This window comes from Staurois parvus, unplaced genomic scaffold, assembly GCF_062004578.1.
Source record: "Staurois parvus isolate SC_StPar_1 unplaced genomic scaffold, SC_StPar_1.0 ptg000006l, whole genome shotgun sequence".
Classification (NCBI taxonomy): Eukaryota; Metazoa; Chordata; class Amphibia; order Anura; family Ranidae; genus Staurois; species Staurois parvus.
In genome coordinates, this window is record NW_028317802.1 from 14,158,306 (window position 1) to 14,683,762 (window position 525,457).

Genomic DNA, 525,457 nt, shown 5'->3' on the forward strand with positions numbered 1-525,457 from the left:
ATCAGTGCTATAAACATGCAGACAGTGTCACCTCAGTGCTCACAGAACTCTAACCTCCGAGCAATCAAATTGTGCTTTATAATGCGAAATCGACAAGGATTCATTCACTCTCTCAATCATTAACCGTGTAGAAGTAATACAGCATCTTTTAACTTTTAAAACAACATCGATGCAGATATGGGATCTGGCCCGTTTAAGAGGAGGGGGGGTGGGAGTGAATACTTTCTGGATGTACGGTATGCTGACTAGTGGCAACTTTACTGATTTTCATCTCCCTAGGGATCAATGCTCACCAATACTATAAAAAAAAAAAAAAGCTACCTGTGTTCAATGTCTTCCCTGGCTAGCCACTCACTACTTCTCTCACATGGAGGGAAGATGCAGTAGGTCAACAGCTTTCAGTAATCTACCAGGACAGGAGACCCTTTCAACACACAACCCCTGTTCCCTGTAGATCACAAAAACACAACAAATCCTCACTGGCTACAGCAGGGTGCCTACACTAAGCGGAAGAATATAATTAGCTAATCATATATAAATGTTACCCGTTTAATAATAATACCCATCCATTAATGAGAATATATATTTTATATATCACACCTATATTCCTTATAGTGACTGGACATAGCCATAGTTATTGTCCCCATACAAGTTTACTTTTCAGAATGGAAACTGTTGTGTAGTACCAAAAAACTGGGCCCAGCTTCTTCTACACTTACACTCTGTCATCGAACTTTAATCACATGATCACATTTTTCCACAGGGCACATGTGTTGTCACTTTGAGAAGTAGTTCTGCGTGGAGAAGCTTTTTGAGTAATGGCTGCTACTATGTCTAATCACATTAGGAAATACTGGCAATAATTCTACATTTTATGAAAAATTATCACAAAGGTGGTGTTGAAAGCCCAGGTCCAGGGGCAGTTGAGAGGAGATCTGAGGCACCTTGCCTGGAAATAGCAAAGCTTGTGAACTTTGCTAAATGTTTATATTGTTGAAAGATCTATGAGAAAATGTTGCTTTTTATTACAAAGACTAAAATTAAATAGGAGGAAAATAATTTGTCTAATAGCCTCAGTTCAAAATCGTTTTATCAGCTATAACTTTTAATATATTATTCCTAGAGTAAACATAAGAGTTTTTTGCACAATCTAACATTCAACTCCAGGTTTTTGAAAAACAAAATGTCATTGCCTGACAGATGTAAAAAATAAAAAAAAAAAGCTTTTGCTACAATACTTAACTTCTTTCTTGTGTTGCCCCTCGATACTCCACTAAGTCATACAATGCTGGTTGTCTTCTGGGCCATATGATGTATCAGGTTCCACTTTAAAGAACTAGGCACTATCTGCACGTCAGCTAATTAAACAACATCGAAGAAAGTCAACATTTTCTGTGAAAAAAGGAGTGAGCAGTAGCCTCTCTGCAGCACAAAAACAATACATTAATATGATTGTATAATAGAAGATCAACCAGTTTCACATATCGAAACAAAATATTTATTATATTTAGAAAGCTAAACCTTTCTGGCACAGGATTATCGAAGGTTTGTGTTTAGACCAGCATCCTTAAATTAATTTTTCTGTATTTGTTCTTTCTAGCTCTCAGATTATATGATTTTACAATCTGTTTCCTATGGTGTCCAAACAGGTGGTAAAAATATGGAAGTACAGACAAACATTCTGCTGTCTGCAGAGGTGCAGTATGCTTCTGTGAGGTTTTACAAGCAACCAGCAGGTAAATGTACTACACTGAATGTCAACATAAAAAATATGCACCAATAAGATATGTACAGAGAAACATTGTATTTTAGCAATATATGCACCTTCAAACATACGTTAGCAGAAAAAAAAAAACAATTCATATTGAATGATTCAAAAAAGGTTTATATTGCCATCTACCTACTGCATATTCTTTTAAACAATATACAGGTTTATTAATAACTCTACTGTATATAAAATAAAACACTAATGGATAAAGCACACAGGCTAGAAATTTCTGAGATTCCCACACCAAACCTACACAGCTTCTATAACATATATAGTTATATAAAACTGACACATATTTATTATACTAATATCTATAGATACAGTAAATATATGTTATGGGAACTGTGTTAGCTTGGTAAAGGATCTGCATTAATTACTATCCTACCTGTTTTATCCATATATTTTTGTCATATTGTGCTTATTTTATATTAGTAACAAATAAAGCTGTATGATGTTTTAGAGAATATAGCTGGATTACTATATAAAATAACCAAAATAAATCCACCACTACTTTTTGTGTATACTAATCAAGTGAGTCATATACATAAAATTACTATGGTCAAAATAAACATCTCTAAAAGCAAAGAAATTATCAGTCCAAATCAAAAAAAGTGCAGTCCAAAAAGTGACCAAATCAATTTGTGTCACATATCTAGGATGTAATCAAAGATCTAACAGCACATTACTGAGGTCCCAGGCAGCATTTCATCTTCAGATGTGCAAGCATCATAGTACATTGGCACATCAAGGGTAAACAGGAGATATCCTCATGCATCTCCCACGTAAAAGCTTTGAAACCACTCGATCACATGCTTAGGTATGTCTCAGTTCCACTTTAAAATACCAAACTTTTGATCATTGGGTTTAGGGTCTCCACTTATCTCAGGGTGCCAAAAAAGGCTGCAGGGGTGAACTGCATAAGAATGCTCTGTTAAAACTCCTATAACATAAAGAGGTCTGCAGAGGTGTGAGTCTGGGCTGGCACTTGGTGGAAGATTTTGCACATTTGGTTTGGACACACAGTATACATCTTTAATTTGTGACACAGATTTATTTGGGCACTTTTTGGACTGCACTTGTATATATGGCCTGCTAAGACTTGTACTGCCACTCTTAGCAAATAAGGGGAATGTATAGAGTACTGCTGGTAATTAGGAATGGGGTGCTGGCTGAATATATCATATCCAGTAGTGTGTTAGAAAAATCGCTGCTCAACCCAATCCAATCTATGTGGCTAATGTGTAAGATGGCCTCAGCCTTGTATCACTATACAACCCATGCCCTCTGACATGTTTCACCCCACCCACCAGAGCTTAGTCATAGAGGTCTCTCCATAGAGAGTGCTTTATTTTGCTGGCAGCTTTATTTCAGTTGATATCGGAGTTTATTTTTAAGTGCTGTGCACGAGCAGTTTTTTCAAACACTTGCGGAATGTACTGCAGATGTCCGTACAGACACAGCGTCATACAAGTACATTGCTGGCCTCTTCCAGGTACAGGGCACGCCCCCACCCACCAACTCCTGCTGTGATTGTACACATGAAATGATTCATAGCCGAGACCTGCTGATCGGCTGTGTTCAATCACAGTCCAGAGCCTTGTGTTGACAATCAAGGGCTGTGTACAGAAGGAACAATCTCTCTGTTTCTTATTCCTGTAAAGCAGAGAAGAGAAAAAAAATATATTTAGTTAAAAGCAGAACACATTACACAAATTAACACTTGTTAGGCACACATTTAACCTCTTGATTACCTGAGATGTTAACTCCTTCCCAACCAGTGTCATTAGTACCGTGACAATGTATATCCAGTGCTACCCTCTTGAGGGCCGCTGGATTTTGGTTGGGTCTCCCTAAGCTCTGCACAGCCAGGTAAAATGCATTTTCCACACTTTTTCTCAGAGTCAGTAAAACAGTACTTGCGCTTGTTTTTATTGTTTTTATTAAAGGATTAACAACTTGGATGGGGTCTAGGGGTATATGGGATGCCCAAGGAACTGTAAAAAAGGAAAACTTCTTAGCAACGTTGTACAAAATGTTAAAAAAAATTATAACAATTTCATATGGGAACAATGTTGACATGACCGCGCAATTGTCACTCAAAGTGCAACAGCACTGAAAGCTGAAAATTGGCCTCGGCAGGAAGGGGGTATAAGTGCCTGGTAGGCAAGTGGTTAATGGCTGCTCTTAGCCACCATGCCTGCCACCACCTCCTGCTTGGGGATTGGCCAAGTTCCCCTAAACATTCAAATGGAGGCTTCCTCCCCTCCCTCTTCTAGAAAGTTCCCTCCGTTTCTATAAGGGTGGGAGGGCTCTAGAAGCCCTGACCTGTAGAACATTTCAGCCTATTCTGAGGTAACCTCTCTACCTCACTCCCAGGCTGACGCATCCCAGACTTCTAGCAAGCCTCTGTCTAAAAAAACCCAAATCCTATCTAGCAAAACCTAGTGGGCACTACATATAGTATTATCACTGATCACTAGTACAAGTAGTACTAGTACTAGTGTCATTGGTGATGTCAGTGTCAGTCAGTTCCCACCCAGTTTCAGTTAATGTCAAATTGCTAGCCACACTATTACAGTCCCACTATAAGTTGCCGATGACCGCCATTACTAGTATTAACAAAAAAATTCCAGTATACATACCAACTTTGTATATGCTATAACTTGCACACAAACCAATCAATATATTGTACACTTATTGGGATTTTTTCTTCACCAAAGACATGTAGCAGAATACATTTTCGAAATTTATGAAGAAAATAGGTTTTTTATTTAATTGGATATGTTTTATAGCAGAAAGTAAAATATATTGTTTTTGTTTTTTAAATTGATTGGTCTTTTTTTCATTAAGATAATTAAAAAAAACACTGGTGATCAAATACCACCAAAAGAAAGCTCTATTTGTGTGAAAAAATTGTCTAAATTTAGCTTGGGTACAGTGTTGCATGACCAATCAATTGTCAGTTAAAGTAGCACAGTGCTAAATAGAAAAAAATGGCCAGGTCATGAAGGGGATAAAACCCTCAGAAGCTGAAGTGGTTAATGCAATCTTCGGTGACTATATAACTTTACTGAATCATTCCCTATAAAAAAGTATTTACAAAGGTACAGGTCTTCACCACTTTATGTTGAAAAGATCATATATTGGCACATTTATATCCAATCAATGAGGAGTCATATACAGTATACGTTCTTTGACAATAAAGAAATAAATCTATGGAAATCTAATTTAAAAAATGATTACTTTACTAATAAGTCATGAAATAAATATGAGAGGATTGCATCACAATATTCTTTATGGCATCTAAATGCTTTCAGTGAATATAATAAAATCTGTGGGACCATTCACCCCACAATGCCCTGAGCCATGTGCTTTTTCATTAATTGAGGTGCATTTTGATGATCACATCATGCCTTAGGCAGCCCGCTCAAAATGAATGTAAACGTAAAACATAATGAATGTAAAAATAGGACTTGCTGCATTCTTTTGCAGTGCACCACAATGCACATATGTCCATTTCAGCATGGGAGCATTGGAGTGACATCCATATGAATTGGTTTTGTTTTGTTTCGTTTCATTTCGATTCGTTATTTTACTTATTTAGTTTTGTTTGATTCGTTAAATAAGTTTCATACATTGTCAGAATTTGTTTTGATTTTTTTCATTTGAATTTGACCGAATTCGAAATTTTAAACGGATTAGAAAAGAATTCTAAAGGATTGGAAACTTTTTTCACAGATTCAATAATAATTCTAATGTTACAATCCATAATCCACAATCCATATGTGTTTTTGATGGTATATGGGCTATATAAAGAGTTGCTCGACTATATTGGAAATTTTTATTTTTCACTACTCATGTCACCATAACGCAGCTCATAGTTTTTATTTTTTTGTCAAGTATTCAATTATTTTCTATTCTACTCTTTTATTTTCTATCTTATTCTATTATTTTATATTCTATGCTAATGTATTCTATTTGAATTCAAATTCATTCTTTCGAATTTCGAAAGACAGTTAGTTATATTCTATTTTACTCTATTATATTATTTTCTATTCTATTCTTTTCTATTCTATTTTTTCTATTCTATTCTAATCTTTTCTATTCTGTTCTAATTGAGTCTATTCCTTTCTATTCTATTCCTTTATTTTCTATTCTATTTTGTTCTGTTTTACTTTATTCTTTTCTTTCATATTCTCTTCTATTATTTTATTTTATATTCTGTTATTTTTTCCTCTACTCTTTTCTATTCTATTCTAATGTATTCTATTCAAATTCATTCTATTTGAAATTCAAATTTTTTTTTCGAATTATATTTTTACTTTTTCATTTGATTCTATTGTTTTTATATTCTATTTTTTTATATTCCATTCTATTGTTTTTATATTCTTTTCTATTAGTTTATATTCTGTTTTGTTCTGTTTTACTCTATTCTTTTCTATTCTATTCTTTTCTTTTGTATTCTATTCTATTATTTTCTTTTCTATTTTATTCTATCCTTGTTTAGTTCAGATCCAAATTTGTTTTTTAATTACATTTTTTTCCTTATTTTGGATTTGTTTAAATTTGTTACTATTGTAATTTGGATAATTGTACATCCGAATTTCTGGATAATAGAAAATTTGTCCGAATTCTGATTTGGAACAAAACAAACTGCACATGTCTAGTGAGTCATTGCAATGACCTGCTGTGCTTAAAGCGGAGTTCCAGTTGAATAAAAAAAAAATAAAAGTCAGCAGCTACAAAAACTGCTGACTTTTAAAATATTATTATTATACAGTATTTTTATAGCGCCAAAGGGTTTGCTCAGCGCTGTACAATAGCAAGAGGGACAGAACATGAGACAAAACAGTAACAGTACAATACACGAGGTGTTCGAGGGCCCTGCTCTTTCGAGCTCACAATCTAGGAGGGAGGGGAAGTGGTAGAGGAGGAAGTGGCTGTGGGGGATGGAGTAGTGGGAGAAGTGGAGGAGATCGGTTGTTAGGTGAGGGTGGGGTAGGCTTCCCTGAAGAGATGGGTTTTCAGGGTGAGCCTGAAGGTGAGGAGGGTAGGTGACAGTCTGATGGATTGGGGTAGGGAGTTCCAGAGGATGGGGGAAGTCCTGGAGAAGTCCTGCAGTCGGGCGTGCGATGAGGAGACCAGGGAGCTAGAGAGTAGGAGGTCCTGTGAGGAGCGAAGGGCACGGGTAGGGTGGTATTTGGGTATCAGGTTAGTTAGGTAGCTTGGGGCGGCGTTGTGAGTGGCTTTGTAGGTCAGAGTTAGTAATTTGAATTTGATGCGCTGGGCAATTGGGAACCAGTGAAGGGATTGGCAGAGGGGGGTGGCAGATGTGGAGCGGTTGGTGAGGTGGATGAGTCTAGCCGCTGAATTCAGGATAGACTGGAGTGGGGATAGCGTTTGTTTGGGTAGGCCAGTGAGAAAGGAGTTGCAGTAGTCCAGGCATGAGATAATGAGGGAGTGTACGAGTTGTTTAGTAGTGTCTGGGGTGAGGAATGTACGTATCTTGAAGATGTTGCGGAGGTGGAGCCTGCATGACCTTGATAGTGATTGGACATGAAGTTGGAAGGAAAGGTTTGAGTCCAGGGTGGGCGCAGGCTGGGGGGAAAACCAGGAGCTCGGTTTTGGACAGGTTTAACTTGAGGAAATGGAGTGACATCCAGTCTGATATGTCGTTTAGGAGGTGGGCGATGCCGGCGGAGAGTGAGGGGGTGGGGTGGAGAGGTAAATTTGTGTGTCGCCGGCATAGAAGTGATAGTTGAAGCCATGGGAGTGTATCAGTTTGCCAAGGGAGGAGGTGTAGATGGAGAAGAGGAGGGGTCCGAGGACAGAGCCTTGGGGGATTCCAACAGAGAGGGGGAGAGGGGGAGGTGGCAGTGTTATAGGTGACGCTGAAGGAGCGTTGGGATAGGTAGGAGGAGAACCAGGAGAGAGCAGCATCCCTGATGCCAAGGGAGTGCAGTTTTGTAAGGAGGAGGGGGTGGTCGACTGTGTCGAAGGCCGTGGAGAGGTCGAGGAGCAGGAGGACTGAGTAGTGGCCATTAGCTTTGGTGGTTAGCAGGTCATTAGTGATTTTAAGTAGGGTGGTTTCGGTGGAGTGTAGGGGACGGAAGCCAGATTGTAGTGGGTCAAGGAGGTTGTTATCAGTGAGGTGGGCGCTTAGGCGATTGTAGGCCAAGCACTCAAGGAGCTTGGAAGTGAATGGTAGCAGGGAGATGGGTCTAAGGTTGTTTGGGTCAGTGGGGTCAAGGGAGGGTTTTTTGAGTATGGGGGTGATGTCTGCGTGCTTTAGGGGGGAGGGGAATGTGCCAGTGGAGAGGGAGATATTGAAGATGTGGGTGAGGGAGTGAATGATGTAGGAGGGGGGTGAATGGAGGAGCTGTGAGGGGATAGGGTCCAGGGGGCAAGTGGTGAGGCGGGCTTCAGTGAAGACCTTAGTGACCTCCTCAGTGGTAGCTGGGCTAAACGAGAGGAGCGTTGGGGAGGTGATAGTGTGCGGGGTGTTAGGTATGGTGGGGGGCAGTGCGGGTATGAAGTCGGGGGAGGGGAGAGTTGAGGGGGTGATGGGGGGGGCAAGGTGGAGAGGTAGATTGTGAGTTGACAATGTCCTTACGGATTGCGTCAATCTTGTTTTGGAAATGATTGGCGATCTCATGGGCGGTGAGTGAGGTACTGAGTGAAGGTGGGGGGGGAGAGAGCAGGGATTTGAAAGTGGAGAAGAGCCAGCGAGGACAGGTGGAGAGAGTGTTGATGAGGTTAACGAAATAGGCTTGCTTGGCGGCATGGAGGGAGGTGGTGTAGGTGAGGAAGGCGGATTTGTAGAGGGAGAACGCACGAGGGGATCTGGTTTTGCGCCATAATCGCTCCAGCGCGTGACTGCGTCGTTTGAGACATTTTGTGTGGTCGTTCTGCCAGGGTTGAAGCGGTCGGGGTCTGACGTTATGTGTGGTTAGGGGTGCCAGGGAGTCGAGGGCAGCCGACAGTGAGTCTTTGTACGCAGTAGTGGCCAGGTCAGGGCATGACAGAGGAAGGATACTATCGTACAGACAGTCAGCTGTCGGGTGGAGATGGGCTGGGTTCAGGTTGCGGAGGTTACGGCTGGTGATAGTTTGACGCTTTGGGGGGGGGAGTTAGAGGAGGGGGAGATGGAAAATGTGAGGAGGTGGTGGTCAGAGAGGGGGAAGGGGGTGTTAGTGGAGTCGTGGGGGGTGCAGAGGTGGGAGAAAACGAGGTCCAGGGTGTTTCCATTGGTGTGGGTGGAGGACTGTGTGTGCTGTGTGAGCGCGAAGGAGGAGGTTAGGAGAAGGAGTTGGAAAGTAGCCGGGTTGTTGGCGTTGATGGGGATGTTGAAATCCCCGAGGATGATGGTCGGTAGCTCAGAGGAGAGAAGAAGGGAAGCCAGGCGGCAAAGTCATCCAGGAAGAGGGATATGGATCCAGGAGGCTGATAGATTACTGCAATCCTCAGGGGGGGTGGGAGAGAAGAGCCAGATGCAGTGGGCCTCGAAGGAGGAGAAGGTTAGGGCGGGGGGGTTAGGGAGGACCTGGAAGGTACTCAGTGGTGACAGGAGCATGCCGACTCCGCCGCCTCTGCGACCACTCGGTCTGGGTGAGTGGGTCCAGACGAGGCCTCCATAGGTGAGTGCTGCAAGGGAGGTGGAGTCGGTGGGTTGGATCCAGGTTTCGGTGACCGCTAGGAGGTTGGGGGAGTGGGAGACAAAGAGGTCATGGATGGCGGTGAGCTTGTTGCAAACCGAGCGGGCGTTCAGGAGTGCAACCGAGAGAGGAGGGGTGGATGCGGGGAGGAGGGGGACGGGTATGAGGTTGAGGGGGTTGCGGCAGCTGGCGGGAGCAGGAGGGTGCCTAGAGGGGAAGTGGGGAGGTGAGGGGCCAGGGTTCGGGGAGATGTCACTGGTGGTTAGGAGAAGGGTGAGGAAGGTGGCATGGGAACGGGATGTGCAGGAGCGAGTGGATTTGTTAGTGGTGGCGTGAGGGTCGGTGGGAGAGTGGAGTATTAGGAGGAGGTGGTGAGAGCCGTAGTGGGGAGAAGGAAGAAGTGAAGGAGCAATGTAGAGCTGTTTTGGGGGAGTAGGGGGGTAGGGGGAAGCAATTTTGGGAATGGAGGAGAGTAATATGAGGAGGAGGAGTGCAGGTGGCATGTTAGAGTAAGCGGAGTGCTGGTCAGATCGGGGAGGTGAGAGGTTTCATATCAGGGCATGATGATGCGGAGAGTCTGTCACGTCGTGGCGGAGGTCATCTGTGTCCATCTGTAGGAGGAGAGTGAGAGTGGTGGGCGGCTGGGTCAGCAGCTGGCAAGTTGCAGTCCGTGGGTGCTGTAGGCCGGAGGCCCTGAGTGCTGTGGCACGGCGTCTGGGGATGATGCAGGGCACGGCGTCTGGGGATGATGCAGGGCACGGCGTCTGGGGATGATGCAGGGCACGGCGTCTGGGGATGATGCAGGGCACGGCATCTGGGGATGATGCTGGGCACGGCGTCTGGGGATGATGCAGGGTACGGCGTCTGGGGATGATGCAGGGCACGGCGTCTGGAGATGATGCATTGCACGGCGTCTGGAGATGATGCAAGGCTCGGCGTCAGGAGATGATGCAGGGCACAGCGTCTGGAGTTGATGTAGAGCACGGTGTCTGGAGTCGGTGTAGAGCACGGGGTCTGGTGATCCCTGGCGGGATGGTGGCTGGCGATCCCTGGCGGGATGGTGGCTGGCGATCCCTGGCGGGGTGGTGGGCTTGCGATCCCTGGCGGGATGGTGGGCTTGCGATCTCTGGCGGGATGGTGGGCTTGCGGTCCCTGGCGGGATGGTGGGCTTGCGGTCCCTGGCGGGACAGCCACTTACCTGTCCCTCGATCCAGCGGTGTCCTCACCATGGCTGGTTTCACTGGCCATCTTCCCTCCCCGCTGCTGGCATCCTTAGTGTGCGGCATCACAGCCGGGTGCCCACTGCACATGCGTGAGTAGTGCTACGCTTTGTGAATGGTCCTGTAGTCTTCTGGTACCTGCCACATATCCCAGAAGACTACGGGGAGGGAGGGGAGAGGACAAATTCTGCTTCTGTTTGCCACCAGAAGTGGGAGTGGGTACCTGTCAAATTTGGGTACCCGTTCCCCCCTTCTCCCCAAAGCTGCAAGAGGTGGACAAAGCATTAAAGTAGAATGTCCCCATTTGGGTGGAGCTCTGCTTTAAGACCCTAGGGGGAAATATATCTAACTAGTAACTTAGCCATTCCAGGTTATATTAGAAGGTAGTAGATATGAAATATTTATATGCATCATTTGTATTTATCAAATTAAGAACACATGCTGAATGTTTTAATGTAGAAGAAAGTCAGCACTCACAATTAATTATATGCTCTTTGTGTCAAGAGGCAAACATCCAATGTTTAGGGATTTCAGGTCTGCTATTTCAAGGCTATGACCTGCAAGTCTTGAAGACACCAGTTGTCTGCTTTATGAGGTATAATAGCATAAACATACAAGTGGAGTGCTGGCATCCTTCTATATTTGTTTTCTTAAGGCACCACTGCACTTAGGCCCCTGATGTATATGTGCAGTATATACAGTATGGATATATATGGAATATATATTTTTGTAGACACATACACACATGCCCTTTATATATATATATATATATATATATATATATATATATATATACACATATACAGTATATATGGTACATACACACACAAAGTGTATATATATATATATATATATACAGTTGTGTTCAAAATAATAGCAGTGTGTTGAAAATAGTGAATAGAGCTCAAAATCCTTCTAATAGCTTTTATTTCCGTACACAGAAATGCATTGGGAACACTACACATTCTATTCCAAATCATAACATGAAGAAAAATATATCAAATTTGTGTTGTTTCTCTAAAAAAATTTAATAAAAGTGAATATTAGACTGTTGAAAAAAAAATAGCAGTGTTTGTATTCTTCTTTACAAACTCAAACATTCACTATATAAACTGAACAATGTTTGAAGATTTTGCATTCCTTTGAATCACTTAATTAATATGTAGTTGTATAAGCACTGTTTCTGAGAACTGCTGTACATCTGTGTTGCATGGAGTCAACCAATTTCTGGCACCTGTGAACAGGTATTCCAGCCCAGGATGATTGGACTACGATCCACAGTTCTTCTCGATTTCTTGGTTTTGCCTCAGAAACTGCATTTTTGATGTCACCCCACAGGTTTTCTATTAGATTAAGATCCGGGGATTGGGCTGGCCACTCCATAATGTCGATCTTGTTGATCTGGAACCAAGATGTTGCACGTTTACTGGTGTGTTTGGGGTCATTGTCTTGTTGAAACACCCATTTCAAGGGCATTTCCTCTTCAGCAGGGGCGGACTGACAACTCATGGGGCCCCCGGGCAATAGGGGATCATGGGGCCCCTGTGTCCTTGCCCAAACTCATAAAAGCCAATGAAAAAGGTACCAGGGGCATCTCATAGGGCCCCCTACTGACCCCGGGCCCTCAGGCAGTGCCTGAGTTTCCAAATGGTCAGTTCACCCCTGCTCTTCAGCATAAGGCAGCATGACCTCTTCAAGTATTCTGATGTATTCAAACTGATCCATGATCTCTGGTATGCGATAAATAGGCCCAACACCGTAGTATGAGAAACATCCCCATATGATACTAGCGCAACCATGCTTCACTGTCTTCACAGTGTACTGTGGCTTGAATTCAGTGTTTGGGGGTCGTCTGACAAACTGTCTCCTGCCACTAGACCCAAAAAGAACAATCTTACTTTCATCAGTCCACAAAATGTTGCGCCATTTCTCTTTAGGCCAGTCAATGTGCTCTTTGGCAAATTGTAACCTCTTCAGCACATGTCTTTTTTTCAACAGTGGGACTTTGCAGGGGCTTCTTGCAGATAGCTTGGCTTCACATAGGCGTCTTCTAATTGTAACAGTACTCACAGGTAACTTTAGACCTTCTTTGATCTTCCTGGAGCTGATTGTTGGCTGAGTCCTTGCCATTTTGGCTATTCTTCTATCCATTTGAAAGGTAGTTTTTTGCTTTCTTCCACGTCTTTCAGGTTTTGGTTGCCATTTTAAAGCATTTGCGATCATTTTAGCTGAGCAGCCTATCATTTTCTGCACTTCTTTATATGTTTTCCCCTCTCCAATCAACTTTTTAATCAAGGTACACTGTTCTTCTGAACAATGTCTGGAACGACCCATTTTCCTCAGAATTTCAGAGAGAAATGCACTGTAACCAGCATGTACAACATTTGCTGCCTTCCTTCCTTAAATAAGGGCAATAATTGCCACCTGTTTTTCAAAGAATGAATGACCTCACTAATAGAACTCCACGCTGCTATTATTTTGAACATGCCCCTTTCAATTACTGGTTCAATTACACAGAATCAGCAGCATGCATGTCATGGCTGTGGGTCTGTAGGATTTCTATTACTCTACTACACCTGCTAGTAAATTATTTGCCATGTAGAAATATAATTTCTACCAAAAACAGTGATTGATCAGGTTAGCGATGTCTGACTGAACACAACTATATATATATATATATATATATATAGATATATATACACAATGCTCAGCATAAATGAGTACACTCCTTTTGAAAAGTAAGATTTTAATCAATATCTCAATGGACACAAAAACAATTTCCAAAATTTTGACAAAACTCAGTTTTATAGAACATTTGTTTAGCTCATAACATGAAAGTAAAGTTAATAATATAACTTAGGTTACAAAATCTTCAGTTTTAGTTGATGCAAAAATGAATTCACCTCACAACAAAAACCTACTCTAGTATTTTGTATGACCTCCATAATTTGTAAGGACAGCACCAAGTCTTCTTGGCATGGAATGAACACGTTGGTTACATATTACAACATCTATCTTTTTCCATTCTTCAAGAGCGACCTCTTTTAGACCCTGGATGCTGGATGGAGAGTGATGCTCAACTTGTCTCTTCAGAATTCCCCATAGTTGTTCGATTGGGTTCAGATCAGGAGACATACTTAGCCACTCAATCACTTTCACCCTATTTTCTTCCGAAATGCAACAGTGGCTTTAGATGTGTGTTTTGGATCATTGTCATGTTGGAAAAGTGCACGAAAACCAAGGGATCTTTCCATATAGAGCAGTACATCTGTGCATTTATGATACCATCAATGAAATGCAGCTCCCCGACACCATCAGCACTCATGCAGCCCCACAGAAGGATACTGCCACCACCATGTTTCACTGTAGGCACCATGCATTTTTCTTTGTATTCCTCACCTTTGCAACGCCATACAGTTTTGAAGCCATCAGTTTCAAAAACATTTATCTTGGTCTCATGACTCCAGAGTACAGAGTCCCAGTAGTCCTGGAAAATTCTAGGTGGGAATTTTTGTGTATGGACTTTAGGAGAGGCTTCCATTTTGGATGACACCCATGCATGCCATTCCTCTGCAGTCTACGCTGTATTGTGTCATGGGAAACAATCACCCCAGTTTGGCTTTCTACTTCTTTAGCTAACAGCTGCAGTGAACTTAAATGGCAATTTTCTTCAACCTTTCTCATCAGAAGACACTCCTATCACGGTGTTAACTTCCGAGGATGGCCTGGATGCCTCTGTGAGATGGTTGCAGTCCCATCTTTGTTACATTTTTGTATCACTTTTGCTACAGTATTCTGACTGATAAGTAAAGCTTTGATGAACGTCTTTAAGCCTTTACCGTTCTTGTGTAAAGAAATGATTTTCTTTCTCAGGCTTTGTGACATTTCTCTTCTATGTAGTACCATTACTGACAGCACAAAATGGGAAGGGGATTTCTTTGTAATGTAGTTTTATAATCAACTGTCTGCTGGACACCTGTTTAATGAATAATTAGACTCACCTGTAGTTGGATTCTTCTTATTTATGATTTTATTGTCTAAAAATTTAGCTTTGCTCCTACGAGTTTCATTGGGGTGTATGTTTGGTCTTGAATGAATTTGTTAGGAAAAATACTTTTTTGTGTATGCACAATAACAAATCTTGTTTGCAATCAATGGCCTGCATTTGTGGGAGTATTTTGTAGTATAGTGTCCCATATAAAAAGTTGATTCTGAAAGGAAAGTAAAGGTTTTCAGACAAATCTGTTGGGGTATACTCATTTATGTTGACCACTGTATATCCACTATATTGCCAAAATTATTGGACACCCCTACAAATCATTGGATTCAGGTGTTCCAATCACCTCCAATGCCACAGGTGTATAAAATAAAGCACCTAGGCATTTAGACTGCTTCTACAGACATTTGTGATAGAATAGGTCACTCTCAGGTGCTCAGTGAATTCAAGCATAGTACTGTGGTAGGTTGCTACTTGTGCAATAAGTCCATCCCTGAAATTTCCTTGCTACTAAATATTCCATAGTCAAATGTTAGTGATAATATAACAAAGTGGAATCAACCGGGAACAGCAGAAACTCAGCCACAAATTGGTAGGCCGCGTAAAATGACAGAGCGGGTTAGCGCATACTGAAGCACACAGTGAGCAGAAGTCGCCAACTGTCTGCGGAGTCAATAGCTAAAGACCTCCAAACTTCATGTGGCCTTCATATTAGCATGACAACAGTGCGTATAGAGCTTCATGGAATGGGTTTCCATGGCCGAGCAGCTGCATCCAAGCTTTACATCACCAAATGTAATGCAAAGCATCGGATTCAGAGGTGTAAAGCTTGTCGCCACTGGACTCTAGAGCAGTGGAGATGTGTTCTCTGGAGTGACAACGATGCGTCTCTGTCTGGCAATCTGATGGATGTGTCTGGGTTTGGCATTTGCCAGGAGAACAGTACTTGCCAGACTGCATTGTGGCAAGTATAAAGATTGGTAGAGGGGGATTATGGTGTGGGGTTGTTTATCAGGGCTTGGGCTTGGCCCTTTAGTTCCAGTGAAGGGAACACTAAGTTGTCAGCAAAACAAGACATTTTGGACAATTTCATGCTCCCAACTTTGTAGGAAGAGTTTGGGGATGGCCCCTTCCTGTTCCAACATGACTGCACACCAGTGCACAAAGCAAGGTCCATAAAGACATGGATGAGTAAGTTTAGGGTGGAGGAACTTGAATGTCCTGCACCTGTTGAGTCCTGACCTCAACCCGATAGAACACCTGTGGGATGAATTAGAGCGGAGACTGCGAGCCAGGCTTTCTCAGCGGACATCAGTGCCTGACCTCAAAAATGCGCTTCTGGGATAATGGTCAAACATTCCCATAGACACACTCCTAAACCTTGTGGACAGCTTTCCCAGAAGAGTTGAAGCTGTTATAGCTGCAAAGGATGGGCCAACTCAATATTGAACCCTATGGACTAAGGGCTTTTTTCGGTGGGAACGCGGGGGAACGCAGTTCTGGCACCTCCAGTAGTGAATGTATGTAATGGCAAGGGATGCTGGGGTGTGATGAAGGGTCTATTGATGCTGGCTTCTGGGGGAGATATTGTTTCTGGACAGGATCTATTTTTGCATGGCAGTCTATTTTTGCTGATGGGGAAGGGGCTGGGGTAAATTGTTGCTGGAAGGGATCTACTGTTGAGGGATGGATCTATTGTTGCTGGCTGCTGGAGAGTCTGTTAATGCTGGCTGATGGGAGATCTATTGTTGCTGGGTAGCTATTTTGTTGCAAGGTCCACTGATGCTGGAAGGGGGGGGGGATCTCTATTGTTGCTGGGGTGTGTCTATTGCTGCTGGATGTAGGGATCTATTTTACTGCTTTCTTGTTATCAATAACAAATTCCATCCAAATTACCTAGCACCAGAAAATGATACTTGGCTCTATATTCTCTAAAAGTTGCAGTACTGAGAGCTGGACAGGGCATGGAAACAAGGGATGGTGCTCGGAGGTGGGTAAGGAGCGTAGACAAGAAGTGTCTCAGAAGGGAGGAGTTCCTGCACCTATTCTTTGAGAAAAAAAAAGCCCTGTGCGTATGTGTATATATATATATATATATATATATATATATATATATATATATATAGGAAACAGTTAACTTGACAGTTTTGGGAATAGTTGAAGTCCATTCCTTGTAAATGCCTATATTATTATTAATATGATTATTTATATTTATTACTGGTGTATTTTCAGAACTTCAGACAAATGCTACCATAAATCACAATCAGGAATATGTAAGTATACCACAGTATATAAAACTAGTGAAATTAACATGAAATGATAACACAGAATTGATACATTTTATGGAAATTAATTGATCTATGGAAATAATATACCAGAAAAATACGCTGGGTGATTTGTAGAAAACAAAGCATGAAATACTGTATTGTATAAATATAAAAAAACAACTCTGACCGTGTATTAACCAAAGTCTACACCAAAATTAAATTATACTTAAAGGACAAGTTCAGAATTTGCAGCCTTCTGAGCTATCTGAAGCCCAGCCAGTAAAAATACAGTGTCCCATAGACTTGAATAGGGCATAGGTCCTTCAGTAAGGGTATGTCCCATTCAAGAATTAAAAACAAAATAAAAACAGCAGTTTGAAAGATCATGAAGCCCAAATAAACTTTCAGTTTAAATTGGCTAAATCCCTAGCACTAAAATACAAGGTATGTGAAGTCTAAGAGTTTGTTTCCTTTAGAAAGGAGCCACATCCTGATTAGAAAAGCCTGTCTTTTGCCAGTATACTGTAAAGGACCCTTGCTCTCTCTTGATTCAATGGTCTTTCTGCAGAAGCCAGACACACCCCTAGCTCCCAACTGTCCATGATTTTGAGGGACTGTCTCTCATTTGGAAATAAATCCCTCTGTCCTTCTTTCCTCCTAGTTTGTGTCTCATTTTGGTCTGTAATCTATATAGCTGTATATAAAATGCATTATTTATCTATCAAATTTAGTTTTACAGTGATAAAGCTTTCTTCCAATTTCTAAACTTCTGCATTTTTAAACTTCAAAAGCCAAAGTAAAGGAATATAATAAATAAATCACTACCAATACCTAAATATTCAATACTCAATCCCCTTAAAGCATAATCTCCACCTCCACCCTTGGAGATGCAAACAATATTAAAGTAAATATGCTAAATAAATAATCAAATAAATCATCAATCAATAATAAATATACAATCCCCCTACCCTAAATTACAAACATAATAAATTCCAATTAAAGTCCAAAAAGAAAAAAATCCCAAGATGATAATAATATACCACACAAATAAATCAAATGTCCTTTTTGTGAAATAAATTACTGCATCCAACATTAGGTCCAAGTGTATAGAGTCTCCCAACGACTTGCACAGGCTGGATTACCTCAAAATAAAAATAAAAACAATACATAGTGCATTATCCTTTAGCAAATCATAATAACATGTGAGGTCACTCTGTTATTATGTGACAAAAAGTGAAAAAAAAAAAAAAATTAACTTGTCTGATTATCACCAGAGTGACCTCACATGTTATTATGATTTGCTAAAGGATAATGCACTATGTATTGTTTTTATTTTTATTTTGAGGTAATCCAGCCTGTGCAAGTCGTTGGGAGACTCTATACACTTGGACCTAATTTTGGATGCACTAATTTATTTCACAAAAAGGACATTTGATTTACTTGTGTGGTATATTATTATCATCTTGGGATTTTTTTCTTTTTGGACTTTAATTGGAATTTATTATGTTTGTGATTTAGGGTAGGGGGATTGTATATTTATTATTGATTGATGATTTATTTGATTATTTATTTAGCATATTTACTTTAATAAAGTAAAGGAATAGTAGTGCTAAAAAAAATACTTGTGGGTTTAATCAATCATTTTTTTGTATTATTCTACTTTAAGGGAGAGTGGCGGGGGCTGTGTCCTATGCCTGCATTTTTTTGCTAATAGATGTCCCTCATTCCCAGAAAGTTGGGAGGTATGCACACCTTCTGCTGAGGCAGAGATAGGGCTCTCCATTCACAGAAGCTCATGTTTCCTGCACCCAACACTAATACGACAAAGCTGAACTCTGAGGCACATGACTGCATGAAATTTGTTATCCCCAATTGCAGCAACAATTCCTTTGCCAATCCAGATATTACCTTGTGTACATAGCAGTGACATCATCACTTTGCTGAACATAGCCTGTGCAAAGTGTACAGCTGTGTGTGGTCTTTAAGCAGATCCACCCACTACATACTTCTTGCAGGAAACTACAGGGGGGAGATATAAGAACAGCCACCCAGTAATCCATATTTTATTACAGGCAGCTTCTACACAGAGGCAAAGTTCAGGAGTTGTTCATGCTGGGTTACTTCACATATCTGGGAGAAATACACAAAGTTTTTAGTGTCCAATGTCCATCTAGCAGGAGTCCAGCATGCTGTCCTGCTCTCATAGCCTTCGTTTGCAAAATCCTGGACTTAGAGGTAGTGCACCAGCTCTGCATAGACTCCATCTTGATATGAACACTGTGAGCCTATATAAAAGGGTGGACAGTAACTTGTAGACAGCTATGTCAAAAGTTATGTTATCATGCAACCCTGACAGCGCTCTGTAGATGGAGGTCCACATGATAACTGTGCAGCTAACTGTCTGCAAGCAACTCCCCTCGAGTCAGGAGGAACATAGTGACAGGGAATAGAGGTTCAGTTAATACGATCCAACACTCATGGAAGGTAGGATTGCTATTAACTTTGAAAAACACCTAACTATTAAAAGAAAAAAATAGTTAAAAATATTAGTGATACATCTATTTACTATTTTTACACAAGAGCTGTTTTTGTGTTATTAATTTCCCAACATTTCATTTCAGGATTCTGAAGTGGTGTATACTGTTATCCAGCCAAATAAATAATTTCCAAGAGAAGGATCCTTATGCTTGTATATAAGATAATGCAAATGTATATCAATATTGAATCTACAGCAAAGTGTAAAACAATTACCTTTAGATATGCCAAAAGAGCCTATATTATAATGCACAATGTTCAATTTTGTTGTTTGGCAATCATTTCAGACTAATATTTGCTATAATTATGCTTTAACTTTCACCTGCTATATCAAAAGCTCATCAGTGTAATAAAGATTTTTTGCTAAAACATTTACATTGTTTTTATTTATATAATGCATATACATTTTCAGTTTATCAAGCATGTTCACTATTAAGAAAGAGTTGCAGAATTGAGATGAAGGTTAAATCCAGTGGCAGAAATACTGCCTGTGTATATGTAATAGGTCTACCTTAGGTTTGGGGCCCACAGCTTTGGTTAATTCAATGTTACATAAACCATTAATGACGGGCTGCATGTTCGAGTTGAACTTAAGTTCGACTCGAACATGGGCTGTTTGTGCGTTTGGTGAACACACTAATGGTACGGGAATTTGGCAGGCCCTCCGCGGCCCACAATGACAATGTATTGTGATTTGCCAAAGCATTGCACTTGACCACAGGTCAGGTGCAATGCTTTGGCCAATCACAGGGCATGATGATGTCACAAGCCCCCTTGTGACGTCATCAACTTATTTAACCACTTGTCTTCCAGAGGATTTACCCCCCCCCCTCCTGACCAGACCACTTTTTGTGATACGGAGCTGCGTTACTTTAACTGACAAATGCGCGGTAATGCAATGCTGTACATAAATTACATTTATCTCCTTTTTTCACACAAATAGAGCTTTCTTTCGGTGGTATTTGATCTCTGCTGTGCAGAGAAATACAAAGCAGCATGTCTTTGCTGCCAGGAGAAAAATCTATGTTGTTTACACACAAGTCTCTCCTCTGTCTGCTTTACATGGCGATCGCTGGGTGCTGGCAGAGAATTTCAATCCGGGACTTGGTGCATGACTTGGTTACTTCAATAGTTGTGATGATATTTACATGCCCTTAACAAGGCTTGATTGGAACATACTGCAATTATTTGGGGTAACTCCAATTCCCACCAATATACTCAAGAACTGTCTAAGTAGAAACTATACTTAATTATCCAAGTAGAATCTCTCATTTCAGGGGATTTATGTAATAGTAACAAGGGCATGACTACAGATCTTGAGACTCCCATAGGGACATTTTGATGGTGCCCTCATGGTGGTCTCTCTATGTAGCAGCATCTACTTTTATTTATCTTAACATAAAGTATAGCAGGTGCTAAAATAAGTGATTTAGTATTCAGTATTAATATCAATTTAAAGAGTCACAGATGTGGAAAACTTACCTTTAATTGCCATTTTAACCTGTGTATGTCACCTTGTGTGTCTGTACCAAGGCCAAGAATTCCAGGGTATGTAAACTTTTGATCAGAGCCATTTGTGTAATTTCTGCTATCATTATGGTTTAAAAAGGAACAAAACAACTATGTGATATTAAATGGTTTCATGTGATCACTATACTTAAAAAATAATTGTTTTTTGGCATGACCAGTTATATTTTTAATATCAATGCCAAAATGTCACAATTTCTGCCAGGGTATGCAATCTTTTGAGCACAGCTGCAACTAGACTCCTGAGTCATATTTGAAATAATAAATTAGGTCCCATTCACACCTGAGCATTTTGTATCTTGAAACACACCGCTATTAAACTTCTACACTGGTAGCTTGGATATGAGCACTTGGGCATCTGTAGCTCAATGATTGATCCTCGAAAAGCTTTATGCGTTATTTTTGAGGCAAAAATGGGCATTTGTAGACTTGACTAAAAGCTTTGTCAACTTTTTTTTACCCAGGAGGTCTAGCTCCTAAGAAAGACACCAAAAACCAACCAAGTGGAAACACCATACCCCAGGTGGGCCCCCATGTTTTGTAACAATTCAAGTATTTACTGATCCCCCAAAGACCCCCTGACCCACCTAGCTGCAGTGACATTTTTTTTTTAATACCTCCCCATCAGTGGCTTACAATGATCCACAACACTAGGGCAGATGCGAGGACAAACTTCTTCTCCTGAACTTTCTGGAATGAATACCGAGCATTCTTCACATGAACAACCTGTTTTGTGCTTAAAACCCCTAGCAGCAGCGATTACACTACAGCTGTAGACAAAAGGATTTCAAGTTATCATTATTTGCAGACAATATTTTGCTAATCATTACTGATCCCCATACTTACCTGCCAGTTTTACTTAAGCTCCTTCAAACCTTCAGTGTTCCATTGGGCTTTAAAAGTAATACTTCTAAACCTGAAGCTCTTCATCTTAATGTTTCTTCAGAACAGCTTGCTCTTCTCCAGCATATTTACCATTACCACTGATGCTCCAGCTCTACAAAATATTTTGGTACCCACATTACACTAGTATACTCATCTCTATTTGATGCTAATTTTGTACCCTTAGTTAATTATATACAAAACTCATTGAAACAATGGGATACTTATGATATATCCTTTCTAGGCAGAATTATTATATTGAAAATGTCCATAATGCCAAAGTTATTATATTTGTTTGATAGATTACCGATTCAAGTACCTATGGTTCAACTAAACTCCCTACACAAAGCATTCCTCAATTTCATATATGCACAATAAAATACAGATATCTTGCTCTGTCCTTCTTTCACCTTGCTCTAAAGGAGGATTGAAAGCTACAGACATGATAAAACATTACCTGGCCTCTCATTTACGACATATTCTATCTTGGTCAGTTAGACCGCAGTATAATAGATATGCCAGCTTTTCCCTATATATCTGTCTTTGTTGATTTGGTCCACTAATGATGTGTCTAATCCCCTTTCCCACACCCAACTGTTGAACCTTGTTATTTACAGTATAGATCTGGTGCATCTGCAATGAAAAATACAATTTAGCTCCATCATGCTCCTGATTGACTAATGTGCTATATATACTCTACTCTATATACTATAATGTACCCTGCTCTACCTGATAGCCTGACTTATACTCAAATGCTCCCTTAGGCCCAGGCTGGCATATTTCAACTGTGCCACTTAATCCAAGCGGCAACTCGAAAATATTTCTCCTTCAAGGAAATATGGCGAGGAAAAAAATCTATACCTCCTAAGGTTTTTTACATATGTCTACAATTTAGACATTTTTCTCCACCCTATTGCCCTTATTATCCTACTAGATTGTCCTACTGGTTTTGAACATACAGAAGTAACCCATTTGTATATGCAAAAATGGGCCGAGGCCCTTCAAGCCCTACTCCATTAACTTGTTCGCATAAAATATGGGAAATGGCTTCTAAAATACCTTGCTATGTTACACATACAGTAAATAAAACATCTATACATTTTGATGCTCTAGTATAAAACTCCCACTGTCTGACACTTTTAGCATGGCAGTCCCGGACACTTGTTGGACATGTATGGGGGTTGAGGGAACGCTAGCTGACATTTTCTGGTTTTGCTCTCAAATCCAGGGATTTTGTTCTTTGGTCCAGAATGTCCTGGAACTAGTTCTGGAGTTATCTCTACCATTGGATCCCCTTTGCTATCTTTTGAGACTGCCATTTACTGGAATATCTAAAAGCTCTAAAATACTCAGTGCTCACATACTAACAGCAGCCAGGAGATTGATTACTCATTACTGGAGATACACCCACAGAGTTAGCTTTTAATCAGCTATAGCGGAGGTAAGAGTAATCAAATATTGGACAGCTATCTTGAGTAACAGTATCAAACATTTTCAGAAAGTGTTCTATCTTTGGATCACCTACCTGTTGTGCCACTTCTCTTTGCAAACCTTAGTCATCCTCCTTGCCTAGTTGAAAGTGCAGGTCACCCCTCCCCCATACACTGTACAATGTTAGGTATCTTTTCATATACCTAGCTCCTTTCTGTTCTATATGTCAATTATTGTATATGTCAAATTTGGTAGATTAACCCATGATATATCTTGTTATAACATTTCAGGTATTGGATCTACTAGATGCTTTATGACGCAATTTATTTTCAAAAATCTGGTTTACTCAATTTAAGTTTACTGATGTATATAGGTGTTACCTATTAGTTGGTCCATGTAATGTTTATTGAAATGCATACATTTTGTTTCCACCATTGTTATTCTCTTTTCATCCATTGTTTGGCTTTTATTTCTGTAACTGTCAAAACTTTAATCGAACAATAATAATAATAATAATAATAAAAAAATGCATAAAAAAGCAATGCACATTGCAGGATATTAAAAAAGGGAAATAAATTAAAGGAAAATAAAAGTGGGAATAAAAAAATAACAATCAGAAATAGTAATCAAAAACTTATAGTGAAAAAGTATTGATTGCTATGGAAATTAGTTAAAATTCTGAATGGATTGAGGGTGGTGCCTGCTGCTGAAGGAGATGGCAGCATTGTGACTGAGCTCCACGACAGTCGCAATCTTAAGCAACCCACAGCAATCCTGAGTGCACAGAGAGCTACACTGGAGGTGTAGCCCTCCCCCACAACAGGGAAGAGAAAGAACAGAGAGGGACCCCGTAACTGGGAGAATTCATCAGCCCAGCCAGGACCCCAGAGAATCAACATGGAGCTGGCTCCAGCATGTCCTCTCACGCAGGCATGGCTGCAACAGGGAGCAGAGGAGAGGAAAAATATGAGGGCACTCACAGAAATGGAGGTCAGAGCTCTAAAGCTGATTTTCACAGCCCAGTTAAGCAAAGAAGAAGCCTGATGAATGCAGGGGGAGATGTAAGGGATTTTAATGATGACTGTGATTATATATCTGAAAGTACTGAGTATGGAGGGAAACTAGATGCTTTCCCAACTTCAGGGCAGCCTGTTATGGATACTACACTAAAGGAGATGTTAGTATCTCTTCAAGGAGCTTTGCAGCAAGACATAAAGGATTTCATGTGACATACTAAACAAGAAATGGAGCAATAAGGAGACAGAGTTGATTACATTGAGCACAAGATGGGTGACTTTACCAATGCACATAAAGATTTTGTAGATTATCATATTGGTATGGAAGAGGAACTTAAGCAACTTAAAGCCAAACTTGTAGATATGGAGGACAGATCATGTAGAACAATGTGAAATTTAGAGGTATACCTGAAACAGGTAAACCATCTGAGCTTAAGCAATTTATTGCCCGCATGATTACTGAATTGCTCCCTTCAATTACTCCTTAAGAAATTATTGACAGAGCACACAGGCTGCCAAAACCTGCGCACATATCAGTAAAACTACCCAGAGATACCCTGCAAAGAATACACCTTTTCCATGTGAAGGATCAATTAATGGGGTATTCTCACAAACACTCTCCACTTCCTGATCCGTGCACTGGAATAATTTTATTCTCTGACCTCTCCCAAGCAACAATGCTGGCCCACAAAAATCTGAATACAATTATAAATATTCTTTGTAATCACAACATTGTCTCTAAATGAGGCTTTCCTACTAAAATTCTAGTGTACTACAACGTCTTCTATTCTATCACCTCCCTAGAAGAAGGTTTGAAACTACTGAAAAGTAAAAGAGAGGAAGGCGCCTCTAAGTGCAGTATTGACAATTTATTTAGTAAACAATGGATAAATTGCACTTGCAAGATAAATAGTTAAAAAGACTCATCTTGTGGTAATTAGATCCAGGTGGGACATCCAGCCGTCCAGCAGCAAACGCTGTCTATAGGATCAGGAAGTAGAGTTCAGGATGTGCCTGTGCATCAAAATGAAGCTAGGAGAGCAGAGACGAATGTAGGAGGTGAAGGGGGCAGTAATGCATTTCGGAGCATGCTCAATAGGCTCCTTCTTCAGACCTGAGCCCCAGTAGAACCCTGACATTTTTATAGTGTGAAGGGAATGGGAGGGAGGCAAGTAGTTCCTGGGTCCTAAGGACCCCCTTCACCTCCTTCATCCTACTCTGCTCTCCTAGCTTCATTTTGATGCACAGGCACATCCTGGATTCTACCTCTTGATCTTATAAACAGAGTTTGCTGCTGGACGGCTGGATGTCCCACCTGGATCTAATTATCACACAATGAGTCTTTTTAACTATTTATCTTGAAAGTGCAATTTATCCATTGTTTACTAAATAAATTGTCAATACTGCACTTAGAGGCGCCTTCCTCTCTTTTACTTTTCAGTAGTTTCAAACCTTCTTCTAGGGAGGTGATAGAATAGGAGACGTTGTGGGACATCCAGCCGTCCAGCAGCAAACTCTGTTTATAAGATCAAGAGGTAGAATCCAGGATGTGCCTGTGCATCAAAATGAAGCTAGGAGAGCAGAGTAGGATGAAGGAGGTGAAGGGGGTCCTTAGGACCCAGGAACTACTTGCCTCCCTCCCATTCCCTTCACACTATAAAAATGTCAGGGTTCTACTGGGGCTCAGGTCTGAAGAAGGAGCCTATTGAGCATGCTCTGAAATGCATTACTGCCCCCTTCACCTCCTACATTCGTCTCTGCTCTCCTAGCTTCATTTTGATGCACAGGCACATCCTGAACTCTACTTCCTGATCCTATAGACAGCGTTTGCTGCTGGACGGCTGGATGTCCCACCTGGATCTAATTACCACAAGATGAGTCTTTTTAACTATTTATCTTGCAAGTGCAATTTATCCATTGTTTACTAAATAAATTGTCAATACTGCACTTAGAGGCGCCTTCCTCTCTTTTTCTTGTTACTGCATTAGAGCCTTGCTTCCAATTTAAGAAGAGCTGCCTCAGTGTTACTGCTCCCATCCATCCATCCCTAATATCCATCTGGCACCATTATCCTACAGCTACAGATGTTGGGCTCCAACAAGCTTGCCCAATATAATATACATTTTCTTGAAACTACTAAAAACATGGGGAATTCTGCCTAAAAATGAAGGAGACTTTCTTGTAAAGCATGCATCTATAAGAATCTCTCCTCAATGGCAAACAAGTAATGGCAAGAGCACTGTCTACTGGTGCAAATTGTGTTTGCACTTATAGGATGTAATAACAGGAAGATGGTTTTATTTTGGATCTCAAACTCAAGATCTCTTTTAAGCACCCATGAATCTCATATTTACCTGGTTCTTTTGTCCTACTCCTAGAAATTTAGTACAGAATGTTCTGTACACTAGAGTTGGTTCAAGACTCCTTTTTTTAACTTCTAGTTAAGTTCTGATGTTTATTTTTTTTCATGTCTACTATACATGACCTATACTGGCCTGTTTTCCAAGCAGAAATTTGTTATTGTCACATTGTTTTTCTTAATCCTATAGGATATGCAATGCATATATGCAATATATTGCACCAAAACCCATAACAAGTTTTGCTTATACTACATTATGTAATTAAAATATTTTCTTTGAATGCTAAAGGGCTCAATTGTGATTATTGGATTTATTTCAGTTCATTTTAATCTCCCCAATGTCTGTAGTCCTAATTGGTGTCTTCTCATGGTATTTGATGATATTGAACTGACTGCTACAGCTAAACGATTCTTATGAATATTGCATATTACGCTGGGTAGACCATTGCATTATACTGGATACATTCTGACAACCTGCACATTGCTTTGTGGAAATGTTTAATTAACCAGAACCTCCCAGTTTATAAGCTAACGTATGAGGCAAGAGGGTGTCCAGGGAAGTTTACTAGACTCTGGGGACCCTGGCTGGACACATAAGACACCAGTAACTCTCTTCTACATTTGGTTTCTGACCCCATACTTTAGTTACCCTCTGTTTTAAGTTGAACACTTCCCTCTGTTCCTGCTACTACTCTTGTTTGGGATGGAAGTGTTATTATGATTTTTGGGACAACTACTAACATTATGCCCTTCTCTTTCTTTTTCCTTTAGTAACTTTTTATGGTGCTGGGCACCTGGGAGGACACACTCAGCCTAATAACATACATGTGTGCAATATTCTTATGTCCGATTGCTTACCCTGAGCTTTTTTTTTTCTCTCTTTTTTTGTTACTCGTTTAATGTAGGTTTTTTTCTTCTTGTTTGATTCTTCTGATTGTGCATATACATGGATGTACCAATCTGTTGTATGGGAGTAATTTATAGGCTTTGACACTCCAGAGCTGTGACAATTCACTTTGTATTCACTGTTTGCTGGATAGTACTTTGCCACTGCTTTGGCTTAAAAAGTATATTTGTATGTGCATTTTTTTTTCAATAAACTAAGTTAAAAAAAAATATATATATAATTATTATTATTATTATTAATCAGCTGTTCTTATAAAACACTGAAATATCTCTCCTGGTGAGGGAAAAGAATTTTCAGCCAATAAGCCAATAAATTAGAGTGGCTTCTGGTCACAGCACAAAAATCTAGAACTGAAATTGTGTGTGTCAAAGAAACAAATTTCTCACTGGATAAAACTCCAAGGTGTTCACACCCAAAATTTCCTTATATTTTTCTATCAGTGATCAAAAAGAAGAAAAAGGAGTTATGATAGCAATCAAAGATTCTATTAACTTTCAGTTATTAAAATCTCATGAGGACCATTTTGGCAGATATTTTACACTAGTATTTTCTATCAACAATATTTCTTATACACTAGTAAATATATATGCCCCTAACAAATATCCATGAGATTTTTTAAAAATTAAGAAAGGCCAGGAAGGTACAAAAAGGCCATATGCTTGTTTGTGGAGATTTTAATGCTCTTATTGACCCTTCTATGGACACTTCAAGAACATCACAGACTGGAAGACAAGGAACCAACACCATACTCCTTCAAGATGAACTCTACAACATACTCAAGGATTGACTATTTCTTAACGGACAAATATTTACTACAAAAGGTTACAGATACCAGTATACATAACATAACTTGGTCCGACCATGCCCTTATCACCTTAGATATTAAGCTTGAATGGACATGTACTAGAACTAACCTCTAACCACCCAAAAATCAGAATTGCCACCTCTATACCAGATTACCAGGATCTCTAAGCAAAAGAGAACAAAAGTACTTGAAAACACACTATATATAAGGTAACTCCAAGGCTCCACTGCCACTTTCCAAACACATCCAATCAATCCAAGATTCACAAGAATATGTTAGTATAGTAATATACAGTAGGTGTTTGCACACCTTTTGTATTTATTTAATATTTGTAAATCCTTGCATCTGGAGGATTGGGTACAGCATTTTTCTATTGCACCTACTGCATAACAACATTGGGATTAAACTGTATAGCTCACTAGAGAGTAATTATTTAGATTAGGTAGACTGGAGGGGAGGCTCAAATTGCTAAAATGTAACAATCACAAGATACTACTAATTCTATCTATTTAACCCTATATTCTATCCCTTTATTTAGCCCTCTAGGGGCTAATGTGTTTATGGTTTAAATACAAAAAGTTTCCCTTTGGCACAGTTTTTCAAATCTTTCGGCAACCCATCCACATTTTGGAGTGGCCTCAATCGCCCTGACTGTTAAGCCCTATTAAGTGGATGTATTTTGTTTAAGGGCAAAATGTGTGAGTTAGTCTATCCTCCTCAATTATCCTGCGTTGTTCACCAAATCTTCACTGTACGGTTCTGATTGTCCTATCAACATAAAATAGACCACAGGGGCAGGAGAGGCAATATACAGCAAAATCTGAGGCATGGCTGTAATAGGCAGTAACATTATATATCCTTTTTCAGTGTCATTGGTGAATGTTTTTTGTCTGCGTTGTACATATTTGCACATGAGGCATTTTAGCTTTCTACATGATACACACATGGTTGAAAAAGGAAGCAAGTGGACTTTTAGAAGATTTTTACTGTTGTCCAACATTTTATTTTACTAGGAGCTATCTTGTTTATTTTAGGAGCCTTTTAATATACATATTTCATTTTTTTGTGGTAAAACCTCATTTAGGATCCTGCATTAAAGATCTACATATGTCCCAATGTTTCCTGATGATATTTCCATGTATCTGTATCTACAATCAAATTGAGTGATGAACCTGATTTGGAATGGGATTCATCCTTATGAGTATTCATGCTAGGTGGTGATGTAAAAGATCCTAATTGCACCTCCTTTAGGGCCTCCCTCCTGTAATCTTTATCCAAGAACATATCTATAAGAACCTTACTTTGCATAATGTAGTCCTAAACTCTGGTTCAATTCCTCCTGAGGGGCAAATTGGCTTGTTGGTATATTTTTAATCCAGTTTGGATGGCGGCAACTTTTGGAGTGAAGATAGGAATTTCCGGAGGATGGTTTAAAGTATTTTGTGAGATGATTTTGCCATCAAAAGTTCAAGGTCTAAAAAATATGAGTGTGTTAGAATTCCATACATGGATAAAGAAAATGGCCATTAAGTTTCATTACAATACTGTACAAATGGCTCTGTGGATGAAGAATGGTCATCCCAGATGAAAATTATGTTTTCAATACACTTCCATAATAGACGATGTGCAACACAATTTGTTGTTTTGCTAGATACACAGTTGTTTCCATAGGCTCATGGTAAGATTTAGCATAACTCGGTGCAAAACTTGCACTCATGGCTGTGTTGTGAATTTGCAGATAGTATTTATCATTATACACGATATAAATATGCTCTAGACAGAATAGGGTACTGCATGGAACAAACTGAGCCTGTGTATGATGTAATCCTGATTGCTTGGCAAGAAAATGATTAAGGGATCTTTGACCAGTCTTGTGGAGAATGGACGTGTAGTGAGAATTAACATCAAGGGAAAGCCATATGTATGTTGAATGCCAAGTTTGGCTCTGCAGAATCTCTAAAAACTTTGAATATAGGATGGGAGGCACTGAGCTGTTAGAGAAAATATTAAATATAATGAGACAGTCTTTTTGTTATCCTGTAAATTGAGGCCATAATAGGCCTCTCAGGTGGATTATTGGATTTTTATGAATCTTTGGTAAATGGTAAGAATATGTGAATTTAACACATTCTTTTTATAGAAAGGCATATCCCCCTTTGTCTATAACTTTATTAGGCAATGCTTCATTCACAAAAGATTTGAATTCACATGCATGGCCTCCCAAAAATAAGTGGATTTGCTTAAAAGTATACTGCTGGATACCCACATTGCAAAAATGTTTAAAATATTACATGGGCAGGAGCAAGAAATGGGGCTGAAATTCTGTTGTAGAGTACTATTGAATACATCTTGGATACATTCTTGTTCTTTGCAGATTACTTTTTTCAACAGGATAATTGTAGAACAGTTTCCATTATCCATTTATGAAAGATTCTTACTTGCCAATTGATGTTTTTGCTGTGACAAGAAGCCATGCTGGTTTATTGGCGTTTTGGCTGAAAATTCTGTTCCCTCACCTGGAAGGATATTTCAGTGTTTTATAAAGAAAAGCTGAATAATAATAATAATATATATAATAATAAGGAACTTGTAACTGTGAGGTTTATCAGTTTCTTTTTTTCCATAATAATATACTTCTAATTTTGGTTATGTGCAGAAGAAAGATCCAGTTGTTTGTTTTATGTGATGTGTGAATATTATTTGTTGACTTGGTTTTTCTCTGCTGCAGTTAAGTTATGCTTTTTGGCCTTATCCCTTCGCACCCTGTGACTAGACCGTAGCACAATCACATTTAGGTGCTTATATTTCTTTGTATCCATGGAAGCTTGTATGCTCTTCCAAGAAGTGTTCTCAGTATCGGTGTAGCCATCTAAGATCTCCACCATCTCCCTGTGTATTTGGCTACTGAAGTTAAGAGCACTTGCAGCTCCCTTCTCCCAGCATATTGGCATAGAAGTGTTCAGACAGACATGGGAGGAGCACTCTAGCTGCAGGATGAGTTGAAGCTTGGGCCATTCCATCTTGTTGATTGTTACAGGCACGCTGACATTTTGAGCATGTGAGTGCATTCATGTTTTATCTTCATACTTAATAAAGAGATTAATTGCACTATGATATGCCAGCAATGGTGTTTGGTCTTTGGTCATCGTGGTCACATGATGGTGCTGACCAATGAGAATCACTTCTTTATTTCAGAAAGTAATTCTCATTCACTGTACTCTATGAAATACACCCTGTAATACCATAATTAGGGTGTGCCACAAAGAGGGTACATTCATATTGTTTGAGTGATAAGTCCTTGAGGAATATCTCACGTTAAAGATTCTCCATGGCATGTACCCTTGATGGTGTACTTATTCAAAACTGGTTTGCAATACATATGTCTGTACTTAGTTGTACTATTACAGCTTATATGTGGCACTGGAATTTACTAAATAAAGAATTAAAAAAGGAGAGCTACTAAGAAACTATACTAATCTGCATTTTCATAAAATCTATGTATTTCACAATATGAAATGCAGTATAAATATTTTTTTCTTTCAGTGAAGGGAATGCCTAGGCCTTAGAGAATCACTTTGGGAGTATGATGCCATCTGTTTGCTCCAGCCCAGAGGAAAACTTGTTCAGTTTTAGTCTCCTCTAGTGATCATAACTAAGACCATGACCTTTTTGCAAGTCACAAGATGGGAGGCAGCAGTAAAGTGTGTCAATAGATGTGAAATAACATGTACTTACAGCCACAAATAAAAATAAACTATATGCACTGTTGCGTATTGACCAGAACCTCAGTCTAGTAAGCAAGCCTGACTCATTCCTTAACAAAGAAGTATAACATGTATTATGTTTCAAATATAGGTTGCCATAGAAAACTGCACTATATATTTTCAATTAGGTAAGCTCGAAAGACTGTCCCACCACTTTACTATGAAAGTGAAATTAAATGTTTTGGATGGATGTTTTTTAAATGTCGCTTTGTCCTAACATAAATGTTTTAAAATAGCAGCTCACATCTGCGGTAGATAAAAGCACTTTCTAAGTGGTAGTCCTAATTTATTTCTGATTGCAAACTCTAATGAGTGTTTCTCTATCAGCTTCAAGCTATGATCCAGTTATTGATTATGGTGTCACAAACCAAAATAACACTGCCTGATTTTTGGCACTACAACGTGCTTGGTGTCACTGATAATATGTGTAAATTGCAGGAGCTGGCAGGTATCATCCAGTAGTAAGCCAGGTGCTAAGTCATGCAAATAAATAATGGAACAGAAAGAACGAATATGCTGCAGGATCAAAGCCAAAATTTTTTATGTCCTGGGAGTAATTATTATATCAAGACTTACAGCCGTTTCAAACCCATTCAGCCGAAAACAAACATTATGTTATCTTACTGCACTTCTGCTAAAGACCCACATGAATGCCATTTTATATCATTCAAAAAATAGACTTAACGACTAATATAGCAGCAGTGCATTGCAGTTAACAAAATAATATTTTACCAAGTTCAGATACATTAAAAATATAATAAATTTAAATCACTACTACTACCCAATTACTTTCAAGCACACTTCACCTCTACCCTTAGAGGTGCACAGATATTAACATAAATATGCTAAGTGATAAATAAATACAAAAATCCCCCTTCCTTAAATTATAAGCATTATAAATTCCAAATAAAGTAAAAAATAAAAATGTAAAAATATCAAAAATATCCAATGTTTCTTTTGAAAAATAAATAAATGAATACGTGTGTCCAAAATTCAATCCAAGTGAAAAACTCTCAGCCTCTTGCATGAACTTGATTACCTCAAAAGCAAAAACACAAAATATACTGTACATAGTGCATTATCCTTTATAAATCAAATAACATGTGAGATCACTCTAGTGATATTCACCCAGGTGACAAAAAGAAAATATATAAATATATACAGTTGCAAGAAAAAGTATGTGAACCCCTTGGGATTACATGGAGTTTTGCATGAATTGGGCATACAATGTGCTCTGAACGTCATCTAAGTCACAACAATAGAAGAACACAGTCTGCTGAACATAATACTACACAAACATTAGATGTTGCCATGGTTTAATTGCACATAACATGTAAACATTCACAGTGTAGGGAGGAAAAAGTATGTGAACCTTTGGACTTAATAACTGGTTGACCCTCCTTTGGCAGCAATAACCTCAACCAAACGTTTCCTGTAGTTGCAGATCAGACCTGCACAACGATCTGGAGTAATTTTGGACCACTCCTCTTCACAAAACTGTTTCAGTGTAGCAATATTCTTGGGATGTCTGGTGTGAATCGCTCTCTTAAGGTCATGCCACAGCATTTCAATTGGGTTGAGGTCAGGACTCTGACTGGGCCACTCCAGAAGGCGTATTCTGTGCTGTTTCAGCCATTGTTTTGTTGAATTACTTGTATGCTTTGGGTCATTGTCCTGTTGCATCCCCCATCCTCTGCGGAGCTTCAGTTGGCAGACAGATGGCCATACGTTTTCCTGCAAAATGTCTTGATAAACTCTGGAATTCAATTTCCCATCAATGACAACAATCCGTCCAGGCCCTAAGGCAGCAAAGCAGCCCCAAACCATGATGCTCCCTCCGCCATGTTTTACAGTGGGGATGAGGTTTTGATGTTGGTGTGCTGTGCCTTTTTTCTCCACACATAGTGTTGTGTGTTCTTCCCAAACAACTCAATCTTGGTTTCATCTGTCCACAGTATATTTTGCCAGTAGTGCTGTGGAACATCCAGGTGCTCTTTTGCAAACTTCAAACGTGTTGCAATATTCTTTTTGGACAGCAATGGCTTCCTCTGTGGTGTCCTCCCATGTACTCTATTCTTGTTTAATGTTTTCCTCATTGTAGATGTGTCAACAAAAATGTTAGCATGTGCCAGAGATTTCTGTAGGTCTTTAGCTGACACTCTGGGATTCTTCTTTACCTCATGCAGCATTCTGCGCTGTGCTCTTGTAGTCATTTTTACAAGATGACCACGCCTAGGGAGAGTAGCAACAGTGCTAAACTTTCTCCATTTGTAGACATTCTGTCTTACCGTGGACACATGAACATCAAGGCTTTTGGAGATACTTTTGTAACCCTTTCCAGCTTCATGCAAGTCAACAATTCTTGATCGTAGGTCTTCTGAGAGCTCTTTTCTGCGAGGCATGGTTCACATCAGACCGTGCTGCTTGAAACCAGTAAACCCAAAACAGGTGTGTGTTTTTTAAGAGCAGGACAGCTGTCAGCAACACATCCAATATCATCACACTGATTGGAGTCAAGGTTGGCTCACTCCTGGCTCCAATTAGCTCTGGGAGAAGTCATTAAGTTAGGGCCTCACATACTTTTTCCTCCCTGCACTGTGAATGTTTACATGTTATATGCAATTAAACCATTGCCACATCTAATGTTTGTGTAGTATTATGTTCAGCATACTGTGTTCTTCTATTGTTGTGACTTAGATTACGTTCCGTTCAGAGCACATTTTAAGCCCAATTCATGCAAAACTCCACGTAATCCCAAGGGGTTCACATACTTTTTCTTCCAACTGTATCTGTTTGCTAGATAGTGTCCTCCTTCAAGTTTGTTAGTTCTGGGTATCCCAAGGCTTTCCCCAACCCCTACCCTAGTTCTACAAAGCAAAAAAAAACACAAAAATACATTATCTTCCTGATCATTGTGTAGAGAACTAAGTGAAACTTTATGCCCCTGGTTGAACATACCCTGTGACTGGTTGTTTGCACCAAATTGGGATCAGAACCTGGGCTGAAAAGTGGGACCAGTCAGAAGGTCTAAGCTACATATGGACATTTGCTGAATATTCACACTTGTGCGCAGATAATCACATACATAAGTTTTGTTTGTTTCTCAAATAAAGAGAGAGGTGATATTGATTAGCGATTTCCAGTTTGAACAGTTTTTCTTTTAATCCCTTCACACCGGTGCCTCTCGGCCCTTTAAGAGTTTCAGAAGCTGGGAGGCGGGGCGGGACTTAGAGTCATGTGACCGCCGCGATGCGCCGTCACATGATCAGGAAAGGTCTCAATTGAAAGAGGAGAACAGGATCTTTCCATGAGTACCGGACATGTGTGCAGGGAGCGTGCAGGGTGTGCGCTCTCAGCACATATGTTCTTTTTTAATGGAACGCAAATGTGCGGCCGCTCGGCGTCTAGGCCCAGATGCTGGGAGGCCGCGCATTTGCGTTCGGCCGGCGTGAAGAGGTTAAATTTGGAATGAGATTCTGTGTTTTTCTCTCTGTGAAGGGAAGCTTGGTAACTAAAGATGCCACATATGTACTGTAATTTTCAAGAGTAAGGTTTATGCAGAAGAGAGATAGTATCTAGGAAGATTTTTTTTTTCTGGCGACCAACTTTTAAGTGTTCAGAGATGGTTAAATCCAGTTGAATGACATTTAAATTCGAACATACTCAAATCAGAGATAACTCTTACTAGGGGTGTTAGTCAGCACTCTGCTCCATCTGCTTTCTCCCCTTACTGTGATGGTACCTCAAAGGGTTAGGGAATTCTCCTGAACCACGGTTCAGTTCTTTATTTTGGGAACTATAGCCTGTGATCTGCACTCTTTTAACCACTTGCCCCCTTTTACCCCATTCCTGCCCAGGTCAATTTTCAGCTTTCAACACTATTCCACTTTGAATAACAATTGCGTAGCTATGCAACTCTGTACCAATATTACATTTTTATCATTTTTTTTACACAAAGTTTTCTTTTGGTGGTATTTAATCACCATTGGGCTTTTTTTTTATTGTTTGCTAAAACAAACAGAAAAAAGACAGAAACTAAAAATACATATTTTGTTTTACTATTATAAAATTTTGCAAACAGATACCTTTTCTCCTTCACTGATGGGCACTGATAGGCTGCACTGGTGGACACTGATGGGATCTGATTGGCAGCACTGGTGGGCACTGATGAGGAGGCACTGATAGGTGGCAATGACGGGCACTGATTGGCAGCACTAATGGATACTGACTGGCAGCACTGATGGGCTCTGACTGGCAGTACTGATAGGCACTGGCTACAGCACTGATGGACACTGATTGGCAGCACTGTTGGGTCTGCACTGATAATCACAGCACTGATAATCAGTGCCCTGATTGTCAGTATGACACTGTGACAGCGTGAGGAAAGTACTGCCGATAACTGGCAAGTGTATTTACGTTGTGATCAGCTGGGATTTAACACAGTTGACCACATGGTAAAAGGCTGCTGTGAATTGTGATCAGCTGTGTCCAAAGGACACAGAGATCACAGAAAGCGCTGGAGTGTTCCACAGTGGATGCAAGGTTCTGGGAGGACAGCAATAGATGCCCTCCCAGAACTGTAGCTGCCATTTGGCTATAGTGCAGTTGGCAAGTGGTTAAAGTGGAACTATAGTTCATTTGAGCACCACAAACCAAAAATGCTTTTTCATTTATTTTATTATTCGAAGCAAACTCACGCATCCATCCATGTCACCATTCTTTATTTTGTTGAGAAATCACTTTCTTGTTTATAAACTTTTTTATTGAAAAGGCAGAATACAAAGACTGTGCCTCATAAAATCTAGCACAATGAACAATGAGAAAGGAACAAAAAGGTAATTTTCATTGACAGAAAGATAATCACAAAATAAAAATCAAGTACATGAAATAAGCATATAACAATGCTGGCATATCAATGGCACATCTAATAAAAATTGAAGACAGAGCTAGTTTAGATAAGCATTCAATCTAACAGCAAATACCGATGTATCCTCCAACCATCCCATTTATTGTTGAATAAATGAATCCTATCTAATAAAGTGTAATGGATATGTTCCATGAGCATGACCATATCAATTGTCCGTAAAACAGAAGCTAATGGGACTACATGTGATTTCCAATGCAGGGCTATGGCCCATAGGGTGGAAATGCAGTTGGTATGATTCAGCCTCATGCAACTGGCAGGAACCCCTGGAATGGGTGAACCCAATAAACAAATCTGTAGTGATAGAACAACCGGAAAAACCAACAAAGTGGAGGCGACCTCCGATATCCTACGCTATATCAGGGAGATGCCAGGACAGGCCCAAAACATGTGCATGAGAGTTCCAGCGAGGCCGCAACCCCTAAAACAGAGGTGCGAAACTCCTGGAAACATAACATGTAGTCTGGAAGGGATATAGTATCAACATGTAGGAACCTTAAGGGCCGTCTCTCGAACTGAAAGGGATCTAGATCCCCTGCATATGTTATCCGACATGGAGTCCCAGTCATCATCCGAAAATGTGACATTACAGTCAAGCTCCCATTTCAATCCATAAGGAGGGAAAGAGGTATAAGAAGCATCCAGGAAAAAGCAAAATAGGTCTGAAATAAGGCCTTTACCTCTAGGGGAGTCACGGCAGATACGTTCAAAATAGGTAATTGATAGAGTCGGTGTTAGACTGAAACGGGAAGTAAAAAAGTGACGTATTTGTAGGTAACGATAATGTTCCCAAAGTGGGACATCAAAGAGGGTGCGCAACAGGTCAAAAGAGATAAACAACCCTCTTCTTTGGAAGTCCGTCAGTCTAATCGGGGCTCAGTCGTACCACCACTGATATGCCAGTGGACATGAGAAAGCCGTGGTAAAATTTGGATCCCAAAAAAATTATGACCCCAGAGGGGCAGAGGAAACTAGGCCCAATTTAGATTTGTATCAGGACCAAAGTGTCAACGTTTGAAACACTAAGCTGACAAGGAGAGTGTTAGGATATTAGTCCATAACAAACCCGTAAGGTAAAATGGGCATATCGATTGAGATTCAAATCTAACCCAAGGGATTGGGGATTTAATAACAGCCCATTGCGCAACTTGGGAAAAGAGAGCGGATAAATAGTATAGCCAAAAATTAGGGAGGCCCAGGCCCCCTGCCCGTTGCGATTGGTATAAAACTAGGAGAGGTAAAACGAGGACGTCGAATCTGCCAATTAAAATTATTAACCACCCACTGGAAGTGATCAGGAAATGATTTAGAAACCGGTATTGGGAGCGCCCTAAATAAATAGAGGAGTTTAGGCAAAATGTTAATTTTCACCACCATACCCAAAAACAAAAGGGGGTACTTATGCCAAATTTTTAGCAAGGTATGAAGACAGGACACACATGGTGTGTAATTGGCCAAAAACAGTCCAGATTCCCTGGGCGTAATATAAACACCTAAATATGGAATCCGGTCCGTTGCCCAAGGAAATGGAGCAGAGCCACAGAGGGACTCACCGAAGGACTGAGCAATATTGATGGGCATAGCTACTGATTTGGAGAAGTTAACAGTAAGACCTGATATGGATGTAAAATCATTCAGCAAGGAACATAAATTAGGCAATGAAACCAATGGAGAAAAATTAATAATAGCGCCTATGGTCAAAATTGTATAACTTACTAATAGTGTACCAGCTGCAAAAAAAAAACACCATATATAAAGTGTACCAATTAATAAATAATTTGCGCTAGTAAATATATATAAATATATGTAAAGAAATCATCAAATCATAAGTCCAGAAAAATATATATATATACCAATACCACAGAAAAATATAAAAAACTTTTTAGGTGCAAAAAAACTTTTGTGCAAAAGGAGTGTCTCAATATAAAAAAAGTGTCTCAATATAAAAAAATTTTTTAAAAAGTTTTTTGCTTGTGATGGCAAATATATTGGATATATTGTATACTTTTTGTGGACTTCTGTCATCCTTGGGGCGGCTTGCTTTGCTTGATTCCCCATTGATGTCAGCTGTTCGTTTCCTGTGAGTGTATATTTAATGAGGGTGAGACGTCTCACATCTATCCACTCCGTGAGGACGTCGATGACGAAACGCGTAGGGTGGAGCTTGATTAATGTGATGTCATTACGTTTTTGACTGCCAGCTATTGCACATGTGCTGAGTAGTCAGGCTCATTTATGTGATTGCTGTTGATGCTGTTGATGCTGGTGTCGGCTGGGACACCTCTTGAGTAAGTGCAATGAGTATCTAATAAAGGAATTGGTTTTTATAATATTGCACCATGAAGTCTTTCTGTTTCTCTCGAGTGCTTGGCATTTCCCCCCATGGATACGTTTGAAGGTGGTCCTTTTTCTATTGGAGAAGTGGATTTTCGATTAACTACAAAGTTTTTCGTCCTGTTATTTCGATCGATGAGGATCGGTGTGTTGGAGAGCTTCCGTTTCTGAAGATATTTTTATGGATGATCTGCCATTATATTATCAAGGTTTTTTGGTGAAATTTTTTTATATTGAGACACTTTTTTTATATTGAGACACTCCTTTTGCACAAAAGTTTTTTTGCACCTAAAAAGTTTTTTATATTTTTCTGTGGTATTGGTATATATATATATTTTTCTGGACTTATGATTTGATGATTTCTTTACATATATTTATATATATTTACTAGCGCAAATTATTTATTAAATGAAACCAATGGGTTAGTGAGAAAGAGCATAACATCATCAGCATATATACATAATTTTAATTGAGAGACTAAAAGTGGGTATCCCGAAATATCAGGATGTGACCTTATGGCAATGGCCAGAGGCTCCAAAATGAATGCAAATAGTAGGGTTGAAAGTGGGCAAACCTGGTGGGTGCCCCTACCCGGGGTACAAAAATCAGAATTGCAACCAGGCAGTCTAATCCTAGTTTGAGGGAGTTATATAATGCCTGTACACCTGAAATAAACTCATTATAGAATCCCATATGCTGTAGAAACGAAAACAGAAAAGGCCAAAGGACACTGTCAAACACTTTATTAATATCTAGACTAAGTAATAAGACTTCTTTGGACTGCAAATTAGCGTCTTGTATGACATTCAAAGTATGTCATGTATTATCCGTAATGAGCCTATTTGGAATAAACCCGGTCTGGTCAGGCGAAACTAAGGAAGAGATTATAGGGGCCAATCTGCCAAAATACGACTAAAATTCTTTGAATCATTATTTATAACAGAGATAGGTCTATAATTTTGTGGAAAAAGGTGATCTTTTAAGGGCTTGGGCAACAAAAACATGTTAGATAAGAGCATCTCATCAGGGATCCTATCCCCCTGCAAAACCCCATTAAACATTGCAACCAAAAACAGGGCAAGGAGAGGGGCAAAATGTTTATAATAGCTAGCTGAGAACCCGTCAAGGCCTGGGGCTATGGACCGTTTCAAAGTATTAATTACCCTAAGGATGTCCTCCAGTGTACATGTGGCATTAAGAGCTGAGGCCTGAGAAGGAGTGAGAGAGGGGAGCAGTATAGAATCAAACCAGGATTCAGCCGCGGAAGATACAACCTTATGGGGAGGGGCTAATAGGGAGGAATAGAAATCTTTAAAAATATCCAAAACTTCATGGGGCAATGAGGAAATAATACCTTTTTTATTACGTAATTTATATACATGAGGGGGACGAAGTGATTGATTAAGTTTACGCGCAAACATCGTAGAGGCCGAATTATTATGTAATAAGAAGGATGCCTTAGACCAATGCAGTGCCTTCTCAGTTTTCTGGGACAGTAGGGTATTAAGCTCAAGGCGCTTTTGGGCTATCAAGGTGGAAGAACCACCTTGTACGCCCACCATAGTATGGCTGAGGAAGTGTCAGAAGTGTTGTTTAGCTGAAATTACTTCTGAATCAATGTAGGTACTTCCTGATGCAAGTCGGGGTCGGCAAGCATATAATCATTCAGCTGCCAGGAGTAGGAGGTCTCTAGGCCTATAAAAGTGATGGACAATGATACTACACTATGATTAAACCAAGGACACAGATGGATACCAGCATCTGTGGAGTTGGCCATGACAATTGGAGAGCAATAAATATAATCCAGTCTAGCATAGGAATCCTGAAGGTGAGAATAAAAAGTATAGTCCTTGGCCCCAACATTATGCGCCCTCCAGGAATCTGTCAATTGGAACAAATCTAGGCGTTTTGTAAGGGATTTCGGGAAAGCTAGGGAGAGAGATGAAGAGGTACTCCTATCCAGCAACGAATTGGCCACCAGATTAAAGTCACCACCCACCAACAAATGAGAGGACAGATACTTATCAAGAATGTTGATAAAGTATGAAAAAAAAGGTTGCCTTGGCTGAATTCAGGGCATAAACATTAGCTATCGTAAGTTCACGGCCTAAAAGGGTGCCCTTGATAATAATGAACCTACTCTCCAGATCTCGGTAGACCTACGGAACTCCCAAGAGGAAAGAAATGTGGAGGAAGGTTGCCACCCCCTTTCATTTAGAGGAGTGCAATGTGTAGAAAGCCTGTTTGTATGCTTTATGAAAGAAAGTAGCCTGGAATATACCTGTCCTTAGCTCAGGCATACAGGCAGGAGGGTGGGCTTAGCTGAGGACACCCCTCCTGAAGACTTCTGAGGTGTATGACATCATACGTAAAAAAAAAATTTAATGCAAGTAAATATGATATACTTATATCTCTATCTATTTACTAATACTAGCAGCATAAAGATTAAAAATAGATAATGTTGATTGTGAGAGTAAAGTTCCACATTAATCACTTGGCAACCGTGCTATAGCCAAATGATGTCCTCTCAGAATACGCCCTCCTGCGCGCCCCCAGCAGCACGCACCCAGTGATCTCCAGGTAAAAGGTCCGTCACAGCAGCCTTTTACCACGTGATCAGCTGTGTCCAATGACACAGTAGATCACCTGGTAAATACAGTTGCCAGCGTGAGGAAAGTACTGCCGATAACCAGCAATTGTCAGAAAATAGACTGGCACTGATGATCAGTGCCCTGATGATCAGTGTCCAGCAGAGCAACCCACCAGTGTCACCCACCTGTGCCCAGCAGTGTCACCCACAAGTGCCAAGCAGTGCTACCCACCTGTGCCCATCTGTGTCCAGCAATGCCACTCTCCTGTTCCCATCAGTGCCTAGCTGCGCCATCCACCTGTGCCCAGCAGTGCCACCCACCAGTGCCCCCCCATCAGTGCCACCCATAAGTGCTGCCCAGCAATGCTACCCATCAGTGCCCAGCAGTACCGCCAGTCAGTGTCACCCATCAGTTCTGCCCATCAGTGTCCATCAGTGTCACCCATTAGTGCCCATTATTGCTGCACATGAGTGCAGCATCATCAATGCCAGCTCATCAGTGCCGCCTATCAGTGCCCATCAGTGCTGCCTATCCATGCCACCTCATCAGTGCTGCCTAATAGTGCCCATCAGTGCTGCCTAATAGTGCCCATCAGTGCAGCCTCATCAATGCACATCAGTGAAGGAGAAAAATTACCTGTTTGCAAAATGTTATAATAGAAAAAAACAAAAACTTTTTTTCTCCAAATTTGTTGCTCTTTTTTTTGTTTATAGCGCAAAAAATAAAACACTCAGTGGCAATTAAATTTCACCAAAAGAAAATGATTAAAATTCCACCCACCTGTGCCTAGCAGTGTCCCCCATCAGTGCCCTCCATCAGTGTTGCCCAGCAGTGCCGCCCATCAGTGCCCAGAAGTGCTGCCAGTCAGTGCCCAGCAGTGCCCCCAGTCAGTGCCGCCCATCAGTGCCCATCATTGCTGCATATCAGTGCAGCATCATCAGTGCCAGCTCATCAGTGCCACCTGTCAATTCTGCCTACCAGTGCCCATCAGTGCTGACTATCCATGCCACCTCATCAGTGCCCATCAGTGCTGCCTATCAGTGCTCATCAGTGCTACCTATTCGTGCCACCTCATCAGTGCCCATCAGTGCTGCCTATCAGTACTGCCTTGGCCTGGGCAAGAAGGGGTTATAAGTACCCGGTAGGCAAGTGGTTAAATCATAAAGTGTATTTCCACCTTTGCAGCCAAATTGGGATAACAGTTACTTTATATTTGTTACATGTTCCTATTCACATAGCAAAACTTAAAAAAAACGCTGACGCTTACTATTTTACTTGATGAAAAGTCTTATCTACCTTTCCCCCTTCTATCTAATGTTAAGGTGGGGGCTAGGAAGATATGTTTACTATAGTTAACCCTACCACTACGTGCTGACAGATCTTCATTATCAGTTGTACATTAAATGTTCACACTGTTCTTTATAACTTAGAGTTAGAGATAACAGAGATTGGATGGTACATTGTATGCTAATACTGTTTTAAACCAATCTGTCCATAAGGTGCCCCTAATCATCTCTTCCCAGATTTTTATGAACAACACAAGCTGCCTATATATAAATCTGCCCCAAAAAAACAATTAGAATTTTAGGTAATCTCTTTTTAATTATTTTTAGGTATGTTGTGTGAAATGGAATACATAAACATATAGTGCAAATTTCAATTTTGACTGCAAATGTGAAAATACACATTTATTGAAACCCAAAAACAAAGTTGTAATGTAGTGCAGCTTAATAGAACTTAGATATTATGGCAGCAATACATTTCTTTTTTTTCAGTCTTTTTTTCTTTTTTGTTCAACTGGTCATTCTGACCTTGGGTGACAACTCTCTCTATACTGAAGTAGAAACAGGATGGAAACTTTACATTCACTTCTTCTTCATAACATAGAGAAGTCTAGTTCTGTAGTTCTCAGAGGTAACAAGAACAAAGCAACTAAAGAAGCACTTTCAATGGAATATGTAACAGTCCAAACAAGACCAAATAATAGAAGTTCTTTGTTAGGGTTGACATAATGTTTAAGCCTTATTTAACCGAATGGCCCAACTGTAAAGGACAAGTTGCATAAACAGGAATTTTTAAGGGTCTAAACGTTAGGGGGCAATATCAATAAGGTCAAACATTGACTCCTCAAACTTCAGAAAAACTAAACTAAAAAGATGCAACTATCCTTGCAAAGTGAACAGCCTATTTCCCTTTAGTGAATCAACGCCATAGTCTCTCTATACCCAAAGCTGTGCAGGTAGATTGATACAATAATTCAGGTTATCAACATACTCACCTTTAATGTGTGTTTTAGCTAGCCACACATGTTACAAACAGATTATACAATCAAACATTAATTTGAATATTATAGTCAAAATTTACAAAATTTGATTGAAGGAAGACATTGTAAGAGATATTTCCTCTGCTAAAATGGACAAACACATTACAGTCTCTATGCAATCTCATTTAAACTAAAACCACAAATGTATTACGATGACCTACTTAAACAATGCATTAAATGCGTGCTCAGTCATGTAAACTTTCTTAGAACATTGCATAAACAGATTAAAAGATGTATGGGCAGCTTTAAAATCCGCGTAGTCCTAAGAAAAATATTCCATGGTATACTATTAGTGTACCATATAACTTTGTTCAAATTGTATTACAGCATTTTACCTACTGTGAGCCCACATACCCACATACAGTACCCACCCTATATTTTCTATACTTCTAAATAAACTCATTAGATGGCATAATACATTTGTAAGGTTTATTACCAAATATTTTGGACTTTACCAGAAAATTGAAATCCCAATTCAAAATAACTTAATGGCACCATAAATGTCTAATCAGGGAATGCATGCACGCTATTATAATGTATGCACAGAGCTTGTCAGGGACCCCAGTGGTTGCTGCGATCGCGTGCGGGTCTGCACACTCGCGATCGCGGGCGCGAGCCTGGCACCAATCAGGGCGCAGGGCGCCCTATTTAAAACAGGATTAGGCTGCAGTAAATTGGCATATGGGCTCACCTGTTTCCTGAGTTCCTGATTAGCAGATTGTCTTGTTGCCGACCCTGCCTGATCCTGATTTGCTGTCTGTCTCCTGCTCTGATCCCTGGCTTGTCTGACCATTCTTCTGCTTAATCCTGCACGTTCTGATCTCCTGTTAACGAACCCGGCTTGTGACCTGTTTATCCCTCTGTCTGCTGACTTTGTACTACGCCGCCACCACTGTTACCGACCCAGCCTGCCCGACGCTGCTCTTGCTACCTCCTCACATCAGACTCTCACCTGCTAAACACCTCCAACGGTGCTTCTACCACAGCTGGGTGAACCCAGGGGCCGTGACCTGATCTCGGCCTGCTTTAAGTCCATCCCCACCATCAGGGGCCCTGGTGAACAAGCAGGTCGGAGCTTAGATACCGCGCCCTGGGGGAGTCCGGTCTGTGGAGTGCTAAAGGCTACCGCTGTAGGATCCCTGACAGAGCTTATTTATTTGTGCTGTTCTTCCTTGTTAAGACATTCACCACAAAAAGTCCAAACCACATTTTCTCTAAATCTAAAACAAAGAAAATAATAAATAGTACATGCTCACACATATACAAACTGATAAATGCAATTTTTTTACCACAATGCCACAAATGTAATTTGTGGTACAGGTCAATCTAATGGAAAGCAACATAATATTTATGAGGGGACTTCACTATGCATTTATAGAGACAAGTGAAATGAAAGAGGTTGTAAACCTTTGCTTATACCCAGACTGGCCTCAGGTGATACACGTAGTTACAGTATCTCACAGAAGTGAGTACACCCCTCACATGTTTGTAAATATTGTATAATATCTTTTCATGTGACAACACTGAAGAAATGACACTTTGCTACAATGTAAAGTAGTGAGTGTACAGCTTGTATAACAGTGTAAATTTGATGTCTCCTGAAAATAACTCAACACACAGCCATTAATGTCTAAACCGCTGGCAACAAAAGTTAGGTTGAGGCATGCAGTATTTAGGGAATGTGTACAGGTTGTTAAGGAGTAGGTGGCTGCCAGCATCCTTAACAACTAATGAGTCATCAGCTGTCAGCAGGGTTCCTTGCTGACAGCTGAATGTAAAAAAAAAAAAGAATTGCCAAAAATGAAAAATTAGGAAAAAAAATGGTGTGGAGTCCTCAAAATCCATACCAGGATACATGGGCAGCTGCCCAAGAAGCCACACATCAATCACATAACGACCTGAAATTTCATAAATTCAACAACAAGCCGGGCAAGTTGTTAGCAAGACTATGTAAAAAACCATTCACACCTACTCTCTTTACGTCTCTAAGAGATGCACAGGGAACACTAAAAAATGATCCTCTAGACATTATTTCCACTTTAGAAAACTTCTACCAAACTCTCTATGGCTCTGATCCTATAGACACCACTAAAGCCACCTCCTTCCTGGACCATATCTCATTGCCACGGTTAGACCCAACTTCACTTCAAGCCTTAAACACTCCCATTACTCTGGCGGATGTATCTCTAGCCATTAAATCGCTCACGAACGGTAAAGCCCCAGGCCCTGATGGCTATACAGCCAAATTTTCCAAACTCATGGCCGAAACCCTCTCCCCTACATTACAATTGGTGTTCCAAGCAATTCAGGCAGGAGGAGATTACCTTCCCTCCGGATTCCAAGCCCACATTAAATTGATTGCCAAAAAAGATAAAGACCCGACAGAACCTGGTTCGTATCGTCCCATATCCCAGCTGAATCTCGATGCAAAACTCCTGTAAAAAATTATCGCCTCTCGCCTAGCAACTATTTTACCCACTCTTATTCATCCTTCTCAAGCGGGTTTTGTGCAGGGACGCTCAGCAGTTTCGAATATTCGGAAGGTGATATCCGCCTTGAGTCAAGCCTCAAACGGCACACTCCAAGATGCAGCAATAATCTCATTAGACGCCGAAAAGGCTTTTGACAATGTTCATTTTGAATGGCTTTTCTTAGCGCTAAGAAAGTTTGGATTTGAAGGCCCGTTTATGCATCTGATCCAAACCATGTATTCATCTCCAACAGCCCGAGTCATAGCAGCAGGTTAAATAACTAATCCTATTCAACTCCACAAAGGCACTAGACAGGGTTGCCCTTTGTACCCATTAGTTTTTAACTTGGCCCTAGAACCATTAGCACGCTTCCTATTATTTCACTCTGACCTCCATGGCATCACAATCGGGCAACAAGAGCTGAGGCTTGCCTTGTTTGCAGACGACATTTTAATTTTTACCTCGCACCCATCCCTCGACCTCCCCTATATCCAACATATTTTCTCCTCCTTCCGCCTTTGCTCAGGACTTTGCATAAATTTCTCTAAAAGTGAGGTGCTTCCATTATTCCACTCCAACCTCCCGGTATGGACTCAAAACTCGACATTCAAAATTGCTACTAAATATATCAAATATTTAGGCATAAATATACGAAAACTAGCTTCATCTTTATATACGCTAAATTATATGCCCACGATTGCCAAAATTATTGGGAACTGGAAATATGGAAAGACTTACCGCTTTCCCTTCTGGGCAGATCCCACCTTTTTAAGATGGTAAGTTTTCCGAAACTTCTATACCCGTTCCAAACCATACCTCTCCTGCTTAAATACAGCGACATAACGAGGCTAAATCGGGCAATATCAACATTTTTATGGAAAGGCAAATGTCCCCGCATAGCACTTGCTAAATTATTCCTACCAAGATGCGAGGGAGGCTCCGGTCTCCCGAACGTTTGAATTTATAATTTCTCATGCTTGCTCCGTATAGGCCTAGACTGGCTCACCCAATCCTCCAACTATTCCAATTATCACTTGGAATCTGCACTAGCACATCCCTATGATCTCTCAGCCTTATTACACTCCAATGTCAACTCTCTGCCACCCCACCTAAAACATAACCCACTCATCCACAATACCCTTATTACATGGAGGGAAGTCAGGCGTAAACTAGGGGTCTCTCCGTGACTTTCACGCTTTCTTCCTATTCACCATAACCCTTCTTTTCCTCCTCCACAATCTTACTATGCCTATGACACCTGGCAAGTTCAAAACCTAACTTTGGTACAACAATTATACGACACCTCTACGGGTTCCCCAAAACCTCTTAACAGTGTCCTACAAACCTTCCAGCACACCACTTCTTCTATATACTCCAAGTAAGGAACTTTGTCAACACCGTTGCACCCACCAAATCTACTAGTTTTCAGTTGACATTTATTGATGTCTTGGCGAACTCTCGAAAATGCAACATCTCAAACATATATACTGTAGATCGCTGAACCTTCTATATGCCTTTCGAGACATTCAACGCTGCGAAATCCTGGGTCAAAGACTTCAATAACGCAATCACAGCTGACCAGTTATTATCAGGCTTCAATTCCACATGTGCCTTCAATCGCAATGAATTCTGGAGTGAACAACAGCTTAAGATTCTCCACCGCGCCTACATGCCCTGTCTCTATTCCGAAACGGACCCAGTTCTGTCTTCCTGCCCTCTATGCGGAACTCAAAAACCATCAACACAACACAGATTCTGGCTTTGCTCTGCTATTTCTACATTCTGGAAGCAAGTGGTCAATTTCATATCCGTTATCACTACTTTCCAACTACCCATCCACCCGCTCCCATTACTCTTCGGCTTTATGGAACAGACAGTCATAGGTCTCTTCTCCACATAAACGTCATCCTTCAGAAATAATAAATCTTGGATATCAACATGTCTCCTAATAGCAAGACGGGTCATTCTCTGAAAATGGGTCTCCAACTGCCCTCCAACTATGATGGACATCAAACAAGAGCTCAACTCTCTTCTACGTTTGGACAGGCTCCACCTAATCACCTCCCCGACTGCTTCAAACGAATCCCATTATTTCCGAAAGTGGAACTCCTATATTACAGGATCCCTATCCATACAGGAGCAGGCCTTCTTTACCCAGAATTCTAACCTGTTAACTTGTCCAATGAAATCTCCCCATGAAATCGGTGGTTCTGGAACTATCATCTAGCTGACTAGCTTACTATAGTTAGTCGTATGCACTGTTTATCTGTCATTGACCTTCTCTTAGTTTCTCATTTACTCCCTCTCCACCCTCACTGAATCTTGACCCTCTAATTACTTTCTTGACTTAGGTCTATTTACACACTTGACATTGTCATCACACCACAGACCCACATTAGCCAATTAGAGGGTGACACTTCCTCCACACCACTCATGGTGGAACCCGTAATTACTAATTTCTAATTACTAATTACCAATTTCTAATTAGGAATCACTGATTTTCATCTTCTTGTTCTTCTTCCCCCTTAGTCTCTCAGTCTTTCATCTCTCGCCATTCTACCTACGCTCCCGGGTAAAATCCTCCCTACTTCTGTGTGTTCCATGATTCCAGCTGACATACCATCTTATCATCATTCTACAACAATCTCATCTACGCTGATTACTTCATCTAAACACAATTTCCCCCCTCTCCTACTTTCTCTTTTCTTAATTAACCCCGTCTTTATCATTACCACTTACTCCCAACACCCACATTCTCAGATACTTTCTTTCTTTCTCTTTACCGTATTTTGGACAAGCTAATTTCTACTGGCTACTATCTTCCCCCTATCTACACACAAACCTCTTGTCTACCACTTCCTCACATCACTTTCTTTGTTATTCATTCACGCAACCTTTATACCTTAGTATCATATCAACACCCTTTCCTAACTGCTACCATTACGCTAAGGTCATTCTATTTTTATTTGCCGCAACATTATACCTTTGATTAGAAATGATGTAACATGGATGTCATAACTGCCTCACCATTTGACTCTTGCTGTAACCTGTTAAAACCCAATAAATAGTCTTTTAAAAAAAAAATCCATACCAGGCCTCAAGGGCCTAGTATAGTTTTGAGAGGAACACCCCACGCCAATTAAAAAAAAATGGCTGGGGCCTCCCTAAAATCTATACCAGACCCTTATCTGAGCACTCAGGCTGGCAGGTCAGGAAAGTGGGGGGCGAGTGCTCCCCCTGAACCATACCAGGCCACATTCCTTTAACATGGGGGAGTGTGTGGGGCAGGGGGCTCCGCACCCCCAAAGCACCTTTTCCTTATGTGGCTGGGGACAAGAGCCTCTTCCCCACAACCCTGGCCATTTGTTGTTGGGTTCCGGGCAGAAACTTATTGGAATTTGTAAGCCTCTTTAACAAGGGGACCCCAGATCATGGCCTCCCCCCATGTGAATGAGTATGGGGTACATGGTACCCCTACTCATTCACGAATAAAAGGGTAGTATAAAAAAAAATACAGGATGCAGTTTTTAACAAACAGTTAATTTAAAAAAAAGCATCCCCTGATGTAGATCCATTGTCAATCACGATACCCGCCACCACCATCGACCTGATAAAAAAAAAACTCCATTCCAAACAAAGACTCCTGACGTCCTACATCTGACAGCTCTACCTCTCACCTAAATAGGCTAAGGGGCTCTGCCATCCGGTGACTTCACTGACCCAACACTACTTTTTTTTGGTTAATGAGTAGGATTACCATGTACCCCATACTCCTTCTCGAAGGATCCTTCAGATTCCGATAAGCCCCCCACCTGCAGACCCCCACAACCACTGGCCAGGGTTGTAGGGAAGAAGCTCCTTGTCTTCATCAACATGGGGACAAGGTGCTTTGGGGGGAACAGAAAACCCCCAATGTTGAGGGCATGTAGCTTGGTATGGTTTAGGAGGGGGGGGGGCGCTGGCTTATCCGCCCCTTTCCTGACCTGTCATGCTGCATGCTCAAATAAGGGTCTGGTATGGATTTTGGGGGGGAACTCAGCACCATTATCTAAAAAAATTTTGACATGGGGGTTCCCCTTAAAATCTATACCAGATCCGAAGGGCTGATGACAGCTGATGATTCATTGGTTGTTAAGGATGCGGTGGCCGCCTGCTCATTAACAACCATGACAGTTACTGGTTGTTAAGGACACACATGGTCTCCTGCTTCCTAACAATGCAGTATTTACTACTATTAATAAATACACCGGCTACCACCAGGCATTATATTACCGCATGTTTTCACTACTAAAATACTGCATGACTTCATAAAATAACGTGCAGTATTTTAGTAATCTTTTTAAGTGAATGCCAAAAAACTTTTTGAAAACACTGTGCGGTATCCTACCACATACTTGGATGCGGTAAGATATCGCTTAGTGAATGGAGTCCAATACCTTCCTCATAATATTGAAACTTTTTAGATGCTGTAAATAAATAAAGTTGATCTATTAAAATATTACATATCTAATTTTATTTGATACAAAAGGTTAAAAGAGCATATACAATATACACAAAGATTTATGCAGGTATACCTATATGTAAGGGACCGCCCGGCGGTACCACTAGCACTCCACTGAATAGGCGTCCCCAGCACATGGAATCTAAGTCCCAGGGTGCTTGTTCACCAGGGCCCCTGATGGACTTGGAGCCCCCCGAGACCAGGTCGTGACTACTGGGTACGTCCGTCAGTGGTAGTGGTATGCGCCAAGGGCTCCCACGGGAAAGAGTCTGATATGAGGAGGTCCGAAGACCCCTCTGCGAGGGATGGACGGATGGATGAGCAAGGTCAGACAGGCCGGGTCGGTAACAGAGAGGACGGTAAGGTACAAGGTAGCGAGCAGAGAATGGTCGGGTCACACGCCAGGTCAGCAACAGCAGGTCAAATCCAATAGGGGGCATCCAGGAGAGAGGTCAGGCAAAGCAAGGGTCAGGACAGGAGAAATTGGCAAGGTCAGGTACAATCCGGGTCAATAACTTACAGGGCACAGGTTCGCAGAATCACAGGATGCAGGAAAGACCAGAAGGCACTGAATGACAGCTCAGGGCCATTTAAATATCCCGCCCTGCGCTGCCATTGGTGCCCAGCGGGCGGCCGCGGCTTCTACTGCGCATGCGCGAACTCGAACGCCGCGGCCGGCCCGGACCTAGTGCCCGTGTCCCTGCACAGGGCGGTGCACTGCGCCTGCGCCGGGACCATCGCGGCGGGGATCGAGGAGATCCCTGACATTGCCCCCCCCACGGGCAACCTCCGGATGCCCACCCGATCTCTCCACCACGGGTGATCGCGAAAAAACCTCCGGACAAGTCTGGGTGCATGGACATTATGGGCTGGTTCCCAAGAATTGTCCTCAGGGCCATAGCCCTTCCATTTGATAAGGAATTGGGTCTGGCCCCCCCTCCTTCGGCACTTCAGAATTGTTTCTACCTCAAATTCTTCTTCTCCTTCGACCGTTATGGCCTCCGGGGGTCTAGATTCTTGTTCAGGGAAGGCATCTGGGATCACTGGCTTCAGCAGGGACACATGGAAGACTGGGTGCATCTTGAGTGTGTCAGGGAGGACGAGTTCATAGGCCACTTCGTTGACCATCCGCTTAATGCAAAAGGGGCCTATAAATTTGGGTCCCAATTTCTTCGAAGGGCAAAGCATCTTTAAATTGGATGTTGCTAACCAAACCTTCTCCCCAGGCTGCAACACCAGATCTCCCCTCCGTTTCCTGTTGAATGCCTTCTTGTAGTCTTCCTGGGCCCTACTGATGGCCTCTTGAAGTTTCTTGTTGTTCGAGGAGAAAAATGTTACTACAGCTTGCGTTGCTGGAACTGGGCATTCCGGGACCAAATCCGGGAGGAAGACGGGGTGAAACCCATAGTTGGCAAAGAACGGGGACTGCCCCGTTGCTGAATGGCAAGCGTTGTTGTACGCGAATTCCGCCAGGGGTAGAAGTGGCATCCAGTCATCTTGAGTAAAAGATGTGTAGCATCGTAAGTATTGCTCCAGGGTCTGGTTGGTCCTTTCGGTTTGTCCGTTAGTTTGTGGGTGGAACGCAGAAGAGAGGGACAATTTGATGTCCAGGGCTTTGCACAGTGCTCTCCAAAATCTTGACGTAAACTGGACCCCCCGGTCCGAGACAATGTCTTCGGGGACCCCATGCAGCCTTACCACCTCACGGATGAAGAATCGCGCAGTCTCGGCTGCCGAGGGAGTTTTCTTCAACGGAATGAAGTGGGCCATTTTGGATAAACGGTCCACAACCACAAGGATTGCCGTGTGGTCTAGCGATGGCGGAAGCTCGACTATAAAATCTAGCGTGATCTTTTGCCAAGGTCGTTCAGGAATCGGTAAGGGTCGCAGCAGACCCCAAACTTTGTTCCTTGATGGCTTGTTCTTCTGGCAGGTGATACAGGATCTTACATAGCCCTTACAATCTTTAGCCATGTCCGGCCACTAGAAGGAGCGTCGGAGATGTTCCAGGGTCTTTTCTGGGCCAAAGTGCCCCGCCATCGGGTGGTCATGGCAATGCCCTAAGACCAGGGTTTGGGCTTCCTCCGGCACCACAATCCGATCTTCCCTCCATAGGAGTCCCCCCTTGTTCTGGAGAGGCCCTCCGACTGGGGTAGAGACGGTTGTGGACTCTTCCATTATCTTGGAACGAAGGTCCGACTGAAGGGCCAAGAAGTTACCCGAGGACAGGATAGTGTCAGGCACTGGGATCTCCTTGGCGTCCTCGTACATACGGGATAACGCATCTGGCTTTGTGTTCTTTGATCCAGGCCTGTACGTAATGTGGAAGTTAAATCTCGAAAAGAATAATGCCCATCTTGCCTGTCGTGGGCGTAGACGCTTGGCGGTCCTCAGATATTCCAGATTTTTGTGATCAGTAAATATCAAGATGGGGTGCACGGTGCCTTCCAGCAGGTACCTCCATTCCTCTAATGCCGTCTTGATTGCTAGTAGTTCTCGATCACCGATATCATAGTTCTTCTCCGCTGGGGTAAGCTTCCGTGAGAAAAAAGCTACAAGATGGAGCAATTCCTTGGTGCCTTTCCGCTGGGAAAGAATGGAACCTACTGCTTTCTCCGATGCATCCACCTCTAAGATGTAGGGCAGGGCGGCGTCTGGGTGACCCAAAATGGGTGCCGAGGTGAACAGCTTCTTCAAGGCTTCGAAAGCTTCCTGAGCCTCTGGTGTCCATCTGAACCGAGTTCCAAGCTTGGTTAGCTGAGTAATGGGGGAGACCAGACCCGAGAAGTTCTTGATGAACTTCCGGTAAAAGTTTGCAAAACCGATAAATCGTTGGACGCCTTTCCTGTCCGTGGGTTCAGGCCAATCCAGTATTGCAGCGACCTTCTGAGGGTCCTTCGCGACCCCCGCGGTGGAGATAATCAGGCCCAAGAAAGTAATGCTGGATTGTTCGAAGCAACATTTCTCTGTCTTGGCGTACAACCCATGCTGCCGCAATCGCCCCAATACCCTTGCTACATGTATTCTGTGTTCCCCCAAAGAAGGGGAGAAAATCAAAATGTCGTCTAAATAGACTATAACGAAGACGTCCAGGAAGTCCCTAAAAATATCATTCACAAAGTGTTGAAAAGTGGCCGGAGCATTGCACAACCCGAACGGCATGACCAAATATTCAAAGTGGCCGAAGCGGGTGCGGAATGCCGTCTTCCACTCGTCCTCCTCCCTTATGCGAACTAAGTTGTACGCTCCCCTCAAATCCAGCTTTGTAAAAACCACTGCTGCTTTTAAACTTTGGAACAACTCCGGTACCAATGGCAGTGGGTAACGGTTTTTTATTGTGACCCTGTTCAACTCCCGGTAATCGATACCTTTTTTTCAACAAAGAAAATACCCGCCCCTGCCGGAGAAGTGGAGGGGCGGATGAACCCCTTCTGGAGGCTGCCCTCGATGTATTCCTTCAGGACCCCCAATTCGAGCTCCGAAAGGGGGAAGATTCGCCCAAAAGGGATCTCTGAGCCGGGTAACAGGTCAACAGGACAGTCATATGGGCGGTGGGGGGGTAGAGTTTCGGCTCCCCGTTTGCTGAACACATCCAGAAACTCATGGTAGGCTGCAGGGATTACCTGTTTTAAATCGGCATCTCCCTCAGAGCACAGGAGGAACTGGGGGACCTCCGGGCCCGAAGTGCGGCAGTGTACCCGACAGTATGGGGAAGGGAACAAGATTACTCCGGTCTCCCAGTCAATTTGGGGGTTATGGGCCCGTAACCATGGGAGCCCCAAAATGACTGGGAAAAGGGGTGAAGCTATAGCATCCAGGCGGAGGAGTTCCTGGTGCTGGCCGGCAATGACAGTGGCGATGGAGGGGGTTTCCTGGTTAACTACCCCCGATTTTATCCGGGAACCGTCGACCAAAAATATATTGAACCCTTTTTGTTTTAATTGGAGGGGAATACCCTGCTGGTGAGCAAAATTAATGTCCAAGAAGCAGCTGCATGCCCCCGAATCAACTATGGCCGTCACCTCCACGGTCCTTTCTGGAAGCTGAAAGGAAAGGGGCACCACTAAGTACTGGGATGGACTAACATTGCCAATGGACAAGGAAGAAGAAGAGGTGCACTTACTCAGTTTCTGCGGACAGGATCGTACCATATGACCAACTTCACCGCAGTAGAGGCACAGGTTCTGGGATCGTCTGCGCTGGTGTTCCTCTGGAGATAGCTTAGGCCGTGCCAGGCCGAGCTGCATGGGTTCAGGGATATCTCCAGGTGGCCGGTTCTGGATGTTTGGCCTAGTTGCTTGGCTGGGACCTTGAAATGACCCCCAGGGATTTCCATGACCCTGACCGGACCTCTCAAACCTGCGTTCCCGCAGTCTACGGTCAATCGTAATGGTCAGCGCAATTAAGTCCTCTAAAGTCTCAGACACCTCTACCCGGGCGAGCTCATCTTTCAGGGCTTCTGATAGGCCTATACGGAACTGATGCAGAAGTGCAAACTCGTTCCAGCGTGTGTCCCCCATCCAACGCCTAAACTCAGATGCGTACTCCTCCGCCGCTCGACGGCCTTGCCGGAGCGTGTATAAAGTAGCTTCAGCAGAGGCTGCCCGCTGTGGGTCGTCGTATAAGATAGCCATTGCGTCAAAGAAATTGTCAACTGAGCTTAGGTGAGGGTCATTCTTTCCCCGCAGTCGGTGGGCCCAGTCTTGGGGTTCACCCTGCAGGAGGGAGATGACGAACCCCACCTTCACGGATTCAGTCACAAAGGTCCGTGGTTGTAATTCGAAATAGAGAAGGCAGGACTGACGGAACGACCTGAAGCATGTGCGGTCCCCGTGGAAACGTTCTGGTAAGGGTACTCGGGGTTCGGCTGCCGGGAGTGGTGCGGAAGCCCCAGGGGCTCCTACGGCCGGGGGTGCGGGAACCGCGGCCTGTGGGGCAGGGACGGATATAGTGCAGGTCTGGAACTGGTTCTCAATCTGCAGACATCTGTCCTGCAGGGCCGATACGGCCTGTGTCAAATTAGATAGGTGCCTGCAAATCTCCTCAAGCGGAGAGGGCCCTCCACTAGACTCAGTCATGGCCTTCTGGTACTGTAAGGGACCGCCCGGCGGTACCACTAGCACTCCACTGAATAGGCGTCCCCAGCGCACGGAATCTAAGTCCCAGGGTGCTTGTTCACCAGGGCCCCTGATGGTGGGGATGGACTTGGAGCCCCCCGAGACCAGGTCGTGACTACTGGGTATGTCCGTCAGTGGTAGTGGTATGCGCCAAGGGCTCCCACGGGAAAGAGTCTGATATGAGGAGGTCCGAAGACCCCTCTGCGAGGGATGGACGGATGGATGAGCAAGGTCAGACAGGCCGGGTCGGTAACAGAGAGGACGGTAAGGTACAAGGCAGCGGGCAGAGAATGGTCAGGTCACATGCTAGATCAGCAACAGCAGGTCAAATCCAATAGGGGGCATCCAGGAGAGAGGTCAGGCAAAGCAAGGGTCAGGACAGGAGAAATTGGCAAGGTCAGGTACAATCCGGGTCAATAACTTACAGGGCACAGGTTCGCAGAATCACAGGATGCAGGAAAGACCAGAAGGCACTGAATGACAGCTCAGGGCCATTTAAATATCCTGCGCTGCTCTGCCATTGGTGCCCAGCGGGCGGCTTCTACTGCGCATGCGCGAACTCGAACGCCGCGGCCGGCCCGGACCTAGTGCCCGTGTCCCTGCACAGGGCGGTGCACTGCGCCTGCGCCGGGACCATCGCGGCGGGGATCGAGGAGATCCCTGACACTATCATTCAAGGGTACATCACTATAACTCTAAACAAGTGCTTCCATTTCCCCTGAAGATGTTATTTTTAATGAAACATATCAGGCAGGGCACATAATCTGACATCATCATGTTACCGATCTTGATCACGCCTAAATGACCTCTCACTGAAACTTCACATTTATACAGATGATATCACTTGCAATGACTACTGTATTGATCACACATTTCAACCTAGGTGAAAAAAATATTATGATATAATAGGTCAACCCACAATAGCCACCTGAGCATATGGGAAAGGTAGAAAAGCAATTTACTGTGTTGGCATCTTCTAACCATCGTACACCAAAAATATAGAAAATAAAAGCCACACTCTAAAACATAGCTCTTTTTACTTGTCAAAAAAAGACTGCATACAATCATGTCTCCACCCAAAAATAGCCTTGACATGTTTCACCACTGCTGGATTACTCACAAGAATATGGAGCTCCCCTTATGCTTGTGAGCAAGCCATCAGTGATGAAACTCGTCAAGGTTTTTTTTTGGGTGGAGACATGATTGTCAAAAAAGACTACATACAACCATTAAAATGACAATAAACTTTAATTTTTTTTGTTTACTAAAATAACAAACATGCTATTCTTACCTGCTCTGTGCAATGGTGTTACACAGAGCAGTCCAGATCCTCCTTCTGGGGTCCCATGCCGGTGCTCAAGGCTCCTCTTCTTTGGCATGTGCCCTTATGGAATGCTTTGTACCGTGGGGGCTCGCTCCTGAGCTGCCCTGTCTACGTCCATTGACACAGAGTGGGGGGCTCGGCCTCGCCCCCCTCTGGCTCTGAGCAGCATTTGATTCACAGCAGCAAGAGACAGGGAAACAGAGGTGAGAGCCACTGCTCTCATGCACATCACGAGAGCAGTGGCTTTGGCATGTGCCCACATGGAATGCTGTGTACTGTAGGGGCTCACTCCCGGGCTGCCCTGTCTACATCCATTGACACAGAGTGGCCCCACCCCAACCCCCCCCTTGGCTCGGCGCAGCATTTGATTAACAGCAGCAAGAGCCAGGAAAACAGCGGTGAGAGTCACTGCTCTCGTGCACATGGCTGGGTCAGATCGGGCTTAGGTAAGTATAAGGGATGGCTAGGGGTATCCTGCAAGGCAGAAGGTTTTTCAATTTAATGCATAGAATGCATTATGGTGAAAAACCTTAAAGCTTCAAAACCAATTTAAATACAAGTAAGAAGAGATCAGTTTTGAAGTGTGGTTTATATTTTCTATATTTCTGATGAAAAGTGGAGGCGGCCGTGATAGTCAGTACCCAGTTTTTCCATTAACAATGGAGCGAGGGTTGAGCGGAGCATAGGTTTGGGTATGTTCTCATCCTACATCAGCGCTAGTGAAGCCACAGTTACATCCAAGTTGCATCCAAGTTCAACTACAGGACTTGCCTCAGACCACTTCTTAGCCTATCCAATCCATGAAGGGTCCAACAGTCTTAAATCATACAAAAAATCTGCATGCTAGCCTCCCTGCTATAGTTATGCCTAAACAAATGTAGTTTGGTGCATGGTGTTGTAGGAAACATACATGGAATGGGAATAATTTGCAATTAATTTGCCTTTATCAAAATCAAGATAATCTATGGTCTGAAGTAATGTGCAGAAGCTTTGAAACTGAAATTCTACCATCCAGTTTTGTGGTGAAACCTTTGATATTACAGTTGACACAAAAAGGCTAACCACATAGTTTGTCATCCCCCACAAAATTTCCATCTGAAACCTGTTTTTTTCTTCACAGACTATAAGCCAACATTCATTTGAAAACTAAAGAATACTTAAAAATAGGTCATTTTTAAAAACGAAAGTATTAGATGTCCATGTACAATGTAAAATCATTTTATATAAACTTTGTCCCTTTGATGATTAATTTTGTCAGACCATGTAAATAGTATGTAGCCAATATTAATGTAGTTGATTAACTATTTGAGGACTAGTTTTTTTTTTTTTTACCTCTTATGAACCAGACCTTTTTCTACATATCAACTATGAGCAATAACTTTGTTATTACTTCTAAAACTCTAGTGATACTTTCATTGTTTTTAGTGGCTGTCGGTATGACGTTAAGGCACCAGCACAATGCTTGGATTCCAATGTGTTCAAGGGAATTCTGTAGGCATGTGCTTGGGATTTGCTAATGGTGCATTCTGTGTGGACAGATGTATCATTCTTTAAAGGCAACCTGTAAGGATATAAAATATGTGAAGTGCTACTTTTGACTTGTTTGTAAAATGGGTAAGCTCTGGGGTTATTGTTCTTATCATTACAATACTACTTGTAAAAGCTACTCACTCAGACCAACTATTTAGGTCAGAATCCTTAAAGAATATGTAAACCCAACATTTCATATTCCTGATATGTGCCTGCTGTACCATGTACTTGTATGAAAAAGTATCCTGTTCTCTCTGTATTGCTTCTTTGTGTGAAATCCCTGGTGTTCCTGACAGTCCTCCTGCTTTCCTAATAAAAACTCACCACACTAGGCATGAGAGCACAGAATTGTCAGTTCTCTATCTGTCCTGACATGCCTCCCCACGCACAGCCTTTCATTGGGAGGCTCAGTGTGCTTCTGTTTTTCTAACAGTTTTTCTCCCCCAGATCTTATACACCTGAGAACAGAGGGTATGTGATCACTTACAAAAAGGAGAAAAATGTATGTAATACCCCCTAGTTTAGCTAGAATTTTTTTGCTGTGAGTCAGAGGCTTATTAGAAGCCTGCAATGAGTCAGCCTGGGAGTGAGGCAGTGAGGTTATCTTAGTGCAGCCTGGGTGGCTCTACAAGTCAGGGCTTCTGGAGCCCTCCCACCCTTCTAGAAACTGGAGGAACTTTCTAGAAGAGGGATGGAGGCGAGGAGACCTAGATTTACATTTTTAAGGGAACTTGTCCAATCCCGAGGAAAGAGGCCTGGCATGGTGGCTAAGAGCAACCCTTAAATGTAATAGAGCCTGTGCAGCAGGGGGAGTTGTGTTTGGGTGGAAGATGGACTAAGGAGGGTGCTAGAGCATGGAGCCTGGGAGGGGGGCCCAGGGAGGGGGGCCTGCCTACAGGCTGGAGCATACAGAAGGATTTCCACTGCCCTACAGTCTCCTAGGGAGGACAACCTGTCAGCAGGGAAGAAGCCAGCCCAGCGTAAGGCCTGCAAGCAGCTACAACCTATTAAGCTACATGATAGAGTGAGTACTTCTACACCCCTTGGGCCACAGAAGGGAGAGGACGGTCAGGTGCAATACACAATTAGTCCTCATCTGGGACTGCTTTACAGTGGTTTTTGGAATCCCTTGCCCAGGGATACCCTCAGGACAGCTGGGTGGATGAGTAGAGTTTCATCTGGGGTCTGAGGAGGTACTCCAAAGGAGGCTCAGTGCTCCTTAAAGAGACAGTTGCTGATTTCCACATTTTTGTACAGTCCACATTGGTGGTCCACATTTTTGTACAGTTTTGCTGAAAAAATGTCTTCAAGTTTTACAGTTCCTTTGGCATCCCATTAACCCCTAGACCCCATCCAAGTTGTTATCCCTTAATAAAAACAACAAAAATAAGCTCAAGGACTGTTTTACTGACTCTGAAGAAATTATTTATTTATTTCAGGTATTTAAATAGTGCTGTCAATTTACACAGCTCTTTAGATATACAGGTGAAACTCAAAAAATTAGAATATCGTGCAAAAGTTCATTTATTTCAGTAATGCAACTTAAAAGGTCAAACTAATATATGAGATAGACTCATTACATGCAAAGCAAGATAGTTCAAGCCGTGATTTGTCATAATTGTAATGATTATGGCTTACAGCTCATGAAAACCCCAAATCCACAATCTCAGAAAATTAGAATGTTGTGAAAAGGTGCAATATTCTAGACTCAAAGGGGTATATTTACTAAAGCTGGAGAGTCCAAAATCAGACTCCCTTCTGCATAGAAACCAATCAGCTTCTAACCTCAGCTTGTTCAATGAAGCTTTGGCAATGAAACCTGGAAGCTGATTGGTTTCTATGCAGAAGGGAGTCTGATTTTGGACTCTCCAGCTTTAGTAAATAAACCCCAAAGTGTCCCACTCTAATCAGCTAATTAAGCCATAACACCTGCAAAGGGTTCCTGAGCCTTTAAATTGTCTCTCAGTCTGGTTCAGTAGGAATCACAAACATGGTTTTCTGCACAACTGTCAGGTCAGCAGTCTTTCCCATCATTGACACCCTCCATAAGGAGAGAAAGCCTCAAAAGGTAATTGCAAAAGAAGTTGGATGTTCCCAAAGTGCTGTATTAAAGCACATTAATAGAAAGTTATGTGGAAGGGAAAAGTGTGGAAGAAAAAGGTACACAACCAGCAGGGATGACCGCAGCCTTGAGAGGATTGTCAGGAAAAGGCCATTCAAAAGTGTTGGGGACTTTCACAAGGAGTGGACTGAGGCTGGAGTCAGTGCATCAAGAGCCACCACACACATATGGATCCTGGACATGGGCTTCAAATGTCATATTCCTCTTGCCAAGCCGCTCCTGAACAACAAACAACGTCAGAAGCGTCTTACCTGGGCTAAAGAAAAACAGACCTGGTCTGTCGCTCAGTGGTCCAAAGTCCTCTTTTCTGATGAGAGCAACTTTTGCATCTCATTTGGAAACTAAGGACCCAGAGTATGGAGGAAGAATGGGGAGGCACACACTGCAAGATGCTTGAAGTCCAGTGTGAAGTTTCCACAGGCTGTGTTGATTTGGGGAGCCATGTCATCTGCTGGTGTTGGTCCACTGTGCTTCATTAAGTCCAGGGTCAACGCAGCCATCTACCAGGAGATTTTGAAGCACTTCATGCTTCCTTCCACAGATGAGCTTTATGGGGATGCTGACTTCATTTTCCAGCAGGACTTGGCACCTGCCCACACTGCCAAAAGCATCAAAACCTGGTTCAATGACCGTGGGATTACTGTGCTTGATTGGCCAGCAAACTCGCCTGACCTGAACCCCATAGAGAATCTATGGGGCATTGCCAAGAGAAAGATGAGAGACATGAGACCAAACAATGCAGAAGAGCTGAAGGCCGCTATTGAAGCATCCTGGTCTTTCATAACACCTCAGCAGTGCCACAGGCTGATAGCTTCCATGCCACGCCTCATTGAGGCAGTAATTGCTGCAAAAAGGGGCCCAAACCAAGTACTGAGTACATATGCATGCTTATACTTTTCAGAGGTCCGATATTGTTCTATGTACAATCCTTGTTTTTTTGATTGCATGTAATATTCTAATTTTCTGAGATTGTGGATTTGGGGTTTTCATGAGCTATAAGCCATAATCATCACAATTATGACAAATCACGTCTTGAACTATCTTGCTTTGCATGTAATGAGTCTATCTCATATATTAGTTTGACCTTTTAAGTTGCATTACTGAAATAAATGAACTTTTGCACAATATTCTAATTTTCCGAGTTTCACCTGTATATTGTACATTCACATTAGTCCTTAACCCTCATGGAAAAGTGCGTGTTGCCTGGCTGTGACCCAAAAACTCAGCGGCCCTCAATAGGGTAGCTCTACGGGTATTTATAATTTTTTTTTTTTTATCTGTACACAAGTGTTTTGCCTTTCATTTATATTTTAAACTTAGTGGGTTGTTGTAAAAGGTGAGGGTTTACAATTACTTTAACTTTACTGCCTTACTTCTGGTTTGTCTTTAAGACATCTGCGCCATTGACAATTCATCTTTTGCATGCAGCAGAGGATAGAGGGAGAAATTCACCAAAAAAGTAAGCAAAATTATACAGTATAGTTAAATTAACTATAACACAGGTGGAAATAATATTTTAATGGCATTTTATTGTCTCCTGAAAATGAAGAGGTGGAATTAAATTTTAAACTCATTCAGATCTGTAAATAAAGCAACATTATACAGTTATTACCAGATACTGTATTCCATAAAAAAAAATATTCAAAACGACTGAAACTTCCATATGATGAATAGAAACCATCTGATAATTACCTTCAAGAAAAAAGAATGCAATGTTAAGAAGTTCAACTGTTCTCCACATTTACCTCCATAACTTTATAAATGAAAATAAATTCCTCAGCTGCTAATGATGATTTTATATCCTTGGTAAGTGCCGGCTTTATAGTTACTGAAACTGCTGAGGGAGCCATTTCAGCCTATAAAGTTTACTTGCCCTTCTGTTTAAAGAACAAATTGTTCTCCAGTTGCCACTTAACCAGAAACAGTTACATTGCTAGTCAACTAAACATAAAAGATGAAAGAATAAAAAAAAAATTTGTTGCTATGACTTAAGTTAAACTAAATATATGTACAGGGTGGTGTGGATATGTGTAAAAATGACTGGTGGTCATTAACAAAATAAGTCTCTGTTAGCAAATTATTACTGGCAAAACAAAGAGTAATAATAATCATTTTATTACCAGAGTGGTTCAGTTTTATATTATGTGCTGGGAGGAGGGAGTTAAAGCTCAACTGCTGGATACTGCAGCTCAGACTGCAGTACTCAACTTCTTTCAAAAGCTGTCCCTCACATTTATGCAGAAGCCAGAAGACTAAGGACAAGGTGTCATGGACCAACCCCCTTAAGTAGATGCTAACCAAGAAACCTTGCAACTTACAGTGTAATGATGAGCAATTGCCATCTGGAGAAGATCAAAGAGGAAGTAGACTAGGGTTGCCAACTCTCCATTATTTTTTTTTATTGACAAAACATGGGACATTTACTGACAAGTTGCATTTTCTACTGAAAACCTGAAATAGGACAGGAGCTCCTATTAAAAATAAAGACAATTGACATTTAAACCATATGTAAACATTAATGCTTAGCTTTTCAATGGCAAAGAGTTGCTATGACCAGAACCTAAGCCTAGTCGATGTATACTGTGCGTGCCTATGCTCCCTTCATGTCCAAGCCAATTTTCAGCTTTCAACGCTGTCACACTTTGAATGACAATTGCACGGTCATGCAACACTGTACCCAAACAAAATGTTTATCATTTTTTTGAGGCAGATAGAGCTTTCTTTGGTGATATTTAATCACCACTGACCACTGGGGTTTTTATTTTTTGCTAAACAAACTAAAAAATACTGAACATTTTGAAAAAAAAAAAGGTTTCTCTTAGTTTCTATTATAAACTTTTGTAAATAAGAAATTGTTCTCCTTTACTGATGTGCACTAATGAGGCTGCAGTGATGGGCACTGATAAGCAGCACTGATAGGCAGCACTGATAGGCGGCACTGATGAGGAGGCACTGATAGGTGGCGCTGATGGTCATGGACAGGCATCACTTGTGGGCATTGACAGGCACCTTTGACAGGCACTGAAAGGCAGCACTAACTGGCACTAATAGTTGGCACTGATTGGAACTGTTAGGTGGCACTGTTGGAACTGTTAGGCGGCACTGACAGGCACTGATAGGCAGCACTGATAGGCGGCACTGAAAGGCAGCTCTGATGGGCACTGATATGTAGCATTGATGTGCACTGGTAGGCACTGATATGTGACATTGATGTGCAATGATGAGCACTGGTATGTGGCATTGATGGGCACTTACAGGTGGCATTGATGGGCACTGACAGGTGACACTGATGGGGCTACACTAATCATCCAGTTAAAAAATTAATTTCTTCGTAGATTTAGGCCAAAATGTATTCTGCTATTGTACATATCTTTGCTAAAAATAAATCCCAATAAGTATATAATAATTGGTTTACGTAAAGTTAGAGCACCTACACATGGCGGTATATATACTGGAACTTTATTTATTTTTTATACTAGCAATGGCGGTGATTAGTGACTTATATAGGGACTGCGGCAGGCATTTTGACATTGGGTGGGAACTGACTAACTGCCACTGATATCCCCAGTGACACTAATACAGTGATCGGTGCTGATAAAAAGCACTGACACAGTACTAATGACACTGAGCAGGAAGGGGTTAACATCTGGGGCGATCAAAGCGTTAACTGTGTGCTGTGTGTGTTTTACTATGGAGACATGCTGCCTTATATTTCTCTGCTGTGCAGGAAAATAAAAAGCAGCATGTCCTTGCTGACAGGAGAGAGACCTGTGTTGTTCACACACAGGTCTCTCCCCTGTCACCTCTGCCGATGATCACTGATTCCCGGCCAAGAATCGCCGGCTGGGACCTGGTGATTAACATCCTCAGCCACCAATAACGGCCCGGGTAGGGCGGTGAGCGTCCCCTACCCGGAAGTGCATATCACGTACATTTACGTGCCTTTGCACAGCCCTGCCGTCCTGTAGCAGTACCAATAGAACTACACTTGTTTCAGAGATATAGCTTGAATCAGCTCCAGCCATGTTCACATATCTCTATTTCACCCTTTTGTTAGAAGAAATTGAACGAGAAGCATACAGTTTAACATCTGCTGCTAAATTATTGGGCAACTGCTGGAATGGCACTGAACTCTCATAAATAGTGTAAAATGATGTGCAGAGTCATAAGTGATAAACTGAGCTATAAAGCTCGACACGATTAATCAAAAGGCTACTATTTTGTCAAATGCAACCCTGCCAAATGAGCAGATGGAGCTTCAGATTACTTTTAGAATAAAAGATTTATCAGCAAAGATTAAATACATTTTAAATGGATAGACGTGGTTCTCTGCTGTCCAAATACAGATGAAAGCACCTGTATATCCTTAATTAACATTCTCAAGCTTAAAAGGCTTGCAGTTATCAAATTAAGCTGAATTATTGTATAATTTCAATTTAAAAACATATGGTAAATACTGTATATCTGATGTGCAAGAATTCCAAGGTTATGCTTTATTTGAGACAGAGATCTGACATGTACAAATCATTAGTAAGACCTCATACCTCATCAGGAACATGAAGTTCAATTTTGGGCACCAGTTCAAAAGCGGATTTCGGGGAACTGGAGAAAGTGCAGAGAAGGGCAACCAAACGGATTCAAGACGTGGAGGAGCTCAGCCATGAGGTAAGGTTAGCAGAGCTGAACTTATTCTCTCTTGAGAAGAGGCAGTTATTTGGGAAGTGGGAGGAGTACCGTGTAAAATACCTAAGTGGTCCACATTAGTCAGCTGGGTGTTGAGTTATTCCCTTTAAGGCTAAAGGGGAGAAATTATTTACAGCTGGAGGAAAACAGATCTAATCTCCATATATGGAAAGGTTTCTGTACAATGGAATAGACTCTGACTAGTTCAGACCAGCTCAGTAGTTTTAAAAAAAGCTGGATGCAGTCAAAATTGCACAAAATATAACATTAACATCTATAAGTAATGATACTAGAAATTGTTGATCCAGGGACATATCTGATTGCCTCCTAAAGGAATTTTTCCTCCACTGGATCAGGATGGATTACGCCCCCCCAACCTGGAGCAAATTTTACCCTGCTTTATCGGGTTTTTCTTCTTCTTCCTCTGGACCAAATGTGTGTATAGGGCCGTATATATATGAAGGTTTTCTATGTATTTATTTATTCTATTAGTTGTACTAAATGGACTTTTATCTTTTTTTTTTTGACCTATCGATGTAACTATGCACATATGATTTGACTTGATCTCAGGGAACAGAGAAATATTCATGGTTTGCTATTGCTGAAATCTTATTTTGGAAATAAATATTTATTGGCTGTTATGCTGACCCATATGCCTCAATACATTCTGAGCCACTGATCTAGAGCAAGTATGCAGTTTAGCAGTTCTGATTTCACGTAACCTTTTGGTGTCAGCGGCTTTGTGACACTTTTAGGGTTCTAAAAGCAGGAAGGTGGAGGAGGGTATTTGGGTTATGTGACAGCTATGATTGGCTGTCACAGCAGTCACATGATCAGAAAGCTCCCAATCGAAACTATGCATTGAGAATTTACCGATCCCCGCCAGCTACCATGCTGGCAGAATGCAGGGAGCATGCTCTCAGCTCAGTAAATAGTTTTACCTGCAGAGCGGCCGCATATATGTATACTGCCGGCGCCAAGAGGTTAAAAAATGCAAGATACATGCTCATTAGTAGTCCCACATTCTCCTTCTATAAAAACTTTAAAAAAAAGTAAAAAAGAGAAAGACACTAACCTTACATCTTGGCTTTCATCCTGCTCACATAGACACCAAAGATGTGCACTGTTCTGCTAGTTCATTCCTCCCCCGAATAAAATAACACCAACAGTGAGTAAAAATGAAGAAAATTACCTATTAAAAAATACTTATTTAGACCCTGACTGGCCTAATGTCAAGGTCCTACCTTTCCTCAGAGCTTGCTGCTCCATGTGCTGGCATCCATCTTAGGTTTCTGCAAAGCAAGGTGGGAGCCTTTATGCTTTCAGGCCTCTGCGGCTTCTCCTTATCCCTTTACATTCCTTTACATGACCTCCCGTTGCTGAACCCGGCCCGTGACCTGAGTATTCTTGCCTACCGTCTTGTACTGTCTGTTCCACTGTTATCGACCCGGCCTGTCCGACCACGTTATATGTCTTCCCATCTGGCTCCCACTAGCTATACGCCATTGACCGCAGCCGTTACCGCAGCTGGGGTTACTCGGGGGTCGCGACCTGGTCTCAGGCTGCGTCAAGTCCATCCCCACCATCAGGGGCCCTGGTGCAAGGCAGCCTGGGGCTTAGACTCCGCGCCCTGAGGGACTCCGGTCTGTGGGTGGTGGCTGTCGTCAGTCAGTGCGTGACCTTACCATAAAGCCTGCCTGTCTATTCCCCCGCTACGGTCCTGACACCTAAGCACCCAAAGATTTAAACTAATTTTGAGAATATGCTCCTGAGCTATGTTATTTTTTCAATTATTTTACTGTTTATACGTGGGTGGGGAGGTGCTAAAAAAAGCAGGGCTGTATTTTGAGACAGAACTCCACAAAAAAATAATACAACAAATCCTCCTTTTTGCTGCAATAATCAGCTTCAATATAGATGTCCTCAATCTGAGGGACAGCCTCTGTCAATCTACTTCCTCTGAGCCCAAATCTTCCTGGTCCCATCACTAGGCTATGACTGGACAATGAACCGAGATCCAGAACAAGCTCATCTCTCTGTGACTTTGCCAACTCCTATCAGCATGTTTTTTTTGTCAGCATATGAGCTGATTGGCTGTTTGTATTGTTTCTTCCTCTGACACTCCATCTCTGCTGTACAGGGACTGCAAGAGGCTGAAACCAGGTAATGTAGATTCTTAAAATGCTTGTATTTACAAAATACATTTAATGTTATAATAAAGTCAAACTATACTCATCTTGGCTACAGCAATGCGGCATCCCACTCTTCCCTGCCCGTCTGCTGACATCGGTCTTGATTGCAGGGTGCTGTCATTGTACTGTGGTGGACATGTATGGGGATACCATATGTGTGAGACTTTTTCACAGCCTAGTCACATAGAGAGGCTTAACATCCAAGTAGCACCTGAAGGCATTCTATAGAAAAAATTACACCTCTAACTTCCTGACTACCTATCACACTTTTGAAGGCCCTGGAGTAGCAGGACAGTGGAAACACCAACAAAATGACAACATTTTGGAACACAAATACCACAACATATTTTCTAAAAGGCATAATTAGTCTTTTGAACATTTTATTTTTGCCACAAATATGGAAAAATGTGGAAAGAAAGTGAAAATGTATTTTTTTTTAAAACAAAGTCGTCAATCTACAAGATATTTCTAACAAACACAATAGACATTCCAAGAATTAGACCCCAAAATACATTATTCTACTCATCCCGATTATGGGGATACCACAAGTGTAAGACCTTTTCAACGTCTAAACAGATTATGTACCCAACATTGCAACCCGTGTAACACAAAAAAAAACAACAAAAACTATATAGTAAACAAAAGATTTGATTTGATGAGAGCATTGGTCCAGGAAGCAAGCAGAGACATGGTCAAAAAAAAGCCAAAGGAATCATCCAGGCAACAGGTAGGAATATGGTCCATAAACATGTCAGGTTCAGTACAGGCAGCAGGCGTGAAAAAGGTCCATAAAAAGTGTGGGGTCAGTACAGGCAGCAGGCAGAGATATGGTCAGCACATCCAAAGTATTTGTCCAGACAGCAGGTAGGAACATGGCCCATAAAAAGTCCTGGGTCAGTGCAGGCAGCAGGCAGAGATATAGTCAGCACAACCAAAGTAATGGTCCAGACAGGAGGCAGGAATGTGGTCCATAAAACTTCCTGGGTCATTACAGGCAACAGGCAGAGATATGGTCAGCACAGCCAAAGTATTTGTCCAGGCAGCAGGCAGAAACATGTCCCATAAAAAGTCCTGGGTCGGTACAGGTAGTAGGCAGTCAGAGATATGATCAGCACAGCCAAAGTATTTGTCTAGGTAGAAGGCAGGAACATGGCACATAAAAGGTCCTGGGTCAGTACAGGCAATAGGCAGAGATATGGTCAGCACAGTCAAAGTATTGGTCCAGGCAGCAGGCAGGAAAATCAGGCTTAGGGCCATGGTCAGGTAGGACCTAGGCACAGGGGTAGAGGCTTCATCTCACCCAATCTCTTTGAAACCACCAGATTAACAGACCGTGTTCTGGGAATTATAAAACCTGAAGAAAACCAAAGTCTGGTTTTCTCTGCTCGGAACACTACTCTGAAGTCCCTCATATACGTGAGACCCCTGTGTTATCTTGAATCCCACTACTACAGTAGCAGGACATAAGGTCAATCCAAGCGGCAGGCAAAAAAACATGGTTGATTAACAGGCCAAGGTCAGTGCAGGAAGAAGGCAGAAATATGCTTGATAAACAGGCCAGGGTCAATTAAGTTGGAAGGCAGGGGTACGGTTAGTTGAGGCAGCAGGCAAATGATCAGCAGATATCAAAAACGGGCAATTGACAGGCTGTTAGAAATATGGGCTATTATTTTAGTGACGTGTGTAAACATCGGAAACAGTCTCTGATACATATGCCAGGTTGGGAGGGACACGTGTCTTTTCTAATTCCCCCTCTGGTGCATACCCCACATGTTTTTTGGCATCCTCGGGCCTGCTTCTGTTGGTAAAATGCTCTCAGGGAAATGGTGCTCATGAAGTCTGCTCACAGAATTGAATGTTTTCTGGGGGGATCCTTGCTGTTAGATAGGGACATGATGACTTCTTCTATAACTTTTAGGTAGCTGGTGGGTCTCTCCATGAATTTGGTGTAGGCGACATAGGCATTATAAATAGGCAAATTATTAAGTTAAATTGCAACATTTTTATACCAGAAATGGGACCTGTTTGTTGCTAAATAGGGCTGTAGTATCTCATCTTTGAAATCCACCCCCCATGAAGAGATTATAATCTTGGATGCATGCAGCCTTTTGGATGGGGTTGTGTATTTTGGGAATTTCAGCCAAGGTGTCATTGTGGATAGTGGACAGGACATAAACATCTCTCTTATCCTTCGACTTCAAGGCCAGCAATTTGCTGTTCTCATATTTTCTGATTTCCCCTTTGTAACCTTGCATTCACTAAACTTTGTGGGAAGCCCTTCCTGTTTTTTGGGGAGGTACCACAGACCAAGGTTTTCTCATGGTACAGGTAGTGGAAAATAGCAGACTGTATAGAAATTGTCTAGGTAGATGTGATAAGCTTTTTGGAAAAGTGGAAAAGCCAGGTCCCAGACAATGATTTCACTTGTGGTGATGTACTGTAGGTTAGGCATTCAGGGGACTAGAGCTGGGAATCTTTGCCTTCGTTCATGTGTAATGCATACAAATATCCATGGCTCTTTCATAAAGCGTGTTGAGCTTTACTCCGTATCTGGCCCTTTTGCTTGGAATGTATTGCTTGATTCCCAGCCTGCCAGTGAAGTGGACAAGGAAGCACCCTGGGGACGATCTATTGGTTGAAGCTAGTTGAGGGCCTGTGGCGCAAGTTCTGCTGATGTCACTTCTGGGATTTGAGACACATGCTGGAATACGGCAGCCATCTTAATTCCCATTCATAATATACAAAGCTGAATACACCTAGTGCCAAGAAAGGCACTTTTTATGTGAGTGGCAGTTCTATTGTTTGACCCCATTTTATACAGTTTTACACTATGGGATGTCTGGTTTTGTTTTGATTTATGCTGAAAATATGAAATACTGCCTGTAGAGGAAAAGAGTTGCCTAACATTGATGCAGATCTAGTGGAAAGTTATTGGTTACTATCAGCAACCATGGTTATAAGGGTGAAGGAATATCTGCCATCAGGACCGGATTGCAAACTGGGATAGTCCCAAAGAGCAAGTGTGACTTACCTAGAGATAGGTGGTCATGAAATGATGGTGAGTTTACATCTATGTGGGGGACCAGTGTGAAGCACTTGCTATTTCAATATGGAGTATCACCGTTAAAGATACAGCACCATTGCACCAATTATTCACATGTTGGGGCTGAATATTAATATTGTATTTGTATTTTGCTCAGTGCTATCACTTTAAAGATTGCACAGTTTATTTTGTCTATTTTTGACCTTAGCGTGGTCCATTTTTGAAATATATTTACCAGACTTAGTACCCCTTTTCATGTTATTAGATATTAGATGCTGGCCAAGTCCTTTTAAGTCTGACTGAGCAATCTGCATTTTATCACCCTTGCAAGTTTGCAAATTACCTCCTTTGAAATTTAACAAGTTTGCCTCCAAGTGCCAAGGTGATCTTGCATAAAATTAGCATAGCAAAGAGTCCTTGGCTATGCTTTTGTTGTTTAAAATACATCTACTTAAGTCAGCTGCTGGCCTGGTCAGTAACGTGATTTCTGATCGTGAGCTCTGATGAAGAAGGCATGGCCTTCTAAACGCGTCAGCTGTACTGAGTGACTACCCCCATGATGAGATTCGCTCTGGCTTCTTGTCTCTGAAGTCCCGTGGAGGACTTACATGCCTGATTTTATTCGCTGTTTGTGAGTACCATTCCTTTATCAATACATTTTGGTTACTGAGGTAATGCGCAAGGTTGTGCGCTTCTCGTTTTTTGTTTCATTCTGCAGTATTGGTCAGGCTTCCGCAGCCTTGTGTGGAGCTGCACAACCTTTCATGCACTGGTGGTCATTTTTTCTGGTTTTGGTTCCATCCATTTGCCACCGGCCTGAGTCCTGGAGCGCAGAAGAAATTGTATTTTGTACAATATATATATATATCGTTGGTTCAAATCCCAACCAAGGCTCCACCTGCCTGGAGTTTGCATGTTCTCCCTGTGCCTGCGTGGGTTTCTTCCGAGTACTCCGGTTTCTTCCCAAACTCCAAAGACATGCTAGTAGGTTAATTGGCTCCTGTCTAAATTGGACCTAGTATGTGTATGTATGAATGTGAGTTAGGGACTTTAGATCGTACGCCCCTTCAGGGTTAGGGACTGATGTGAATGTACAATATATATATGTAAAGCGCTGCGTAAATTGATGGCAGTGTACAACATTGTTAAGAAGTTTCCAGCCCATGGCCATGTATCTAATCTCCCTGGACATGGCTGAAAAGAGAAAAACTTAATCAAAGATTGCAATGTAGGATTTTTCAAATGGTGGCTAAAGAACCTCGGTCAACTTCCAGACAAATTCAATCTGACTTTGAGGCACAGGGTACAACTGTTTAATTAAAAGTGAAAAAGCGCCAAACCAAAAAACAAAACAAAATATACAATAAACTATTTTGTGAAATAAGCATGAATCTAAGCAGCTGCCCATTTAGGTGCAAATTACACCTACTACATATGTGACATAAATAAAAGTAGTCACTAGCCAAATATAATGTGATATCAATTAAAAAATATTCCCATGTAGAATGACACATATGAAAACAAATTAATAAATATTGTATAGTCCAAAATAGTGAAGTAAAAAAGCCTCAAACACCAAATTGATGTGACAGTAGAACTTATAACCGAATCTTTTTGCAACTTCCACTGTGTTCCATCACCGTATATGGCCAAAATATGCACTCGCCATATTAACTCAGCCAAAAAGTAGCCAGCAAGCAGCAAGTTTTCATTAAAGGTATTTAAAAATTAATGAATCTTAAGCACTCACAAGTTATTGATGCCACACAGAACACCAACCCAAAAAGCTCACCAGGGGGACCCCTCTCCTCACACCACAGCTAATCCCATGACCGGTGTACATTCCAGGAACGGGATATGACATCAGGGGAAACCAAAAGTGATGTGTGTGGCTCAAGCCTCAATGCATTTGGCGCTGAGCATGTCCTCAGGAATCTTCTATGTCAACTTTCACTATACGTCACCATCTGAATGAAAAGGGACATTATGGTAGGAGACCAAGGAGGACCCCACTGCGGACACAGAAACACAAAAAAGCCAGAATGGAGTTTGCCAAAACTTACCTGAAGAAGCCAAAATCCTTATGGGAGAATGTGCTGTAGAGAGATTAATCAAAATTACAGCTTTTTGGTAAAGCCCATCATTCTACTGTTTTCAGAAAAAGCAATGAGGCCTTTAAAGAAAAAATACATTCCCTACAGTCAAACATGGTGGAGGTTCACTGGGTTGCTTTGCTGCTTCAGGCACTGGATGTCTTAACTGTGTGCATGGCATTATGAAATCTGAAGACTATCAAAGAATTCTGGGATGCAATGTAGGGCCCAGTGTCAGAAAGTTGGGTCTTACAGTAGGACAATGACCCAAAGCACACTTCAAAAAGCACTGAACAAGCCAGCTGTCACGTACCTGGATAGCGAGCCTGATGTGGAGAGGCAATCCTCCTGTACAACTCCGGCTCAAGGGCTGCTGATAGTGGAACAGCGGCCACAGGGGCATGGTGGGGTATGAGTGCCTGTGATCAGTCCAGTAGGTAATGTTCCAGCAGTAGCCGGTAGGCAGATGAAGCCGCAGGGCAGGCTAAAGGCAGAGAGCAGGATCTGGGTGCAGCCATGCTGGATGGATGGATCACTGGGGAGCAAGGTTGAGGATGCAGGGTCATACGGACAGGTTGGTAGCAGTCTGGCAGATCAGTCAGGAGGAAGTGTAGTCGGGTCACGGGCCAAGTCAGCAGCAGAGGATCAATCAGACAGGAGCAGGAGACAGAAGGGTAATCCAAGACAAGCCAGAGGTCAGGGCAGGTAGCAGACAAGTGGAGGTTAGGAACAAGCTGGTTCAGTATCAGGAGTCAAGCATGAGGATCAGGAAACACAAGCAGGGATAAAGACCAAACAGCAATGAGACATTACTGCAGCCAGTTTAAATAGTCCTTTTGGTGCCAGCATTAGTGACAGGTGCGCGTCTGGATGCATGAATGCGCAAGTACGCGTGCCCATGCCCAAGTATCTGCACATCTGCACGTCATAGTTCTGCGCATGCGCATATTTGTGCGCCTAGAATCTTCACCTGTACTATGGGCAGGCCTTTCCTGACACCAGCAATGAGTCCACATCTCAATCCCATAGAGGAGATGTGGAGAGATCTCAAAACAGCAGCTGGGAAAAGGAGCCCTTCCAATTTGAGAGACCTTGAGCAATTGGCTAAAGAAGAGTGGTCCAAAATTCCAGTAGAGAGGTGTAAGAAACTCATTGATGGTTATAGGAAGTGGTTGATTTCAGTTATTTTTTCCAAGAGGTGTGCTATCAAATATTAAATTGAGGGTGCCAATAATTTTGTCCATTCCATTTCTGGGGGTTTTGCATGGAATGTGTCAGATTTGGCTTTTTGTTTCAAACAAAATAAATAAACATGAGAATGCCTAAACATTTGTAATTGCAACAATTTTCTGGGCAAAGTGGTGCATTATCTGACAGAAATGTAGGAGTGCTAACATTTTGGGCCATGACTGTACATATTGCACACACAGCCATTAGTTCCACTACCAGAATGCCCTCAGTTTAGACATAATAGGGTTGATTTACTAAAGCAAATAGGCTGTTAACTTTGCAAGGGAATGTTACCCAGAGCTTAGTGAATGTGGTGAAATTTAAATTTGCAAAGAATACCCAATCACAAACAAGGAAAATAAAAAAAAACGCATTTTTGCTTACACATGGTTGGATGCTGGAAGTCAACAGAGCTTCTCCTCATTCTCTAGGCCCTGGGGAAAATTATTTTGCAAAGTGAACAGCCTGTTTGCCTTTAGCAAATTGACCTCAATATAACAGATACATGTACAGTATAACCTTAGTTGCCAGGTATCTATAAAAGTGGAACTGCAATGGCATCTGTGCTTGGTGGTGACTTGCTGCAGCTTACAAAGATATGCATATGCTATATCCACTGAGGGGAACAAAAAACGAAAAACGAAAAAAGGGCGCACTCTCATCGTGCATTACTGTGGTGTACCACGTATTTATTGTATAATCAAATAGATATATACTCACAAACCAAAGCATAATAAAAGCAGTATGAATAGTCAGAGCTTTGAGGAAGGGGGTTTGTCTCCCGAAATGTGTCAGCTTATCCCCAATTGGGGCACAGCATTGCATTGACAACCATTGCGGACTATTCATACTGCTTTTATTATCCTTTGGTTTGTGAGTATATATCTATTTGATTATACAATAAATACGTGGTACACCACGGTAATGCACGATGAGAGTGCGCCCTTTTTTTGTTTTTTGTTCATCAGTACCCGGATTTCCCGATCTTTGAAGGGCTGCACCTCTTTGTTTGCCATTGTGAATTCCTCTTGGTCTGCAAGGATATTTGAGCGCTGGTTTCATTTGTTTGTCTTTGGAATCCACTAAGGGGAATCTGCTCTAATGACGAATAAATACAAACAGGGCTTCATTGGTGTGGGCGTAGGGACAGCTGCTCCCTTGGCCCTATTATTGAGGAGCCCTTGCTGTTGGTCCATACTCATAGTAAATCATAGTATATCACTAATAAAGAATAGAAATGTGACTCATGGTAGTGAGTGGTGAGGGAGTATTAATGGGAGAGATTTGTTTCATTCTGGTACTGAAACTAAGCAGTGCTAAAACAGCGCGTTCTAAATCAATTGACAGATTGCAAAAGATAGCAGGACCAACTCCAAAAAATTCTCCAAATATATTAATAGTAAAAAGGTCCAGTCCGAGCATGTAGGCCCTTTACAAAATAATCTAGAGTGGGTGACTGGGGACAAAGAGAAGACAAATTTATTTAATACTTTATTCAGCTCTGTGTATACCAAGGAGCACGGGGGAGCTCTTGTCCATAATGGGTATGGTATTGACACAGCTCCAGATGATCCACATTGGCTCACAATTGATATGATCCAAAAATATTTAGACAGTATAAAGGTCAATAAAGCACCTGGACCGGATGGCATACACCCACGAGTCCTTCAAGAATTGAGCTCTGTCATTTCAAAGCCATTGTTTCTAATTTTTAGGGATTTTTTAATGATTGGCATATGGTACCATTGGATTGGCGTAAGGCCAACGTGGTGTCAATATTTAAAAAGGGGTCAAAATCTTTACCAAGTAATTATAGACCTGTTATTTTAACTTCTATAGTTGGGAAAATATTGGAGAGTTTAATAAAAGACCACATAGATAAGTTCTTGCTGGAAAAAAATATTTTAAGTAACAGACAGCATGAATTCATGAAAGACAGAAGTTGTCAAACAAATCTGATTTCCTTTTATGAGGGGGTGAGCAAAACCTTGGACAGAGGGGTGGCGGTGGATGTGGTATTCTTGGATTTTGCAAAAGCGTTTGACACAGTTCCCCCCACATGGCTAATGTGTAAGGTAAAGTCTACAGGCTTGGAAAAATCCGTATGTAAATGGATAGAAAACTGGCTAAAATATCGTATTCAGAGAGTAGTGGTTAATGATTCATACTCTGAATGGTCTAGGGTTGCCAGTGGTGTACCCCAAGGTTCAGTGTTGGGACCCTTACTTTTTAATATATTTATAAACAATATAGGGTATGAGAATAAAAATCACATTTCAGTCTTTGCAGATGACACCAAGCTGTGCAGTGGAATAACATCCTTTCAGGATGTCTCCAACTTACAAGCTGTGAGGTCAGTGCAGTGTTTAATTGGGCAACTACGTGGCAAATGAGGTTTAATGTTGATAAATGTAAGGTTATGCACTTGGGGGCTAAGGAAATGCATGCATCATACATACTAGGGGGGGTACAACTGGGGGAATCAATGGTAGAGAAGGATCTGGGAGTTCTGGTAGATCACAAGCTTAATAATGGCATGCAATGCCAAGCTGCAGTTTCTAAAGTGAGCAAAATCCTCTCTTGTATTAAAAGAGGCATAGACTCCAGAGCGATATATCATTTTACCCCGGTACAAATCATTAGTAAGACCTCATCTGGAATATGCAGTTCAGTTTTGGGCACCAATTCACAAAAAGAACATTGGGGAACTTGAGAAAGTACAGAGAAGGGCAACCAAACTGATAAGAGGCATGGAGGAGATCAGCTATGAGGAAAGATTAGAGGAACTGAATTTATTCTCTCTTGAGAAGAGGAGATTAAGGGGGGATATGATCAACATGTATAAATACATCAGTGGTTTATATAGTGAACTCGGTGTAGAGCTATTTACCCTGAGGTCATCACAGAGGACAAAGGGGCACTCTCTACGTCTGGAGGAAAAGAAATGTAATCTCTAAATACGGAAAGGTTTCTTCACAGTGAGAGCTGTAAAAATGTGGAATATTATTATTATTATACAGGATTTATATAGCGCCAACAGTTTGCGCAGCGCTTTACAATATAAGGGAGACAGTACAATTACAATACATTTCAGTACAGAAGGAATAGGAGGGCCCTGCTCGTAGAGCTTACAATCTAAAGGAAGGGGGAGGTGATACAAAATGTGATAGCTGAGGGGGATGATCTGGCGGAGGTGATTCAAGTACTGTTCTTAGGTGGAGGTGGGGTAGGTTTCTCTGAAGAAGTGAGTTTTTAAAGATCGCCTAAAGGCAGACAAGGTGGGGGCTGACTGAACATGCTGTGGTAGGGAGTTCCAGAGGATGGGAGAGGCTCTGGAGAAGTCCTGGAGGCGAGTGTGGGAGAAGGTGATGAGTGAGCTAGAGAGGAGGAGCGGAGTGGGCGATTTGGGCGGTATCTGTGGATGAGGTTGGTGATGTAGCTAGGGGCAGTGTTGTGGATGGCTTTGTAAGTTGTGGTTAGTATTTAGAATTTTATACCTTGGGTTAGTGGAAGCCAGTGAAGGGATTGGCAGAGAGGAGCAGCAGTCGTTGATCGGTTGGTAAGGTGTATGAGTCTAGCAGCAGCATTCATAATAGACTGAAGGGGGCTAGTCTGTGTAACGGTAGACCAGTGAGGAGGGAGTTGCAGTAATCGAGGCTGGATATAACCAAGGCTTGGATAAGTTGTTTTGTGGTGTCATTGATCAGGAAGGGGTGGATTTTGGAAATGTTTTGGAGGTTGAGGCGGCAGGATTTAGCCAGTGAGTGGATGTGGGGCCCAAAGGAGAGGTCAGAGTTTAGGATTACGCCTAGCACCCTGGCATGAGGGGCCATGAGTTCGGGATCAGGGAGGAGGAAATATTACAAGCTCAGTTTTTGAAAGATTGAGTTTAAGGTAGTGATGTGACATCCATGCTGATATGTCACTTAGCAGATTTGTGATACGTGAGGAGATTGAGGGGGTGAGCTGGGGAGTGGAGAGATAGATCTGGGTGTCATCAGCATAGAGGTGGTATTGGAAGCCATGGGAGGTTATCAGTTGGCCCAGGGAGGAGGTATACAGAGAGAAAAGGAGGGGCCCGAGAACAGAACCTTGGGGAACCCCAACAGAAAGAGGAAGTGGAGCGGAGGAGGAGGAGTTGTATGTGACACTGAAAGTGCGCTGAGAAAGGTAAGAGGATAACCAGGAGAGAGCAGAGTCACAGAGGCCAATGGAGTGGAGTTTACTGAATAGACTCCCTCAAGAGTTGGTTCTGGCCAGCTCAGTGGATTGCTTCAAAAAAGGCCTGGATTCTTTGTTAGATACACAGAATATAACTGGATACTAACATTTATAGGTAAAGTTGATCCAGGGAATATCTGATTGCCTCTCGGGGGATCAGGAAGGAATTTTTTTCCCAGCAGGAGCAAATTGGATCATGCTTTGCTGTTTTTTTTGCCTTCCTCTGGATCAACTGTGGGTATAGGATTATAACTTTTTTTTTTTCTATGGTTGAACTGGATGGACTTTTGTCTATTTTCAGCCAGACTAACTATGTAACTATGTAACTATGTAAGCCATGGCGGAACATAACATTAGTTAGCGGTTGCATTGTACCCTAATGCCTTCCCATGATGCCAGCTATGTGTACATTTTCTAAAGAGCACAACATTTGCATATCAGCTTTTGCCTCATATAGGAAAGTGGTGAAAAAGACAATAACCAACACAATCATTAATCAAATATACAGGTATGAACAATGTTGCCCCATGAGAAATTGCTCAACTAAAGCCATGTTTTTACTGAATGACAGTCTGCATCTAATGAGACCTGTGAGCATGTATTGTCTAAAATTACAGCATAGTTTTAGATTTGTTATTGTTCTAGAGAAGTAATTAGGTGGTGAAAATGGCATGTGCGCAAGATGTATGTCAGGATAAAAATAAGAGCTGGTAGGTAGGCCAGGTCCCTGGGGTGCATTTACATCCAAAAATGTCATGTCTGTTAATGTTTTGAAGACACAAGCTTGATGCATGAAAAAACTTACAGTACTCCAAACCTTACACAAACTAAGATTTTATCCTGTGTACCCTGTGCAAGCCAAAGTCACAGGATACATCTACACTGTCGGTTTTTGTGGACAAATCCTATTTATCTTTACTCATTAACCACTTCTTGACCACACTATAGCCGAATGACAGCTCCAGCTCGGTTGTCCAGTTCTGGGAGGGCATCATATGACATCCTTTGGACAAAGCTGATCATATGACACGGCGAAGGGCCAATCACGGCGGCCTTTTACCAAGTGATCAGCTTTATCCAATCACAGCTGATCACCATGAAAATACGCTTGCTGGTTAGCGGCAGTACTTTCCTCACGCTGTGACAGTATGAGGAAAGTACTGCCGATAACTGCCAACTATGAAAGGAGACATCTACACTGATAATCAGAGCACTGATTATCACTGCAGCCCCAAAAGTGCCCATCAGTGCCCAACAGTGCTGCCTTTCAGTGCCCAGCAGTGCTGCAAATCTGTGCCAGTCAGAGCTGCCAGTCAGTGCCCTTCAGTGCTGCCTATTAGTGCTGATCAATACCACCTATCAGTGCCCATAATTGCACCCATCAGTGAAGGATAAAAATTACCTGTTTGCAAATATTATAATAGAAACTATCATCAATGCCCACCAGTGCCACCTCAACAGTGCAGTCTATCAGTGCCAATCAGTACTGCCAATCAGTGCCTATCAGTGCAGCCTCATCAACGCACATCAGTGAAGAAGAAAAACTACCTGTCTGCAAAATTTTATAATAGAAATAAGGAAAAAAATTTTTCCCAAATTTTTCTGAATTTTTTTATTATGGTGGTATTTTTTTTTATTATGATTAAATACCACCAAAAGAAAGCTCTATTTGTGTGAAACAAAAATGATAAAAATGTCATATGGGTACAGTGTTGCGTGACCAAGCAATTGTCACAATTGCGACAGAGTGATCTGAAAGTTGAAAATAGGCTTGGGCAGGAAGGGGGTAAAAGTGCCCAGTAGGCAATGGTTAAATAGGTTCAGTAAAATAAATGGCAATGCGCAAAAACAAATGTATCTGGAAGTTTTGCACAGTTTTAACTCACCTGCATCCATACTTCCCTATTCTGAACGTTTTCCCCTCACTTTCCGTAATTAGTGAACAACAACGTGCCATTTAAAAAACATGGATATCACATTTAGTTGTATGTGCCAAAAACACTCATCAGTGCATATGCATAGGGCCCAGAACACCTGACCTTTTCTAAATAAGAACTGAAATTATGTCTTTTTCATGTATTAAAATGTTGAAAATTGTTGTTCCAAGCCTACCAACTAAGAGTTAACCTATTACAGTGAATAATGGAAACAAGATAACTCAACCAGTGAAATTTTCTAAAAAATAACCCATGAAAACTTCATTTCTCAATCTGAGGCAAGAACAGCTATAGCGGCCCCTTTTTTAAGCACTGTATTTGTAAAGGCAATTTGATTTACAATATGTAATAAAACATCAATCTGTAATCTATCACCAGGGAAAGAGAAGGCAGCTGACTGCTTTATCTGTGAATGTCACACAAATTTAAAAGACTGGATAAACTGTTCTATGTGTCCCTGGCAGTTTTAAAATGATTAAATATAGAGGTATGGAATAGAAACTGGAGAAATACAGCTAAAAACAAAAACAAGCTAGGCAGCATGAGATGTATTTGTCACTGTAGATGGAGTCTTTATTCTTCTGCTAAAGCTATTAAGACTGAGAACTGACCAATGTTTACTTAAAGGGACTCTGCAGCTCTGCAGGAATAATAATGTTATTTAACCACTTCCCGACCGCCCTATAGCAGAACTACTGCTATAGGGTGGCAAGGCTGTACAAAATCACGGCTACAGCTGTTGACCACTGGGTCCCGGCTGGAGATTCTCCGCCGGCACCCGACGATTGCCGCAGAACACTGACAGGGGAGAGCGCTGTATGTAAACAATACAGATACGGATCTCTCCTCTGTCAGCTCCAGCATAGCAGAGCAATACAAAGTAGCACGCCTCCCACAGTGAAACGCACACAGCACACAGTTAACCCTTTGATTGTCCCAGATATTAACCCCTTCCTGCCCAGTTTCATTAGTACAGTATCAGTGTTTTTTATTAGCATTGACCACTGTATTAGTGTCACTGGGGATGTCAGTGACAGTCAGCCCCCCCAGTGTCAGAATGCCTGCCGCAGTCCCGCAGTCTCGCTATAAGTCACTGATCACCGCCATTATTAGTATAACATTTTTTAAAAAATTCAAATATACTGTATATACCGCAATTTGTAGATGCTATAACTTTCACGTAAACCAATTAATTTACACGTATTGGGATTTTTGTTAGCAAAGATATGTAGCAGAATACATTTTGGCCTAAATTTATGACGAAATTAGATTTTTTAAATTTTTTACAGGATATGCTTTATAGCAAAAAGTCAAAAATATTTTTTCAAAATTGTTGGCCTTTTTTTGTTTATAGCGCAAAAAAAAAAAAACGTAGAGATGATCAAATACCACCGAAAGAAAGCTCCATTTGTGGGAGGAAAGAACAAAAATTGAATTTGGGTGCAGCATTGCATGACTGCGCAATTGTCAGTTAAAGTAATGCAGCACGATATCACAAAAAATGGCCTGGTCAGGAATGGGCGTAAATCCTCTGGAGGGCAACTGGTTAAAGGCAAAGTTTAATTAATTTGTGTTAAATAGCACCAAGGATGGTCCTTACATTGAATGAGAAGTGTTCTTTGTTCTGATGGCTGCTCTTTTAGTTGATACCTTCTGCCCCCCCGATGCAGGTGTTTCAGAGGTTAAGACAAGCCACTGGAACTGTCCTAGGCACTCATCAAGAGTGCTGACAAAGCCCACCCTTTCCCTCACCCTCCTTCATTCATAGAAGCTGTACTATAGCTTCCAGCATTGAAAAGTGCTCTAGGACTGGAGGATGGGTGGACAAATGAAGAGTTCACCTCCTCCATTCATAAAGCATGCAAGTCCAGGGTAACTCTGGGAACACAGGCTAACAGCTGGAGGGATTCCAGGCCCATGGACAAGGGGGTAGGTTTCAGTACCCCTCTAGAATGACAGTACTTTGGTAGCAATTGGGGAGATGCTCCCCACAGTAGCTGGGTATTCTGAAGAAACTGTATACTATTAGAGACCTGCCAGACTGTCAGCATGCCAGTCCTGAGAGTGGAGTGCCTCTCGCTTGGCTCCAGATCTCTTTCCCAGCCTCATCAGGTGTGGCCTCTCTTGGCAACCCAGGTAGTTTTGGTAAAAGGAGTTAGGCCTTGAACTTGTATTAGAACAATGTGGACAAAAAGATTTTAAAAAGCATTTGCAGAACTTTCAGCAAACTTTGGGAGTTCTGTCTGTCATTTTAAACATGCTGTTAGCAGGCTTTAGCACTACTTGAAGCTTGGTGAAAGCCTGCTAGCAGCTTGTTTAAAATGACAACCGGAACTCCCATCAGGATACCTAAATAACATTTAGAAATTGAAGCTGAATGGTACTTTAAAAGCTTCAGCAAAGCTTCTTGCATGCACTGAAAATGTTTTGTCAAAGTGTGCTGTTCACACTCCTCTTATACAAGCTGAAGCCTGTGTGAAATAGGCCTTAAAAGGGACCTACATTCAAGCATGGTGAATGAAAAAGCCTGGGACATCACTGGGCCTGTTTGCTGGTTTTTGCTCCATGGCACGATCAAGCTTGGTTGGAGGGGCTGGCAAGTTCCTATAAACAAGGAAAATTACTATATTAGTGGTCTGATCACTATGCCCTTCATAAGAGTTATACATAATAACTTTATTTTTTTCCCTTTATTTTTGCAAAGAGTAGGTAAGGTCTAGAACATCTGTCATTCTGTTTTACTGCTGTCTGTGTCTAAGTTGGAGAGTCTTTTCCTCACTTCCTGTTAGGGTGACAATTTTCTTGGTAAGCAGAAGTGAAGGAAATTTTCTCATTGAGTATTATGGAATAAATATGAAATATTAATTCACATTTTAAGCATAATAAGCAACATTTAAAAAAAATTAAGAATCCAAACTATAGACTGACAGCACATAAATAACTTCAATTTAGAGGAAAATAACTCTACTCAGCAATCCTTACAATTCTGATGCTTAAAAAAAACTAGTGCTATAATATCTACCATTTCTGAAGAAATAGGTTTTATGGGCTCCTGTGGTGGCAGATTCCACACAATTTGCCAAAAAGAAGTTTAGAGACTGACATTTCAGCAGAACCAACCAACTAATCAATGGATCTGTCTTAGCTCTAGGCTCAGGGGATTGGCCTTCAGGAAGAACTAGCAGATCACTGACTCTGTCTTACTGCAAATACTCCTCTTGAACAGAAAGAGGGAGCAGAGAAATTGGTCTAACCAGGGATTTGGGGGAAAATTACGTCCAATCATGGTGAGTAAATGGGCACTCTACCCAACGCTTCACTGGGTCATCACTGGGTCTGTCTGTTAACCTTTGCTCCATAGCAAAATTAAGTTTGGTGGGAGGGCCTGACAGTCTTCTGTAAATATTACAGCTCCTTTCCTCAACGTTATATAAAAGAACACATCCCTGGCACCCTTTGGACATGCAAAGAACTTAAACTTATAGTTTTACATAATGCAGCATCATCCACATATGTAAGACACCCATCATTGGCGGTAATTTATTATTACAAAGCAAATACATATTTTCACACTGGTACTGACTTTCATTCTTTCATGTTCCATTGTTTCTTCTCTCCCTCAGTTTTTCTCCCTCATTCAGATAATATGGCATCCTGTTTGAAAAAGGCTGTTCTAGACTATTCTTAACTGCTGTACTTGAAAAGCCTGCCCCTTAAATAACTCAATCAAGCTCAAATTAACACATGCATCTGTAACTTTGTGACATCTGTAACTTTGTGACTAACTCCCCCACCTGCTCTGTTCTAACAATGGGAGACAGGGAGATAGTTTGAAAGCCAACAATTTCTACTGTGCTCTCTTTTCGAGAAATCCATCATGCTTTTTCATCAATTCTTATCAGTATCTCTTAATAAAGTGAACATCTTGTGTTTATGTAACATTTGTAATTATCTGTGTAAGTAGGGACAGCCCCTTGAATAATTTTGCTCAAATAACTGCTGATTAAGAACAACAGAAATGACTGATACATGTAATCAAGACTACCTATGTTGGGAAATGGGGAATAACAATTTTATTACTGTTCGTGGGGAAACAAACAGTAAAGTAAAATATTATACACAGACAAGGTATAAAATGATGCTAACATAAAAAAAAACCTATAAATAAAAGGAGTAATTACAACTCCTTGATAGGTAATTCACAGATGTAATATGTATAATAATTATAGTCTAAATATTTAGATTGTTTAATATTCCCAATAGTGAATAGTGCTCCCTAAAGCATATCTAAATCCAAGAGCAAAAATGTAATATATTGCAGTTTACGAATCCTTAGAATATAGACCATAAACCCCTTCTTAAGTGTGTGTGTGTAAGATCAATTGGTTTTTATTGTGCTAATTGAACCTACAGTATATAACAAAATGCTTTTAATGGTATATTTAACAGACCTAAATGAAAAAAAAAACTGTTAAGATTTCCAAAAACATTAGTGTGTACCTTACACTCCTTGCATGGTCCATTTATTGACCAAGGACATCTCCCCACTCATACCAAAACAAAAATGCCAAAAAAAGCCCCTGTGAAAGAAAAAAAAGACTAATGTATATTCATAACTTTACCCTCTGGCTTCTGTACTGGGGGGGTCATCACTATCTTCCGACTATATGCAAGGGAACGTTGAGTACCCCAAATCGCACAGGACACTACAGCACCATGCAGTAGTAATTTCTAATAAGATTTGGGCTACTTCAGATTCCATGAGTCCTTGCTGGAAGAATAGTGATGCCCCACCTACTCCTAGTTGCTATGAGTGGAAGTGGGGTTAAGTATAGTATTTAATTTGCTTTCCTCCTCATTTTTTTGTCATTTGTCTTTAGTATTTAGAGATAGTGGAGGGGGCCCTCAGCGAACATGTGGACATTGCTATTATAACGAAAAGTCTGCTTATACTCTTAAAGGGAAAACAGGCGTTAATAACATCTTTCTTGAAGAAATTGATGCTGTGGGCTTCCTGTGGTTGGTCATTCTTTGCATAGGAGGAGTATTTGCACTAAGACAAAGTAAGAGATTAGCTGGTTCTTCCTGGATTCCAGACCCCTGAGCCTAATACTAAGATTGAGCCATTGATTAGTTAGTTGGTTCTACTGAAAGGGTAAAGAGGAACAAGGAGTCCTGAAAGTGATGGGTTGGCCTCCACAAAACCCTGATCTCAACATCATGGAGTCTAGAAGTACATGAAGAGACAGAAGGATTTGAGGCAGCCTACATCCACAGAAGATCTGTGGTTAGTTTTCCAAGATGTTCTTTTAAAAACTTTGCAAGTGTACTTAGAAGAATTGATGCTACTTTGAAGGCAAAGTGTGGTCACACCAAATGTTGATTTGATTTGGATTTCTCTTCTGTTCATGTACTTTCTATTTTGTTAATATAAAAATAAACTATTAACACTTCTATTGCTGAAAGCATTTTTAACCACTTGCCCTCCTGAAGATTTACCCCCCTTCCTGACTAGGCCATTTTTTGCGTTATGGCTCTGTGTTATATTATCTGACAATTGCACGGTCATGCAATGCTGCACCCAAATGAAATTGGTGAAATTTGGTGTTATTTGATCGCTTGTGCGTTTTTAATTGTTTGCGCTATTAAAAAAAGACAGACAATTTTGAGAAAAAAAATTATATTTTTGACTTTTTGCTATTAAACATGTCCAGTAAAAAAATTTAAAAAATCAAATTTCATCATAAATTTAGGCCAAAATGCATTCTGCTAAATGTCTTTGCTAAAAAAATCCCAATACGTGTAAATTAATTGGTTTACGTGAAAGTTATACAAATACAAACTACAAGTGGCGGTATACAGTATATACTGGGATTTCTTTTTTAAACTAGCAATGGCGGCAATCAGCGACTTTTAGCAGGACTGCAGTGGACATTCTGACACTGGGGGGAACTGACATCCCTAGTGACACCAATACAGTGATCAGTGCTAAAAAAAAGCACTGACACTGTACTAATGGCACTGGGCAAGAAGAGGTTCACATGAGGGGCAATCAAAGGGTTAACTGTGTGCAGGGAGTGTGCACAGCCATCCAAAGCAGTGTGCCCGGGCTGACAGGGAGGAGAACTGTCAGTAATCAAAACAGTCCTCCTCCCCATTGGAGATCCTCGGTAATCACCGGGCACCAGAGTGTAAACCCCATCCGAGACCTGGTGATTGACAGCCGTGGTTGCGAATGGCGGCGCGTGCCCCCTACCCGGAAATGAAAAATCACATATATATATGTGATTTTGTGCACCTGTGCCACCCTGTAGCAGTATTTCTATAGGGCAGTCGGAAAACGGTTAATTTACACCTTTTTTTCTGCAGCTCAGAGAAGTGCTCCAGCAGGAGTTTGAGCTGTTTTGAGCTTTTATGTTTCTTTGCCTGTGAACTCCCTTCCATGTTAGCCTATGTGTCCATGCACACTATAGGTATTTTCAGGAGTTTATTGGCAGGGGAGTTTACGGGCAGAAACAAAGCATCACTTGTGCATTCTGGAGAGGAATTTTTAAGCATAAAAAATGTGCGTTAGCGTGGGTTAACGCTAGGCACATTAATGTGCGTTACCACATTGATGTATTCTAATGGCCAGAATTCTGGCAAATAGAATGTATTAATGCCAGATGCTGGAATGTGCATGCAAAAACATGTTTTTTTTACCACATTTTTTATTATGAAAACTCCTGTAGGGGAAAAACGTTTTTGAGCTTCACAGTGTGCATGAGTCCTAAAAGCTTTTGCACAGTACTGTATATGGTGGAGTTGTCCTAAAATACAGATATTTTGGAAAAGAATGGTCGATAAATATTTATAAAATAGCAGGAATGTGCCTGCCCATGGAGCCAAGAACTTGCCTATTCTAAGCACTGACACCTCAGTATCATAATACAAGAGATCATTAATACCTTATTAAATGCAGCTAAAGGGCTTAATCCAAAATATTGGCATTCACAGGATATTCCCACAATGAAATAGTGGATCAGAAAAGTAGATTATTTATGTTTAATGGAAGAATTAATGGACTTGCACAAAGATTCTGTTGATTTATTTTTTCAAACGTGGGGAATTTGGATGACTTTTAAGAGGTCAGAAATTTATGGGGATCTTATAATTGAAAATTAGGAGAATACGTGTAGTATATGAAAAAGGCGGTAGATAGGCTTGTGATGGGGATGAAGATATTTTATGGGGTCTCAATGACTGTGAAGGAATTATAAGGAGGGACAAGATGGTGACTTTTGTTAACCAAACTCCGCTGAGACACTAGAAAGGGAGAGATCTATAGTATTTGGTTGAGGGAGTGGAGTAGATAATGAGCCTAAAATAGTAATATCAATCAATGGTATGGGGTGCAAAGTTAAAGGGTAAAAGTTCTAGGAGTAGTGTCTTAGTGGCGAGGGGGAAGATTAGAGTAAAGTGGACATATTAAAATGCATGTGATTGAGAGAGGGGTTATTATTTATTTTTGGAGATATGTATTGGGATAATGGAGGGGAGTCTGTAAATAATGTTGTATGTTGATAAGTTGAAAATAATAAAGAGCCAACAAAAAAATGAAAAAATAAAATGTTGCTAATTTTATTTAAAATGTGAATTAAATGGGATCCCTGACTAAACCTTTTCTTTAGATGGAGTAGTTAATGTTTAGAATAGATTTCATTTTTTTTCCTTAGTATTCATTGAGAAGATTTTCCTCACATCTGCCTGCCCAGAAAAGGTTTCACCCTAACAGGAAGTGAGGGAAAGTCTCCCCAGATTACACACAGACAGCAGTAAATGTAAATAAATAAATCTTACAGATGTTTTAGCCCTCACCTACTTTATCCAAAAATAAAGTGAAATAAATAATTTTAATTCTGTATAACTCATATGAAGGGCATAGTGACCACCATTTATTTTACATACTACATGCAGAATAACATTTCTTCTGTTTGAGCTCAGTGATCACAAATATAAACAGATTTTAATGTCACTCAAAAAGCTTTACTTCCAAACCTGTTAAGCCTCAAATAAACATTAGGCGGATACAATTTATATGATTAAATATTTACCCAGTTAAATGCAGTCCAAACGTCTGTAATAAATCCAGTCCAAATAAATATACGTTTTCACCATATTTGTCAAGAATAATCAAAACCCACTAATCGTGTGAGTGTTCAAGCAGATATGAAAGCAGACTGAAACATGTGGATTATAGTACCTAATCAGACCAGCCCAGTTGTATGTCTGAATGCTGTCCATAAATTTAGTATAAACCCTGTAATACAGTATATCAAACACACTTGACATTCATGTAATACATTATACTGCTGATAAATTTGCACAAAATTACAATCCCTTATTGCAGTGTATGTCAAGGCAATATAAAATAAATATATAGTACATCAGGGGTGCTCATCCTGTTTGGCCCTCGGAGCCCTTTGATGTGGCCTTTGTCTTCAAACCAGGAAAGCGCACTTGAATGCAGGAGTTTTGGTGCGCTTTCAGAAAGTGCACCACACCCACAAAATATAATAGAAGTCTATGGCAAAGCTCTGCTAACCTGCAGAAAAGCCTCAGGTGCACTGCACCACACTCGCATTGTGGGAAAAACCACAGCACATCAGTGTGAAAGCAGCCTTTTAGGGTGCTCGGAAGAGTAAAGGCTTGGTTACATTTGTGGTTTGGGCGGAGGTAAAACCCCATAGTGGAGACATGTTTTTACCATACCCCCAACCAGTGGTGTATCAAGTGTTGCAACGGTGTCCCCATCCCATGCTCCAGGGGGCCCTGTGTGGCCTCTCTTTCACGTTCTGTTTTATACTTGGACAGGAGGGGCGGCATATATCGGAATGATCATCTCCATTTTCCTCCTGCAACTGCTGAAAGCCGACTTCTTCTCCTCTCCCTCCTACTGGTATTCAGCAGCCGCAAGAGAAAAATGTTTATTATTCTATTCAAAATAAAAAATTCTAAATTCTGAACCATTTCATTTCATTGTGGCCCATGACTGGTTACTAAATCACTTAAGTGGCCCTCGCTCTTCAAAAGGTTGAGCACCCCTGTAGTATATCTTTGCAATACATGCACATTTCCCTATGTTTTTCCCTTTAACCCCTTCCAGTCTGCCCATACTGTAGTCTATAGACGGTGGACAGGAAGCTTTGCTAATTCGGGCTTACTAACTTGTACATTAGTTTGCATCAGCGGCTCCTGTCAGGCTGCATGTACACTCATAGACCGCAGCGCCAGCCACCCCAGTGTCCCTGATCACTGCTCCATTGTAATCCTAAAAAATAATGCAGGAAACCCCTGTCACCTGTCCCAGTACTCCCAATATCATATACCAATGTCCAGTTCACTGTTATATGCCATACCAGCACCCTGATCCTCACCATACACCATACCAGCATCCTGATCACCCCATATGCCATACCAGCATCCTGATCACCACCATACCCCATACCAGCATCTTGATCACCGCCATACTCTATACCAGCATCCTGATCACTCCATATGCCATACCAGCATTCTGATCACTGCAATACCAGTGTCCTGATTACTGCCAAAACTCATACTAACATCCTGATCACCACCATACCCCATATCAGATGTATGATATGCATTTGTAATGGCATTCACAAGAACCCGATAAAAAGTTTTTGTTCAAATGCTACCGGTAGATCATTTGACATTCAGTCTACTATTACGTGCTACAGCTCCTATGTTGTCTACCTTCTGGAATGTAGTTGTGGGAAGCAATATGTCGGTAGAACGACAAGGAGACTGCGAGACAGGCTGAGGGAACACCTGGTCAATATTAAGAAAGGTTACAAGGAGCACTCCTTGTCTATGCATTACCGCCAGCGACACAATAAGAATCCACACTCCCTGCGATTTGTGGGTATAGATATCATCAAAAGTAACTGGAGAGGTACCCACAAAAAACGCGCGGTCTCTATGCTTGAGACCAAGTGGATTTATCTTCTACAGTCCCAAGCTCCACAAGGACTAAATGTAGAATTAGATATCAATTGTTTTATCGATACCAGCTGATCGATCTTTAAGCACTTTTCATGATCTCACTTCTTAATCAGATTACTTTTACTTTGCCTTTATCTGTATTCCCATCTGAGTGTCTAGATCGTTTTTAAAAAAGTCGATGCACCTTTATCTCTTGATCGCTTTAACATATTCGATGCACCATAATCTCAGTACATTTGGTTTTATAATTGTATATTTTATGGGTATTACTTTTAACCAGATGTTTTTTAATCCACATGTTTGTCATATTTGATGTATTTGGTTTTTATTCAGTGCCAGAATCACTTCATATATGAGATCCCACTCATTTATATTTTTATAACCTTGCCTTTCACCAGGCCGTTTTTTGCTACAAGGGGGCACACAGTATGGTCCACGCATTACTATACTTGCCCCGTGCGTTTTTAGGATTGCAGCATCTTATTCCCAGTAAGATCACTGCAGAACCAACACCTGTATGTCCATACATTCATAATGGCCGCCGCGGACGCTACTGCGCATGCGCGAACGGCCGATCGCTACTGCGCATGCGCGAACCGGCAATAACGGTGCCGCCGCATTGCGGTGTTTTTGGCGCCTTTTTAGGTTTAAAACACCACACTTAACACTGGCACAGTCCCCTCTGATGATGTGTACTTACACGATACGCGTTAGGGAAGTGCCAAGCTTTGTTTTATCTTATGCACATGTACCTCCGGTCTGGCCGTTTATAAGCAGCTGTACCTTTGCTAAGTAAGTTCTTTTCTGATTGTTCAATTTTAAATAAACATTATCACACTATTTGAGGCCTTTTTCCACGGGCTCTTTATTTCTGGGGAGCCTGTAAATCCAGTAGGTCCTGGGATTGTGCCTAACAAGAACACATCTGCAGTGACATCCCTGGATCCGTGATACAGCTTCTCCTGGAACCGATGACATCTAGTGGTCACCCTACAGACAACACCCACCTGATCCATCAACACAGTGGCTGGACACAGCTTCCATCCGGACAGATGACATCTAGTGGTCACCCTATAGATGACACCGCCTTGCTCCAGTGATACAGTGGCTGAGTACCAGGGACAGGTCTTAAATGTCCCATGCGCTTTAACTTGCGCTATCTGGTCAGTGCATTACTTGGCTTTTCTTTATCATTGCTGATATCTACTATCCCTGGCTCTTCAAGTGTTGGAGACTGTATACGTATTTAGCACATCTGATGAACTGACGCCGTCTTTTTTGCCGATCCACATTCATATGGGATCTATCTTATGTGTAATCATTGTTTAAGTTAGCGCTGCACTTTCATATTTTACCATTAGTCTGCCCATACTGTAGTCTATAGACGGTGGACAGGAAGCTTTGCTAATTCGGGCTTACTAACTTGTACATTAGTTTGCATCAGCGGCTCCTGTCAGGCTGCATGTACACTCATAGACCGCAGTGCCAGCCACCCCAGTGTCCCTGATCACTGCTCCATTGTAATCCTAAAAAATAATGCAGGAAACCCCTGTCACCTGTCCCAGTACTCCCAATATCATATACCAATGTCCAGTTCACTGTTATATGCCATACCAGCACCCTGATCCTCACCATACACCATACCAGCATCCTGATCACCCCATATGCCATACCAGCATCCTGATCACCACCATACCCCATACCAGCATCTTGATCACCGCCATACTCTATACCAGCATCCTGATCACTCCATATGCCATACCAGCATTCTGATCACTGCAATACCAGTGTCCTGATTACTGCCAAAACTCATACTAACATCCTGATCACCACCATACCCCATACCAGTGTCCTGATCACTGCCATACATCATACCAGCGTCCCGCATTTTAGGGTCTCAGCTGATCAATTTTCAGATATATATCCCATAGTTTGTAGACTCTATAGCTTTCACACAGACTAAATAATACGCACTGTTTTGGGTTATTTCCCCCCCCCAAAAAAAAAAAATATAGCAGAATACATTTTGACCTAAATTTATGAAGAAACAATATTATTTATTTGCACAATTTTAAAACAAAAACTAAACAAAACACATTTTTTTTTTTAAATTCTGTATTTTTTTCATTTATATAGCAAAAATTAAATAACATCAAAATAAAGCTCTATCTGTCTCAAAAAAAGACAAAAGTTTCATGTGGGTACAGTGTTGCATGACTGAGTAATTGTCACTCAAAGTGTGATAGTGCTGAAAGCTGAAAATTGGGCCTGGACTGGAAGGGGGTGAAAGTGTTCATACTGAACTGGTTAAAGCCTGCAGGTACAGAAAAATATCTGTTACTCCAGTTGAAGAAATATTTTCCACTCCTAATTTCCTGTTGCAGGCTGATAACACACTCATTTTCTGGCCTTAAATAGCAAAAATGGTGTAAGACCTATTCAATTGTCTTTTCTTAAATTACCTAAAAAAACCTTCATCTATAACACAACACTTTCAGTTGATTAAAAGAGAGCATTGTTAGGGTTCACATATGTTTTATGTATCAGCTCAAATTGTAGACCTGTCAGTCAGCAATCAGATATAAAGTAGCATTATAATGCATTAATTGGTCCAAAAATGCAAGGATCTACTTTACGTTTTATAAACTTGAAATTAATTGTGCCATATATTGGTGTATAAATCAGTGATTAAACACTCTTTCCACATTCCACAGTGCAGAGTAGAAGAACTTGCCACAGAGATACAGAGGTATTGTGGGAATAACCTCAGTTCCATGGGTATACAGTATAAATCAATATCTGTACCAAAAAAAGGAAAACATTGTGAACTGAATATTAAACAAAAAAAATGTCAAAAAAAATCAAAAATTCCACAAACCTCAAGTTGATTATCAATATATCACAAGTTTAATTGTATAGCATGTAATAGAAAAAAAAAAGCCATGGTCAGTGTTAATCTACCTTGCATCTCTATTATGACCCACCTCCATATAACTCCGTCCAAACAAATACTGCAGTAGGTTAAAGTATAATATATGCCTATAATGTCAACCTCATTGGAAATATAAAGAATGTAACACATAATATTTCGAAAATAAATAGCTTCACAACAGGCATCTTAAATACAGCATAAGGCAGCTAAAGATGAGAAGTTCCAAATAAAGGTGTAAAGTGCCTGAAAATAAGCTAATATGGTGGATACAAACAACATTATGGTTGGCACCTGTCCAGGATTTACCCAGACAGTTTGGACAGTTTGAAGCATGCATTCGGGTTTCAGTGTCCTGGAACACGGACACATCAGTGGCAGCCACATTGCACCAGTCCTCCGTGGCTCCCCTGCTGGCTTCTGCTCCTCTTCACCCCTGTTGGCTTGAAGTGCTGTAGGGGAGTCACAGAGGATTGATCCCCCCGGATGCTCCAACCCCCTTTGTACTGTGCTATCTCCATAATCAATCCCTTTTGCCCTCTGCCTACAGTGTTTTCAGCTGGCTTCCCCTCCCCCCTCTTGCTGGCTGCTGGGGCAGGAGATCAGTATGGGTGCCATGTTCAAGATAGAGACCGATCTCTATCTTGTCATGTCATGTTTATCAGCCCCTTCCTGAAAGAACACAGTAAACAGTTAGTATTGATCGTTCCTGTGTTCATTCGTCACTGAAGCTGTATTTACTATGCTTCAGTTTATGAGTGAATAGAAAGTCTCTGTATAATTCATATGTAGTGCAGCTGAGGCTGCAGAGAAGGGGAAAGAGGACCCTTTCTTTGTCTCTGTTTAGACCCCTGATGTTTCATCAAAGCCCAACCCACCCAAACAAGTAAAAAATATGAAAAAAAAAATTAAATATATAAAACAAAAATAGTAAGGCATCATTCACATGGGGCATATTACAGCTCACACAATTGTGAATCCGTGTTTACCCACAGATGTTCCATGCATTCCCGTGCAGGCAGCCCCATTGATGTCAGTTGGACATCGTGCAGCCGCTGTATCCCAACTGATATTTATAGAACTGCTTGCACAGGGCTGCGTAAACATAGCCCTCATATGGCGCACACTTTAGTATGCCTCTTATGACTAAGGCCTTACTAGGAATTTATTAGGAATTTTTGTAAGTCATGTTGTGTTTTATTTTTTGTGTGATAATAATGATTTTAGTATATTTTTAGTGAAAACGGTGATTTGGTAAACAATTCCGCAAATGATGTGAGGTCTAAAAAAATCAACTATTTTTGGGTTTGTACTGGGGGGTCTATTTCCCATTACAATCCTCCTAGGTCAGTCTGACTGATCTTGGAAAGATTGTACTGGGAGGAAGACTAACGTGGGGGGGGGTTTACTGGGGGACAGATTGACATGGAGGCATATTAGGATTATACTGGGGGATACACTGACCTTGGGGGATTATGCTTGGAGACAGATTGAGCTGGGGGGGGGGTAAGGATTATACTGGGCAACATACTGCCCTGGGGGTTGTACTGTGGGACAGACTGACCTTGGAGGATTACACTGGGAAACGGATTGACCTGGGGAGGGGATGAATTATATTGAGGGAATGACTGATCTAGTGTGGATTATATTGTGGGAACAGACTGACCTGGGTGGGGATATTGTACTGGGGGACAGACTGGCCTTGTTTGATTCAACTATGCCCCTTAATCTCCACCTATCACAATTTGTCCACACCCACTGTTCATGCAGTGCATTACTACTCTCCATGGGGTACCCAAAGGTATACCAGGTCTTTTACAATCTATAGTGCATAATCCAAAAAAACAAAAAACAAAAAAAAACACATTGCTGTGCCACTAAAGTGTTTGCGCTTGGCAACCATAAACAACATGTACCTCCAATTCTTGATAAAGTCCCAAGAAGATAACATGCAAAGGTCACAAGTGGTAGGTATCTGCCAAAACAAGTGTTCCATGGCAACTTCAAATGTGTCATTATGTATATTGGGATTTTGGGATGCAAGGGAAATAAGTGGGGTACATCAACTTGCAGTGCATACTAGTACCTTTGCTTATCCTTTTTGTGTGCCCAGAGAGCAACTGGATCCCAGGTGCAGACTATGCACAGTGCCTTGACTTTTAAGAAAGACATAGCACTAAGTTTTGTCCCCATCATTTAGCGGGTCTATGATGCACCTCTGGTATAGACTCTGGCACCAGATTGTTAAATGATAAGGAGAGTACAGGTACAAGAAGGAGAGGATATACTGTACATTAGCCCTGTTATGCCTTACAAGACACATGTACTCGCTATTCCTAACAAACTGAAACTATTGAAGAAGCATGGTCGGAGTAGATTACATAATCAGTGTTTTGCAAAATATCCTCTATAAGTGTGCTGTTTGCTTGTTTTAATTGAAGAGTCATTATGGACTTTGGAACTATTCCAGACAATTGCTCAATATTGAAACTAGCAGAATGTTTCCTTGTGAAACATTAACTTTCACTTTCACTTCCATTAAATCAACCTTTTCACTGCCACAGTCGTTTCTGCGTGTTTAAAAAATCATTTTAAGCCTGAAGATTACTTAAAACCCTGAAAAACATTATATATTTTCTGAAAGAAAACACCCGAGAAAATATGACTTATACCACAATGGTTTATCCAGGGAAGTTTCTAATACGAGGCAAATGAGGCGTTTGCCTTGGGCGGCATTTTACAAGGGGGGGCAGAGCTCTCCCCATGCAGAAGGGACACTGTGGGTGTCAGTGGCAGGGCCAACCAAGCTAAGCCCACACACAAGCAGGGGTCAAGGCTGGGGCATGCTGTCAGTGTGCGCCGTCCTGTGCAGGCTGGGTGAGGCTAGGAGGTGCCAGCAGAGCACCTGTGGAGGAAGAAGAGGACTAGGTCAGGTGGGAGGAGCCCACCGTTCTTTGTTGCAGTTGCCGCTATAGATTCTGGTGGAGATGGGACACATGCTCGGCTACCGATCCTGTCACCATCTGCATAAGCCTCTGCTGGACAGGTAAGAGCTTGAGCAGGTAGGCAGTGAATGTGAATGAGGAGCCAACAAATTCAACACACCTCCCCACAAATAGTTAATTAGAAGAGCTTCCAAGCTCTATAAGGAGTAGGAATAAAATAACAGGTTCAAGTGAGCTAGGTCAAGGTTACAGGAGGTTTGACTTTACAAGACAAACACTAAGAAGGAACTCAATTACCTCCCAGCAGCCAGTATCAGGTAGAAATTCATTACTGGGCTCTGCTGGCTCCTGGGAGACACTTGCTGGTGGACACCAGGACTATACCCTTAAGTGCCATCAGCAGGTGCTTCAGTTTCTAACAATGCCTTCTTAAGGTTTATCTGAAATCATGAAAAATGAACTAGAACTCCACACACAGCCATGCAAAAGGAAGAACCTTCAAAATGCCTATATGCCTGTTCAGCTTTCCAGTTAAATACATGCGGAGTCTCTAAATCCAGGGGACCCTGGTATACCCATTCTAGCCAATTCCCACCACTCGTCCTTTCTTTCACTGTTGGTTCATCACTGTAAGAAGTGTTTTCACTAGCCACCAGAGGGAGAGGAGAAGGATGCAGAGCTAGTCAGGCTCTTAAAAAGAGAATGCTGTTACAGGATAGACCCCCTTAAAGAAGATCTATTATGATAATTTTTTTGTTGCAGGTCTGTCTCTTTTGGGGCAGAGTACATGGTACATATAGAACTTTGATAACCACCCCCCACCCCCACCCCATCACAGTGTGTAGCAAGAGGAACTTGTAAGAGCACAACACTTGACTCCGTTTTTTTAAATCTTCTTTTGGGGACATCGGGAATATCATTTAGAAATTCCTAAAGTGGCCTTCCTCTTTATTTTACAGGATTTATATAGCGCCAACAGTTTACAATTTAAGGGAGACAGTACAATTACAATACATTGCAGTACAGAAGGAATATGAGGTCCCTGCTCGTTAAGCTTACTCCAGCACTGTCACATGCTGTTCCATACCCAGAAGCACTAGATGTTGTCACCACCTTGTGACAAAGGCAGAAATATTGAGGAAGAAGTGATAAGGTGAGTATTAATGGAGCAGGGGGTCAGGAATGGAAGGAAGCCTTTACAGAGGTACTGTTGCTATGCCCAGAATGGGGTAGGTAACAGTGTCTTGAGTGTAGTGAGGATAGTTATTTTTTTTTAAATGAAACTAGTCTATAATGCCTTTACACACTTAGGTAGATTCAGTAATCTCCCCTTTCTTTCTCCAGCCAGTGGTTATTGGGAAATAACCTGAGGGAGATGTACTGAGTGTTCAGTGGATATTTTGGCTTAAGAAAAAAATAGATTTTGTTTACATACTTACCTTTAAAATCCATTTCTTGCAGTACATCATGTGACACAGAGCAGGCTATTCATGACAATGTGGGTTATATGCAACCTTGATATACTCCAAGAAATGGATTTTACAGGTAAGTATGTAGAAATGTTCTTAGTCATACATCACAGGACACAGAACAGGCTATTCATGAAAATGTGGTATGCTGTATGTGACAAGCTAAGGCCAAAAGTAGAATCTTCTGTGGCTCTACCATCCACCTGGTAAAACCTTTTGGATGTATGAACCAAAAACCATTTAGCGGCCTTGCAAACCTGAGCCATTGACACCTGATGGCGGATAGCCTAAGATGCTCCCACACTCTTCGTAGAGTGCGCACTCACCCGAAAAAGGTGGGACCTTATTGTTCAAAATATAGGCTTGAATGATTAACTGGGCCCTTCTGGCAGCACAAACCAAGATTCCCTACCTATACCACCAAACTCAAGTAAATTCTGACCACCCATTCAGAGTATGCAGCGTTCTTTTCTCTGCCGACTGTGGTCTAGGAAAAAAGAAAGGCAAGACACTGTCCTGATTCAAGTGAAAACTAGAGATCACTCTAGGCAAGAAGATGGATGAGGACGCAACATCACCTTATCATGAAGCAAGACTAAGAACGGCTCCTTACATGAAAGAGCCGCCAGCTCTGACACTCTTCCTGCCAAAGTGATAGTAATCAAAGAAGCCACTTTCTGAGTCAAAGCATTAAGTTTCTTTAATTGGTTCAAAAAGACCAAGTTCAAGTCCCAAGGACACAAGGGTGGCCCGACAGACGAGAATCTCTATGTTACACCCTGCACGAAATACGGATCAAAGAGTGGGAAACAACAATCTCTCGTAAAAAATGGATATAGCCAAAATTTGACCCTTAATGGTACTCAAGGTCAATTTAATTTCTCATTCCAATTGGAAAAGACAAAAACCTTTCAATTACACATTTCTGCGGGTGCCACTTGCTGGCTTCACACCAGACAAATAAAATTTCCAGGTCCCGTAATGGAAGCTCCGTGAAGTCGGCTTCCTGTCTCTCAATAGTGCGGAGAAAACAGGACTCAAGACTCACCGAACTATCTAGACCAGGGCTTCAATAGCCAAGTCTTCAATCCTAGTGATCGTAAAGCAGGATACATTATTGGACCCAAGACAATAGGTCTGGGTGGACTAGAAGTGTCCATAGAGCGTCCCCTACACTATACACTATGTCGGTGTACCAAGCCCTCCTTGGCTAGGCCGGGTTACCATTATTATCAGTGTTACTGCTTCTCAGATCCTGCGCAAAAGACACCACAAAAATTTAATTGGGGGAAAGCATAGAAGAGGGGTAACTGGTCCCTAAGGTGTTACCCCTATTGCCAATGGGACTCTCGTCTTGGACACAACCTGTCTAACCTGTTGTAGAACCTGGAAGACAGTAGATCCAGAGTTCCCCAATGCTCACAGATTGCCGAGAACAACTCTGGATGCAGGGCCTCTCTCCCAGTATCAGTCGTTGACCTCTGGGGGAAAAAAACCTCCTGCCAGTTTTCTATACCTGGAATATGCACTGCTGACAGAGACGGCACATGCTGTTCTACCACAGATAAAATGTGGTTTACCTTTTACTGAACCGCACAACTCCTAGTGCCACCCTTGTTGATATGACCACAAACCTGTGCAACTGGTTTGTCCAATAATCCAGAGCAAGGTGTACTGCCCGAAATTCAAAGAAATTGATGGGCAGTATTCTCTCCCGTGGGGACCAAGTCCTCTGAACTGTAGCCACCTCCAAACCAGTCTTCCAACCAGAGAGACTAGCATCAGTGGTTACTATCTTCCATATCACTAGAAGGAAAATTACCCCTTTTCCAGATTCCAAACAAATAACCACCAATTCGGACTCTGAAATACCCCGAGGACAAAGCCCTCCAGTAATTCAATGCTTGGATATTCATGATCCAGACAGACACAATGTTCCTCTACAAAAGACAGCACCGAACAGCATGTAGAAACCACTGTAGCATAGATACCATTTCCTCATGCAAAGAAATATTGAAGGATACTTTTTTCTTCTTTTATTTATTTTTAAACTTTTTAAACTTGGAACCGACTGCTCACTGAGCAAAGGAACATTAAGGTATTTTGAGATTGACACTCCCTGTCAGGGAAGAACTGCCCGTAGTACAGGTGAAGCTCCACGGCGCAAGCCGAGCAGATGTGTGGGCGCCTATACAGAGGCGCACGCAGTTGCGCTCACGCATGCGCACTCGCACACGTGGGCGCGCACCTGTCAATAATGCTGGCGCCAAGAGAACTATTTAAACTGACTGCTGTGGTTGTCTCATTGCCGTATGGTCTTTTCCCCCTGCTCGTGTTTCCTGACTTCTGTGATTGATTCCTGTTGCCAAACCAGCCTGTTCCTGACTCCTGCTTTTTCGCCTCCTGCCCTGACTTCTGGCCTGTCCTCGGATTATTCTTCTGCCTCCTCCTATCTGATTGACCTCCTGTTACTGAACCCGACCTGTGACCCGACTATTTTCCTGCCTGCCGTTTAAGCCTGATCTGTCTCGCCAATATCGAACCCGGCTCGTCTGACTGCTTCTTCAGCACACGGTGCTCCAGCATCCATCCATCCTGCATGGATACATCTGCACCCTGCTTTGGCCTGCTACTCATCAGCCCAACAGCTGCTACCAGACAGATCTCAGGCCCTCATACCCCACCGAGCTCCTGCGATCGCTGTCCCACTATCAGCAGTCCCTGAGCTGGAGTTGTACGAGAGGTCTGCCTCTTCACGTCAGGCTCACTACCCAGGTACGTGACACCCCCCTGTGTCCTCAGCAAGCCCAGTGCTGGGGCTAGCAGCCCTGTGAACACTTGGGGGGCTGTGGCCATCCCACAGGGCATTGCCCAAAACAAAAAATTGCAATTCTTTACTGCAAATTGCAGAAACCCTAGATGACGCTGCAAAAATTGGCACACAAACATGTGCATCATTGAGGACTATGGGAATCTGAAAACTATCTCTTGCAGAAAGGCCATCACTGATCATGCTGATTCCATCCGAAACAGAAAGACATCTAGACTTATGTTTGGTGCCTTGAGATCTAAGATAGACCTCACGCCTCTGTTTGGTGTTGTTTGGTGTTGGGCCTACGAAGCTGTTGAGTGTCTCGAACCACCGCACAGACAGCCCTAGCATCCTCTGCCTGAGATCTTCTCAAAACACAGCTGTCTCAGACTCCAGAGGGGAAAAGCTAACAACATCTGGTATTCCCAGGCAGTCTTCCCTCCATGTGCTAACCAGGACTGACCCTGCTTAGCTTCCAGATTCAGAAGAGATCAGGCGTGTTCTGGGTAATGCAGTCATAGTCCATTGCAGCTTTGCCACCAGGAATAGCTGCAATGCCTGACAAACACAGTGGCCACCACTGGTCTATTGTGACATGCAAATTATCCCCTCCCCAGTCCACTGGACCTGAGGGTGGTGCACCTGCCTCTCCACTGCCTCCCCTTTTTGGGACCCTTTAAGTCAATAATGTAGCAACTATATTGCCACTTAACTATGCAGTCCCGCAGGGATGAAGATCCATACCCATGAGGGTCCACAGCTATGCAATCATGCAGGCAAGCAAGCATGCAGCTATGCAGATACTCACATATGTAGTTATGTAGGTACATATGTATGCAGTTATGCCAGTATACAAGTATGCATTTATGCAGTTGAGTTTATGCAAGTATACAGGTATTCAGCTACACATTCATACACAAACTAGGGCCAATTTAAACAGGAGCCAATTAACCTACTAATATGTCTTTGGAATCTGGGAGCAAACCGGAGTACCTGGAGGAAACCCACACAGGCACAGGGAGAACATGCAAACTACAGGTAAGTAGTGTTTTGGTTAGGATTCGAATCGATGGCCCTAGAGCTGCTAGGTGGAATTGCACTATGTTCCCCCACATTGAGCCCAAATGTATCTATACACAGGGGCATGGACCATATTTGATTTGTTTTGCATAATATTAAAATTAACATTACCTGCAGCAGCTAATAGCTCAATGTATCAGCATTTGTTTGTTTAATTGGTTCTAAGAATGTCACTGTTTGACAGCTAAACCCGGCAGAGCCTGGAAGCTACACTTGCTAGATGTATTTATGTATTAATAAAATACGCATAGCAAGTCCTTTAACAGATATTTCAAGCAAATAATCTGACTATATGTACAGTCATGGCCGAAATTGTTGGCACCCTTGATATTTTTCCTGAAAATCAAGTATTTCACACAAAAAAGGTATTGCATTAACACATGTTTTGCTATACACATGTTTATTCCCTTTGTATGTATTGGAACAAATATAAAACAGAGGCAGAAAAGCAAATATGACATAATGTCACACAAAACCCCAAAAATGGGCTGGACAAAAGTATTGGCACCCTTAACTTAATATTTGGTTGCACACCCTTTGGAAAACATAACTGAAATCAGTCGCTTCCTATAACCATCAATAAGCTTCTGACACCTCTCACCCGGAATTTTGGACCACTCTTCCTTTGCAAACAGCTCCAGGTCTCTCTTATTGGAAGGACACCTTTTCCCAACAGCATTTTTAAGATCTCTCCACAGGTGTTCAATGGGATTTAGATCTGGGCTCATTGCTGGCCACTTCAGAACTCTCCAGCGCTTCTTTGCCATCCATTTCTGAGTGCTTTTTGACGTATGTTTGGTTTCATTGTCCTGCTGGAAGACCCAGGATCTTGGACGCAAACCCAGCTTTCTGACACTGGGCCCTACAGTGCGACCCAAAATCCTTTGGTAATCCTCAGATTTCATGATGCCTTGCACACAGTCAAGGCACCCAGTGCCAGAGGCAGCAAAACAACCCCAAAACATCATTGAACCTCCACCATATTTTACCGTAGGTACTGTGTTTTGTTCTTTGTAGGCCTCATTCCGTTTTCGGTAAACAGTAGAATGATGTGCTTTACCGAAAAGCTCTATCTTGGTCTCATCTGTCCACAAGACGTTTTCCCAGAAGGCTTTTGGCTTACTCAAGTACATTTTGGCAAACTGTAGTCTTGCTTTTTTATGTCTCTGTGTCAGCAGTGGGGTCCTCCTGGGTCTCCTGCCATAGCGTTTCATTTCATTTAAATGTCGACGGATAGTTCGCGCTGACACTGATGCTCCCTGAGCCTGCAGGACAGCTTGAATGTCTTTGGAACATGTTTGGGGCTGCTTATCCACCATCCGGACTATTCTGCGTTGCAATCTTTCATCAATTTTCCTCATCCGTCCACGACCAGGGAGATTAGCTACAGTGCCATGGGTTGCAAACTTCTTGATAATGTTGCGCACTGTGGACAAAGGCAAATCTAGTTCTCTGGAGATGGACTTGTAACCTTGAGATTGTTGATATTTTGCCACAATTTTGGTTCTCAGGTCCTCAGACAGTTCTCGTCTCCTCTTTCTGTTGTCCATGCTTAGTGTGGCACAGACAGACACACAATGCAAAGGTTAAGTGAACGTCTCTCCTTTTTATCTGCTTTCAGGTGTGATTTCTATATTGCCCACACCTGTTACTTGCCCCAGGTGAGTTTACAGGAGCATCACATGCTTGTAACATTCTTATTTATCCGCAGTTGTGAAAGGGTGCCAATACTTTTGTCCAGCCCATTTTTGGAGGTTTGTGTGACATTATGTCGAATTTGCTTTCTTTCCTCCCTTTTTTTGTTTTGTCCCAATACACACAAAGGGAATAAACATGTGTATAGCAAAACATGTGTTAATGCAATACGTTTCGTGAGAAATACATGATTTCCTGGAGAAATATCAAGGGTGCCAACAATTTCGGCCATGACTGTAAGTACAAAAAAGTTCTATACAGATCAGAGTTTTTTTTTCCCTTCTTGCCTTCTTCCTACAGTGCATCCTGGTGCCATTTCTTATCCAGTTAAGCTATGCAAACATACCCCACCATCCACATAATGGAAATTTAATGTCTATTGCTCTGTGGTCCAGTTCTGATGCTCGTGTGTCCATTGTAGTGTCTTTTGGTTATGGGCAGAGGTCAGCCTGATCACCCTCATAGAACAGTGTAAATATTTGCCAGCACACCAGATATCTTCAGATGAAGTCCAGATGGTATTTTATTGAAAAATAATCACATCACAGCAGAGAAGTGCAACATTTTGTAGCTATGCAAGACCCCCCCGATGTGGTATGGCATTATAGATTTTGCCAAAATGTTCTAGTAAGCATAGACAACATATTAGGTAATACACATGCTGCCATGTTCACAGAGATTTCCAAAAATAGAATACTCTGTATGGACCAGGATGGGCACCCTAACCGGTCTGCAGCTACACGGCCCAATGTACAACAAACTGCAATGCACTGTTTTCTGACACCTTTCTGTTGGAACCAGTGTAGTGGATTGTGATTGACAGTCCACGTTTTATTAGATGATCAGTAAAATGACAATTTTATAGTCTTGCTACATTCTGTTTCTTGCTCTTTAAATTCCTTCCTCTCTTAAGTAAACAATCAGATATAGGTTGACAGAACAATGATGATAATTAAGATGGTGCCTTCATCCGGAGTCTCACCCGAGGCGACTCATTAGGAGAAAAGTATCTTTTAATGTAAACAACCCCCATAAAAGGGAATGAGTCTCTTTGGGGACAATGATTGGAAGATATCAACATGGATGGATGAACACGCAGAAACCCAGTGGACTTTTCACCCAATCAATGTATATGCTTTGCCTGCATCATATGCCCTATAAATGATACTGTTAGTTCCTCAATAAAACAGAATTTTAGGAAGTTGGCAAACTGCGAAGTGTCAGTGTCTTACTTCCACGTGCACGTATTCTCACATTAATTTGGCTCACTGGTAGATCACGGTAAATGGTCTGTAAGTGACCGAGTCCACAACATTTTGGCGCCCAACATGGGGCCCGGGTTCTGAACACGGGATCAGCCAACCCAGAGTGGATGAGGGGGACCGTGGAGCATTCCAGACGCGGAGACTGATCACCTCCGAAAGCGGTAAGTGAATTTTTATGTCTAATAATTCCTTACCTGCGTAGTCTGGAATTGCCCAGCGGGACTACTCACCCGTCTGGCTGTCCGTTGATCAGCAAAGTGACAGGTATACTTGCCCGGGGCTCCTTTGAACCCACCTGTCAGTGTAACGTCATCTACCAGTGTGATATGTCTTGTCTTTTGTGTTGTCTGTGTGTACCAGTGTGATTGGTTGGGTTGTTGTTGATGCGCCTGTGAGGGAGGGGAGAATTACGGCAAAATATTCCTCGTCAGGAGTGGACAGGATACACCCTGATTTGAGAGAGGGTGCCGGGAACTCGCAGTCGTAGTGATGGTGACTGACGAGGGGATCTCGTAGTCGCAGTAATGGCGACACGGGGGAAAAAACCACAGCCAGGGATTGGCTTGTGGGGGAAAAAAGAAAATTAAAAAAAAAAAAAACAAAACATTTTACTCCCGACAGGCGTGTCTGAAATACTATGTCATGATCACACTGTGTATGTGGATTAATGTTTGGTGTACACCACGAAAGAGTGAGGATTGTTGAAAGTAGTACAGTGACAATCGTAGCTTCTGATATATTGGTTTACAGGGTTAATGTACATTATTCTCAGTGTAGCAGGAAAATAGGGAAGTTACTGGAGGAGAAGCAGGGGGGGAAGTGCTGCGTGCTGTCCGTGGGTTCTGTTTACACTGTCTCACGACACAGCACTTTTAGAACAGAGTGACGGCTTTGGGGACCACCTTAGGGTCCCCGGGACGGAAGTAAAACAAAATGGGACAGAAACTTATAAAGCCAGGGAACAGTTCATTTGCTTGTGAACTGGTGGAGGAAACCTGAATCAGGACGGGGGGAGTTGTATATGTATATTACAGGAAAGGAGATGCGCCCGGCAAGGCACCGCCCCCCTATGATGATGGCCCATCCTGGAGGTGCGAGGCATGTGGAAATACAGGAAGGCCCCACCCCGAGAGTCCAGATTTTTGCATACTGTGTAGTCAGAACCTGCGGATATGTAAGGGGTGTTCAGTTAAGAATCCGGGGTGGGAGGAGATTTGCAAGGGATGTGACCGGAAGCTGACTATGCAACATCCGATGCTTCCAATTCAGTCACCTCCATTTCCGCCTCTGGCCCCGCCCCTTCCGCTTCCGCCCTCTTCAAAGATGGCGGCGCCCAGTGAGGCCACTGGAAGCCATGTTGACTCTGGGCTTAGTACACCGATACACCATACACACCTCATACCAGCTGCCCCCCTTTTTGGCTAGTGCTTACTGTCTCTGGCTCCCAACCACCTTCGGCCCTCCACGCACCCCTAATGCCTGTAGTACCACCACCACCAAAACAAACAGAGGCTTCAGACCAAGTTGAACTGAAGACACTCACAGAATGGCCGGGCTGGAATTTTACAGATGTGGTAACCCCTACCTCTCTGCCAGACAGAAGAGGATGGGCTCAAGAAAAGACAGTGGCCGCGGCAGTCCGCCAGGGTACCCGAGAGGATGATGCTGTTTCCATTTGTTCCCAACGGAATGATCCGTTCTTAGAAGGCCATGGTCCAGAAAGCAAACCACTCGTTCAACTTCCCCCAACCACACAACCCCATCGTCAAAAATTATCTATGTATGAGTCTGGAATGGGAGCAGACTCAGCACCTCATCCCTTTTCTTCCACTTACCACAATCCTGTCTATCGCCCCCAAGGATCTGAAGAAGACCATCTCCGCCCGGTGCCCAACCTACCTGATGCTCCTATCATGTATGTGGCCTTCACTCCATCCCAAGCTTCCGCACTAGTCACTACTCTCTCTGACCCGGAGAAACACCCGATGCCTTTCTACCGGCGCATAGCCCAGATCCACAAGACCTATTCCACAGTCTGGAGGGGTTTGGTCAGTCTGTGTGAGAGTAAGACTGGGGATGCATATTGGCCTATAATGGAAAAGGACCTCACCAGAGTAAAGCCAAATGAGGACACCACTTATGTCTCAGGAATTTCTTTCTGTGACCAGTTGCAGCAGTGGGCCAGAGAGAGACTGGCGGACCAGGCCACCACGTTACAGGACATTACCCAAGACAAGACTGGTCGGTGGAAAAGTTCCATACCAGACTAACACAGGTGTTTACAGACCTGGGATTCAGTGTCCATAACAAGGTACATACTCAAATGCTGGCCTCTGCATTTGTATCAGGACTAAAGGAGTCTGTTCGCAAGGGTTTGATCACTGCCCGTCCAGAGTACCGTACCCTCCACCTGGATATACTGCTATTAGTGGCAAAAGGTCTGGAGACCTCCCAGGTGGCCCGGAAGCCGACAACACTCATGTTGTCGGCTGGAGAGCAGGTCTCCAGAAGAAACCCACTTATTTGCTTCAACTGTGGAAAACCAGGACATTTCAGAAGGGAATGCAGAGCTCCCAGACATTCACGATGACTCAATGACTACAACTCAGGGTGGGAAGAGTCTGCAATGCCACCACCTCCACCGCTTCCAGGACCAACACGCACAGGTCCTACCCAAGAACATTTGAACCTTCTCCAATAGGACAGGGGCAAGCCTGTGTCCACTCTCCTTATGACAGTTTCTTCTCATGGATATGGTGCTAGTGGGCCCCTAGCAAAGGTCACTGTTCCCATTGAGGGACATCCTCCGGAAGTTTCAGGCCGCCCCTTGCCAGACCATGTAGAACAGGCCTTACAGGAGCTGCCACTCACTCTTTGGTCCACCGGCCCTGAGGATATTGGCCATCTGAAAGTTGCTCCAGTGTTAGTCCAGCTTAAGCCTGGAGCACCATTGCCACGGAAGCCTCAATACCCTCTGAAGCAAGCCCAGATGGACGCCATCTCCAAACAAGTCAATATACTTCTGGAAAACGGGGCATTAATTCCCTGTGTGTCCCCATGCAATACACCCCTTTTCCCAGTGAAGAAAAGAACTCCAAAGGGTGAGCCCACCAAATATCGCATGGTTCAAGATCTGAGAGCAGTCAATGAGGCAACTATTTTGGAAACCCCCATTGTACCAAACCCCCACACCCTGCTTGCAGGGGTACCTCCCACAGCCCAAGTGTTCACAGTTATTGACTTGGCAAATGCCTTCTTCAGTGTTCCGCTGGACCCCTCTTGTATGTATCTCTTCGCCTTTACCCATGCTGGCCGACAGTATACCTGGAGAGTTATGCCCCAAGGGGCCAAAAATTCGCCAAGCCAATTTACAAAGGCCATGACAACTATCCTCAGCACCTGGCAACAGTCACACCCGGAAGTCATAGTGCTCCAATATGTGGATGACTTGCTCCTATGTGCCACCAACCATTCTGAAGGAAAAATTGCCTCTCTGAGCCTCCTCCACCACCTGGCTGAACAGGCTGCAAGGTTTCTAAGGACAAGTTACAGTGGTGCCAAACGTCTGTCATTTTCTTGGGACATTGCATTTCCCAAGCCACTCGTCACCTCACACCGGATAGAGTACGGGCTATCCAGAATGTCCCAATACCTCAGGGACCAAAAACCCTGCATGCTTTTCTAGGGTTGGTTTCCTATTGTCGTTCCTGGATCCCAGAAGCCTCCATCTTGATGCAATCCCTTTATGATGCCCTGAAATCTGAACCCTTTTCCCTGACAGAAGAAGCTGTACTTGATTTCCATCGCCTGAAAAAAGCCATCTCCACTGCAACTGCATTAGGTCTACCAGATTATGATGAGCCCTTCAAATTTTTTGTGGCTGAGAGACAGAGTCATGCAACAGGAGTTCTGGCACAACGCCATGGGGGTCGCCTCCGGCCTCTGGGTTATTACTCCTGCAGGCTAGACCCGGTTGCACGAGGTGGTCCCTCCTGTCTGAGGGCTGTTTTTGCTGCTCATCTTCTTCTGGATAAAACGGCAGATTTGGTCTTAGGACATCCACTCACACTTCTGGCCCCCCATGACATTACCGCAATACTGAACCAAACCCAACCAAAACATCTATCTGCCGCCAGGCATCTGCGACTGCAAGGCTCCCTTCTTTTACCTGATCATGTCACTCTGGTCAGATGCATCCAGATAAACCCTGCAACTCTTCTCCCTCTTCCAGGGGGGGGGTAGACGAAGAAGAAACAGAAGACACCGAAGACATGGCACCAGAGGATATGGCACATGACTGTTTGGAACTTATGCAGGCAGAAACTACACACCTACCAACAGTCCATGATACGCCCCTATCAAATCCTGACCTAATACTCTTTGTGGATGGATCCCGCTTTGCAGATAATGCTGGCACCTACCACACTGGATATGCTGTGACTACCGACACAATGGTACTGCAAGCTAGACCTCTTCCACCTTTTATGTCTGCACAAGAGGCTGAACTAAGGGCCCTCACCAAAGCCTGTGAATTAACAAAAGGACAGACAGCTAACATTTACACGGACTCCAGATATGCACTGGGGGTTGCACTTGATTTTGGCCTAATCTGGAAAATGAGGGGCTTTCTCACGGCAGCTGGGACTCCTGTAAAGCATGGAAAGGCGATCAACCGCCTTATGGAAGCACTCTTACTACCAGCCCAAGTGGCCATACTGAAGGTGAAGGCCCACGGTAAATTGACCACTATGGAAGCAAAAGGAAATCATCTGGCAGACATGGCTGCTAAGCAAGCTGCGGTCAGGGAGCAGGAAGAGGATGAAGAGATATGCAGTGAGGTGATGCCTGTGCTATTTCATCAGCCCAAGGACAACCAACTCCAGGAAGCCCAAGATAATGCTTCAGAAGAAGAAAGGAAGGAATGGATGCAGAAAGGAGCAGTTGAGGACAAAGGATTGTGGGTGGTGGGGAAGAAGGTTTTGCTTCCCAGATCCTTATATCCGGCAACAGTGCAGTGGGCACATGGAGCGTCACATCTGTCCAAGATGCTAATGAACTCTTTGATCAGTAAATACTATGTGGCACCCGGAATTATGGCTTACACAGACAGATTCTGTAAGTCTTGTGTTGTATGTGCCAAGTGCAATCCTGGAAGACCTGAGAAACCTCCAAGCAAACATCTGGCCAGGGCACTATATCCATTTCAGAGGATCCAGATAGATCATATCCAGATGCCAAAAAGTGGACGATTTGAATATGCCCTAGTGGTGGTGGATATGTTCTCAGGATGGCCAGAGGCGTTCGCAGTAACCAACCAGACGGCAAGAACCACTGCCAAGAAGCTACTCACGGAGATAGTCTGCAGATATGGAGTGCCTGAGGTGGTTGAAAGCGATCAGGGACCGGCTTTTACTGCCAATGTCACAAAAGAGATCTGGAAGGCTCTGGGGGTCACACATGCGTTTCACACACCCTATCATCCCCAGAGTAGTGGGAAGGTAGAGCGCCTAAATGGGGTCCTGAAGTCAAGAATATTAAAAATGGCCCAAGAGGTAGGCATGGGATGGCCGGACAGCTTGCCTATTGCTCTTTTCAGCGGTAGATACACACCAAGGGGAAGTCATGGGTTGTCTCCCTATGAGATTTTGTTTGGGTCCGCCCCTAGACTGGGTACCTACTATCCTCAACAATTACAATTGCAGTCTGACTCATTGACAAAGTATGTGATATCTTTGACACGTGTGTTGACTAATATCCATTTGCAAGTATTCTCCTCCATTCCAGATCCTGAGGCGGACATAGGAACACACACTTTACAACCTGGAGACTGGGTCTTGGTCAAAAAGTTTCTGCGAAAACATACATTGGAACCCAGATATGACGGTCCTTTCCAGGTGCTCCTGGTGACTGCCACATCAGTGAAGTTGGAGGGAAAGTCCACCTGGATACACGCCTCACATTGCAAGAAGGTTCCAGCTCCAGAGGATGAGGCCCTGTCCGTGTCACCCACACCACAATGATTGTGTTGCATATCCTTTTTTGGTGGAAATGGGAGGGGGCCAACAGGTGGCCATGACTCACAAGGGTGACTCCACCCAGGTTTGGTATAATTCACCCAACACACAAGTAGAAACATTTTTCTTCAATCATAGCCTGTGCAAGAACACACCTGTCCCCATTGCCTCCACAATATATATATGTGTTACAGATAATTCTTGGGGAGCAGATTGTGGCTACTGGGGATCAGTGGGATGGAACACGAGACCGGATTGGGGGTATAAGCCACAAAGTGCAGTAGAGCGGAAAGACCGGTATGGAAAATCTCTAATTTCCCGAATGACACTCACTTACCACCCCTAAGGTAGATAGGTGATCCACAAAAATGAACAAGCAATTCACTGTAGCCATCCCCCTTACTCTGACCATAGAGAGTCCGGGAGATCAGGGAACTTACCTTCTAGGGGTGTTATATCCCAGAGGTGGCACAATCCACCATTGTGAGTTCCAACTGAAAGATATATACCTTTCAAAAGAGTGGTTGGCCCCCCTTAATCATTCTCTCCCTTCTCCCAATCCCCACGCCTCCATGCCATAATGCCATTGCACATCCTCTCAGATCCATTACTTAAGGTGCCTCCCAAACCCCCCCATGCAACCAAGCACAAACGAAGTGCCCCGCAAGGGAGTTTTGACCCCCATGTCTATATACATGCGATAGGAGTCCCAAAGGGGGTACCCGATGAATTCAAGGCCAGAGACCAGGTGGCCGCGGGATTTGAATCCCTATTCCTCTTCATCACTGAGAACAAGAATGTAGATTGGATAAACTACATCTACTATAATCAACAACGGTTTGTAAATTACACACGAGATGCCCTAAAGGGGATAGAAGAGCAGTTGGAGGCTACTTCTAACATGGTCTTTCAAAATCGTATGACACCCGATATGTTATTAGCTGAAAAAGGGGGGGTCTGTAAAATGATACCAAAGACCACGACCTGCTGTACGTATATCCCAGATAACACAGGCCCAAATGGGAAGGTGACACTGGCCATCAAGAGGTTGGAGGACCTGTCAAATGAACTTAAGGAAAACTCTGGTATTACACATCCCTGGGATCAGTGGTTTGGATGGCTGAGTAGCTGGCAGAAAGCCCTCGCCCAAGCAGGGGTGGTTATCCTGGGTATTATCATTCTAATGGCAATAGTCGCCTGCTGTGTGATCCCTTGCATTAAGAGGCTAATAGGGAAAGCTGTGAATGAGATCTCCCCTACATTCCTGAACTATAACAATGTTGAACTCCCCCGTGAAGAAAGGGAATCCTATACTCCCTTACAGACTATGGCCCCTGATCATCATATTTCAGACTTATAAAAAAAAAAAAAGGGGAATGCTACAAATTTCCCCCCCCTAACAGACAACTATAAGCAGGGAAAGACAGTGCCTGACTGTGGCCTTCTCAGGGCGTATCGAGACTCTAGGGATGGATTAGCCACTCAGGGGCTCTATATGCGTCTTAAAAGAGTTCCAGAGGGAGGGCCACCAGGCAGTTAGGACATCAGAAGATATAGGGACAGTCAGGAATAAAATAGCCATTTTAAGGGGGGATTGTAGTGGATTGTGATTGACAGTCCACGTTTTATTAGATGATCAGTAAAATGACAATTTTATAGTCTTGCTACATTCTGTTTCTTGGTCTTTAAATTCCTTCCTCTCTTAAGTAAACAATCAGATATAGGTTGACAGAACAATGATGATAATTAAGATGGCGCCTTCATCCGGAGTCTCACCCGAGGTGACTCATTAGGAGAAAAGTATCTTTTAATGTAAACAACCCCCATAAAAGGGAATGAGTCTCTTTGGGGACAATGATTGGAAGATATCAACACGGATGGATGAACACGCAGAAACCCAGTGGACTTTTCACCCAATCAATGTATATGCTTTGCCTGCATCATATGCCCTATAAATGATACTGTTAGTTCCTCAATAAAACAGAATTTTAGGAAGTTGGCAAACTGCGAAGTGTCAGTGTCTTACTTCCACGTGCACGTATTCTCATATTAATTTGGCTCACTGGTAGATCACGGTAAATGGTCTGTAAGTGACCGAGTCCACAACACCAGCATTAACTTTTTCAGCAATTTGGTCTGTAGTAGCTCTCCTATTGGATCATACTACACGTGTCAGCCTACACTCCCCACATATGTCAGTGAGTCTTTGCCACCCATGACCCTGATGCCAAATTTCCTTTCTTGGACCACATTTGGTAGGTTCTGACCACTGCAGATTGAGCTGCACTTTTGGAGTTGCTCTGATCCTGTTGTCCAGCCATTACATTGTGGCCCTTGTCTCACAGCTGGAACCCAGCACTGTATACTGTATGTAGCTGTAGTTACATACTGTATAGTTTATACAGCGCTTAGAGCCAGTGCAGCACTTCGTGAACTAAATAGTTTGTTTGGACCAGCTTGCTCCAAACAAACTATTTATGCATTTGCCCACCATCCTCGAGAACTACTGCCACAGGGCAGCAGGGCTGCGCAAAATCACGTATATATACGTGATTTGCACTTCCAGGTAGGGGGCGCATAAGCCGACCTACCCGAGCTGCCATTGGCGACTATGGATGTCAATCACTGGGTCCCGGCTGGAGATTTCCCACCGGTACCTGGCGATCGCCGAGTAAAACTGAAAATGGGGAGACCTGTGTGTAAACAACACAGGTCTCTCTCCTGCCAGCAAGGACATGCTGCTGTGTATTTCCCTGCATAGCAGAGACATAAAAAGCAGCTTGTTTCCTTAGTAAAATACACACAGCACACAATGTAAAACACACACAGCACACAGTTAACCCTTTGATCGCCCTAGTGTCATATAGTACAGTGTCAGTGCTTTTTATTAGAACTGATCACTGTATTAGTGTCATTGGGATGTCAGTGATAATTAGTCTGTTCCCACCCAGTGTCAGAATGTCCGCCACAGTCCCACTATAATTCGCTGATCACCGCCATTACTAGTATAAAAATAAAAATTCCAGTATATATGCTTTATATATGCATTTGTAGACACTATAACTTTCATGTAAACCAATTATTTATATGTATTGGGATTTTTCTTTAGCAAAGACATGTAGCAGAATACATTTTGGCCTAAATTTATGAAGAAATATGATTTTTAAAATGTTTTTACTGGATATGTTTTATAGCAAAAAGTCAAAAACATTGCTTTTTTTTCAAAATTGTTAGCCTTTTTTTTTTATATAGCGCAAAAAATAAAAAAAGCACAGGTGATCAAATACCACAGAAAAAAAGCTCTATTTGTGGGAAAAAAAGGACATAAATTTAATTTCTGTACATCATTGCATGATCTCACAATTGTCAGTTAAAGTAATGCAGCACCGTATCGCAAAAAATGCCCTGCTCAGGAAAGGAGGGTAAATCCTCTGGAGGGCAAGTTTAAAGTGACAGGAAACCTGGAGATCAGCATTAAAGTTCACCACTCACCAGACAACACAAAGTGCTTGTTGGCAAACTGAATGGAATTTAAACTGGTCTGCTGGTCTCTCTGTAGTGAGAGTATGCCCACCTCACCATCTGCAGAGTAAGTAACCAGACCAGCAATATAACCAGACCTGCTGACCTCTCGTTCTGAACATGCTAATTGCCTGATTATCATGGTATTGCAGCTTACTGGTCTCTACACAAGGTAGTTAAATTCGTTTTTCATACTTTTTCCTTTATTTTTACCTGATAATAACTTACCTAGTGACAGAAAATGTTTTTTCGCTTTCAGCTCCACTCACAGGATGTGACAAGGACACAGCATTTCTGGCAAGATCAGCAGGTATTTCCTGTGGTTGCTAAAAGAATGCTTAACCTGAAAAAGAAGCCTAACGCAGCCACCAGCAGAAATGGTAAGCTACCGCATATTAGATGCTTGTTCTGGGTTTAGTTATACTTAAAAATATGGGAATACAGAACTTTCCCACTTACTGACCCAGAACAAGTATGAAGATAAAGAATTGAATTTGGCTTTACCCTTTCTTTACTCTTACAAAGCATTGATGCCAGAGATAACCATGTAACTAGCATTTTCAAACAAAAGTCAACAAAAAAACTCTTACACTTTAGTCACATCGTTTACCTGTAATGAAGTATGTCCCACATTGTGCAGGCAGCTGCATCGTGGAAAAATCTTTATGCAGGGATACCAGTCCTCTTCCTGCTTCTAAACATCCGGTGCTGCTTTGGAACATGTTATATGTTCACCTTTGGAACATGTTACATGTTCCACCAGTATTTAAGGTGGAACATGTAACATGTTTCATCTCCTTCCCCCTCGTCCCCTGACCCTGTGACAGCAGGCCGGGGGTTCTTCTCCCTGTACCTGCTGTCAGTTTTTAAAAACAGTGAGGTTGTGCAGAGCCCCGACCACACAGCTGTGTCATCATTCACAGATTCCTATGAATACATAAAGTATAAGTACCATCTGTCACTGTAGCAGTCAGACTTTCAATAGTTTAAATCAGGGTGCTGATGAGCACTCTCGTAGTCCACTGATATGTCCTCCGGCTTTCAAACAGAAAGAGGTATGGGTTGAAAGGCATGTCTGCAGGTGCAATGTTTTCCAGGCACTTTTAGGAAAAAATAAATGCACTTTATTTTCTTCAAAAATAATTAGATTTTTTTCTACATACTTACCTGTAAAATCCATTTCTTGGAGTACATCATGCGACACAGAGCAGGCTATTCATGACTATGTTGGTTATAGGCCATCTATAGGTGAATGGACACTGGCCGACTAATCAGAGAGGAGGTCCTCCCCTATATAACCCCTACTATACATGAAGTACCTTTGTTTTTTCGCCACTGTCTGTAAGGTGAATGGTCACTGAAAGTGCTGCTGTGCTCTTGAAGCATACCTGAAAGTCCAGAACGGTTCCATTAGAGAATCAGGGACTTTAATCAGATCCATTCGGAAGGCTATGAGCTAAAATGGATGGTACCCGAGCCTCACTGGATAAGTAGAAGAATCTTTGAGGTTTTTCATGTAATGCAGCCTTACAGCACTGGACCCCAGGCAGATGGAACCCTGTGCAGTTTTAAATCTGATCAAGGCATTTCCAGAGGGGTACTGTACAGTTTTTGTAGCAAGTAATGCCATTCCAGAAAGAGGGGTGGGCCCTCTGTGTACCATGATGTACTCCAAGAAATGCATTTTACAGGTAGAGAACATGTACATGTAGAAAAAAATTCTATTTTCTTATCGTACATCATGGTACACAAAGCAGGCTATTCATGACTATGTGGGATGTCCAAAAGCAAAAAGAAATTCGAGGGGAGGGTGACACCATGATAGCCATCGTCAATAATCTCTCAGGACCTACCAGCCGTCCATAAAACACTGCGGCCAAAAGCAGAATCCTCTGCGGATCTGACATCCACCTGGTAGAACCTTGTGAATGTGTGAACCGAAGAGCATGTAGCGGCCTTACAAACCTGAGCCACTGACGCCTGATGTCACAGGTGCCTGCCTGGAGGCAGAAATACCTTAGCCCAAACCGTGTCTAGGGCCATGCCCAAATACTCCAGGCTCTGCACTAGTTCCAGGGCTGACTTCTTGAGGTTGAGCACCCAGCCCAGCTGTTCCAGGATCTGGAAATGCTGAGCCCCTACCGCAAACTGCAGAAATCTTTGGTGAGGAATGAATATTGGTACATGCAGGTATGCATCCTGGATGTCTATGGACGCTAAAAAATCTCCCTCCTGTAGGAAGGCCACTAATGACTGAACTGATTCCATACAAAAGGATCAGACATTTAGGAACTGATTTAGCCCCTTGAGGTCCAAAATGGGTTTTACATCCCTATTTGGTTTTGGGACTGTAAACAGGTTTGAATAAAACCCCTGAATCCTTTTTCCTGCTGTAACCTCCTTGATTACTCCTTGAGCCAATAGACAATCGAGTGCCTGAAATAAAGCTCTTCTTTTCTCTGGATTTATTTGTATCTTAGAAACTGGGGAGAGGGAAATATCTGAAATTCCAGTCTGTACCCCACAGAAATGGTGGAAATGACCCATTTGTCTTGGGTTAGTGCCCTCCATGCGGCCACAAAATTCAAAAGCCTCCCCCCCACCTGAACAAGTGGGGGCACCCCTTCATAAGGAGGCAGACTTTGGATATGTCTTAGACAATGTTTGCACCCAGGGTCTCCTTGGGTTTTGATTCTGAGATTTACCCCTGGAGGCTGGGACCTGTGTGAGGCGAAACGACTGCCTGGTAGATGAGAGCCCAGCAACTGAAGCCCCTGACACCTTACAAGAAGAGTATTTGGATTTCCTCTTAGAGGGTAGAAGAGTACTTTTACCCCTTGAAATCTTTTCGATATATTTGTCCAAGTCTTCCCCAAATAACCGTTCCCCATGAAAGAGAAAACCTGCCAACAATTTTCTGCATGGCAGTTCTGCTGAGCAACTCTTCAGCCACAAAACACTGTGCATGTGCACTGATAAGAGGGCCAAGCGAGAAATTTGCTGCGCTGAATCCTTAAGAGCATCAACCTTGAAACACAAAGCATGTGGAACATCCTCCAAATCCTTGGTTGAGCATTCCCCCTGCACTGATGGTCTTCCAATCCATTGCTTGACACAGTCAGAAAGACTCTGGCAAATGCCAATAGCTGCCACAGATGGCTGTGCGGTAGAACCTGCCAGGGAGAAGAAGGCCTTAAGGAGAGACTGCAGCTTCTTATCCGCTGGGTCCTTGAAAACCTGTACATTATCAACAGGACAAGTTAAAGAATTATTCTCGGATGAAACAACTGCATCCCCTATAGGCAACCCCCATTTCTTAAACTTTTGTTCCATGGGGTACAATACAGAAAACCTCTTTGGTGGAACAAATACCATATCTGTGTGATCCCAGTCAGCATAGATAATTTGCTCCAAAAGAGGATGTACTAGAAAGGCCTCAGTACTCCGAGAAAGCTTCAAAGAGCCCAGGGAAGAATAAGTAACCTCAGAGATTTCTGTTGGAGGTAGCCTGAATCAAGACTGTACCTTATCAGTGAGGTCTTGGACTACAAATCTCTGAGACTGAGAGACAGAGACCTCCTACTTCTCCTCAGGCTGTGACTCCTCAGACAGAAATTCTACTGCCTGACCTTCCTCCAGCTCTTCCTCATCCTCAGGCTGCACCCATTCCTATTCCAGGATAGGTGGTTCTAGTGACTAGGATCTATCGTGCTTATTAGTCCCCTGAGAAATGGATGCAATCATCCCAGTGATCTTATCTAAACCCACTAAGGCTGAAGCAAGATCATCCTTGCTTACATATGCTGAGGCAGAAGCCCCAGTAATAGCCACAATGCCAGATAGACGCAGCAGCTCAGACTACCCAGTCACATCTGGCCTGTCTGGAGAGGATTTTACAGCGGACCTTCGGATAGGTTCCCCAGGACCTGGTGGTGGTACATTAGTGCCCTTTCCTGCTGCATCTCCCCCACCCCGCTTTCTGGAAAATATTACTTCAGATAGTGCAATCCTGTGCATCTCCACTAGTAACACAGATCACAATGAAACAGCTATGCAAGTAATGTACTGAAGGCAAATGCTGCCTTATGAGCCACCTAGGGTGGCTCCTGACTGACTGATCCAAGCGTCCCCCTCAGGGGAATACTCTCAGACCCCTACTGAATAGTCCGCTCTGTGTCCCGGCCACAAGAGATTTCTCAGAAGCAGTCACATGCATCCTGGCCTCAAGATAAACAAAATATGGCCGACTTCTGTTTCGGGCCGCACTCTCTCTAGTGGCCGAAAACAAAAAGAGCAAGCACATCTCAGGAACAAGATGTGAGCACTCTCCGTGATGGAAACTCACAGTCAACACCTCTCCTTTTCCCTCCAATTTAGAGCTTTGTTTGTTTCTCTTTGCAGAGAAAAAAAAGGAGATATCTTACCAGTCCTGCCGCAGGTCCCTGACTTCCATCAGGCACCAACCTTCACTCGTCACAGAGGACATTGTCATACAGAGCTTCAAGGACTCAGTCCCCATGCTAAGAGGCTACCTCCTTGGACCCGTATAGCACCCCGCTGGAAGCGCCTTGGTCAGATTTAAAACTGCACAGGGTTCCATCTGCGTGAGGTCCAGTGCTGCAAGGCTGCATTGCATGCAAAACCTCAAGGATTCTTCTACTTATCCAGCGAGGCTCGGGTAACATACATTTTAGCTCATAGCTTTCCGAATGGATCCGATTAAAGTCCCTCTCTGATTTGTCGGCCAGTGTCCATTCACCTATAGGTGGCTTATAACCCACATAGCCATGAATAGCCTGTTCTGTATCCCGTGTTGTACGATAAAGAAATGTGTATTTATTATTTTTTCAATAAAGGTGAACTTATCATTTAACAACATCAGGTAGAACAGCAGTATAGTTGGCACAAAGCGGACATGTTCCCTCCTTTCTCCTCCACTGAAAATTGCTTATACTGCTTGTAACATGATCTGTGAATGGAGGAGAGAATCCTATGGCTCAGCAGACTCTCCCCCATTCACAAATTGTGTTACAGGCAGTGTAACCAGGAAAGAATATGAATGAAAGAACTTTTATCAATGGAGGATGAGGAATAAGCAGATGTGTCCCTGTCGGACCATCTTTACTGCTGTTCTGCCTGAAGACCTGAAGGCGGTAACCATTGCAGCACTAGAAATTCAGAGAAAAGAAGAGAACAGGCATTCCTGCAGTGAAGATTTCTCCAGAAACCAACTGCCTGCACAATGTGGGACATACTTCATTACAGGTAAGTGATTTGACAAAAGATGTAAGGTTTTTTTTTTAGCTAATCTTCAGCTTTAAAGGAGAAATATGGCTAAAGCTCTTTTGGTCATACTTCTTCTGTAGGTCACTAGAGTGCACATCGTTCTGCATTTCTGTGACCCATATTCAGCTGACAGTTGGACAAAGTCTAGTGTCTGCTGACATCACTCAGCCGGTCCATGCTATGGAGAGATTCCAACCTTAATGTCGGGATCCACCCAGATGCCTGATCTGCAGCTGGCTCATCCTCTCAGTGTGCTGCTGAGACCTTGAGCTATCCGCTCTCGCCCCCTCCACAGTCAGAGTGGCAGTGCAGAAAGCTGGAGCTAGTCACTAACAATCACCACTCTCTGCTCACTGAAGACCGATAACTGAGCAATCAGCTGTGTTTGATTGCTCAGTTCTCAGTCTTAGAAGTGGCAGGAGACCACCTAGATGAGTATAAATGTTTTTTTTTTGTAATTTTCATACTTCTCTTTCATTGACTAAAAACACAGTGTTCAGCATTTTCCCATTTATGCAGTTTTGTTGGTCCATTTCAGTCTAATTCATTAACATGACAAAGTTATTCACAAGTTAATGGTTATGATCCCAGAGCTTTTTATGTTGCTGAGAGTATTTTGAAATTAATGAAGCCGTTTTCTTCTATTAAACAGTTATATCGCCAGACAGATACAAAATATATTACTCTTTGTCTTTGCTTTAAGTCTTGATTTCTTATTAAATATGACACAGCGAAATGCAGCTTTATCTGAAGCTAAAGTATTTTTTATCTTACTTTTCACTTTGAATTTCAAAACTGTTGAACATCTACTTCTGTACTGCTCATTTATTTAAATTAGGTTCATTTGCAGTAATCACACCATTTGCATTATTAAACTTTGAACAATAAAAATGCTTAATTTAAACCTTGTCAATGTGCTGAACAAAAAAAAAAGAAGAAGAAAAAAAAGATTCTGAAAATGGTTTCCAAGACAACCATGGGTTCATATAATTTCATGTTCCATCTTCACGCATTTTGCTACATTAACAACGTTAGAGAGAGTTGACTATGAGCATCATAAATAATGTGCTGTGTATGTAAATTGTTAACACTAATTTAATGGATGCTATAATCAATTAGAGGCCAGATATAGATTACTGGTAAGGAAGCTTGCAGGAACAAAGAAATTGGCTACATCAGACAGCTGTACATCATTATGAAAGAATTTCATACATTTATATCCCCGGGGGTTTTCTCACCACTCCAAATATTTGTGAGAGCTGTCAATCTCCAGGTTGTGTTTCCATACGTAGGGTTGATTTATGAAACCTTGAGGGAGAGAAGAATGGAAAAATTGGCGAGGACAACAATGCTCGCTATCGTTCGCAAATGTTTACTAGAAAAACTGATAGCTGGAACTTACGTGATGTATCCAGAAAACACTTCTTTTTTTTTCTTTTCCTTTTCCTCGGATTTAAAGAAAACCTGAACTGTCGGATTATGGAAGCAGCCCTTGCTGATCTCTGCTTTTGAAAATGTTAGTTTGCCTATCTGATATCTAATTTTGAAAATACTAGTGTCCTGGCTTCAATTTTTATTGAAGCACTGGCATGGACCAAGTATCTAGACAAGGCTTCAGGACAAAAGCAAAAAAGTCTTGACTTAGATTTGGTTGGGTTAGTTGAAATTTGTAGAAAAAAAAAGGTGAAACTGGCTAGAGCAGCTTTATAGATTAACTGCATTTACAAAACAACCTTTTCTGTGGAAAATAGTAACATTTTTAATACTAATCTGTATAATTAGGCCCCAAGCAGCACACTAATCATCGAATTTGCCTCTGGCCTCGTACTAAAATAGCTCTAATTATGCTGCTGGTTTAGAAACATAAACAGGCAGCAGATATCTGGTGGGTTACTATGGGGAAGCACAGTGGCTTAGTGTTCAGCACCTCTGTCTTTCTGCAGTGGGGTCCTTGGTTTGAGTCCTGGTCAAAACAATATCTTCATGGAGTATTTGTGTGTTTCCTCCAATTTTTTAAAGACATACTGCTAGGTTAATTGGATCCTGTCTAAAAAAAATGTACCTAGTATGATATCCTACTGAGTATGCCTAAGATGGCTTCCCCAACAAAAGATAAATTGTTTTGAGCCCCCAGTGAAAAAAGCACTATAGAAATATAAATGAAAAAAGTCCATTTCAAGTGGCAAATGTAACTTAGGTTGCAATTTTGCCATTCCTTTACAGATTTTGGTTTAGCAAGTGATTCACCACATTTATAAAGCACATTTGCTGGATTAAGCAACATTTGCCAACTTTCATTAGTATTCTTTCAAATGGGCAATTACACTCACTGAACAATTCTCCCTCACCTTGTGCGGTGAAGATCATAGTCTCGGTCTCTGAAAATCTGTACACAGAACAGAAATTACTGTAGTCTATAACAATTGCATGTTTTACGTACCACCAGAAATTGAAGAGTAACTGCTAAAATGAATATATATAAATACAGTATATATCTTTAGACATATGTACACACAGTATATTTATTTTTTTAATAACAAACATGTCATGCTTATCTGTCCTGCATACTTTTTTTTTTACAGAGCGCTCTTGGCTCTTTCATCCTTCTGAGTGGATTGCTATGGAGGCAGTCGTGCATGCTCGATCCAGAGCTTTGCTGCGTGAATCCATTGACAAACCTCTGCTCTCTTCTCACTGGCTGCAATTGATAGCAGCAGGAGCCAATGTCCAGTTAGAAGAGAAAAAGCACAGAGTGAGCCACTGAAACAGTGCTGGATCGAGATTGTGCTCAGGTAAGTATAAGGGTGGGCTTGAGGTGGAGCTGCAAACAGAAAGTTCTTTTACCCTAATGCAGAGAATGCATTAAGGTAAAAAAAAACTTCTACCTTTACAACCATTTTAATTTAATAGGTCACAGCGTCTTTAAGGAGAGCTTTTTCTTGCAGGCCATGTTGTATGTGTTCACAATACAGGTAGCCGGCAACTTGGATAGCTTCCTAACATAAATCTCTATTGATTACATAAATACATGATATGCTATGAGGAAGACTTTGTGAAGCCAAAACACATTAGATTTGTGGATCCTGTATTTATGTAACCAATAAAGATTTACATTAAGAAGCTATCCAAGTTGTCGGCTACCTATACTGTGAACTTATGTTGTGAGGAGTGAACGCCTTAGCCAGTGCACTGGTCTCCTGTCCCGACGTTGTGAATAGAGTAGTTGAGCTTGGGTAAGATTTGTCTTCATGTTGCATGTGTGATCTGTCAAAATGTAAAGGACAGGACAATCAATTTCACCACGAGACACGGTGGGGAACTACCAACTGAGCACAAGTAAATCTGTGTTTGCTCCAAACTCCCAGTCAAGTGTATTAAAAATCCTGTGCATAGGCATAAAGAAAGTAAACCCAGCTTCACTTTACGCAGGCACCATCGGGCAGTATAACAATCCACCACTACATATTGTTTAAGGAACCCCTAACAATCTTTGGAGGAATCCTAGCTGAGAAAGGCTGCTAGTGCAATGAATATTGTAATGAACTGGCTGTTCCATTATTAGGACTAGATTATCAGTATTGTTTTCTAAAGTATTAAAGCATTTTTTATGTATTAAAACTCCAAGGAAACTTAAAGGAAAATTACCCTTATTGTGGGTCTTCCTCCTCACTGATATACATACTTTTCCTTTATTCACTCTCTTCCACTATCCAGCCTGCACCCTCTTCCACTATCACTCTGCAAATGTATGTTGGCCCCTGGCATCCTCCCATGCAATGCAGGACTACTGGTTCTTCATTGTCAAGGATGGCATCAGAGAACTGGGTCTGGCATGAAGATGAGGAAACTTGCAGGAGCAAGAACTAAGGTAAGTATATCACCATATTCATTCTGCAAAATCATAAGTAAACTCCTAGGGCTCACGTACACAGGGCATTTGAAAAACTCTTCTGAACAATGGAAACTGACTGCTGGAAAACATAGGTCAAAAAACATCAGTTTAGCCACCTTTGCATATCGAGACCTTCCCAAATGCCCAGAATGCACTGAAAAATAGTAAAAAATTAACTATTTCAGACATTTTGAGAGCAATAGAGGGAGCAGAAGCAGAGAGAGCAGTATGTGTTGCGATGACCTGTCTTTTCTGGTTGTATTCACTATGGATCCTGATATGAGCATAATGCAACACGTTCTACCATTTTGTCCTTCACATGAAACCTGGAACTGACTGCACTGGTGTACTAGACCCATTTGAATACTTGGAAAATGCTTTGCATTCATTTCTGATAATGAAAAAAGGTTCTGGACAGCATCTGGACATGGAACAGTTAAAAAAACACTTCTAAACGCAAACACTTATAAATGCGGTTAACCGCGTTTACAAGCATTTGGCATTTGAAACGCCAGTAAAATCTACTCCTGAACGCAAATTTGGTGAGTTCAAAAAAAGTCTGTAAACTCAACTGCCTGTAAACGACTGTAAACGACATAGTGTACATGGACACATAGGAAAACATTAGGGAGAGTTCAAGGGCTGCTGAAAAAAACCCGCTGAACAGCTCCTGAACGTCAGTTTAGGAGCTTCAGTGTACATGAACCCTTACAGTGGGAAGGGGGACCCAAGACAAAGGTAAAGATTTTTTGTCCCCAGAGTTCAGCTTTAAAAAAAACAACTTCAGCTGTTTTCCTGCCAATCTTCTGCAAACCCCCCCCCCCCAAAAAAAAAAAAAACCAACAACAACATGTCTTATTAATGCTATTTATGGTAAAAGTTGCATTATAGAATAAAGACAGGCAGGTCCATGACCTAAGGTCCTCGTATATTGAACTGACATAGATCCCATTACCAGAGCAGCATGGTGGGCAGCTATGGATGACTAATGACATAAATCATGTATGCCTAATTGTCAGTTAAATAACCTGGCAGTGGGTATATGAAGGCAATCTGGATGTAAGGTCACTGGTTTGATCTTGTAAAAAATGATTGATGTTCTATTCTTTGGAAATGAGTCCTTGAATTTAGGTAATGTCATTCTGGAATCGTTTGGGAATTGTATGTGATTAAAGGGATAATAAATACAGATCATTCAGTGTAGAAATTTTAAAAACCACATTATTAGCTTTAAGAAAGGTCTGTTAGGTAAGGAACATAATTGGAATAAATACTTTTTAAGTTATTGGTTCACAGACGAAATTGGTATTTTTTAAAAAAATAGCAATCTTCACATTGTCCGGCATCATAGTTCAGCCTTCCCTATTCATTCTACTTCATTTCATTTATACTGATTTACTGTACATTTATGTCTTTACTTTAATTTATGCAACTGGAGAATGGCACAAGTGAGACCCTGTCAAGTCATTGGATTTATCCCCAGTCTAACACAATAGGAATATAATGGCAGAGCCATTATTGGAAATGAATACCAGGCTTGAACTATTGAAAAATCGACTATACAAGTGATACAGAGTTGGAGTAACATTCTTCATGAAAGCAATCAAACACCTTTTCGATTCAGTGCCAAAAGAGAACTAATGAATTATCCCTCACATTTGAAGCTACACCCCTTATTGATTCCCACTTAACAATTTGTTTTAAATTGTTTGAGTGTAATAATTCATAGTACAGGCTATTTATAATGATTACATTCTAATCAATATTTATCAGCCCTGCCATTATTAGTTCTGTCCGTGAACATTTCTGTACTTCAGTAAGGGCTGTGCTCTTCAGGTCTTGTGAATGTCCTCAGTTTAAAAGTAAGTAGCTTAATTTAAGGGAAAAACTGCATGGGTCGCCAAACTTTTCCAATTCTCATTTCATTAATATGTATTTAAACTATTACTCTTCAAGTCCCGTGCATCAAAACTGAGAATTCAGAGTAAGAAAAAAGCCACCAAAAAAGTTAATAAATCAAAATATATCATTCATAGAAAAACCTGGCTCTTCTGGATTTAAATGAAATTATTTCAGCTTTTTAATGACTGTCCACAGATTAGTGATTACCATAATATGAAATATTTTCCTTTGATGTATTACATGCCATTTTACTCTCAGAATTGTATTTTCCTTAATGATGCTATTTACTGGCTCTGCACACTAGGTGGCAGCAGAACACCTTGGAAAGGAAATTATTCCTAAACTTTCAGTCATTTTAATCCTAGAAAAGCAAAGGCAAGAAAATCAAAATGGGATGAAATGTAAGAAGGGTATAACAAGAAGTCCAAGGGCCCCAAAGCATGTGCTGCTAAGCTGCTGTCTCTGAGCCCATCATGCACAGCAGTGCTACAGGACACTAAATTATAGCATGTTTATTAAAAAAAAAAAAGAAAGAAAGAAAAAAAAAAAAAAAAGAATATGGAAAAGTGAAATGCACTCACACAAAAAAAAGCGGTCTCAGACTGCATACAGCTGATCGACAGGGGAACAGGTTAGATAGGAAGTATAGATATATTCAACCTAATAGGCAAAAAGTGAAAAAAAAAACTTTATTCATACAGGATATTTCATGATTTTTCTTTTTTGAACTAGAGACAAATGAAGAGTTCAGCCAAGTACAACTTGGTATAGAAGAAACATGAAGGCTGCTTGTGCTGATCTGTCTCTTGGAAACTTCTAGTTAGCTGTCAACCTCTTCCTTAGGGCCCCATTCACACCAGAGGCATTGAGCTTTGCCTGGCAGCCTTATCAACGCATAGACAAAGGCAAAAAGCCTTGTTCCTTATCATGGCAGTTCAAACACCCGTACTGCTGGGTGTGTGCTTAAAAAAGTATGCTGTATAGGTTTTTTTTTTTCCCCAGCACAGCTTGTTGTGACGCAATCCACTGCATTGCACCTCACTGCAGCCAATAGAGCTGAATGAAAAGTCACTTTGTGGCTTTTCAAGTTCCAACTGTTTTTGTGTTTCTTAAAAGTCAGCAGCTACAAAAACTGTAGCTGCTGACTTTTAAACACTTGCCCTCCTGAGGATTTACCCCTCTTCCTGACCAGGCCATTTTTTGCATTACAGCGCTGCATTATTTTAACTGACAATTGCACAGTCATGAAATGCTGCACCCAAATTAATTTACATCCTTTTCTTTCCCCATGAATTGAGCTTTCTTTTGGTGGTATTTGACTGCCTGTGCGTTTTTAATTTTTTGCAGTATAAAAAAAAAGTCTGACAATTTTGAGAAAAAAAACTATATTTTTGACATTTTGCTATTAGACATGTCCAGTAAAAAAATTTAAAAAAATTAAATTTCATCATAAATTTTGGCCAAAATGTATTCTGCTAAAATAAAATCCCAATACGTGTAAATTAATTGGTTTATGTGAAAGTTAAAGCGTTTACAAATGGCGGTATAGATACTGGAATTTTGTTTTTTAATTTTTACTAGTAATGGCGGTGATCAGCGAGTTATAGCGGGACTGAGGCAGACATTCTGACACTGGAGGGGGGGGGGGCTGACTTGGTGTCATTGACATCCCCAGTGACATCAATACAGTGATCAGTGTTAAAAAAAATCACGAACACTGTACTACTGGCACAGGGCAGGAAGGGGTTAGCATGAGGGGTGATCAAAGGGTTAAATACCAGTATATATTCCAACGTTTATAAACACTATAACTTTCATGTAAACCAATTAATTTACACGTATTGGGATTTTTTTTTAGCAAAGACATCTAGCACAATACATTTTGGCCGAAATTTATGTCAACATTTTATTTGTTAAATTTTTTTACTGGACATGTTTAACCACTTGCTTACCGGGCACTTATATCCCCTTCTTTACCAGGCCAATTTTCAGCTTTCAGCACTGTCGCACTTTGATTGACAATTGCGCAGTTATGCAAGATTGTATCCATATGAAATTTTTATCATTTTTTTTCACAAATAGAGCTTTCTTTTGGTGGTATTTACTCATCGCTGGGTGTTTTACTTTTTGCGCTATAAACAAAAATTGCAAAAAATTTGAAAAAAAAAAAAAGTTTCTTTGTTTCTATTATAAAATTTTGCAAACACGTAATTTTTCTCCTTCACTGATGTGCCTTGATAAGGCAGTACTGATGGTCACTGATAGGCAGCACTGATGGTCACTGATAGGCAGCACTGAAGGGCACTGATAGGCAGCACTAATGAGGTGTCACGGATAGGCGGCACTGATAGGCAGCACTAATGAGGTGGAACGCATAGGCGACACTGATAGGCGGCACTGATGATGGGTACTGATAGACAGCACTGATAGGTGGCACTGACTGGCATCACTGCTGGGCACTGACTGGCGGCACTGCTATGTATTGACTGGCAGCACTGTTAGGCATTGACTGGCACGACTGCTGGGCACTGACTGGCACAACCGCTGGGCACTGACTGGTGGCACTGACTGGCATCACTGCTGGGCTACACTGATGGGCACTGGTGGGCACAGGTGGGTGGCCCTGGTGGGCACAGGTGGGTGGCACTGCTGGGCACAGGTAGGTGGCACTTCTGGGTGGCACTGCTGGGCACAGGTGTGTGGCACTGCTGGGTGGCACTGCTGGGCACAGGTGGGTGCAATGCTGGGCACAAGTGGGCGGAACTGGTGGGTGGCACTGCTGGGCACCGGTCATCAGGGCACTGATCATCAGTGCCCTGATGATCGGTGCCGATCCCTGCTCTCAGCAGTACTTTCCTCACGATCTGACAGCGTGAGGAAAGTGCAGCAAAGAACCGGCAATTTCATTTCCTGGTGATCAGCGTGTCGTTGGACACGGCTGATCACATGGTAAAAAGCCACTGTGATTGGCCTTTTACCACATCACGTGATCAGCTGTGTCCGTAGGACACAACGGTCACGGAGATCGCCGGGGGCGCGCAGGAAAGCGCGTTCTGGGAGGACGTCATATGACGCCTTGCCAGAACTGGCCGGCCGCAGTGTAGCCGTCATTCGGCTATCTGCGGTCGGCAACTGGTTAATAGCAAAAAGTAAAACATAATGTTTTTTTTCCGCAAAATTGTCGGTCTTTTTTTATATCGAAAAAAATAAAAAACTCACAGGCAATCAAATACCACCGAAAGAAAGCTCAATTCATGGGAAAAAAAGGACGTAAATTTAATTTGGGTGCAGCGTTGCATGACCACTCAATTGCCAGTTAAAGTAACACAGTGCCATAACACAAAAAATGGCCTGGTCAGAAAGGGGGGTAAATTCTCTGGAGGGCAAGTGGTTAAAAAAAAATCACTTACCTGCAATGAAATGTGTCCCACTTATCAGGCAGCTGGATCCTGGAGAAATCTTCACTGCAGTGGTATGAACATTCCTGATTCATCACCGGCTCCTAGCAGGCTACCCAGGGACACCTCCTATTTTCTTCATGTGCTGGAATGAGATAGGGTACGCACACACCTGTAATAGGGAGAGACTCAGCTATTTTAGCTCACTCCTGACCTGAGGCCCAATACTGAAAATGAGTAATGTCTACACGTCAGCCTTTTAACAATTTTCTTTTAGTGTTGCACATTACAGTTTCTTATAACAAGACCTACCACTTCCGTCACCACAGGTCCAGCAACAGTGAATTCACTACAGTGTAGAAAACAAAGGATGGCTGTCCGAAGAGTCCTCTTCTTCAACCTACAGACTTATATATTCGTATACGAGGGGTCATCACCCTTTGCCCCAGGCAACTCCTGCTCTAGAATATATAGCACTGAACAACTCCAACTATCATACTTACTCAGGGGATGGACCTTACTACAAGGGGTACTAATCCTTGCTTACAGGGATGCCTGTCCTCTTCCTGTCTCTGGTCTTCCAGCACTGCAAATGGTCTGGCAGGATTTACCCCCCTCCTGCCTTCTCCATTGAAACAAAGTTCTTTAATTGATTACATTGCTTATAACAATGTCTATGAATAGGGGAGAGTCTAATCAGTGACAGGATTCTCTCCAACATTCATAGATTATGGTGCAAGCAGTGTAATCACTGAAAGAACTTAGTGGAGGAGGAGGAAGGCAGGGGCGTGTTGCTGTCAGATAATCTTTACTGCTGTTCTGCCTGGGATCTCAATGCCAAGCCCCAAGTTCTCACTGTGCTAATGGAATACTGGGTTACCAATGATACCATTGATCACTCTGAAGTGGCTTTGCATGCTTCCAAGACCTACTTCTATCCCCCCAAAAATATCAGTGATAAGTAAAGGGTGAAAGGATAACACAGTGGGTGAGCAGGCTTACATCATACATACAGCGGGGAAGTAACTTCCCCATATGTGTGTGTTGCATTGCAGGACCAGCTTCAGATCTGAGCGAATCTCGCTTGCAAAACTCAAACTGATTCTGGAAGGCAGCACACAGGCTGGGAACTTACTTCCCCATTGTGTGTGATGTTAGCCCACCCGTCCACTGTGTCACCTAATCAAGAAACCAACCTGTTGCGTGTGATGTATGCCACAGATGGGGGATTACTCCATTCTGTGGGTAATTAAACCTACCCCTTCTAAACAGACACACTCCCTACTATAGTTAACCACTTGAGCTATGGAGGTTTTTACCACCTTTAAGACCAGCGCATTTTTTGCTATTCGGCACTGCACTAATTGTAGTGCTTGGTTATGCAAGTTTGTACCCAAATTAAATTTATGCCATTTTTTCACACAAATAGAGATTTATTTTGGTAGTATTTGATCACAGTTGGGTTTTGTTTATTTTTTTAGCGATATAAACGAAAAAAGACCGAACATTTTGAAAAAGAAAAAACAATACGTTCTACTTTCTGTTATAAAAAATATCCAACAAATTAAAATTTTGTCTTATATTTAGGCCAAAACGTATTCTACTAGATGTCTTTGGTAAAAAAAAAATCCCAATAAGTGTATATTAACTGGTTTGTGTGATAGTTTTATTGCCTCCAAACTATGGTATATATACTGGAATTTACGCAGATTTTGAGGATACCACGTGTGAGACTTTTTGGCAGCTTAGCCTTGTACAAGCTCCCAAGATTCAATGACCACCTTCAGGCTTTCAAAGGGCATATTTTCCCATGTTGCTTTCACACTACCTATCACAGTTTTGGAGGCCCTGAAATTCCAGGATAATACAAACATCCCCCCCATGACCTCTTTTGGAATGTAGGCACCCAAGGTATTTGCTGAGAGGCATGTTGAGTGCATGGAAGATTATATTTTTTCCACAAGTTTTTGGAAAATGACAAAAACCTTTTTTTTGTTGTTTTTTTTTTCACACAAAGTTGTCAATTTAATTAGATATTTCTCACACATCCCATGGCTATATGTGGAATTACACCTAAAAACACATTCTGATACTTGTCCTTTGGAAAATTACACTTTTTTTTACTTTAATGAGTTATTTCTAACATATGCCATGAGTATATGTGGAATTAATTACCAAAACACATTTTGCTACTTTTACCATGTATGAGGATACCACATGTGATAGACTTTTTGTCAGCCTAGCCACGCACAGGATCCCAAAATCCATTGACCACCTCCAGGTTTTCAAAGGGCGTATTACTTGTTGTCACTACCTTATTACCTTACACAGTTTCGGAGGCCCTGAAATGCCAAGATCAAACAAATAACTCCCTAAATTACCTCTTTTTTGGAAAGCAGACACTCCAAGGCGTTTTATAAGAGGCACGGTGAGTATTTTGCAGATCTAATTTTTTTGGCACAATGCTATGAAAAATTAAAATAAAAAGATACATTTGTTTTCTTTCTTCATTTTCCAAAAACTTGTGGCAATAAATGAGATCTGCAAAATACTCACCATGCCTCTTAGCAAACACCTTGGAGTGTCTACTTTCCAAAAAAGGGGTCATTTTGGGGGTGCTTGTACTATCCTGGCATTCCAGGGTCTCCAAACTGTGATAGGTAGTCAAGAAGTGAAATGAGGAAATTGTGCCCGTTGAAAGCCTGAAGGTGGTCATTGGATTTTGGGCTCCTGTACATGGCTAGGCTGCCAAAAAGTCTCTTGCATGTGGTATCCCCATACTCAGGAGAAGTAGCAGAATGTGTTTTGGGTTGTGATTCCACATATACCCATGGCATGTGTGAGAAATCTTATTAAAGGGACAACTTTGTGTAAAAAAAAAAAAAAAAGTATAATTTTCCAAAAACTTGTCGCAAAAAAAAATCGTTCACGCACTTAACATGCTTCTCAGCAAATACCTTAGGGTGTCTACTTTCCAAAAAGGGGTCATTTGGGGGTGTTTGACCTTTCCTTGGCCTAACATTAGAAGCTTCAGCCACAGATCGCCCACTCTTCTAACCACTTTTAACACTTTTTGTTTATGTAAAAGTCAGTAATTTTTGCTAAAAAAATTACTTTGATCCCCCACGTAGTACATACACTATACTGCCAAAAGTATTGGGACCCCCCTCCAAATCATGGGATTAGGTGTTCCAATCACCTCCATGGCCACAGGTGTAAAAAAATCAAGCATTTAGGCATGCAGACTGCTTCTACAAACAGTTGTGAAAGAATGGGTCAGGAGCTCAGTGAATTCAAGCATGGTACCATGATAGGTTGCCGCCTGTGCAATAAGTCCATCTGTGATATTTCCTTCCTTCTAAATATTCCACGGTCAACTGTTAGTAGTATTATAACATAGTGAAAACAACTGGGAACAACAGCAACTGTAGGGATCTAGGTGGATTACTTTGAGAATGTACGTGGGCACGAAACACGTCAGAAAGAGCCTACATGCTGACGTCACGCCACAGCGTCCATGTGATGGTCTGGTGGCCATATTTGTAAGTGCTTTTTAACAGTTGATTTTATGCTCCATGTGGTTGCTATCTTTTTAATAAAACATACTACACTATATGATACTGTCTCCGGGCTCGGTCTATGAGCTTGTCCTCTAGGAGGAATCCCTTTCCTTGGTTCACTGTGGGCTGGAGATGGAGATTTGGCTACTCTACTCTTGATTGTTCATTTGGTGTATCACTGGCTTCTGGAGAGATCCCACCTTCAATCTGGTCACCAGCAAGAGGAACAAGCAGGAACACCCCTTAGTGTCATTCCGCTCTGGGCTTACTTGCTACCTAAGAGCTAACAAACTCATTGACTATTTATACACTGACACTAATTGCAATTTAAAAAGTCACAGATGTGGGACATTAACCTCTAAATGGCATTTTAACCCGTGTGTGTCACCTTGTGTGTCTGTACCAAGGCCAAACATGCCAGAGTATGTAAACTTTTGATCATGGCCATTTGGGTGATTTATGTTATCATTATGATTTAAAAAGGAGCCAAACAACTATTTGATAATAAATGGCTTCATATGATCATTCAATAAAAGAGCATTTTTTGGCATGATCAGTCATATTTTCAAAATCCATGCCAAAATTTCACAATTTCTGCTAGGGTATGTAAACTTTTGAGCACAACTGTACACACACACATATATATATATATATATATATATATATATATATATATATATACACAGTGAAGGAAATAAGTATTTGATCCCCTGCTGATTTGAATGTTTGCCCACTCACAAAGTAATGATCAGTCTAAAAATCGAATGATAGGTGTATTGTAACTGTTGGGGATACAACAGCATGTACTATATAGTATTCTGTGTTAATATCACTTGACCAGTAGATGGCACTGTACACTAAGGTTACCAGTTGTGCATATCTGAAAACTTGTTGGTTCTTTCTCTCTCTTCTCTCTCTCTTCAACAACCAAGATATCTGCTGTTACAGTCTACTGAAATGTGTTGTATGTTTGCAACTTAAGCCACACAAGTAAACCAAGTTCTGCCTCATCACAAGCAACCAGTGTCTTCTCTAACACATAACCAACAGTAACACTGAGAGACAGAACAGCAACAAAAAATTCAAAAGAAATGCATGTCTAACAAAGCGTGCACTGATTTGCATGTAAATGAGGGAAATAAGTATTTGATCCCCTATCATTCAGCAGGATTTCTGGCTACCAGGTGTCTTTCATACAGGTAACAAGCTGAGATTAGAAGCAGTCTCTTAAAGGGAGTACTGCTAATCTCATTTTGTTACCTGTATAAAAGACACCTGTCCACAGGAGCAATCAAACAATCAGATTCCAAACAAGGGCGCACTCTCATCGTGCATTACCATGGTATAACACGTATTTTATTAAATGAAAAGAGGATATATATTCACAAACCAACGTGATAAAAGGCAGTAAAAGTGGTCCACAAGAACAGTCACAATACATCTGTGTCTAAAGGTGCAGATAGGCTAACGCGTTTTGGGAGCTAAACCCCCTTCCTCTTGAGCTCTGAGGAAGGGGGTTTAGCTCTCGAAACGCGTTAGCCTATCTGCACCATTAGACACAGATGTATTGTGACTGTTTGTGTGGACCACTTTTACTGCCTTTTATCACGTTGGTTTGTGAGTATATATCCTTTTTTCATTTAATAAAATATGTGTTATACCACGGTAATGCACGATGAGAGTGCGCCCTTGTTTGTTCTTTTCCACTAGTGGTCAGATTCCCCGATCTTAAAAGGGCAGCACCTCTTCGGTTGGCATTTTGGCATCGCCTTGGTTGTATGAAGACTGGAGCGCTGGTTTCGTTCGTTCATCTTTTGGAATATAATCAGATTCCAAACTCTGCACCATGGAAAAGACCAAAGAGCTGTGCAAAGATGTCAGGGTCAAGATTGTAGACCCACACAAGGCTGGAATGGGCTACGAAACTATCGCCAAGCAGCTTGGTTGAAGGTGACAACAGTTGGTGCAATCATTATCAAATGGAAGAAACACAAAACAACTGTCAGTCTCCCTAGGTCTGGTGCAACATGCAAGATCTCACCTTGTGGAATGTCAATGATCATGAGAACAGTGAGGAATCATCCCAGAACTACATGTGAGGATCTTGTCAATGATCTCCAGGCAGCTGGGACCACAGTCACCAAGAAAATAATTGGTAACAAACTACACTGACAAGGATTGAAATCCTGCAGTGCCTGCAAGGTCCCTCTGCTCAAGAAAGCATATGTCCAGGCCCATCTGAAGTTTGCCACTAAACATCTGAATGATGCAGAGGAGGACTGGTTAAAAGTGTTGTTGTCAGATGAGACCAAAATCGAGCTCTTTGGCATCAACTCAACTCGCTGTGTTTGGAGAAGGAGGAATGCTGCCTATGACCCCAAGAACACCATCCCAACTGTCAAACTTGGTGGTGGAAACATTCTGCTTTGTGTGTGTTTTTCTGCTAAGGGGACAGGAGAACGGCACCGCATCAAAGGGACGATGGACGGGGCAATGTACTGTCAAATCATGGGTGAGAACCTTCTTCCTTCAGCCAGGGCATTGACTTTACTGCTGCCTTATGTTGTTCATTTCCAGTGGGGAAAGCTACAGTTTATGCAGCCTTACCAGCATCTATGGAGGCACTCCAACTACATTGGTTGATATTTTGAAACTGTGTAAGTGTTCTGCATTGTGATCTTACATCAGTTTTGAGTACTCAATATATCTTGTTATCACACTCCAAGGTCTCATTTCAGGGTGACCCTGAGGCACTAGCCAAAAGTTATCAATCTGTGTCTATTGAGGTGTATACCCGAGGGGTCAAAGATCTTTTTAGAGGTCAATGTAAAATCAATGGACTCAATACAAACAGGCTCCTGCGGGGGTAGCACTACATATGTATTCTGAGAACAGCATTCTGCTGCTATCAGTATATAAATAGCTGCAGCTAATTGGCATTCCTGCAAAGAAAACAATGGTTAACAATAAAACACAGTAACAAACATTAACTAAAGAAAATAACTTTTTGAATTTACTTTTAGGGTTTTTTATTTCTTTTTTACTTTTGTATTTTTTTTTTACTTTTTGCAACTTATCAGAACTGTAACCATAAACATTCCAGCCTTTGAGTCTAGGGTCTCTCAAATGAGATAGACAGCTTCCTGACTAATATCATTTGAGACTCTTGTGTGTGAATTGTGTGCCCTAGACTGTGTTGTGCTGTACTCTATACTAATACTCCACTAGTGTGTGGTAGCAACAGAAGCAGTTCTTGAGGCAGAAACCAGGTTGGCCAGGACATGTGGAAAAAAAGTGTGTCTCATCTTATTCCGTGTCTGCAACAGACACATCTTCTTTGGGGTGACCTTTGGGGTACCCAAAAGGACATGAGGAAGATGCCTCTTCTGCAGCTGGCTCACTGCATCTGGATGTGTGGTTTAGGCCACGGCACCTTCTGGATACAAAAAAGGCTGTGATGATCGCTTCCTGAAATTTCACGTTCACGTTTCAAGTTCTTCCAGTTGCTCTGTATATTGCAAACGCATTATACGAAGGGCGTTCAAGTCAAACTGGGACTTTTACAGGTATTAAAAGGGATGTTAGTGTGGCAATGGCAAGTGTGTCCTATTACAGCCGCACTAAGACATTTGAATGGTGTAAGCATTTCAAAGATGTCCATACATCCGTTAGTAATGATCCCATCCGTGGTGGTTCCCAGCCCACAGCAGTCATTCCTGTGAACATTCAGTGCATAGAACACATGATCCTGGATAATCAATGTATAAATGTGAAATCGCACAAGAGATTAATCTTTCTGTGGGAACGGTGAATACAATAATTCACTAGGTGAAGCAGGCTATCCTAGGTTTGTTCAGGCATGCTGACAAATCTTTCTGTGCCAAAGCTTTCCACGCATTAGTTAAGCACTGAGATAGGTGTATAAATGTAGCAAGAGAGTATGTTGAAAAACAAATGCAGTTCCCGCACCTTGAAATGTGTTATTTTATTATACAAACTCAAAAGTCCTGGTTTTACGTGATCGGCCCTCGTATATAGCCAATTGAAATAGACACCTTTTTGTGCCAGTGTCTAATATTGTGGGAAGCTAAATATAGCTTCATCCTTTGGTCGTTGAAGTCCACCCCTCCAATATTAAGGCTTTTAAATGACACCAGATGCTGTGCTAATTTGGACTGTTGTGTCAGCGTGAATGGAAGACAGGACAAAAACATCCCGTTTGTACTTCCACTTCACTGCGAGTAATTCACTATTCCTCAAGCAGGCTTTCTCCCCCTTTCTAAGTCAGGTGCTAATGAGCCATTGGGGAAAGCCCCAGCGATTAGGTTGCATGGTGCCACAGCAGTCAATTCCATGACTGAATAAGTTTTCAAAAGTGGCATGCTTGTATAGAAATTATCCACAAAGAAATGGTACCCCTTCTGGAACAAGGGAGATGCCAAGTACCATAGTTTCTTGCCATTGCTCCCTAGTTGGCCTGGGCAGTCGGAGGGCTCTACTTCACTGACTCTTTCCTCAAATTCTAAAAGTGTATGTATAGCCTGTTGCCCTCTCACAAAGATTGTACATTTTGATCCCAGATCTGGCACGCCAAAATGACCATAATTAATTATTTTTTGTAATGCCCATGTTAAGGGTTGGGCCCAATCAGAATTTGCAAGCACCTTTGGAAGAACACTATGGGCTCTACGGACCTGTGCATGATTTCTTGGTAGCTGTTGTACACTACTACTGCTAGCCACCTCACCAGCTTGGACTGCACTTCTGAGACTCACCATGTCACCATGAGATTTTACAGTGCTAGTGGGTAAAATTCCAAGATGTACTAGGCCATCAGTGCTTGCCAGTCCACCAAAAAGGTAGTGCACCACTAGTACTTGGACCCTGCTGCATGTGGGACAAGTCATGCATTCCTGGCACTTCAGCTGTCTGGGGTCAGGTACACCTGATCTTATCAGGGACCTCCTCTCCATTGTCTGAGTTTGTCAGAGTGCCACTACTTTCTACAGGTTTGTATTCTGAGGTGGATTCTGTCAGAGAGGATTCCCCTTTTCTCTCATCTGACATGCTCAGAATTCTGTAGGCCTCTTCACCAGTGTACCTTTTTTGGGACATTTTGGGCACTAAAAGGTACCTAGTGCGACTAAAATAGCTCCAGGAAAAGAGCTCCTGGATGTCATGCTTGAACTGCTAGAAAATAAAATTCACCTGCTAGTGCTAGCAGAGACTAGCCCAACACTGCAATTTTGTGTACAATGTATCAGACTTGACAGTGATCTACTGACACTGCACTTGTTGGGGGGAGAGGCTAAACACAAGTGTTGGCAGGTATCGTGGCTGATCCTGCTAATGCTGCATTTCTGGGGACACTATACTAAGGGGGATACTAGTATAGTTCTGTTCATGATCAATATATTGATTCATACAGACACTATACTAGTAATGATGATCAGCGATGTATAGCGAGAGTGAGATAGTGTGCGGGCATTCTAACGCTAACTGACCCTGGCTGGGTGGGCTGCTAACTGACCCTGATGCTATCTAATGTTGCAAGTGATGCTAGTACTGTGATCAGTGAAAAATACTGTACACTGACACTGTATTATTAGCACTTGCTGGGTGACAAGGGTGATCAATGGATTAACTAAGGGCGATCACAGGGTTAAATGTGCGTGTGTGGATATGTGCTGCTTCAACTTACTTTGATCTTCTCTCTTCTCTTCCTGGCCCGAAAAGGGTTCAGGAAGAGAAGAACCAGCTAGATCCAGTGCCTGAGTTTACCAACACAGGACTGCTTTTTCATTTGCTGCAGGCAATCAGCAGGGTCTCTGGCAAAATCATTGGCCAGAACCCACTGATGAACTGATCCTTCAGCAAATGACATGCGCGCACGAAAACCCAGAAGTAGGTAGCGACATACGGGCATGTCACTTTGCCTATATGGGCCACCTGTCCACAAATGGTTATATGATCACAAGAATGACAACAATTTAAAACACAAATGAGAATTTTAATGTTATTCTAAGTTAAATAAACGTTTAGTATGTAATAGCAAATCACATGTAATGTGAGAAAGGATTACAATACAAAAATGCATTAGAAACTTTTTCTGACTTGTGATAAAATAAATACGTAACTATGATTAACACATATCCCTGAGTTTTTGATTAACATGGCTAAGATAAAAAAAAAAGATACAGAAAAGGTAAAATGTAAATTCTGTGAACCAAGCTTACAATTTGGAGTGTATTTTGTAGAAAGGAGATAAAAAAGTATTAAAAAGAGCACCATTGCACACAAAGGCCAATATAAAAATTACAATAATGTAAAGTATAGTTATGGACACTAATCCATATTGACTATACATCCGTTTTCAAAAGATTTAAGTAGTCTTACTAATAACAGTTGATTATAGATTATCAGCCAGTTATTCCTCACACTACATTATTAAATAAAGACCTACATACTGTATATCCTAGTTAAACTTTATTCAAACTTCTGATTTCAAGATTATAAAAATACCTCTTGCACATCACAGTTATACCAAAAGAAAAATTGTAAACACTTTACATCAGAAAGGGGTTGTGAAATGTATTGGTTTTTGCATATCAGTATCCCCCCAAAAAGTTCCTAAATCCATCATGTGCCTATTTTAAAAGGTCAGTCCATCTTACACAAGTGGAATTATACACTTGGTTGCCACATCAACCTCCCCGATGATTCAGCTGTTGGCTTCAGCCTTCGCTCCAGCCATGCCCCCTAATGTGTTTCACCCCGTCCATCAGGGGCTTGTTCACAGAAGTGCTCTGTGACCAAGCTCCGATGGGCAGAATGAAATGCATCAGAGGTGTGGCTGAGGCCAACACCTAAATCATCGGGAAGTTTATGCGGCATCCACTTTCCTTCGACTCCATTGTGCCTGAATCAATGACAGGATGCCAGCTACTGTTTCCTCTGGTACCAGTGGGGTTATTCTCAGACATTAGACTTCAAGCTGTGCTACAGGTTTGCATTACACACTTGGTTCTTACAGACCTAGGAAGCTTTAGAAGAAATATCCCCTCTGCAAATGTTTCATGTTTTCCCTCCTGTCAAGAAGACTCATCCCTGTATGTTAAAGATACTTTCCTTTCAGAGTCTATAAAGTAAAACATTGCTATGTAATTTAACCTTCCAGCAAGTTAACAAATGAAATATCAGTTTGGACTCAATTAACCTTTAGTTACAGGTTTCCCTCTAGTATTGGGCAGTCTCTGGCAATTCAGCCATTCTTGCAGAGTTGGATAGACTAGTAATGATACAACAGCTAGAGAACTCCAGGGCATAGCATCCATAAATATACTGGTTGAATATCTAAACCCTCACTTGAACAAGGAAGCATAAATCCTTTCTATTCGCCTTTTTAGAAAAATTTTACAAATGTGAAAAAAATAAAACTAAAACAGGCTTTGAATTGATATCACTAAACTCAATGTGGAAGCACCATCTGTTACTACAAACAAATAAGTGGTGGCAAAGTTTTTCTTAGCTGAGCAAGTTGAAACTCACCACAATCAATAACAGTCTGACTTTGATCTGTAAAGAGAATGCTCAATCTTCATCTTCCTCTACAAGAGAATGCTCAATGCCTGAATTGGACTTTACTTAAAGAAGCCCACCAGAATGTTTTCTATAAAGAATGTAAGGAGGCCACCTCTGTTACATTCCTTTGGCCATGTCCATCTTTTTGAAGTACAAACTGCTGGGTACTACAATTTGAGTTCGTTAGTCAGTAGACTCCTTGGTGCTGGCCACACGCATATATGCGGTTCTCAGCGGGTGGGCCTTAATGTTAAGAGGCCACATAAATGAGCACCTAAAGGTAAACAGACCTCTGCTAAGAGTGTGTGCACGCTGCCAGCACAGTTACCAGCACTTAATGGAAAGTTCCCAATCTCTACTTGTAATCCAGAGCTTTCCAATTATGTGACAGTCAATCATGGAGGTCACATGATCAGAAACCCCTCCTCCCTGCATCTAAAACCCCTTATAGGGCCTGGACAGAAAGTTTAGAAGATGACTAAATAAACTTCACAGCTCCAGAACATGTGCATATCCATAGCATATGTTAAAAGTTTTTCAGGACTGGATAAGAAAAAAATAATAGGAGGGTGGAAATTCCTGAAAAAGTAAAATATTGCTTCAGCATCTTTCCAATGTTGTTCAGATGTCAAAAGCCTAGACATTGGTCACATGATCTCTGGTAAAGGGGAAGACTGGAGTTTAGGTTGGCCAGTTCTACTTTTTACCAGAAATAATTTGATCATGTGATCATATTCTCTAGTAAAGATAAACATTTAAACTCTCCTATTACTTTACCGATCCTTTCCAAGAAGGCTGCTGACATTCAAGTATAGGTACACTTTGAGAGAATATGAAGAGTGGCTTGAATTGCCACTATAAATGACAAATATATATTCAATTTAGGAAAGATATAATCATACAGCTGGGCAGTTGGCTACTACAGATCATTAGAAAACACGAAGGACATACATGCTATGATACCATGAGATATGGTTACCTGACAACATGATGCTAAGAAACTATATAACACAATAAATAATAAATATCACAGTCCCTCCAATCTCTGTCTTTATAGAAAATATGCTAAGTGGTAAACTCGGAATTCTAATTAATGACCCTTCTTACATCCATCAATGTTGATTAACAAAGGGCAGTTAATTTAACTTGCATGTAAAGACACAGTGATCAAGGTGACTATAATGGCATACAACTTCTAAATTAATATTCAGATGCATTTGTTGAGAGGTCAGGCATAAGACAGATTTGCTGATCTGCTTTGAAAGTATTAACCTAGATCTGAAGTTGTATTCACCAACTGTAAATGATTACTTTGCATTCAGAAAAGGGAGCGTTGTGCTAGAACTGTTCAGTTCCTTTTTCAATAGCCAGTAAACAAGAGAACAAGATATATATTTTAAAAAGACTTAAAGCCCTTCTGAACATTCAGTTTAAATTAGCTAAATTTTTTCAAAGCATATCAAAAGCAGAGTTGTGCAAAGTTATAGTTACAGCCACAACCTCAGTAGTAAATCCTGTCTTCTGCTAGCATGCTATCTCTGCAGAAGCAGTGGTCTCTCCACCAAATTGGCTAAAATTGGTGGCTCTGTCCGCAACACCCAGCTGGACAAAAGTTGATTTTTCATCTGCCTTTGTCAAAGGACCAGGGGTGGAAAATTCTCAGCTAAACAGTGCCTGCATCCAATCAGAAGTTTGGGTATTCTGACAGTCATGGGTACCTGCTGTCAGAATACATTAGGCAGCACTACATAATCAAGGGCAGAGTCAAGTTATTTCTCTTATATAGCTTGTGGGGCTAAACATGAGGAATCGTATGTATGGCCAGCCAGCTTAATCCACTGAGTGTATTCTACTTTTTTGGCCTTTCATTCTTTTTTGCTCTACATTATAATATGTAATAGTGGGAATAACCATATTAAAGCATCAGAATCTTATTCACATCCATTACTGTGAGAATCTATGGCATAAGGCTAACCAAGCATAATAAAAAAAAATATGGGTGCCAATATGGGTGGGTGCCAACACAAACTAAACAAAGCAAAGGCAAAGAAAATGTGGCAAACATGACACAAACTTAGGCTATTTTTTATAGATAAAAAGTAAATAATTATTTATTTATATATTTTATCAAGACATGTGCATACTTCAATGTTTCAAATAGACCTTAATAATCTACCAGCACTTACTCCAATTGGGACTATATCATTTATGGATGATATATATATATATATCATACACATACATACACACAGGGTAAAGGCGTAGCTACTTTGCAGATCATTTGTAGTCACTTTATTATATTCTTCCTGTTTTAGTGGGGAACATGGTGGCAGGTCATGTGATTTTACAGGGGGGGTGGGGGGGGGTTCCAGGGGTCTGACCAGGAGTCTGTTAGTAAGGTCTGTTTGGACCAGTGTAGTATGCACATGTTTTTACTCAATATTTTAATAAATCATTTTTTACATTTTGTGTAGAAATTAGCCTAAGTTGGTGTCATGTTTGCCACATTTCCTTTGCCTTTGTTTTGTCTAAGGCTAACCAAGTACAATTACTGATCGTTGCTGTGCAAAAATATTGTTTTTCTTCATCAGAAATATAGAGCTACCTTGAAAGTAATAAAGTACCCTTCACTGGTGACACTTAACAGTGTTACATTTTCTAATACAAACTTTGCTTTTGACATTACTACCTAACCAGTATCTGAACGTTTTGTAATACAAGCTTTTCTTTAGCTAATCAACAGCATTTATGTATATTTAAAATAATAAATTTTACAAGACCATAAAAGTGGAATAAAAAAATAGACAAATGCACTGGATTTTACAAATATGATTGGCTATTGCAAAGTGAAAATATATATACCATACTTTTGGTGCTTGGTTTTTTTGGCTCAGACTGATGAAATAATTTCATAATACAAGAAGTATAATAGACCCATTAAAAGGTTATTATTTGGCATTTGTGGCTTGCAGGGGAAAATAGAATAGTTCCAACGATTGGCACTTCGTGTCTTTTGGTTTGAAACAAATGGGAACTACAAAAGAAAGTGTTGCTTCCTCTAACAATCTTCTTTCTGAATCTTTTAATTCGTCTTTGAAAACAAATAAGCGGAATCTGATTTGTGTAGGTTATGCGATCCAGTATGATGCAAGATTCGTTTGTTCAAATTAATAAATTTATCTGAAAACTTTGCCAGACTGGTTTAGTTAATAATAGAATCATAATTATTGTAAACACTGGAACACAGTAATAAATGCAAAGTTTTGTTTTTACAAATGGTAAAAGCAAATTAAATAAAATACTCATACATGTCTAACAGAAACAGAATTCAAGTTGTTAATCCATGTACAATTATTTGTGCAAACTAGACATTCTGTTATCTTTAATAACTACCCTGCTGGCTAGGTAAGATGAACATTTTTGGTTCTTGGCAAACCGTGGCCTAACTAGGCACTAAATAGACAGTAAACACTGTAAAGCCTGAAGGTGTATGTAAACTGTAGTTGTGTGGCAGAGATATTACTATAAGAAGCTTTCTCTAAGCCAGTGTCTATTTGTATCAGTTCCTGGTTATAACAATAAAAAATATACTTAGCTTGGAGGAGCTCACAGAATTTCCCAATCTGTGGCTGTTCTGAAAAGAAAAGTTTCAACCACTTAAGTTAGTGTCGTAATTTTTTGCCCCACAATCCCTCAGTTATACTGGTCCATGACTGTGGTCATCGCTGTGGCATCCTCATGGGCCAATAGGACTATGCAGGAGGCAAGAAGGGTCAGGCAAGTTTAGAACTGTCTTTGTTAGAGCTTTGCCTGTCTGAATGGCTGGTATTTAAGATGTAACTTGAGGGTTCTGGAGGCTACTGCAGATATATAGTGCCTGCACATTATCCCTGCAAAAGCTTTTCACCCAAGCACCCTGTGTTCCACCTCTGATCTCCATACAGTATTATAGATGTGTTTATTGCTCTGCCTTTTGAGAGACCCATAAAAGCACTACCTACCACAAAACAGGCACAAATAGTACTAGAACAGGGAAAGTACCTGCAAATGCATCCTGTAAATAAAGAACGTCAAAGTAAAGGAATGATTAAGCAGAAATATGATCACAGCATATTTTTGAACCATGTAGCCTTACTACTAATTGCACAATGCCAGCAGCTTAAAAATGTTAGTCTCTCACAACATATGTATGTAGATAAAAAAAAGTTCAGATTGATGGATTTGGGTTTTCCTTCATTTGATAAAAAAAGTTTGTGTTGCACTTCTTTTTATCCAAATTGTCTCTAAATAACTTCACAGTTGAAGTGATAAAGGCAGCATCTACCTCTGTTATTTTTCCCAATATGGGTTAACCAGTAGCCGGATATTATGTACAAACACATTGGAAAATGTGCAACTTTCCAATAAAGTCCAGGGTCAAACAGATAAAGTCCAGGGTCAAACAGTTACCGTGCTGACAGATCTGCGATGATTGGCTCTAGTAAATTCGTCTGTGTCCCTCAAAAGATCTGCCACACCTTTAGCTGGGGTAGCAGCACTGGGCATAGGCTTTGGCCGATGTGACCTTGGAATGTCCTCTCTATGAGAACTGTGCAGGCTGTCCCTGTGGCTGGGTGAACATACATTGTGAAGCACTCTTTCTGGAGTTGCTGGTAAACTGCTATTCAGGGTTACAGTGCTAGGATTGGATGTCATTGCAACATTTCGACTTCTCTCCTTCCACTCCTGTATTTTTAATTCTCTTGCTTCTTTCCTTAATTTATCAAGCTTGTGAGCTTCCGTAGTTGGAGCCACTTTCCAAGTACCTCGCAGGGCTGTGATAAAATACCTGTTTAAAAAATACAATGGTTACAGTTCAGTTTTTCAAGCATGCCTATATGAGTATAGTTAGTGGTAAAGAAAAATGTTTCAGTCAGTATTACTAAAGATCTGTTTCAGCTGGCTTTTTTCTACTTCAAATGGGTTTTGCATTACCATAAACCCTGCTTGAAGAAGGTCAATTGCAGTTCAGGAGGAGATCAACTGCAGGTCAAATATACCTATCAATGGATTCAGAATGATCATTCATATTTCTTTGACAGGTGCATTTGACTGGCAGTTGCAGAAGCATCTCTAAATGATGTCAAATTATTACCATCAACATAATCCCAAAGCTCATTGACAAAAGCCCTTAGGCTAGCCATATTTAGGCAGGTCTTTTATTGAAAACTTTAGACAGTTAACATTTTGCCATCATTTAATGCTTCTTATAGACTATCTTGTGGTACAACCTTCACCTAACCCTAAGTAACTAGCATTTGAAGTGGATAAAAAATATCACTCATGATAAATGTAAATAAATCAAATCAATCAATCCTATCTAGCACTTCAGATCATATGCTATATACTCATACATCTACAGTATATCATCAATATAACCGCATGAATGAAAGAAATCAACAAATTGTGTATTACATTAATACAGTGTCCACAAATGACATCTTCTAACATTCTTGTGCTATATGTGAAGTCATACATATACACTGGTGCCAAAATGATTGTGAGCTCCACATCCACCAGTGACATGCTCACGTTCTTAGATAGACCTTTGTATCAAAAGGTCATGCAGAGCATGTCCCCTTTAAATCCAGAATAGGGCTAAAAAATGGAATGATGGTAGAATGAGGGTTCAGTCATATAGGAACACATATGAAAATGTGTATTCTTTATACAGTCACTGAAAATAGTCACCAGCATGCTCATTGTCCAACTGGTGGATGTTTATTATATTTTGCAGGAGAATAGCAAATTTCTTGATAATATTTACTTTTTTTAATCCATAAGAGCGTTCATCCCTTTGACCACTAGTATTTCTTTTTACTGCTATCGGTGGATGACAAAGTCCATAACTGAGTGTAATCTGACTTTATGAATTGTTTATACATCAGAGTCACCTTAACTATTCCACTCAAGGCCACTATTCTGTCTTACACTGGATATACAGTATATTTTTGCTGCTGATCATAATGATAATTCAGCTTTATACAGAAGTACAAAATATTCTCATTTGTTTCATAGGTTTTATGTGCAATTTCTCAATGGCCTGATTTACATTACTGAAACTTATTAAATTGAAAATGGTGGTGGCAATAATAATTCTAATTGTATATACTGTATTTGCCAACAATATAGCTGCTCCTCAACATGACAGGTACCCTTCTATTAAAATGTTTTGTACACTATGAATGCACTATACACTTTGCAGTACCACAAGTGAAAGGCAATGGTGAACTAGAAATAATATAAAAATTCTTACTTTGGCAAGAGAGCAATGACTGGTGTTATAATGCAGAGCAGGTAGAAAGTGGCTCCAGACATTTGTTTTTCCATGACCCAGTATGGACTTGGCACATCACAATTAACACAGATGGCATTATAGGCCAAAGAAACAACAAAATAGAGAACGACGCTTCCAATCATTGTAACCCAATGCAAAATGGTCTGTAACAGAAAAAAAAAGTCATAGGAACAGGTTTCAACTTTAATTAACAAATAATTCAAGGCAGCAAGTGAAAGCATCAATGTTATCCAGTATATGCAACAACTGTGTTAAAGTCAAAAGGGTTCCTCCATTTCTCCTAGTCTGAGTACTTTGTTATCCCATGCAGAATAAACACTAACTGTGCCATGGAGAACAGTGGTACTTCTATTGAAATCTGTGCTGTGTAATTTCCTGCTCTTTCTGCATGACCAATAACATTCAAACTTTCAATGCTGATTTAAATTGTATTTCTTAAGCTATAGGTTTATATTTATATTGTGGCTCATTCAACATGACGTGAGCCATTTATCCACAATTATACACTCCACTTCCCCATTTTACCTTACCCTAAGCCCTCCCCACCTTCTTTCTCTCTCTCTCTCTCTCTCTTTCCCCTTCCTTTCTATCCTATATACTTACCTTTACCACTATACTATACTACATACCCTTTTCTAACTAACCCTCTCTCTATCTGATCTCTAGCTCACACCTGTATTCAACTCCTATCATCATTTTTATATCATAAACGATACAGAGCATTGACCTTCAAACAGGTGTGCTATGCTCCATATACCTCACATATCCAATTCATGGACACACGAAACCGAACTAAAGCTGCATCATGTGCTGTTTTTACACAATACTCCACACTTCACACTCCCTTGATATAAAATCCTGCTCATAGGTCAGAAGGCAATATATCTCCCTGCTTCTCTCCTATACTCTGTACATTTACTGGATTGTAATATTATGTTGTCATAATGTCTTACACCGTTATATTCTGTATTGCCTTTTGTGCTTTGACCCGTCTGCACAACATGCTATGTTATGTTCAGATTTGGATCCATAACTGTATATGCATTGTTATGCCTGTTTTCTTCGAATAAAAAAATATTTTTTTTGAAAAAAAAAAAAATTGTATTGGTGGCTGTGAGAAGCTTCATAGTGGTGGGATTTCTTTTTTTTACATCAGGTTTTCTGCGTATGAAAGACTGTAAGGACAGTGTACCAGCATCACTATCAGTGGGTGCATTGGTGCACTACAGCAATTTCTGTATGAAAAACCAAATTACTCAGCAGGTAGGCTATGCTTCCTAATTTTTCTCAATGTTTAATTTTCAATTTTGACTGGAGTGTATGCTTAACTACCTGCCAACCGCAGATAGCCGAAAGACGGATTCACTGCGGCCGGCCAGTTCTGGCAGGGCGTCATATGACGTCCTCCCAGAACGCGCTCTCCTGCGGGCCCCCGGCGATCTCCGTGATCGCTGTGTTCTACGGACACAGCTGATCACGTGATGTGGTAAAAGGCCAATCACAGCGGCCTTTTACCACCTGATCAGCGGTGTCCAATGACACGCTGATCAGAGGGAAATGCAAGTGCCGGTTCTCGGCTGCACTTTCCTCATGCTGTCAGATCGTGAGGAAAGTACTGCCGAGAACCGGCAGTTGTCAGAGCGGGGATCGGCACTGATCATCAGGGCACTGATGATCAATGCCCTGATGATCGGTGCCCAGCAGTGCCACCCGCAAGTTCCACCCACCTGTGCCCAGCAGTGCGCCCACTAGATCTGCCCACCTGTGCCCAGCAGATCACCCACCTGTGCCCAGCAGTGCACCCACCTGTGCCACTCTGCAGTGCCACCTACCTGTGCCCAGAATTGCCACCTACATGTGCCCAGCAGTGCTACCCACCAGTGCCACCCACCTGTGAAAAATTGTATAATAGAAACAAAGAAACTTTTTTTTTTTTCCAAATTTTTTGCATTTTTTTATTTATAGCACAAAAAGTAAAGTGCCCAGCAGCGATTAAATACCACCAAAAGAAAGCTCTATTTGTGAGAAAAAAATGATCAAAATTTCATATGGGTACAATGTTGCATGACCGTGCAATTGTCAATCAAAGTGCGGCAGAGCTGAAAGCTGAAAATTGGCCTGGTAAATAAGGGGGTATAAGTGCCTGGTAGGCAAGTGGTTAAAGAGAATCTGTCATTAACTTAAAAAAATTGCAGGCAAATGCAAAGAAAGAAGATAATTTTAAAGGCCAAGTTCACCTTAAGAACATGTTACCCCCACATTTAGGGTGTCACATGTTCCAGCCCCCCTTCTAACCCCCTAAAGTTTCTTTCCCCTGCAACCACTGTCACATTTACAAATCCATGCCTCTATGAGAGGCACTGCCTGTACAGCTATGTCTTTCATTTACAGTGATCTGTTAATGAATAAACTAAAAGTCCCATCTGACACCGCAGCAGATAGCTTGTAGCTCTCTATGGAATATGAGCGCATTGATCAGTATACTTGTAGTCCATTCATACATCCTCCAGCTTTCTGAATGAAAGCCCATACAGAGGTATGAGCAGACAGCTGTAGGACATGTCTTCAGAAGCCTGACATTGCACTTGCGTTCCACTGATCGAGGGTGCAATACTTTGTGGGATCCAGTGGGGAACAACTGCATCTGTGAAGACTGAGATTGAGCTCTGCAGTCACTTTTGCAGAAGTGTTTTTCTTATTCTGGGTCACAATCCTATGCAATGTCCTTTTCACTCTTTCAGTCAGTTGGCCACATCGACCACGCTTATGCTTATCAGACGATGTTTTCTTGGAAACGGTTTATGCAGTAGTTATAACCTTTGATACATTACCTTGTGACACCGCCAATAAATTGGCAGCTTCACTCACAGAGGCACTAGCTAAGTGGGCACCAACAATTTACCCTCTTTGAAGTTAAGTAAGCTAAGACATGACTGCGTATTACTAACTGTGTGCGCAGTGAATGACGACAATGAGGCTTCCCACCTGTTAGCTAGGTGTCTCGTCACACAGCAAAAGCAAAAGAATGTTACATCACTTCTGCTTTCAGCTACAAATGCGTCATCACTTTCACACCTGCAAATCATGTAGAGTTCCTATTTTTTTGTTTAACGCCTGTAAGTTAATTCCTACCATTTTAAACAAGTTTTTCTTACTGTAACATCTCTTATTCAACATGCATTTTTTTATATTTAACAGAAAAGGAAACTTACAATCTACAATTGTTATGATTGGAAAGTAAAACTTACCCAATTATTTATCTCAATGGCAAGATGTAAAATAATTGTTAAAAGGGCTATGGTGTTGATAGGCATACCAAATGAAAGAAAGTCTATATCAGATTTGTAGAATGTCTGAAACAAGAGGAAGAAAACATTTTAATTAAGAATTTGCTGAGGTAAAGATGAATCTTGGCTGCTAAAAAACCCCCATAAAAAACGGTAGTGGAACACACAATACATATTTCTTACAAGCCAGTTCAAGATACACATTCATAGGAAGAGGTTGTTGCACGATACTGAATATTTTGGTGGCATGTGATGTGACATTCTGGGTATATAGTACAGGCAGCTGCAAAAGAGGACGTGAGAACACTGGCATTGCAATAAACAATAAAGATATGGCAAGAGAGGTAAAGGTTATTCTCACTCTTTAGTACTGATAGCACAGAGATAAACTGGTATTATTTCTGTTTTCTGACTTGCTTTTATGTCTTTGTTGATAAAACTGCATTTTCCATTAAAACAAGAATTTCTGAAGGTTGGAAAAAAAAAGTGCAGATTTTCTGACCTCTATTTAAGGGAGTTCTCTAGCAAAACAGCTGCCAAACCATTCCATGTATCAGCAGTACTGATCACTAATGTGTTTACTGTAATGAAAATGGCTGGGAAGTGAGCAGATAATGTATTGCAAGCATGGTATCCCTTTGAATTTTTAATCTGTTCCAATGGACCTGAAGAAAGCCAAGTTTATTTTACCAAAGTCAGACAGCAGGTCTGGATTTAGCAACGCTAGCATTTTCCAGGAGGACTGGTGATCTAAAAGCATTTTGACTGCTGTGATCTCAATTGTTATTATTAATATTATACACAAATGACATAGCACCAACAGTTTTCACAGCACTTTACAAAATAAAATAAATCCAATACAAAATATATTGTTTATCTATCAAAATGCTAAAATGTTTTAATTGGGTTCAACACCTACCAAATAGGGGACAAAGAAGCAGACAAGACTCTGGTAGAAGGCATCTAGGATAGCAATCCAGAAGGTAGACATCTTGTATGACTGCAATAGAAATAAATATTCATGATTACAGAGAGTCTGACAATTGCCAAGAGGTGTGAAGTTTTATCAGGAAAAGCTGTGCTCCACTTAAGAGTGTACCGATTTTTGGTGCATTTCCAGGTAGCATTTTAAGAACCATCCTAAGCCCCTGATTAAAACTGTCCGTAGTTGGATCGAAATGTGGTCTGTTCAGCAGGGACTAGCCAAATTTTGATCCATCTATGGCTGATCCTGTTTGCGATAAGTCAATCTAATGACCAACTCCTCTCAAACAGGGCTGTTGTTAAATTTGCATTCAGTCAGCACTCGAAGCTAATCGGCTGCAGTGCTGATTACTGTAGTCTGACAGTGGAGAAGTCCTGCTGTCAGAATACAGTAGTGCTGCAGGGAGGATTCCCCCAGTCACCTTGCTTGTGTGGATGGCGGAATCTGTTCAGTTTTTTTTCATTCAGTCCACTAGTTGACTATGGCCAGCTTTAGTCATAACCCTGGTGTCCAGCCCCACCAACTGCATACCTCCCAACTTTCTGAAATTAAAATGCCCGTTTTAGCACAAAGTACACATCTCTGTCACAGCCCTGGTTACATGGACAACAAAGATATAATATGCAGTAAACCACACAAGTGCTTTTTAACTGCTATTTTTCCTTTATTTTTGCTTTTCAAAATAAATTTAGTAATGCAGAGGTTGGACGAAACAATTTTGGTAGTAAAATAGTACATTTTGTATAGCGATGTAAAGATTTCACCAAAAGGAGGGACAACCGAGTCTGCACAGGGAACAGGAGGATTTGGTCTCAAGAGGGACAGTCTCTCCAAATGAGGGACAATTGGAATCTATGCAACTGACGATAAACAATTCTGTTGCTTAAAGGACTGCAGTCATTAAGATTGTGCATCACTGCTTTGTTTCTAGCTGGAGGCAAGGAGGTGAGCTGGCAATCTCCACCACTAGAAAGCATTGCCTGACAAAGTTTTTCCCATCCTCCAAGTTTTGTGGCCCAAAATTTTTTCCTAAAATCAATAGTTTCTAACATTTAACCTTTTTTGGGTATAAATATAACCACATAAAATTTTTTGTGTTAAAGCCTCTCTGTCTATGGGCTCAAGGTATCAGCACTAAGAACACATAAGAAACAAAAAACAGAAGTGAATCCCATAAAACAAGTCAATGATACCTCTGAACGTTGACCACTTTTATAAAGTTCAGGCAAGCTGAGAAGGGTCTCTGCAGAAACATCCTTGTCCATTATTCCAAAGATAAGTGGAGGTACAGAAGTGAAGAAGAGGTTGAAAAAGACCAACTGCAAGTAATCAATCATGGTAGAACCTGAGAAGCCACAGAAGAACTGGAACCAGAACAGCAAGTTGACATAGGCCTAGCAAGAAAAATTCAAACACATTAATATCTTTCCAGTTAAAGTAATCTTATCATAAGAAAAGTAAGAGAACTGCTATTGATTACCACCTTCTGGAAATGTTCATTGCCTGGCTATAACTCTGACCCACTGGGTCACTATTGGAGTCTTACAGCCAAAACCAGTATGAAGATTGGAATGGCCAGAAAATAAGTCTATATCTGCATTCTTGCTCTGGGTCAGTGACTCAAAATGCTGAACTAAGAGATTCAGTATGACAACAAGCAGTTAGCATTTGAAAACTCACTGGCTGCAGGAAAAATCTCGCAGTTCTTCCTCTTCCCATTAGATGTCAGTCTCTAACCATATAGATGTTTATAACACTGATATGTGACAAGTATAGTGCCATGAAAAGGGGAAAACTTCAGCGTGAAATTAGGGGAGTAGACTGTAGCAGTGGTGGTTGCAAAACCCATGCTGACCCTGGTTGCATTTTTACAACGCATTCCTAAGCTAATGAATGTGTACACGTCTATGCATGAAAAAAGGAAAAATAATGACAGAAATACTGCTACTGTCATAACCGGTCTCCTTTTGAAAATTATAGTTGCCTGGTCAATTGTGGTCTAAGTAGTTTCGATCACTTTTCAGGAACTAACATTTGCTTTGTTAAAACTGATCTCCAGGAATGAGCTTTATTGCTTGCTTACATTGATCTAGCTTGCCATAATGTAAGCATGCACATCTCCCATCTGATGGGCCGTGAAGAAGACGAGCATGGTAGTAATCATTGTGACTACAGTGATTGTTGCTTCTTTTTTCTGGACCGTGTAAGCAGCTTCTCTCCTGTGCACTGACCACAGTCTAATATTTCTACCATTTTAAAATTATCTCTCTATATATATACTGTATATATATATATATATATATATATATATATATATATATATATATATGCATTTGGTCTATATCTAGTAGATGTTATTTTTATATTCATTAAACAGTTAAGGAGGGAAAAATGGAAACTTATATCTTCATTGCATTGTGATTTAGAACCAAATCCCATGTCCTACAAAATATTTCTAAATGCAATAAATGAAAAAAAGGTGGGAAATAGCATTTTGTAATGCTCATGCAGACCATGCAAGCTTCTTTCCATATACAGCTTGTCTAAGCTTCAATCCCACTGTACAAACTACTCATATTTAAAAAAAATGTGTTGACCATAGTATAAAACTTATTAAATCTCAGTCTAGAAACTTGGTGCGTTTCTGTTGACCCTGTTCTCCTACAGGGTTTGGAAAGATATTTCCAGAATTATGCAATTAAAAATAAAAATGAATATAATTTTATCCAAGTCCTTTGCAAATTATTGGATTAAATAATTATATGATTTACAGGATTAATTATGTTTTTCAATTGTATTATTTGCAGACAGACATAAATATAATAAACTTTAATTTAATCTTTACATTAAACTTTAATGCAATTTTAAACTTTTATCTCTTTTTATTTAAGATTTCCTCTTATTACAATGACACAATAAAATGTCTATTTGCCAAATTATATTCTTTTATTTTACTTTTTCACTTTGAATTTAAAAGATGTTGGACTGCTACATCCCAGCAGTTAATTAATTCAGTTTGGTTCATTTGCAGAAATCTTATCATTTGCATTTTGAAACTTTAAGCAAAAAAAAAAAACTTAAAAAAATTGAAGAGAAAAAAGACTGCAAAGACAGACATAAGCTAATATAATTTCATGTTCCATCTTACATTTTCCTATATTAACAATGTTTTTGAGAGTTGACTGTAAGCATCATAAATAATGTGTTATGTATGCAAATTGTTAGTACTAACTTAATTTGATGGATGCTATAATCAATTAGTAGCTATATTATGAGATTACTCATACTGTAGAGATGAAGAATAAGGAAATTCATCTTGTTGTCTCAGACAGGTGTACATCATTATGAAGGAATTGCTTACAGGTGTCTCTCATAAAGCTTCTCTCCAATCCAAATATTTTAGAGAGCTGTCAATCTACAGATATAGTTTCATTCACAGGCAAATAAAACCCTGCACAGACTGAAACCTGGGCCATTTCTAAGCCCTCTTATGTTTTGTTTTTTGTTTTTTTTGCACATCATTTATACATAAATTTTTACTCTCACTTGTCAAGTTATTCCCAATAGCTTTGCATGTATCTGTGACCCCTGCATTTACATATGTGCAATCAATTTTCTAATGACCTTGACATTACTCTGCTTCCTAAGAGGTGGGTCCGTGATATATTAGCACAGTGTTACTTTTTTAACAGTTAGAAGTTTATGATTCAATATGCAGTGACCATGGAGTGATGCATCGCCAGTGACGGGATCGCTAGTATGACATGACCCTTACAGTAAATCTCTCTCAATATGTCTTAGTGCTGCTGTTTTGTACTGCTTTTCTGTCTAGCAAAATTGATAACGGTTTCCCAGGCAGTGGGGAAATCACCACAGAGGTGGGGATTTACACAAAAGTATACTTTACACAGTGTTTTATATACACCATCCACCCACAGCTAAATTAGAGTTGCGTAGAGATGTATGTTTTATTCATTACTGCTGGTTTATACAAGGTTTACACACTTTTCAGCTCTTGCCACCCTTACTGCAGGCAACAATACAACATTAGGGCAGATTAATGGAGAGATATAGGGAGGTTGTAGAGTGTATCACACACAGAAAGAAGAAATGAGCTCTGGGACATGAATATATGAAATCTAGTTTTAGATCTTAATATGTGTGCTTAAAAAATGTAATACAGGCTATGGAGAAAATCTACTTTAAAACAAAGCTGTACTTTTTACAATTAAGGGTAAAGTAATATGGCTAGGCTTTTCCACCTAATTTCCCACATATAATTACCTTTCTCTCCTTTCCAAAGTTGCTATATTCAGTACTTTTGTATTAAAAAATGTTATATAGCACATAGAAAAAAATTACATAGTAGGCAATTACAGCCAATTAAATGGCAAGTTTCAGTTATTGTATTTAAACACTAATACCAGATTGGCTGTTAAGAGCTACTGTCTATACCCTTTGCTCTTCATACTATACAACTTAAGAAAATCTAACCACAAGCCGAGTCTTCAGTCTAAATTCAGTACTCTATTTTTTCTTCTTTCTGTGACATTAAAACACTTCAAATACAACTGCAGCATTTCAGAATTAATGTCCTACCTTATACTTTTCACCTATCCCTTTTAAGGTGCCTTCAAAAAGACAGGTATTGTTAAATGGTATGTCCCACTATTGTATTCTGAGCAAACCTCCAATACACAGTTTCTGTTAATTTAGATTGCAACAGCTGAAGTAACAGCACATTTGCTATACAGCAGAATGAGATAACATTTTTAATATACTCTATATTGCAGAATTGTTGTGCAACACAGCATAATGGATGTCCATTGTTAATTTTAGGATGTGCTAATGAGTGTATTAGGAGTCTGTGTCACAAGTGATGAAAGAGATAGTAAAATTTATATGGATTTCTGCGCATCTCTCTAGGAAGATCATTTTGTACTCAACAATTCAAGTCAGTTGAAATGGAGGCCTTCAAAACTGCAATGCACTGTCAAACAACCTTGGTGTAAATATTTGATTCTATGCTTTTTTTATTCACTAAAGTAAAGGACTCCAACAAACAAAAGAAAACATACCACATTTTTGTAGAAGAAATAGATAACCATTTTTGACAACCGAGTGTAGCACCAATGACCATGTACAAGTAATAGTTTCTTGAGATGCATGAATCGAGATATTGCAAAATCACTTGACATCACAGCCTGAAATCAAGAAATAAAATATGTATTTTCAACAATAACAGGATTTAAAGTGGATTTAAAGCTAAAGGCCACAGGGCTATGCATAATAATATAGTATAGGACCCTATCATCTCTTACAAAAACATTCAAGGATCTTGTTTAATTTTTGAATAATAATAACAACAATAATACTAATACCAACAGCCCCAGAAGTGAGCACTCTGAAAGATGTAAGGTCACACAGCAACCATCAAAACTGAAGGTATCATGTAAAATACCTTAATGATGAGAGAGGTGTTTTTAGTTCTAAGTACTTAAGAGTTAAAGTGATTGTAAAGGTTACACTTTTTATTTATTCAAATAACAAACATGTCATACTTATCTGCTCTGTGCAATGGTTGTGCACAGAGCAACCCCAATACGCTTCTTTTCTGGTCCCCTGCCAGCGCTCCTGGACCCTCCTTATGCTGAGTGTCCCCATAGCAAGCTGCTTGCTATGGAGGAACTCATGCATGTTCGCTTCCGAACCCTGCTCTGTTTGTCCATTCACACATAGCATGGATCAGCCCTGCCCCCCACTCCCTCCTCACTGATTGACAGCAGAGGGAGCCAAGGGCCCCTGCTGCAGTGACTGAGCAAATGAGGAGAGAGAGATCCGTTAGAGCTGCTTTTCTTGTGCACATTGCTGGCCAAGATCAGGCTCAGGTAAGTATTACGGGAACCTTGGGGGGGGGGGGGCTGAGCATTGAAGGTTTTTTACCTTCATACACAAAATGAATGAAGGTAAAAATAAACTTCAGCCTTTAGAACCACTTTAAGGCAGAAGAAATGCTGCAACACAGATTTTGGAAAGCAGCCTACTGTATAGTACAGTCTGTTTTCTATGAAAGACGAATCACTCTCCTTTTTGGCATATTTTAAAAGCAATAAATTGTTAGAAGGAAAGGTTAGTCTTGCTGAATTAATAAGGATAAGATTGAGCCTATGGTAAGGACTGTCAGATCCTTAACTCTGTATTGTTGTGCTAGACACTAATCAAGCAGAACTTTTAACTTGTATCTGCTGCTCGTGACAGAATATAAACAACCTGATGTACTTGTGTGATTTGCCCTCATATTGTTTGAAGATCCTAGAAAATAGCTACATGTTTCCTATGCTTATGCTATGTGAACCAACTTAGAAGATACAATGATTGTCATGGACACCACTCTTGTGCAATAGTCTTTATTGGAAGGACATTTGTTGAAATGGTTCTGTTTTTGTACATTGTATTGTGTACTTGCTGGGGTTGTTTACTGAAGGTAAATAGGCTGTTCATCTTTTTAAGAGAAGTTGCACTGTGCAAGGAAATTTTTCCCAGAGCTTAATGATTGAGGTGCAATTTCACTTTGCAAAAAATCCCCAATCACGTGCAAAAAGCAGTATTGTAGCTTGAGCTTGCAAGTGACTGAATGATGAAATCAGCAGATCTTAACTTCATTCACTAAGCTCTGGAGATAATTCCCTTACAAAGTGCAAGTTCCCTTGTGAAGTGAAAAATTTTTAGTAAATCAACCACACTGCTTTCAACTGAAAATAAAAACAAATCTTAAAAATAGTAAAACAACAAACAGGGACCGACTACAGCACAAATGCCTGTATTCTCAAGCATTTAGAATCTTTAGAATTTACCTACTAAGATGTTTAAGAGGAATAAAATGAACAACCCTTTTTGGGGAAAAATAATTAATTCACAATATTAATATAAAATTACACTATGCATAATACCAAAAAGTCAATTTGACTTTCTCCAGGACAGTAATGGTCAATGTCTATCTCGTTTCTGGCTAAACAATACCACTGGACATCTTGTATGCTCTAATACATAAACATCCCTAAAGAAAGAGATGCTACAAGTAGAATAATTAAAAATAAATCACATTTTTAATATGTACCTGCATGCCTTCTTGACCAGAAATTCCAATACCAATATCTGCAGCCTGAATCATACTGACATCATTGGCACCATCACCTTAGAGAAGTGAAAAATAATAGTAGTGATAGAAGTTGCAAAATTACCTAATTCATGTGTTGATACTTAAGTGTAATTTCTTAAGTAAAGCTACTGTTTTAAACAATAATCAGATGGGTCATGAAAATATATCATTGGTTTTATGCTCTCACTTTTTTATTTTTATTACTTAAAATAACATAAATATATTGCTGTACTCAACTGCGGAACATTTTATCGTTAGAAAGCAATGATCATCGATAAAACATGTAAATTTTAGTATCATGATGTTATATTGATTTCTTTGTTTTCATGATGATTTTGTCTAGTCTTAAAAGAGAATAATGAAAACTCTACTGCTTCAATAGTGCAACCGGGATAAGGGTCAGGTAGTATACAACTGCATATAGGGATAAAAAGCATAGGGGTTCATAGCGATGAATAATTCCTCTGTACTTGCATACCACTGCTGTGCAACTTGGGTCATAGGTCAGCTATGAAAGACTTTGTTGTACGGAGACGCAAAGCATTAAAAATGCACTAATATTACAAACTGGAATGCAGTCAGTGAACACATATCACTCATCCATGCTACAAATCTAGGATGTGAAAAGTTCATGGCTATAGCAATGATTATATTTTCTCTCACATCTACAATAAAGGAAAAGATGGATGGCATTTAGACCCTATAATGAGGTTTGGAAGTTCATGCACCTAGCCTAATAGTATGCAGTGTTAGTTTTGAAATACATGCAAGACATTTTATCTTGGTCTTATACCAATGTCACTCGCTGCATTGGTGCTAGCAGCATGCCTGTACCACTTCCAGCTTAAAATTAAAATGTACCTAAAGAAAGCTCAAATGTGCATAGGATTGGGCTCCAAGTAACATATATCAAAGAAGTAAGAGCTGATTCACACATGTGCGGTGCAGATTGAAGCTCAGGTTTCACAGCTAATTGACACAGTAGTTGTTCAGTTGTTCAGGTCAGGCTTATATCAGGTTCAGGTCAGGATTTTATCCTGTTCACACATATGCGGTTTAGAAACATTTCCCATAGAAGTCAATAACCTGTAATCCGCACCTGAACTGGACCACACTGCTCAGAAATCAGACAGGCACCATAGGAAGCAATGTTATTTCACATGTCATGCGGATTGGATCTGGTTCAAACCGCATCTAATCTGCATATATGTGAACCTGTACTTAGATAATACAACTAATCTAGTAAATGATTTCAGAGTATTCACATAATAAAATGCTACTAACCTATTCCATCTGCATATATTTGGATGTTTAATGTGAATCTTCAGACATTTTATTGTAAGAATATTCTTCTCCTTTTTTTTTATTATTAAATTAGCCTAACTGCCAAAATAGCAAGGTTTCTCTTTGTCTTTTGTTGCACTTCTGTGTGATTCTGGCCTTTTGTCTGTTGTCTTTGCTTGTTAAAATTCAATTTTCCATGGTGTAGCTGCATTGTGACCTGACAATTTGGTACTTTGCTTCAGTTATCTGCTTGCAGATAACTGTAGCATCAGCTGTCACCAGTGGATCAACCTTGAGGGCACAGACCTGAGAGTGTTAAGCCACAAACCATGCCTTCTTGTAGAAAAGAACCTATGTTAAATAGATTGTGCACTTCAGAGAATCCTGTACTACCCAATGTTGACTCAGGCTAACCAAATGACAGAAAGTCATTATCCAGTACAATAAAAATACCATAAAAAACATGTATGCACATTTCACCATATAGTAAAGTTTACATAATTGTATTAACTGGAGCAAAAAAATTAATATAAGGGATTTCTATCAGGTTGCTTTAAGGAAAAGGGTAAAAGACTTACCTATGGAAAGTGTCATGACATTTAATTTGTCCCGAACGAGCTTGACAACCATGCTTTTTTGTAGAGGTGTAGCACGGCAGCACAAAACAGATCGACAATGCTTCGTCAACTCCAAAAATTTTCCCTCTAAGCCACCCTGAAAGACCACATTTAATGTCCTTCCATCAATCACCAGCCCTACTTCAGGCCTAGCCATTTCTGTTTCAGGAGCAGTTTGTGACCTCTGTCTTTTAAAAAAACGCTTCTTCTTCTTTTCAGGGGTAATATTTTTTATCTCCTCCAAGGTACAGTCTATAATTGACTCACAGGTTTCCTACAATACAAAAAAAGAATTCAGTCTGACAGCTCTTTATTACAAAAAGGTATTATACCACTAAAGTGGATCTAAACTTGTGAAAAGTGAAAATTTGCAATGTTATAGAGAATATCTAGAAATGTTAACAGTGTGTGAACAGTACCCTAAAAAGTACTTTTATCTGTTATTCCACCTGCAAAACAGCAATGTATTTCCTGATATGTGAATGTGCCTAGGCACTATACTATCATCGATGTGATAACAATACAAACAAAAGTTATTTTCAACAATCCTCTCAGCAGTCAGCAGCTCTTTAGTTCAGAAGGCAGGCTCTGTGAATTCTGTGACTGGGCAGTGCTTGGTCACAGGGCATAATGAATATGTCACAGAATTCAGGGAGGTAAAAGTGTGGTAATGTTCACAAGTAAGCCTACAAACTTCAAGATCATTCAGATTAACAGGAATAGGCTAGAAACAATTAAAATACAATGTGAAAATGAATATATGATTTTATACTTTGACCATAGATGCTGTACACTCTAGTCATTCGTGAGTAATTGAAAATTGCAGAAATCGTTTGCTAAAGAAAAAATGGCTTTCTATAATGTGGGCCACGCAAGTAGCATGTAGTAGTGATCAATCACACACAAAGCACTGTGCGCTCATGCATGGTTAATCATTACTACATGCTACTTTTGTAGTTTGCATGAGAGGGAGGAGGTATGTGTGCCATGTTTTAGTGATCGATCACTACTCCTAGTGATTAATGCTAGCTATTTTAAAAGCATGATTGATCTACTAAAAATCACTCATGTAGCCCTATCCATACTATGAACTTTAGTAACTGCTTAAAAAAGTCAGTTCAATTAAACTTTACAGAGTGTATTTAATGCTATCACCATTACCGAACTGTCAATTAAGTTGCAGCACATTAAAGACTGCCAAGTACTTGACGTGCCTTCTAGGGACTGCTATTTATTTAGGCTGTGCCTCAAGAAGCCTGGCTTGCCAAATCCATGTTTGCCTTACAACATCTATAAAAAGCTTCCCACCCTGGCAGAGGTATGTATGTTACAAGTATGTGTCAAACCTTTGAGGTCTGGGCTGGTCCCATTGACATTTCTCTTTAAAACTGCTAAGCATAAGTGGATTTTGTACAAGGAAGCAAATTACTGAAAAAGCCACAAGTACCATTAGAACTTACAAAATCATTCCTCTTTAGATTAAAATGAATGCAGTAAATTGCCATCATCATTTTCATGATAACAAAATTTAACTCTAGTCACATAAATGCCATGTGCATGATTTCAAAAAGAATTTCAGCAAATAGAAACTTTTGATTTTTTTTTTTTAATTAATAATTTAAGATACTCAAGGTTTTGTATAATGGCCTCTTTAGCTACAGTATATACTCAGCCCATCTCTGTTCATTTCCTCCAACCAAGGATATTGTTCTTATTTCTAATGGCAATGACTATTATTCTCTCTTAAAGGAGCAGGTAGTTTTTTTCACTTCCAGCAAAAAACAAAAATATTTTATTTATAGTGGAGCCATGCAAATCAGCCCGTGACTGAATAAGACCAAAATCTGCTGGTATATAGTACAGAAGTATCAGCAGAAAACCTGCATTACGTTGTAGAAGGACTGCATGAAGCTTTCTAAATATAATTTAATATGTATGGTACATATTTCCAATAGATAATCTTCTTTAAAAACTCACCCCCCACACTGACCTTCCACTGCCAAGTTTGTTTTTGGTCCCTTATCCACTCAGAATTTTCAGTTAAATTAGTTTCCCTCCTGTTGTCTCTAGGGATCATGCATACAGGTCAGAGACCAGCTGGATGACAGAAAGGATGCCTGAACCTGAGAGAGGCACATTTGAGGCCATCCATACACAAATAGATTTTTTTTAATTCAACTTGTAGGCAGAATGAAAAAACCTAATGAAAACTGTCATCTACACTATAGAGCTTGAACAGATGAATCCCCCTGCTAGGCTAATATATTCTAGCAGCAAGCTGGTGGTGGCCATCAGAATACCCAAATAATGGCTGCATCTGATTGCATGCAACAGATATACAGCCAATAAATTGTTCACCTGGCTCCTTCGATTTTTAAATCAAAGGATGTTGCCAAAAGGGCCACTCATTAACTGAAATTTGGCCAGTTCAGAAACAGAATAAAATTTACACGGTCACCTTTGATAGCATAGCTGCCAAACATAAAAGACACTTGAACACAGCACAATGATTTTTTTGTTTGCTTTATCCTCAAGTAGGATCTCATAGCAGCGGGACCTGTTGGTACATTTTCAGCCATCAGTGGTTGATGCGGTTTAGCACCTTGGTTTCTTTTTTGTACATATCTGCTGAAGGAATCCTTCAATGTACAGTTGCAAGAAAAAGTATGTGAACCCCTTGGGATTACATGGAGTTTTGCATGAATTGGGCATAAAATGTGCTCTGAACGTCATCTACGTCACAACAATAGAAGAACACAGTCTGCTGCACATAATACTACACAAACATTAGATGTTGCCATGGTTTAATTGCACATAACATGTAAACATTCACAGTGCAGGAAGGAAAAAGTATGTGAAGCCCTAGCTTAATGACTTCTCCCAGAGCTAATTGGAGCCAGGAGTGAGCCAACCTTGACTCCAATCAGTGTGATGATATTGGATGTGTTGCTGACAGCTGTCCTGCCCTTAAAAAACACACACCTGTTTTGGGTTTACTGGTTTCAAGAAGCACTGTCTGATGTGAACCATGCCTCGCAGAAAAGAGCTCTCAGAAGACCTACGATCAAGAATTGTTGACTTGCATGAAGCTGGAAAGGGTTACAAAAGTATCTCCAAAAGCCTTGATGTTCATGTGTCCATGGTAAGACAGACTGTCTACAAATGGAGAAAGTTTAGCACTGTTGCTACTCTCCCTAGGCGTGGTCGTCCTGTAAAAATGACTGCAAGAGCACAGCGCAGAATGCTGCATGAGGTAAAGAAGAATCCCAGAGTGTCAGCTAAAGACCTACAGAAATCTCTGGCACATGCTAACATTTTTGTTGACACATCTACAATAAGGAACACATTAAACAAGATGGAGTACATGGGAGGACACCACGGAGGAAGCCATTGCTGTCCAAAAAGAATATTGCAGCACGTTTGAAGTTTGCAAAAGAGCACCTGGATGTTCCACAGCACTACTGGCAAAATATACTGTGGACAGATGAAACCAAGATTGAGTTGTTTGGGAAGAACACAACACTATGTGTGGAGAAAAAAAGGCACAGCACACCAACATCAAAACCTCATCCCCACTGTAAAACATGGCAGAGCGTGCATCATGGTTTGGAGCTGCTTTGCTGCCTCAGGGCCTGGACGGATTGTTGTCATTGATGGGAAAATGAATTCCAGAGTTTATCAAGACATTTTGCAGGAAAATGTACGACCATCTGTCCGCCAACTGAAGCTCCGCAGAGGATGGGTGATGCAACAGGACAATGACCCAAAGCATACAAGTAATTCAACAAAACAATGGCTGCAACAGCACAGAATACGCCTTCTGGAGTGGCCCAGTCAGAGTCCTGACCTCAACCCAATTGAAATGCTGTGGCATGACCTTAAAAGAGCGATTCACACCAGACATCCCAAGAATATTGCTACACTGAAACAGTTTTGTGAAGAGGAGTGGTCCAAAATGACTCCAGATCATTGTGCAGGTCTGATCTGCAACTACAGGAAACGTTTGGTTGAGGTTATTGCTGCCAAAGGAGGGTCAACCAGTTATTAAGTCCAAAGGTTCACATACTTTTTCCTCCCTGCACTGTGAATGTTTACATGTTATGTGCAATTAAACCATGGCAACATCTAATGTTTGTGTAGTATTATGTTCAGCAAACTGTGTTCTTCTATAGTTGTGACTTAGATGACGTTCAGAGCACATTTTATGCCCAATTCATGCAAAACTCCACGTAATCCCAAGGGGTTCACATACTTTTTCTTGCAACTGTACCCATATTTGAGTATGGCCATTACCATAGGCATTTTTTGCTAAAGAGAAATGGCTACAAATAAATAAGAATTCAAATCTGTTTCCATATAGCAGATGACAGGACTCCAACTTTTCCAACACAACCTACTATAAAATAATGTGCTCCTGAACTTCCATTTTCCTTGTAATAATGGCTAAGTAAATCAACCTCCTGAAGCATGTGCTTAAAGTGGCCCTTCACTCACTGTTGTTTGTTTTTTCCTGCCTTGTTCTCTCCTCCACTTTCATCAAGTTGTTACAATTTTTTTTATTTTTTTTGGGGGGGGGGGGTATCTATTTTTGACGGAGTGCAGCAAAGGCTTCTGCCTTTTTCACCAAACAAGAATGATGTCTCCCCCTGCACAAAACCTCCTAGGATAACCACAAACAAGAATTAACCACAGGGTATAGAAGCACTTCTTTAAATATCATGACGAATAGGGTATTTTTACATAATTCAGTGGGTCATGGATCATCAGCTTTCTGTTGCATTGGAGAGGCAACCAAAACAGTCAACACCAAAAATGTGGTCGCTATAGGGCATGGTAACTCCTAGCTCTAGCTTAGGAGGCAAGTATGCAAACAACAGATCTATTTTAGCAAGCCTTGCAGTCTTAAAAAATATGTACACGTAGGTACATTTCAGCACAGTGACAATTACTGACAAAAGCATTGTTCATAATCATCATTCAACTATTCAAATATGTCAAGTGCTTTCTGTACTGATGAAACAGTATGACGTCTAATGCCACAGCCCTGAGTCATAGTGCAATGAATGAAAAAAAACAGGTTTTGTTAGCACTGACATTTAAAGCTACACATTACTGTCAAACATTTTTTTTCAAACAATATTTGCGAAGTTACTGACCTTTTGTATACCTGGGGACAAGACACTTCTAAAGGGTGACCTATGCTCAACAATAACTGAGTGCAGAAAAGAGTACAAACCCTTAATAGTGCAATATATCTGAAATAAAAGAACAAAATGTAGCGCTTATTCTCTCACAATTAGCATAAGTTTTAAAACATTAAGTAAAAAAGTCCCTAAATTGTGACTAAATCTTCCTTAAATCACATGACTGGAAAAAGGGTGATGAACTACCCCAAAGAGGGAGAAAAGAGATCCTCCACCAACACCATACACAGCCTCTTACCAGAGGATAAGACCACAGGTCATGTGGTCTTACACAGCATATACAGACGGTCAATGGAAAGATAGGACCATATATCTTCTCCTCCTAGAGGCACCTCCACAGATCACACCACAGACATTGTACTCCAAAATAATGGCCACAAGATAGAGATGGAAATGTAAGACCATAAGGTTTCTTTTCCAAAAGGCAACTCCACGGTTTGTAACATAAATGTTATACTTCAATAAACCACCTCAGGATATTAGAATGCATGAAAAAGAGAAACAAAGGCTCCTCATGGCATAGTATTATGATAATTCAATGTTTAATAGAAGTAATGCACTTAAGGACAAACAGTAGAAAGAGCATGTGAATTTGCTATTGTTTCCAACCAACAAAATGGCCGCGGTACGTATTGTGATGACGTTAGAGGACATAGCTCTACCCTATGCGTTTCATCACGCCACGTACCGCAGCCATTTTGTCAGTTGGAAACAATAGCAAATTCACATTCTCGTTCTACTGTTTGCCTATAAGTGCATTACTTCTATTAAACATTGATTTATCATAATACTATGCCATGAGGAGCCTTTGTTTCTCTTTTTGTGCATTCCAACATCCTGTGGCTGTTATTGAAGTATAACATTTATGTTACAAACTGTGGAGTTGCCTTTTGGAGGAGAGACCTTATGGTCTTACATTTCCATCTCTATCTTGTGGCCATTATTTTGGAGTACATTTTCTGTGGTGTGAGCTGTGGATTTGCCTCTAGGAGAAGAAGATATATGGTCCTTTGTTTCCATTGACCATCTGTATCTGCTATGTAAAACCACATGACCTGTGGTCTTATCTTAGGAGGCTGTGTATGGTGTTGGTGGAGGATCTCTTCTCTCCCTCTTTTGGGCAATTCATCACCCTTTTTCCAGTCATGTGATGTACGGAAGATTTAGTCACAATTTAAGGACTTTCCTTTAAGGCCTTTTTTTATTTAATGTTTTAATATTTATGCTAATTGTGAGAGAATAAGCGCTACATTTTGTTCTTTTATTTCATTTTACCATGGTTGCCGGCAATTTTATGTTAGCTGCACTATTTTCTCTCCACAAAGACATTTAGAGCAGATTTATTTCATCATATTTTTATATAGTGCAATATAATTACTATCACACCGAGTTGAGTATAAGCAGTGCTACTACATTTTCCTATATAATGCTTCATGGCTTGAATTGATATCAGGTACACAAAATATATTAAAATGAAATACCCATAGCCTTTTTACTTGCCTGTTTTCTTCATTCATTGTCTACTCACAGGCTTAGGGAAATTGACAGGGTTTCCATGTCTGAAGTGTTATGTTACATATAAAAATGACACATGTTACACACCTTGCTCTCTGTATTGATTGTAAAAACCATATCGCTCTGGTCCAGAAGCTGACAGGAGTAGGCAATGTTAATGGCAGTTTCTTGTTTGTCACCAGTCAGCACCCAGATATTTATACCAGCTTCTCTCAAGGCAGCTATGGTGTCTGGCACCCCTTCCTGAAGTCGATCCTCTATACCAGTTGCACCTGTTAAAGGGATATAATAAGTTTAGGTATAATGTTTGTTACTAACTGATAAAGGGGAGATTCATATATGCTTATTTATTAAGTCAAAGAACACATTGGGAAGTGCAATGATCTATAGGAAGCAAACATCTTTCACAATTTTTATGGATTTAAAATGATAAAAAGAAAAAATGGACTTTTCTGGGTTGCTGCACTTTTTACAAAATTATTGCTTTTTCTTTTAACTTAGAAAACAAGCCAGTTATCATTTGTCTAACCAAGGAGGGTGAGTTTTGTTTCCAAATGTTGGGCAGTTTCCATAAGTAATTCTTCTCTATTATCTATTGCTGCTTCAGCTTCTTCCCGAAAGTTTGACCATCGCTCAAAATCTTCCTCACTTAACACCTATACAGAAAGAGAAAAAGACAGGTATTTAAAAAAAAAAGAAATAAAAAATACTTGGTATTTGTTTATGATTGAAGGATAACACACTACAAAGTGACTTTAAGCTACTCAGAAAGGAAGAGTGCACTAATGCTGGCAGTTTTAACAGAGCCCGGGCACTGTTCAGCCCCTTGGTCCAGTTCATTTATGTAGTGTGAGTGCTCTGAGCCATGACTAGCAATGGTTAAGTGTATCATGCCCAGGGCCACTTGAAAATTGTGGTCTTGGGCACAGTTCATGTGTGGTTCAGTATGGTTTGCTTCAGTGTAAGTGCACACTGTGCCAAAGAACAAAACTATCCATAGATGACTGAGCACAGAAGCAGGGGTCATTGTGATCTGGAGGTGATGATGCAAGTATGTCCGAGAACACCTAATCACTAATGTGAGTGCAGACTAGGGGAGGAAGGACAGGTGAACTGGGCCACGATTCAGTTCAGCCTAACCTATTGCGAGTGTACCCTAAAAAAAGATTTTGGCTTCTAATAGCTAATCACTAGTAATCTACCCAGGCTCAATTCACCAAATCTGTTTAGAAGTTCAGTGAACTTTGTGACAAATTCTATTGAAGTCTATAGAACTGGGCTATCTTGCTGTTATCCACGGAGCTGAGTGATGCCATAGAAGACATTTAACAAAGCTTAAAAAAATACAGTACAACAGGGAGAAGATCCTTTTATAGTAGCTTCAAGGGTGACATGGGGAAAAATCCTTTCAAATCACATGCTTTGGTGATGCTTTTAAGCTGTGTACGGTGTTATGGAATAGTTTGATTGTCACAGACAGCGTCACCAAAACTGTGATAAATATTTTGGATTTTTTTAAATATACCAATAGCACCCCACTCTGATTAATTTAAAATGTTAAAAAAGGCTTTTTTGGGTAGTTTGGGCTGTAATATCTGAATTTCTATCTATCAGTAATAAGACTGACTTGACCAGTGGAAGCAGCAGCCACAGCAGATCTCAAAACTATATGAAGATTTCCTTTTAAAACAATAAAGCTAAGCCCTCAGTGGTGTGCATATTGGACAGTGGCAAAACAGTTTAATAGGATAGTTTGTGAGGTTTTTCACCATTACCACACTGCATTCTATTAAAATTTTACTGAAAGGTCAAAACAAAGGGCAAAAAAAACCTTCAAAACTATGTCCCCACTTTCCCCAAAACCCTTTCTACTCTCATATTCCTAAAATATATTAAACTAATAGTCTTCAGGTATGTGTTTGGTGGAAATTGGCCAGCATCAGGACTGTACGAGAGCAATTGAATAGACAGCAAATACAGAGAGATCAGGTTTTTAGCTTGCAATAAACACTGTGTATAATCTGAGAAACAATAGCCACAAATATTGTTTCATGGCTGCATATTATGCAAGCAGCTTGGTTAGGCCACATCAAATTGGAGACACAAGTTAGGCTTTAAGTTAAAAAAAAACATTAGGTGATCTTAGAGACAATAGCCACAAATATTTTGAGTGCTGGAGCTCCAGAATAAGCCACCAAGTCTGAGATACAAAGCAGGATTTAACCTTCAGCAAACCATAGAAATTTTTCAGCTGTGGCCGAGCTGCAGAAACACTGTGTGGCACCTTTATATTGCTGGAGCACCAGCAAATTGCAATGCAGGATATATCCTGCACAAACATTAGAAATTGTGCAGCTGTGTGGCATCTTTAACCTCTGGGGAGGGGTGAAATATTTCTCTTGGCCATGCAAGGTGTACTCCAGGACCAACATGCAAGGGATTGTATCACTAATACCAGCCTTGTTACAGATCACCATTTTGGTTGACTCTTCAAAAGGTGCCAAAATGGTGAACATGTTGACCCATTGACACAGTAAAAAATATTCCCATCTTGTCCTCATACCAAAATCTTACAGGTACTTATTGATATCACACTGCTGCTGATGCAGCCTTTGCAGCATGGTCAACACTGAGTTTCATTGTGCAGGGGTATCGCAGATGAGGGGGTTTAGCAGCCATCTGATGTTGGCATTGCATTTCTGCATTTCAAATGAATGGGCTGCCCTACTGCAATGCATGGTAAGGTAAAAACTTGCAGCTGCACATGTGCTCTGCCACATCACACAGATGTGAACCTAGATTAAATTAAATGAATGAATAAATGCCATACTTGCCTTTTTAGCAATGCACAACGTTCTCAGGCCATCCCTTGCATACCAGTCTAGGTGCCTTTGGGTTCTTGAGTGTATTTTCCGCAGTTTTTTTTCATCATTTACATTCGCTGAAAAATATAATATGACAAAATAATAAATCAAGGTTTCAAGCCCATTACTACATATATAGTGTTTGTAAATTTTTTCTAATTTTTCTGTATTCACCCAACACTAAACTGTGAAAGAAACAAGCTGAGCTGACTACTGTAGAATATTTGTGGCCCCTTTTTTCATATATATTTTTTTTTTTAATTTTAACATGGTAATTTAATTCTACTGTTATCCTACTTTCCTGTCCTAGGGTAACAACGGTACTAAACAGCATTGTCACCCAAGGACAGCAAATGTGTTAGAAATAAGTAATGCTGTGTTAGGACTACATAACATCTCAGCCCTGTCTTCTACATAACAGTGGGAGGTATTTTGTAGTCCACAGAGATATCAGGAAACAATACTAAATGATAACAGTTCAGGGGCTGAGAGAATAGTAAGTTATCAACTCACAAGATTTCTGGCTGGATGAACATGTATTTTTTTGCACTTGTCAAACAAATATAACAAAATGCTTTCAAATATATTTAACAGACCGAAAAAGAGCAAATAAGAAAATTTATTGTTCGTTTAGTTTTTACATTCAGAACATTTTAAGCTTTCCTGGAGGATTTTAAGGCATGCCTATCTCAAAGCCCAACCAAACTTTTAGAATAAATAAGGTAAATACATTCCAGGTGTGGCAAAATAAAGTGTTTAAAGACTTCAGTTTCATTTTCTTTAGAAAGAAGCCACATCATGAGTAGAAAACCCCACCAGACTGCTGCAGAGGAGGACCCTTTCTATCTTTGTTATCAGTGGTTTATTTACTGAGGTCGGGTACACCTGCTATATAGTAATGGCCAGAGGTTTCTAATCAGCAAGGGGTATAAACTTTGCTGATTGTACAGTAGGTAAGTCTGTAGGGACCTTGCTTACACACAGAGAGCAAGGATCCTTCTCTATGGTATGCTAGCAGGGCACAGACTTTGGCTGAAGGAAATTTCTAAATGACGTAATTTGTACAACTTTGAAAACCTTTTGTTTTAATGCACCTAAAATGCCCTGATTTAACTAAAAGCTCAATTAGTTTTAAAGCTGAACCCTAGGCAGATTTAAAAACACAAAATTTAATGCAGTTGTGTTTGCCTTAAAAACCATAAATTGGATGACTGGTGACATATCAAGACAGATTCAGGTAATTAAGCTAGCAGTATGTAAAAATTCAGACAGAAGGAGAAACAGTTTACGAGACAATCAGGCTCTGTTACCTGCAACTGTTCTGATAGGGAACGTGGTGACATGAGAAGAGAGCAGATTGAGAAAAGCCGATGAATTATCAATGTGTTGCTGCTATTTCACTCTCTGTTCAGCAGGCAGAAGGGCAAGGATGTTTCACCATTGTATTCCTTAAATCTAAGGGGTCTTTCACACAGGCTTTCTTAAGCATGCAGCTCTATCGGCAGGCTGACTTAGGTCCATTTAGAGGCGCCTACATCCGAGTCCAGAGCACCGAAGCGCAATGGATCAGAGGTAGCCTGATGTAAACGAACAAGTCTACCCATGTCCTCTGTGTGAAAGTGGACACAAACTGAACTGGCATAGATGTAGAAAAAAAAACTGATATCCATCCCATTTAGCTCGGATTTAGCATTGGATCTGTTCCCTGCTGATTAGAACAGAGTGACTCCGTGTGAAAGAGGGTATTTAATAATTTTCCTACAATTCATCTTTAACAGGGATGTATAATCTTACCAGAGTTTTTTTGGTCATCCTTAAGACATTATTCTTGCTTTACTGCATAAGGATAAAGCAACATCCTCTAAGGAAACTATGTACAAGTATCTATCTCAGTAGTTCCTCTCAGTTGAAAGAAGCAGTAGTCCTACTTCCATGATGTTCTCAGAAAACAGAACATCTCAAAATGGGTAAAGTTACCAGCCATTCCTTACTCATCAGTTTAGGGATGTAAGGTTATGGCAGGACTTATGTCTGATGAAAAAAGGGTATAAGCAGGATACATTTAAATGGAACAGTTCTGGACAGTAGACAACTGCAGTGAAAGATGGTTAAAATGTTCAAATGATTGAATACAAATGAAAATATCTATGGTCAAATACTGTATGTAAAATATGGAAATACTTTTTCTTTACAGATAACATGATATATTTCCTACAGTCATGTAACATTTTAAAGTGGACATTAATATACCTCTGGCAGGGTCATCTAGTATATCCATGATGACAGAATCTGCTCCTTTAGTGTACACAATAATTTCTCTTGTTATAGGATGACGAACTACCACTGACATTCTTTTTCTGACAGAGTCAAAACCCAAAGTGTATAAAAGTTCAAATGTGAGTAGTGTCCCCTGTGGTAGTCGCACTGTGACCTGGTCTGGGGTGCGTGACATTAGGGTAAAGCTATATGCTCTAGCAGCATGAACCAATGCAGCCTCGTCAGGACTTTCTGCTTCATAACAGAATTCATCTTCTATATGGAATGGAGCAACAGCGGCCATCATCTCCTCAATACAGTTGTCATTGCTGTTTTTGCTTATTGAAGAGTCATCTTTTCCACTGCTTTGGTTTTCATTTTCTCCATTGCTAGTATGGGACATGTTGTCAGGGCTAACTTTATTTTTCTTTGAGCTTGATGGAGTCGCAGGGTCAGAACTAGATGGAGTAGAGTTAGAAGACTGACTTAGCCTTAGTAATTTAAGCCTCTGAAAAAGATGCTGGAACTTCTCTAAAGATGAAGCTGATGGCTTTAGCAGTGGAGCCATTGTAACCTGGAAAAAACACAATGAATGGCAAATTAATCAAATAAATATAAAGTAATCTAAAATACAAAGATGGAACCTGCAAAACAATGAAATATGTATATGTTTTAGTAGCAAAAATCACTAGGCAGCTTTACACCTACGTATGTGTAACAATGTATTGTGTATGCACGTTGCTGTGCTTTGCCACACGTCATCACAACATAGATAGATAGATAGATAGATAGATAGAGAGATAGATGGATTAAGATATATATGTAAATAGATAAAATTAAAGTAACACATCAGATCTCAATGGGGAAAAATATCATGCTGAATATCTATACTGATATGGACTGGGTAATGTGTTAAGAACATAAGGATGCCCCATCGTTTGATGGAAATGAAAATTATCAACCTAGAGAGGACTGAATTCAAAGACACCCCAAAATTTAAAGTGAAAAAATGATGAGGCAGGCAAGTCCATTTTGCTGAAATTTCATTGCAGCAACTCAAGATGGTACTGCATAGTTTGTATGGCCCCCACGTGCTTGTATGCATGCCTGACAATGTTGGGGCATGCTCCTAATGAGACAACGGATAGGGTCCTGAGGTATTTCCTCCCAGATCTGGAACAGGGCATCACTGAGCTCCTGGACAGTGTGAGGTGCAACCTGGCAGCGTCGGATGGAACCGAAACATGATATCCCAGAGGTGTTCTATTGGATTTAGGGCAGGCAAGTGTGGGGGGCCATTCAATGGCACCAATTCCTTCATCCTCCAGGAACTGCCTGCATACTCTCACCACATGAGGCCTTGTTGTGCACCAGGAGGAACCCAGGACCCACTGCACCAGCATAGGGTCTGACAATGGGTCCAAGGATTTCATCCCAATAGTTAATGGCAGTCAGGGTGCCATTGTCTAGCCTGTAGAGGTCTGTGTGTCCCTACATGGATATACCTCCCCAGACCATCACTGACCCACCACCAAAACAGTCATGCTGAAGAATGTTACAGGCAGCATAATGTTCTCCTGGCTGTCACATGTGCTCAGGGTGAACCTGCTCTCGACCGTGAAAAGCACAGGGTGCCAGTGGTGGACATGCCAATTCTGGTGTTCAATGGCAAGTGCCAATCGAGCTCTATGGTGCCAGGCAGTGAGCACAGGGCCCACTAGAGGACATCGGGCAGGTCCATTTTGTAGAACTCTGGCAGTGCTCATCTTGTTCCTATTTGTACAAAGGAGCAGATACCAATCCTGCCAATGGGTTAAAGACCTTCTACAGCCCTGTCCAGCTCTCCTAGAGTAACTGCCTGTCTCCTGGAACCTCCTCCATGCTCTTGAGACATTGCTGGAAGACACAGCAAACCTTCCGGCAATGGCACGTATTGCTGTGCCATCCGGGAGGAGTTGGACTGCCTGTGCAACCTCTGTAGGGTCCAGGTTTCGCCTCATGCAACCAGTAGTGAAACTGACCCTAGTGCCAAATGCAAAACTAGTGAAAAACAGTCAGAAAATATGAGTAGGGGAAAAAATGTCAGTGAGCTCCACCATTCCTGTTTTAGGGGTCCACTCATTGTTGTCCATCTAGTACACCTGTTAATTAATTCCAAAGCAGCTGAAACTGATTAACAACCCCCTCTGCTACTTAACTGACCAGATCAATATCCCAGGAGTTTATTATATTATTGTTATTATTATTATACAGGATTTATATAGCTCCAACAGTTTGCTCAGGGCTTTACAATATAATTGACTTGATGCTATACTCTGATTAAAAAGTGTTCCTTTAATTTTTTGAGCAGTGTATATATATATATAAACCAACAGTGAACAGACACATCGCAATGCATGTAAGAAGGAATATATGCACTGTGAAGTGGTGCATTTGAAAAAAAAATCAGTCAGGTATACTCTTTTTGTTTGAAGATGCTCATTAATGTCCACTGAAAATGAACGAACATTGTACTGTAGAGTGCATTGACAGGACAAAATATGGGCATTAATGCACACATAGTTGTTAATGAACCCTATTAAACATATTAATAATCCCATTATTTGTGCCAATATATGGAGAGTTTTATATGTCGCAATATTAAAAAGTCACATTTGCAACTCATAGTGTACACTTCTTGTTGAGCACTGAATATCTACAGTATAAATCCAGAGTTGCAACACAAAATTAACTTATTTACCAAAATACACGAGTCAATTACAGTGAAAGTGCATTTCACTTTCCAATTGTTTAAAGAGACACATTGGACTGAACTGTTCTCTAGATTACGCTGTATCTAGCCAAGTATCATGTTACAATTTGTACCACTTTTTGTATAATGTTTCCGCACTTATGAGTGCAGCTATTGCACATCAATTGAAATGATTATTTTAATAGTAAATATACATTAATGATATGCTGTCATCACAATTTTCAAGAAAGGGGGCAAAGTGAGAAATACAAATTATAAATATATTGTCTTTTTTAGCTTTATAATCTTTGCCAGCTAAATCCTAATCATGTTTAATATAAAACTAGCAGCTCTTTTTATCTAGAAGGAACAGGGAAATCAATACAGATATTTCATAAAGCTGAAGGATCACTGGCTCCTAATCAATTTAAATAAAATGCACAGTATATATATATTTTTTTTGCATTTCAAGTGTTATTTCTCGAGAAAACTTTCCCATACTTCAAAAATGTTTCTGTAAAAGTTGTTTCAACCAAATAACCATTACTTGTGACTTTCATTTCACCCTGTCCTGTAAATAATAAAATAGCCAATTTCATGATCTATATAGGAATAAACTTTAGACACATTTCCAGCAACCTGTATTTACTGTCCTCATTCTCCCCAGTCCTTCTGATTCACTGCCAGACTATGCAACATTCCTTCTTTAAATTCCAACTTGTTGAGGAGGTAGAGACATGTACAGACTATGAAATGCTTCCCCACTGGACATCATTTAGACATGGCAACTGGTTACTCAGCCGCCATTCGTAGCATTAAGGGGAAGCATCAGGTGTGTCACCGTTTCCCTATACTTGAAAGTGCTGATATCTGATTGTTTCTTGGATGGTCTGGTTGTTGCTTGAGGAAAAAGTACTGACTCCCTATGATCCCTCCTGTAAAGTGAACCTATTACTTTGCCTAGTATGTCAAAGAGTAGGTTTACTTGAATATTTATTCCAAATAAATGGCAGCCATTTGGATAACTCTGATGTCTATATGGAGAAGAGTTGAGGTTTGTCAGGTTACTATTCCTATTTTTGGTCCCCACTGGGGAACATTTTAATTACCTCTTGTCCAGACAGAACTAATACATGTTTTAAAAGGAGCTTTGTTTTAATGTTTTTTTGTTTTATTTTTGTTTTTGTTTAATTCCAGTAATAACCATGTCCCAATCAATGTAAGGCCTTTTAGATTTTAATGTATTTCAATATGACTGGATTGGAGTATAGGCACATTTATGGCTGTTACAGAGTAAAGTTTTTTGGTTTCTATAAATATCATAGGTTTATGGCTTGCTTGATTATGAAATACTTTGCTATTTATGACTCCTTGTTTGGCTCCCAAGATAAAGGCGTTTTTCATTCTATGCTAGAAGTCTAGATTTTCAGTCAGGGGCAGGCAAGAAAATTGGTAAACATTTTTGTTCTCTTTTTTGGGTAAATGCACTGTAATAATTATAGTGAATGTTATTTGGCATCATCAGCTGGGATCTATGCTGAGTAGCATGTTTGGGTGTAATTCTCTATTTCTACATATAGCAGTTTTAAAAATCCAGTCTTTCAAATAATGAGGTAGATCAGCTACATTTGATGTTTCACCAAGGCAAAGTTTATCCTTTCTTTGGCAATTTCCTGTTGGCATTCAAACATTTTTTGCCTTTTATGAAATTACACAATATGAAATGGGCAAAAACACAACACAGGAAAATAAAAATTAGAATATCAGTGTAACAATGGTCAATAGTGATCATCTCTGCCCTAGCCTGATTTACCACTTTATGTCAAATAGACACCCTCCATCATCTTTAATTTTACAAAAAAATGGAACATAGTGACCATAAGCCTTATTGACTGAGGCTGGAAAGAGTGGGGGGCTTGTGTAAGGCTAAATATTTCAAGGAAACCTAACGAGAGTTAGGGGATGCCATTAGTAACCACCTAGAAATGGTCCTATAATATTTGGCCTCAATACTATCATCATCACTGACCTACAACAAGCATGCAAATGTAAGTAATAAGTTTTATTAAAATTACTAATTTACATACTTGATCTGGGTCATTTACTCTAATTATTGAAGCATTTGCATCAGCATAATAGCTAGGCCAATCATTTCCAAAGGAAGTCAGTAATGGCAGTCAATGATTTTTTTTTAGCATTTCAGGTATCCAAAAAGAAAGAGGAAATCAACCCTTATCTTTTTAAATTTTGGCTAAAGTGAAAAAGTACATCCTCTGATAAGTGTTAATTAGTTGGCTGTGACCCCTCACTTCCTACCCTGTGACCAGAGGAGGAGTGAGAACTTTGTCTGGGGGATAAACCAAAGTATAACACGATGCTGCCTTGATCATTGGATATGATTAAATTAAATGTGGCAATTGTCCTAAAGGATATGAAGGGTTTTTAAAATACCCTTTTACATACCCATGCTGTTTGCAAAGGATACATTTTAAAAGGATTATGTAATTTATGAGCTAAACAAGATGACCACTGATGTGTAAAAATTATTTGCATGGAAGTTACAAAATGCCAGTTAACACTTTAAAGCTCATATTGTCATGTACTGACTTTTGTTGCATGCAGCATGTTAAACCGACCATTTCAAATGCATGGGCTAAAACGCAGTGAGATGCATACAAAAAAAAAATTAGGCAGGCTGCATTATTTCTGCAGTACAACAAACAATAGACTGTGTTACACCACACGTGTATTTTTAAGGAGCATTGGGCTGAAATTCACAAGGAATGGCACCACAACATGGCAGTTAGCATTATTGGTAACACAATGGTGGGAATCAGCCATGAATTTAAAAAAATGCCATTGTTACAAATAAACTGTCACTTATGCCAGTTCTTGCTCCACTAGACCACCATATCTTATTTGTAATGTTCCAAAGAGTAGATGCTCCCTTGCCCCAGCTTATGCTGCCTGTGACACACAAAACATTGATGTTAGCTGAAATTCCATGCCCTTTTCCTTGGACTGTATTCTCCATATATTCAGTCTAAAAATCCACTAGGGTTAGTAAAAGACTCACTGGCTCCTTAATAGATTCTCCATAAGGCATAAATAACAGATACTGGAAACAGGCTGGGATGACAAGGATACACTAGACGTCACTGGGAGAGTAAGTGGGGGAAAATCTCAATTTATAGAGAGACATCAAAGTAAAAACAAAAACACACACATACGCGCACACACACACACAGAAAAAAAAAAAAAACAGCTTAAGTGTTACTTTCATGCTAGGTTCACAATAGAATCTTGGGAGTGCATGTTTTTACGCTTTTTTTTTTGGTGATTATTTTTGGGTGCATTTTTCGCACTACATGCATAAGGCATCTCAATGGGATGCCCTAGGTGTAACAAGTGTGCGCTAGAAGCTCTTGCACCTTTTTTAGGCATTGAGCTTCATCCAACTTCTTGCTGCGTGTGAAGTGCCATTAATGAATGTCATCACAAGCAGGACATGTTTTTCACACCTACTGTGAAAGCACATGGAACCATGTGCTTTTGCACACTTTCATGGAATGCTTAGATGTGAATGCAGTCTAAACAAAAAAGTAGGAAGATATATAATAAGCATAAAGCAAAAATGTAGCCAAGCACAGTGCACTTAACTATCATGTTTATTTTTGTGCTACTAAAAAAGAAAAATATAAAGGAATTTTCAGCCCACAATTCAGCCCTCTGTCTAGAGTGATACTACAAGAACAAAACTAGACATGCAAATGCCCATCGGGCTTACCCTCTGCCTTGGTTCTGTTGCTGTGGAGACCACTACTGTATTACAAATGGCTAACGCCAAGAAAAAATCGATGTAGGGAGAAACTGAAGGTCTGGCGCCGCTCTGTGCCTTAATGGGAGATAGAGCTTCAATTTGGACTGATGCTTCTCTGACCTTCTTTAACAGCATCTGATCTGGGGTCACGTCTTTTTCCTGAAACAGAAAAGAAAACTCTAATTAATCCTGCTTTCTCATCCTTTTCAGACTGCCCTCATTCAGAGACATAGTTGAACAAATATAAACAATAAAAGCCCTTTTATTTCCCCGATGGAGCTTTTAAAACTTCTACCGGTGAAAACAAATTGGCTTCTTGATCTGTTAAAATAACTAGTGTGCGGAGATGCACAGTAGAAAACATATTGCAGGAAAATGAGTATTTCAGGACAAAGAATTCTGAGTGCAGCTTCCTGTGTACTTTTCCTGCATGAACTCTGTGTTCATTTTTTTTTACTATATCCCCAATTAGTAGCATTTGTCCTGTAGCTGGCATCTGGTTACACTAGATTTCATTACTCTTCTGGAACTTGTCCAGGCGTTGCAGTTTGTTTTTAGAACAGATGTTATTTTTATATATTTGATAATTAAAGGAATGACACCATCCACTCTAGTATTGCAATATTAAAATGGGTAATGCTGACCCAGAGGAAGCCAATTTGCAGTGGATGAAAAATAATCTTTTCCAATGCTCATCTGCTGTTGTTGCTGATGAGATTCTGTGGCATACTATATCTCAGATTCAGAAAAGATGTATTTTTACCGTTGGTAAGTATATATTTATGGATTAAACTATACATTTTTACAAGGCAGGTTTGTGTTTTTCAAATAATAAACAGCAATTCGTGGGTGCAGAATATAGTTTAAACTATGAGAAAAAATATTTTTTTTCTGAGCATACTTGGACATATTCTCATCAGGCTGAATCTGCTGCCCTTGTCAGAGCTTAAGAATTTATATTGGAACTACTTATGCAGCCAAGGAATTTGTAATCCTCTAAAGCCATACTTGTGAACCAGGCACTGAAAGCACAGCTACGTCCTTGACCTGTACTGCATCACCGCTTGGTCAAGAACACACCTGCTGACTGGACAATGAATGAGCAGCACCTCACAGATAAGTCATCATTCTGCTCTTTTTGGTCTCTGCTTCTGTCAGCCCTCCTTTTTTTGGGTAACTGTATAGGGGTTTACATGAGGCTTATAACAAGGCAGATTCAAGTCCTTAAATTAGTAAATGTAAAAATACATTTTAAAATGATAGTAAAGGATTATTTTTTTCTCTTAAACATGTCATACTTAACTGTCCCCTGCCGGTGCTCCAGTGCCTGCCCTCCTGCCAATTCCCTTCATAGCAAGCAGCTTGCTATGGGAGCACCCAAGCAGGCTTGCTCCTGAGCCGCTGCTGTGTGTCCATTCACACATGGAGTGAGCACAGCTCAACCCCTCATCATTGGCTCACTGGCTATGTTTGACACTAGCAGGAGCCAATAAGGAGAGAGAGCCGAAGCTCTTGTGCACATCACTGGATCGAGATCAGGCTCAGGTAAGTTTTAGCAAGGGGTGGGGGCGCTGCTGAACATGAAGGTAAAATATTTTGAGCCTTTACAAACTACTTTAAATACTTCTAAAGTCAAAATGTTTATTTTTATTTTTCAACAAAGTACAGAATGTTTAAAAGTGCTATCTGGTTATTTTTGGCATCCTGCGTACCAACAGGAAGATTTCCAACCCACTTTCTGGCCTGAAGTCACAACAAAAAGTGAGAACAATATCCACATAATTATGTGCACTGTTCCCTGTGGTGTGTCCAGGGCAAGGAACAGAATCTTGACACCCGGTATTCACTGAAAGTGGGTTGAATGACACTGCCCCAGGGGCGTACTGACCATTTGGAGACTCGGGCACTGCCCGAGGGCCGGGGTCAGTAGGGGGCACCATGAGATGCACCTGGTACCTTTTTCATAGGCTTTTTTGAGTTTGGGCAAGGATACAGGGGCCCCATGATCCCCTATTGCCTGGGGGCCCATGGGTTGTCAGTCCACCCCTGCACTGCCCTTCATTAAATCTGGAAAATCCTCATTGCTGGATTGGCAAGTCTGTAGGGGACAGCACCAGAGATTGATATAACAACTTGCGTTGTTTTCTTATATATTCAAGAGGGTGGGCAGGGGCTTTTACATTTTGTGCCCAAGCTAGCACTGGCCTTTAATAAATGTATACCTGAATTAATTATTGCTTTTCCATCTTAATGGGAGTTTAATATTAAATTTTGAGATTGCTGTTAATGTTTTTTTTTTCACCAAAAGGACTACCCTGGAACTTATCATACTTACGTAAATAAGGCCTGTTGCTAAAACACACTAATACATTTACCAATACTACAGAAAATATTTTACACATGGACAGCACAATTGCTCTGTATTAATACATAAAAATCTAACTGACTCACCTGCTTATTCATTTTTCACATAATTTTATTTTCTCTAAGTAAACCTTCAGGAAATGTGTGAGCAGATAGGGTCCCAAGATGTTGTTATGAATTTACAACAGGAAATATACGGTATATAATTTGCATTTCAGATTCCCAGTTATTGTGTTGTGGCTATTATTTTTATACTTGCAGCAATGCTTTCTGCTGCAATGTAATGCTTCACTTGCCATATAAATCTTTCTGCCTACCCATCCAATTAGAGATATCTGCAAGCCAAATAATTATTCATGCATTTGCTATGCATCACATAAGGCGTCTCTTTTTGCCAATGTGTAAGTTCAGGTGGAAAAATGCACAAAGTATACTTTCTATTATTATTTATGCTATTCAAAGTCTATTGCTGGACACAGATTTGTATTGTACACTTCAGAAACACTGGGATAGTCCTGTGAGAAATTGCACTTTTAACAAATTGAGAAAAAAGAAAAATCATATGTGTGCAAGTTGAAGAAAACAAACCATTGTTCTAGAACTTGTAAACAGGGAAAAGAAAAAATACAGGTCAATTGCTTGTTGAAGTGCATGCTTTCACATATGAAGATTCAAAACGCCATATTTTTGTATGTCCATGTGCATTTGGAATATTTTTTCATATGTATTAAAAATCTTGAAATAGCAAGCTATAAAAAAATAATCTTAAGGGTTTGCTGAAGGTTAAATGTTTGGAGAATAGTGTGTGCGTCAATCATTCCTGTTTACACAGCTTTACAGATTTGTCTTTTGCTCTTTATACTATTGGCCTTGATATTGGTAGAGATACATTGTAGCATAATAATATTAAAGAGAAGTGGAAGAGAGAAAATTGGAGGAGCTGGTAGTAGCAGACGTTCTTCCAGAATAAGAAAGCATGTTCATTCTGAGTTTATCTCCTTTATAATACTAGAGTGCAAAATATAGTATTATTATATACAGTAGGTAGTAAATACACATTACTGTTTCTAACAGGGGTCATGTAGAATATACTCCCTCCACACAACTAGTATTGAAAATAATTTTTCTAAACATTGCCTTTTCATTTTTGGCAGATAAAATAATAATTTTAAAATAGGATCCAGAGTGGGGTAGGGTTAGAACCTCTATCACCATCATATTGCTGTCTGTCACAATCAGGGATTTCCCAGAGACACTCTAGAAAGTGAGAAGAGAAGAAGAGAAAAAGATGTTCCATAGCAAGATTTCACTGTATTCCAGTTTCAAACGTAAAATGTTTGGAAGTTTCCTTTATTAATATAGACAGTGACTTTGCAGGCACTCACTTCCAATAGTGTTGTATGCAGTACATGTTTTTTCCTTTTATATTATTGTTTTTTAATTATTCCTTTTACACTATTGCAAGCATGAGTGCCTTGCATGATTAACTGAGTATTGCATTGGTGGTGGTGGGGGGGGGAGAAGATAGCTCTTAAATACTATTTGAAGGGTATTGTGCTAATTGCAGACAAGTGATGTTTGGACTCTAGGTGATCAGAATTTTCTGGGCTTTTTTTTAACGGAGAAGGTCTACTTAGGATGAATGTTTGTCTAATTGAATAGGAGGAAACAGACATAGAAGTGAACAACCCTTATTAATAAGATATACACATAACACTACAAATTGAGCTGGTAAATTTGTAGTCTGTTACATAATGGTTGGATTTATTTACCATTTAATTTCTATTTTTGGCATGTTTTCAGTTGTGGATGTTGTTATAGTGGTTATTAAGGTAGGTGACAGTGCAAGGCCATGCAATTGTGAAAATGTAGGGCAAGGTGACATGGTTCACACAGAGGCAGAGTGCAGGGCTCCAGAATGTCAGTTCTGAGTGACGAAAGGTGGTTTTTCATCTTTCCTCAGGTTTTGTAATTCCTGAATTAAGGTCTTGAGCTCGGGGACTTTGAAGTGCCTTGGGTGGTAAGAGGTCTCCAACCCAGTGTTGAGGTTTTGCCAAAGGCCAACAAGGTGTGTTTCCAGGTGCACACAGCCCTTATAATCGGGGCTTGGGCATAACTCAGGGCTCCATAAAGAGGTCATGTCAACAAGATTCCAACCTTCCCAATGAGTCAAAGAGGCTGCTCAGAATAGCTAGTGATTGTATGTCTGCACAGTACAGGTGCAGTTGCTGACAGAGCAGCAGGGATCTGCAGGAGAACTGGGGTGTCAAAGGAACCCCTATTTAGAGGTCAGGAGTGGGTCTGTACAGCATGGTGCTGTGACTAAAGGCTGAGTGAGCCAAGAGCACCCACAGAGCTGGGTGATATAGTTGGAGGGACTCTTAAGAAGAGCAGTGATGCTGCTGACAAGCAAGCCAGGTCGCTTGAAATTTTTCATGTTGACTGTTCATGTTGATGGTGGAAACCTCTGCATGGGCAACTGATTTCTGTGTGAACTGCTCCATTCTGTTTAATAAAACTGAGCTGCAATGCCCTAAAATACAGTTTGGACTGGCGCAACTCATTGAAAAATGCTTCTATCCCATGAGCATATTTGGCCCAACACCGCAGGTCACATATAGTGAATTTCATGCTTTAATAATTTTTTTTTTAAAAATCCCCTTTGTTTTGCGCCAGTGGCAAACACCAGGACAACAAGGAAGGGAGTCTCCCAAACAGGGATGCAGACTGCGATAATGCTACATCCAAGAGTTTGAATAATTGCTCTGGTTGGAATTTCACTTTTAGCACATTGTGAAGATGTTGCAAAATGCAATAGTATCCCTTTTTCACAAGTGTAAATCAACATAATGACCTGCCGCGCATGAATTAAATATGTGAATGGATTTTTTAAACTTTTAATTTGAATCTCGTGGTACTGTGTTGTTTACAGATACCCAACATAAATGCATATGTTATTCAATGGGTCAACATACTGTTTTAGTTTTTTGTATGTGTCTATACTTACAATACTAGTGTAATACACGTTTTTTTCCTGTGCCTCTCATAAACCTGCACTATACCTTGGATTTGGTGTGTGCATTCTGGATTGGTAGCATTAGTTGCAGTAAGTTTTTATGAGTTGAAAATTTACTTTTTGTAACATCTGTCACAGGGGTTAAGAAAGGACCATTAGCAAATTAGTAACTTCCCAAAAAAGATGAATATTGCCCCAGTTGTACATGCTAGCGACGATCCATCAAACAATTAAAACTGCAATGTGGAAGATAAAACTAATTTGTAAATACGGTTACAGTACAATGACATTATACATAATTAATCAAGTTAAAATGCTGTAGTTCCTCATACATGACTTGTATAGTCAATTGTGCACTGTATAAATGTCTGACTTTGGCTTGTTAACTTAGAAGCACTTAATTTAGCAACGTGCTATTCATTCACAGAAAGCCTTTTAATTACATAATGGAGATAAAAGGATTCTTGTGAATGCAGACATGTGCTTAGAGGTTTAAAGGGAAAGAGTCTATACCCACTAATATAGGCTTGGTTTAATTAAAAGATATATCACGATTAGCTGCTTTATTGTAAATGTTCTCTGGAGACTACGCACATTCTGAGTGTATCAAGAACAAAATTATAAAAATCTATATTATTGGTCTCAGTGAAGGGAGTGTCTTATAGGATGATGTAAAAAAAAGTAAATTGATTCAGAAATTGAACTATGCACGAATTCTTGCTTGTATAGGTGAATTTTATAACAAATAACTTGAAAAAGCAGATAACAGATGCACGGACAGCAAGACAACTGACTTATATGCACAAACATCCTTCAAGATAATTATGTTTATAATACCTTCCACCACAGGTTAGGTCCACCCACTATCGATACTTTCCCAATTCTGAGTTGACCTCAGTGGGCTGGCCAGATTCTCTCTTTTCTCATTGTGGACAGAATATCCTAGCTACCTAGCGATGGCCATAAGAAAGCCCAAAGTTGATAATTTTTTTCTGGATTCCACAGATATTGAACAATTTACAATGTAGAAAATGAACACTTCACTTCCAATTGTATGTTGTGGGCAGGAAGAAACTGCCCCCAACTGGTCCAGCAATGTATAAACCCCCCCCCCAAAAAAAACTATTTTAATCAATACCTAGGCTAATGGGGAACTGCACCTTTGAAGACACAGTCCCAATTAAGTCCCTGTTCCACCTTTTGCAGCAATTTTGTACATGCAAAACTATACAAACCTGTGCCTCAAACCTTTTTTTTTAGTCAAATCACCTTTTAAAATTGTGCACAATCATGAGGATGCCCCATTCTAAATTGTACAAACTAAACTAATAGTTTTACAGAATGCAGCAAAATTAACACAGGTAGGACACCCACTATTAGAAGTGACTTCTTCTTTAAAACCTAATCCACCTTTGTACACTGGTACTGACTAGCATTCAAATGTCTCTTCTCCTTCAATTTCTCTCCCTCTTTCAGCTAATGTGACCCCAGTGTTGACAGAAAGAGACAGGGGATCGCAAAACAAGGTTGGTGTGCAGGCCCCTGATGTCTTTCCTATCAACCAATGATGTCACAAAGCCAGCGGCTAGAAGGTGATAATGATGCACAATGAACATCTGTGGCTTTGTGTAACTAAAAGGTGAGCTTGATCCAGCAACTGGCTTGAATACAATTTTAGGGAAATTTTTAGACATTTTGCTAAGGCACCCCTGTAAAAAACCTGAAGGTGCCCCAAGATGCCTGAAAAAGGCTGCTATACCTTGTGAAGATATCCTGCAGTTTGTACTGCCAAGGGTTAGGATGGTATTTTGGTGTTCCAGTGTTCCTTGCAAGCATTAAAAAAATAATTTCCACACCAGAGATGGGGATAATTAGACAGTGTAAATGGTGGGATTTCTTTAGGAAAGGTATGGTCATACATTTATAAAGTTGTTGTGGTACTAAAGGAACAGCAGAATTGGAACTGTTAAAAGTACAGGTACCCTTAAAATTTTAGGGGATATTAATTATTAATTTTATTAAGTGATATTACTGTAGCAATATTAAAATATTTGTAATGATGCAGAGTTTTATATTCACCTTATATTTGAGAGAGGTTCCTTAATTTGTGTAAAATACAGTAAATTATTAGGTAGAACTGTGTAGAATGAATAAACGATTCTTGGAAGGAATGAAATAACTGCTTGGCTAAATTCAAACACTATATTTTACACTTTAATTTTGATGGCTTAACTAGCTTTGTAAATGGGCAGAGAATTACTATCAAAGAGTGCTTGTATCCTGCAGGAAGGTTACTGAGATACTGATTCTGTTTAATGATGCTGGGTACTGATGTTGTTAACAGCTGTTCAAGAAAGCAATGGCTTTATTGTCGAGTTGTGAATCTGTCTTATTTCATTCTTACAAATTACAGTATTTCATTCCTTATTTCACAGTTCTATGCAGGCAATGTGGAATATAACAATGTGGTCCGTAATCAATATATATTTATTCTCACTCAGTGTGTAACAATGATTCCTGAGGCAAAATGGTTATCATTGAAATTATTGCACAGGTGCCTGTAATTCCATCTAAACCATAAACAGGGACATAAATAACATGAAATGCAACTGCCAAAGGGACAGCGAGACTGGACAAATCCTGTTTGTAAACCACCTTTCAGCAGATTGATTATGTAACTGAGCTACTCACAATGACATTATAGCTTTATTAGGGCCCAGTGAAGCAGTGAGATGCTCTTGATTGTCAATGCTTTGTTTTATTGTTATCATGAACAAGTCACTATATAATGTAGGAGTCAATCTAGTCTAGGAGGCTGGATGTAGTTTTAAAGCCCAATGCCAAATATAAGAACTTACCAGGTTTGGAAAAGAAAACATGCCTTAGTCTAAGCTGCAAACCCTATTCATGAAGGTACTCTTCAGTGTATCTAAAAGCTAGTTTTTATACATGTCAGAATTAGTACAGGTCTCACTGTACTTCCAGGCCACTACAGATGTGATGGAGGTCTCATAGACCCCAGTGCTGCTACATATCCAGCTGCTGAGGTTAATCAATCCTTTCACTAGTCCATTATGTTTAGCAGTGCTGTACATTTATGTGATATAAAGAAGGCAAAAAAAAAAAATAGGGACCTTCACGCATTATTTCTATAGGAGGACCCCAAGGGCCCTTTTGCAAGAAGAAATGGAAAACCTCTCTATTTCTCCAATTACATAATAAACAACAATGCTGTTTTAGGATTTGATCTATTTAATCCCAAGCTAGCAACTTTTGCTTTGGGGCCTGAAGTTGAACAGATATTTTCTTGCTGAAATACCCATTTGCTAATCAACAGCTGTAGATTACATGAAAAGCAGGGAATAACTTGAATGGGAGCTATGAAAATCACATATCACTTCAGATTGGCCACACATGGATCAAAATTTAGCTGGTTCAGCAGGGACCAGTCCGAATTTCGATCCATATATGGGCACCCTGGTTGTATACATGCCTGTTGGGTTTTTCTCAAAATATTAGTGCCACCAGCTATAGCTGGCAACACGAATCATTGTATTCTGCCAGCAGAGAAGGCTCCCCCTTGAAAGAACAACAATAACGCTGCAGTAGGGAAATCCCCATCAAAACTGACTGAGTTGATGGGGAAATTGAGCAACTTTCTCTTCTTCCACCCTTGGTGGAAGGAAAGAAATTTTCATAATTCTTAGCCTGCCAAGGCACTTTTTCATGTTAAGAGAAAGAAGTTCTATGCAATGTAGGACTTGATACCCTAAAAAATATTGTGCTTGTTGCCAACCCATTCTCTACATAGTGATGAGTTTCTGTTTCTTCTTGGTTCAGAAATGCTGAGGTGTACCATGCAGAACACAGTGGTTGGTAAGGACACAAAGAAACTTTAGCAGAATAATTTAAATTAACAGTGTGGTTGTGGGCAAACTATAAAAGGCATGTCTATTCATGCAATGCTGAATTGAACAGTAGAATTGCCATGTACTTACAATGGGGCTGCTAAATGCCACTTGTGAGATATCAAAACGTCCTTCTGATTTTTTCCTAAAATGCCCTTGAATATTGGGTCGAGCACTCTGGCACCGTCTCAGTGCCCGTGTGCCTTTATGCCGCACAGTGGACTGATTTCCACCCTCAAGATCAAACAAGGAAAAGTTCCTGAGTCTTGTCAAATCCTCGTCATCCGAATCCTCTTCTTTGTAGGTTTCTAGACGCTTGGCTGTGAATAAGAAATTAACATTAAGTCACTAATTAAATTCATTGCTGAAATGTGAACAGCTTTTTGCTGTATGGCTGTTTTGTGTGAAAAAAGTAAAAATGACAGTGTGGTTTCTAGCTAATCTCTTCAGTTTGTTTGATAGCAAGAGGTACAGTGCAATTATGGGAAGCTTCTGTTTAACTATCTTTCACACTTAGGGAGACAGATGCATTATAAATACTTAAAACATCTGTTATACATTTGTCTATTCAAATTTGGAAAATTTATGTAAAACCAGAAAAATTGTAACATGCATGATATTTGAAAATCATACGCGGTTTGTTCTAGATGTACTAATACTTCTAATTATTAGGTAGAATATATCATGCACACTCTATACTGTTTAGGTAAACAATATATTGCGAATGAATAAATAGAATACTCAGGAAAAAGGTTTTGGTATTGGGTGGAGTTTTATTTGACTCAATGGAGTCTTGCCTGATGAAATTACATGGTTAGGTTGAAAAATTATACAAGTTTATAAACTTCATGAACCCTATTCATGCACCCTCACAAACGGGTCAGTGTAAACGGAGCTGGCCATATAATAATAAAGTTTTATAATTTGGCCTACGGGCTAAATAAAAAAAAAATCTAACAGACTCCTCCATCCATGCTAAACATTGGATTGGCTGCAGTTGCTGTTTGGCTTTGAATTACCTGCCCAGCTCCTTTGAATCTCAGATTGAAAGATGTTCGGTAGTAAGGTGCCGATGGTGCAACCCACTGCTTGGATTTCACTTTAAACTGCTTGAAATTAGAAAAGTCTATGCTTAGCTTTACAAGGGTGTTTTTTTTTTAAGTGGACCTATCAAATACTTACTATCACAAAATGAATAGGACACATTATTATGTTGCTATGTTTGTGTGCTCCAGAGCTGCCTGAAAACACTAATGCAAAAAAGCTAAAAAATTCATGTTTTTAATGCGACGTTCTACAACTAACGCTGCTGGCGTTTTTATAAAATCCAGTGTGCATGAGGCCTAAGGTCTGTGGCTTAGGATAAAGATAACCAGAAGTATCCATAATTAGAGACTAAAGAGAATCTATTGTTGTGATTCAGACTCTGTTTGCTAGACAAAGTGAGATTTAAAAGGAGGCAGATCCTGCATATATACAGTTGCAAGAAAAAGTATGTGAACCCCTTGGGATTACGTGGAGTTTTGCATGAATTGGGCATAAAATGTGCTCTGAACGTCATCTAAGTCACAACAATAGAAGAACACAGTCTGCTGAACATAATACTACACAAACATTAGATGTTGCCATGGTTTAATTGCACATAACATGTAAACATTCACAGTGCAGGGAGGAAAAAGTATGTGAGGCCCTAGATTAATGACTTCTCCTAGAGCTAATTGGAGGCAGGAGTGAGCCAACCTTGACTCCAATCAGTGTGATGATATTGGATGTGTTGCTGACAGCTGTCCTGCCCTTAAAAAACACACACCTGTTTTGGGTTTACTGGTTTCAAGAAGCACTGTCTGATGTGAACCATGCCTCGCAGAAAAGAGCTCTCAGAAGACCTACGATCAAGAATTGTTGACTTGCATGACGCTGGAAAGGGTTACAAAAGTATCTCCAAAAGCCTTGATGTTCATGTGTCCATGGTCAGACCGACTGTCTACAAATGGAGAAAGTTTAGCACTGTTGCTACTCTCCCTAGGCGTGGTCGTCCTGTAAAAATGACTGCAAGAGCACAGCGCAGAATGCTGCATGAGGTAAAGAAGAATCCCAGAGTGTCAGCTAAAGACCTACAGAAATCTCTGGCACATGCTAACATTTTTGTTGACACATCTACAATAAGGAAAACATTAAACAAGAATGGAGTACATGGGAGGACACCACGGAGGAAGCCATTGCTGTCCAAAAAGAATATTGCAGCACATTTGAAGTTTGCAAAAGAGCACCTGGATGTTCCACAGCACTACTGGCAAAATATACTGTGGACAGATGAAACCAAGATTGAGTTGTTTGGGAAGAACACACAACACTATGTGTGGAGAAAAAAAGGCACAGCACACCAACATCAAAACCTCATCCCCACTGTAAAACATGGCGGAGGGAGCATCATGGTTTGGGGCTGCTTTTCTGCCTCAGGGCCTGGACGGATTGTTGTCATTGATGGGAAAATGAACTCCAGAGTTTATCAAGACATTTTGCAGGAAAACGTACGACCATCTGTCCTCTAACTGAAGCTCCGCAGAGGATGGGTGATGCAACAGGACAATGACCCAAAGCATACAAGTAATTCAACAAAACAATGGCTGCAACAGCACAGAATACGCCTTCTGGAGTGGCCCAGTCAGAGTCCTGACCTCAACCCGATTGAAATACTGTGGCATGACCTTAAGAGAGCGATTCACACCAGACATCCCAAGAATATTGCTACACTGAAACAGTTTTGTGAAGAGGAGTGGTCCAAAATTACTCCAGATCGTTGTGCAGGTCTGATCTGCAACTACAGGAAATGTTTAGTTGAGGTTATTGCTGCCAAAGGACGGTCAACCAGTTATTAAGTCCAAAGGTTCACATACTTTTTCCTCCCTGCACTGTGAATGTTTACATGTTATGTGCAATTAAACCATGGCAACATCTAATGTTTGTGTAGTATTATGTTCAGCAGACTGTGTTCTTCTATTGTTGTGACTTAGTTGACGTTCAGAGCACATTTTATGCCCAATTCATGCAAAGCTCCACGTAATCCCAAGGGGTTCACATACTTTTTCTTGCAACTGTAACAACTAAATGTTTGTGTGTTTTTGTTGATGTTCTTGAAGATTTCTTAAAGTTCTCACCACTTTCTGTCCTGACAAGATGAAATATCTCCAACAGGTATACAAATAGCACCTAAAACCTGACAGAGGCTCCAACTCTTTCCCTATCTATCCCAGTTGCTATGATGCTTAGTTGTTGGGATGTTTGCAAGGAACGAATATTGTTGCTTTTATGACTGGTACATTGTAGATAAAGTTACACATTCTGGATTAAAGTGTGAACTTTCTGCAATAACTTCCTATTTTAATAATGTTCCTTTTAGAGGCCAGGATGTGTAAATAGGAGACTTACCATTTTCCTGATGAGAGTATTCATTTCCCACAATTGTACACCTGCGAAAAACCATTTTGTTCTCTGTCAGAGTTCCTGTTTTGTCAGAGAAAATGTACTGGATTTGACCAAGGTCTTCTGTGATATTTAATGCCCGACATTGTACAGACAAATCAATCTCTTCATCATATAAATCAATATCGTTATGGATGAAAAAAATCTGACCCAGTTTCACCAGCTCAATGGACACGTAGAGTGAAATAGGAATTAAGATCTTTAAACAAAAAAAGGATAAATAGTTGTTAGCTTCCTAGAAGTAAAGATAAGTCATTAATTAACATGTATTTGTGGTCTATGCCTATAAAACGATTCTGATGTCATTTAACATACAAGGAGTACTATCCTTCTACTGTGCAGAACCTGGGATTTAATGAAAACGCCTATTGCAAACTCCACTAGTTGCAAAAAAAAAAAGCAGTTGGCAACTATCCCGAATACCTTGAAATAAATTCACCATCCTGTTAACTAAGAGAAGGGATGTCATTTGAAAATTAGCTTAGAGTTTAGACTGTGGTATGATAGAATGTCTTGTCAGGGCAGAACCTATTTTGTATCTAGAATGTTGCAAAGCATGCTACCTTATCACATGTCCAAAGATTCATAAAGTGTACATATATTTTGGAGAAATATTCGAAATGAAACAAAAAATGCTTTTGGAAACTCAAGGGGGGAGGGGGGGTTAAGGGAGAAAAAGGCCTGGGGACTCAAGCAGTTAAGTCCTGCTCATTTTGTATATGGCCACTGTATGAAGACTGCATTATGGGAGACTAGGCTCTCACATCAACTGATATACTTAATGACATTTATGTCCATCACTTTTTCCAAAGTCTAATATGCTAGCACTGTCATGAAAACAGGCTAACACAATAAAGCCATAGAGACCTAGAGAAGGCCTTAAACAGCATTCGTATGAAAAAGAAAAAAAAAATCATACTGGAAAGGTATTGGGCAGAGTAGGTACTAGCACTAGCGGTTTTAAGGTATTTTGTAACATGATGTAAAGCCATTCATAGCACATGAGTATGCCTTAAACATTCTGGGATGCCTAGGTACTCATGCAAAAACAGCAGGTACCTACCCTTTTCTCCTCTTTCACAAAAATGCTTTTTTTTTTACTCTTTTTTTAGAATAATGACACTTCTAAAATACAATAGAACTTTACTTCCTGTAAATCCTTCACAGCATCATGTTTATTACTGCCATACAGCTACTCCTAAAAAAGTACAAATGTAATCCCTGTGTAGCACAGACCACTTACCTGCAGCAAGATAATCATGGTCAAAAACATAAAGAAACCACCAAGCGCTGGAGAAAGATAACTTCCATCGGGATTTGGAACATCAAATAGAGGATGTATGACAAACTTTCCATACCAAATACCATACCCTGAAAAAAAAAAAAAAAAAACATTGCCATAGGCTGTGATCTAATTGTTCTGTCATGTCCCCTTGATGTTTAGATCTGCAGAGAACTTTTTTTTTTGTGGGGACCTTTTCATGAATCTCTGCTTGGTGCTGAATATGCAATCAAGTTTTTACTTTGCTCCCCAATGCGTTTTACTCACCGACATGATATTGAATCTTCATTAAAGCAGTATGATCTATCATTAATTTTTCAGTTAAAAATGTATGTTTATTGGTGTCCTAATATGACAGTCTGGGTGTTCTTCTTTGCCATTTTGGGAATATGTGCTCAATGTAATAATAATATAATGATGGCTACAATGATATGTTTTATTCAATATAGTGTGAGAAAAGGCCAAAGGTAGGTGATTCTTGAGAAAGGATTTTTTTGGACCCCTGAAACATTAGGGTCTGCCTCAGCTTTCCTTTCTTACTCTTTTCTGGGTATTGCATTCCTGTATGTATTTCTGAACATCAGTACTTATACATTTTAAGTGTAGCACATTGCACCTATATGCATGCATGTTCTTTGCTGTTATTCAACTATGAAGTATACATCTTTGTGTTACTGAGTTTGATATTAGATGACATACTTGGTTTTCTGCACTTGCTCGGTGATTGTATGTATTGTATATGCCTAATACAAACTTATTGCTAAAGCAGTTTGGCTATACGGAGTGCTTTGTCTAAACATTAAAAACTATTGTACTAACAGAATGATACACTGTTGAGAGGCTTGAGCACCCCAAATAATCATATATGATTGGTTGTTGTCTAACAGTGGTGTGCAGACCATTACTGCTAATGACAAAAGGCCAAAGTAACACCTTGGCATTTTATTTTGCCAAGTGGGCTAAAACTTACCATGAGCATTTTTAAAAGGTAGATAACATAGTTACATAGTTAGTCTGCCGAAAAAAGACAAAAGTCCATCCAGTTCAACCATTAAAAAAAAAAAACAAAAAAACAAAAAAAAAAAGTTATAATCCTATACCCACAGTTGATCCAGAGGAAGGCAAAAAAAACCCAGCAAAGCATGATCCAATTTGCTCCTGCAGGGGAAAACATCCTTCCTGATTCCCCGAGAGACAATCAGATATTCCCTTTGGGTTGGTAAAACAAGGTGTAAATATTTACCTATGGTTGCTCAGTGGAATATTATCACTGTACAGTGGTCAAAGGGCAAATGTACTGATATTTGCTAATCATTTACTACACAAAATAGTATGTACAGTAGTTGTTCATTTCTAATATACTGCACTTCAGAAAAAATACCTTATACTTTGTTGCCAGAGTTTCATCTATTTTAATGGGTACTCTAGCTGAGCAAGCCCTGAACTCAGCACTTCTGGTTCACTGGTCAAAGGGATGTGCAGGTTGCCATTTTATGAAAATCCCCTCTGCAGTAATCAAGCCAAATTCGTCTTTCACAAAACTTGGACCATAATCCTATGTCTTTTGGGAACCCAAGATCAGGAATAACTGGGATGTGTGCTTTAAATAGTTATGTCTTTGGAAAACTGACATACAAGAGTTATTCACATACTACTTTCTGCGTGTTGCCCATCTGTCCCTGATCTGATCTGAACTAATAGGTTGTTAAAGACTAATAAAAGCTGAAAACAGTTTTAAACAACCAAGTTAATAAAACAAAGTAAATACATAAATTAAATAAGAAAAACCCCCACAAACCTAGAGCTCCAATAAGACACATGATAATAAGGATGCCCACACAGCAGAAAACATTGATATTCATGCGTCTTTCAAGTTTGCTGCGCTTGTATCGTGGACCGCTGTTGTTCAGCATTGCTTTGGTCTCATGCCCTTGGGGGAAAGACAGAAATAGCAGGGATTTTAATAAAAGTATTTATATATGCACACATTTTACATAGTTGTCTCAGCATGTAGCTTAGTGTTTCATAGCAATCAAGAAGAATCAAATGTATTAATTAACCATTCTGACCCTTGAGAACAACTTCTATAGCAAGATTTGCAAATCCTTGTAAAATCTTTTTATTTATAGTTTTTAAACATATTTCTGAGTTGCATATAGTTAATGTTATCATTGCTAAATGAGTTCTTAAAACTAAAAATAACACACAAAAGATGTCCCTCTATCAATGAATTCTGAAGATCCTCAAAAGAAAAATTTGAAAACCTTTGCACGATGAGAGCCAAAGAAAATACACTAATATTCTGGCAGTTGGAAAGTAGTTTTTTCCTCCTCTCTTTTCATGTTTCTTCAGTTTACTGCCCTTCTGACTCTCCCATTTTTTATATTGCCGGGTTCCATAGGTAATCCTTCAGTCAATCAAACACAGCCTCACTCTAAAATCTTTTATTATTATGCTTTTATACAGTATGTCTTTCAATAGCAAAAACAACCAAGCAGATCAAGGTAACTGTTGATTTCAATCATTTCATAGTTTGAAGTAAACATTCACTTTTTTCTAAGGTGACTAACATTTTCATACACTCATTCTTCCATACTTTTTGTTGTTTTAAATGTTGTAATTTGCAGGTAAGCCTCTAGAGACACAGTATATTAGCATTACAAGTGCTGTCTATCCTTGTCTACAAACTGTTAAGATGCCATCTACATAGGAAGTGCACTGTCATCTTTACAAAGATCAGACTGGCCATAGAAGGATCAAAAATTGGCCAGTTCAGCAGAGACAGAATTTCAATCCTTGGGTGGACCAGAAGACAGTGAAAGAACAAGTAATAGGGCTGGGGGAAAACAGAGAGAGAGAGAGAGAGAGAGAGAGAGAGAAAAAAAAAGAAAGCGAGAAAGAAAAGAAAGTGAGCAAGAAAAAGAGAAAAACAAACAAAAAGGGGAGAGGGAAGTAAAACCCACTGGGGGAAAAGTCACAGAAATAAAAAGGGTCATATTGGAGTAGAGTATGGTCAAACCCATCAAGTCAATACTCTACCCATGGATATCATATTTTTAGAATTCGTATTGGGGTATCATTAAAGAGGTATTATACCTAAAAGCAAAAATGTAATATATTGCAGAATACCAGTCATTAGATTAGACTTTCCCCTCTGTTTTCACCTGGTGATCTGGCCAGTATCACACCTCCTGTATTAGACTGTCTCCACCCTGGATAAAGAAGCACTGAGGCATCGATGGACAACAGCATTGTCAGTCTGGGGGGGAGGGGAGTGTTAGATATACTAGCAGATATAAATACACTAACAGATTGAACAGCTCACAATGCAATTGCCCAAGCAGTTACAGCTTTTTTTCTTTTGGGATAAAGGTTTTACAAGAATAAATAAAAGCTAATCATTGTAAGTACCCCTGTCAGTGGTAAACGGTTTGTTTCACTCTGAAGGCTACATCTGCAGGATATCTTGTTTTGTTGAAAAAAAGACTTACTGACCAGATCACCAAATTAAAATAAAAGAAAGCCTAAAAAAAGAAAACGAATGCAGCCACCCCATGGTTAATAATTGGCAATTTGTGGTATAATAAAGGTTTGTTTTTGGGTTTAATACCGCTTTGAGGATAGCGGTAAACTTCTCATTTATCATGCTACCTGTTATTGGTTGTTTAACCTCCCCAAAGTTTAGAGAGGGTTGCTGCCAGGACCTTGATATTGTTTAGTGAGGTGTTCAATTCTTTTATTCAATAAAACTTCCAAGGGGTTTCTTACTAGACAGCAGTGAAGTACGTAATGAATAATATTGAATACATGTATCCATCAATTGTGGGCGTTGGGGCATTCTCACCAGATATGAAGCATGAAACTTCAAGAAGTGCAACCTCAAAAGCACTGAGCAGGTGAGGGAATAAATTAGTTAGATACCATCTCATTAACCCTTTGTAAGACTATACATTAGCTTTAAATCCAAAGTTGTGCAGTGTTTGATAAAATATGAGCAATAAGTATACTTTTACCAACCTAATTGTTTGAAATGGTTATCCTTTAAGACAAAGATTTATATAAACCTTGTGCAATTTTGAACAGAGTTGAAAAACACACACCTATACAGTGGAATTTCACTCGATAATCTGCAAGAGCAAATCTATTCATTCTGGAAAAGGGTTTCCTGCTGTAATTGGCTGGTTTTCTAGTAAGTGAGCTTGAAACAGCTCTGACCTCCACAGTTTTACATTTTCAAGCAAACAGCTGGACACTGCTGTAGTGTTTCATCAAGTGGAGTAAATGTGATCATTAGTACATACAAGATACACTGTGCTCATTCTCAGCAAGGTATTTCTAGTTTAATTTGTCCAAGTCTAATTTCAGTCACAAACCATTTTCACTCAGCACTAGAACAGCACTTAGCTACCAGCCTACAGCAGAAATAAGTAATATTGACACTGATGAGAGGCAAGGATCATGAAATAGCCGATAATATGAAGGCTGAAAACTCAAACTAGAGATTTCTTTCTTTTAATAATCCGTTAAAGTGTATGTAAGTATTACAATTAATATTGCATGAATTTCTTTAGTAATAAGTGTCTGTGACATATTGCCACTTGTGTCACTGCAGTTCCATTTACTATGAGTTACCCGATGGTCCAGCATTTCCACTACAGCTGAAGTTTTATATATATATCTATATATATATATATATATATATATATATATATTTCCAAGGGTAGCCACAGCACTCTATGTTTGAAGTAAATGCCCAGGTGCTTACCCGCAAAAAAATCCATATAAATCAAAAATTGGTTTAGAGGTACTAATGGGTCTTAAAGAGGAGGAAAATCAGTCCATTTTTCTCAAGACTGGAGATTTTTTTTCAGTGGGAATGTGTGGGAATGCAGTTCTGGCACCTCCTGCACTGAATGTATGTAATAGCAAGGGTTGCTGGGGTGTGCAGGAGTGTCTATTGGTGCTGGCTGTCTTGGGATCTGTTGTTTCTGTTGGGGAATATCTTGATGAGGGAGAGGTTTGTTATTGCTAAAAGGTCAATTGTTGCTTGAATGGATCTATTGTTGAGGGAGGGGTCTGCTGTTGCTGACTGCTGGGAGATCTATTGTTGTTCCTGGAAGTGCTTTTGTTGATGGCAGCATGGTATCTATTTTACTGCTTTTTATGTTATCTTTAGCAAATTCTATACAAATTACTTAACACCACAAAATGATACTTGGTTCTGTATTCACTAAAAGGGGTAGTACTGGTAGGTGATGGAACCAAAGGATGGTGGTCATAGGTGGGCAGAAGGCAGAGACAAGGGGTGACTTGGAAGGGGGGAGTTCCTTCACCTATTCTCTGAGGAAAAAATCCCTGATCAAGACACTGTCTTGAGAAGATGGACAGAGATTCACTGATATGTTGACAATAAAAACAGCTGTTTTTGATTTTCCTCCTCTACAAAATCAATGAGTGCCTCTAAACTGGATACATATATATATATATATATATATATATATATATATATATATATATATATTATTATTATTATTATTTGGATACAGCACATCACATTAGGGTGTGTGTGTAATGATGATCCCATTACTTGCAGGCAGCTACATTTACTAAAGATTATCCCAACAGTGTCTTAGCTACCAGATACTGCCCTGAATAGCTGTCTTTCAGCTATGTGAAGGTTAAAAGCAGTGGCTGCTATAGACGAAAATTGCAGAACTCACCTGTTCTCTCCTCGCCTCCCCAAAAATAAAGTATAACATTACTACTCTCTCACGATACATCACATTCTATGAATGATCCTGTCATTCAATAGTTCATCTATTCATGGCATGAATGCTTTATGGGACCACAACAGTAGGAGATCTATAAATGGTGGAGAAGGGCAGAAGGGGGCAGGTAGGCAGTGTAACTCCTTTCAGTAGCAGGGGCTGCTGTTAACCTTCACAGCTAAAAATCCTATTTATTGATTTCCTTCTTAATTTTTCTTTCAGTGAGTAACCATGTTGGAAGCAGTTAAAAAATCACATGATCTGAACAAAATACCAGCAGTTGAAAAGTGACAAGAACAATTCCATTTCCTTGGCTCTACACAATCTGCTTGCCTAACCCCACTCTCGTATCAGAAACTGTAGATCCATACAGAAGGTCACGGAGGCAAAAGAAAAATCTTGAAAAAAGGCTGCTCATTAGCAAATAGCAGTCATAATAGAATAAAAAAAAATAAGTGTCTAACTCTGAAGTTGGGAAGGGCATTAAAGAGACACTTGTGAGTCAGTACCTTGCTACACCTGCATTTTTACAATACAAGATAAATGAACTTGTAGAGCCAAAGGTGCATTTTCTACTGTTGGCAAACAATGCCCTAAAGAAATGTGAAAGATACCCATACTTTTAAACCAAAGGTCCCCAGCCTTTATTTAGAACAGGAGTCATATTTAAAATACCAATTGCAACATAGAAAGAAATGCTTATTTTTCACACAATAAGGTCAATATTTTAAAGTGAAACTGTGCCCAGATCATGCACACTAAATATATAGATATTCTGAGCAAACAGTAAAAACACTTTAAAAAGCCCTCATTCATCTCTGTATCTATAAGTATTGTTATCAAATTCATTTTCACAACACAGGAAGTGGAAGCTTGTTAGGAAAGTTCTAGAATTTATTGCCCATAGTCTGGGAACAGATGCACTTTAAGAATACTATAAAACTGCATTAACTAGGACATCATGTTTAAGAGAAATATATTAAAATTAAATGGCAAGTTTCCCAGTGCATAGCTTCCACTGTGTGCCAAAAATCCGCAAACCATAGCGCATAGACTACAATAATAAGTATTTCATATTGTTGCTATAAAATATAACCTCTAGCTTTTAATGATGCACAATAGAAGTGCTGATTTTCACAATGAATCCCATCATGGATGCCTATCTTGTTGACTACAACATGCACCAGAACATTTTTCCTCACCTGACAACTGTAATGTTTTTTACTCTCACTTTTTGCCCCCTCCTTTTTTCATCAGAACTAAGAGAGAGGGTGCTAAAATGCCTGTTTCCCAACCTGACAGGCATTCTAGCACTTACACATGTTATCAAAAACTTAAAAACAAACGTTTTCAGCTGTTGGTGGATTTAGATATCCATACATAAATAATTTGATTCCTTAAAAGATGACATTACCTGCATAAACGACTATGCCAATTGCCTCCTCTGTGTTTCGAACTGTGCATCCCCGCAGAAGAAGACTTTCAGTTCCAAATCCAGTTTTATGCCCATTAGGCAGAGTCCTGCACAAGAAGAAAAGCAAATTATTATCTGCTCCTTTATTAAAAGCTTGTCTAAGCCAAGTATATCTAAAGCCAAAACTTGTTTTTCAATTTGGAAAGAGTAGTAGAGTTGAAATCAGTGTCAGTTTTTTGCCATCGGTGTCCCTTCTTATCCTGTCTTGTGGAGGATATCTTTTTAATGTGAGCAAAATCCCTTCTTAAACAGTTACTGTATTTCATTGAAAGATTTCCCCTCTCTTTCTGTTCTGGTAGAAACTCAAAAGTTTGGATTTACCCTCATTTTCATTCTTACCCATAACCATACTATCCAAACCTAAAAAGTCAGTTTTGCTTTTACCTATACAGTACTTTAATTAAAAGTATTTTTTTTTAATCTGACAGGTTTTTATTAATATATGTGCTTCATTTGGAGAAACGTCTTGTACTTGTGATGCCTATACAATTAGGGGTGCAGTTGTTCCTGACATAGACAACAATAAAAACACTGTAAGTTGTTCTTGGTGTTTGTGTTCCTTACTATGCTAAAATGTGTTTTTGTGTTCGCCTGTCTCCTTCTTGGAGAGCTTTCAAATAACTTTCTGACCTTATGGTTTTTCTACAAACATGGATAATGAAATTCTTGCTTGTGATTCCCTTTCTGTTGAATGACTAAATCTAGCCCTAAAACAGCTAGATTTATTTCATTCAGCCCAACTGTTTAATATGGATGGAGGAATCTACATGGCCATCTATTGTATTCAAGCAGCTGCACCAAGCTTAACTGCTTGAATTCCTGAACAGTGACTGCAAATGATTAGATGCAGTCACTGTTCATCCAACAATTTTCCACCTGGCTTAACCAATCAACTGAGCCTGGTGGATAAAGAGCAGGAATTGGTTTAAGCAAGACCACTAACAATTTTGGAAACAAACTATTTTCAGATTTAAAAATGTCTAAATATTGAATCTAGCTTCCAAAGAGGCTTACAAAATCTATTTTTGTACCATTTTTTCCATGAATTGTACCAGTGACCTAAACTTTTGAAGTCCTTGAAAAGTAACAAGGCACCAAGGATATCAAAAGGAAATGCATGGCTAAATTGGGTACCCTACACCCCTTAACCCCCCCTCCCCTATTTCCCCAAAAAAGATAAAATAGAGAAAAGGAAATAGTCCCCATACTATCGAACATACTCATGAATTGTGATGAGTTTTGGTGTGGCCAAACTTGGATTCGGACAAACCCAAAAGGCAACAGTCATTTTTGGGCCCATCAGCTACAGCTGAGACTCCTGAGCACTGCAGCTATATGTACACAAAGGGGACATTGTAGTCCTTATTAGCCCTCTATAGCCACATGACCATATTAGGTCAATGACATTTTCCTGGCACTGACTGATTAACACAGCTCACTGGTCTGGCACTGACAACTGACTGTTAAGTTCAGACCTAACCCAGTGTCAAAATCAAGCTCACCCCTACTCATCATCCTCATTCTTCAGGCTTCTTCTGTTGACCTCCAAATCAATACTGTCTCCTGCTTTGTTGTAATGTGCTTTGATCCAAAGATTTTATAAAATGACAGGGTCTCTTATATCTTGCTGGAAGTGATTGTAGCCGTATTAGTGCACTTGTGACAGAAACAATTGAGAACCGTCTGTGATACTGTTTTTATTAGCACTAACATACAATTTTTCAGGACAAGCTTTCGGGGTGTACCCTTTTCTTCAAAACTTTGTGTACGAGTACTGATCAGACCTTGAAGAAAAAGGTACACCCCGAAATCTTCTCCTGTATGTTAGTGCAATTAAAAAAGTATAACAGACGGTACTCAATTGTTAGGGTCTCTAACACACTATTTAGTAGATTTTCTGGAGTTGGGTTTAACAGTTCTGATGACTAATCACTAGAAGAGGTGGTGAAGGGGAATATTCCATTGGGGACATCTGTTTCAACTATAAAATGTAGTATTTCTGCTCATTTTGGGAATATTTTCCTTACATGCCTTCTTTTTTGTCTCCAGAACAGACTTGATATTTCCCAAGTGAAGTCACAAATACAGTAGCAGTAAAACTTATCCCTATCCTAAACAAAATGTTTAAACTGGAGCTTCACTTCACGTAGTTGAGGCTGTATCTACAGTATGTATATGTCTGCAAAGTAACTGAAATACTTGGAGCTAAACATTTTATTTAAGCTCTGTAGATCTCATCTATTTCTTGGCATATTTCATATACTGTATCTACTTGACATACCAAGTGTGGAATGAAAGGATAATTGTACTTCTTTGACTAAAAGCGAATTTCAGCTACTGAAGTATGAGGTGTGTCAGCTCCTATATTTATACATAACATTAAACATTCCTTGTGTCTCCTTTAATCTTTTCCAGTACCCTTTTAAATATATGTAAACACTTAAGTACAATTAAACTATATTAAGGAGTTCCCAGCAGACACAAAGATTAACCTCCCTAAATTTAGTTTGAGAGAAAATGGCAGAGATAACTCATAGAGAGTTAAGGCAGATATATAAAAGACACAAATAAAAACTTTTGATTTGACTTGGTATCAGACTCATAATTTCCTTTATAGCAGCGCACAGACTATAAGAGGGAAGGGCAAAACTGAGAGCCAATCTGTTGTGTTGCATGCAAATAAGTGGACAAGGAATATGCTAATGGTAGGAGAGAGTAGAGGGATGATCCTATGAGTCTGATGCTGCTCCTTCACTCATCAATCAGCAGGTTAGAGAGGAAGAGAGGATACTGCTGTATTACTTGTACAGTCTATAAACAGAGGATGTGGTATTATCTACAGTCTGCAGGGCTGTGTAAATCTCAGACCTGGCTGGATAGAGCTACAATTAAATTAACAGGCAAAACTGCAACATTCATCTCCATTTTGCCTGTGTATTAAGCTGTTTGCCTAGAGTTCAGTGTTATAGGAAATATGTAGCTTGTCATCATTGGCTTCCTAGATGACTTGGATATTTTTACAGTGAAATTATATACCCATAATTCCTCTCTTTGTTTTTTTCCACCTGCAAGTTTTTTGGAGGTCCTGCCCAGCTTACCCAGTTGCACTATTCATAATAATAAATAAATAAATAAAGAAACATAAAACGGAAAGTGGAATTCCTTTGTAAATTTCACAGTAGGTGTGCAGACCCAAGAACTCAAGTACAGAGATCTTAGAGAGCTCCGTAGTGATATAAGAAACTGTCAGGAGGTTTAAACCTCCAGCATCTACCAAAAAACTGAAATATCAACTGTGAATGAACTACAAGACATTTAACAGAATACAATGTGAAAACAATCTAGGATTGAATCACACAGTTTTATCCCCAGTACAATGAAAGGTGTAATGAAGATTGGGTAATCTTTGATGGCAGCATTTTCTGTTCATATTTAATGGTACCAGTCACTAAGTGGCTTTAGTATTTTGTTTGTTGAAGTGATTTATTGATTTTACTAAGCTTTCTCTTTATCTTTGATGCAACTGTTTTATTGTATGTGTATTGTATGTGTATACAATGGGAAGAAATCATTTGGTGCCTGGTACAGTACTGAAGCAGGAAGATACAAAATCTTCAGTTGTTTGTAGAATATATGATCCATGATATATGACTTACTGCTAATTATACATTTACAGTACATTTGGTCAGAAGACCAGGTACACAAGATAAAAAAATAGCATGACTGAAGATTAAAATGTTTCTCATTTAAAAAAAATAATTTAAAAAAATACCTCATGTCTAGGGACTATTTGGATTTAAATCTTAACAGATGAGCCTACAATAGTGTACTAAACTTAGCTCAGATTGCTGGGCCCATCATAGAATGGTAATGCCATTAAAGGTTTGTCCTTTTCATAACACTTCAATTTTCTCTTAAATACAGCTTGGGAAGTTGGGAGCATGGTTTGAGGCTTGGACTAAATGTAAAAGTGAAATAGTGAGAAAGTAAACATGTACCAAAGGAGTTTCCATCGAAGATATAAAGAAACATTCCAATTTCAAGCAGCATCACAAAACATTTCATCCATTGACAGTTCTCTGATCAGACTACATTGTGATCGATAGCTGCCTTTAGCAACTGACAATTGGCATTAGTGGTAAAAATAAATAAAATGTATCTTTGCTATGAAATGGTATAAGAACCAACTGCAGTATAACAATATTATAAGGTTATTTAAAATTGCTGCAGATTCAAGAGACTCCTTTATCCACTCAGACTGGCTTTAAGGTGTTACGCCATCTGAAATTATTACTTGGTTTTATAGCAACTATCATTAAGGTTATAGATAAGGAGGTTTCCACTTCAGCTGGATTGCACAACCCAATTCACCATACTGATAACTGTGGTGACTGGTAGCCACCCGGTCAAAGTAGTTGCAACAGTTCATATTCTTGTAACAGGGAAGTTCTGCTTTTTCTCCTGCCTCCCTCGTTTACCACTTTTGAACAATTTTTTTTTTTTGGGGGGGGGGGGGGAGTGGGTATGTAGTTTTGATAGGTATCTGCTCCCACTTCCACCTGGATTGCCTAAGCGATTCAAGTGAAAGTTTACCCCTCCCTCCCCATTACCTACAGCCTTCTGGGACATGTCACCAGTCCCAGAAGGTTGTAGGACCATTTACAGCTGCATGCACAGTATGAAGCCATCTGTGAAGCCGCAAAGTCACATCCAGCTTCCCTTACTAAACATGCCGACACCAGGGACCAAAAGGCCAACGAAAAACTGACCCGGGTGAAGATGGTGCTGAATCCTTGGAAAGGTAAGTTTCCTTTTAAAAGTTAGTAGCAACAGTATATAATTTTTGGGGGGCGACTTAAGCTTCCCTTTAAGGAGAAGATTTAGAGACCTGCAAGAGATAAAAAAAACCAGACCTTTCCATCTCTAAGAATAACCTTTGGGGCAAATTAATATGCCCATAATTATTTTTGCTATACCTTTAACATGGCAATCAGCAAGTGCTTTGCAGCAGAAACATTTGGCTTTAAGGCGATCCATGGTTAACCCACCCATACCCAGACAATGGCTTCAAATAATGTTGAAGAAAATAAGACAAGCTAGTCTTGTTCTTTCCAATTTAAAAAAATACTCATTAATGTATGGAGGTGCTTGCCTCAAAAATCAATACAGCCCTACCAGAATCAGATTATTCAATGGCTCAAGAGATGTGATGGGGTCCAGCTGTGACCTGCCTTTCACTTCCCTGTAGGCACTTGTCTGCTAGGACAGGTCATGCATATGGGACAGCTTTTCTGTGTCTATTGCAAGCCTTGTCAATTTGAATTGAAGGGATGGGGGGCTAAAGTTGTCTCTGCTTTTCTACCTGCTGAAATCACTGATCACTATACACCTGAAATGAATATAAACCCTGCATTTACAATCTCTGAGGTAAGAATAATATAATAAAAGCAAAGGACTTGCATTTATATAGAAGTTCATAGCATGCTAGTGAACAGTTACATTAACAAGTTCACATAAAAGCCTAAAAGTGGTTCTACAGGCAGAAGGTTTTTTACCTTAATGAATTATCTGCATTAAGGTACATACCCTCCTGCATGCAGCTTTCCCAGCCCCTCTTTATTCTTACCTGAGCTTGATCTCAAGATCCATATTCTCTCCCAGCTCTCTCCATCCTATGTGGCTCAGAGACAGCAGCAGAAGCCATTGGCTCCAGCTGCTGTCGATCACAGCCAGTGAGGAGAGAACAGGGGGGGGGGGCTCCCTGGACACACACAGCCAGCTCGGGAGCAAGACTGCACAAGTGCCCCATAGCAAGTAGCTTGCTAGGGGGGTACTCAGTGGGCGAGTTGAGCCAGGAGCGCCAGCATGGGACTTGAGAAGGGGAGGATTGGGGCTGCTCTGTGCAAAACCATTTCACAGAGCAGGTAAGTATAACATGTTTGTTATTTAAATAAAACAAAAATGTTTATCCTTTATAATCACCTAAAGAACAGAAATAATAAAAAAATGACAAATTTCAAGTACTCACATGTAGCCTTTGAATTTGCTGAGGTTGTTATTTGGTTTTTCACAGACAATGGTATGTGTAAAAGATTCAGGGTCAAATGGAGTGTCCTATAAAAACAAAACAAAAAAAATATAAAATTACCTTTTAAATCTTAACAGAAATGGTAGCAGACTGATACATTGCACAAATCAAGTGTCTTCAACATTTTTGTTGAACTGAAACGCAAGTCAAAGTGTCTTATTATGGACACAGTAGGGAAGGGTTAGCATTTATTTCATGTTTTTATTGCTGTCTGCATTCCCATAGGGAAGACTTCTCCTACTTCCTGTCCCAGTGGACAGGAGGTGTGGGGAAATTCACAAAAAATAGTAAAAATCTAAGCAAACCACAAATATGTAGTTGAAACACATATATGTTATTTTACCAGTACTCTTTTACCAGTCTATTAGACCAGGCCTTGAAATTTCCACTCGCCTGCTCGCCAATGGCGACTGGAAATTATGGTGGGGGCGAGTGTGTCCCCCAGCGCAGTCTTGCTGAGCAGGCTCGGAGCTCAGGACGGATCTTTCATTGGCACAGGGAGCCGTCAGACTGCTCAATAGCTGAGCGCAGTAAGAGCAAAGGAAGGAGTGTGTGCTGTGCTCTCTGCCTCCCCCTAGAGTGCAGTACCCGATCTGTGAGTGAACAACCAAGTACTGCAACTTTTTAAAGGGGTGTGTGTGTTTGTGTGTGTACATATGTGTATGTTTGTGTGTGTCTGTGTATGCATGTGCATGTGTCTGTGTTTATGTACATATGTGTATCTGTACATGTGTCTGCGTGTATGTACATGTATGTGTGTGTGTGTACATGTGTCTGTGTGTGTGTACATATTGTCTGTATGTGTGTGTGCATGTACATGTGTGTGTTTGTATGTAAATACATGTGTCTGTGTGTACATGTGTCTGTGTATGTATGTACATGTGTTTGTGTATGTATGTATATGTGTATGTGCATGTGTCTGTGCGTGTGTATTTCTGTGTATGTACATGTATCTGTGTGTATTCGTGTCTGTACGTGCCTGTGTGTGTATTCATGTGTGTGTATGTGTGTATGTACATGTCTGTGTGTGTGTACAGGTGTCTCTGTTTGTGTGTGTTTGTTGGTGGCGAGTAACTCTTAAGGCCTGGCTAGTAGCTGAGGATTTGAAATTTTAAGCCCTATATTAGACTGTACAGCCAGCCTTGTGATTCAATCACAACAGTTGACAGCCAGACAACTGAGGTACTTAGTTTATGGATAAACAATTCACCTCTCTACCGCACTTCTCCCCCTCCAGCCCAATCAATGGACAATATATCTACATCATCATCACCACTGTACAATGAGCAAGAGGGTGATCAAGGAAATGATAAAGCTGAATCAGAAAATAGTAAAGTTAAGAAAAGTAGTCTTTGTTCTGGAGTACCTGGGCCAGGAAGAGAGGGTAAAAGCTCCCCAATTTTGGAAAAAGAAAAAAAAAATCTAACTCTTCAACACTTCACCCTCCAGTCCTAACCCAACAATAAAACTTTGGCTGGATTCCACTTTAAAGTGAACAAGTTGCTGTGCCAGTACTGTAATTCCTTGCTTTACCCAGCTGAACATACTCCTGTACCTTTCACTCCACTGTGGAAGAAATAGAAAGCCATGTGTAAGCACAACGTTGCAAGCAGCTAATATAAAGTAGAACTGTTACTGTGGTAGAAGGGGAATGAGTAAGGCTGGCCTTAAATGAAAAAAAATGTACTTGATTCCCCCATCCACACTCTCAGTGTGGATGGGGGAATCCTTCCCGCTGTGCTATTGTATTCTGACAACAGGGAGACTTCCCTGTCATCAGATAACCTTGATCAGCACTGCTGGCTATAGACGGCAATGCTGATTGAGAAGCATAAATTTGACAGGGCAGTTGTCGACTAACGTACAACCACCTTGCCCATACATGGATTAAAATGTGTCCTTTCCCTGCTGAACTGGCCAATTTTCCATCCATGTATGACTGGCTTTAGATGTTCCCCATACTCAAAAGTACCAGGTATTTATCTATGCTCCCAGTGGCCGTTCAAGCAGCAATGGAGAAAATGGGAGAGTGAATTCAACTGGGGAAAGCACCAGTTAAGGTATGGTATATTTTTACATAGTTACATTGTTCAAGCCATGTAAATATGCACATACCATACCTGGCCATTATCCCTGGAAGCAGGAAATCACTGAACTGGGCACTGAAACTCCAGTGATCTTCGCTTGCTTGCGGGCCCCTTGGTGAGTATTTCTGAATGAATACAAAGTGTTCTCTGAATGGATGATGTGGAGAGCATGCTATCATCACCCCACCTCTCCATGCCCCTGCTGAGTATTTCTGAATTAATACAAAGTGCTCTATGAATGGACGTGGGGGCATGACATCATCACTCCACCTCTCCACACCAGGCAAAAATGCAAAGCATTCTCTGAATGGAACCCATGCTGAGCTGCTGACCTACTGTGTTCAGAATGCATCAGGCTGGATTCTCTGCACAGGACCCGGAAGGGAAGACCACTGTACTAGCGGTGTCTACGTCACCGATTTCCAGCTTCCTGGGGCATTGGCCAGGTATGGTATATACTTGGTAACATTGGTACAAGCTGGGTCAATATAATGATGTAAAAATATACCGTATTTGTAATTAATCTTTAAAGTGGAACTATACTCACCTTGGATCCAGTGATCCAATGTCCCTGAGCTCCATGAAGCATTTTCAGGTAGTCGGTTTCCTGGTCTCGATCGTCAGCTGCTTGCATGGGCTGGGTGAGGATGACTCTTCAATAAAAATCCTGTCTGTTTGCCCATTTTACTGTGGTAGCCTAAAGTTACACTAAGTAAGCTTTGTACATACAAAGTACATTTAGTAGAGGATGGTAGAATTCAACACCACTGTTAAACTAGTCCTTGACACCAGTGAGTTAATGTAAAAGTAAAAATGTCAACCTGATGGGACTTACTGTTGTAAATTTATTTTAGTCTAGCCTGCTCTATAAGTTTGTATGATGCAACATCCTGTACGAGTGAGGAAACATTTGGGTGTAATAGATCTAGGTAGATAATGCATGACATTTACCTATTTCCTACTTTAATGGCTTTACTTTGAAATTTACAAACATGTCATACAAACTCTAAATACATGTGTGGATACATGCATTCATTCATTTTGCAAACAACCTGGTGAGCTCAATTAAACTGCCTTAGAGTGACAGCTATAAAGGCAGGAATATGGCATTATGTTACACCTGTGTCCACCGAACTTGCTTTCAGTTCTGTGTCAGCATATTCTACATAAAGTTTAATGGTGCATGTTTTCTAGCAAGGTATAAATATTGTACCCTCATACAGAAAATAATTACAATCCTATACAAAAATTATGTAAAGCATCTTATTATACATGTATCCAGTTAGAAAACTTAAGTACCAATACAAGGCTATGCACTAGAATATAATATTTATAAAAGCAAATTAAAATCATTCTTAAAAACACATATATCTATGAAGCCTTGTATTTGTATCATACAGTGCCTGTGTACAAAATGAATATATTAACTAAATATGACATATTTAGTTAATATATTAATTTTCTAACTGGTTACATGTATAATAAGATGCTTTACATAATTTTTGTATAGGATTGTAATTATTTTCTGTATGAGGGTACAATATTTATAACATATATACTAGAAAACATGCACCATTAAAATTTATGTAGAAATATTTGATGAGCGCTACTGCGACTGTGAAGGCTAAGGTGTGGGTAGGACAACCAAATGTATTTAACCTGCCCTATGATCCCTGATCCCTGGAACTGGTGTGTTGTGTGTTGGATACATAACATTGATGTTGCTTTGATGATCTGCAAGTAAACTTGATCTCTACATATGTGCAGGTGAACATACATTCACAAGCACCTCCCCATACTAGTCCAGGTGGCAGGTGCTGTTGCCTGGATATAGTTCTATTGTTCGCCATACAGTCTCCAATTGCAAGGACCTGCTAAATACCAGAATGTTTGAGATGTATGGGTTGAATTAGGAGAGTGGAACTACTTGATTAGCACTGTTAGAACTGTGCCAGATAAAGTATGGGTAAGGTAATACTTGCCGTTTTCCTACCTTGTACCTTTGTGCCCTGGTCCCTGGATCTGGTGTGTTTTATGTATACCATACGTCGGTGTGTCTTGCCTTCTTGAGTTACAAGTGAACCTTAGCTCTGCATATGGGCAGGTGAATTAAATTTGTACAGCAAATCTCAGGAATTTATCCCCCCCGCACACACAATGTTCCGAATGAAAGGTACTGTGGATTGGACACAGACCTACTGTCTACCATACATTGTTGAATGTGTACAGGGAATCTCAGCACACCCTCACACCAGCCCAAACAATAGGTGCTATGTATTAGACACAGATTTGCTGTCTACCATACATTTTCCAATTTATACAGCAGATCTCAGGGGCTATATTCAAAACACATTCCTTGCATATGTGCAGGTGAAGCTACATACAAACCCCCCCCCCTCTCCTCAACCACTCCTGCCTGGACAATAGGCACTGATACAGATCTGATGTCTGCTATACACTCTCTAATTTTAAAGCAAATCTCAGGAAGGATCCATTCTGATATTTATCTATATAGAGTACACTTGTGCACTTGGCTGCTGTATGGCTCACTGGCATTTATACCGATCTTTTCTCCCCTTGTAGTGAGATTTTTGGCTGGATCACCCCGAGGAACTATCTTCATTATATGTGCATACCTAGTTGGTATTAATTTATAAATGCTTTTAAATGTGTGTGTGTTGTGCTCTGTTTGCTGTTACAATGTTTCACCTTAGAAGTATAAAATAAACAAAAATGAATGAGCGCAACTTTTCACACAACTAAATCCAGGTTAAATATACGATAAGCTAATAGGGAGCTGCTAGCATAAAAGGCATACCTCGGCACCTCAGTAATATATGTAATCTAAAAAAATGCAGCGCTGAAATTATATTGACCATCAAGTGCAAGCAAAATGTTCAAAATAAAATGTTCAAAATAAAATGTTCAAAATAAATTATTCTTTCATATAACAAAATAGAAGTCCTGTTAATGAGAAAGCGTTCCAAAATTGCAGTGGTCAAGGTAATGTAATATACTCCTGGTTACTCCATAGGGTGATAGTACAATAATGCACTTACCAGAAGTACATACAAACTGGGCGTTGTATGTAAATAATCCGTGGAGACTTCAGGGTCTGGTCACCGGAATGGCGTCATCTAGGGCTGCAGCAGACTCCCAGGGATGGTGTCACTCACACTTGGGGGTCATCATAAGCACACCAGAAGGTCCACCGCCGTTCAGACTCCAGGATCCACTCCTCCCTTATTTTCTTGATAAAAATAACTTAATGTCTTCGGATTTTTTCTCTCCAGTGGCACATGTGAAAAGGCAGACAGAGATGAGAGATGTGGCTGTCCTCCTCTCATTCTTCTGGTAAGTGCATTATTGTACTATCACCCTATGGAGTAACCAGGAGTATATTACATCACCTTGACCACTGCAATTTTGGAACGCTTTCTCATTAACAGGACTTCTATTTTGTTATACGAAAGAATAATTTATTTTGAACATTTTATTTTGAACATTTTGCTTGCACTTGATGGTCAATATAATTTCAGCGCTGCATTTTTTTAGATTACAAATGTTTCACCTTGTTTAAATAAAATCTATTTTTCTATTCTTGCTTTGTAGAACTGAATAATTGTTGCTATGTCCTATCTCCGTTTTTGGCCTGGTTCACTCTAGGCAGATTTCTGATGTGACTTGGAAATCACATTGTTTTCAATGGTGCCTGTTCACATCAATGCTACTCAGCATGGATCAGTTTTGGAAAAGGATCCTGTGCTAATTTGGTGAGATTCTAGCCCGATTTTGTCCCCATAGGCTTCAATGAAAACATGCACAGGCTTAAAATTGAGTCAAAATGGCAAAGAAGTCGCACGGCAAAATCACACCTGAAATCGGATCAAAATCGTATTGCACTAGTGTAAGCCATGTCTTAAAGGTGATCTGTTTCTAATGCTAATATTAGGCATTAATGGACAAGCATGCATGGTGATTTGTATTTATATTGTTTGCAAATAACTAGTTATATGATGCTACATCTTTTTTTTCTATAGTCGTCCCTATTAGCACCACAAAACTTGACGGGTGGAAATTTGTTGACTAAACAGTGACTGCTTCCTATCCGATGAAGTGGAGAATCCTCCATTCACGCTAAACACTGTGAATAGAGGAATCTTACAGGTTTTTTTTGTTCAGCTTGGGTGCTGAACTTGAGAAATCTATACATGTATGGCTTGCATCAGCTAGAAATGATTTCTGTTGTGCTCTAATTAGCAAAAATTTCCTAAAGCTGACTATACATGGATCAAAATTTGGCCAGTTAGCAGAGACCAGCCAAATTGATTGACTTCTGTTCAACTGCCCTGTTGGAAAATTTCCTATAACCTGCAGCACTGAACAGTGTATTCTGACAGTCTCCCCACTGTAAGAATACAAAGACATAGTGGGGAGAATTCCCCCATTCACCCCAAATGTGTAGATGGGGAATTGGGTCAGTTTTTTTAGTTTAACCTGCTGGTTAAAAAAAAAAAAAAAGAAAAACAGACTCATCTGTGGCCAGCTTAACAGTCTACTGACAGGAAAGGCTATAATTGACATGCTAAACTTTATCTACCGGTGCTAAGCTGGCCAAATGTAAATATCACATTAAGTACAAACAATAATATATCAATCATTTGAAGGCCAGTGTGCATTTCTGTTATGCTAGGTTATTTATAAAAGATTTTGAAGGTTAGGCGTGCAACTAATGTTGGGATCTACACCACATGATTTTTGCAATAGATGTATAAATATTTGGTTGATATGTTCCTAAGCCATTTTGTATATAGACACTATATCTATCTATCTATCTATCTATCTATCTATTGTATATTGTCTAATAAATGGGAAATGTTGCTTTACAGCTGCATAATATTTATAGATTTGTATTTTACAATTATACCATATTATATTGAATTCTGTTTTGTTGGGATAGTACTTAATTTATATACACTAGACTTAACATAGACTGGATTGTTGAAGAACAGGGGAGTACTTCGCATATACCAAAAGTACAAATGCTTACAAAACGTATCAGCCTGCAAGTAATGAAATCATTATTTCATAAAGCGATAGCAGACATACACTATATTGCCAAGAGTATTGGGATGCCTGCCTTTACACGCACATGAACTTTAATGGCATCCCAGTCTTAGTCTGAAGGGTTCAATATTGGGTTGGCCCACCTTTTGCAGCTATAATTGCTTCAACTCTTCTTGGAAGGCTGTCCACAAGGTTTAGGAGTGTGTCTATGGGAATGTTTGACCATTCTTCCTGAAGCGCATTTGTGAGGTCAGGCACTAATGTCAGATGAGAAGGCCTGGCTCACAGTCTCCACTCAAATTCATCCCAAAGGTGTTCTTTAGGGTTGTGGTCGGGACTCTGTGCAGGCCAGTCAAGTTCTTCCACCCCAAACTTACTTATCCATGTCTTTTATGGACCTTGCTTTGTGCACTGGTTCACAGTCATGTTGGAACAAGAAGGGGCCATCCCCAAACTGTTCCCACAAAGTCGGGAGCATGAAATTGTCCAAAATGTCTTGGTATGCTGACACCTTAAGACTTCCCTTCACTGGAACTAAGGGGCCAATCCCAACCCCTAAAAAACAATCATAATCCCCCCTCCACCAAACTTTACACTTGGCACAATGCAGTCAGGCAAGTACTGTTCTCCTGGCAACTGCGAAACCCAGACACGTCCATTGGATTGCCAGACAGAAGCAAGATACGTCACTCCAGAGAATACGTCTCTACTGCTCTAGAGTTCAGTGGCGGCGTGCTTTACATCACTGCATTCAACGTTTTGTATTGCACTTGGTGATGTAAGGCTTAGATGCAGCTGTCCATTCACGGAAACCCATTCCATGAAGCTCTCTATGCACTGTTGTTGTTGTTATTATTGTGCTAATCTAAAGGCCACACAAAGTTTGGAGATGTTTGGCTATTGACTCTGCAGACAATTGGTGACTTCTGCGCACTTCAGCATGTGCTGACCCCGTTATATCATTTTCGTAGCCTACCACTTCATGGCTGAGTTGCTGTTGTTCCTAATTGCTTCCACTGTGTTAAAATACCAATTGCTTCAATTTTGTTATAATACCACTAACAGTTGAATGTGGAATATTTAGTAGAAAGAAAATTTCAAGGATGGACTTATTGCACAGATGGCAACCTATCACGGTACTACGCTTGAATTCACTGAGCTCCTGAGAGTGACCCATTCTTTCACAAATGTTTGTAGAAGCAGTCTGCATGCTAGGTGCTTGATTGTATACAGCTGTGGCCATGCAAATAGCAATATTTTAGTAGCTATGTAGTTACTGATGTTCAGTAGCCCAACCACTCAGACTTCAGCTTGTTTTTGTATAAGGAAGCTAAAATGATTTATTAGTAATCACTTTGGGTTCCCGGACATTGCAGATTACAAAATAGTAATCAGTCAATTCTGGCATTTACCAGAAGGGCTGCTGTTAATGGTTTCCTTTTCAGTTTTAGTTAACCTCAGTTTAATCAACTGCTCACTGCAGCTCATACACATTTTGGAGTTGATTCTAAAACTGTTAGGTCAACAGTGGTCTCATTTCTAAATCAGTAATTTACCTTGGCATAAAAGCCAGACAATGGGATCTCAAAGAAGGTGGTTTCTTGCTTAAAGCAACATTAAACCCAAAAGAAAACATTTTATTATATTACAGCTTCCCAATTCTTAGATGTAATGGCTAAATTTGTTTTCTTTTTTCAGGGTTCTCTTTTATTTTCATCTGGTGATCTGCCCAATAAGATTGTTTTTCAAAAGAACAAGCTCACTTGAAGATTATATCAGTTACGGGATGAGACAAACCATTTACCACTAGCAGGGGTGCTTACAATGATCAGTTATATTTATGTAAACCTTTTATCCCAAAGGAAAAAATAACTGTTACTGTAACAGCTTTTAAAGTGTGAGCTGGAGTTTGACTTAAATTTGTTAGTGCATCTAAATCTGCTAGTCCACCTAACACTCTCCTCCCCCCAGACTGGCCATGCTACTATCCAATAGGTGTCCCCTGTGCTCCTTCATCTAGAGTGGGGCACTCTAATACAAGATGTGTATTACTGGCCAGATCACCAGGTGAAAACAGAGGGAAGAAAGCCTAAAAAAAAGACAAATTATGCAGTCATCACATCTAAGGGCTGATACGCTGTAATAAATTACATTTTTGGTTTCAGGTTTGTTACTGCTTTAAACCCAGCCAACACAAAATGTGTATGGGCAGTTTCAACAGACCATTGTCATGTATGTTCTATATGTCAAGGCTGCTGTTTCTTCCATGTCGAGCATTTCCAGCTCAGTAGATCATCCTAAAAATTTAGTTGTCAAAATGAGGATGATTAAAGTGTAACTAAAGGCAAAACTGTTTTTACTTTTTTCATTTTGGACAATGTAAGGGAGGGTTTAAACTCCAGCCAGTTTTTTCCATCTGTGTCCCATTGGGGAGATTTCCATTCACATCTTTTTTGATAACCAAAACAGGAAGTTAGAAGAAATACCTCCAAAGTGAGCAAATCCCAGGGAGTCACCAGGGTCACCAGAATTAATGTCCCATAGAATTGTAGCACCCTACTAGATACATTGCTGGCTGATAGGAATTTTTTTGGCTGGTTGGTAGTTTGCAGTTTTTATTTGTGTAGTTGCACCTTTGGTTTCTCCCTAAGCTCAGTGGAGTCATGATTACTGTTACTAGTAGGTGTCACTGGCTATAGTATGAGGTTTTCCTGCCAGACTGGGTTATAAATATTCATATTTTCCTAGCCATCCCAGTAGGTTCAAGCCACTGGAGTATTATAGGGGAGGGTATAAATATTTGTGAAGGCCATGTGCTAGCTCTTTTGCCTCAGGCTGATGCCTGAAGAGTTGCTACTGGACTGTCTATGCTTCTAGGCCCAGAAGTTGGTTTGGGGTCTAGCATGTTTGTAGCAAGCAGTCCCACATATCTGACCTAGGAAATTCACCAGCTGGGAAAGCTGTCATCATTAAAAGGCCTTGCTGCTGATCTACATTTATGCTCATCAGAGTCCTGGCTGTGGCAGAGCTGGGTGGACCCATACATGCAACCACAAAGACACCCCTAACATTTCACTTGAAGGGAACAGAAAGCCAAGTCTGGGCAGATATTTGGTAGCTATTTCTTCTAGTTTCAGGAACCAGGAAGCACTACCTATAGGACAGTGAAGGTAGTGTCCTCCTTTTTGGAATTTGCATTGAAGTATCCCATGCCCCATACCCCTTCCCAGTTACAGGTTTTATCAGCATTAAAAAATGGGTTACTGGGTCAGTGTGCATGGAGTTGCTATTGTGTGTGTGCTGGCAGCCTCTGCATAATCAGAGGAGCAACTCTGGTCATCATCGTCATCTGTGTGACTGTACCTTTATTACATTTTATCATCAATCAGCAGCCCTTTCAGGGGTACCACTACAGGAAGATATCCCCTCTATTAGTGAAGAACATTGTACAGACTGTTATCTTATTTTTTTTTCTATTTCATTCTAAGTGAATTAGTACATCATGGGAGTGCAGGGAAGGTTAAATGCAGCACGCTAATCAAATATGAAGCATCTAATTAGCTGTACCTGAGTGTTATACTCACAACTAAAATAATTTACAAAGTATCAAAAGAAAAGGCACGTCCTTATTGGCACTGACAGAACAAGCAAATAACAAAGAAATCTTGCACATAAATCACAAGTGAGAAATCTTATCCTCATAAAACTAATTAGATTTTCTTCTCAGGATGTCTTCCATAATGACAATGTGCAAAGCATAAAACCAGGCAGAAAATGCACAGTGGGTGAGAATATGCTTCATATCAACTTGTCCTAGCCATGTGTGGGAACACTTTGGTAAAGCATGAACGTTTCCATTTATAGTGGAGCTAAACTCTCTCAGTCAACATTAAATATTATTAACCACTTGCCCTTCTGAGGATTTACCCCCTTCCTGACCAGGCCATTTTTTGTGTTACGGCGCTGCGTTAATTTAACTGACAATTGCGCGGTCATGCAAGCTGCACCCAAATGAAATTTCAGTCCTTTTTTTCCTCACAAATTGAGCTTTCTTTTGGTGGCATTTGATCGCCTGTGCTTTTTTTATTTTTTGCGCTAAAAAAAGACCGACAATTTTGAGAAAAAAACAATATTTTTGACTTTTTGCTATTAAACATGTCCAGTAAAAAAACTAATTTCGTCATAAATTTAGGCCAAAATGTATTCTGCTACATGTATTTGCTAAAAAATACCCAACACGTGTAAATTAATTGGTTTACGTGAAAGTTATAGTGTTTACACATGGTGGTACAGATACTGGAATGTTTTTTTTTTTACTAGTAATGACAGCAATCAGTGACTTAAAGCAGGACTGCGGCGGATATTCTGACACTGGGGGGAACTGACTTGGTGTCACTGACATCCCCAGTGACACCTATACAGTGATCAGTGCTAATAAAATGCAATTACACTGTACGAATGGCACTGGGCAGGAAGCTGTTAACATCTGGGATGATCAAAGGGTTAACTGTCTGCTGTGTGTGTTTTACAATGAGGCTGTGTGTGTGCTTTCCACTGTGAGCACACTGCTTTGTATGGCTCTGCTATGCAAACATGATGAGAATATCAGACAAATGATCATCCATTTTTTTTTTGCATGCTAGTCTCGTATAAAAAAAAGTAGAAGTTACTAAAGTTATGAAAATTCTCATATGACAGAATACAACTTCGGAAGTGATGTAATGTATTGTACGGTAATGTATTCTTTTGTTTCTGAGCAAGAGTGGTCTTCCGATTTTTAGTTTACTATGCTTCAGTTATGACTAAACACAGTGAATGATCAGTACCAATCACTCATTGTGTTCATTCAGCAAAGGAAAGTTGTGCTTGCAGCTGCCGGTGGGATGTTGAGGAGGGAAGCTGGCAGCACTGTGGGGATGAGGTGCACACAGGTGGACCTAGGCAGCAGGGGAATGTATTGTACACAGTAAGGGAGATGGGTGTGGCAGGAGGCAATTTCTGGAACCAATACCCTGTATCTCTCTCTCTGCAGCAGCTGAAAGCCATCGGGAGAGAAGTTTTCAGCTGCTTCAGGGAGAGCCATACAGGAGATCGGGTACAGTAATTGAACCCCCCCCATACAGATCACCCTCCCAGCCCACAACTGATTCACCCAGCTGCCTGCCTGGGCCCCCCTGCTGGCCTGGGCCCTAGTGGTACCCCCTTATCCATGGCCCTGAGCGTGACTGCAATACCAATAGTGAAAATTCTCTTATTTGCAAATGTCAGTAACAAAGTGATGATAATGACTAAAAGCTATCAGTTTAACTAGACAATAACACTAAAAAAATGAACACGACATAGAGGACTATGGGGCTGAATCACTAAAGGCTATCAGTTATTCTAGGCAATACAACTAGCAAAAGCCCATACAGCAGACAGACAGAAACAGGGCTGATTCACTAAGCGGAATGTATATTATGTTAGATTAATCCAGTTCCAAACCAGTCTAAAGGGGTCACTGCATAGTCATATCCTGCAAGTGAAACTTGATTGGTTACAATTGGGAACAACCCCACTTTTGTTCTTATCAAACCTAAAATAAACAGAACCCAAAATAAGTAAACTAATAAGAACGTTCTCCAAAATCTATGCTGAAAGTGGAAGAAAATAAAATCGCATATAACTTTCTAAATTATTTAGTATTTCCACTTTTTCCCTGGATTACAGTATAGAAACAACACAAGGTGTGAAACAATGAAATATCATTAACTATAAGGATTCAGATCTGGTCCTCCTTATACTGTATATCAATATCACTAAAAACAGTCCTACTGAATATGGTTTCTTAGGACCCAATAGATATATTAGTTTTTTTTTACAGATGCTAGCTAAAACTTCTGTTCAACTGCTGTCATGATGAAATGCCCTGATGTATTCCCTGAATCTGTCTGCTACCTTGGGTTCCACTGCCCCTGTTGCTGTAGAGGATGTTTCATTGCTCCTGTTGCATTGAAGAGAACGCAAGACTTATTTCCAGTGGCTACAGCAGATGAGCAGACCTTGCCAACACAGTCACTGAGGAATGAAAGAACTATTGGGTAGTGTATCTACCCCAACCTGAAATACCACATTCAGGTGGAGGAATTTAACATGTTTGGCCTAAAACACATAATGGTATAACGTAACTGTTGAATTTGTTTTTAAGGAAGATAATAAGAGAGTGACAGGAAAAGATTCTAAGGTGGCTTATTACTGCTAACACACGCAGGCAAAAATGGGCTTTAGGTAATATGTCATTGACCAGTCTGAATATCTTTAAGCTGGCCATAGGCTTTAGATGTGGTTTAGACATTGAGAAACAATTCCAACTCCCTGTAGCCAGCACATCCACAATGGTTGCATTGAGTGACCATTTGTTTTTGGACCAATGGAGGTTGGAGGGGGAGGTACACTGCAAACACCACTGGATGCAGCTTATCAAGGGAAAAACAATAGCAGTTGGATTTCTAACTTGTCCAATCACCATTATACCCCCATTAGCCTTGGCCTGCATGTCTATGGGTGCTGCTTATATTAGACTATTACCTGGCTTGGTTCGGAAAGGATAGATCTATTGAGAGTTTCACAACTTCTATGGATACCTTTAAACCCCCAGCAGACACATTTCACAACTTCTATGGATACCTTTAAACCCCCAGCAGACACATTTCACAACTTCTATGGATACCTTTAAACCCCCAGCAGACACATTTCCCGGCACCTAATTTGAATGTTGGTGTAGCTGATAAACAAAAAATGCCAAGCTCGAAAATCTACAATTTCCTGGGTGTCACTAGGAAAATAATGGAGATTTCCCCAATAAAAAGAAAACCCAAACAGATGATCTAAACCTTTGGCATGCTAACCAAAACTTAATGTAGCGGTAAAACTAACTGAATTGCATTTAGAGGGAAATGTACTAAAACTGGTGCACACAGAATCTAATGCAGCTGTAATCAATCAGCTTCTAACTTCAGTTTGTTCAATTAAGCTTTGACAATAAGCCCCCAGTCACATCATCAAAGCCGATGTTAAAATAGTGCGAATTACAGTGAAGTCGCACAATTTCTTAATCGGGTGACCTGCCAATTTTAGTTGCGTTTTGCAAGACATCTGACACAGATGTCTATGCAAATCGCAACAAAAGTAGTGCATACACTTCTTTAATAATCAGGGTGTAAAACCTAAAAGCTGATTAACTACCTACTATGCACAGCTGCACCAGATTCTGTGTGCACCAGTTTTAGTAACTCTCCCCCTTTGAGTGTTAAAGTGCTGTGTAAAATATCCAAGTGCCTTTTTGTTCTGTTTTTTTTAATACTTGTTTTCACCAGTTATTTTAATGAAAGTTGCAGATGTCAAAATTTAAAATAATGACTTGAAATTGCATTAACATGATAAAGCTTGTAGATTTTAGTGAGTGCATTTACATACGGTATTTCAGTATGATCCCATTAATACTTCTTGGGCTTGAGTTCACACAGTTTTAGTGTTTAATTTCTCTTTGTTCTGTTTAAGCTATTTATAGATTTTTTACTTTGATCCCTCATCTACATTGCTCTATTTACCAGAAATAGAACATATTCACTTACACATATGAAAAATAATAATGCATGCACAACAACTCATGATTAACCTCTTTGTGCCGAGAGTACGCAAATATGCAGCCACTTGGTGGGTGGACCTTGAAGCTGAGAGACTGCATATTTACGTACTAAAATGTAAACAAACCTATGCTGAGAGCACGCATGTTCCCGACAATTAACGATGCCTAACGGGAAAGCTCCTGAACCCTACTTGAGATCAGGAGCTTTCCGATCATGTGACTACTGTGACAGCCAGTCATGGTGGCCACATAATCATAAACCTCGTCCCACCTCCCGGCATCAGAAACCCCTTAAAGGGCTGGGTGGCACTGGTGTTAAGGGGCTAATCATTATATTTGTATAGTGTTTAAACAAAAAGAGAACATAAATACAATTTGTATATTTTGAGGCTTGTTGCTGCCCCTTCTATCTTTGTTGCCTTAGGCACTAGCTCATAAGTGCCGCATGCTCATCTGGAATATGCAGTTCAGTTTTGGGCACCAATTCACAAAAAGAACAAGAAAGTACAGAGAAGGGCAACTAAACTGATAAGAGGCATGGAGGAGCTCAGCTATGAGGAAAGATTAGAGGAACTGAATGTATTCTCTCTTGAGAAGAGGTGATTAAGGGGGGATATGATCAACATGTATAAATACATCAGTGGTTCATATAGTGAACTCGGTGTAGAGTTATTCACCCTGAGGTCATCACAGAGGACAAGGGAGCACTCTTTACGTCTGGAGGAAAATAAATTTAATCTCCAAACATGGAAAGGTTTCTTCACAGTGAGAGCTAAGAAAATGTGGAATAGACTCCCTCAAGAGTTGGTTCTGGCCAGCTCAGTGGATTGCTTCAAAAAAGGCCTGGATTATTTCTTAGATACACAGAATATAACTGAATACTAACATTTATAGGTAAAGTTGATCCAGGGAATATCCAATTGCCTCTCGGGGGATCAGGAAGGAATTTTTTCCCAGCAGGTGCAAATTGGATCATACTTTGCTGGGGGTATTTTTGCCTTCCTCTGGATCAACTGTGGGTGTAGGATTATTACTTTTTTTTTTCTATGGTTGAACTGGATGGACTTTTGTCTTTTTTCAGCCAGACTAACTATGAAACTATGCTGAATAAATAAGCAGTATTTTCTATGGGGGAACTAGTAACAGATATTCTGTACTTCTCATTAATTGCATACATGCTAAGTAACCTGTACATATTAGAGCTACAGGCATTTATTACCTCTCACAGATCACAGTACTCTCCATGCCATTTTTTTTTGCTTTTTCTCCAGTAGGATGGCACTCTTTTTGTTTAGGCAAGATCCAGGATCTTCCGAGTCTGAACTGGTACTAATATTTGGATGAGCCTTAAGGGGCCCATGTACCTCTAATATTGTCAAGCTTGTAAACCGAGTGCACAATTAAATGTGAGTGCATTTTTTTTTTAATACAGACACTTGTTTTACCTGATTAAGCACTATGTTGGTCTTTTAATTGTTTGAGCACACACCTGCATGGATATTATTGTGTGGCCAGCAGCAAGTCTCCCTATAGGTGGAGGAGTACTGAAGTTCAATAGAAGGCTATTTGCCATTGGATCAATACCCCAAGGAGGAGGGTGTATTGGTGAGCACATATACTGGCTGGTGACAGGACACATGGGGGTTGATTTACTAAAGGTAAATATACTGTGCACTGCAAGTGCTACACAAGTGCACCTGCAAGTGCAGTTGCTTTTTATCCAAGGCTAAGCTCTGCTGACTTCTTTCATTCAATTATGTGCAAGCAAAAATGCAGCTTTTTTTTTATTTTCTTTGGATATTGCCCTCAGATCTAGAGCAACTGCACTTCCAAGTGGACTTGGAGTGCATTTGCAGTGCACAGCCTATTTGCCTTTAGTATGTCAAGCCCAATGTATTTTGCATAAAAGCACAGACTGTTTTAGGAGCAGCATGTGCTATCTAGCACATTATTGGGGGTCCCACCATCACTTCACCACTGTTCAGTACATTTGCACATCAATGTATTGTTTTTGTATGAGATTTATGGTAATAGTTAATAACACGTAGATTTATCATGTATATGGTATATAGTATGCTATTAGGGGGTTCCACCACTGTTGGGAATTTCATCTTTTTACTTTCATTTTGATGCATTATATATATTTATTTGGACTTGGCATGATATACCTTTGTACTTATATTGAGACACTATTGTGAGAAGGCCTTATTTGATATTAAGGGTTTATTAATGTGCATTTAGCACTCTCTTTCAGTATTGCATAAATTATTTAGGTCCTGATTTTAGTGCACACGCGGAACAGTTGTTGTAATTTATATAATTCTGCCCTCTGCATTTGATTATTAGGAGGAAATATTTATGTTAATCTATTTTGAGGAGTATTTTGCACAATAGAGAGGGTCAAACCACTGTTGTGCTAGGTGGCTAGTGCTTCACTTATTTTAACTTTCATCTCTGTGGTATGTGGGAACACATATTGTTGTACAGCCAGCAAGGCATAGTTATCATTACTTTTTATATTCACTGCACACCACGTTGTATTCACATTATTTAACAGCACATAGTAGTGGGGTGGGATAAAACACATAAAATCCAGGAACAGCATGTACTTTCTAGGCTAAGAGGCTAAGAAATGTCACAATCATGTAAATCCTGGTACTTTTGCAGTTTTTGGCTGTGTTTATAAATGTATGACACTGAAAAGCCTTTTGATGCAGCCTCTCACTTTATAACCTGCTACAAATGTACAATGTTACAGTCTATGTAATCACTGGGGAGAGGAGATTGAGCAAATGTTGCTTCTTGCCTGCAGCATAATGATGACATCATTTCAGCCTAGGCAAAGTAACCTGGTTGGACCTTAAAGTAGTATTAAACCCTCATCGTGTTCTTGTTTAACATATTGAGAGCAATAAAATAAACATTCGGCAGTAAATTATTTGCCTAAATTCTTACCCTAGACTTTGCAGGTTACAACAATCATTGCTGCTGGACCCTGCTCTTTCCTCGCTACTTCTCTGAACTTCCTTTTGCAGAAAAAAAGTAACACTGGACAGTGATTAAAAACCAACTCTGGGAGAAACACTTTTACGTTCCTAAAGTCCACTCCCCCATGCAGGTGAGCTTGCCCATGCTCCAGCGTTGGACTCTCCCTCTTTTTCAACAGGTCCACTGCTGGACTATTGACCCTTCTTTAGTGTTGATGGCGTGGGGACCCTAGACTGCTTGGGGGAGAAGATGCCTCAGGGACCAGACTAGCTGCAGGGAGGATTAGTTAAGTAAATCTTCCTTTAGTGTTCCCCTAGACCTAAATGAGCAATTAACATTTGTAGTGTGGGCGTTAAAGATGTTTTAAAGTTATTGAGAAGTCCACTTTAGATTGGAACCTCAGTAAAAATTAAAGTTCTTATTGTTTTTTTCTCCCAGTCTCTGTTTGAGATTTAACCTTTTTGGGGGATCAGGTATGACGATGATGTCACTTTTAAGTCCTCAGAAATCTTCACAGGGCACAAACCAAGCAAAATTAAAAAAAGAAAATTATTAAACAGTTACTATGTTTTCATAGTTTTCCTCCTTGTCATGAGTATGCGTATGCTCATACCGTACATGTACATTCATGAATACAATATGATTGAACATTTCAATCCACAGCTACTATGATTTTTTTTTTAATTGTAGAAAATGTCAAATGACGTTTTCATGCAATGAGGAAATATGAAGGTGTCCTGTATGTTGGATACAGAACTCAGTCCAAAAATCACCTAACTTGTTTGTCTGATTGGCTCACCGCTTTTCAGAAAAATGCACAGAGCTTTTAATGACATTAAAGCATCTCTTGTGACAGTTGCTGAGATAAAACTCTGCATTATAGTACACTAAAATCCTTGCAATGTGTATAGGCTTTCTTCAAAAAAACTAGATTTTCACTTAAGGAAAGGATCACTAAGGCAGAACTCCAGTTACCCTTCACACTGAAAGTACCAAGAAAACCCCTATACATACTTTTTTCCTGAAGTATTTACACCAGTCCAATGATGTCATTGGTTCTTCCCCTTTGTCCTTTGGCAGCAACAAAGGGCAGTCCTTCCTCCTAGACTAAGCTATGCCCACATAACAACATGGGTAGCACTCATTCCAGGGGTTCTATGAGCCCAGCCTGCATGATTTTATACCCCCATGAGGTGTATCTGTAACCAGGGGCGGGCTGACAACTCATGGGCCCCTCGGGCATAAGGGGATCATGGGGCCCCTGTGTCCTTGCCCAAACTCAAAAAGCCTATGAAAAAGGTACCAGGGGCATCTCATGGGGCCCCCCTACTGACCCCGGGCCCTCGGGCAGTGCCTGAGTTTCCAAATGGTCAGTCCGCCCCTGTCTGTAACAGCCATGACATACAGGAAGGTGGTTGGATTCAACAGAGAAGATAGGTGTCACTACACAATGGAGCAGTCCGCAGGTGACAGCGCCAGTGATGAGGTATGTATTACAGCAAATACTGCTTTGTTTTTTTGTTTTTTGCACGGCAACAGTTAAAAAAAAAGCTGGATGTCTTCTTTAACCTTTAAAGATGATTACGTGCGTTAAAAGTAACAATGAAGAAATGTGTTAAAAGAATGTGGAAAAGGTAGAATGTAGAAGCCCTAAATTATTAACCTACTGTCACAGAGCAACATTCCTTCAACCTGGTCAGTGTATTAATTCTATCTGTGACTTTCATTTTGAAGAGCAATTATCCCACAAAGGTAACGATGACAACTTTTGAATGCAAAGTTCAACGCCTACAAAGTTTTATTTTTCGCATTTTTTTTTCTCGAACGCAAATGACATCTGTCTCTAGTGTGTTAAAGATGGCATTTAACTGGCACATAATAGTGCTCTTCCAATGTTAAACAGTATCAAAAGAGTAGATTAAATTAGACCTAATTTTAAATTCACAGCTCAGGAGAAATTCTCCAAAATGTCAAAGGAAAAGTTAATATCGGAGTCACCTTGGTGATATCCATACAACAAAGGGAGAAGTTACCTTAAAATTCCGTCAACTTTCAACACAAAGAGCTTATTTTATTAAGCTAGTATTTTATACTAAAACTTACTGTATAAGGGGAGTGAAAAGACTATAGAATCAATATACAAAGGATAATAAGTTCAGACAAAGTGTATTCACATTTCAAAGTTATATCAGGTCCAGCTTTAATTTCTTTTAGATGCTTTCTGTCTACTTTGCAGTCAAGGAACATTGTGTAACATCTGCACAGATAGAAGTTTCTTCTTGACCTTCAAAGGGTTATTGTCCAGGCATTATCCCCAAACCTCCTACTTTCCCTCTAAAGCATGTTTCAGCATCAATTCTTTTGTCTTGTTCCTGTATTGAGAAGCAGCTTTTATTATTCTCTTTGACATCACTAGGCTTGCCATAGGAACCTCCACTGGAACTACATCTCCAAAGAACCCTGACGCTACACACAGTCTGATTGATTTACTAAAGGAGTCAACTATCTTCACACAGTAAGTTGTGTGAATATTTGCTTTAAGGCCATAGATGATGCGATTTTCTTTCCTGCTACCATGGGTGGCAGGAAAGAAAATCACTCAATTCCCCATCAACACAGTTAGTTCTTCCGGTGGGGAAAAGAGGGGTGTAGTCTGGGGAGCCGTCCCTGCCATTTATTGTGGCAATAATCACATGCTAGAAATTCAACATGCTAATTATATCCAAATCAACCAATAATTCAAATTGGGTACAATCAGCCTGCCCATGCATGGATTGAATCTCATCCTCTCCCTGCTGAATCAGCCGAGATTCTAACCAACAATTGCCAGATCAAGATTCCAATCATGTGCACATTAAATAAGTATATAGGAAGTTGCTTTTCACGTGATTGTTTATCTGAAGTAAATATTCACACAATGTATTGAGAGAAGAGTTTATACTCCTTTAGTAAATCAGCCTCTGTGTGAGCAGGCTCTTCGAAGTCAAAGTAGCATCTCCATTTTGACGGAGAAGAAATTAATGTAGCGTAAGTAAACCTGTAAAAAAAAATGTATATAATGCAGATTACCAGTCCTTAACCACTTGCCTACAGGGTACTTATACCCAGAGGCATAGCTGGGGGGGGCAGGGGGTATATATGTACCCGGGCGCCAAGGTACAGGGGCGCCAAAATGAGGCTTACAACATTACATTATAATAAGTGAACAAGGGCAAAAAATTGGTCACAAGATCACTGCTGCGTCTGCAGCAGACGTGTCATCTGATACGTCTGCTATCCACAGTGATGATGCTGCCTGCCTGCAGCCAGCCGAGATATGGATTCTGCGTACAGTCAGTTCCGTCTGCACGTCTTCAATGAGACAGGATCGTCTCAGCGATCTTGCTCTTCTTAGCGTTGAAAGAGAAACATTGGAAAAAACTGATTTTGATTACATGATTGACCAGTTTGCGACAGTGAAATCAAGAAAAATACATCTTTATAGACTATGTAAACCAGTCTACGAAAGTGACTGAGTGAGTCATGTAATATAATTTCTATAAATTTGCTTCTTTAAATTCAATGTTTCATTAAAATTTAATTTGTTTTTCCTTATCCAATGTAATAGAAAAATGTGATTAAACGGGGAGGGGGGCTGGGGTGCCAATTTTATAGTTTGTCCCCGGGCACAAAATATTCTAGCTACGCCAAAAACAGCTGAAATTTTTTTTTAAAAAAGTTTTTTCTTAGTTTTTGTCATATAATTTTGTAAATAAGTGATTTTTCGCCTTCACTGATGTGCGCTAATGAGGCTGCAGTGATGGGCACAGATAGGCTGCACTAATGGGCACTGATAGGTGGCACTGATGGGCATTGACAGGCATCACTGATGGGCACTGAAAGGCAGCACTCATATGTGGCACTGATAGGTGGCACTGACTGTCACTGATAGGCGGCACTGACTGGCACTATTAGGTGGCACTGACGTGCACTGATAGGTGGCACTGATGCGCACTGATAGGCGGCACTGATGCGCACTCATAGGCGGCAATGATTGGCAGCACTGATAGGTGGCACTGACTGGCACTGATAGGCAGCACTGATTGGCACTGATAGGTGGGACTGATAGGTGGCAATGACTGGCATTGATAGGTGGCACTGACTGGCACTGATAGGTGGCACTGACTGGCATTGATAGGTGACACTGACTGGCACTGATAGGCAGCTCAGATGGGCACTGATATGTGGCATTGGTGTGCACTGGTAGGCACTGATATGTGGCATTGATGTGGCACTGATGGGCACTGGCAAGTGGCAATGATGAGCATTGACAGCTGGCATTGATGGACACTGACAAGTGGCACTGCTGGGGCTACACTGATCATCAGGGCACACTGATCATCAGTGCCCTGATGATCAATGTAGATGTCCCCTCTGAGGAATGTCGATTACCGTCTCTCCTCACGAGCTGTCAGTGTGACAGCTCGTGAGGAGAGAAATGCCGATAATGGCATTTCCGTATGTACGTGTTCAGCTGTGATTGGACACAGCTGATCATATGACCGAGCTGACGTTTTCAGCTCTTTCCATTGATCGGTGATCCGCTGTGTCTGTGGGACACAGAGCACCCCTGATCCTGTGCTGCGCGTCCCCGGAGCCGCACACGCGCAGTTAGAGTGGGAGGACGTCATATGACGTCCTCCCAGAACGAGAGAACAACCTTGCGCCTGTCATTTCCTTATATGGCGAGCGGGTGGCGGTTAAATGCGGTAGCTTAATTTGTTTCCCCCTTTATTTTCACAAAGGGATTTTGGTAATAGCACATTTCCTCTCCAAGGTTGACAATGCTCATCCACCCTACTGTATCTTAACAATAGAACATTTTCAGTTGTATATTTCTATATTTCACATGCCAAAAGGCTCCAAATAAAAAGTGAAATATTACATTTTACATTCCCTTTAAATTACTACATCTAACTATCCAGCTAGCTAGATTTATACAGTTAGGGCCCATCTACATCAACACGCACACAACGCATGCCCCTGCCATGCATTGTGCACATGTGCTACAAAGCATTGTAAAATACATCACAGAGTTTACTTTTTTCAAACCTAATTTAACTTGACAATGTCCTAACTCTATGAGCTGCGTAAAAATGCAACCTGCCCTACTCTGCAGGCAATGCAGCATGTTGGTGTGAGCTGAAATAAAAGGATATAAAGGCAAATTGCCTTGTCTGTGCATTGGGACTACAGTTGACAAAGATGTTTAAAGCGGTTCTTCAGTCATTCTGCAAAGAATTAAAAATTAGCAGCTACAAAAACTATAACTGCTGACTTTTAATAAACAGACACTCACCTGTCCAGGGATCCAGCGCTGTCCTCACCTGGGCTGGTTTCTTCACCAGACTTTGGTCCCCGCCACCAGCATGTTAACTGTGGGCAGCTGGTAGTGACTACTTGCGACTTCTCAGCTGGCTGCCTACTGCACATTCGCAAGCCATGGTGCACTTTGTGAATGGTCCTGCAGCCTTCTGGGACCTGTGACATGTCCCAGAAGGATGCAGTCAGGGGGAAGAAGGGGGAGAATAAATTCTGCTTGGATTGTCTAGGTGATCCCAGTGGAAGTGGGAGTAGGTACCTTGTCAAAATCAAATACCCACTCCACCCCCCAAAAAATATGTACCAAATATGTCTGGGGTGGGGGAGTTGGAAGAGTGGAACTTCCCCTTTTGGGAGGTTTTCTGCTTTAACGTTGCAATCGCAACTTAAAGCAGTATCAAAATGCCTGCTGGATATAGTTGAAAAGGATCAAGTAAAATGTTTGTTACATGTATGTTGAGTTAACCTTCGGAACCTCCTGTAATAACAATGTTTCCTTGACATTAACAGTCTCCAGACTAATTTGCATTGTTGCCTGGTGGTGTTCTTTGAACCTAACGTTTATAACAGTGAAGCAACAAAGACGGATTAGTATCATGCAAGTTTAACTTGGTGTTACCATAGACGTCAGAACTCTCTGCAATAACTGATAAGTTCCCTCTTATATTCTCTTTTAGCACATCTGCAGAGTAGACAGGAATATCTGAAAAGTACTTTTAAAGCAAAGAAGAGTTCTGTCTTCACAGAAAATAACCTTACTTACCTGATTTGAAAAACCTTTGACTACTTGTCGTTGTTTAAGATTTGTCTCCCCATCTAGGTTAGCAGTTTCGATGTGGCAGATCCCATTCTGATCGGAGGAATAGAGAAGCAGTATGTCCGCTGGGATGATCTCATTACAGAACAGCTTGACAAAGTCTCCAACACGTACATCCTTCCAACACTTATCAACAAAGCTTCTATCAGCTCTAAATAACAGAGAAAATATTTGGAGTTAAGACAATAGATCTTTTTTATAATATACACTGGTAAATAAAATAAATGTAGGATTAAAGAGAACACTATGAACTGCTTCCTCTAAAACCAACAAAAAAAAAAAATACTTTTATCAATACTAAATATGATTTCCATTTAAGGAAACCTATACTGAAAGAAACCTGGAGGCTGGTAAAGACCTGAAAAACAATAAAATTGTGCCTGTGTCGAAATATATATGGACCCAAGTATGTATATATATATATATATATATATATTTATTTATTTTTGTATATGTGTAGGTAAAAAATATACATAAGGATCACAGACAACTAAAGATAATTTAAAGACATCCACAATTCAGTTACTTTTTTTTTTTTTTAATTAAAAGCAGAAACAGGGAAACATTACTTTTTTGCCAGAATGGTCTCTTACGTTGATCTGTTGGCTTAAATTCCAGGTACCTTTAAATGATGAACACATTGGGGTTGATTTACTAACACTAGGGAGGGCAAAACCTGGTGCAGCTGTGTATGGCAGCCAATCAGCTTCTAATTTCAGCTATTTCAATTAAGCTTTGACAAAAAAAACTGGAAGCTGATTGGTTTCTATGCAGAGCTGCACCAGATTTTGCACTTTCCAGATTTAGTAAAGCAATCCCATTACATCTTCATAATTTCACCCACTAATACTCAAATAAATAGTTAATTATAATTCAAAATTATCTCCAATCAACATTTATTTAGACAAGCTGACTTAAGGATGTTCGATTAAAGCACTTTCAAAGTTAAACTCTAACCAAAACTCCAGAGTGGGGAAGGATGAGAACCACTTCCAGGTTTTTATTGCTGTGTTCCCTCATTGCCTATGTGGTCACTGGGAAAGAAGTGCGCAAACTTTCTCATGAGCAAAATATTACATAGGTTCTAACAATTTTGCACTCTTGCTGAAGCTCTATTTTTATTCTACAACTGTTGGTCGAACTTGCTTCTATACAATGATAGGAGTGGCATAAACAGCAGCAGTGTAGAAAATGAATTACATTTAATTTAATTCTATAATTAGTTTTACTACTGTTATGTGGGAATTTCCCACATTGACATTTCCTGTTCACATTTGTTCTTAACTGCTATAGGAGTGTTATATTAGCAAACAAGAAAGAATTTTGTAAAATATGAACTATAAAAAGGATATAAAAATACACATCAGTCATTTTTGTTATCAGTCCCTGGCATTTTTTGCCAGTAAATCATAATGTGCCAGTCACTTTACAAGCTATCTGAGTTTATGATGTAAAACCGGTTTAACTGGCATTTCAAGTTTTCCAGCTCTGAACATAACATCTACTATTAAATACCCCTTTGAATTCTCAATGACCATAACAAGACTAGGACAAGAAATGTTCTCCATTATGATACTGCTCTGTATAACCCCATTTTCCCCATTCAGCTTTAATTCCCTCATTCCTATTCAAATATACATACCTTTCCTTCACTAACCTTTGTTGAGCACTGGGAGTCAAAGAATACCCAGTACTTCTGAGTATGAAGGAAGTGTGGAACTCACTCTATGTGACAGTGGTGTTCCAAATCAGCCCGAATTAAGCTATGACTCTAGCGACTTGTAACTTAAAGGATAAGTTCACCTTTTGAATAGATTGCTGATGCCATGCAGGTCTGCTGCATACCTGTCAGTATACCTGCTTGCCTTCTTGTCACAGGGAGAGGGGGCAGCAGCTGCAGCATTGGGAACCTTTTACATGTCCCACCTAAAAATGGGTGGAACATGTAACATGTTCCCAGAGGTGAACCTATTATTTAAGCTGTGAATCTGCTGAATTTTAAGCCATGTGTGCTTCTGCTGACACTATCTGGCTTCATAATCTTGGATTGAGCAATCAAAAGATTCTGGAATAAAAAGTCTGACAAACAGTAACTGCAGCTAATCAGATACAATAAGCTGGCAGCAGGATATTTATCCATGCACACTATTAAGCGTGGATGGGGATACCTATGGAAATCTTTACAATTATAGCCAGCTTTACATGGGGTTTTCTTTTTGCTTCTGGCAGCTGAAGGGAGACTAGAGAAAGCAAGGGCAATGCAAAGAACCACTTTAAAGCTGAGCTTTATAAAAAAAGATTTAAGCACTAAATTGACAGGCCTCTCCATTTTTAACCATTGCAACAATTTCTAGGACAGCAGTAGCAGTTCACAGACCGACTATATGCAGGGCCTGATGCACCATTAGGCACAGTAGGCCTGTGATCGAATATTCAAGGTTACCAAGCTTCTCTGGTGTCAAGGCTGCCTGGAATATAGTTACAAGCTCTGTGTTTATCCAAAGGACATATATACATGCAACAATTAAAAACTGAAACAGAACACACTGGAAAGTGCAGGTAAAACCACATGGTTTTACCTGGACCATCCAGTGCACTTTGTTTCTGGTTTTACGGTAGCCTTGTGGCGAGAATAATCAAGGACAGAGGTGGCATTTCCCAGTATATTTATAGGCCAAGTATTTTTTAAATCATCAGTAAAAATACAATAAGCTTCTTTACAATTTGTCACAACACCCTAAAGCAAGTTAGGACCAGTAAAACAAGGAAATGTTATATGTAAAAAACGTGATCTTGGCAGATTGGGTGCTGCTTCAAGCCCTAAAGTCTGTGTGCCTGCTAGCTGCAAGAATACAAATCTGGCCTGATTACATGGAAAGATAGTAAGCAACTAAAACAGGGGTAATATCCCTTATTACTGCACAAGCATAAAAGCAACTAACTTAAAAAAGCAAATAAACAATCCTAAGTTTAAACTTTGCGGTGACTAAAAGGGATTTAATTAGGGTTTACTGTATGTGAAAAACCCATTAGCCAAAATCTCCTCTTAACTTTAACCAGGATCAGAATGGTGGCAGGGCATTTCCCATGCCCCAGAGCTGCAAGTATACAACATGCATGTATATGTGATGCTGCAGGGTGGGGAATGCTGAAGCTGAAGATGATTGGCTCGAACAGATGACAGATTCCTGACAGGCTACCACGTATGAGTTTAGAGGCTAATCCAAACACACCAAGCTCATCACTTGTTACATCTTTATATAGAGGTAGCCATTTTGATAGAGGTTTTGCTTCCTCCTGTCAGAGCCTCCAGCAAGGAGAACAGAGAGCAGCACAGTAGTGACAAGACTAAATCTAACTCTAATGTTCATGAGCCTAGCTGTCAGAGGCAGCTGTGCCTTAGATCTCACATAGCAGATCTACAGCTATGAGGCACCCTCACATAAAAGGAAATGCACTGCTATTTTTCAGGAGGTAAACCTTTCAGGGTACTGCATAAAGCATAACTGAAGGCAAAACTCTTTTTGCCTAATCTAAAGTTTTATCTAACTAGGGTGAAAAGGGATTAGAAAACATGCTAAATTTTAATTGCTATCTTTGGGAGTTATTTACTAAAGGCAAATAGATTGTGCACTTTGCAAAATGCAGTTGCACTAGAGCTTAGTAAATGAGCAGAAGGTCTGCTGACTTCCATCATCCAATCATCTGCAAGCAAAAAAGTTTTTTTTAATTTCCCTTGTACATGATTGGGTAGTCTTTGCAAAGTGAAGCTTTACCTCATTTACTAAGCTATGGAGCAATTGCATGTGCAGAGTGCAACTGCACTTTGCAAAGTGCACAGTCTAATTGCCTTTAGTAAATCAACCCCTGTGTTCCCATTAGGGAGATTGATCCTCTATTTGTCCTGATACCTGTTATCACTAAAAGTGAAAGAAAAGCTCAAATTTTGAGTGGTCACCAGAATAGAAATAAAAAGGGAATTTTTCTGGTGACCCTTGTGACTACCAGGCATTTTTCCCACTTTAGAGATTTCATCTCACCTCCTAAATGGGTTTATTTACTAAAGGCAAATAGTCTGTGCACTGCAAGTGCGTTTCAAGTGCAGTTGCCCTAGATCAAATGAGAAATGAAGGGAAGCTCTGCTCATGTTTATTTTCCAATCATGTGCAAGCAAAAATGCTGTTATGTATTTTTCTTGCATGCGATTTGTTATTCTTTGCAAAGTGAGCTTTACATCATGTACTAAGCTCTGGAGCAAGCACACTTGCAGTGCACAGTATATTTGCCTTTAGTAAACCAATCTCATTATGTCTATGGGAGAGGTCAATGAAATCTTCCCAATAGGGCACAGATGGCAAAAAAAACCAAGGGGTTATAACAGTCCTTTACTCCATCCAAAATGAAGCCTTCTACTGTATGCACAATTAACACTTCTAGATGTCCCGTAAGGCATACCAAATCTACTAAATATTAACTTGTGAGTTCAGATCCACTTCGATATATTTTCAAAAGTCTTTTTCTATAGTTTTAAACCTGCACATTGTACAGGTATGATTTACTGGTGCCACCATAATACCATAAGGAAACCTGTCCTGAGAAATGCCATTCACCTTTCACTACTTTCAATTGCAAGTAGACATGTGGCTTCCCAAAAACAAAACTTGTGTAGGGAGTGGACTTCCTGTGCCACAAGGCAAGTGAAGGCTCGATGCAAAATGTGCAAGGTCTAAAGAACTGCCAGGTCTTCAGCTGCGTGTTCCACAAGTGATGATGGGTTTTGCTGTGTGCAATTCACAGGTTGCAGCCCTTTGTTGCGCTCAGCATGGCAACAAATGGCAGCAGACAGAAACAAAGTATAGTACAAAACTAACAGACAAGATTGTGGTCAAACAGGCAAAAAGTCAGGGCAGGTGGATAATATGGATAGTCAAGAAACAGACAAAAGTTAATTGCTGGAGGATAACAAGGAGAAAAAAGTAGGGAGCATAAACGGTTATCACAAATGAAAAATGAAATGAGGTTCTTGCTTCGGCAAATCCCGAGGTCACGAAGCAGGTTCAGGGCCTCAGAAGTGTCCAACAGCACTTTTTACTAGGAGAGTGAGGACATCTAAACACAGAAACTCGAAAAAGACCTATGGCAGTTTTCTGTGGATTTATAAAGTTGTTGCACAGATTAACAGGAATCAAGTATGGGAGCAAAATGGAACAATGGTTTCTGCGGAGACTCAGCTGCAACATCAGAAGAGTTGTGGCCAGAGACAGAGTTTGTTCGGAAGACAGCAAGCTGTGACAAAAGTGAAAATTCTCCCTACAGGCTGGAAAGTCTATGTATAATATCAAGCAATACCAAAAGTCCAAGCCTCACTATTATTCTGTAGCAAAGCTGTAAATGCCCCAGTTCTAAGTCAATGGTAATGGGAAATTTAATAATCGTTTATAACAAAGTATTTGGAATATCTACCTACATTACCGGACTCTATTACAAAAAAAATACAACAAACCATATGTTTTATTTATATTGTCAGTTCAGCAAATTACAGAGCATTTGATTTAATTTACTTTAATGCCTACATTGTGGTGGAATTGTATATTAATATGTAAATTATACGTTTACAGTGAATACTAATTTGATTGCGTCTTGTAAATGGTTTTAAAGCATCATATAATGCAATCATCTGTTTCACAAATAAAGAAGTACATTGTAAATTTGATAAATACCAATTATTTAAAAAACAATAGAAGACAGGAAAACAGGCCTTTGGAGTACTTTATATGCTGGTTTTATAGACTGGTAAAATATAAAACAGAAAAGATTAAACTCTAAGATTACATTTTACACAGGGAGCAGTTACAATGCATTAACGCGTTAATGAATAAGGGGACTAACTGACATACTGTACCCTGTTGAGCATGTGCCTTTTATTTTTCTAACCTACCCTTGAAGAAGGAATGAGATTTGGTGAATGCATTATTGGAATTTAAAACACAAAACACTTTTTAAGTGTTTGTGTACTTTCTAGTGTTACATTTCCATGCCATATAGGATTAGGTTCTGACATCTTGTAGTATGTTGCAGATCATCATTAGACCTCTGGACTTCCTGAGATGAAAAAGTAGTACAATGCATGTAGGCAAAGGGCACATTCCTGCCATGCTCGTAGTTATGTAGACCATGAAAAATTAATATGCAAAAAACCAATGGTTAATCACGCCATAGGTTTTTTTCCTTTATACAGATTTTTTAAATCCTATAATTTATAAGTTGGATAAAATAATTTTGATAGTTAAAAATAGTACAGTTCTTTTTATAGAAGTCTATACATCAAAAATGAAGACAAGGGAAAAGGAAAGATGGATTTGGTTGAAATGAGGGATATTTTGGAGCTGTGCAGTAAAGTGATACCATCTATTGTACTTGTCAGACTTGTTGGGTCAGCCAAAGCATTGGAACTGTAGTATGACGAGAACGCCTTTAGGTTATCCTAACAATTCTGCCTTCTAAGGAAGCAGAAAAAAATCTTCTGGCTCCCAATTTAGCACAGTAGTGGTTTCCAGGGGTGAATGGTGTAGCAATTGTACGTATAGAGATGGATGCGAACCTCCATTTTGCCAAAGGCCCTCCATCTTGTATCATTTCTACTTCAAATCAGCTTCCCCCCTCCCTCTCTGTTGACTGACACGTAGTCCCTGTGTGCTGGGTTCAGAAGTGCACGGGCAATCAGGCACAGCTTCATGGTTATAAATCCCAAATTAGCTGGTGCCTGGGTGTCTGTTAGTTTCTCAATCTGATATAATCATAAAGCCATAAACCAGTCCTTCACTGGGCTTTAAACGCATTCCTAGGTAGCCGTAAAACAGTCCTCACATTTAAAACCCACTTTTCCCTAGAATTTCATATCTTAAGGTAGGAAATAATTACATAAAAATAAAGCACATATTCGGATAGCTCAGCTTAATGCGAGTCATCTGATATCTTACACCTCTGGATTACGTATACCCAATAGCAGAAAGTGATATCTCCTTAACCGTCCCAAGCAGATATGTCATAACTGGTATCTGGACATTCAGAATATCATTCTGCAGATTATCCTACCCGTGGATAGAATGCTACATGTACCTAGGGAAGGTTATTGATCCTGGTATAACTTGAGAGTGATTTTGGTTCTAGCCTGAGTCCCCTGCCTCAAACACCCCTCCCCAAATGAGGCAATTGGTTCTCTGCTGTAAGGAGACACCCTGCTGAGTTCCTAGAAAAAGGTTGTCAGGTTTGGAGAAGTTGAAGAATTCTCCCTTTTAACATCGGAACCAACTTGGAAGATGGTACCCTTTTGCTCTGAAACTTGATCTGCTTAACCCAGGACTTTTGGCAAGTACTCTGCCTCTGTAAAATTCTTTCTGTTATCTATTTGCTGTGTTATTGCTCTCTGTATTTATATATATATATATATATATATATATTGGCTACATCTTTTTCTGTAAATATGTTTATTGTACCATTTTGACCTTTTTAGTAATAAATCTTATTTTCTGAAAAGTGTTGAACTGTTTCTAAAGCTCTTTAAGGCAAACTAAGAATCCCTGTCTCTGAAGAGCACTACTGTGTGTTTTTAAACCTCTTTATACCTCTGCCTGCGGTGACAGTGTGTATACAGACAATTATTCAAACAACATAGCGTTATTGCTAGTATTTGCGAGTTTTCTCTTTTTCTCTACAAAAGGGCGGTGGTGGCAGTGTGCAGGGTTAATTGCGTAATTAATCTCACCCAGTAACAATCGCTCTCAGGCTGCAGGTACATAGTATATTGTGGTCCATTAGCTGGAAAATCTTTGCGCAGGGTGCAGCTGAGCATGGTATTGTTATTGGTATGGTGAGAAGGGCTAGGGTCTGACGCCGCGGTCGTCACAAATGGTATTGCATTTAAATGCATAAAACAATCTAAAAAGAAGAAAGCCTCTAAAAAGGACTCCAGCAGATTAAAAATTGTTTGTGCATTGTAAAACATTGCAACTTTTACAAATCACGTGATTTGGAGCTGTATGATTTTTAGAGTGACAACAAATCACAAACTTCACAATGTTTTTATTAAAGGAAATTTGGTCAGATTTCCTTTGTATGACCTGAATCTTGGTATGTTCTGCTATGCAAGGGTACTGACCAGATCTAATAGTCAAAACTATCTCCCTTCTCCCACACCTCACTACTGACCCATCACTATGTTGAACAGTTAACCACTTACCAACAGAGAAGCCATTAGCACATTGGTTCCCATTAAGCGATTTCCTCTCTAACTCTGTTCCCAATGAAAACCATAAAGGTTTAAATGGTCATCAGGACAGAAAGTGATCCACCAAATGGTGGCAATGCAGTTACAAATGGACAAAGGTTCTACCCCTCCTCACACTATGCAATACTATTCAAAACGTTTTGGGTGGAGTTCAATTTTAGGACTGTATATGTAACAGTATTTATATGGTAGATGGGCTGCCTACATGAGAATCTGACCCACCCACACATACCTAGAAAAATATAAAACCTAGAACCCGAAGTAAATACTGAAAGAATTTCTGGGAGAGATGTACAAGAAGCACAGTCTGTAGACCAAAGTATTATTATACAGGCACATGCCAACACTTGATTAGGACATATAGACTATGATAGCAAGTTACCATGGTTGGAGGCCATGGGACTAGGAAATGGAACACACAAGGCTGACCAGGAGAGAAGAACGATATAAACTATGCACTAAACGAAAACAGTGCAAAGACAAACAATACACAAAGGTAACCTAGGCAGATGCACAAAGGACAGCAACAGACTGTGAAATGAACTGATGACATGACATGCAAAAAGTAGAATCCAAAAGCTAATACAAGACAGTCTGAATAACCACAAAACAGGTTGGCTGAAAGTAGAGAGACATACAAGGCAGTAAGATAGGAGACTACAAGTTGAGATAGGAGCAGGAGAAGGAGCAAAGTATTAGCAGAAGGACTAGATAAATATACACTATATACTCAGGCATCTGCAGACAACTGTGGAAATTATACAAACCATTCAAGAACTGTAAAACAATGGACACATAGCAGATAAGAAGGTAATAGATTAAACAATGATGCAAAATAGGAAACATAGCTTAGACAAGTTGATTAAGGAACATAGAACTCCAGATGAACCAGGATTTGCATTGAGGGTAATCCAAGCAAGCAGGAATAATTTCATAGTTTTTTTTCACTGCCGTATACAAGGCCACATTTGATCACTAAACCATGTTTTATATGTCAGCACAATGTGCAATACAGAATTCTAGCAGGAAGTTTTGTAGGGCACTAGGCTGATGTCTTCATTGTATGAGTCACAGAGAGAGCAAAGATTAGATAAATAGAACAGATAAATTTAGGGTGGGGAAATGTGTTCATACTAGCAGGGAAGAAATGAAACATTGGATGACAAGAAATGCCTGCACAAACTAATGATTCTAATTGTTAAAACTTAATACTATAATAGGACAAAAGCATCAATACTTGGAAAAATAAACTGTGAAAAAAGCCTATAAGAAAACCTATACGTTTTAAAAGTAAAAATTTGTCTTTGAGCTGACGTTACAAGATACCTGCTACTAGCTTTTAGCCCAAAAAACCTCTTCTGCGCTCCACTCTGATTTCATTGTATTTTTTTTTTTGTAACTGGGGCCTGAGTTTCCATGTTTTCATGAGTACGCATTGCCTACTGTCATTCCATTGTCCTTTAAAATATATGTGAACCCTTACCTTGTAAAACAACCCATTCAGTTTAAAATAGAAATGAAAGGCAAAACATTTATGTATACTGTATTACTGTATATAAAAAATATAAATGCCTATATAATACCAATATACATCTACTGTATAAACCTATTTTTCAACTTTTTTTTGTAAGTGATCACATAATCTCTGTTCTCAGCTGTATACGGAGCTTAGAGAGGTGGGGGTGAAGTACGCTGATCTTCCCAGTGAATGCCTGTGCAAGAAGGTGTGGCCGCACAAGTCTGGTCATTGGAGGAAAGACAGGCTGTTCTCCCAGCCCAGCCAGACAACTGACCATGCTGGGATGGATGTGCTCTCATTCCTAGCATGGTCAGATTGAAATAGGAAACAAAGGGGACTGGCAGGATCACCAGGTATTTCATGCAAAGGAAAAAACATGGTACAACACACACATCAGAAATATGAAATGTTGAGGTAACATTCTTTAGGATTACCTTTGCTGGCTACTGAGACAATTTTATTGGACAAAGTAATAAAGGTTGACAGTGTGTAGCCATTATTGTAAGAAGAAATCAAGCCCCAATACCAAAATTAACTTTAAAAAAAAAAAAAAGCCTTACTGGCTAATAAAAGTGGCAACCCATGTGCTAACCTCTTGCAGACTTACTGTACGTATGACAGTGTGCCAGAAATGAACATTTCTCACTGTTCTAATTAGAATCTTTGTTTCAATTTTAAACCTGTACTGTACAAATGACATCTTAAATTGATACATTTCCTATAGCCAGGGCTTTTTGTTCTCAGAAAATAGGTGCAGGAACTCAACCACGACCCCCCAAAGCCCCTCTCCCACACCTCCTTCAAACCACATCACAAAGTGAGTGCGGTCAAATTTCACAGTGGGAGGGTCTTAAAGGGGCATTAAATACCAGATGTGCATTGCATACAGAGTGCAGAGTTCAGGGGAGGGGGGTTACACACAGAGTACAGAGTTTGGAGGTGTGCTATGTAAATAGTGCACAGTTCATGGGTGCAACAGAGTGGAGAGATCAGCCTTCTTCCAAAGCTGCTTACCTCTGTATCCCCTATCCACATCTCACTTCTCATCCCTCTTCAGCTCTGACCTCTGCATGCAACCTGACCCCTCCACTGGCCACTCCCCCCCCCTTAAAAGCTCCACCATCTTCGACATGTCTTACTTTTATTAATGTATTAAGCTAAAGCACCCAGCAGGCTCTAGTACCTCTTCGCACACTGTAGGTGTCTCCACCTCTATCACTTGCAGGGAGATCATCCAGTGAGAGTATTGGTATCTGCACTACACCCAGGGCATGGGCATCTCCCTTGTTCTTATTGTGCCCTAAGGCTTCATGTACAAGAGCAGCTCCTAAACTCGAGTTTAGGAGCTTTTGATATTTTTTTGCCAAAGCTCCTAAACTCAATTCCATAAAAGCCTGTGTGTCCATGTACACATAGGCATTTAGCAGAGTTTAGGAGCTGCCTCGTTTAGGTGAGGTTAAATCTCCCTGTACTGAACGCAGAAGAATCCACCAAGTTCCAGCTGAAAAAGTCCTGCCTATAGCACACCTTCTGCTATGGACAAAAATAAACAATTTTTTCTTTTTTTTTTTAAACACATTTAGGGACTAATGCAGAGTATGCTGAAAAGGAGAAAAAAAACATATCACACATTCAAATATGTAAACAGGTTTCACACATCAGCTCGCTATTGGTTTGCTTTAGCAAGTTGTGATTAGTAAAATCCACAAATGTTTCCAACCCAACATAAAGTTCCACAAGTACTGTTGAGACTGGAGGGGATGTTTTTCACAAAACATCCCCTCCAGGTATACTACAGTTGATATACCTTGCAAGCATTGTATTCAAAACAGTGTTTATTGAAAAGGTGCAGGGGCATAAAATTACCAGTTGTAGCATCTGACATGTAAATTCAAATACAAGGATTATTACATACTCCTTGAGAAGATGGGCATGGTCATTAGCCTTGAAAGTATTTGTTGGATAACTCTGTGTTCAGTTGCCATGGCTGCAAGGAAGCGAAATACTCTTCACCACATAAAAACTATCATAGTAAACTTTTAATGTCCTACTTGTTTGGTTATCAGGGCAATGTAGAGAGTACTCTTTATATGCTAAACACAATAACCCAAGGCAACGGATGAGAATTTGGTTATTTTTACAGAATATGTCCATGCCAGTTCATTCTTTTTGTTTGTCTACTTCTTTTTAATCTTATGGTCCAATCTACCTAATCCTAAGAAAACATATTAATGTACCAGAAAGCCTAAATTAAGATTTCTAAAAAGTTGTTTGTTGTACTTTGAAAAAGTACTAATCAGCTGGGAGAAGGATGGTACAAGCCAATGATTAGTGGTTATCATACTGGTGGTCATCATATATGCATTACCCTTTCAAGAAAAACAGGGGTTAATTTACTAAAACTGGAGAGTGCCTAACTGAACAAGCTAGACACTGATTGGCTACAATGCATAGCTGCACCAGATTTTGCACTTTTCAGTTTTAGTAAATCAACCCCATAGGGTATTGTTTAGAGCAGGGATCTCCAAACTATGGCCCTCCAGGTGTTGAAGTACTACAAGTCCCATAATGGCTCTGTGAGTCTTGCTTGTGGCTGTTAGAGTCTTGCAAGGCCTCATGGGACTTGCAGCTCCTCAACACCTGGAGGGCCATAGTTTGGAGACCCCTGGTTTAGCACACATTAAGTGTGGTAGTGAGAATTGTACCTGTAATCACCATGTTGATGAATTATCTCAATGGTGAGCAAGCACAAATGCCATACAAATACATTGCAGCCCAGATGCCAGTGGGCATATTCTTTTAAAACAGGCATGCTCAACCAGGGTTCCATGGAACTCTACGTTTCCTCCAGAAGTTACTATGGAGTCCCTGAGCAGTGAACAATAAAAATTCCTTCTCTCACTTACAATCACCACCAATGTAAGGGGGCAATTTCTCACTGACATCAAATGCAAGGGTGAATGACCACCATTTTTCCACTAACCACCAATGAAAGTGGGACATTTCTCCATTGACTACCAACATGCCAAGGCCATTAATATAAGAAAACACATTTCCATTGATGATTGGTATACAGGGATATCTCACATTTTCTTTTATTATTAATTTCAAGATTATTTTTGATGCATAGAGCAAGGAGTGTCAAATATTCTAGGTATGCCATATTCTCATTATTTAAAACTTTCAACAGCTTACTTATTAGGCTATTTCATTGTGAAATATGTAGATATAATAATTTTTAGCAGGGGTTAATTGAGACCTTAAAATTATATCAAGGATTCATGGTAAAAAAGTTTAGAAAGGCTGCCTTAAAGTGATTGTAAACCTTCACCTTGTAAAACAACCCATTCAGTTTAAACTAGAAATGAAAGGCAAAACACTTGTGTATAGATATAAAAAAAATATTATATGGATGCATTTTCCTTTTTTTTATATAGGTGATCACATACCCTCTGTTCTCAGCTGCATAAGAACTTGAGGAGGAGAAAGAGCAGCACACTGATATTCCCAGTGGAAGGCCTGAGAGGGGAGGGGGGGCGGTGTCAGGACAAATCTGATCACTGGAGGGGAGCACAATGAGTTCCCAGCACAGCTAGAGAACGGACCATGCTGCGCTCTCATACTTAGTGTAGTCAATTTTTAATAGGAAAGCAGAGGGATTGGCACGGATTTCACACAAAGGAAGCAATACAAAGAGAACAGGATATCTTTTAATACAAGTACATAGTACATCAGGCACATATCCGGAATATCAAATGTTGGGATTACACATTCTTTAAGCTTTCCAGTACATTGCAAGGTGCAATGAGAAATGAGTGAAGAAAACATAAAAATAAGGGAAATGAAGCACAGACCACACCATAAATGATATTAAAAGTAAGGCAAAATTAATTTAGAAGCCAATGTATGACACGTAAGCACAAACTGGCAGTTTCTTATTCCTTGTCACATGCAAACCTATTTACCTACAACAGCCATTACTGTATAGAGGTGAAGAAGATTATTGCTATTTGTCTTCCCTAACAAAGCCTGTGTTGAAAAAATATTGCATTGCAGTTTATTTTATTTATTTACTGTAAAAAGTTTCAGCTAGCAAATAATAATGACTGCCAACTGCACTTTTTTGTACCTTCACTATAGACATGACATAAGATCTTTTATTATTTTTTTTTATTTTTGAGCTTATCAAGTTGACATTTAACAGTGTTTGTCAGAAATAAATAAGACACAATATGACTATTATCCAGAAGTGATGCAAAACACAAAGGGAAGAAGACAGCCTTGTCCAAGTGCTCGCAGCCAGCAGCTGAGGTTTACGTGCGCTTCGCATGTCATCCTTTTTGCAGAGTGGGAGTGAACAGGAAGGGAAAGAAGAGACAGAAACTAGGATATAACTCCATTGTAAGTGAAAGGATTGAAAAACTAATATATATGTATATATAGCAGAGAAAAACGTAAAAGACTATCTAAGGGGAAAGACAATGAAACTAGAACAAAAGCCCTTTTTTAAATTTAATTACTATGTGACCATTGGGAAGTTGCAGTTTTCAATAAAAAGTTTAATGACCCCTCATTTCATGTAATTGCTGCAACATGCTATAATAAAGAACAATGACGTGAGTTAGTAAAAATTAAATTACTACTGATCTGCTATCTTTTTGGCCTCAGTTTTCACATAAGGATTAGATGAACTGAAAGAACACAGGGTGAGTATAACCAGCATACAAATAAAATAAAGGGTCAAACCACCTGAAACTGATATTTTAATTACTAGTGAGCACAGTCAAGGTTCTTAAATCAGTTGGGTAAATTCTACATTAAGCTTACCCTCAGTTGCACATGGTGTCCTCTTTCTTTGGATGGTGGAAGCAATATACAAACATTACTGGAATTAAAGGACTTTTTAGTTAATTTATGCATTTTTGTGTGTGTGATTTTCACATTCACATTTTTATGATTTAGAGTGGATGTTTTAATTTAATATTTACTTGATTTGCTCATTTATTGTTGCAATGTTAAGGCATTGCACTTTTATTACGGTTAATGTTTCAATATGTTACTTACATTTTTTTACCTATTTAAATTTTTAAAAAGTGTTAAAAATATCTATTATAATTTGTATTCTGTGGTCACTATTACTGCAGTGAATGCAATGAAGGAATCACCCAAAGTAAACATAGCTATGCAGAAATAATGACAGCACAACAAGTGCAATGAAGGACAGAAGGATGTAAATGGTAGGGTAACAATGTAATTTAGTGGGGTTATATAAATATAATTTAAAAGAGCAAACATTGGTTGTACAGTGATTATGGTAATCTTGCAAAACAGCATTTTTAATGTTTGCCATTGGTTTGGTTTCTTATGGTTGTTATGAGCATTACCACGGTTTTCCTTTCCCACTTTTTATAAAGACTTCGGATAAAAATAAAGACACAGTCATCAATAAAAACCTGCCAAAAGTTGTAAACTGCCCTGTTCTGCTGGAAGAGTTCTTCATATTGTCCGTGACTCCATTGTAAGATTTCCTCTTACCTCCTGATTAGTCCAACCAGTTAAATAGACAGGAAATAATTGGAAATCTCCCAAACAATTACACACACACACACACACACATACAAGAATACAAAGGTTAGTAAGGTTCTAATGCTTTTAATTTCTAGTAAAAACTTAAAGAACAGATTCGGCTGGAGTTAGGGGTTTAAAAAAGCTGAGTATCACTTTACTTGGTACTCAAAAACCTAACCATGACATAGAACTACTTGATTTTGTGGTTAACACCCTAATATTTAACCCCAGTAGGAGAATTACTGTACAAACACAGTGACTTTTAATCTTTGTATGACACCAGTACCTGTCACCTCTGTCATCTTTTGGATTCTTGAGTGCTCGCATGAGCTGCTTGAGGAATTTTACCTGAAGCGTATAGGCAGTTGCCAAGAACACCTTTTGCTATACATCTATACACCACACCCAAGAAGGTATTTCTAATATTACAGTCATTATATCTGACAAGCACATGGGTTAATAGTTATTACACATAAAGGACACGCTTCACAAAGGTGATCATTACCAGAAATGCCAGCTCATGGGCATTCATTTATGCATTAAGGTGGAAAAAACATTGCATGCACAAGGAAATACAAACACTTGAAGACTGTATCACATGTGCAGTTTACAACTAATCGGTATACGGAGTATTAAAGCATATCTAAACCAAAGAACAAAAATGTTCACCAGTCTTTAACCACTTCCTGTCTGGACACTTTTACCCCTTCCTGTCCAGGGCAATTTTTAGCTTTCAGCGCTATCACACTTTGAATGACAATTGCGCGGTCATGCAATACTGTACCCATATGAATTTTTTACCATTTTTTTGAGACAGATAAAGCTTTATTTTGGTGGTATTTATTCACCGCTGGGATTTTTATTTTGTTTACTATGTAAATGAAAAAGTCCAAAAATTTTGAAAAAAAGTGTTTTTTAATAAAATTTTGCAAATAAATAATATTTCATCATAAATCTTGGCCAAAATTTATTCCATTATTTTTTTAGTAAAAAAAAAATCCAAATTAGTTTATAACCAAAAATTATAATTTTGAAACATTTTTTTTTACATTTTATTTTATTTTTTTTATATTATTATTTTTTTTTTTTTTTTTTTTTTACATACTGTCACCCTAGCAGTACAGTGTCACCATGGTACTGTACTACTTGTGGGGGGTGATGAAGATTTTTTTTTTTTTTTTTACACTGATTGCTTTTACACCCATATAGGATGTAAAAGCAATCATTTCTCTTTCTCTCTGTCTGCATTCTTGCAGTCATTGAGAATTACTGAGTGAGCTGTGAGTGGTCACAGCTTGTCACATGGTACAAGGCTGTTGTGAATAGCCTTGTACCATGTGACCTCTGTGATCATTCACAGATTTCACACAGAGTAAGCAATGATGTCACAAGTGACATCGTGCTTACTACTTTGCATGTGATTACTGATTCGCCAATCAGTGATCACATGATCGGGACCTCGTACAGAGGTCCCGTCCGACGATCGGTGTTTCACTGTGTCCGGAGGACACAGCGGGCACCGGATCGCGGTGGTGCACGCTCCCAGGGAGCGCGCACAGCTAGAAAAGGCGGGTGCCGTTTATGAACGGCAACCCGACCCTGGACTGCCACCGCCCTGCCATTTATAAACAGCAGGCGGACGGCAAGAGGTTAAATGTGGTGGCTGCACTATTTTTTTTTCTCTTAAGAAAACTACAGTCCATCTCTGAAATGAACTGTTCCCCATATTTTGTCTCTTAAAAAACCCTGCATGTACAGAAAAATACCCAGCACCTGCCAAAAATCCAGTACACCTTTGCAGATGAGGGAGAAGTGATCCATAGTCCATTGGAGGGAACTGAACAAGGCTTTCAACACTGCCTGTGATTTTGGTGCAGCAAAGGCAACATTACAAAATTATGTTTTTTTATTCAGGCTTTGTAAAGTGATACAAAATGGCAGAAACGTGCGTGCATGGCAGAAATATACTGCATATGCTCTTTTGCCAAGACCTACTTAAGCTCCTTATTTTTTGTGCTATTTTATTGAATAAACTAGTAAGTTTTGTCATGCAGCCAAATTCAACCTTTTTACATTGTAGGCTGAGGAGAGATACAAAGGAAAGGAGCTCTTTTCAACAGGCGACAAAAACTATTATTTCCCAAAACCATAATTAAAAATTAAACCCTACCTATATTTTCATTCTTCAAGTCTTTGTTGTTCTTAATATTAAAAAATAATTGAATCTCAGCTTATGGAAGCAAAACACCACCATGTAAAGTACTAGATATAAAAACAGATTCACAGTGAATTCACATCATTGGGGAACATCAAGATTGTATTAAAATTCAAATATTCCAGTTTGCTTCAGGAATGCAAAAATATACATTTAAGTATTTTTTTCCTTAATGTTAAAAAAAAAATAAAAAAAATGTATGAATATGTTAAGGCTTATTCACACCTCTTAATTTATCATTTCACCCCAATGCACCAAGGCAGCAAAGCATAGTATCACATGTATCAGAACGTGAAGGTGTTTATTGGGCCTTCTCACAAGATCTTTGCAGAGCTTAATGAGAATGCCAGAAGCTGGATTGTAAGGTCCATTTTTCATTCAATGTTCCTTTTTTATCTTAAATTTTTATTTGCGGGGGGGAGGGGGATGTAAAGTCTGCTTTAAGATCAAACAGCCTAGCAAAATGAACGTCAACTAGATTGGTCAATGTAAATAGTCCTTTATTCATACCTCCCAACTTTTTGAGATGGGAACAAGGGACACCTACTCGTAAAAGTATGTAGGCTTAGGACACACCCAATGCCACTCCTCCTTAAAGGAGAAATATATAAAAAAAAATATTAGTTAAACCCACAAGTGCTTTTTTTACCACTATTTACTATTCATTTACACTGGCTTTTGAAATTTACAAATGCAACAATTTAGAAACTGGATGAAAGGTTTAGCACTGTGATACACTTTTCGAAAGATAAATAGTGCATTTTATATATAACTATATAGATCAGACCAAAATGAGGGACAAATGAGGAGTGATGAGGGACAGAGGGACTTTGTTCCAAATCAGGGACAGTTGGAAGTTATGCTTTATTCAATATTACCCCTCATGCACTTTCAAACTCACTTTATGTAGTATTAATAATAGCATGATTCTGTGCAATGTTCTTCACATATCACCTATGCTATCAACAGTCTGAAATACTAGTGAGGAGCTGATTATCAGCTCAGGTGAGATAGTCAGAGGGGTCAAATTCTAGTCAGTACTGAGGGTCTCTGCAGGCCAGCCCCTCTGGAATTTCCTCCTGCTCTGAGGCTTTCGGAGGCAGTGGGTGGATCTGAGAAGTGGTTGGCTTCGCTCTTGAGGAACCTCAGCCAATCCCCAACATGAGGCTTTGCAAGGGGCTGATCTTCCCTAAAAGTGTTGGAGCCTGCAGGAGAGTCGGGTGGAAGAGGGAGAGAGGAAGATGTAAGGTTAAGGTAGAAGGCTGCCAGGAGGTCTAGTGGGATGGGGCCTGCCTGCAAGTCTGGAGCTGGAAAGGAGGAAAACTCAGGACTCACTGGCCCCCTGAGAGAGGACCACCTGTATGGCAGGGAAGAAGCAGCCCAGTTGATAGGCCTGGTAGCATCAACAATTCCGCAAGTGATACAGGAGAGGATCTGAGTACACCTACACTCCCTGGGCGGATAAGGGAAGGAGCCCTCTGGTGGGAAACCAGATTAGCCCTCTGCTAGTGACTGTACACCTTACTTAAAGGAACAGGAGCCAGATCCCTTTCTCAAGAAGAAAGTCTCCAGATGCTAGGTGAAGAGGAGTTAATCTAGGTTCTGGGTTAGTACAAATGGAGCTACTGGCTAGCACTCCAAGAGAAACTGTGTCATAGAAAAGAAGCTGTGAATAGTTCAGGAAGTTGTCCTTGGGCATCCTATATACCCTTTACCCTATCCAAGTTTACATACAAGGTACATACATACATACACAATGCAAGCAGGGGCGGACTGACTATTTGGAAACTCGGGCACTGCCCGAGGGCCCAGGGTCAGTAGGGGGCCCCATGAGATGCCCCTGGTACCTTTTTCATAGGCTTTTTTGAGTTTGGGCAAGGACACAGGGGCCCCATGAGCCCCTATTGCCCGGGGGCCCCATGAGTTGTCAGTCCACCCCTGAATGCAAGTGTACAATCCAAATGCACACATTCCTGTGTTAAAAATGACTGTGTGTATAAGTGGGTGCTGCAGTGACCGTCAGCTGGAACCGAACAGAATCAGCAAGGGATATTGTCACCAGCACACCATGGGTCCAAAAGTTTTAATGAACGATCACATAGTTACAGCAAGGCAACATTTCGGAGACTCGCAGGACCCCATTCATCAGGCATGGTCACATGCCTTTTGGACCCATATTGGTGATCCTCGATGTGCTGGTGACATTCTCCCTTGCTGACATACTGTACATACACTCGTATATATACACACTGGCCTTTTTTTTTTTTTACTAAAACTGTATGAAGCAGAATTTGGTGCAGCTCTGCACAGGAACCAATCAGCTTCCAGGTCTTATTGTGCAAGCTTAACTGAACAAGCTAAAGTTAGAAGCTGATTGGCTACCATGCACAGCTGCACCAGATTCTGAGTTCATCAGTTTTAGTAAATCTCCCCCACTGTGTGTGATATATACATATATCTATATATATATCTATATATATATATCTCTATATATATATATAGATATATATATATATATATATACACCCTGTATATATATATATACACATACACACACGTACAGTACATACACACATACAGTATATTTTTGTTTCACAAAGGTGTAGTTTCATTTTTAATTCACTCTGTTCTGCTTTACATTACTGCTAAATCCATCAAAAGGCCCAGATTTATTTTGTAAATGGTAAACTAAATTGGTAGCATTCTAAAACAATAAAGCCTAGCTTCACATCTGACAGAATCACATTATTGCTGGCAGAATACAGAGAAATACATCTTGCTACAATGGCACATTTTACAGACCTATAACTGTAAAGCAATATATCTATTTATAGCTTGCTGGGTGGCCCAACAACCTGTGACACTGTTTCTATGAAGAATTCAATGAAGAACAAACATAATGGGGCTCACGTATCAAAGATTGTACAAAAGAGTGAGGGAACTGGCCATAGTAAGAAAATTGTTCCCAATCTAGAGCTGAATAAAAAGCTGAACCGTCAGTATATGACAAATCAAGGTAAAATGAAAAAACAGTACCACCAAGGTATCAGCTTAGAACTTTAAATACCCATAGCCCTTGTTATTTCATTATATAACCAAAATCTTTCAGACTGGGTGATGACCATCTCTTTCAACAGCTTTGAAGATGCATACATATATACATGGAGGGAGAGAGAGAGAGAATGAGAAACAAATAGAGAATGGGATTAGAGATACAGAGAAAGAAGGAAACAGAGAATGTGATAGTGAGAAAGAATTATATAAAAACAGAGAATAAGAGAGAATGATGCAAACACTTAAAAGAAAATGGTTTGTTAAAAGTACTGTACACAAAAGAGCTGCCTTTTTTTTTTTAAATAGAAAATGCTTTCCCCTTTATTTTATTTGTTTTTGCATCCCTGTGCTGCTGATCTCCTCCAGCCCTTTGGCAGTCAACAGACGCTAATGCCAGCATTGATTGTATGGCATTACCTAGGCTCTTGGATGGCACCAACAGGGAAAAGGCCTGTGTAATGAGCATCAGCACAATCACTTATAGTCTCCACTGGAAGCGCATGTGACAGGGTGACAATGCAGGAACACAACTGGGAGACAAAGACAGTGTGTTTCTTCTTCTTATTATTATACAGGAGTTATTTAGTGCCAACAATTTGCTCAGCGCTTTACAATATATCGGGAGACAATACAGCAACAATACAATTCAATACAAGAGGGATAGAAGGGCCCTGCTCCTTGGAGCTTACAATCTAGGAGTTGTCACCCCATAACAAGAATTGCCCTAACAACCTTCATGGCAGGATGACCAGACATTTTTTAAAGAACACTATATATTTAAAAATTGAAAATGGATTTTGAAACTACATTACCATGTTAAAGCTTACATGAGAGTTTTTTGACTCATTTTATATATACTTTAACGGTCTTTGATAAAAGACAATGCACATTTTAGTTGTAGCATAAAAGTAATACACTTTAAAGAGAATGACATCACAAGACAAAAGCAGTGTGTGCCATAAATATTTGCAGTATAGCTTTTAGTTTGTACATTTTATCATTTTTATACAACACTTGTGCCCTTAATTGCATACATATTTATTGAACAATGATAATCTAATCAAATATAGGCATCACCCTATGAACATAATGCTTTATTAAGAGAGCAAATTAAATACTGCATGTAATGCATTTTAAATATTTACCTTTTTTGTCCTATTATATTATTTGACCTAGTAAGCTCTTTTCCACAAGTTGTCATGTATTAATACAAGCACTTTCTTTATAGCGCAGAGGAAAAATGAAAATACCACCCAAGAAAATCACCCAGAGGCCAATTATCTTGAAAAATGGATGAATGCCGACAGCAATGCCTGTGACATTGGTGTGCTCGCAATTTACAAAACATATGTATTTTTCATAACAAATTCTTCAGGAGAATATTTCCTTATTATACATGGCAACAGATCAAATACTATATTATACACAACTATAACAATTAGGGAGCAAAAACAACAATCCCTGCTGTATACATCTGATTTAGTGCTAATGATATGGTTACAAAGAGAAGCAGGCACGTGAAGCTTTCCATGTTGATTAATGAGCAGCAGTCCTTCAGCAGTCTGAAAGAAATACTTTCACCATTCCTCACTGAAACCTTCTAACCAGTTTCAGTATTTTGGCCGTAAACAATGACACAAAGTTATACAGTATGACCAGTCACATAAGAATATGTTTATTTGGAAAAAGACAAATCCCATATTCACCTGGCTTGCACAGTGACATATCATATGCCAATAGGTCTACTCCTTCCTTTTTATCAGTAAAGTCGAATGGAAAATGCAGACAAAAGTCTCTAAATATTGGAATACTACATACAGAAAGCAGTTAGTGTTTCCACAGAAAAAAAATCCTCCCACAGCAGTATTTTATTAGAGTATATGTTGTATCTCTGGGCAAGAAAATGAAGAGAAATATGGCTTTGCATAAAGAGGAAATACCATCTTAAACAACTGTCTCTAGAACAAGTGCCCCCTTTGGAAGATTATGGCCTCATTCACACAGACCTACTTACGCATAGACCCATGTTTGCCTGCTCAGGATGCACAGGTATTCCATGCATCTGCATGCAGGCAGTCCCATTCCTGTGAATTGGGATGCAGCAGCTGCATTGACACAGCCCCTGCTCCCAATTTCACATCCATGTGGGTACATGTCTCCATATGCAGACAGCTTGAGTTCAGAGGACACTCACCTGTGTGCACCCACACCCAAACAGATGTGAAATTGGCAGCAACAGCTGTGTCTGTACTGCCTGAGTGCAGATCCACTGAACACCTGTGGATCCTGCGCGGGCAAACATGGTGTACGTATGCCAGTGTGAACAAGGTCTTAGATTCTCCTGCTCTTTTGATATCTGCTAAATTTAGAATTTTGTCAACCACTACAAGAATAAACAGCAATACAAATTTGACAGGGTTTCAGATCTTCCCCTACTCTATGCAAAACTAGAGAGAACATCGTTACACTTTAATATAACACCCAAAACATGTGTCCAAATGTATTTATGTATAATATTTCTAAAACCAGCCGTTGAAAGTCATTATTCACATCAAGCTGCAATGTAAGAATTGAATGGATACTAAACAGTTATAGCTCATTTCTTAAACTTACATCTCTTTGGGGTTTCAAAAGAGAAATTTTGACCATTTGATTTAAGCTTCTCTCTTAAAAGTCTGATTCACAACTACAGAGAATTCAAAAATTAGGGGCATTAGAACACCACAAGGACATCTTACTGTTGTCACCAAATTCTATAATCTCTCCTTTGAGTGGACATCTTTAACCTGCATTTTAATTATTTTATTTTTAATTTATTTCAAGTACTTATTTAGCCACTGTGCTGCCCATATTATTTTTTTAATAATTTGCCAATTGTTATTAGTTAAAACTATTCTTAAAAACTACATTACTACAACTTTTCTTTAACAGGTGCAAGAACACCTTGATACTCCTTAACATACCCCTGGAGTACCTGTTCATGTAGCCCTGAGTAAGAAACTCTGCATTAAAACCCCCAAACACTTCTAAAGATGTATTAAAAGAACTGCTTTCATAAAAGGCCAGGAAGAGTTCCCAAAGCTTATTAAAACTGTGTGTAATTTAACAGCCCAATACTCAGAGGTCTAACATTTTTGACATTTTATTTTTAGAACTATTTTAGCTTAATCAAAAAGCAGAACAATTCATTAATCTACATCACACATTGTTTTCATCACATTAATACATACAGCTTTCATATTTCAGCCGCTGAGATTATACTTCACTCCTCTTTTATTTTAGCTCAGAAAAAAAAAACTTGTGCTTTAATTAAGTCTAGGGAGACTTTCTGCAAGTGTTTAACATTAGGCTGCAACTTAGATTTCATACATTTCAAACATTAGTTCTAATGTTATTTCTCACATCTAAATATAATCAGTGTTGTTGTGTAAGTACATTTATGCAAGATATATAAGTAGCAACAAGATGCAGGCCATCCATGCATATCAGCGAGAAGGCATTGGCAATGGTTAGTGTACAAGTCTTGCATCACATGCATAATGACATGCAAGTGTGTGTGTTTTATAAAATTCAACAAAAGCTCAATATTTTTATATTGCATATATATGATTCATAAAAAATAGACAATTGAAATATCTGTGAGCTAGGGGTCTCCTAATTTAATCACTGGTAATCAAGAAAATAATCATATTTCATGCATTTTGCAATCATCTTCTGCAACAATTCTGGAGTAATCAGTTACATATTCTGATTGCCATCAAAACGAAAAGTAGCAGATTTCTTTCAAATCAAACAGTTAATCACTGCTCATTTATAACAAAAGGACCAGCCAACCCAAATGTGATATTTCAGTTTATGTGGAGCATGATGGAATCGCTTTCGCTTTTAAGGACTCTTATAGAGCTCTGACATCCCTTGCTCTGTTTTTTCCCACACCTGGATTAATTGGTGGTCTCATCACCTTTAGAGTGTAGCCAGTGTTGTATTTAGGTTTTGTGCTGCCCTAGGCAACACAAAAAATCTGACACCCCCCTCACCGCCGTGGAATGAAGGAGAGAGACTCACCATTACAGCTCTCCGGAATCCTGGCTCCTTTCCTGGAGTCTCACGGCTTCCCTCACTCTGCTCTTCTACCTGCCACCCAGCTTGATACCCCTCGAAGCCTAGACAACTGAAGGACAACCAGCATCCCTTCTCCCGAGGGGTTGTGCCACCCCCCTTAAAAAACTGCTCAAGGTAAATGCCTTGTTTGCTTCACGGTAAATATGCCCCTGGGTGTCTCCATCTTTCCTCTTACATTATCCTCATAATAACATTGGATTGAGATTTCCCGAGAGACACAATCTCTAGAAGGTATAATTCTCTAGAGCCATCCAAAAACTGGAATCTGAATTATGGGCGGGTGGACCTGTTAACACACCACCGTACAATACCACATCAATCAAGATGTTTCAGAAGTGTTTGCTTTCACTAATATTGTTTTTAAGGCAGGGCTTGAAAAAGCCGCTCGCCTGCTCGCCAAATGCGAGGTGAAATTCCTCTGTGGCGAGCGGCTGCAAGCTGTGAGCACAGATGAAGCATGGAGCGACTGCACCTGCGCTCCAAGCCTCATTGTGAAGCCGAGTTCCGGTTTACAACTTCCAGTTTCCGGCTTCTGTGGCACCGCCACATAAGTACTTTATACAACATGTCCTATCACTATAATGGAGTACAGGGGAGCAGGGATATACATTACTCAGTAATGTATATCCCAGCTCTCCTGTACTCCATTATAGTGATATGACATGTATACAGTAATGTATATCCCAGCTCCCCTGTACTCCATTATAGTGATATGACATGTATACAGTATGTATATCCCAGCTCCCCTGTACTCCATTATAGTGATATGACATGTATACAGTAATGTATATCCCAGCTCCCCTGTACTCCATTATAGTGATATGACATTATACAGTGATGTATATCCCAGCTCCCCTGTACTCCATTATAGTGATATGACATGTATACAGTAATGTATATCCCAGCTCCCCTGTACTCCATTATAGTGATATGACATGTATACAGTATGTATATCCCAGCTCCCCTGTACTCCATTATAGTGATATGACATGTATACAGTATGTATATCCCAGCTCCCCTGTACTCCATTATAGTGATATGACATGTATACAGTATGTATATCCCAGCTCCCCTGTACTCCATTATAGTGATATGACATGTATACAGTAATCATTACTGTATACATGTCATATCACTATAATGAGTACAGGGGAGCTGGGATATACATTACTGTATACAGTTTTATATTTTGGACTATTTATTCTAAAGAAAAATGTAATTTCATAAGCTTTAAGGGGGAATGGTTGGGAGGAGGACTGGGGATGGGGTTGGGGGCAGGCCTGGGAAAGGTTGGGTAGGGCAACTTGTGGAGCATAAGTTTTGTGACTGGCTAGTAGGTCTGGACTCTAAATTTTAACCCCTGTTTTAAGGTATTGGTTTTTGTCCATGTTTGACAATGTTTCTCATGTTTGCATACTTGCCAAAGTCCTCAAAACACTTTTTTCCCCAACCAGCCCACATGTGCCCACCCACTAGAAGATCTCAATTCTAGGCAGTCTCACCCCTAAATATGGGAAACTGCCCATTAACAGTCACAATTCCCTCAGTTAATACCTTATTTTGAGTTACTACACATGCTGAGTAACTCAAAAAAGGGAAATGCTCTGATTTTGAGATGCAGCATCATCAGGGCAGAGCACCTAGATGTGAGATTGTTCTGACAAATCAGGGGCAGTATCCATAAATATGTGTTTGACAACATCTATGTCCAATGTGCACGTTTGACAAAAATGATGTTTTGGTTTATGTTTGATTTGGAAGTGTATATCCATAATAATAGAAATCACAATATTATTGATAACATGGTATTTGAGACTAGGTAGGTAATAAGCTTCCACAAATTTATACAGACTGAAATCACTTATGTGCTACATGATTCCTACTGTATGTTAGCTACAATTAACGTGATTTTGTGTAACTAGTATCTATTATGACCAGAACAAAGCTTTCCAACCTGCTGGAATATATAATATAAATAAAGGTGTAGCGCTTATAAATATCATGCAGTAAATGTGAGCATAAAGATTGGCATATGGTGCACAACAAGTCCATGTGATGGTCAAGATCTGAGATGTGGTAGTGAGGATTTCTTCCTAACCACTTCTGGTGATAAGTATATAAATTGCGCACTCACCAGATGCACAAAGTTATTGCGCATTTTAGAAAACTATGTCTCAGTAGGTCAAACCAGGGCGCCTTAGAGGGGACTTCTCCCATCTGGTATGGATTCCTCCATGGGTGACTCCTGGAATGTAGCAGCTAATCTCTCCTCTGCAAAGAACTCTGCGAATGGTTGGACTCATACAGAGACCAAAAAAGGAGGAGACCACATAGCGTGATACTGCTTCAAAATTTATTCCAGACAAAATATATAGTAACAGAAAAAACACTGACCATGAACAGGCAATATGGCTGCTGGACCACCACAGGGTCTCAGCAGCGTGACGTCACGGAATTGTAGCTCCTCACTGACGCGTTTCGTGCTACGCGCATACTCATAGGGGGTATGCTCTCAACTTGTGTACTGAATTGAAGCCTCAAACAATGTCTTCAGTTTTTCAATCTATCTGCGCAACTGTAATATATGTATGTATATAATGGAGGAGAGGAAAGGAAGAGGTGTTTGCTGTTCGAATCAGGAGACCAGCTGCTCCTGTTCATACAGTATAGTGAGTGAATGTTGTCACCTTAAGGCTCTGTTCACATACATACATTTTGCGTTTGATGCTTACTCCAGTGCTTTTTGCAGTTTGTTTCGCATTTTTCTACACACGGTTTTGATACATTTTTGATGTGCTTTTACCGCGTTTTGCGTTTCGTTCATCTCCTTTTTTTTTTTGGTAAAGAAGAATTTTTTTTGTGGCTGGACAGAATAAAAATGCAAAACACGGAAAGAACATGGCTTCTCCATTGAACTCTAATGTAGCAATATTGTTGCTTTTTGCTTTTAAAAAAAGTCACTGACCCTTTCCAAAAATGCAGCAGCTCAAAAAAGCAAAGATGTCAACATGTTCCATAGGAAACTATGTTAAATGGACTGTGGTGCATTTCTGCAAAAAGCAGGAGTACCAGATGAAATTAGAAGACAGACTACAAAAACCAAAAAAACCCCAGAAAGCCTAAAAAAAGAAAACTAATTCAGCCATCATATCTAAGAAATGGTAAGCTCCAATATAATAAATGTTTAATTTTTGGTAATACTGGTTTAACAAAAAATTATACTTGGTACCTAAGTAGAGCTGCTGACATCAGAGACTGGTATTTTGGAGTTGTTCATTTTCAAATATACATGCACATTGGAAAAATAAAATCTTAGCTGGCAAGTGCCACTAAAAAGAGCAAGGAGTGACCTTGAATAGACAGTTTGGGAATCTTGACTACTGATCTGAAAGAAAAAAAAATTGATTGTACCATTGAATAAGTGTTTAGCTATTTCCAGAAACGTAAAGCAATGATGATGTTTGCGGAAAGTGGCTAAAAAAGGTACAGCCCACATTCTGTTAAGATCTATACTCAAACCCTAGACTGAAACCAAGACGTGGTTTAAAGCTCAAATCCAGCCATTTATTTAGTTTTGAAAAGAGTTTACCCTTTGTTGGTTTTTTATTTCTCTCTGGAACCCCCTCTAGATGGGAGCAAAGGTATATCTTTGCAAACAGTAATAGGCTGATATTTAAAATTTCTTGATGCCAGAGCTGCATTGCCCTTTACAAGGACACCAGAGGCTAAACACACACATGACATGTAGGCCTCATAGTTCCAAATGTTCTCTTAGGATTTGCTTCCACATTTTGTTGAGAAAACACTGTGAACATACCCCATGGAAAGATATCAGAAAACATGCAGAACTCTTGAAAATCAGACTTGACACTTTAACGTTTATTAAATTGTCAATTCTACACATGTCATCTGACAAGAATAGGCAGAGAGAATTTGTAGATCAGGAATGGTTTTCAGATGTGATTTATATCCTATGGTTAGCAGAGTTACCATGAGTGGTTTTGATGCATTGCAGGGAGTCGAAGAGAAGACATGTTCATCTCAGCTAATAAGGCGGCCTATATTTTTGTCACAAAGAGAAAACTATTCCACTAGGTATTCCCAATCTCCTATAACATTCCTTCATTTTAAAAGGGTAATATTTTTTTTTTTAAAAGCAAAAGATCCTACCATTTACATTGCTGAAAAAACACAAGAGAAGAGAAATCATATATCAAAAACATTAGCCCAGTAAATGAAAAAACATCAGTTATAAAAATGGAACATGGTATCTGCAATCATTACATTTTGACTATGTAACAGTAAAGAAGCCAACTATTAAATGTAAACCATTTCTAAAATAAATGTAGAGGCGGTCATTGCTGAGCTCCTCTTGTAAATTCTAATTCCCTGTCTGTTTTAGTGATCTTCTAGCTTTAAAACAAGTATGTACAGCAGAAAAAAAAATAAAAATAAAATCAGATCTCCATATCTGCATACTTGTTTAGGGTTAGGCTGGGCTCACATGGGTGATTTTTGCTATGGTAATCATTGCTCATGACTGGCCTGCAATTAATCACCAGTGATTGCTACACATAGGAAACAATAGAGTGTAGCATGTAGCAGCCATTAATCGCTAATCGTAGCACAATGTTCCAAATTTGGGTGATCAATGCTCAACTGCATGTGTAGCAATCACTGATGAATACTTGAGGGGCAATCATGGGCAGTAAGCAACCACCATAGCAAACATTTCCCATGTGCAACCAGCCTTCGTGACTCAGAGTATTAAAACATGAGGATTAGTGTGACAGCCAGGCAACTAGCATTTGCAGAATGTAAAGTCAGAAATGGCAGCTTCCATGTTTCTGATCAGAAAGGTTTCCTTTAAATCAGGCTTTGTATGTGTGATGCAAACATTTGTCTTTTATATTGGCAGGACAAATAATACAGAGGCATCCTGGCTTGATTTTAGGAATATTTTAACAACATCAAATAAAAAGAAACAAACAGCTAAGGACATATGGACATTTTTATAGTTCTGGTTCTTGAAATGCTTAAAATGTCTGTGTTTTTGTTAAATATTTATTTCCCACTGTTTCACCACAACCAATAATCATGGCCAGCCAAAGCTTAGCAGTTGGGGAAACAATGTCAGGAATGGTTCTTAAAGGAGCATTACTTAGTCTCTTCCTACCCTAATAGTGTCCCAGGGTGTCTTGTGTGTATTAGCAAAATCTCCCAGTGTGCTATGCCAAGATGGTAGAGGCCAGGTCCTGGTTAAAAATTGATACACACAGTATAAAAACATGACAGCAGCTATTCTGTTCCACTGGAATAAATTCTCTCCTTTTTATTTCTATAGGCATTTGTTCATTAAGAGAAACACCTACAATGGTAAATTTCTTCACTATAAAACCACAACCACCCTGAAGATTAACCTCCATAAGCAGATAAGGTGCACGTTACAGTAAGCTTCTCAAGAAGACTGCTTAAGTCTTTTCTTTATGATCATGTTGTCTACTAATGCATGAGATTTACATATAGCAGATTTACATTCAGCTTTACTTGCTATGTTAGTAAATTAAGCTTTGTGTTCTGCTTAGTAATAGTTATAAAATGATAACAAATGTGTGCCACTGCAAATCACACACAGACACACACACTACGCAACAGCTAAAGCAATCCAAGAAAAGAAAAAACATAAGTATCACTGATCATATCTAGCCAAAAATTAACCACTGCTATGTTGCCAAAAGTATTGGGACATCTACCTTTACATGCACATGAACTTTAATGGCACACCCTTTGTAGCTATAACAGTTTCAACTCTTCTGGGAAGGCTGTCCACAAGGTTTAGGAGTGTGTCTATGGGAATGTTTGACCATTCTTCCAGAAGTGCATTTGTGAGATCAGGCACTGATGATGGATGAGAAGGCTTGACTCGCATTCTTGGCTTTAATTCATCCCAAAGGTGTTCTATCGGGCTGAGGTCAGGACTCTGTGCAGGCCAGTCAAGTTCCTCCACCCCAAACTTGCTCTTCCGTATCTTTATGGATCTTTATAGATCTTGCTTTATACACTGGTGCGCAGTCATGTTGGAACAGGAAGGGGCCATTCCCAAACTGTTCCCACAAAGATGTCCAAAATGTCTTGGTATGCTGACACCTTAAAAGTTCCCTTCACTGGAACTAAAGGACCAGTGCACCGGGCGATCTCTGTGATCGCTGTATACTACGGACACAGCTGATTACATAATGAGGTAAAAGGCCAATCACAGCGGCATTTTACCACGTGATCAGCTGTGTCCAATGACACAGCAGATCACAAAGTAAATACAATTGCCGGTTATCGGCAGCACTTTCCTCATGCTGTTACAGCGTGAGGAAAGTACTACAGATAACCGTCAGCTGTCACATAGGAGATTAGCACTGATCAACAGGGCACGGATGATCACCCAGCAGTGCCTCCCATCAGTGCCACCCACCAGTGCCCAGCAGTGCCTCCCTTCAGTGTCACCCATCAGTGCCACCTAGCAGTGCCCATCAGTGCTGCCTATCAGTGCCAAGCAGTGCCTCCTATCAGTGCCCAGCATTGCTGCCAGTCAGGGCTGTCAGTCAGTGCCGCCCGTCAGTGTCGCCCCTCAGTGCCGCCCGTCAGTGCTGCCTGTCAGTGCACCATCATCAGTGCCTCCTCTTCAATGCCCACCAGTGCTGACTCATCAGTGCAGCCTATCAGTGCTGCCTATCCATGCCACCTCATCAGTGTCCATCAGTGCTGCCGATCAGTGCCGCCTCATCAACGCACATCAGTGAAGGAGAAAAATTACCAAAATTGTTTGCAAAATGTTATAATAGAAACAAAGAAAAACTTTTTTTTCACATTTTTTGCTCTTTTTTTTGTTTATAGCACAAAAAAACAAAGGGTTGAACAAAAGAAAAAAAGATCCAATTCTCCCATCATCTCAGACATCAGAATATAGTGATCAGTGTTGCTGGCTATAACCGTACTGATTGCTCAGGAAAAATCCGACAGGCTGGTTGTACACAAGTCGATCAACAGATCGACCTGTGTACAACCAGCCTGTCTATACATGGATTGAAATTTGGCAGGTCCCTGCTGAACTGGCTGAATTTCAATCCATGAATAGCTGGCTTGAAAGGCAACAAAGGAGGAAAAAGGTGAAAATCAGTATTGTATGAAAAAAGCAAAAATGTATGATAGGTGGGGCTTAGCAAACTACATATCATTTACATTAGAAGCTCACATCTACTTATACAAATACTAGTCCACATATTTACAATGGAACACTTATCAATGTAAACATTAAAGAAACACAAGGTTTTAATTGATTTGTAAATGCTGTGGTGGGCCTACAGGTTCTCTTGGTGTGTTATTGTATTGCAAGTCTCAGAGGTGGCAGGTGTTTGTGACAAGGCATTTGTAGGCTAATCCAGGCTTTTTATTAGAGCCTTTAACATGGACATTCATGTCATCATACACAAGGATTACCACAATTTACATGAATGGGCAGCTCTCACCTAGAAACTCCATGCATTTAATTGTAAGTGTTTTATCTACTTTGAGTATCTACAACTTATGACTGAAGTGAATCTAGACTAAGCCGCAAATGGAATTTTAAAGAACTGGTATTTCATGAAATATGGTACAATAATAGAAGAATTCAAATTATTAAGAAATTATGTTTCCAAGATAGCAGTTTTACTTCTGCTCATGTCAAGATTTGGTTCTAAAGTTTCATAAGCTAACACAAATTGGCATTAAAATCAAACCTGGCAACATTTTTTGTGGAGCTATAAGCCTGGAAGTGGTTACATACAGTATATGACATATATGTCCCAGGACAATAGATTATAGAATATGGTCTGGAAGCTTTGGACACTGACTGGTATACATACTCAAAGCATGTTTCATATATTTCATAGGGATCAATAAAACATTTATACACGTGCTGTGACTCCTGAAGAAATACTGTGGCAAACATGAAGCCATAGTGACCAATAGAACTGCTGTCTTCAATTCTTAGCTTGCACTATAAGAAAAGATGCGTTTTTTTTTTTTTAATTGTTTACTTGAAATTATCAGTTATAGTCATCTCCAGTTTGCAAGCTTTTTATTATTATAGAAGTCAATTCATTACTATCAAACAGTAAATTCAGAAATACGAAGCTTAAAAATGCTGCATATTTTAGATTCTTGTCTGGAAACTTATGATGAAATAACTATACATGGTACAGGGATATTTATTGCTAATAACTACAGGGAAAAAAGCCCTATAATACATTATAGTAAATCCAGTACGGACTCTAAAACAGCAGCAGCCCAACGGCACCCTTATTGTTACAGGGAATATGAGAGGCCCCTATATGTGCTGTACATCACAGTCCCTTATCTTTCCACATTACCTCTACCAGCATGCACAGAAGCACGTACCTTGAAAATAATCACAAAAATCACTCACAATAGAAAATCTAACAAGTTAAAGAAAATGTACAAATACCATAGAAATATATTTATGCAGTGTTACTGTATCCAGCTTTACAACTGTTCACTGACAAACATAGAAAAGCAGAAGCTATCTCTATGCAGAAAAGTTAATGTAACTTGTCTTCTGGCATCCAGAAACATACTGTATTCCGAACACCAAATGCCGGACCTCAAAGCACCTGTAATTTCATATAATGGTGGGAGTATTTGTGGTAATTCCCACCAGTCATGTCACTCACTATATTAAAAGCTGTACTAAGAAAATGTGGAAAATTGTTCTGTGAAAAGCATAATAACCAGTTTGCCTCAAGTCATACAAAGTCTTGAAGCTTGAAACGTGGGAAAGTAAAAACGTTTCTAGCAAGTTCTTATCAAATTTCCTGTTTATTTTTCCAAAATAGTTTCACAGTAAATGGCCTATTTTTCATGTGTATATCAGAGCTGTGAAATGTATTGGCAAGAGAAATGAATTGTTTATGGCAAACATTCCCGTACACAAGATAAAGGTGACCACATTCTAGGTTATATTTGCAGACACTGCAGCAAATGTAACTATTATTCTTGACAATGAAAGCACCTGACATGCAATCAAAGGACTGGACAGCAGCATGGACAGGCAGAAACTGTGGATGTGAAAAACATAATGTTATTAAATATTGGTTTATCTATAAAGGTTAATTACATTAGAAGTAAATCTGGTCAGTCCTGAGATTTACATAGGCCTTCCAAATAGTACAGTCAAATTGATGACCTGTTTTTACCCTACTACAGTTGGCAAAACACAGCTAGGTCACTTTTCTGCCCTTCTCCCACCTATGATTGGAGAGTTAAGCTGGCTGTACATGGATCATAATTTTGCTGGTTCATTAAGGTCCATTCAATTTTTTATCCATGTATGGACAGGCTGGCTGTACCAAAGCTGACTTAGGTATAACCAGCCTGTCAGATTAAAAAAAAAAGGAATTACTGGTGGCGCCTATAGCTGCTAGTAGTAATCATTGTGTCCTGCCTGCCAGGAAGGCTCCCAATGACCCCACGCAGAACACAGTAGTGCTGCTGGAGCCATTCCCCCATCAACACCACCCTTGAGGGGAAATAAAGAAAATCAAATCATCTATAGCCTGCCTTAGACTGATGTACTCATTTCTCTGCTTATTCCTTCAATGAGAAGGTTGTCAGCACTTATACATGTAGTGCACCTGGTAGGCTCCTGGTGTTCCCCCACCCTAAGTCAGGTATTGATACTACTTATATGTAAAAATAAATGTCTTTTTTTTAATGTATATATAACTACATTGTTTAATCTGCTTGGGCTTCAGCTTTAAAAGAGGTGTTTTTTTTTTTTTTGCTCTCCCACCTGCAACCACGGGTGTTTGGAAGGAGCATCAAGGATCACTTGAGAGAAAACAGTGGGCTGGGAGGGAAAGGCAAAACGACAGGGCCTCTTTAGGATATCAAATCAGGACCCGAACTTGCCATTTTGCAACATTTTCCTTGTTCATAAAACTTTATGGGACATGTTCACATTTGTGCATTTTCATTTTTGGTAAGGGTCAGGGACTTTTTTTCCGGAGCAGATTGCAACATGTGAACCAGGCAGGAAAATGTAGTTTTTAACACAGTGGAGAAAAGTTATCTGTTGCCTGTCTTCTAAATTCTTGCCCATAAGGAAAGAGAGAGGTGAAGAGAAGGTTTACTCTCTTTAATGAGGATCTAGACAGCATCAAAAACAATTTTTAGTTGATAATTGGGGCAATTAGAATCTTTTTGAAGTTTTATTGAGGTCTATGTCTTCCTGTCCTGTGTCCCCTGTTCTTACACCTTTTTTGTCCTGCTGTGCGGTTTTGATTCCTTTTCCCCAGTTTTTCACACTGCCTTTTCCCTGACTGCTATGCACACTCTTAGGCTCCATGCACACTAGCATTTTTAAGCTGGAAAAAACGCTGGTAATAGTATTTTATAGTCGCGTTTATAGCGTTCAGAAGTGTTTAGGAAAGTTTGCGTTTTATTAGCATTTATATAGCACATGTAGAGGAAAAAATTAAAAAACTAGAAAAAATCTGTATGGAACATTTTAGTAATGTTTTTTTCTGCTGGAAAAATGCTAAAAAAAACTCTACAAAAACTATTTTTTTTCTGCTCCTAGATGCTGAAGCTCAAAAAATGCTAATGGCCTAAAGTAGTAGTGAAATGGGTACATAGAATAAAATTATTTAGCTTCAAGGAGCAGAAAAAAATGCTAATGACAGCATCTTTAAAAAAATGCTACTGTGCATGGAACCTTATGAATCAGTAAAAAAAAAAAAAAAAAACAACATATAGTGAATAAGCCATTACAGTCAAGAGACATGACAGATTACACCACCAGCTATAAAATTAGTTCACTTCTAAAAAAAAAAAAAAAAAAAAAATTATACAATTACAGATCTGTATAGGTGTCCTGCACACTTCTTCCAGTGCAGCCATATATCTTTTAAATAGTATAGATACACATCACCAAATGGCATTGAGTCAACTCATTCAGCCTTTAATTTTAGTGACATATTCATCCAACAATGAAGGAACCTGGATGACATTATTCCATAAGAATTGGGGAGCTGACAAATGAGCAATTAAAGCTTAATAACCTATTAGCCTGGATCATTTACTATTCCCCTTACAAAACACATTAGCCAACATAAACTACAATGTTACTACATGGATAACCAGCTTACTATAGTCCTTTATTTGTTCATAATTATTTTGAACCATAGGGCCCTTTCTGTTTCTATTTTTAATATTGGTAAAACCATATATCCACTAGTGTAGGGACAATGATCACAGCTGAGTCAGCTATGGCTAGACCCCAAAAAAACAGGGCACTGCAACGAAGTCTCTACAACCACTGTCATAGTGAATGTGCTCAGGAAACTATAAAATGTTGGATTTCCCATCTGAAAGTAGTCAGTAGGAGATATAGAGAGGTTGAATCAGCAAAGCGGGGACACGGACAACAAAAACATAATAGACGTTCTTACCCTTCTTTACTCTATTGAAAGCTTAGGGTATACATACAGTTTGAGCCACGTTCCTATTCACGCCTGAGTGATTAGTAACATGTTTCTCAGGCTTGTGAACAAAATGGAGGATTCAGGAGTGTCTACGCTGAATATAGAGACCTACATCCACCTGGCGAGGGCCCACAAGAACCTCTACAACCCCAGTGATTCCAACTACAAGAACTATGTGAATCAACAGAAAGCCTGGGAAGAAATAGTGGAAATGGCTCAAGAGCTCGAATAGCACAAACCACCACTACACTAAAGGGGAAAAATAGGAAGCAGACACAATGATGACAACAGCATATGATTTAAAAAATAATACTGCTTTCCATTGTTCAAAAAAATCCTTAAACTTTAAAAACACATGAAAAACGCTCATTCACTTACAAAAAATGCTTAAAAAATGCTTCAAAACAGTCTGAAAACATTAACGTTCAAGTTTATCAGAGTCATGTCTGCGTTGCAAACATCATCCAGAACTATGCAGGCCTTAAAATATAACATTAGAAAAAAGCAATAGCTTCAATAGGAATAACTACTATAGACAATGCCAACACTGTATGTCTAAGCGCTTTGTACAAGAGGCCCAGCATACTGCAAATTTATGGTTATACCTAGCATAAAACAGACTACATGCTAGAATTGTTGCCCTAACTCTAACACACTACACAAAGGCCTGCTATAATAAATTAGCAAAAAATCAGGGTGTCATGCTTTTGTAACTGAGTGCATTCACCTGAAATACTTCGCATATTTGTAAGTGTATAATGCTATGTCAAACAAGACTGTTTAGTTACTGCATGCACCGAAATGAATTGTGTTCAAGTTCATGTGTTTGTGTTATGTGTCAATTGGCAACAAGTTGTCAGACACAGCAAAAGAACTAATTATTCAAATCGAAAGCCGTCATCTTTGTCACCTCTGAAACCATCAAATTTTATGCTATTTTCCAGCTGCCAAATCGGTACTTGAGGGTTTTTTGTTTTTTTTTTTAGATTGTCCTAAAGTAATATCACTTATTATATCCTAAATGTCACTCTCCTTTTATTTCTGTGTTCATTTTAACATTTTAAGATGAAGCCTTAAAAATCACAATACATAGTAAATGGGAATGGGAAATGGAATTGCTGTGTCACATTAATTTTAAATATGAGTCTAAACACCATAACTAGATGATCTCTTGTGAGTGCATTCAGCACTCTCATGATAACACTGTTGCTGCCGTCATTCGCAAAGCTTTAGCAGGCTGTTAAGACTGTGTTAACGCGATGCAAAGGTTTACAAAATGTAGGTGTAAATGTACAATGCTAGCTAAGAGCGAAGTGATATTCTCAAGTAAAGCGACAGTTCTGATATTAGAGTACTGAATGGTTCATCAATCAAGTGATAGTAGACCATGGGAATGCAGACACAGATCTTCGTCATAATAAAAGAATTCCTCACACAAGCATATGATTTATTCATAAATCCAGCAGGACAATTAGGCAGGAGATGCTTAATCTGCAGGCCGACAACCTAAACAGGGCTTTATCAATTGTGCTGAGTGACGTCTTTTTCTGTTTGCCATCTTCGTTAGTTTAGGGCAGTTACCAACAGAATGAACTCATAAGACTTTGTGATATCAGTAAAAAGGGCTACCTATATATAACCAGCACATCTACAGTCTGGCCCTATCTCCAAACATTCAAGTAGGTCTGAAAATTAAGCTCTGCCAAAACCTGTATAATCCTTTCCTATGATCTTTTTCCATTTTCTTTGATCCTATTTATCATCTCTGTTTTGCTCACTAACTCCTCGCTTGTGATTTTCTGACACAACTGACAGACATGAACAGTTACGTTAAGTCAAAGTCAAGCAAAAGGATTCAGTGGTATGAAAAAAACACAAAAAATTTAAAAGAAACACATAAAAGAAAAAGGTAAACCGGTAAAAAGAAAATAATAATAAGTACCTCTAATCTTCTAAGGGTATTGTTCAGTTGCTGCATCATCTCTCAAGATGTGCCCAAAATAAATCGCAAAAGTAAACAACTCTTTATCAGTGATCACCCCATCTAACAGTAAAAACAAAGATATATCACAGCTGCCATATGTTCTTTCACCTTCATGAGATTTGACGAGGAAAGAACATATGGCTTCTAGGACACATATAGGAAATTGTATGTACTTTTAGAGCCCTGTCACACAGGCTTTCATAACAGGTCCACCTGTACATTTTTCAGACAGACCTGATCAAAAGCTCCATGTGGGCCTACGGGCAGGCTGATGTAAATGTGTAACGGACTTGTAGTCCATTTACATCTGGCCATTGAACCATCACTGTCTGCTCTGAAAATGCAGACACAAACCGAACAGGCAGGGATGTAAAAAAAACCTGACACCTGTCCTGTTCAGCTTTGATTCAGCAGAGGTTCTACATCATGTTAAAGGGCCCTTAGAGGAGGTGATCACTGATTAAGAGTTGATAACGTTTGCTGTTTTTTTGGGCCTTAGAAAAAAAAGCAATAAATGCAATGCCAACTTTGAGATACACACCATTTGAAACTAAAGCAATGGCTACAAAATGATCATTGGTTTGATAGTGAAAAATTAGATCTCATTGTATGAGGGTCTTACAAGTCCCAATAACAAAGACACAATAGGGATGTGTTTTTGTTTCTACATTGGGCCATGTGGTAGTTTACAAGTACATCTGCACATGAAAGGAACTGGCTATTGCCAACATCAATGGTACCTCTTTTACTTAGACAAAGAGATTAACCTTTCATTAAAAGAAACATGTTATGATGGAAATATGTATGCAGCCAATGCTGGCATCTCCTTCTCAAAAAGCTGTTTATCTAACTTTCATGCTGATGCTTTGGCTTCAATGCTTTGAGTCTCTGATGAGTGAATAAGTACAAATAAAAAAATGTTTCTGACACTAAAGACAAGCCAAGCAATTAGAAGGTCATCAATGACAGCCTACATAGTTGTCTTATGATAGATTTACTTAAAGCATAGACAAAATCTCTTAAAAATACAAGGTGAAAACAAAATTGTGGTGGATTCCAGTGAAGCAGCTAATTAGGGGAGCGCACAATAACTGAAACACAAACAGCCATATCTGATAACTATCTTTTAGAATTAAGAAAGTATGCAGACATTTTGGATACCTGATAATGCTGCATTTTCATTTGCATATAGACAGAACACAGTCACCTTCCAAGCTGACAAACAGGTATACTATTGAGGTGCAAATAGTCTTCAAGGTTATCTGAGACACTTCTTAAAGAAATCTTCACCAGTTAAGCTGGAAAAAGGGACCTCAATTCCCTCAGTACCCATTATGAGAATCAGAATCACCAAATGTATAGCGCCAGCCCTACACTACACTAACTACTAGCATTAAACCAATCAACTACGCAAACTACAAAGAAATCTGACATTGTATTAAGCTTTATATTTGCCAAATTTTTTCCAATTGTTTACTAAACTTTCTCTTTTATACAAAAACAGAAAATAATTAAAAGACAAGAAATAATAATTACAAGAAAAAATTCCTAAGATTCAAATACTTTAGAAACGCTCGGTGTGATCTTATTTGATTTTTGTGTAATACTGATCCTTACTACAGTCTAATTGGCTGCTATAGTTATAGACCTAAAAAGGAAAAGGTCCATTGGCACCACAATATTTTCAAAATATAATTGATAAACTTGTGGTATATTCTTTTTGGAACTGTTATCTCTACTCTAGCATTATTAACCTTAATCTCATTACGCTACTGCCCTGGGTAAGTGTCTGATGCAGGGGCAGACTGACCATTTGGAAACTCGGGCACTGCCCGAAGGCTCGGGGTCAGTAGGGGGCCCCATGAGATACCCCTGGTATCTTTTTCATAAGTTTTTTTTAGTTTGGGCAAGGACACGGGCCCCATGATCCCCTATTGCCCGGGGGCCCCATGAGTTGTCAGTCCGCCCCTGGTCTGATGGGTACCGAAACAGTAGCTTTCTATTGACGCTCTCTTATACATGCTACAGGTACAAGTAGCACAAAACATGAAAAGATGATTGTACACATCATCAGTTAGTAGCAAAAAATATTAACATATAAACTACATACAAAACACAAAAAAAATCTGAAGTTTTGGAAGACTTACTTGCAATATACCATGCACAGCATGTTATTGATTTCCTTGTCCGATTTAAACCGCCTGAAATCTTCCCATACATCCTTAATTGCAGTAATAGCCAAAATAATACAAATTGGAATTATGGCTATGGCTGGTTGAAAGGCATTGACCACCGGTACAAAATTTAGAGCGGCTATTAAAACAAAGTACATGTTGGCGAAACGGTGAAACTGTTCAAACAGATTCTTAGGAATGAAGGAAAGGAATGTGTATTTAGTGGTCTTGATTCTGTTGGTTTGGTAAACACTGTTTGGGTTTTCCTTCCAATTGGCGCCCTCAAAAAGTAAATTGGACTTAATGTCCCTTTTGGAGTCATCCTTTTTCCGTCGTCCCCTTATCACCCTCTCCCAGAGCTCTGTGGTAATAGAAGACATTGCTTTACATGCGGAGGGATGTAAAGTGAAACTTGACTTAAAGTTTTCCAAAGATAGGACAGCCGGCAGATTCCTGGTTCACCATGTTGCTTTGGTGAAGGTTTGTCCTGATTTGTCTTTCTCCTTTATATAAAAAAAAAACAAAATTCCACCACAAAATCCCAAGATGTAGCACAGGTCTTTCATGTGCTCTGGACACCGGCAGACTTTTTCTTCTCTCACTTCTTTCAAAGTACACCTGTTGATTGCAGACGTCACTCCAGCTACCTGTGTGTCACTCCATAAACCAGTTAGTCCGAGGACAGCAGTAAAGCTGCCTCTGGGTCCTACAAGCTCTCAGCTTGGCTATAATCACAGGCTAACCTGTTCACCTGAATGGTATGCTAATAAGCAGTCTCTGCACATAAGATAATAGAATGGCAGTTAGCCATGTGCCTACTTATAATAAACAGAATGAGGAAGCACATGAAATCTTTACATAGCAGAGGAGAGGGAGCGTCTTGTACATGTGACAGTGAACTTTGAACTGTGAACAGTATATTATTAGAAACAAAGATCTACATTAACCTTTTTCTCAACATGGTATGACAGACTACAGAACAAGAAATCTTGAGATAGGCAGCATAAAAACACTTGCAATTCATTTGTAATCGTTGCACTTCATAAAATGTGAACAAAAAAATATGAATCTCTTTTATTGATATATTTCAGATAGATTTATTTTTAATTGCTTAACAACTCCAGTCAGTCACAGTGTGTCTGAGCTTTTTTTTCTTTTTGTTTTGGAGATGTGTTGTCCCTACATTATATAACTTTCAAACCTAATAACTGTGAGTAACTTTAACACACGGCACTTTGCGAGGGGCCATTCATTTAGTAAAGCACTCCAATGCACAACTACAGTAGATGTCAATGCACTTGCAGTAAAAAAAATTGCTACGCTGTACATGGAAAGCCCATTCTAAATAGATTGGCTACCTGATCACAATTCACATTAACAGGTAAAATAGCGCACATGAACTAATGTATCACAGCAGATTGCATTTTGCATTTTATAGCATTTTTCTACCTTTATGTTTTTGTTTCATGTTTTTTTTGCTAGCAAGTGAGAAGGGAAATTAGAAAAATGCATTTTACTGTAATTTTTTTTCCATTGCAATTTTTATGGTTTTTTTGGCACAGCCCCATTTATTTATCCCAAATTATACACTGCTCAAAAAAAATTAAAGGAACACTTTGAAAACACATCAGATCTCTATGGGGAAAATTATCATGCTGGATATCTATACTGATATGGACTGGGTAATGTGTTAGGAACATAAGGATGCCCCATTGTTTGATGGAAATTAATATTATCAGCCTACAGAGGAGTGAATTTAAAGATGCCCCAAAAACCAAAGTGAAAAAATGATGCAGTAGGCTAGTCCATTTTGCTGAAATTGCATTGCAGCAACTCAAAATGGTACTCAGTAGTTTGTATGGCCCTCACATGCTTGTATGCATACTTGACAACATTGGGGCATGCTCCTAATGAGATGATGGATGGTGCCCTGGGGTATTTCCTCTCAGATCTGGACCAGGGCATCACTGAGCTCCTAGACAGTCTGAGGGTTCAACTTGGTGACATAGAATGGACCAAAACATGATGTCCCAGAGGTGTTCTATTGGATTTAGGTCAGGGGAGCGTGGGTGCCATTGAGTGGTATTAATTCCTTCATCCTCCAGGAACTGGCTGCATACTCAAGCCACATGAGGCCGGGCATTGTTGTGCACCAGGAGGAACCTAGGAACTATTGCACCAGAGTAGGGTCTGACAATGTGTCCAAGGATTTCATCACGATACCTAATGGCAGTCAGGGTTCCATTGTCTAGCCTGTAGAGGTCTGTGTCCCTCCATGGATATGCCTCCCCAGACCATCAGTGACCCACCACCAAAACGGTCATGCTGAACGATGTTACAGGCAGCATAACATTCTCCAAGGCTTCTCCAGACCCTTTCACATCTGTCACATGTGCTCTGGGTGAACCTGCTCTCATCTGTGAAAAAGCACAGGGTGCCAGTTGCAGACCTGTTAATTCTGGTGTTCAATGGCAAATGCCAATCCAGTTCTATGGTGCCGGGCAGTGAGAACAGGGCCCACTATAAGACGTCAGGCCCTCAGGCCACCCTCATGAAGTCTGTTTCTGATTGTTTGGTCAGAAACATTCACACCAGTGGCCTGCTGGAGGTCATTTTGTAGGGCTCTGGCAGTGCTCACCCTGTTCCTCCTTGCACAAAGGAGCAGATACCAGTCCTACTGATGGGTTAACTAGTTGCTGACCGCAGGTAGCTGAATGACAGCTGCACTGCTGCCAGCCATTTTTGGGAGGCCGTCAATGCAGCCAAGTAGTGCCGCCAGTCAGTGTCCAACAGTTGCGCCAGTCAGTGCCCAGCAGTGCTGCGAGTCAGTGCCCAGCAGTGCCGCGAGTCAGTGCCCAGCAGTGCCGCGAGTCAGTGCCACCTCATTAGTGCTGCTTATCAGTGCCGCCTATCAGTGCCCATCAGTGCTGCCTATCAGTGCAGCCTCATCAACGCACATCAGTGATGGAGAAAAATTACCTGTTTGCAAAATTGTATATTAGAAACAAAGAAACTTTCTTTTTTTTTTAATTTTTTGCTCTATTTTGTTTATAGCACAAAAAGTAAAAAAACACCCAGCAGCAAGTAAATACAACCAAAAGAAAGCTCTATTTGTGAGAAAAAAAAATTATAAAAATATCATATGGGTATAATGTTGCATGACCACGTAATAGCCATTCAAAGTGCGACAGCACTGAAAGCTGAAAATTGACCTGGTAAGGAAAGGGGTATAAGTGCCCGGTAGGCAAGTGGATAAGGACCTTCTACGGCCCTGTCCAACTCTTCTAGAGTAACCAATTGTCTCCTGGAATCTTCTCCATGCTCTTGAGACTGTGCTGGGAGACACAGCAAACCTTCTGGCAATGGCACGTATTGATGTGCCATCCTGGAGGAGTTGGATTGCCAGTGCAACCTCTGTAAGGTCCATGTATCACCTCATGCTACCAGTAGTGACACTGACCTTAGCCAAATGCAAAACTAGTGAAAAACAGTCAGAAAAAGATGAGTAGTGAAAAAATGTCAGTGGCCTCCACCTGTAAAACCATTCCTGTTTTAGGGGTCGTCTCATTGTTGCCCATCTAGTGCACCTGTTGTTAATTTTATTAACACCAAAGCAGCTGAAACTGATTAACGACCGCCTCTGCTACTTAACTGACCAGATCAATATCCCAGGAGCTTAATTGACTTGATGCTGTACTATGATTAAAAAGTGTTCCTTTAATATTTTTTTGAGCGGTGTACTTGACAAGGTCTGCCAATTTAACCCCTTCCCGCTGGCGTCTCCTGGCCCTTTAAGAGTTTCAAACGCTGGGAGGCAGGGCAGGTGGGACGTTGTTTAGGGATTATGTGACCACCATGACGGCGGTCACATGATCGGGAAAGGTCCTGATTGAAAGAGCAGACCAGGACCTTTCCGGAAGTGCCGGACATGTGTGCTGGGAGCGCACAGGGCGTGCGCTCTCAGCACATGTTTTTTCTTACATGAATGCAAATATGTGGCCGCACGGTGTCTAGGCCCAGACGCCGGGAGGCCGCACATTTGTGTGCGGCCGGCGTAAAGGGGTTAAAAAAAGATGTAATCTAAGTGTGATTTATGCTATTATGTAAAATTGTGGAATGGAAGAGCTTAAAGAGAATGTGTGACTTTTATGTTAATGGTAATTTCACATCAGCTTTGGTGAGAAAAAAAATAGATAAGTACACATTGCTGCACTGCGTATCTGAACTAACTAAGACTAAAAAGTGGCATTTTATTTCAAATATGGCAAATGGATAATCTGGGAGAAAGGTGGTCAGTCCTTAAAGGGTAATTTCATTTTCATGAAATAATGACAATAATGTGTTATTAAACCCAAAACAAAAAAAGTAATATATTGCAGCTTACTAACCATCAAATGTGGTGGCTGCATTAGTTTTTAGGCTTTTGGTGATCTGGCCAGTGACACACCTCCCCTCTGGATGGATGAGCAACCCTTGGACAGCAGCATTGTCATTCTGGGGATAGGGGAGAGCAGTGTTAGATGTACTGGCAGATTTAGATACACTAACACATTGAAGCCAAACCCCAGCTCACACTGCAGTTACACAAGCAGTTATAGCAAACTTTTTTTTTTTTTTTATAAAGATTTTACATGAATAAGTAAAGGCTGATCATTGTAAGCACATCGTCTGTATTAAATAGTTTTTCCCATCACTTTAAACTGCTACAATTGCAGGAGAGCTTGTTCTATTGAAAACAACAAACTTACTGGTTGGACCATCAGATGAAAATACAGGAAAGTCTCAGAAGGAACACTAATGCAGCCATCACATTGGGAAGCTGCAATATACAGTAATAAGGATGTGCATGTAGGTGTATATATATATATATATATATATATATATATATATATATATATATGTGTGTATACAGTTATACACATACAGTTAGGTCCATATATATTTGGACACAGGCACAATTTTCATACTTTTGGCTCTGTATGCCACCAGAATAAGTTAAAATGAAACAGTCTAAATGTGCAGATTTTCAGCTTTAATTCAAGGGGTTGAACATAAATATCAAGTACAAATTTTAGGAACTGCAGCCATTTTTATACACAGTCCTCCATTTTCAGGGGCTCAAATGTAATTGGACAATTGAATACAATCATAAATAAAATGTTCGTTTGTAATATTTTGTTGAGAATCTTTTACTGGCAATGACTGCCTGAAGTCTGGAAGTCATGGACATTACCAAAGACTGGGTTTCCTCCTTTCTGATGCTTTGCCAGGCTCTAACTGCAGCTGTCTTCAGTTGTTCTTTATTTGTGGGTCTTTCTGCCTTTAGTTTTGCCTTCAGCAAGTGAATGCATGCTCAATTGGGTTGAGATCAGGTGATTGACTCGACCATTGCAGAAAATTACACATATTTTCCTTCAAAAGCTCTTGGGTTGCTTTTGCAGTTTTGGATCATTGTACTGTGAAGCGCCGTCCAATCAACTTTGCTGCATTTGGCTGAATCTGGGCTGACAGTATATCTCTAAACACTGCAGAATTCATCCGTCTGCTTCTGTCATCTGTCACATCATCAATAAACACCAATGACCCAGTGCTACTGAAAGCCATGCATGTCCATGCCATCACACTGCCTCCACCATGTTTTACAGATGACGTTGTGTGCTTTGGATCATGAGGTGTTTCAAGAATGCTTTTCCAGAACTGGTCTGGCATTTTTAGATTTTTTTTGCAAAGTCTAATCTGGCTTTTCTATTCTTCAGGCTTATGAATGGTTTGCACCTTGTGGTGAATACTCTGCATTTGCTCTCATGAAGTCTTCTCTTGATTGTAGACTTGGACAATGATACGCCCACCTCCTGGAGAGTGTCCTTCACTTGTCTGGATGTTATGCATGGGTTTTTCTTTACCATAGAGAGCATCCTGTGATCATCCACCACTGTTGTCTGCCATGGACGTCCATGCCTTTTTATGTTGCTGAGCTCACCAGTGTGTTCTTCTTTCCTCAGAATGTACCAAACTGTTGATTTGGCCACTACTAATGTTGCTACTATCTCTCTGATTAATTATTTTTCATTTTTGAAGCCTTACAATGGCCTGTTTCACTTGCATGGACAGCTCCTTTGAACGCTTGATGTAGGTTCACAGCAATAGATTCCAAATACAAATACCACACTTAGAATCAACTTCAGACCTTTTACCTGCTTCATTGATGAATAATTAATGAGGGAGTAGCTCACACCTGGCCATGAAACAGCTTTTGATTCAATTGTCCAATTACTTTTGGTCCCTTGAAAAAGGGGAGATGGCTGATCTTAAGAGCTGTAATTCCTAAACCCTTCCTGCAATTTGAATGCACATACCCTGAAATTAAACCCACACACATACATACATTATATTTTTTAAACATTTTATTATTAAAGATTACCTTTCCATTTCAATCTGCCACCAGCTCTTACTTTCTAAAACTGGAAAAAAAGGGACATTGTTTGTGTACAGAACTCCCACAGCTATATCACCCCCTGCTCTTGTGAATAGCAGTTTTTCTTTTATTGTTGGGACTAATCATGTGACTAACTGGCAAGCAGACCCATCCAATGCGAAAAGGAAGCAAAAACTGACTGGAGGAACAGCAGCAGGTAAGACCTCATAACCAGGGGCGGACTGACAACTCATGGGGCCCCCGGGCAATAAGGAATCATGGTGCCCCTGTGTCCTTGCCCAAAATCAAAAAAAGCCTATGAAAAAGGTACCAAGGGCATCTCATGGGGCCCCCTACTGACCCCGAGCCCTCGGGCACTGCCCGAGTTTCCAAATGGTCAGTCCGCCCCTGCATCAGACACTTACCCAGGACAGTAGCGTAATGAGATTAAGGTTAATAATGCTAGATTAGAGATAACAGTTCCAAAAAGAATATACCACAAGTTTCCAAATGTTCAGTCCGCCCCTGCTCCTAACCAACTTGAAATGAATACATCTGATTAGGGAAGAGTTGTTTTGTCTCTAACCAAAAATACAATTTAATACTTTAATAAACTGCAGGGTTTTTACTTTTACAATGCTTTTAAAATAGACTTCACAATGAATACATCATGGTGCAATAACATACAGTAATTAAACATCGACCTATTCTATCCCTGGTTCTTATGAAAACTGGTTTACAAATGTTAACAATATAGCACAAATTGCTCATGTAAAGCCAAGCCCTCTTGTAAAATCTTTTTAGTTAGAAACACGCACACACGTCACAGGCTTTAATAAAGAACAATGTGGCAAGTGCAGAATACCAAAACAGAGATCAACTTTCATTAGACCAACAAAGACTGATGCTGAACTCTCTAAAAGACACAAATTATTACAGATTTATATTGGTTTGTACATCCCTAAATGTAGTTTAATGCAAATAGTATAAGTGCTTGTACAACAGGCAGCAGAGAAGAGGAGGGAGAAGCAGCACAAATAGCCCACTGTGTTGCTTTGCAAGGAGCATGCTAGTAGGAGGAGAGAGCAAAGTGACAGATGAGCTCATTAATGTGCTGCTTTTTATTTCACTATCCAAACACAGACAGGGGTAAGAAGGGGACCTGTAAGTACTTCTGAACTGCAGCAAAAAAAAAAAAAAAAACAGGTCACATGATCTGAAAAAGTTGTATGGTGGTGGTGGCAGTGTAAATCCCAGATGTGAATGGACAGATATACAAATCCTTTGATTCATTAAAGTGGTTCTAAAGGCTCAAGATTTTTTATCTTAATGCATTCTATGCATTAAGGCGAACAACTTTCTGATTATAGCTCCCCCCTCAGCCCCCCCAATACTTACTTGATCCCCATCTCAATCCAGTGATGTGCACGAGAGCACTGGTCTCCTCTCCTCATTGGCTCACACAGCAGTGAGAGCCATTGGCTTCTGCTCCTGTCAATCACAGCCTGTGAGCAGCTAAGGAGAGAGTGGGAGCAGTGCGGTGCTGAGCCGCACTTTGTTGGAATGGACATACAGAGCATGCTCGCGTGCTCCCATAAATAGAGGCTTGCTATTGGGGGTACAAAAAATGGCCACTGTCCCAGTCTATAACTGGCCTTCAGAGCAAGGAGCACATGGAAGGGCAACGCATGTCAAACAACAAAAAAGAAAAATTCCCAGCTCTAAATTGCCAGCCAGCCTGCAAACAAACCAAATTAACCTGTCTAACAGTATGCGTTAAAAACAGGGGTTTACTTTGCAAATACATGCGTAAGCTACAGAGCTTCGTCACGGCACCCCAATATTCTGTAGTTCCTAGCTCTCCAATTTTAAGAGCCCCCATAGCAGAGGCACATGTATTTAATAGATAGACCAAGGGCAGATGGACCTGAGGGAACCCACCCCTCCTTAAAGGTACAGGAGTGCACTTGACACCCAGCATGTAGCACAATGGCAGCTAAGGTGTCCAGTGCATCTCCTCGACCAAGACAAGGACACCTTAGCATCCATTGTGTTACATGCTGGGTGTCCGGGGCACTCCTGTACCTTTAAGGAGGGGTGGGCTCCCTCGAGTCCATCTGCCCTTGGCCTATCCATTAAATACATGTGCCTCTACTATGGAGGCTCTTAAAATTGGACTTGTGATGCAGGAAAGTTATTCCCCAACACAGCCACTGTCAGAAACAAAGTCTTTAATTAAAAAAAAAAAATCACTACTAAAACATTTTCACAGTTGATGTTGATATGATAAGTGATCCAAGAAGAAGTGAGAAGATTAAATATAATGTACAGGCTTCAAGAGGTAAAATCCTACTATCTTCTGTGGTTTCAGCCTCCAATGGTTTACAATCAGATCAAAAGATAACCAGAGTAAACGTTATGAAAAAAAGCTGGGTACACACCTCAGTTTAAAAAACAAAACAAAAACGACAGACTCCTGCATCTACACAAACAATGTGAATGGAGGTAAACAGAGTAAACATGCTTATGTTGAACCGGGTGGGCATACACAGAGATTGAAATTTGGCTGGTCCTTTCTGAACTGGCTGAATTTAGATATGTGTGTACCCAGCTTTAACACGTTCCCACCCGGCCTATAGCAGATTGACGGCCAGCCGGTCCTCTTCTCCCTGTAACTGGGTGTCATATGATGTCCTGTGTATTGTGCTGCGCATGCGCACACCCAGGATTGCACAGCATGGTCATTGCTGTCAGATGGTGTCCCTTGGACACAATGCTTCCCTGCTGACAGTAAAGAGCCTATGAAATTGGCTTTTTACCACGTGATCGGCTATGACCTGTCATAGCCAATCATAAATATAAACACACAGCGGTCACTCACTGTTGCTATCTTCTTCTCCTTCCACACCGATCTTGTGTCAAGAGGAGAACCTAGGAACAGTGAGTTTTTCAACCCCTTTCACTACTGTGCACCACACTGCCCCTAATAAAAAAGAGTCCCTGTCAGTACCACCAGTGGATCTGTCAGATCAGCCTATAAGTGGATCTGTCATTGGATCTGTCAGATCAGCCCATCAGTGCATCTGTCAGTGCCATCATCAGTGCACCTGTCAGTGCAGCCCAACCGTACACAGCCCATTAGTGGATCTGTCAGTGTCGCCATCAGTGCATCTGTCAGTGCCGTCATCAGTGTATTGTCAGTGCAGCCCAGTAGTGCATCTGTTTGTGCAGCCCATCATTACACAGCCCATCAGTGGATCTGTCCGTGCTGTCATCAGTGGATCTGTCAGTGCTGCCATCAGTGGATCTGTTAGTGCAGGCCAGCAGTGAATCTGTCAGTGCAGACCATCATTACACAGCCCATCAGTGGATCTATCAGTGCTGCCATCAGTGGATCTGTCAGTGCTGCCATCAGTTGATCTGTCAGTGCCGCCATCAGTGGATCTGTCAGTGCCGCCATCAGTGGATCTGTCAGTGCAGCCCAGCAGTGCATCTGTCAGTGCAGCCCAGCAGTGCATCTGTCAGTGGCGCTATCAGTGGATCTGTCCGTGCAGCCCATCAGTTGGTCTGTCAATGCAGCCCATAAATGGATCTGTCAGTGCAGCTCATCAGTACACAGCCCATCAGTGGATCTGTCAGTGCCGCCATCAGTGCATCTGTCAGTGCATGCCCATCAGTGGATCTGTCAGTGCAGCCCATCAGTGGAACTGTCAGTGCAGCCCATCAGTGGATCTGTCAGTGCAGCCCATCAGTGCATCTGTCAGTGCCACCATCAGTGGATCTGTCAGTGCCACCATCAGTGGATCTGTCAGTGCCACCATCAGTGGATCTGTCAATGCCACCATCAGTGGATCTGTCAGTGCAGCCCATCAGTTGGTCTGTCAGTGCAGCCCATCAGTACACAGCCCATCAGTGGATCTGTCAGTGCTGCCATAAGTGCATCTGTCAGTGCATGCCTATCAGTGGATCTGTCAGTGCAGCCCATCAGTGGATCTGTCAGTGCAGCCCATCAGTGAATCTGTCAGTGCAACCCATCAATGGATCTGTCAGTGCAGCCCATCAGTGCATCTGTCAGTGCTGCACATAAGTACACAGCCCATCAGTGCATCTGTCAGTGCATCCCCCATCAGTGGATCTGTCAGTGCATTCCCATCAGTGCACAGCCCATCAGTGGACCTGTCAGTGCATCCCATCAGTGCATCTATCAGTGTACCTGTCAGTGCATTCATCAGTGCAGCACATAGTGTACCTGTCACCACAGCCATCAGTGCATCCTAATCAGTGTACTCGTCACAGAGTCGACACAACTGCCGCCCATCAGCAGTGTACCTATCACAGCCATCCATCAGTAGTTTACCCCTCATACAGCCACATTCACCAGAGCTGCAATGTCCAAAAAATATTCTACCAGCGAGGAGGCACTCAAAATCCTGAGCATGTTGGATGAGAGCAACGGGGAGCTCTCATCATCCGATTCGGAATATGAGCCAGTAGAAAGTAATGAGTCCGTGACTGAATCAGAGGATGCAGCAGTCTCTCCTAAAAGGATACGGCACTCTGAATATCAGGCAACAACGAGCAGCACCATACACCCCAATGGTCAATCAGCAGACACCAATGGCGCTAGACCCCAGGATGAAAGGCCCAGTAGCAGCACTGGAGCATCCCACCAGACCCCAAGAATTAGGGCCAAAACATATCTTCCTGATGCCCTGGAAAACCCTTTATGGCTGCCTTCCAGCTCAAGATCAGCTTCAATCCCACCTTTCACTGCACAGCCAGGTGTGCAGACCAATACTGAACATTTTTCTGAAATAGATTTTTTAAATTAGTTTTTCCCCTGCCGATTTACTGCAATACATTGTGGACCAGACAAACCTTTTTGCTCAGCAGTATATTAATAAAAATCCCAGTAATCCTGTGCCCGTTCTTTTATATGGAGTCATCTCACATTGGAGGAGTTCAAATTGTTTTTGGGCCTTATGTTTAACATGGGGCTTACAAAAACAAATTGCATGTCTACTGGTCCACCAACCCCATCCATCATATGCCCATCTATTCTGCTGTAATGTACCGGTCACGCTATGATCTAATCATGCAATTCCTGCATTTCAATGATAACTCACAGTGCCCTCCCCGATATCATCCCAACGATGACAAGCTATACAAAATCCACCCCCTAATAAATTCTTTTGCGAAGAGATTTGCGGAACTTTATGTCCCTGAGCAACACATTTGTGTGGATGAAAAGTAAAAGGGCCAGGAATGGATTGAAGCTGAACAAGCTCTGTGAAAAAAGCTGCAATTTATTTTTTCCATTTGGCCATTTACAATGTGTTTGACATCTATCAAAAGTCAACAGAAAGACCCACCACCTTCCTTAAATACATAGAAGAAATTATCACTGCCCTGATCTACCAGCAAGGTTCCTCCCCAGAAAACATTCATTCTGATTGTGTGAGAAGACTTCATGAGCAGGGGCGGACTGACAACTCATGGGGCCCCCGGGCAATAGGGGATCATGGGGCCCCTATGTCCTTGCCCAATCTCAAAAAAGCCTATGAAAAAGGTACCAGGGGCATCTCATGGGGCCCCCTACTGACCCCGGGGCCCTCGGGCAGTGCCCGAGTTTCCAAATGGTCAGTCCGCCCCTGTTCATCAGCAACATTTTCCAGAAAACATTCCACCCACAGAATCAGGAAGAAGACGCCAAAAAAAATGTTGGGTATGCAGCAGAAGAGGAGTTAGGAAAGACACCAGTGTTCATTGTCCACAATGTCCCTCCCAACCAGGCCTATACATTGGAGACTGCTTCCAACGTTATCACACGTCACTTATATATTAATTCCCCTTATTTTTAACATTTCCCAGTTTCTAAACTCCGTGCTGGTCATTTCCCTGCTGACTTGATTAACCATGCCTTTGCCTTCCACATTAACGAACCCTGGCCTGTTTACAGACAATCCCTCTGCCTGCCATCTGGATTGTTTCTAAACCGCTTTTCTGCCTTCCACCTGAACCGACCCTGGCCTGTTTACTGACAATGTTTTAGCCTGCCGTCTGGATTGTTTTTAACCACTAGCCTCAGGGGCGGACTGACAACTCATGGGGCCCCCGGGCAATAGGGGACCATGGGAGCCCTGTGTCCTTGCCCAAACTCAAAAAAGCCTATGAAAAAGGTACCAGGGACATCTCATGGGGCCCCCTACTGACCCCGGGCCCTCGGGCAGTGCCCAAGTTTCCAAATGGTCAGTCCGCCCCTGACTAGCCTACAGGGCACTTACTGTATACCCCCTTCCTGCCCAGGCCAATTTCCAGCTTTCAGCGCTGTCATGAAACACTGTACCCATATGAAATTTTTATCATTTTTTTTGTGACAGATAGAGCTTTATTTTGGTGGTATTTAATCACCTCTGGGTTTTTTATTTTTTCTTAAACAAACCAAAAACCACTGAAAATTTTGAAAAAAAATTTTTTTTCTTAGTTTTTGTTATATAATTTTGTAAATAATTGATTTTTCTCCATCACTGATGTGCGCTAATGAGGCTGCAGTGATGGGCACTGATAAGCTGGACTGATGGACACTGATAGGTGGCACTGATGGGTACTGATGTGGAGGCACTGGTAGGTGGCACTGATGGGCACTGACAGACATCACGGATGGGCACTGAAAGGCAGCACTGATATATGGCACTGATAGGCAGCACTGATAGGTGGCACTAATAGGCGGCACTGACTGGCACTGTTAGGCAGCACTGAGGCACACTGATAGGCGGCACTGACTGGCACTGTTAGGTGGCACTGACTGACACTGATAGGCAGCACTGACTGGCACTGATAGGTGGCACTGATTGGCAGCACTGATAGGTGACACTGATTGGCATTGATAGGTGGCACTGACTGGCACTGATGGGTGACACTGAAAGGCAGCTCAGATGGGCACTGATATGTGGCATTGATGTGCACTGGTAGGCACTGATATGTGGCATTGATGTGGCACTGACAGGCACTGGCAGGTGGCATGGATGAGCACTTAGAGCTGGCACTGATGGACACAGACAGGTAGCACTGCTGGGGCTACACAGATCATCAGGGCACACTGATCATCAGTGCCCTGATGATCAGTGCACATGTCCCCTCAGAGGAATGCTGATTACCGGCTCTCCTCACGAGCTGTCAGCGTGACAGCTCGTGAGGAGAGAAATGCTGATAACCGGCATTTCCCAGTTTACATGTGATCAGCTGTGATTGGACACAGCTGATCACATGACCGAGTCAACATCTTCGGCTCGTTCCGTGGATCGGTGATCCACTGTGTCCGAGGGACAGAGCGCACTGCCGATCGCCGCGCTGCATGCTCCCAGAGCCGCGCATGTGCGGTGAGAATGGGAGGACGTCATATGACATCCTCCCAGAACAAGAGAACCGCCTTGTGTCTGTCATTGGACTATATGGCGGGTGGGTGGCGGTTAAACCACTTTTCTGCCTTCCACCTGCACTGAAATCTGTAACGATTGTGCGCAAAAGAGATATGGATTCTGTACGTGACAGCCATCTTGTTAAAGTCTCAGCCATGTTGTTTTTCACTTACAATCATCTCTCCTTTCCTTCCTCCTCCCTCCCCCCTCCTCTAGAAAATGGAATTTGTAGCTGTAAGTTGTAACAACTTCAAAAAAGCCTTTTATCTTAAATAAAACACAAATAGGTGAAGCTCTAGAGCTGTAAACCGCTAATTAGGCTTGGCAGGATGTCTACATTGCAAAGACACTTTCCTCTGCACTATCGTAAAACAATAGCTCAGTCAGTTTTTACACATGACCCGTTAGGCATTAGGGCTCTAGGAATGCAGGGAGTGCCATAAAACATGTCACAATTTCACATATAATTCATAAAATTCAACAGGAACTGGGAACATTATTATTAGGCATATATTTGGATAGATCATTTTATGTCGAACCAGGCAAGGTCATACATAACTATGTTGGCACGTAGGAGAGAGGAGAAAGCAGTCTCTTTCTTCTTGGGTGACAAGAGTACACTGTGTTTGGTATCCCTGGGTTTGAAATACAATTCTGAATATTAATCTGCCAGTTGCCAGAATGCCACCTGCACATATTGGAAGTTGTTGATATCAGTATGAAATTGTAGTGCGACTCGGTCATAAACTTGGTGGCCTCTTGGAACCCTTCCCCAAACTGGATGATTGGTCAGTTCTCAGGCGACACCCCTTTAATATCATAGAAAAGGACTGACAGGCCTGGAGAAGGGAGCTCTCGTTTAACATCAATCTAGAAACATCTAATGGACTTGAGAGCCAACACAACCTTTTTGCACGGACAACTGGACTCTGCTGAAACAGGACTTTGTAAGTATTCTGCCTTCTTAACTCCTTCTTTTATTCCTCTGTTGCTCTATTGTTCTCTTTATAGCTCTGTAACATCTTTTTCTGTAAATATTTTAATTGCATCATTTTGACCTTTTTAGTAATAAACCCTATTTTCAAAAGTGTTGAAACTGTCTCTAAAGCTTTTAATGCAAACTAAAGAATCCCTGTCTCTCGAAGAGTGATACTGTATGTAATAATCCTCTGAATATACCCGTCTGTGGTGATGGTGCGTGTCATGTTTCACATGACTGTCATATGCCTTTAAGTGTTCTCTTTATTTCGTCTCTGCTCCTCCCTTTCCTTTGGTTTAGTTAATGCTGTATAGATAGCCCACCCTTTTTCCCATGAAGGCATTGCAGCTTCTAGCCTCATGTCATGAAGCAGGTCACATTATGATCTTTTGACCTATCAAATGTTCATTGTTGTAAGATTCTTCACAAGATCTACAAGATATCATCCGATTGAGTCACTGACTGTGGTATTCAACTGAGATTGGAGTTATCGCTATCTCATCACAACTGTAAGTTACAGAGATCACACTTTCAATGCTTAGATTGGAGAGACAGAACAGTAAAAAGATCAATGAAATGTCTTCATAGGATCCTTGCTAGCTTCAAAAGATCAGTCAAATGATCAGTGAAATGTCTTCATAGGAACCTTGCTAGCTTTGGATACACAGTGAGATGTTATATGGACACTGGAATAGCAGCTACAGACTGTGCAGCCATCTCTACACATGGCTGCAAGCATATCTCAGCATAACACTCATCAGTGTCAGGACAAATTATTGATGTGAATATTTTACAACTGCACATTTATACACTGCATCTGTATGCATTAGAACATGGCTTGTCTGTGAAACCTTAGAAAGTGAAAGAAAACTTTTCTGCAACCATTGCCTAAGAAACCTGAGCTCACCCACAGAAAAATTGATACATTTCTCTGTAAACTTTGTATCAGCCCCTCTCCTTGCTAACATGATGTTTCAGGAAAGTAATATACAGTCTGGGGAAACTAATACACAACCAGAGCAGGACTTTGACAAAGAACTGCTGTCTAATATCAATGACTTATGGTCTAATACGTCCTGTATAATAATACTGTTAAATAAATGTCTGCTCTCTTCCAACAATCTCATGAGCCAATACAACTAGAGGGCGCAATCCAGCAATTGAATGTTGCTTATGAGAATTATCAAAGACTGTGTGTTAAATATATTGCTCTCTTAAAGCGGTAAAACACTTAAAGGTCATTGGAAGAATTAATGAGTTTTGAGGAGCTCAGTCTTGAAAGAGACAATTTAGTGGTGCGCATAAAGACAAAGGCAGAAGTTAGAATAACATTGCTCCATGAATCCAGATCTTATTGCTCTGCATCTACTAGATGCTCCTCAAGATCTTCCAAATCCCTACAATCAAGGTCTTCTCCACTTAATTAACAACTAATAAAAACCCGTGCTGATGCTGAAGCTTCTAAAATTCAGGCAGCTTTCGCCCAAAAGAAAGCAGAAATAGAGGCTCAAGCCGCAGAAATGGAGGCTCAGGCTGCATATAAGAATGCAGGGAAAGAAGCTGAAGCCACACGCCAAAAGTCAGAAATTGAAGTTTTGGAAAAACAATGTGAGCATGCCACAGCCATGGCAAGATTAAGGGTCTTAGAACAAGCTGCTAGTGAAAACGAAAGAGACAACAGTTCCAGACACTCAGTTGTATCTTATGTCTCAGATTCTTCACACACCTCTCCAGAACGTCAACTCCCTGTCACAGCAGCCAAAGTACTCAAAGTTTCTTCTCTGCACCTACTGTACTTCAAGATGATTTGCTCTTATATCCCCCAATACATCAGACTGCAGCATCTCAGTTAGCTGCAGACACTGGTATGTATTTAATAGACCGTCCATCATACTTTGGCACCAACAGAGTACCTCCTAGCAAACGCGCTACTCTATAAACCAATGTGCCAATGGACTTTAAGCCAGCTCTGGCATTGAATGCCTTAGCAGCAACATATGTTCCCAAGTCACTCCACGTAATTCCACCAACCGTCACAACTAACTCTGTACCACCTGCAGTCATGCACCCAAAATCTGAAAACACGGACATGTCACAATTTGCTAAGTACATGCTACGCAAAGAGCTTGTTAAGACAGGCCTCACCAAGTTTGATGACAAGCCTGAAAATTACAGAGGCTGGAAATCCACCTTTAAGGCCAAAATGAGTGACCTAGACATCAATGCCATAGAGGAATTAGATCTGCTCATCAGATGGCTAGGTCTACTGAACGCATCAAGAGGCTCAAAGCAGTTCATATTCGCAACCCTGCTGCAGGTCTTAATGCTGCTTGGGGCAGCCTTGAACATACCTTTGGAAGCCCCGAGGCTATTGAAGATGCTTTATTCAAAAGGTTGCAAAGCTTCCCAAGGATTTCTGCTAGCGACAATCTAAAGTTTCAAGAACTCAACTTGCTAAGGCTGACATCAATTTACCTGGTCTCAGTTACCTTGACACCTCTCATGGCATCACATCTATTGTTCTCAAGCTACCATATGGAATTCAAGAAAGATGGGCAGCGCTTGTATCAAAGTATAAGGAAGAACATAGAGTTGCCTTTCCTCCTTTTTCCTATTTCTGTGAGTTCATCAAAAGAATTGCAGACACTAAGAATGACCCAAGTTTCTCATATGGGGACTGTAACGTTCTCAGTACACTCCCTCTAAGATCTACGAACACACGCTGTCAGGGCAGGAACGGTGGAATGGACAGGCAGGCCTAATGGTAGGGTCACGCACCGACTGATGACAGCCACCACCCGCAGACCGGAGTCCCTCAGGGTGCGGAGTCCAAGTCCCAGGCTGCCTTTCACCAGGGCCCCTGATGGTGGGGATGGACTTGACGCAGCCAGAGACCAGGTCGCGGCCCCCGAGTAACCCCAGCTGCAGCAATGGCCACCGCCAATGGCGTAAGCTGGTGGGAACCAGATGGGAAATGATAGCGTGGTCGGACAGGCCGGATCGATAACAGCGGGACAGATGGTACAAGATGGTAGGCAAGAATACTCAGGTCACGGGCCGGGATCAGCAACGGAAGGTCAGATAATGGGATAAGGCAGAGAATAGTCTTGTCAAAGCCGAGTTGGTTTCCAGAAAAGCAACGCGAGAGTAGAACAAGAGCTTGCTGCAACACAATCATACAGGACACGAATGCAAAGAGCAACTGCAGACAGCAGGCTTAAATGTGATCAACCACACCCCTCTGGAGGAGGAGCTGCAGAGACCTGAAAGCATAAAGGCTCCCACCATGCTTTGCAGAAACTTAAGATGGATGCCAGCACATGGAGCAGCATAAGCTCTGAGGAAAGGTAGGACCTTGACAGTACCTCCTCCTCAAGGGCCCCTCCCACTCCGCGGCTCAACAAAAGGCTTCTGAGGAAAGCGGGCGTGAAAAGCGCGGAGGAGGGCAGGAGCATGAACATCCACAGAAGGAACCCAGGAACATTCTGCGGGACCATAACCACGCCAATGGACCAGGAACTGCACCCGACAGCGGACCAACCGAGAGTCCAGAATGCTGCTCACCTCATACTCCTCATGACCGTCAACCCGGATAGGACGAGGCTGAGGCGGAGAGGCAGTAAAGCGATTACAGACCAGAGGCTTCAACAGGGATACGTGGAAGACATTGGAGATACACATCCCATGCGGAAGAGCAAGTGCATAGGCAACCGGGTTTACCCTGCAGAGGATGCGAAAAGGACCAACAAAACGGGGAGCCAGTTTCGGTGCGGGCACCCGAAGATTGAGGTTGCGAGTGGACAACCACACCCGATCTCCGACCTGGTATGAAGGAGCGGGCAACCATCTACAATCAGCCTGGAGCTTCTGGCGCTGTGCTGCGTCCTTCAAGGATCTCTGGATCTGCCCCTATGAGGAACGCAGGGCAGCCAGATGGTTATCCACAGCCGGAATCTCCTGTGACGAGAACAACTCAGGCAATACAGCGGGTTGGAACCCATAGTTGGCCATGAAGGGAGACATCCCGGAGGAGAAGTTGACAGCAGAGTTCCTCGCAAACTCTGCCCATGGCAGGAGATCGACCCAATTGTCTTGGTGGTCTGATATATAGCAGCGAAGGAATTGTTCCAGGGCCTGGTTGGAATGCTCCATTGGACTGCGGGTGGTAGGCCGAAGGGAAGGAGAGCTTGATACCCAACTGGGAGCAGAAGGCGTGCCAGAACCTGGACACAAACTGGCTCCCACGATCCGAGACAATCACCTTGGGCAACCCATGCAAGCGAAAGATCTCCCTGGCGAAAACCGTAGCCAGTTCTTGCGCAGTCTGCAATTTCTTGAACGGAACACAATGGCACATCTTGGAAAAACGATCAATGACCATAAGAATGACCTATGGCCTTGAGACGCAGGGAGGTCCACAATAAATTCCATGCCCAGGTGTGACCAGGGACACTCCCCATTGGGAATGGGTTGCAGAAGACCCAATGGAATATGCCGAGGAGATTTATTCTGGGCACAGACAGAACATGGCGCTACATATGAGGCGATGTCGGAACGGAGAGATGGCCACCAGAATAACCAAGAAACGTCCCAGGACAACTGGTTCCTACCTAGATGGCCGGCCATCTTGGAATTATGGTAGGTACGTAGCAAGCGGGTACGCAATCCCTCAGGTACGAAACATCTTCCAGCCGGTCTCTCAGGGGAAGCATCAGTTTGAGCCGCCAAAATCTGCTCTCCAAGAGGAGAAGTCAGGTTGGTCCAAATGGTAGCCAGGATCTGGTCCGGAGGTATGACCGAGGTCGGCTCAGAGTCCTCCCTGGACAGCTCAGAATATTGCCGCGACAAGGCATCAGCCCTGATATTCTTGGAGCCAGGCAACGTGACAAGAACAGAGCCCATCTGGCCTGATGGGGCGTCAACCTCTTAGCCTCTGAGAGATACGTCAGGTTCTTGTGGTTAGTGAGAATGAGAACCGGAACCGCAGAACCCTCGAGCAGTTGCCTCCATTCCTTGAGAGCCTGAATAATGGCCAACAACTCCCTGTCTCCAATCTGGTAGTTGCATTCTGCGGAGGAAAGCTTCCTGGAGTAGAACTCACAGGGAAGTAGGGGTCCATCGGGTGACCGACGTTGAGACAAGAGGGCGCCTACTCCCGTCTCAGATGCATCAACCTCGAGGACAAAAGGCAACCCAGGATTGGGATGAGACAGTATCGGAGCGGAAGCAAAGGCGGATTTCAGAGCTTCGAAAGCTAAGATGGCCTCCGATGACCACTCGTGAGGATTACTGTCCTTTTTGGTCAGATCCGAGAGAGGCTTGGCCAGCGTGGAGAAGTTCCTGATAAACGTCCGATAATAGTTGGCGAACCCCAAAAAGCGCTGAATGGAGCGAAGACCACTGGGACGAGGCCACTGCAGAACCGCCGAAACCTTCTGAGGGTCCATGGAAAAACCCACCGCGGAAATGATGTAGCCCAAAAAGGCAACCTGGGATCGGTGAAATTCACACTTCTCGAGCTTACAGAAAAGCTCGTTCTCACGCAACCGTTGCAGCACCCGCTTAACATCCTGGATATGAGACTCCATAGACGCAGAGTAAACCAGGATGTCATCCAAGTAAACCACCACGCACTGCTGCAACAAGTCACGAAAGACATCATTAATGAACTTTTGAAAGACTGCAGGCGCGTTACACAATCTGAAGGGCATAACCAGGTATTCATAGTGACCGGTTCTGGTGTTGAACGCGGTCTTCAACTCGTCGCCCTCCTTGATCCGTACGAGGTTGTACGCAGCCCTAAGGTCGAGTTTAGTAAAGACCGTTGCTCCTTTGAGACGGTCAAACAACTCGGTAATCAACGGGATTGGATAAGCATTTTTAATCGTGATTCGATCGAGACCCCTAAAATCAATGCAAGGTCTCAACTCACCGCCCTTCTTTTTCACGAAGAAAAAGCCTGCTCCTGCTGGAGAAGTAGACTTGCAAATGTGCCCCCGGGAAAGCGCATCCGCAACGTACTCCTCTATGGCCTGATTCTCTGCAACCGAAAGGGGATACACCCTGCCACATGGAGGAGTGGCACTAGGTTGTAAGGCTATAGCACAATCGTATGGATGATGAGGAGGCAGAGCACCGGTGCGCACCTTGTCAAACACGTCCAGGTACTCCCCATATTCAGTGGGCAACACAGAATCCGAGGAGGCGCACAACATCTTAACAGGTCCATGGATGCAACCGGCCCCACAGTGTGGCGACCATGAAAGAATCTCGGCCGACTGCCAATCAAAGGTCAGATTGTGCTTCTGAAGCCAGGGATAGCCCAAAACCATGGAGTAGTGCGGGGAAGAAATTACCTGGAAACAGGCCAACTCCCTGTGAACAGCCCCAATAGCTACTTCAACTGGCAGGGTCTCGTGGGTAACCTGCGATGGTTGCAGGGGCCTGCCATCAATCGCCTTGAGGACCAATGGAATAACTCTAGCTTGCAGAGGAATGGAGTACTGGGCAGCAAATGAACTGTCCATTAACAATCTGCCAGCACCAGAGTCTACCAACGCCTGGGCCGTCACCGAGCCTCCCGCCCAAGAGAGGCGGTTTATCTTTACAGGAAACCAGGGATGAGGAAACTCCACCCAAGATCTGCCCCCGACAGGATCTCAGGTGCGAGCGTTTCCCGGACGGACAGGACAGGACTGCCGAAAATGCCCAGCGAGACCACAGTACAGGCAGCAACCCTCCTGATGCCGGAAAGGTGAGCAAACCCCAACTGCATGGGCTCACCACCAGACAAACCATCCCCAGGAGGCGTGGGAGGAGAGGGAGGCACGGGTGGGACAGAAAACGTAGGCGCCAATCGGTTAGGGGGGCTCCGCAGACGCTCCTTAAATGAAGGCCTCTCTTTGAGCCTGGTGTCAATCAGGATTAGGAAGGAAATGAGTGCCTCTAGCTCCACAGGCAGTTCTTTGGCTGCGATCTCGTCCTTCAATGCATCTGAGAGACCATGAGAGAAAGCAGCCACCAGAGCCTCATTGTTCCAACCTACCTCTGCCGCCAGGGTACGAAATTCTATGGCATACTCTGCAACGGTTCGTGAACGCTGATGCATGGACATGAGCAGCTTGGCAGCAGAGGCGGAGCGAGCAGGCACATCGAATACCATACGGAAGGAGGCAACAAAACCAGCAAACTCGTGGATCACCGGGTCATTCCTCTCCCATAAGGGATTTGCCCAGGCCAAGGCCTTATCTGAGAGCAGCGAGATTAGGAAGCCCACCTTTGACCTCTCAGTAGGAAAAGCGTGGCTTATTAACTCAAAATAAATGTCTACTTGGTTAAGGAAACCACGACACTGACTAGGCTCACCCCCAAAGCACTGTGGAAGAGGGGCTGAACCAGTCATACCTCTGGGCACCGCGAGTGCAGCAGCAGGAGCGACCACCGGCCTAATAGCACCAGGAGCAAGGTGCGCTGTGCGTGCAAGCAGAGTCTGCAACGCCTGAGCGAACTGATCCAACAAGAGATCAAGTCTGCTGACTAACATAGAGAGCGTAGGCGTACCTGCACCGTCAGGATTCATGGCATTCATGTAATGTCAGGGCAGGAGCAGTGGAATGGACAGGCAAGCCTAATGGTAGGGTCACGCATCGACTGACGACAGCCACCACTTGCAGACCGGAGTCCCTCAGGGCGTGGAGTCTAAGTCCTAGGCTGCCTTTCACCAGGGCCCCTGATGGTGGGGATGGACTTGACGCAGCCAGAGACCAGGTCGCGGCCCCCGAGTAACCCCAGCTGCGGCAATGGCCGCCGCCAATGGCGTAAGTTGGTGGGAACCAGATGGGAGATGATAGCGTGGTTGGTCAGGCCGGATCGATAACAGCGGGACAGACGGTACAAGACGGTAGGCAAGAATACTCAGGTCACGGGCCGGGTTCAGCAAAGGAAGGTCAGGTAATGGGATAAGGCAGAGAATAGTCTTGTCAAAGCTGAGTCGGTTTCCAGGAAAGCAACGAGAGTAGGACAAGAGCTTGCTGCAACACAATCATACAGGACACAAATGCAATGAGCAACTGCAGACAGCAGGCTTAAATGTGATCAACCACACCCCACTGGAAGAGGAGCCGCAGAGACCTGAAAGCATAAAGGCTCCGACCATGCTTTGCAGAAACCTAAGATGGATGCCAGCACATGGAGCAGCATAAGCTTTGAGGAAAGGTAGGACCTTGACACACGCATGTTGCACAGAGACCATAGAGGTCCAGCATTAGTGAAAAGGACTAATGTTCTACCTGCGCCTGCTACAGTTCTTGAAAAGACTGATGAAAACAAGAAAATTGAGGACCCAAATCGCCAATGTCCAATACATAACAAACCACATCCACTTAAGAAATGTATCGGCTTCAGAAAGAAAACCCTCCAAGAACGTAAGGAAATTTTGAGGAAATTTGGGGTTTGCTACAAATGTTGTGCCTCTACAGGACACTTTGCAAAGGACTGTAAAGCGATCATCAAATGTAAAGAGTGTGACAGTGATGACCATGTGCAAGCTCTTCATCAATATTCGCATAACTCTACTACACTCATAAACAATCTTCCTGAGGCAAAGCAAGGAGGGGAGCGCCCAGATCAAGCAGCACCTACCACCCCAGTGTTCTCTACATGTACAGAGGTCTGTGGAAAAGGATTCTGCGACAAATTCTGTGCAAAGATATGCTTGGTCCGTGTATACCCCAAAGGTCAACCTGAAAAGGCCATAAGACTGTACACTATTCTGGATGATCAGAGTAACAGATCTCTTGCAAGAACAGTTTTTTGAACTGTTGAACATAATTGGAGATGCTCTGCCTTATACTCTAAGCACTTGTTCCGGCACTACAGAAGTCTTAGGTAGGAGAGCCAGTGGTCTTGTAGTTACTCCTCTGAATGACAATGTGGAAATATCTTTGCCCACTATCACTGGGGGGAATCAATGGTGCAGAAGGATCTAAGGGTTCTGGTAGATCACAAGCTTAATAATGGCATGCAATGCCAAGCTGTGATCTGTAAAGCGAGCAAAATCCTCTCTTGTATTAAAAGAGATATAGACTCCAGAGAGAGATATCATATTACCCCTGTACAAATCATTAGTAAGACTTCATCTGGAATATGCAGTTCAGTTTTGGGCACCAATTCAAAAAAAGAACATTGGGGAACTTGAGAAAGTACAGAGAAGGGCAACTAAACTGATACGAGGCTTGGAGGAGATCAGCTATGAAAAAAGATTAGATGAACTGAATTTATTCTCTCTTGAGAAGAGGAGATTAAGGGGGGATATGATCAACATGTATAAATACATCAGTGGTTCATATAGTGAACTCGGTGTAGAGCTATTCACCTTGAGGTCATCACAGAGGACAAGGAGGCACAATTTACGTCTGGAGGAAAAGAAATTTAATCTCCAAATATGGAAAGGTTTCTTCACAGTGAGAGCTGTGAAAATCTGGAATAGACTCCCTCAACAGTTGGTTCTGGCCAGCTCAGTGGATTGCTTCAAAAAAGGCCTGGATTCTTTCTTAAATACACAGAATATAACTGGATACTAACATTTATAGCTAAAGTTGATCCAGGGAATATCCGATTACCTCTCCGGGGATCAGGAAGGAATTTTTTTCCCAGCAGGAGCAAATTGGATCGTGCTTTACTCATTTTTTTTTTGGCCTTCCTCTGGATTAACTGGGGTATAGGATTGTAACTTTTTTTTTTTCTATGGTTGAACTGGTTGGACTTTTGTCTTTTTCAGCCAGACTAACTATGTAACTATGTAACAACCAGATTCCAATCACCAAAGAGGAGATCCCTACTCCTGAAGCTGCTTTTCACCATTCTCACTTAAAGCACATAGCCAACCAAATACCAGCCCTTGATGAAAGTGCCGATATCCTGCTGTTACTCGGTCGAGACATTCTAAGAGTGCACAAAGTTTGTCATCAATTCAACGGGCCACACAATGCACCATATGCTCAACGTCTGGATCTAGGATGGGTCATCATAGGCAATGTCTGCCTAGACAAGGACAGGAGGTCCTACCCATTCTCTTCCCTTAAAACACACGTCCTGTCAAATGGGCAAACAACTTGTTCTGCACAACGACCACATAAATATATTGTGAAAGAAAGACTGTTTGAAAAAGGTGCACAACGGTGCATCATACAAGACAATAAGAAAGCTCTTAATCTCTGGGATGACAACATTGGCAACACAGTGTTCGAGGTAACCACTAAAGACAATGAGTTGGCAGCTACCATAGAAGACAAAGAATTCTTAAAAGCCATGAGTAATGAGTTCTACCAAGATGATTCCAACAGTTGGGTAGCACCTCTACCATTTCGTACCCCAAGAAAGAGACTACCAAACAATAGGGTACACGCAGAATCACAGTTTGTTTCTTTAAATCGCAGTTTGAACCAGAAGCCTGAGATGAAAAAGCACTTTGTGGACTTTATGCAGAATGTGTTTGAGAGAGATCATGCTGAGCCTGCACCTCCTCTTACGGAAGGAGAAGAATGTTGGTACCAATCATGCTTTGGTGTCTACCATCTTCACAAGCCTGGTCAGATTATGGTGGTCTTTGACTCAAGTGCTCGTCATGAAGGTGTCTCCCTCAATGACAATCTTCTCACTGGGCCTAATCTGAACAACAATCTCATAGGAGTTTTACTTTGCTTCAGACAAGAGCTAATTGCTGTTATGGCTGACATTCAGCAGATGTTCCACTGTTTCATCGTCCGTGAAGACTACAGAAACTTCCTCAGGCTCCGATGGTACCACAATAGTAATGTCAACGATGAAGTCAGACTACCAAATGAAGGTACATGTTTTCGGCAACAGTCCTTCTCCTGCAGTAGCAATTTATGAACTTAGGAAAACAGCTCAAGAGGGTGAGACAGAATTTGGATCTGACGCAAGACAGTTCGTCAAAAGGAATTTTTATGTAGACGACGGACTCAAATCTCTGCCCAATGAAGAAGCTATTGACCTTCTTACTAGAACCCAGAACATGCTTGCCACTGCAAACCTCCGACTTCACAAAATCATCTCTAACAGCGACAAGGTCATGATAGCCTTTCCTTCAGATGACCATTATGTCAGTTTGAAGAAATTCCAAATAGGATCTGACCTTTCTATTACACAATGCAGTCTTGGATTGTTTTGGAATGTTAAACAACACACATTCACATTTCAAGTATCAGCCTGTGACAAGCCCTTCACAAAGCGAGGAGTTTTGTCTACAGTGAACAGCATTTATGATCCCTTAGGTTTCATTACACCTCTCACCATTCAGGGTAAGATACTGCTGAGACAACTTACTTCTGAAAGCTCAGACTGGGACACCCCCTTACCCAAAGAGAATCAACAAAGTTGGGAATCCTGGAAACAGTCTCTAAAAGCATTAGAACAACTCCAGATACCATGCTCTTACACCAAGCATCCTTAAAGAATGCCACCAGAAGAGAGATTCATAGCTTCTCCGATGCTTCCAACGAAAGCCATTGCTGCAGTGGCTTATCTTCGAGCTACGGATCCCAGCAGTAAAGTGGGTGTAGGATTTATCATGGGCAAGACCAAGCTCACACCAAAACCTGCACATACTATTCCAAGGCTTGATTCCAGCTGTGTTAGCTGTGGAAATTGCTGAGCTTATAGAACTTGAAACAGATGTTGAAATAGACTCCTTTGACTTTTATACAGACAGCAAAATAGTGGTAGGATAAATACACAATTGCACAAGACAGTTCTACGTGTATGTCAACAACAAAGTGGAATGCATAAGGAAGTTCTCTACGTCTGAACAATGGCACTATGTTCCCACTAGCCTCAACCCTGCTGACTGCGGCAGTCGTGCAGCACCTACTACTGCATTTCGGGACACATCTTGGCTATATCCACCACGAAAGAAGGTTCTGCACACCTTTACTCCAGGCCTATAAAGGAACTAGTACTTCTTTTGTGAAAAGAGGAAGACAAGTCATCAACTTGAATTAAAGGGAGGTAAGAAGGAATCGTGCATGTTGCTGCTGTCAGGAATGGACTCACCACTGGTGGTGGGACTCACCTGCCGTGTGGGCTGCAGTACCAGGGCTGGCCAGCAGGTGCTCTCAGCAGCCAGAAGCTCACTCCTGCAATCAAGTCATCACCTGAGGCTGATTGCAGGAGGTGTATTTAAGGAGTAGCCAGGCCTGCAGTCCGGGCCTTGGTGTATGTTTCCCATGAGCCCCTGTACCTGCATCCTGTCTGCTTTCTGCCTGATCCTGACTCTGAACGAACTCCGCCTGTCCTGACCTCGGCTATTACTGACCACTCTTCCGCTCGCTCCTGGTACCCTGTTTGCCCGTTTGCTACCGACCCGGCCTGCCCGACTATTGATTTGTATATATGGTTATCTGTTGGAGGTTGGGTTGTTTGCACTGTGTTATGTTTACCTTGCACTGCGTTTGTGTTTAGTCTTTAATAAATTGTCTTGTTTACTCTACACCTGAAGCCTGCATTTCCCTGTGTCAGTCCACACACCTCTGGTCATACCTAGAGCCCTGACAGCTGCCTTCCCCTCTGAATATAGATTTCCATGTCTCAGCCTGGACTTTCGAGATCAACATCTGCAAGTATTATGCTAAATTTTTGCATCTTTTTCCTTTGTTCTTCCTTTCCCTCTTGTTTTTCAGATGTTCCTGGAAAGAATCTTCTTTACTTATATTGGAGTTGAACTAAAGTTTGTTATAATAGAAATCGTAAATTTCGACGGGGAGTGTCATGTTTCACATGACTGTCATATGCCTTTAAATGTTTTCTTTGGTTTAGTTATTGCTGTATAGATATCCCACCCTTTTCGCCAGTAAGGCATTGCAGCTTCTAGCCTCATGTCATGAAGCAGGTCACATTATGATCTATTGACCTATCAAATGTTCATTGTTGTAAGATTCTCTCAGTTTATGGAATAAACTTCACAAGATCTACAAGATATCATCCGAGTGAGTCACTGACTGTAGCATTCAACTGAGATTGGAGTTATCTCTATCTCATCACAACTGTAAGTTACAGAGATCACACTTTCAATGCTTAGATTGGACAAACAGAACAGTGTGTGTTGCAGACTCTTATGCTAAAATCATAGTGTTATTGTTAGGATTTGTGAGTTTCCCCCTTCTCTGTAAAAAGGCGGTGGTGACAATGTGAAGTGTTAATTGCGTAATTAACCTAACCCAGTAACAATCGCTCTCAGGCTGCTGGCACATAGATTGTGGTCCCTCGAGCTGGAAAATCTTTGTGCACGGTGCAGCTGAGAGTGGCATTGTTACGCAAGTAAAACGCGGTGCGAGATTGGCTGGTCCTTTGTCACAAGTTGGTGAGAAGGGCAGTGGTTAGGCGCCGCATTCAGTCACAACCTCGGCCTGTGAATTGACCATGTTTTTTGCCTGCCGCTTGAACTGATATATTGCCCTGCTTCTCTACTATAACCACAGGTAATCTTCTGTTCACCCTTAGCTAGGCTGTGGAAAAAGTCTCATGCATATCAGCAGAATGTATTGACATAGTCAAAAGACTCATTATGCCTCAGAATACACGTTGGGGTATTTTCTTTCCAAAATGGGGTCATGTACATGCTATATGTTAGAAATATCTTATAAATTGACAACTTTGTGTAAAAAAATATGTTTTAATTTTCTTTCCATATTTTTCAAAAACTTGTGGAACAAAATGACATGTTCAAAAGACTCATTATGCCTTATATATGTTGGGGTGTTTGCTTTCCAAAATGGGGTCATTTTGTGGGTGGAATTCCATTGTCCTGGTGCTTTAGGGCCTTCAAAAATGTGATAGGTAGTCAGGAAATTAAAAGTGTAATTTATGCCTCTAGAACACCTGATGGTGCTACTTGGATGCAGGGCCTTTGTATGTGGCATCACCATACTCAGGAGTAGCAGAATGTGTTTTTGGGTGTAATTGCAAGTATGCATATGCCGTGTGTGAGAAATATGACAAATTTGTGTTACAAAAAATGTCTTCATTTTCCCAAGAATTGATGTAAAAAATAAAATTCTCAAGAAGTGAAGGAAAAAATGACAACTTCAAAAAATTCACCATGCCTCTTACTAAATAGCTTGGACTGTCTACTTTCCAAAAAGGGGTCATTTGATTGGTGCCATAGCTTGTAGACTCTATAACTTTCACACAGACTAAATAATATACCCTGATTTGGGTTATTTTTACCAAAGAAATGTAGCAGTAAAAATGTTGGCCTAAATTTATGAAGAAAATGTATTTATTTGTAAATTTTTTTAATAGAAACTAAATAAAGTGTTTAGTTTTTTTAAAATTTTTGCCCTTTTTTCCACAAAAAATAAAAAACCCAGTAGTGATTAAGTACCACTGAAATAAAGCTCTATCTCTGGAAAAATTATAAAAGTTTTGTTGAGGTACAGTGTAGCATGACTGAGTAATTGTCACTCAAAGTGCAAGAGCACTGAAAGCTGAAAATTGGTCTGGGCAGGAAGGGGGTAAAAGTACCCTGTATTGAAGTGGTTAAAGTAAGCTTGTTGCTATACTACACTTTTCAAATAAAGCTATACTAAATGAAAAGGATAAACACTTTTCTTTATTGCTGCCTAGTTCTAGGAATGCTGCTGCCATCCTCAAAAAATATTTATTGTTGAAGTCCACATCGAAACTGATATTTCTGGGAGTGCCAATCCCCTGGGCCCCCAACAGTTTTCACTGGTTCCTCCTGCTGACCTCCAATCATTACAGGAGACATTAGGGGCATATAGGTTAGCAGAAGGAACCAGTGTAAATATTGCCTTAAAATCATACATTGCATTGGGCAGCACAGCAGCTAAGTGGTTAACAATTCCACCTGGCAGTACTAGGGTCGTTGGTTTAAATTCCAGCCATGGCACCACCTCTCCGGAGTTTGCATGTTCTCCCTGTGCCTGCATGGGTTTGCTCTGGGTACTCCAGTTTCCTCCCACTCTCCAAAGACATGCTGGTAGGTTAATTGAATCCTGTCTAAATTGTCCCTAGTATGTGTATGTATGAATGTAAGTTAGGAACCTTAAATTGTACGCCCCTTGAGGGTTAGGGACTGACGTGAATGTACAATATATATGTATAGTGCTGCGTAATTTGATGGTGCTGTATAAGTACCTGAAATAAATAAATAAAAACACTTCAGCCCCCAGCCTATTCTGACACTTCTCTCCTACATGTAAAAAATTTTTTCTAGAACCCCCAGACATTACATATTTTTTTAAGCAGAAGCCCTAGAAAACAAGATGCTGGGTGTTGCAATTTTTTACGTCACACGGTGTTTGGGCAGCGGTTTTTCAAACGCAAATTAAAAAAAAAAAACAAATATTGATCAATTTTAATGCACAAAAAAAACAATATAACAATATAATACACAATTGTTTGATAAAATATGATATTATGCCAAGTAAATAGATACCCAACATATTACACATGAAAATTGCTAGTGGAATGGCGACAAACTGTGATACTTAAAAATCTCTATAGTCGGTGCTTTAAAAACCTTTACAGGTTACCAGTTTAGTGTTACACAGGAAGTCTGGTGCTAGAATTATTGCCCTCACTCTGATGTCTGCAGCGATACCTCACAGATGTGTTGCGATCCCTGTTTCCTTATGCGTGAGGGACCAATGCATGCTTTTGCCTTTTGTGCACAAGCACGGTGAGAAGGGGCATTTTAAAAAATTACTTTTTAAAATTTTGTTATTTATTTTACTTACATTTTTTTACTTTACACTCTTTTTTTAATCACTTTTATTGCTATCACAAGGGATCAACAACATCCCTTGTGATAGTATGGGCAATGACCGGTTGTCTTTATGGGGAGATCTGGGGTCTGTTAGACCTCAGACCTATCCTCTGCCCTTAAAAGCATCTGATCAAACCAAGATCTGTTTGATCAGATGCTTTTACAAACTAGTAATGGCTTGTTCATATCCCAGTGAAACCGAAAGTGACAAAATACCATAGAGATGATTGGGGACATTCATCTTTATGGTAAAACAGCAGAAGTGCTGGCTTCAGTCCTGTGCACCGTGGTGCAAAGGGAGAACCCAGGAAGGCAGAATGGCGGCCCTCCCGCCACCTGCAAAAGAGATCCAGTGGCTAATTAGCCTGCCACTAGCCAAGAACAAAGATACTGGGATGATGCCTGTAGATGCAAGCATCATCCCGGTATAACCACTTTAATCTCAAAGGCTGCAGAATAGTTCACAAGGGTGTCTGGGAAGCAGGGGGTATGGTAAAAATAGGTGGTTGAACAGTGGTTTTACCGACCCCAAACCCACCTGAATGCCAAGCCATGAGTTAACATGCCCATCAGTCATGGTGGTACTCACTACTATAATTGCTGAGAAGGCAAAATGTATTCATCAAGTCACATTCAGCAGACAGTATTGCCACCAAGCACAGCCCATTCAAGTGACTGAAAGTCTGCTGCATCCACGAACCAAGCATTTGGCTTGGGGTTGTGGCATGGTGTTTCCATTCAAAATCCTTGTTTGGCTGCAAAAAAAGAATTGTCAGCATTGCCTGACAATTAAAAACTTTTTTTTAAACAACACTGGGTATCCCCTCCCATCCATACCAAGCCCTTCAGGTCTGGTATGAATTTTGAGGGGAACCCCCACGCCAAAAAAAAAAAAAAAACGGCATGGGGGGTCCACCCAAAAATCCATAACAGCCCAGCAGGTCAGGAAAGGGGGGGATGAGCAAGCGCCCCCTCCTGATCCATACCAAGTCACATGCCGTCAACATGGGGGGGTGCTTTGTGGGGGCTCCACCTCCAAAGCACCTTGTTCCCATATTGATGGGGACAAGGGCGCTTCCCTACAACCCCGGCTGGTTGTGGTCAGGTGCATTGCTTTGGCTAGTCACAATGCACTGTCAGGGTGTAGTGGATTGTGGGGCGTGGCCGATGAACAGCCCAACGAACGCCCTTACCATTTGTGTGTTCAGCGAACACACAAACAGCCCATGTTCAAGTCAAACTTATGTCTGACTCGAACATAAAACCCATCGCTATTCTTTAGTAAATCAACCCCACAGCATCGAAGAGCCAGATAGCAAGCATTTTTGGATAGAAAGGTCAGCAAATGGCAACCCGCATATTTCTCTCATGACAAATATTCTTTAAAGAAGCGTTTCAGCTTTTATATATGTAATTTTCTGTTTTATTTATGTTTAATCGCTGTCTATTATATTTTAAGACAATAGCATGGTACTAATCAGATAGTTATGTATACATAAGAGCTCACTATGTCATATCAACCATTTAATGACAATATTCATCGAATAGAAGGAATAATGCATCACATGGTAAACCAGCAATGTATCATAGCACAAATGAATATCATAGCACATGTATAAATCGCTTCAGAACAGGGTATGTGATTAATCCTGGGCAAGATCCATACCCTGGTTGGTGTGGTCACATACCTCTCACCTAACCGCTTCAGTTATCGGTGGCCATAAGTCACTCAGGTTATATGCAACAGCCTGAGCAAAAAGTCTGTGAATTTGTTAATGAAAGAATATTTTCAAATATTTATATATATATTTCAACTATAATTCTTGCACAATGCAAGATAAATTAACTATACTTAATATTTATATAAGAGAAAGATAATACATTTTAGTGCTTTTCAAAATTAATCCCAGTTTTTAAAAAATGTAAGCCTATAAGAAAAATGGCAACAGAACACATTTACCATTTCAGCCATACAATATCGGATCATTTTTAATTTTGACAACTCTATGATTAAACAAAAAAAAATTAAAATTAAGCCATCCATCTTAGTTGTATAAATACCAGTGTCCAGAATTAACTGGAAAAATTATATTACATACTAAAAAAACATAGGTAAACCAGTTTCAGTTTTGGCTGTGCAGAGCCACCTGCTTACTCAAATTTGAAGGACCAACATCTGAATAAATGTATATTTTCTGCAAAACACATATTTAAAAGCAAAATAAAAAATGATCATTATATAAATGCATAAATATTTAATTATGGTCAGTCTGACACTAATAGGGAGTGAAACAAAAAGATAAACAAGGAAGAGGTGGATAAAAGAGTTGAAGGTGTGATGTAAAAATTACCTTTTGAAAAAAGCAGACACAGCTTTCTGCCTGGGTGGGGATATTTAAATATGAATAGGTAGTGCTGAGAAAAACCAAGAGATGTGTGGGAGGTAAATAAAGTAGAAACTTGCTGCAAAAAATATAAGCAGGGTTTCATCCCCCTTCAGCTGACCGCATTTATGTGCAAAAACAAAAAAACATATTTAATAATAACCTTTTTATAAGACCTGGAGGTATCCATCAGCAGAGGCTGGATTCACGCTACTGCATTATTAAAATGCTGTATTTTAGCTTATATCTTCAACAAATGTTTTAGTATGCTCTACTGAATATTTAATTATATTCAGAAATTTTGTTAATGAGTTACAAGCAAAATCAAAAAGAGAATTTCTTATTTTCCCTGAAACAGCAATACAAAGTGGGAAAAAAACTGTGTTATTGCTATTCTACTAGAATAGTCATGAAAGTAAAAAAACAAATGCAACATAATCAAAATTAGACAGTGTTACTAAAGGTTATCTATTTTTTTTATTAAAATAACAAATATGTTATATTCACCTGCTCTGTGCAATGGTATTGAACAGAGCGGCCCCAATCCTCCTCTTCTCGGGTCACCCGCTGGCAATCGTGGTGCCTCCTCTTCTTTGTGAGCCCCCACAGCAAGTTGTTTGCTTTGGGGGAACACAGTGCGTGCTCGCTGCAGAGCCGAGTGTCTATTGAACAAAACACCACAGACAGACACAGTGGGGTTTATTTACTAAAGCTGGAGAGTCCAAAATCAGACTCCCTTCTGCATAGAAACCAATCAGCTTCTAACCTCAGCTTGTTCAATGAAGCTTTGGCAATGAAACCTGGAAGCTGATTGGTTTCTATGCAGAAGGGAGTCTGATTTTGCACTCTCCAGCTTTAGTAAATAAACCCCAGTAGGTCTTAGTCTCTCCGCTCACTTGCTCCCCATTGAATTTGATTGACAGCAATGGCTCCTGCTTCTGCTTGAGTCCTGTATGAAGAGGAAGAAAGGAGAGAAGAGATGCAGCTGTGCACAGCACTGGATCTCTTCTCCCCTCTCTTCCTTTTCATACAGGAAATGGGGGGGGGGGGAGGCAGAGAAGTAGTAAATGTTTTTTTACCTTAAAGTGTTACTAAACCCAGGTCCCTGCATTCACTATATCTGTCACCCACAGTATCCAGAACATGGAAATGCAATTATTTTAGTAAATATAAACTGCTAAATACCTTTTCTTATCAGCAGTTAGAGCAGTCTTGTGACTTCAGCAGAGCACTGGTTAAAGCTTTTATTCGTTTTCTTTTTGCTTTAGGAGGATGCAAAACCCCTGACCCTCTGTCTGGATAGTGCTGATTGGCCCTGTGCTGATCACATGCATTCTCCCAAGAAAAAAAAAACCTCTCTAGCAATACACACCAAACTGAGCATATGCATGTGGCTACGGGTTTAGTTTGTCTTATCAGGTGAACATTTGAACAAGAGGTGTGGCAGAGAAAATAGGACAAGATGGCCTTTTTACACAATGCAGAGGATTAACCCCTTAGGTTCCACAGTGGGTATAAAAAGCATGCTTTACTGCATATTTAGACTGATTTTACTGTGGTGGGTTTAGTAACACTTTAATGCAAGGAATACATTAACGAAAAAATGTTTTTAGGTTTAGAATCACTTTAGAATCATCTTAGTCATAGTAGAACAGGGATATTAATTTTTCTCTCAGTGATGAGGTGTTCAACATTATACTGTCCCTTTTCTCCTAAAATTGTATGCTCATGTTTGTTAATAAAGGCTAGCTATATCTTTCAGCTACTGTTTCCCTAGCAAAATCCTGCCAAACTAGACAAAAAAATACCAATTTTCTCGAAGAGGCCATTTCAAAATGTTTGGCCACTCCTCTACCCTTGAACAATGCCCATGCCTACAGATGGATTACACAAGCACTTAGCAAGGCATGGTGATATAGGGGTGGATAGGTGTTTAATCTCTACATCACAAAAGGTGAGAGAAACCAGTGTTGCTTGTACATGTATATTGCATAGCACATACCCTATACCTATATTCTAAGGCAGACTTTCCAAAATCTCAAGGCAGATCTAAAAACTAAAAAATTAATGCAACTCTGTACTCAATAATAAATGATTACATATATTTCTTTTAATACAAGCAGTGTAAGTACCTGAATCTGACTTGGTATCAGCCCCTATACAGCAAAATTCAGACTGGAGAGGGGAAGAAGCAGCACAAGGAACCAATCAGTTGTACTGAAGTGCTCATGTAGTGACAAGAAGCATGCTGATAGCAGGAAAAAAGAGCAGCGTGACAAAGACTAGATGGACAGAAATTCAAATCATTTTGCAGGTGAAACAGTCCCCTTGTACAGTATGTATTTCATCTGCGCATTTAGCAGTTTGCCTGGAGTTCAGCTCTAATTTTTTTTAATAGGGAGAAATTGGTGAAATGATTTTCAGTAATCAGGAAACCACTGCTAAAATGTATAGCTTTAGCTCAATGCACTGCATGATCATTGGTGTGTAGTGGGAGTACCTTCTCCCCCTATACAATGGTGGTCAATGGGGGAAGAACCCACTCTGCTGAGGGATGTTTCTTACAGAAGTATGCATGCAGCATCAGGTAGGAGGTCCACCACTGCTCTTTGCTCAAGGAACCTCTAACAACGTCTGGAAGGAAACTAGTTCAGAATTCTAGAATCCCTCAAGCTTCTAATTATGTAATACTCCTAAATACCAACTAAGCTACCATGATTGTGGGTCATGACCAGCCATCTTCTGCAGCCTAGATGGTGGGTATTTACATACCTGATCTCTCCAAGTTCAGGAGTCCCAGTGTGATCTACAAGAAAACACTTACCTTCTATGCAGGGTAGTTGCAATAGTATTTAGTGCCCACAGCTCCACTTTAAACATATTTTACAACTTCCTATGCATGTTTATGTTCTTTCAGAAAAAGGTTTTATGGGAAAAACTGAGTTTTGGGTTCTGTTAGGATAGCTTTGGTATTTATGCAGTAGTGTTGTATTATTTTTCCCATGGAGCATGCTATCACGATCATCCTTTCTATTAATGAGCACTAAGTAAAATATGATAATCCTCAGTCTGGGTAAAACGGTTAAAATGATATGACGAATCTTCATTCTATCCATTTCGCTTTTAACATTCCCACCTCCTACAAGCAGTTGCAACCACATTAGGTGCAAATACCAAAGATGCTTTACAGTACTGTAACACCCGATTAATAAAATGGCACAAAGATTTACATGAGTGTCCTAATTAACATATCAGTCTTGTTGAAGAGCTAGAAATGGTACGCAGACAAAGGAATCACGATTCTTATCTTGCAGTAATTATCATTTTAAGCTGTCTGCCTTTTACTTATGACAAGATGAACCTTGTGTGGACAAGTGGGTCAAATGGTCAGGCATTGAGATATGCCAAGATCATTTTGGTTTGGTGTGGAAAATTCACGGCAACATAATGTTGTTTCCACATTCTTTAGGAATTATAACTTCTGTCTGAACACAGATTGATAAAAACAAGCAATACTCACATTACCAAAGCATCAGATGTTAATACTGGGCTCGTTTTGATGTCGTAGATGGCGCTAATTTATGACTGTCAAAACTATTCCAAAGTACACTGCTGCCAGTGTCAGCCAAGGACTGTGTGATATTTGTATGGCAATGGGCACATTGTCTTTAGTTTTTGGCTTGATATTTCCTTGTCTATGATCTTAAACTTTTGCAATTTCACAAATCAAAAACAGAACAAAAAATCACTGAAATGAATTGTGAATATAGCGAGCGCTCAGAAAACCAGCCGCTGGAACACTTCAAGGGATCACTAGACCTCATAACAGAGACATTATACATATATATAGTGCAGCGCTAAAATATGATAAAATTAATATAAATTCATAGAGTCTTTCTTGTGACAATAAAACCAAATATGTGCAGGTCTTCTCCTCATTAGGTGACTGGAAAATAGCAAAAATGCGCACTCACCGACCGCACATTTTAAATGCGCCTGTGTATAATATAATCCAAAAGACCAGCCAGGTATGCAGCTCCAGAGACCACACGGATCCTCCCTCTCCACCACTAACATCCGCCTTGGGTGTAACAATATCTCCAGATCCAGAGGCCCTCTCGCCCCCACTATCTCACTATCAGCAGTCCTTGAGCCAGAGTTGTATGGGAAGCCTGCCTCTTCACGTCAGGCTCACTATCCAGGGTGCAGATATACATCTTCCATTCTTGGGGTGTCTGGAACCAGAAGGGGGATCCCTGTCTATCTACCTGAGGCGAGAGGGCCTCTGGATCTGGAGATATTGTTACACCCAAGGCGGATGTTAGTGGTGGAGAGGGAGGATCCGTGTGGTCTCTGGAGCTGCATACCTGGCTGGTCTTTTGGATTATATTATACACAGGCGCATTTAAAATGTGCGGTCGGTGAGTGCGCATTTTTGCTATTTTCCAGTCACCTAATGAGGAGAAGACCTGCACATATTTGGTTTTATTGTCACAAGAAAGACTCTATGAATTTATATTAATTTTATCATATTTTAGCGCTGCACTATATATATGTATAAAGAACAAAAAATCAATTTTGTAAATTATAATATTTTTGTTTGTCCTCTTTGTTACAGTAGCCAAACTCTTCTTTTTATAGTATGGCTAAACTCTGGTAGAACAAATAGCTCTGTAAACTTTTTATTGCTGTCTGTGATCTCTTTAGGTGAGATGTGACCTTACTTTCTGTCCTCTCCCTCCCCTTTTATCTGGCCACATAGAACAACTCAGCTTGGTTACACATCTTATACTGCTAATGGCCAAAGCCAAAGGTCTACCCACTGACACAAGGAGGCTGGGCAGTATTGCTCAGTACTGTTTTTGTTTATGGTTCTGCAAAATCCCAAAAGAGCATTTAATTGCACAAACATGACTTCACTGCAAAGGCTTCTGGGACAACTAAAATAGGGAATTATAGCGATATCACAAATAGATGTTGGCTGGACTGTAATCCACTTCCACAGACTGACTTTTTTTTAATGTATAACTGCTGTACTACATCAGGTGACTGGAACCTTGAGAGGGCAATTAAACTGTATATAACAACCTACTCTATACTGTAAATACTTTGTCTTCTAATGTATGATGTCTACAAGCTGTGCTTTAAGGGTACATAATAATTCATTTCAAATGCTTTACATGCATCTGTTTTGTACCTTACATATATTTATTGACATTTCAACAATTATTTTGTAGAAACAGAACAGAATGGGCAGGTTGCAATAAAATGTAAATGGCCATTATCCATTGATCACTACTGCTTATTTTGCTAGAATGCACTGGTTTGCTAGAGCAGTTCAATGCAATGGATTGATCCCTGGTTAAACTGTAACTTTTAGTGGAGTGTCATGGCAACAATCCGATAAAACAGGAGGAAATGAAATATAAAAGATACTGATGACAATTATATTTTTTTTCCATTCTTTTACAATGTTGTTTTACAAGACACATTCACACTGGACAGTCTTGTGTTGTCAATACCACCCCACAGTTAGTTCAAAGGTTGGATATATGCAAATGAATAAGGATATTAACCTAAAATTTCCATGCATTGAAAATTGACATTTATTTCAGGTACTTTTACAGTGCTGTTTTATGCTGTGCTTTACATACACGGTATTTATTATACATAGTGCATTCAGATCAGTCCCTGCTCTCAAGGAGCTTTCAATCTAAGGTTCCTAACTTACATTCATACATACACATGCTAGGGCCAATTTAGACAGGAGTCAATTAACCTATCAGCATGTCTTTTGGAGTGTGGGAGGAAACCGGAGTACCCGGAGGAAACCCACGCAGGCAAAGAGAGTACATGCAGGCTACAGGTAGGTAGTGCCATGGTTGAGATTCGAACTGATGACCCTAATGCTGTCAAGTGGAAATGCTACAGTTACAGTTTAACCAGGGATCAATCCATTGCACTTAGCCACTGTGCTGCCCACATTATAATAAAAATCAATAATATCCAATCCAATGGTCTAATCCATCTAATAAAGATGTCATACTTTGCTAATTGACTATATCCAATGCAGACACTACCATTTCTCATTAGGCATAAAGACGTGAATGTGCTGAATTCAGCATTTTGTAAATTCATCTGGCAGGGTAAGAAACCACGGATTGCATTTAAAAAGCTCTATTTACCAAAGAGAGAGGGGGGAATGGCTTTACCCAATATACGATTATATAATCTATCATGTCTGTTGAGACATGCTATAGATTGGATAGTGGGTAGATCTAGGTATTCAAATATAGAGTTGGAATCAAATATGACAGCACCTTGGAATCTAATGTCCCTTTTGTATTGCCCACCTGCGAAACTGCCTTTATTGAATCACCAAAATATCTTGAAAAGAGACACTGTGGTGGCGTGGAGAGAAGTAGGAAAATATATTAATAAATCTCCATATTGTACAAAATATCTCTCTATTAAAAGTAATCCAGCATTTCCTTCAGGGAAACGACATATAGCTTTTCGCAGATGGGTTTAACACATTTACACCAATTGTTTGATATAGATACAGGGATCCCATGCACTTTTCAGGCTTTAAACCGGAAATTTCATCTACCCCCATCGGATTATTTCTATTTTGTGCAAGTGGAAGAGTATTAACCTCCCTGGCGGTATTCCCGAGTGTAGCTCGGGTAACATTTCAGTACCAAAAGCGGTAACCCCGAGCTACACTTGGGAATACCATGCGGCACTGCTCCGGCATGTGTTCTTCACTTACTTTACCCTGCGCTCCCACAATGTGTCCCCTGCGGCATCCGGCTTCTGTGTCCTGTCCCTGTGACGTAGGGACGTACGGGCGCCGCCGCCGGCGGCGGGAAATTTAAAAATTTTAAAAAATGTCTTTTTTTTTTTTTACATTTTACATAGTAAAACATTGCTGTCTCAACCAATTTCACATACATATTGTCCCTAGTGCTTTGTCCTGCGCCCTGCCTGCATTTTGTCTGTTCTTTCTGCCTGGAAACTGAGAAATGTCCATGGCGTCCAAAAAGTGTCCCTTTAGGTCAAGAGCAGGTTTAGATCAGCTAGAGAACAGCGATAGTAAATCAGAACCACTTGCAGAATTGAGTGATAATGATTCGTGGGGGAAATTCGTCATCAGACACTGAAAGCGATTTTGCGACTGAGCTCAGCAATGTGCGAACTTGGCGCTATATTTCACATTTCAGTGTTTTTGGTTTGATTATATTATTGAATTAAATTTTTTATTATTTTTATATTATTTTATAAATTATAATTTATGATTTTGTGTTTCAAATTTTATCATACCTGGGATGTTTATTAGACTCTTGTTCGGACAGATTTCAGTGAGTTTTTCCTAAAAATTACAGCCTACAATAAAAAAAATACATATTTCCATGCAAAAAAATGGTACCGCCTTTCAGCACCAAAAATCTGAAATAATCATACCGCCAGGGAGGTTAAATCAAATCCTGTACAGGACATCTCTACCTCTTCTTTAGACACTCTAGTAGAAACAGCAGATTTATCTATATCTGTCATTTATCCATACTTGACTAGGCATAGAGATTTTGATCTAGGTAGATTTAATATCGAAAAATGGTCTCAGGACTTTCAGGTGGACAACATAACATTTAAGGATCAAGGTTCTTCAAGGATACCAAAGGGTTTGCAAAATCATAGTAAACGAAGTAAGGCAAGAGACTCAATAGTTTTGTTTAGCTACTTGGAGACAGCGCCAATGGGACACTCTGAAAAGTACAATACAGAATGGGTCCATGTCTATTTAATAACAGCAAGAAGGTGCATACTTAGAGAATGGCTCAACCCATTGCCATTCAACTATGGAAAGGGTACAGAGAGATATTAAAGAACTTGCTTTACTTAGAAAACTTATAAATGAAAGTAGATGATGGGGGGGGAGCAAAAGTAAAAAAAAATGTATCAACGATAGCCTCTATATATGGAGAAATCTTTAACAGCACAGGAAAAAGCCATGTTATCACCTAATTGGGTTTATGCAAATTGTAAAATTAGAATATGAGGGCTGACCGTATATACTGTATATATTTCATTATATTTATTTCTTATCGGTTACAATTTTATACGGTATATTATACATCTAGGATGTTAGATTTTGACCTATAGGGGTAAAATGTGTATATACTAATGCAGGCCATAGATGGGGAGAAAAACGGCAGATTTTTCTTTTAAAAAACGAAAATTCGGTCGTTCAAGCGGCCGACGTTGCCATCAATGGTAAAAAAAATCGGCCGATTTTCATCCCTTCTACAGCCAGCAAAAAGTGTCCCTGAAGAGAGCTCTGCTATTTCTGACAGTTCCTTGACATTTACAGCGGTTGAAACATTGTATCTATTTATTTCCATTTAGGATACAGATGTTTTTATTCGGAAACAAATAGATACAATGTTTCAACCGCTGTAAATGTCAAGGAACTGTCAGAGAACTGTCAGAAATAGCGGAGCTCTCTGCAGAGACACTTTTTGCTGGACTGGAATTATTCTTATTTTCATCCTACTTCTTCTTCTTCTTCTTCTTCTTCATCCTCATCCTCTTCTTCTTCTTCTTCATCCTCATCCTCTTCTTCTTCTTCTTCATCCTCATCCTCTTTTTCATCCTCATCCTCTTTTTCATCCTCATCCTCTTCTTCTTCATCATCATCCTCTTCTTCTTCATCATCATCCTCTTCTTCTTCATCCTCATCCTCTTCTTCTTCCTCTTCTTCTTCTTCATCCTCATCCTCTTCTTCTTCATCCTCATCCTCTTCTTCTTCATCCTCATCTTCTTCTTCCTCATCCTCATCTTCTTCTTCCTCATCCTCCTCCTCCTCTTCTTCTTCTTCTTCTTCTTCATCCTCATCCTCTTCTTCATCCTCATCCTCTTCTTCATCATCATCATCCTCTTCTTCATCATCTTCATCCTCTTCTTCATCCTCATCCTCTTCTTCTTCATCCTCATCCTCTTCTTCTTCATCCTCATCCTCTTCTTCTTCATCCTCATCCTCTTCTTCTTCATCCTCTTCTTCTTCCTCTTCTTCATCCTCTTCTTCATCCTCTTCCTCTTCTTCTTTTTCTTCTTTTTGTCTTCCTCTTGCAGGTCACTGCTCATGCGCAGTTTTTTTATCGGTAAAAAATCGGCCGATTCGCCCACTAATTGCCGCGAAAATCGGCCGATCGGCAAAATCGGCCTATTTTTTTCCAACTTTACCGAAAAAAAAACCGGCCAAAATACCGAAAATCGGCCGACCAAATCGCCCACTAACGATCCGAAAATCGGCCGATTTTATTTTCGGCCGAAAAATCGGCCGATTTTCGACCCATCTATGGCCTGCATAAGAGAGAGTGGTGGAGATGAGAAATTAACAATGAATGAAGTACATAGGAATTTAGAGGTTAGAGTTGGTCTGGTGATGGGTAACAGAGAGGAGGATTAAGGAAAAGATGAGGATAATTGATATTATTCACTTTTGGACTCCCTTCTCTCTCTCTTTTTTTTTTTTCATTTTATTTTATGGACGGGGGGGGGGGGGGGATTGTAATGAGTAATTACCATGTTTTTTATTGTAAAGATATTTTTTAGAAAAATTGATAAAATGTTTTGGAGGGAAAAATATACAAATGCTTAAAAAAAACTAAATAAATAAAATTAAATAAACTATAATTAAAAAAAAAATTATATATATATATACACACACATACATATACACATACACATACACACACTGTATTGCCAAAAGTAACACACACACACTATATTGACAAAAGTATTGAGAAACCCCTCCAAATCATTGGGTTCAGGTGTTCCAATCACCTCCATGGCCACAGGTGTATAAAATCAAGCACCTAGGCATGCAGACTGCTTCTACAAACATTTGTGAAAGAATGGGTCGCTCTCAGGAGCTCAGTGAATTCAAGCATAGTACCGTGGTAGGTTGCCACCTGTGCAATAAGTCCATCCGTGAAATTTCCTTGTTACTAAATATTCCATGGTAAACTGTTAGTGGTATTATAATAAAGTGGAAGCAACTGGGAACAACAGCAACTCTGTTATATCTGTTAGTTATTGATTGCTACTCTTAAGCCTAGTATACACAAGTGATCGTTTTTTTTTTTTTTTGCATGCTACGCTCATATCGAATACAAAAGTGCTATTAAGTGTACACAAATTCTCGTACGATCCAGTACAACTTCCTGTGTGTGTAGCAACGTAACAGTGTGTAATCAGAAGCAATGTCATATACATGTGACCCCTCTGCAAATAATTACCAAATTACAGCAATAAAATTATCACTTAATTATTATACATATTTGTATCCTGAAACAGTATTTTTTCATATTTAGGAGCATTTTTGTTGTAAACAAAGATTGTTTTTGTTGCCCTTTCTCTTTCCGTCTTTTTTTCATGTTTCCGATCATGCGCAGTCTTGGTCACCAGGTTTTTATGGATGAATACTGTACTGATTATACTAAAATCATTCTTATGAGAAGATATCTTATGAAACATTTTTTGCACTTGTCTTGTCCCTTCGGATAATTTCACATTAACTGTCGTGATAGGCTCAAAACAGCTGTGTCTGATTTTCTTATTGTGTGTACTACACTGTGATCTATAGCTAGTGATTTTTAATGGCAAATACACTAGAAATTGCAGAGGTAGCTTTAAGTGAAATGACCCATTATACAGCCCTAACTTTGATTGAATGAGATGAGAAGGGAATGCAAGAAACAGTCTAACGTAGAAACTTCAGTAACACATTTATACGGAAGCACAGCATTGTAGATTAGGGTCACTCCCAGTTGAATATGCTCCTAGTCTGTCTACTGTAAAGTACTGTATTGCTGGTGTTCCTACTGCTTTGGCAGTATGTAACAGAATTATCTGGGCACTGCATGTACTATTTTTTTCAGTGCAGCACACCACAACACAGTAAAGTATTACTGTATGTTGTGTTGCTTGCTTTAGTGCAGCATTTCTCAATATTTTTACCACGGAGGAACCATTAAAATACCTTTCCAGTCTCAGGGAACCCCTGCTAATAATTGCTAGACCTACAGCTCATGGTACATTAGTGTGATGATCCCTGGGAAGAATGATCCTGACATTTGTGGTCAGTGGGAAGAATCTTCCCTTACATATACAGTAGCTACAATCATCATTGATGTATGTGGTTACTTATCTAAGAAGCAGACATTGCTTCTTGCTCGACCAACCCCTAACAAACTCCTAGAGTTCCATGGAACACACTGCAGTCCATGTTTGCAGTAACACAGCGTTAAAACAATGTTTAAAGTCAGCATAAAGACATACAGTATGTATGCTCAGGCCTGGACTGGGACAGAGAAAATAAGCCTGGGCATTTAGACTGAGCAGCCAATTTTTTTTTAACCAAATTACAAATAACGACAACTACTGTTTTTTCCAGGACACCGTGGGGGGGGGGGGGGGGGGCTTTGTGAGGACAGTTGGTGATGGGATATGGAGTTCGTCCTCTGCACTGTAATGTAAAGGGGCACTGTGATAAAAAAGGAACTGCACTGTAATGATTACAGTGTCCCTTTACAGTCCAGTCCCCTTTATATCACAGTGCCCCTAGCAATTGCAGCCCCCCATCATCACAGTGCCCCTTACAGTCATCCCCCCCCCCTTTTTAAAATCTGCACAGTACTACTTATGGCAGGGCAGAGGCAGGATTCAGCCTGTGTGTCCTCTCCGGCATCTCCTGTCCAGCTGAAGATGTCATCCTATCAGCAGGGTAGGGGGCGGGAGGAGCTGCAGATCTGGAACATATTAACAAGCGGGTGATTACCGCTCTCTGTGCAGACCACCAGCTTATCCCACCCCCTGCTCTGCTGAGCAGAAACAGGCATGGCCACATAGTGGGAGGTGAGCTGTGAATGCGGTCTGTGTTAGCTCTGTACAGACCACGGTCGCTGCTTACCTCCTGCTTTGCTGCCTGGTCATCAACAGGCCATGGACTAGTACCGGTCTGTGGCTAGGGTTGACACCTCATCCTTTAAAAACCAAACATTATTTAGACAGGTTCTGAGGCTAATTTATGCAGATAATGCACTGAGTTTAATTACCACCTTAATCAGCCACAGAACCTGTGTAATTAATATGTGTTCGGTTTTAAAGGGATGAGGCGGCAACCCTACCCACAGTCGAGGGGATGGGGACCCCTGCATTAGCTAGCTCTTTTTGGAGACATGGTGCTCGTGGCCCTGGCCCACTGGGCAAATTCCAGGTGTGCCCTTTGGCCAGTCTTGACCTGGTGTGAACTACGCATAGATGGAGCTGTAGAGTTAAATGGGGGATACATGATTATTTATTGGGGTGCAGTATGGTGCTGTTTGTGACCCCAGATTGGATCTAGTTGTAGTATGCTGGGTGATGTAGTGCAACCTATATACAGCGTAGTGAGGGTTGTAGTAGACAACAGCCATCACACATTGCACACACAGATGCGAGGATGTGGGGAGCTCAGGATCTCCATATAACTATCTCTATGTCCCATCTCCAGTCTTCCAGAAATACTGGCAAGTTCCTGGCAGAGACTGCACATTTCTGGGATGGAAATGTCCATTATAATTGATGTGTGCACAATCTGTTATGAAGGAAGAACAGAGAATTACAGATAAACATCAACCCCTGCCTCAGTCTGATCAGTGCCAATTCACTTGGATGCTGGACCCCGACACTGGGGACCCCACTGACAGATGACACAGGAGGGGTTCACACCTCTATAAGGGTCATGACCCTCCATCTATTATACACTGAGAAGGATGCAGCAGCAGGAGTGAGACTCCACAAAGTGTGCAATGAGCTCCAGGAACTCCCCCCACATGACAGCTCAGGAAATCAGTTGTTCCAGGAGTTGGGTTGCCATGACAACGACTCTAATACAAAGTAACCAGGTCCAGGTGTACGGGGTCACATCAGGGAGATCGGAGGAGAAAAGTAACAAAATGTAACAAATAGAGATAGGAATTCTGTGTTTACAAACATCATGGGGGAAACGTGTGTGACACCTGCACAAGGCGGTGTACAAAGAGGGCAGACACTGGGATAGAGAGGGGGTGGACTCCCCAATGTCATCACAATCCCCATCACTGATGATACAAAGTTACCCCAGTGTGTTAACCCATAGTACAGAGGAGTAGGTAGAAGGGAGGGTAGATCAGTAGGTAGGGGGAGAGGGGGAATAGATCGGTACCAACCTAGACAGCAGAGTTTGGCGTAGAGGTGCCCGAACAGCAGAATTTCCCTCTTCTACAAGTAAAACCAACTGGAGGAGAGTGGCCAACCTGCCATCCTGCTGGCCCGGAGTCTCCCTTCTCCTCTACACAGATCCGTCCAGCGCTGAGCACTCCCAGTGTCTACCCACTGCACCAATCATTCACACCGATCTACCACTGCACCTCATCTGAACAATCCACTGCACGGTGTGATCGGGCAGATGCGCAGTGTGCCCTATGGCCAGTCCAGGCCTGCATATGATAACATGTCAGTGTTGCCACTTTTGTATCATTTGAAATCAACATTGCATAAGGTAGAATTGCCTTGTGATCAAAACCAATCTCCCTCATTTATCAACATTCAGACACTGCAGATTTCCTCACACTTGGCTTGAAATTTTTATACCTTGTGCTAACACGGCTAAATAAATGTCACAAAGGCAGAGAAAAAAAAAAAGACTAAAATATAAAGCTGCGCCCATTGTTCTTCAGAGTTCATGCTTAGTGTTTTGTCACACATTTCCCTAATCAGCTGGATCTTGGCAATTGATTCCAGCTTAACAACTGGCACATAGAAATAATACAGATGCACAAAACAGCTAGTGTTAAAACTTGAGCCGTCAGCCATATGGAGACAGGTAGGGAAACAGATACTTCCCATTGCTACAGAATGATCACTTTTCTGCATTTTAAACAAGGCAATGCCTTCTTCGCTTAGGTTAACGTGCTACCTTCACAGACACACACAGGAGGTTGATTTAATGAAGTCTGAGACTTGTACAATATTTGCCAACAGGTGTCCCGTAAATTCATTTAAGGAGAAAATATCAAGTTACTCTTGTGGTTGATTAACGGTTTTACCAGTTTTGCTACTGGAAAGGCACTGAGTTTTCAGAGCAAATTGAGACAAACAAATTGATTTGTACAAACCAGAATTTAACAAGGATCACATTAAATTGCTCAATGCTCACATAAACATTAATTTACACCAAAGACTTTGAGCTATTTTCAGATCTCAGTAATTCTCCCTTGTTTATAGTTTCATCTTTCCATTTTCCAGCTCACCCTTTACAGTTGGCCAAGTAAGATTGCATATCAGACACTACGGCGGATTTATTTAAAAAGATGAGACTCTTCACACAATAAATTGTGTGAATATTCATATGAATTATCTAATCATGTACAGATAAGATAATAATTACATTATCAAGTCATTATTATGTGAAGATTCTCAACTTTCAGCCTCCACTCTCTATATAAATGCAAAAACCACAGTATATTGGGAGTACAGTGCATTTGTTTATTGCCATCAACTGGTAAGGCCCCATTCACACTAGTGTGAGTACCTCTGTGTCTATCCCTTGTGCTGCAATGCATAACAGTGGATATCACATTGTTTTCTATTCCTCTTAGATTGTAAGCTCCGAGGAGCAGGGCCCTTCTATTCCTCTTGTATTGAACTGTATTGTTGCTGTATTGTCTCCCGTTATATTGTAAAGCGCTGAGCAAACTGTTGGCGCTATATAAATCCTGTATAATAATAATACTTTTCTATGGTGCCTGTTCACAACAATCCAACATGACACAGTACAATTTTTGGGAAGGTGTTGGGTGCTTCTTTTGGAGGATATAAGCCAAATGAAAACATTTGTTTAGTTTCAGATTGATTCGTTAAGTTACTAATTTTGTTTAGTTGCAATTAGTTTTGTTTAGTTTAGTTTATTCATTTTCAACCGGATTCAAATTTTTCTAATGTGTTTGAAAAATTTTAATCAAATTAGAATAAAAACATTTTATTCTTTTCGAATTTTCAGAGGACGACTATAATCTATTTTATTGCATTCAAAATTCAAATTTCAAAAGATGGCTATATTCTATTTTATTCTATTCTATCCTTTTCTATTCTATTCCTTTTTCTATTCTATTCTTTTATTTTCTATATTATTCGAAATTCAAATTTCAGAGGATGGCTATATTATTTCTATTTTCTTCTATTTGAAATTTGAATTTTGAAATTCAAATTTTGGAAGATGGCTATATGTTTTCTAATTCTATTTTCAAATTCATTTTGAATCATATGTTATTTCAGACAAAATTCAGTTTTGGTATTTCTAATTTGTTTAAATGTTTTAAGGTGATTGTAGCCGTATTAGTGCATTTGAGACAGGAACAATCGAGTACTGTCCGTGATACTTTTTTAATTTGCACTAACATACAATTTTGAGGACAAGCTCTTGGGGAATGTCCCCTTATTCAGGTCTAAGCAGTACTGAAACAAAGATTTAGCAGAATGTTAGAAGAGATGTAGGGGATGGGGAAAAAAAACAGAGATAAGACACAGCAAAAGCAAAGTCTGGGGGGGGGGGGGGGGGGAGACAACAAGGATGAATTTGCACAGGCATACCATCAAGGAACATAAAGAAGATGACATTTGCACACCTATGGGACACCATTTCCCACAACCAGACCACACTTTGGGAGACCTCAATATTTTAGTTCTTAAAGGAAATTTCAAATCCATTCAGGAAAGAAAAACCTTTTGAAATAAGAATGATAATTCGATTTGACACAAGAGATAACGGCCTGAATTTGGACATGGGATTCCTCAATCATTATCCAACAGTTTTATGACTATAAGCTCAAGTATGACTGCCTCTGCTAGTGTTGTCTCCCCCCCCCCCCAGACTTTGCTTTTGCTGTGTCTTATCTCTGTTTTTTTTTTCCCATCACCTACATCTCTTCTAACATTCTACTAAATCTTTGTTTCAGTACTGCTTAGATCTGAAGAAGGGGACATTGCCCGAAAGGTTGTCCTCAAAATTGTATATTAGTGCAAATAAAAAAAGTATCATGGACAGTACTCAATTGTTCTTGTTTAAATGTATTACTATTGTCATTTGGAAAGTTTGATACATCCGAATCTCCAAACAATGAAAATTTTGTCCGAGTTTCAATTTGGAACAAAACGTACCCCACACTTTAAACAGCCATATACTATGCCCATTTTGTTTTAATGCATATACACTATGGTCCAAAAGTATTGGGCCACCTGCCTTTACACACACATGAACTTTAATGTCATCCCAGTCTTAGTCCGTAGGGTTCAGTATTGACTTGGCCCACCCTTTTTGAGCTATAACAGCTTCAACTGTTCTGGGAAGGCTGTCCTCAAGGTTTAGGAGTGTATCTATGGGAATGTTTGACCATTCTTCCAGAAACACTTTTGTGAGGTCTGGCACTGATGTTGGATGAGAAGGCCTGGCTCGCAGTCTCCACTCTAATTCATCCCAAAGATGTTCTATCGGGTTGAGGTCAGGACTCTGTGCAGGCCAGTCAAGTTCCTCTACCCCAAACTCGCTCCTCTGTGTCTTTATAGACCTTGCTTTGTGCACTGGTGTGCAGTCAGGTTGGAACAGGAAGGGGCCATCCCCAAACTGTTCCCACAAAGTTGGGAGCATGAAATTGTCCAAAATGTCTTGGTATGCTGATGCCTTAAGAGTTCCCTTTACTGGAACTAAGCGGCCAAGCCCAACCCCTGAAAAACAACCCCACACCATAATCCCCCCTCCACCAAACTTTACACGTGGCACAATGCAATCCGGCAAATACTGTTCTCCTGGTAACCGCCAAACTCAGACACGTCCATCGGATTACCAGACAGAGAAGCGTGATTTGCCACTCCAGAGAACACATCTCCACTACTCAAGAGTCCAGTGGCGGCGTGCTTTATACCACTGCATCAGATGCTTTGCATTGTACTTGGTGATGTAAGGCTTGGATGCAGCTGCTTGGACAAGGAAATCCATTCCATGAAGCTCTCTACGCACTGTTGTGCTAATCTAAAGGCCACATGAAGTTTGGAGGTCTTTAGGTACTGACTCCGCAGACAGTTGGCAACTTCTGCACACTGTGTGCTTCAGCATGCACTGACCCTGCTCTGTCATTTTATATGGCCTACCACTTTGTGGCTGAGTTGCTGTTGTTCCCAATTGCTTCAGCTTTGTTATAATACCACTAATCGTTAATCGTGGAATATTTAGTAGCAAGGAAATGTTACGGATGGACTTATTGTACAGCTGGCAACATATCACAGTACCATGCCTGAATTCACTGAGCTCCTGAGAGCGACCCATGCTTTCACAAATGTTTGTAGAAGCAGTCTGCATGCCTAGGTGCTTGATTTCATATACCCGTGGCCATGGAGGTGATTGGAACACCTGAATCCAATGATTTAAAGGGGTGTCCCAATACTTTTGTCAATATAGTGTGTGCGTGTACATCTGTGTGTGTATGTGTATATGTATGTATGTGTGTATGTGTGTATATATATATTATATATATAAAAAAAATTATATTATTACTTACTAAAATACTTTTGTCAATATAGTATGTGAGTGTATATATATATATATATATATATATATACAGTCATGGCCGAAATTGTTGGCACCCTTGATATTTCTCCAGGAAATCATGTATTTCTCACGAAACGTATTGCATTAACACATGTTTTGCTATACACATGTTTATTCCCTTTGTGTGTATTGGGACAAAACAAAAAAAGGGAGGAAAGAAAGCAAATTCGACATAATGTCACACAAACCTCCAAAAATGGGCTGGACAAAAGTATTGGCACCCTTTCACAACTGCGGATAAATAAGAATGTTACAAGCATGTGATGCTCCTGTAAACTCACCTGGGGCAAGTAACAGGTGTGGGCAATATAGAAATCACACCTGAAAGCAGATAAAAAGGAGAGACGTTCACTTAACCTTTGCATTGTGTGTCTGTCTGTGCCACACTAAGCATGGACAACAGAAAGAGGAGACGAGAACTGTCTGAGGACCTGAGAACCAAAATTGTGGCAAAATATCAACAATCTCAAGGTTACAAGTCCATCTCCAGAGAACTAGATTTGCCTTTGTCCACAGTGCGCAACATTATCAAGAAGTTTGCAACCCATGGCACTGTAGCTAATCTCCCTGGTCGTGGACGGATGAGGAAAATTGATGAAAGATTGCAACGCAGAATAGTCCGGATGGTGGATAAGCAGCCCCAAACATGTTCCAAAGACATTCAAGCTGTCCTGCAGGCTCAGGGAGCATCAGTGTCAGCGCGAACTATCCGTCGACATTTAAATGAAATGAAACGCTATGGCAGGAGACCCAGGAGGACCCCACTGCTGACACAGAGACATAAAAAAGCAAGACTACAGTTTGCCAAAATGTACTTGAGTAAGCCAAAAGCCTTCTGGGAAAACGTCTTGTGGACAGATGAGACCAAGATAGAGCTTTTCGGTAAAGCACATCATTCTACTGTTTACCGAAAACGGAATGAGGCCTACAAAGAACAAAACACAGTACCTACGGTAAAATATGGTGGAGGTTCAATGATGTTTTGGGGTTGTTTTGCTGCCTCTGGCACTGGGTGCCTTGACTGTGTGCAAGGCATCATGAAATCTGAGGATTACCAAAGGATTTTGGGTCGCACTGTAGGGCCCAGTGTCAGAAAGCTGGGTTTGCGTCCAAGATCCTGGGTCTTCCAGCAGGACAATGACCCCAAACATACGTCAAAAAGCACTCAGAAATGGATGGCAAAGAAGCGCTGGAGAGTTCTGAAGTGGCCAGCAATGAGCCCAGATCTAAATCCCATTGAACACCTGTGGAGAGATCTTAAAATTGCTGTTGGGAAAAGGTGTCCTTCCAATAAGAGAGACCTGGAGCTGTTTGCAAAGGAAGAGTGGTCCAAAATTCCGGGTGAGAGGTGTCAGAAGCTTATTGATGGTTATAGGAAGCGACTGATTTCAGTTATGTTTTCCAAAGGGTGTGCAACCAAATATTAAGTTAAGGGTGCCAATACTTTTGTCCAGCCCATTTTTGGGGTTTTGTGTGACATTATGTCATATTTGCTTTTCTGCCTCTGTTTTATATTTGTTCCAATACATACAAAGGGAATAAACATGTGTATAGCAAAACATGTGTTAATGCAATACCTTTTTTGTGTGAAATACTTGATTTTCAGGAAAAATATCAAGGGTGCCAACAATTTCGGCCATGACTGTATATTAAGGTTCAGATTGAGCTAACAAAAATACTTCTACGGTAGTTGTGATCGTACAAAAAGATTTAGAGCCTCAGTGAGACATAATTACCACTCTTAGGTATCTGTTGTAAATATACATATAGTATGTAGTGTTGGGTATTTTTTTGCTAAAGCGGTAATTGATTCTAAAAATATATATATATGCCTTTCAGGTTAAAATGAAACAAACACCTTGCTTTAGATGTTTAGTGCAGTAGTTTTTTGTTCAGGCAGTCAGATACTTTCTCACTATTGTTGCTAGATGGCAATATAAGGTTTTTTTTGGTCTTTTTATGTTGTTGCTGCTACAATTGTTAGCTGTTTGTTTCTAGGGGATTTGGAAAACCAGATGTTTAACCCTCCTCTGCTACAGGCTGCTCTGCACTGCTAGACCAGTCCCTTCAGCCTCTTCTCATAGAGATTCCCCCATGGATCAATGGTCTAAGGACCTTGTGACACCATCAAGCCAGCCAGAGACCTGTATTAACCATGAGTATGGTGAGGGACAGTCCACTGACAGAGCATAGGGGAGGCATGTCTGCTGGGGTAGTGGAGCATTGAGTAATTAAGTGTTTTTACTGCACACTATACTAACCAGTTGCCGTCCGCCCTATAGCAGAAGTATGGCTACAGGGCGGCATGGCTGGCAAAATCACGTATATATATATACATGATTTGCATTTCTGGGTAGGGAAGGCGCACGTGCACGCCCTACCCGCATCGCTATTGGCTGCTGGGTATGTCAATCACTCGGTGATCGTTGGCAGGGCTGAGAGGGGAGAGATCTGTGTGTAAATAACACAAATCTCTCTCTTGTCAGCAGGGACATGCTGCTTTGTATCTCTCTGCACAGCAAAGAGATATAAAGCAGCATGTCTTCCAAGTAAAACAGTACACAGCAGACAATGTAAAACACACAGAGCACACAGTTAACCCTTTTATCACCCAGATGTTAATCTCTCCCTGCCCAGTATCATTAGCACAGTGTCAGTTCTTTTTTATTAGCACCGATCACTGTATTAGTGTCACTGGGGATGTTAATGGCTGTTAGTCAGTTCCCACCCAGTGTCAGAATGCCCACCGCAGTCCCACTATAAGTCGCTGATTTCTGCCATTACTATAAAAAACATAAAATTAAAACTCCAGTATATACACCACCAATTACTTTACATGTATTGGGATTTTTTTTTTAGCAAAGACATGTAGCAGAATTCATTTTGTTCTAAATTTATTCAGAAATTTTATTTTTAAATGTTTTTATTGGATATGTTTCATAGCAAAAAGTAAAAAATATAGTTTTTTTTTTTTAAAAATTGTTGGTCTCTTTGTTTATAGCGCAAAAATAAAAAACACAGAGACAATCAAATACCACCAAAAGAAATCTCCATTTGTGGGAAAAAAAGAACATACATTTCATTTGGGTGCAGCGTTGCATGACCATGCAATTGTCAAAGTAACGCAGCGCAGTATCGCAAAAAATGGCCCGATCAGGAAGGGGGGTAAATCGTCTGGAGGGCAAAGGGCTAAATGAGAAGTTATATGAATAGATAATTGAGAGTGATATAGTGAGGACTAAGTGTCCGGTGATTATCTGTTCCTGTCCTAATTAATCTTGCTAGCTCTGTAGTGCACGCACTTAGAGTAACTCACACTGACACATATTCGGTCTGTGAAAACTTCTAGTTTATTATAATAAGAAAGTGAGCTTATAAATGAAAAATGATGCAAGAGTCATGTGAGCGCTGCATTAACATTATTGAGCTATACGTTAGTCTTTGATTGGTCATTTTACACAAAAACAATCTCCTTTCAGAATATAGGCGTGATCTCCTTCTAGGTCTTATCTCTGAAAATAAATATTTTATTTGTTCTCAAGTTCACTCGATGGGAGGGGTTGCTGAGCAGACATTTTTGAGTTGAGGACTACAAAGACCAGCAGACAACAGATATACACACTATATATATATATATATATATATACACACACACACATACAAAGCATTTAGAAATATAAAAATATAAAAGTATAAAAGTAGATATGTATAAGATGTATAAAAAAAACAAACCAAATAGGCATTTTACCATATCCATCACAAGAGCTCAGCGGGGTGTTTATTATTCAATATTATCTTTTCATTTTGTGTGCTTTGTTTATATATATATATATATATATATATATACATATATATATATATATATGTGTGTGTGTATTTATTTATATCACTCTGATTGTCTATTTGCACATTTTGAAGTTCCACTTATTGATTTGTTCATATTTGGTATTGCCTAGCAAGGCATCTAGTCTGTTTGGATATTTTCATTCACTTGTGTTTGGTTATTCTCTAGGTATGCACTTATATCCCCTTAGTTAGGAGCTCTGTCGGGCGTTTACTTTTTGCTTTATGGTTAGGTTTAGTGAGTAGCGCAGCACTATTAACTATTCATTTATTTTTTTGTGTTGTGGGAACGCAATTTGGTGTTTGCAGACACTCTTAGTTTGTCTTATTAGTTTTGGCAGCGCAAGAGGATTTTTTCTTTATTAAATAAGCAGTTAAACACTGTAGTGCTAGTAGTACACCCAAGGGAAATTGTTTTGGTTTCCTGGAGTTGGAATGTAAAGAAAGAAAAACTACACCCAACTGATGGCTTATTTGAATTCCCATCCAGGCAAACTATTTTGGTGATTTGGGTGTTTTTATGGACTATGCATACCCTGCTAATTCATAGTTGCATGTCATTGTATTAACCTCTGTACGGGCTACCTCTTATTGAGTCCAGTTAGACAACTACTTAATGAAACATAGTGGGTTTTATTTACTAAGGTCCAGTTCACACTACATGCGTTTCATTGTGCTTTTTTTTTTCTGCATCCAAAACACACAGAAGGTAGGTTATATGGTTGTCAATGTCATAGTTCACATCAGGGCTTTCAGTTCAAGTGCGTTCCAGTAGCAGAAAAACAAAAAGTGTACAACAGGCATTTTTCCAGCACAAAATTGTACTGGAATATGGTAAAACGCATCAAAAATGCACCAAAAACGTACTGGAATGCACATGTCACTGTTTGAATTTAAGAAAAAGAGGGAGAAAAAATGAACCGAAACACATCAAAAATGCACCAGAATGCGTCAAAAACGTGCATGCAGAAACACATCCAGAATGCATCTGGACTGCGTTTGTATGGTGTGAACCAACCCTAAGGCTCGGTTCACACCTATGCAGTTTGCATTTGATCCGTTTCTGCAGTGCTGTTTGCAGTGCGTTTTGCGTTTTTGCATATGTGTTTTTGATGTGTTTTTATGGATTTTTTTCCAAACTAGTTGCTAGGCAGAGTAACCGCCTCCCGCCCGCCATATAGTAATGTGACGGATGCAAGGTGGTTCTCTCGTTCTGGGAGGACGTCATATGACATCCTCCCATTCTAACCGTGCATGAGCAGCTCCCGGAGCGCGCAGTGCGGCGATAGGCGCTGCGCTGTGTCTCTCGGACACAGAGGATCACCGATCCACGGAAAGAGCCAAAGATGTCGGCTCAGTCATGTGATCAGCTGTGTCCAATCACAGCTGATCACATATAAACAGGGAAATGCCAGTTATAGGCATTTCTCTCCCCACGAGCTGTCACGAGGAGTGGAGAGCCGGTAATCGGCTTTCCGCAGAGGGGACATGTGCACTGATCATCAGGGTACTGATAATCAGTGTGCCCTGATGATCTGTGTAGCCCCAGCAGCGCCACCTGTCAGTGTCCATCAGTGCCAGCTCTCAGTGCTCATCCATGCCACCTGCCAGTGCCCATCAGTGCCACATTTTAGTGCCCATCTGAGCTGTCTTTCAGTGTTACCCATCAGTGCCACCTATCAATGCCAGTCAGTGCCACCTATCAGTGCTGCCAATCAGTGCCATCTATCAGTGCTGCCTATCAGTGCCAGTCAGTGCCGCCTATCAGTGTGCATAAGTGCCACCTATCAGTGCCCGTCAGTGCTGCCTATCAGTGCCACCTAACAGTGCCAGTCAGTGCCACCTATCAGTGTGCGTCAGTGCCGCCTATCAGTGCCCGTCAGTGCCGCCTATCAGTGCCCGTCAGTGCCGCCTATCAGTGCCCGTCAGTGCCGCCTATCAGTGCCCGTCAGTGCCGCCTATCAGTGCCCGTCAGTGCCGCCTATCAGTGCCCGTCAGTGCCGCCTATCAGTGCCAGTCAGTGCCGCCTATCAGTGCCAGTCAGTGCCGCCTATCAATGCCGCCTATCAGTGCCATATATGAGTACTGCCTTTCAGTGCCCATCAGTGATGCCTGTCAATGCCCATCAGTGCCAACTACCAGTGCCTCCTCATCAGAGCCCATCAGTGCCAGCTATTAGTGTCCATCAGTGCAGCCTATCAGTGCCCATCAGTGCAGCCTCATTACCGCACATCAGTGAAGGAGAAAAATCACTTATGTATAAAACAGTATAACAAAAACTAAGAAAAAATGTTTTTTTTTTCTTCAAAATTTTAAGTGGTTTAAGAAAAAATTAAAAATTCAGAGGTGATTAAATACCACCAAAATAAAGTTCTATCTGTCACAAAAAAATGATAAAAATTCCACATGGGTACAGTATTACATGACCACGCAATTGTCAAAGTGCAACAGCGCTGAAAGCTGGAAATTGGCCTGGGCAGGAAGGGGGTATAAGTGCCCGGTAGGCTAGTGGTTAAAATGCAAAACGCATAAAAAAATGCATAAACACCACACTACATGCATTTCTGCAGCACCTCCGTTGAATTCCATTGAACCAAAACGCAACGTTTTGCTTTTAAAAAAGTCCCTGACCCTTTCCCAAAAATGCACCGGGTAGTAACGCGGAGATATGAACATGTCCCATAGGAAATCATGTTAAATGGACTGCTGTGCGTTTCTGCAAAATACAAAAACGCACCGCTTAGATGTGAACCTAGACTTAAGCTGGTTTACTCAGAATCTGGTGCACTTCTGCATAGAAACCAATCAGCTTCCAGGTTTTATTGCTAAAGCTTAATTGAACAAGTTAGAAGCCGATTGGCTACCATGTACAGCTGCACCAGATTCTGCATGAACCAGGTTTAGTAAATCTCCCCGTCTTTCACATTTCAAATGGTTTCGTATTTACATTTTTCCTTGTAAAAGACTTTTCAATAAAGAATTTATTCGTTTTGACATAAAAAATAGTAGCAAACTTCCTGGTATGTGAGGGTATCTAGGCACTCCTGTGCCTACAGCTTCATAGCTTTATACCTGCAACGTGAGAACAAACACTGCTGCTTCTGACTGCTAGTCTCAGAAGTCGATGTAAGATGTGGCGATATTGCTGCTGTGCTGCTTACTATTTCCCTTACTGAAAGCCAAGATGGCCACCGTCATGCAGAACATGGCATGGTATATGTCAGCAATGGGGAGAAAAAGCTGCAAGGAAACCACAGGCAATACTGGCGAGCAGTCATTTACACTCTGCTTGCCTTTTTTGAGCACATGTTCCAGAATTTGGTACCTTTTTAACATTGACCCAAACATACTGACCACATCATCATGAGCATTTCCACAGATCATACACTAAAATACACTGCATATTACTTCTTGTGATAAAGTAAAGCACAACACCGCAAAAAAAAACTAAAAAAAATGCAACCTAGTGTAAAGCTGCAATTTTCTGGTTGCCAATAATATTGCAAAGCCAATAGTAGAGTTGGAGATGTCTGTTACATACTGTTTGAGCCCTGGTTCACATCTAAGCAGTTGTGCGGGCCGCGATTTGCGTGGGCATGAGAGCCCATTCATTTGAATGGACTTCCATGCCCGGGACACGCAGGGAAGACGTCCCTGCACTAGAAATCACAGCCCGCTCGAGAACCAAGGTTCCCAGTACGGTTGCGATTTCCAGTGCGGGCAGTGTGCCATTAGAAGTAATGGCACCCGCCTGCGGGTCCTGCATTCCTCTGTGTGGGTGGTGCAGCTGCAGGCATTTGTGCGGGTCCCGCAGCAGCACCACCCGCACAGATGTGAACCGAGGATAAATGCCAATATGCATGTGTATTTCCCCGTTAGGTAGACAAGACATCCTGATGCAGTCCCATTATTCTTGCTGCTGTCTATTCAGTCAAACAGTAAAGTGTTTATATCCAGTTCATGTCTGAAATGTAAGGTAGACAACTTGATTGGTTGCCATTCAGAACACAAATCTGTAGTATATTGTGTGTGATATATATATATATATATATATATTGAAACACACACTGTTCATTCTTGGACAGCCCAGTGAAAAGACCACTATACACATTAAAAGAACTCTTTGCTATGTTTATTTTATGGAGGTCACCTTGGTATTTGGAGAATAGCCTGTTTATCTAATTAGACATTCCAAAGGGTACATTGTATATGTGACTTGACCATACAAGAAGTATTTATTGATGGTAATTAGACTTGAGGGTGTATTATATGGTGAAAGGATGACTTGTGCATCTGGTAAACACTATAGTGAACCTAATTGTGGGAAGTCTTTTCATGTAAGATCAAAAGTGTTTTGTCAGCCAATCAGAAACCCTCCAGTAAACTGTATTTCAAGGGAAGTTATTTTGGCTGGGAGAGGAGATTTTCCTGTCATTAATATGGGAGCACAGGTATAGATCATAACTCACATTATTGCATGCATGGAAGCTACCTAGGTGCATATTATATATCGGACATATGCTGGACGGTGTATTATCTCTATGCTTGATATGAAGTATCTTAAATGGGACTCTGAGGGCTGTTGTTCATTGTAATATTTACAAGTATTCAGCTGGATTTCTGTCATCTGTAACAAATATATTTATCCGAAAAAATGCATCTCTCTGTAAAAGAACTGTTAGTTGCTGTGGGAAAAGTACATATATAAATATACACTGGTCATACGTCCTACATCATTGATATAAGACAACAGATTTGTCTTATGAACTGTTTCTGTGTGGACCTCATATATGATAAGACAACAAAATCCACACTGAAAGTCTGCTCTTTCAGAAACTGTAATTAATTTTTCATATTCTATGTAGACCTGGATTGGTTTTATTGAGCAACTAAATAGAATGTGAATGTTTTAATTCCGGTATACCTGTGGCTTTCATGTGGGTACGTGTTACTAAAGGAATACTTCCAAGTGGCGTGTCCAATGCTTTGCCGTCAATTTTTTGATATGCCAAACATAGACTATTCTTTTTTGGAGATATGGAATACACATATGTATGTATATGTGCATGTATACACACACACACATATATATATATATATATATACACACACACACACACACACACACACACACAGAGTATATACACACATATAGTGCAAAATCTATGATATTAAAGATATTATAATATGATATTAAAGGAGAAGTTCACCTTTTAACAAAAAATAACTGCAAATTTTTTTGCAGGTAAAAAAAAATGTGCATTTATTATTTCTTTGTTTATGGAGCCTCTAAAGCAGTCTTGCTCAACCTTTTCAATGCAGAAGAACCCTTGACGTAACTTTCCGGTTTCAGGAAACCCCTGCTAAAAATGGCTTTATCTACATGATACATTAGTGTGGTAGTCAGAGGTAAGAATGCTCCTTACACTTGTGGTCATTGGGAAGAATTAGCCCCTTAAAGGTTGCTAAAAAGATCAATGGTGTCAGTGGGAACTTACCTGAGAGGCAAAAATTGCTCATTGCTCAAGGAACCCCTGGCAACCTCTGGACAAACCCTGGTTGAGAAACCCTGCTCTAAAGCATTGCACCAGCAATCAGCAGATCGCTGGTACCATGCAGGTCTCCCCCTGACCTGTCATTATATCTGCTTGCTCGTACATCCTCTATGGGCAAGCAGAACCTCACATACAGGAAAGCTTAATGAACTACCACGTTGCTGTGGAGTGCCGTGGCAGTTCATCGAAAACTACAAACCGACAGCCGCAAAGGCTGCTGGGGCTTGTAGTTTTCCAATTTACAAGATACTGTGAATGAGTGGAGCCCTGCCCGCCTGCTTTTTTTTTAAATTGTGACAGCTGGCGAGGAGAAGAGCCAGTTCAAGCATTACATGTTACACCCTGAATATGGCTGTAACATGCTACAAAAGCTGAACTTCTCCTATGAATAAGACAAAATGTTATCAACAGTAAAATCAGTCAGATGCATAGTTTTCATATGGTCCAATAGCATAATAATATAGTACACCTGCAAAGTAATGTAACTAGGGTTGTCACTCATCCCTTTAAAACTGAACACACAATTAAGGTGGTAATTAAACTTACTTAGTGCCTTATCTGCATTAAGGCTAGGTTCACATCTGTGCGGGTGGTGCGGCTGAGGGACCCGCACAAAAATACCTGCAGCCGCACCACCTGCACAGAGCCATGCGGAACCCATGGACGGGTGCCATTAATTCTAATGGCATGCCGCTCGCACTGGAAATCGCAATCGCACTGGGAACCTTGATTCCCGTGTGGGCTGCGGTTTCCAAAGAAGTGCAGGGACTTCCCTGTGTGTCCTGGAGCATGGGATTCCATTCTAATGAATGGGCTCTTGTGTTCGCATAAAACGCGGCCCGCACAGCCACAGATATGTGAGCTAGGGGTAAATTAGCCTCAGAACCTGTGTAATTAATATGTGTTCGGTTTTAAAGGGATGAAGTGGCAACCCTAAAAGTAACGCTTTTGGGAAAGTTAAAAGTAGAACCAAAAGGCAAAATGTTCTTTCGCCATTTTAAATTAGAGTAAAGGAGGGTTATAACCCTGTCAGATTTGATGTACCATTTGGGAGATATCGCTTTACTCCCTGCCCCACAGCCAAAACAAGAAGTGGGAGGAAATCCTTCCAAAGAGAGAAAATCTCTATTTGTCATCTGGGTCACCAGACCTAGTATTGCCATTGGAAGATATCCCCTTTATTCTTGTTCTGTGACAAACCACAATTTTGCATTTTCTTTCATTTTCACGCTTGGTGATAATGTTAAACAGGGCAAATCGAAAGGATGAATCTTGCTAATGGGCACAGACAGCAATAAAAACTTGACAGATGTTTTAATCTCTTTTCATTCTATCCAAAACTAAAATAAATGACTTTAGTTATGCTTTAACAATATAATTGGTATAAGCTACAATAAGGGACTTCTTTAACCACTTCCGTGCAGCCCTATAGCAGAAATACTGCTACAGGGCAGCACGGGTATGCATAATCACGTATATATATGATATTTTGCAGTTTTGGGTAGGGGGCGCGGGCATCCTACTTGCATCACCATTCGCGGCCTTTGCTGTCAATCACCGGGTCCTGGCCGGTCATTTCTCCCAAACATCTGGTGAACACCGAGTTTCTCAGACAAGGCAGAGACCTGTGTATAAACAACACAGATCTCTCTCCTGTCAGCTCCTGCACACTGCTTTGTATGGCTCTGCATAGCAGAGCCATACAAAGCAGTGTGCTTACAGTGAAACACAGACACAGCCTCATAGTAAAACAGCACACAGTTAACCCTTTGTTAACCCCTTCCTGCCCAGTGCCATTAGTGCAGTATCAGTGCTTTTTATTAGCACTGATCACTGTATTGGTGTCACTAGGGATGTCAGTGATACCAAGTCAGTTCCCCCCCAATGTCAGAATGCCCACCACAGTCCTGCTATAAGTTGCTGTTCGCCGCCATTACTAGTAACAAAAAAAAAATTCCAGTATATATATATATATATATATATATTGCCATTTGTAAATGCTATAACGTTCACGTAAACCAATTAATTTACATGTATTGAAATTTTTTTAGCAAAAACGTGTAGCAGAATACATTTTGGCCTTAATTTATGATTACATCTTTTTTTTACTGGACATGTTTAATAGCAAAAAGTCAAAAATATTGCTTTTTTTCTGAAAAGTTTTGGGATTTTTTGTTTATAGAGCATAAAAATAAAAACCGCACAGGCGATCAAATACCACCAAATGAAAGCTCTATTTGTGGGAAAAAAAGGACTTAAATTTCATATGGGTTCAGCATTGCCTGACTGTACAATTGTCACTTAAAATAATGCAGCGCCATATCGCAAAAAATGGTCCGTCAGGAAGGGGGGTAAATCCTCTGGAGGGCAAGTAGTTATAAAAAAAAAAAAAAAGAAGCTCAAAATAACATCTTAGATATTTTCCTGAGTATTTATAAGGCTGCAATCAATAGGTCATCAAAGCTGAAAAGTGGTAAAGTAGCTTTTGAAAGTAGTGATAAATAAAGACAAAACAGAATCTGAAAACAGACAAGGTGAATAAAAATGTTAAGATACAAGTACTAATGTTCAGAACCTAAAAACACCTTCTAATTTTGGCAAATGGAATCAATGCAACCTATAGCTTTGGAAAGTGATATTCTAAAGAGGCAAATGAAGGGATTAAAGTAAAGCCAAAATGTTTCTGTTTAGTGTCAGTTGGAGCAAGAAAGTATTTTTTCACTTTCTGTGTTCTCAATAAACTGTAAGCAAGAAGACATCATTCTACAGCAGACGCAGGCAGTGATTAAAACCTGACAACTGACAAGGCGTCTAATCCTTTCCCACTCAATCCAAAACTAATAAAAAAATAAACAAACAAAACAAGTTTTGACTGGAGTTCCACTTTAAACAGAGCTGTCAAATAAGAGTTTTAGAAATAAACTGGAGTAGTAAATGAAAAGAATTGGAGTGCAGCCCGTTCTACATAGGCACCAAAATATCTGATGATCTCAGTGTTAATGTGCACAGTGCAGAATACATGCCTGTCATAATCACTTGTACAGTCTATTTCCTTCCATTATTTGCAGACTTGATTATGAAAATCCAATCAGATTGTGAATATATATTTTTAGTATACTTTCAAAGCAAAGAAATTACTGCAAGGACAAGTGATTAATGACAGTTGTTCAGTACTAAAAAGGCTATGTTAATATGGTAATTGGCACATGTCCCAATATAATAACATAACATATTTCCTTTTTTACGGTTATTGATTACGGACAAAAGAGCCTCCTGTGACGGTAATTTCATCTAGCAGAAAAGTAAAGTCGTGTGTCAGTTTTATGGATTTTGTACTTAAAATTCCAGGTGATGCTGGTTTCCTCTCTAGATTCCATGCTGCTATGTCAGTTGAAGCTCAGCATCACTGTTGGTAAATCAACTACAAATGTTTATTACATTCAAATAAGCGTGACATCAATTCCTGAACCACTGAGGTGCTTCAACAAACTTGCAAATCAGTAAGGCCAAGTCCACAATGGCATTGAAAGCAGGTATTTGAGGGGCATTTTTAACGCTCCTTCAAAACTGAAGCCTCAGGTCGAGTTTGGAGGAATTTGAAGCCTTTTCAACGCTCACCATTCAAGTCCATGGTAACACTCCACAAACATGCTGGCAGGCATTTGCTAGACAGTTGCGGTGCTGTTGAGGAGCATTAACAACATTACAGTTTATTATAGGCCTTTGTGGTGTGGTTTTAAACTCGCTTTTAGCATGGGTCAAAAGCACCGAAAATTCACATAGGGCGTTTGGGGAGTGTTTTAATGAGTGTTAAATGCAAGTCAAATGCACCTATTAACACTATAGGTGCATTTGTAAAGAATTAGCATTTTAAGGCAAGTAAATGTGACAAATCTCCTGCGCTCCTACCTAAAAACTAATACCTACTAACAAAGGTAAATCTGCCACATACAGTCATATACCCATAGACAAAAAATAGAAATAAAAAACAAATAATGCAGTGTTACTACCATAAAATCCTTCACACATAGATGAATATGTGAAACAGTGCAAAAATAGTGACACAAATAACATAAATGCACAATAATAAATAGTGCAAAAAAACCTCACAAATAATCACGTGTGACAAGTGTCAATACGAGGTCCTAAAAGGACCAAATAACATAAATAGTGCCCCAAGTAATCCAATGGGATCAAATAGTGCTCCAAAACAAACAAACAAGTCACAACAGGACTCAATGTGCTAAAAACCTCCCACCGGAACTATAAAATTGTTCCCACCATATAACACAAAACACACGTGCATCCCAATCAACGCATAAACTAAAGACTGATCATGCAGACAAACACGAACAAATAAATAAATGTATAAAGTCCCGTGAGATGAAAAACACCTAACAATATATAAAGTCCACAGCAATTCTTGAAAAAATGTACTGATAGATGTGCAGAGATATCCAAAAATGGCTGAATTGCCTGCTCACCTCCCTCTTGCGACCCACACAGGGTCAAAAGGCCTTCAGGATCACTAACACATGGACCCTTAATAATAGGTAATCCTCCACAGCTCTCCACACTGGTCTCCCCACAGCCAAGGCGGTGACGCACTTCCGGTCGGAAGCCATTTTTATTTACATTGGACACCCATGCAAGTATATCTGATCTGAGGTTTGATTTACATGTGATGAACAAGAAAATTTAAAATGTAAGCATAATTTGTTATGTAATACTTTGGTGAATAAATAGTTTTACACTATGCAAGTATTCACTTATATTTTCTGAGGGATCAAGTGGCTGTAGCCACCTTATGTGCCTGAAGAGGAGATCTGCTGCCCTGTGAGCCTGTGCTTGAATCTGTACATGAGGGGAGACCAGTGTGGAGAGCTGTGGAGGATTACTTAATATTAAGGGTCCATGTGTTAGTGATCCTGAAGGCCTTTCTACCCTGTGTGGGTCGCAAGAGGGAGGTGATCGGGCAATTCAGCCATTTTTGGATATCTCTACACATCTATCAGCACATTTTTTCAAGAATTGCTGTGGACTTTATATATTGATGTTTTTCATCTCACAGGACTTTATACATTTATTTATTTATTCATGTTTGTCTGCATGATCAGTCTTTAGTTTGTGCGTTGATTGGGATGCACGTGTGTTTTGTGTTATATGGTGGGAACAATTTTATAGTTCTGGTGGGAGGTTTTTAGCACATTGAGTCCTGTTGTGACTTGTTCGTTTGTTTTGAAGCACTATTTGATCCCATTGGATTACTTGGGGCACTATTTGTTATTTGGTCCTTTTAGGACCTCGTATTGACACTTATCACACATGATTATTTGTGAGGTTTTTTTTGCACTATTTATTATTGTGCATTTATGTTATTTGTGTCACTATTTTTGCACTGTTTCACATATTCATCTATGTGTGAAGGATTTTATGGTAGTAGCGCTGCATTATTTGTTTTTTATTTTAAGACAAGTGTCAACAAGCCCTAAAGTATAGAGTCTAGGGTCTGAGCAGAAGTGAGCACAAAGAGATCCAGAACTGCAGCAAAGTTCATAATACGTAATAAATGATACTGCTAAACAACATGTATTTCATTATTGACACACACACACTCTGAAAATGGATAATATAATGGAACAATCATATATTAAATATATAAAATAATTATATAATATAATCATTCAAATAATACAAATGAAAATGTAATGGACAATAATGATGGAATTTTTAAGCAAATATTTTGTTGCACAATCTTTAGAGGCTATCACTGCACTCAAACAATTTCTATAGATTTCTGTAGCTCTTAATTAGAATTCTGCACCTGTCTTGATATAGTTTGGCCCACTGTTTTGGGCAAACATCTCAGCTTGGAAAAGGAGGACACCGTCTCCAGACAGTGTTTCAGTTCTTTCCATAGAAGTTTGATAGGATTCAGGTTAGGGCTCAGAGGACCACTGTTTTGTTCTTAGCCATTTTTGGGCGCTTTTAGCTGTATATTTTGGGTCAGTGTCCTGTTGGGAGGACCCCTGAACTGTGACTGGGACAAAGCTTTCTGGCACTAAATGGACAGTACTTTTCACCCCAGAATTCCTTGTTTGTGCTAAGATTTCATTGTGTTTTGCACAGATTCAAGTTCTCCCGTGCCAGATTAAGCAACACCCTAAAACATAACGGATCTTTCAACAGGTTTTGTAGCGGGTATGGTGTTCTTTACTTTGAAAGCTTCATTTTTTCATATGTGAACATAGAGCTCATGTACCTTTCCAGAAAGCTTCAGTTTTGTCCCATCTGTCTAAAGGACATTCTCCCAGAAGCCTTGTGACTTGTTTATGAATTTTAACAAACTCCAGACTCTGTTTTTATGTTTTTCTTTAGCAGTGGAGTCATCCACTGTGGAGTCTTTTTCCTTTGAGCCCACTGATGGATGGTTCGATCAGACACTCATGTACCTTGGCCTTGGAGTTCAGCATGTATCTCTTTGTTAGTTTAGCTTGGCCTTTTCTAGGCTAATCAAACTATCCTTCTGTTTAATTTGAGGTTCATTTTCCTCTTGCGGTCACATCCAGAAGGATGGCTATACTTACTGTACATGGACTTGAAACTCCTTAACCACTTGGCACCGAGAGGCCACATATTTGCATACCCAATGTAAACAAAGGATCTGCCAAGAGTGCGCTATGCTCACTCCCAACACATTCAGGGTGCCTCACAGAAAGATTCCAGTCTCTACTTGAGGTTGGGAGCTTTCTGATCATGTGACCGCGGTGATAGTCAATCACGGCGGTCACATGACCCTAAATCCTGCCCCACCTCCTGGTGTCACAAACCCCTTAAAGGGCCAGGAGGTGTCTGTGCCAAGAGAATAATATTTGCAACTATAATCACAGGAACTTTGAGCTGCTTGAAGATGGTCTTATAGCCTATTACCTTTGACATGATGGGTATAGAATTTTCTTTTTGATCTCTCAAGACAGTGCTTTGCTTTTTCTGATCAATATTCAATGTGGTACACACAATAATACCAAAAAGAAGAGTGACTACTTTTACCAATTTAAATAAGCTGACTGACTGATCACAAGGTTTCAGACATGTGTGGTAATAACGACATGAAACAGTTAGTTCAAAATATCACTATGATCCAATTATTTAGGGACAGTTAACATCGGAACATGCCTGTTCCTATGCTGTTCATTTTTGCAGTCCGTTTATTTGAATGGACAGAAAAATGCACTGGAATGCGATATCATGTGATTTGGTACCAGCACACACGTTTGCAAGATGTGTTTGGGTTATTAAGGGCAGTTTGCTCACTTGTGTATATACTATACATACATGATTATATATGGTGATCAGCTTCAAAACATAGCTTGAAGGCAATCTAAACTGCACTTGTAGTCTTCTTCCCCACTATTATTTCTACATCAAACACTGACATCAAAGTCCAACCCCACATGGGTTATTACAACACAAAATAGCAACAAAACCTTTATCCTTATGGACTGTTTGATCAGCTCCCAGTCTCAGCCTGTTCATAGCACAGACTGAATCACACCCACCCACAAGCCTGTCCTAGAGCACTTTGCTAATTAGGTGTCCCAGGGTGTGTTTAGATATTAACCCCCTGCCTACTGCTAAACAGGGAGCCAACCTGATCAGACAAAAGTCTGGTTGACACAAACACTCCACCCCTGACTATGTCCTATATGCTGTCTTTCACTATATATTCTGTGTGTGTGTGTTTTTAGAATAGGTTAATAAATTATGCTACTGACTTGGGAAAATTTGTATTACATGAACTGTCTACAGAACATTCTAAATGATTGGGAGAACAATGTTGTGCATTGCCATGCAAGTATCCTGAAAGCCTTATTACATGTGAACAGTCTCTGACAGTCTATTGTCACATGCAAGCAGTCTATAACAGTTTATTTTTTAAAAGTGAGGAAACTTCAACAGACTTTTGTATAATGGAGAGCGATCATATTAAAAAATTAAATCTGTTATGACAGCAACATTGTACAACTTACTTATTATATATATTGGTTCTTTGCAAATTGATCTTCCTATCATTACGATATCTTTTGTAGTCTTCAACGCCATCTTTAACGGCAATAACCAGGAGAACTATGACCAAGGGTACCATGGTTATTTCCTTATGGAACACTTCAATTACTGGAATCCAATTCAAGATAGCAAGAAACAGAAAATACAAGTTTGCAGATCTGTAAGGGTAAAACAGTAACCAGTTGTTATTTTTAAACATACAGATAAAACAGTTAACCTTTATGTACAGATGTGACCCTTTTAAAAAGATTGCGGCATAGCATAATAAAAAAAAATCTGACCTATATTTGCTAATCAATACAGCAAATTACCATTACAAGAGTTGATATGCTTGAAGTACATAGCACAAATAAGTAATGAAAAGAAACTGCCTAAAGTGAATTGTGAGGATAGAAATGTAGGCTTTGCCATAGATAGCTTTTTTTGGTTGTCCGTCATCTTGATCCTTACTTCCAAATGAGTACCAGGCCCAAATGCAGGATGGGAAGTTTTGGACCTCTTTGGCTGCATGCTTGCTTTATTTAGGTCATTGACTCATGAAATAGCATTGTTGAACTAGTACATATGCATGCAGGACTTGTGATTGGCCAAAAATGTAGCCCCACCCTCTGCCTTTCTTAGTGCCACTGTACTGGAGATTACAGAATGCTAAAAGCAAACCCAATTCAAGTATTTACACAAGCTGCATTTGACAATTCATTTTCATTATTGTTTAATGAATACATAACTACGCATTTATTTTTTGAATCTACCTAGAGTTCAGCTTTAACTACTAGCCTACGGGGCACGTATACCCCCTTCCTGCCCAGGCCAATGTTCAGCTTTCAGTGCTATCACAATTTGAATGACAATTGCGTGGTAATGCAACACTGTACCGATATGAAATTTTTATCATTTTTTTTAGACAGATAGAGCTTCCTTTTGGTGGTATTTAATCACCTCTGGGTTTTTTATTGTTTGCTAAACAAACCAAAAACCACTGAAAATTTAGAAAAAAAAATGTTTTTGTTATAAAATTTTGTAAATAAGTGATTTTATTCCTTCACAGACGTGCACTAATGAGGCTGCAGTGATGGGCGCTGATAGGCTGCACTGATGGACATTGATAGGTGGCACTGATAAGGAGGCACTGGTAGGTGGCACTGATGGTCACTGACAGGCATCACTGGTGGGCACTGAAAGGCAGCACTCATATATGGCACTGATAGGCAGCACTGACGGGCACTGATAGGCGGCACTGACTGGCACTGATAGGAGGCACTGATAGGCACACTGATGGGCACTGATAGGCGGCACTGATGCGAACTGATAGGTGGCACTGACTGGCACTGATAGGTGGCACTGACTGGCACTGATAGGTGGCACTGAAAGGCATCTCAGATGGGCACAGATATGTGGCATTGATGTGTACTGGTATGCACTGATATGTGGCATTGATGTGGCACTGATGGGCACTGGAAGGTGGCATGGATGAGCACTGACAGCTGGCACTGATGGACACTGACAGGTGGTACTTCTGGGGCTACACTGATCATCAGGGCACACTGATCATCAGTACCCTGATGATCAGTGTACATGTCCCCTCTGAGGAATGCCGATTACCGGCTCTACTCTCCTCTCTAGCTGTCAGCGTGACAGCTCGTGAGGAGAGAAATGCCGATAACCGGCATTTCCCTATTTACATGCGATCAGCTGTGATTGGACACAGCTGATCACATGATCGAGCCAAAATCTTCATCTCTTTCCGTTGATCGGTGATCCTTCGGACACAGCGCACCACCGATCGCCGCGCTGCGCGCCCCCGGAGCCACGCATGCACGGTTAGAATGGGAGGACGTCATATGATGTCCTCCCAGAACAAGAGAACCGCCTTGTGCCCATTATTACCTTATATGGCAGGTGGGAGGCGGTTAAAGTGGCTGTAAAGGCTATTTTTTCTTTAAAATAAAAAATAATTTATCCTTCCCTGCTCTGTGTAACAATAATGCGCAATTGGGCCCTTACCCCTTTTTTGTTGTCCCCAGCCAGTGCTGTCCTCTCCTCCTCCCCCTTTCTTTCAAGTGCCTCCATAGCAAGCTGTGTGCTATGGGGGCACCCGTGCATTCGTAGGCACACAGCGTGGCTCTGCCATGCATCTTGCTATATTTTCATAGGATTTGTCTGACAGCAATAGGAGCCTATGGTACCTAAGTAGCCTATGTAGCCTCTAAGAGCAGGAAGAAGGGAAAGAACTGCTGCAGACAAGATCAAGCTGGATCAATAGAGGACTCAGGTAAGTGTGTAGAACCACTTTAAACAATCATAGTCCAGACTGGAAAAAATGTGGAGCCCTCTATTCAACTGTTTTTAACTATGTATTGATCAGGCTTGTATGGTAGGTGGAATTGTGGACCATTCCTCCTCACAAAACTATTTTAGTTCATTGATATTTCTGGAATTTTTTTTACAGTAACAGCTTTTAAAGCCATTGTGAACCTCAGCGGGATTTAAATTTATTCTAAAATATACAGGTATCACTCCTATCCCTGTGTTTCAGGTCAAAGTCTTTTTCATCCCCCAACTTCTATTACACGTCAACTTTATATTGACAACTGTCTTGATATTATATACTATGTAAAATATAATGATGCATATTTGAATTCTTTGTTCCCTGTATGATAACATACTGTCTAAGTGCTGAGGCAGCAAAGTGGCCCAAAACCATGTTACTGAATGTGCCACACTTCACAGCTGGGATGAGGTCTTGGCATTACAGTACAATGCATTTCTGGTAGAGTTTATCTTGTCGCCCAAAGAACACTGTCTTAGATACACTGTGGATCATCCAGGAGGTGTTTTGCGAGCTTAAAAAATTTAGCAGTTTTATTCAAAGCAATGGTTTTCCCTGTGATATTTTAAAGTCTTCTATAATTCAGTGTGTTATAATGGATAAGCGAACTGAGACTTTGGAAATATGTCTGTGAAAGTTCTTATTTATTCAGGTCATAGTACAGCTGTTAATGTTTAGTCACATTCAACTTGACTTGTTCTGCCTTGGATTATAATCTAATATCTGAAAAATGGTTTCCCCTGTTTGCACTACTACAACAGTAATTGACATTTAACATGGTTAGCTTTTTCTAGTCTACAGGACAGTCAACAACTGCACATGGTTCACTAGCACCATTTTATATTTATATATGTATATACCTTTTCAAATTGGCCACAGGTGTAGGTAAAACAAAACAAAAAAAAAACCCAGAATTTTAATCTCTAAAATATAGCATATCTGATTGGAATGTACACATTATGAATGCATGTATTATGGATATTTAATCAGATAAATATAAAATAAAAAATATAAATGAATTTTAAAAAGTTTAGAAGAAAAAAAAAAAAAACAAAACAGTAGACCCCAAACCATTACAGTTTACTTTTGAATTGGTCAATAATTTCAGGCAAACTGCTATACAAGTGGGTTATACAGAGCAGGCACAGCTTCCCCTATATCTCATCATACATGCTGGCCTTTAAAGTGCAATTCAACAAGTGAAGATCTGCTATGCTATAATGAACATCTAGAGCAGGGGCACTGAATCAGAAATCATGGAGGTTCTATCAGTAAAATTTTCTTCCAGCAGAGGTCTGAATCCTGAGGTCTCAGATCCTTCCCGTCACAGCCTCTTCATTTTATGTCACAATCCCATTCTTACACAAGTGTCCTCAGTCCCCTGCACATCATAGTCCCCCACTTCACATCAGTTTTCCCTTTACATTACGGTCCACTGGCCCTTTCACATCTCTTTTATATCACCCCCTTCACAGCACTGCCCCCCCTTTACATCACCCCTCCACAGCACTGCCCCCTTTACATCATCCCTCCACAACACTGCCCCCCCTTTACATCACCCTTCCACAGCACTGACCCCCCTTTACATCATCCCCTCACAGCACTTGCCCCCCTGTACATCACATCACCCCCTCAGGTCACTGCACCCCTTTACATCACCCCTCCACAGCACTTGTCCCCCTTTACATGACATCACCCCCTCACAGCACTGCCCCCCTTTACATCACTTCCCCACATACAGCATTACCTCCCTTCACATCACATTTCCCCCCCTCACACACACACAGCACTGCCTCTCCAGATCTCCCCCTCCCACCAAATCGCCCTTCTTTATGCACCCCCACAGCACTGCCCCCTTTACATCTCCCCCCACAGCACTGCCCCCTTTACATCACCCCCCCCACACAGCACTGTTCCCCTTTCACATCACCACATAACCCTCCCCCCACCACAATAATGTGTTCTTCCCCTTCCACATCTGCCCCCCTTCAAATCATCTCCACCACACACACAGTACTGCTCCCTTCACCTCACCCGCTGTTCCCCCAACATTCACAGCCATGTCCTCTATTCCATGTTCTCCTACCTTACTCAGAGTTGGAGGCATAGCAGCACTGGATGGAGAACAGGAGTGTGAGCTGCCTGGGTTAACTTTTCATATCAGCAAGGGGGTGATTGGTTGCTAGGACCACCCACCTGGTAGGTAATCGGGAAAGTTAACTCATGCAGCTCCCGCTCCCACCCTTCATCCAGTGAAGCTGTGCCTCCTGATCTCCATTAATTGCCATGGAGGCCAGGGGAAAAGAAGGCCTCTAAATGGCACAACCGCAGGACCAGATGGGACAGTGGCCCAGTCCGGATCCGAACTGTGGTCCGCCGTTTAGTGATGCCTGATCTAGAAATAATAATTGTTCCTAGACAGTACCCTAAAAAAAAATTACCTTTTTGTCTGGTATTCCTTCTGAAAAATATTAGTGCATTTCCTGGTATGGGAGGGTGCCAAGGCACTCCTGTGCCTACAGCCCCATAGTTGTATATCTGCAGTATGACATCCAAATTACTGCTGACTCTGACTGCTTGGATAGGAGCTTTGAAGTGAGATTTTATGATGTCACTACTGTGCTGTTTACGGTTCTCCTTGATGGAGTTGCTGACACAAGGAAACAAAGTCCTGCCTCTACCAAGATGGCCACCCCACACAGTGCAGAACAAGACAAGGTATGCCAGTAATGGGGAAAAGATCAGCTGCAGGGATACCACATGCAATACCGGTGACTAGTCCTTTGACCTCTGCTTGCCTTTTTTGGGTACAGATTTTTACAGAGTTAACATCCTAACTGCAGACACAACAATATCTCAGATGTCCCACCCCTCTACCCTATGTACTCTTTTTCATTTCTTACCTGTAAAACTGCTCAAATAAATTTTTTGGCAGAAAAGTTAAAATGGTGTATTTTGTTGTTCGGATATTGTTTCCAGTATAAAATCTGGAAACTCTTTTGCGATCACTTTCCCATTTCTTATTATTGGCAAAGACTACTCGCTGCCTATTTAGATTATATGTTGGTATCTTCTTCCTGGATGTCAGAAGAGGTGTTCTCTCTGAGGGACATGTTGAGGAATCATTTTGCAAAGTGTGCCTCCACCGATAGAAACTTGAATCCATGGATAAAGCACCGACCTGTAGAAGAAAGAACAAAAAAGTCAGTGTTTACATTTTTGACATAAGATTTTAACCAGTGAATACAATGTAACTGACTGCACTTCCTATTTGCTGGTAGATAAGTTGCATACAGTAATGATAACATTCAATGCATCAATGCAAATGAAACACAATTTATGTGTGGCAGTGGACTGGTGGACCACAACAAGACAATGTTGGATTGCCTGGGCACAGAGGGGATTAAAAAAATAGGTGTGTGCGTGTGTGTGTGTTCCTCTTTAACTTTCTGCAGTATAGAATAAACTCTTTCAAATTCATGAAAAATTGGAAGCTTCTTGGAAATGAAGGATCTGAATGTTATACATCTCAATGGGATAGCAAGAGCTGTGTATAGTCAGGATCCTGTCCTGATACCTGCCATTGTTTAAGAAGATGTTGGAATAGATAAAGTCAGTATGGCATATTGTAATAGTGTGTACTACTATAATAACTGATTCACACATGTACTGTGCAAATTGAAGCTCAGGTTTCACAGCTAATTGACACAGTAGTTGTTCAGCGGGTCATGTTAGGTTTACATCAGATTCAGAACAGGATTTGGTCAGGATTTTATCCTGTTCACACGTGTTGTTTAGAAACGGTTCCCATAGAAGTCAATGAGCCTGTAATCCGCACCTGAACCTGACGGCACTGCTCAAAAATCATACAAGACTCTTTTTCAAACCGCACTGCCAGCGCACCGGACATATGTGAACATGCACCATAGGAAGCAATCTGTACAGCCATCAGAAGCTCCAGGGTTTCTTCAGCAACTGATGAAAGATTTAATACCCCCACTTTATGATCTTGAGCTGTGCATCAACAGAGCACACAGGGGGCTTAATTCACTAAACAATGTCGCATGATATAATTGGATCATGTGACACATTTTTTTGTAATTATCTCATGCGATATTCAAAATGTCCATTCACAGTCAGTTTATGTGGCATTTACCGCACAAGTAAAAAATGCATGGTAAATACCTCATAAACGGACTCTAAAGTCAAGTCACAAAGCTAAAAAAATTAATTTGTTGAATAAGTCCTGGGATAGCTATGCATTATTCAAGGACTTAAATAGCACTGCTAATTAATGAGCCAACATCTGCCAGCATCTTTAACAGCCAGCATGGTTGTTAAGGACTGGGTGGCCGCCGCGTCCTTAACTTGTTGCCGACCGCAGATAGCCGAATGACGGCTGCACTGCAGCCGGCAAGTTCTGAGTGGACGTCATATGACGTCCTCCCACAACGCGCTCTCCTGCGCGCCCCAGGGGGCGCGCACCCGGCGATCTCCGTGATCGCTGTGTCCTACGGACACAGCTGATCACGTGATGTGGTAAAAGGCCAATCACAGCGGCCTTTTACCACCTGATCAGCGGTGTCCAATGACACGCTGATCAGAGGGAAATGCAAGTGCCGGTTCTCGGCTGCACTTTCCTCACGCTGTCAGATCGTGAGGAAAGTACTGCCGAGAACCGGCAGTTGTCAGAGTGGGGATCGGCACCGATCATCAGGGCACTGATGATCAGTGCCCTGATGATCGGTGCCCAGCAGTGCCACCCGCAAGTTCCGCCCACCTGTGCCCAGCAGTGCACCCACCTGTGCCCAGCAGTGCACCCACCTGTGCCACTCTGCAGTGTCACACACCTGTGCCCAGAAGTGCCACCTACCTGTGCCCAGAAGTGCCACCCACCTGTGCCCACCCACCAGTGCTGCCCACCAGTGCCACCCACCAGTGCAGCCCAGCAGTGCTGCCAGTCAGTGCCACCAGTCAGTGCCCAGCGGTTGTGCCAGTCAGTGCCGCCAATCAGTGCCCAGCAGTGATGCCAGTCAGTGCCGTCTATCAGTACCCATCATCAGTGTCACCTATCAGTGCCGCCTATCAGTGCTGCATATTAGTTCCGCCTATCCGAGACACCTCATTAGTGTTGTCTATCAGTGCCGCCTATCCGTGCCACCTCATTAGTACTGCCTATCAGTGCCCTTTAGTGCTGCCTATCAGTGCCCATCAGTGCTGCCTATCAGTGCCCATCAGTGCTGCCTCATCAACGCACATCAGTGAAGGAGAAAAATTACCTGTTTGAAAAATTTTACAATAGAAACAAAGAAACTTTTTTTTTTTCAAACTTTTTTGCAATTTTTTATTTATAGCGCAAAAAGTAAAGCGCCCAGTGGCGATTAAATACCACCAAAAGAAAGCTCTATTTGTGAGGAAAAAATGATCAAAATTTCATATGGGTACAATGTTGCATGACCGCGCAATTGTCAAAGTGCGGCAGCGCTGAAAGCTGAAAATTGGCCTGGTAAATAAGGGGGTATATGTGCCTGGCTAACAACCGATAAGTCATCAGCTCTCAGACGGGCAACCAGGTGGCCCTGCCCTTTAGTTATTTAAGAACAGTCAGGCAGCGTAGGTATCAGATGGTGGGAGCCTTCATCAGGAGCTTAGCCACTTTTTTTTTTTTCAAGTCATCGGGCGTTGACGATGGATCTACACCAGGGGACATTTTTTAAAAATGTTTTTTTTTTTTTAATAAAGAGCTTGTCAAAAACTGCCTTCTGTGTTATTTACACTACACTTTTTTTGTGAATAAGTATGGGTACCAAGTGCCCCATACCCATTCACATGTGGGGGCAGGATCTAGGGCTCCCCTCCCACCTGCAGACCCCCTTGACCACCGGCCAGGGTTTTGGTCAAGGGGCCCTTGTCCCCATCAACATAGGGACAAGGTGCTTTGGGGGGGGCAGAGTCCCCCTCTACCCCAAATCAACCACCATGTTGAGGGCATGTGAACTGGTATGGTTCAGGAGGAAAGTGGCGCTTGCTCGTCCTCCCCTTTCCTGGCCTGCTGGGCTGCATGCTTGGATGAGGGTCTGTAATGGATTTTGGGGGGACCCCGCACCTATTTTTATTTTGGTGGGGGGTGTTCCCCTCAAAATCCATATCAGACCCAAAGGGGGGACTTCACATGTTTTTTTTCCTTAATTTTTAATTACATTTTTATACATTCAGCTGTCAGTGGGGAACCCGATGACTCATTACCACATGTTTTCACTGCTAAAATACAGCATGACTTCATAAAATAACTCATGTGGTATTTTAGTCACTATTTTTAGTGAATGCCAGCAAACTTTTTGTGCAGTATCTTACCACATCCTTTGATAAGGTACCGTTTGTGAATTGTCCCCAGGATCCCTAAAGCAAATGTTCTGCTGGACACTGCTCCCAGAGATGTCCTAGCTTGTATACATTTTTTTCACGTTAAGGAACGTCTCATGTCAACAGCTAAGCAAAACCCAGTTTTAGCTGATAAATTTGCAGGAATATCTATTTTTGCAGACATATCCCAGACCACAGCCATGAATAGAAAAAAGCTTGCGCCTCTCAACAAGATTTTAGGAAAAAACTAAATTATCTGTCAATGGGGTTTCCCCACATAGCTTCTGGTGACCTGGAAAGGGAAACAATTTTCAACTGATAGTTTGGATAAAGGCCTCTCTTTATTCAAAGATGGGAACCTCGGCACTGCTGCTTCTTCATCCCTTTCCCCACATACTCTGACGTGAATGGAGTCTGAATGGAGTTAACTGCACCATTACTGTTTACTATAACCCAGTATTGTTCTCTGTGGCTACTGAACGTCTTGAGCTTTATGATTTGTTTTCTCCTGTAGAGAAATTGTATTCTCTAGAACACCAGCCGACTTCAGATTCTCTTTCCCAGTTTCAACAAACAAAGATCTTCATCTCTGCTAAATCTTCTTCTTGAAATCGAGCTAGAACTGGCTGCAGATACCGCCGTTAAAATTGATTCCTGCTGTGATGCAAGGGAAGTATCAAAACTCTGAGGTTGAGTATTGATTAGGCCTTTAGTAGAGCAAACGTTCTCAGATTTAGCCTTGGCTTCCTTTCGCCTGGTTTCCACGAAAGCTACAGATGAGAGTATTTCCCTGTGGGGTATTCAGAGTAGGATGCAAAATATAGAGTAAGCATATCCGAAAAGCAGTAAACAGCAACCAGAGCATAGACTGTCCTCTTACAAATCCCTGTGATGAAAGGGTGGGAGGAAACACATAAGCACATTATAAAAGTTCTAGGCTAGTGGTCTCCAAAAACTGTGGCAAGGGGGCCAAATACATCCCCTTGATTTCCCTTATCTGGCCCTTGAGGCACTGTTCCTACCACTGACACCAACAACAGGGCAATAATTTCTGCACTGACATCAACTATTCCTCCCACTGACTTCAAAGATGAGGCACTATTTTTTCCACTGACACCAATGATGGGGCACTATTCTTCCCACTGGCACCAATGATGGGGCACTATTCTTCCCACTGGCACCAATGATGGGGCACTATTCTTCCCACTGACACCAATGATGGGGTACCATTATTCCCACTGACACCAATGATGGGGTACCATTATTCCCACTGACATCAACGACTGGGCACTAATAATTCCCTACTACCAAAGATGGGACATCGTTTGCTTCCACTGGTGCTAGGATATTTTCTACAACCACTTCCAAGTGGTTGAATTTTAGCACCAAGTTTTAAAAGTTTACACTATAAAGTAAATATATTTCAAACAGCCCCTGTTTTTACCGTAACAATCAGGGTGACAGGCTGACCCAGTGTTATGTGTCCATGACACTGGACTGAAGTTCAGGCTTCACACATTTAGGTTCCACAGTGATGAACTACAGCCCTGCACCTGTATAGCACCCTGCGTATAACTACAAGTGCAAAAGGTGAGCACCTGTGCAGGATACAGTGCCCAAAGCAACATTACAGGCCACCCCATTGGTACAGCTCCAAAGGTTTTACTGAGCATGCACTAATCCAGATGCAGTGCTTCTATTTTTGATATTAGAAGGCATTGAAAGAGATGACTGAAGATCTGAAGAAAAAATAATTAAAATAATAAACTATTTAAGCCAAGGATGATTTTTCTGCAGGGGAGAACAGGTCTATTCACCTTAGGACACTAGCAAAAAAAACCCCCGAGGACTCATGGATTGGTGTAGGGTTATAGGGAAGGCACCCAGGGGACACACCCTCAAAATCCTTGCCAGTGTTCAATCACCTGAAGGTACTAGCTCATAACCTAGTGTTACTTTTCCTGTGTCCTGTACTGTACAATACAGATATTTCTGTACAATCTCCTTAAGTTTACAAAGACTAAATTATGGGAGGATACACCTAAACAATCTATTCAACTAGTACCTGATCAGGCATGCCCTGCAGTACACAGTAAATCTAAAGAAGATCATACAATAAGAATGTATATAATCTAGTCACCTTTATGCGCATTCATCACCTATCTAAATTATGATTAATTGATCAGACCTTCTATTCTGTGCTCTGTACAATAATACACAGTTTTAACATTACATACGGTTTATGGAACCTTGATGGACTTTCACCTGTCATAAAGACTTTACGGAAAAACAAATAGCATGTCATTGTGATACGCATATGTTAGTGGGTGTCAGAAGACAATTTTTTTCTCTCACTATTTCAAGTAGAACTCCTGCCACATTTATTCGAAAAACTCATACTATCATCCATTTACAAGCCAATCATTTTGTTTTGGGCTTGGAGATTAAAGCCCTGATAATTAAGCACATTGTGGATATCTGCCAAAAGTTTTGTTGTATGGCTTTTTTGCTGTGATTGTTCTATTGCTAGTAGCATAACTGTGATTGCACCTTTGATGATATAATACTTATTACCATGCTGGTGTGAATTGTATCCAAGTTGTGTGTTGTTAGGGGTTATGTTAATAGTTAACTTTAGTGGTAACTGGTTAGAAAAAAGGGTAAAAGGTAAGGCTTAGGCCCCAGTTACCTTGGGCACCAACTACAGTAACTAGTTAGAGGCATGCTGCTTTTTACAGCTCAATTATCATTTTGTTCATCAACTAATAAAGAGTTTAAATTATGAGTGTCCTGCTCTCAGGTCTTCTCTCTGAAACTGTAGATTCTACATTTGCTACATTTATTAAAATCAAAATACAATGTTTACTCTCCTTTAAATATATTAATATGGTGTAGTTCAAGGTCCTCAAAAAATATATAAATATATACTCCTGCGCCACAGAACAATCCCACCCCTAAAATTTGAAATGCTGCTGTGCACTAGTGTAAACACCAAATCATAAAAATTATATAATAAACAGCGCAAAACAGTACCCAACAAATTTCACATAATAAAGGAATAAAGTGAAAAACTCATATTTTGATTTAAAGTGTCCAAAATTAATGTGTCCAAAAAATATATATATAAAAAATATAATAAATATATATATATATATATATATATATAAAAAATAAAAAAATATATATATATAGTAATATATATAGTTCAAGGTCCTACCTAAACAAACCATTCAATTTATTTATTTATTTCAGGTACTTATATAGCGCCGTCAATTTACGCTAGGCTTTACATATATATTGTACATTCACATCAGTCCCTAACCCTCAAGGGGTGTACAATCTAAGGTCCCTAACTCACATTCATACATACGTGGGCCAATTTAGACAGGATCCAATTCACCTATCAGCATGTCTTTGGAGTGTGGGAGGAAACAGGAGTACTCAGAGGAAGGGAGAACATGCCACACAGGCACATACCCACACAGGCACAGGGAGAACATGCAAACTCCAGGCAAGTGGTGGTGTGGTTGGGATTCGAACCAACGACCCTAGTACTGCCAGGCAGAAGTGCTAACTATTTAGCCACTGTGCTAAATCAAGTCAGGTAGGTGCTGCACTAAGCAGTTATTGTTAAATAGGAAATTATGGCACTATCAATAGGTAAAATGCAAGCTTCAGTGTGAAGGGTTACCTTAACCCTTTTGTGAAAAGAGTTTTTTTTTTTAAAGCTTAAATGCCCATACTACAGTTAATGTCAGTATAAGTCAGTTAACTTGATGACAACTCTATGGCTAATTTGTTTGGTTGATAGTCTAAGAAGTAGAAAAACACAGAATTGTGTATCACAGTTCCCTCTTCCAATGTTTAATAAAGTTGTCACAGCAAGAGGCATGTGGGGGCATTTAGACTTAAAAAGGCAAAGGGGTTAAGAAAAAATGGCCATCAAATACCGAACAGTTTTTTCTGATTCAATTAATTAGCTTCTCAAGTTTGAGAATATAGCGTTACTAATAGTGTACATAACTTTCTTGAGAAGAAACTCTCCTGCCTAAAGCAATCAAATGCAGTTTTTAGAGCCAAAAACCAACATACTGTTACTCATATCACATCCTCCCTCTAACTACACTCTTTTATTGCCACTTATAAAAAATGCATTCAACAAAGGAGACCAAGTCTAGAAGTCAACTTGGTCAGTAGGCAAAAAGGCTTCTGGGTTTCAGAGCATTACGTTGCTAGTATGGGCATCTCTGTCTCACTCACCCTTGAAAAGTAGAACCTATTATTGCAGTCTAAAAATACTTTACACCTTGCCCTTAGTTTCCCTTTAAGGGGGCAATCAATTGTTTTGTTTTTTTAAACTCTTAACAGCATTTAGTAGTACGTTTAGCACTGCCAATACTTACACAAATGCTTAAATGGAAGTGAAGGAAAGGTGGGGGTGGGGGTCTCAGTTTAGCATCAAGAAAAAAAGGAAAGTGAGGTTGTTTAAGGATGGCCCATCAATATCAAAATTACACTGAATTCATAAAACTATGTATATTTTATTACAAAGTCATATAAAAATTCATATAAATCACAAATCCAGAATGATACCATCTATAGATATTTTTTAGTTATAGAAGTAGCAAATGGCAAATGTCATCTATCCAAAAAGTCAACATGTTTCAGTTGTCCCTTCTTCAGGACTTCACATTTTGAAATGACAGATGCCTAGTTACATGTAATTTCAATACCTAACAACAACATACAACTGGGGAGATGGTCATGAACCCCGAGGCTATGGGGAGACAAATAAGGACAGCAAATAGAGAACACCCTCCAGGTTATCCAACACTCAGTCACATGAGTCCACAGAGGTAGCAGCATGCGTAGTATCACGCAAAATAAGTAGAACTTATATTCAGCATATGCAAAAACCGCAATCACAGGGTGTGGTGCATTTATCTCATCAACATTTTGCATCCTATATCCATATTGAGGAGTAGTAGGGAAAAAATACATAGAGTCAAACTATCAACCCACACATTACATGCACCCCTTTAAGGACTTTAGACCAGGCATTTCAACTGAGCAAAAGTTGTTGGAGGTAACACAAAAACCGTTTCCTAAGACATCTTCAGCATATATTCCTGTACAAAGCTTTCCGGGTGCCCTTTGAGGTAGTCATACCTGAGTTTGAAAAGACATGTTGAAACAAACAGGAACGTCTTCAGAAAGAAAGCTAATGATTCCCAGGACCTCGGTGGAATTGCGGTTGCAGAGGAGTCTCATATCCAGAGGAGGGATTCTTTTCCCACGCTGTCTGTCTGGTCCATCTAAAGGGGGCTCCCTGCAGATTCTTGGTTAATATCTCCTCCTCCCATGCTCATCTCCAGGACTTCTCCAGAGCTTCCCCCATCCTCTGGAACTCTCTACCCCAATTTATCAGACTATTGCCTACTCTGCTCACTTTTAGGCAATCTCTGAAAACCTATCTCTTCAGGGAATCCTATCCTGCCCTCCTAATAATGGAATCTACTACTCTTCCTACCAGTTCATCCCCCTTAGTTACTACCTTTTGTACCACTAGCCCCTCCATCCTAGATTGTAAGCTCCGAGGAGCCCCTCCCCACCACTAGTCCCTCCTATCCCTCTTGTATTGAACTGTATTGTTGCTGTATTGTCTCCCGCTATATTGTAAAGCGCTGAGCAAACTGTTGGCACTATATAAGTCATGTATAATAATAATATACCATTCAACACATTGCACTTTAATTATGTGCATCTGGTGAGTGCTCATTTTTACAAATCTCTCACACGGATAAAGTCACATGGAATAATCTGATACCACCTGTGCAATAGGATCAGTTTGCAACACTGTATTCTGACCGAAGTATGTCAGACCTTCACCACCTTATGAACACTTTTTGCTTTAAGACTTTCACAGCTGCACTTATTTCATTGCACCAATCATAGCGCTTCATCCACTTATATTTGCTATCACTAATATCTATTATTGATTTATTATCATCATCATTAATAATTAATAATTATTATTATTTATCATTTATATTATTCTGGTCCTACAATGTGTAATTTTTTAGCGCTGCACTGTTTTCTGTTTGTATTATATATAAGGTCTAGGGCATTTGCGGCTGATCTAATTGGATCCCTGAGTGCCCGCTGTTCCTTTGTCTGTTTTCTATCCTGAGTTTAGCAGCAAAGTCCATATGAGTAATCCATAGCAAGGCAAGAGTCCATATGAGCAGTAAATCAACAAAGGCCATAGTTATTCCACAAGATTCCAGCATAAGTCCATGTAGATCCATACCCCTTGGAACCCTGACTGAGCTCCCACAAGGGAGCAAACTGGTAGATTAACGGCTACATCTTGACAGTATATCAGTACCTCCCTCTTGGGGCACTAATGAGCCCATATTTATATGGTATGACCTGCAAGGGGCGATGACTTTCTGAAAAAAAATCAGGAAAACCTGACTAGCAGTGTTAACCCTTCCTTCTCAAATCCACCATCTTAGCAGGTCAACCTAAGAACAGATTATATACTCACAAAAATAAACAAAGATAAAACAAACGTCCCCTGGCAGTCTAGTAGTGTGTTGTGCTGTTGAAAGTCCTAATCACTGAATTGCAGAATGCCTAAAGAGAATTTACTAAGACACCAGCAGCCGTGCATGGCATCCTCTATATATACTGAGACTCAGGGGAGAGAAAATAGATGGAGGGGGTGCATAATTAAGGGCAGTAGCATATCGAAAAAGGGTTACATAGTGAGTTATGTGTAGAGGATGTAGGGCTAACCTGATTGGAGGCTGGGTAGTCATTTCAGAAAGTTTCCCCACTCAACTGACCTTGACTTGCAGTTCATTGTATGTCTGGGGTAGCTTGGGAGGTATTCATATACGAATACCATAAATAACTATGTACAGTTTATAGATTTTTTTTCACAGCAGGTCAGTGAGTAAGGGGGTCTTTGGGTAATCAGCTAACACTTGAAATGTTGGAAAACTGTGCAGCCCATCTGGGACATGGCCCTTCCAGGAGCTTGGTCCGCTGGGTAAAAAAGTCAGTGCGTGAGTTTGGAACGTCTTGAGCCGGTTGGAGCATAGGCAACTCTAGTTACAAAAATGGTGTCTTTAAAAATACCAAAAGACCCCCTCCTGGTTACACTGTCAACAATTTTTTTCAATTGTTTATATTAACGTAATGTGCGAATTATGTTAATTTTTGTAAATAAAATGGTTGCTGTGACCATAAGAGCCATATCTTTCAGTCTGTGTTGTGTTTTGACTAGACGCTTATGACAGTGGGCAGCATTTAGAAATCAGTACATAAATTAGTACAGACGATTTTAAGACGAACAATGTGCACAGGGAGAACAGAAATATGTTCATAAGAGGAGTATTGAAGCTGCGAGGGGTGTTCAAATCAAACAGGGATTTTAGAGTTTATACAATAAAAAAAGAAATTCCAAGGAGTGGAAACTGAATTTATTTTTTGACATACTCCCATGCTACATTTATACACTTATCCTGGTCAACTAATGCCTGGAAAGCCTTGGCATAGAACGATTTGTCAGTGCACCTAAACCATCCTAGGACATTCATTAATGATTGTGTTCACGGTTCCCATAGAAAGATTCGTCTCTTGTGCAATTTCACGACAGGTTATGCGTCGATTATCCAGGATTAGAGGTGTTCCACATGCTGAATGTTCACAGGAATGACTGCTGTGGGCTGGGAACCACCACGGTCAGGATTGTCACTAATGGACGTATGGTCATCTTTGACACATTTACAGCATTCAAATGTCTTACAGCGACTGAGCGTCTCATCTCCGTACTGCGCTTGAAGCCTTCTGTAGATATTTGCGGGTTTTATGCCTTTGTTCATCAACTTCATCACCACACGCTGTTCCGTGTATGCACTAATACTGTTGTCTGCCATCTTATCAACAGTCTCTGGAGTGGCCCACGATATGTGCACTGCCTGTCAGTAATAGGACACACTTACCACTTACGAAGTGTATGAGGGCAGATTGTGTGGCCAAGAGAGGAATGACACCCCCATACACAGATCACAGACGCAGTGCATTTGCAGTGTATTTTATACACTACTTTGGGTGCAATCTAGTGTGATTTCAGCCAATTTAAAATGAAAGGGCTGAAAATTGCATCACATTGAATCACTTGGGAACGCGGAGTGCTTTCCTGTGCAATTCTTGTGTGAACCGGCATTAAAGGTTTTTAGACATCGCAGTGTTCATTCAGCTTAGTGGAGTATCAAAATACCTACCATCTTCATTCTTGTTTATGTGGTGCAGGTAAAATAACTCCAGCGTCTTGGTGAACTGGCCACTAAGGTTTATCTAGCCCTGGGCATAGGATCAGATCTAGTACTGCACAAGAGATAATTCTTTTGCAGTTCCAGTACTTTGATTTTCTACTTGACACCATAAATGAACAACAAAAAATGCTTTTTCTTTCCTCAAATATTTACAAAATAGTGTTATTGTGAAAAAATGTCCCATCTGCGGACAGCATTATTCTCTCATGCTAAAAACCTAAAAACAAATCAATATTTTTGTTTACAATTTTTCATCCTTACTTGACAAGTTTATTGCAGGTATGTCTAAATATAGAAGCCAGCACCAAATGAATAAGTAATACATTCAGTGCTTTTGTGTGACAGTTTCTGAGCATGTGCCTTCAAGACTGTCTGAGTCATCAGAATTCTACTGCTGTTATTTCTGCCAAGTGTCTGCACCACCCTGCTACATATCTTTACGCATGCACTTAGTTATGTTGTTCACCTTCAAGATTCTTTTTTGTTCGTGATGTATCTGATATAAATGTAGTGATTACGTTTACTAGTGCAGAAAACGTCATTGCACATTGAAAACAGACGCTATGCATTTTACAGTTCCCCAACAGACTGTGGTGCTGAGGCCATGTACTTAAAGCAGAACTGAACCCACTGATTTAACAGTGGGTTCAGTTCTGCTTTAACTATTTTAGGTCCAGACACTTTCACCCCCTTCCAGTCCAGGCCAATTTTCTGCTTTTAGCACTGTCACACTTTGAATGACAATTGAGCGTCATGCAACTCTGTACCCATATACCCATATTCAATTTTTAACCTTTTTTTTTTTTTTTTTTTTTTTAGACAGATAGAGCTTTCTTTTGGTATTTAATCACCACTGGGTTTTTACTTTTTTCTATAAAATGTAAAAAAAAAAAAAATTTTGAAAAAAAAAAAATTTGCAGCTTTGTTTTTGTTATAAAATTGTGCAAATTAATATTTGTTTTTATAAATTTAGGTCAAAATGTATTCTGCTAAATTTTTGGGGTGCAAATAACCCAACGTAGTGTATATTAATTAGTCTGTGTGAATGTTATAGAGCCTACAAATTATGGGATATGTAGCACCCTCCTAGTTAGGTGCTAGGATGTGTATAGTTGGGTTAGGCATGGCTGTGTTTCTCTGCTTACCAGAGAGGCTTTCAGGTAAATTCAGTGTGGTATCCTGATTAACAGAGTGCTGTAATTGGTCAGTTAAGTCTGCTGGGAGTGGTATTTATATTTGGAGAGCACATGGGTTCAGTGTTTTTCCCGGGAGCTGATTGCACCAGCCAGGCTGGAGGCAGGCTGTCTCACCTGGCACTTGCTGCCATGTGGCCTCAGGTGGGTTGACCTGAGGGCCTGAAGTTAGAGAGAGTGACCCTCTTTCTTCAGTAAGCTGACTGAGGGGAGTTGTCTGCCAAAGCTCTGTCTGGTATTACTAAAAGGTTTTGATTGGAAGGAGACAACCATTCTGTCTTTGAACCTTGTGAGTGATGACATTTGAGGAATTGGGGACTCTGAATGCTTGCTACCTCCCTTGATGTTTGATAGTCAACGTGGGTCTAGGAAAAGGGAACACTGGCTAGTGTTCTGAAGAGCTTGTCCAAGTGTTGCTACTGCAAAGGACTCTGCTCAGCTAGGTTTCCTTTGGGCTGTCATAGTCTGTCATAACTGGCTCATACCTGAGGAGCTCAGACTTGTAACTACTACTACTACTACAAAAAGGGACTTTGCTCACTCCTAAACTACTAAAGTAAAGGGAAGTCTGCTATCTGCTTCCGCTAAGACTTCTACATTGCTCAACTAAGAGATCGGCTAGATGTCCTCAGTGTGAATAGTTCTGATTTTGGAGTATCCTACTATAATTCCCCATCCCTATTCCCAGTTCTACAATGAAACTCCAAAAACAAACATCCCCTGGACTGGTCATTGGAGACAATGAGTGGAAGTGTGTGTGTGTATTTAGTGGAAGGAATACACTGTGCCAACTGCAGGGTGACGTAAGGGGAAACCGGGACATCATACAAGCAACCCTCGTGGGGGTAGCGCTACAGATATCTGAAAATTGATCAGTTGAGACCCTAACATGCTGGATGTTGGTATGACATATGGCAGTGATCAAGACAGTGGTACGGTAATAATCAGGTATAAGGTATGGTGGTGATCAGAATGCTATTATGGCGGTGATCAGGATGCTGGTATGGCATATGGCTGATCAGAACACTGGTATGGGGTATGGCGGTAATCAGGATGCTGGCATGGCATATGGCGGTGATCAGGATGCTGGCATTGCAAATGGCGTTGATCAGGATTCTGGTATGGTAGTGATCTGGACGCCGGTATGGCAGTGATCAGGACGCCGGTATGGCAGTGATCAGGACGCCGGTATGGCAGTGATCAGGATGCCGGTATGGCAGTGATCAGGATGCCGGTATGGCAGTGATCAGGATGCCGGTATGGCAGTGATCAGGATGCCGGTATGGCAGTGATCAGGATGCCGGTATGGCAGTGATCAGGATGCTGGTATGGCAGTGATCTGGACATTGGTATGGTGTATGGTGGTGTTATTATGAGCACTGGAACAGGTGACAGAGGATGGCTGCATTTTTTATTTACATTTCACTGAGGCAGTGATCAGGGACACTAGGGCAGGCTGGTACTGCAGTCTGTAAGTGTACAAGCAGCCTGACAGGTTGCTTTACACTCACAGGCTGCAGCATTGGTTCTTTATGCACTCACAGTTAGAACAGACAGAACCGATGCTTACTTTCACTTTTAATTGTTTGTGATTGCTGTGATTGGATAAAGAAATCACATGGTACACCATGTAATTACCCAGACACAGCAGCTATGTGATCCGCTGTATCCAAGTGAAACATGGATCGCCAAGCTCCTGGCTGTACACTCTGAGTCGCACAGGAGCAGCTGATACAGGTTGACGTACAGGTATTTTAGCCCCTATCGGCACTGCTTCCCATCTACCGTTTATAGACTAGGCAAACAGGAAGCAGTTAAGTGAAAGAATTACAGTCAAGGCATGCCTTGAATGATGACTTTTACAGTCACTAGTGTGCTTAAGTTAGCTCTCAACCGAACTCTCAAGCCATGAAATGATTGGTCTCGTAGCTGATCACCAATGGCAACTGCATATCAAACAAAGGTTAAGAGAACAGCTTTCTTGTCTGTAAAGGATAGGAGGATTTAATTCTACTTTAATTATGCTGCTTTTACAGATGAACAAACTGCGTGTACTTATGCACAAAAGCCCAAAAAGACAAACCGATCCAATGGAAGGTGTGGGTGTAGCTTACAACAGAAAGGGAGGCAGTTGGTGAGATTAGAGCAAGGTTTCTCAAGCTATTTACCTGGAAGGAACCTTTGTAAACAGTTGGAAATCTTGGGAAACCCCTGAAAAGAAAATTCAGATCCACAGCTCAAGGAACATTGGTTCTGACCAGTGATCTGTAGATATAACAATTATTGTAGACCTATCATTGAATCATGGCTTCTCAACAAGGGTTCCGTGAGAAGTTGCCAGGGGTTCCTGCCACAAATCAACATTGTGGCAGATGTACAGTATATGCATCCAATGTTGTTCTAAATGCACACCAATAAGTACTTTTACTGTACATTGATAACCAAGGCTTCCTCTGTATTTTCAGCCCGTGAACTCAGAGGGTGGTGCTGGGAGGATTGGAGAGAGCAGGAAGTGAGATCCTGTGTTTGGCAGCGCTAAGTGCAGATTGCGGAGAGAGGGAGAAGAGAGTGGGAGAATGTGGATGGATCAGACTGAATAGAGCAGAAGGTGAGATTGTAACAGCTTCATGTTAAGACATTACATAAAGCTATTGTCAGGAAACTAGTGCAGTTAATGCTAACTCTTCTGCAGCTCAAGCAAATTCTTCTTCAGCTAATACTTCCCATTTACCCACCTAATCATCTTGAATATCAACTGATGTCGAGTTTTCCCCTTGTCTTAGAGAGGCAATAACTGACCTTGTGGATTCCATGCACAACTCATGACTGCAAATGCACTTGTTTAGAGCTTTTAGGTCCAAAACAGGACGAATAGCTCCGTGAACAGCTTTAAATAGACACCTTTGAATTTGTGCCTCTGAGGGACTAGAATGATGACCCCTTGGGACAGGAAATTGTCTGTAAATCTTACTGTTTCTGAGCAGATATTAGTTGGTTTCAGAGTAGAAAACAATAAGAGGGGTAAAGTCTGAAACTCTATTTTGTACACTTTTGAAATCAATGATTGAATCCAAAAGGTCTAGGATGTCTGTGACCCAGAAGTGTGCAAACTGAAACAATGCACCCCTCCCCCCCCCCCACTCTTAGAAGTGAGGGTGCCCCTTTGTTGTGGAAAATAATTTTTGGCAGACTTGGTGAAGGTAGAAGCCCCTGAAGATGGGGGTTTTGAGCCTTCCACTATGGCTCGGGGATGGACACGGTATAAGCACAGCTCCGTCCACCCGCCAGCGCTGAAGCGGCACACTACGACCCCAGGGAAAACAAACTACTCACGGCACTTCCCGGAAGGTGCCCGCAGGCCACTGGACATGCCCCGCAGGAAAAAAAGCCCGGGGCAACCAGGGAAATTAACCCACTTCTTCCCGGCCGTTCAGCCGGGAATCCAAGATGGCGGCCGCCATGCGGACATGCAGGGACATTGCAGTAACCAGGAGGAGGACTACAGATCCCAGCCTGTGGATCCCAGGCTGCAGCAACAGCTCTATCCAGGGGACCCGGGTGAGTTGTCACCCCCACTGTCACCCACGTCCTGCAGCCCAGTTAAATCAAGGCCACGACTTGATAGTGACCCTGCTGACACCTGCCAGGCCCTAAACCTTCCGCCTCAGCCACCATACCCCACCCTGCCTGACATAGACACATTTCCAGCATCTGACCAACCTCTAACTGAAATCTCCATGAAGAACATGCTAACACTACTGCGCCAAACTCTGCATAACGATATTTCTGCACCAATGACCCAAATTACCAATCTGGTGCAAAGACAGGAACGCAGGATCCGCCATATTGAAACCAACATAGCGGATATAGTGGAAGCGCACAATGATTTGATTGATGCTCATTCTGACCACACGTCAGATATCGAACAAATCAATCTAAAATTGGCCGACATAGAGGATCGATCACGCCGCAATAATATAAAATTCAGAGGGATCCCAGAAACGGTATCTAACGAAGCATTATTACAATATCTACATCACTTCCTCAAGCTGTTAATCCCAACACTCTCTGACGTAGAGGCCATAATCGATCGAGCACATCGACTACCTAAGCCTTCATTCTTGTCAGCAACCATTCCTAGGGACGTGCTCGTCCAAATACACTTCTACCATATTAAGGAGAAAATCATGTTGGCGGCTAGAAATCCACCTCCACTCCCATCCTCACATGCGACTCTGCGTCTTTATGCTGATCTATCTAAGGCCACGCTTTCCAACAGGAAAAAAATGATACCCATCACGAAAGCGCTTAGAAACCACAATATGGCCTATCAATGGGGATTCCCCACTAAATTAATCGTACGTCACCAAGGCAGAATCTATACTATTAAAAACCTAGAGGCCGGTTTGGACTTCCTTAAGGCCTGGAGCATTTTACCTGCTGATCCACAGAAGAACAACCCTGGTTCCGTTCAAAACATGGAAGCAACCTGAAGGGCTTAGCGGCACCAGCCGCGTTTACATCTCTCTCTTTGTATTTTTCTCTGGAGGCGATACCTGAATACTCCTAATTCTGGCGATCGGCCTAAACCCTATGGCTCTGAAATTCAAGGTTTTGATTAGATATGACCCATCCGAGGGTCATATCCTGCTTGACCCCCCTTTTTTTGATGTAGCAATCCTGGCTACACTGTTTACTTGCTTTATGTGCAAGTGTTTTTTTATTGTTATTTTTTCCTCCCCACCCATTCCTTCCAATGGCACCACTAACTATACATTTCTGACACAAACCTTCACCCTCGTGACCGTAACGAACACTAGCAAAAAAAACACCCCAAGTATATTTGTACCTCGAGAACTCATTTACGAATGATTACCATCACATCACTTAATGTGCGGGGCCTCAACTCCCCTTTCAAGAGATCGATGCTATCAAGAGAAATCCGTAAATCTCAAAAACGGACCTATTCTTCATACAGGAATCGCACTTCGCCACAGAAAAAGTCCCTAAACTCTATCTACATCGCTTCTCTCAACTCTTCATGGCAACAAATATCAAAAAGAAGAATAGTGTTATTATCGCTGTTAACGACGCTCTTTCTTTTAAACTTACCTCCACACTAATCGACCCGCAAGGCCGCTATATCATCTTGACGTGCCAAATTAATGAGATCTCTTACACCCTGGTGAACGTATATGGCCCTAATAGTAAGCAACTTAAATTCTATCGTAAACTCTATACTCTCATCTCCCAACATCAACAAGGTAGACTTATTATTGGCGGAGACTTTAATGTTATCAGTGACTCACTACTAGACTCTTCCTTTAGTAAGAAATCCTGTAACCTTAACTTCAACCCCTTCCTGCACGACCATGACCTATACGACATATAGAGATGCCAACATGGTACGGAAAGAGATTACACCTACTTTTCATCCCCTCATCTCTCATATTCTAGAATTGACATGTTTATCACCGATAAATGGACTCTGCAACACGTGACTTCCTCCAGCATCGGTACTATCACCTGGTCTGACCACGCACCGATCACTATAGTCTTGGATGACAACCGAAGGTTGGCGATTCCACCTATTTGGAGACTTAACTCTGCACTTTTAAATACCCCGGAAAACCAGAAATTTATATTAGATGCACATGACCTCTTTTTTGACACTAATTCTACCCCGGAGATCTCTGTTACCACTCTTTGGTTGACATATAAGGCTTATATGAGAGGTATCCTCATCCAATTGAATTCTCGTATTAAAAAACAAAGGTCTCAGCAAATTGAACAACTCCTTGACTCTATACGCACAAATGAAGATATCAATAAACAGAATCCAAACGCTACCACAACTGCGGCGATAAGCCGAGATAGGGACAAACTACGCACTACTCTATTACACACCTATGATTTTAACCTCCAAAAAACAAAATCCCAATTTTATGCGCTGGGCAATAAAACTAACTCTCTTCTTGCCAAAACCATCAAACAAAAATGGCTTAAAAACAAAATTGTCACGATTCAACACCCAATTTCTAATGTTCCATTGACTAACCCACAAGATATAGCTAATGCATTTGCGTGTTATTATCAATCCCTATATAACATAAAAGATGACCCAAACACAACCCAACCAACGGACCCGTCAATCGAGAATTTCCTACGTCATACTGAGCTTCCTCATCTTACACCTTCCCAACTAGCCTCCCTTTCTGTCCCAATCTCACCTTTAGAGATCGAGAAAACCATAAACAAACTCCCCATGCATAAATCACCGGGAAATGACGGCTTTACTAATGAATTTTATAAAATGTTCGCGCCCCATCTCAAATCACACCTATCTGATCTCTATAACTACGTTGCCCCTAAAGGAGAATTCCCCCCTGACATGCTGCAGTCAATAATCTCTACCATCCCAAAACCGGGTAAGGACCCCCAACTAGTCCAGAACTATAGACCAATTTCACTACTAAACACGGACCTAAAAATTTATGCCAAGATAATAGCTCAACGACTCCTCCCGTACCTTCCCACGTTGATCAACTCTGATCAAGTGGGATTCGTACCAGGTAGGCAAGCCCCTGACGCAACTCCACGACTTATATCATTGATACACCACCTTGAATCGAACAAACAACCTTCACTTCTCCTATCTCTTGACGCAGAAAAAGCATTTGACCGCATTCACTGGCAATTCATGACACTTACTCTACAAAAACTGGGAATTACGGACTGGATGCTGTCAGCGATTTTATCCCTCTACTCCAAACCCTCAGCTAGAGTCCTCACTAATGGTACGCTCTCGCAGCCATTTCAAATATCTAACGGTACTAGACAAGGCTGCCCTCTTTCCCCCATAATCTTCGCTTTACTCATTGAACCACTGGCATCCAACCTTAGAAATGACCCCAATTTCTCGTTAATTAAATTTCTCCAGCACGAACACAAAATCAGCCTTTTTGCAGACGACATTATTCTAATGATTACGAACCCCTACAAATCACTCACTGCAATACGTACGCACATACAAAACTATGCAGATGTATCTTATTATAAGCTCAACGAACCCAAATCTTTAATTTTAAACCTTCATACCCCTGCTCGGACCCAAAACCTCCTTACAAAACAGTTCCCTTTCAAATGGGAAAAACATAATATCCCATACCTGGGGATTAAACTTACTCCCAAAACCAATCAACTCTATGCAGCTAATTTTCAGCCACTTCTTGACACAATCCCACAGGAGCTTAGGAACCTACGTACAACCACGCTATCAATGCTGGGCAGAATAGCTACTATTAAAATGTGTATATTGCCTAAAATTTTATATATATTTCGTACATTGCCTGTTCCTATACCCTCCTCGTTCTTCTCTACAATTCAAAAAATCTTAAATAAATTCCTATGGAATTCTAAACGGCCTAAATGCTCTACAAACCTTCTGATACGCCCGCCCTCCAGAGGCGGAGCCGGCCTCCCACATTTGAAATCCTATTATCAGGCAGCCATATTGGACCAGCTATACTACTGGTGGCACCCGACCCAAGACAAAACATGGACTATTATGGAAACCGCCATGTATTCGCCAAATACCTTAACAGACTTATTATTTACACCTCGTACGACACAGATTAGACCTTCACACGCTCACCCATGCATCCAAGCCTCTCTGATAGCTTTGCATGATTTCCTGACTTACACTCATTCACATAAGACTAATTTACTAATCCCGACTCCTATATCCTCCCTGTGCTTCTTATCCCCCCACTTGAACCTAACATCTTGGAAGACGTTGGGTATACGCTATATCCAAGATATTCACAACAATCATAAACCCGAGTCGTTTCAGACCCTTCAAGAAAGATTCCGTCTTCCTAATACGGAACAATTCACTTTTATGCGAATTTCCCATTTGCTCCATAACACGCTTATTCCACTTGAATTAGGCTTCCCTGCTACTGCGTACCATTTCTACCACAAAACTTTTTATCCAAAGAAAGGAATCTCTACCTTTTATACATTACTTACTGAAGCACAATTTATAACTCATACATCATCCCTTACCAATTGGGAGACAAATCTCCTTCTCCCAACAACCCCGCAAACATGGCAAGTGACGTTCTCCATCACATACAAAGCCTCGAAATGTAGCTCCCACTGGGAATCTTATTTGAAAACTCTCCATCAATGCTACTTAACCCCTGCCAAATTATCCATCTACTACCCACAGTAATCGCAAAATTGCTGGAGGCGTTGTGGTGACACGGGTTCGCTCTTCCACTTACTATGGTCATGCAAATCCCTCAAGTTCTTTTGGAATAAAGTGTTCCAATTAATCTCTTCAGTCACAGATTCCCCAACACCCCCTAATCCAGGGCTAGCCCTTCTTCATCTAACGATAGATCAATTTCCCGTTTGCTCACGCATCATAATCATACACATCCTGGCAGCTGCAAAGACTAACATTACGAGACTATGGCGTTCTACCTCACCCCCCCTATTAGCCCGCCTACTAGCTGATCTCAACTTGCAATGTGAGATGGAACGAAGAACGGCCCTCCGCAATTCCTCCTACCATAAATTCACATTACACTGGTCTCGATGGCTAAAACATCCCAAATGTTCAATTGTCTGATTACGAATCCTAAACCTTATAAGATGCTACATTTGTAGTTCATTGGTGCCCTCATCTCTCCCCCTCACACTTTCCTATACCCCTTTTCATTCCCTGTTTAATACCTTTATGTTTTCATATTCATTGATAAGGTTCACAATCCAATGAGAATACCTCTCTTGTAAGTATGGTTATGATAATTTGAACTCCCAGCCAGATGGTGGGGGTTTATTACCTCATCTTTTCATTCTATATGTTGTTTCATTTATGTGAACCTTGTACTCAAATGTTTCTATATAATGACATAACATGTTTTGTTCAGAAACCTAAAAATTCCTAATAAAAATCATTTGAAAATATCATTTCCTGGTCTTCGTGAAGATCTTTTACATCTACCTCTTCTAAGGGAGGTAGTTCCTCTTCCAGCTCAAGTAGAGAAGGTGTGTGTGGAGAAGAAGCCCCGAGTTTTTGGGTTCTGGGCAGTAATGACTAAATTAAGACTGATAGTTGTCTGAAATATTCTGTCATAGTTGCAGAGCAATGCCTCAATCAGATAGGCTGATTGTTGCATGCCTAAGATAGCTAGAAGCGGATGCAGAGAACAGTGTTAAAATAGGACCGTACTCTGGTGCAAGGGAAGCAATGTCACTCTGAGCAGTATGAGTGTTTTACAGGCCCATTGGCAGAGTGAATGCTTTTACCATGGTTCTCTTGGACCTGCATTCTGTCATTGCCATCAATGAGGTTAGTTCCCTATGGGGTACTCACGAAGTAGGGTACAAAATTGGGTGAATGTGTTCAGAGAAGGATACACCAGGATTCAATCATCCTTTAGCGAAGTCCTCATGGCAAAAGGGCAGAAGGAAGTATCTGAGTACCTTATAAGGGCTCTGGGCAGAAGTGGCAGTAATAGTGTGACTATGATGTGATGTAATACCTAGTCATCCACCTGAATGGTGTAAATGTTACCACCATGTTTTAAAGTTTAAACACTTAATATGTAAATTAAGTCACACAATTCCTAGTTTCCTGATAGTTTTAATGTAAACTGAATACTATTTAGGCGGCACTTATAAGTGTATTTCAAGTAGTGGAGATAATAGGATTCATACTTACTATGAATAGCTACGTGAATGGTCCGATAAGAGGAGGAACCTGTCCTACCTTTCAACATCGCAGGTTGCTGTATGGGTCCAGGCTTTGCCCGTCATATTGGGCATACTCCAGGAGGGGTCTTCAGGATCTGGGAACCAGCTCTGGAACTGTATAGCACACTACCCACCCTAACTACACACTTTGAGCTAAGTACCAAAATGAGCTCCCTAAACAGGATCCAATGCCTGAAGCATCATTGTGTAGGCATCATTTTATAACAGTGTAGCATGTTTCAACACACTGCAATATGTTTCAATGTGCTTTAGCATATAGAATTAACAAGTGAGCACTGCAATGTGTTAAAATACTGCATTGCAGAACATAGCATGGGAGCATTATTATGCGGTGTGGCATTCCATAGGATGTTACACAGCACGCTCTGCAGATTTACATCAGTGTGTGGGTGGGGACAACTGTGACAGCATCCTCAGCTCCTTGGCAACTAGGAGTTAAGGTATGGTACTTGGAGAAAGACAGAAGAGGATCAGAAGCACTACTAGCAGCTGTGTAATTTTATGTGATATATAGAGCCTCAAGTGCAGCTTAACAACACCAAAAGGACTGCACACAATATTCATTGAATGTACCTATACAGAAAATTGTCAGAGACAGCAGACATGCAACAAGAAATTGTTAGAGACTGAAGACTTGAGGACAAGCTTTTGGAGGCATGAGACTGCTAAACAGCAATGATTTGTGCTACATACAGTCCCCTTAAAAAAAGGACTTGTGTCACATTTGATATTTCTCCCAACAAAATCCATTGTAAACAAAAGTAGTGATGGATGGAAGAGAAATAAGCAACATGGTGCAAAATAAATAAAGCAATCCAGTCTAAAGCTGGCCAGTGGGCTGAACGAAAAAAACTGAACCGATTTCCCATACCCACAGTCAAGGTGGATAGGGGAATTCTCCCCCCCCCCCACTGCGCTATTGTATTCTGACAGAGGGGGGATGAATCTGCTATCAGAATATACAGTTCAATGCCATTGGTTGAAACTGCTGATCAAGTTCTTTCTTTCCCAACAGGTCCATTCAGCAGAAGTCGATTGATAGATCAACTTCTGTTTAGCAGCAGTGGCAACATGACCGGGAGCTTGTGATTGACTGATGATTGGTGCCATATAGCAAAAGTTCCTACTGCGCTTTTCTATGAAAGGGCAATGACCCACCTGCTGGTATCCCTTTAGCTCCACTATCTTGCTCCCATCTCCTTGTCAGAGGCCTTTCTATGACATCCCTGGTTATTAGCCTTTTTATTCATGAGAAAGGTCCACACAAATAATATTGTTTCCACACTTTACTGGTGTTCTTCAGCAGATGGCATTGACACATCACAGGCATATTATCCGGGTTGCTTGGCATTATTGTGCCAATCACACATATGGTAGACATACCGTAGCAGTTATGTGAAAGCTGCAAATTACACATCCCTCTCAAGCCATCTTCCCTTTGACATAGTCTATCTTTTCCCCAGGTTCATTAGTACTCACTCAGAGGGCTCTGACTTGCCATAGACTGTATGCATCCAGCTCACAACTCCCTGTATGTCATTAAAGAGATAGCACTGCTGCAGGTGCTCCTGTAGCTCAGTACATTTCTCTCTTTGACCTCCTGCCATGTCTAGGGCCTCTACATAACTGACCACATCTGCATGCTGGAGGGGTCTCTGGCTTCCATTCTTCAACTGCCCTAGGCTCTTCCCAACCTGGCATAAATATGAGCACTAAATCCACCCATGACATGACTACAAGAGGGCTCTAGCTAAAAGGGACCTAAAACCTGATTACAATAATTCCTGTTACTACAAACTATTCTGACAGAGCCACCTAGTAGCAGGCTAGCTAACTGCACCTGTTTACACACAGATGGATCAAAAATTCATCCAGTCCCTGTTGATCTAGCTGGATTTCGAACAATCATAAGAATAATTTTTCTTCACTGGCTTAAATAAGCACCTAGGTAAAGAAACCAGGCTACTATTTGCACTATTAACCAAAAAGTCACAGGCTAGGCACCTAGGTTTTAGGCAGTACCTTAATTTCCAAAATTTAAAGTTTAATTTCTGTGCATTTTCAATGTCCTTTCCTCTTACAGCGCACACTCTGTTCATTGGCAACAACTTTGTACTGAGTACAGAATAAAGCTTTATACTGTATATACTGTAGATTTAGGGCTTGTTCACACCATATGTGTTGGGGCTATGCTCATCACTATTTCCAGGGCAGCCCTAATGCACAGAAAAGACAAAATGCAATTGTGCAATGGTGTCAGTTCACACTGAACAGGACTACTGTGTGCAGATCACAACTCGGGCCCCTACATCTCAATGCTATGGTGAATAGAACTGTATTGAAATGTCACTTCAGACACTAATGGTCTGTGAAAAAAAAATGAACAGTGTGATGAGATATGTGCATTAGCAGGGCACACCAGTGGCTGCACAATCAGTGCGGCTCATTGGTGTGAACAGGCCCTGAGATGCTGTCTTATAAAAATGGTTTATGGCTTAAGAAAATAAGAGGTGTTTAAATGAGTCGTTAAGACTTTCTTTAAGCTCCATGTCCATGGTGTCAAGTGGCTGCTCTACTAAGGACAACATGTTAAATTGCAAAAAACATGTTTTAACATTTACACAAGATTTTCCAGAAAGAAGTGTCAGTTCAGATCTGACAGCTTCCTCAGCTCCTGGTTGCCATTTTGCAGAAGATGACTTTACAGTTGTCTATGTGGAGGAGAGAGGTGGAGTGGGTGGAGCTGTATACACACATTTCTCCTACTACTTAGACAGCACTGACATGCTAATGCCTGAAGAAAAACTTGTAGTGGGTGTTAAGGGGACTGCTAACCCTGCAGGGGTTACTGGACCTCTAAACAGGAAGTACAGGCATTATTCAATTTGGATCAGCTCTTTCACAAGCATTGCTGGAGTATTAAAGGAGACCTTCAAACACAAGTAAAGTACCACTTATCCTCCTCCCCACTCCTAAACACATTTGAACTGTTTTTTTTCTTGGTGGGGGGTATCAAGTATCTTTTTTGAAAGGTACTTGCTCACTCATCCTCAGTTTCAAAAACAGACATCCTCTTGGAATGCTCCAACCTACAGCCAGACCTTTCCCACTGAGTTTCTGTATTTCACACAGGCACAGTGGGAAGCCAGCAATGTGACATCCGTGCCCAGAGTTTAGTTTCAAGCTCCAAGATATTCTTGCTTACCATGGTCTTTATAAAGGTTCTTTGCCTTCCTGTTGGATTTTTTGATGTTACATTAGGAATAGAACATCAGAAGGTGAACTCTAGGGGAGATGTTATTGCTGGAACCTTCAAACCTTTAGGAATCCATAAGTGCAAAGTGGGGAGTCAACTGTGATACCTCAGTTCCCGTAGTTTAGCTTCAAGCTCAAAGCTATACTCACTTGCCATGGTCATTGTGAGGACTCTCAATATTTCTGTTAGACATTCTAATTTAACAGTAGGAATAGAATAGCAGAATGTGACCTCTAGGACAGATGTTATTGTTGGTGCCACCATATGGATTAAAAACTCATGAGTGCTTCAAGCTATTACAGTCCATACATAAAAATACTCATGTGCAATTTTAACAAAAGCGTTCCATTTTCTGTTTAAACATTGGGTTAATATTGCATTCTGTTGAATTGGTAACTATGTAAGTTGTAACAAATGTTTTTCTCATTTTTGTCAAGCGTGTTTAGAGACTAATTAGAGCTTCTCATTGTTTTTTAGAGCTGTCTTATGTGATTCTGTAATTTATTGTTCAGTGGAAACACCTGATGTCACAGTGGATTTAATAAACACATCAGGGTAGACACTGTTCCTCTTGCAATTTTTCCATTATGTACCATTTCGAAAATAATTTAAGGTTCACTGGCCTATGAAAATCAATTAAGGACTTTACAGCAGAAAAATGAGCAGATGAATATCTATAATTATCCTTGGGATGGCTATTGCAAAAACACACGTTTCTGAAATTATATTACTTAAGGATGTTTTTATTACACAGCCCCAAAATTGTGCATGCTTGTAAGGGCTGAGTGCTGAGGACAATTTCTGACATGCAATTATAACACTGTATAATGATCAGTAGCGTGTACAAATGTAAAGGACTGTCGGATGATCTTTAAAAGGTGAATCTCATAAGACCCCATCAAGACCACATCAATTTTATGATGCTTCTTCTAATTGTTATACAAAGGTGTTCAAAAATGGCTATTCATCAGCATTCCCCTTGGGCTGATCTGCCTGCTAGGCAATAGGTCGGTTTTATCTGTTTTACTCCCTCTGCCCTGACTGACTGTGGCTGTGCCTTAGTGCTCTATTCAAAGGAGTTTTACCATCGCATACACTTTCATTTTATAACATCAGCATTGTATAAGAAATACATGCAATAGTTATTTTTATCAAACCAATACATTTTACTTTAAAACAATCTTTCATGTTGTAAGCTCTAACGAGCAGGGCCCTCTGTTCTCTCTTGTACCAGATTGTATTGTAACTGTAATGTCTACCTTCATTTTGTAAAGCGCTGCGCAAACTGTTGGCACTATATAAATCCTGTATAATAAAATAATGTTGTGAATTCTGTCTGTCTGCCGGCCATCTCTTCCCACATCTTCCTGGATTCCCTGCATGTTTTGCAGCTTCTCCTCTATTGTTTGATTTCAATTTCTAAGGACTACATATCCCATGGTACCTTGCTGCCTGCAAGCAGTGAGTCCTGTACTGTCCTGAAATGCTTCCTTCAGGAAAGGACTGCTTTTTGGCCACTAGATGTAGCTAATGAACATAGGAAATACAGTTCCGGGTAGGGAGCGCATGCTCCTCGGCATGTCAATCACTGGGTTCCGGGTGCCTATTCTCGACCACGACTCGGTGATCATCAACGGAGCTGATAGGGGAGAGGTCTGTGTGTAAACAACACAAATGACAAATTTAATTTACGTACAGCAGTGCATGACCACGCAATTGTCAGTTAAATTAACGCAGCACAATATCGCAAAAAATGGCCTGGTCAGGAAGGGGGGTAAATCCTCTGGAGGGCAAGTGGTTAAAGGGGTTGATTTACTAAAGACAAATATACTGTGCACTGCAAGTGCAGTTGCTCCAGAGCTTAGTAAATGAGGCAAAGCTTCGCTGTTCAAAGAATACCCAATCACATGCAAGGAAAACAAAAAACAGCATTTTTGCTTGCATGATTGCATGATAGAAATCTGTAGGACTTTCCTTCATTTCAGAGCTTCCCCTCAGATCTACAGCAACTGCACTTGCAGTGCATAGACTATTTGCCTGTAGTAAATCAACCCAATGTGTCACTAAACCCATATCATACAAAACTATCTATAAAATGGGCGGCACAGTGGCTTAGTGGTTAGCACTTACGCCTGGCAGTACTAGGGTCGTTGGTTCGTATCCGAACCACAGCACCACCTGCCTGGAGTTTGCATGTTCTCCCTGTGCCTGCGTGGGTTTCCTCCAGGTACTCCGGTTTCCTTCCACACTCCAAAAGACATGCAGGTAGGTTAATTGGATCCTGTCTAAATTGTCCATAGTATGTGTATGTATGAATGTGAGTTAGGGACCTTAGATTGTACACCCCTTGAGGGTTAGGGACTGATGTGAATGTACAATATATATATATATATATATATATATATATATATACATATATATATATATGTAAAGCGCTGCGTAAATTGACAGCGCTATATAAGTACCTGAAATAAATAAATAACTGCGGTTAATACTAACTCATTCACTATGGGATTCAATTTCTGTATTCTGACAAAAAAACTGGTTGATCCTGCTGTTCTCTCCCCCCCACCTCCCCCCTTTGATCATGTCCCCAGTGCAGTTGGGGATTGTGCAGAGCAGTGTTAGCAGCTACTACACATGCACTTGGGGGCTAAGAATATGCATGCATCATACATACTAGGGGGGGGTACAACTGGGGGAATTAATGGTGGAGAAGGATCTGGGAATTCTGGTAGATCACATGCTTAATAATGGCATGCAATGCCAAGCTGCGGTTTCTAAAGCGAGCAAAATCCTCTCTTGCATTAAAAGAGGTATAGACTCCAGAGAGAGAGATATCATTTTTCCCCAAATCATTAGTAACACCTCATCTGGAATATGCAGTTCAGTTTTGGGCACCAATTCACAAAAAGAACATTGGGGAACTGGAGAAAGTACATAGAAGGGTAACAAAACTGATAAGAGGAATGGAGGAGATCAGCTATGAGGAAAGATTAGAGGAACTGAATTTATTCTCTCTTGAGAAGAGGAGATTAAGGGGGGATATGATCAACATGTATAAATACATCAGTGGTTCATATAGTGAACTCAGTGTAGAGTTATTCACCCTGAGGTCATCACAGAGGACAAGGGGGCACTCTTAATTTCTGGAGGAAAAGAAATGTAATCTCTAAGTATTGCAAAGGTTTCTTCACAGTAAGAGCTGAGAAAATGTGGAATAGATTCCCTCAAGAGTTGGTTCTGGCCAGCTAAGTGGATTGCTTTAAAAAAGCCTGGATTGTTTCTTGGATACACAGAATATAACTGGATACTAACACTTATAGCTAAAGTTGATCCAGGGAATATCCAATTGCCTCTCAGGGGATCAGGAAGGAATTTTTTCTCCGGCAGGAGCAAATTGGATCATGCTTTGCTGGGTTTTTTGCCTTCCTCTGGATCAACTGTGGGTGTAGTACTATAACTTTTTTTTTTATGGTTGAACTGGATGGACTTTTTTCTTTTTTCAGCCAGACTAACTATGTAACTATGTAATAAATACACAATTTTCTGCACATGGTGTAAACAAGACCAAACTCTTCTATATAAGTAAAATCTGTATGTTTTCTCAAAAGTTTTTTAGACAGCATGGTATGAATGAGGTGCAGCCCTGTCAGACATCACTACTAAGCTGATTGACCTGGACACTTCTCTACTGCAGTTATGCAATACATCTTGATCAGTTTCCCTTATCCTGCCTTTCTTGTGACTGGCAAGTAAAGGAGCAGCAGCTGACTGTTGGGATGACCTCTCTGCTCTCTCCTTATGTTAACATGTTCCATATCAATTCCTAGTACATGCAGCACACCTGATTGGACACTAGTGCTGCCCGTGCTTCTCCCAGACTGTGGAAACATTTTTTACTTAATGTGTTACTAAATCCACAACGGTAAAATCAGTCTGTATATGCAGTAAAGCATGCTTGTTATATTCACTGTGGAACCTAAGGGGTTGTCACCTGCAGTTTGTAAAAATGCAGTTTGATCCTGATCTCTCTGATCTGCCCCTTCTTCCAGTGTCCCCCTATTATCTCCTGATAAGACATATTGTGTGGAGTCACTCTGCACATGCTCAGTTTGGTGTGTATTGCTAGAGAGGTTTTTTTTTTTCTTGGGAGAGTGCATTTGATTAGCACAGGGCCAATCAGCACTGTCCAGACAGAGGTCAGAGGTTCTGCATCTTCCTAGAGCAGAATGAAAACTCCTCCTACAAGCTTTAACCAGTGCTCAGCTGGACACGGATAGAAGTCACAAGACTGCTCTAACTTCTGAAGAGAAAAGGTATTTAGCAATTTATATTTACTAAAATAATTGCACAATTGTTTTCTATGTGCCCTGATCACACCATAATGCTGGTGTGATATGTAGTACACTGCAGTGCTGTATCGAAGAGTATGGCATGTGGCACCATACTGCTGTGTGGAGACATGAATGAAATATATATACAAATAAAGTTGAAAAACATGAAAAAAGAAAAACACTGATGTGCTGAAACCTGCATTGCACTGCCTCCTGCTGTCATTTACTGTGCAGACTAAGGCGATCACACCCTGAGATTCAAAACACAGAGAGCACAAGCAGCAAGCAGAGTCTCTAATGCAGGCCATAGATGGGTCGTTTATTGGCCGAATTTTCATCCGCACGAAAAATCGGCCGATAATCACGCCGTTAGTGGGGCCAGCTCATCAGCCGTTTTTCACGGATCTCCTGATTTATTTTTATTGGTCATGCTGGAAAATCTGCAAAAGACAGCCGTTTTTCATGGACATGGGTGGCAGCATCGGCAACGGGGCCAACCGATTTTTCGTATATCGGCCTGCCTAAGACTGGGGTATTCCATAACTTTGCACTGAAACTGTAAGGAAAGGCACCCATGTGCACAGAAACCTTGAGGGCCAGTACACACTTTTCGGTGTGTTGCATTAAGGCCATCCATTCAATTTTAATGAGCTGCCAACACACTGAAACCAACAACAAAAAACCATCCTTGTAGTAACATAACACCCCACTAGTTTGTTGGGAGATACTGTACTTTTACACTTGGGTGCTAAATGTATCACAACACACAGGTGTGAAACAAGTATAAAAAAAGACAATGAAGTTGGTTTCCTAAAGGCAATTTGACTCACTTTGTAAGGGAAGTCGCACTTTGCAAGGCAGAATGCAGCAGAGCTTAGTGATTGAGGTGAAGCTCTGCTTACTTTCATCATGCAATTATATGCAGGCTAAAAAGTTTTTCTTCTTAGTACATAATTGGGTATGCTTTGCAAAGTGAATGTTCACAACATTTTCTAAGCTCATGGGAAACTTTCTATGCAATGTGAACATCCTATTTGTAGGCAGGTTGCCTACTGTAAGTTAGCTAGCTTGGCTGTCCAAGCCAGGGGGGTTAATTTCTTCATCGCTGTTCCTGGGCTTTTTGAGTCAGGCCTACCAATTTTGTGCTTTTATAAAAGGGATGGGGGTCCGGATCATGGAGTCAAGCTTTGCCTTGCTGAGCTTGAGTGCCAAATAGAAGAAGACTGAGTGCTGGAGAAGACAACAGTGATACATCACAGCTCTAGCATCTGTTATATCATACCTGTACAGGTATGCTGAGGCAGCCACACCTAGGGTAAGGTTTAGTTAGGGAAAGGTGTTTGGTTCAGTTGTAAACAGTTTACAGTAAAGCCTTGAAACATTGCCCTGCATGGTCTGATGTTATTTATAGAGGTGTATGAAAGTAACTGGCAGATTACACATAGTCTTCTGCAGGTTGAGTCAGGAAATGCACATTGGGGTATGAAGACAGCTCTGTAAAAGTTAACATGGTACAGAATTAAAGCAAGTAGGTGCCAAGAGTAACGGAATTCTCGTAACCAGTGCAAGCAGCCTGTCATGAACAGTGGTGCCTGTGCAAGGTGAGATATCCTTCAGTAGGGAGGAGGTTGCCCCTGGAACTCTCTCCCTTAGTGGTTCATCTCCCATAGCAACAGGAGCAGATAACCGTTATGGAGGTCCTCAGCCTAGCCACCAGGTATGGGAGAGTAGGAAGACAAAATGCATACATGAGGTCTTTGCTAGTTGCATGGACCCCTTTATATCACTGGGAGCGAGGTGACAGATACGCTGGATGGAGTTGGCATATGTTCAGGATGTCCCTCTGAAATGCAAATAGCTGCTGTCAAGGTGTGTATTGACTCGGGAGCAGAAAGTTAAGTGGAGTCCAGTTTATTCACTACACGGTGTAAAGCCACCTCTAAGTTGGAGAACCGCCTTAAGGTTGACTTTCCCTGAAAGAGGGCCCTGCCTTGTCCTGATTCATTGATGAGCTCAACACAGCAAGAGTACCCCCTGTGCAGGGTGGATGGCCCTGCCCACAGTGCCTAGCATAGCCCAGAAGAACCCAATAACTCTCTGTATCCCCACATACTGTATTTGCCTTTAGTAAATCAACTCCAATTTATCTAAAAACAAATTCCCTTTATTAACAAAATAGTCTCCATATCTTAGACCCAAGACTTGTAGCCTATCTATGGAAATAAGCAATGCAGTGTCTTTGTTGTTCCTAAGGTTTTCACGTTCTTCATCATTTTCCATGACCTTTTTTTTTTTTTTTAAGAGTTTTGTTGGCCTATATTCCAATGATTCTCACTTTTTTTACCTTTTGTTTTTTTCACCAACCTGAAAAGTTGAGTTTCAAATCTGTACAGCAGTTTTATAAAACTTTACAATGGTCTCTATGATAACAGCGGTCTTTGAAAATTGGCTTCCTGGGATACGTAAAGGATATTTATGGTTACAGCTTACACTTTGTTTCCCCAATGTCTTGGACTTCCTGAATGCTTTGCAGTTTCTTTTCCGCTGTTTACTTTCAATCTCTAAGGACTACATATCCCATGGTACTTTGCTGCCTGCTGGCAGTGATTCCTGTACTGGCTCCGCCTCCTGAAGCTCCTCCTCTCAGCAGCTCTCTAGTTGAGAAGGCAGGCTCTGTGAAATGTGTGACACAGCGGTGGCTACTTACAAGGCATAGTGACTATGTGTCACATAATTCATGAAAGTAAATGTGAGAAGATCTTCATAATGTTACAAACTTGAAGGTCATTCACATTACTAGGAGTAGGCTAGAACTAATTGAAATGTGGAAATGAATATATTATTGTAAATTATGACCAGAGAATCACTTTAATCTTATAATAAAGTAATCTGACTGATTGTCATGTTCAGCACAATTGTATTGGACATTTTTATACAAAACTCCAATAAACCATGATAAAACAAAACTCTTACAAATACCTACACATAGAAATGATTGTTTGAGGGGATCCCCCACTGATGATTCATCTATAACAGTGGTCTCCACACTGCAGCCCTTTGCCTGTCTTTATTCAGCCCATTTCTCCCACTGGCACCAACAATGGGGCACTATTTCTCCCCTTAATACCAAACGTGGCAATCCTTACCCTTACTGATGCCACAGTCCAGCCCCCTAATGTCTGAAGGGCAATAAACTGGCCCTTTGTTTAGTTTGGAGATGCCTCATCTATGCAATTTAATTTACTTAGGTGAATACCTTCCCTGAGTTGCAAATAATCACATAAGGGTATTTTTTTCATGGAAAGCAGATAAAAGTGTTCTCTATTGTGGGTCCAAAAAAGTTACCTCATTTTGACCTCAACAGAAAACTAGAAAGGTTTGCATGAAAATATGTTTTTCTAAGGGCATTATTTAATTGCTATTTACTATTTGTCTTGCCCACTTCCTTTGAGGTATTTTCTACCAGATGCACTGTATTTTTTTCCATATTTCAAGCACAGGCAAAATAGATAGACATTCAAAAATCCATTGTTTTCAATGTCTGTCCTCACCAATGCACTGTGTTGTAGTGCATTGCATAAAAGTCCCATACATTGAACCTGAGACCCCAGTGCTGCCTCTAAGCTCCTAAAATGTTTCATGATGGCATTAATGAGCATTAAACCTGTAGTAAGCAATTATATGATAAAACCTACGCGACCCAGTAAAAACTGGCAAATCTCGCTGCCTGCAGAGTCTCTGGAAAAGTGCCCATGCAGCAATACAGGGAAACTACCGCACAGAGCCAACTGAAACGCAGGTCATTCGCCGAGAAGTCATCAAAAAACAGCACAAAATGGGTCAACCAATGAACAGATCTTTAACAATATGGCAAAAAGAGATGTTCCTGTGACAGCAAAATTTGGCTTCTGCACCACCAGCATAAAAGTGCTCAGGGTCAGTTTACTAATCTAAAGGGAAGTTTCAAAGCACAGCAGGCACTCAACAACAAGGAATTTCAATTCCTAAAAAATATAATACTTGATATGGTTTAAGAATGGACAGAAGGTTTATGTCAAATTATAATTACAGTCAATGTAAGTGAATTTTCAGGATCCTGGAGCTATACAGCTCAGATAAACCACAAAAAGACACTGCATTCCAAAAGATACCGGCTAACATTTTCATATATCCACAAAGAGGTGAGAACTATGTAAAGCTGCGCATAAATGTGGCATTTTTCTACACTGACGGAACTTTCAATTCCAATGTTTGTCAAAAATCAAAAGCAGTTACAGCAAAGTGGTGGTTTTGATTGATCATGAGGAGAAAGATCAAAATTGCCCCGGATATAGTGAAAAAATCTAATCACTTTCATCGAACTTGACATTTTTCTCTTTGTTTCAATCCACCTTCAATTCAATTCAATTCTTCTTTAATTCCCTTAATAAACTGTAATGGAGGTATCAAATTATTGCCCATTTTTGTCTTCACAATTTACTGTTTTCTAGTAGATCAAGCTTATAGGTGGTAGATTTCTTCATTTCTGGTCATTACTTGCAATTCCCAGTGGTTCAAAAGTGGTTAAAATTGACTGACTGAATATTGCCACGTGTATAGCTCTAGGCCTCTGCTTATTCTGGTAGAGGATTGTGATCAATATCTCTACATAGTCCAAGTTAAAACAGCAACTTTCCGGCCCTAGTAAATTATGATACATTTCACATTCAATCATTTTTTATTAGATAGATTTTTACATAGTTACAGAGAGTCACATATTGATCAAATTCCTTGTTAATAGGTTTACATGAAGAGAGAATATTTGTGAAGTATCACATACTCATTTTTACTTCTAGCAATTGCACGCTAGTGATTGCTAATCTAGAAAGAATGCACAGGCTGCACTGCTCTTATTGCAGGTAATTAAAACAAGTAGAGAGGAAAGGAAGAGTAAAAAAAACTGATACTGAGGCTGGCTGCATAACCAAAACTGGATGATACTGTATACTCGTTATTAAAGCTTGATAGGAGACAAAACCACTTACAAGAAACAGATTTATAGAAATGAGATCCAAAATGGGACTAAAAGGAGTAATTGTTGAGTGGGGGATGTTGGAATACAATGTTCATGTATTTTGTGCAACAGCTGTACATCAGTATTCAGTAGGATATATTCTTCAAACAGTAGATGGCAGTGTTTATAAGTTTTTAGCTGCATCTATGGTTAAACTCTATGTACTTTCTCTATAATAAAATTCCTGTTTCCTTTTTTACAGAAAAGAAGCAGATAAGCAGTTTGTATGGCTATACACAGAATCTCTAACACACACTAAGTGGTGATGTGGAAAGTAAGCTCTGGCATTTAGTAGAGAGACTGTGACAGTAGGGCAGTGTTTCTCAACCTCTTTTCTGTCAAGGCAGCCATTAAAATTTTCCACAATCTTGAGATTGTACTGAACTAATAGTTTTACATAATGCAACAACATCCACACAAATAGAACATTCAACACTAGAGGGGATTTATTCTTTCAAAGCAGATATACCTTTGCACACTGGTGTAGCATTCCAGTGTTTCTCTTCTCCCTCAGGTTCTCTCTCACTCAGCTAATATGACCCCAGTGCTGATGGAGAGGGGTAGGGGAGGAGGAAACAAGGATGCTATGCAGGGGCCGAACTTCCTCCTTGATATCATTGGTTGTTAGAATACCGGCTACTGGAAGGTTGTAATGTGCACAATGAAAAATGTGGCATTGTGTAACTAAAAGCATGCTTGATCCACCCATTGGCTTGTATATAATTATTGAGCAATTTTTTTTGTTTACAGACGTTTTTATTGAGAGATAGACAACAAAAACAGTACCACTTCATGAGGTATAGTATACATCAAGAAAAAGGCACATAAGTAAAAAACGGTATTATAAAAAAGAGTCACAGAAAAAGAAAGTTCAAGTACATAAATGAGGTAGGTAGTAAGACATGCAGAACAACCACACAACAAACAAAAATATAATACCAATAAATTTATTATAGTCCATCAATCTAACAATAAATGCCGATATGTTTTCCAACCATCCCATTTTCCGTTGAATAAGTGCATCTTATCCAACAATGTATATTGAATACGTTCCATGAGCATAACCATATCAACTTTCCGCAAAACAGAGGACAAAAGGTACTGCTGGTGACTTCAAATGAAGGGCAATGGCTCATAGGGTAGAGACATAGTTAGTGTGAATTAGCCTCATTACGTTGGCTGGGATCCCTGAAATGGGAGCGCCCAATAAGTGCAAATTTGCAATGACAGGTTCACTGGAGTATCTGCCAAGGCAGAGGCCACCTCACAAACTCTACCCCAGATCAAGGAAAGACCAGGGCAAGCCTAAAACATATGCACAAGGGTACCAGCAAAGCCACAACCCCTAAAACAGAGGTGCGACGTTCCTTGAAACATATATAGTCTAGAGGGGGTATAATACCAATGGGTTAAAACTATAAGGGCCGCCTCACAAACCGAGAAAGACCTAGAGCCCCTAAGTATATTATCCACCATGGCTTCCCAGTCCTCTTCTGAAAATGTAATACCGCAATCAACCTCCCATTTCTGTCTATATAAGGGGGGTGAGGGAAATATGGCTTTAGAAAAGGAATGATATAAATCTGAAATAAGACCCCTACACCTGGGAGAGTCACGGCTGATACGTTCAAAATAAGTGATCGGGGACGAAGGTGTCGGTCCAAAATGAGAACTAAAAAATTGTCTTATTTGCCGATAACAATAATGTTCACAAAGCAGACCTCTGAAAATCCAATAATCAAATAAGAGCTTGATCATACCACCAGCGAAAAGCCTGTGGAGACAAAAATGCCGTGACAAAATTTGGATCACTGAAAAATGTCGAACCCGGTGACAGGAGAGATAAGACCCAATTTAGATTTATAATGGGACCAGAGTGTCAATCAAATTATAGTTTGACAACGAGGGGGGGATACTTGTACCAGTTTGGAAAATTGGGCAGATAGGTAATAAAGCCAAAAATTGGGAAGGCTTAAGCCCCCTATACGTCAAAAAATGTGTTAGAGACCAATATTGGGAGCGCTCAAAATAAATAAAGGAGCTTAGGGCGCACACATGTTTTTTTTTAATAGAACGCAAACAGGCCCAGATGCCGGGAGGCCACACATTTGCGTTCGGCCAACGCCAAGAGGTTAGAGAGATCAAAACAAACCATGGATCAGATAGACAAACTGCCTCACCCGAAAATACAGAGAACCATAATTTTAAAGGGCCAACAGGGCCCAAACTTTGTCGCCACAAAACACAGAGCAGAGTGGCCACTCCACGACAGGGTAGTGACACCTCTGACCATGCCTGGCGACAGGGTGGAGTAGCACAGCGACTGCACCCACGGATTCAACCTGCACGTCAAAAATTAAGGGCCTAATAACCCATATAAAGTATGTTGCACGTCAAGGTATCTAGGGGGTTAAACCAAGATTAATGAACACAGCTTGTAATAATGCATCAATGGCATGTCCCAATAAGTGATTAAAATAGGGGGTAGTAAACAGAAGCACAAATCCTCATCATCCCGCCTCATGTCTGACTCTCCTCCTGTCACATCGTGGAGATGGAGTGTTCCAGTTGGGAGATACCTGAGGAATAGAGGGTGGGCATTGAGGCAACTTAAAGGGAAATCCTCATTTGGAGCAAATTCGAGCCGGTGATAAGCCAGATGTGATCTCCTGCATTTTCCGGCAAATTCAAGCCCATAATAAGTCAGATATGATCTCCCGCATTTCCGGCGTTTCACCCACGTGGTCTGAGAGACAGCTGGGAACATTTGCAGAGTTGAACCCTCCAAGGATATCACAGGGGTATTGCGAGCAGCCCTAAGAATGTCCTCTTTAATCAGGAAATCTTTCATGCACAGAATAATGTCCTGAGGAGGTTTATCAATAGGGGGCTTTGGACGCAGCGCTCTATGTATACGGTCACATGTAAAGGCCTTAGCTTCCTGGTCTGGAAGAAGAGACTTGAACAATTTAGTTATAGCATGTGAAAGATCCGTTATTGTCTCAGGGACCACACGGATATGCAGATTATTCCTACGGTTACGGTTATCGAGATCCTCCACCTGCGCCTGTACCTGTGCAAAGGCAGCCTGTAAGAGGTTGTGATCCCTGGAGAGCTCGCCATAGACCTGGCTGAGCTCATCATGCTTTGTTTCTAAGTGATCCATTCTGGACCCAAGTGCGAATATTTCCTGAGAATGTTGGTGCTTTTATGTAGTTCTGACTGGAATTTAGCAGCCAATTTAGTATACATATTCTCCAGGCAAGATTCTAAGTCCCCTTTTGTAAGCTGCTGTGAACACTCACTATCCTGTGCAGATGAATGAGCTTCTGTATCCTGTGTAAAACGGGATGGGAATGCTCCGTTGGCGCCATCTTGTGACATGCGGCAGAGTTCCTGTGTCCTTCAAGGGTAATCTGTAAGGGATTTCTGAGCGGTCCCCTTACTCTTTTTTTAGTTGACGGCATGCAGAATGGTGTCCTGGAGGTGACCAGCTGATTGTAGTGTGAAACGAAGGAGAGATTAGCTCCAGGGAGCCGGTAAAGACTGAAGCAGGTACAGAGCTCCTGCTGCATGCGGCTGGCTGCCGTGGCGCCACGCATGCGCCCTTTATTAAGCTATTTTGACATTTTGCATAGGCACTCCTGATGAAACCTGAAGGCAAACCAGGGTGCCTGGGCACCCTGGTTGAAGAAGGCTGCTGTAGGGAAAGATGGTGATGTTACATGACTAATTGACAATGACTCCCACTTGCCTGTGCTGTTAAGGTATCCCATACATTAGTCAGTTTTTTCATTTAACCAGAGGGTTGAATGAAAAATACCTATGCACACATTTGAGGTGGATGGGGGAATCCTCCCTGCTCAGCAGGACCGAACTGGCCATAAGGCATTTGCCTGGTGGGCTGGGGCCCCCAGGCTTTAGAAGAGCGACCTGTTGATGACCGGAAGCAAAGCGGGAGGTAAGCAGCAACCGCGGCCTGGACAGGGCTAACACAGACCGTGGCCACCACTCACCTCCCGCTGTGTGGCTATGCCTAAAGCAGGGCTGACAGGAAGAGAGGCAGTGATGGCTCCAGTGAAGAGCAGGAAGCAGCTGCCGAGGACACACAGACACCAACTCAGCTGGCCGCTGCACACAGCCACACTGGAGGGACAACGGCAGCCTCTCTCCTTCACTGGCGGGCACACTGTGAGAGGTCTGTGGCGGCGGTGGATTGGGCTGTCTGTGTGCTGGATGAGCAGTCTTCTTGCTGGATGGGCTGTCTCCTTGCTGGACGAGCTGTCTTTGCTCAGTTGGGTCCGGCAAAGAGACATCCCAATCCAGCAAAAGAGACAGTCCAGTCCAAGAAGGGACATCCACATCCTGTCTCTTTGTGGATTGGGCTGTCTCTTTGCTGTATGGGCTGTCTCTTTGCTGGATGGGGCTCTCTCTTTGCTGGACAGGGATGTCTCTTTGCTCAGTTGGGTCCAGCAAAGAGACATCCCAATCCAGCAAAAGAGACAGCCCAGTCCAAGAAGAGATATCCACATCCTGTCTCTTTGTGGATTGGGATGTCTCTTTGCTGTACAGGCTGTCTCTTTGCTGGATGGGGCTGTCTCTTTGCTGGACAGGGATGTCTCTTTGCTCAGCTGGGTTCAGCAAAGAGACAGCCTGTTATAAGCAAAGAGACAACCCAGTCCAAGAATGGGCATTCCTGTCCAGCAAAGAGACATTCCTGTCCAGCAAAGAGACATCCCGTCTCTTTGTGGATTGGGATGTCTCTTTGCTGGATTGAGCCATCTCTTTGAATATATAGGGGCACTGTGATTAGATTTTTTGGGTCTCTGTAATATAAAGGGGACTGCTCTGTAAAGGGGCAATGTAATTAATACAGTGCGCCTTTCCAGTGCAGTCCCCTTTATAGTGCAATGCAGAGGACCAACTCTGTGAATATTCCATCACAAACTGTCCCTGCGAATGCCCTTGCACCCCTTCCTAGAAATTGGCTGTTCAGACTAAAATGCCGGGCCTATTTTTTGTCCCAGTCCGGGACTGCTGCTCAGCCCTCATGTTCTGACAGCAGGAGACTTCCATGTAGTCAGAATACACAGATCAGTGCTGCAGTCTTTGGCCTGCGGTGCTGCTCATATCAAGCAGAGGAAAATCTGATGGGGTGGTTGTACAGAAATAAATCAGTAGATCAACTTCTTTACAACCACATTGCCCATACCTGGATTGAAATTTGGTTGGTTCAAAAGGGACAGGTCGAATTCTGATAAATCTTTAGGTAGCTTTAAGATGCCACAAAGCAGCACTCAGAGAAAGCAACCTAAGCAGAATTCAATGACCACTATGCTCCTGCAAGTCTCTTATTTGAGGTTTGTTTCTGATAACACCACCTACGAAATAGGTTATGGGACAAGGTGCAAGGTACATGAGAGGGTAGAAGATCATGCAATGCAGTGTAGAAAAGCCCCTTAAATAAAGGTTAAAATATTTATGTCTACTAACAGTGGAGAGGTCTGTGAACACCTTCACAGTGTAATGTTGACTTCCTTATGTGTTCACATCACTGGTGGCCCATATCTGCTACCTTCCCAACCTTCCAGTGTTACCTCTGTCCATAAGACTCTTTGGCAAGCACCTTGCTCTGTGGTTCCATCCTCTAATCCCTATGTCACTGCTGTGTTCTGTAGTGTAGTAGATTTTAGAGCTTTGAACCAACGACAAGGGACATATAGCCAGTACTCCTAGAATGTTAATTCTCAAATAGTCTTATGAAGACTGTCATGCTGGAACAATGGGAAAGTAAGGGGGTCAGAGGAGAACAGACTATCTCTTATTGCCAGGTTTGATTTGAATTTGTTCAGGAACCAGACAGTGCCTCTATACCGTGTATCTAAAGAAAAAGCTTTTTAGAGTGATGAAGATACTGAATTGCCAGGTATTGCGGTCCTCATCCTCAATAGAGGGATTCACTCTCACTATTTGTTATAGAGACTATTGTCACTGGATCTGAAAGCAAGGGTAAACCCAAAAGTGAGCCACAGAACAAGAAAACAGAGGACATTAGGTAACACCATAAACTCTAAGCAATATAATGTTCTGGGGAATTGTAATGCACCCATTACTATTTTGAGCTTTCACACAAGGGTTTAGCCTGATTACATCAATTCAATTAATGAATGGATTGTGAACTAAAGGGAGATATCTCTGCACTATGACTGAACCTTTTCTCTATAGCTCATCACATAAAGTTGTGTATCATTACCTTATTAAGTGGGTGACTGACACTCATTATCCCATTGCTGCAGGAGGCTTTCCATGTGGATTCCAGGGAATATGACAAATGCAATCAAGAGTGTTTATACTATGCATGGACAAGAATGTGGGTGTAACTAATTATTAGCAATACGAGGAACATGGATGACAATGTCAGGGCAGGTTCATGCTGTCACTGTGGGAAATTGACAGAGATATTAAAATTTAAGACTTGCAAATTTAAAGTTACCCTTATAAGCACTCCATCTTAAAGTGTTACTACACCCAGGACCCTGCATTCACTATATCTGGTCTTCCATAGTACACAAAACATGGAAATGCAATTATTTTAGTAAATATAAACTAAATACTTTTACTCATCAGCAGTTAGAGCAGTCTTGTGACTTCAGCAGAGCACTGGTTAAAGTTTGTAGGAGGAGTTTTCTTTCTCCTCTAGGAGGATGTGAAACCCATGACCCTCTGTCTGGACAGTGCTGATTGGCCCTGTGCTGATCACATGCACCCTCCCAAGAAAAAAAAACCTCTCTAGCAATACACACCGAACGGAGCATGTGCATGTGACTACAGATTCAGTCTGCATGAGGTGGACATTTCAACAAGAGGAGGGGCAGAGAGGAAAGGATCAAACAGCCTTTTTACACAATGCAGAGGATTAACCTCTTAGGTTCCACAGTAAATATAACAAGCATGCTTTACTGCATATACAGACTGATTTTACATACTGTATTTTAACACCCCCCACCCCAGCCCAAAAGAAAAATTGCTTCACTCTCCACTGTCAGATCAATTTTGTTTAGTTTTTTTCTTATAAGCACATGCTATAATGCCAAGTTTTTGGCCTAACATTTTTTTAAATCTCCCAAAACATGTGTATTCTGAAAGGATCTGAAGGATAAAAGATGGCAGTTGGAAATTTGATTGCTGCAAAATATTTCAGCAATTGCTCATCAAACCTATATTTTCAGAAAAAAAAACAGGAAATAATTTTTAGTGCACAAAAAATAATCAATTTTTGTAAACAATTGTTTACATTTTTAGTAAGAAAATGAGATGGTGTCAAGTAAACAGATACTGCAAAAGGTGTTTGTTGGAGGGACGGGGCTGGAACATGGTGCCGGCCGGACTCTAAGAGCAGGAGCTCCCAATGGCCATGGAGAGCAATAATTGAGAAAACTCCTCTTACTGGTCTGTCTCCAGCTGACCCCATTGCGTGGCGTATTGCAAACTGAGGGGAGAAGATCATCGCCCCGGCAGATAAGCCAGAGTCCCACAAGGAGGAGAGAGCAGATGAGACTGTGGACACTAGGACCCTGGGCGTTCCCATGTGATGGGGGAAGAGCATCCAAAGGATCACTGTGTGCAAGGAGGAGACCGGTGTGAAGCATGGGAGAGCGTTGGCTACTGAAGCAGCACTCCAAAAGCTACAGCTGGATGAGCACAGGACACCCTCAGTCCCACTACCTACAGAAGGTGACCCCTCTACACTACTTGGGAACAGAGGCCCCCTGGTGAGTGAGATACCCTCGCTTGTAACGGGAGAACAGAAAGGTCGATTAATATCTGAGGTTTCCCCTTGTGGGACACAGACAGTAAGGGGTGTGTGCCCGCGAATTGTGGTAAGCCTTATTCCTCACCTTGTGATTATATCAACACAGTGGCAGCACTGGGGTGGATGTTAAAGTATCGCAGGAGGGGGGTTCCTGAGGACAGTAAAAGGAAAGAAAAGGAACAAAGAAAAGTGAGGGGTCACCTAACGGGTACTGAAGAAAAGGAGTGAAAAGTGTAAAAAGGAAAGGAAGGAGTGAAAGGTTGAATTTTATTTTCCCTCTCTGAAACCTTCTCTCTTTGGTGTGTTATACCTTGTATAGGAGGAGGAAGGAATTGAGCACTAGCCTGGACTACAACTCATAACCTACTAAGCGGCTGGAACTATAGTGTTAAAGTGCAAAAGGGGAGGACTGGTAATAACATTGGAATAATATGAAGAGCAGATCAGTTAAAGAAGGAGGGACAAAAAAACACCTGTGGAGTACAATAAAGAAATATATGTCCCCTCAGGAATAAAGCCAGGAAAGCCATACCCCTGAGAGACAACTGGGAGTAAAGGGGAAGAAAGACCAAGGAAACAGTAGTAGAGATCAAACTATAATATCATTAGGAGCATCAAACCTAGACCTGCTTGAAGAACTAAATAATATGGAAAGTGGAACAGACTCTAGAGATAAACAGGAACAAAGGTTAAGTTCACAAATTCCAATGGAATTGGAGATAGATGAGATTTTTATGAAATTAAAGCACGTCCTAAAGAGTGAACTGGCTGTACTACATAAAGATCTGGGACAAGTATTATCTAGATTGGAAGAGATGGAGGAAAAATTAGAGACACAGGAGCAAGTAATCATAGAGTTAGAAACGCAGACAGAAGTCATGCGTAAGGAGGAAAGGAATGGTATATAGATTAGAAGACCAAGAAAATAAGAATAGAAAGAACAACCTGAGGATTTGAGGCCAGCCAGAAGCAACATCAGGAGAATATTTAGTAGAAGAAATGAGGAAAATATTTAACCCAATATAGGATAGGCCAATGAGAGAACAATTGAAGATTGATAGAGTCCATAGGATTAAACGACCTTGGGGAGTAGCTCCAGGGGTGCCTAGAGATGTAATTGTGTGTTTCCATCATTATGAGGATAAAGCTAACATTTGGAAGAAGCTGCGAGGAGTTCCAGTAAATTATAAGTAAATTATGGGGAAGTGGGCCTGAAATTTTTGTCAATATAGAATCAGATACTCTAATTAGAATTAGAGTGTTGAAACCATTACTGGACTTGATGCTCAAGGAGAACGTTTGATATAGCTGGGGATTCCCGGCATGTTTGATCAGATGGAGGGATGGACAGTCTGCAAGGCTAGGTTTCCGGAAGATCTAAACTTCTTTTGTGGAAAACTGGACTTGCAGATGATAGATATTCCAGAATGGACTGAAGGGATTAAGGAAAGTGTCAAATTAAGGAAAAACAGGTGGCAACAGGTTACTAAATGGAGAATACGAGAGAGAGAGTTAGTGGCCTGGTGCTCTTTTGAATATTTCAGGGTTTTTTCTCTCTCTCTATATATATAGGGTATAAAAGGCGGGCACATCTGGAAGACAGGCAGAGGGGGGAGGGAAATGAAAATAAAGAAGAAGGGCATTGGGAGGCTTAAAATGACACTGGTCATTTTGAAAGGTAGCAGACACTGGTCCGGAAAGGCATAGATGACCTGAGTCTTACCCCAAGAAGGATCAAATGTGGAATACAGCCACAACCGATTCCTAGGCTAGACTATGGGCCATGGGGTAGAGGGAGGGGGGGGAAGGAGTGGGGGGGGAATGGGTTGAGGGAGGGAGAGGGAAGGTAAATGTCACCCGGAATACATTTTTAGTCTGTCTCAATTTGCATACATCCGTCCCCTTACTGAGTTCTCATATGGCTGGAGAATAAACGAGAAGAAGAGATGAATGTGTGTAATTTTATAACTTACAATGTGAAAGGTTTGAATACCCCAACTAAAAGATATAAGATTCTTAGGGAAATCCACCAATATTTGGCAGATGTGTTCTTACAGGAGACATATTTATCCCAAGATACAAAGGTTAAGTTATTCTCTAAATATTATCCTACATGGTGTTATGCGGACTCGCCTATTAAACGAGCAAAAGGGGTGACAATTGGGATAGCAAAAAATGTTAGCTTTATTGTGGAAGATAGAATGGTAGACCCAGGAGGTCTGTTTCTGTTTCTGAGAGGGAAATTAAAAGAAGTAGAATTTATACTAGCAAACATCTACTGCCCTAATAAAAATCTGATGGCTTATGTAGAGGGCGTTTTGAGAAGTTTTATGGATTTTGAGTCGGTTGATCGTGGCTGGAGATTTTAATTTTTGTATGGACCCATGGTTGGATACATCTTCACGGGCATGGAGGGACAGAGGCAGTAGTTTAAAATTGATTAAAAAAAGGCTTTATTGGTGTCAATTGATGGACACATGGCAAATCAAACATCCAAGGGATAAGGACTACACCTTCTCTGGGATGTATTCAAGGTTGGATTATATAATGATAGATATCTGGAATCCTTGCTAAAATCTAATATTGAAATAATGTCATTGTCAGATCATGCACCTGTTACAATGAGATTAAAATGGGGAAAGGAAGAGAATAGAAGTAATACGTGGAAATTAAATGAAACACTCATACAGGATCCAGAGACGGAGATAAGACTAGGGAAAGAGATAGAGCAATACTTTATGCTTAATGAGACTGAAGAGATATCTGTGGCAACAATATGGGAAGCACATAAGGCTTATATTAGGGCCATTCTGATCTCGAAAGGAGCTGAAAAAAAGAAGAAAGCAAGAAGAAAATAAAACTGTTAATTAAGGAATTATATGATCTAGAACAACTACGTAAAAAGAAAATGGATGCGGAGATACAACACAAGATAATTTTGAAAAGAGAGGAATTGAAGGATATTATGGAACAGGAAACTAGAAGATGAAAATGGAGAAATGGCATATTTAACCACTGATATCGCTAAAACGTTTCAAAAATATTGTAGAAGCTATATGATATGAAACCCAGCAACCTGAAAGGACCAGAGAGAGAAAGAAAAAAAAGACAGCTATATGTAAAAGAAGCCGGACTGCCCAGGTTAGGAGGAGGAGAGTTTGTTAGCCCTAGAAAAGCCAATCTCACAGGAAGAAATTAATGCTGCACTGAGAAGTACAACAACAGGAAAGAGCCTGGGACCAGATGATTATGAGATATTATATGAAGTTTCAAAAACAGCTTGTGCCCAAATTGTGCCTTTATATGAACGCATTAGGAGAGGGGATGGATATGAGGGAATTATCACTGCAGGCATACATTACAATTATACCAAAAGAGGGGAAAGACCCATCCCAATGTGCTAGCTATAGACCAATATCACTTTTAAATATAGATATGAAACTTTATGCAAAGGTTTTAGCAAATAGGATGAAGAAGCTGATGTTGGATTGGATACATATAGATCAAATGGAATTTGTGCCAGGAAGAGAGGGAAGAGATAATGGATTAAGATCATTGCTTCTTTTGCAAAAAAGTCAGAGAGAGAGAGGTTAGTGTTGTAGTAGTAGTGTAGTAGTGTTGATCGATGCCAAAAAAGCCTTTGATATGGTTGTTCGGGGATTTATGATGGACACATTAGAAGTATTAGGAATTGGACACAGGATGATTCAGTGGATAAAAAAATTGTATAGTTTTCCATCAGCGGCAGTGAAAGCCAATGGTTTATTATCACAGTTTTTTAAAATTCACAATGGGAAAAGGGAGGGATGCCCACTTTCTCCACTGATTTTTGTTATTTCTCTAGAACCACTTTTAGCGACTGTTCAAAAGAGTATAGATGTAAAAGGGAACAAAGAGCATAACGTTGCGGCTTATGCAGATGATATGCTATTTTATGTTGAGAACCATAGAGTAACATTACCCAACCTAATGGACATTTTAAAATACTATGGTGAATTATCAAACTTGAATATGAATCCCTCAAAATCAGAGATATTAAATATTACAGTTTCAAAGTCAGAAAAACAGAGCTTACAGAAAGCCTTCCCCTTTGTATGGAAAGAGAGAAAATTAAAGTTATTTAGGAGTAAAGCTTACCCCTTCCTCAAAAAACCTCTATCAAATAAATTATATTCCATTAATAAACAAACTAAAGGAAGAATTAAGGAGAATAGCTATAGGGTCACTCTCATGGATGGGTCATATAAATATCGTAAAGATAATGATAGTTTCGAAGATCCTGTATAGGTTCCACATGCTTCCAATATATTTGCCGGAGTTGTTTTTTAAGATCATAAGGAAGATGATAAGTAAATATATTTGGACAAATAAAAAAAAAGGGTTAGTTACGAAGTATTATGTAGAGATAGAGTTAATGGAGGTTTAGGTGTGCCAGATTTTAGGAGATACTGCCGTTCTGTGTTGATCTCACTAATAGTGGAATGGATGTATGATGCACAAGGAAAAAAATACATTAAGTGAGTCATAGTTAGATAAAATAATATGACTTCCACAACACCACCAAATTTTTTTGGAAAATATAAGCACTTTAACATGGAATGTTATAAGACAATGGGATGGAATTCATAGGCAAATAGGATGGGAGTATAATTCACTAATAATACTGTTGAAAGGAACAGATTTTTTTTCCCCCTGGGGAAAGAGGGTATTGCAGGGAGATGGATAAAAGACAAAAAAGCACCTTTGAAGGATAACAATAAAAATGGGGAGTTATGTTCTTTTTCAGAATTAAAAATTATGAAGGATGTATTTTATAGGTTAGATGAGTGGCGGTATCATCAACTGAGGCATCTCGTAGCAATTTTTCTGCAGCCATTAAGGAGGGTGGAGAGCAGATACCCATTAGAACATTATCTTAATCAAGAAACAGTAGGTAAACATATAACTTATCGTATTTATAAGATCTTTACTAATATTTTGGGATCTGTATCTCCACTGTATATGGAGAAATGGGAAAAAGAACTCGGAACAATATTGGAGGAGTAAGATAAAAAGAAAATATTAAGATTGATGCACAGTGCTGTAAATATGAATATAGTAGAAATTAACTATAAATGCTTAGTAAGATGGTACTGCGCACCTAGTGTAGCACATAAGCAATGACCACAGAGTTCACTTTTATGTTGGAGGGGCGTGCAGGATTGAGGGAACCAAGGCACATATATGGTGGGAATGCCCAAAAATCCAAGAGTTTTGGCAAGGAATAATACAAGTTCAGGTGATAACGGGAACTGTAATACCAAACAACCCTTGGGCCTGTGTATTTCATAATGCAGACTTTACAGTAAAGCAATACAAGAACATGGTGATATTAAATTTAATAAATGCAGCCAAAGGTCTGATTCTGAAATTTTGGCAGAGCAAAGAAATTCCCAAAATAAAAGATTGGATTAACAGAGTGGAATACATATACAGGATAGAGGAACTTTACCATATTGGAGAGGATAAAATTAAAAAATTCAGAAAAACCTGGGAGAGCTGGATAAGCTATTAAACAACTAAAAGTTATGCAGAACTGAAAGGAATATGAGGGGGAAGAGCAAAGTTTCCCATTTGCTTTATTGAATACTCTTGAGAGGAGGGATAGGAAGTGGTGGATGGATGATAGAGGTTACTAGAAGACCTGGGTAACCTAGGGGGGGAGAAGGGTGGAGGGTGGGAAGAGAAGGGTTTTTGTAAAAAATATTTTGATATCGGAAATGTATTATTGTAATATCTGAAATAATGCTATGTTTTAAAATTTTATAAAATATATAATATAAAAAAAAGTATACCAATACCATCGAGTAAATAGATACCAAACATGTCAAATCTAAAAATTGTGTAAACAAATAAAATGGCAACAAACTACAATACCCATTTTTCTCCATAACATTTTTACATATCATGCATGTCACTGGCAGCAAAATGGTTAAAAGAAAACTTGGTTTTGGATGGGCACAGCTGCCTTCCTATTACCCTCTAGCATCTTACATTTTGCCAGGGAATTCCTGCAGCATGGTGTGTCCCCACCCTATTTCCACAAAACTATAGCAAATATATCACTTTCTCACAGCCTTACTGGACATACCGGTAAACCTTCTGTACGTCAAAGTGCTCAGTATTCAGTTTTGCAAGAGTTTCAGTCAGTTCTAAAGGCACAATATTTCATTCAGGAGCGATCCTATTTTTATTAACATTATAGTACTGTGTAACCAACATAAGAACCTCTGGGAGTGAATTATCTATTTCTTTTTATTCCACTTAGATTTTTTCAGTGGAATAAATATATGAAAAGTTTGCCCCGAAGAGCTGTAATTAATCCTCAGTATATTAAAAAAAGAAAATGTATATCCTAACCTAAATGTATAAAATTCAAATTTGTTTTACTTTCATTTGTGATTTATTCACTTCAGCTGTAATATTACATATTTGGCAATGCAGCAATCTTATACAGCAAACACGTTTTATACTGTACAGGCAGCGATGGAGAAAATGAAGGTGATGTAGTCACTCCTTTGTTCCCAAGGGTCAATAGTGTCATTGCACCTTACATGTGGACATTTTGGCATATTTTTATTTACTCAGTAATACAAACTACTTGTGCACATATCAATACTTATTAGATCACATACGTGTTAATTCCCAAAAGTTAATTATGGGTCTCCTGGTTTCAGACTATGCCTCACAATTGGATTCATCAGCTGTAATTTTCCTGCAACCACCAGCATCTCTCATGGCCAGCACTTCAAATTTTAGCATCTGTGGGCAATAAGGGAGGAGACTGAGCTATATACCAGCGAAGGCCATGCTGGGACTGGAGCCTTGGCTTGCACCATATGCAGATGACTTGCTGTGGGGTACTTCCTACCTGTCAAGAGTAACAGCAAGACAGAATTATCCCTACGCACGGTTTATGTTAAATTACATGTATGGGCAGTTGAACCATCATTAAACTTCAGAGAAGCCTACCCCAACCTCACCTAACACCTGACCTCACCTAACAACTAACCTCCTCCACTCCTCCCACTACTCCATCCCCCACAGCCATTTCCTCCTGTACCACCTTCCCCTCCCTCCTAGATTGTAAGCTCGAAAGAGCAGGGCCCTCGAACCCCTCGTGTAATGTATTGTTACTGTCTTGTCTCATGTTCTGCCCCCTTGCTACTGTACAGCGCTGAGCATACCCTTTGGCGCTATATAATGTATAATAATAAAAATAATATAATAATAATCACTCTTATATTTCTGCACTTTTATATTTCCTATGCAGCACAGTGGCTAAATGGTTAGCACTTCTGCCTGACAGTACTAGGGCCATTGGTTCAAATCCCAACCACGGCACCACCTGCCTGGAGTTTGCATGTTCTCTCTGTGCCTGCCTGGGTTTCTTCTGGGTGCTCCAGCTTTCTCCCACACTCCAAAGACATTCTGGTAGGTTAATTGGATCCTGTCTAAATTGGCCTTAGTATGTGTATGTATGAACGTAAGTTAGGGACCTTAGATTGTACACCCCTTGAGGGTTAGGGACTAATGTGAATGTACAATATATATGTAAAGCGCTGTGTAAATTGATGACGCTATATGAAATAATAAAAAAATAATAATAGAAGTAATAATATCCACTGTGCCACTGAATGGTGCTCTTGCAGGGGAGAAGTTTCAATAATGAAGCATATGATATTTGACCAATTCTGAAGGATTGGAATATATACTCTAAGGGAGTTATTCACTTACTAACGTAACATGGTCAGCAACTTAAAAAAGTGCAAGTAAACAGGTAGAATGAAATTAAACACTTACAGTGTATTTTTCTTGCACTTGGTAGAAAACTATTCCAGGTAGAGTCAATTTCTTAGTACAGCCCCCTTCTTCCATGCATGTTCTTACCCTCTCTCTTTTGTGTCTAATTAATGTGTGTGCTGGCCCATCTTCACTGTCCCTCCCTTTGCCTCACTACATAGCCTTTTATGTAGCTATCCAAGAGGAATGAAGGGGAATACTATAGAATGTCACTTGAGTCCTGAGTCTGCTGGGGTTGCTGACACCACATCAGAGATGGTGGCATCTAGCAGCAGTCTCATGGTTTTTGGATGTTTACACAAGTGAGACTTTTACAGGTTAATTGCATGCATAATATACAGTATGTCACATGCACATATCACTTTATGGAAAGATATTTGCTGAAATGAATTGTCTGGTGATAAGGTCTCCAAGTTTTGAGCTGAGTCACCTCTGTCAAGAACAGGAATGCATAAGGCTCTGAATAAATCCTTTTCTAAGTGATTTTGTGCAGTAGGCTTGCAGTCATTTATTGTCTGATTTAACAAAGAATATCTCACACAATTGCATAGTTACCACATGTGGGGTACACAGTATCTTCCCACCCACTATCTATCTCCATTGGCCACAATTAATAAGGGAGGAATAATCATTTAATATTCTAATAGATTGATAACCAGGTCTTCAAATATGGTCATATTGGCATCAATGTACTGTATGTGTATTTTGCCATGTCAGTAAAGAACAGTTATTTCTCTGGACACATGTCAAATGTGATGTGCCTCAAGTCAGAAGTAACAAAACAGCTATACTCACTGTTATCATTGAGGTTCACTTTTCTACATCTACAGTACACATCAGATTTAAGTCTTTCAGCTATCTAGCAGGGTAGAGAATTTTTAAAACTATACCACATGCTTATAAACATTGTAAATTATCAATACTGAATGGCTTCTTCAACTTGGATAACTATTTCTCTGAAGAACAGGGAGCAATTTGCTGAAAAAAAAAGAAATGCTGACTTAGAAGAAGGCACAAAGTTCCATACAGGGCCCAGTACAGCCTACCTGACAGGGGCACCCTCTTCAACTCCATCCCTGGTCCTGCCCTTGACTCAACCTTGAAACAAAATGCATTGTCTGTCCTGCAACACATATGTGCGGTGTGTGGGCGTGAAAGCCCAGCTTCTTGCCACCGTGTAAAGCGATTAAAGGGGAGTGGTTGGGGGGGGGGCACTAACAACACTGGTCAGCTGTACGTCTTCATTGCTCCCCTCCCCCCCCCCCAAAACACAAGTATAAAGTAGTAGCTCACTGTGCTTATGATAATCAGAATTATGACTGTTGAATGCTGATATTGTTATGGCTGTACTGTGCAACAGTTTGTCACACACAGTAAAACTTTAAGTTAACCTATAGTTAAGTGAGATCACTCCACCAGGGGAGCCTACAATTGAGCAACACAACTTGCAGTGATGAATTATGTACTTTGGCACCAAAAATAAAATAAAAAGTCCCTCCTCTGCTCCCACCTATTGGACCCCTCTGTTGACCTGATGGAGCCCAGGAAAATTTAATTATACACTCCCCCTAAGAAAGCAGGCAGGGGGATATAGTTTAGTAAGCATTATTTTTAATTTGGTAGAATTGAACTATAAAGCTGCCTGGGCCCCCCTGTTGAGCTGATGGGACCCGGACCGGTTGTGCTGTCATATCAGAGGCCCTGGCTCCATAGCTAGTCCAGTTGAAAAAAAGACAAGTCCATCTAGTTCGGGGAAAAAAAAATAGGATAAATGAAATCCTTCATATACAGAGTCGTATACCCGTTGTTACCCACAGTTGATCCAGAGGAAGGCAAAAAACCCTATAAAGCATGGTCAAATTTGCTCCAGCGGGGAAACAAATTCATTCCAGATCCCCAAGAAGACAATCAAATATTTCCTGTGTAGCACCCTCCTAGGTAGGTGCTCAAATTAGGAGGATTTAGTTCTGGCTTCCTGTGTTCAGTGCAGCTGTGTTTTTGTTTAGCTTCTAACCAGTGTGGCTCTAATTGTTGTGTTAGGTAAATTTAGTTGTGCTCACTGTAATCAGTGCAGCTGCATGTGGTTTCAGCTGCTGCTAGTTTGACTGATTTCCAGAGAGTAGTAGAATCCTCTGGAACATAGGTGTGGAGCAATGCAGAAAGCAGTTTGAATATTTATACAGCCCTGGTCAATCCCAGGGAGGGTGGCCCTGAAGACTGCTGAAAGTCTGTATACATTCTCTGGGACACAGAGCTTCTGGGTCTTTGCCTGCATAAGGGAATCCAGCCTGGAGGACTTGCTGCCCTTTGGGCAGCCCTGCCATGTGATGTGGTTTTGCGAGGCCTCAGATGGGCAACCGGAGGGCCTGGATGCTGAAGCTACAAAGTTGACTCAGGAGCTGTCATCTGAGGATCTAGTCTGGTATCACAGGAGAAAGGTGTCACATGGATGTTGGAAGGAAACAACCAACTTTCCCTGGACATGTGTGAGTACAGACAGCTTTGAGAGATCTTAGAGACTTTTGGACTGCTGCCATCCTTCTTGTGCTACAGAATCAGCTGTGTGTTTGTGTAAAGGGGACATTAACTGGTGTCCTGAAGAGCTCAGTTTATCTAGTTCTATGTGAAGGGACTCTGCTCTTGTTGCTCTAACAAAGACGCTTGCTTTTAACTGCTTCTAGTGACTTGTCAACCTTGTAACACTGCTCAAAGCCAGGCAATGTGAAGTATTTCTTTTCTCAATACACATTCTTCTTTCACCACAATGCACACACACATCTGTTAACAATCTTCAATCACGGCCAATGATGCACATTTAACCAGCTCTGTGAGTCTTTCCCACCTCTGTGACCAAGTCCCAGGTGGGCAGGGTGAAACATCAGATGGCATGGTTGAAGCAGTGGCTGTAGCCAACACTGCTACTTTCATTGGGCTGGTTGAGGCAGTGCCCATTTCTTTTGATCATCATTGCTTTTAACTGCTTCTACTACAAAGCCAAGTCCACAGTTTGCTATTGCAATGATTTCTGCTTCAGCTCTACAGAATGGAGTTTACTGTACTCAGCCTGTACATAGTACTGTTTTTGGAGTATCAAACTCAATCCCCTCAACCCTATCCCTGTTACTCTGGAATAAAAACAACAAAAAGAACATCCCCTTAACTGCTTATTGAGTCAAAGAGTGACTGTTTGTGTGCCTGGCTGTGGGGCAGAATACGGGAAAAGACCATGGGACCTACAATATTGCTTACTCCTTTGCTACACCTGGATCAACGATCTCTGGCATTATTAGCTATAAATGTTAATATCTAGTTATATTTTGAGCATTTAGGAGTGTACCCAGCTCTTTTTTAAGCCAATCTACTGAGATGGTGAGAACTAATTTTGGGGGAAGTCATTTCTGCATTTTTACACCTCTCATGCAGTATGTAGAGGTTAAATCTCGTTTCCTCCAGATGTAGAGTGCCCCTTATCCTTTGTAATGAGTTGAAGTGAATAGATCTATGCCAAGTTCACTATTTGGACTACTTATGTATGTATACATGGTGATGATATTCCCCATTAGCCACTTGCCCTCCAGAGGATTTACCCCCCTAATGACCAGGCCTCTTTTTGCTACTCAGCGCTGCACTAATTCAACTGATAATTGCACGGTCATGCGAAGCTGTACCCAAACTAAATTTACGTCCTTTTTCACACAAATAGAGCATTCTTTCGGTGGTATTTGATCACCTGTATGCTGTATGCTTATTAATTTTTTGTGCTATAAACAAAAAAAGACTGAAAATTTTGAAGAAAAATGGTAATTTTTACTGTCGGCTATAAAAAATATATAATAAACTCAAAGTTAGTTATAAATGTAGGCCAAAATGTATTCTGCTACATGTTTTTCGTAAAAAAAATACAAATAAGTGTATATTGATTGCTTTGTGTGAAAGTTATAGCGTCTACAAACTATGGTATAGATACTGCAATTTCCGCCATTTTTTTGCTATACAGCACTACACTAGTTTAACTGACAATTGCGTGGTCATGCAATACGGTACTTAAATGAAATTTATGTCCTTGTTTTCACACAAAGCTTTTTTTTGGTGGTATTTGATCACCTGTGTGCTTTTTATTTTTGGAGCTATAAACAAAAACACTTTTGAAAAAAAAAATATTTTCTCATTTCTGTCATACAAAATATCCAAAAAAACTAAAATGTCATTATAAATTTAGGCCAAAATTCATTCTGCTACATGTTTTTGGTTAAAAAAATCCCAATAAGTGTATATTGATTGCTTTGTGTGAAAGTTATAGCATCTACAAACTGTGGTATAGATAATGGAATTTATGCATCTTTTACTTTCTGACTGCCCATCACATTTCTTGAGGTGCTAAAATACCAGGATAGTACAAACACTCCCAAATGACCCCTTTTCTGAAAGTAGACACCCTAAGCTATCTGCTGAGAGGCATATTGAGTCCATGGAAGATTTTTTTTTTCCACAGGTTTCTGGAAAATGACAAAAACATTTTTATTTTATTTTTTTACACAAAGTTGTCATTTAAATGATATATTTCTCACTCAAGCCATGGATATATGTGAAATTATACCCCAAAATACATTCTGCATGGTGAGTATTTTGCAGATCTCATTTTTTCTCACAAGGTTTTGAAATATAAAAAAAAAAGAAAAAATATGTTTTTGTTTTTTTTCTTCATTTTCAAAAAACTTGTGGGACCAAACGAGATCTGCAAAATACTCACTATGCTTCTCATCAAATTGCTTGGGCTATCTGCTTTCCAAAAAGGGGTCATTTGGGGGAAGTTGGAGCTATCCTGGCATTTCAGGGCCTCCGAAACTGTGATAGGTAGTCAGGAAGTGTAATGAGGAAATATAGCCCTTTAAAAACCTGAAGGTGCTTATTGGATTTTGGGGTCCTGTACTTGGCTAGACTGCCAAAACGTCTCTCACATGTAGTACCCCCATACTTGGGAGAAGTAGCAGAATGTATTATGGGGAGTAATTCCACAAATATCCATGGCATGTATGAGCAATAAATAATTTAAGTGACAATTGTGTGTAAAAAAAAAAAACATTTTTTGTCATTTTCCAAAAACTTGGGGTAAAAAAATAAATTCTTCTATTGATTCAATGTGCTTCTCAGCAAATAGTTTGGAGTGTTTACTTTCCAAAAAGGGGTCGTTTTGGGGGGTGTTTCATTTTATGCCCAGCATTAGAAGTTTATGCCACACATCACTCACTCTTCTAACCACCTGAAGAGCAAGCCCTTTCTGACACTTTTTGTTCACATGAAAAAAATCTGTATTTTTTTGCTAGGAAATTATTTTAAACCTCCAAACATTATATATTTTTTAAAGCAAACACCCTAATCAATAAAATGGTGGGTGCTGCAATTTTTTATGTCACATAGAACTCGCTCAGCAATTTTGCAAACGCAATTTTTTACACTTTTTTTTACTTTTAATGCACAAAATCACAATATATTGGCCAATTATTTGGTAAAAATAAAAAAGATGATGGTATGCAGAGTAAATAGATACCAAACTTGACATGCTTTAAAATTGTGCATGCCCCGTGCAATGGCGACAAACTACATATGTTTTTAATATCCATAGGCAATGTTTTAAAAGCATTTACAAGCTACCATTTTAGATTTACAGAGGAGGTCTAGTGTTAGAATTACTTCCCTTGATCTGACGTTCATGGGGATACATGGACTTTTATTTATTTTGGACTTTTTGCTATAAAACAAGTCCAGTAAAAAAATTTAAAAATCAACATTTCGGCATAAATTTCGGCCAAAATCCAGCCAGGTCTGTCTCTCCCTCCAGCAGCATAAAGCTGGTGAGAGGGAGAGGGGGAGAAACCAGCTTTTCAGCTGCTGAAGGGAGAGATACACAGTGCATCGTTGTGCAACTGCTCTCCCCCACCACTCCGATCCTCCTGCTGTCTGGGTAACCTACAGGAGCACCGGTGGTACCCCTCAGATGGCGGCCCTGCATGGCTCAGTCCGCCGCTGCTCACCAGATCCCTTCTTCCGGGGGGTGGTGCCGCCCCCTAAAAATTGCCGTCCTAGGCAAGTGCCTTTTTGCCACGTGGTAAATACAACTCTGGCTGTACCCCAATGAAAAGTCAATCGGTGCTTTAGAAACAAAAAAATAAATTCTCCCCTTTTACACTAAGTCTTTAGCCATACATTCAGTTCTCTAAGTTCCTGCTTTCCTGTGTTGCACATGGCACAGGCAAAATTGCAGAGAATTTCACTTTAGAGGTCCTTTGCTACAAGTTGCAGCCGATTTCTTTAAATTGATCCTGAAGGATTCTCCATCTTCCATGCATTGTCATTGGTCCCAATGTACTAACTCCAATCAAATATTTTTAAATGCTTGAATAGAGTGAGGAAGCACCTGATATGTTATAAGGTTTTATTGTTACCCAAGTCCCCATTTGCTAGGTTTCTTTTTGCTTCATATTCTGACACCCATCACTTGGACGGGCAGGGAAACAAAATCTCCCTAATGGGGATAATAAAAGCAAATACTGACATTCTAACCTCTTCCTACTCTGATAAAAATATATTGCTGTGTCCCTGATGGGAATATCCCCCCACACACCCACATAGAAGAAAAATATATTTGAAATATATTTTAAAAATATTCTTCCCAAACATATTGACATTATATTTATACGGTATTTATAAAGCGCTCAGCGCTGTACATTACAAAGGGAGACAGAACATGCGACAGTACGAAAACAATACAATGTGATACACGAGGGGTTCGAGGGCCCTGCTCTTTCGAGCTTACAATCTAGGAGGGAGGGGATAGTGGTACAGGAGGAGATAGCTGTGGAGAATGGAGTGGTAGGAAGAGTGGAGGAGGTCGGCAATTAGCAGCGGGTAGGGTAGGCTTCCCTGAAGAGGTGGGTTTTCAGGGTGCGCCTAAATGAGAGGAGAGTAGGTGATAGTCTGATGGATTGGGGTAGGGAGTTCCAGAGGATAGGTGATGTCCTGGAGAAATACTGGAGGCAGGCATGAGAGGAGGAGACCAGGGAACTAGAGAGAAGGAGGTCTTGAGAGGAGCGGAGTGTGCATGTTGGGTGGTACTTGGATATTAGATCGGTGATGTAGTTTGGGGCAGTATGATGGACAGCTTTGTATGTCAGTGTTAGGATTTTCAATTTGATCCGTTGTGCAATCGGAAGCCAGTGGAGGGATTGGCAGAGGGGGGTGGCGGAAACGGAGCGGTTGGTGAGGTGAATGAGTCTGGCTGCTGTGTTCAGGACATGTATTTGAAATGCTACAATTTTGGCCATATTTAATATATTTCAATATATATATAAATTATATATACTGCGTCTTTAAATAAACAAATCTACATTTTTGCAAATGCATTTACAAATATATGTAAAAATATATGTTAAAATTACTTTTTTATATGTTAAAAAAAATCTGATGACTATATTTAAAATAAATAAATAAATTATATATATATATATTTCATATATTATGTATATTTTTCAGATTTTTTCTAATATATAAAAAGTAATTTTAACATATATTCTGTAATAAAAACACATTTCAATATGATATACATACATATATACATATATTGTATATGTGGCCAGAACAAAAAGTGTGTGCCCATATGGAAGAAAAATATAATTGAAATATATATTTAAAATATTCTTCCCAAATATATTGTTGACATATATTTGAAATGCTACAATTTTGGCCATATTCTATCTATCTATCTATCTATCTATCTATCTATCTATCTATCTATCTATCTATACATATACACACAGATAGATAGATAGATAGATAGATAGATAGATAGATAGATAGATAGATAGAATATGGCCAACATTGTAGCATTTCAAATATATGTCAACAATATATTTGGGAAGAATATTTTTAATATATATTTCAATTATATTTTTCTTCCATATGGGCACACACTTTTTGTTCTGGCCACAATCAATTGTGCAGGAAGTAAAATGGGAACACAAACAAAAATAACCACACACATTCTAACACTTCTCCATTCTATAAAAAAAAAAATAGTACTTCCCAACTATCTGAGATGAAAAAGAGGGACACTTTTTAATTCATGCCATGTAAGTAAAGAACACACCATTGCCACTACCCCTCTTAAGTGGACCACAAAGAATTATTATACAAAAATGATATTTTTTTATTTTAATGAAAGAAATTATGTTTAGTCTCACCTTAACCATTTCAAGTCCAGACACTTTTACCCCCTTCCTGTCCAGGCCAATTTTCAGCTTTCAGTGCTATCACACTTTTGAATGACAATTGTGCGGTCATGCAACACTGTAACCATATGAAGTTTTTATCATTTTTTGAGACAGATAAAACTTTATTTTAGTGGTATTTATTCACCACTGGGATTTTTATTTTTTTGTTATATAAATGAAAAAGTCCAAACATTTTGAAAAAAAAGTAAGTGTTTTTCTTATAAAATTTTGCAAATAAATAATCTTTCTTCATAAATCTTGGCAAAAATGTATTCAGCTATCTTTTTATAAAAAAAAAAATAACCCAAATTAGTTTATAACCAAAAATTATAATTTTTCAAAAACATTTTACATTTTTATTTTATTTTATATTATTAATGTGGTTTTTTTTTGTTTGTTTTTTTACATACTGTCACCCTAGCAGTACAGTGTCCCCATAATGACACTGTACTACTTGTGGGGGGTGATGAAGATTTTTTTTTTTATATTGATTGCTTTTACACCCATAAAGGCTGTAAAATCAATCATTTCTCCTTCTGTCTGGCTGCATTCTTGCAACCATTAAGAAATACTGTGCAAGCTGTGATTGGTCACAGCTGGTCACATGGTACAAGGCTGTTGTGAATAGTCTTGTACCATGTGACCTCTGTGATCATTCACAGATTTCACAAGTAGTAAGCAATGATGTCAGAAGTGACATCTTGCTTACTACTATTCATGTGATCACTGATTGACCAATCAGTGATCACATGATCGGAACCTCACACAGAGGTCTCGTACAGTGATCGGTGTTCTGCTGTATCCGAGGACACATCGGGCACTGGATTGTGGTGCTGCAAGCTCCCAGGGGGTGCACACAGGCAGGGAAGCGGGAGGACGTTTGTAAACGGCCACCCGCTCCTGTCGTTTATGTACATGGGCCGGGCGGGAAGCGGTTAAGCACTGCTAATTACTGGGTGATGATAAATACATGTAAAAGCTCCCACGGGGGCAAAAAAAGTTTCTAAGGGCTGTCCATTTTTTGGAAGTGCACCGGTACACTTTTTAGTGCAAGTGTAGCTAGCAATGCAACACACGTCTATCGCAAGATGCTTTGGGGTGCCATTCAGAATTAATTGCAAAACAACAAGGCAACTAATGTGCTTTGCTGCATGACATTACAACAGCATAACGTGAACAAGCCCTAACTGTAACAAACTCATTATTGCAAAAAAAAAAGTCAAATACAATAATCTATGTGCTTGATGTTAATATCCACCCATTATTTTAACCCCTATGTGCCTCCCATCCCTTTAAGAGTTCTAAAATCGGGAAGTGGGCATTTTGGTCATGTGACTTCTGTGATTGGCTGTCACAGTGGTCACATGATCAGAAAGCTCCCAATCACAAGTATGCCTTGGGACCTTACCGATCCCCACAGAAGAGAAGAGGAGTTCTTATGGTGCATCTGCCTTAGAGACCAGTGGAAGGAGACAGTGGGAATATGCACTAGAGCAGCACTTCCAGGAGTAGAAGAAGACTCTGAGCAAAATAGAAGAGAAAGAAGGTGCAGTACATCCACATGTTTATTGGTAAAAACGGTTAAAACCACTTACAAAGCATGATAAGGCTCAGCCATATAGAACGTCAATAGAGGGCTCCTGTCACTGTTTCCTGGAAATCACTGTGCAGCAGCAGGGAGAGCTCAGGTGCAAAACGAAGACGGCCGCCGCTCTTCCTGGGCCGCTGTGGAACGCTCGCCGTCCACATAGAACGCACGTCCCGGAAGTGATGTCAATGGTGACGTGTTTTGGAGCACATGCTATAGCTCCTTCATCAGTCACGGTCTTGATGAAGGAGCTATTGTGCATGCTCTGAAATGCATCACCGCCCACCATTGACATCAATTCCAGGATGTGCGTTCCACGTAGATGGCGTGCATTCCGTGGTGGCCAAGGAAGAGTGGCAGACATCTTGGAGTTGCACCTGAGCTCCCCCTGCTGCTTCTGGATGGCATAGTGAGCTCCATGAAACAGTAAGAGGAGCCCTGCATTGACGTTCTATATGCCTGAGCCTTATCATCTTTTGTAAAAGGTTTTAACAGGTTTTATCAATAAACATGTGGATGTACTGCACTAAGAAGAGGCCTTCTTTCTCTTCTGTTCTACCGATCCCCACTGGCTACTGTAATGGGAGCATGCAGGAAGAGCGCTCTCAGCACGGTAAGTTGTTTTAACAGGGTTGCATATATGCGGTCACCCTGCGTTAAGGCCCACCCACCGAGTGGCCACACATATGTGTATGGCCTGCGTCAAAAGGTTAAACAGAAAATGGACAGAAAATATCCACAAGATATACGGTATGTTCATAATTAATCCTTGTGGATTATATAGGCTTCTAAAGGGATGGAGAGGACAACTACATATTTTACTCCATGCTGATAAGATCTGTTCCCTTCTCTAGCTAAACTAGATTGTAAAAGCAAAAGTAAAAAAGTCCATAGCTCAGGTACTAGAGAAATCTTCATTCAGCTTAAAAGCATACCAGTATAGTATGACAAGTTCGCTTTCATAAAACACGATTCTTTAGCTAAAGTTCACCATCACAATATAGTTTAATGAGACTTCTTGCTCCAAAGAAGTATAGAACAACTGTATTTCCTTGTCATATAAGTGCTAAAATCCCATCTGGCATACACTTCAAAACTATACTTGGTCGTTTATCTTCATCTGTCCAATGATCCCTTTAGGCTTTGCTCGGTAAAGATATTTCATTATACCAGAGATAAATACAGGAGTCACAGAAGCAAAAAAAAAGTAACACTGAGCAATTACAGGAGAACAAAATGTGTACTGACACCAACTGGAAACTCTGGAGAATTGCAAATCCCTACTTTCTTTTTATAGGTCAGAACTTAGAATATAATATTCAAAACACTTTGGGAAAACATGTTAAAACATTTGATGCTCTTCCTTGTAATTAAAAACATAAATGAGCCATTTTGGGATCATGTATATAAATAATTCCTTCTGTTTGCATGTTTCTAAGATATTCCCTCTGGGGAGTTACAGGCTGTATCTCTGATTAACAGGATTTATATAGACATGGTAGGCTCTCACCTAGATGTATATGTTTTCTGAGCAGTATCCTGAATGTGCCATTGAGTATTTTACTCTGTACAGTTTCATAGCTGTTCTGATGAATTGTCAGCCATAAGAAACATTTTGAAAATGAATGCATCTGCAGGATCAGGGAAGCGATCTATTTGCCCAGCCAAATGACCTCGATGACAGGTGCTGGAAGGTGTTCATAATCCTGATCTCCGATTCCTGTCTGTATATATGCTTTACTCACTTCTCCACCATAATTTTAATCAGTTTTTTTATTTCGTTTGATGTATAAAAAGTATAAATTCCTTCTCTAGTGTTGCCTGGCAACAAGCTAATCGGAGTAGTTGCTGCAAAACACCCATCTTTCGTAAAGACAAAAATGTTTTAAGCAGTAACATTTATTTATTGTGCATTGAGTACAATTATGGTTACATTTTCTGTTCATAATTAATTGCATCTATTGTTTATTCTAATAGCTTACAGTGTTTATTATGTTCTATACATTTTCCAAAAAACTGAGCATTTACTGCTCTATTTTTTTACTGCTGACATTTTACTGCTCTATTTTTTTCAGTACATTCTTTTAGGATATTTGTCTTCTTCTGTAATTACAATATATTGACAGTATAAGATGTACCTGTACTCAGATCAAAGGAGTGGCGCTAACCATACATTCTATACGAACTCAGTAGTAACTCAGAAAGTAATAGATGTTTCTAACTATAAAATCCATTTATAATCACATATCCATTTTTTGGTTTAGTTTGCTTGAAAACAGAATGTTTAAAAAGGATAAAAGCAAAGAACAAACTGTGTGCTGCAAATAACTGATATTTAGTAATGAAAAGAAATATGTTACCCTAGGTATGGTATAATAAAACTTTGCAGGCCATGGGCATATATGTTCAAGGCCAGCATACACAATCTGCAGAAATGAATGACATACAATATAATACCATGGTCCATTGTGCTATAAAGATTTTTCAGTACATGTACATATAGGTATATTTAATGTTCAGAGACCAATTAATAATAAAGGCAGCCCTAAGCAAGGGAGTAGTTCTAGACAGATTGATCAAACACTTGATGCAGAAAATGACACATTTCCTGTTGAATTGAGGTCAAAAAGGGCTTTTTTAAAATTGCATTGCTTAATGGTCTTTAATATGTGATGCTAAAACCTCATTATCCACACTAGTGCACTAAAGCTTCTGAAGAGTACATACAAACCAGGATCATACTTTGTGTCTTTAGAGGCTGTAATACTCTATGGGGAAAAAGCTCCTGCTTAACTTGCACTCTTTGAGAGGTTCAGAAGTGGCTTCCTCCACTACTTAACACCCATAGCGTAAAACAAAGCCAAGATAGGAAGATGTATCAAGCACATGTAACACGTATTCTCATTGGGTTCTCACCTAGGCACAGAGTGATCAGATGGCACCTTGCGCAAACACATCCTGGCAAGTGGACATTAAAGAGGAACCTACACTTTGCTGAAAAGGGTCATTTTGTACCTTGCAAATAAATTGACATAGATAATTTCCAAATTGACCAGGGAAGGCTGTGGCAAAGCAAAACAAAACTCTAGTTTTAAGTGTGTGAGCAGTCTCCAATTCATTAAAGCAGAACTTTACCCTACCCCCCCTACATTTTTCCCCCCTCCTGCCTACCGTATCCCCCTACATTTTTCCCCCCTCCCACCTACCCTACCCCCCTAAATTTTTCCCCCCTCCCACTTTCCTGATGATGTGTCTTGCACAGGAAGGATACTTACCCACCCAGTGGATCCTGTGTTGTCCCACTGAGATCACCTTCTCTGTAGCCATAACTCGGGTCCTGTGCCTCCATCTTCTTCTGGGATGTCCTTGGGGTGGCACAGGCACTCCTTCCTTCCGATGATGCATGGCTAGGCTTGCCCTCTAGTGAGTAAATGCTCCTGGCACCTCTCAGGATATCCACATCACATATCCTGAGAGGCACCAGGGCGTGCTGATATCATTCGCCTAGGCGAATAACAGAAGAGGAGTCAGGAAGAAATAGCTTTTGATAAAAAGGTAAACAAACAAAAGGAGGAAGAAAAAAACCTGATAGCCTTGCAGCGGAGGGTGGGGGGGGGGTTGATGTAGAATAGGAAACTTGTCAGGCACGATGAGGTTCTGTATTAAAACTGTGGAATGGGCAATAATAAAGATGTGCAATAACCAGTTGAAACCAATCAGATTCCAGCTACAGTATATGAAGTCAGCTGATTTGGTTTCCGATTGGTTGCCGTAGGTTACTGCACTTACACATCTTTATGGTTCTTTACAGTTCCTTAGCGAGGAAACTTGAAAAGGGTAATGAATGCAAAAGGCAATTAACTCTTATAATCTACTTCAATAAATCTTCTATGGGAAGACAATAGAGCATTGTGGTCCCCTAAAACATAGAATTGTATATAACAAGCTTAGGTACACTACTTCAAGAAGAAAGTGCCTCTAGAATTTATTAGTAAGTAAAATGCTGGTAATTATGTCTCTAAAGTACAGTAGAAAGAAATGACCTCTACAATCTCTGTTCACACACAATGTTTTTTTACAACAGACATTTTAGACCAATATGAGTAAGTATGGATATACGATATATTTCAGAAAACATTATATATTAGTGAACAGAGTGCTTGTTAAGGCAGGTGTGAGGTGAATAAAAACAAATGCATTACTCCCTTACATTTTGGAATTATTTCCTTCTGCAACATTTTTAATCTAATAGCAGGCACAGCCATTCCCTCCTGAGCCAGTCGCTAAGTAATTACAGCATAAGGAAAATAAATAATTAGTGTACAATTAACATCACATTCTTGCAGTGACATAGGTGATAATTTGCTGTAAATGAGATGGTAAGGGTGTAATTTACAGGCAATTAAAATCACATTGATTAAAGGTCAAAGTTCCTACAAGCCTCACTATAGATAAGTGCTCTTCAACTTAACACGTCATTTATAACTGGGGACCCTCTAAAAGCCAATAAGCCGGGATCGCTAGCTAGGTGACCTAGCTATATACAGTAGGTATAGGTTATGCATTCCATGAATATAAAAAATACATTGAAGTCGAAACGACACTGCACATGTTAGCTTTAAAGTACACATGTGGTCAAGTTTTGGATTTAGATAATTATATACAGCTTGCTTAACAAGTATTCAAATGAGCTTTAAGACAGCACTTATTGACTTCTGTAGCTGCAGGCGCTAAGAAGCAAAGTTCACAGCATAAGTACTTAACCCCTTGGCGCCAGTGCCTCCCGACCCTTTAAGGGTTTCAGAAGCCGGGAGGAGGGATGGGGTTTAGGGTCATGTGATCGCTGTGACACGCCGTCACATGATCAGGAAAGGTTCCGATCAAAAGAGGTGAACGGGACCTTTCCGTGAGTACCGGACATGAGTGCTGGGAGCGCGCAGGGTGCGCACTCTCAGCACATATGTTTTCCTTTAATTGCACGCAAATGTGCGGCCGCTCGGTGTCAAGTCCCAGATGCCGGGAGGCCGCACATTTGTGTGCGGCCAACGCCAGGAGGTTAAAATACACTATATTGCAAAAAGTATTGGGACACCCCTCCAAACCATTGCTTTCAGGTGTTCCAGTAACCTCCATAGCCACAGGTATATAAAATCAAGCACCTAGGCATGCAGACTGCTTCTACAAACATTTGTGCAAAAATAAGTCACTCTCAGGAGCTCAATGAATTAAAGCATGGTACCGTGATAGGTTGCCAGCTGTGCAATAAGTCCACCCATGAAATTTCCTTGCTACTAAATACTACACGGTCAACTGTTAGTGGTATTGACTTTGCAGACAGTTGGTGACTTCTGTGTGCTTCAGCATGCGCTGACCCCAATCTGTCATTTTACGTGGCCAACCACTTTGTGGCTGAGATATTGTTGTTCCCAGTTGCTTTCACTTTGTTTGCTTTCCACAAAGTGGAAGCAACTGGAAACAACAATAACTCAGGCATGAAGTGGTCGGCCGCGTAAACTGACAGATCGGTGTCAGCGCATGCTGAAGCGCACAGAAGTCACCAACTGTCTGCAGAGTCATTAGCTAAAGACATTCAGTGGTGTAAAGCACACTGCCACTGGACTCTAGAGCAGTGGAGTTCTCTGGAGCGATGAATCACACTTCTCTGTCTGGCAATCCGATGGACATGTCTGGATTTGGCGGTTGCCAGGAGAACGTTACTTACCTGACTGCATTGTGCCAAGTGTAAATTTTGATGGAGGGGGGATTATGGTGTGGTGTTGCTTTTCAGGGGTTGGGCTTGGCCCCTTAGTTCCAGTGAAGGGAACTCTTAAGGCATTAGCATACCAAGATATTTTGGACAATTTTATGCTCCCAGCTCTGTGGGAACAGTTTGGGGATGGCCCCTTCCTGTTCCAATATGACTGAGCACCAGTGCACAAAGCAAGGTCCATAAAGACATGGATGAGCAAGTTTGGAGTGGAGGAACTTGACCGGCCAGCATAGAGTCCTGACCTCAACCTGATACAACAGATTTGGGATGAATTAGAGTGGAGACTGCAAGCCAGACCTTCTCGTCTGACATCAGTGCCTGACCTCACAAATGTGCTTCTGGAAAAATAGAGCAAACAGATGGCACAGCTAATGCATTATCCAAGGTTTATTTAAAATGTCAAAATGACAAAAACATACTCACAAACATAGCATGTATGTAAAGCTTTGTAAGACAATGGAGATAGCCACAGCAATTGGCAGGGTGTCCGACTGTCAGTGTGGTCGGCCTGACCTTTCCTCAGAGCTTATCTAAAAGGTTCACATTGCCATGAAGCTCTTGGAGAAGAACAGTTGATTAACTGAGCTTCCCCATATATATATGATTAAGTGTTAAACTACAGCTTTCAATAACTTGTACCTAGCCCTATAAAAATTCCAACTTTCTGAAAATTGGGGTTTGATTGGGAACTTTCATGAGATACACTGAAGTACTGAAAAAGGTAAATAGATCATCTACCAGTAATGTCTAGCACCTTACTGTGTCTTGCACCCATTGTGGGCTTAGAATTGGAGCTATACTCAAAGTTCAGGATTTCTTGAACGTAAAGCAACATGTTTGCCTTAATTTCCTAACACTCCTCAGCATACAGTATTCTAAGTGTGTCTAGGCACTTCTATGCCTACAGCCTCTGACTGCTACTCTTATGGGATTTGTAATGAGATTACTGTACTGCTGAACAAAGGATGGTAAATGGTGAAAGATTAATACAAACTTGTCAGTTTCCAAAACCTAAACAACAAGCACCTTGTGTGCCTTCTCTGTCCAATTGGCACTAATTTCTGCACTTGCAATCCAGCAGGTAAATGCCAAAATCTAAGTGGCCTTTGGAATTTCTCTTATTGGACTGCTGAATATGGTGAGACTTACTGAGGAAGAGGTAAGGTAAACTCCATACGTGTACAAGAATTGTTTTAAAGACTAATGTAGGTGGAAGTTGAAGGTACTACAAGCTTTCTGGCCTTCTGCAGTTTTGTTAGTTTAGATGCACAAAGCAAGGTCCATAAAGACATGGATGAGCAAGTTTGGAGTGGATTATTAAGAACCTGAGAGGTTAAAGCTGATAGCAAACACACAGTGACCAGGGGTCTTGCTATTTTATAAAGTGGCCAACAGGTATTTATTGTGGAAACTTGCTGCATGCCCCCATTACACCATCTATAAAAGTGGAAGCAGACAAATATTTTTTTTACTGAATAAGCTAGTTTATGTTAATTACAAAAGGAGGAAGGTTTTTTCTATACACAATGGCAGGAGTAGCAAAAAAAAAAAAAAAAAAGCTCAAAAGCCCTAGCAAACACTGAACATGTGAAACTGTTTGCTGTGGAAATTAATAAGCAACAATAAACAGGTGTCTGTAAAGCTTTCAAGGTTTCCTGATGTCATAAGGGGACATAAAAACTTACACAACTTTTTTTTGCTGTTAAAGGACCTAAAAAGTTATTATAATTGGGGTGTATTTACGCTGTGTTGCTTCAATGCAATGCCTTTTTCTGCAAGAATGCATGCTGCATTATTGTAGCCAATGACTGGTACACTGTTCACTTCTCCCTGAGCTTGACTAAAATAACCACACTAAACAAAAAAGATACTTTTAACTGCGTTCACACTTTATTATTTAAGTATCGGCCACAGCTTGATATCTTTGAGTAATGAACAATCAACCAATAAAACATATCTAACACCAAATCCCTTTTTAGCAGTGCTGAGTGGCGTATCTTCACTTTTTTACCTTAGCAGGAGCAGATTCAGCCACCAGCCATCCAGGTCAGGCTCAGGGGCTTACTTGGGTCTCCTGCTTACAATTCCACAGCCTTTACCAGCCACCTGCCACCTCAGCCCACAAAAGGGATAAATGTCAGCTGTGACAAAAATATCACATGACAACAAATATACAGGACTGGAACTAATAATAACAAGGTGTCACTGAATTAATTACTTTGTATTTATTTATTCATCGTCCTGCAAGAAAAAACTGCACGTCTTTATTTTGTTATGTATGTATTCTTTTTTTTTTTTTTTATTAATATATTAATTTTCTTATTTTGTTATAAATGTCATAAGCAAAGCCATAACAACAAAATCCAGGAACAAAAACTTGGGGAGGTGAGGTGGGGACTTCTTTCTTTGTTGAAGGGCGCCAACTGAGTGACCAGTATATCACGGGATTCAACGTGATGCAGGAGTCCCCTCCTTTTTCTTCCTCCTTCCAATAATCTGCCACCACAATTCAAATCACGGCCCTTCATTATCCTGTCCTTCTGCCATCACTTAACCCCTTTATTACCCTACAGACTAGTCCGAAGGGACCGTCCCCAGTCATGATGCTTGCTGTGTTTATAACACAGGACATTATTTTTATTTTGAATGGGCTGGCAGCAAAATTTAACAAGGGAGTTCAACCTGTGGCCCGTGGAGCCTACTGATGTGGCCCGCAACCTCCGACTAGGGAAGCACATTCCTGGGGCTTGTTAAACATGATTTGGGTTTGCTGATTTGCCATCCCAGAGCATCAGGGAGATCGAGCTGGAGTCTGAAGAGGCAGGTGGCTGCTGAGGGAGCAGGAACCTCATAAGCCGATGCTTCCTCTGCAACAAGTGCACTTCTCCTGGGACCTTTCTGGCAGCCTGGAGAGTGATGCCAGCAGAAGGTGTATGAGCAAAAGAAGTGTATTAAACAACATACACTGCACTTTTGCAATGGGTATATTAGCACCTATAAAAGGGTTAACATCTATTAGACTGCTTTCACACTGATCTGTGGGTGCAGTGCAGTGCATCTGTGGCTTTCCCGGGAGTTAGCTGCACTGAGCCATAGACTTCCCTCCCCATGCACCAAGGGGCCATGCAGTCTTCCTGTCACATTCTGTTTTACACTTGGACAGGAAGGGTGGCAGGTGTGGCATGTACAGGAACCTATCCTCTCCATTTTCCTCCTGTAACCACTGAAATCCAGATTCTCTTCCTCTCATTCCTGCCCGAATTCAGCTGCTGCAAGAGGTAAATGTTCTTTATGTTATTTAACCACTTGCCTACCGGGCACTTAAAACCCCTTCCTGCCCAGGCCAATTTTCAGATTTCAGCGCTGCAGCACTTTGAATGACAATTGCACGGTCATGCAACACTGTACCCATATGAAAATTTGTATATTTTTTTCACACAAATAGAGCTTTCTTTTGGTGGTATTTACTTGCTATAAACAAAAAAAAAAAAAAGCAAACAATTTGGAAAAAAAATGTTTTTCATTGTTTCTATTATACAATTTTGCAAACAGGTAATTTTTGCTTTTTAATTTGATTTGCGGGTCTGCATGCCTTTAAATACACTGACTTTTTAATATATTTTTTCATATATCTTTTTGATCTATCTTATATTGTAGCATTACTTCATACTGTGCGGGGGATGATAATTGTCACTCATGAAGTATATACTGATTGCCCAGTGATGCTGGTTTTCATCATCATGGGAATGATATGGATAATCAATACATTGTAGCGATATATTGCACAGATTTTTGATATGTTTATATCTATTAGATATGGGTCGCTGATAAAATGGCTCGTTTGTTGCTAGTTGCATTATTCAAGGGAATATAACGATATCTAATGTCCCATAGTGATAGAATGGGTAATTCCTCAATGCGCTTTTGTCTATTGAATGTTCGTCTTCAAAAAAATGGCATCTGGTAATTTAGTAATGGACCTCAACAGAATGGCACCCGGTAATTAGAGGCATTCCTCTCAGACTATTTAAATAGTGTTGTACTATGATGTCAGCAATGGGCATACCCTTGAGGACGTGCATGTGCACAAAACGCATTGGGTGGAGCCTACGTGCTGATGTCACACTTCCAGGTCCGTGCTTCGAAATGGCGGCCATCTTGCATCTTCTTTCAGGATAGAACTGGACCATTACAGTTGTCGGAGAGTGAATAACACAGACCCGCTTGTTATATTTGCTACCTAACAAGTAGCTCACTGGTGAGTGCATAGTGGTGGTGGATTGCAAATCGGATTCCAGAGCACTGTGTGGGACTGACCACGATTTACTATGATTACTATTATCACACCACTAATACACAGATTCATATTGGAAGGACTTTTTTGTTTATTATTCTATTGGTCACACTGAGATTTATTTATATTTAATTTATATACATTTTCTGTCAAATAATTGATTAATTATTTACTTTATATGTTCTCATGCGCTGCACCCTTTATATATTTGTCTACTGAGATTTTTTGTCACTATCTCTGGTGCAAGCTGCTCCCATTTCTACAGCGCTCGACGTTTGCTTTTTGATATTGTTTTTTTTATACATGTTTAAGAAAAAACATAAAACTGTAAATTTGAGTCCATTTGATAAACAGGAAGCTAGCATTTTCAGTGGAAAAAGCCAGTAGGGGCAGCCTACATCTTTCTATCAATACAGTTCCTTTACTAGGTTCTGATCTACATATGCCGTGTTAAAAAACGAAATACCCTGTAATAAAAATGTTGCCAACATTTACAAAACACGAGCCAATTTAAACTATGCAAAAAGTCAGCAATAAAAATGTTCTTTATGCTTTGTTTCCATGAGTCAGGGATGACCAGTGTACAGTTTTTATTATTACATTGACATTCACATTCTAAGTAACACACAATCTGTCTGTGGTTATACTTCTCTGCCTGAATTTCTAAAGGTTAACAGTCTGCAGCATGGATTACTATATTTCTCGTTCTTTTTTTAATTAACATTCTCCTGAATGACAGCCAGCTGGTGCACTAAAGTCATGTTAGGCCCTTTACAGATATAGATGCAACATGAGTAATGACATCTCCATATTAGCTGAAAAACCAAGATATGGGGGACACTATGTTCCAATTACCAATTCTTCAAGATGAATGAAGAATGCAGAGCAGACATCAAACTGACTGCAGGTCCCATAGAATCTCCTTACTGCTACAGAAGAATTATTTGCTGAATCAAAAACATGTGGAATTATTTGTCATTTAACTCAAGGTATTGACAATGCTGAGGTCATTTATATATAACAAATCAGTAGCTCAGTTGCGACCAAATCCTCCGCTATCCAGTACTGCATTCTCCTACCTGGCTATGTGGTATGGCATAAGTGTGTAAATAACTAGAGTGACTGAACAAAAATACAAATCCTTCCAGCTTTATGCAACTACTTCTGTTCTAGCTGACATGTCCTTAAGAGTAAGATAATCATTTTTCTAGTTTCTATAACTGGGGCCAAATGTGTTCTAAGGCCTCTCCGTATAGATAGAGGATCTCTAAGGAAAGCAGTGACCAAGCCTTTTGCTGGTTAAAATGAAACCTACTTAAAACTATATCCAGACCAAGGGAAACTGTACAATTTATGATATTATTTATGTTTTATGCATTATGTTGTGTTTCAAAACATTTGAAAAGTATCTCTGACTCTCTAAACATAAACCCAAACCTTTGAATATATGATAAAAGTGTCAATATCATGACAATCAGTGTAAAACTGAAATGAAAGTCCTTTCTGTTGAATATCCAAATAAAGCTGATCGCATATCTAATATTGTCATAAAATAATCTGAAACGCGTACAAGAGCTAAACTAAGTTCAGTCTTAATTTGTTTCTATTACACAGCATTTAAGTTTTTTCCCCAATACCAAAAAACAAATTGAAAGCAAAAAACTTAAAATGTAGATATATGAGGTAGTGAGAATTGCTTGCAAAACACCACTGGGAAACTATTTGAATCTGATCAATTATGAAAAGCCAAATTATGGTTATAATCATCCATGTATAATAATTCCTTTGACAAAAGAGACTTTTAAGAAGTACACAGATGGGTTTCTCACTAATCACATAGTTCTTCAATAAGATGTGCCTGCAAACTAATTATCTCAGTATAGCTGATTATTACCTGCTCACATCCACCTTGCTGAATACACATACTGCGTTTAAAATAGGACTGAATTTGAGCTGCTGAATAGCTAAATTTTTATGAATTGTTATAAATAAAGGAATGCATTATCCAATTTATTGAATAATATTAAAGGTGACTTAAAGTGACGTTAAGCTCTAGTTTTACAATAATATATTCTATTCTATTATGTATTTGTAACTCAAAAAAATAAAAAAATACCTTCTATTGCTCTCAGCCTCACAATCTCAATTTTTTTTCGCTGCTTTGATCCAACCTCCACTCAGAAGGTGGCTATGTTAATTTTCTATGGTCCCACTGTAACTAGAAATAAGGCACTCTCTAGCTCACTTGCTGTCACTGCACCAGTCAATGCCAATATCTGTTCTCACAAGAAACTCAGTTACATCTGTGGAGTCTACCCACTTCCATTCACACATACCTAAAGCCCTGAAGAAGGGGGAGTCCATTCCCCCGAAATGCGTTGGCATAAATTTCTGTATCCATTATCTTCAATAAAAGATTGTAACCTTTCCATCAAATATGGTATTACTTTGGAAATCGGGCCCTCCATCTCCATCCAAATACATTTTTAACACCTGGAATGTGCAGTTTTGCCAATGTCAAAATCTGATCAACTTCTTTTTGAGCCACAAGACTTCTAGTTCCACCCTAATGATTGATGTATGTATTATTGTCGAATCAAGGTCAAATTGCATGACCATGTAGTTGAAACATCCAGAGCGGGAGGGACAACTCAATCACTTGTAAATTCATTCATGTTGATAGGGAAACAAGTTTCCTTTTGAGACCAAGTTCCTTGTGAAGATGTCCTTGACCTGTTGGGCATGCATCAGTAGTGAGGATTCTCCACATCAGTGGCAAGGCAGGATTTGTGAGCCACCAAGCCAGGAATACTCTGGTTTTAAGTGTTAGGCACATGTAATTTACTAGAGAAACCTTTTTGTCCAACATAGCCAAAATGTTGAGTTGCAATGGTCTGGAGTATAATTAAGTGAAGGGGATTTTCTCAATGAATAGACCTCCAACAGACCCAAAATGTTCATGCAAAAGCAAAATGGAGGATGGTTCCCTAGGGCCCTGGGAATAGAAGGTCAGGAGTTTCTCCTGTTGAAAGAGAACACTGGACAAAGCAATATCTAGAAGTAGACCTAGACACTCTAAGGAATGGGCTGGTCCCAGCGCTGAACGTATAGGATCCAACCAATGCTTTGAAGATTCTAAACCATTCTATGGACATTGACATTGGGGGTCATCTTGGTATCCCAGAATGGGAATGTCCTTTGAGTGTAGCAAGGTTAGAACATGAGCTAGCACCTTGGTGGGAATTCAAGGTGCAATGGACAATCCAAAAAGAAGGGCAATGACTTGGTACTGCTGTGCACCCACAGCAAAAGCACAGGAAGGTTTGATGTGCCAGAAACAAAACAAAAAAAAAAAAAAAAGGAGGACATGCAGGTAGACATTCTTGACATCCATTGAGGCCCAAATGTCTCTCAGAAGAAGGAAGGGAATGATTGAATGGGTAAATACTATACAGAATGTACACATTGAAAATTTTCAGGAATAAAATGAGACCCCTTTTGTTTTGGTAAAAGTGAACAAGTTGGAGGAGAAACCATGACATTTTTGCTACAGAAGGGGAGCCACAACTCTTTAGGAGAGAAGTTGTGCCAGGACAGTGTGAAGGTCTGCTAATCATTGCAAGGATGTTAGCAGATGAGACAGCTTAAAGCAGGGTAATGGTAGATTTTGGAATTCTAGCCTGTAGCCCCTGGACACGGCCTCCCTCACCCATGTGACTGATATACATTTGGTCTAGGTGGTTGCAAAGACTAACCACTTTGGTAAGGGGGCATCCCTTACTTGTCAGGAGGACTTGTCTATAGGTTAGAAAGGTCTCAATATCCAAAGTTTCCAGGAGAAATAACTCTTGGACTTGGACTTAGAGAACTGGGAGAAACAAAATGAACTTTGTTTAGAAACAGAAGAAGTATGAGATTTTCTAGCTTGACCCTTAGCTTTCTTTTTGCTGAAGCAGAAGTGTACCCTTTTCCCAGTGACATTTTTAATAAAGTTCTCTAGGCAAGCACCAAATAGGCATTCTCCCTTAAAGGGTATACATAGTAAGCATTTTTTGCACTGCTGTGCAACTGACCAACATTTAAGCAAGAGAGTCCTTTGCATATATACAGAGAGGAGACATATTCTGAATATGAGACATACTGCACTGCTCAAAAAAATTAAAGGAACACTTTGAAAACACATCAGATCTCAATGGGGAAAAATATCATGCTGGATATCTATACTGATATGGACTGGGTAATCTTGTTAGGAACGTAAGGATGCCCCATCGTTTGACGGCAATGAAAATGATCAACCTACAGAGGACTGAATTCAAAGATACCCAGAAAATTATGCAGCAGGCTAGTCCATTTTGCTGAAATGTAATTGCAGCAACTCAGAATGGTACTCAGTAGTTTGTATGGCCCTCACATGCTTGTTTGCATGCCTGACAACATTGAGGCATGCTCCTAATGAGACGACGGATGGTGTCCTGGGGTTTTTCCTTCCAGATCTGGACAAGGGCATCACTGAGCTCCTGGACAGTCTGAGGCGCAACCTGGCAGCATCAGATGGACCAAAACATGCTATCCGAGAGGTGTTCTATTGGATTTAGGTCAGTCAAGCATGAAGGGCATTCAATGGTATCAATGCCTTCATCCTCCAGGAACTGCCTGCAAACTCTCGCCACATGAGACCGGGCATTTTCATACACCAGGAGGAACCCAGGATCCACTGCACCAGCGTAGGATCTGACAATGGGTCCAAGGATTTCATCCCAATACCTAATGGCAGTCAGGGTGCCATTGTCTAGCCTGTAGAGGTCTGTATGCCCCTCCATGGATATACCTCCCCAGACCATCACTGACCTACCACCAAAACGGTCATGCGGAACAATCTTAAAGGCAACATAATGTTCTCCATGGCTTCTCCAGACCCTTTCACATCTGTCACATGTGCTCAGGGTGAACCTGCTCTCATCTGTGAAAAGCACATGGCACCTGTGGCGGACCTGCCAATTCTGGTGTTCAATGGCAAATGCCAATCGAGCTCTATGGCGCTGGGCCTCCCTCATGAAGTCTCTTTCTGATTGTTTATTCAGAGACATTCATACCAGTGGCCTGCTGGAGGTCATTTTGTATGGCTCTGGCAGTGCTCAATCTGTTCCTCCTTGCACAAAGGAGTGGATACCGGTCCTGTTGATGGGTTAAGGACCTTCTACGGCCCTGTGCAGCTCTCCTAGAGTAACTGCCTGTCTCCTGGAATCTCCTCCATGCTCTTGAGAATGTGCTGGGGGACACAGCAAACCTTCTGCAATGGCACGTATTGATGTGCCATCCTGGAGGAGTTGGACTTCCTGTGCAACCTCTGTAGGGTCCAGGTATCGCCTCATGTTACCAGTAGTGATACTGTCCCTAGCCAAATGCGAAATTAGTGAAAAACAGTGAGAAGAGATGAGTAGGGGAAAAACCTGTAAAACCATTCCTGTTTTGGGGGTCATCTCATTGTTGCCCATCTAGTGCACCTGTTGTTAATTTCATTAACACCAAAGCAGTTGAAACTGATTAACAACACCCTCTGCTACTTAACTGACCAGATCAATATCCCAGGAATTTAATTGACTTGATGCTGTACTCTGATTAAAAAAAGTTCCTTTCATTTTTTTTGAGCAGCGTATATCTTCAAGCCCATCAATACAGTAGTGTAGGGCAGCAGACATGAGAATCTGATAAGATGGTGTCAGGAGACGTAGACATATTCTTGGTCCAAACTGAGAAGGTCTGGCAAATGGCCATACAATAGCAGGTTACCGTGCATCTTTAAACAACGGAATCTCCTCAACAGGGATGGTTAGGGGTTTTTATAAGGCAAGAAATAACTGATTCATCACCATATTTTGAAAAATGCCCCCTCATGAGAGTGTTTTTGGGCAATACATTTGGGAGAGAAAAACAAAATTGTTAGGAGAGGACTAATCACCATACAAAACAAATGTACTGGCATCCCTAGAGGAATCACATGTGGGTTGCTCCAGTTCTAAACATGTATGCGCAGCATCAACAAGGACAGAGATAGTATCCTTAAGCTCAGGAGTTATGTTAAAAGACATAAACTCCTCAGGCACCAGATCGTCAAAAGAGATAAATTAGACTCATTATCCAAAATGGATAGATTAGGCATTTTATCATCCAGATATTAACCACTAGCCAACCAGCCACTGTAGAAATACGGCGGGAGGTCGGCACGGCTGGGCAAAACCACGTTTTAAAACGTGCGTTTGCAAAACATGTAGGGAGGCGCGCACGAGACACGCCACCGCCCTACCTGTCCCGCCGATCACTGCCACAGATGTCAGTCGCCGGGTCACGGCCGGTCTTAACCTGCTGTGTCCCGCCGATTAGCAGCAATCACTGACAGAGAGCAGGGCTGCAGTAGCTCTGCCTTTCTGTCAGTTCCCTGTCAGCTCCTGACATCCTGAGCCGGAGAGAAGAGTTTATCTCTCCGGATCAGCGGTTTCCCGTGCAGTACACACCCCCAGCCCCCTAGTAAAACACTCCCCTCACACAGTTAACCCTTTCAGTAAATGAAAAAGTTAACCCCCTTCCTCCCCAGTGCCATTAGTACAGTGTCAGTGTTTTTTTTTTTTTGCACTGATCACTGTATTGGTGTCACTGGGGATGTCAGTGACCCCAAGTCAGTTCCCCCCAGTGTCAGAATGTCCTCCGCAGCCCCGCCATAAGTCGCTGATCACCGCCATAAGTCACTGATAGCCGCCATAAGTCGCTGATCGCCGCCATTATTAGTATAAAAAAAATTAAAAATCCCAGTATCTTTCCCGCCATTTGTAAACGCTATAACTTTCACGTAAACCAATTAATTTACACGTATTGGGTTTTTTTTTTAGCAAAGACATGTTGCAGAATGCATTTTGGCCGAAATTTATGACGAAATTTGATTTTAAATTTTTTTTTACTGGACGTGTTTTATAGCAAAAAGTCCAAAATATTGTTTTTTTTTCTCAAAATTGTCAGCCTTTTTTTTTTATAGCGCAAAAAATAAAAAACGAACAGGCGACCAAATACCACCGAAAGAAAGCTCTATTTATGTAAAAAAAGGACATAAATGTCATTTATGTACCGTATTGCATGACCGCACAATTTTCCGTTAAACTAGCGCAGCGCTGCATAGCAAAAAAATGGTGTCAATTGCAGTATCTATACCATAGTTTGTAGATGCTATAACTTTCACACAAAGCAATCAATATACACTTATTGGGATTTTTTTACCAAAAACATGTAGCAGAATACATTTTGGCCTAAATTTATAACTAACTTTGAGTTTACTATAAATTTTTTATAGCTGAAAGTAAAAAATATTTGGTCTTTTTTTTTTATAGCGTGAAAAATAAAAAGTGTACAGGTGATCAAATACCACCGAAAGAAAGCTCTATTTGTGTGAAAAAAAGGACATAAATTTCGTTTGGGTGCAGAATTGCATGACCGCGCAATTATCAGTTGAATTAGTGCAGCGCCAAGTAGCAAAAAAAGGCCTGGTCATTAAGGGGGGTAAATCTTAAGGGGGGTAAAGCCTCAGGAGGGCAAGTGGTTAAATAAAAACTTTTTTTTTTTTTACACCTGTGCTCTATTTATATATACAACAGCCCAGCAGTTGACCACAAATGGTTCCCTAGACATCCAAAGGGTATAAAAGTGATCAAGCTGCAGTGCTAAAACAAATATATACCCTTATTTAACCACTTGAGCTCCAGAGGATTTACCCCCCTTAATGACCAGGCCTCTTTTTGCTACTCGGCGCTGCACTAATTCAACTGATAATTGCGCGGTCATGCAATGCTGCACCCAAACAAAATTTACGTCCTTTTTTTCACAGAAATAGAGCTTTCTTTCGGTGTAATTTGATCACCTGTGCGCTTTTTATTTTTCACGCTATAAACAAAAAAAGGCCAACAATTTTGAAGAAAAACAATATTTTTTACTTTCAGCTATAAAAAATATATAGTAAACTCAAACTTGGTTATAAATCTAGGCCAAAATGTATTCTGCTACATGTTTTTGGTAAAAAAATCCCAATAAGTGTATATTGATTGCTTTGTGTGGAAGTTATAGCGTCTACAAACTATGGTATAAATACTGCAATTTACGCCATTTTTCTGCTATACAGCGCTGCGCTAGTTTAACGGACAATTGCGCGGTCATGCAATATGGTACATAAATGAAATTTACATCCTTTTTTTCCCCACAAATTGAGCTTTCTTTCGGTGGTATTTGATCGCCTGTTCAGTTTTTATTTTTTGCGCTATAAAAAAAAAAAGGCAATATTTTGGACTTTTTGCTATAAAACATGTCCAATAAAAAAAAAATGCAAAAATCAAATTTAGTCATAAATTTCAGCCAAAATGCATTCTGCGACATGTCTTTGATTAAAAAAAAAAACCCAATACGTGTAAATTAATTGGTTTACGTGAAACAGATAGGACAGATAGGGCGGCCGTGCGCCCCCTATTTGTTTACAAAACACACGTTTTAAAATGTGGTTTTGCCTGCGAGTGCCGCCCTGCCGCCGTATATGTACAGTGGCTGGGCGGCATGTAGTTATTAGTGCACAAATCTTAATGTGCATAAAACCTTAAAAAATGCACCATACTATCCCAAATAAAGTGCTGCTCAACATCAATGTCCAATCTCTATCTATCCATCCTTCCTATCCATCCATCTCCATTTGAACTCTGGAAGGTTTTACCCTTTTCATGACCAGGGCATGTTTTGCTATTCAGCACTGTGCTACTTTAAAGGATAGGTTCACCTTTTGGACAAAAAAATATTAAATGCACATTTTTTTGCAGGTAAAAAAGATGTGCATTTATTATTTTTGTCCAAAGGAGCCTGTAAAGAACTGCACCAGCGATCAGTACATCGCTGATGCCATTCAGGTATATCTGCTTGCCGTATGGGATGTATGAGCAGGCAGATGTACTGACAGGAAGCTTCAATTAATTACAACGGCACTCCACAGTGCAGTGGTAGTTCATTGAAAACCACAAGCCCACAGCCGTTCAGGCTGTCGGGACTTGTAGGCACTCATTCACAGAATACTGTGAATGAGTGACGCAGCTGTGTGGGCAGAGCCCCGCATGGCCGCGCTGCTTTCAAATCTGGCAGATGGTATGGGGAAACTTCTCCTTGCACTGTCTATCAGAGGGGGGGGGGGGCGTTGGGTGCTATAGGAACATGTTACATGTTCCACCCTAAACATGTAACATGTTCCAAAGGTGAACTTGCCCTTTAACTGGTAATTGTGCAGTCATTCAACACCGTACCCAAATTAAATTTATATTGTTTTTTTTTCACACAAATAGAACTTTCTTTTGGTATTTGATCACCACTGAGTTTTTTTTATTATAAACAGGACAAGACTGCAAATTTTGAAAAAAAAATTACAAACATTTTTTATACTTTGTTATAAAACATATCCAATAAAAGAATAAAAAAAAAATGTCTCCATAAATTTAGGCCAAAATATATTCTGCTACGTCTTTGGCAAAAAAAGTGTATATTGATTGGTTTGTGTGAAAATTATAGTGTCTACAATCTGTGGTATATACTGGAATTTTTATTTATTTTTATACTAATAATGGTGGTGACCATCGACTTATTGTGAGACTGTGATAATGCGGAGGGCAATCTGACACTGAATGGGAGGTAGACTGATACGGACATCACCAGTGACACGAAGTGATCAGTGATAATACTATACACTGTCACTGTACTAATGATACTGGCTGGGACGGGGTTAACATCTCGGGGTAATCAAGGGGCTAAGTGTGTGCCTAACAAGTGTTAATGTGTGTAACATGTGCTGCTTTTTACTAAAAATCTGTTTGTACTGTACCTTTTCCCTGCTTTTCAGAGAGAAGAAACACACAGATCATTCCCTCTGTACAAAGCCCGGTGTGTTTGTCAACAGCCAATCAGTAGGTTTTAGCCATGAATCACTGGCTGAAACATACTGTGTCCAATCACAGCAGGAGTTGGCGGGGGGCATCCTGAACCCGAAGCAGGTGCTGACATACAGGTATGTGACGGTGCCTGTATGAGTCGCCGTCCACAATAAAATTATTGTGGGCAATCGGAAAGTGGTTATATATGGGCACACAGTGGCTAAGTGGTTAACACTTCCACCTGGCAGTACTAGGCTCATTGGCTCAAATCCCAACCACGGCACCACCTGCCTGCCTCTCTGTGCCTGAGTGGGTTTCCTTCCACACTCCAAAGATATTCTGGTAGGTTAATTGGCTCCTGTTGAAATTGGCCCTTGTATGTGTATGTATGAATGTAAGTTAGCGACCTTAGATTGTACACCCCTTGAGGGTTAGGGACTGATGTGAATGTACAATATATATATATGTAAAGCACTGCGTAAATTGACGGCACTATATAAGTACCTGAAATAAATATATTGCAACAAATCATCAGTGCTTAGCAAGTCTTGTGAACCAGTGTCCATTCCTGACAAAGTCAGTGACCACAATAAAACACTTCACTCTAAAAAGTGCCAATGGATATACTCCTGGTACTCTCCTTTTTCCCCCACTTATGAATTCACTCGCCAGATAAAATAACTCCTTATGTTAATAAGTGGGTCTACAAGCACTTGTAGATGTTGTTAGTAAATGTAATCCCCCCTCTACATGATTTTCTTGAATCTCCATACACCAGTTTGAATGCAAAAAGACAGGGAAAACTCACACCACTTAATACTGTTCATTAAAGTGATTAAAATCTTAGCACTCACTTTTAGTAGTACATCTCCTTGAACCTGAGATAACCAGCTTGTATAACTGTAGTAGATCTGTTCCACCTGCTCACTCCATACTGCTATTATGGAAAGTGAGCAACGCTATTAGGGGCACTCACAAAACCCAGCTTTGGGAGCAGGAGGGGGTAGGAGACTTTCTGTGACCAAGACAAGAAAAAAGACTGACCCTGGGGGGGGGGGGGGGGGAGTCGGTGGTGCTTTTATTAAGACCAAAGGGAAGGACAGGCAGAGGAAAAAACACCTAACAAACACACAGATATATACACACACTTACCTTTTCCCCCCAGGTGTTCACGTTCAAGGATGTCTTTAATTCATCCAAAATCCTGTGGAAGTGAGGCAACATGCAGTTATATTTCATATAATTAGGCATACCATAAATAATACATTTATAGTAAGTCCTCATGCACACTGAACGTTTTTACAGCTGCTGTTTTTGGCTTTTTTTCTACAGCCAGTAAACTCCCCAGCACGTTATCCTATGTGTCTATGCACACATATGCTTTAATCAGTGTTTTTTGGCTGGAAAAAATAACCAAAACTAAATGGGTTTTTAGAGGACTTTTTTAGCTATAAAAATGCTCTAACGCTGGTAAACGTGGTAAAATGCGAAAAACTAGTGTTTTTGAGTATTTGTTTAGCCAAAGTTTTTATTTTTTTTTTTAAATTGCTAAAAACACTAATGCTGAAAAATGCGGCTAAGCGCAAAAGAAAAAACTCTACAACATACTAACAACTCATGTTTTAACATGACTTATACAGCTAACACTGCGGGTGTTTTTAAAACTTCCAGTGTGCATGAGGATTAACTAAATAAATGGGAGCATTTAACAGTTAGTGCTAGAAAGCACATTTATTTGTAGCATGATACAAAGTCAATGCTCCTCTAAGCAGCCATTTGTCCTGGAGGAAGGGTGTAGTTGTTATTGGCATGGAGCTTTTGAAACAGCAAAAAAAAAATATAGATGGTCTAGCATTGTCGAGAACAGGAAGTCCACTTTATAAAGGATTTCTAGGTAAGATAAATTGCAACATATATGGGTCATTTACAGCTGAAAGATCTGCCATCATAATTATGTGGTGGCTCTTAACTAGACTTGTGGATACAATGGCTAAGCACTAGACAAGGCCCAGCCTATACATCAGCTGCTTTCTGTTTAAAAATTTTAACTGGTAACTGATGGGGCAAATTGTCAATGCTGAGTCCTTCCCGTATTGTGCTCAGAGTTCAGAAGATCTTTGCCTCTGGAGGGTGTTTAGATCAGTTGCAGTTTCCCTTCAATGCTTCTGCCAACTGCACAACCCCAACGCTCAAGCCCAATGCTCCTGCCCATCTTAGAATTATGGAAAATTTAGTCCTCTGAAGGCTCTGCATTTTATTTGCTGGTCCCATGGAAGATGCAAGTGTAGCACTCAGCATAATTTTTTTTCAGTTTCACAGCAGACAAGATTCACCACGGTCAGGAAGGGAGGTAGGTGAGGCATATTAAAAGAAGATATAGCTAAGGAGCAACGACCTGGTTAGACCTTCTCCAGTTAAAGTTATAAATCACAATGCCAGACCAGCAATCTCCATCTGCTCATGTATGGACATTTAAAAAAATGAAATGTCAGTAACAAGGTGAAATAAAAAAGTTCTTTATGGTATGCAAGGAGTAAAATATTCAATAGAGCAAGTATGTTTCAGTCAATTAAAGACCTTATTCATGGTATGAATAAGGTCTACTCTTGACTGAAACACGTTTGTGTTGGTTGCTCTATGGAATATTTTACTCCTTGCATACAATAAAGAAGAATGTTTTTATTTCACCTTATTGCCTACATTTTGTTTTTCTTGGATATTAAAAGAAGGGTTTGGGGCAAAAAAGACAATAGCAAAGGTTTCATTAAATGCTGATAACTAACTCAGATCCAAAAGGTGATGTTTTACACCTCTACAGTAAATGATGATGCCAAATATAATGAAATTTATATAAAAACTTTAAAGCAGAATTCCAACCAAAAACAGCAAGATAGCAATGAATAACCAATTAACCAGCTTTTTCCACAATATTCTTTCATCCAGAGATTTACCCCACAGGACTTTTTTTGTACTGCTAGATGTCCTCATTTTGATGGCCAGTATCATTTAACCCACTTCCTCTGAGCCCAGCTCATCATGGACTTGTGACTGGACAATGAAATGAGACAATGCACATTGATAATATCTGCTGCTTTCTCCTGCTATCAATGTGCTTTTTTTCAGCACATGAACTTATTGGCTCCTTGTAAAGTGTCTTCCTCTCACACTCCAACTCTGCTGAGCAGAAACTTGAAGAGGGTGATACCGGGTTAAATTCAGATACTTAGACTTCTTGCATTTAATAAATAAATTGAAGACAAATACATTTTTTATACAGCTGCAATAATTTGTGTCTTTTAGATCTATCTTTTAGAGTTCAGCTTTAAAAGGTATTGTATACTTTCAACTGATTTTGTTGTTTTAACTTGTTATTAGTGTAGTTCTATTCTCCGTGCTGTTTGATTGCCTTACACGACAATGACAGGCTCACATGTTGTGGCTGCAGTTTGTAGTGTCATAGCTGATCAATTTCTGTATGTCTATGGTTTGTTACAGCTAGCCTGTCCCGAATCACCAAACGGACATGTAAACATCTTGTTCCAGGTCACAGTATCCAGTGCATGCATTACCATTTACTCTGCGTATCATCACAAATGCGGGAATGCTAAAGTAAAAAAACAACAACAAAAAAAAAACCTGTAGGGTACACTTTGTGTGCCTGTGAATATTTTGGCTGCAACTGTCTGCCAGATCTAATTAGCTCTCACCTGCAAGGCACTAGATTGAGACCCCAAAGATTGTTGGATTTTTAGCTTCTTCATAGGAAGTGTCAGTTCTTAGACTACAAAGGTCATGCATTAACCTGTGCATTGCCATGCCACATGGCTCATGATTGAATACAGAGAGAAACTTCTGACACAGAATTGTGAAGATTTACTGTACTATAGGCTGTGAAAACGAGGCAACAGATGACACCATGAAACTACATGATCAATACACACCTTATGCAGGTGAAAAACACAAGGTGCAGGTAGGAAGGTTTATAATGCCTTTAAGTTTAGTTATAGAAATTGTTTTCATCCTTTACACCCCGGTCATATCAGGTGCGACTTGGCATTCAATTTGCATGCCATGCGACTTGCAAATCGTATGCCAAGTCATATCAGTTTCTACAGTCACCAATTTCTAAAGTAGTGCATGCACTAATTTTGTTAGGATTTGCATAGACATCTGTGTCAGATGTCTTGCAAATCACACCTCACTGTAAGTCACATGATTTAAAAATTGGCTTTGATGTAACTGGGGTGTAAAAGTGTATGCCAAGGCAATAAAATCCCTATCTTTTATCCCTTTAAACACACTGCAAGTACAGCGAAAATAACAGTTGATGTGCCAGAGATATGGTGTGCTCCTACCTTCCTCTTTGACATCACACACAGCTCTGCTTACTCATTTCTGATGGATTGCAACACAGACCTCTTTTCTTCTTTCTGCCCCTTCCCATCTCCACAACCTCTTCTTGTACATCAAAAGAAGTTAATAACTATTTTTTTTACATTTACTAAACAAATTTAACAAAACCATTTCAATGATATATTTTGCAGACCAAAATGGAGCAGACAAAAAAGTACATTGTTAGAGTTTACATATATTTAACCTAACCCTGGAAATTACCCTTAACCTAAACCTAAAACTAAATTTCAATTTCCCCTAACTGTAATATTTAATCCAACAACTCTTTAAACTCTTACAACTCCTTAAACTTTGTTACCGAAGCCTGACATTCTGTTCCATGATTTTATAGTGCAATTTTTGGCACTGATAGCACATTTGTATTACCAGGCAAAAGAAAGTTCATCTTACTCTAAACAATGCTAAAATTTATTGCAGACTAAAAATGTTGTAAAAAACACTGGTGCCCTTGTGTTCTGTAGGAAAAATGAAAAAAAAACATTTTATAGCAAGCTATTTTTTCCACTTTTACAGTCAATTTTGTGAATTAGTATTCTATCTTGATGTTTCTCCTTGTGGGATGCACTTGCAAGCTGCAGCAATAAAGGACAATTATAAGCAGAGGGCAAGAGTTTACAAGATGCTATGTGCAATAATATTCCCTCTCAAACAGGAGTGCTGATGTCAAATCTTGTAGCTCAGGTTGTACTTGGTAATCTTTTACAGAGTGTTTTCAGAACTATTAAATATGGTAATTGAAAACCTCAGCTAGAATGGTGGAAAGCTATTTTTTTAGTTATGCATTCAATATGCACTTCAAATGGATCCTTGGCCAGCAGTGATGCCGATAATCTGGTGCATTGTAAATTGGTGCCAAAAGGCAACCGCATAGCATTGTAATAGTATTTTTAGTGCACTCTTAGTATTGCTATGCTACTATTCATACATTTATACATTTCTGAATATGTAATAAAATTCTCTAGTTCCAGAAATCAGCACAAGCTTCACCCTACAAAAAAAAAAAAGTTTTTTAGAATCTGAAAACAAATCTCTATCTCTTTTGGAAAATTAAAAGTTTGCCTGTCCACTGAATCCTTGATTTTGGATGGGGTCCTTTTCCCTAGCCCCACTTTACTAGTTGACTCAGCATAAATCTTTTTAGTAGAAGCTCCCTCACACCTAAGAACACATAGAAGCTCCCAATTCATGTAAGCAAGAGCACTGTTGTGGGATTAACATCATGATGTTATCATGATATGCCCAAAATAATATATCTGCATTTGGGCTTAAAGCAAAACTAAATTCTGGTTTAAATGAGAAAAAATCTTTTCAAGTATATAATATTTTAACTCAAAACAGTACCTTCTATTGCTCTCAGCCTCCTCCAATAACATATTTTGCTGCTGTGATCTTATTTCCTGTTACAGGGTGGGTACACTGGTTCTCTAAGTTCCCATTGTATGTATTAATGTAGACACCCTCTTATGCATGTCCCAACATGAACAAGAGACTATGGACTAAGATATGTAGGGATGTGTAGTGTACCTAGACCAGTGCACATGACCACAACTAAAATGCACTGCTTGTTCAAAACAAATGGATGTGACCAGGACACTGACATTCAAGAGCTCATATAAAGATTACAAAAAAAACATAGTAAGAAACAATTTCCTGAAAAACAGATTACATAGCCATTAAGTAATAGATGTGTATAGATTATTTTTGGAGAATAAAGATTTATTGTTTAGTGTCACTTTTAACAGTGGTATTGTCAAGTATGTTCACTGGAATACATCAACCAGAAAATAATCCAATGCTTTGATGATTTCCAATATTACCACATGCCCCCCCCACATAAAAACAAAGTGAAGCCCCAGGCAAACAATTGAAAGATTTGTAATCACATGCAGAAAGTCTCAACTGGCATTCCTGCCAGACAAAAAAACTAGTTCAGCGATCTCACTTTTTTCACTGAAAATATTTAAAACTTAGTTCATTAGCATGTTCCCCAGCCAAATTGTTGTACACTGATTGATCATATTTACCACTTTGATCATGTCATCACTCTATTCTTTCTGTCTTATAGTCAGTCCTAAAGTGTAGAGACAGAATTAAGAATGGTATTTTATATTTACCTGGGGATCAGGTTATAGGTAGGGGGTTAAGTCATGCCGCCTAGTAATGACCTGTCATGTGTGTCATGTGTTTGTTTGAATGTTTAAGACTGTCAATAAAACAGGTAACCACTGTTTTACTATTGTCAGTAGGGGAAATCTAGCAAAAGAATTGGGTTGTTCTCAACTGGGAACACCTGGCACCATCTTGGGGAACTTAGGTATTGATTGGAACCAGAGTTCCATCTGGTGCAGACATGCTATTTAAGGCACAACTGGCAAATTGCAAAATTGCATCATACAGGGGTCCCTTTAGTGGGGAGTATAATTAGGGGACGGCACCCTGGTTGGTCAGGGAGAGTCAGGCTCTGAAGTGATCATTGCCTCTGTATTGGGAATGGGCTAGGACAGGAAGCTTGGAACCCTGGAAGAGAGTGACCCCTTTGGGTGCCCTCTTGGGTAGCAAGCTACTTGTAGAAAAGTATCCATCTCTGCTTCAGTCACCCACCTTGAAAAGCTTAAACTTTATTTAAGTTTAGGATAGAAATTTGAAGCATAAATGAAAGTCCTCTTCATGCTTTGTAATTGAATCCTAATTATCCCTGAATCCTGTATGTACTTGGATATTGTTTTTCTTGCTGAATAATCTGTTGTAACATTGGCTACCTTATTCGTGTCCTGAAGAAAAGGGCCTACACTACAAATAAAGTATTTCTTTGTTATTCTTTTGCTTCATTTTGGATACGTGTTTCCCAGTACGGAACTGTTGTGAAGGTTCACATTCTTCTTCTTTTGGTGTCATCTCTGTCACCTACCAGCTACAAGCTGAACAGCACAAATTCTTTGGGTGTGCAACACTCTAACCTGTGTATCACAGCAATAAAACCACAGGCATAGGAAAAACCATTACCTGATCACCTAAGCCCTTTCTACTCAAAACTGTTCAGAGAACTTCTCTAAGGACATACAGAATGGACCAAATGCTCCAGCCACAAAACTATTTTTAACTGACAAGTTGTGCAATCAAGTTCAATTGTAGCAGTTGAAAGTTATTACGATGTCATATTGATAAATTCATCAGATGCTTGTGAAAAATTTCCCAGAGGTGATCATTTTTAATCTATCCCACATCCAACTATTATTCTACATCGATCAGTCTCCAGCACAGATAACATTAGGTCCATTTCACAACGTAGAACTGTAATCACGATGTGGCACATATACCACCCTGAAATACAGTTTTGAAGTTGAGCACACTTGGCTGATTTGAAATGAGAATCTAAGAAGAAGCAGTGGAATAACTGCAGGCTTGTTTCTCGAAAGTATTTTTCTTAATCAGAAAATATACAGCAGAGCAGCTGAGCGGGTTAAATGAATAGTTGGCAACATGCGACAATGGCATACAGATGAGACAACTCATGAAATCAAAAGGTTACAATTTCCAATTATTAGGTTTCTGCGAAGGGAAGTTGTGAAAGCAGTTCAGAGATTACATTACATATAAATCAAAAGAAAAATAGAAAGAGAACTAGGTCATATATTTCTAACGGTTTTGCTATTTTACTAGCAGACCCTTATTGGGCAGTTACAACCTATATTTATAATTTAATAACAAAAAACATACATTTATCTTTAAAATTATATGTATAAAGTATATGCCACAGCTTTTTAAAGTGTTATTAGTTCATATTCATTGCTCATATTGCAAGAGAAACAATTGAGGCTTTACTGTAATGAGCATGTGGGTTCCAAACACAAGTCCAAATATAAATTGCATTGTAAGGGTCCATTCACAGCATGCCATTATGGTAATGCACAGTAGTATTACACCATACATGCATTGTGGTATTGTTTTTAATGGCATCCCAATGCACTTCAATAATGCATCTGTGCTTCAATGTACCAAACCACATTGTGTGCTACAACGTATGGCAAAAATGTAGCAAAACCTAATTTTTGTTTTAGGTGCATTGCAGCCCAATAGTTTTTGAATGAGTTGCCTAACACAGTGATCCACAACACATGCATTGTGGTGCAAGACAGGAAGTTATACAGTGAATACAAAAAGAAAAAGCCTGCCAAAATATAAAATATAATTTACTACCAAAAGGAACAATTAAAGCACAGTCAAACCCTTTGTTTTGAATATGGCAATTTTGTGTACACTGCAAAACAGTGACAACATAACTATTATAACCAAAGAAATTAAAGAACTTAAATTACTGAAAACAGACCATTGCCTTGGGCCAGCAAATGTATGCCCATTCATGAGCAGGTTCATTTGGGCTGAATGGATTTTGGCCTATCTATTATCTATGACACACTGGTAAACATGACTTCACAATTAGGAAATATTCTAGCTAGACACAATTGTCCTATCAAACCAGGGTTGCTTTTACAAAATAGGTTGCCAATAAAATGTATATACTTCCCTTTCCAGTGGCTCAGGTATTGAAAAGCCATCTCCACTTCTCAGCCTCTGTAAATATTTGATCAGCAGATGACCTGAATACTGCAAACTATCGTGGTTCCTCCTACTGGCTTGTACATCCTGTATTGACATATGAGCCAGCAGGAAGACCCACAGTGGCTAGGGATCAAATATCCTATACATTTAAAAATGTATAATATTTGCTACAGCCGGGGAGAGGAGAAGTGGCAGCTTTTAAAAACACTGGTACCAAAAAGGTAAGTATAGAAATGCATCCTTTTAGAGGTGACCTATTTTGTAAAAGTGACCCTGTGATGGCAGGGTCACTTTAAGTGTGCAGATCACTAAATTGCAGCACCAAAGTTCAAGCTTATTGAGGGGGTTATATGGATTACAGCAAGTGCTGATCACAGACCATGACAGAATAGTCAGTGAGATGGCTAAACAAGGATGGGGAGGCGGGAGATAATGGAGGACGGTAAAGAAAGGAGAGAATTAGTTGTCCATGGCGACAGTGGAATGGAAAAGGGTAACAGACCATTGATGACATTTATGTTAGGATTTGCTTTAACATAGGCTTGGTTTAACCAGAAAAGTAATTTGTCATATCAAATCAAACATGTCTTGAAAATACTGTGACTTTCCTAATTTCCTTAGAGTATGGGCATTATAGGACATACAATACATGTTCTTATTAAGTAGTACAGTACATGTTCTTAATAAGTAGTAAAATAGACATCCTTGGCTCCCTTTCTGTTTGTCCTGCAACTTATTGCCATTTATTCTCAGAGATCCTCAAAGATAAGTTCTTTGGGTTGCTTGGCAGATAGTTTTCCCCTTGACCACATAGGCTGTTCTTCTCTAGTGAGTGACAGCCCAGGGAAGTGGACGCTGGAGGAAATTGGCTGCAGTGCAGACTGGACCTATATCTAGCAATGGGACCACAAGGGATTTTATTGGCCTCAAATGCCAGGAATCTAAGTTCAGTCCACCATTGATGGAGAAGGGTATTATGGAGACCTGCAAGGAGAGAGGAGAACCCAAGAAGTGGGTTGATCCAGAACCCACATTCAGAAGTGTCCGTATGCAGAGAGACTGGTCAGCAGGAACAGTGGGAGTGAGCAGAGCTCAGAGAGTAAGTTCACGAAGGCAGAGTGGACTGAGTTGCTAACGATCCTGCATTGCTGAAGAGAGCCAGTGGCTGCTGCATAAAGACATTGCTGTGTTATGAGCTGCCTAGCATGACTAAGAGAAGATGATGTGCTACAAATACAGTACTCCAATTGATCCAAAGTGTTCTAGTTGTTGCAGTTTCTTGCTGTTCCAGCTGTTTTAGTTTTGTGCTGTATGGGTTCTGAGAGACTACTGCATCAGGACTCCAGAGCTACTGGGAGGAGACTACAGTCAACGTCCATCATCAAACCTGTAGGAGTGGTAAGAGACCTCTGGACAGTTTTTTCTGCTCTGGCCTTTGAGGATTACAAGCATCTTCAGAAGGGAGGGGTGGGAGCTCCACCACAGACAAAGGGCCCCAACACCAGCAGGACGGAGTTCATGTTTACTGGCTAGTGATGAGGTAGGGCTTTGAGTGTTTAGGTAAGCTGTACTTCTATTGCTGCAGACAGTTGTGCTATGTTACCATGCTGGAAAATAATTGTAATTATGTATGGGTCGGAATCATTCCCTCACACTGACCTTTTGAGTTTTGAGCTAGATTGTGGGGAACAAACTCGAGTTACACTGAGATTCGGTTTTACATGCCAAATGTTACATGTATTTGCTTTACTGTTAGGACCAGTTCACCCCAGTATTGCAGGGAAATGTAAAAGTTCCCATGTGGTGCGTTTTTACAATCTATTCATTTGAATAGGCTGCAAAATGCACTAGACTGTGCAAAAAGTGTCTGCACTACTTTTAAAAATGCGCAACATAAAATCACATAGTACTGAGGTACCCTGCAATTTGGTGCCTGCAAATGCACTGCATTTGTGGTCCGATTTGAGGTGCTTTTAACAATACATTGGCACCATGCAGAGCGCAAGGGCAGTTCTGGTGTGAAACAGCTCATTTACATCCATTTACCCTACCTTCTTTTACAGGGTTTTTACTCTTAAAGTATAATTGCAGGCAAAACTTTTTTTTTTATTTTGGAATGTGGAGGGATATCCCTCATCTTGGAAAGATTTCCTCTCACTTCTGGTCGTGGCTATCTCACAGAAATAAGGAAAATCTTGCAAATGTGACTCAGATGGCAAAAAAAAATTGACAGGATATACACACCTCCCTTACACTAGCCAACACGAAAGAAGTGTTTCCTTCAGTTCTACCTTAAAGAGGTTCTTCAGTCACTTTTTAAGAAATTAAAAGCCAGTAGCAACAAGTACAGTAGCTGCTGACTTTTAACAAAATAACACTTACCAGTTCAGGGATTCAGTGCTGTCCTCACCTGGGCCGGTTTTTTAACGGTCTTTGGGTCCCCTGCACTGCCATGTTGAGTGTGGGAAGCTGGCTGCAACTCTGAGGCTTCACAGCTAGCTCCCCACTGTGCATGTGCTGTAGGATTATCGGTGACCTAAGTGAAAGGTAGGACAAAGATGTAGACTGCAGTATTTGTATCAAAAGGAGAGCACAAACACATGTTGCTCACTTGCTCATTCAGAGTTTAATGTGTTAAACAGAAATGTTTCACATTATACAGATAATTACTTTCTTTATAGTGGCAGTGCAGGCCACATGGAAAAGCGCATTACTTCATATTAGAGAATTACCATTACTAACATATAGGATACTAAACAGAGAAAGTAAATGTTAGACTAAACACAAAACTGAACAAAAGTAGCATAAAAAAGTGTGACTACCTGTATCAAGAGGGGAGCACAAGCACATGTTGCTCACTTGCTCATTCTGAATTTTTTGTGAGCTTGTTGGTAATAGTCTCCGGAAGTCACACTACAAATCATTAGTTCCCTCTAGCTGCACCCTAGTAAAAACATTACTGGGAAGTTTATTAATTTACATGCTACACATGCACAAGCCAAGCTGCGCTCTGTGAATGGTCCCACACCCTCCTGGGACCAATGAAATGTCCCATAAGTATTATTGTCAGTTGGTGTCCTTGTTCGTACACTTTAGTGGCAGTGTTAGGGTCAGTGTGCGTTTAGGTAAGAAAAAAAGGTTTTATATTTAGTGTCAGTGCAAATGTGTGTTTAGCTAGGACAAAGAAATGTGTTCCATTGCCCTACTACAGGTGCAAAGAAATAATAACACACATACTGTGTGTGGTATTGTTGCAATTGTCAGGAGTAGGAGAATTATTTTTCATGTATTATGGCTGTGGGTTATGGTAATGGCATAAACGTCTCAGCTAAAGTTTACAAATTTTTTTATTCTTTTTTACGATTTTTGGCCAATTTTGCTTTCATAAGAAAACAAAACCAGGAGATATGCATAAACATTTACCACCAAATGAAATCCCAGTATGAATATATAATCCAATTGGATACAATAATAATTAGTTGCAATGATATGTACAATTTTGTAAAGTTTATGTAAAGTTGCAAACTTTGGTGTGGGGGTTAATAAAGCCCATTTAAACTTCTCTAGGTATGTCAATCCAAGTACAGGGCAGGTCATCACTTGATCAGGGCAGAAGGATCCAAACAATCCAGTGGCTCCTTCTCGGGTATGCACTACAAAGGTTCCAAAGTCATGTTTCAGCGGATTTAACAAATGCTGTGTGTTTACATTAGAAAGCAAGTAGGTTGCTAAGATTCTGATGTAATAGAAATAAATAGGCAAAAAGCGAAGAGTTCAGTGCATCTGTTGTGAACTTTGAAGATTAATTTCTCCATAATACCTTTAGCTACAGAGGTGATAAGAAGTTGTTTTAAAAGAGCTTTTACTGCTCAGGCAGAATATGTAACTACTTTAGTGTGCATAGCCTTGACAGAAACTGTTGAAAGTTGAAACTCACACACTGCTATAAAGTCATAACCCACATGACAGTGCTGGGGCCTGATGAGTGGTTACCCAGGTACAAGGATTGCGTTAAGGGGAGGCAGAAGGCAGTGTCACAAGTGCCCCATACTTCCTACCAAGTATTTTTTGGTGCTCTGCCAGTGGCCTAGGATGGGTGAGGGAGATAGGAGATGCTAAGCATGGGCAAGTTAAAGTGAACCTGTATTCAGACAATAGGAAGTAATTATCTATTTTTAGCAAGCGCTGAATGAGCTTTAAACCAAGGCCTAACTAACCTTTATAGCTGCAGGTAAATTCACCATTAATGAGAACAGAAAAGTGTTTTTAAGATTTACTAAATGTCCAATATTATAAACAATAAGTACAATAAAGAAATTATTGATATCTACTGTATTTTAACCATTTTGTACTTCTTAATTAGTCTGAGTTATTGTCAAGTGAACTTATGGATACAGATGCAGCTAAATCTAATCAATATATCTAGCCATCAATGACCTTAGGTCACAAAATGGTTAAAATAGATTGATTGCCAACAACTTTGAAGATGTATCTTCTCACTACCTTTTACTGATTAAGTACAATACATACCAGTGAATCATACTGTAAATATATGACTTATTTTAGGTGAATTTGAATTGAACACTAAAAAGGCATAGCTTTTAACTATCCCTGATTTTGAAGGACTGTCCCTGATTTGGAACAAAGTCCTTCTGTTCCTCTTTCCAACTCATATTTCCCTCATTTTGGTATATCTATATAGCTGTATATAAAATGCACTATTTAACTTTAAAAAAATGTGCTTCACAGTGCTAAACCTTTCATTCAGTTTCTAAATTTCTGCAATGATAAATTTCAAAAGCAGTGGTAAAAAAAAGGCACGTGTGGGTTTAACTAATCATTTTTTTTTATAACTCCTTTTTGCTAAAAGGCGTCCCTCATTCCTATCGCAAAAAATAGGGAAGTATGCTAAAGGGTACTGTGGCTTGCAACGAAAACAAAGCAATAGATGAAAAAAGCAAAAGTTACTCTCAAGGAAAGTTGCATGTTAAAATAATCAGTAGACCTAAAGATATAGGCAGCTGAATTTATATTCATTTCTCAACTGTTCTTTTGAAAGGTTGAGCTTGGCCCTGTCCCTCCTGCATCACTCATGGTCATTTACTGTGATGCATGTCTCAATAACCAGTAGATAAACCAGTAGGTTTAAAAGAAAGGAGACAGGGCCAGACTCCATTTGTACAGGGAAGATACTGAAGACTACGGTAACTATTTTAAAAGAGTGCTGTTTGTTTGTTGGAAACAGTCCAAATTGTAACCATTTGGGACTGTTAAAGCAGGAAACTTGCTTGAAAACTTATGGATGCAGGCAGGTGTTAGCTGTGGCCCTATCCACTTTTTTGTCGAGCTTAGTGTGACAGCACCTTTTTCTTCCTTTTATATGTCATTCTATATTGAAAGAAAGACATCTCACTATAGCACAGAGGAATAAAATATCCACTTTGTATAAGAATCACACTCAATTCAAAAGCTGCACACATTATGTGAGATACCATTCTGCTATATTGCCATTTAGAACCAAACCTCCCGTGACACAAATCAATATGTTATTATAGTGAATAAACATCCAAATGAACTTTAAAACAGACAATTACACCTTTGGCCACAATTCTGTTTGTACCGCAGTGTCTGAAGGTCGAAGTCTAAATCATTTTCTGGTTATTAAAGTTATTTACAACATCTAACAGCACTTTCCCATCTATCTTTGGCACATCTTCTGCAACATTATAGACATTATGTAATTATGGACATTATTTCATGACTCATAAGTTTTGTGTATACTTCTATTCTCATGCATAAAATGCAAAATGATCTTAAAAAGAATAATACAAACAGGTATAACATTATAGATTCAGAGGCAGACTTATTGGTGGGAGGTTTTCAAGAAATTTCATAAACAAAAAAGTGGTCCAAATATGGCTGCAAAATAACAGAGATTCCGTTTTTGGTGACCAGTAAAGGAGATGTCCCCTTTGCTCTGGGGAATACTGATGGCAAACCATAGCTTTGGTTTGTAGTTGAATTTGAGAACCATGTGCAAAAAACTGTTACTTTTTAACTACCACAGAGTTAGTTGGATATAGACAGATGTTTTCTGTCCCTGCTAGCTGGGTCACAATTCCCAATTAGAGGACTACAATGTTTTATAAAAGGGAGTTTGCAGGAAGTAGACACAGCATTAGACACACAGGAAGCGTTGATGCCCCTTGCAAACAGGGATGTGCAGGTAAGCGTCCTTGATGTCCAAAGAGACCAGGAAATCTCCCTGGCAGAGGGAGGCCACCACTGAGCAAATAGATTCCATCTTGAACTTGTGAACTTGCACAAAGACATTCAGGGCCTTGAGGTCCAGGATTGATGAACCCTGTCCACCTTGGGAACAGTGGAGGAGCTCAGCTAGGAGGAAAGATGAAAGGTATTGAAATTATTCCCTCTTGAGAAAAGGAGATTAAGGGGGATATGATCAACATGTATAAATACATCAGTGGTTCATATAGTGAACTTGGGGTAGAGTTATTCACCCTGAGGTCATCACAAAGGACAAGGGGGCACCCTTTAAGTCTGGAGGAAAGAGATTTAATTTCCAGATATGGAAAGGTTTCTTCACAGTAAGGGCTGTGAAAATGTGGAATAGACTCTCTCAAGAGTTGGTTCTGGCCAGCTCAGTAGATTGCTTTAAAAAAGGCCTGGATTCTGTCCTAGATACACATAATATAACTGGATACTAACATTTATAGGTAAAGTTGACCCAGGGAATATCCAATTGCCTCTCGGGGGATCAGGAAGGAAATTTTTCCCCTGCAGGAGCAAATTGGTTCATGCTTTGTTGGGTTTTTTTGCCTTCTTCTGGATCAACTGTGGGTTTAGGATTATAACTTTTTTCTTCTTTTTTTATGGTTGAACTATATGGACTATATGGACTTTTTTCAACCAGACTAACTGTGTGTAACTGTGTAACATAACCATCCATATGGGAGATGCTGCTCTATTTTATCCAGGCCAGAAGCAAGAATTATTAGGCAAGTGCTCATATATTAATAGTTTACTATTGGTGCCCATAGCTGGGTGTATATATGCATATTTATAGAGTGCTGACAGAAGAAGCTGTCTCCCTGTTAGCTCACATGCACTATACCAGATAGTTCGGTCTGTGACAGTGTGAATGTGTATGTTAGAAGGTGAACCTATTTATTGCAGTATAGTTTATATACAGTTACCATTATTCAAGTTAGTTCGGTTTCTTCTAGTCTAGGACTCCATATCTAGTTTCAACTCAGAGCTTAAGAACTAGCATAGGCTAGAGCAAGGTTAGACATCCAATGGCCCCTTAGGTAGTTAGAGGTCCAGTCGCATGGCATATTAGATGTTACTAGGGACTAAGAAGAACAACAAATATTCCAGTGTCAATTTCTGCTAGTGAGAATCTACATTCCAGGCTGGGTGGACAATGGTTGGCATATCTCCCCATCATCACTGATCCTATCATAAGGTCTTTGACACATTGTGATTATCCTTAGGGACCCCTGCAACTGGACTTTGCTGCAACATTTATCTGGAGATATCTTTTATTAACAACTATATATACCCGAGCATATGTGCACAGATACAGCTGCTGGATAATACTGGTTTGTATATTGGATGTATGTACTATTATTAGTCTTTGATTATATACAGAGCTTATTATTTCCATATTGGTGTACATCTATACATTTATGGTTAAATTTATATGCTGGCTGTAGCAGTTACTTTACTTCCAATTACTTATTAGATTACTAGTCAATTTCCCAAGAAGGGCTTCCCTCTGCTCACAAAGGCTCGGTGTCCTTTACTTTATTATCAAATCCACTCTTCCACTTGAGAGGAAAACTCTCTTATTTACCTACAGGTTTGGTGCAATATACTGTTTTGGAAAAGCCATTTCTCATAACCCCCCACTCACCCAAAAGGGCTACACTGATTTTTTGGTTTGTTTAGAAGTATTAGACTACACATTCAAAATAAGACTACTAATGTAATCCCCTCTAGTGTAGATAGTTTATTTGTGTATAGCTAGAGGCTTGCTAGAAGCCTGGATGTGCGTCAGCCTGGGAGTGAGTCAGCAAGGTTACTTTAGGTCAGTACTCTGGTACCTTTACCTGATCTAAAAATCTGGAAATGTTTCTAGAAGACAGTGGGCAAAGGTGAGGAGAGGCTGAACTGTATATGTATGGGAGTCTGATCAATCTCAGGCAGGAGGCCTGGCAGTGTGGGAGATCAGCCCAAAAATATGAGAAAGCCTAGCCAGCAGAGGAGTAAAAAATGGAGTGAGGAAGTGCTGCTGATGTGGAGCCTAGGGAAGGACAGCTTGTCAGCAAGGGAAGAAGCCAGCCTAGCGTAAGGCCTGAAAGCAGCTTCACCTTTTAAAGCTACAGGAACAGGACAGTGTGAGCACCTCTACATACACTGAGTCTACAAGGGAGAGGACAGTCAGGTGCCAATACCCAACTAGTTCTCCCTGAGACAGCATTATGTGTCTCAGAATCCCTTGCCCTGGCATACTTTTCCTGACAGCCAGGTGGATGAGATATTCATCTTGGGCCTGAAGAATGTTAATTTAAGGGGACTGAGTGCTCCTATTAAGGACTGTGTGCTGATCCAGTAAGATACTAGAGCCACTCCAGAGAGAGTAAAAAGTCCAGGATCTAATTGTTTTACTTTTTGCACATAGGAAGTTTGTCTTCCAAGTTATTTCAGTTCCATGGGCATTCCATATACCCCTAGACCCCATCCAAGTAGTTTAGTCGCTAATAAAACAACAAAACCAAGATCATGGACTGTTTACTGACTTTGGATGCAAGAATGGAAAATGCGTGTTGCCTGGCTGTGCAGGAGAATTGGGGGACCCAAAACCAGCGATTCTCAAGGGGGATAGTGCTAAGAAAAACAAACCCTCAAAAGCAAAAACTACATAGGATTTTCACGGTAACACACCAAATGTTATATAAAAAAGTAGTTACATTTTATTTATACATATGTAGTGCTACTCCCATAGAAGCCACTGGAATACTGTCCAGGTCCTTCCCCAAATATCTTGCCCCGCAGCCAGGCACAGAGGCTCATTCACTCATTTCTCTAATAATCAGTCTAGGGGTGTTGTTTTGTTGTTTTTATTTTTGTAGGGATGAGGGAGATGAATTCGATAATCCAGCTTTGGAACTATGTACATTGAACTCTATTTGGTATTCCCTTTGCCAAACCCGCAGCTTACTTCCTATCACCAAAGGGGGGGTTACAAGCACACAGTCTCTAGGATCCTTGAGGATATCTGTATTCGCGAGGCCAAAGAGACACTGGACGCCTTCCTCTGATCCAGACCAGATCTTCAGGAGACAGCCCCTTTAGTCAGCATAGCAGAACCTTGGTCTCAGCAATTCAGGTCCTCAGGTAGCCCACCTGAGGCCCATGGCAGCATCTGCCTGGGAGAGCAACATGCCTTCCCACAGGCTTGGGCAATCCTATCCAAGAAAGACCCAGAACCCTGTGTGCCCACTGAATATATACAGTTACCCAGCATGCCTTGGAGTCCCTCGCTCTGGGATAAGCTGAGGCTGTATTAATAATCATGCTGCTATCTGCATAGCTCTACACCTTATCCAGAATTTTCTGCAGTCTCCTGGATAGAGAGGAAGCTAGCAAGACCAGCAGCACTTGACCACACAGAGCAGACCTCACTAGCAGATCAGCTCACTCAGTACAGTGAGCTAAATATACTTTTGCCTAGCAACAATTCTACCTACAGAGTGGCAACTAAATAAAAGGAATTACAAAAACCCTATCACCAGAGCACAAAAATGCATCTTGAAATGATACAAATACATAATCTACATGGTAGAGCATCAGAGAAAAACAGTGAAAAGCATTATCCCCACTTGTGATGTAATAAATGGGGTGTTGATTGCTTACAACTTCAACATGTTTCACGGGACAAAAACCCACTTCCACAGGCAGAAAGCAATAGATGCATCTCTGTTATAAGTGCTGACCAATACATATAAATACCATAAAGGCAAAACGGATAATTAATCAGGTAGAACAGCACTCCTCACTAATAATATACCTCTTTGTGCAACCTCAAAAAAATATAAGCATAAATATTAGTGTACACAAAGGAAAATCAATAAATAACTAGAAAAGCTACAATTTCTAGGTCTACAACTGGGTGGAGTGGCTTGTCACTCTGCTGCCTGCTCACACACATGGGTTCCTATGGCAACTCACTCTACAGCAAGGGCAGAGAAGAGCGGTTAAAAACAAACTGCTCCAACTTGCTCACTTGACTGGCAGTTGCCATCTTCAAACAGTTGTAGTTTAAAAATTATAAATTCTACACCAAAGAGCTTTATGATGTGAGAATCACAAGACCCTGACCTACATTTTGATGCATAGTATGTCTCTGAAATATTAAAAATGAAGGCACAGTCGCAGTTTAGAAATTGCCCTTTAAATTTGAGGTGGCTAGAGTACAGCTTCAATGAATGTCAATGAGCGGCGTGAGTTGCAAACAAATGGTCATATTGTGAAAACTATCAGGGCTATGGCTTAGCCTTGGACATTTTAAGTGGCAGCAGGGATAGCGGAACGTTTTGATATAAGATTTGTGTAGGTGGGCTTGGAAATGAGGAAGTGATGGCAGTTTAGAAATCATGTCCTGATTTTCCAGCTCACAATCTAGCTTTTGTCAGCTCCAGCTCTAGTTTTGAACATTCCGCCATTCATTCCTATGGAACCAATTTCACCACAAAAACGCAGATATTTCGTGAACCATTCGGCGAAACGTTCCACAAAGTAATAGCACACCAATCGGGAACAATTCGCACGTTTCGGTATATTACTGTCTATGTAGTGTAAAAACTGTGGGAGTAAGTGTTCTTAAATATATATAGTGAAAAGTCAATAAATATATATATATATATATATATATATATATATATATATTCCTCAGAATTTCTTCTTATTAATCCTTCTGTGTTGTATAAACCAAAACCACGTGAAATCCACCGCCAAATGAATTGAATAAACTCACCAGAGCTCCATGCTGGTAAAATGATAAACCAGCTAAAAGTGCTTTGGCTCTGGGAGCAACGATCTGCAGAAGCACACGCTGACTACTGCAACTACTTCAAGGATTAGATAGCTGCTCTTTTTGGTGATATTTTTTTAATTTCTTTTTTTGTAGTTTCTTTTTCATTATGGATCTTTACACACCAGTGTGCATTGTCCCATGGACAAAAAAAATGCACCTGTGTTCAGATCTGTAGTATTTAAAAAAAAGAAAAGGGAAAACTGAATAGGAAATAGGGACAAGAGGTATTTTGCTCCAAAAGAGACACGGTCCCTACAAATAAGACTATAGGGGCTATGCATATTTAATCTGAAACCCCTCCTTTGTGTGCCTGAATGCAGGATTTAGCCACTCCAACTGCCACTTTTCTATCTAATCAAGACCTTCAAAATAGCAGCATCCAATTAGTATTATTGTACATACATTATATATAGTGCTAACATTTTCTGCAGCACTTTGCAACATGAGCACAGGTAGTACAATTACAATACAACTCAAAACAAGAGGAATCAGGGGCCCTGCTCATTAAGGCTTACAATCTAAAAGGGAAGGTCAAGTGATACAAAAGGTAATAACTGTGAGGGATGATGGAGATTTCCCTTCAATGCATGTCCTAGTTAAAATACTTGAAGCACAATAAATAGATTTTCAGGCTAAAAAAGATAGGCACATTGCAGCAGCAGTACTTAAGGACAGAGAAAGCAATTTAAAAAAAGAGGCCTCTATATTCTTTAAAGTGTTACTAAACCCACAACAGTAAAATCAGTCTGTATATGCAAGTAAAGCATGCTTGTTATACTCACTGTGGAACATAAGGGGTCAATCCTCTGCACTCTGCATTGTGTAAAAAGGGTGTTTTATCCTGACTTCTCTGATCCTCCCCTTCGTCCAGTGTCCCCCTCTTATCTCCTGGTAAGATATATTGTGTGGAGTCATTCTGCACATGCTCAATTTGGTGTGTATTGCTTTTTTTTCCTTGGAAGAGTGTATGTGATTAGCACAGGGCCAATCAGCACTGTCCAGAAAGAGGTCCTGCAGCCTCCTAAAGCAAAATGAAAACTCCCTCCTACAAGCTTTAACATGTACTCAGCTGGGCACTGATAGAAGTCACGAGACTGCTCTATACTGCGTATGAGAAAAGGTATTTAGTAGTTTATATTAACTAAAATAATTGCACTTCCATGTTCTGTGTCCTGTGGGAGACCAGATATAGTAAATGCAGGGTCCTGGCTTTAAAGTGGTATTAAACCCCCCAAAACTGTATTATATTACAGTTTATCATTCTGTAGATGAGGTAACTGCATTTGTTTTTTTTTGTAAGGTATTTTCCCCTTATTTCACTTAGTGATCCAAACAGTAACGCACTTCCTGTTTTAGGGTCTCTGCATTCTGGATGAAGTATTTAAACAAATACCTTTGGACAACAGCATTGCCAGTCCAGGGAAAAGACTCTCAGATTTATGGACTTTAACAAATTGAAGCTGAACTCCATCTAGCAAGTAGTTATAGTATAAGTTATACTATAAGTAGTTACAGCAAACTGATTTTTTTTTTCTTTTGGAATAAAGATTTTACATCTTACCATTTTAAGAACCCCTGTCATTGGTAAAAGGTTTGTCTCAACCCCCTAACTGCTACCTAATCTGGACAGCTTGGTTTATTGAGGAAGGTTAAAAAAAAAAGAAAAACAGACTTACTGGTTGGATAACCAGGTGAAAATAAAGGAAAAAAGCCAAAAATAGAAGACTAATCCAGCCACCATATCTAGGAAATATTGAGCTGCAATTTAATACATTTTTGTTTTTGGGTTTCGGCTTTAAAATTTAAAATTGTTGACAGATGTTCTTTAAGACTGTTCTAATATTCCATTCTTTACTGTCTTGTGTATTATTTCCTTTCATGATAACTAGAAAAGATAGCTGATGATTTTGATCATTTTCCTGATATGCTCACTAAAGTATGGCAGTTTAATTTTGACCAGAATGCTATCAGAAATTTCTGCATATTGGAAGACTGGCTATGCCACTATTTTTGTAGAGTTTTTTATATTCTGGAAAACTAAATCGGCAGATAACACTCCTCTAAAATTCCTCAACAATGTATGGAAAACAAAAGCTGCGTGAACTGTTTTCACAGCAGCTGGATGATGAGCAATAGAATATTTCAGGACAAGGAGGAAATTATATTTCCTGACATGTTTTGTCATGAATTCTCTGAGTCATTAACAATGCTCTAACTGTGTAATAGCTACTTCCAATCATACGACGTATGCTGCCTCTGTGGATGCATTACTACTTCCTCCAGACAACAAATGATATAATTAACAATGTTAATGTATAAATCCTTTCAGGGTTGCAGAGGAAAAGAAGAAATGGCAGTGTCTCCGTAGATCAGTTGCAAAGGCTAATAAAGTTCAGCCACAATGAGTAATCTAGGTGAATGGTATACTGTTTTTAGATCTTAAAGCTTAACTCCAGACAAATATAAAATCTAACAAATTCGTTTTTAAATTTTAATAAAAATATCATAAATGCAACTAGTGTAAGTTGCCATGGTATGAGAAGGCTGCAATCGCATTACATTACCACCAGGGCGGACTGAACATTTGGAAACTCGGGCACTGCCCGAGGGCCCGGGTTCAGTAGGGGGCACCATGAGATGCCCCTGGTACCTTTTTCATAGGCTTTTTTGAGTTTGGGCAAGGACACAGGGGCCCCATGATCCCCTATTGCCCGGGGGCCACATGAGTTGTCAGTCCACCCCTGAATACCACTTAAACTGGGACCAGCATGTGTACAACTCCCTCCAACCTTGGTCTTAGATTATAGGGGCTGTAGAGGCATGGCTCAACTACCTATTTTCCCATCCCTCTGGCCTCAGGTGTGAACTAGCCCTTACTGGATAGTTCCTATTTTTTCATAATAACTTTTGTCGTTTTCAATCAATTTTTTATATTAAAAAATCAACTTTTCTATTTTCCCACACATGCAGAGCCATGTTATCTTGCAAGTGCATAGCACTGACAATGTGTAGCCTCACAGGTGACTCAACTACATCTCTTTGGCCTCATTACCATCCTGGCTATTATATTTAAAAGGAGCACACTGCATGGTTTTTTTTTGCTTGTGTTATTGACATGCTCTTCTAGTCAGTGCACACACTGCCTGGGGACCCCACAGCCCTATTTGGCTGTATAGTGCGAGTTTTACTGAGAAACAGTTGATGAAATCTGCCCTTTGACCTATTTGTTCTACGGGGTCCAGCTCTATAAATGTCAATGCACTTCTCCTTTCTAAGGGCAGTCTATTCGTTGGCTTATAGTGCATTTATGGTAGATGTGGTCCCTAGTCAATTTACAGTTTGCCCACCCGAGGGACATCCCAGTAAACTTTATCTTGTAGTTATTAGGCTCTCTGTCATCCTTAGTCTCTTCCGGGCCTTTTAAAATAAAGAATGATTGTCTCCTTGGAAGTACATTGAGCTGACAATTCGTAGGTGTCTCTAATGCATCTCTTTGGCCTTATGGCTAATCAGGATATTACCTGAAGGAGCAATGGCTCCCCTATAGGAGGTTATTGTACTTGTGCTATTGCTGCAAGCTCACTTTTGGCAAGTGCACTTTTAGCTGATATGGTGGCTTAACCCAGGTCAGCTCGACTGTTTGCTCACTCTGGGGATGTCTCAGTAAACCTTGCCTTGTAGTTAATGGGCCCACTGTTTCCCCCAGTAACATCCAGGTCTATCATATTAGAGAGTGCTGGACCATTGTCATCTTGTGGCCTCATGGTTAATCAGGATATTACTGAAGGAGTACTAACTCCCCTACAAAGAGTTATTGCACTTGTGCTATTGCCGTGAGCTCTTAGTAAATGCGCACACTTCGTGGGAACCACAGACCCCTATATAGTTGTATCGATCCATTTTAACCGAGTCACAATTTAGGGCATGCTTCATGGTCTATTTGTTCTTTAGAGCCCAGCTGAACTGTAGCTAACTTCTGCTCCTTTCTAAGGGCAACTGATTTTTTTTACTTTGTATAGGTATGATGGCTAATCCAAGTCCATTTGACTGTTTGCTCACTTAGTGATGACCCAGTAAAATTTCCCTTGTAATTGATAGGACCTCCTTTCCCCTCATTCACTTTCTGGCTTACTACAATTGCAGCATACAATGGCAGGAAAGCAGTTAAAGGAATTTTTCAAAAGACTGGTCTCTTATTTTTTACTGAATTTAACCCTTTAGTGAATGGGTAGGGGTACAAGTACCCCTTACTCATTCAAAAGGGTGGGGCAGCATCAGGGTGTCTCTTTCTTTAAAGGTGTACCCTGATGCTAATGAGCCCCCCTGCCTGCAGACCCTCACAACCACCGGGCCAGGGTTGTGGGGAAGAGGCCCCTGGACACTGTCCCCATGCCAAGCCAAAATCACTACAGGGAGGGTGGCACTTGATCACCCCCCTTTTCTTGCCCTGCTAGGCCTGTGTTTTGATAAAAGGTCTGGTAGATATTTAGGGGGGACCCCACACTTTTTTTTACCCATTTTGGAGGGTGGGGTTCCCTTTAAAAGCCTCACCAGGCCTAAATGGCCTGGTATGGTTTTAGGGGGAACCCCATACACTTAAAAAAAAAATTGATTGTGGGATCCCTCCTAACCTTCCTACCAGACCTAAAGGGTCTGGTATGGATTGGGGGAGACCCATGCTGTACATTAAAAAAAAATGTCAATCCTGCTGCAGAAAGCTCTATACATTGTACAGATGAGCAACATGGCAGTTTAAGGGGACCCCCCAAGCATGATATTTAAAGGAATTTTTCTTTTTTTTTTTACCGTAAGGCAATGAAAAATGACTGCCCCTTTAAACGGTACGTGACATTTTTTTTTCACTGATTGATGTCCCTCAGGGCATTACCCAAATCCACATACCCCTTTTATGGCCAATAACTTGCATATAAACCAATCATATAGGATCGGCAACAAGGTGAGAATGAACTGTAGAGACTTTATTTGAATGCAGAGTAAAAAGCGTTCCAGAAGACAAGCAACACTAACGTGTTTCAGTCAAATAAGACCTTACTCATAGTTCGAGTCCCTTAGACCTGCATTAAGTTTGAATTTTGCGGTCGAACGTTCATTAGGTTCGACCACGAACCGAACACGGGGGTGTTCGGCCCATCACTACCGACGACTATAGACCATTTGAAAACCAAATCCCACTAACCATGCAAAGCATCGTGCCTGTAGCATGTGTAAAATGTATCATATGCAAATTATTTCCAATTGCAGGTAGTGTCTATTATACAGCAGGTCAGAGGTAGGTTGATGCCCTTTGCAAAACGTACCTCTATCGGTACATGTGTTTATGGTTCTATTTCTTATGTATTTGATACAAGTGGCAGTAAATCAGCTGTTGCCAGGCAGGTTTTAAAGAAGATTTTGAGAATGTAAAAATGCAGACAAATTCATTTTCATACTATCTTATGATAGATATAGAGGTCCAATTCAATGTTTTCATCATTTTGTCCAAAATTCATGCAAATTTAATTAGAAAAATCTGTGAAAATTTAAAATTTGTGTGCCCCTTTAGGTAAAACACTGACAAATAGACCCTTTATTATTATTATTATTATTATTCACTCACTTACTTACGAATAGCTGCTACAACCCATCAAAGGGCATTGGCCTCTTGGAACCTCTTACTTAGTTTTTCTGTAAACTAAGGTGCTGACGGTGTCTACGAGTACTGACTAATATTTTCAGTAGTGGCATTGAGAGTATCAGTGTCATTTGTTTGCTAAAATTCATATTCCACTCTAAACGGTTAGGTCGCATTGCATTGAAGCTGGATTTTCACATTCACGCATTCAAGTAGTGCATTTCTTTTTGATTACATGGTGATTGTGCTGCACTTTTTCAAGGAATATGATCACTTGTGCAGGAACACATATCAATGCTGGCTGCAATCAGTTTTCTGTTTTTTTGTTTTTGCTTGTGTTAATCAGTCGATCACTGGGTAGCGCAGAGACAACAATACTTTATGTCATTTGTTTTATTATTTTGCTTCTGCTGTCTTCACTGGACTGAGATTGAGCTCAGTAGTCACTTTTGTAGCAGTTGTTTTCTTATTGAGGTCATCAAAAAGGACAAGGGGGCACTCTTTACGTCTGGAGGAAAAGAAATTTAATCTCCAAATACGAAAACGTTTCTTCACAGTAAGAGCTGTGAAAATGTGGAATAGACTCCCTCAAGAGTTGGTGGATTGCTTTAAAAAAGGCCTGGATTCTTTCTTCGATACACAGACTATAACTGGTTACTAACATTTATAGGAAAGGTCGATCCTCTGGATCAACTGTTGGTGTAGGATTAAACATTTTTTTTTTTTATGGTTGAACTGGATGGACGTTTGTCTTTTTCAGCCAGACTAACTATGTAACTATGTAACAATCCTTCGCAATGTCCTTTTTGTCTCTTTTGGTCAGTTGGCCATGTTGACCGTGCTTATGCTTATCACATGACGTATTCCCACAATCTGTATATGCAGTCATAACCTTTGATACTGTACCCTGCCACTATGAAAACTGTAATATAAATGGCAGAGGGTTCTCACGTTTACTTGCAGAACTACGGAGTACTGAGTATGAGTGGAGAAAACTATTTTTATACCTTTCTCTGGGTTTTGTATTCCTGGATTGGATTCTAGAGTTTGGAGCTTTCAAATAAATTGGGGAAGGAAGAAATATCCAATCCAGTGTCTATGTCTTGCAGAAGACTATAAGGCTATGAATGCAAGTGCACACAGCACTTATAATGAAGGACTTGTCATAGTTCAGGGCTCTCCTTAGAAAACAGATGTGCTGCATACAAAATACAGCACTCAATGCTTGAGTAAAGGATTCTTGTCCATTGTGCTGAAAGAGCTGAGATGGCTAAACCAAACTAGGAGAGCCGAGATGAATAGACAAATCGAGTGGACTGAGAGATTCTAGAAGTGAAAGAGCCTGGGCTGCCAGGAGAATCCCCTACCAAGAGGCCGGGGAGTGTGCCCATGCAGCAGGATGCTGCAACTGAAACAGCCGAGATAGCCTGCAGAGCCAAGAGGAGGACACAGAAACACTTAGGTAGTATGTGAACAGGTCAAAAGTATCAGACAAATGCCAAGCACCATAGCTGCTGAAGAGGAAGCCAGGTAGCTTGGAATTTATTCATGAACTGTTTTTAATGTTGAAAATCCTCTGTGCAGGTAACTGTTTTCTGTGGAACTTTAATTTTGTTTAACAAAAGTGGGCCAACAAGCCTTAAACCACAGTTCAGACTGGCACTGGCTCACTGAAGAAGCTACTACCACTAAACTAACATTCCCCAATATCACAATACACACACACACACACACACACACACACACACACACACACACACACAATGGGGTTTATTTACTAAAGCTGGAGAGTGCAAAATCAGACTCACTTCTCCATAGAAACCAATCAGCTTCCAGGTTTTATTGCCAAAGCTTAATTGAACAACTGATGTTAGAAGCCGATTGGTTTCTATGCAGAAGTGAGCCTGATTTTGCACACTCTAGCTTTAGTAAGTAAACCCCAGTCTGTTTACCTGTCCTATTATGCATATTAAGAAAAATTACATTCAGCATATCCCTGACAACAATTTACAAAGCTCTTCAAGCTTTCAGGCTCAATAATTGGGTATTAATTGTAATGACAAATAATCTAAGCTACTAAGACAACACCACTAAGCACTGCATTGATCTATGTGCTTAGTATGATGAATAAGCAGAAAGTAGAAATTAAGATGCAAGGCTTTCTATGGAAATGTTGATTAAAAATCATCTTAAGGCATACAAAAAAAAAAGATTTGATTTTTTTAAAGTATAATTTGTATTGTATTGACATATCAAAAACTGAGCTCATTCTTTTTAGTGCAATTTGTAGAATAACACTTTGGGAAAGATGACGCATACAGTATTTTATCATCATTTATTATTGAACTAGTAGAAACTGGCCTAGTTTAAATTTAACTACTGGAGACTCTTCGTTAAAAAAGACCAGCAGAAGGCAAATTTTGTTGCAAGGTAAGCAACAAGAAGGCAAGGTAATAGCCTATGCAATGGGGGTTATTTACTAAAACTGGAGAGTGCAAAATCTAGTGCAGCTCTGCATAGAAACCAATCAGCTTCCAGGTTATATTGCCAAAGTTTAACTGAACAAGCCAAAGTTAGAAGCTTACTGGCTACATGCACAGCTGCACCAGATTCTCAGTGCTCCCCAATACCTTGTTTAACCAGGTCAAAGGGGGATTGGCAGCTGGTCACTATTTAACACTCAATAATTTTTTTATAGACCATCTCCTGTCAACTGCAATATAAAGTGGTTAGACAAAAATATGGAAACACGGTATGATTTGCAGGTGTGAAAGTGACATGTTTTGTGTTGAAAGCGTAAGTGCTGTAACATTATTTTGCTTCCGCTGTGTGATGAGACAACTAGCTAACAGGTGGGAAGCCTCACTTTCATCATTCACTGTGAAAGCTGCTAGTAATACTGGGTCATGTCAGAGCTTACTGAGCTTCAAAGAGGGCAAATTGTTGGTGCCCGCTTAGCTGTTGCCTCTGTGACTGAAGTTTCCAATTGATCTGAGGTGTCATGAGATACAGTATCAAAGGTTATGACCGCTTATACAGTTTCCTGGAAAACATTGTCTGATAAGCATAAGCACGGTGAACATGGTCAACTGACCCAAAGACAAAAAGAACATCGCGCAGGATTGTGACATGGAATAAGAAAATAGCTGCTGCAAGAGTGACTGAGCTCAATCTCAGTCTTTCAAAGCCCGTGTCCACAAAAACTGTGCAGAGGATACTCTATAAGCAAAACATTTATGGGCAAGCTGCAACTGCTAAACCACTAGTGACCAATCTTAATGTTCAGAAGAATAGAGAGTGGTGCAACACCCATAAATCGTGGGCTATCAATCAATGGATGACTGTAATATGGTCCGGTGAGTCAAACCTGGAACTTGGAATTGTTTACATGTGGTGAACATCATCCTCAACTAACAACCAGGAATGTCTTGTCCCTACAGTAAAGCATGGTGGCAGTACAATCATGGTTTGGGCAGCCATATCTTGGTATTCTGCAAGGCCCCATCATCACCTTGAAAGGTAGAGTCACTGGCACTGACTATGTACAAAATTTGGCTGACCGTGTGTACCCCATGGTGTTTCCAAAAGACAGCGCCCTTTACCAAGATCATAATGCTCCAATGCACACATCTGGTGTTCTTAAATCATGGTTTGACAAGCATCAAGACAGTTTTGCATCTTCCCTGGGCATCACAGTCACCAGACCTCAATATCATAAAGCCACATGGTCAATTTTGGACAACAAGGTTTGGGCTTGTCTTCCGCCTCCGGTATCTCTGCAAGAACTGGAACGATTTTTGTATGAAGATTGGTATCAGATTCCATTATCCTTCATCCAAGACTTATATTTGTCAATTCCCAGGAGAATTCAGGTCGTCTTTGATGCCAAAGGCAGTTCAATACCATATAAGATAACAATTTTGTTCTTTTACTTGGTGTTTCCATAATTTTTTCCAACCCCTGTACCTCCTGTATAAGTAAAGGATATGAGGAGAGTGGGGAGTGTTTGTAGTTAAAATCAGGGGAGTAGCCTAGTGTGACAACACTAAATTCCCATGGATACTGTATGGTGTATCATCTTCTGGTGAAATTAAATTCAGTGTAATTTAAAAAAAAAAAAAAGCTGAATATGTAGTATTGCTATATGCTTACAGTGAATTAAATATATTGCTTAGCAAAAACACAATGATTATATTCTGATATTTTCGTGGTTTACTATAGACTTACAAAAGTCTACAATCAAAAAGGACTACAGTTCTGTATATAACTGAGGCCAGAATCCAGCAATACATTTCCTCTTCCTTCTTCAAATATTCATTTTTTTTTCCCCACTGTGAAAAGCTTGGTATGATCTAGGAACAAGCAGCATTTTAGCATCTGCATAAGTAAAGCATCAAATAAAATGTAACAGAATTAAACGACCAGCATCAAATCTTCCATGAGAATATTGCTGTGCTGATAGTGTACAGCCATGTAGCTGTCCTGCAGGCAATGTTGAAATGAATAATTCAAATGCCGCAGGTTGTTGTTTGTCAGCTTCCTGGCAGGCTGCATTTTCCCAATAGCGCTGGGGAAATCCTATCTAAAGATTATCTGCCACAAAGCAATATTTCTCGGTTCACGCTGCTCGACTTTCTAATTTCAAATGCATTGTGTTTGAAAAGCACAATTTATAAATAAGGAGAATAGCCTTGTTTGAAGATCTAAGAGGTAGAGGATGCAGAGTAGCACTGCACTTGGGACATTCATGAGGTATATGTGCTGAGGGACTGATGCATCTTAGTAGCGAAGAGTGGATTGTCGAAGATCAATGTGCTTTCTCATTTTAGTTTCATTATTACCCAGTTAAAGGAAAACGCCAGTCAAAATAGGACAAAAGTAACTTTTCAATCAGTTATTTTTGCGAAACCTTTTAAATTTTCTGTAAAAACAATTATTGCTGCTGACAGTACTTCTCCTTTCCAGTAATGTCAGTTTATTCAGCTATTTTTCTTGATACCTTTGGCCAGGTCGATATGTAATGCAAAGGGTAAAACTAAGGATACCTGACAGTTGGCTGTATTTGTTTAAATCTGAACTCCAGGCAAGCAGCTAAATGAATGTTTGAAATACATACATGTAAAATAATTTACCTATCCATCAAAATATTTAAAATTCTGTTCAGAGCCCCACTTTAGAGAGAATGTGGCATTTTGCAAATTCAGAGAAGAGGCATGTTCCCCTGGCACTCTGTTCATCTATCTTTACTTCTGGGTATAGAAGTGCATGTGACCTGCTCCTAGGATGCTGTCCTTCGGCCATTCCCCAGACCTGAACAACTCTACATGGGGTAGAAGTTCATTATTCACATGTAAGTTCCCACACAGACAGACACATAGCTTACACAAGGATTACATCCTCTGACAGATAAAAATAGCAGCAGCGGAGCTGTTGGAAAAGGGGAACCTGTCAAAGGAACATGTCCCTTTGTCCTGAATGGACAAAGTGCCAATTTATCTATAATTGTAAAAGATTATAGAGTGGTAATTTGTGATTTGTTTTGTCACAGCTATTTGTTTTCTAGAAAAAAAAACACTTTCAAAAGTATTAAAGGAGAACTCCAAGCATGTAAGCTCCCACGTGATGCTATGCTCCCTAGGGTAGCATGCAGGGGCGGACTGACCATTTGGGGCCTGAGGTCAGTAGGGGGCCACATGAGATGCCCGTGGTACCTTTTTCATAGGCTTTTTTGAGTTTGGGCACGGACACAGGGGCCCCATGATCCCCTATTGCCTGGGGGCCCCATGAGTTGTCAGTCCGCCCCTGGTAGCATGTAAATGACAGGTTGGACTCACAGGAAATGGCAGAATGACAGATTGCCATTCTGCCCTGAAGAGCACTGCCGGATGCCTGGACTGAAAAGGTAGTCAAGGACAGCTCTGGAGGGTAAAGTGGGAAAGTGAATATTGGCACTCTAAAATATAAAAAAGATCCTTGGGTTGTACTTTAAATCTGGTTTTCCTATTACCTTCATAAACGCACTCCCTCGCCTACCTAAAGTCTAAAACAGAACTGGAGGAAGCTATTCACAGGTAGGAGTTGTCATGGTTTTCATCAAAGCCATAGCAAATTTAACACAGAAGCACTGCCTGTCAAACTCAGCCAATGTCAAAGAGGACATGGTGCAACCCTGATTTTTGGTAGCCCGACAGTAACCCCCCCCTTCAAAAAAAAACAGGCAGTCAGGAGGTTATTTACTATATTTATATCAACAAAACCCTATTGGTTCCGCGCTGCCCTGTAGCAGGAATACTGCTACAGGGTGACACGGGTGCGCAAAATCACGTATATATATATATATGTGATTTTGCAGTTCTGGGTAGGGGGCGCACCGCCGTCGGCTGTCAATCACAAGGTCCCAGCTAGTGATTATTCACCAGCACCCGGTGATCTCCGAGTATCTCCGATGGGGGAGAGACTTGTGTACAAACAACACAGATCTCTCCCCTGTCAGCACCTGCACACTACTTTGTATTTGCCATACAAACCAGTGTGCTTACAGTGATACACACACAGCCAACATAGTGAAACAGCACACAGTTAACCCTTTGATCACCCCAAATATTAACCCCTTCCTACCCAGTGCCATTAGTACAGTGTCACTGCTTTTTATTAGCACTGATCACTGTTTTGGTGTCACTGGGGATGTCAGTGACACCAAGTCAGTTCCCCCCAGTCTCAGAATGCCCGCTCAGAATCTCCAGATGGGGGAGAGACCTGTGTACAAACAACACAGACCTCTCCCCTTTCAGCACCTGCACACTGCTTTGTATGGCTCTGCATAGCAGAGCCATACAAACCAGTGTGCTTGCAGTGATACACACAGCCAACATAGTGAAACAGAACACAGTTAACCCTTTGATCACCCCAAATATTAACCCCTTCCTACCCAGTGCCATTAGTACAGTGTCAGTGCTTTTTATTAGCACTGATCACTGTATTGGTGTCATTGGGGATGTCAGTGACACCAAGTCAGTTCCCCCCAGTCTCAGAATGCCTGCTGCAGTACTGCTATAAGTCGTTGATCGCCGCCATTATTTATAAAATATAAAGAATTCCAGTATCTATACCCCACTATAACTTTCACGTAAACCAATTAAGTTACACGTATTGGGATTTTTTTTTTTTAGCAAAGACATATAGCAGAATACATTTTGGCCTAAATTTATGACGACATTTGATTATGAAAATTTTTTTACTGGACATTTTTAATAGCAAAAGGTCAAAAATATTGTTTTTTTCCCTCAAAATTGTAGGTTTTTTTTTGTTTATAGCGCAAATAAAAAAAAGAAAAATACACACGCGATCAAATAGCACTGAAAGTGAGCTCTATTTGTGGGGGAAAAAGGACGTAAATTTCATTTAGGTGCAGCGTTGCATGACCACACAATTATCAGTTAAAGTAATGCAGCGCCATATCGTAAAAAAATGGCCTGGTCAGAAAGGGGTTAAATCCTCTGGAGGGCAAGAGGTTAAACCATGGTATTTGCATGTGATATAAACTTGAAGGTAGATGCGATGATGAAGCATCAATAGTAATACATATACAGTAGCTATATAGTGTATTAGTTGATTTTTTTTATTATTATTATTTTTTGTGACATTTTACAACAATAAACTTGTTAGGGGTGGCTTGTGCAACTGTAGCATGTTTTTATTTTTCATTAGTTTTGGTTAAATAGGGTCAACATTTTAAGAAAACAAAATGACCATTGCAAGCACCTATTGCACTGGCAGTAATTTGTTCTAACCCATGTAAGTTTGGTGGACAGCTCTCCCTATCTGTGAAATTTTGAAATTTAACACATACATAACAAAAAATTAAAGTCATATACTGAATACAATGATTAACTGCATCTAGTTATTAAAGTGAAATATTTCTGTGATAGTGGTATATTAACAATTATAAAACTTCCCATCACCACTTTTATGTAGCTCTGCTTTAGCCAATAATATTACTGCAGAGCTCATCTAACTGAAGTACCACAAAGCTTCAATTTACCAGATATAATGACTGCATGCACCAGCAGCAGTAACTTGAGTTTCCACTAGGCACAGGCAAGGCATATGTGTTGGGTGAGCTAAAAGGCCAGGGATGATGAGATTTGCCAAAGGGTAAGTCCCTGTCTCTTGATCAAAACCTATGAGCCTCTACGATTATCAGACAAGCTGCCGGCAGAAGAAGTCAATCGCACCCTTCTTATCAGTGGGCAGTAAAATTATTACTGTGCATTTGAGTTCTTTATTACATGACATCTGTAGGGCAAGTTAGGTTTTCTTTATTTTGAAGTTTAATAATACAATTCATTTTATTTCTTTGTCTCCTTTCCTTTCTGGCCGCTGGAAGATTAATAACGGACATCAGAGTGAAAATAAACACATTGTGCTTTTCTGCGGAACAAAAACAGAAATCCCATCTAAAACGGTGTGTGACTATTTAATGAAGCAGAGCAAAGTGCAACGATGCTGTTGGATATTATGGGTCACTGCACTTTGCGTACCATTACTTTCCCAAATCAACCAAACTATATAGTATTTAGCAGGTATTGTCTTATGACCCAATGTTTGCAAACAATGCAAGATATTCAAATATTGCTTGTGGCAAGTTTGCTTTCCTTGTTTTTTTTTTACATATTGTTTTCAGTTCATCATTAAAAGTACTTTTTCACAGAGTTTTCAACATGCTGGAATCCATGCTATTAGTCATAGACCGCTCTTTTCCTCCATAGTCTAGGAACCAGCCACACCACCATGCAGGCGCCATATTCAAACATTTGGGTGTGTACTATAGTGTGGCCTGGAAGCTTTTGTTTAAACAGATTTTTTTGTTACCCATCAACCTCAGTAAACAACCTAACCTTGCATGGCCTTCCTCAAGCACATCTCTAGTTTTTATTTGATTTTTTTTCCAGCAGTTGACTTGGCAGGTCGAGTTTGTGTTCCAAAATACTGTACAAACTTCACTTAAAATTAATATCCCAGGCTTCTAGTGTAGAGGCTGCTTCATAAAACCTCCTACTTTGCATATTTGTTCTGAGACAGTGAGTGAAAATACTGAAGCCAGTGGATCAGCATAACAGCCAGGAACTGGTATTTCACATGGAGAGCATTGGTACTTCTCTGCAGCACACAGGGGACATGCTTTTCTACTCAGGCTGTGCCTGCTTTCTAAGACTTTACATACCCATGGTTTTGATGTACCTGAAATGTATTTAGTGTATTCAACAATTTAATGTAAAAGTTTGTTTGGGCTTTAAGAATAGAAGAGCCCAATATTCCTAGGTATCAAACATACATATGCCTTCAGAAGAGTTTATGGCATCTACTTTGGTCTACACAGGGTCAGGCTGAATCTTCATTCTCCTAGGAGGTGGCAGCTTGAGCAGTGCTGCATTTGAACACAAGCCTATAATAGGGAATACCAGCCTAGCTATATTTCTGCTTGGAGGCAGTTTTGGCCACTTTGAGCAGCTATCAAGTGTTAACAGGGCAGTGCAATACAATTACAAATTAATCATCTCAGTGCAAAGAACAACTATGTAGTTTACATAACTATGCCTGATTGCAATTTTTTTTTCCTGGTGTTGGGATTGTTTGTGCATGGCCATTGACTTCAGATCCAATAGTATCTGGGGCAGAGTGTATGAGTACTCTTGTTTATGCCAATAGAGGATGGACAGACCCTCCTATTCTGGCCTGAATAGGAGTCCTTGTGCACTCAGCCCATGATTCTTTGGGATCCAATATCTATGGCCAGCTTAAAGCTTTTACACTGTAAAATGTTTTTAAAAGGTTTTAATTGTATACTCCCGTCAAAACTGAAAAATGTTGAGAAGCACATGTAACTACTCCCATTTTTTCAATGCCACTGTTAAGAAGTTTCTCACAGCCAGCATAAGACTCAAACCTGCTTTAGAATTTTGAGAACTGTGCCATTTGGTTTATTATATCTGTTGGATAAGTGCAAAGATATTTGAAAAAAAAATTTGATACTGGCAAAAATCTAGTGAACTACAGTTTTGTGCTCTGTCTGCTGCACTGAAATTCAAAGCACTGCTGTCAGCTATGTGGACTGCAGAATCCTTTCCCCTAGGTTGCGAAGAGGGGGAGGTATCCTATAGTCCAAATCAGGAGTGAGTAGCCAAGATTAGCAATGCTTCCAATCTGTAGATGCACTGAAGTGAGTGAGCATAGTCACCCTAAGACAAGAAATGTGTCAGTGAAAAAAAATGACAGAAGAAATTTAAGTCAGCCACCATACCTAAGAAATGGTAGAGTTTTGGTGCATTTTAAATATGGTTGCTGGTTTTAATGGATAAAGAATTGTTAAACATGGTCAATTAGTGTTTTTGCAGGCTGACTGTCAAGTGTGCTGGGAAATTTGTGCTTTTTAGAGATGTGTGTCGCCCTTCCATGTGCATCTTACTGCAAAGACTGGTTATAGGTTGGGGTGGTTGCCATTTTTTTGTAAAATTGGCTGAATTGCATGTGGGGGCACACTGGATACCTTCAGCTGCCATTGTGCCCTTGCTGGGTGTCCTGTGCCTTTAAAGGAGGGGTGAACTCCCTCCAGGTAAACCTGCCCTTAAATATATCCACTGCTAAATATGCTCCAACTTGGAAACCTCTGAAAATGATAGCATTAGGACCACAGTACACAGAGGTGCCTTTGCGTATGCTCTGTAGCTTACTCATATATTTACAAATGTGTGCAAACTAAACCTCCTGTTTTAATGTGAATTGTTAGACACGGTCAACTCGTTTTTTTTGCAGGCTGGCTGGTAAGTGTGCTGGGAAATTTGTATTTGTTAAAGATGTGTGTTGCCCTTCCATGAGCAGGCCGGTTATGAGGTGGGATGGTTGCCACTTTTTTCTAAAGAAAAGGGCCAATTTGTTTGAATTCTATTGGATATTGCATAAGACCTCATGCCCACTGGACATTTGCAAAGTGGCTGCTCGGGGCTCCTGGATTTTTTTTTTCTTCTAAATGCCCCTGCATATTAGTCTATGTATCCATGTACTTAGAGACAGAAAAAATACACTGTCAATGCATCCAGGAGCAGTGGCACTTTGGTAGAAAACGTTTGACGCTCCTAAACATGTTTAAACGTGTCTAAACGCTTGTTAACACTAGGTGAGTTTAATGATTGAGTGCAAGGAGGAAAGGAATCTATGAGAGTTGGCAGAACAACCACAGTGCATGAGGCCTAAGGATAAAGGCTTTGTTTATAAAAAAAATACAATAAAATAAATAAATGAAATATATATATATATATATATATATATATATATATACACACACACACACTGTACATACATGTATACACATACATAAATACACACACACATACATACATATATACACATACATACATACACACATACATACATATATACACATACATACATACACACACATATATACCACACTACTCCATTTAAAATATATGATTATCTGTCCAAAACAACTTCCCTATCAGACCATTGTCTTGTCACATGTATGACGAGCATTCTAGATAACCCTTAAAGGATCAAAACTTTTTCATGCATCTCGTTATTGCCAAGACATAATTTTATAACAATATCTGCATTCTGTAACTAACATGCATTCCGTTTCTAATTTTAATACACTTTGAGACATTCTGTGACAAATCCCTTATATAAAGTAATTATTAAGGGAGGGATTTGATAACTTGACTTAAGAAATTGTTTTACTGCCAGAAAGTCTGCTTTTTCCCCTTTTACAGAATGCAGTGGATTTTCTTGTTTAATTAAATTATAATTGATCCCATGGCTTGCTGCCCTTCATCCAGGAGTTTAAAAGCTGCTGGAGACTGCAGGAGTTAGTTTACCATCAGATAATTGGGAAAAAAAGGCATCAAGCCCCTCAGGCTCTAATTATTTTACAATAAACCACATCAAGCAGAGTCTTATTATGAAACAGCCAAGTGCAGCAAGTTAGGTTTAAGCAGAGCAAGGTTGCGATAATTTATCACAAGCAAATTATGCTATAAAACTGGAGAAGTGCCACGAGTTTAGCAACAGGAGAATATGTTATTCCAGCACAGAATCTTCTATCTAGACATTAGTTAAGTGCCCCATTTAACATATCAATAGCTGCTTAGTGAAAAACTTCCAGATCGGCTGTAATATTTCTAGAAAGCCTAGAGGAAAGCCATTTCTTGTTAATGCCATGTCTGACAATATACAATACTTGTAACTAGGTTTCAAAGGCACTGTCATGTTAAAAAACAAACAAAACCAAACAATACAAAAACACTATGTAGGACTTGCAGTGAAGAAAAAAAAATCACTAATCCTTATAATGAATTCCTTTTAGGTCTCATGTACATGGGCGCCTGAGGCCATATGATGTAAAGTTTGTCTGTGGCTCCCAGACGGAGAACTACACCCACAATTTACGTCATACAGTCCCAGATGCCTGTGCCTATGAGGCCTCATAATGCAATTTAAGGCACCCAAAATGCACTAGAAGAATAAAGGAAATATAAAGAAACAAATGGTTATAAGGACTGTTTTAAAGTAAACTTACTCACTTTAAATTCTAAAGCATGATGTATCATAAACCAGTGACATTTTAACAGAACAACTATGTTTATGTTTTTTTTTAACGACTTCAAGTCCGGACACTTTCACCCCCTTTCAGTCCAGGCCAGTTTTTCAGCTTTCAGCACTATCACGCTGAGTGGCAATTACTCAGTCATGCAACGCTGTCATGCAACACTGTGCCTATATGAAATTTGTATATTTTTTTTTTTTAGACAGATAGAACTTTTTTGGTGGTATTTTGATCATCAATGGGTTTTTTAAATTGTTTTTCTATATAAGTTAATTTTTTTGCTTAGTTTTTGTTATAAAATTTTGCAAATAAATAATTTTTCTTCATAAATTTAGGCCAAAATGTATTGATACATTTTTGGGGTGAAAATAGCCCAAAACAGTGTATATTATTTAGTCTGAAAGCTATGGAGTCTACAAACTATGAGATATATATTTGAAAATTGATCAGTTGTGACCCTAAAATGCCAGACGCTGAAATATAGCAGTAATCAGGACTCTGTTATGGAGTATGGCAGTGATCAGGACATTAGTATGAGCTATTGCAGTGATCAGGACACTGGTATGAAGTATGGGAGTGATCAAGATGCTGGTATGGGGTATGGTGGTGAGTAAGGGTGCTGATATGGGGTATGGTGGTAAACAGGGTGCTGATATGGGGTATGGTGGTGATCAGGGTGATGGTATTGGGTATGGCGGAGATCAGGCCACTGACATGGTAGTGATCAGGGTGCTGGTATAGCGTATAGCGGTGATCAGGGGGCTGGTATGGCACATAGCGGTGATAAGGGTGCTGGTATGGGATATGACAGTGATCAAGGCTATGGTGTATGGGGTATGGTGGTGATCAGGACATTGATATGGTGTACGGTGGTGTTTTTGTGTGCACTGGGACAGGTGACAGGGGCTGGCTGCCTTATTGTCTCTACACCGGGGCAGTAATCAGGGACACAGAGGCACTGATCAGGGACACTGTGGCTGGCTGCCACTGGAGTCTGAGTGTACAAGCAACCTGATAGTACACTCTCAGGCTGCAAGATCTCTTCACACTGAGAGCAGAAAGACACTTTCTAGTGTTTTATTATATGATTGCCGTATGCAATCACAGCAATCGCATAGTAAACACCATATGCAAGCTGACGTACAGGTATGTTAGCCTGCATTGGCAAAGCCTAATCCTTACCTAAAAACTTTCTGAGATAGGAACGAGGGACACCTATTAGCAAAAGTATGTAGGCATAGGAGATGCCCCTTGTCAGGCCCCCTTTAATGGAGAATTACACAAAAAAAATGTTTTGGTTAAACCCACAAGTAGTTTTTTTACGCTGCTTTGGAAGCATCCAAATGCAGCAATTTAGAAACTGGTTGAAAAGTTTAACACTGTAAAATACTTTTTGATAGATAAATAGTGCATTTTATATACTACAGTTAAGTCCATATATATTTGGACACAGGCACAATTTTAGTTTTCACAAGTATTTACCAAAACATATTCAAGCTATAATTATATAATGGATATGGGCTGAAAGTGCACATGCTCAGGTTTAATTTGAGGATATGTACTGTACATCCAAATTGGAGGAAGGGTTTAGCAATTACAGCTCTTAAGAGTAGCCATCCCCTCTTTTTCAAGGGACCAAAAGTAATTGGACAATTGAATCAAAAGCTGTTTCATGGCCAGGTGTGGGCTACTTATTTGTTAATTCTTCATCAATTAAGCAGGTAAAAGGTCTGGAGTTGATTCCAAGTGTGGTATTTGCATTTGGAATCTATTGCTTTGAACCTACATCATGCATTCAAAGGCGCTGTCCATGTAAGTGAAACAGGCCATTGTAAGGCTTCAAAAACAAAACAAATCCATCAGAGAGATAGCAGCAACATTAAAAGTGGCCAAATCAACAGTTTGGTACATTCAGAGGAAAGAAGAAGGAAGTCCACAAAAGACAACAGCGGTGGATGATCGCAGGATACTCTCTATGGTAAAGAAAAACCCATTCACAACATCCAGACAAGTGAAGGGCACTCTCCAGGAGGTGGGCTTATCACTGTCCAAGTCTACAATCAAGAGAAAACAAGGTGCAAACCATTCATAAGCCTGAAGAATAGAAAAATTAGATTAGACTTTGCCAAAAAACATCTAAAAAAGCCTGAACAGTTCTGGAAAAGCATTCTTTGGATGGATGAAACTAAGCTTAATCTGTACCAGAATATTGGGAAGTGTGGAGAAGGCTTGGAACAGCTGATGATCCAAAGCACGCAACATCATCTGTAAAACATGGTGGAGGCAATGTGATGGCATGGACATGCATGGCTTCCAGTGGCACTGGGTCATTGGTGTTTATTGATGTGACAGAAGACAGAAGCAGCCGGATGAATTCTGCAGTGTTTAGAGATATATTGTCAGCCCAGATTCAGCCAAATGCGGCAAAGTTGAAAAGAAGTGGAATATTATGCAATGGCCTAGTCAATCACCTGATCTCAATCCATTGAGCATGCATTTCACTTGCTGAAGGCAAAACTAAAGGCAGAAACACCCACAAACAAACAACTGAAGACAGCTGCAGTTAGAGCCTGGCAAAGCATCAGAAAGGAGGAAACCCAGTCTTTGGTAAAGTCCATGGGTTCCAGACTTCAGGCAGTCATTGCCAGTAAAGGATTCTCAACAAAATATTAAAAATGAACATTTTATTTATGATTATATTCATTTGTCCAATTACATTTGATCCCTGGAAAATGGAGGGACAGTGTATAAAATGTTTGCAGTTCCTAAAATTTGTACTTGATATTTATGTTCAACCCCTTTAATTAATTCATTTGGATTGTTTAGTTTTAATTTATTCTGCTGGTATATAGAGCCAAAAGTATGAACATTGTGCCTGTGTCCAAATATATATGGATCTAACTGTATATAGATAAGAAAAAAAGGGGGACAAATGAGGAGGAAAGAGGGACAGAGGGACTTTGTTCCAAAATGGGGGACAGTCCCTCGAAATCAGGGACAGTTGGGAGCTATGTTAATCTGTTGTTAGGAGGTTGATCTGTTACATTGGAGTGCTGCTGATTTTCTGAAGCCTCTTTGCAGCCACTTCCTATGTGCATACATACACTCCAGCATTGGCTGCATAACATTGCATGATCCCAGATAGTGACAACAGTGTCAATGCCTGCATAATGTATGTTTAAATGACCACTTGTAGTCTCTATCAGAACCCCAATTACCAGGGTGACAATGCAGGGGTACAATTCAGACAAGGATGAGCGCTGTCACCCTATAATGCATAGACAGACCTTCCTGGCAGGTATTTTAAGCTAAAGTTGCAGATTTAAAAATATGATAAAATTACTTTTAAAATTACATTAATGTGGTAAAGCTTATATAAAATATTAATGACTGGGTTGACATATACAGTACTTTAACAAATACATTTTTCTGCCATTAAAGCAATCTTTTCAAAATAAACAGCAAAATATTAATTTCAAGTCATCAGTAAAAAAATACCTTTGCAGTACCCCTGACTGTATTTTAAAGATTAAAATGCTAATTATATCCAGGGTGATTGAACAGCAGTATTAATTACCGTATTCCTCATTCTCCCAGCATACAGTGCTTTGTTTGCACTCCCAACATCCCAGGATGTGGATGGACCCTTGCCACCCTCATGTATAATGCAGGCCTGCTGGTCCTGCATTATAGATAACATCAGAAAGCAATGGAAAGAAGAGCAACTTTGGGGGACCAGTCTAGCATCACCAGGAAACCTGAGGGAGTGAGGAAACGGGCATGTACTGCTGATTATTCTTATTCCTCCTAGACATCTAGACAAAATGAGCATTTTTTTCTGCTGCTCAGAGCTGGACTGAAGGCAAAACTGTTTTCCATTTTTTCCATTTTGGATAGAGTAAGGGAGGGTTATAAACCCTGTCAAATGTTTTTTCAGTCTGTGTCCCATTGGGGAGACTTCCCTTCACTTCTTGTCCCATAGCCAAAACAAGCAGTGAAAGGAATCACCATAACTAGTATCCCCATGACAAGATTTCCCTTCTATTAATGATCTGGGGACAACCCAAAATTTGGGATTTTCTTTTCATTTCACTGTTGATAATAACGGTAAACAAGACAATTAGAGAGGGTGAAACTCTCCCACAGTGACACAGACTGCAATAAAAACTGACAGGTATTCTAATCGAATCTATCTCCACGCTATCCAAAACAAAAACATGATTTTAGTTATATTTTAAACACAGTTGCCTGTAAAAGAACAATGTAAATACTCTTGAGCGTGCAGTGCCAAATTTCACTCCCTTGTTGTAAAACTGGGAGAAGTCATCTGTTGGGAAAGCAACATTTCTGCGAATGTCAGTCTCCTTGGTCCCACAAAATGCTCATTCTTCTTGCTGACCTCTAGGACTCCAGGCAGGCTTTAGGATAACTTTTTCAAGCCTGTTTGGGATTCTAAATGTTGATGGAGAGGGTTCACTGTTTAAAGTAGGCAAGTACAGTATTTCTAAAGCCATTTTATTGATTTTATTTTTCGAGTATCATTTGCAGTGTAACTGAAATTATGTGCTTTATAAGGAAAAAAGCATAAAGGACAGTGAAAAATATTTAGGTGCATTTTGACTTATTCTGCAGTAGTCTACAACTATTAAAAAAAACGAATCTGGCCATGAGCAGTCTAATGTAGAGTGCCTTGAAAAAGTATTCATACCCCTTGAAATTGTCCACATTTTGTCATGTTACAACCAAAAACATAAATGTATTTTACTGGTATTTTATGTGATAGACCAACACAAAGTGGCACATAATTGTGAAGTGGAAGGAAAATGATATCAGCAATAGTGGTTCCAAACAGAGAATAAACAACAGAGGAGAGAGAGGACATCCCTGACGTGTACCATTCGACATCTGGAAAGGGGGCGAGAGAAAGGAGGCCATTCTGACCTGCGAAGAAGGATGAAAATAGAGAGCTTTCAGAGCTGCCACAAAAGGTCCACGGAAGCCAAACTTCTCCAAAACCATAAACATATAAAGGCCAGCTGAGACGATCAAATGCTTTTTGGGCATCCAAGCTCAATAGAATTGCGGGAATAGAAGACCGGCTAACCAAGTCAACCAGATCAATAGATCTCCTAATGTTGTCCACTGCATGTCTAGCTGGGACAAAGCCTACTTGGTCTCTGTGTATGAGTTTGGAGATAAGTCTAGACAGCCGATTGGCTAGGATCTTAGTAAAAATCTTGTAATCAGAATTCAGCAGGCACACATGCTTTTATATACTGTAAACACATTGCATTAATATTCTTTTATTCTCCTTTCTTCACATTGTATTGAAATAAGGGGATTTTGTTTAAGTAGAATGCTTGACATAATTCTAGAAGAGCCTGGACCAGAACTGCCACAAATTGAACATGAAAGCCTCTGTCAGAGCATAGTAGTTGTGTATGTACTGAAGCTTTAATATTTCTTTGCTTGCAAGGCAGTCTATGTCAAGGTCCAATTGTTTTTATGATTATGTCTATAACACAGCGGTGTTATAATTAGTGGTTTTACTTACACATTAATGAAAGTGGAATTTGCCTGGAGGTGGGCTTTAATACACAGGTCCTAGTTGGACCTAGACTATGATTAAAGCTGGATAACAATTTGACCGGTTCAGAAAGGAGCAGCCAATTTCCATCTATGTGTGGAAACTGTGAAGCTGATTTACCAGTTAACTTATGTTCATTGGCCCTGTTGCTGTATTTCTACTCTAAGAATACAATGACACAGTGTGGAGGATTTCCACATCAAAAGCGTGGATGGGGAAAGCGGGTCGATTTTTTTTTTCCAACCCTCTGGTTGAAAAAGAAAAGAAAGAAAAATGACCCATGTATAGCAAACTTAAAGCAATTTTATAAGGTACATTTTTTCTGTAAAATAACAAACATGTCTATACTTACCTGCTGTGTGCAGTAGTTTTACACAGAGCAACCTGGACTCTCCTCTTCTTGGGTCCCCTGCAGGCTCTCCTGCCTTCTCCTGTCTGTCGGGTGCCCCCACAGCAAGCAGCTTGCTATGGGGGCATCTGCTGCTAGGCCAGCCCCCTCTCTCTCCTCATTGGCTGACTGGCTGTAATTGACAGCAGCAGGAGCCAATGGCTCCTGCTTGCTGCCTCAGCCAATGAGGAGGCAGAGACCCAGGACAGCCGAGGCTGTCATTCACATCACTGGATTGTGATGAGGCTCAGGTAAGTATTGAGGGGGCTAGGGGAAATGCTGCACACAGAAGGTTTTTTACCTTCATGCATAGAATGCATGAAAGTAAAAAACCTGCTTTTACAACCACTCTAAGACCCTTTGTAAGATATTGTGAATATCCAAACACATCCAGCAGCAGACAGTACAGCTGTGGCTTGTCATATGTTGCATCCTTAAAGTATTTCCCTTCTGCATTGTTGGAAATGGAGAGTAAAAAAATGTAACTCAAGGTGCAATTCTTTTTTCTTACCAACTTAAAAGTATGGTATTAGAACATTTGTTTTTATGAACTTCTGAATTCTACATTGTGATTAAAAAATACCTTTTGTCTAGCCAATTTATTTCTATATCAATCACACAAAAAAAGTAAAAATCATTGTATTACTGATGATAATATAATTGAATCTCTAACCGCTCTCTGAGACAATCCAGGGAAATTTCTGTTTTACATACATTTCCCAAAATGGACTCCAGCACCTAATATATTAAAACGCTGTGCTCAGTTTACCAAACAAATGTCCACCTTCACAGCTGCTGACACCTTTCTTCTCTCCAATCCATCCTGCAAATGGCAGGACATACCCAACAGCAGATGCACAACCCCAGGAACACACAAACAGGCACTCGTGGCTTCCCTCCCCACCCATGCATAGCAGACTGTGCATGCGCAGGTGAGGAGCAGGGCAGACAATGGTGTCAGCAGCTGATGAGGTGGGCATTTTTGGGGAATAGAGCACAGAATTTTAACATATTAGGGACACTGTAGTGCTCTGGGACCTTTTCAAGAAAAATATGTAAAGGTAAACTTACCCTTTAAGACTGGATTCAAACATACAAGGGAATGTGCAAGTTAGTAGTCACTGCAATGCAAGAAAATGCATGTCACTTGTTGTGCTGCCATTCATTTTTAATGGCACATCAAGGCACATGCTTTAGCACACCACAGCACATGATAAGATACCACCATGTGTTGAGGTGTACTACCTTTAAAAAACAAAAAAAACAGTACATGCACCTTTTTTGGTGAATTTTAGTGTGCTGGGGAGCTCAGTCAAATGAAAAAATGAATAGGCTCCCTACGGCAGCACCTGCCTGGAGTTTGCATGTTCTCCCTGTGCCTGCATGGGTTTCCCCCGGGTATTCCGGTTTCCTCCCACACTCCAAAGACATGCTGGTAGGTTAATTGGATCCTGTCTAAATTGTCCCTAGTATGTGTATGTATGAATGTAAGTTAGGGCCCTTAGACTGTGTGCCCCTTGAGGGTTAGGGACTGATGTGAATGTACAATATATATGTAAAGCGCTGCGTAAATAGATGGTGCTATACAAGTACCTGTAATATTTAAATGCAAGGCATGCATTTGCAAGGCATGTAAACGAGCAGAGTAACATACGTTAACACACATTGTTTTAATGCACCTAGCCAAATTGTTTTTGATCCATTTTGTTTTTTTTGCAGTTTATACGTTTTTAAACTTTTATAATTAGTGCAGAAATGTTTAAATTTCCCAACAGGTTCTATCGATAACTCAAGCATGGAAGTACTCTATATAGAGAGACTGCAGAGCGGAGACTATCTGCTTTCAGAATCTTTCTCTAACTGAAACTAGATAAGGCACCATCTATACAGGGCATTAGGAGGGAGATGTGTGGAAATAGGAGTCTGACTCACTGAGCTCTATAGTCACCAGACCTTTTTCAAGCAAAGCAAGATTTCCTAGGCAAATATGCCATCACCTGCTGGCAGGAAGTATAAACCTAAAATACATACAATATGTGCAGAATTTTAGATTTTACCTACTGAAACATATGTATTTATTTATTTTTTTATTTTACATTTTTGTTCCAAATATAAAACATTATAGCCATATTGGTTATGGTGAAAAAGAACTACAAGAATTAAAAAGCTCCCAACTATAATGCACGCATAGCACAGTAAAGCCTTTTTAAAAGAGAACGTATTCACATCTCATTCCATCTCATATCAGAAAAAGCCAAACTGTCCTGAAATGAGGAATAAAACTCTTGTTTTTAGGATATGTGATAGAATGAGAGATATGAATAGCTTAATTTACATGCTATGCACTGATTAGAGTGAAGGCTTTTTGATTTTGTTAGTCCCTTCTCATCATAGCCTGTATGGTTATACCAGCCTTCTGCAACCTTTTTAATATGGAGAAACCCTTGAAACTTTCTGGTCGCAGGCAACCCCTACTAATAATTATTATATCTACAGCTCAAATTAGTGTGGTAGTCACAGAGGAATACTTACATTTATGGTCATTAGAAAAATTCCCCTCTTACAGATGGTTAAAAACGATCATTGTTGTCAGTGCTTATTCATATGAGAGTCAGAAATTACTTATTGTTCAAGGAACCCTAAAAACCTCTGGAGGAACCCTAGGGTTCCACTGAACCCTGGTTGAAAATGGCTGGATTATACGGTCTTGCTGAGTCCTAAGCCCTACTCCATAGAGGTCATGGTTTCTGTACACTGCAATGATGATGGGCAAAAAGCCTAAAAAATATGTATGCAGTTTGAAATAAATTTCTCTATATTAGGCAATATTTGCATTTGAGGAATATACAGTATTGGATACAGCACTGGGATATACAGTATGATGGAAGGAGACTTGGGAATACCTTCTGTTTTATGGGAGCTTTGCTATGTTCTTAATATATTTACACAAAGACGTTGTATTCCTTCTTATTTTGCTCATTTGCGCATTGCTACCTTCAACAAATAGTTTTTTCCTTCAGTGAGGTATTATAATAGCCTGCCTGCCAGCCTGAGCCCTTTTCACAGGGGCATAAAAGCTTCACTTTCTACATCCTTTCTACTTGTAATCTCCAGAGTAAAAGTAATTGACTTTGTATTCCCGTGCTACATCGGGCCTTGTGTGCGTATCAAAGTGACAATACTAAGAATGGAACTCTTGTTATTTCCCAGCAGCTAGGAGACTTCAACCTGCCCTAATAATGACCATTGAAAATGTATTTTTTCTCTTCCAAGCAGAATAGCAGATGTCGGGGAAAATACAGTTTTATGGATATGTTCATACATAAGCCCTGCCTATTTATTAGTCTACTAATTCACTCTTGTTTTCACATATGTATCAGTCATACAACTACATTTTTTTGACAAACTAATTATGGATAATAATACATTTCTTCCAATATATGTTATTTGTATCCCCAAATGGCAATTGGAAACTCTTGTGGTCTTTTTTTTTTTTTTTTTTTTTTAATTAAAAGGATATCTTTTTTTCTCCACCTTCTGCCCTTTCCCGACACAGATCATATTTCCCCACAACCCAGCTCCTCTGAGATCTTCACTGCTTGGTTCAAGTACAGCCACACAAAAAAGAGTGAGACCCTAGCATTTGTAACCTATTGCTGGCACAAGGGTTCCACTCTGGTAAAATAAGGTAATGAGAAACATTTCAGTTTTCATTGAAAGCCAACAAGTCCCAGCATGTTTAGAAGATATTCTCCATTGACTTTTTATGCCCACTCTGGACTGGCCAACCTTGGACTGGAGAGGGGAGTTGTTAAGCCAAGGATTGTGGGAGATGTAGCCTCACTGAGTACAAACAGCACTTCAACCAAGTGGTATAGAAACTACAATCTCCAGGGAGCTATACAGACAGGGAAAAGGAGTGAAGGCGAATTCAGTAGGTGGCCCAAGGAGGATCAGGGTACTTGGCACCAGACCAGGGAAGGAAGCGTACGTCCAGGTGAGGGTACTGAATCTTCAGGCTCTCACCCACCAGTGCAGCCTAAGAATCTTCAGCTACAGCCATACAGAGTGGGTTCGCAGATCTCTATCTACATGCACAGCCATTCAGAGCAGGTTCGCCGGTCGTTATCTGCATCCACAGCCATACAAAGTGGGTTTGCCAAAGTTCAAGGCACTGATCCATGAGGGGCCCCTCTAACATTGGCACCTACAGCTAAAGTGCAGGATTGGTGAAAGGGTTGCCAACCCACCAAATACTCTACATCACAAAACCAAGCAAGACTCTAGTTAACACAGTTTGCCATCAAGGTTCCTTAGACACTATCAGATTTTTGCAGCATTCCACTGAGAAGTGACATATCTGTTGACATAACATCTGTCCTAGATTACTCCACTAGCTCAGATCTACTTAACTCTGCACTTGAACAGGGTTTAACCATAATGAAAATCCCAGCACCAAGTTCCATCTTCCAGAACTATTCATCAAGTCCTCACCCCTCTGAAGCCAGTTAGCATCATCATTAGTGCACCACCGTAAGAGCCTCAACCGTACTGGCAGAAATAACTATTTTCTTTTCCTCACTTTTTGGAGATATTTCTTACCTCCCTGCTTCAGTGTGTTTACACAGTCTTTAGGAATTTTTTCACTTGTTCCTAGCAAAGTCACTCCAGGGCTTAAGGCAGAATAGCCTCCGGGGGTTTATATTATCCATTTCTGGCTATCCTTATATTTACTTTAGGTGACTCGGTTACAGTTCAAACTGATTGGTAAAATCTGGGCCTATTTATATGTAGTGTTATTTCTTGCACAGAACCCTGGTATAGAAGTGCTCTGTGTAAGAATGTATGTCATCTTATCTTGGTCACCGATTTATTATCAATACATATAGTGTTTACGTAATCTGGTGTTGTTCATTCAATAGAGGGGATGTGTCAGAGTGGAAACGACAGAAGCCCACTATCTGAAGAAAAGAGACTAAGTCTCAGAGGTCTCACCAAACTGGTAGCTTCTAAGGGAGTGCGCTACACATGCATGCCAACCTTGTGGGAGAGCTTTCCACTGAAACAAAACAAGGCTGTGCAGCCATCAGGACCTGGATCACCTGCAGGTGGCACTGTGCTTCCCAGATCAGGAGGTTGCAGTTCCTGTGTCCACCAGCGAGTGTCTCCCAGCAGGCAAAAGATTCCAGTAATCAGTCTTCATCAGATACTGGGAGAGTATTTAGTTCCCCCCAGGTGCAGACTGACCATTCGGAAACTCGGGCACTGCCCGAGGGCCCGGGGTCAGTAAGGGGCCCCATGAAATGCCCCTGGTACCTTTCATAGGCTTTTTTGGGTGTGGTTTGAGTGTGGGCGAGCACACAGGGGCCCCATGATCCCCTATTGCCCGGGGACCCCATGAGTTGTCAGTCCGCCCCTGGTTCACCCTCTACTATTACACTTTGCTTCAGTGTTTTGCTTTGCTAATCAGATATTGCTTGCCATTTATCCTGCTCCTGATCTTGCCCTTGCCCTGCATCCTATACCCTGTTGCTTTATATCTGCTCCTCTCGTTCCTGATCCTAGCCCCGGTTCCTCCCTCCTCCTTGCATATCTGGTATTACCCTGTTTATTAGTGTTCCTCATTTTCGTACATATTGTATATAGCTATTTTGTTAGTAAGGCTTCCTATTACTTAGGTTGCTAGTTAGGCTTTTTTATAATATGGTTATGGTTCACTTTTATCTTCATGTTTGCGGTGTTTCCTGTTTGTTGGTGTTTGGATGGCTTTTGGTTTCATTGTCAATAAACCTTACTTGTAGCATAAATAGTCTGCTCTCAGTTTCTTAAGTGTAGCCACGCAGATTTTGCCACCCTTGCTGCTGCTCCCTGATAGAGGCATCTTGTAAGCCCATAATAAAGATCTTGGAGTGGCAGAGTTATCCTGTGGAAAAGTATAATTATGGGTTTCAAATAAGGATGGTGTTAAAAGAGATCACATCAGTGGCCATTCCATAAAAGATCAAAATCAAAAAGTAATGAGTGGATTTTAAAGGGCACAGCACACACAATAGTGAAATTACATAATCGCTTTTTTGAACATGTAAAAATATATATAAAAGAATCACAGGCTAGGAAACAATGGACTGTAATCCAATAGTCCATTCACTCTTTAGATATATCAGAAACCCCTGTACATAAAACAGTATGGGGAACTATATTTCAGTCCAGGGAATCTGGTCCTGATGTCCAATGAATTTAGAGACTAAAGCTCTTTTGAGGGACGACCCTGGAACAACACTCAGATACACCTGGGGTTATAAGGATATAGCCTGTGACAGGGACGGACTGACCATTTGAAAACAGGGCCACGGTCAGTAGGGGGCCCCATGAGATGCCCCTGGTACCTTTTTCATAGGCTTTTTTGAGTTTGGGCAAGGACACAGGGGCCCCATGATCCCCTATTGCCCGAGGGCCCCATGAGTTGTCAGTCCGCCCCTGGCCTGTGATGAGGTGTTAAAACAATTATGTACAGGATTCAGGTGCTAGATCAATCCAGAACCAGGAAGGAGTCAACAGGCAGAGCCAAACAACAACAGCAGAGATCCATACTGTTGTCATGTATAGGGGTTTCTGATATATCTAAAGTGTGAATGAGCCCTTTTGGGGCTATTGGTTTACAATTCACCATTTCCTAACCTAGGCTTCTTATATATATTTTTACATGTTCAATAAAACAATTATATAATTTTACAATTGTTTGTGCTGTGCCCTATAAAATCCCTGCCACCCATTACTTTTTGAAGTATAATTAAGGTTTGTTCACACTGGTGCACTTAATAACATGGTATGTGTTTTACAAAAACACATGTTGTGTTTTTTATGAGTCTTTAATGCATTGTGTTAAAACCCATATGTGTTTTAGATTCTTTTTGGATATGATTTTATGCTTGGTTACCTATTTAAAAAAAAAAAAAAAAAAAAAAGGACATGCACCCCCCAAAAAAGCACCCTCATAGCACTCCCAAAATATACACACCATATTTGCACTATGCCATACAATTATTTTTTAAATATTTTTTTACTTGCATTTCCTGTATTCTGTATTCTGCAAGTAGGCTATGGACTCTTTCTTTACTACATGAAGGGATTCAGGGGTTCTGGCCACAGATGCTGCTGATGTTCACTTAGACCCGGCAGTTGTGTCTGTGTAAGATGGGGAAACAGCTCTCATTGTTTGAATACTGCTTGTGTGGAGTAAATTAAATGTTTTGACTGACATTCTGCAGTTTAGCCACAACATGTCATTGTTTTTCTAACACAGCCTCAGACTGCATAGAGAGTTCTATATTCATGAAGAGGTGGGGTTTTCACACAGAGGAAAGCAGCCATGTTCTGGAGAATGGTGAATGGGGGGGGGGGGTCGTGTGAGCTGAGAATCTGATGACATCCAGGTGTGAGAGTACCCCTCAGTAACCAGAGATTGCTGCCAGGAATGCTGATGAGATTGCTGCCAGGAAGGCTGATGAGAGCAGAGGAACTAAGCAACATATACGGCAAGACCGCATGCTTGTTGGAGAGACATTCGTTCTGTTCAGAGTCACCAGCGGATAAAAAGCAGACCCGGGTCGGTAAGATCGTGCACGCACCTCATTTCAGAGACTGAGTCCACGCCTATAGTTAGTTAGGGTCTCTGTTTGTGTCAGGCCACAAGTGTTGTTACTGATTATTGGAAAGACTCCACAACTTAAAGTGACATTTCACATTGGAGAGCTGATAAAATCCTACAAACTCAAGCCAGTCTGGTGTTTTACTCAGAAGGAATGCTCAGGCACGTGCTACAGGACCAGTTATGGGAGGGGGAATACTGTAGATTTGTGTAAGATTGTAAGCTGTTGTGCTGCACCTCAGGCTAGCCCATACCATACACCCATACACTGATTCCTGCTCTTTTAGGGTAATAACAGGTAAGGTGTGGTAGCTTATTTGTGCCCGCCAGCAGGTAAATTACTTCACTTTCTGCCTTCATCCATCAGAAGGCGCCTTGCTGTGCAGCACAAGGGTCTCAGCCTTTGGGCTGGGTGTATGTAAATTTATTGTATGTCTCCAGCATTTGTGGTTGTGTTTATTTGCCACATCTAAGTAAAATTCTGTTGTGGCAAAACCTGGTGTTGGGGTTGCTTTCCTCGTTCGTGACTTCATTGTATCCTGGAGAGCCCACCCCGGTACATGGCTTACAACTTGGCATAGTTGGCAGGATACAGCGACCGTTATGGACGGGAATGCGGCAGGAGATCCCCCGGCGCCATTGGCACCGGTCCAGGACCCAGCTCAGGGTGCGCCGGTGCAAGGCCAAGTTGCCCCAACACCGCTGATACAGCTTGCCCCGGCCCTGTCCGTACCCGTAGGGTACATTCCCGTGGGGCGCTGTTGAGTCACCTGCCAAAATTTGACAGTAAAAATATGACATTTCAGGACTGGACTGATAGAGTGTGAAGTGCGGTTAGAATGTGTAAGCTGACATCCGAGCTGCGGGCAGGGGTTGCATTGGGGGCTGTAGAGGGTGACGTCAGACGGACAGTAATGGTAAGGCCCGAATCTGAGAGAGACACCCTAGAGAAAATCTTCTCCCTGCTGGAGAGAACCCAAGGGGGGCGTGCTAAAGTAGTGCAGCTGCGGAGCCACTTCTTCAACCGACCACAGCAGGAGGGCAAGACCATGATGCAGTACTCCAATGCTCTACAGAAGACGCTAAATGAAATACAGCGGCAAGATCCAGATGCCATGGGAGCTTTCCGGGAGGTGGACTGGCTACTACGAGACCAGTTCATAGTGGGGCTCTGCAACAAGTTCTTACAGGACAAATTGCAAAAGATGACCCGGACGGCGCCCAACATGACATTCTGCAGCATCTACTTAGCTGCCGTGGAGAGAGAGGAGGAGTGCATACCTGTGGTGGCAAGAATAGTGAGTAGTACCCATGCTACAAGAGGTCAGTCTGCATCTGAAGACTCAGAACCCTTAAAGGATGTGGTCCAGGCCCTGCGGACAGAATTAAGAGAACTTCGGCTGGAAGTGTCCCAGATGAAGGCAGAATCTCCCCGGTCTCCGGAAATGACCTCAGCACCTCGCGCCACTCCACTCAGGATAACTCAGCTGCGGGGGCACATAAAAAAGGGACCGCTGTGTTGGGCTTGTTAACAGTACAGCCACATGGCCAGAGAGTGCCCAGAACAGATGAAGTCCGAGCCGACGTTAAACTTCGCTGGGCGTCCTGCGGCGGTATACCAGAAGCTAAGCCCTAAGCATGATGAACATGACCTATATGCCAGCAGCCCCGTTATGGAAGCCGAGCTGGAAGGCCAGAAGGTACGCTGCCTAGTTGATACAGGGTCAGAGTGCACCCTTATGCCTCTGGAGTTCTTCGAAAGACACTTTGGACATATGATGGAGCCGGAAGACGGGAGCGTCATCAAGCTGACGGCTGCCAATAACAGAGAGATGGACGTCCGAGGAATAGTCTGGATGCGGGTCCGGCTGTGTGGGCAAGACATCGACAAGAAGGGGGTCGTGCTGGTGGATCATTTGTCCCGGAGAGGGATGGACGTGACACTAGGTATGAACGTGCTAAGGGACCTAGACCACCAACTTTATGCCAAAGCAGGGCCGAGGTATTGGCAATGGGCCACCACACACCGGCCAACCCAGAAGGTTCTACAGCAGATGGTGAGGAGCTGTAGTCTGCGAAAGGGCGACATGTCCAGTCGACCCATTGGACACGTGAAGATCCCGCCTCGACATGAGCAAATATGGATGCTGTCGGTTGGGGCTGGATGATGATTGAATGGACTGGAGGTCCTGACTGAGCCCGCTTACCAAGAAGAAATGCAGACTCATCCACTGGTAGCCCGGGCCCTCGCTATTGTGAAGGATGGATGTGTGCTTGTACGCTGCCTCAACGTTGAAGACTGTGAGTTAACCGTCCCTGTGAATACCTTGCTGGCCGAAGTTTATGTGTCCGTAGGGGATATTCCTTGACAGAGGAGCTTCACGCTACGGGCAGATAGAAGATCAGCCTGGACCTATGCTGTAGAGGTCCATCAAAGGGATACCCCAACAGCAGAGTGGAACAGTCGAGTGATCATGGTCCGGATGGGGGTGGACTGCAAGATCCTGACTCTAGGACAACAGAAGTTGCTGGAAGACACCCTTTGGGAGTTTCAGGAGGCCTTCTTGAGACATGATGAGGACTTCGGGTGTGCCGCCACCATCGAACACGAAATCCCCACCGGCAATGCTGCACCGATCAGGGAACGTTACCGGCAAATCCTGCCTAAAATGTACCAGAAGGTGAAGGATATGGTGGCCAGCATGTTGGAAAACCAGGTGATCCAGGAGAGTCAAAGTCCTTGGGCTGCTCCAGTAGTCTTGGTGTGGAAGGAAGATGGGAGTCTCCGTTTCTGCATGGATTATCGGAAGCTGAATGCCCAGACCGTCCGGGATGCCCACCCCCTTCTGCGGATTGAGGAGTCGTTGTCTGCCCTGAGTAATGCGAAGTTCTTCTCGACTCTTGATCTGGCCAGTGGGTATTGGCAGGTACCGGTGGCCAAGAAAGACAAAGCGAAGACGACCTTCATCCTACCTATGGGTCTCTACGAGTTCAACCGGATGCCATTCAGCCTGTCCAATGCCCCAGGAACATGCCAGCGGTTGATGGAGCACTGTCTGGGAGATCTCAACTTTGAGTTGGTATTGATATACCTGGACGACGTAGTAGTGTTTGGGGCCTCTTTTGAGGATCACCTCCAGAAACTGCCACAGGTCTTAGGAGGGCTGCGAGACCATGGGCTCAAAATCAAGCCCAAGAAGTGCCAACTGTTTCGACAGCAGATAGAGTATTTGGGACATTTGGTCACTCAGGAGGGGGTAAAGCCAACCCCCGAAAAGGTGGAGGCCGTCCAGAAGTGGCCCCAGCCGAGTACACTACGTGAGGTGCGGGCGTTCATTGAACTGGCCGGCTACTACAGGAGGTTTATACCCAAGCTTGCTCATTTGGTGGGCTCGTTAAATGAGTTATTAAGGGGAACTGCAGGGGACCCGAAGAATTGTCCCATCGAGTGGGGACCCCGACAACAAAGGGCCTTTGAAGCAGTGAAGGGGGCGCTGATTAGTGCCTCGATTCTGGCTTTTGCGCGGTTCGACACTCCATTCCTGCTGTACACTGACGGAAGTCTACATGGTCTGGGGGCTGTGTTATCCCAAGTCCAGGATGGACGTGAGAGAGTCATTGCCTATGGCAGCCAGGCTCTGAGGGAGTCAGAGCGCAACCCTGACAACTAAAGCTCCTTTAAATTGGAACAACTGGCACTGGTGTGGCCCATGACTGAAAAGTTTGCGGAGTACCTGACCGGTGCAGAGGTGACCGTGATGACAGACAACAACCCGCTACCACATCTAGAAAATGCCAAACACATTGCACTTGAGCAGAGGTGGTTGGCTCGCCTTTCTAAGTACCAATACCGCATCAAGTTACAGTCAGGTAGGGAGAACGGCACTCTCCCGAGTCCCTGTAGGGTTGTCGGCTCAGAGTGCCGATGAGGAGCTAGAGGACACTGAAACTCCTGACCTTGGTCGATTACCCATGTTCCAGGACGTGGCACATTCAAGTGGGGTGGCGTCCGGGAGGCCAATGGTGCTGGGAAAGATGTTGGCTGATTGGGAGAGGGTCCAGGATAGCTGCCCGGACCTGTTGAAAGTGAAAGAATGGGTCCGGACCAAGATCTGGCCTCGGTCAGAAGAGCGGGCTCGCCTGACTCCCAAGGGCCAAAAGTTGTTGAGGCAGTGGGATAAGCTAACTGTTACCCAGGGCCTCCTGTGTCGGACCATATACTGTACTTGCAGTTAGAGTTGCAGTACCGGCACCAGATTGTCATCCCCATGTCATTGGGACCGGAGGCTGCCCGGGAGGCCATGAGAGGGGTGCCCATTTTGGGAGTGATAAAACGTTCAAGTGGCTCCAACGGCTCGTGTACTGTCCAGATTTGGCAGACATGGTGGCCAAGGCATGTCTTAAGTGTCGAGTAAGAGTACTGAACAGCGGGCTCCTGTCCAGGCCATCCAGACATCAGCACCCCCAGAGCTCCTTATGATCGATTATGTACAGATTGGGTATTCTACCTCGGGACACTCGTACTGTCTAGTCATGACAGATCATTTCACAAAGTATGCGGTGGCTGTGCCCACCAGAGACCAGACGGCAGAGTCGGCCGCTGAAGCGGTCTGCAAACACTTTATCCAGGTGTTCGGGTGTCCACAGAGAATACATTCGGACCAGGAGGCATGTTTTCAGGGTACTCTAATGAATGAGTTGTACCAACTGTATGGGATCAAACGTTCCCGCACCACCCCGTATCACCCCCAGGGAAACGGGGCGTGCGAGCGGTTCAACCGCACCTTGCTCCAGATGTTGCGGACTCTGGAGGACCGCCAAAAAGCTTGGTGGCCCGAATACCTACCTGAACTGATGTGGGCCTATAATAACAGGGTACACAGTACCACCGGATACTCCCGACATATGCTCATGTTTGGGAGAGCCGGACGGGAGATTGAAGATCTCCACATGCCCGATCCGATGGAGCCACCACCAAGAAATACTACCGCATGGGCGCAAGAGCACCGCCGCCGGCTGAGAGCAATCCACAAGGTTGTGGGGGAGCGCCTTAGACAAGTGGTATACCCCAATCCAAGACCAGTGCAGAAGGAGGGGTATGCCCCGGGTGATCGAGTGATAGTCAAAGCCAAGCGGCCGTCTGGAAAGTTGGATGGGTGGTGGGAGGCTGTCCCATACACGGTGAAGAGGAGGGTAGACCCTGCCATCCCGGTCTATGAGGTAGAGCCAATAGGGACAGGGGGGCCCTCACGAAACACCGTAACATGTTGAGGCGTTGTAATTTTGATGAACCAGTGTGCGTGGAGGGGATGGCTCCTCCTGCTCAGAGTACAGAGGAAATTCCCTTAGAGGAGGGGGAGGAATGGTGGGTTGTCCCTGCCCCGGTACCCACAGAGGCTCCAACCATAGCAAGTTTGCCACTGAAGGAAAGTGTTGAGTGGTCAGCAGCTCCTCTCCCATTAAATGTGCCTGATGTCCCCAGTGCTTCTGAGTCTGTCACTCTACAAAGGTCAACAAGGCCCAATGCTGGTGTGCCCCCACAGCATTATGCCCAGAATGAGTTTGTATGAGGAGGGTTGCCGAGGACGACAACCTCTAGTGGGGTGGCATGTGAGATGGGGAAACAGCTCTCATTGTTTGAATACTGCTTGTGTGGAGTAAATTAAATGTTTTGACTGACATTCTGCAGTTTAGCCACAACATGTCACTGTTTTTCTAACACAGCCTCAGACTGCATAGAGAGTTCTATATTCATGAAGAGGTGGGATTTTCACACAGAGGAGAGAGAGAAGCCATGTTCTGGAGAATGGTGAATGAGGGGGGCCATGTGAACTGAGAATCTGATGACATCCAGGTGTGAGAGCACCCCTCAGTAACCAGAGATTGCTGCCAGGAATGCTGATGAGATTACTGCCAGAAAGGCTGATGAGAGCAGAGGAACTAAGCAACATATACGGCAAGACTGCATGCTTGTTGGAGAGGCATTTGTTCTGTTCAGAGTCACCAGCGGATGCAAAGCAGACCTGGGTCGGTAAGATTGTGCACGCACCTCATTCCAGTGTTGGCGCCTTGAGACTGAGTCCAGGCCTATAGTTAGTTAGTTAGGGTCTCTGTTTGTGTCAGGCCACAAGTGTTGTTACTGATTATTGGAAGGACTCCACAACTTAAAGTGACATTTCACATTGGAGAGCTGATAACATCCCACAAACTCAAGCCAGGCTGGCGTTTTACTCAGAAGGAATACTCAGGCAAGTGCTACAGGACCAGTTATGGGAGGGGGAATACTGAAGATTTGTGTAAGATTGTAAGCTGTTGTGCTGCACCGCAGGCTAGCCCATACCGTACACCCATACACTGATTCCTGCTCTTTTAGGGTAATAACAGGTAAGGTGTGGCAGCTTAGTTGTGCCCGCCAGTAGGTAAATTACTACACCTTCTACCTTCATCCATCAGAAGGCGCCATGCTGTGCAGCACAAGGGTCTCAGCCTTTGGGCTGGGTGTATGTAAATTTATTGTATGTTTCCAGCATTTGTGGTTGTGCTTATTTGCCACATCTAAGTAAAATTCTGTTGTGGCAAAAGCTGGTGTTGGGGTTGCTTTCCTCGTTCGTGACTTCACTGTATCCTGGGGAGCCCACCCCGTACATGGCTTACATCTGTATCAGTGGCAGATTGATATCCCTGCTGTGCACAGGCACTAGGTTATAAGAGCACTGTCACATGACACCTTTGCCGTGCAAAGGGAAGGAAGCAGCTGGAAGACACCCAGCCCCCAGAAGAAAGTATGTGTGCATGAAAGCAGCGGTGCCCAGTGCTCTCTCTCAATAGCACCAGGCACAGAAGTTTCCGGATATAGAGCCACTGCAGCTGAGCTGGGACAAGGGGGGGGGGTCCTGTAACAGTTCCAAGAGGGAGGTTGTCTTTATCCTCTCACCACGACACTAGGCAGGCACTGCAGTGCACTACATACTTCCCCCACTGCATACTAACCTCACCAAATGCACTGCATACTGCATTACTGCCCTCACTGCATACTGCATCACTCCCCACACTGCATATTGCCCCACTGCATACTGCCCCACTACATACTGCTCACTGCACTACATACTGCTCACTGCCTCCACTGTATGCTGCTCACACTACATACTGCTCACTGCCCCCACTGCATACTGCCTCACTGTCTCCACTGCATACAGTCCCACTGTAGTGGGGCTATATGCAGTGGGGGCAGTGAGCAGTATGTATACTGTTCACTGCACCAACTGTATACTGCTCCACTATATACTGCTTACTACACCCACTACATACTGCTTCCACTATACACTGCTCACTGCCCTCACCGCATACTGCTTCTACTTCATATTGCATCACTGCCCTCACTTCATACTGCCCCCACTGCATACTGCTCACTGCCCCACCACATATTGCTTACGTCCCCCATTGCATACTGCCCCACTACATATTGCTCACTGCCCCCACTGCATACTGCCCCACTACATACTGCTCACTGCCACTACTGCACACTGCATACTGCTCACTGCCCCATTGTATACTGCCTCATTACATACTGCCCTCCCTACCCTCACTGCATCACTGCTCCCACTGCATACTACTCACTGCCCCTACTGCATAGTGCCCCACTACATACTGCTCACTGCCCCACTACATACTGTCACAGCCCCACTACATATTGCTCACTGTTCCCACTGCATACTGCTCACTGACCCCACTGCATACTGCCACACTACATTCTGCACACTGCCCCCACTACATACTGCCGCAGCCCCACTATATACTACTCACCATGCAATCAATAAAATATGTACTACATATTGTGCTCTTTGTTTCTATAATCTTTGTTTATATAATCACCACGTGTAGATACCCATCCACTAACTAATATGCTCTCACCTTTTTGATAGACCTCACAACAAGAATGTATGCTTATTTTTTGTGTTTTCATTTTAGGTGTGGATTGTTATATATATATATTTTTTTTTTATACTGTATATATGAGTTAAACGCATATATTTTATGCATGATTCCATGTTTTGATATATACACATGATACACGTATGTCCACTGTACGAAATGTATTATTAGATTTAGTTTTACATTTTTTTTTATGTTTTGTAGTTATGGGTGTGGATTGATTCAGATACATGGTAAAGAATTAAATGCATATATCTTACACATGCGTCTATGTTTTGACATATACGCATATGATACATGCATGTCCACTGTACATCATACCTTATTATAATATTCAGTTTAGTATTGTTCTAGATATATTGTGATGACATGAACGCATACAGTATGTTATACGCATGTTTCATGTTTGAACAAACGCATAGGATGTACGCATGTCCACCTAATTCACTTTATTATATGATTTTATGTGATATTACACAGCACATGAGAATTTATTACTAGGGAGGTTTAAAGGTATATTGAACCCTAATTTTTCTTTATCCTTTCCTGCAGATGTCAACACTTTGTGCTTTGCTTGTCAATATTGTCAAGCTTTGATTTCTTCAAGTTTAGACCGCTTTCATGTCACTGCCCCCACCTTCAAATTTGTATGCGATTCCATCGCCTTGTATGGTCCTATGGGAACAGCCGACACATGTATGCTCCTGGGAGATGACTGCAGGTCAATGTGAGGATGCTGCCTATGCAGATATATGTAGACAGCCGAAAAGACCAATACAGACCAAATGCCTCCATTCCTCCTCCCACTACCTTAGGAGCAGATCTGATGCTTCTACTAGGCAAACTAGGTGGCCACCTAGGGGGCACTGCCACCTAGGGGTGCCTGGGCACAGCACAGGCCACAACTCTCTCTGTGTGGGACGACACCACCTCATAAATGATCCTCCAGCTGAGGGGAGGAAGAAAGCACAGAGGAAGATGTTGGGTATCTGGTGCCAGTGCAGCAGCTGAGCCATTGCTCCTTCCAGTGTTCCTCTCAGACTCAGCCCCTTACTGGAAGTCGGTTGGTGGCTGCTGATCACTGTGAAATTCCAGCCCTTCTCCTCCCATTCTTCATGGGAGATGGAGCTGCACCTGCGGAGGAAGGTATTGTCTGACTCTGATGTCTCGTGTCTGTGTGACTGTGACCCGGCCAGCAATCCATCACATGTGCAATGTGTCAGTGAGTGGTGAAATCATCATGATCCAAAAGCCTGCTTTTCTAGTGCCTGCTGGGCCTGCTGATCTGTGTCAGTGTTAGTGGTGTGTTGTGTCAGATCGGTCACTGTGTGGGATCGCTCAGTTCAGGAGTGCTGTGTGTGGGCTGGGCTGCCTGTTGTCACAGTGTTTTATCTCCCCCAATTGCATGGGGAATTCCAGCCTGGGATCTGTCAAAGTGTGGATCCATCATCCTCCATTCACTGCAACTGTCACCCTGCCACTGCCAGCCACAGATACAGTGCTGGTGCCATCTAATGGCACCTATTTTTGCAAATTAAAAGAAATTTAGCAGTTTCATGTTTTGATGATTTAACACTTTTTACTGTTTTTACAAAAATGTATTTTTGGGGGGGCAGAAGTAGGTGGTCTTGCCTAGGGTGCAAAATAGTCTAGCACTGGCCTTTAACTGCAGACTGTCAGCTTTAATTTGAGGGTATTTACATCCAAATCAGGTGAACGGTGTAGGAATTACAACAGTTTGCATATGTGCCTCCCACTTGTTAAGGGACCAAATGTAATGGGACAGAATAATAATCATAAATCAAACTTTCACTTTTTAATACTTGGTTGCAAATCCTTTGCAGTCAATTACAGCCTGAAGTCTGGAACGCATAGACATCACCACACACTGGGTTTCATCCCTGGTGATACTCTGCCAGGCCTCTACTGCAACTGTCTTCAGTTCCTGCTTGTTCTTGGGGCATTTTCCCTTCAGTTTTGTCTTCAGCAAGTGAAATGCATGCTCAATCGGATTCAGGTCAGGTGATTGACTTGGCCATTGCATAACATTCCACTTCTTTCCCTTAAAAAACTCTTTGTTTGCTTTTGCAGTATGCTTTTGCAGTAAGCATGTAACATTTGAACAATCTTTACCTGCATAAGACATAAATGGTCCTGTTACTAGGACACGGGCAACTTCTCATAGAAGCAGCCTGGTGTCCTCTGTTGCTAGGATGCAGATGGCTTCTCTAGGAAGCTTGCTAGTGTCCTCCATTGCTAACACCTGTGTACCTATTGCTGCCTAGCGTCCTCTGTTGGCAGGACCCGTGTTTTCTCAAGGAAGCTACCTAGCATCCTTCATTGCTAGGATGCAGCCAGCTTCTTGAAGAACATGCATACGGCTTAAAATATGGTCCATATGCAGGAACGTATCCTAGTTTTTTTTTTTCTGAACACAGTGCAGGTTTATAGATCCTTATGCAGCCGTGTGCATGAACCCATAGAAAATAATACACTTGTATTTAGATCCATTAAAAAAAAATGATAATGCAGCATTTTTAGTGTTCATGTGCATGAGCCCGAATTGTAACATGCTAATTTGACCTACATATAGTTTTTTAGTCTTAAGCTTTCAGTACTGCTAAAATGGGTTGTGGGCATGGGCTTCATTGACCAGGTATTGAGGTTGTTTGCAACTAGCTAGAACCTTTTTTGCCACACTGTACATGGTTCCTCTGATGACACAGTGAGATACTATATTGAATGGCTCTTAACCGTTCCTATGGAAATACTGCTGTCTAAGGGACACTATGACAAGCCTTAGTTACACACTTGAAAGCACACACACCCAAAAGCAGCAGCACCTTAGATACACAACTTGTCAGAGATATGGGTTTTTTAATACATATTTGCTTTGAGCCATCTAATGATCTTAATAGATTTACAGTGCTTGTAGCCCTTAATGGACACATCCTCCATTTCATACAAGATTTATTTTTCAGATAAATTCAAATGAATTTATTTAATATAGTTAATAAAAATGCTAGCATGAAATACCAATGGAAATACCATTGCTTTACTTATATCTGGTAGTTCATTGATTGAGCAGCTAATTTTCCAATATTTAATTTACTGGTAATGTTCAGAGACCATGATAATGTTGCACATAAAAATTTCATATTGTACATCAACATTTCTCATAACTGACTGCTACTCAATTATTTGACAAATGCAATTAACTGCACCATTAAGAAAGCTATATCCTAAAGTTCTCAAAACATAAAAACGTCATTATGTTCACCGCCACTAAATGTCATATCTAACATTTTCCACAGAAAACCTTGGAGTGCTAATTAAGTGGAGCTTGTAGGGGAAAAAAGGAAATGCACCACAGATAGAGCATGTTACAATATCATATAACAGAGAAATCTGGGATATGAACCATCAGCTTAGGCTGCATGGCTCATCCACTTGTTGATGGCTCTTTCAGCAGTCTTGTTCCTGCTGTTAGTGTTTTAATTTTTTTTTTTTTAACTTCAGGCTGGGGGCAAACATTAGTAAACCCTATGGATGGCAGATCTCACAGAAAAAGCTCTCACAAGGTACATTAATCCAGCCAATTCAACTCACTGGGATATTATAACTAAAATATCACATCTCAGTGGACTTAGAAATTAAAGAGGAATTTCACCCTTATCCTTAAAATTGTAACAAAGGCACCTGTAAAAATGTTTAGTAATGGCACTCTATAAATACATATACATAGTTTCAGCCTTTTTATTATTTCCAAATCATAGTTTTCTTTTCCTCCCCATTTTCTCCCAAAGGCCATTACTAAGGACAGATTAATTCATCTCCCTTCACTTTCCTCAATTCTGCCTAGAACTCTAGGTTTTCTTCCTGGAGCATGTGACAGGAACTTCCCAGGATGCATCTATGCGGCACGGGTTACATCACTAGTTCCTCTTTCAACCAGAAATAAGAAAAACAGTAACGAAGTAAAAGAATACTGGCACACACAGTACTGGCATAGCTCGGTTTACGAATTTAATGCGTTCTCTGGGACGTTTCGTATTGCGAAAAATTTGTACACTGAAACACGGTTTCCCATTGGAATGCATTGAAAACCAATTAATCCATTCCAGAGGTCAGAAAAAAGTAAAAAAAAAAGTCTTTTATTTGTTCAAAACTCTTTATGAAGTGCACTTTAAAGGCATAAATACTGTACCGGAACAGGATTAAAAATTTCCAGAATGGCTCCAAAACTCTAGGCAAAAACCGCTCCAACACCTCCACATTCAATGCCACATGCTACCCACACACTCCAGCATGCACAGGGCCAGCGCTATAAACCTCCCATGCGCAATTCATCCCGGGGAAACTTGCTTCGTATTGCGAAAAAATTTGTAAATGGATTGAAAGCTAATTAATCCATTCCGAAGGTCAGAAAAAAGTCTTATCTGTTGAAAACCCTTTATAAAGTGCACTTTAAAGGCACGAGGCCAGTGCTATAAGCCTACCAGGCGCAATGCATCCTGGAGAAACTTTGTATTGCGAAAAACAATTTGTAAACCGAGGTATTATTTTCAATGGATTTTCATTTGAAAACCAAAAATTACATTAATCAAGGAGTTCGTAAACCGATGTACGCCCAGGGGCGGACTGACCATTTGGAAACTCGGGCAGTGCCCGAGGGCTGGGGTGAGTAGGGGGCCTCATGAGATACCCCTGGTACCTTTTTCATAGGATTTTTGAGTTTGGGCAAGGACACAGGGGCCCCATGATCCCCTATTGCCCGGGGGCCCCATGAGTTGTCAGTCCGCCCCTGGGTACACCTGTACTGATATATGAACATCAGATATTCCTGACCTAAAAAGTGGACTGTATAGCAGATAAGATTATTTGCACATACGCTGGCACAAATTCTTCTAGCTTTTTTAATGAAGGGAAAGTGGTGTACACGTTTATATGCCTGTATTTGCACATACAAATACTTGTCAGTTGGCAGCAATGCAGATATTTGCATTTTATTTTTTTTTATACTGATTTATATGCAATGCAACTTTATGCGCTTGTGTGTACATGCCTATTTAAAACAATGAACTGTATTTAGAACAGTAGAAAACAAAATCTGAAATGTGGCATTCTTATTTTTCCATGTGCATGAGGCCAAAGCATAAAATGTCTGTTTATTGAATGTAAGATGATTTCATATCAGCATGCAGAGCTGTAAGTTGATTTGATTTTTAGTTAAAGGTAGGAAAGGTCCACTTTAAGGGATTGTATAGTCTTTTCTATTTTTTGTTATACTTCTGTAAAAGAGATAATTGGATCAGTGTATAATTTGCAATGCTATATGTACTTAGAGGGAATAGGGGGGATAGGTTTACTTAGCTTTACAAATACAAAACCGGTTTCCTGCTTTACATTGACACAGGACATTTGTGCTTCACTGCTTCCTCACAATGTAAATCTATCTGTAATCTAAGCTGGCTCACTGAAAACCAAACACTCCACATGCGGCTGAATTCTGCTCTGTATTCAGTAATACATCATTAGATGTCTTTTTTTTATACACGTTGTGCAGTACAAGCCAACCCATCAGGTGCTGAGCAGTTATAAAACAAAAAAGATAGGGTGTCAGTACAGACATGACAGGGTTCCTGAAGATTCATGAGTTTTGATTTCACAAAACATTACTTGCAGCATACTTGTGTCTCATCACTGACTCTCAAAGTGCTTGAGCCAAGGACAATCAAACAGCTAGCATTTTCAAAAAGTCATAAACAGCCATCTACTTTTTCTCCTCAGTGAAGTTCCTTCAGGGTAGACTGATTTCCCTCGGTGGGAAGCTGCCTGCTTTTGCTCTATTTGTTTTTGAAAATGCATGCTGCAGGGCAACACAGTGGCTTAGTGGTTATGTCAGGAATGGACTCGCCAATAGTGTTGGGACTCACCTGCCTTGTGGTTTGCAGTACCAGGACTGGCCAGCGGGTGCTCTCAGCATCCAGAGGCTCACTTCTGCAGTCAGCCAAAACACCTGAGGCTGATTGCAGGAGGTGCATATAAGGAATGGCCAGACTTGCAAGCAGGGCCTTGGTGTATGTTTTCCCAAGAGCCACTGTACCTGCATCCTGTCGGCTTCCTGTCTGATCCTGCTTTATCTCTGACTCTGATTGTACTCCGCCTGTCCTGACCTCTGCTATTCCTGACCACTCTTCAGTCTGCTCCTTTGGTACCTTGTCTGCCTGATTGTTCCTGACCCGGCCCGTCCGACTACGCTTATTATTGTTCTTTTGTTATCTGTTGGGGGTTTTGGTTTGGTTTGTTTTCACTGTGTTTATGTTTAGTCTTGCACTGCATTTATGTATTGTTTAGTCTTAAATAAATGATATTGTTTATACTATATCTGAAGCCTGCGTTTCCCTGTGTCAGTCCATACACCTCTGGTCATACCCGGGGCCCTGACAGGTTAGCACTTCTGCTTCTGGTTCAGATTCTGGTCAGGACACTATCTGCATATCTCATATCCTCCTTTTTCTTGCACAGGTTTCTTCCCACACTCCAAAAAAAATTTAATGGGTTATTAGCTCCTGTCTAAATTGGCCCCAGTATGTGTGGATGCACATGTATGTATGCAAAATAAGGACCTTAGAGTGTAAGCTCCTTTAGCGCAGAGACAGATGTGACTACACAATATGTAAAGCACAACATAAATTGTTGGAGCTATAGAAACAGCAGTAATAAACACTATGGTATGCTGCTGTCTCTTAATTGCCACTTTTCTATAAGAGCAGTCTTTTTTTGTTTAAGTTAATTGCAGACTGTAAGCCCGGGTTCACACTGATGTGGTGCGGAGTTTGCAACGGTTTCAGTGCAAATTCTTCACCACATCATAATTGCACCCTGTTCATGTGAACCGCTGCATGTGTGTATGTTAACTAACCCCAAAATCGGTTTGCGATGTGCAGAATCGGATCGCATGGATGTGAATACCCATGTGATCAGATTCTAGTGTGGACAAAAAAAAGGGTCCTGCACCTTTTCGGTTCAGATGCGTTGCAATTTGAGCCATACAAAATGTACCTCACAGAATTTGCATGTGATGTGCACAGGAATGTGGTGCAGTTCCTGTGCCAATCACATGCACTATGCCGCTCTGCAGAAGTGTGAACATGGGCTACACACTCCCCCCAAAAAACTTAATCATTGTACACAAGATGTGTGTAACACATCCAGTCTCTCTGCCCTGCTTCTGGGTTCCCCCCTCCCAGTATACTGCAATTGTCAGCTGGTATTAATCAAAGCCGGTATCACAGTATACTCGGAAATGAAGTCGGTAGCTCTAGATGTCAAAAAAGCAGTCTGAATCAGTGTTTAAAAACTACATTGCTCCAAACACTACAAATATACAAGGTAACATTGTTACATTTGTATCTTTCTGTTCATTCATCTGTAGATCAAAAGTATGTATTTAGATCTGCAGATGAAGTCAGTTAAAGGATACGTTTACCTTTTAGACAAAAACAACAAATGCACATTTTTTGCAGGTAAAAAAATGTGCATTTATTATTTTTGTCTACAGGAGCCTGGAAAGCATTGCTCCAGCGATCAGTAGATCGCCGATGCCATGCAGGTCTCCTGCAGACTTGTCAGAATATCTGCTTCCTGTATGGGATATATGAGCAAGCAGATATACTGACAGGAAGCTTCAATGAACTACCATGGCACTCCACAGCGCTGTTCTAGTTCATTGAAAACTACAAGCCCACAGCCACTAAGGCTGTCGGGACTTGCATAGTTACATAGTTAGTCTGGCTGAAAAAAGACAAAAGTCCATCCAGTTCAACCACAGAAAAAAAAAATAAAAGTTATAATCCTATACCCACAGTTGATCCAGAGGAAGGCAAAAAAATCTCCAGCAAAACACGATCCACTTTGCTCCTGCTGTGAAAAAAATCCTTCCTGATCCCCCAAGAGGCAATCGGATGTTCCCTGGATCAACTTTACCTATAAATGTTACTATCCAGTTATATTCTGTCTATTTAAGAAACAATCCAGGCCTTTTTTGAAGCAATACAGTAAGCTGGCCAGAACCAACTCTTGAGGGAGTCTATTCCACATTTTCACATCTCTCACTGTGAAGAAACGTTTCCGTGTTTGGAGATTAAATTTCTTTTCCTCCAGACGTAAAGAGTGCCCCCTTGTCCTCTGTGATGACCTCAATAAGACCCGAAATAAGAAAACAACTGCTACAAAAGTGACTGCTGAGCTCAATCGCAGTCCAGGGAAGACAGCGGAAGCAAAATAATGAAAAAAAATGACAAATTATTGTTGTCTCTGCGCTACCCAGTGATCGACTGATTAACACAAGCAAAAACAAAAAAGAAGGTTGAATAGCTCTACACCAAGTTCACTATATGAACCACTGATGTATTTATACATGTTGATCATATCCCCCCTTAATCTCCTCTTCTCAAGAGAGAATACATTCAGTTCCTCTAATCTTTCCTCATAGCTGAGCTCCTCCATGCCTCTTATCAGTTGTGTTGGCCTTCTCTGTACTTTCTCAAGTTCCCCAATGTTCTTTTTGTGAATTGGTGCCCAAAACTGAACTGCATATTCCAAATGAGGTCTTAGTAATGATTTGTACAGGGGTAATATGATATCTCTCTCTCTCTGAAGTCTATACCTCTTTTAATACAAGAGAGGATTTTGCTCGCTTTAGAAACTGCAGCTTGGCATTGCATACCATTATTAAGCTTGTGATCTACCAGAACTCCCAGATCCTTCACCACCATTGATTCCCCCAGTTGTACCCCCCTAGTATGTATGATGCATGCATATTCTTAGCCCCCAAGTGCATAACCTAACATTTATCAACATTAAACCTCATTTGCCACATAGTTGCCCAATTAAACAGTGCATTGAGGTCAGCTTGTAAGTTGAAGACATCTTGTAAGGACGTTATTCCACTGCACAGCTTGTTGTCATCTGCAAAGACTGAAATGGAATTTTTAATCTCAGATCCTATATCATTTATAAATATATTAAAAAGTAAGGGTCCCAACACTGAACCCTGGGGTACACCACTGATGACCCCAGACCATTCAGAGTATGAATCATTAACCACTACTCTTTGAATACGATCTTTTAGCCAGTTTTCTATCCATTTACATACAGATTTTTCCAAGCCCATAGACTTTACCTTACACATTAGCTGTGTGTGGGGAACTGTGTCATACGCTTTTGCAAAATCCAAGTATACCACATCCACTGCCACCCCTCTGTCCAAGGTTTTGCTCACCCTCTCATAAAACAAAATCAGATTTGTTTGACAACTTCTGTCTTTCATGAATCCATGCTGTCTATTGCTTAAAATATTTTTTTCCAGGAAGAACTCATCTATGTGGTCTCGTATTAAACTCTCCAGTATCTTCCCAACTATAGAAGTTAAACTAACAGGTCTATAATTACTTGGTAAAGATTTTGATCCCTTTTTAAATATTGGCACTACATTGGCCTTACGCCAATCCAGTGGAACTATACCAGTTATTAATGAGTCCCTAAAAATAAGAAACAATGGCTTTGAAATGACAAAGCTCAATTCCTTAAGGACCCATGGGTATATGCCATCCGGTCCAGGTGCTTTATTCACCTTTATATTGTCTAAATATTTTTGGATCATATCAATTGTAAGCCAATGTGGATCATCTGGAGCTGTGTCAATACCATGCCCATTATGGACAAGAGCTCCCCAAGCTCCTTTGTATACACAGAGCTGAAGAAGGTATTAAATAAATTTGCCTACTCTTATTCCTCAGTCACCCACTCTAGATTATTTTGTAAAGGGCCTACATGCTCAGATCGAACCTTTTTACTATTTATATATTGTAGAATTTTTTGGGGTTGGTCCTGCTATCTTTTGCAATCTGTCGTTCATTTTAAATTTTTAAAGCCTTTATTTCCTTTTTTCATTATTATTATTATACAGTATTTATATAGTGCCAACAGTTTGCTCAGCGCTGCACATTACAATGGGAGACAGTACACGGGACAGTACAGTAACATTACAATTCAATACACGAGGGGTTTGAGGGCCCTGCTCCTTCGAGCTTACAATCTAGGAGGGAGGGGATAGTGGTACAGGAGGAAATAGCTGTGGGGGATGGAGTGGTAGATAGAGTGGAGGAGATTGGCAATTATCTGAGGGCGGGGTAGGCTTCCCTGAAGAGATGGGTTTTCAGGGTGCGCCTAAAGGTGAGGAGAGTAGATGATAGTCTGATGGATTGGGGTAGGGAGTTCCAGAGGATGGGGGAGGCCCTGGAGAAGTTCTGGAGATAGGCATGGGAAGAGGAGATCAGGGAACTAGAAAGTAGGAGGTCTTGTGAGGAGCGGAGAGTTTGTTTTGGGTGGTATTTGGATATCAGATCGGTGATGTAGTTTGAGGCAGTGTTATGAACAGCTTTGTACGTCAATGTTAGCATTTTGAATTTTATCCGTTGGGCAATCGGAAGCCAGTGGAGGGATTGGCAGAGGGGGGGTGGCGGATACGGAGTGGTTAGTAAGGTGGATGAGTCTGGCCGCAGTATTCAGGATAGACTGAAGCGGGGATAGCCTGTGGTGAGGTAAGCCGGTGAGGAGGGAGTTAGAGTAATCAAGTCGTGATATAATAAGGGAGTGAATGAATTGCTTAGTAGTTTACGGGGTTAGGAACGGACGTATTTTGGAAATGTTACGGAGGTGGAGTCTACATGAGTTTGTCAGCGATTGGACCTGGGGCTGGAAAGACAGATTGGAGTCTAGGATGACACCTAGTACTCTGGCTTGTGGGGTGGGACTGATGGTGGCGTTGTTGGTCGTGACGGAGAAGTCGGGGAGGGGGGCGCGGTCTGGGGGGAAACTAGGAGCTCAGTTTTGGAAAGGTTTAACTTGAGGAAGTGGAGTGACATCCAATCCGATATGTCGTTCAGTAGGCTCGTGATTCGGGCGGAGACTGAAGGGGTGAGGCGAGGGGTAGAGAGATTTGCGTGTCATCGACATAGAGATGGTAGTTGAAGCCATGAGAGATAGCCAAGTGAGGAGGTGTAGATGGAGAAGAGACGGGGCCCGAGGACAGAACTTTGAGGGACCCCAACAGAGAGGGGGAGTGAGGGGGAGGTGGCAGCGTTATAGGTAACACTGAAGGAGCGCTGTGATAGATAAGAAGAGAACCAGGAGAGAGCGGAGTCTCTGAGGCCAAGAGAGTGTAGTTTTTTGAGGAGGAGGAGGGGGTGGTCAACCATGTGGAAAGCTGTGGAGAGTTCGAGGAGTTGGGGCACTGAATAGTGGCCATTAGCTTTGTTGGTTAGCAGGTCATTGGTGAGTTTGAGTAGGGCAGTTTCGGTGGAGTGTAGGGGGCGGAAGCCAGACTGTAGGAGATCAAGGGGGTTGTTGTCGGTGCGGTGGGAACTCAGGCGATTATAGACTAAGCGCTCAAGGAGTTTGGATGTAAATGGCGGCAGGGAGATGGGTCTAAGGTTGTTCAGGTCGGTGGGATCCAGGGAGGGTTTTTTAAGTATGGGAGTGATGTGCGCGTACTTCAGAGGGGAGGGGAATGTGCCAGTAGAGAGGGAGAGATTAAAGATGTGAGTAAGGGAGCGTAGGATGGAGGAGGATTGTGATCATAGGAGTTGTGAGGGGACAGGGTCAAGGGGACAGGTGGTGAGGAGGGCTTCAGAGAAGACCTTAGTGACCTCTTCAGTGGTAGCAAGGTCGAAGGAATGGAGTGTTGAGGGGGTTTTAGTGTGAGGAATGTTAGGTGGGGTGGAGGTCTGGAAAGTGGCGAGGTCGAAGTAGAGGGGTGTTGAGGGGGTTTTCGTGTGAGGGATGCTAGGTGGGGTGGAAGTCTGAGCAGTAGCGATGTTCCTCCGAATTGCATCGATCTTGTTTTTGAAGTGGTTGGCAATCTCGTGGGCAGTGAGTGAGGTACTGGGTGGAGGTGGGGGTGGAGAGAGTAGAGAGTTAAAAGTAGAGAAGAGCCAGCGAGGACTGGAGGAGAGGGTACTGATGAAGGTCACAAAGTAGGCTTGTTTGGCAGCGTTGAGGGAGGAAGTGTAGGTGAGGAAGGCAGATTTATATCTGGTGAATGCTTGTTGGGATCTGGATTTGCGCCATAGTCACTCCAGTGCACAACTGCGTCGTTTGAAATTTTTGGTATGGTCAGTCTGCCAGGGTTATGGTGGTCGGGGTCTAATGCTTCGTGTGGTTAGGGGTGCTAACAAGTCTAGAGCGGCTGATAGCGAGTTGTTATAAACAGTAGTGGCCAGGTCAGGGCAGGACAAGGGAAGGATACTGTCATAAAGTTGGTCAGCCGCAGAGTGGAAGGGGGCAGGGTTCAAATTGTGGAGGTTTCGGCTGGTGATAGTTTGATGTTTGGAGGGGTAGGTGTTTGAGGACGAGGAGACAGAGAAAGTAATACGGTTGTGGTCAGAGAGAAGAAAAGGGGTGTTTGTGAGGTTGTTGGGAGTGCAGAGATGAGAAAAAACAAGGTCCAGGGTGTTCCCGTCGGAGTGGGTGGTGGACTGTATACACTGTGCGAGTGCAAAAGAAGAAGTTAAGTGGAGGAGTTGGGATGTAGCCGGGTTATTGATGTTGATAGGGATGTTGAAGTCTCCAAGGATGCTGGTGGGTAGCTCGGAGGAGAGAAAGAAGGGTAGCCAGGCGGAGAAGTCGTCGAGGAAGTGGGACACGGGTCCAGGAGGCCGATAGATTACTGCAATCCTCAGAGGGATTGGAGAGAATAGTCGGATGCAGTGGGCCTCAAAGGAGGAGAAGGATAGAGAGGGGGGGTTTGGGAGGACTTGGAAGGTGCTCAGCGGTGACAGGAGCATACCAACCCCACTACCTTTTCGACCGCTGGGTCTGGGTGAGTGGGTCCAGGTGAGACCTCCATGGGAGAGTGCTGCAGGGGAGGTACAGTCAGTGGCTTGGATCCAGGTTTCGGTGATCGCTAGGAGGTTGAAGGAGTGGGAGACAAAGAGGTCATGGATGGCGGTGAGTTTGTTGCAAACCGATTGGGCGTTCAGGAGTGCACATGGAAACAGTGGGTGGTTTTGGAGAACAGAGGGACAGGTATTAGATTGAGGGGGTTGCAGCAGTTCGTGGAAGTAGGATGTCCCCCATGGTTAGGAGAAGAAGAAGGGTGAGAAAGGTGGCATGGGAGCGGGACGTACAAGAGCGCGTAAGTCTACCAGTGGTGGCGTTCGGGTCAGTGGGAGAGTGGAGTATCAGGAGGAGGTGGTGAGAGCCGTAGTGGGGAGATGAAAGCATTGAGGATGCGATGTACAGTTGTTTGGGAGGAGAAGAGGGATATAGAGAAGAGATTTTGGGAACGGAGGAGAGGAGTATGAGGAGGAGGAGTAAAGGAGGCATTTTAGGAAGGTAAATGGAGTGGCAGACAAGTGTGGTGGAAACTTTGCTTGGTTGCAGATAGTCTAGCATGCAGTGGCGTATCTCATTGATGTATCTTCCTGTAGCTAGAGTTCTCGTGCTTAGGATCAGGATGGGCAGTGTTCAGGTCGATAAGTTGTGGCCAAGGGTAGTCAAGCTGCAAATTCCAGTTTGTGTAGGTCCCAGATTGAGGGATGAGGTTTGGCTTGAGGAGATGAGGGGTGGACGTCAGCAGTGGAAGTGTTTCCCAGGTGTTGGAGATGAGGTTTAGAAAAAGTTGTGAGGGGTGGGCATCAGCTGTGAGAGTTGGGAGTAGTAGGGGCTGGGGGATCACAGAATCAGCAGTCGGGCCTTCTCCCACACTGTACTCACAGGGGTCGTCAGATGGGCTTCAGGTCCAGGCAGGGTTGCGTCGTGGAAGGCGATGGTAGGCCTCACCAGGTTGAGATCATCCGTTGGGCTCAGCAGGTCCGGGCAGGGTTGCATCGTGGTAGGCGATGGTAGGCCTCGCCAGGCCGAGATCCTCTGTTGGGCTCAGCAGCGTGGAAATAAGCTCACTTCGGGTCACTCTTTCGGGTGTGGATGGGGATGTGCGGGTGGAGCTCCTTTAGGCCAGCTGCAGGTTCCCTTCAGGAGTCGGGGGGTAGGCCGCAGCAGGCCCTGCCAGGCCAGGTGCTGTGGTAGTGAGGTAGGCCTTGGCCTAGGTGGTGCTGGTCCCTTGCACCTTCGCACTGGTCTCGTGCTCCTTTGCGGTAGGATCCAGGAGACCACCGGTGCCCTCCCCCTGTCCTCAACTACCTGGGAGGTAGGGTTGTGAGGTGGGGGCTGAGTGGTGTGGTTGGCCTGGTGATCTATGTAGCTTTGGGCCCTGCTGGGATGGCGTGCGGCCTAGATGCAGGGGCCGAAGTGGGCTCTGCAGGCCAGGTGCCTGAGTTGCGGGCGGTGGGAGGCGACGGAGTTGTGGGCGGTAGGAGGTTTATATGGCTGCACTCCCTTTTGGCTTGTATCCTGGAGCCTGGACTATTATTGTGTATCTGCGGCTAGGCCCTGCAGGACGGGCGCTGCTGCAATGAGGCTCCGGCGGGGGGGGCAGCGGTGGAGCGGTGCGGAGGCTCGGGCGGCCGCTCCTCCTTTTTCATATTCTGTTATGTTCTTTGTAATGTTTAAACGATGATAGTGTTCCTTCATTTTTATATTGAATAAAAGCTATTTTCTTATTATCTATAGCCTTTTTAACTTTGGCCATAAGCTACATAGGTTTGATTTTTAGCCTTTTAAACTTGTTGCCCATGGGAATATATTTTGCTGTGTGTTCACATGCAGTCTTTTTGAAGAGCTCCCATTTCTTTGTTTTGTTCATCAATGCCAATATTCCCTCCCAGTCTAAGTCTTGGAGAGCAGCTCTCAGCCTTGGAAAATTAGCTCTCTTGAAATTGAGCGTTTTTATTTTTCCCGTATGTGCTTGCTGTTTACAGCTAGCAATAAATGAAATCATGTTATGGTCACTGCTACCCAGATGTTCTTTTATATGGACATTCGTAATAAACTCTGCATGGTTTGAGATTACCAGGTCCAGCACAGCATCATTCTTAGTAGGGGCTTCTATGAACTGTACCATAAAATTGTTCTGTAGTAGGTTTAACATTTTTTGCCCTTTAACTGTTCCTGCAGTACCATTACTCCAGTCAATTTCCGGGTAGTTAAAATCCCCCATTATTATCACTGTCCCAGCCCTTGCAGCCCTTTCGATCTGTGCAAGAAGCTGAGTTTCCACCTCCTCATTAACACTGGGAGGCTTATAACAAACTCCAATGATTACCTTTGTAGTACACACCCCCATGTGCAGTTCCACCCATAATACTTCAGCCTCATCACACTCTCCATCAACTAGGTTCTCTTTCACAATCACTGTGAGATCACTTCTCATATAGAGACAGATACCACCACCTTTCCTATTTACTCTGTCTCTCCAAAAGAGAACATAGCCAGGAATATTAATGGCCCAGTCATGCAAAGAATGAAGCCAAGATTCAGCAATACCAATGAAAGAAAAATGCTATTTAAAAAGTAACAGAAAAAGGGATTTAAAAAAGTAAAAGCTTTTATCAAGACCCAAAGAAGAAAATAAAACAACTACAAGCACCAGCAATCACCAGCAGTCAAAAGTAAAACTTTTTCAAATTTCCCACTCTTTTTAGTGATCAGCCAGCAAAAAATGCCAGTTCATTCATTCATGGAAGTCAGTGAATGAATGACGCGGACGTATGGGTGGAGCCCCACACGACCACACTGTTTTCAAATCTGACAGATAATACAGAGGGACTATCTGTCAGAGGGAAGGGGGGATGGTGGCTGCTATGGAAATATGTTCCCAAAGGTGAACTTATCCTTTAAAGCAACTTGACAATTATTTTTGTTTTTAAATAAAATGTTCATCTTTTTATTCCCTTATTAACCCATAGCTTACTGTAATCAGCCCTAATTTACTCTATAGTCTCCTCTCTTCTATTTTCCTGTTAATTAACCACTTGCCCTCCAAAGGACTTACCCCCCCCCCCCTTCCTGACCAGGCTATTTTTTGCGAAAGGGCATTGTGTTACTTTAACTGACAATTGTACAGTCATGCAACACTGCACCAAAATTAATGTCCTTTTTTTCCCCACAAATAGAGCTTTCTTTCCATGTATTTGATCACCTCTGTGTTATTTTTGCGCTATAAACAAAAAAAAGACCGACAATTTTGAAGAAAAAAAAAATATTTTTGACTTTTTGCTATAAAACATATCCAGTAAAAGAATATTACAAATCAAATGTCATCATAAATTTAGGCCAACATGTATTCTGCTACATGTCTGCTAAAAAAAAAATCCCAATACGTGTAAATTGATTGGTTTATGTGAAAGTTATAGCGTCTACAAATGGTGATATATATACTGGAATTTTTTTAATTTAGTAATGGTGGCGATCAACGACTTATAGTGGGACTGAGACAGGCCTTCTAACACTGGGGGGGAACTGACTAACTGCCACTGACAACCCCAGTGACACTAATACAGTGATCAGAGCTAAAAAACACTAAAACCGGATGACAGTGTACACTCTCCAGAGCTCCAGGAATCAACTGACAGAATGAAGTTGGGGGAATCAGGGCAAAAGGTGGCCTATGGATAGCGTTTTGGGAACCCTTGGGAAGGGTTATCAACAACTGGAAAAAGAGCAAACAGGTGGCGCAAACACCTAGTGCATTATCCAAGGTTTTATTAAAAGTCGAAAAGACAAAAACATATTTACAGACATAGCATGTTTGTAAAGCTTAGTATGAGAACCGAGATTACAACGGCAGTGGGCAGGATGTTCCGACTGTCAGTGTGGTCCGCTCTCTGACGTGTTTCGGGGACCAATCCCTTTCCTCAGAGCTAGTGTATGTGCCACCTGTTTGCTCTTTTTCCAGTTGTTAATAAAAAGCACTGACACTGTACTAATGGCACTGGGCAGGAAGGGGTTAACATCTGGGGCGATCAAAGGGTTAACTGTGTGCTGTTTTACAAAGTGTGCTGTGTGTGTCTTTTACTAGGGGGACAAGCTGCTTTGTATTGCTCTGCTGTGCAGAGCAATACAAAGCAGCCTGTCCGTGTCCGATCTGTATTGTTTACACTCAAACCACCCCCCTTTCACTCTCTCGACGATCACCAGGTCCCGGCAGGGAATCTCTGGCCGGGACCCGGTGATTGACAGATCTAGCCACCAACGACAGCACACGCGCCCCCTAACCGGAAATGCAAAATCACGTATATATACACACACATGATTTTGAGCAGCCCTGCCACCCTGTAGCAGTAGTTCTGCTATAGGGAGGTCGTGAAGCGGGTAATATTTAAACTTTTTTTGCTTTTGTTTTGTTTGTTAAACTTTTACACATTTAACACATTTCCCATTTGAAAGTGCAATAAACCCCCCAAAACAAAAACACTTTATTCAACTTGTAAATTACTTTACAATGCTTTGTATCAGAATCATAACTTTAGTGTAATTTTAAACAGGACAAATTGCAGAATAAAAAAAGCACATTTTATATGCAGTAACACTTTTTTTAAACTAACGCTGCTAAAAAAAAAAAAGTGTTTTGTCTAGTTTTGCTGCATTTTATTGTCTTGTTGCTAGACAATACCATGAAAAGAGTTTTGTTTGTCCCTAAAAAAACAATATATATATATTACCTTGTTATCTTTACTAATGAGAAAGTTATTGCCAAATAAACAGGTCAGTAGCAGAAATGTAAAAATTGCTCTGTTCCATAGGGGGTGTGAGATGCAAAGTGGTTAAGATCCCAGTCACATCGGGTACGATTTGGCATGCGATTTACATGCCATGTGACTTGCAAATTGTATGCTAAGTCGCACCCTATTGTCCGCAATTACAGTGGTCAAATCGGTGCATTTCTGACTTGGTCGGAGCTTCACCGATTTCTAAAGTAGTACATGTACTACTTTTGGTGCGATTTGCATAGACATTTGTGTCAGATGTCTTACAAATTGCACCTGAAATCGCCATGTCCCCTGACTTTGAAATTGTGTGACTTCACTGTAAGTCGCACGATTTCAAAGTCAGACTTGATGTGACCGGGGGATAAACAATGTTTGTCTGGTGGTCATTTTGATCCTGTGGCTTTAGTTTGCTAGTCGTTAATGCAGAAAACATGTGAACCAAGTAAAGTCAGAACTTCCGATCAGCAATTCAGAAAAACATTTGAAGCCAAAGGGTCAGCATGAAAGCCAGGCAACAAGCATATTTCAAAGGTAGGTCAGCAAGGCCAAGATTCAAAAATGTCTCATGTTAGTTTTACTTTAAACTAGTTGTATATCTAGACAGGCACACATGACGTAATCTTGAAATTTTCAGCAGTGTAGACAAATGTGCCAGAATGGTTGCGTACTCTAAGATAAGACATGGATCATAGGCACGGTGTTTGATCTTGCTGCTGTTGATGAGCACGATGCTGCCAGCTGCAGTAAGTAAGGAATGAGGGAACAGCATGGGATGTTTTTGCTGTGGGCTTTTTCAAATACAAATTACCACCACATGCAACTAAAGAAATTATGTACCACCTGTTTTTAAAAAATATAGTATTTTAGCTTCTTTAAAACTGGCTCTAATAGAGAGCAATTAGAAAAAGATGAATGTCGCTGTAAGAGATGTTAACAAAACTTTAAAGGATGGATGCCAACTGTCAAAAAATGTATAGCATTAGGGGAAAGCAAGCAGCAGTTTTTTTATAAGTAATTCACAAATGTTTACTTTTTGTGGACCCTGATATTAAACTACCTAAAATATTACCTTGTGCAGCTAAATGGGAGCAAGAATTGGGTTGGCTAGAGAACGAACATGAGAAAGCTAAAATAAGAGCGGCAAGTTTTTTCCTCAATTGATCTGAAGGAGGCGAACAGTGTTTTACCCTAGGTTTACACCTAAGCGTTTTCCACAGCGTTTTGCAGAAACGCATTAGAGTCCATTTAACATGATTTCCTATGGGACACGTTCACATCTCTGCGTTTTCACCTGGTGCGTTTTTTGGAAAGGGTCAGGAACTTTTTTAACCACTTGCACTCCAGAGGATTTACCCCCTTTCCTGACCAGGCCATTGTTTGTGTTACGGCGCTGCATTACTTTAACTGACAATTGTGCGGTCATGCAACGCTGCACCCAAATTAAATGTATGTACTTTTTTCCCATAAATAGAGTTTTCTTTTGGTGGTATTTTATCACCTCTGCGTTTATTTTTTTGCACTATAAACAAAAAAAGACCAACAATTTTGAAAAAAAAAACAATATTTTTTACTTTTTGCTATTAAACATGTCCAGTAAATTTAAAAAAAAAAATCAGATTTTGTCAAATTTAGGGCAAAATGTATTCTGCTACATATCTTTGCTAAAAAAAAAATCCTAATAGCGTTTACAAATGGCGGTATATATACATATACAATTGCTAAACAAGTCCTATTGTAATTTAATGTTATTAAAACTAATCTTTTCTCTTCAACCCGTAGCCACTATAATTTTCTTTAAAATGTAATGCAATGATACTAAGATACAGCTTAAAGTTTAGGTATCCTCTACCATAGGAATTATATTTTTGATGAGATAGTCCCTAAGGGTTAATTACTTCTAAAAGGGATGCAGACACTGCAACTTTCCTCATCAGAACACTGCAAGTGCATCAGCTGATTAGATTAAACATATCAACTCCCATTCAAGAACCAGTTTTCCAAGGACATAGTGAAACATACAGCTTTTTCTTAAGAACAGAAACAGATAGGACTCAACTACAGAGTTTACGAAAATCCTTACAATGTACTGGTGAAACTCAAAAAATTAGAATATCGCGCAAAAGTTCATTTATTTCAGTAATGATGAAACTAATTAATGAGATAGATTCATTACATGCAAAGCAAGATAGTTCAAGCCGTGATTTGTCATAATTGTGATGATTATGGCTTACAGCTCATGCAAACCCCAAATCCACAATCTCAGAAAATTAGAATATTGTGAAAAGGTGCAATATTCTCAGCTCAAAGTGTCCCACTCTAATCAGCTAATTAAGCCAACAAACCTACAAAGGGTTCCTGTGCCTTTAAATGGTCTCGCAGTCTGGTTCAGTAGGAATCACAGTCATGGGAAAGACTGCTGACCTGACAGTTGTGCAGAAAACCATCATTGACACCCTCCATAAGGAGGGAAAGCCTCAAAAGGTAATTGCAAAAGAAGTTGGATGTTCTCAAAGTGCTGTATCAAAGCACATTAATAGAAAGTTATGTGGAAGGGAAAAGTGTGGAATAAAAAGGTGCACAAGCAGCAGGGATGACCGCAGCCTGGAGAGGATTGTCAGGTAAAGGCCATTCAAAAGTGTTGGGGACTTTCACAAGGAGTGGACTGAGGCTGGAGTCAGTGCATCAAGAACCACCACACACAGACGGATCCTGGACATGGGCTTCAAATGTCGTATTCCTCTTGTCAAACTGCTCCTGAACAACAAACATCAGAAGCGTCTTACCTGGGCTAAAGAAAAACAGACATGGTCTGTTGCTCAGTGGTCCAAAGTCCTCTTTTCTGATGAGAGCAACTTTTGCATCTCATTTGGAAACCAAGGACCCAGAGTATGGAGGAAGAATGGAGAGGCACACACTGCAAGATGCTTGAAGTCCAGTGTGAAGTTTCCACAGTCTGTGTTGATTTGGGGAGCCATGTCATCTGCTGGTGTTGGTCCACTCTGCTTCATTAAGTCCAGGGTCAACGCAGCCGTCTACCAGGAGATTTTGGAGCACTTCATGCTTTCTTCCGCAGACGAGCTTTATGGGGATGCTGACTTCATTTTCCAGCAGGACTTGGCACCTGCCCACACTGCCAAAAGCACCAAAACCTGGTTCAATGACTGTGGGATTACTGTGCTTGATTGGCCAGCAAACTCGCCTGACCTGAACCCCATAGAGAATCTCTGGGGCAGTGCCAAGAGAAAGATGAGAGACATGAGACCGAACAATGCAGAAGAGCTGAAGGCCGCTATTGAAGCATCCTGGTCTTCCATAACACCTCAGCAGTGCCACAGGCTGATAGCTTCCATGCCACGCCGCATTGAGACAGTAATTGCAGCAAAAGGGGCCCAAACCAAGTACTGAGTACATATGCATGCTTATATTTTTCAGAGGTCCGATATTGTTCTATGTACAATCCTTGTTTTATTGATTGCATGTAATATTCTAATTTTCTGAGATTGTGGATTTGGGGTTTTCATGAGCTGTAAGCCATAATCATCACAATTATGACAAATCACGGCTTGAACTATCTTGCTTTGCATGTAATGAGTCTGTCTCATATATTAGTTTCACCTTTTAAGTTGCATTACTGAAATAAATGAACTTTTGCACGATATTCTAATTTTTCAAGTTTCTCCTGTACATAGATCACCCAAAGGAGATTGTTTATTTTCTCAACAGAAGTAGAGTTATACTTCAGGGAGAAAATTAATAAAAAGGCAATACACCTCCTCCTGAGCAGGTACCTGAACATAACCCACAGTAGCCTCTCAAACCTTTACTTCACAGGCAAATGCCGAGTCATTCTGAAAAGCAAACCTCTGACATGTCTGGGTAGTGCCACTAAGCTCTACCTCCATATATTCCAATTGGTCCATCGCTGTAATATGCAGTCTCACTGCTCGATAGGAGTGAGCAAGAGGCAGGAACGGACAAGCAAGCTTCAGCATTAATAGCTCCCATTCAGACTACTCCAGAACAATGCAGGAATCTCTCTATTACAAGCATTTGCACATTCTGACTCATTACTAAAGACGCCATATGAAGCCAAACACACCTCTTACACACGTGTTGCAGCATATTGCAATGCTAGGTAATACACAACTGAGGTATTGTTTGGCGCTGCATCAGAAAAAAAAATGGTGAATGTCTGATTTTTGGTCTGTTCTGGTGCAATTAAATACTAACTGGCTTCTTGAAAAATACAGGGTCTGTGATGGTAACATCCTCCCCTTCAACTCAGTTATAGACTTCTTAACTGCTACCCTTTAGTTGAAGTACTGCTACAGGGCAGCAGGGCTGTGCAAAATCACATATATATACACTTGATTTGCATTTCCGGGTAGAGGGCGCGTGCCCCCCTACCCGCGCCACCATTCATGGCTAGGGATGACAATCACCAGGTCCCGGCTGGAGATTCCCTGCCGGCAACCGGTGATTGTTGGGCAAAGCTGACAGGGAAGAGACCTGTGTGTAAACAAGGACATGCTGCTTTGTATTTCTCTGCACAGCCGAAAAATACAAAGCAGCATTTCTCCCTAGTAAAACACACACAGCACGTAATGTAAAACAGCACGGAGTTAACCCTTTGATCATCCCAGATGTTAATCCCTTCCTGCCCAGTGTCATTAGTACAATGTCAGTGCTGTTTATTTGCACAGATCACTGTATTAGTGTCATTGGGATGTCAGTGGCAGTTAGTCAGTTCCCACCCAGTGTCAGAATGCACGCTTCAGTCCTGCTATAAATCGCTTATTGCCATTACTAGTATAACAAAAAAAAAATTCCAGTATATATACCACAATTTGTAGATTCTGTAACGTTCACATAAACCAATAATTCACACGTATTGGGATTTTTTTAAGCAAAGACATGTAGCAGAACACACTTTGGCATAAATTTATTAATTTTTTTTTCTGGATATGTTTTATAGCAAAAAGTAAAAAAATATTTTTTTTTCAAAATCAAATACAACCAAAAGAAAGCTGTGTAGCAGAAATGTGTGGGAAAAAAAGAACATATAATTTCATTTATGTACAGCGTTGCAATTTTCAATTAAAGTAATACAGCACCGTATCGCAAAAAATGGCCTGATCAGGAAGGGGGAGGAGGGAGGGAGTAAATCCTCTGGAGGCCAAGTGGTAAAGTGGTTCTATGCAATAAAGTCGTAATACACCCAAAAATCATTAGATGTAGTGGCTGCATCAGTTTTCTTTTTTTAAGCTTTTTCCTTCTGTTTCCACCTGTGATCTAGCCAGCAACACACCTCCTGTATTAGTGAGGCACACTGGAGGAATGAGCCAAGACACAGCAGACAGCAGCATTGTCAGGAAGGGGGGATGGGAGGGGGTGTTGTGTTAAATGTATTAGCAGATTTGAATAACAATAACAAATTGAAGCCAAACTCTAGTTTATACTTTATAAGTTATAGCAAACAATTTTTTTTCTTTTGAGGTAAAGGTATTACATGAATAAATAAAAGCTGATCATTTTAGTCAGCCCTGCCAGTGGCAAGTGGATTGTCTCATCCATGTAAACTGATCCATTCTGCTGGAGAGCTTAAAGTTCTGAAAAACAGGAGACTTGGTGGCAAAATGAAAGATGAAAATAGAAGAAAGCAAGCCTAAAGAAGAAAGCCTAAAAAAGAAAAAAAACATATACACCACATCTAAGAAGTGGTAAAATGCAATTTAATAAAGGTTTAAATTTTGGTTTCAATATTGCTTTAAGGTAAAAAAAAAAAAACCTTCTGCATACAGCCCCCCCCCCCAGGCCCACCTTAAACACTTACATGGGCCCAATTTCGATCCAACAATGTGCACAAGAGCAACAGCTCTCCCAGGTCTCTCTCACCTCATTGGACAGAGAGGCAGCTGCGGGAGCCATTGGCTCTTGCTGGGGGTGGAACAAAGCCACACTTTGTGTGCCAGCTCGGGAGCAATCACACATGGCTTGCTACAGGGAAATCTCAGCAGGGGGGAGGAGCCCAGAGCATCAGCAAGGGAGGAGGATTGGGGCTGCTCTGTGCAAAACCACTGCACAGAGAATGTCAGTATGACATGTTTGCTATTAAAAAAACATAGGTTTAGAATCACTTAGGGAAAGAATTCACTCCTGGCATGCATTAACACAATGCACCAGAACAGGTCTGAATGGGCCCTTGGGAAATTATGAGAGTTTGCCTGTCAGCACAGGTCGACATTTGGCCATGACCACAGGGTGTTGGCTGTTGCAGGCCAGGTATGTGCACTCTTGATAGCTGCATTTTATCTACAGCAGTTTTGGTTTCTGTTTCCCATGGTAAGAGTCTCTTTAAAGTGTCACTCTAGCCAAGTCTATGGATTTAGTTTTGGTTAGAATGAGAAGAGGCTAAAATCCTATTTTTATTGCTGCCTACCTCTTCTCAAAAGACCCAGTATTGCAAGTGATAGGAACATAGAAAACAGATTCTAACCTGCCTTCATAATATTAAAAACACTAAATTGTCTGAAACCAAACACATGGGTAGCAGGGTGACCTATCACTTTTAAGCACTTGCCCACCACACTATAGCCTAAAGATGGCAACAGCTCGGTTGGCTAGTTCTTGGAGGGTGTCTACCGATATCCTCCCAGAACCAGATCTCCTGTACGCCCCCAGGGGGCGCACTCTGTGACCTTCAGACACAGCTGATTACAGATTGCTGTAAAGAACCAATCACAGTGGCCCTTTACAATGTAATCAGCTGTGTCCAATCCCAGCTGATCACATTGTAAACAGACTTGCCAGTTATCAGCAGTCTTTTTCTCACTCTCTGTCACAGTTCAAGGAAAAGAGAGCTGGTAACCGGCAATTCTGACAGGGAACATTTACACTGATAATCAGTGCCCATCAGTGCAGCCTCACTGGCGCACATCAGTGAAGAGGAAAAATTACTTATTTGCTAAATTTTATACCAGAAACTAAGAAAAAGATTGTTTTATTTTTCCAAATTTTTGGTATTTTTTTGTTTGTTTAGCAAAAAAATTAAAAACCCAGAGGTGATTAAATACCACCAAAAGAAAGCTCTATCTGTCTCAAAAAAATGATAAAAATTTCATTTGGGTGCAGTGTTGCATGACTGCGAAATTGTCATTCGAAGTGTGACAGCGCTGAAAGCTGAAAATTGGCCTGAGCAGGAAGGGGGTGAAAGTGCTTGGTATCTTCATACATATCAATGAATAATCCAAATCAATCACATGGCTATGCCAGGTATTATTTTTGTGAAAGCTGTATATTTTAAAAGAACATTGAAAATGCCTTTTGAAATTACATTAACATGCTAAAGTGTATGACATTTTAGATACTGGGTTTACTTGAAGACTCTAGTGGATATCCAGCACTGACTGTTCATACCCTGAACATAAAATATTTAGCAAGGAAGAAGAGCTCCCTGCTTGTCATAACATCAACTGATAAAGTGTAAAAAAGCTTCCAATAAAGTATTACATACCAGCTTCCTTATTGATTGTTTTGTAATTACAGGACAGCAAAAGCTTCCTATATTTCATATTTATGAAGTATAGCACAAATTTGGGAACAGTTATCTATCTCACGTTGTGACAGCATAAAATAAGGCAAAGTAAACAAGAAAAATTGAAGTATATCACAGACATTCAAAGCACAAATCAGAGTCTCTACAGTTATAAATACATCATTTTTGCAACTGTATCGATTTGTAACTAACAATTAAATGGGAAGGAGAAGAATAACATGATAAAAAGTAAATCTTGAGGTTAAAGCCGTTTATGTTACTATAGCCAGGTAATGCAATTACACATGAGAAAACCATGGGATAGGAAACCGATACCACTAGGCAATGTCCCACAAGGGATTCTGTAGCAGCAATTTCTAGGCTGAAAAAAGTCAGGCCATACACCAAAATGTAAAGAAGATCCAGTAAGTTTAATGATCAAGAAGAAAGGACACCCTAGCACACACTGTACCTTCGACTTGAGGCCCTGCTGCTAAAACATTTCACCCATTATAGGACCTAATTGTGGAGATAGAGGCAGTCAGGGGGGTAGAAATTTTACACATCATACAAGTAACCAACTAAATTACCAGATTATTATCCTTTAAACCCTAAAAGCATTTAATCAAGCATGTATGGGAAATTCACTGAGTCTTTATAGGGTGCTTCCTCTATCTGCATCCTCAAGTCCTCCACATAAATACGCTTAGTGAAACTTTATTAACTTTAGAAAAAAAAAAAAAAGAATACCCCTCCTGCCAAAGAGTCCCCTTAAAAACATAACCCAGGTACAAATCATAAAATTCTATGTTCTATCCTATATTATAAATAAATAGTGCAGCGCTAAACACTAAAACAAAAGTACATATATATAAATAAATGCCAAATCAATATATATCATATAAAAGTGCGACAGTGCAAATACAGTATTAAATAAAGTGTAACACGTGTATTCCCTCCGGGAATGATCAAAGTGACCAAGTGATCAATTATATTCAATAAAGTGCAATCCATGTATTCCCTAAAAAGGGAATATTCAAAGTAACAAAGTGACCAAACAAACTATATATCACAAAATACTCTAATATAGATCTCCACTCTATGTGAACATGTCCATATATATATAGTGTGTCTAATACACAATCTTCATGCAGGTGATGTCAAGTGTCCACACTGTGTATATCCAAAAATAGCTGCAATGGCCCCTCACCTCCTTACATAGACCCTGCAGGGTCAACTCGCTTTAGGAAACAGACACCACTCTGGTGTATCACAGGATCCTCCCCAGCGATGTATACTCTATAGCCAGCTTCCTCTTCGGTTCCTCCTTACAAAGATCCTACAGGGGCAACTCGCCTTAAGAGACAGACACCACTCAGGTGTATCACAGGATCCTCCCCAGCGCTGTATACTCTATAGCCAACTTCCTCTCCGGTTCACGCATAAACAGAAGACACTCATAGTGTAAAACCGCATTTATTATATCGACTGTAGACAGAGATAACTACTCACATGATAGTTCATCTTTCATGTTAACATATGGCTCCTTCACCTGATGAACTGATGGCAGTAGTGCCAAGAATAGATACAAAAACTTCAGAAGAACAGACATTATGATAATGTTCCCAAACCTGGAGAAAAGTCCAAACTGACATTTTTGTAACAGTTTCTTCACAGCAGGAATGAGAGGCAAAAAGTTAAGCGAGTAAACACGTTTCAGAAGGCGGAGAAATAAAAGTCTCCAGATATTTCAATAAAGTGGTGGTCTGTTTTAATCTAAAATTGTATTGTACAGGTTTTATGTGAGTTGAAGACATGGTCACCCCCATCGCCTCAGATTTGGAGAAATTGATTGGATAAAGAGCTGTAGTTTTCAAGTTCTTTCAGAAGGTTTGGCAAGGAAAGAGTCAGATTGATGAGTGAAAACATATCAGCTGCATATGCAGACACCTTTTGTTGTTGGTCTCCAATTTGGACATCTGTGACATCAGGATTCAGTCTTACCCTATGAAGAAATGGCTCCAGGGAAAATACAAATAGAAAGTGGAAAATGTGACATCCCTGCCACATGGCATTTGATATCTCAAATTAGATACGCTGTTCACTTTGACAGAAGCAGAGTGGAACGAGTAGATATTAGAGATCCATCTAAGCATCATATCTCCCAAGCCTATATATTCCAAAACCAGGAAAACACCACTTTACGCTAGCAAACACCTTCTTGGCATTCGCCACCAAGAGAAAACACAGGGTATTCTCAAGATTGGCCCGATGTATCAAGTTCAAAAACTTAATGGCACTATCATAAGCCTCCCAAGTAGGAATAAAACCTGTTTAGTCCAAGTGTACTAGGTTTAGTATGTAAAATGATTTAATAAGTGCAAGATTGAATAGTATGCATCACACATATTCCCATACTTGCAGCATCCAGGGCGTTCACCTGTCCCTGTACATATGTAAATGCTGGATGTGCGGTTATAAGCATACAAGCTGCAGCCTGTCACAAATTTGTACAGATGACTGTATGCAACACCTGCTACTCCCAGGTGCAGAAAAATGTTTTATATGGCGTATGAAGCTCTGTGCCCATGTGAATGACCAGTAAGTGCCACCAACCCTTAATGGCATCAGCAGTATAGGGAGAGAAGGCTTTCCCAACACACAATGCAACATTCTGTTCCTGAGTGACCTTTTGCCAGGCCTAAGCAATGTCACATAAAAAGTGGTACAAATCCTATGCAATTACCTATTTTCAGAAAGCCTGTATTTGCATAGGTTTTTATGGTTTACTCAAACGTTACTTAAGGACCTAGGTTATTTCAACCTAGGTCCTTAATCTAACCACTTAAAATAACAACATGGACTGAATGACAGCGGCCATTTTTTTACAAACCAACACAGCAAAATAAACAAATTAAAAAACCATAAAAAATTTTGACAGTGCAACCAGGAGGGATCTTTGGGTGTCTTTAAAAGCACAATTTATAACTAGAATCACCAATGTCCTCAGCCTTGCCCCAGCTGGCTTGAAGACGTTACAATATCATACATTCTTACTTTACCAGAGCACTTAGCTTCTGAGCGAACCACCAACAAAATAGAAGAACTTTCCCCTAGATGGGCTTTTTGTACCAATTCCAGTATTTGCTGAAGACTTCCTGACCTGCCAAGCTGCTGACATGTTTTTCTTCATTGTAAATGCCTCTCAATACCTGCAAACAATCCTTGCCTTGCAGTATTATTTTACAGGTATTTGAAATATAGAGGTAACAATTTGCACAGCCCTTTATATACATTGTAGTTTAACAACTGACTTCCAATGAACCACAAATCAAGGGCAGGTGGGTGGGGAAATGTTCTTTTCTGTCTGAACGTTTTTGGATTGTACCCAGCAGTCTTTACAGGAACAACCTTTGCAGCTCCACCTTGCTCATCTAACCTTCAATCACCAATTCGGTAAGACCTACACCTCTTTCATATTAAACTCTGATTTTAACTTTTTTTTTTACCCATTAGCTCCTCTCTGTAAATAACTTTATTAATTTATTAGATTTACTGTATATGCTTTTTATCTCAATAGTCTATATATTATATATAGCGTTAAAGATAACCAAAGTCACTGACCTGTACAAAATGTTATGCCTAAAAATTGAGTCACAAGAACATTAGTTGAGCTTTCCTGCATGTAAAGATTGCATTTATTGCATGAAGAGTTCTCTACCATCTATAAATGTATAGCTTAGACCACCCACAGTTCTGTTTTAAGGAAAAGCATCCACCGCCACCATCACCTCCATTGTCAGTAGCATAAATTTACCTAACTTACTTCATTCATTAGGAGTCAAAGGAAATACCTGTTACTTTTAGGCTAGGACCCTGGTAACTTGAAGCTTACATGACTTTCTTTTCACTCATGAATTGATGAATGGAGCAACATGGAATAAAAAAAGGTAAGTACTGGCAAAGTAAGGATTCACTTTAATCCAGACTTGTGTGCTTAGGTTTGAGTTCCATGTAGAAATACTCCTGAACCACGGTGGAAGATGTAATTAAACTTGAGAAACAAAATAAAATAAGTTGCTGCTTGCAAGAGTCACTTATTGGGTGGCAGTTTGTGCCTCTCCTTGACTGAGATAGTCACCAAGTGTTGTTTAGAGAATCTCTGACATACCATATCACACTTCTGGCCTGAGGCCCGCTCTCTCACATATTCCCAGCCGGAGGATTGTTACCCAGACAGTTTTCATTCTGTCTAAAAGCCTTTTTGACGCTTTACTGCAACACTTGTTTAAATTAAACCGGCACAATGACACTTCTTCAGAATTCAATAAACTGTTCATGACATCCTGACAGCAGTCTTTAGTGGAGAACACCATACCTCGTCACATGACTTTCTGACAGTAGTTCCTTTAATGCAAAACACTCAGAATCATCTCAGTGTGTAAACTCAGCCATGATGTTAGTCTCCTTTCACAGATGTTTCCCAAACAAGGTGTACCTTCCCCTAACACAAATGGAGATCCTGAGGCCATCCTAAACTAAACCACAGAACCTGCTAGTTAAAGGTCATGGGTGGCAAGATTTATTTTTCTGTCCTCAATGTATCTTCCTCTGAATACCCTGGTGGTTCAGCCCTGCAGAGGGCTCTCTCCCTTACAGCACAGCTCTACATTATGTTTGCTGGGGGTGTCCTACTCCCATACCCTATCTGCCTTTGTCCCCAAACACAATTGGCATATAAAAAGGGATACTAACACCCACTAAATACCCACAGGTTGGGCTACAATTAAAAGGTGCTAACAACTGCCAAAATGCTCATAGTGACCAATCATAACTCTTTTTCATGCGGACATGGGTGAAACCCAAATTGCTACTGTTATCTAAAAGTTAAACTTTTGTGTATGATTTATTTTCTCCAATTTTACAACATTGGATCCATAGTGAGATCTGTACATTGTTCTCAAGTGGACCATTTACACCAATGCACTTTGGCATGTGGAGTTCTCATTTTGTTTACAATTTATGACTCCTAAAGTCTTCAGTACTGCTAGCCCCTAACATGCAGTGAAGAAACAAGATGATGGATTTTATATGCATTGCTTCTAATGGACTGCAAACCAACTTAACACAAAGTCACTTCAACACTGGTAATAGCAAGAATGATGGCTGCAGAACCCACAGGACAAAGAGCAAAAGTATAGATTTTGTTTAAGACTTACACAAAAATATATAAAATTTAGCAATTGTGTTTCCTTTTGCCGCTATAGCTGGTACCTTAACATCTATCCCACCAGGAAATCAGATACAAATGACATTTCAAACACCACTGCCATAGCCAGGGACAGTGTTCTCAGCCTACATGCTATCTGGCTTGAATATGAGGAAAAAATAAAATAGGCTTAATTGTAGGGTGACAAGCTTTTAAGCAGTAAGAGGTCATCATGTACAAAACACGCGATATGTTATTGGTTAAAACTGTGGTCATCGCACAACAGTTCAGCAGAGTCAGATTAAGTATGGTCAACAACTACTGGCATTAACATGGCTTAAAGTAAATCTGTCATGAGAGAAATATGGGGATGGTCATTTTTTACATCCTTCTAAAAAATGCTATTTAACTGACTGTAAAGCTGACAAACTGACATTGTACCTTTCAAATGCCCAGGATCATAGTGCAGGGTGTAATGCATCTAGTATTTTGCAAAATTGTGGCTTCCGGAGACTGGTGCTGAAGCCTGATCTATGCATGATCATTATTTTATGGAATTTTAAAGAGACCATGTCACAATAATTCATTTAGCAAGATATGACCAAAGAAACAGAGGCCACAAGGTCTCCAGACATAAAACTTTATTGTCTACTCATAACTGCACTTTTCACCACCATGGGTCACCTTTAACAACAGTTGCAAAACAAAAATCCCAGTACATCACAGCCTTTTCGGTACATTAATATGCAGTCCTCTGTTTTGTATAATAATGCTTACTTTTCAGACTGCGGTTTCCATTGGGCTCCCTCTCTGTCCTGCCTAAATGACAGAGCGTACACACAGTTGGCTGTGTGGCCCCAAAGCTCATGTACAGGATCTTGGCTTCATTCCCTATCCATGTATGTGCAGTGTGCTCTCTTTCAGCATCAAAAGAACACTGAGCTCCGCTGCTGTGAGAAATGATGGATTCATTGGCTGGGAACAAAGCCAAGTGCTCATTTGTGAGGTGTTATTGACAGGAAATACTGCATTCATAGAAATGCAGCAGGAGTCAAACATAGCCTCAGAAAGGTAAATGAGAATGGCATTTGATATGCATTTTAATGGTACCTCAAAGAAAGGTAAACAACACTTATGTACACAAGCACAAAAAGGCATGCATATTGAATTCCAAGAAGCAAGGAAGGTGTCAGAAATTACACATGGCAGCAGGTTGTAATGGTCATGACACAAGTTCAGATTTTGTGGGGTTCTCAGGACATGCAAAAATGGCAGAGGTATATGCAGTCAAAATGTGGTGCCAAATGATATCTACACAGAAACCCACCAAGTTGTTGAACTTTTACGATACCACAACATGACCAATTATATAAATATAAATTACACTCAGCAATATTTTTGGGCCGTCTGTTTTTCCAAGAAACAAAAACTTCCAGACTCATATCATCTATCACTAACCAAATGTTAATACATAGTTCCCAAATTAACACCATCAAATAGAGTGTGGTGTGTGTGCATGTTTACATACACTATATTGTCAAAAGTATTGGGATGCCTGCCTTTACACGTGCATGAACTTTAATGGCATCCCAGTCTTAGTCCGTAGGGTTCAATATTGAGTTGGACCACCCTTTGCAGCTATAACAGCTTCAACTCTTCTGGGAAGGCTGTCCACAAGGTTTAGGAGTGTGTATATGGCAATGCCTGACCATTCTTCCAGAAACGCATTTGTGAGGTCAGGCACTAATGTCAGACGAGAAGGCCTGGCTCGCAGTCTCCACTCTAATTCATCCCAAAGGTGTTCTATCGGGTTGAGGTCAGGACTTTGTGCAGGCCAGTCAAATTCCCCCACCCGAAACTTTATCCATGTCTTTATGGACCTTGTTTTGTGCGCTGGTGTGCAGTCATGTTAGAACATGTTAGAACAGGAAGGGGCTTCCCAACACTGTTCCCACAAAGTTGGGAGCATGAAATTGTCCAAAATGTCTTGGTATGCTGACACCTTAAGAGTTCCCTTCACTGCAACTAAGGGGCCAAGCCCAAGCCCTGAAAAGAAACCTCACACCATAATCCCCCCTCCACCAAACTTTACACAGTGCAGTCAGGTAAGTACCGTTCTCCTGGCAAATCTAGACACATCTAGATTGCCAGACAGAGAAGCGTGATTCATCACTCCAGAGAACAGGTCTCCACTGCTCTAGAGTCCAGTGGCGGCGTGCTTTACACGACATAAGGCTTGGATGCAGCAGCTTGGCCATGGAAACCCATTTTATGAAGCTCTCTATGCACTGCTGTGCTGATCTGAAGGATACACGAAGTTTAAAGGTCTTTAGCTATTGACTAATAGATAGTTCCGCACTGTGCTCTTCAGCATGTGCTGTCGTTTTATGTGGCCTACCACTTCATGGCTGAGTTTCTGTTGTTCCCAGTTGCTTCCACTTTGTTATAATACCACTAACAGTTGGCCATGGAATATTTAGCAGCAAGGAAATTTCACGGATGGACTTATGGCACAGGTGGCAACCTATCACAATGCCACGCTTGAATTTACTGAGTTCCTGAGAGCAACCCATTCTTTCACAAATGTTTGTAGAAGCAGTCTGCATGCCTAGTTGCTTGATTTTATACACTTGTGGCCATGGAGATGAATCCAGTAATTTGGAGGGGTGTCCCAATACTTTTGGCAATATAGTGTGCTTGTGTGTGTATATGTTTGTATATGTGTGTATACATACACACACTCTATATATATATATATATATATATATATGTGAGCTGGATAGGCAGCCGGGATATATGCTTCCTGGGGTAAGCCCTCTTTCAGGCACAGATACCAAATCCGGTAAGATTAAAGGCGAACAGTGAAGATGTTTGTTAGTGCTATTTACAAAACTATATACAAAGTGCTGTACAATGTTTAACCAAAATAAACAGGGCTAGAAAATATCAAACAAAAACCTAGCCGTGTCCTTGCTCTCACTACACAGTAATGCAGATCCTAACTATCAGACTGATCAAGCCTACAGCTTGTCAGGCACACCATACACAGCTTGTTACACAGGACTTGTCTGATCCCCAGGCCGAGAGCTCTGGCTGCAGGTCCCAGGTTGATTTAATTGTTCACAGAGAGAGGTAAACCCTACACTGGACCTCATATCAGAGATACCTAAAGATGTCGGAAAGGAACCTGGGAGATCCATAAACCCCGAACAGGACTTTCTCAGGCTTCCTTTGGTACGCTCTGCCACAATATATATGTGTTTTTGGCAATCACTGCTGGTAAGTTGGTGGAGTCAGGAAAACTGTTTCACAGGTATAAAAGTTTACTTCTTCTGGAAAGTGTTATGGGTATCAGAAGAGTTATAAAATAGTTCATCAAGTTCCCCCAATAAAGCGTGATTCAGTTTGCTCCAGCAGGGGACAAAATAATTCCTTCCTGATCCCCAAAGAGCCAATCCTGGCTAAACCTTGCCAATAAATATTAGTATTCAGTCATATTTTGTGCATTTAGGAAACAATCCAGGACGTTTTTAAAAGCAATCTATCAAGTTGGCCAGAACTTGTTTTTCAGGGAGTCTATTCCACATTTTCATAGCTCTTACTGTGAAGAAGCCTTTCCATACTGAAAGTTAAATCTTTTTTTCCTCCAGACATAAAGAGTGCCCCCCTTGTCCTTTGCGATTACCTTAAAGTGAATAATTCTACATCAAATTCAATATATGGACCACTCATGTATTAATGCATGGTGATCATATCCCACCTTAATTTCCTTTTCTCAAGAGAGAATAAATCCAGCTCAGCTAATCTTACCTCATAGCTGAGCTCCTCCATGCCTCTTATCAGTTTGGTCGCCCTTCTCTGTACTTTCTCCAGTTCTGCAATATCCGTTTTGTGAACTAGTGCCCAAAACTGAACTGCATATTCTAGATGAGGTGTTACAAATCATTTGTACAGGGCAAAATTATGTCCCTATTGTGTTGTTGAATAGTAGAAATCACAGTTACTATTTCCCATAATAAACGCACACACAGGGACATTGATTTACCCCATCAGTTTATCCAACTACTTTTACACAAAAAGGAATACTGCCCAACAGGCCATAGTCACCACTTTAATAAGAAGATTCTCTGGTCCACCATTAATCTGGGACAATGATAATTGCCTCTATGGTGACTAAAATTAGGACAACTTTTTTCTTGAAGTCTTTTATGGTGAAAGGTTCCTTTTAAGAACACTCCTCATTCAAGTGTTTGGTGTCAGACTGAGCAAAGATAACTCTTTTCTAGTGCCTCAGACTCAAGCATATACAATCATTTTCTCTTGAGCTGATTTAAGAGAGCCAAAGGCAACTTAATCGTGATTCTAGGGGATAAACACTCATGAAATTAGTTAAATCCACAGGGAAAAAGACTCTAAGAAGATATTTTTCTTGAGCGAGAAAACTCAGCATATGAAAGTAATCTGTAGTAGAAAAAAAATGTGAAATGGATGATGATAAACAAGCAACAATGCATAAAATAGACTGATTCTCTGCAGTGTTAAGGTCAGAGCTGTGCCAAGGGAGAAGGATGTGATTTAAACTTTCAAAATGTCAGCACTAGCAATCTGTGTAGCCCAACAGTGGATACAGATTTTAGAAAAATGAAGAACATGGAACCGGCTGTTTTATTTTAACTCTGCTTTAGAAGCTCTGCTGCTGTTGATTTATCTGCGTTTACAGTGAAAGTACTATATCTTATTTGCTCCAGCTAAGACTAGGACAAATTTCCCTCTAAAGAAATTGCCAAGTTATTTGAATACATGAATAAAGCCACATAATACCTGAAATATGACTTTAAAGTGAGGTTAAAAAAACTAGATAAAGAAAAAAACAATACGGAGTAGAAGTCAATTCCTAAAGTTAAAGTGCCCATACAATGGTGGGTCTTAAAACTAAATTCAGAAGTTCAGCTACTTTGTGCAGGCATACCAAGAGTTATACTTCTCTGTGCTTTAAAAAGAAAAATATATAAGGTACCCGTATACATCATACGGGGGGTTGTGGATGTCAGGTCACCACGCACACGTGGCTCTGAGTTACTGGCTGGAGGCAAAATCATTCATGACTATATGTGTACACTTGTGTCAGTGGAGACACACAGCTATTATAAGTGCAATGTTTGCTTTTTGTTAATAAAAAAATTGTAAAAAGTTTTTACGCTATTAGAGGCTCCTCTCCAGGGGTGGACTTACAACTCAAGGGGCCCCCGGGAAATAGGAAATCATGGGGCCCCTGTGTCCTTGCCACACTCAACACCCAAAAAAGCCTATGAAAGGTACCAGGGGTATCTCATGGGGCCCCCTACTGGCCCTGGGCCCTCGGGCAGTACCCGAGTGGCTAAATGGTCAGCCCGCCCCTGCTCCTCTCTCTTCCATCTTCCTGCTTATGAGTTTTAAGCTTGTTAATCCTTTTGGAGTGAGCGTGGGAGTGAAGCCAGAGACTGATCTTGCTATTGGTGAGCGCTGTTCCTGGTTTATAATTTTACCAGCTCTAGTATCTGGTGAGTTTACCCAGTACTTAAGATGGTGGAGAGCACTTTGAGTTTGGTAATTAAGAGGAAAATATAAGAAGAGCACCTGGAACTTTTGTGTGGACTGTGGTCCTTTTTTCATGAACTTTGGACTTATTTATATATTTTTTTCACATACTTTTGCACATGAAAGTCATTTATATGGATGTATATAATTTCCACAATAATGTTTGATCATACGGAGTTTTTTTTTTGCACTTTGAGTGATACATGCATAATTTTGGTGACATCTTTATACATGGATTATTTTAAAATTTACTTTGAAATATTGTATGTATGCATTTGATATAGTTCTTCAATGTATTACACTGCATATGTGATATTTGATGTATAGGTGTACCTTATATATTTTCCTTTTTGAGGTACAGAGAAGTTTGACTCACAGTTGTATGAGTATTGTAATAGGTCTTTTTTATTATTTAATTTATGCATTGATATTTATCACTGCTAGATAGCTGCTGCTTGGACTGGTTTGGTTGGTATACTGTGGTGCAGTTCATTTTTTCCTTTGTATACCAAGAGTCAAGTCCAACAAGGTTCATGCCACCTTCTGGAATAATCTCTCATTTACATCTGACAGTTTTCTATAGCACTGGGAGGATAGCTATCCTACAATCCATGGCTCTGAGAGGAAAGATGCTGTCTTCTCACACATAGCATATCTGCCCTCCCCTCTGCTGCCTATTCACAGAGGTCTTTGTAGTTTGTGAATTAATTTACATAATACAAAATGCCCTGTGATTCCGCAGGAGGAGGGGCGGGATTTGCACAGCAGCTGCATGTGACTCTGCAGCTGCTGGAGCTCAGACCAAAAATTCCAGTATCAAAGCTCAGGAAATGCTATGATAGCTGGAGCTGCATAAAACAGTCAGATGTAAATGAGATAAGTCCACAGGGTGGCATGCACCTTTTTGGACCTAACTCATAGTATGCCTTGCACAAAGTAGCTGAATTCCTAGAGTTTAGCTTTAAGTAGATCTAAATCCTAAATTGAGGAATTTAATCTGTTAAAGTGGTATTAAACCCAAAAACAAACATTATATTGCAGCTTACCAATTCCTAGATGTGATGGCTTTATTAATTTTCTTATTTAGTCTTTCTTCTACTTTCATCTGGTGATATGGCCAGCAAATTTGTCGTTTTATAAAAGCTCAAACTCTCTAGCAGAATGTATTAGTTTACATGACTTTGACAGACCATGTAACACTGACAGTGGTGGCTAAAATGATCAGCTTTTATTTATTCATGTAAAACCTTTATCCAAAAAGGAAAAACAAAGTCTGCTAGCTAAACTGACTGTAAAGTGTGAGTTGGAGTTTGGCTTCAGTTGTTCCTGTTCTAACATCTACTAATACATTTAATACTCCCCACCATCCCTCATCCCAACTGACAATGCTGCTGTCTGCTGTGGCTCTTGTCCTCATTCCTCCAGAGTGGTGGCGCTTGAATATAGGAGGATGCATTATTGGTCAGATCACCAGGAGAAAACAGAGGGGAAATAGCCAAAGAAATGAAAACTGATGCAGCCACTACATCTACTGATTGGTAAGCTGCAATAAATTACGTTTGGTTTTGGGTTTAAGATTGCTTTAACCATTTTCCCATCCGTCCTTATTACAGTGGAAAGCACACATGCAGCTTACTGTGAAACAGCACACAGTTAACCACATGTTAACTCCTTCCTGCCCAGTGTTATTAGTACAGTGTCAGTGCTTTTTATTAGCACTGATCGCTGTATTGATGTCACTTGGGATGCCAGTGACACCAAGTAAATTCCCTCCAGCACCAGAATGCCAGTCGCACTCCCGCTATAAGTCGCTGATCGCCGCCATTACTAGTAAAAAAAATAATTAAAGTATATACACCGCCATTTGTAAATGCTATACCTTTCTCGTAAACCAATTAATTTCAGCGTATTGGGATTTTTTTAGCAAAGACATGTAGCAGAATACATTTTGGTCTAAAATTATGACAATTTTTTTTTAATTTAATTTTTATTGGACATGTTTAATAGCAAAAAGTCAAAACAATTTTGGTATTTTTTTATTTATATTGCAAAAAATAAAAAACACACAGGAGATCAAATACCACCGAAAGAAAGCTCTATTTGTGTGAAAAAAGGACATAAATTTAATTTGGGTGCAGTTGCAGTGTTGCATGACTGCACAATTTAAAGTAACACAGTGGTGTAACGCAGAAAAATGGCCTGGTCAGGAGTGGGGGGGAATCCTCTGGAGGGCAAGTGGTTGACTGTACATCAGTCAATTGCCATGGTTTAGTTTTACATGAATACTACTTTAAACTTTTTTTTATATTTTTAGAATCAGATTGCTGATGATCACCAGCCTTTTTCTGTCACTCCCTGTCTGCAAGCATTCACTTCAGCATCAGCTGGTTTGAACTGACATGATGAAAACAACAGCAGGCAATGCCTGTGCAATATGTGTCAGTATGGCTTCTATCCCCTGGGGGTACATGTGATATGGTGACATCCCAAAAGTACAATTTGCAGGCTGTTGTCACTGCTTCACCAGAAATGCCTGAACAAGGACTTTCATGACAGTTTTGCAAGGCATTACTTTAATGATAATGTCCAATTTAATAAGATTAAAAGTAAATTTTGAAATTTCATTAACATGTGAATAATTTTTTTATTCTAGTGATTGGTTTTGGACCCTCCAATTCTGAAATCTAGTAAAACATGTAAATGCACTGTTGCAATGTGCATATGTTTATTTTAGCAAACAAATGTAATTGTGCTCATTCAGTCTTGTCATCCAGGGACTACCTGCCAGAAATAATATTTCTCTACTGTAGTTCAGAAATACAGCTTGGCCATTAAACGGGTCTCAGTTTATGACTATATAGTGATGGAGAATAAGAAGAATATTGTGATCATCACTCTGCTCTCTCTTCCTGTAAGCAAGTTCAAAATCGTGACTTATGGGACTTGCAATAAAACTCTGAGTGGATTATGAGCTCATTATTTTTGGCACGTTTGGAGAATTGAAAGGTTCGCTTTAAAACATCATCAACCAAACCATTACAGTCTCAGCTTAAGTCTCGCTGCAGTGTGGAGCTTTTAGAAAAGTAAATGTATCTGAACTTGCTGGAATGTGTCCTGCAGGTTCATGTTTTTTTTTAGAATATCAATCAGATGGAGAGGGCAAATGCACATACGGACTTTAGCCTAATTGTGTGTGGTAGAAAGCAAGAGGGAGTAAGTACAGCATATCCTCCTATGGAATTAATAGCAACTTTTTGATGAAATCAATGACTTGCCAGCTGCAAATTGTGGATATTTGAAATAAGATTGGGGCCAGCAGCTGCAAAATTCACCACATCATACATATGACAGATGTTACGGAGACCTTTATTTCCCATTGAGGAATAGGAAATACAGGCGTGATGTGAATAAGCATTCAAATGCTTACCAGCATGCAGCCAGCAAATGCCTTTATTTTACTAAAAAGGTCTGGTTGGGTCCCTGAAGAACATGACTGTCGAACCAATCATTTCCCATGTTATAATGTGACCTTAGTATATTTAATGCATTACCGAAAGTAATAAATATGTTTGCAATCTTCTTAACATATGTAAGTAATCTTTAGCTATAGTACAATTAAAAGTAATTAATGTGCAAGTTTATTATAACCTGTTGTCAGCCAATAGCTGAAAAAAAAAGACATGGAAAAAAATGGTAAATACTGAATACATAAAAACAAGATGGAAAAACCCAATGACCTGAAGCTCCAGTTCGGAAGCTTGTGCTAAATTTGCTTTGTCGAGTGTTTGGAAACACTATTGAAGATCATTATATATAGGCAGAAATACAAGCTGGAGCACTGCTAATTTACATGATGTGCTATCAAAACCTGTAGCCAGAACATCTAGAAATACTAGATCTAAAATGGTTGTGAAGCAAGTAACATACCTAGCAAACACAGGAATTTTGTACTTACCCTAATCCTTTACTTGAAGTTCATTAAGAGACAGGATTCAGTTATTCAGCGACAATTGGGTTATACTAACACCTATAGGAGAAATTGGATACTGGAAAAGGAAAATCCTTTGGCCAGAGTGGGTATAACTCTTTCCACTCCCATCTTGCATCCTTTTGCAGAAAACCAGTATTAGGAATGGGTATCAAAACATAAAGAAGTAGTCCCTTGATTATGAGAATTGAACTTAAAAATCCTGTTTTCTTTTTCTTTCAATAAGACACAGAATGTCATTTATCAGAGACCAATGTTAGGTCAAAAAGTAGTCCAGCTGAGGGGTGGGTAAAAGTAACAAAACAAATAACAAGGCTACATAACACAAACAATAGAACTGGGGGCAGCCTGGGTCACAGGTGGCTGAACAGATGGAGCTACATGGGAGACATCCTGTACAGATGTCTTAACCAAAGATTTGGAGACTAGTGGTCTATGAAGAAGACTGCAAGGGTCAAAATTTGCCCCTTGATGGTTCTCAGGGCAGAATGCCGATCAAGACCTGAAAACAAAGACCAGAGTTTGACAGAGTATTTCCTCACACCAAGTAAAGTAAGACTTCCATGTACGATGGTGGACCTTGCAGGAAGTAGAATTCCTAGCTTTTAACAGAGTGGGAATTACCTAATCAGAGAGACCGCTGTCTCTCAAAACCTGGGCGTTAACAGTTCATGCCAGTGACCATGATGCAGAGTAGTAAACTGGTCCTTGGAATAGGTGGTCTGGTCTTGAGCAGGCTGGAGTACCACATTCATCTTGGCCAATTTGGAGCACTGAGGGCCACTAGAATTACCTGGATCTTAATGCAGCAGATTAGATAAGGAATGCGTTTCAGAGACAGCAAGGTAGAGATAACACTATATCGAGTCCAAGGAGTAAGTCACCAGAGCACCCAGAAGAGTTCTGGTCTTGGAAACAAACCTGCTCAGTTTGTTTTTGAACCTAGAGGCTCAGGAGGTCCATAGCTGGCATCTCCCACCTGCAACACAGTTCTTGAATCATTTCCAGGTATAGGGACCATTGCCCTGAGTACTGACATTGCTGACAGAGGTAGTCTGCCTGATAATTGTCCATGTCTAGGATGTGAATGCTGGACAAGCTGGAATATGGAATTCTGCCACTCCTTGAATCCTTTAACCTCTTTTGCTACAGGAAGACTTTTGGTTTATGTACAACAGTGCTGTGGCATTTTCTGGCCAGATCCTGATTGGATGACCTTTCATTCTGAGTGTCCAGCATTTTACGTAGAGATAATCAAATTGCTTGGAGCT

General features: G+C 40.8%; 1 protein-coding gene across 2 annotated transcripts; it reads right to left on the reverse strand.

The window, feature by feature from the left end:
• Positions 1-138,532: 138,532 nt before the first annotated feature.
• On the reverse strand, positions 138,533-425,500 carry ATP10B (ATPase phospholipid transporting 10B (putative)). Of its 2 annotated transcripts, XM_089662837.1 has the most exons (23): positions 425,455-425,500; positions 343,361-343,638; positions 338,092-338,286; positions 229,460-229,664; positions 205,507-205,592; positions 199,419-199,525; positions 194,035-194,166; positions 192,198-192,325; positions 190,901-191,153; positions 187,562-187,791; positions 178,151-178,342; positions 171,627-172,206; positions 169,347-169,453; positions 167,042-167,168; positions 166,600-166,784; positions 159,755-160,067; positions 157,851-157,927; positions 155,812-155,937; positions 151,927-152,127; positions 150,668-150,748; positions 149,710-149,814; positions 146,420-146,604; positions 138,533-144,952 (listed from the first exon to the last, which is right to left on the reverse strand). In XM_089662837.1, exons 2-23 carry the CDS (start codon positions 343,621-343,623, stop codon positions 144,562-144,564), a joined length of 4,269 nt encoding a protein of 1,422 aa, XP_089518963.1. In that variant the 5' UTR covers positions 343,624-343,638; positions 425,455-425,500; the 3' UTR covers positions 138,533-144,561. The 2 variants fall into 2 exon arrangements, with proteins under 2 accessions (XP_089518963.1, XP_089519016.1); XM_089662890.1 differs by lacking the exons at positions 338,092-338,286; positions 343,361-343,638; positions 425,455-425,500 and adding an exon at positions 269,947-270,547.
• Between the last annotated feature and the right edge of the window lie 99,957 nt (positions 425,501-525,457).

Coding starts and splice junctions, on each gene's coding strand:
- ATP10B (XM_089662837.1), bottom strand. CDS start 343,623: ATGGATTCAAGTTTCTATCGGTGGAGGCACACTTTGCAAAATGATTCC. Junction 229,665..338,091: donor AGAACCAATATATATAATAA/GTAAGTTGTACA, acceptor TCTGTTATTTAG/AGCTGATAGAAGCTTTGTTG. Junction 169,454..171,626: donor ACTAGATGACCCTGCCAGAG/GTATATTAATGT, acceptor TATATTTTTCAG/CGAATGTAAATGATGAAAAA.